A 429,045-nucleotide genomic window follows, 5' to 3' on the forward strand; every position below is an offset into this window, starting at 1 on the left:
GGAAGGCCTCTCCCGAGGGAGAGTCAGTGGTGGAGTATGTCCTGACCTTCCGGGAAAGACTGGCCGAGCTCATGGGCCTGGCCAGGGAGAATCTGGCCCGAGCCCAGAGGAGGCAGAAGGTCTGGTATGACCGCACAGCCCGAGCCCGTGCCTTCGCCACCGGGGATCAGGTGATGGTTCTCATCCCCGTGAGGAGAAACAAACTCCAGGCCGCCTGGGAAGGGCCCTTCAAGGTTATCAAGCAACTGAATGAGGTAAACTATGTGGTGGAGCTGTCAAACCGGGCACATCACCGTCGGGTGTACCATGTGAACATGATGAAACCATACTATGACAGGGGGAATGTGGTGTTGGCCGTGTGTGGACATTGGGAGGGGCAGGGAGATGACCCCTTAGTGGATCTATTCCCTGGGACAAAAACTGGTTCCCCCCTGGAGGCGATTCCCCTCTCTGATCAGCTGACCCCAGGCCAGCACGCTGAGATCAGAGGGGTGCTGCATCTATACCGACAGCTGTTTTCCAACCAGCCTGGACGCACTAATTTGACTGTCCACCGGGTGGAGACCGGGTCACACCCCCCTATAAGATGCTCCCCTTTTCGGGTCACTGGTAAAACTGCCCAGGATCTTGAAAGAGAGGTCAGGGACATGCTGGCTTTGGGGGTGATCCAGCCGTCTTCCAGCCCTTGGGCCTCGCCAGTAGTGCTGGTTCCCAAGAAGGATGGGTCAATCCGGTTCTGTGTGGACTATCGAAAGCTCAATGCCATCACCGTATCTGATGCCTACCCTATGCCCAGGCCTGACGAGCTCCTAGACAAGCTGGGAGGTGCACGGTACCTCACCACTATGGATCTTACCAAAGGCTACTGGCAAGTGCCGCTGGACGCAGATGCCAGGCTGAAATCGGCCTTTATCACCCCTCTGGGGCTCTATGAGTTTTTGACCCTGCCCTTCGGCCTCAAGGGAGCGCCGGCCACCTTCCAGCGCCTGGTGGATCAGCTACTGAGGGGGATGGAGAGTTTTGCCGTGGCGTATATTGATGACATCTGCGTCTTCAGCCAGACCTGGGAGGACCACGTGTCCCAGGTTAAACAAGTCCTGGACCGACTCCGAAAGGCTGGGTTAACAGTAAAGGCTGAGAAGTGCAAGGTGGGGATGGCTGAAGTATCTTACCTGGGCCATCGGGTGGGGAGCGGCTGCCTGAAGCCGGAACCAGCCAAGGTGGAGGTGATCAGAGACTGGCCTGCTCCCCAAACCAAAAAGCAGGTCCAGGCCTTTATTGGGATGGCGGGGTACTATCGAAGGTTCGTGCCCCACTTCAGTGCCATAGCCGGCCCCATCACTGAACTGTGCAAAAAGGGGAAGCCAGACAAGGTGATCTGGACTGAGCAGTGCCAGGAGGCTTTCCGGGCGCTGAAGGAGGCTCTGGTTAGCGACCCAGTTCTGGCAAACCCAGATTTTGACAAACCCTTTATGGTGTTCACCGATGCCTCAGACACGGGACTGGGGGCGGTGTTAATGCAGGAGGATGAAAAGGGGGAGAGACACCCCATCGTGTACCTGAGTAAGAAGCTGCTACCCCGGGAACAAAGCTACGCGGCCATCGAGAAGGAATGCCTGGCCATGGTGTGGGCCCTTAAGAAGCTAGAGCCATATCTCTTTGGGCGACACTTCACCGTGTACACCGACCACTCTCCCCTGACCTGGCTGCACCAGATGAAAGGAGCCAACGCCAAGCTCCTGAGGTGGAGCCTGCTCCTGCAGGACTATGACATGGACGTGGTCCATGTGAAGGGAAGTGCCAACCTGACAGCGGATGCGTTGTCCCGGAGAGGGGACCCTGAACTTCCCCAGGTCACTGGGCAGAGTGACCCCGCTCAGTTCAGTCTCGAAGGGGGGAGAGATGTGATGCAGTAGGGACTGTCTGTGTGGGGAGTGGGAGAGCAGGGGAGGACTTTAGGAGATGGACGATGCCAGAGCCTGTAACCTGAGCTAGGTAAGGGAGGGGAAAGGTCAACACCTTTGCCCGGGAAGGAGACAAAGGAAGGGAGTGGCAGGAGGGAAGCAGTTGGAGTTTGGGCTTGGGGCTGTGTGGGTGGAATTCAGGGTATCCTAGCTAGGATCCAAGCACCCTGAAAGCCCAGAAGGACTCGGTGGAGGGGTCCTGACTGTGCCTGCAAGCTCTGCTGTAACCTGTGTTCCTGTTGTCCAATAAACCTTCTGTTTTACTGACTGGCTGAGAGTCACTGTGGGTCCCAGGAAGAGGGGTGCAGGGCCGGCCTCCCCCACACTCCGTGACAAGGACATTAGTCAGGCTGCAGGATCCAGGGTGGAAACGCCACAGGCAGGGGCTAGCAGGCGCTGCTGTCTCTTGCCCGCAGTCTGGGGGCTCCGCCAGCCTGGCTGTGTTTGCACCAAACAGACTCCACCGCCAGCCTGACCCTGTAGCCATGCTCGTTATCCCAGGGCTGGTGGGATCCAGGAATGCCCACCCTGGCGAAGCCCCTGGTCGGCCTGCCCCCAGCACTCCCCACAGGGCGCTCGCTGGGGGGCCCAGTCTGCACCCTCCAGAATGAAGTGACTCCAGCAGAGGCTGAGGTCCTGTGAACAGCCCTGCAGCGCGTGGTGAGCGTGGGACCGGCGCACGGCCGTGGGGCTGTGTGGTAGGGTCAGGGAGGGTCCCGCAAGCTGCCTTGCCATCTGGGAGCTCAGGGCTGGCTACAAGAAGCCACGTGTGCCAGGTAACAGAGTCAGGCTGAGCCCGGCTGTCCCCCTGCGCCTTGCTGACCGGACAGCGGCAGATGCCCTTAGCTGTGGCCCGGCCTCTAGGGGGTGCCGTCGCACCCCCACTCACTAATACTGGTGTTAGGGACACGCAGCTGCTGCCTCCCAGCCACCACCCTGCAGGGTCACTTCTTAGGCCGCACGCGGGGGAAGGGGGCTGCATTTAATGTGGCCCCTTTTATTAAGGGGAGTCAGAGGAACATGGGCTGAACTCAGCCAGGGGGCTGCCCGCTGAAGGCCGACGGCGTCCCACTTGACCCCAGCCCTTCCCCATGGGCCCTAGAGGTTGGAAGCACCACTGCTCCACTCTGTTTGGTGGGCACCCAAGGGACCAGCTCCGAGGCACCCAGAGGACCCTCCGGTGCATTCTGGGAATGTGGGCGTGGCCCATGAGAACCCCCTCCCTACACCTGCCCCCTGCACCAGTCTCCCCTTCTCTGAGCCAGCTGGGTCCGTGTTCACGCCCATGAGAGACCAGAGCCAGGGCCCTGGCACAGGGAGCCTCTGCCAAGGGGAGACAGCCAGAACCGGAGCCTGGCTGTGCTGGCACAGGGCGTGAGGAAGGGCCCTGCCAGGACTGAGCTTCTCCTCCTCTCCCCGCACATCTGCCAGCCCCCCACCAGCCTGACGGCTGCCTGTGAGATTCCCCACCGGGGGCGGGCAGAGCCCCCCTCTGTCCCCAGCTCACCAAAGCGCTCTCAGGCCCAGCCTCAAAATGATCTTCTCCGCCTTCCCCCGCCTGGCTTCAGAGCCTGCTAGTAAATCCTCCCTGGAAATGCAGAGTGTACTGGGAGCACACTCAGGGCCCGGGCATGAGAAACCGCCCTTGCCCACAGCACACAGGTGCTGGCCGCCACAAGGGAGGCCTACGGGAATTCAGCCCCGGCGAGTGGGGCTGGCCAGCAGCCCGTGATGCGCGGCTCTGGTTTATGCCCAGCACTGGGACTGCAATGGAGGGAGGTCACGGATCATGGCTCAGCGAGGGACCAGCGCCAGCCCACTTGCCTTAACAACACGTGTGTCCAGGCCCCTGGGGCCATTGCACACAGGTTGCCAACGGGCGTCAGCACTTAGCAACTAGGGTCGCTCTCAAAACCCACTGCCCCATTCCCAGCCCCACCCGGAGCCTTTTCCTGCTTTCACTAGTAACAGAAACCCCAGGCCTGAGTCCCCAGCACGTTAGGGCCTTTGCAGGGCCCATCCCTGCTGATGCACAAGCAGAGCAGGCCAGCCTGGAAACGGGCACAGCTCCATGGCTGGGCGACACCTGCTCTCTGCATTGCTGCCTCTGCCTGCCAGGGGGTCCCACCTCTCCCACCGCCTAGGGGCAGAGGGGCCAGCAGCCTCTGAGCATGGGCACCTCCCTGCAGTAGGCACTGCCAGGGCCCTGGCCTAGCCAGCACCTGCACAGGGCTGGAGTGGCAAACAGAGAGCCGGGCTGGGAGCTTTATTTCTGGAGAAGGGAGGTGGTCTGGCTAAAGCTGTGGACCAGGGTGTAGGGGGTGCGTGTGTTCAGGACTCCCGGGTTCTTTTCCCGGTTCTGCCCCAGCTGACCTTGTGTCCTAACCCCACTCAGTACAGGCGGGTTGTTATAGCAAGAAGCCAGAGGGACTGGTGCCAAGACACTCATGCAGCATCCTCGGCCCGCTGGAGGAGCTGGCGCCTGCCTGGGTCAGGCTGGTTTCTGGAGCTTCTGGCATATGGCCCACTTGCCAGGGGAGCCAGCCGGCAGGTTAATTAAAATAAACTGCTGTAATTAGGCAAACGGGACATTGCTGCTGCAGAAATTACCTTCCTCTCAGGGCCTGTCACAGCGCTTGGCACCTTGGCCTCATTGCCTAGGACTCGGGTCAGCGCTTTGCAGGAGGGGCCTTCGGTCAAGTCTGGAAGAGGCAGGTTCTTGTGCTCGGTCTCCGGTGCCTGGCTGGGCCCCCCCATGCACACACGAGGGGGGCAGGCTGCCCTGGCACCAATGGCTAGGAAGAAGTGACAAGTCCCAAACAAACTGAACCCTGTGAACCACCAGAGTGATGTAGCTCAGCGTAGCTGGGGGCAGAGGGCCACATGGTCCCTCCTCTGCCAGGCACCCCGAGCTCCACCCGAACCTCGCCCTGGGCTCCCCAAGCAGCTGGGAGCTGGCAGGGTTTTCAGGGTAGCCAGGCCATAGGGTCCCCCTGCGCTGATGCAGGGAATTCCCGAGCACTCACTCGTTCGGCAAAGGGAGGTTCACGCAGGAAGGGGAACGGAGGCTCCAGGGCTGGGCATGTGGCTATGCCAGCCCTGCTAGCCAGGCTGCTCTCTGGCATGTGGCCAAATTTCCTCAGTTTCCTTCTCCATGCAAGGGGAGGTGGGGACAGCCACGCTGCCTCCCTGCTGCTGCTGGCCAGGTTGGTGCCAAGGACTGTTAATTATTACTAGTGCTGCTCATGTGAGGGGCATTCCCCGTCCCCGAGCCACAGCAGGGGAATGCAGGGGGGCTGGGGCACCAGGCTGGAGGCACTGAGCTCCCTGAAAACGCCACTAAGGAAAGAGATCCCGAGCACGCAGGGAGGTTGGTCTTTCAGTCCCTCACTCTAGCAGAGATGGGGCAGCACCTGGGAGGCTCGCACTGCCTGGTGCTGCAGACAGAGCACAGCGCCAGGACTCCTGGGTTCCATTCCCAGCTCTGTAATTGAGTCACTGCATAACCTGGTTAAGTCACTTGGGCCGATGCTTTCACCTTAAGACACCTGCCCAGCTCCTCTGAAAATCAGGCCTAGGCCTTACACCAGGCACCTCCACTCAGGCCCCACTGCCCATGGTCCCCGGCTGGCGTGCGCCCGCTGAGGGCAGAGACTGAAGGCTCAAGCTGATGTGGGGTGGAGGAGGAAGCTGGGAAGGAAAGGGGGAATGAGGCAGGCATCTTCAGCAGAGAGTAATTCACCACCGGAACGACTTACGCAGGGTCAGGGTGGATTCTCCGTCCCTGGCGGTTTAAATCCAGGTGGGATGGGTTTTGAAGAGCTCTGCCCTAGGGATTATTGTGGGGCAGGTCTCTGGCCTGTGCTGTCCAGGTCAGACTACGTGACCACAACGGTTCCTTCTGACCTAGGAACTACTCGAGTCCAGGGTGGAACTGCTCAAAAATTCTCCAGCAGAAACAGGCACTGGAACATTCTGCAGAGTCCTGAAACTTTGGATAGGCCCAGGCAGGGCAGCAGGCTGGGTCCATCAGCCAGCCAGCCTGGGGGCAAATTGCTGGGCTCCCAGGGATGTCCAGCCCCCAACAGGGCACTGGGATCCCTGCCTCCACAGCAGCCTGCTTTAGACAGATTTCTCCCCTTTTCAGAATTTCCCGGTGGGAAGAGCCAGCTCCCACAAGTGACCCTCTGCTTCCCCTCGATCCCTTTGCTCTTCCTTGGCAGGCTCCAAGCCCAGCACAGAGCTGCTGCTGGAACTGTGACATCACAATACCGCTGTGATGTCACACAGCGAGGGCTGGGGAAGAGCTGGTCTGATGGCAGGCAGGGGGTAGGGAAAGCAGGAGAGCTCACAGCAGCACGGACCCTTCTCCGGAGAGGGGGCGAGCCCCACACTGGGCAGGACGACCCACCCGCATGGTCCCTGCTTTCCATACAGACACACGGCCACCAAGAGCCGTTTTCATTGCGGGGTCAGCAGCGCTGCAGGTCTCTCAGCTCTGGGCTCGTTATGCAGCCAGCAGCCCCAGGGCCTTCTATGGGTCTTCTCCAGCACCCAGGGGAGTTACTGGGTGTGTCTGGAGTCAGGTAGTGCATGGGCAGTGCAGAGGGGCTGGCTCAGACGCCCCGGGAAGGGGGATGGTGCCCAAGGTGCAAACCATCTCTGCTTTATTAAAGCCAAGTCTCAGCAGGGGTTTGACGCCAGCTCAAGATTTACAAGATGTACGACTCCTGCATGAAGAATGATATTAAAACCCAGAACTCATCACTGAGGCCAAGCTCCTTGGAGGCAGTGCAGGGAGGAACCATCAGCATTGTTCAATTAAGAGCCTATTCAAACATGCAAGCCCTGAGCTCTTGGAGCCAGGCTGATGAGAAGCAGAATATCCCAGCCCAGGACATGTCTTGCCAGAGGCCTGGGAAGGGAAGGTCAGGCTGCCCCGCCGCCTCACCTGTCCTACGGGCTGGTCAGTCTCTCGGCCCCTCCTTTGCAAACCCTTGAGAAGTCAGGCCCCAGGGCTGGGAGCTGGGCTGGCTGGCAGGACACTCGTTAGCAGGCAGTGACCAGACAAGCCCAACAATGAGGACAGCTGAGCTCAGGACACTGCACTGGGGCAGCTGCTGCCATCACCCCAGAGGCAGCCCCACTGCAGCAGGTGGTGTGTGTGACTGGAGATGCTACTAGCCCACCCTGGCAACCTGAGCCTGGGCTAAGCACATCAGGGCAGGAGACTGTCCCTCCCGCTCCCCCAGCCTGCTCCCTGCGCACAGGATCTGACACTGCGAGCTGCCAGCGTTCCAAGAAACACCCATCACTCAACCCGCATCAACCCCATTTCCAAGCTGACTAGTGCTGCAGAGTCCACCCGGCCTCACATCACTCGCTAACCACTGCCTGAGTGGTGCTAGCTCATGGCTGGAGCATCCTTCCCTTTGCCCCGGGCCCCGGCTGCCCCAGCCAGACAGGGATTGGACACTGCAGCAGCCCTGCCTGAGCTTGGCCCCTTCCCTCCACCTGGAACCAGCACAGTGCTCCAAGGCATGAACTGATGCAGGACAGGCAGGCTAATTAACCTGGCCGCCAGGGTGCACCTGCTAGTTACATGAGCTCTTACGAGGCCTGGGAACCAGGAGGGGAAATTGGAAATAAGCAGCCTCAGGCCTTTCCCAGACACCACCCCCAAAGCAAGCGGGCAGAGAATCAGAGGCAGGGGGGGCACGTTCTGCAGACCCCTCACGCTGCAAGCTGGGGGAAAGGCTAATAACCAGAGAGGGGAGTGGGAGCTTGCAGCAGACAGCCTCAGCCAGGACATGCAGAGGTGCTGAGCATCACAGGACAAGGGCTTAGCAGGAGGCCGCAGGTCCCTGCTCCCACTACAGGGCTCTGCTAGACGTCCAGGTAATCAGCCGGCACCAGTCGGAACAGCAGCTCCTGCAGAGATCACACCGAGGAGCTGGCTAGGGGGCTCCCAGCTCTCTGGCAGACAGGTGGAGCATCCGCCCCATCAGTTATTCTGCGTGGTCTGATGGTTCTTTAGCAGGTTTATCCCTCTGCAGAGGGCGTCCAGGGAAAATGCCTCATTGGGAGCAGAGTCCCATTTTGGGGGGTTCCTGGGAAGGCAGAATACTGTCATCTCAGCCTGCTCAGCCCAGCACACTCGGGGCCTAGAAAGACTTTTTTCTGCAGCAAAATGCTGAATTTATGGCAGAGCAAATTCCCCAAAGTTGAAGGTGGTGCTCAGGGATTGGAACGAGGCTGCCTAAAGCAGCACTTGCCCCCTGCAGCTGCACAGTTACCGCCCAAGTCACATCCATGGGTTCCTTTCCCATAAGCTGGACACCTCCTGGCTCCATTTCCAGAGAGCCATGTTCAAAGGGGCAGGGAGTTCCCCATTTGCAAGGGACCAGAACAAAGGAGGGGTGGGGGGGGAGGCAGAGCTCAGTCCTATGATCACTTGTCTGCCAGCAGGGCCTGTCCCCCAGCTGCTGTGCAAAGAGCACGAGGCACCTGTAGGGTGTTCCCAGCAGTGCCCAGATCTCTGTCAATCTCAGGGGAGCACACGAGTCTCCAAGCAGGGACTTGCCCCTGGGTGCAGCCCAGCCCACGACACTCAGAGGGCTTTTTTGACTAGGGAGTCTAGGTACAAAGACCCAGATCCTCCAGGTACCAAACTCCTATTCATTTCAGTGGCAGTTAGGAGGCAAAAGACCTTTGAGGATCAGCACTGAAGCCCCACTCTGTGCTTCCAAGGTGGCAAGAAACAGCAAAGGAAAGAACCAAATGGACCGGGGACGGGAGAGCAGTGTGGGAGTCAGGGCTATGAAATGTAAACCCTGACTGCGGGGAGAGGAACCCAAGAGCCCAGATACCAGAAGGGGAAAGAGGACGGTGACCACCCAAGCCCTTACAGGATGGCTTGTTGATCTCAAACCTGCCCTGCTGTGACTTGGCTTAGTCAGTCAGGCCCGTAGCTGCAGCGGGGAAGGCGTGGGAGGCCGATTGGGCCAGACCACACACCTCCCACATATCACGGGGGAAGCAAGGAGCGCTCGCTGCACCCGGAGACATTTTCCTCTTCAAATCAGTTTCCAGAAGCCCAGATTGACAATGCGAAGACTCTGAAGCCAGCTAATCAGACAGTACATGACAGCAAGCCAAGCGCCTCCTGAAAAGCAGAACACACAGTTAGCAACAGCTGAAAAGCTTCAATTAATTTCCTGTCATGTACGGAGACTGGGAAGTGCAAATGGTGTTTTCTGGCAGCCCAGCTGCAGCCTCGCCCACGGCTCCGGACCCAGATTGCTCGAGCTTCCCTGCCTAAGGGACACGGTGATTGGGTCCTCTCCAGCCATGGAGCTCCCTGCAGAAAGCCCCTGGTCCCGACGTACCCAACTCCCCCCTTGCTGGGCAGGCAGCTCGTTCCTTGTGCAGCCTGCCAGCAAGTGCTGTGTGACAAGGCTGTGTAAGCCCACAGCGAACCAGCCAGCGCAGCCTCCCACCTGCAGCTCCTTCAGGGCCACAGATCCACCGTTGACATTGCCCTGGGAGCCGAAGTGGAACATCATCAGGGTAAAGGTTTGGTCTTCAAAGGCAGAACTTCCCCAGCGTCTTCCCTCAGCTCCACTATCACAGCAGCCTTCCTTGGCTAATGGAGGGTGGATGGGACCCAGACCCCATCCCCACCGCCCTGCCTTTAGTCAGCTACCCGGCGGAATGCAGCGGAGTGGCCTGTGGTACTCCCTCCTCTGCCACAGGGCCTACGCAGCAGCCCAAGCACAGGGGAAGATGGCTAAATAAGGCACACGATGGGGACTCTCCACCTAGGTTCTACTGCCAGCGCCGCTGCTGACATGCTACAAGAGCTTAGGTGTGTTTCTTACCTTCTTTGCCACCCTTCCCCCACTTCTCCTGCCAGGCGCAGTCAGGGCCCATTTGCGAAGGGCTGTGAAGTCCTCACACACTTTGCAGTTCTATTAGTACTGGAAGGTTGCCTTGAACAAAAACAAGGTAGCAGCTGCTCATCCCAGATTTGCATGAAAGCAGGCACAGTGTTCCTTCAGCCAGCAAGATGAACCTGCCTGATTCAGAGGCATCCTTGCCTAGCTGAGTGTGCCACACAATCGTAATTATCTAGCTCTGCTTCACAGACTACACAGGAACAACCTCCATAAAAGTCTCCAGGCATGCCCTGACCATCCCCAGCTCAGAGCAGGTGGCCAGAGGGTCCGGATAGAGCGCGTAACAGCAGTAAATAACTGACAAGACTAGGGAAGACTCTCTTGAAATGCTCATTCACATGGACTGGATAGAATTTCAGTTCTTTAATGAAAACTGCTCACAACACCTGCTGGTCTCTGAAGGGATTTCAAACCATGCAGCCTCCAGCACTGTTTGTTTCACAGAATAGAGGCCCTGAGAGGCAGCCTCACTGATCAGACTGCCCATCCCAACTGTGCTTTAACACTCAAAATATCGAACTTTGCAATGCAGCTACCTCTGGGGTGGAAAGCACAAGCCAGCCTGGCGCACAGCAAACTGGTGGGATTGAGCGGAGGTTTAGCTACACACACCAGCGCAAGCCTCACCATCTACTGAAAGTGGGTTGCATCCCATTTGCTAAAGTTTTATATGAAAGACATTCCCAGTTCCTGAGCAAAGAGCATGGAACTCAACCTATGGAGGAGGAAGTGCCAAACAGACCCTGCTAGGATTGACCCGACGCATCTGGGGAGTTTAATATTTTCAAGGCCAAGGCTCAGACCCCTGAGCCACAGCCCCCAGCACACTGGTTGGGTAGGAAAAATATTGAAGACACTTCCCAGGACAGCCACCTTTAAAAATGGTAATAGTTGAAAATCTAAACTGAGGTTTTTGCTCCACCAACTGGCAACAGAGAGTGACTGCACCTTGTCATTTGAAAGAAACTGCACTCTAATGTGCCTATTCATTTACTGACTTTTACGGCTAAAGTGACAAATATTTAAAATCTGGCCTGTTAACCCCCCTGTATAAACTGGAAGCTGGCACTAGGCCTGACAGAGGGCTTATAACATGAGATGAGCACCTCCCACCATGACCGCAGGAGACATGTACAATTTCTTAGGTATGTGGACGTTAAACAGACTTCTGAGTTTTTCTAGATTATGTCTTGGCCACTTTCCAATCTGGATAATTACAGTTTTAGTCTTGCCTGCATAATCCATTGGTTAGGATATTTATGGCCTGCCTCTGTTAGGAGCAGTTAGATAGTAGTCACATTCCATCCCAGGGTTGGTTGCATTTCAGTGGTGGATTCTTGTTCCCTGTGCATGTACGAGCCACTGGTTGTCTCGAAGCACCTTTTGTTTCTTTCTATAACACAGGCTATGTTTACACTACAAAGATAAGTCGACCTATGCTAAGTCGACTTACAGCCATCCTATTAATTCCTCCAGTGGCTGATGTCCACACCAGCCTCCTTCTGTTGGTGGTGGGCGTCCTCACCAGGAGTGCTCCCAACAACTAAAGAGGGGCAGTGTGGAGGACTAAGCATCAGGGCTCTCAGCTCCATGCAACTCCCCAGCAGGGAGCGAGGAGGCAGCTACCTGGACTGTCTTACCTCTGGTGGAGAGATCTGTGCTCAGAGTCCAGTCAGCTGCTGTGCTCCCAGTGGACAGCTGGGAACCCAGGGGGCAGCAGGGCTCCAAGGAGGGAGTAGAGCGCCTGGGTGGCAGCCCAAGCCTGGATGGAAGCCCAGCTTGGAGTGGAGACTGGGCAGCAGCCCAGCTGGAAAGCTGGATTTCTTGTCAATTTCACAGCTCCAGCAGTGTGAAATTGACAAGAATGCCAGCCAACAGCTGATGTAAGAAAGTGTGTCCACATACGTAGTGTATCACCGTAACTACACCCACATAAGCCCTACACCTCTTGTTGAGGTGGTTTTATGATGTTGGCATAGCACAGGAGTTACATTGCTGGGAGAAGCACTTCAGCTGACTTGTCAACAAAACTGCATAGTGTAGACAAGGCCACAATATGTGCAGCTCAGTTAAGTCAGACCCATTTAGGAGAGCCAGTAACAGAACAAAATCACAGTAAAATCTGATTGAATGAAAAACGGGCTCTCCCCAAAACACTTCCCTTCATTCCTCTGCCCTTTTCATTCACGTAACCCAGTATTCTCAATTGCAAGCTCTGCAGGAAATTGTTTCTTCCAGGACTCTGTGGGACCATGCACACCTTTGGCACTGTACAAATAACCCTCCGATCCCCTCAGAAGTTTTACAAGTTCTAGCAACTATGCCTTTCTTTGAATGGATTAGGTTCCAGATTCTCTCCTCCATTAACTACTTACCACTGTCCTTTTCACAATGGGATGCAGCGGTGAGATGGCAGCTCATTCGCACGGTGAAATACTGACAACTATTTCAGAGAAGGCATCTAGCTATTTAGTGGCAATACCTTAAAATCATGGCTTTTTCCCCTTTAGGAATGGCTGGACTGGCCCCTTCTCCCCAACACCAAACCATGTGAAATATGGGGCTAGGAGGGAAAGAAATAGCCTAGGGTTCTTTCATAGAAAAGCCTCACGTATTGTTAGGGGCAGGCAGTTGGGCAACCCCACACACCGGAAGAGAAAATATTAGCTGTGAAAGACAAGTCATTGCTTAGAGATGACAAATGAGATCTGGTTGTGAGAGGAGTTATCCGCTTCTCCCGGATGGAGAACACAGCGTTACGCTACAGCTGCCGCATTTTCTCCATGCTCGCAGATGAAGGGCTGGCTGGGTCAGGGCAGCAGAGCTCCGGAATGGATTGTGCTTCACAATGCACATTACACACAACACACCAGTGCAGGTTAAGGTTAACTGCTCCCTGTATGTCCTGCTCATTCTTATACAGAGGGGAAAACGTGTGTGTTGTTTGAAGAGTTAAGCTCAAATACATGGGAGTCCAAGCAAGCATGGAAAGAGCAGTAACAAAAACAGCTCTTATGGTGAGCAGGTAAAAAGCAAGTTTGTAATTGTTTTGGGGGGCGGAGGGACTTCTATTTCTCTTGCTGTTTCTTCGTTTCAAATTCAACAGGCTGGGTAGTACTTTGTGCCTCCCAGAAGCTACGGCGCAACTCTGAACAAGATACCCAGGGACCTAGTTCAAACAGCCTACAGGGGGGATGCCAGAGAAGCAAAGGAAATCAGAATCCCTATTTACTAGTAAGAATCCAGAGGGGGTACTCTGCTACTAAAGACACCATACATACCACAGCTGAGACTGGCATCCTAAAGTCTACCAATTCCTTTTGGAAAGCCCAGGCACTACTAAGGAAACCTGCACAGCAGTTTTACAGGGTATTAGACTGGCTTGTCAGAGAAAAAAAACAACATGTAGTTAGTGCTGCACGAAGACAGGTGCCCCCCAGTGATAGTTTAGGACTGTATCAAATTCAGTACTCTTTAACAACTTGATTCAGCCAAGTACTCCACACACTGGAAATTTCAGTCCTGTTTCTTATAGGCAAAAGCGAGCAGGCTGCTCCTTAAGAAGAGAGGAGCAATACAGGGCTGTGTCTGGCTACTGATTAAGATCCATCTGCTCCGGTTCCCCTCAAAGCAGCTATGATTAAACAGCAAGTGGAGGGGAAAACGTAACTGTTTAAACCTAAGGCAATTCCACCCAGACTGAATGAGTACCTGCCACCCACAATGCCAGGAGCCTATTACCTGCTCATCTCAGAAGAAGCAGTGAGCAAACCAGTTGAGACGACAGTTCAATTTACTTTTACACAACACACAGCTAGAATGCAGCTGAACAAACTAACAAACACTGCTGAGTACAGACTTCGTGTCGAAAGTATCACCTTCCTTTATTCCGATCCCTTTGCATCTGGCCTAAGATGACACCACACCAGGTTACATTTCTAGACTCTTTTATTGACAGTTCAAGGGAGAACGGTTCATTTCTTCTTCTCCACATCCTGCTCTGCAGCTTCCTTGGCTCGTTTAGCACGGATTCCAAAGAGACGGGCATTTGCCCGGGCCATACGCAGGCTGGCAAAGGCTTTGAAGTTCTTCTCATCCTCAGAGATAACACGGGCCTTTTCCTTTTTGTAAACCTAGCAGAAAGAAGAGCCAGATAGACTGTGTAACTATCTTCTCTGGAATCCTCTGGTCTATTCAATGTTTAAAAAAGTTACTTCCTGGTACAGATTTCTACTAGCAACAGGCCATGGTGACTGGCAGGGATGCTTTATCAAAGCCGGAAGCCATGCCTGCAACAATATTCAATCAGGTACCTCCATTTTATTCAGCTTCTGTATTTCTCAGCTCACATCACTGATGAGGTGAGGGAAGAAACTCCAAGAACAACAACCGCAGGGTAGATTGAGACTTACCTCACAGTCAGTTTACACTCATTTGTGGATTACCACCATCAAGCATCAAATATAACCCTTCAAAAGTAGCAACGGTTCTAGAACAAACTGCAGTGAACGAACAAGTGAACAGCTTGTCACGTTATACTTAGTGTAAGAGCGACCAGCCCTGGGTCACTGAAACTAAATTACCAAAGCACAGGGCTGTGCACGGACAGCTGCTAACTCTTCCATCCTCAGTTCTGAGATGCTGCAGGCAGAACCCTCAATTTCAGAACAAGCTCTCAGAGCTGAACCTGCATCCATTCGTCTATCCCCAGAAAAACACTGCCACTACTCCAAGCCCATGAACTTGCCCTTCGGCTCCTTCAAGGGAGCTCCAATTTAACCAACAGTTGGTTAGAAGACTCAGGGTTTCAGTTTTATACACTGGCAAAACTTTAGTGCAGCTTAAAGCAGTCAGCTGAGTGCATCTCATTACACAATGGCAAAAAACCCAGAGACCCTGCTAAAGTTACACTCTCACAGTAAAATATTGAGATTTAAAAACAAAAACAAAAACCCCAAACCCCCACAACAACAGTATTTTACTAGAGCAGTGGTTCTTAAACTTTACTGCAGCCTGCACCCCTTTGGTTCTCAAAATATGTTCTCGCACCCCTTACCAAAAATCATTGAAGGAGGTCAGTTCTTTAAACCTAGATATATTTTTTGTCTGTATATTACAGTATAGTTAAAAATGTATAATGTTAATAATTACATAGGTTTGATGAAACAAAGCAGTTGTACTTGCGTGCCTGTGCTTAATTTGTGTTTTCGATGATTTACCTTTTAAAAAATTTGGCACCCCCAGGTGCCTCACACCCTCAGAAAGGGCATCTTGCACCCCAGGTTAAGAACCACTGTACTAGAGAAATATGAGGTCAATTTTAACAAGCTCTTGTTCTTTTGTCTCAAGGTAACTGCTGCAGTCTACAGACAGTGAAATTTAACTGCATTGTCACAATGCAGCTCTGAAAAAACCCATTTCTGTTGAGCTGGTTCTCTCTAGCATTTAGTGATGCACCACAGCAGCGTCTAACTTCCCAACAATCAAACAAAGCACGTGATTTGCAGGGTCACTTACGTTCCTGATTGGCATAACAGGGCCAGAGAGCTGAGTTGCCATCTTGAGTTCTTCTGGCTGTGTAACAGAGGAAACAAGTGATTACTGAGTTCAGCCAGACAAGCTGACTCCTTTGGCGGCAGGCCTGTGGGAGCTGCGTGGGTTAGGGAATGTACCGTCTGGAGCAAAATATCAGCTCTTCAGTTTCATTTATTAATTAAAACTTAGGCCTGTGTGCAAGGCCCCAGCTTGGTGATCTGACTGGAGAATCTAGCAATACATGTTTAACAGAAAAAGTTCCATGGTTTGGACCTCAGGAATTCTGGCCCATATTGCAAACTGAAGAGAGGGCCCTATACTCCCACATACACACTATGGAAAGTCTTGGAAATACACAAGTGGAGAAGTGTGCTATTTCCCACTCCAACAGAGGATGTGCTAGTATTTTGAAGGGGCCAGCCTAAAGCATACTTGTTTTTAAGAGAAATTCAACTGAACCCAGAATTTGCAAATGCACTGGGGAGTGTGACCTATTAACTATGCTCAGTTAAGAAAGATGGAAGGAAGCAAAGTCATCCTGAGGGCTTGACAAGGTGCTGATGCATCACCATTACTCCACCACCAAACTGCCTCTCCTGGTCACACCAAAAACAGGAACCAAGAATGTAAAGCTCTGATTCAAGTGCACAACACCGACTTTAAAAAAGTTAAACCAACCTGAAAAAATTTCAAGTTTACTATTGTTTCCAGTAACATCTCTGGCTCCCATATCAGACAGAGAAAAATTACTTTGCAGTTTACTTTGTATATTCAAACAGCATTCAACTGCCTCTATTTGTCTGGTTCTCATGCAAAACAACAGGGAAAAGAAACATTTTAAAATGTGGCAACAGAAGGCAAAAGAATTAAGTCAGACCCTTGGGAGGAGATAATACGTTTAACAATTTTTATCTCACTCTGAAACTGTTCATTGTACCCTTTTAAAGCTGTGCTGGTGCTAAACATTCACAACTAGATCTGCCTTGCTAAGCAGTCTAGGATATGAACACACGGAACTACACTATTGTAGGTTCTAGTTGTAACAGTTATCAGTGATATTCACATGACACCCCAGGGAAGTCGGAACAAATGGCCCCCAAGGAAACCCTTGTTACAGAAGACCTTGCTGGAGAAAAAGATAAACTTTTAGTCTGCATATAAAGTAGTTTCTACTTCAGCCTCTTCACATCCACAGCTCCAGCAGTCCCAAACCAGGTTCCAAGGCATGTTTTCCAGGACTGTCTACAATGGGCTTAGGGAAAATGTTAACCTGACAAAAAGTTCCAACAAAGCCACACTGAATATAGTTTAGCCAGGAAGTATAAATGCAGTCAGAGAAAAGCTCACTGACCAGTTTGAAAAAGTTTTAACACACTTTGACCCAATTCCTGCTGGCAGACTATGCCATGTTAGAAACATTTAAACAAGAAGCATGTTTAAATACAGGTAAAAAGCCTAGAGCACATTAAGAGTCTATGGATGTTGCCTAGAAATCCCCTTCTTCAAATCTTTCATTTCACTACATACACCTCCTCACTGGAAGCACAGAGCCTACATAGCTGGAGCAAAGAAATACATGGAAATCCACCGAAATGCACCTCAAGCTGATACAAGTGTTTTCTCTGTATTAAGGTTTTCAGGTTGATAGGTGGAACTCCCCTAAAATTGACCAACTCACCACCTCTGTAGGTTACTCAGCTGATAAAACCTCTCTGTCCCTTCATTTTTTCTCATTGCTCTCTTCTGTAATTATTTACATAGGGAGACAAATACTCAGGAAACTGTGGCTCGTTATCCACACTAACTCATTAACTGCTTAGGCAAAAATCAGACGTGGTGAGAGCTGCTAAATCTATCATGGCTTTGATTCAGGGCAGCTTCCCCTCAACAATGTGGCTTTAAATCACCACTGCACACTCCACACTCCAGGCCCAGCTCCCAGCACAACAGAGCTGATACATGTTATAGCACATACCCTGGCCAACACCCAAGCTCACCCCGCCATCAGATGTACCTGAAGGCAGATTAGGGCTGCTCTATCAACCCTTTGCTAGTGGAAGAGCCCTCCCATGCAGGGTCATTACATTAGGAGACATTCTACTGTAAAGCATTGTTTACTTAGACACATGAGAGGATTAGCCATAACCAACCCTTTGCACCACTGAGCAGAAGGCCTTTAAAAGCTTTCAGGACCCAATGTACTTACAGAGCTGTCTCCCTTCTTGGGTGCAGAGGGCTTCCTTGGGAAGAGGATAAGTTTGGAGCGATACTCCTTCAGTCTTTGCACGTTGGCCTGCAGCGATTCTGTAGACTTGTTGCGTCGTCTGGGATCCACAGAGATCCCAATAGTCCGGGCAACCCTTTTATTGATGCCAGCCATCTGTAAAGCAAGAGAGTTAATGTCAGCCTTCAAGTGACTGTTATGTCATTGTGCTACTGAGTGAAGCCACTACAGTCATCAGCTGGAAAAGGGTTCAATACAGTCATCACAGAGACTACAGAGATTCCGGAGAAAGTGTCATCATTTGACTGTAAGGCCCATCAGAAGCAGGAGTGGTGATTAAGAAATATGAATTGTGCTATGCCCAGATGTTGGACAGCAACAGATAAGGCATCTCCAAAAGAGTTTAGACTCAAATATAAGACAACACAAACTTATTACATGTTATGCAACTTTCAAGTCTGAGGTCAACACTCTTTCAAATAGCAAAAGGAGGGCACAAAATCTGAGGCCACAGGGAAAAGAATGGTGGACACCACTTTCACCCACTGGAATAAGCAAGGGTCCTTATACAATCATACATTACACTGCAACGTGCAATTCCAACTGCAACAAGCAACTGGGCCATTTAAACCACATATGCCAACCTGACTCGTGAAGTTGGCTATGCTAGGAAGGTTTAAATCAATGCACTATCAGGTATCACTTACCTCATGAGCCATTAAAAAAATACCAGAGAACCAAAGGAAGCAAACTATTTCTTAGTGCTGAACAGTCCTGTAGACATTTGATTTTGCTGTCCCATAAGATGGCTGCATTACGATAACACTCCCTCACTCCTCTCACCTGAAGTTGAGTGGTTTAAAACCCTGGAATTTTGTTCAACTGGCAAGTTGACCACCTCTCTTTCATTTTCAAAACAAGCTTGTGTTCATGTTTGCTGCTGCCTACACATCTCATTCCCATACTATTGGAATGCCTGAAATTAATATGAATACTGGAAACCACCAACACTAACGTAACCATAAATTCCTTTATTAAATCCGAAGTGATACAATTACTCTAAACATGCATAAATAATTTACTACATCCAAACTGTACAAAACATTTGATCAAGATACTTACAAACAGATTAAACTCAGCGTGCTTAGACCCATATTGGTCAGCTCTAACGTGGCCAGGCAGGTATTGGCAATGAACTTTTTTATACTCTTCAAACAAGTGATGTCATAGCCAAGTAATGACTTCAGTTAACCAGTTTCAGACAGTTCACCCTTATTTCCAGTCTTACCTTGTCATAGTATCTTTCCCAATTCTGAACCTTAGCATCTAAAATATGGGTACTAGCGTGAATCCCCCTAAGCTTAATTACCTGCTTAGATCTGATAAGTTGCCACCAATCAGGAATTCGAGTGCCTGATACACTCTGGTCCCCCCAAAACCTTCCCTGGGGACCCACAAGACCCAGACCCCCTGGATCTTAACACAAGGAAAGTAAACCCCTTTCCTCACCGTTGCCTTTGTCAGCCTTCCCCTCCCTGGGTTACCCTGGAAGATTACTGTGATTCAAACTCTGTGAATCACAACACAGAGAAATTAGGTCTCCTGGAGAGAGAGAGAGAGACAGATTCACGCTCCCTGAATCTAAAACAAAAGGATTCCACCCTTCCCCTCCCTTCTCCTTCCCTGTTAAGTACAGACTCAATTCCCTTGAGCCTCAACAAGGGGAAAAAATCAGACAGGTCTTAAAAGCAAAACTTTTAATACAAAGAAAGAAAAAAGTAAAATGTCTATCTCTGCAATTTAGATGGTAAAAAGTTACAGGGTCTGTCAGCTTAAGAAATTGGAGAAACAGCCTCCTCCAATAGAAATACAATTTAAAGTACTTCCAGCCAAATGCACATTTGCAAATAAAGGAAACAAATAAAAAGACTATATCGCCTTTCTACCTTTATACTTACAAAATTGGAATAGAAGATTAGAGAGCCTGTAGGTACGTATGGTCACTCTCAGAGCCCAGAAAGAATAAAGCAAAACCCAAAAAACACAAACAAAGGCTTCCCTCCACCAAGATTTGAAAGTATTTTGTCTCCTGATTGGTCCTCTGGTCAGGTGCTGCAGGTCACTGTTTGTTAACCCTTTACAGGTGAAAGAGACATTAACCCTTAGCTATCTGTTTATGACATACCTGGATGAAGATCTACAAACTCCTCTCTTCCCAAGGCCTCTCCTCCTCTCCTTGCTGCCAACAGCTTTGCCATTGCCCCTAGATTCACACATGCTTTACTGGTGTGTGGGTTGGCAAGGGCCATGTTGGCTCATTTTAAGACAGATTCTCTTGGTCTTATTTAAAACCATGTGCAGTCATCCCCAAGGGTCAGAGGCCTTCTTCTTAGCTCTTTTACCTCTTTTGTTATTCTCTGACCCAGACACAGAATCACAGAACTGGAAGGGACTTCAAGAGGTCATCTAGTCCAGCCCCCTGCACCTGCCCTACTTCATTCCTTCTGGCCTTACAAATTATTTTCAAGGCCTTCCTTCTAATTGCTAATCAGAGCCTTTCGTTACAACATATATTTTCTTAACCAAACTTAAGCTAATTAATTCTTTACTTTCATATTTATCCTACACATATTGTTCATTTTCTGTATTTACAGCAATTACACACCTATAGCGATCACCATCCTGTACTCTGAATAATAATGTTGTGTTATCTAGGCCTTGTTTACACTGACACTTTACAGCGCTGCAAATTTCTCACGAAGGGATGTGAAAAACCACCACTGAGGACTGCAAATTTCAGTGCTGTAAAGTGCCAGTGTAGACCAGAGGTGGGCAAACTACAGCCCGTGGGCCACATCCAGCCCATGGGACCGTTCTCCCCGGCCCCTGAGCTCCTGGCCCAGGAGGCTAGCCCCAGGACCCTCCCTCTTAATGCTCTGGGCGTCAAGCTTCTTGGGCAGTGCAGCTGCAGAGCACAGCCTCCCCTAACTTGCCCTCCAAACAATTTCTGAAACCCAATGTGGCCCATCAGGCTAAAAAGTTTGCCACCCTTGGTGTAGACAGTGCACCAGTGCTGGTAGCTACTCCCCTTGTGAGGGTGCTGCAACTACACAGCCACATTAAAGTGCTGCCACGAAGACATAGCTCTAGCAAATTCCAAAACAGCCACGTGCACAGCCAGTTTAAACAGATATCCATTTGCCAATCACTCTCAGCTGCTCACATCTTACACTAACTACTGACAGACTAACCAGGCCACGCAAGACAAGGAAATTTATCACTGAGTTCATTTCACCCACTCAAAAACAAAAAATTGAGTTGAAACACCAAATTACAGTTGGATACTTTACTCTGCACCCACCCCACCCTGGACATATTTATAGAATTTATCTGATACATGTGAGCAAACTCTACTAGGACATGCTAACCAACCAGTTATACTCACTCGCAGCTCTTCCAAGCTGAATCCTCTGCCAGCACGAACTTTTGTGTGGTACCTAACAGTGGGACACCTCACAATGGGTCGGACTGGCCCAGACACTGGGCGTGGAGCAATGCGCCGAGCCTTTGCCTGACGGGCCTTCCTCCTGGTCAAAGAGAAATATCACAGCAGTCAACAAAAGGATGTTTGTATAAGATACTTAACTTCTACATTGACAATCTTCGAAATGCCCACGGGGACCCTCCCAGAAAATAACGAGGGTACATCAAACTTGCTGAGGTAAGGAATGTGTCCTCTAGTAACTGACGTGAACAAGGCCAGACCGCACGCTCTCATAGTAAGCTACAGTCATCAGCTAAAAAAAGGGTTCAAACAAATCATCAATGTTGTGCAGAGATTCCGAAGAATTTTCATCATTTGACTGTAGACCTAATTAAAGGCATTAAACTGTTTTACTGGCCTCTGTGTTTACAACCACGGTAATTTTTAATCACTCTCTAACTACCACAACATGCCACAGGAGACACGGGGGCAAAACTCCCAAGTAAGTGATCTCGATGCCACAAGGCAGGTAGAGGCACTCAATGACACATGCAGCCAGCTGTCCTTAGCATCTCACCTGCGGATCTTCCTAGCAGGCTGGTTAAACCACGTGGCAACTCGTCTCTGCCAATCTTTGTGGAAGTGGGGTTTCAAGATCATGCCATTTCGACTGGGTGCCATGACTGCTTATATCCCTGCAGACAGAAGGCGCACGTTTAATGACAGCTGCAGTTCGAGGCAGGCTGGGGTTACAGAAAGCGGCCCTCAGTAGCAGAGCGAGGCGAGGGCCCACCCCTGGGCGGCAGCACCCCACGAGCTGGGGAAGCGGCGGCCGCAGGAGAGGCCCAGCCAGGCCAGACTGCAACAGCGGGTGGAACCAGCTCCCAGCAGTCTAGCGCGGCTGGGCCACACCGCACAGCCCCCCAGACACGAACCCCTGACCCGAGGACTCACGCTCGGCAGCCCCGCGCGGGGCGCCACCCTGGGAACGACTGAGGCGAATGCCCGGCCCCGTCCGCCGGGGAGCGGCCCCCCAAGCCACGGCACCTGCCCGGCCCCGTCCGCCGGGGAGCGGCCCCCCAGGCCCAGGCCCGGCACCTGCCCGCCGCCGCCGCCTCCCCCAGGGCGCGACAGGCCGCAGGCGGCCCCCCTGTGTTCGGCCGCCCAGGGCCCGAACCCCGCAGGCCGCCCAGGCGGCGGATGGAGGCGGATAACCCTGCACGGCCCGGCCTCCGCTCAAACCCACCTCCACGGGGGGAAAAGGCCGACCGGAAAAGGAGGGGATGACGCAGTGCACGCTGGGATATCAGGCCTAGCGGAAACGGAACTAGTTACTGACCAATTAGAATAAAGGAGAAGAGGACACCCGCCCAGCGAGCTTCAGCGCTCATCTCGCCAAAGGCCCTCTGCCCTTTACAAAGATGGCGCCGGTTTTAAAGCGGCCGCGTACGAAAAACCAATGAGTGCCATTACCTGCACCAGGTGGGCTAGGGAAAGGCAGCTGCTGCACAGAGGAAGCGCTAAAGTTGCTCATCCATGACAGTTCATGGGAGATGGGTGAGGTCTCAGAGGACTGGAGAAGTGCAAACAATTCCTAGCTTTAAAAAGGGGAACAAAGACAATCGGAATTACAGACCAGTCAGCCTATAACCATGCACAAGATTCACTTTATTTTTTAAAATTGTGGTCCTAATTTCTAGACCATGTACACTAATCCCTCAAATTCCATACCCCCCACAGTAAAACAAAGTCTCTTAAATAAGATACACAAACAGCAAAGAGGAACAATCGCAACCCAGACTGAACTTTCGTGACGATTCAAAAATAATTATGCTGTGAAACTTATTATCCCAGTCAGGAACTGTCCTGTCGGTGTAGCATATATAGAAGCTATTTGCAGCAGCAAGTTCTTATTTAGTTTGAGGTAAATCAAGCCCATGATCTTAAAAAATGATCTAGCAGTAACACTTAGCATTTACACGGTCAGCTACACCTTTGGGGTGCAACACAAACATTAGTCCAATTAATTTACAAGCTACTTTGAAGTATTCCAGCTAGCTTAGCCACATCCATGTCCCCTACATTATTTTAGATTCCAGAACTGAATACATCCTTGTGTATGCATCCTCCCGAGAGCCCTGCAGCCCTAGAGAGAGCAACCTGATCTAATGGCCTGAGCCCCGGACTGCCCAATACTTCAGTAGTCTTGGCCTAGAGGTAACTTGCACTTCTATTACCACACATACTTGCATGTAAAATGGTGACATAAAATTACAGCTGCCCAGAGTGTAACTATGCTGTTCCTACTCCATGTATGCATTCCATCGACCCCCATATTGCATATATGCCTGGTCAGATATACATGGATGAATAATTCCTATAGACATTGTGACAGACCCAGGCCAGTGGCAAATATACTGGTCACTGGGTGAGTAGTTTTCTGTTCCCTGAGTGATCAGAGCAGGGGCTGCACTAGAGTAACCAGGAACCTACTAGAACCAATTAAGGCAGACAGGCTGTTTAGAACACCTGCAGCCAATCAAGGCAGGCTAATCAGGGCACCTGGGTTTAAAAAGGAGCTCACTCCAGTCAGGGAGGGAGAAGCCAGAGGAGAAGAAGTGCATGTGAGGAGCTGAGAGCAAGAGGCACAAGGAGTGGAGAGGGAGAGGGAGAGGGAGAGGGAGTGCTGCTGGAGGACTAAGGAGTACAAGCATTATCAGACACCAGGAGGAAGGTCCTGTGGTGAGGATAAAGAAGGTGTTTGGAGGAGGCCATGGGGAAGTAGCCCAGGCAGTTGTAGCTGTCATGTGGCTGTTACAAGAGGCACTATAGACAGCTGCAATCTACAGGGCCCTGGGCTGGAACCTGGAGTAGAGGGCGGGCCCGGGTTTCCCCCAAACCTCCCAACTCCTGATCAGACACAGAAGTTGACCCAGACTGTGGGGAAGATCAGAGGTGAGCAAATCTGCCAAATAAGTGCAGGACCCACCAAGATAAAGGAGGAACTTTGTCACAACATGTACATTTCTCCTCCAGAACAGTAGTTGCCTGCAGCATGGTTTTGGTACGGGCTCATGTCTAGATCCTGCACATTAGACCTGCTTTGGCTTACACAGCTCATCCCAGCCCCTTCTCAAACTATTTCCTATACCCAGTGTTGCCTCATGTTTTAATGGCTGCTTCTTCTCAGACCAGAGTTCTCATTCAAGTCAAGTGAGAAAGGAGAGGGACCCTCATAAGTCTAGTACCACGGCCACTAGGGGCTGCAAGTGCTTGGAGGACCATTTTTCACACATTCACATGACACACATTCTTTTCAAGGTGGCTATGACCACTTTCACAGCATTTAGAACACAGCCAGACTACATCTGCCTTGAACCAAACTCCCAATGGGTGTTACACTTAGCATGAACAGAGCTGTCCCACAAGACTGCTGATGTGCTACCTGCTGTCCACCTTAATTGGCATTTCTTACCATCAGTCAGCTCCTCCACAGACTCAAGTGTGGGCTTTGGGATGAGGCCTGATGCTTCCCCAAGGAGTAGGAGCAAGAAACAGCAGCTCTCGAGCAGCTTCCTGCCCTCATTGCAGAGGATCCCAGTGACTGGCAAATGGGGCTGGCTTCAACGCACATGAAAACAGAGCAAAACTAAGGTCCTAAGCTTGTAAGGCACTCTCTCCGTGCAAGACACAATGAGGGGAGAGGTCTGGGGGAAACAGGTGCACTTGTTGAGCTGACACAAGCAGTGACTTCACAGAGTCTCCAATCACTTCTACTTTACAGTTCATTTGATGACTGATGCATTTTGTGGTCAGATGATAAAGATTTGTCGTGGTCTCTAACGCAGGTTTTGCTTGTCACAGCCAGTGACCCAGCTATGCTGCAACATCTGCTCCCCAAAGCACTTTCCTGCATGTGGATACTTCTGTTTGTCTGATCAGTTAAAAGTCAGTCCTGTGCCAGAATATGGAATGACAAAGCACCCTAGATGCTGCAGGTTGCACAGGCATCAAAATGATCAGACTGGTACGGATATTGTAAACACAGGAGCCTGCGGTTTATTAAGAAAAGTCCCAAACCAGTTGCATTACATTTGCATTCACACTACAGTTAACAGCAGTGCTAAAAGATTCCAAGTATGCCTGCTAACAGGCCCAGAACATATTTGAGACAATTTTTAAAAGGTTGAGAAGTGAATTCAGTTTCTATAGCAGGTGAAATTCTAGAGTTCAAAGAATAAAGGGGAAGCCCATCATGTTAAAAAGAAAAAAAGGGGAAAAGCAATGGAAATATCAAGTCCCAGACTAGAAGAAAAACATCCCTCCCCCATAAGGTTAACCAGTAAAAACTACTACAGAATGCTGTGCCAACACCGAGCTGGCATTAAAACTCGTACAACCAGTGGATCAGGCAGGTGGCACTGCCCTACAGTAGCCTATAGAGACCAGGCAGGTCAATTTTCGGGACCCAGCTTTAGTCCTAAACTCAGCAGAGGTTGGGAGTCCTGAGACAGAAGCAGGCTCTGCATCAGATAAGTGATGGTGGGTAAGTATACCTTGGATAACTGCATCCATTCCAGGGCCGGCTCCAGGCACCAGCTGAGCAAGCAGGTGCTTTGGGCGGCCAAGGGGAAGGGGCAGTACGTCAGGCTCTTCGGCAGCAATTCAGCAATGGGTCCCTCGGTCCCTCTTGGAGGGAAGGATCTGCCACCGAATTGCCGCCGAAGAAGAAAGCGGCACGGTGGAGCTGCCGCCAATCGTGGCCTTTTTTTTTTCCCCTTCTCCCTTTCACCACTTGGGGCAGCAAAAACCCTGGAGCCAGCCCTCATCCCTTTCATCTCAACACCACAACATCCGCTGCTTCAAAAGTCTTGTCTAGTTCTCCACAAATGGAAGTCTGATGGCAATAATGTGAGGCGTGTTTATTTGCATTGATTTCTACGGGGGGCTGTAGACTGAAGTCCTTCACTTGTGTTCAGACTTCTCAGTCCCTGACAGAAGAAACTGGGGTAGGGGAGCATCTGGACTGCGGCCTTTCAGGGACACAGACAATAATCCTCATGGAATAATCCATGGAAATAATCCTCAGTAAGAGAAAAGGACACATTATACAGCCAGCCAGCAAAATACCTCAGGCATCAACGCACAGATATTTCAGATGCTCTCATTGTGGAGTGAGAATGATCATGCCACAACAAGGTTTTTCCGCAGAGAACTTAAAGGTCTGAACACAAGTAAAGGAGTTCAGTCTAAAGCCTCCTGTAGAAATCAATGCAAATGAACACACGGGCTTCCATCCCAGAGTCTTTACTGAAAGGTCCTTCTCAAGTTCCTACTGAGAAAAGAAATAGCACATCTAGACTCAGCCTCTCAATGCACTTGTGTTCAGAGTCCTGATCTGGAAAATGGGTTTCTGATGTAAAAGTAGATCCTAGACTGGATTTTAGACTTGTGGGTTGGCCAGTACCTGCACACAAACTGATAACTCAAAAAAAGTGTTGATAATCCACAAACTGATAACCCCAAACCAACCAAAACATCCCCATAGAGAGACATGCACAGAACTATCAGAGAGATCAACCAGTAGAGGAAGCCCCTAAATCTGCAGAACTGTGTACTTGTCATAACAGGTCTCATGTACATGTTAGAATGCCCCATCCTCCTGCATTTATTAATATGGTCTATATAACAATGCGTAAAGACCATTTTACTCCAGTGAACCTTGTTCTCTCAGTCAGTATATTTGTAAACTCTGAGCAGAGATAATCAAAGGGTATAGACAAGTCATGTACAAACTACTGTGTCTTAAACTGCCTTGAGCTCTTCCGAGTGGACTCCATGATTCTGCCCGACAGGGACACTTCCGAAGCTGTGGCGTGGGAAGGAATAGCAGAGCACACTAATGTCACAGCACAGATGCTGAGAGTTTACACTGAGATTTTAGCATTTAAATTAATTCTGAACCCATGTATTATCCCTTTCTGCCTTACATGACCAACTATATCTGTGCTTGCATCAGGAATCCCCAACCCCGGAGATAACCAGCTGCAGAATCCCTCCCTGAAGACAGCCTCCCTCTGAGACACCCAGAAGTTGGGGCAGGATATTGGCAACACAAAGATTCCCTGCTCTGGTCTCTCAGTGCCTTTGACCCTGCAGCTGAAAGGGGAAGGACTCAGGTACGGTGCTGGAAGGAAGCCTCTAAAGCTCTCCTCTCCCATTCTGGATTAGGAATGGGTTTCATACTGGTCTCAAATTGGGTTCCTCCTCCTCTTCTCGGGTCTGGGGTTGCTGGGGTGGCTCTTCATCACCTGTGTCTTGTTTGTCTCTCTCTGCTTCAAGCCAGCTCTGAGGAACGATCATTTTCTTTGGCCCGTGAGGAGGCAGCCCAATCAGGGCTTCCATGTCCTCATAGTTTATCACTTCCTTCTCCAGGAGGGTATTAGCCAGCTAGAAAGAGCAGACAGGGCAGAAGGTGAGTGTACATACACTGAGTTCAGAAAAGTTAGTGGCAGCTCTGGCAAGGCATGAAGGGGAGCATGCTGACATGGCAGCTAGTGCTTGGGGTGAAGAATTTCCAGGACATGCCACCATCCTCCCCAGGAAGTCAGCTAAAACAGAAGAGAAGATGTATGTCCATTACTGTAAGCAGCAAACAATATCAAGGTATATACACCTCTACCCCGATATAGCGTGACCCGATATAACATGAATTTGGATATAACACAGTAAAGCAGTGCTCGGGGGTGGGGCAGGGCTGCGCACTCCAGCAGATCAAAGCAAGTTTGATATAACACTGTTTCACCTATAACGTGGTAAGATTTTTTGGCTCCCAAGGACAGTGTTATAGCGGGGTAGAGGTGTATTTGGACAAAGATGCAGCCAAAGCAAGATGTGCTACTTTACTGGTATAGAAATACCAATATGTTATACCGGCAAAGTGCTCCTAGTGTGATCACAGCTACATCAGCAAAGCTTGTTCTGTACTGGTTAGTAAGACAACCCCATACAAGCTGTATCAGTAAAAGTGTAGCTTTGCTGCTATAGCTGCATCTATGCTAGGGGCTTCTGCTGGCTTCATACCCGGACCAACATAGCTATGCCAGCAGAAGTACCTAGTGTAGATCTGGTCTATCTGTAGTTTTGGGGGGGCAATATGCAACTTTTTGTGCTGCTGGCACCTGCTACGAAGACTGAGAAACAGCCAGAAGAGCTTTGGGGAGAGGGGCACTCTCACAGCAGAATACGACTCGATGCTCTGTTTCCCCTAAGCTCGGCAATCTACAGCTAGTGGGGTATGAGTTAAGCTGGTGATCTCTAGCTGCTGGCCTGGAGAAGTGACCAGGAGAATCACTTTAGCTGAATGAGGTCCAAGGAGCAGAGGTAGAAAGGTCTGCCCCTCTATTCCATACACTTACGTGACTTTGCACTTGTGTGAATACTTGTGAAACATGCCAGGTTAACAGTCAATGAAAATAAAGGCCTCCATAGGATAGGTACAGTCTAGACAATGGCAACACACGTTTTCCTCACTGCCCATTGGACAAACTCTCTGGGCATGGGAGGAAAGTTCATTCTCCAGGTCCATTCAGGTGTGTGAAAGTGACAGGACTGCCCACATTACCAATGAATGTGTCAGCAGTTAGGTAAGACAGGTGTGTGTGTAGACAGTTGTATTCAAGTTCTTTTCTTTACATGGTTTGTTCCCACTGTTAAAGCAAACAATACTGTGCTTGAAGCAGGCTGGCTGGTCATTATATCTCACTGGTCACAGATTCCCTAAAGGAAGACTCAAAGGTGTCCATACTCCGTTGGGCCAATGGGTGAGCACAGTTGATACACACGGTGCGATAGCTCAGGCCCTGCTCCAAGAGTGGGAGAATTGTGACATTCCATCCCAGGATAGGTAAAGGCCCACGACCTGACACCTGAGGGGGCAGAGGTGCAGCCAGCGCTGTAACACTTGCAGCGGTACCTTAACAATGTGAACTGAGACTATCAACTCATCCACACTGGTGACATGGAGGTAAAAGGCTCCACATCCCATTATTCCTCCCCTCAGATACTGTCCACTTCAATCCCTATGTAGATTTCCTGTGCACTGGTCCCCAGCTGCAGTGGTAAAGGCAGCACTTGCTTTTTGACTCTGGCAGACATGCTGTTTCTGACATGGCAGACTCCTCCGGGCAAGGCCAATATCTATTCTCCTTGCAGTGGTGTAAATTACACCTTGGTCCCATATTTGGCATCCCAGGATCAGAAAGTCACCAAGGAAGTAAACATAAAGGAACTGCAGTTTTGTGCTAGAGTCTAACCTTCAACTACCCCTATCAAGCCCCTCCACAGAGAGCACCTCTCTTAGCGAGCAGTGAGTCCCTGAACACCACCAGTTAATGTCTAGAGACTCAGATCATTCACCACTAACGAAAATTCCCACTGCAAACACACATGCATGCCAAGTCCTAATCCAATGGCCAACCAGATACGCAGCTCAAAGTCTTCCTTTGCTTCCTGCAATCTGGAAATGCACCAGACCGCACAGGACTTCTCAAAGCTGGAAGATAAGCACAGAAACACTGCTTCCTGAAAGTACCACCACCACTGCCCAGGACACTAGCAACCGAGGACCTAGTGGCTGCAATGATGCCAGAAGCACTACTGAAGTCCGTACCGTTTGCAGTTTGTCCCGGTTGTCCAGTAAGAGTTTCTCTGTGTGCCTATATGCTTGAGCCACCAGCACTTTTGCTTCCTGGGAAGAGAAGTGAGAAATGACGACAATGGACAGACAAAGATGAATGAACACTATGTTCACACAAATGATGAGCTGTGCCTAGAGACATGATTTACGAACAGCAGCTGGTCAGAAAGTCCTGTCCCTATGGAAAAGTTTGATTTTCTCTTTTTTTTTTAAACCAAAAAATCAAAGATTTTCTGCCAAAAACTAGTCTACTCTCTTGATGAACTGCCACAGCACAGCAGGCGAGTTCCTAGTTGTGGGGCACCATGGGAGATGTAGTCCAGCTGGGAAACCTGGCCATAGAGGAGGAGGCAGCTGAACTGTAATTTCCATAATGCACCATGGCAGCATTTCTGAATCAAAACATTTCAGTTTTCAAGTGTTTGGTTTCTCAGGAGTTGACACTGTCTGGAGAAGGCAGGCACTGACAAAATGCAATGTTTTGTGAGAACACCCAATTTTCTGTTTAAAAACAGTTTCACTTGGAAGTTTTCAACCCGCCCTAATACAAACACCTGCTCTCTCCCTCCTTCAGGGTGTCCAAGAAATCTAGAAATGAAAGAAACAAAAATTCTATTCTTGAGATTTTTAGCTACGTATCTTTTCACAATCCAGACACCACACAGTATTGTTTATTGCAAATTGTTACTCCAGGGGAATTCTGCGCCACTGCATATGCACAGAATTTATGTCCCCCCGCTGATTTCTTTGCTTCCTGCAGAAAAAACAACTTTCTAACCAGGAAGCAAAGGGAAGCCACAAGAGCAGCCATACGACTCTCCCCAGAAGTATGCTTTGGGAGCCCAGGGCAGCGGACAGAGAGCTAAACCACAGTGGGGCAGGGGGGCAGGACTGGAGAAGACCCTGTTGGTGGCTCTTATTCGGCGCTGGGCTCAGCTGCTAGTCCCAGTAGGCTGGGGAGGATGGGACCTCCTCTTCTCCTGCACAGCATCTGGGGCTGTGTCAGACCCACCCCCAGATTTCTCCCCCAGATGCAGGAAGCTCTGCAAACTTGCCCCTCCCCCAGCTTCCTTCACCCATCGCTCCTCAGCTGCAGGGGAAAGGATCCCTGTACAGGGAGCTACTTCCCCCAACCCTCATGCATCTAGACCCCCTTATACCCAGACCCTCCCGCTGAGCCCCCCCACACACCCAGAACCCCCCCCAACAAGCCCCACTCCCCCTGCACCTGGACCACCCCAACAAGCCCCCCACACCTGGATCTCGACCCTACTGAGCCCCCAACCAGCTGCACATGATCTCCACCCACTGAGTCCTACTCCCCCAGCATCTGGAACTCCTCACTAAGCCCCCCACACCCAGACTCCACTGCCAAGCTCTATCCCTCCCAAACCTAGACACCTCCCCCCCACTGAGCCCCAACTACCTTCACCTGGACCCCCTGCAGAGTCCCATTGCATCCAGAGCCCCCCAACAAGCCCCTGTGCATCCAGATACACTCCCCTTGCACCCAGATCCCCCACTGAGATGCCCGCACCCAGATTGCCCCACACACAACCCTCACAACCCACATCTGGATCCCCCAAACTAAGCCCCTCAACACTTGGATCCTGCATTGCTGAGCCTGTCTGCACCTGGCACAGAGGGGCAGCACCGTGGGATGTTTCTGGGGCAGGCCTGGTTCTTGTGCTCTGCTAGGGTTGGGTGCAGCATCATTACTGAGTCTATGTCCTGGGGAGGAGCTGCACAGTGACCTCCCACCTCTGTGCAGCCAGTGGCCTGTGTGCCCCAATGTCATACTGGAGTTTCCACACTTACTTGACAAATCAAATTTGCAGAATTTTAAAATATTGTGCACAGAATTTTTACTGTTTTGGCACAGAATGCCCTCAGGAGTAGCATGAACGTGAAGGAAATGGATACGCTCAGATAATCACAGCGTCTTTCCCTATCCAGGCATCTACTCTCAATCCCACAATCACCCCATCCTTATTTTGTTTCCCACTCCACCCTCAAAAAAGTTAGCTACAGTTACATCCTGTCCCCTATTCTGCCCCATCTCGTCAGCTCCGGTCACGCTGAAATCATGACTGCAGATCTCTGCAGAGATTACGTCTTTATACATTGCAACCTATTTTATGGCAACTAACCGAGGTTCAAATCAGCAGCATCACTGGTGCAGAAGTTGCAGCTTCACATGATTCTGCCTGTTAGGACTCAGTGAACATTCCTACCAAGGTGACACAGAACAAACCCATGCTGGTTTCGAGGCATTTACTTCTAAATGGCCAGTGAACACAAAATAGTGGGCTGCCAGTTTTATTTGCAATTCGTTTTTTTTAAATGAAGTGAGAAGCAAAGAACAAAAGGGAAGCTGCCAGGACAAAGACTTACATGGTCCATCATTTGCTGAAGGCCCTGGCTGAAGGGGCGCTGACCTACCCCGGGCGTGCGCTCCAACTCTGGGAAAGAAAGATGCCCAATGCTGGGCACCATTCCATACTGCTTCACCATCGAATAGGCTATCTTGGTCACTTTCCTCAGGTCATCCTCTGCTCCTGAGAGACAGGGAGACAGGAACTCAGCATGGGATCACAGAGCTGACAAGTGTAGCAACTGGTGCACCTCCAGCACACAACCCACTCTGCAAGTCAGGAGTTCAGAGCTGCAAGATCTGTGTAGCTGAACAGCCTACCCCAACCACTGACTTTGCTAACTAACCTAGGTGAAACTGTCACGCATTCTACTGACAGCTCCTATAATGCACAATCTTCCCTCACTCCTCTTTCAGAGTTTGAAAACACAGTATTTGCACCCCATTTGTTAAAAGAAGGCGGCTCTAGGCCCCTCATCGCTACAGCATGCTGCAGCCAGAGCCTCTAGGAATAAGCCTAAGCCAGCAGGCTGGCATGTCAGTTAGGAAAAGATGATCTACACACTGATGAGGACAAACCCATGATCAAAAAACTCATTCAATATTTTACCCCACTCCCCAGTCTGCAGATACATCTGCTGCTCAGATCACCACTAGGAAACTGGTAAGCAAAGACCCAGGGTCAGGTTTTCTAAACACCCTGAAAACTACTTCAGAGACTAGAGGGAGAACACAAGCTCTTGGCACATAGCATAATGCTTCAAGGTGGGGATTTTGAGACTGCCCAGTGATAGTCTAGCTCTGCTCCCATCCAGATCAATTTGCCAGAAGCTGGGAATGGGTAACAGGGGATGGATCACCTGATGATTGCCTGTTCTGTTCATTCCCTCTGGGGCACCTGGCATTGGCCACTGCTGGAAGACAGGACACTGGGCTGGATGGACCTTTGGTCTGACCCAGTCTGGCCGTTCTTATACAGAAGTTTCACTGTTGGCTTCATCGTGAACAGAGTTAGACCAATGCTGAACACTTCTGAAAACCACCCCCTCCACTTGGATTTCAACGATTAATGCTATTCTCCCACATGTTATACCTAAAGACAATGACACTGGAGGTGAATCCCCCTTCTCCCCACCCTGACTTCCTCCAGCTGGTGTTACTAGCGCAGGCAGCTGAGGATCTACAGTGCTGTATAGAAGTGTCTCTACAGAACAGCTCCTTATACACCAACATGCTATGAAAGCCAGGGAGGCAGACAGCTATCTCCCCTCTATGCAAGGGAAGGGCCCTGTTAGCCTGGCACCTCATCTGGGCCAACCCGTGTAAGGTTCTGGCTCCTCACCCGTCGTGACTTTGTTGAAGGTGATGGCTTCAGACACTCTCCCTCCCAATGCCATGCACATCCTCTCAAACAGCTGCTCCTTGGTGAAGAGGTACTGGTCTTTCGGGAGGATCTGAGTAAACCCCAAAGCAGCATTTGTTCGAGGGGCTATGGAAACCTGAAACACACAAAAAGTCTCCGCCAATTTCAGAGAACAGGGGCTACGAAACAGAATCCAAGCAGGGAGAGGAGAGGAAGATATTCAGATTCTCTATTTAACTTTGGACTTGTGAGAGGCTCTGGGGTGCACTTGTGTGAGGGAACCCTTGAGATTACAGGCACAGGAGGCCAAAAACTGACAATGTCCCTTGACAGCTGAATGTCCAGTTCCCACACTGAAAGACCTGCCTTCACGATTGTGCTTCCTGACATTACGGAGAGAGGCAGAGAGGAATGAGACATGGAAGTCACTCTTAGGGTAGGAGTCAACTAGCCAGTGAACCCTCAAGATGCCAAAGTGATTTTAGAAACCATCAACCAAATTCAACTCACTTCACACTTGTGCCCATGTCCTGCTGAAGTTACTGGGATTACCAGAGTTAGTAAGGCAAGCAAAAATTGGCTGTATATTAAACAGGCATCATTTGTAAGATCATTTAATTGTTGGGAGTACAGTAATCATTTAACAAAGCAACACTACACAACAGGGTTTAGTGCTAGTGTAACACAAACGAGCCTCTGATACTGTAGGAGATTTTATTTCAATGTTAGGACTTTTCTGGGGTAGGAGGAAACACATGGGAGAATACAGCCCCACAGGTCTGAAAGGAAGCCCTTTCCTATGGAGTGCTTTTAGAGGCAGGCCAGCTCACAAGCCTACCAGCCTCAAAAAGCATCCCTTCAAACCAGGGGCACGCAATGACCCAACCGATAGTTTTCCAGCATGCTGGCAAGCCATCTCTGAGAGGGAAAGATTGTGCATGCACACACAGGCCATGCTGTGTGTCTGGGAGGGAGACACACATCAAGGAGCAATTGTAGGCAGATTTTAGTTCCTTTAGTTTGCACAGGGAACACTGTGGCCTCTGAGCACATCCAGTTCAGCTTTTAAACGTAAAATGATGGCTGAAGATGATTCCCTAGATTAACAGCACAAAGTACAATGCATCACCGTTATTAATGGAGTCTGATAATGGATTCCCTAATTGGGTACTTGGCCGTGTTACTGTAACCAAGTTCAGAAGAGGTGAGGGATGATGCAGCAGAGTTTAGCACAAGCTGTTGCATTATGATCAGTGTACATTAGATGGGAATCCAAAAGGACCCTATCCCCACCCCCGCGCTGAGCTGTGTTATTAATTCATAGCAGACAGTTAGGTTACCTTCATCACAGCCTCTGTGTGTTCCAGTAGCCAGCCAACCAGCGCATGGCCTGACTCATGAAAAGCCACTACCCTCCGCTCCTCCTGTGACAGGATCTTACTCTTTTTGGCAGTGCCTGAGGAAGCAGGGGGAGAGCTTCAGTTGGGAAAATGGGTTCTTGGCTTACACCTGTCACCAGGTCAGAGTTTACTCTCTTTTCTGAGCCAGCCAAGTGTGCAGTGTAACAGTTAGCGAGCTCATTACTCTTGCTTGCCCTGCCACCCCATCCAGATGGAAAAAGCAACACTGCTTCAATTCTGTGCTGTTAAAGAGGTGCCCTCTATCACCTCACTAGTTAACCATGGCAGAATTCAGCCTGAAGGCTGTTTCATTGTGCACTGAACTGAAGCATGAGATGTTTTCAGCGGAGATCTCTTATTCTCTCTTTTCAAAGGGCTGAGTTAAGACACATTTTAATAGATTATTTCCACCTTCCTAATGACTAAAGCACAGGCCTAGGATTCAGATCTGGGATCAGGTGTACCACAGACTCTCAGAAAAGTGAGTTGGCCAAGGTTACAGTGTCTCAGTTCCACATCTACAAGATGAAGATACCCACTGAACTGGCAGGGGTGTTCTGAGGCTTAGTTTGGCTGTAAGACCCTTGAACTCCTTAGATAGGAGACATCGTAGAAATGCAAGATGTTTAGATTATAAACATCTGCAACAGAAGAGGGTCCCGTCCAAGGATTCAGTCTACTAGGAACACTGAAATAGTGCAAGATCAAGGGTGTACATGAAAGCTTAGTGCAAATCTTGGGAGGTTTTCCATGCTGGTTATTCATGGAACAGTCTAAATCCTCACAGTCTGAGGCCAAGCTTTTGGAATTAGCAAATTAAGATGACCTCTCAGTGTTCTCTCCTCTCCTCAAAAAAGGAAAAAAAAGGTATTTTTAATGTTCATTTTCCATGCCAATGCACTACAAATTGGAAAAAGCCCAATTAATATTTTGAAGAGATGCTGAATAGAAGTCAAACTTGTAGCATATGTGCAGAAAATATGCTAACTGGAGTACAGTACACATCAAGAACTCCACTACAGGTACTGTGCAGGGTGCCAGGATTTTAAAACAGCTGTTTCTGCATGGTGCCAGGATCTGTAGGGGGCAGAATGGGCTCGGCGGAGAACATCAGCAGTGCACTGATTTTGTATGATACCTTGGAAAAAACATTGTTTAAAATATATTAATAGAAAGCCAGGAGCCTTATTCAACAAAGAAATTGCAAATTACATTCAGATATGTTTTGCACAATCACTGCCCAGGGATCCCAGCAAGAGCTATGCCTCAGAAGACATGACGGGGATGGAACAGCAGCTTCAAATCAGAATGGCCTTAATTTTAATCAGAATAAGGTCAGTCCCTTAATCTTCTTTTAACACAGGTTGGGTTATTAATTACTATTATTATTATTATTTAATTCTAGAAGCATTTCCTTGTCAACCCACCAGGGAGAGAGACTGTATGAAACTCTTTGCAATAGCACAGAATGTTCCTGCATAATTGCTTCTTCCTTTGAATAAAGCCAGCCTCGTCTAGGAGAGTCCCCCGAGGGCTTGTTTTTATGCTGTTTAGGAGCAGAATGTGCCGAAGATGCTGCTCTAATGCAGCACTAGTCAAGGGTGCAAGCAGGCTCCACCATAGGCACAGCCGCTCTCTCTGCTGGCATCCTCCACAGGGAGCCTATTAGACACTGCTCCGTCTTCTCAATACATTCTCCCTCATTCCCAGAAGACAAGACTTCCAGACTGGTCCCATTTCCAGGCTTGAAGTCTTGGCAGTGATCAGCATTTGAGAAGCACCTTTACCCCTTCTCCCTTGTTACAGCAAAGGGTTTAAGCTGATGTGAATTTCAGCACCTGCTATCAAATCCCTTGATTTAACACCACTCTTCCTAAAGCAAAAACACTTGCAGTAAAAACTGTGGGTATGTCTCCTTCACTTGTAGGGAAGTCCAGCAATGACATTGTTGTGTGTGGACAGTTAAGATAGCAGCAGCACCACCATTAAGTATTTTTGAGCTTGGCAGCAGCATGAAAGCTCCAGACTCCCTTAACCCAAAGAGCTACAGTCCCGCTGGTTAATAAACTCAGTCTGTTCAGTGATTCAAAACACTTAATGACCTCAGACTTGCATCATAGACCTTAGTTATAAAATCAAAATGTGTCAGAATGAGGATGCAACATTTTGGGTGTGACTGGGGAGGCAAGCGTGACCACCAATGAAAAACTCAACTAAGTCCCTCCTCAAGGAGACTGGCATTTTCTCCAGCTGAGGCAGCAGCTGCACCATAGGGGAAGCTGAAACAAGCATTGGCCTTTGCAGGCTTATGCCTTTGCAGAGCAACTTGGAAGGACCTTCACTGGCCACACTTGGTGCTGCTAAGCAGCCAGGTGTCTGGCTTTGTGCAAGTGTGCACAGAATTACCCAGAATGCTCAGGGGGAATTGCACTTTTAAGGTAGATGAAATTGCAAATAGTCTCCTGCAATTCTTATTTAAGAGGTTTAGAAAGCACGGATTCATGGGCATTTAAGCACTTTATAATAGAACAAGACTAAAACTCCAAATGAGGAAACAACTGACTCAACACAAGTGTTCCGACCCATGGACCATAACCATCTGGTAGAGCACCTCACTAGACAAGCATGCAGCCTCTTCTGTGTGTCCAGTATCACACCTCTTAGAGTGGCACTGTACTATGTAAGTAGCCAAATATTTGCATTGTCATAATCAAGACCCTTTGTGCTCTGCAGCAGAATGAACCAAAATTCTGCAGCATTCTAGTGCAGGAGACTCAAAATTCTGCAGCAGTTTCAGGTGAATTCAAAGAGGCTTTTACAGAATTAAAAAGGAATGCTACCATCAGTGCAGTGTAGTGTACAATTAGTACAGTGCAGTCCCTGGCTTATTTTGATATTAAACATACTCTGCTCACAAATTTTCTATGTGCTGCAGATTGTTACATGAACAGTTCATAATTTGCATTTTTGGAGTTTTTGCTTTGGGGAGGAGAGCCTGAAATGTAATCAGCTCATTGGGGGACAGTTGTGACTTTGGCACCTGGGAAAACATGGCTTGGGATTGTTGGATAAGTGCTCAAATAACATGGAGTTGCTGGCAGGATGTTCTCTGCGATGGCTCCTCAGTTTTAGAGCTCACCTCAACTTGGTCCATCAGAAAAGACGGTTACTCACCTTTGTAACTTGTTCTTCGAGATGTGTTGCTCATATCCATTCCAGTTAGGTGTGTACGCCGCGCGTGCACATTCGTCGGAAAACTTTTACCCTAGCAACTCAGTGGGCCGGCAGGTCGCCCCCTAGAGTGGCGCCATCATGGTGCTCGATATATACCCCTGCCGGCCCACCTGCTCCTCAGTTCCTTCTTGCCGGCTACTCCGACAGTGGGGAAGGAGGACGGGTGTGGAATGGATATGAGCAACACATCTCGAAGAACAACAGTTACAAAGGTGAGTAACCGTCTTTTCTTCTTCGAGTGATTGCTCATATCCATTCCAGTTAGGTGAATCCCAAGCCTTACGTAGGCGGTGGGGTCGGAGTGAAATGTGGCAGAATGAAAACTGCTGAGCCAGAGGCTACAGCATCTCTTGACTGTTGAACCAGGGCATACTGCAAAGCAAAGGTATGGACCGAGGACCAAAGGAGCTGCGCGACAGATCTCGTGGGTAGGAACACGAGCCAGCAAGGCGGCAGATGAAGCCTGAGCCCTGGTAGAATGCACGGTGATGTGGCTTGGGGAAATATGAGCCAAACAATAACAAGTGCGGATGTACGCCATCACCCAAGATGAGATCCCCTGAGAGGAAAACAAGCAAGCCTTCCCTTTGGTCTGCTACCGTGACAGAGCTGGGGCACCTTACGAAATGGTTCTGTCAGCGCAATATAAATGCGAGCACTCTACAGATGTCCAGGGAGTGCAATTGTTGCGCCCATTGCGTTGAGCTGTGGGTAACATGAAAGGCCGAAACCACTTTAGGGAGGAAAGCCGGGTGCGGTCATAACTGCACCTTGTCTTTGTGAAACCTAGTGTACGGCGGAACCACCGTAAGAGCTCTGAGCTTGGAGACTCGTCTGGCCGATGTAACAGCTACGAGGAAAGTTGTCGTCCAAGACAGGTATAGCAGAGGGCCGGTCGCGAACGGCTCGAATGGGGGAGACATAAGTCTGGTTAAAACTAGGTTGAGGTCCCAGGTTGGGGCTGGGCGGCGAACCCGAGGGTGCAAGCGCTCCAAGCCCTTGAGGGACCTCGAACCCATAGAGTCTGAGAACACGGAACGTCCACCTTAACCTGGCTGGAAGGTAGAGATGGCTGCCGAGTGTACCCTCAGCGATGATACTGCCAGGTCCTGCCGCTGAAGGCCAGAGGCAGGCCAAATAGAGGGGATCGAGACCTCAGTAGGAGCAAGATCGAGCGTATTGCACCTGTAGAAGAAACGCTTCCACTCGGCCCGGTACGTTGACCAGGTGGAAGGCTTCCTGTCACCCCGGCTCAGTTACGCAGCAGCCACACCATGAGGCGAAGAGGCTGCAGGTCCGGGTGACGAAGCCTGTCGTGGCCCTGAGTGATGAGGTCTGGGTGAGGTGGCAGGGTAATTGGGTCGGTTATTGACAGGCCGAGCAACTTGGTATATCCGTGCTGCCTGGACCACGCTGGAGCGATCATGATGATGCGCGCTCTGCCCCTGCGGAGTTTGAGTAGGACCTAATGAACCAGTGGGAACAGTGGGAAGGCATAAAGGAGTTGGCCTTCCCACGGCATCAGGAATGCGTCCAAGATTGATCCCGAGGAGAGACCTTGGAAGGAGCAGAACATCTGGCATTTTCTGCTCTCGTGGTGAGCGAACAGGTCTATGTGAGGAAAAATCTCCACTTCTGGAAAGCAGAACGCCTCACATGGGGCAGAGTGACCACTCGTAAGACAGGAAAGACCTGCTGAGTCAAAGCGCCAAGGCGTTCCGAACCCCTGGGAGAAAGGACGTCACCAGCTCCATCGAGTGGGCCATGCAAAAGTCCCAGAAATGGATGGCCTCCTGACAAAAGGGGGGAGGACCATGTCCCTCCCTGGTTATTAATGAAGCATATGGCCGTTGTGTTGGCTGTAAACACCGAGATACCACGGCCTCGCAGCTGCCGCTGGAACCCCTGGCACGCCAGGTGGACTACTTTCATTTTTGGGGCATTGATGTGGAATGCCAGCTCCCGAGAAGACCAAAGGCCTTAAGCTCGGAGGTGACCATGAGCACTCGAGCAGAGAGATGACGCGTCCGTCGTCAGGGGCAGTGAGGGCTGGGGCGGATGGAACCGCATCCCTGCCCACACCAGGGAGGGAGTTAGCCACCACTCTAGGGAGCCTAAGGTGCTCGAGGGAACGGTGACTACCATGACCATTGGCTCCCTGTCCGGGTGGTACGCCGAGGTGAGCCGGACTTGGAGAGGACGGAGGCGAAGCTTGGTGTGTTTGGTTACAAACTTGCGGGCAGCCATGGACCCAGGAGACTGAGACAAGTGCGAGCCGAGGTCGTTGGGAAAGTCTGCGGACCTCGGATGATTGTTGCCATCGCCTAAAACCGCAGTTGTGATAAGCAGGCTCCGGCTAGGTCGGAGACCAGGATAGCCCCTAGGAAGTCCAACCTCTGCGTGGGAACCAGAGTGGATTGCTCTATAGTAATCATCAGGCCTAGACCTGTGAATAAGACCGTGACGATGCCCACGTGCTGAGTGGTTTGTGTCTCGGAGTCTCCTCGGATAAGCGAATCGTCCAGATATGGAAAAACGCATATCCGACATCAGCGAAGGTAGGCAGCGACTATGGCCGTAAACCAGAAGTACTGACGGTTGGCTAGAAAGTGGAGGTATCTCCTGTGCGGAGGGAAGATGGCGTTGCGAAAGTATGCGTCCTTCATATCGAGGGCGGCATAGTAGCCCCCAGGAGGCAAGGATGGAATAATGGTTCCCAGGGATACCATACGGAACTTCAACCTTATCCTAAACTGGTTGAGTCCGCGCAGGACTAGGAAGGTCTGAGCCCTCTGTTCGAGTGGGGGACTAGGGCATAACAGGAGTAGACCCCCTTGCCCCTTTCGTCAGTCGGCGTCTGCACCTCTTGTACGAGGAATTGCTCGTGAGAGGGGTCCCTGAAGGGGGACAGGGCTGAAACAAATTAGAGGTGGTACCTATGCTCCACCGTGCGCAGGACCCAGCGATCTGAAATTAACTGGGGCCACGCCAGGAGAAAGCGGGATTGGGATCCCGGCCTGTGACTGGTACACCGCCCTCAGGCGCACCTTGGAAGGTTCGTCTTTGGTCCCAGTGGTAATTGCGAGGGACCTTGACCTTGGCTCTTTAGGGGTCCTGACGTTCGTCTGCGACCACCTTGGCCTCGCCGTTTGCCAAAGTCCTGTCTCTGGCTAGGCACAGAGTATGGCGGCTGGGGACAGAAAGGCCTGCGTTTGGTCGCTGGCATATGCATGCTGAGAGAGCGCATTAGGACCCTATTGTCCATCAGGCTTCGCAGCCTGGGGCTGTCTTTGCTGCGAAGAGGCCTTTACCAAAAAAGGGTAAATCCTGAATGGCATACTGCAGCTCCGGCCAGAGGTTTGAAACCTGAAGCCATGAGATGCACCTCATGGCGACACCAAAGGCCAGAGTCCTGGCTACTGAGTCTGCTGCGTCCAACGAGGCCTGGAGGGACGCTCTGGGTACCTTTTTCGCCCGTCCTCCAAGACGGCAGCGAACTCTTGGCGGGAGTTTTGAGGGAGAAACTCCATAAACTAAACTACCTTCACCCAGGTGCTATAATTATAGCAGCTAAGCAAGGCTTGTTGCTTTGCTACCCAGAGCTGCAGGGCCTCTGCAGAGTACACCTAGTGGCCAAGTAGGTTCATTCACCAAGCCTCCTTCGGTTTCGGGGCTGGCGCCCGCTGGCCATGCCAATACCTCTCCTTAACAGACTGAAAGACTAGTGAGTAGAGAGGAGAGCGGACAGACGAGTAGTCGTACCCCTTAGAGGGCCCCATACCGGGTCCTCTACCTCTGGGACCTCCTCCACCTCAGGTTGTCGGGGGGCGTATCAGAATCGTGGTCCTGAGCATAAGATCTGCGCATGTGGGATGACACGGATGCGTGTCTGGATGGCCATGGAGGTACTAAAAAAAGGCATGGGCAGAGTCTCTGACTCTATCGGACCTTGCCCAACTCGGCACTGGGGACCGGCACCGGGAGGCGTACCGGTACCTGGAACGAGATCCAGACCTGCAACCAGAACGGTGCTGGGAGGTCGACTGAGATCTCGAGGCTCGGGGAGAGGCTACAGGAGTCACGGTACCTGTCGCGGTGCCGGGAATCGGAATGGTGCCGATAGTAGCGGGTCGGCGAACGGGATACTGACCAGTGCGGTGAGTGCGACTAGTACCGATGAGGAAAACAGCACCGGGACTGCACGTGGTGTCGGGTGTGCTGACGGGACCTGGAGCATCTGCGGGACCGTGATCATGAACGGTGCTGCTCTGCTGTGCTGACAGAGGACGGTCATATGAAGAGACTGTATTACCCGCACCGGCGGTGCTGGGGTCAGGCAGCATCGACTCTGTCATGGCAATGAGATCCCTCGCCGTTGGTAATGTCTCCGGCGTGGAGGGAACAGCAGGCTCAACCACAGTGCATACTGGGGAGCTGTCAGGCACCGGATTCGACGGCCCTCGTGGGACCGGGATCGACGGTACCGAGGTCGTCAGAGCTTCGGTAGGTGTCGGTGCCGGGCGATCCGACTTAGACGAGCTCTCTGGCTGCGGTGCATTTGGCACGGAAGCAGCAGGAGCAGTAAGCTCAAACACGGCGCGTGCCGGGGAGCCGTCAGGCACCGGGTTCGACGGCCCTTGTGGGACCGGGATCGACGGTGCTGACGTCGTCGGTGCCTCAGCAGGCGTCGGTGCCGGGCGATCCGACTTAGACGAGCTCTCTGGCTGCGGTGCAGTTGGCACAGAAGCAGCGGGAGCAGTAAGCTCTTACCACGGCGCGTGCCGGGGAGCTGTCAGGCACTGGATTCAATGGCCCTGGGGGACTGGAATCGACGGTCCCGATGTCATCGGTGCCTCTGCAGGTGTCGGTGCCGGGCGATCCGACTTAGACGAGCTCTCTGGCTGCGATGCAGGTGGCACGGAAGCAGCAGGAGCAGGGGGCTCAACCACGGCTCGTGCCGGGGAGCCGTCAGGCACCAGCAGGAATTGTAGGCTCTCGACCTCGGAGGAAGAGAGCGGTGCCGAGTCGACTTCGGTGCCGGCGACAGCCGGTGCCGAAAGGCCTTGGCAGTACCGGTGGGGTCCAGTGCCGAGGAGGCGCTTCTGCCAGCCGCTTGATCATCGCTCGGTGCCAAAGGTGGAGGGCTAAGTGAAAGTCCCGCTCCTTTTTGTTCTCGGCTTAAAAGCCTTGCAAATGGGGCTCTTAGCTGTCAAGTGTGATTCCCTGAGGCACTTCAAACAGGAGTTGTGTAGATCTCCCTTCGGCATCGGCTTCTGGCAGGCCGAGCCCATTTTAAAACCTGGTGAGCCGTGCATGGGCTCCGGCACCGGGTGCGGGGAAGGGGCTACTTCCTGAACCCCGCTAACTATTACTAAACAAACTATGTTAGCAAAGAAAAAACGTATAACTATACAAATATATATATAAAAGGATTATAACTGCATAACTATATACGAGAACTACGAGTAGCTAGGGAAGTGGAGGTCAGCTAAGCCGCACTCCACTGTTCCAACGACCGACACGGGCGGTAAGAAGGAACTGAGGAGCGGGTGGGCCGGCAGGGGTATATATCGAGCACCATGACGGCGCCACTCTAGGGGGCGACCTGCCGGCCCACTGAGTTGCTAGGGTAAAAGTTTTCCGACGAATGTGCACGCGCGGCGCACACACCTAACTGGAATGGATATGAGCAATCACTCGAAGAAGAACCTGGATTTGTTAACTTTGCAGACACACTGCACAGCTCTTCTTTTTCAGGGCTGCTGAGGAGGGGGCATCCCTTTAGCACGGTTTTGCTATTTATATTTATGCCATAGGTGCCCAGAGCGCTGGATGGGCACCGAAAGCTACATTTTAGAAATGTAAAGAACTGAAGAACAAACATGTGAATTGTCCTCCTTAGGTTTCAGAGTTACCCTTTTGTGATAGGAGCAGATTGCACCACTAGTCCAGGTTGTCTATAGACTCGGAAGAGAACTATCAGTTTGGGCTCAGGTTTGGAAAGTTCTCTGCACCATAAGGGCTAAACACATGTTCTAAAAAGAGTGCTTAGACTCTCAAGCACAGTTCTGCAAATGCATGTTTCCCAAAGCCCTACCTGTACTAAGGGGAGAGCGTGGTCAGAACCACCTGTCTTGCTAGAACTCTGCCCACTAAAGAACCATATGCCAAAAGGCATGACAAGCATCACGGAGGCATTAGAAAGAATGAAAAAAGGTGAAGGCTTCTTACCTGCAATGACTCTCTCTACAGCATACTCAAAGTTGAAAGTATCAATGGATTTATAGCCCTCCCTGGCAGCATGGAGTGCTGCCTCGTTACAGATGTTTGCTATGTCAGCGCCTACAGGTAAGAGTTAACAAATCAAGCTTTTTTGTAATGAGGAACAAAGAGCACAGGACACAAAAGGCAGGCACAAACCTGGGGGAGGCGCTACGGAAATGAAATACACCGGCATCACCAGCTCTCTTGGAAGAGAGCACAAACTTTGTTTCTGTTGCTTATGTTAGATTTAAATAATATGGTTGACTTCTTGGCAATCAGCACCAGGCTGCCACACAGGACAGAGCTGAGCTATCAGTTAGCAGGGCGAAAGCCCACGCTGGCTCTCAGCAATAGAGGAGCGGTGCGGGTAGCTGGTGTGGCTTGGGCCACTGCGTTGTTCTTATAGCAACTGCACAAACCTCTCCACAGGAGAGAAAACATCTGTTCTGAGTTTGTGTGCATGAGTGATGCGGGAGGGGGACGGGGTTGCTGCAAGAAGTCACAACAGAAGCAGTGTGCTGGGGCCTGTTAGAGGGGAAACCCAGCAAGGACATTCCAGGAACTACATGCAGACCGACGCCGTGGAGTCCGTGGTCAGAAGCTGTGTTCCAGTAAACTATCCCTAGAAGTTCCGGGGTGTGGGAATGTGGAGATCGGCTTGATTTAACCCTGCTCTACAAAGTAGTCTCTACTCATTGCTACCCAGCAGTGAAGTATTTTTGTTCAAGTGTTCATTGATCTACAAGTCTTTCCCCAGCTTAATGCACTGAGGGCAGCATCTCATTCTCAACAACAAACAGGAAGAGGCAAAAGCAGCAGCTCTTTCCCATGGGAATCTGGGTTATAAGTGATGTAATGGCTCCCCTCCACCCCACCACCAAGGTAGAAAACAGCTGGATGCTCAAAACATTCAGGGACTGAAAAACATCCACAAACAGTCGCTCATCCACACACAGATTTGTATCCAAGAGAGTCTGCGCAGGTTCTGGCCATTTCAACAGGAGAGGGAGCAGAGAGGAAATAAAACCACTCAGATCAACAGACATTGTAAAGGAGGGTGTGGCTAAAACAGAGGTGAGCAAACTACAGCCCGCAGAACTGTCCTGCCCGGCCCTTGAGCTCCCGGCTGGGGAAGCTACCCCCTCCCCTGCTGTTCCCCCTTCCCCGCAGCCATGCCACCGTGCAGACAGCATGGCTTGCACCCACCCACCTCTCAGGCTTTCCAATAAGCCAGTCCTGCTGCTCTGAGCGGCATGGTAAGGGGCTGGGGAATGTGGTGGGGGGGAAGGTTAGATAAGGGGCAAGAGGTCCTGGGGGCAGTCAGGGGACAGGGAGAAGAGAGTGACTGGATGGGGCGGAGGTTCCGCGGTGGTCAGGGGATGGGGCATGGGGGGGTTGGATAGGTGTGGCAGCCCAGGGGGGTCTGTCAGGGGGCAGGGGTGTGGATAGGGGGTGTGGCAGTCAGGAGACAGGGAGCAGCAGGAGTTGGATGGGGCGGAGGTTTGGGGGTGGTCAGGGGATGGGGCGTAGGGGGGGTTGGATAGGCGTGGGAGCCCTGGGGGGCCTATCAGGGAGCAGGGGTGTGGATAGGGGGTGGGGCAGTCAGGGGACAGGGAGAAGGGGGTGACTGGATGGGGCAGAGGTTCGGGGGTGGTCAGAGGATGGGGTGTAGGAGGGGTTGGATAGGCATGGGAGCCCTGGGGGGCCTGTCAGGGGGCAGGGGTGGGGATAGGGGGTGGGGCAGTCAGGGGACAGGGAGCAGGGGGAGTTGGATGGGGGTGAGGTCCTGAGGGGAGCGGTTTGGGGTGGGCGATGTGAGGGGACAAGGAGCAGAGGGGGGTTCTGAGGGGGACAGTCAGGGGGCGGGAAGTGGGAGGGTTCAGATAGGGGGTGGGGGCCAGGCTATTTGGGGAGGCACAGTCTTCCCTACCCGGCCCTCCATACAGTTTTGCAACCCCGATGTGGCCCTCGGGCCAAAAAGTTTGCTCACCCTGGGCTAAAACAGCCAACCTTTGAGTTCACAAACAAGGAAACCCTTACAGTGCCTCAACCCCCGCCTAAGGAACAAGCCTAGCTCGTACCACTGAACCCCGGGGTGAGCTCAGCCAGGCGCTGGGAATAGAAGCTGCCAGCTTGGGTCAGCTTCAGACTCTTCAGGTGCTGTTCGAAGATCTCTCTTCTCTCCTGCAATGAAAAGGAAGAGCGTTTGCATGGAGGGGTTAGCGCCCCAGCCCAAAAACCTGGCACCACTGTCACCTGAAGTTGAGATTAGGGGGAATAAATGTCCCCCCATCACACACGTCAGTAAGCGACATCACTAGGAAGCCGGAGGTAAGAAGCACAAGTGACTAGTACATTACGAAAGCGGTGATGAGGGCCAGCCACAGGAGGGCAGAGATGCTCTGCTTTGAACCCTCAAAGGATTTACCAGTTTTGATTTCCCCAGTGACACAGAGCTCTCAAATTCAGGACAGACATATGGAGGGTTACAATGAGTCACCGGCTCCTCTCTCCAAGGGGAACTCTCCCCCCTCCCAGCTTTCACCCTCACTGATCTCTGAACATTTCTTTAACAGCACAACGCTTAGAGCAAAGGAATCAGGAGCTCCCAGCCCAAAGCCTGCTCCCTCCCCTGCCACTGGGAAGACGTCTCCTACTTGCTGTGCGGCACGTGGCCATTTCTTAGATTAAGTTGGGGGGCTAGATGAGAGCTGGCAAGGGGCCAAAGTGTGACTCATTCAGCTGGTCCAGGAGGTCCTGATTAAAACAATGAGCTCTCCCCCTCCTCCTTCGGGGCAGCTGCACAGTTCATATTCCAGTGCCAGATTGTATCAGGCATTTAAGGTATTTTAAATGAAAAGTCTGTGGATGACAGTAAAGCCGCAGATGGAAGGAGGAGACAATCTGCTGGAAGAGTGAGTTTTCCTTGCTGCTTTCAGAGTCTGTGTCCAGACTCTGCTACAAGTCCCATCCTAGCAAACATGTTGGACTCCCACTGCTAAGCGGATCTGACTGCACTCATGGTTCAGGAGGATACGCATGCCAAGCAGCCTGCAAGGAAGAGAGTGGGTATCCAAACACAAGCAAGACAGAGAGTGAGGTAACTAGTGCTTCATTTATAATGAAAGAGGAGCTGGGTCTCAAGCAATTTCTTTTTTTACTTTCATAACTGACGCAGCAAGCCCAGGGGTGCCGGGGCTCTGAACCGCCAGGCCCAGGGGCGCCAGGGCTCTGAACCACCAGGTCGCAGCACAAATTAAGCACTGCAGGTAACACACAGGAATGAATGGTGAAGGTGCATTACTAACCTGGGCTCTGCCCAGACAGGCAGTATTGGCTAGAGAACCAGTTTAGGCAGCTTTAGTTTCATGGAGAGAGGATACAGATATGCATGAAATTGCTGTCTCCATGACAAAAGGAGAACTCCAAAGCAAAGCTCTCCGTCAAGGCCAGATTGAAGCAAAGGGAGGCGCTAATACCACAGAGTCTCTGTACAGTGGGCTACTGCATTCATATATTGGGTCTTTGGCTTAGGACACAAGTGGTAAGATGGGCAACACAGGATTGCCGTTCCCACTACTGCCAACTTTGGACTGTGCCAGCACAGATACTGACCAAAAAGTGAAGAATTGTGACACAAGATTCACACACACAGATGGTGCAAGGGGATACACACCTGGAGTGTGGGAAGATCAATAAAAATGTGTCTGTCAAGCCTCCCGGGTCTCATCAGAGCATTATCCAAGATGTCAGCACGGTTGGTGGAAGCCAACACTATGACATGATCTGTGGTTCCCATCCCTGCAGCAAAACAAGAGCAGACATGAAGGTAAAGGGTTTCTGTATCGTAATGTACAGTGCAGGGTTCTTGTTGCTGAGGCGCGATGGGACGTGGAGAATTCCATCCACAGCTTTACAACATTCAGCCACAGGACATCTGTGGCATCCTTTGGGGAAGGTGAGACTGAAGACATTTGTTCTTTTCAGTAATGTGTGAAGGGAGGCCTAGAGAGGTGTGTGTGTGATTAGAAGTGGGTTATGGATTTTGGTCTTTCCTTGCACCCCTTGCTAAACAAAGGCATCCCAGGTGCGCTATACAGATACAAAGAGTCCAAGCCCGAGGAGCTTACAACCTGAACAAACAACATACAGATGAGGGACAGAATGCAACCAAAAAAGTGACTGAGCAGCGATGTTCAGTACACAGCTCCCGGGTGACATGATTTGCACTGGGTTTGCTTTTCATGCTGATAAGGATAAAAGGGAGTTATAGGGCTAATAAACCTGTGGTGCTGGTGTGGGACTTGTAGGGAGGGAGCCTGGCAGACAAGGTTTCATGTGTTGGGGGCCTCATGGAAGGCATGGTGCCAAAGGCAGGAGTAAGGTATGAAGGGGCAGTTGCTCGTGTCACTTAGGGGAGAGCAGAAGTGCCACACTGAGGCACCAGGCCATGCTGCTTATTATATTCCATCAGGTGCTCAGATGCCTATGGACATGGGTCACCTTAATACACTTGTCTTACAACAGCAGACATCAAGAACCCTCAGAGCTGTAAGGCATGCAGCAAGCTTCCAGGGGAAGGGATGAGTGAGCATTCCACAATTCCAACAGAGAAGCTGCCAAATGGGTCAATATCCTATAGCTCAGTAGAGAGTTTAAGGTTACAGGTAAGTCTGACGAATGGCCCTATAAAAAAAAGCAACTTGTTCTACAGTGAACTTAGTTCTTCCTCCCCAAAGGATGCCTTCTAAATAGGCTCCTGAAAAGGATGAAGCATGATCATTCTTTGGTCATGTTTTACACTGCACTTTAGAGTGTGATAAATAAGCAGAGAGACTGGCCGTCACCTGGCGGCTAACAAGCTTTATTCATAGGGCAGGATTAGAATGTACAGTGCATCATCTGCTCTGCAGCTGGGAAGACACAGTCTTAAAATAGGTCAAACCATTAGAACAAACAAAAACAAAAACCACTGACTGCACCCTCCTTGCATCAGCCTCTGCCACACTCGCTTTCAGTCTGGGTTCCAGTGGGTGGGAAATACACAGCTCCAGGAAATCTAGATCAGCAGACTTAAATCTATACTAATCCTCCCAACTGATGTCACCTAGCTATTAACATGCTTTGGTCTCAGCATGCAAGCATCAGTCACAGTGAACAGTCTATAAAAGTAACACCTAAGAGTCCGTGACAGCGAATTAGCTAGTGCTGGGAACCCAGCTTGAAAAACCTTCTTTGCAGCACGTGTGAGACAAACCATTTCAAGGAAATGGTGAAGAGGATTTGGTTGATTTAACAAGTCCCCTGCTCCTCCACCACTCCTGTAACAGAGTAACTCAGCCGTATACACATAGCTTCACTGAAATACAGCCACTATGCAGGGAGGGGCAGCAGCTGTCAGGCCAACAACTGGCTCGCAACACAAGAGCTGGGAAGAGGGAGATTTTGGCCAAGGACTCAGGGCAAATAACTGCTTCTGAAAAGTGTTATTGGCTCTAACGTTCATGTAATGCAAAAAGAATCTTGGCCTTAAAGGTCTCATCTATTCAGACATTGCAGAAGAGTTGTAGGGATTGTGCTTCCTTGTCTGCTGTTTAGTTGTTTGTGCTCAGAAAATGCACTATTCAAACTGCTTATCTGTTCTGAGAAAAAGAGTTAAATTTACTAATATTGCCAGGCAAATTGAACAATTTGTAAATACAACACCAGGCATCTTTGATCAGTGCCCTATTCTTCCCTTGCTGCATAACCAGAACTTGCAGAACACTGTCACAGATCTGATGGAAAGCAAGGTCGTCTGTATGCATGAGGATCATCACAATCATACTCTGAATTGCACAGTGAAATTAACAAGATGCAAACTTACATTCATCCAGTTTAGCTGGGCTTAATTGCTCCTTCAAAGGATCTGCCTCACCCCCCTCCAGCTTTTTGGGGGATTCCCTGGGGCTCTGTCTTTGGTCCCCTTCTCTTTTTTCCTCTATACCTTATCTCTGGGCAATACACACAAATAAGCTATTCTATGACTCACAGATTTACCTCTACTCCAAACTATCTCTTCTGTCCAAACTAATCTTGGCTTGTCTCTGACACCTACTCATCAACATCTAGTGTCAGCTCAAGATCAACATAGCTAAAACAGAGCTCCTAATCCACCTTGCCCCCACCCTTGTCTATCACTATGGACAATACCACCATCCTGCCTGTCACTTGGGAGCATAACCTGGACATCCAGCTCAGATTCCTTAGGTCCTCACATCCAAACTATGTCTAAATCTTGCAGATTCTCTCTGCATACGATCTCTGAGATACAGCCTGTCCTACAGAAACACATCATCAGAAATGTAGCGCCCAAAGGGACCTTAAGAGGTCATCTAATCCAACTTCCTGTGCTGAGGAAGGACCAAGTAAACCCAGATCATCCCTGACTGGTGTTTGTGCTCTTTAAAACTTCCAATGGGGATTCCACAACCTCCCTCGGAAGCCTATTCCAGAGCTTAACTACTCTAAGAGCTAGAAAGTTTTTCCTAATATCTAACCTAAATCTCCTTTGCTGCGGATTAAACCCATTACTTCTTGTCCTATCTTCACTAGAAAACAACTGATCATTGTCCTAACATATTTGAAGACTTATTTAGGTCCCTTCCTCAGTCTTCTTTTCTCAAAATTAAACACCCCCAGGGGGTCGGTTTTTTGTTGTTGTTTTTTTTTTAATTATTCACTTTTCCTCCTAGGTCAGGTTTTCTAAAATTTTGTATCATTTCTGTCGCTCTCTTTTAGACTCTCTCCATTTTAACCACATCTTTCCTAAAGTGTGACGTCCAGAATTGGACACAGGCCTCACCAGTGCCAAGTAGGGCAGGACAATTACTTCCTGTGTCTTACATATGACACTTCCTTCAATACACTCCAGAATTATATTAGCTTTTTTTAGAACTGCATTGCACTGCTGACGAATATTCAGTTTGTGAACCACTAAAATCTCGGTTCTTTTAAGCGGTACTAACACCTAGCTAGTTATTCCCCTTTTTGTAGTTATGCTTTTGATTTTTTCTTCCAAAGAGTACTACTTTGCACTTGTAATTATTAACAAGCCGTATTATTTATAGCCATACAGGTAAAACTCTCTGTTACTGCAACATCCTTCTCTCTGGCCTTTACAAATGCAATCTTATCCCACTTGTATCCATTCATAACGTTGCTGCCAAATTCAGTCTCCTCGCCTAAGGTAAGGTAATAATTGGAGATATACCAATCTCCTAGAACTGGAAGGGACCTCGAAAGGTCATCGAGTCCAGTCCCCTGCCTTCACTAGCAGGACCAATTTTTGCCCCAGATCCCTAAGTGGCCCCCTCAAAGATTGAACTCACAACCCTGGGTTTAGCAGGCCAATGCTCAAACCACTGAGCAATCCCTCTCCTCGCCTGTCACTTTGACTATGTCACCCCCCCCCAAGCTCCCCGTTCTCTTTCCATTAAACGTAAGCTGCTGGTCTTCACTTTCTACACCCTTCATGGCCCACCCCACCTGACCAGGCATCTCTCATTCACTATTATGATGTCGACTCAAGCAACCAATTGGTCCATATTATTCTCCATCCCCCACTTCATACATTTTCAAACACCTTTGTGTTTTCTCTGATGTTGTCCCTCATGCTTGGGAGGAGCTCCCTGTAAACATCTGCAAAACTAATTAATCCTCCTTCAAACTCTCCTTTTCCATGATGCCTCCGAAAAATGTGGCACTGGTTAGGATGCTGGTGTGCTGAGACCATGGCATATCATGCTGACCTACTGTCTCACTATTTCCTTGTACTCCCCCATCACTCTGTCTCCATCTGCTGTTTCTTGTCTTATACTCAGGGTATGGCTACATCTGGAATTTCAAAGCGCTGCCCCGGCAGCGCTGCGGGAGCGCTGCCGCGGCAGCGCTTTGAAGTGTGAGTGTAGTCGGAGCAGCAGCGCTGGGAGAGAGCTCTCCGAGCGCTGCATGTAAACCACATCCCTTACGGGTGTAGCGTGCAGCGCTGGGAGCCGCGCTCCCAGCGCTGCTGCCCTGATTACACTGACGCTTTACAGCGCTGTATCTTGCAGCGCCCAGGGGGGTGTTTTTTCACACCCCAGTTGCAGCGCTGTAAAGTGTGAGTGTAGCCAAGGCCTCAGATTGTAAAACTCCTTGGGAGACAGGGACACTTTTTGTTCTTGGTCTGCACAGTGTCTAGTATACTGAGGTCCTGGTCCATGACTAGGACTCCTTGGCACTACAGTAATACAAATAAATAAATATTTCTTTTCAGAAGGCAGCCTGTGGCAACAGAGTGAAGAGAATCCATCAGTGCATTAGCAAAGACTTGTAAAGCATGTATTTAATAAGGAGATTATTTTACCTTTCATCTTCCGACACCTGTAACAGGGGGCTGGGCCCTAATTTTGGAATTGGCAGCTCACCAGGGTCTCCAGCACTACACCTGATTTCTATAAACTGGAGGAAACGGCAGACATTTTCATCTTTAGAAGGGGCGGGGGGGGGGGGGGGGAAGGGCGCTACACTTCCCAGAATGTGGAAATTCATTTTGGTCCAATGGCCCTCTACTTGAATCAAGATGCAGCAGCTCATGCTGGGACGTAGTGTCCTTCCAGGCCACCCTGCTGCATTAAAATGAGGATGGCCATGGACAGTAGCTGGGTTGGGGCCCACCAAGAAACCTGTTGTGCATTATACAGCTGAGGTGGTAATGCCAAGCCCAAGTAAGGTTACTTCTTTGGTTAAGTTTTCCAAAGCTGAGGTATGCACAAAGCATCGGGGACGGCGAGCATGGATTCGGAGTGCCTTTGGAACCGTGGCCCACAGGGCTTTCAGCGCACTGTGCATCAGCTTCAAGGACGTTCCTGTGCACAAGGCACTCAGCTGTCTGACTACTCAGGGCAAACTCACAGCTCACTCCCCCCTCCTGCAGGGTGGTCACAGAACCCATGCTGAAACAGCGGCACCCTGTAGCCCGCTGCACTGTAGGACAGTCCATGTCCCTCCTTACCCCATACTGCGCTCTAGCTTCAATTCCTCTCCCTTCAGGAGAGAGGGTATAAATCCATAACACTGACAATATTGTGTGAGACGCAGGGGATCACAGGTACATTCTGATGAGCACGCAGCTAGTGCAACTTCTCTCGCCAAGAAGCTAAGGCTTACATCAAAGCATCCTCCTATGGGGCAGCCTCACTATGGACCAGGAACTTTGTGGGGCACAAATTGCAGAAGCTGCTCTGCTCTCAGCTCAGCAGTGAGTCAAATTCCAATCTCCTTCCTTCCTGACTGCACCCCAGGAAGTAGCCTGGAGTTCAGATCCCAGAAAGGCCTGCAGGAGAAGTGTTCCTTACACCTCACTGCTGCACTGAATTTCTTGCATGGAGACAATTTGGGGAGGCAGCAAATTTCACGACTAAACAGGGGAAAAGAGGGATCTCTCCCACCAAATGTATTCAAGAATCTGAACCATTCCCTGCTGGGCAGAGCTCTGACACATCTATTCTTTGTCCTGCTCTACAGTAATAAGACAACTACAGAAGTAATGCAAATTGGGTTAGTACGGTAGGGGCTGACAGACCTCAGTTACAAAGAGCAGTCAAATGTGCATTTTCCTTCATCCCGTCAAGTGCCTTTGTAAATGCCAAAATAAGCAGGGCTGACACCAGGTGGGGTCCAGGCAGAAAGACATTCAGAGGCTGGGCAGGGCTTGCTTGCAAACTACAAGGCTATCTCCCCTGATTCGGAAGTGGATTTCCTAGCGAAGCCGGGAAGGTGGAGATTAAAGTTAGAGGACAGCAGAGGAAATTTACTAAATTGTTTATGCCCCTCTGGGACAACTAAATTTTAAATCTCATCAGGCTTTAAAATTACCTGTCTTGGACAGGTTGTATCAAGTATTAAACAATATTTAATGGCTAGCAAACCCCAAATGTTACCCTCGAAACATAGTTCTGCCCTTGATGCAGACTAGCTTTACTTTACTTCTTCAGGGCTGTAAATTATCTCCATCCTGTGACCAGTGGGAAGACATATTTCTGGGCTGAAACAATTACATTGTGCATTAAGAGTGTCTCTGGGCTTCCTGGCCTCCTCCAGCCCCGTCTTTGATGCACACGTTGCCTTGGTTTTATTAGCAGGCTGCAAGATGATGCCAAAGTTATCTCCAGTGCACATACTGCCTCAGGATACCACAGCAAGCTCCCATCTGTCTCACAGCCTTTAAAGTTATCACTGAACCTGAGGATTTTAATTTTAGTCCTACTGCTGTTGTTAGCCCGAGATTATATCCTCTTTCCAATTCTATATTAAACTCTCACGAGGGCTGGCCCAATGATCCAGTGACCGTGCAGAAATCAAGTCCGAAGTCTGTCTCCTAGAAGTCTCCGATTACTCTCTAGCAACTACAGACTCTGAAGAGAGTCACGTCCAGTCTTCCAAAGACAAAGGAATGGTTGCTACGACGTGGGGCCTTTCAGCATACAGAGGAAAAATGGAGTGTGGTGAGGGGGCGTGAGGTGAAAACTGAAGTCCCAGAGGACTCTTCACAGTTTCTTGTGGGGATGGCTGGGGGGAGAAAGAGGGAAAACAGGAACAAAGTGTAAAGCACTTAGCTCTGAGAAGCTCTCTGCTGAAGAGACGCAGCTGCTTTTGCTCGCCCTACGACACACGCTCAATATAGCTACTGATGGAGGGGGAGCAAGTAGAACATAACAGAAAAATAACTCTTCTGGGTATATCTACACTGCAATTAAACTCATCGCCCCAACCCCCAGCTGGCCTGTGCAACTGGGGCTCAGGCTAAGGCATAGGCAGCGACTCCATGCGTGCTCCGGGGCTGGAGCACCCACGGGGAAAAATTAGCGGATGCTCTGCACCCACCAGCAGCCAAGCTCCCCATACCTCCCGCCCCATCTCCTCCTCCTCCTCTCCTGAGCACACCGTGTCTCTGCTCCTCCACCTACCTTCCAGTGCTTCCCACCTAGCCACCGCCAAACAGCTGCTTGGGGAAGGGGTGGAATGGGGGTGGGGCGAGGGCAGTGCGGGGCAGGGGGGGAGAAGGGGGTCGAGCATCCACTGGGAACAGGGGAAGTTGGTGCCTACGGGCTAAGGGGCTTTTTAAATTGCAGTGTAGGAGTTTGGACTCTGGCTGCACTCTGGGACTGCTGACCTTGCAGGGTGTTAGAGCCCAGGCTCCAGCCTGAGTGTCTACACCACAATTAAACCACCTGCAGCCCGAGTTACCTGGCATGGGCCAGTCATGGGTTTTTACTTGCCGTGTAGATGTTCCCTCTGAATGATACACCTGCTATTTCAGAACAAGGCCAAGTGAGGCCACATGGACTCTTTTTCACAGTTTTCAGGTGTCAAACTTTCAGTGCCAAGGTCCCGCTCCCTACAGGTGTTCGAGAGCCATAGATTTCACCTGTCATCTGGAGTAGGATCTATAGGTGATACAATCTGAGTTGGAGGCTTAGAGGGTGGCCACCTTGGACAGGGAGCACTGTGTGAGCTGCAGCCTGACGTAGTAGGAGACACTGGCATGGGAAGGGGGAAAATGGAGTTCAAGTCAATGGGCAAAAAGAGAAAATCCTTAAACATGAGGAGAACGGTAAAGCAACATGATCGGTAGGGGTGGAAATGCATGTTTAAGAAGCTGAATCCTTATGGAGGCAGAAAAGGCCTCATCCCTGGCTGGGTGAGAGGAATACTAACCATCCATTTCTACCAGCAGCTGGTTTAAGGTCTGCTCCTCCTCAGTATTGGAAAAGCCGGACATGTTGGTCGAGCGTTTCTTACCCACAGCATCTATTTCATCAATATACACAATACATGGGGCACGAGCCCTGGCTTCTTTGAAAAGGCTCCGGACACGAGCAGCTCCAAGACCTGGAGAAGGGCAAAGAGTAAGATGAAGAGAGACTTGCAGGAATCAATCCGTACTTGTTATATATTTTAATTATCTCTACTATAGCTGTACCCCTAACCGAGATAGTGCCCAGGCCCCGTACACACACAGGAAGTGACAGTCCCTGCCCTGAGGAGCTTACAATCTAAACAGGCACAATAGACAAAGGCTAGGGGGAAAGAGGGACAGAGAAACACTTGGCCTAGGTCCCCTCGTGGGTTAGGGACTAGAACCCAGATATCATGAGTCCCTATCCACTGGATCACATGGCCTCTCCAGCTGAACTCAATATGTCAGCTTGTCTGCACAGCTGCTCTAGCAAAAGCTCCGCACCCAACTGCAAGCAGGCACACCTGCTCCTTTCACAGGGTTAGGCGTTTAAATTCTTAGCTATGTTAGCTGTGCTGTGCTTTAAGGACTGGGGGTAGCTATATGCCATTCCAGCGTTCCCCGCTGGCAAGAGCGTTATACTCATGCACTGGAAATCCACTGATATGTACAAAGAGGGCAGCCTCAACGGGAGCGATTTAGCTTTTTGAAAGACAAGACAAGACATGAGAGCATACGTAAGGGCAGGGAAGCCAGCGAACGGATGGTTATAGAGTAAAGGCTCTACCCCAAAGAGCCGTGTGTGGGTGTTATCAGAAAGAAAGATGCATGGGAGTTCCCACACCATATCCTAGGTAGTAAGGAATGTTCCAGAAGAGTCTGAGGAAACCAGACTATCTCTGATGAAGGTTTTGTGTAGACAACAGGACGAAGAACTCTCTTCTAAACAGATGAGCAGGTGAGAGGGAAGGATTTTATGTTCCCATAGCTGCACTAATGGCACTGTCTACTGATGACAAACTGTTTTATACCCTCTACAGAAACACTCAGTCCTGCTCAAACACTCCCCATGCAAAGACAACTATGAGTTCAGTTCCTTGTCATAGACATGGATAACACTTACTCTAGATGGCAGCAACCTTGTGTGCTCCCACCACAGATTGATTTACATCTTCTCTTTTTTTCCTAGCAGAAGGTCAGAGGACTTACCTCCTATTACCTCCACAAACTCAGAGCCGGCCATCGCCAGGAACGGCACTTGTGCTTCTGTAGCCACTGCCTTTGCCAGCAAGGTCTTTCCACAGCCTGGTGGTCCGAGTAACAAGGCACCTTTGGGCACTTTGGCCCCAAGCTGGAGGTAGCGCTCTGGGCTCTAGAATTACAACACAATTCCATCAGGCATCTGGGCTCACGAGCAGTGTTTCTGGAAGAAAAGACTTGTGCAGAGGTTCACTGGATGCTTTTCCCAACATATGTCACAGCAGCAACAGCTGCTAGCTCGGGACTCATGTGAACAGCAGTCTGTCCTTTCTCCCTCAGGAACCAGACAATATAGAGTCTGGCTTTTGCCATCACTGACCAAAGCCTTGGAAGACAATCAGCTCATTAAAACGGAGGCTGCTCAATGTCCCCGCAGGACAAAGAAGAAGGAGCCCAGGCTGCCAAACTATTCCAGGGCACCACTGGCAAACACACCAAAACTTTTATTTTATTTCTCTCTTTTGGGGTGGAGGAAAGGCAAAAGAGGGGATTACAGAACACTTGAAGCACTGCCGGCACCAGGCATCTTATTCACAAAGGACAGGCGCCACAAGCTAATCAGCTCTCGAGTCAAACACTCTCCTTCAGCAGAGAGAATCTCTACCACCTCCTCTTGTCCTGCTTTATGCAGATAAGAAACCCAGTAACTGCTGGAATCACATTGCATTCACATGGGCTGTCCGGCAGATTTGCTCCCTCCACTTCCACCTCTTTATCAAGCATAGTTGAGGTTCTTACCTTCAGATAATCCACAAATTCCTTGACCTCCATTTTGGCCTCATGCATTCCTGCTACATCCTTGAAGCTGATCCCTTTCCCAGACTTCCCATTCACAATGGTAAAGCGAGCCATTTTCAGCTGGTTCTGTGGAGGACAGCACACTCTGAATTCTGAGGGCACAGTTCTGATGAGGGAGATGGTGGGCACACTGGAGAGGCTGTGCAAGATCAGGCAGTGGAATACACTTTTTTTTTTAATGGGAGGAGGCATAATATATGAGTGGGTTATGTGTGATCTTCCCATATGAAGTGCATTACAATGCCCACCGGCTCTCTCTTGTTGTAGCAGAACAGAATGATTCTAGGCCCCAAGTTCAGTAATGTACTTTCATGAAAAGGTTTCCCCTTGTGGATGTTGGAGTTTGGTACTGTGACTCAACCATTTCATTAACCAGTGTTTTATTAGCACGAGGCATAGAGGAAACCTGCAGCAATTCCCCCCATACATCAACTGAGGGCACTTAATTAAAAAACTTGTGCATATTGCCCAAGTCTGTAGAGTTTGTCAAGAACTCCTGCTCTCTAATTCTTATTGACCCTAGTCTTTAGTATACTTGGGCTGGTTACTATTGGTACAGTTTGAAGAAATAATGTGAATTAATGGGTATTTATCATCAACACTGTTCTAAATACACAAACACACACAGCCAACTGTCACTGGGAGCTGCTGCCACAGTTGTTGTTCCAAGACAGTCCAGGAATGGAACTATAGGCTCTCAAGTAGAACAGGCCCCACATTTGAGCCTCCTGGTGCGTGTTAAGCCACAGTGACAGTCAAAACAACAATTTAGTTAAACACCCTCCTTGTAACTGCTTATTATGTGCTGCTGAAAACAGCCACTAAGACTTTATTTATTTATTTTTAAGAGGAAAAAAAGGTTTAAAGCAGTTCAGGCCCTCAGAGCTGCCAGCTTCTTCAGAGAGTTAAACATGGAGGGGTTAATTGTGCTCACTCCACAAAGACAGGAATCTAGCCCTTAAAGCCCCCCTACAATCAAAGCTTTCTAAACCACTTCTTTCCATCCAAGCAGTTACATGTCACTCCATAAAAAAAGTCACTCATAGCAAGATGAAGAGAGCACAGGAAGGGGCTGCTGGGCACCACCTTAACGGGGGATTTAGGTGTCTACTCCTTCCATCCAGAAGCCCCCTCAGTTACTGCTCCTGCACCCAGAGCAGACTTATGCAAGTTGTATCAGCTGATTGAGAGGGAGGGATCTAATTGATGTTGCAAGTGGAGTATGGGCGGGGAGACGCCAGCCCATAATGAAATCCAGAATTTGAGCATATTTTAAAAATATCAAGAAGTTATTTTGCAAAACCCAGAGATTCCTACTCCCGGCTGTATGGGAGGCTTGTTGGCAGGACAAAACGAAATACACTATTTGCAGCTGCAACTTATTAGTGAGTTTTGAAAATAGCATAGCAAACTGCACTGGAAATTCACTGAGCTCAGCCCTTCTTGCAGTCAGGGAAAGAGGGCCTCAAGTGAAACCAGTTACTGCACAATCTAGTCAGCTGATCAGGGAAAGATACAAGATATGACAGGACCGCACAGCCTCTAGCATCAGCTAATTCTTGTCCTCTGTTGACTTTATCAGGGAAAGAGCAGGAAATCGCGCCAGTACAAAGTGAGACTAACCAAGAGCTTTAGAACAACTATTATACAGGACCCACACTACTTACAAAGGCGCTGAATCCTCCTTCCCTTCCTGCCATCCCAGCAAGGCGGAAGATGTACCACAATATGGCTACACCAACAGCTGCCATTCCAAGGGCATAAAGGGCACTGAAAAGAAAACAGTTAGTTAAGTATAAATTTAAGCATCTAGCCACGAGACAGTTAAGTTAGTAAACATTTCCCAACTGTTATCTGTTTTCAGAATTTTAAAGGTCCTGGCAGTTAGGCTAGAAGCGCAGCTATGGGCAGAGAAGTGACTGAGAATGTGGTACATTTTGAAAAATATAAATTTTGTATAGAACACCCCCAACAATTACATAACAAAAAAGATAAACAGATAAGATCCAGAGTGGCACTGGCTTACCATCTCTTTCAGAGTCATATCTGCTCATAACAAATGGGCTAGATCTTCACAGATTGGCTATGCTGGATCAGTTCACAATCTGATGGAGAACAGGCAAAGGTGGCAGCCAAGGGCTAATTTGGCTCCCAGTGTAAATCAGAGTCACTTCAGGGCTGCTTTAATCTATGCTGGCTGGCAATGGCCCCCCAGGGGACATTACAGAGCCAGGGATTGCTGGAATGCAAGGCACTCAGGTCATCTCTCTTACATGCTCACTATGTCAGAAGCAGGTAGCACAGCACCCAGCATTGCCAGGGGAATTCCCAGATGCCCCCTTAGGACAGATGCCTGGACTCTTTGTGCTGCTGGTCTGAATGTGGGGCCCAAACACTACGGCTCCAATGCGGCTCCAGGCACATAAGCCAAAGTTTATTCTGTCTCCCGCATCAGCAACAACATTCTCCATTAAGTTCCAACTACAGAATCTTTTTGGCAGTAAGAGGAAGGATGGTCCAGTAGTTTGGGACTTATGAGACCCCAGTTCAAGTCACTGCTCTGCTAGAGACTTCCTGTGTGACCCTGGCCAAGTCACTTAGCCTCTACGTACCTCAGTTCCCCCAACTGTAACATGGGAGTAGTAGCCCTGCGCTACCTCTCAAGAGGATGAATACATTAATGATTGTATGGCAGTCAGGTAGTATGGGAATGGGGGGGATCACAGAAGTACCGTACACAGAGAAATAAGAGGCAGAAAGAATGCAGCTGGGTTTGTAGACCTTAATCTGCAGCACTGGCAGTTAAGAAGTCATATTTGACTTGTCAACTGAGCAAACAAGGGGCTTGATCCTGCAAGGTACCAAATGCTCTGTTCTCTGAAAGAAGAAAATTTGAGTCGCCAGCACTCAGCACTTTACCAGATCAGGCTCTAGATCTTGAAGCCACTGAGAATATGGAACCCCACAATATCACCTTTAGAAAGTCTATTTTCAGAGCAGAACCACAGCAGAACAGTTCTGGAAGGTAAAGAACAGCTAGAAATACAGGCTCCCTGGGGCTGGTATACAAAAATTGTAAATTTACAAATTTGAGGTAGAGATCTCAGGCCTTATGATCAAAAATTAAAAACAAATTGCTGAATCTTGAAACATTTATTCAAGTAAATTGCCAGCTGTAGGACCTGGCCGCACAACACAAGACCATACCCAGGTTTCTCTTTTATATGAAGCATTTTCTAATACATTCATGAAATGCATGTTTTGCATCCATGGTGGAAGTTCCGGGAGAGGAAGTTTCACACCATAGCCAATCATGATTGTTAAGGGAAAGATATATCTGGTTCGCTGCACTTCACAAACCACAGAAAACAAAACCCTTGCACATCCAGTTAATGCTGCCACCATGATACTCTGTTGCAAGTATGTGGCTAGGGAATGCTGAAAAACAGCTATGGTTCCTCTGAACCAGCAAGGTAGCTTGACACATCATGCCTGCTTTTTGGAGAGGGGACCTCTTGAGTTGGCAGATACAGGATTGCAACATTACACATCTTTGTTGAAGGATTAGAGAGAATACTCAATTAAGAATACTCCCTCTGGTGGAGTCTCCACACATACTCTTATGGAAAGCTTTCCTGTACAACACGGTATCTGTTCACAGTGACAGAGGTGCTTCTGGACTCATTCAAATCCTTAGTGAGTGGGCTTTATAAATCTATTTTGCATTCTGGATTCCATAAATCTCGGTTTGCAAAAGCTGCCAGTTGTAACAGAAGGACAAATAAACCACAGCAGCAGAAAACAGACCCAAAATGTTGGTACTAGTGTTTGAAAACACAAAATAAATTCCACCCAGCAGCTGATTGACAGATTTTTTCCTTTCTTTGCTCACTCACCCGTTCGAGGCCCATATTACAATTAAAACGTTAACCTTTGTTGAATTGTTTTGACAAAGGATCCTGGTTTTGGATAACAAAAAAAAAGTCTATAAATTTAATAAGAATCTCATCTAACTGACATGCTGTGTCTTATCATTAAAGCTGTCCTGCTCAGTATGTGGCTGTAAATCTGAGTCAGTGTCAGACCCTGTTATCTGTCTGAACTGCAGCTCCTGTTGTAGTGGGCTAAAGCTAAGAATTTATTTTTATAACCTGGCTCACCTCAGAATAAACCAGTCAATTTTAAAGCATTATAAAATGGGGAAGGCTCATTATGGATCTACTCCAATGGGTAATTTAAACGAGGGGCCAATACCATGTTTGTTGAGCCACTGTGTTATGGGTTTTATCATGGTTTTCACTATAGTAATTGATTAAAGACAAAGTGCTCAATTAGGAAAACTACCACGTATTACAAAAATCCATAGCAACTGAAAATGGGTTTTGCCTCAGACATGCAGATTCTATTCTGCACGCCAAGAGGAGGAGTTTTTCTGCAGGCACAGCAACATCACCTCCCCAAATGACATTACTACATGACAAAAGCACTCTGTCAGCATAGTTGCATCTAAACTACAAAGTTCTGCCAACATAGCTACGTCGACTGGGGGGTGTTTTTTCACACACTGACCGACATAGCTATGATGACAAAAACTTGTAGTGTAGACCTGGCCTAAGTTTTAACATGTCTTCTAAAGATGGGGCTACTTCTGAAAGCCACATGTGAGCTCTTGAGGGCAGGGACCGTCTTCGTTATATGTTTGTAGGATGCCCTACAATGCGAGGCCCTGATCCCTGACTGGGGCCCCAGGCACTACTACAGTACAAATAAGTGATCAGTTAATATCATACTTTCCAAAAAAGCCTGTGCGCTTGTAGGAGACTGGGATCCTGTCCTTCACATCAATATTCAACTCCTCCTCCGCTGCTCGCAGCTTCTCTTCAAACTTGTCAATATTTGCCACCTGCATCCTGTACATCAGGGAAAGCCTCTGGGGACATGAAATGAAGAGAACCACATTGCAGACTGAGGATAAAGCAGAAACTAGGTCACCTATCTACAGTGGATAGTTAGATTAAAGGCTTCTCTAAATTATGGGTCACCCTCTTGCTAGCAACACCAGTGGAGTGTTAGAAAGTGACTATGGGACCAGAAGTGAGGACTAAAGGAGAAAACACTTCTTTTAAAGTTAAACTTTCACAGTGATGTCATTGTAAGGACAAAATCTGCTGAAATCCAGCAAAGAAGTTAGTCTGCAGACAAGGAGATGCAAGGACTTTGTACGCAAGTCAGAGGCTGGATTTAATCCTTCAAAAGCCCACATTTACTGATACTTTGAGCCTATAATCACGCACTTGCTCTGAACGTGAAGACCTCAGAAATCCACAGGAATCGAGTTTCCTGTGCTTAATGTAGATTTCCTAGATACCATCTGCACACCACATAGACGGTAATGGATTTCAGTGACCAGAAGCTATCCAACTAAATAATAGGCCAATCAACAGAGAAATAATTTACTGTCTCACAAGTTTCTATTTCTCAGTGGTGACAAGCCCAGCAGCCTGTGTCCTAACATGCACTCACACTTCTTTTGGTTTTAAAAAGAAATAAAAAGGCATGTGCTATTAGTGCTCGTTAAACATCTGGAACTAGCTTCCACATTGGTTGCTTGGAATATGATGTTTTTCCTAACCCAGCCAGTTGTTAAAAATTACAATCAATTCCAAGCTCCATGAATCATCCTAAATTGTGCTAATATTAGGAATAATTAAAAAAAAATCAAGTTTTCCAAAATCTGCAATGGATTTTCTGACTTTCTCACAACCACTGGGGATGGGGGAGATTCAGGCAATATTCTTTATAAAAAACCAACCAACCAAACGACTCATTCATCTTCAGTTGGTACAGTATAATTGACAAGAGTGACACAGAACTTCAAACACAAAGAGAAGGAAATCAGTAATGAGCAAAACAGCAGCTAGGGCTTTAATGAAAATATATTTAAGAAACTCTTAACAGTTTAATCTGGAATTATTCATTCTAATTGTACAAAGACACTCACAGGCCGTCCAAATACAACTGCTCCTGGGTGCAGATAGATTTGCACAATATCACTCTCTGGAACCACCTGAATGCTCTGGACCTCCCCTTTCGCCAGCATCTCATTCACAAAGTCATTCCAGGAAATGTTGACCCCGCTGGTGGTCAGTGAGTTTAGCAGGCTCATGATGACAGCTATTAGGAAGAGCGTCCGCAAACGCTCACGATACATCTGATCTTCCCGCTCCTTACGCTTCTTTTCCTCTTTACAAAAAAGAAGAGAGGCATGAGAGCAGAGACAGGACAGTATATAATGATTAAGCTCTGTGACCCAGAGAATAGAAAATTACACCACAGACCAAGGACTGCCCAGCTACACAGTTTGGTATGAGTTCTGTATTTGATTTGTCTAGGAAAGCTATACGCAGCAGCAGCATCTAGTTTGCTGTGAGGTCTTATAAGGCCAGTTTTCCAGCTGAGCTGAATGAGGTCCAAGGTCACATGTCTTGTCCAAGGTCACATAGTGAGTCAGTGTTTTAGGCCACATTACAATCCAGGACCTTGCTGGCTCCCAGATCTTGTCAGACCACAAGGCCTCCTCTTCTCCACAATTTAAACAGTATCAACTCAAAAGCCTGTTTATTTAAGTACATGCAGCCAGATCCAAAATTAACAGCTGCTAGGAAGGAAGCGAAGTTTGCATTCTATTAGCTAGCAAATATTTGCGTGTATCATGGAGTCTGTTTTATCTGCTCCCCAGTCCCCAACAGCCTAAGCAGAGAGACTGTGTGCACTGGATCCAAGGGAGGGTCAAGTTTTTCACTTCAACTGTCAATTCAGTAAGAAGAGGAAATGAAGTGGCACGAAGAGCCAAAAATTCACTTTTGGAAGCTGCCCTAAGAAATTAAATTCTTCATCTCCGTATCAGATAATCTCAAAACATTTTGGAAAGCTTTGATCAGCAGATTGTTTTTATTTAAATCTAATCCTAGTCCATAAGGCTTTAGAGGCTCAAAATCCATTAACTAGTTAGTGAAAAGTCAATTCATCAAGAATCCCAGCCCATTCTAAACAGAGGAACCATTTCAGCTGCCTGGTCTAATGCATGTATAGATCAAACAAAAACACTGCAGCATCATTACTGAAATCAAACCAAAGGCTTCAACTACCGTAACCCCCTCTGCATTTCACTGTACTGTAACCAACCAGTGGCCCAACTACTCTGGTTGCTGCTGGCTAATGCTATGCTGGAAATTTTGAGAGAATGAGTAAAACCCATCACAATGCTCTTGGCCAGTTGTGCAATAATACAGTGCAAATCATTTCCTGACCAGCTCTTGATCAACTGATGTCCTAAACCATGAAGTCTGACAACATTTACACTATACAGAATAATAAAGTGATTATTAATATTACACAGGCATCTAATAGAGGTATATAATCTGCAATGCATTTTACTAAACTATTAGTCTCAACAATATCCTGCAACAGTGAGTTTCACAGTTTAATTACATGTGGTGTAAAAAATGTTTTTTAACAGACTACTGGAAGTTCTGTAGGTACCATAGATGGATTTGTTTGGAAAACATGCTCACTTTTCATCTTACAATGCCAAAAACACCTAGTCAGGTAAGTAACTTTATAATGCAATTAGAAGGCTTGAGAACCACAGAGAATCAATGACTTGTATGTCTTAGTATTTGCAGCTAACCTGTTTTTTAGAATCCTGGCATTTTCCAGACTTCTCCAGCAGATTTAGAAGATTGCCGTCTATAAAGGACTGTCAGGGCAGAATGTTTGATTTCAGCTGCTGACCATCTCCCCATTTATATAGTCAAATCTGGATGTTCTTGATAAACAATTTACCACCACTGGCACCATGACATACGTAAACAGCATTCTACACATAGAAACAAATTAACTCTTCACCACTGGATTTTTAGTGTGTCTGCCTGCTGCAGCCCAGATTAGGTTTATTTGCAAATTCGTAACAAAGACATCTACACTGGCATTTATCACTAGCCAACAATGAGACCCTACACAACAAAACAAAACCAAGGGGGAAAAAAAAAATGATATGACCCAGTCATCAAACCCCAGGAAGTCCTCTGTCCTTCAGATATGCAACATCATTTTTCACTTCTCCCTAGCTCTGTTCTGTGTTTCCAGCAGGAAAGGCCTGTGACTAAATAGAAACAATACAGCTTTTCAGATAAAGTCACAGTTTCAGAACACAGTGACAGCTCAGGATCTGTGTGCAGCTCATCCCCTTTTGTTCTTTCATGCCATCTTCCCACCCATGTTATCAGCTAGATCCAGCTACCCTAGAATGAGTAAATTCATCACAAAGCTATAATCTAACATCCAGCAACGTCTTATTAAAAGGAGAACAGTGTTAGCCAAGGATGATAGAAACCTTAAAGCTAGGCAATATCTCATTTCATTAAATTAGAACTATATAAATAGACAACAACTTTCCTTTCTACAGACAACTGAGGCAACTCAGAGAGGTGAACCCCAGTACAAAAAGAGTCTAAGTGTAACGAGGATGATTTTCAATGAGATCTCAGATGGAAAAGAAACAGCCCAGGGAAATGCTGTTACAGCACTTCTTCCCATCTAAGTTTCAGACGAAATCAAGAGAGATGCATGCAATATTTTCCTTGATCAGAGTACAGGGGTTTCCCCATCTTTCTCTCTTCTCATCTGAGAAGCAGCCATAATCTTGAGAATGTCACTGAAAAAAAGATCATGTTGAAATCAGAACTGGCCATCAGATATCTTGCCATGATGGACATTTCTGGATTAATGCAAATTGGAAGCACCTTTAGCCTCAAAACTGCAGCTGACCACTTTCAGATGACAATGCCTTAGAAAACTGGAGGAAAGACATCTATTGCTATGAGAGGTCTTCTACCAGTCCATATTCAGGGACAGCAGACACAGATATTCAATTCAAAACTTCCTGATTTCTGTACCTCTATCATCCTGCCACTTCGGTTTGTCAGAAAATGCAATCACTTTCACCATGCTGCATTCATATTACAATGTAAACTGCCCACAATAACTATTAAATCAATAAGTAATGGTAGCTGGAAGAGACACTTGCAAACAACCACTGTGGGAACACTTCCAGCTCTTTAGTCTCAGAAAGCCTTCATGAAGAAATGATTTGCCATTAACCCCAAACCTGAACTCTGTGATTAAAAGCTTGCAAGGGCTGCAGTGACAGTCCAAAGAGTTCTTTTTAATAATTACTGCAGAGACAGTCTTTCTGCTAGAGACACGGAGGAGAACTCCACCTCCCAAAGTCAAATTATCCATTAATCACAGGAGAAGGGCCACTGAACACAGCAGGTTACTGTTTACAAATTTTAATAGCCACAATACTTCTTGTAGGATCTCTGGTCACAATCATTCTGTGTGGTCTTCCAGGCAACAGAAATCCCAGGCTTTGAAAAAGAACATTCAATGTGGTATTTGTACTAGCATCCCACTGTACATTCTATCTCTGTTCCTTGCACACGGTTTCTGCAGTGGCCTAAGTTTGTCTGACTGAACTGACAAGACCCTCACTCCTGACCTACAAAGGCTGCACATTACCACCATGAATGGGGCTGAAAGTGTGCATGGCATTTTGTTGGCCAGATGCAGCCTGATGGGTCCCACCGGCACGTTTGAAACCACAAAACAAAACAAAACACAACAGGCCCTGTCTTTTGTATTGTCTCAATTGCTGTATTTAAGTGAAAATGTATTAAAAATTAATCATTATAAAACAGAACTATAATGCTACTGTCACAGACTGCAATTATATTGTGTAAAGATAAACTGGAGCCCTATGTGTCTGGAGATTTAGCCTTCACCCAAGGTTCCAGAAAACAAATGATAGCACCACAGAAGGTGCAAGCCTAGATCGGCCTTTATTCGCAGTCTTGGCATCAACTGAGATGCAGAAAAAACTCTCAGACGCTGGTTCTCACCTTATACACCTCTGTTACATTTTAGCAGATACCACCATACCCATGGAAGAGCATGAGGCTTTTCACATGGGACATTTCTGACATCTTTAAAATAAATCCTTAAGCCAGGATACAGTACATGCCACCAGCTAGGGGAGTTTCCAGCTGGAAATTCATACCACACACATCGAACTGCAAGCCTCATGGCAGACTGGGAACTTTTCCAGTCCCTTATACTAGGGGGGAGTGGGGGGGGGGGGGCGGGGGAGGGCAATTTGCTCACTTTTCAAAACCGAGTCAAATTACACTTGTAAAAAAAAAAAAAAGGGGGGAATACTGCTGTTGCCTATCCACCTATAGGAGAGCTGCTGACAACACCAAGGGGCACTGTTAGGTCAGTTTAAACTCAAGTTATAGATGCTGTGAAAACAAGCTATTAGAAACTAGAAAATCCGTAGAAGATATTAGTGATTTTTTTAAAATTTAAATTGAAACCATTTTGAAAGAATAACATCCTCCTGAGGTGTTTGCAACCCAAAACACTGCAGTATCCTAGGAATATCAGAAAATTAAACCTATTAGAAATTGCTAAGGCCTTGTCTACATACAATGGTTGTACCAATTTAGTTACGATACTTTAAAAACCCCGCGTAGTTCCATCAATGCAATGCCCTTGTGGGGACACACTTCAATCAGTTGAAGACTGCCTGGTATTTGCTCAGCTTAACTAAATGCACCAAATCAGCTACAGAGGTTTCAGAACAGATTTAGTAAAATTGGTACAACTTGTGTTTAGACAAGGCCTTACATAAAAGTGAACCTGACAAATTTATTTCCAATGTACAAGATGAAAAGACAAGAAGTACACAGCTTAAATAGTGAAATTTAGATTTTAATATTTCCTTAGATTTCATTTTTGTTAGGTGACATTAGTAAGAAAGGTAAGGACTCAAATATTTCCACAGACGATAATCAAACTTTGCCTATAGGTGAAGAAAGAAAAATTCTGCTTGAGAACTTTAATTAGAGTTTGATTTAAGGAAATTTACTTTGCATATTTTGACATGTGATATGGACAATTTATGTTTTAACAATTATGAAGCTTTAATATATTGAATCTCAACATCTACTGTTAAATAATTTTCTGAATCACACCACTATAATTTCCTGCAACTCTGAAAATTTAAATTGATAATACATAAAAATTTTTTAAAAAGCTTAAAAATAATCAATGCCTGTCAAAATTATTTAAAAAGTCTGCCAAACCTAGATATACATTACAAAAACAAACTGATATACAAAAGAGAAATAAAAACCTTTGAACAAAGCTCAGACATGTATAAATTAGACTAAGCAGTTTATGATTTACAAGCCTATGACTGAGAATACTTTACAGATATGGCTCCAGTACGCAGAGTAATACCTAGCACTATTTAGCATTAACATGGATCTTGCATGTTCTCCGGCTCACACTCACAAAGAATGACACTCCAATTTGGAACCTTCATTTCATTAAGTATCCTCTGTATCAAAATTTCATACATACCCTCATCCTCCTCTGGAGACTTCCCTTTGGAGCCTTCATTCTTACTGCTATTCCACCGAGACCTCGAGGTACTAAAATAGTAAGTGCTACCTATAGACAAATAAATGGAAAAGGATAGTAACTGAAGCACTTAGTTCTGGGACCCAGGAAGAGAAATTAGAGACATACAGTACAAGCTTTGACTATGCCACATGTTAAATTCTGCCCTCCCCTACACACATGTAACTCCCATTAACTTCAATGGAAATTGGGTGCACACATCACAGGGCGGAATCTGATCAAGAATGAGGAAACTTTTAACTTTATTTCTAAATTAAATGTTTATTTTTTCTACAATTTAGTCAAAATACAGCTTTGTCTAGAAATTATTCTAAGATGGCAGTCTTTTCGAGAGAATTCTCCATCAGTTCCTAGTTATTAAACTTTCCTATAGAGTAACAGAAAATTTGGAGTATATTCATGTACTTGTTTCAGTATCCTTGTCCGACTGGAAACTACTGGGTGTGAACGTATACTAATGGGAAAAACACGAATCTGTCAATATATACATATAATTAAAAAACCCACTGCTATCACTAGTTGTAAACACTCTGAGGGGAGCTGCCTTTTTTGTGCCAGGGAGCAGCAAAGAGCTCAGAAATGAAAATAAATGACTTGAAGCTATTGCTTGCACTCTCCATGGAAAGGCAGGCAAGTCTAGAAATTACAGTACTTGACAGAAGTTACCCCTTACTGGAGAGTTCACCTGCATTTGTGCAGACTGTAGTGATGTAGCACTTTAAAGAGAGGTATCCATGTGTTTTTAACCACAAGACAAACAGAGGTTTAATACATTGCAGCTCATGCTCTCCAGCTCCATAACAACGGCCCTGTGTAAGTCATGATTTCACAGATTGTACAGAAATAATGAAATTAGCCCAATAACATGATTTTTCTAACAGCAGGGAGGCAGAAGCGAGCATCCCCACTTACACCTCCCTGCTGCTGGAAAAATCATTGTATTGGGCTAAGCTCAGGCCAGGGAGTGATATCTCAACATACGGCACCAGCTGGTCAGCCTGGCGCAGGGCAGGGCCTGGGGCCTGGCTTGCTCCACACACAGCTCCAGCCCAGGCTACTGCTGCTGCTTCCTTTCCAGACAGCCAGCAGGAAGGGGGGTGGCAATGACAACACATGGTGATTAGGAGCCCCCCGTTATCCCAAGAAGACACTACAGTGCCAGCTGGCGAGACACTGAGACCAGGATCTGCCACTTGGGAGCATGTGCATGAGGGGGCCTTGGCCCAACAGGGAGACTTGGGGGGTGGGGTGGGTGAGACAGACCTGACAGCACACACACCCCCCTCCTCATGCTCCAAGGATGGCAGATCCTGGTCCCACCCCAATTCCTAGGGATAGGATTGGCCCACCACCTCTCTACAATATCTATTGTCAAAGCTGCATCAAGATTTCCTATTAACATTCACCAATGGCACAGAAGCAAATCCATTAAAAAAAAATGCAAGCTCTTAACTGTAAACTCAAAACCAAAACATTTTCAAGTTAAATGAATGAGGCTTGGTTTCAAAGCTCAGACAGGTAGCTCATCACACTGAGCCTGACTGTGAAGATGCCACAGCTTACCACTAGACAAAAAAAACTACAAGTAATTACATTTCTTAGTAGACTCCAAATTAATGTCATTTCAAAGACAGTGTCCTTGCCAAAGCAGACATACCCCTCAGAAATACTTTAGTAGAGAGCTCACCTAAGAGTTTCCAGAGTCTTACTGGATCCCGAATTACATGTTGCTTCACTAAGAGTCCACTGAGCCCTTGAAATGTGGGGGAAAGTGTTCGGGACAGAAGGGTCTGAAGAGAAAAAAAGACGACGACTGTAACAGGAAAAACTGCACAGTGCAGCATATAATCAGTGGACAATCAAATAGACTTCCTCAGTAGGAAGGAAGGATATTTTTGTGATTTGGTCACAGGATGAGGAGTCTGAACACCCGTGTATCATTCCTGGCTCTGCTGCAGACTTGCTATGTGATTATGAGCAAGTCATTTATAGCCTGGTTTTAGGAGAGCAAATGTGCACACAGAGCATGTGCCTAAAATATCTGGAAGTCAAACTCTTCTTCCTGCGCCTAGGTTTATCCATCAAGTGTACACTGGGGCTAACATGTCAGAGATATGGAGAAGCTACATTCATTAACATTGGTGGAGTGCTTTGATTTTCTCAGATGAGAACGGCTAGAGGAGGGCAAAGTCGTAACCTAACAGATTCCACAGTAACGAGACTATACACCTCACACCAGCTAATGAGTACTGCCTCTAGTCTTGATTAACCCTAAGCGTGATGTTCCATGGATGCAAGAATTGGCTTGAATTGTAGATCAAATTTCACAGTCACATTAGTCATAGGTTGACATGGCCTACCGTGACATACAGTACTCTCACTGCAATGAAGATACAAAACTGTTAAATAATGTTAAATGACTAATTTAAACTGACAGAAGCAAAGATTCCTACAATATACCTGCTACTCTGACCAAGTTTACACTAGAAGCTTCTGCCGGCCCAGCTATGTTGGTCAGACGTGTGAAGTGTGATCCCTAATTGATAGATCTGTGCTGGCTGAAGCCCCTGTGCAGACACTGTTATACCAACAAAACTGTGTTTTTACTGGGATAGCTTGTCTCTCTTGTGGGAGGTGGATTTACTATCCCAGTACAAAGCATAGCTTTGCTGTATAGCTGTGCCCATACTAGAAGTGTGTATGCCAGTATTCCTATATCAGTAAAGCACTCCTACTGTAGAAATAGCCTCCGTTTTTCACTTATTCACTGGGTCAGGGTATTGCAGGGGGTGAAGCCTCATCGGTAGGAAAGTAGCAGAAGCTTATGATGAAAACATTGCAGAATTTCAGCGGAGAAGAGCAAATTAGTTAGAGAACATTTAAGTCAGAATTTCCTTGTTTGTGTGAGTTTACGCCTTATTTTAACAAACTTGATTTTTTTATTTTTCTTTAAAGGGCTAGTTTATATAGTTAAATCAGTTCAAAAAGTATCTGTTCAGAAGCAGATATAGCTTACATGAATGTAGCCCCCATAGGTGGATGTAGTTTTTGCAAAATAAACTACATTGATGCACTTGAGTAGCAGCCGTGTAAGTCTGTACCCGCAAAAACAACAGGAGTACTTGTGGCACCTTAGACTAACAAATTTATTTCAGCATGAGCTTTCGTGAGCTACAGCTCACTTCTTTGGATGCACAGAATGGAACACACAGACAGGAGATATTTATACATAGAGAACATGAAAAGGTATGCATACTTCCATCTTTTCATGTTCTCTGTATGTATAAATATCTCCTGTCTGTGTGTTCCATTCTGTGCATCCGAAGAAGTGAGCTGTAGCTCACGAAAGCTCATGCTGAAATAAATTTGTTAGTCTCTAAGGTGCCACAAGTATTCCTGTTCTTTTTACATTCATACAAATACTCCTATAAGGATATAAAGGTGCCCACACTTGGGGCCAATTTCACCAATTTAAACTATACCCCTTTGGAAACAGATCCAATTAAATAAGGACAAAAACTGTTGAAACAATAGCCCTAAAGATGTTAAAAAGTTAAGAGATGAGAAAACAATTTAAAGAAAACAAGCCACATCCATTGAGGTTACATCCCTTCAGAGGATGCATTTGGAACTCATGGGCCACCTTCATTTACATAATTGCTCCTGTGAAGACAAACATAAAGCTAACCTATTCTTAAGATTTTGGTTAGCATCTTTATTGTAAGCCGATGTGCTATTCCACTGACTAGGATTCTGATCCTATAACACCCACTAAAAAAGGGGTAACTAAAACATTAAACAACATTTTGCCTACAGCCCAAAGTATATACATAATATGCAGTTTGCAGGACTTCATGATGTTTGATCCTCTCCTGCAGCACAGACAACTTAAACAGCAAATATTAGGGAAATGCAACCTAGATGGAGCTACTATCAGAGGGGTGCAAAACTGGTTGGAAAATTGTTCCCAGAGAGTAGTTATCAGTGATTCACAATCACACTGGAAGGGCATAACAAGTGGGGTTCTGCAGGGATCAGTTCTGGGTCCGATTCTATTCAATATCTTCATCAATTATTTAATAATGGCATAGAGAGTACACTTATAAAGGACGATATCAAACTGGGAGGGGCTGCAAGTGCTTTGGAGGATAGGATTAAAATTCAAAATGATCTGGACAAACTGGAAAAATGGTCTGAAGTAAACAGGATGAAATTCAATAAAGACAAATGCAAAGTATGCCATTTAGGAAGGAACAATCAGTTGCACACATACAAAATGGGAAATCACTGCCTAGGAAGGAGCACTGTGGAAAGGGATATGGGTGCCACAGTGGATCATAAGCTCAATATGAGTCAACAGTGTAACACTGTTGCAAAAAAAAGCAAACATCATTCTGGGATGTATTAGCAGGAGTGTTGTAAGCAAGACATGAGAAGTAATTCTTTCGCTCTACTCCACACTAATTAGGCCTCAATTGGAGCACTATGTCCAGTTCTAGGCCCCACACTGCAGGAAAGATGTGGACAAATGGGAGAAATTCCAGAGAAGAGCAACAAAAATTATTAAAGGTCTAGAAAAAATGACCTACAAGGGAAGATTGAAAACATTGGGGTTGTTTAATCTGGAAAAGAGAAGACTGAGAAGGGACATAACAGTTTTCAAGAATCTAAAAGGTTGTTACTAGGAGGAGGGGAAAGAATTGTTCTTCCTAACCTCTGATGCTAGGACAAGAAGCAGTGGGCTTATATTGCAGCAAGGGAGGTTTAGGTTGGACATTAGGAAAAACTTCCTAAATTGCAGGGTGGTTAAGCACTCTACTAAATTGCCTAGGGAGGTTGTGGAATCTCCATCATTGGATATTTTTAAGAGCAGGTTAGAAAAACAAGTGTCAGAAATAGTCTAGATAATACTTAGTCCTGCTATGAGTGCAGGGGACTGGACTAGATGACCTCTCGAGGTTCCTTCCAGTCCTATGAGTCCATGAAATCCTATCTACAAGGCAGGTGCACAAATAACGGGTAGCACAGCTTTGCTGGGGTATCTTCCAAGAAAAACATAAATAAGGAAAGGAATCAATGTTTGCCAAACAGAAATGGCTTAGACTTAAAAAAAAAAAAAAAAAAAAAAAAAAAGTTTCAAGTTTCTAAGAGAGAATGGTACTAACAATGGAGACCAAGCTATGAAATTCAGGGTCCATTTTGGTCAATAAGAGTTTAAATATTATAAATTTCAGTGTTGTAATTGTTGGGTTCCTGACCCAAAAAGGAGTTGTGGGTGGGTCACAAGGTTATTGTAAGGGGTTGTGGTACTGCTACCCTTACTTTTGTGCTGCTGCTAGTGGCAGCACTGCCTTCAGAGCTGGGCAGCTGGAGAGTGGCGGCTGCTGGCGGGAAGCCCAGCTCTAAAGGCAGAGCTGCCACCAGCAGCAGCGCAGAAGGATGGAATAGCATGCGATTGCCAACCTTACTTCTGAGCTGCTGCTGGTGGGGTAGCACCTTCAGTGCTGGGCACCAGGCCAACAGCTGCCTCTCTCCAGCTGCCCAGCTCTGAAGGCAGTGCAGAAGGGTGGCAATGCCATGACCTCCCCCTAAAATAAACTTGCAACCCCACACAACTCCCTTTTGGGTCAGGACTCCTAATTTGATAAATACTGGCCTCCTCCATGAAATCTGTAAAAGCACACAAAAGATCCGATTTCACGGTCTCGTTTTTCATGGCCGTGAATTTGGCAGGGCCCTAGCTATAGGGAATACCAGACAGGATCGCTCTAACACTAGCAAGGCTTCTCCATCATTAAACTGCAGGCAGGCGATTCCTGGCAAGTGTGCACAGACGGCAGGAGCACTGGGGATTTCTCCCATTCCACCAGGCCCAGGGCAGCCTGCTTAGTCATTACTCGGAACCCGGGGGCGGGGAGATGCTCTGACGGAAGCGGCGCCCGCTGTGCCCGGCGCTGCACATACACGCTGTGCCAGAGAGCTTCTGCCTCAAGGCGCCTCCACGGGGAGCGGAAAGGAGGGACTCCCACCTGCACTGCACAGGAAGCCTCATCTCCCCCCGGAATAACAATGGCCCGGGGCGCATCAGTCGCCCTCCGGCCTCCCCCCTGTGCAGGGCACGGGGAGGGGTCCCGGGGCCAGGCCCAGATCCCAGAGCTCCAGCGTCGGGCGATCCCGAGGCCACACAGCCCCGGCCGCCCCCCGCTCAGCCCGCCGCGGCCACTCACCGGGAGCACTCCGCCGCCCCGAGGCCGGCCCCAGCCCCAGCCCCGAGCGGGCCCCGCCAGGCCGAGCCGCCGCCAGCGCGGGCCCCTGAGCAGCAGCTGCAACAGCGCCATGTCCCGCGGCGACCGCCCGGCTCGGAGACCCCCGCCCAGCGGGCACCGAGACGCGAGGCCGCTGCGGACCAGGCAGCAAGGCAGGGCCTCGCCGAGACGCGCAGCGGGACTAACGGCAGCTGGGCCCTGAGAGAAACCGGAAGTGCCAGCAGAAGGCGGAGTCAGCCATCTTGAAAGCTGGCCGAGTCGGCGGCAGCTGCCAGACTTCAAGATGGCCGCCTCCCCAGGGCCATGGACCCCACTCCTCCACCGTCTGCCCGTCCGTGAGCTGCCGCAGCGCCGGGCGGTTCAGGCTTCGTGACCCCCCTCCCGCGGGGCCCCGCCCAGCGCCGGGCGGTTCAGGCCTCCTGATCCCCCCAATCCCGCCGGGTCTGCGGAGCGCCGGGCGGTTCAGGCCTCCTGACCCTCCACTCCCGGGCCGGGCCCCGCCCCAGCAGCGCCAGGCGAGTCAGGCCTCGTGACCCCTGCGGCCAGGTTCTTTCCAAGTGTCTCCCTCCCCCCCCCCCCCAACGGATTTTCATGGATTGGCTTTGAACATAAGAACGGCCAGACTGGGTCAGATCAAAGGTCCGCCTAGCCCAGTTTCTTGTCTGGTGACCGTGGCCGAAGCCGGGTGCCTCAGAAGAAATGAACAGAGCAGGTAATCACAGAGTGATCCAGCCCTTACCAGCCACTCCCGGCTTCTGTACCAGCCTAGATCTCCTGGTAGAGCTGCACCAGCAAACCTCCGGGGACCCTGCAGGTTATATGGCAAGGGAGTGCTTTTGCCATTAGCGCTTAAACCAGTTCCCAGAAAGGAATACGGTCTGCTGGCAAAAAGGCTTTATTGCTGTCTAAATGCATCTACACTAGGGCTCTTTTGCCAGCATAGGTAGTCAGTTGGTGGTGATTTTTCCTTCCTTGTCAATCAGTCAGACTCAATCTGTTGTTTTCTCCCTTCTGGGTGCTTCTCTTCCAGATTAAATTTATTGTTTTCCTTTAGCCTAAAAGCAGTCTTCACTCAACCCCATATTCTGTCTCCTCCTCTTTGATGCTGAGCACTTTGTGTAGGCTGTACCTTCTCATGGGGTGGACTTCTCTTACCCCCTTCTCTGTCTCTTCACTTTCTCTGCTCCACTGAAATGAATTGCCTCTTTTCCAAGTCAGAGGCCATGTCTACACTACAACCTTTGGTCAGCACAAGTTATGGTAGGATTCAGCTTCTGAAGTTGGTATATTACTTGGGTGCATACATTTGTGGCTGCTTGCGTTGGTGATGCACCATGGGTAAGTATACCTGTGTGCCATGCCGTGTTGTTTGAGGCAATACCTACTGAGACTTTTTTGCAGTGTTTTGTGGGATACTAATGATTCACCCAGGGGTTGCTGAGAGCTAGGGGTTAAGTTCCCAGCATGCAACTTTCTCCATCCCATAACACCATCCATTGCCCATAATTTTAGGTTGTTTTTTTTTAATCACACAATCCTGTGCAGTGCTTTTCTGTCTCTGCCATTCCTAACCAAAGCACGGAACCTGCATAGTTTGGCACTATTCTTATGACCATTGTAAATACAGGACACACAATTCTTCTGTATTTGCAGACCTTCATAGGGGAGTGTCTTGAAGTGGTTTCCATTTTATAAGGGTTTAAAGTTTGGTTCAATGGCTCTCAGCACCCTCACTACACAAATTGTTCCAGCCCCCCTGCAGACCTTCAGAGAGCACTGCAACAGCTGGGATCACAATGAGGAAGAATAGGATATCTTTGAGGAGAGATTGCTGATGGACATAGCAAAAAATAAATCCAATTGCTTGTGACATTCATGGAGCAGCTGCAGACTGTGGAGCATTTCTTCTTGGCCTAAGAAATGAGCACTGACTGGTGCGATCGCACATAATACAGATTTGGGACAATGAGCAGTGGCTGCAGAACTTTTGGATACAAAAGGCCACATTCCTGGATCTGTGTCATGCTCACTCTAGCCCTCCAATGCAGGGACAGAATGAGAGCTCATTGACAGTAGAGAAGTGAGTGGTGATCATGGTCTGGAAGCTTACAGCGCTGGATTGCGACTGGTCAGTGGGAAATCACTCTGAAGTTAGAAAATCCACAGTGGGGGGCCATTGTCATCCAGGTGTGTAAGGCCATTGACTGCTGTGCAGGACTGTGACTCCCAGCAATATATAAGATATGGTGGATGGATTTGCAAAAATTGGGTTCCCAGCTGTGGTGGGGGAAGAGACAGAATGCACATCCCTATCTTGGTGCCAGCCACCTTGCTACAGAATCCACTGACAGAAAGGCCTTCTTTTCGATAGTTACGCGAGTGCTGTTGGATCCCTGCGGATGCTTCACTGATATCAGTGAAGGCTGGTCAGGGAAGGTGCATGATGCTTGCATGTTTAAGATCACAGAATTGTTCAGAAAGCTGCAAGCAGGGACATTTTTTCCTGGGTGGTTGATTAACATTGGTTATGTGGAAATGCTGACAGTGATGCTGGGGGCCCAGCTGACCCCTTGATCCATGAAGCTGTACATTGCCCACCTTGATGGCACCAAGGAAAGATTCTACTGCTGGCTCAGTAGGTGTGGAATGACTGTTGAATGAGCTTTGGTAGGTTATAGGGTCACTGGGGTTGTTTACTCACTGAATTAGAGCTCAGGGAGAAAAACATCCCAATGGTTATAGCTGCCTGTTGTGCACTGCATAATATATGTGAGGCAAAGAGGGAAAAGCTACCATCAGGGAGGAGGAGCGAGGTTGACCACCCTTCTGCTAAATTTGAATGTCCAAACACCAGGGCTATTAGAGGAGCCCAACCTGCAGCTATGTGTTTGAGGGAGGCTTTAAAAGTTAGTCTTCAGTCAGCCACAGTAGTGTTCTCTTGCTGTCTTGAGACAGTGTCTGTCGTGCATAATTTAAACCAGGTATCTTTTGGTTCTTGACTGCTGGTATCTGTTCTGTGGTGCCTGCTGCAGATTATAAATACTGCTGGGCCTAGGGCCTGCATGCCGCTGTGAATTGTGTGGTGCTTGCTGCTCATGTATAAACATGGCTGGGTCCTGGGTGTTTTCCTGGTAGTATTGCTTTGCTACTGTGGTGCTTGGTGCGCGTTTGAGAACTGTTTCATATCTTGGCTGTTTCTCTGCATTCTGATAAGGATACTTTGAGTCTCCAAAAATACAACTTTGTTGAGTGCAAAAATTCAGTGCACAAAATCAAAATGAAAACAAATACATACAATGTTGCACATAACTTAATGGGCTGAAACTTTTAAAACTCCAATTGAAAAGGAAGCAAACATTTGTGTCCATTTGTGTAAACAGAAAGGTAGTTCAGTGCAGGTTGCTGTGGCTACACATACACCAATGTGGTTTTCACAGGTCAGAGTCTGTGAAATTGTGGTTTCCCTTGTTATCCTGTGGCATGGAGTAGTAGGGGTGAAAAAGATACATACCATGCTGCTGTATGGCATGCTGGGGGTGTAGGCAGGGCCGGATTAACTCTCCTTTGGGCCCGGGGCTATTAGATTTTTTGGGGCCCCTGTGTACAAGTCTTTTTGCTGGGAGGGAGTTTGGTGCAGGAGGGGGCTGGGGCAGGAGATTGGGGTGCAGGAGGGGGTGTGGGGTGTAGGAAGGAATTTGGGTGCTGGGGGGGTGCAGGGTGTGGGAGGGTGTTTGGTGCAGGAAGGGGCTGGGGCAGGGGATTGGGATGCAGGAGGGGATGTGGAGTGCAGGCTTTGGCCAGGAGGCACTTACCACAGGTGGCTCCCGGCCCAGTGCATGAGGGCTCAGACAGGCTGCCTGCATGCTGTGTCCCCACGCCACTCCCGGAAGTAGCTGGCTGCTGGCACGTCTCTGCGGCCCCTGGGGGAGAGGGCATCATGTCTCCGTGCACTGCCTGCAAGCACTGCCCTTGCAGTTCCCAATGTCCAGTTCCTGGCTAATGGGAGCTCTGAGGACGGTTCTGGGGGCGGAGGAAGTGCACGTAGGCCCCCGCTCCCAGCAGGAGCCGCAGAGATGTGCCAGCAGCCAGCCGCTTCCAGGAGCGGTGTGGGGCCAGGGCGGGCAGGCAGCCTGAGCGCCTTTTAGTGGCACAGAGTTGCCCTGCAAAAATAAATCACAGGCAGCCATCCCCTTGAGCCAGGGCCCTGGGCTGCAGCCCCTAAAGCCCCTGCCTTAATACTGCCCTGGGTGTAGGGAGCACCAACCATGATCCTGCAGGGATGCAGAAGCTGGTGAGTCAAGGATTTTTGGGCCTGTAGGTCAGCCAGAGTCTGCAGCATTTGGGTTTGCTGCCTGAGAAGCCCCATTATGTCCTGGTGCATTTCCTGCTCCTTGTTCTCCTGGGATTCCTAAGCCTCTTGCCTGTGCTTTGTCTTTCTCTATGCTCGTCACAGGCTGCTGCAGCACTGACCTGTAGGATCTCGCAGAACATGCCCTCCGCAGTGATCTTCCCTCTCCTCCTCGGAGTCGGGCACCACACCAAAAGCGGCTGATAAAAACGGACACCTGCTCCATTAGATTTACAGGAAAGAAAAGCTTCCAAACTCCCTTCCCTTAAGTTCCATAAATACTTCTGAGAAATGCTTATTGGCAGTTCAGCTTTGGAGACCCTCAGTACAGCACCACTCTCCAGTTCCAACCATGCTGAGTATCGTGCAGGAAGGGGCTGGGGCAGATGTCCAGCGAAGTGGGTATTCACCCACGAAAGCTCATGCTCCAGTATATCTGTTAGTCTATAACAGAGGTAGGCAACCTATGGCATGTGTGCCAAAGGTGGCACGCGAGCTGATTTTCAGTGGCACTCTCACTGCCCGGGTCCTGGCCACCGGTCTGGGGGCTCTGCATTTTAATTTAATTTTAAATGAAGGTTCGTAAACATTTTAAAGACCTTATTTACTTTACATACAACAATAGCTTAGTTACATATTATAGACTTATAGAAAGAGACCTTCTAAAAACATTAAAATGTATGACTGGCACGCGAAACCTTAACTTAGAGTGAATAAATGAAGACTTGGCACAGCACTTCTGAAAGGTTGCTGACCCCTGGTCTATAAGGTGCCACAGGACTCTTTGCTGCTTTTAGAGATCCAGACTAACACAACTACCCCTCTGATACTTTACCCCTCAGATGTGTGTCTGTGAACCTTCTACTCAGCAAGGTCTTTTAGCATATTAATATCCTCCTTATGTCTGGAAGTCTGTTTGTATCACTGGTCTAACTGTCAAACAGCTTAATGAAACTCAATTAATCCATAGTGGGTGGACAGAGCTGCAGTGGGTATATGATAGGTTGTGAGAATGAAACCCAGGGCCATGAAACAGCACGTTCCTGCTCCTTAGGCTGTCAGAGACTAGGTTTGACACAGAGCTGAGGTGTTTAGACAAGGCCAGAGTTTAGATTAAGAAAATAATTCATGTTTTTTAAATGTCAGCCAATGTGTGAGGCTCCCCCCCCCCCAGGGTACATCATGACCAGTTAACATGAATTTAAAAGGTGTTAAATGGAATCTCTACTAAGTGCTAACTGTGAGCTAACTCCATTTAAAAACAACATATTTTAATTCATCATGTTTATTATAGTGGTGCCCAAGGACCACCCATGATTGGGACCCCATTGCGCTAGGTACAGGACAGACAATAGTAGACCTTCCCATCTAACTAGACTAGACAGACACAGGCTGGAGGAGGGGGAAGAACACAAGCAGTGCAGGCTATGCAATGGTGGCAAATGGTATGTTAGTTCCATTTTATGGAGGGTGAGGAAGGTGGGTCTAGTTTGGGGAAGGGGGAAATCAGCTAAATGGAATGAAAAGTGAAGGGAGAGGGGATATTGAAGGCAAGGTGGATGAGGCCTTATCTACAGTGGAAAAGTGCAATCATTTCACTAAACTGCTTTAAAATAAAATGACACAAAACACAATTGAGTTAAAGCAGTACACCCCCCTAATGCAGATTCACTTAAAACCATTTGAAAACCTTGCTTACATCAATTTATCATGTGTTGGCAAGTTAGGCCCTGGGTACACACAGAAGATGCACTGTTTAACTAAACTGATTTTAAAATCGATTTTAAGTAAACTAGGGCAAATTTTGTTTTGAGATGTGACTGACTTCAGCTAAATGGATACAATGAAGGATTTAGCAGGTTTAAGTTCAGGTACATTAGGGGGTTCTGCCAGTTTCATTAGGCCTTGTTGTGATGCAGTAGGGACTGTCTGTGTGGGGAGTGGGAGAGCAGGGGAGGACTTTAGGAGATGGACGATGCCAGAGCCTGTAACCTGAGCTAGGTAAGGGAGGGGAAAGGTCAACACCTTTGCCCGGGAAGGGGACAAAGGAAGGGAGTGGCAGGAGGGAAGCAGTTTGAGTTTGGGCTTGGGGCTGTGTGGGCGGAATTCAGGGTATCCTAGCTAGGATCCAAGCACCCTGAAAGCCCAGAAGGACTCGGTGGAGGGGTCCTGACTGTGCCTGCAAGCTCTGCTGTAACCTGTGTTCCTGTTGTCCAATAAACCTTCTGTTGTACTGGCTGGCCGAGAGTCACTGTGGGTCCCAGGAAGAGGGGTGCAGGGCCGGACTCCCCCACACTCCGTGACAACTGGTGGCAGCGGCGGGAGATACTGCACCCCGTGGACGGCGCTTCCTGCAGTAAGTGACTGGGGAGCAGTAAAACGAAGGGGTGGTTAACCCCTGGGAGTGTGTGCCCAGTGAGAAGGACTTTGCAGTAACAGGGTCCCCCGGGGGATTGCAGCGAGCGGTCCCAGGGGCGGAGGAGTCTGCAGCTCGACCCTGGCAGAGAGGTGGTGATCTCAAGAAGGGCTGGTGCACGAGGGGTCCCCCTGGAAACCGTGGGGAGCGGCGAGCACCCCGGCCTGTGAGTGGTCAGCAGGAAGATGTATGCCAAGCGGCGCAAGTGTGACCTGGTGGAGCTGTGCAAGCAGAGGGGGCTGCACCCAGGGAGGCTCAGCAAGGACCAGCTGATTGCACAGCTGGAGCAGGGAGACCGCATGAATGAACGGAGCCCTGTCTCTGAGGGAAGCAGCCGAGCAGATGCAGCGCAGGCACCAGTGTCTGTCCCCGCTGGGAGTGGTCAGCCGGCGGACGAGGGCTTCCCGAGACCCCACCTTCCTAGGCGTAGAGGAAGGGCGGGGAGGAGCCCAGTGTATACCGAGGGCACCGTGACACCCCCGGCCAGCAGGGGATCTGCCCGGCGAAGCCCACCCCCCAGCAGGGGATCCTCCCGGCAACGCTCGGCATCCGTGGAGCGGATGCGGCTGGAATATGAAAGGGAGCTGAGACGGGAGGAGCTCGAGTTAAAGAGGCGAGAGCTGGAGGAGAAGGCGAAACAGCGTGAACATGAGGAGAACCAGCGTGAACATGAGGAGAACCAGCGTAAACATGAGGAGAACCAGCGCCAGAGTGAGTGGGAGGAGAAGGAGAAACAGCGTAAACATGAGCTGGACCTGGCCCGGCTGAGGAGCAGTGAGGCTCCAGCTGCGGTGAGTGAGGGGGGACCCAAGCCTACAAAGAGCTTTGATAAGCACTTGCTGCCCCGGCGTAAGGAGGGGGAGGACATAGATACCTTCCTGACGGCCTTTGAGAATGCCTGCGAGCTGCACAGGGTTGACCCTGCAGACAGGATTGCAGTTCTCACCCCCTTACTGGACTCCACAGCCGTGGAGGTGTACAGCCGACTGAAAGGGGCGGAGGCAGGGGACTACGAACTGTTCAAACAGGCCCTGCTCCGCGAGTTTGGGCTGACTCCTGAGATGTTCCGGAGCCAGCGTAAAACCCGTGAGGTCACATACCTACAACTGGTCAACCGGGCGCAGGGGTATGCCCGCAAATGGACAGCTGGGGCCCAAACTAAAGAGGATCTGCTTGACCTATTCATACTGGAGCACCTGTACGAGCAGTGCCCGTCCGACCTGAGGCTGTGGTTGATGGACCAGAAGCCGGAGAACCCGCAGCATGCAGGCCAGCTGGCCGACCAATTTGTGGACAGTCGTGCAGGAGGATGAAAAGGGGGAGAGACACCCTATCGTGTACCTGAGTAAGAAGCTGCTACCCCGGGAACAAAGCTACGCGGCCATCGAGAAGGAATGCCTGGCCATGGTGTGGGCCCTTAAGAAGCTAGAGCCATATCTCTTTGGGCGACACTTCACCGTGTACACCGACCACTCTCCCCTGACCTGGCTGCACCAGATGAAAGGAGCCAACGCCAAGCTCCTGAGGTGGAGCCTGCTCCTGCAGGACTATGACATGGACGTGGTCCATGTGAAGGGAAGTGCCAACCTGACAGCGGATGCGTTGTCCCGGAGAGGGGACCCTGAACTTCCCCAGGTCACTGGGCAGAGTGACCCCGCTCAGTTCAGTCTCGAAGGGGGGAGAGATGTGATGCAGTAGGGACTGTCTGTGTGGGGAGTGGGAGAGCAGGGGAGGACTTTAGGAGATGGACGATGCCAGAGCCTGTAACGTGAGCTAGGTAAGGGAGGGGAAAGGTCAACACCTTTGCCCGGGAAGGGGACAAAGGAAGGGAGTGGCAGGAGGGAAGCAGTTTGAGTTTGGGCTTGGGGCTGTGTGGGCGGAATTCAGGGTATCCTAGCTAGGATCCAAGCACCCTGAAAGCCCAGAAGGACTCGGTGGAGGGGTCCTGACTGTGCCTGCAAGCTCTGCTGTAACCTGTGTTCCTGTTGTCCAATAAACCTTCTGTTTTACTGGCTGGCTGAGAGTCACTGTGGGTCCCAGGAAGAGGGGTGCAGGGCCGGACTCCCCCACACTCCGTGACACTTGTCTACACAAAAATTTGCACCAGGTTAGCTAAGGCTGTGTTTACACTGGGATTTGGCACCTAGGTTGAGAAACAACTGCTCTCCCTGGCCCCCATTCAGTCACTTTGGCTAATTACACAGGATATGTCTACATTTGGAACTAGAGGTGATTCTCAACTTGAGAAGATATTCCCACTAGTGCTCATTGAGCTAGTATGCTAAAAATCGAAGTAGATGTGGCAGCACAAGAAGCAGGAGGGGTAGCGGCCCTGAGCGTGCACCCCTGAGAAAAGCTAGGTCTGTAGTTGGAATGGATAGTGGTGTAGGAGCAGCAGTGATCTGTATGCTCTGTATAACCTGTATGCTCAAAAGTCTGTTACGCTCCCCTCCCCTTTTGTCTCCACTCCCTCTTTGAATACCTGTGAAGTGGCTCCCCCCCCGCCCCCCCCCCGGAATCAGAAGAGCTTCCAGGTAGACAAGGTGTCTGGAACTCTAATTGGGCAGCACTCACACACCCAAAGCATGGGCACTGCATGGACACTATCCAAGGTGGAGTGTGACCCACCAGATGCGGCCAAGTCATCTCTAGTCGCAGGCCATGAGGAACAGGTCCTTAAAAGGGGAAGGGGCCATGTGCTCAGCAGTGCACTCACAAGCTTGTACCTCCCGTGAAGGCCCTTCGCCCGGACCGCCTGGCCAGTGGTTCGCTGCGTTGCAATCCATTGTGCCTCGGGAAGACTTACCTTCATCGCACCATCCGTCACTGTGCTGTGGGACACTTACCTTGAAGGATCCTGACATCTCCAGTGCCGTGCCTGATCTGGGAGCGTGAGTGTGCGAGTGGCACCCCGCCCCCCTTCTTTTGAGCTTAGCTATCAATATAATTAATGTGCTGCTTCCTGCCAAACTCTGGTGAGTCATTAGTCTTCCCTAAGCTTACTAGCTCGCCCAATTTTGAGTAACAGATAGTGTAACATGGCAGCGGGGTGAGCTATGTTTTAACATGCCAGCTGAATCAGTCCTGGCACAAGTGTGTGAATTGCACCTCCAGCTCGAAGCACAGACACACCCACAGAATGAGCCAAACTCAGCTTCTCCCATACCAAAAGATTTTAGCCCTGATGCAATAGTCTGTGTCCAGAGAGGCTTGAAACAATCTTCTCTGTTTCAGGAACTATTTATTTACCAACATAACGTTTAGTTGAGTTGTGATGCTTGAACTCCTGCTCCCCTGCCTAAGTCAAACTCACTTTCTCTCAAAGAAATACCATCAATCATCAGCTGGGAGAGGAACTATTAAGAAGCTAGTACAAAGAAACAGGACAGTCCCTTTTGCAGTGCTTAGCACAAAGTAGGATACAATTAGAGGGAGATGCAAGAAACCTTGGCTAATATGTCCCAGATGAATATCCAAGATATATTATTAGCCTGCTAAGATGTATTCAGGAGCCAAAATGTCTTAAATTACAACTCTAGAATTCATAGATCTGATGATGTATTGCATAGATTACAAATTTGCGAGTACTTTCCTCCCTCTGTGTATGAAATGTCACTTTGGAAAAGGTGACTTCATTCCCTGCCCTTGGATTGGTAAGACTCCTTTGGGAATGTATCCAATAGTCTGAGAAGATGGATATAACCTGATCCAGGCTTGGCCAAACTGGGATATGCTCCAGCTATGACATCACTGAATAATATTGCAATTAAAAAAAAAAGTATATTTACTACTGGTGAAAGATGCTGGACTGGAGCCTGAAACCCCCAATTTATCTACTGAACAGAAACACCACAAGAAGCAGTACTAACTTCCCCTGGCCCATGTGCCTCATCCCAGATACAGAGACAACACCTTTATGAGTGGGACATGGGAGAAAGGTCAGTTTCCTTGGCCTCCCTTTTCAACCTGATGAGAAAAAGGACAACTAGCATCCCCTGCGATGGTGCTGTTGTCCTGTCAACTAGCATCCCCTGCGATGGTGCTGTTGTCCTGTCAACCCTAGCAGTTAGTCAAAGTTTGGGGCCTGTGGGTTCTCCAGTTCGTTGTAGAAGTTTGATATAATGAGATGTTTATTTACAAAGAATGTGTTAAGTCCTGTGTTGGAACAAAGAAGGAATCAAATAGCAGGAAAAGCTGAGACAGACCCCTGGTACAATCTGGACTAATGAGTAGTTGTGTCATCCCTGCCCTCTAACCTAGGGTGCCATTTACACTGCTTTGGTGCTGTAGCCTCCAGTCTAGGCTGCTCACAGCCTCCAGCATACAACTCAATCCCAGCTATGTATGTTTGTGTGCTGTAGCCAGCCAGCCACACCTTGGCTCTCACCAGCCTTGGCTATCTGTCAGGGTGACCCCAAAGCATTCCCAGTCTTAGATTTCCCCTCACAAACATGTCTTGTATTGCCCAGCCCTCTCCTGGACAATGCAAATTCATGTAGCATCTAAAAAATATATATGGAGATATACCTATCTTATAGAAGTGGAAGGGACCCTGAGAGGTCATTGAGTCCAGCCCCCTGCCTTCATTAGCAGGACCCAAGTACTGCCTCAGATCCCTAAGTGGCTCCCTTAAGGATAGAACTCACAGCCCTGGGTTTAGCAGGCCAATGCTCAAACCAGTGAGCTATCCCTCCCCCATCTATATCACTTTAAAAGAAATAATATGCACACATCTTATTACCACAAATGAAGTTTCACAAACACTAATTTAAACGCACTGCAATAGGTAAAACAATAAAACAAATTTATTAACTATAAAGAGAGATTTGAAGTTAATAAGAGTAATGATGCATAAAGTCAGAAATAGTTACAAGAATAATAAAGATAAAATGCGACTTGTGTCTAACAAACTGTTAAATTCAAAGCAGGTTTTTTCACCATGTTCTCAGCAGTCTTACTGACCAAACTTCTTAGCTCAAGACCCCTTCTCCAGTTCAGTGGCCTTTTCCTGTGCCCCTCCTGGCGCAGTGAATTAACGGGCAGTGAGAAAGGGAGGAGGGCAGCCCTGGAGTGTTTGTCCCTCCTTTTTAGAGTGTTGGTCCCCCCTCCCTGGAAAACTTCCAGGTGAGATTCGGGACAGGCCATAGGAAGGAATGTTCCCTGCTGCATTTTCTTCACTGGTTGGAGCTTCTTTTGTTTCCCTTCCTGCTTGATGACTGTTTGCTGCTTAAATGCAAATTAAGGCATGCACACATTTCTTTGTCTGAGACAGACCTGTTTGTCAACCTCAGTTTGGAACATGTATTAAGATCACGATATAATGGACTCATAACTTCACATACATTGTTGCCACACATTTTATTGAGACAGTATTGACGAGCAAATTATGAGTTTTCAAATGATGTCTCACAAAGGCACACTTTGTACAAAAATTCTTGCAATAGTGTGTAGGGTATGGACACGGGTACATTGTGTCGTAACAGCTTCTCTTGTTCACAGCACCACAAGCACTCTTTTAACCAACACCTCTGAACCAAAAACCTTTCCCCAGGTTTCTTCCAGGAGCAGCCACTCTGTGTTCAGCTAATGTGAATTAGGCATTGAAGTTCAATAGTTGTTAACATAAGGAGTTATAAATTAAAAGTAAAACCTCTTCTGCTCCCAGATGCTCAACTTTCACTCTCTTGGCCCTTTTGAGGTTATACTTTTACTGATCCTCTGATCTTCATGGGCCTTTTCTTTATTAGCAAATTTAATAGTCACCATGATTCACACCTAGTGCAGATTATATGATACAATGGTAAAAACAATTATGCATGCTGGGAAGGGAGTGAGAACTGGTGGGGAGAGGAGTTTGGGGCTATGGAGTGTGGAGGGGGATTAATAGGAATGGGGGGAGGGAAAGGGAGAGGGTGGGGATGTCAGGTATTGGGAGGGGGAGAGACAGAGGGGTAACATGAGGTTAGGTCAGGGTCACCTGTCAACCCTACATTCTCCCCTCCTATGTGCAAATTGGGATTTGGGGCCCCCTGTCCCTTTGAGGGTGTCTGAGCTTTTTTCCCTACCCCCTTCATGTGGCATCTGGGCTCTTGGGGGCCTGCACTATTGGGGTGGCTTAGCACCTCTCTTCACTCTCTGCAGGTGGGAGTTGGGATCTGAGCCTCTCGCCCTGCCCCCATGTGAGCCAGTATTCTGGGAAACGCACCTTCTCTAGAGGAGGAGTTGAGAACAGGCATGCTTGATACATATAACAGGCTCAAGCACTGGGGATAGGAACACCCAGTGAGGTGAATGGACCATTTCACACATCTCAGAGCTATTGTTTAATTTCCTTGGGGGGTTCTCATTCAGCTGAGACTATCACCTTGAGATGAATGGGTCACTTAAACCTCTCAGAGCTGCCTGTGTTCCCAGGATTATCCTGTGCTGAGGATTTGGCTACAGCAAAGCAGTTGATGATAATTAATTTCATATTATAATAGAGAGCCAGCTCTGCTACAGTTAAGATTGCAAAGACTTTTCTGTCTAAAGCAGAAGTTCTCAGGACAAAATTTTTATGGCCTCAGAGTACAGCCACCAACTCTTGCTGGCGGCCACTGTGATGTTGCATCCCATATATTTATGGAAATATGCTTATGAATGTAAATATAATGTAACTGGAATATGCTTTATGCAAAACGTCTCTTGTAAGGTATCATTACAAAGCTTATAATCTACTGAGTGTGTTCATCCTATTTATATGAATGTATCACTCTTGTATCAGAAGCTAGAAATACGACCTATTACTCTGAACTGCTATTCTAACTATGCAGTGTGGGCCATTAATGGTGGCTCCCATTAACCAAGACAATTGGTTGTAAATGGCTCTGTTTACTTGTGAGCCTTCCTGTGAGTCTGACTGGAAAGAATGGAGAGTAAGAGGGGGTCTCACAGGACACATGATCATGTCACCTGGTACTGGAATCCATCTTAAACCTGGTGCTTTTCCATTTAGAAGGAGGGATGGGGTCGCAGAGAGAAAAAATATTCCTGTCTTGTGCCAACAATATAAAAGGGGATGAAACAACAAAGGGAGCTGCAGTCATGAAAAATCCCCTAGCTACCACCTGAGCTGGAACAAGGCCTGTACCACAGGAAAGGATTGGACCCAGTCTAAGAAGAAGTCTAGTCTGTGAAAGAAGCTTATTGGAACATCTCTGAGGGTGAGATTTACCTGTATTCAGATTCTTAAATGTATTAGGCTTAGACTTGCATGTTTTGTTTTATTTTGCTTGGTAACTTAAGTTCTGTCTCACTACTTGAAAACACTTAAATCCTACTTTTTATACTTAATTAATAAACAAAAGTGACTTTTTATTAACCCAGAGTAAGTGATTAATACCAGGGGAAGGGGGGCAAACAGCTGTGCACATCTCTCTATCAGTGTTATAGGGGGTGGACAGTTTGAGTTTACCCTGTATAAGCTTTATACTGAGTAAAACTGATTTATTTGTGGTTTGGATCCCACTGGGAGCTGGAGACTGGAGCACTTCTTAAGCTGTTTTCAGTTAAGTCTGCAGCTTTGGGGGCATGGTTCAGACCCCAGGTCTGTGCTGCAGCAAGCTAGCGTGTCTGGCTCAACAAGGCAGGGTTCTGAAGGCCCAAACTGTCAGAGAATACAGGCTCAGAGGTTGTCTCAGCACATCAAGTAACAGTCCCAACGGAGTCTCTGTGACCAAACCCCATCACAGCCACTCACACTTTTCCCTAAAATACTTAATTAGCTTCATGCATTTTTATTCAGATTGTCTGAAAATTTGCTGCAAGAGGTTCCTGAGGTACAGCGAGGGTTGCCAACTTTCTAATAGCAGAAAACTGAACCACCTTGTCTTGCCCACGCCCCCACCCCTGCCCCACTGCTTCTCTAAGGTCCTGCCCCCACTCCCGACCCCCCTCCTCGCTTACATGCTCATTTTCACAGGGCTGGGGCAGAGGATTGGGACTCAGGTGGGGATGAGGGCTCTGGGGTGGGGCCAGGGATGAAGGGTTTGGGGTGCAGGATGGGGCTGGAGATGAGAGGTTTGGAGTGTGGGAGGGGGCTCCAGACTGAGGTATGGGCTCTGGGCCAGAGGTGCAGGCTCTGGGCTGGGGCCAGAAATGAGAGATTCTGGGTGCAGCAAGGGGCTCTGGGCTGGGGCAGGGGTGCAGGCTCCAGGTGGCACTTACCTCAGGCAGTTCTGGAAAGCAGCATCATGTCCTTCCGACTCCTAGGCAGAGGCACAGCCAGGGAGGGGACTCTGTCCAGTGCCTCTGCCCACAGGTGCCACCTCTGCAGTTCCCATTGGCCATGATCCCTGGCCAAAGGGAGTGGTAGAGCCAGTGCTTGGGACAGCACATGTGGGCAGGGGGCAGCATGTGGAACCTCCCTGGCCACTTCTTTGCCTAGGAGCCGAACATGCCAGCTGCATTCTGGTAGCCACTCAGAGCCAGGTAGAGAGCCTACCAGCCCTGCTGCGCTGGCAACTGGATTTTTAATGGCTGGTCAGCACTGCTGATGGGTCGAGCTGCCAGGGTCCCTTTTTGACCAGGTGTTCCAGTCAAAAGTTGGACACCTGGCAACCCTAGATACAGCCCCCTGGGGAAAAAACAAACAACGAGCTTTTCTTAAAGTTAACAGATTCTATCTTTTTTTCATTTTTATTTTTGCACACCTGGTTTCCAAAGTGCTGATGGCTTAATGGGACCAGAAGGGGAGAGTGAGATGGAAATGGTGGCAGGGTTCTGTGTTGCAGGGGGAGGAATAGTGTAAGAGGCAGGGGAGAGACAGACACACAAGTCTTCTCTCCCATCTTTAAAGTCACTGTATCCACCATGTAACAAACTGTCAAGTTTTTGGGACAGACCATGGATGAGATTTCTATCACTGGCCAGTTAACAATTACCCTCCCCCTCCCCAGGAAAGCTTCAGAGCACAACCATTATCCTCATTCCACTACAACAAAATGAACAGAGAGGAAGCACTTAGGACTCCCTACTGTGGCCTGCAACAGGCACAGTCCATCCTCATCCTCTGATGCCCCAGAGACTTCTCAGACCCTGTCCAGTAACTTGGAACTTTGTATGAATTTATTTACATTCCCTTTGCCACCAGTCTCATACAGCAATGTACTGACAGTGTTTCTTACCCCTCCCCACAGGAGCCAAGGAAGAACAGTGCTCTCAACACATACTGTGTTCACCTAGCCCAGATCCTCTCCTTTGCATTTTTCCTGTTTCTTTCTTTATACCCCTTAGCTGATGCTCATTGGTTCATCAGCTAATTAGCTGCATATCCCTATTCAGCCTTCTCCAGGGAAACTGACTGGTGCCTAATTATCAGATTGCTGGCTCCCACCCCCAACCCTCAGTCATGCTACCTTAATGACCACCAGTTCCTACCAAGAACTTCTCTCTGTTCCAAAAATCCAGCAATTCACTGGCAAAAAAATTCATTGTTGCAGAGTTTAGGTTGCCAGGTGGGATCTCAGACTTTAGCAGACCACCACCCCCAGCAAATATCAAACTTCTGAAAACTAGGCAATCAAGCGTTAAGGTTGCACAGTGTGTATCTTAACTTGCCCTCTCTGAGGCCTTGTCTACACCACAAAGTTGCAGCGCTGGTGAGGGGGTTACAGTGCTGCAACTTAGGAGGTGTACACATCTGCAGGGCATTACCAGCGCTGCAACTCCCTGTTTGCAGCGCTGGCCGTACACCCGGTCAAACCTCGGGGGTAGAGGATCCAGCGCTGGTGATCAGGTGTAGACACTCACCAGTGTTTTTCTTGACCTCCGTGGAATAAGCAGGTATCCCAGCATACCTGAGGAAGCCTCTCTGGTAATCAAGCCGGTCTCCTTCCCTGCGGTTTGCTCTCGCGTTCCCCGAACCCCCCCGCAAGCAGGTCTCCTTCCCCGCGGTGTGCTCTCGCGTTCCCCGAACCCCCCTGCAAGCAGGTCTCCTTCCCCGCGGTTTGCAGGGGGGTTCGAGGAACACGAGAGCAAACCGCGGGGAAGTAGGTCTCCTTCCCTGCGGTGTGCTCTCGCGTTCCCCGAACCCTCCCCCGCAAGCAGGTCTCCTTCCCCGCGGTGTGCTCTCGCGTTCCCCGAACCCTCCCCCGCAAGCAGGTCTCCTTCCCCGCGGTTTGCAGGGGGGTTCGAGGAACGCGAGAGCACACCGCGGGGAAGCAGGTCTCCTTCCCCGCGGTGTGCTCTCGCGTTCCCCGAACCCCCCCCGCAAGCAGGTCTCCTTCCCCGCGGTGTGCTCTCGCGTTCCCCAAACCCCCCTGCAAGCAGGTCTCCTTCCCCGCGGTTTGCTCTCTCGTTCCCCGAACCCCCCTGCAAGCCGCCCAACAGCGCTGCAGTGTGGCCACATCTAACACCACTTGCAGCGCTGGTTGCTGTAAGTGTGGCCACTCTGCAGCGCTGGCCCTATACAGCTGTACTAATACAGCTGTAACAACCAGCGCTGCAAAATTGTAGATGTAGACATACCCTGAGCAATGCCCCACTATGCCCAGAGTGCATGCACACGCTGCCTTTGAACCGTACTGAGTAGGAGCTACCAACATTTGCCTAACCTGCAAACACTTTGCCTACTCCACAGAAATTTTACAACTTCTTCACTATTACATGTACGATGCCACTGAAAATTACTCTACTTTTGCTACCATTCATAACACCCACCCCCCCAAGACCACCCACATCTCTCACCTAATTGTGCCCTGCTGCTGACACCACCCTCCCAATGCAATGCTAGAATCTCTCAAGGTACACATGCGCTTCTTTATTTCAATCACACATAGGGAGGGGGGATACCCCCCCACCCACCTTGTGTCACAATCACAGGTCTGACAAGATGCTCCAGCTAATCCCTGCACCATTCAATACAGCTATACCTAGCACAGTCAGAGCAGCTGGGGTGCGCAACATGAATTCACAGTGGTTATTGCCAGCTTCAAGGGGCCAGAGTTAAAGTAAATGCCCATGCAACCTTAATTCATTTCCTGGTTTTCAGAAGTTTTGAGTGTTGCTGAAATTGACATTCTAGAAGGGCATGAGACACCACCAGGCAAATTTTAACACTGCGTTAATGAAGTTATTTGTCAGAATGTATTTATTATTTAACAGAAATATATTGTGACAGGGTGCAGGAGTTTTATCTGGTCTTTGGCAAATGGGATTTACTCCTGCTCAGCTCTGCCCCGACCCTTGCACTGGTGTTCAGAGGAAAATACAGAGCTGAGGACTGGAGGATCTCAGCAGGAGGGTCTGGGTGAAAGGAAGAGGAGAGTGCCTTGGAGGTAGAACTCCATACCCATTCACTACAGGATTGCTCACATTAGGGGTTTTCTGGAAATATTTTGTTAAAAAAGAAGATTACTTTGAGTATCCTCAAGAATTAAACCCTTAAGGAAGAACATAGGCATCTTGAAAGATTTCTTGCTAATTCCCATTGTGATCACTCTACTGGCTTAAAAATTTAGACTTAACAGCTATATGCAACAAAGACTCAGTATTGCCAGCCTCAGGCATTTAGAATTCATAACTGAAGCCATGCAGATGCATGACATTTAAAAAAAGGTATTTTTAAAAATTTGTCTTGTTTGTTTGAGCCACATTTTCCAGCTATAGACTGCTTTTCTTTTTAAAATTAGAACAGATTCTCACATAGTCCCATGGCTCCAGGAGCTGGGGCTTTAAAACTCCAGCTATTGTGAGAGTAGGCATCTGTAAAGACTGACATTCTAGCATCTTTTCTCTCTAAAGGGAGCCTGTGAAAGGAAAAGACTGAATTTGTGTCCTTTTTTGCTTCCCTGTGTTGTACAAAGTAGGCCTAAAGATACATTTTTATCCAAGTATTTTTCTTTGCTTCCCCCATGTACTAGGTTGGTCTTCCATTTTTACTGGAGGGATTCAAATATGCATTGTGTGCTTTCTCAAGCCTTAATTGAAGAAGGGTAAGGAAGCTGAACCCTTAAAGTTTTTTTTTCCCCTAAATGTTTCAGCTAATGTGGAAGGAACAAAAGCAAGCAAGCAGCCAGACTAGTCATTTCTCTCAGTAGATCACATTTTATTTGCTGTGAAGTCATAATCCTAGCAGTTCCCTAGTCATCCACAGAGTCTAAAGGAGACTATACCAAAAGTTCTAATGTAAAAAACCCACACATTACAAATATAGATTCTTATATCTCATAAAAACCCCTTTGGAAAACACAAAAGAAACTCGATTTTGCTTTCTTTTACTGGGCACCTTTAATCCTTTCCTAGTAGATGGACAGTTCATGCTTTCATATGTGGTGTTCAAATAAAAAGGTCAGGGCCACACAGAAGGAGGTTCTAACTTCCAACATAATGCAGGACCTCGGAGGTGGCAAACATTAACTGTTACAGCCACATATATTTAGCATATGAAGGGTGAAAAAGGCCATTTCCCCTCCTGCTCACTAATGAATATTGGGGTGTGACTATATTAGAAATGCTAAGCAGCACAGCTGCGCTGCTGGAGTGTTGACACTTATCAGAGCCATAATTGGAAGGGGCTCTTCTGCAGCTGTAGTAAATTCACCTCCCTGAGAGGCAGTAGCTAGGTTAACGGAAGAATTCTTCTGTCAACCAAGCAGTGTCCACACCGAGACTTTGGACAGCTTAATGACACTGCAGAGGACGTGACACTTCTCACAGCCCTGAGCGATGCAGTTAAACTGATTTAGCTTTGCAGTGCAGACCAGCCGGAAGGCAGCAGAGGAAGGCATCTAACTTGGACACAGCCTTTCACAGTGGAATGTGTAGAAGAGAAGCTAGTGGGGGGAGGACAAGTGAGTCTGTTTCTTTTGACAGTTTCATTTGATCTTACGGAGAAGGGAGAGAAGTAAGGCTTTGTCCTTTTATCTTATGTCAGGCAGGACAGTCTTAAGAAGCCAAGCAGTACCAGGCCTGTGCTTAAAGATTTGGTCAACCTAGCTACATCACTCAGGGATGTGAAAAACACCACCCCAGAGTGTAGATGCAGCTAGGTCAATGGAAGAATTAACAATTCTTAACAACGCAGTCAGACACCCAGGCTCTAACCTACCCCTACACAGCCTGATAAAGGCATCTAATATTTCAGAGCCAGAACAACCCCAGTTTGTGCTCTGGCTTTGAAGAAACCAAGGGTTTTAACACCTGGGAAACAGCCAGTATTTAGGGGCAAGGCTACCCTGATTCCTTACCTGCTGGAGCTCTTATGCCAGGAATAAGCTCTAAGGGGCCTTACACCTGCTTTGCCTGTGTCATTGTCAAGGGGCTGCAATGAATGCCTGCCATGGCACGGTAGGTGTGGAAGCTAAACCTCTCTCTGTCAGAAACAAAGGAGCCCCACACACAATACAAAAGCGTTTTGTTGAGCTCTTCCTGTCTTGCTGACCATTGCTGGCTGGCTGTTTCTTTGTGCTCCCCACAGGTTGTCTTGTCTGATCCTGTGACTGTGAGCTCTTTGAGGCTGGGACTGTCTTTGTGCTGGGTGCTGTACAAACAGAGCAAAATGGGACACTAGTCTGTAACTGGGCTCAATGCCGCTACAGTCATACACATAACCACATCCAGTGCAATGTAGTATTTTTGCACTGGTACTGTAATTGAAACACCAAAATGCAGCATCAGCACAGCAGGAGTCAGCAATCCCAAGTGCAGCATTAGGGCAGTGGCAGGCAAGCATGCAATCCCCTGCTTTTGTTGCTACCTCAAGCCCTTTGCAACAAAGGCAGGAGACCAGTCCAGCACGAGAGAGAGAACTGCTCCATTTCCAAAGGAAGCAGGAGAAATGGCTGAAGAGCCACATTCGTGGCAAACCGAGGTTCTGATTCATAAAGGTCTCAATTTTCCTTATGTGACTGACCCATGTAACTGGAATGAAAAAGTCTCACACAAAACAGTCACTGCCATTGTGGCATGGGCAGGGTGGTCTGGGTTTAGGAGCAACGTAGCCCTGGCTTGACATAGTGAATTGGGCATGGATGAGGCCTCATTTCTTGGGAGACAAGACTCAGAAGGTATTGGGATCAGCAGGCTGGATACAGAATGTTTGTACTAGCTAAGATAACGGGGACACAGAGACATTTACAATGGATAAGATGATAAAGGATAAAAAAAGCCTGGAACATACGATGAGGTAAAGAGTAAGTCATGCACAACCAGTCCATGGCCTGAGAATGCTGTACAGGGATTGGTTCCTACAAGATGACCAAGCCAATCCCAAAATGTATGATCAATACACAGCAGATGCAATGTGATGTGTATATGTAAACAAAGGAAGAGGTCTGCTGTGCAACTTTGGATGTGTGGTATGCCCTATATACCCACCCTACTCTGAGATTGATCGATTCAGCATAGCTTCGCTGGATGCCAAACAAAGGAACTTGAGTGACATGACTGCAGTCAAACTGAGTCCTTGAGGAACCAAGTGGAAGAGATCTTTGGAGATTCCCTAACAACAAATCAGCATGGCACTACCCTGTAGCCAGTAAGATGAAGTAATGGTAGACATTCACCCTCTTAATACTGGCTGGAGGTGGACATGTTTGCCGGGATGTATCCTCTTACTCCCCACCACAGCTAGCTTGAGGTGGAGGTCTTGGGCAGAAGTGCACATTCTTGTGCCCCAGCTTGAGGTAAACCGAGGGTAATTTCTAGCACAGCGATTCAGCAGATGCATTCTCAATGTTACTACTGTGAGTAGTTGCCTTGGTTTCAATTAGGTTGCTCACAGTAGTGCTTGCAGGATCAGGCCCAAATAGAATAACATTGATTTGGAGGGAGGTGACTAGTACAGTTCCTATCCCAGGGACCTGTGTGAGAAGTAACCCTACTTATTTTCATGAATGATTTGGGAGGAGTGAGCAGAATACTAATTAAATTGTATTAAAAATGCAAACATTTGTCCTATTGTGGGATTCTATGTAATGTCGCTCAGGGGGAGGCATGGCTCATGTGAACCTTGGAAAATGTTATGAGCTTCAAAGGTCTCTTTTAAACAAACAATGTGCCAGACAAGAATCCTTGGAAATACGTGGGAAGAGGGGAACACAAATTCCAATCTCTGGTTCCAAACTTTTGACTCTACACCCTGAGGAGAAACCCATTGTCTACTGATTACTTGTTACCAGGGTCACAGGATCAGAGACCCCACTTGTATAATGGGGGTGGGAGGGAAGAGGGAAATCTCAGATTAATGGGGGTTCTTGTCCTGAGCAAAAGGTGATATGAACTAATGACCACAGAAAAACTTCCATGTGAGGTCTGAGGGACTGACTTCTACCAGAACTCTTGCTGGAGTTGGGGGCAAACTAATCAGCAGGTGTGCAGGTTTTTATTGTAATAAGATTTCTGTTACTGCTTTCACCTTAAAAATAAATGGGCTTGCTTAGGAAAACCTGTATGGTACCCTTAAAACTATAGTTAATTATGCTGTTTATAACTTCTGTGGAGAAAGCAAGGCAAAGCAGATCTGCTTAAGCACTTTGACATGCTGGGGAACTCAATGTAGGCAGGGAAATGTGTAGCCCTGGAAACCCTGGTGAGAAGACAGAGACCCCTGGGTCTCTGGCCAAGAGAGAGAACAGCGGAGGAACTGGGAGCCTTAGAAGTGGGTGCCTTTCCTGAGCTACAAGAGGGAAAACATACATTCAGTTCCCTCGAGCTTTGACAGTTATATGTGCAAGAAGAAAACAAAGGGAGGTTAAGTTTGGAAGAAATGTGGGACTTGGCCATGGCTGATGAGTTTAAAGTGTGTCATGGCTGCAAACAATTTCTGGGTTGCTTGTGCAGATGCATTATTTCATGTCTTACCATGAGAGTTGTGACAGTCAGAAGCACCATAGCGCAACAAGTCCCCAGCACCCTCACACGAGGGCAATCCCTTCTCTGTTGCAGGGCCTTGACTATTGAATATGATCAAACAAGAGCTCAGAATGAATCCTGATGTCTCAAGATTTGGATAAAAAAAGTGGAGACCTGTTGTGATAGGTGGATCCCGGCCTCGAGCGCTCTCCAGCAGGTCACAGAAGAAGTGCACTTGCCTCAGTTTCCTCTTGGTCCAGTCATAAAGGAACTACAGTTGCTCAGTATCCAATCCAAAAAGCTCACTCCTAGGCATAATTTAGTACTGTACATGTTCTGTAGTCTGCAGAATCCTCATGATAAAACCATTCTTCCAAAACCCCAAACTACAACACGTACCATCACAGCAGTTTTTCATGCTCCCTCCCAGGCTATTATTTCCAATTCATCCTCCATCCCCAGAATTTCTTGTTCCAGGGCTCCAACCTCCAGGCCATCTACCTGAGAGCTCCCAGATTTCCTCACTTTCCCCGACTCTTTTCTGGCATCCCCAAGTCAGGTCTCCCACTAGGTAACTCCCCGCAGCATTTCACTCAGCCAGGCCTGTCCTACCCCTGCCCAGTGAATTTACTTTAAAATTTAATTTTTTGAAGTTTGAGATATACCTATCTCCTTGTATTGGAAGGGACCTTGAAAGGCCATCGAGTCCAGCCCCCTGCCTTCACTAGCAGGACCAAGTGCTGATTTTCACCCCAGATCCCTAAATGGCCTCCTCAAGGACTGAACTCACAACCCAGGGTTTAGCAGGCCAATGCTCAAACCACTGAGCTATCCCTCCCCCCCAGTACTTCCAGGACTGACCCCTTGTTGTGGTCTGGGCTGCCTGCAGTCCTTCACTCAGGCCTGTTGCAAGACAGCTTGGCCGTGTTCCACTCAGCCAGGCCTACCCACCTGCCCCTCCCGCTGCTGGGATCCAGCCCTTCTGTACTGGGCTCACCTCCTCCTTCCCAGGCTGGTTACTCCTAGCAGACTCGGCACGAGCTGTAACGCAGCAGGTATCCGCCGGCTCTGGCCAGTCCCCACCCCGCGGTGCTCTGGCCCTGCTCCCCGCTGCCGCGTCGGGGTCCCCCCGGGTCTGCCCCAGCCCTTTCCCGACGGGCTCCCGGGCGGCTGCCTCCGGCCCCGCTCCGCACAGCCCGGGCCCGGCTCGGGGACACTCCGTGCCCGCCTGGGCAGCCCGAGCAGCAGCGCCTTACCGGCGGGGCGGGGCGCCGCTCCCCTGAGCGAGCGGAGACCCAGCCGCGACCCCAGGGAGCGGCGCCCACGGGCCGCGCTAGGAGCCAGGCACGGACGGGGCGGGGCGGAGGAGACCCGCGGCCCCTATCCCCGCGCAGCCTCATCCACGGCCCGACCCCGCCTCCAAGCCTCGAGCGGAACAGAAGAGAGGTAGCCTGCCCCGGAACTGGCCATTCACGTGATTCTCCTGAGGCAGCCAATCGGATGCATAAACGTCACGATAAATGAACCAATCCGATTTGCCCGCCGACTTCGTCACCGCGCATAACAACAGGCTCCGCCTCGCGCCGGCGCGTTAATGGGACGGTTTCTTCCGGTTACGCCACGCGTAGCGTGTCTGTGTCACCGCGTGCGGGACTGTCCCTGCCAGAGCCAGCCAATGGGGCGGCGCGGTGCGGCGGACCAATGGGCAGGCGCGTCTCAGCGGCGGGTGGGAGCGAGGCTGGCAGCGCTGGCGAGCCGGGGGCCGGAGCCGGAGCCGGAGCCGCCGAGGGAGGAAGGAAGGAGCTTGGCGGGCCATGGAGCGCAGGGCGAGGAGGCGCCGCCGCGACAGCCGCAGCCCCGAGCACTAGAGCGGGCCGCGACCGCCGGGTCCCGACCAAGCCGCCGCTCCCAGCCGCCTGCGCTTCCCCGCGCCGGGGCCGCCGCCGGGCGGGTCCCGAGCCCCCCTTCCCCGCCCGCCGCCTCCTCTATGCGGCGGGGCTGGAGGAGCCGGAGGCCTCGCTCGCCCGGGAGGCTGCAGCCGGGGGACGGCGTGTGAGGCGGGGCCGAGCCCTGCGCGCCCAGCACTGACTTCGGGTGAGGAGCGGGGGAGCCGGGACGGGGCTTCATGGGGGCTGAGGGCGGGGAGCAGCCGGGGTGGGAGAGAAGGACCCTGGGTGGGGAGCAGTAAGAGTCCCGGGGGGGGGCTAAGGGGGAGTTCCGGGGTGCCTGGGGGGGAGGGGCGCGTGCGTGGGGGGGCCCGAAGGGGCACCCCCTCGGTGGGGGGGAGGGGCGCGTGCGTGGGGGGGCCCGAAGGGGCACCCCCTCGGTGGGGGGGAGGGGCGCGTGCGTGGGGGGGCCCGAAGGGGCACCCCCTCGGTGGGGGGAAGGCTTAGCAGCACTTGCTAGAAGGAACAATATGAAAAGTTGTCTGAAATGGTAATTTCCGTTTCCCATTTCATCATCCCTGGGTAGGCGTTAGCTGTGTGCGTGCAGAGGGGGAAGCTGATCTGCCTGAAGCCAGCAAGGCTCGCTGATCTGCATTTATTTATTTTCCCGTTTAATCTCTAAATTGCTCAGTATTTTTCTCGTTGGAAAAGCCTTTGTGCACTGGGGGAAGGGGTTGAACTCCACCCTTTCCCCTTAGCAAAAAACAGCTGCACTTCTCCAGTCCAGAATTTACACCCCCCTTAGTTCACGAGATTGATTGCATGTTTATAAAGGCAAATCGTGTCTCTTCCCCCTCCAAGAAGCCTGGAGGAGCTGAGCCCTCCAATGCCCTCTGCCCTTTCCCAGAGAGAGCAGCTGTCTTGTGAAGGGGTGTGTGTGGATTGAAAACCACCCTGTTCATTGAGACACAAGAGCTGGTGTGTTTACAGATTGGCTTCTACTCTAAGGTTGTAGATCTGTTTTGATATCTAGTTACAGGAAAGCGCTCCCCTCCCCCCTTCTGTGGTTTTGTACACAAAGTGCTCACTTACCACCAGGAACCTGGCCCTATAGACAGCGAAAACGGATCCCAAGCAGTATCCTTAAGCAAAATTCATCTTCTGAGATGACTCCAGAAGCTGGGCATAGACAGGATCGTTTTGTCAGTTAGACAAAGGTGTTAAGGGACACTGTCAACTTTGAAAATCATATTTATCTGAATATTTAGTAACTGCTATCATTACTTGAAACATCTAACTGAACGAAGGTTGTTGGTTACATATTTTTCTCTTTTTTTAAGCTGTTTAGTCAGTTTGACACACTTTTGTATATAGTCACATTCACTGTTTCCCATGTTCTTCCTTTTGGGGGGGGGGAACCCTTAGAGGACAACCCTTGTGCATTTAAAAACGTTTTTAAAATGTGTCATGGTATTTAAAGTGTGTTCTGTCAGGAACTAGATTTTTTTGTCATTAGTTAATTTAATAATAAGTTGATTTTGTCCCTTTCAAGTGTAGAGGAGTCACCAAATAAAAGATGTACAGGGAGACCCTTTTGAATGGTCATGATGGGTGACAGTATAAATGTATAATTACTGCAGAGAAAGTGAAATATGATCCATGTTTGACTCCCTCTCTATATCTGAGTAGAGAAATTCTTAAGCATATTGTTTGATATGCTAATGAAACATCAGTGTTGAAGTGGTATGACCTGCTGTGTTCTGTGGGAAGAGATCAGTCAGTGGCAAATCTTTCTATAGAGCAATCTGTATTTTTGTGTGGCAGGTTCTGTGGAACTCTACCTTTTTGGGGCTGCACAGATGCTGATTACTCTTAGTGATGAGTGTGGGAGGTCTAGGAATTTAAATACTGGCTTTCTTGGCATGTTTGTTACTATGTAGGTGTTTTCTGTTCTACAATTTGCTCACGTGCTTTTGTTCTATTCTGAAGCTGTTTTTTTTGTAAATCTAAATGGTTGTTCCCATCTCCATCTTATCTAAATGTGATCCAAATGATTAATTGAATTTTTCCTGTCTCCAAGGGGAGTTGAGTTTTTTGGTGGCAGTGAAGTTAGAAATGTCCAGTTGTGAATCTCAAACTTGATATTCATATACTCATATTTTCCACTTAGGCACCTATTTCTATTTTCATAATATTGTAATGACAATGTCTTGTATTTTTACTCTGACAGGTTGTCCCTATGTTGGTTTTGTGGGTGGGAGCGTTGGTGAGAAGAAAATACAAATTTGCTGTGATGTTATGGTGTTGGTCTTTGTGCATGTGTGGCAGAGAACCTAGTTAGATTATACTTTTCAGTTTTGAAGCAGCTTTGTATAATATGAAAATGGGATAAAAGTTAACTACTTAGAACATAAATAGAATATAAAATAAAGTGTACAAAGTCTTGTCTGATTTCCCTCCTCTCAAGAGTTTGTTTTGTAGCACCCTGATGCAGTTCAGTAGAGCAGGCAAATGTTTCTCTAGGCTCAGTGTAGACTAGTCACGTTGATCATACTGCACCAATGTTTGCTCCCTCGGTAAACCAGATGGACTACTTACTATAGGTGGTGATTATTTTAACTGTGTAATTACACATGGAATAAAAAATGGCATTTTGTTCTGTAAATGTATTGGAAAGAAGGGTACTAAGATGGATATTTTTTCTGTGTTTAGTTCGTTTTGTTTCCTTTAAGGCTTGGCAGTGTTATGGTTTTCAGATGTGGACTTAAAATACACAGGATTTTTTGCCTGACTGTATCATAAAAAGCAAACCAGTAGTTTACGTACATAAGTGCTGTAACAGGATAATTTGAGATCCCTAGGTCTTACTGATCACCCTTCTACATTTTGACACCTACAACAATGTACGTTATATAACTTCTTTAGAGCCATTGGATAACTGAAGTAAATTAGAAAAAGCTGCATTTTCAGCATTACTGTAAAGTGAAGAATCTGCACTATTTTAAAAACTACTTATACCATATATATTCTCATGGGTTCCAAAATATTTTTTTAGAGTTGGGGCGTTCCTCTTATTCTGGTGGTTCAATAAAAATTGGAAATTCTAATTATTATGGAAAAATTTTTCAAAGGAGGCAAAAGTTGAAGGACTCTCTGGCTCCAGGAGTGTGTTTTTTATAACATTCCCAGGTGACAGTTTTCTGTTGTTTAAGAGCATTTCCCCCTCTCTCCTGTGTGGACTAGTTGAATTTCAGGTATTCCATGATGGACTGCAATATAGATTATATCTGTCCCTTGGTACTGAAATACTATGGTGATGGATTGCTTTGCAAATGCCTGACAGATACCACTAGATCCCACAGCAGCAAATCCAGTATGTTTGGAAATAGTTAGATGGTAGTTATTCTAATTGTATATTCACTGGCTGCTTTTTTCATTTTCTTTAGCTGGTGAGAATGCAGTAAAGGCAGCTTGTCTGTTGTCCTGCTAACATGTATGAGCATTACAGCTATCACACCTGTTGGATGAGATTAAGGAGAGAGATTGGCTTTCTCCCTAGTTAAGATTGAGATTAGTGTTTTATTGTAAACTTAATTCTTTTACCTTATCTCTAATTTCACTTAAATTTCAAACAGATTGGTTTAAATTTGCAGGGACGAATATATATGCTGCTTTTAAATATGTTCTTATACTACAACACTGAGCATGGGCATGTAGTTTCTGTATCTGGGGCTACAACATACCTCTTAAGGTCTGAGCCAAGTATTATATAACTTGTGTGCCATGGGTACAGGGTCATGAGAAATTATATGTACTCAAATGACTTGATGTCACAGGCACACAGTACACCAAGACATGGGCTTATTAAAATGTCCTTAATCAAAATGTCTCTATTTTACATGGTAATATGCAGTGGGTTATGAGGATGGAAAGTTGTTAATCCTTGAGGTCAGAGTTAATGCTGTTTGACTTTAACAGCACCTTGAATTTTCAGACTTCTGTAATGTTTCTTGAGAAAATTAGTGTTTTCAAATACCTCCCCTTATGTAATTAGAGTAGTTGTAATCTTAATCTCAGGTTATTAAAGTCTATAGTCTGGTAACATATCAGTTCATCCTTACTGTTCACTTGTGACCCAGTTGTGAGTGGTGCCAACCTGTAATACGTACAATTAATCTTTACCAACTTAGAAAACAGAAAAAGTCACTTAAATGCTAATAGAGAAGGAAACCCTGTTCAAAACATTCTCTGCTGAAAAAGGCAAGCCATGTTACTTCAGTCTGTGAAACTTCCACTACTTGAGTGAGCTATCTCCAAATCTGCTCTAGTAGGATGCTAATCCCAAAAAAGATCCATACCTCTTCACTGATGAGAGACTGCTGCTTCATTTGTTTGAGCAAAATATTTTTTAAAGATGGTGTTAAATCATGTGGCTCCAAGAGTAACAGTCCTTACACACAAAAGATCTTGCTTTGATCTGATGGCTTTCAAGATTCATTTCCCATCATTGAGATCCATTAAGACTGTTACAGTGGCTTCAGACTCTTTCCTCTTTGCATGAGTCCTTAGGATGCTTGTCTGTGTTTGAGTTTTTTAATAACTAAAATGAGTAATTTGGGAATGAGAGAGGAAATTCAGTCAGGGATATCAGGAGCTTCTGTTACCAAGAATCCCACTGTTTACTCTTATTTCCTGCCTCTTCTGTTTTTTGAGGCTTCCTAGAGATTTTAGGCAAGCTATCCAGTAATCTCAAAAGTGGGGATGGTTGAACACTTACATACAGTTCAGCTAATTTGAGAGTGACAGATGAGTCATGGGGCTTGCTAACCTTTGGTGGAAATGTTGAACCTCATAAGTAACTAGACCAGGCTCTTCTCTTTACCATACTCCTATAGGTTTTCCATATTGGGCTCAGTATGTGACACTATTCTGCTTTGTCATGCGCCCGTCCAAATTTTTAAAACACAAGTTGCTGATATTCTTTCTAATGAGGTTAGCAAGTTGATGAGTTGAATTTTTAAGGTGTAATGACTCTTTAAGCTCCTAAAAGGAGCTCTGTTGTCCTGCACCATATGGTGAAATAGATTGGGAAGAGCCATGCAGTATATGCTATCAGTTTAGAAGGCCTCTGGCTTCATTCAGTCACTATATTCCCTCTCTGTTCTTGCTGCTACCGTTGATTCACAAGCTCTTATGAATAGGAAACACTGGCTTAGGTTTTTGTTGATCCTCACAGCTTTGATAATACGAATGTATAAACTCTAAGCAGTTCTCCTTTGAGAAATGGATCCATTTCTGCTTAGTCCTGATCTTTCTTTATAAGTTCATGTGAATAAGTCTTTAATTGTTCTAGTCAGTGGATTAACAAGTGTGAGCAGAGGCCAAAAATGCTGTGAGTTCAGGTTTAGAATTTAGCAGATGCTACCCCACGTAAGTGAAGTGTGCAATAGCCCTTTATACTGTGGGTGAGTAAGGGCTTAGAGTAATTAGCTCTTGTAGCTAGAAGAAAGTGTTGGTTATTTTCTAGGTCAGGGTTGAATTCATTGTCAGGGTGGTGATGTGAAGCATATTACTGTCTGCATTGTCCCTGCCATATGGATAAATGTAAGACTTTAGTTTGCAGTACTGCCCTGGGCATTCATGTGCTGAATTATTTATCCTCCAAAAGACTATAGGCAGTCTTTTCCCTTATTTTAAGGAAGCCAAACTGTATTTGTTCAGGATTTTAAAATAAGAGCTCCTCTTCATATAAAATCAGTAGTTTGCCTATCTTTAATATTTGGTTTACTAATAATGCAGTATTTTATGAAAACATTGAAAAACACTAAATGAATTCTGCCTTTAAACTTTGAGATCACGCCTGTGCAAGGCTGCTGCTTTTTATATTGGTTAAAAAAAGTTTTCTACTAACTGTGACCTTGGAAGGAGAGTGGGGATTATAAATGGAAATTATCCCAATATGGACTGGAGGAAACTGACCTTTTCACCAGGGTTGACAGTTTCCCGGGAAAAACTAGTTTAGGACAGGGCACTGGTAAATACTCATTTAAACCCCATTGAAACTGGGAAAAATAAAATGCTTATTAGAATAGTCTGTTGAAAATTACTGAGGAATATTTAGCAATTTGATAATAGTTTTGTAGTGTATGGAATATTTATATAATATTGAAATGAGTCATGACAAACACAACTTCCTTGAGAAAATACCAAACCAAATGTATACAGACATTGATGCTTAGTATATTACATTTATTAGTATTATTCCTACTGCCATTTTACTTATTTGTACAACCCTAAATTAATTTCCAAATCTACTGCCTTATGTAACCACAATTTGAATATGTAACTAAAACTAAGTGTAATGTGGTGTGCAGTAATGAAGCAGTTTTTAAAATAAAAAATGTGATTTTACCTGATAAAACCCATCTCTGGTAAACACCTGCTGTCAGGGTTCCTTCCCCACTCTGAACTTTAGGGTATAGATGTGGGTACCTGCATGAAAGACCCCCTAAGCTTATTTCTACCAGTTTAGGTTAAATTTTAATACTCTGCCACCACCAAGTGCTTTAACAAGAAACAGGGAAAGGACCACTTGGAGTTCCTCTTCCCCCAAAATATCCCCCCAAGTCCTTACACCCCTTTTCCTGGGTAGGCTTGAGAAATATCCCCCCAAGCCTCTACACCCCTTTCCCTGGGGAGGCTTGGTAATCCCCTCACCAGTAGTCCTGGTGAACACAGATTCAAACCCTTGGATCTTAAAACAATGAAAAATCAGTCAGGTTCTTAAAAGAAGAATTTTATTAAAAGAAAAGGTGAAGTTCATCTCTGTAAAATCAGGATGGAAATAACTTTACAGGGTAATCAGATTCAAAGAGCCCAGAGGAAACCCTCTAGCCTGAGGTTCAAAGTTACAGCAAACAGAGATAAACCCTCTAGCAAAAGGAACATTTACAAGTTGAGAAAAAAAGATAAAATTGACAGTCCCTCTTCGTCCCAAGATCGAACACCACCAAAACTAAGAGCACAAACAAAAGCATTCTCGCCCCCCTCCCCTCCCCAGATTTGAAAGTATTTTGTCCCCTTATTGGTCCTTTGGGTCAGGTGTCAGCCAGGTTACCTAAGCTTCTTAACACTTGACAGGTAAAAGGATTTTGGTGCCTCTGGCCAGGAGGGATTTTATAGTATTGTACACAGGAGGGTTGTTATGACACCTGCCATCTATGGTTTTCTTCCCACCTGATTAGGAAGGGGAATGCTTCCATTTAGATTGTCTTTGGCTTGCTCCATGAATAGGAATGACTAGAGCTCTCTCCCAGTGCTGTGCTGCAACTACACAGCCATGTTAAAACACTTTAACTTTGCTAGTGAAGACATGCCCTTAGACTGAGATTTTCAAATTCCGCTAGTGGATTGACACACACAGCTTCCATTAACGTTTATGAGAGTTGTGTGTCTATCGACTAGCTGGATGCGAAAATATTAGGGCATGTCTACACTGGCACTTTGCAGCGCTGCAACTTTCTCGCTCAGTATAGACAGTGCACCAGTGCTGGGAGCCGCACCCCTCATGGAGGTGTTTTTTTTGCCACAACTACACAAGCCATGTTAAAGTGCTGCCATGGCAGTGCTTTAACGTTGCCGGTGTAGACAAGCCATTAGTCTTGATCTTCACCCTCACTAGAAGTGATCATTGACCAATGCAGTTTCTGTGCCACACCCAGTTCTCTAATCTGAATGACAAGGGCAAGGAGATCTGATGCATTTAGATACTGTGAGTTGGCTTACCACCTCCTTTTCAATAATATTACTCAGAAATGTAAGGCTGGATTAATAGATTTTAAGGCTAAAAGGAACCAATCATGAATTACCCTCTGTGACGCCCTGTACCTTGGGGGGGACACCCTGCACCCCTATGTTCATCCTTATAATATGATTGTGTGGTATCTAATGCAAAGTTTTTTATGTCAGGTGTCTTTGGAAGGCCCATGATGCACTGAGCATTGTTATTGGTTGTAATTTCATGTGTATAATTGAGGCTGAAAATGTGTCCTCATAGCTTAAAACATGCCGAGGCAAAACTCTCAAGGAGCAGAGGGGCAGTTCACACCTCATCAAGGCATGTATGGGACAAACCCAGCCCAGCCTCACAGGAACAAAGGGCGCTAGCCTAGGCAGCAATAAAGGATCTCACCCTCTCTTCTCTTGGTCAATGTGGGACTACGATGAGGTAATGCTCACCTGACTGGGGTAGGGGGGCAAAGCCAAGAGGGAAGAAAGAACAAGATAAAAACGTGAAACATTTGCCATGCTTGCGCTCTTCTTCCACCTCCATCTAGAGACACTACCGCCAAGCAACTGAAGCACTGATCAAAGGGGAGAGCCTGTCTGAAGGGCAACCAGCCAACCTGTGGCTAGAAGCATCTACGTTTGTAAAGGCACTGAAAGTGTTAAGATTGGCTTAGAATGCTCTTTGCTTTTATTTCATTTGACCAAATCTAACTTCTTGTGCTTTGACTTATGATCATTTAAAATCTATCTTTTCTAGTTAATAAATTACTGTTTGTTCTACCTGCAGCAGTGCATTTGGTTTGAAGCACGTCAGAGACAGCCTCTCCTCCCTCCCCCTCGCTTGGGATAACACGCCTGGTACATATAAATTTCTTTGTTAAATTGACAAACTCATATAAGTTTGCAGCGTCCAGCGGGCATAACTGGACACTGCAAGATGGAGGTTTCTAGGGTTGTGTCTGGGACCGGAGATATTGGCTAGTGTCATTCAGTTGCACAATCCAAGCAGTGGCTGGCCAAGAGTGCTCCCTCATGTACCTGGGAGCAGCTTACATGCTAGAGGCTGTGCATGAACAGCCCGGGAGTGGGGGTCTCACAGCGGAGCAGGGTAAGGCTGGCTCCCAGAGTCAGGGATTGGAGTGGCCTAGCAGATCATTGGTCCAGATAACACTAGGAGAACGTCACACCTTCCCTGTTAGAAATGTGCATCCTATTTCTTGTCTGAGGTTGTCTAGCTTCAGCTTCCAGCCTTTCGATTTTGTCATGCCTTTTTCTGCTAGAATAAAGAGATGTACTATTTGAAATCTCTTTCCAATGTAAGTACTTGTGAACTGTGATCAAGTTGCCTCTTAATCTTTTCTTGGATATACCACATAGTTTGAGCTCCTTAGATGTCTCCCTATAAGGTGTGTTTTGAAAACCTGGAATCATTCTTTTGTAGCACTTTTCTGAACGCTTTCCAGTGTGTTAATACTGGACAATAACTGGCCAGATAATTGTTGTATGATGGTTTCATGAGCAAAGGCTGTATTCAAAGTGAATAGGCATTCTGTCCATCCTGAGAGGTTTTAAAAATATCCACTGATAACAGACCCAGTGCTTTCCAACTTGCTTTCACCATCTAGGAAAGACATAAATACAAAACTCAGCTTGTGGAATGAATTTCTCTTGACACCTCCCTTACTTTTGTGAGCTGATGCTGGCCAAAATTCAGATGATTTTGTATGTACATTTACCTTCCCCTGCAGAATATTGTGGTGTCCCACAGGTGCAGATGGCTTGCATTGAATCTGAATAATTATTATTTGCTTTGAATGGGTCTTGAGAATTTGCCAGGTCCCAGCTGGGAATGGGATACTCATTGAGATGCAGGTGCAATGCCCTTGGGGAAAAGCCCAGTCTGCTTTTTCTGCTGCAGCCTCCCTCCGGCTTGGTGTTGTCTCTGGATCCTTCTCAGCTTTTCAAGTCTGATAAATTTGAAAGCCCCTCTACCGCCTGGTGTTGGAAGTAAGAAGGACTTTCCTCTCAACAGCCCAATACCAGAGCCCTCCTGACTCATGGTAGGAGGGCCTCAAACTCCCACTCCAAAACTCCAATCTGTTTTTTGGCTTGTCCTCCTTTGTGATTAGCTCTAATGCAGAGATGTTCACTGGTTCTTGGTGATGGTCCAATTACCATTTCAGTTAGAGTCCTCATCCAAAAGAAAAAGGTCACAGGCAAAAGTTAAATTTTGTGGTCCTTTCCAAGTGTGGTGTTTTACCTCTTTAAGTTAAATGTTTAATTTAAAAAAAAAGAAAATGCATTGAAGTGTCCTCCCGTCTGTCCGTTAGCTCTACCCATGATGCCTTCCTCACTATAACTGGTCCCCAACACCTTGTGTTACCTCTTTCCCTCTCCCTTTGGGATTCTCCCTGTCCCTTCCCTAATTTGGAATTCTCACAATCCCCTCTTCCCCCTTAATACTTTGCTTTTCCTTCCTGAGATGATTCCCCATCTTGTCCCCTCACTGCCTTGCACCACTCCTTTGTGATCATCCTTTGCATCTCTTTCCCCTCACCCTGGGGCACAGCTGCAGCTGTGCTATGAGGGGAGAGACTACTAAGAAGCACCTTTGCTTTTATCCCCAGCTGGATGGTATGGTGGCTACTTGGTAATGGGCTGTGTGTTTGTGGCATGGCTGGCTAAATTGCCTGGGTCCAATTAGGTGTGAGCTCCCATCTCTAGGTTTGCTCTGAGATGTAGCTGCAGGCTGGTCCTTGCATACTGGTCCTGTTTGATGCCCTTGATCCAGTACTTTCCTCTACATTTTCTCAAGCAGCAGAATGTTGTTACTCTGAGTAATAATAAAAACGAATCATTTTAAGTTGTAGAAGTGAAACTGACTAGTTTGGGTAACAGAAGAGGCATCAGGGCTGTCAGCAGATTCTTGAAGACTGCAGTGCATTTTCTACTTTCTTTTCTTGTGGTTTGAAGTCACTTTAAAAAATGCAGGCTTAAATTTTGCAAAATTTGATGGGCCAAGTTCCCACCCGTGCCCCGGTAAGTTTCTTACCTGGTATGGGCAAGTAAGCAAGTGGATTTTTCAGTCTTTGAGCCCATGTAATTAGTGACAACGGGTACTTTGATGTTACTGTGCTGAATTGTTTCAGGTGTAATATAGTGAATAGGGCAAGTATTCTAATTATTTTAGCCTTGTCTTTCAAAAGTCAGATAATCTATTGTCAGGTTCCTTGCACAGAGTTAGTATGTTACACAAAAATGTTAACTCATTTTGACAGCAGTCTCTTAAATTAAACTTTTAACATTTGGATGGGCAAGCTCTTAGGAAATGTGTGAATGATGTATTTCTAAATTGTGGTTTAAGTAATTTTCATCAGATGTAATCTTAATGGGATGTACGCATGAACTTTTAATGTCATACAGACATTTCAGGTCTGTCTTGTCTTAAGTCCTACAAACAAATAACAAAACAAAAAATCAAACATCAACATTGCCCTAAGTTACTTGATGAAGAATGCATCGGTTTCTCTAAAATAAGGGCCTGCAATGATGATAAAACCTTAGCATGTTTGATTAACAAAACTACAGAATTGTTTGGTTGTATGCATTCCTGTACTGCTGTGCATTTAGCCTTCTCTCCATCAGGCTTTTTTCTCAAAAAATCTCCAATGGCAGCAACATTGGGAGAGCGGGTGCTACCAGTGTCTGTCTACACTGGAAGTCCTTTCTGCACTAGTACTCCCACTGCTGGAGCTGTTGGTGAGAACCCTTTTCTTTTTTTTAAAGGCTAGTGTGAACAAAGTCCCGGTTGTACTTCCACTGACTTTACTTTTATGAAGCAGTAGGTGTGATGGTTGAAATTAACAGGAACCCTGCTTTCCAGTTACTTCAGAGAGCTGGAATCTTGTCCTTTTCTTGCTGATTCATCAGGGTGAAACAGGGTGTGGTCTGGCACAACAGACAGCATTCTGGATGATGTGGTTTGTGTTGTTCTGTCCAGAATACTGGATGTTACTGTGCTCCATGTTTCTGGATGGTTGAGTTTTTTCATTACCCCAGGCTCCTATGGGGGTTTACCTCAACCTGCTAATAAATGTGAAAACTGCAAACTCTTGTCATGTTTCCCATGTTAGCTAATGATAGCTTTTTTTTTCTAGTGGGATGCACCCCACATTGCAAGGATGAGAGCTTGCTCCCTGCAGAAGCTTAAGTACACCTCTACCCCGATGTAGTGCTATCCTTGGGAGCCAAAAAATCTTACCATGTTATAGGTGAAACCGTGTTATATCAAACTTGCTTTGATCCGCTGGAGTGTGCAGCCACACCCCCCTGGAGCGCTGCTTTACCGCGTTATATCAGAATTTGTGTTATATCGGGTCACATTATATCGTGGTAGAGGTGTACCATGAAAAGGTGTCTTATGATGAGAGGGAGACAGACCTACTCACATCCACTAAATTCCAGGAAGTTTGTGCTGAGCAAAGAGACTGTTCACTTGTGAGTTAAGTGACCACTTGGCTCACTGGTATTCTGCTTGGGGAGGAGAATTGTGAAGCAGGTTTAAAAGTGCATAGTCTGTGACTGTGCACTGAATTTTAATCCTTGCCGTTTCAAGATCTTGACTTTTTTTACATGTTTAAAAATACATTTTTCTTCAGATAGAGCAAAACACTTTTGTGCCTCTTATAGCACTGCAGAAAGTAGTTTTAGTAGAAGGCAAACCTTAACAATTATTGGAGGGTTTTAAAATAGTCCTAGCAACTGCTGCTATAGTGAAGTTTGCAGTTTGATTTTTCTGTATGTAATCTCTGATAGCTCTTACTTCACTGCATCAGACAGAGAGGGTTGTATGTGTCACTGTTTGCAGGGGAAATTGTGGAGGGAGATTTTAGCTACCTGTTATGGACTGTACTGATTTCAGTGACTAGATTCATTGAAATATCTGCAATGCTGCTGTGGGTCCTGCAGCGAATGATCGTAGGGGAAGATGGGTGGAGCATGACTGGAAAATGCAACTGGATGTGCATGTTTAGTGTTTGTAGGTAATCGCCATTCTACTTCAAAACTACTGTTAGCCCTCTGATAGCTTTTAACACTCCTTGCCTTTTTTTCACTGAAATGTTTGACAAATGCTTTTTCCATAGATGTAGAAATATAAAATGATATTGCAGACAAATTTCTATTCCCCTATAGGGTATTATTACATTCATTATGCTTAAGTCAAACATCAAGGAAGATAACTTGCTTTTGGGCTAGCCTATGAGCAGTTTTATGTACAGGGTGGAGTTAATTTTTATCTCTCTACAATAAAATCCTGAAGATTCAAGCATTATTGTTTTTTTGGAGGGTAGGGGGGAGACGGGAAGGGTTGGGCAGTCACTGGTCTGCTGAACTGTGATGCTTATTTTACTGAAATATAGAAGTGTTTTCTAGTTTTTAAACTGAACACCATAAATACTGTTATGCAGACCATTGAATGAAACCTGTCCAGTATGAGTTGTAACTAGTTAAAGCAAGTCATTACTCCCGTTCAGCCAAATCTGTATGAATATTCTGAGTGGCTCTACCTCTCAAATTCAAAATGTTTTCTTCCATGATAGAAAGTCATAAAAATTATAGGATCACAACACCCAAATCATGCAACTTTATAACCTGCAAACAAACCAACCAACCAATCAAAAAACCAAACAAACCCCACCCTCCTCTTCTAAAAGATGTATGCATTGTCTGAGTGTATGTCAGTTTTGAATATTTTTATTCCACTCTCAGTTCTTATCTGGCAGCTTTAACATTTTTATTCCAAAAGGGTAAGAATTTGAAAATGCCACTACTGTCCTCAATCACTGATTAAGGCATAAACTGCTTAACTTAGCCTTTTGCTTATTAGTGTCATCGTACGTGTGTGTAGTTAAGCATTTTATCCTGAAACGCCTTGAAAATGTTCCTGTATTTGCATGTATTGTCACAGAGAATAATTTTCATTTAACTGTAGTTTGCTTTATATTTTCTCCCTGGTTGCTATAGAAACTCAGCCCAATGTGGCACTGACTGCTAACGAGAGCTTGGTTATATGTTGCTTTTCTAATGGACCTCTGTTAATCACGCTGCAGTTTGCAGTGGGGGAATCTTGGTTATTGGAGGGAGGTGTATTTAATTCATAAAAGTGTAAAATGTCCAGATTACTTAAGCACATTTGAGAAATCTAAGTATTAGGCAGTTCTCTTTTTGTGCTGCAGTTTGTTCACAAGAATTGAGTAGATCTCTGAAATGGCTCTGGAATTTTTGTAGCATTTATTTTTACATCAGAATTTGAAACATTAAATTTTACTTTAATAGCTTAACTAGTAATGTTCTTTTTCTGACTGTGGTCCCATTTAAGATTCTAACTTTCTGAAACACAGAAGCAAGACAAAACATTTACTATACCAATCTAATAAAACTGACTTTTTCATAGTAAATCATTTGTCTTCATTTGGGTGGTGTTACTGTTGGATAAAAATCTTCCCTACCAGAGTAACCTTTGCCTCTGAGAACAGTGCACTTTGAAATGTCTAGCAGTGATGCTGAAGCAGAAAATCATGCTTATGAAAGAGGAAATGTTTCATTTCATCTAACAACAAAATGGGCCTTGTTGAGGTCACTTCTAGTCTTATTTTCCAGCTACCTCAATAGGATTTTGGTTCTGTTTTCTTTCTCTGACTGCTGACATCCCTGCCACAGGCTCTTTTCTACCACAGCTGCCATTCTCCTGAGCTCTTCTTACCTTTCCATTTGATTTACTTCGAACAATGAACCCTCATGCCTAGAAAAAGCAGATGTGGAGATTTTGCATGTCCACTGCAGCTGGCAGTAGCAAGGTCATTTTACAGTTTCAGCTGTCAGGACAGTTGTTGCCTCTGCGTTGGCCTATAGAACTGATTTGGGAGGTACTCTGTCTGAAGGGTGTACAATACTATAACCCCAATGGGTGGAACTAGTAGAGTAGGCAAGGAGTGTGATCTTCAGAGTGCATTGGAAGACATTTATTTGGACCTCTCCTGAGAGGGTTGGTAGAGTAGGGAGGGCTTATTCTCTTGTAGTTGTAGAAGTGGGCAGCTTCTCTTTTAATATGATTTACATATCAGTTTAGGATCATTATGGTATGCTTTTTTCTGAATTACACATGCCCCTGAAAGATAGCTAAGCATGCTATATGCACAGAAAAATAAAGATAAGACATTTCCACTGGGTAATGACTTTCGAACAGCTCAGGACATACTATTAACCCTATATAGATATTTACTAAGGTAAATTAATTAGTTTAGTACAGAATTTACTTGCAGTTCTCAGTTTCTCTTCCTTCCTGAACCTTGCAGCCCTCCTGAACTATGACAGGTGCTCTGTCACAAAACAACTTCGCTGATCTCCCTTTTCTTCCTATCTGTACTGGGTCTGCCCCTACTTTCCTTCCCATTCCCGTTCATATCTACATTATGAGAGTGCTGCATACTTCACCATTAACATAAAGGCAAACCAACCACTTAAGAGGATTAGTACTGTTTTTTCTTATTTCTCCCTGGGTACCCCAGTGTTGGGAATCTCCAGGGAGACCCGAGAACTGATATCCTTAACTTTGCATGTGGCTGGTTGAAACATTGCTCTTGTCTGTCTCTCAGCCGCTAATAATTGAATCAATTGACATAGTCCTTGAAAAGGACAGAGGCATGTATCCTTGTGGTACTCCATTGTCAATCAATATGGAGCCTCCACAAATCTTTGGAAGCTTGCAAATCCTCCCTTGCTCAAGAAGGCAGTGTTCTAGAGTTGAATGAACTCATCTTCTTTCTTGATCTAGGCACTTTTTGGCAAGAACTGTAAGCCCTTAATGTAGTAGCATGAATTTAACATAGTCTCCCAAAGCCGGACACCACAAGCCAATCTTCATCTTCGTTCAGATGTACAAGAAAACTTGTGTGGTATATACTGATAGAATGAAGGGGGTGCCTAAGGAATGGTTAAACCGGATGTGGTCCAATTGCAAAAAAAAATTGTAAGGCATTCAAACTAAAAATGAATGAAATATAAACATCCATAACTGTCACAATTATTGCTTCAGTCATTTATTATGAGAATTCCATAAGATTGGGATCTATTTTGATGTACTTCTAAAAAATTAAGTTTTGTCATAAGTTAGCATAAAAACAAATAGTGATATTGTATGTAAGGAGTTTAAGGTAGATTGGGGGTGGGACGGGAGTGGTGTTAGAGTGGAGTCATGTTTATATTTCCTATGCATCTATACCACCATTTTCTTAGCATTTTGTTTTCCTCCGATGTGGGAGAATAGGAGAATAGTTAGACTGTCTGTAGTATCTGTAATGCAGTGTGTTATGTATATGGAATAGTTTTGTCACCTCTTTGGACCAAATGACAGCAGCACACTTGAGATGTGGAAATTCCCTACTGCACACACACACATAAGGGAAGGGGTGGGTGCCAACTTAATTGTGATATACTAGATAAGAAGTTCTAACCTCTTTGAACCCTGTTCTGTGTTAACAGATGTGATCCACCTCGGAGCACCATTGCTTGTTTACATACCTTGCAATGCATAGTATTGACAAAAGAATGCTTTTTTGATTACTACAAAAGACAAATTGTGACTTTAGAATCTGTGGCCCCAAACCAGAGTCCGAACTGCAGAAAATGTCTAAAAATAAGATTTCACCCATAGCCAGTATTGTTCTTTTCAATTCATGTTAGGTCTGCAGTGCACATTTCTTTCTTTAAATGTCAAGATTTACATTTTCAGAAGTGAGCAGGATTTGGGGTGCATCCGTGACTGGTTGTCAAGTTTGAGAGATGTTAAAGGGGGCTGATTTTAAGAAGGGCAGATGAGAGCACTTTCTGAAAATCATCTCCCTTTAAGGTCACTTCTGCAAGAATTATAGCTTAAATTTTCAGAAGTGGCATGTTTAGTTTTATTAAAATTTCAGGTAACATAAATTGCTTCAATATGACATGTTCAAAACAGTAGCTATATATACTTGAGAGATTTTGCTATACAGAAAAGTTATTAATTGTTTAAAAAATGTATAACAGCTTATGGACAGGGAAATGTTAAGAAGCTAATTTTGATCTGGAGTTAAGATGAACTGTTTCCTATGAACAAGGCTTTTATAGGCCAGGAAACTGTATTTGTGTGTAAAAAAAAAAAAAAAAAAAAAAAAAAAATGCAGCCCATAATATCTTGCACTGCTTTAGCTCAGTGCAAATGTAGGTGGTGGTGGTTGCTCTGTCTTGGCAATATTTCAAAGAATGGGATGTCAGTGTGGCTTAATTGGGCAGTCTTTTAAAAATGTATTTAAAAAATGACTCCTCTGTTTAGGATAGAAATGACTATAAATGGCAGTTTATATGGGGAGGCAGCTAGCTCAGGTTGGGGAAAAGACCATAAAGAATGCAACTTAACTAGCCAATCCTTGAGGCAGTTTATTTTCAAGTATGCATTTGAAGACGGTGGCTTGACAGAATGACAGTATAACCATAGTTGCTTACACAAATTAACAGATGCTGTGCTCAAGCTAGTTTCTGTGGAACTCACTAAGCAGCTCCATTTAACAGAGCGTCTTGCAAGAATTTATTTGGTAAGCAAACAAAACAGTGGAATAGCCTGGCTGGGCCAAGTGAGTATATTGGGCTCTGACTGGAACTCCATTGAAAGCTAATTCTTGGCATGAGGGAAACAATTTTTAAAACCTTCTGTCAAATAATTGGAAAATTCTCAGAATTAAATTTGCTTTCAAGTGTGACAGCTAAACCTGTCATTTTGATGGCCATGTTAATTGGATTCTGGTGACTTTTACCCCTCTTACTCCAGCTCCTGCTTTGAAGGCTACACTTAACCCTGTGTTCTATAGTACATAGTTTGGAATGGAGGGATGTAGTCTGTCCTAGAAGCATTTCTACTTTTACTGTTGATGGTACATATATGCAAGACGAGGAGAATGTTAGTCTTGTCTGTGTTTTGGGCTGAAAGAGACTATGTTGCCATTACAGTAGATAGGCTTTATAAAATCAACACTGAATCTTTTCTCCAAAGGAGAGAGATCACTGTTCTGTGACATTCCCATGCAAGCTTGAAAAGTTCTCTTAATTTGTATGAACTTGGGGACAAAAAGGTTTTTAGTTAGTTTCTGAGCATGTGATAGCACTAATTGTTGTAACTAGTTGTACAGATAATTTTCATCTCTTCTGTATTTTCTAGACAAAACTGAATTTTAAAATGTGCTTTGCCCATGTCATTTCTGGCTTGCTGGGCTACAGACATTAATTTACAAATGCTCATTTGGTTGTAGTTTGGTGTTTCTGTTTTTCTGAGGGGAAGAAGATAATGTGCTTCAGTTTGGCAGCTAGCCTGCAAACTATGTAAGGGAGCTCTTGAAGCTCTTCATATTACTTTTCCTAGCATGATTTTCTTGATTAGCAGAACAGCTTGCTACATTCATCAGTTTTAGTCCTAAATAGATTCTAATACCATAATTAAGCAGCACTAAGTTTATAAAATATGAGCTGAGTGATGGTTTCCTTTATTAGTGTCTACAAAACAATAAAAATGTACCCACTAGGTTATTTCTAAAGCACTTTATTTATGGGAGCAACCATGAGAGTGCTAGTATAGACAGGGCCCGGGTGGCCACTGGTGTTTTTAATTACCTTGGTTTAGACAGAATAGTGGTAAAAATGCTGATGGTAGGTCAGAACTAGATTTCTCACTGTTGCTGTCATTGGTGGAGCTTCAGTTATAAGAAAACGTAAGAAAGTCCAGTGTAGACAATGTCTGACTGAGTAAGTTTATAGTATTGGGTAGCTTTGGTATCAACATTTACTGCTGCTAATGGCAGTGACATGAGTGCGTGGCTTTGTCTTAAGTGCACGAAAAGGTGTATGTTTAACAGAGCTAATTTGAGATTTGCTATCTCAATGTAAAATCCTAGTGGAGACAAGACATAGTAGTTTTACCTTGATGTAGCTACTCTTGGTCAACTCTTACATCCCCACTTTGGGTTATGTAACAACAGAAGATAAAAACCACATTGCCTTGTCTCTGCTAGGATTTTACATTAGCTCACTTTATGTAAAAAAGACACCTGTGATAGCTCCTATGTCTGTCACGGACACCTCCTCCTCGTGGTGCTAATCAGTACCATGGGTCAGTCACAAATTTTTATACAATGTAAGCCCTGTAGAGGACAATGTTGGCTGTTATGGAAATACGTATATCAGAGGGATTTCATGCTTAAAATTGGAAGTTGTTTGTGATAAATACTTGCAGTTGTTTACTTGAACCATAATTATTCTATATCCTGAATTGGGAAATTTCCTGTCAGCCAACTGAAACAAGATATGATGACAAAGGAATAGTTTTTAACCACCAGCAGAGTGAAGATCATCTCATATTTACATAAATGTGAATTTACAATTTAAAACAGATTAAAATTTATGATTTTAAAATAGCCAAGGTACTAATGCATGGGACATTGATGACCCTGAGAACCTGGGTCCTAATGCCAATTGTACTGCTTGCCTGCTGTGGCCTTGAGCAAATTACTGATTTCTCTGCCTCTGTTTCCCCTGCCATTCAATCTGAACAGACAAGGCAGTTTGAAGCATGAATGGTCTCTTCCTTATGTGTTTGTAGAGGGCATAGTGCATTGGGGCCCTTAAGCTGTTTGGGACCTCCATGTGCTACTGTACTACAATAAAGCTAGAACTTGTCTTTTCTTCCATATAACTAGGTGGAGAGTCCTTCTGGCTGGGTTTTTCTTGTGTGGAATGATGTGGGTGAAGTCTCTGCTGTTTCTCCAACCCTTACTTTTAGAAATGAATGTTATTGTGCAATAATGTTATACTTGTTGGCATTGATAATATGAAACTGCTATAAGGGACAGTGTTCAGGGACATGAATGGAAAACAGGAGGAAGCAAATTCTGTAACAATTGCAGTGGCTGTTTAAACTTGCTCAGTGCTCCTAATGGAAGAAATAACTTCTGTGTAAGCTTTAGGTGCTTTCAATTTATGTGAAGTGTTGAAGAGTATCTTTTTATCCTGACATCTACTAAGCAGTTGTCTAGACAATGGGAAAAGATTCCAAGTATAAATCTATTGGGACAGCTCATGTAAGGTCTGTCCTGCTCTATAGTCTGAGGTGATTTTATGGCCAACTGTTGTATGCAGAAACGTAGACTATAAAAATGCAATTGTTAAAACTTGCTCATGTCTCTTGGTACATCAGAGAGATTCTTTTTTAGCCTTTTGTGAATCAAATCAGTGTGGTCTAACATAACACTCTAAAATATAAAACTCCAGTTTGCCAAAAGGTGTGGAAATATTTCTGTGGGTGAGTAGATTATGATGCAGTCACTTAACTTGAATTTGTTTTTAAAAAATCAAGCTTTCTAAGTGAATTCTGAACCTGCAGTTGTATAACTAGCTTAAAAATCTGTATTATGAAGTTTGTCTGCTAAGCTTTTGTTGTGAAACTTATTTACATGTGTCTACTTGTAAGTGTGGGATGATTATTCATTTTTGTTATCTGATTGAGATATTGTACACCGCTGTTTGAAGGTCAGGGAAATAGGTTGTTCAGGCACTTTTGTGGTGAGTTTATTATGTTTTTTTTCTCTGGAGAAAGCTCAAGTTCTGGTTGTGCTGGAGCATATATTTCGGAAAGACATTCAATCTTGATTTTAAAAACTTCAGATAATGGAGACTCTATCATGTCTCTAGGTCACCGTTAAAATTGTGCTTGTTACTGCTAGAATGAGTGTGCCTAGCTTCAGTTTGCAACCATTGGATCTTTTTGTGCCTTTGTTTGCTAGAGTTAAGAACCCTCTTCTGTCAGATTTATTTTCCCCATATAGATTTGCAGACCACGGTCAAGTCGTCTTTCTCTTTCTTAAGCTAAACAGATTGAGCTTCTTTAGTCTCTCACTGTATGGTTGTTTTCCTGACCTCAGTTATGCTTTTTGCTCTTTTTTTAAAACCCTTTCCAATTCAACATTCTGTTGAAGTGTTGATACCAAAACTGTCTCCAGTATTCCAGTAATGGTCTCCTTAATGCCATATACAGCATACTCCTTACTCAATATTTCTCTGCTTATATATTCAATACCTTTTAGTCACCACAGTGCACTGTGAGCTCCTGTTCAGTTGGTTATCCACAGTGACCCCAAGTCCTTTTCTGAGTAATTGCTTTCCAAAATATAATGCTTCATCCTGTAAGCATGACCTGCATTCTTGGTTCCTATATGTATGTCTTTGTATTTAGGTTGATTGAAAATTCTAGTACCATATTTAGTTATGTGGCTGTAGGATGTGGGGAGAGGAGACTGTCTGCTAATTCTGGTGGGGTTCAGGCAGGTGTTTGAGATGTAGAATCTACTTTTCCTCCCCTTTCCCCCCTCTCTATATGCAAGTTCCAAGACTCCCTTATAGAACAGTTCTACTTTGAAAAGAAGCACTGAAAATGGCATTGTGGGATTCTATAATGGCTCAAGAGACAACATGCTTAATTGACAAGAAAAGTAGCTTGAAGACACTGAGTCAAAATCAGCCTGGGGACACCAGAAGTTTTGATACTTAGGGCTTATCTCCACTACAACACTGCAGTTGTGCTGCTGTAGTGCTGTGAGGAAGACATTTACTACAACAATGGAAGGGATTTTTTTGTCCCTGTAGTTAGTCCACCCCTCTGAGAGCTAGGTTAACTGAAGAATTTTTTCATCTACATAGAGAGGTGCCTACACCGGAGCTTAGGTTGGCTTAACTATTCTTGAGGGTGAATTTTTCACAACCCAGAGTGACATAGCTTGTTTGTTCCAAGCATTAGGTTTAGACCCAGGCGTCAGATGTAGATCTGGATTTGGAACTGATTCAGATATAGGCAGAGGTGGTGATGTTGCTCTCTGAGTTGACATATTTCATCAGAAGCACTTCCTACTGTGCTCAAGATGCATGTTTGTATTCTTGTTGGGCAACAGAATTGAATGCCCGCTAATAAAATGCAGCTTTAAAGCAAGAGAATCCACTATTTCTTGAACATAATATTGTACTTAAGCTGATTTCTCCTCTTAATGCTCTGTATATGCTTGATTATGGATGTTCTTTGGAAGAGATTTGACAAAGCTCTAAAGGTCAGAAACATTAGCATACTGATGTCTGCCTTTGGAGTCCTTAAAGGAAAAATGACAAGAAAGATATAGGGGATTATTTACAGTGCCAGGGCCAAAAGCTGGAAGGTCTATGGCTTCTTAGATTTTTTTGTCTCAGGCTCCAGTAGATCATAACTATTCTGTCCCCTAAAAATCTTGTTTTTATTTCCTGTCTAGGAAAGTGGTGGTCTCTTGGAGTAAGTAATGCTGCTAAAAAGGAAAATTTTCCCCGTGTAGACTGTGCGCTGGTTCCTCCGTTTCTCTTTCAGTGACCTGTTGGACTTGGATCATGTTTAACTTTAGGAAGGTGGAGGTGCTTGCTTAGAACCAGTAGTGATTTGTTACTTATGCAAAATAAATCAAACGGAAAGCTACATGTACTGTATAGTGACAGAACAAATCTTGTCTCCATTTGCTAGCTCAGAAGGGCAAGTTATAGTTTATAGTCCAAGGCTGGTAAAGGAAATTGCAGGAACTATGTTTTAACTTAACATTTTCCACTAATCAGGCAAGCCAGACATGATCCAGGTTGAAGGAACACATATCTGTATTTCTATACAATTTTAGTTGTGCACATAGATTAGAAAACATCTTAAGTACAATAGAAACTGTTCAGGTTTGCTTCATTTCTTTCTGCCACCTCATATCCAACAGGAAAAAACAGCTTCCAAAACAAGTGGCATGAAGCTTTCAGCTTTTTCTAAGTACTGGAACTCTTCTGACATATCTATTTTTTTTAACGAGCCAAGTACTTTTCAGACTGCTTTCACAATTTTTCTAGTGTAGAGCAATGAGGGGTTGTGTAACTGTAGGGACTGGTAATTCTGATGTATTCATATAGATAGAGAATTAACAATTTTTGATTTAGAGAAACCAGCCAATGGATAAAAATAATGAAGTTGAGGTCTTCTGTAATTTTGAAAAGTTTAGTTATTTACATTGTTGCAGTAGTTTACAAAAGATCATGTACTGATTTAAAATAACATTCATAGATACTGCTTTGTCCCTTGAATACGCAAATGCTTATGATAGTGCTGGTAACTTTCTTCTGGCAACATTATAAATTTAATTTGTATTCTAACTGTGAGTGATTTTCTTACGTTTCTTGACCTTCTGAAATGAATAATTTCACTTCTGTATGGACTGCTTGAATCTTGTAATAGAAAGTAAAGGTGGAAGTGGTACAAATATTTACAAAGAGAATCTGAAACTATATTTGTGAATTTTAGAGCACCAGTAACTTTCTGACATTTTGTAGGATCCTTCAACAATCTCAAGTCATTAAACCTCATTCACGGTTTGTCAGATCTGCATAAATTGTATGATAAATGCATGTTAACAAATGTAAAGTTTCAATTCTAAGTAAAATATTTCAACAAAACACATTGGAGCTAGTTTCAGACAACCTAAATACCCATACCTTGTTCATTGGAGCTCTAAAAATACATCAGATAAAATAATTATCCCTTTGTGCTTTTGGGGTAGGAGAAGTGAACAGAGGGTAGGGTTCTGTGGCTTGAGGAGGGAGGGTTTCTTTTCTGCTGTTTTTTTGAGGAAGCTGTAAGGTTTATCTCTATATTTTTATATTGTGGTAAAGGCAACCAGATCTTTGTGCAGACACCTTTTAACATTGACATAAATCTAATGACAGAATACAGATAGGACTTGAAATACAGCAGCTTGAGACCAAGGATATCATGCCCGTTTACAGAGTTCCTTAAAACTACTAAATCAAAGTTTTCTTTATTTCTGAAAATCCAAGAGTTATCTCCATTTACAGCTCTTCCAGGCTGTTTGTTGCAGAGAGTGGAATTCTTTGTATATTCTAATTTTCAGTTACTTCAATAATTGGGAAAATCTCAGTGCATCTAGGTAGCTTGACGACTGCTGGTGAAGTATCTGCTTGTCCTCAATTGCACAGTTAAGTGTATTTTATATATTGGATTATATATAGCTGCCTGACATTTTTTTTTAAAAAAAGAAAGCAAACAGCATTGACAGAAGTATTGTTATTTTAGAATGCTGAATGACTTAGCAGACCCTTACAAAAGATGAGTGTAGTGAGATAGAACCGTGAAAATGCTTGTGATGTGACATAAGAATTTTCAGTTAAAAAGTGTGTATGTAATGAAAATGGTTTTGTTTTTTGGGTTTACTTTCCCATGAGACAGCCATGGAATTAAGAAATTGCTATTGGCCCTTCACATGCTGTTCTAGTTTACTATGTAAAATTGATATGCCTACTAATGATTGTCAACAATAAGTTTTCCCAGAACAAGGGCTGAAAACAGGTTTAACTGCCAGTGTAGATGGGACAGACCTGTTTTCAGAGCTGTTACAGAAAATGTGACTGAAACTTTTAACAGGCTCAGTGTCAGTGTTGTTGAAGTCACTGGTTGAATTTTTCTATAATAATTACTTCTGAGACCATGTTGATTCATTCTGCATAAATCAGGGTTTGTCTTTCCGCCCTTTGTGAGAACTAATCTTGCTGCTATAACCAGTTAGGAATGTAATCGCCGTTGTCCCAAAGGTGAATGTCTAGAAATACTTCCAGGAGGCTTGTAATTTAGAGGTGAAAGGAATATTTAATGCTGTAATTCCCTCAACCATATTCTCGAATTCTTGCATTTTAACTTGCTGCCACTCTATTTGAAAAGGAGTCTCCTCTCTCAACGTTGTGAGGAACATGAAGGCTCAGTAGCTTTCAGTTTATATGGTATCATGTACAGCTACATAAGTCATTTTGTTTGATTGTCCTTAGTATGTTTGTGGAATGCCCTATAGAATGTTTCTAGGCATTTTTTTAAATCCACTAAACTGTCTGAGGTTTTTCATCTGAGTTAATGAGCTTATACTTCAAGATAAGCTCCATCAGTCCCTTGTATATTCCCTGGAGTGCATCCTTTTTACAGAAGCTGCAAAACCCTTTGTTGAAATCTATTCTTTCCCTTAAAATTTCTATTTTGTAGAAAGGCAGATGAGTGCACTACCTCTGCTGGTATTGGAAAAAGTGTATACTTCTCCCAGAAGAGACTTCTAAGTGAAGAAGCCTGTGTAACTCTAAACCAAGCACCTGAATCTAGTGTTGCTTTCATTAGTGTCCACCTTACTTTTGTATCATCATCAAAATGGAAGTTAGTGTCTGCTAAATCAAAGTGATTTTAGCAGTTTAGAGGGACATGGTCTTGGTATTTACTTTTTAAAATCCATTCATTATAAGTCCTTAGTTTGAAGGTGAAAGGCTTCCTGTCAATTTGTCTTTCTGTCCTGTCACTCTGTCTTGTAGGATTGCTGTGAGCACTTGATATTTGTTTCTTTGAAGCAGGATTTAAGCATCTGGTTCTTCCATGCTACTACAGAAAAGAAATTGTGCATGTTAAGTGTTACAAGTCAGAATCAGAATTCTTGGAAGGGCTTATAAGTTTTGGCTCCTAAGGTCATTTTTCTCAGACACTTTTTGTCGTGATTGAAGTTCTGTATCTCTGATGTATTTGTAAAAAAATCTTTGTTTTATCCTTTTTATTCAGTGCTATCAGTCTGTAGCACATCACCATCTCACTAGCTGTTGGAATCAGTCAGCCACCTTTCTTTCAGATCTTAACTGTCTGACTTAAGTGATACAAACAGTCCATATTTAATTTCAATATGGAAAAGTAGTAAAAAGTTTATTTTTTGCCAAAATTCACATCTTGTCGTTGTGAAGTGCTTTGAGGATGAAAAGCACTAAGTCTAACTTGGATACAAGAAATCTATTTTATAAGGTATGTTTTCTTAAAAGGAAGCTTGAGAGTACTACTAATTTGCCTAATCTGACTTTCTCAGAGAAAAATTCCAAGAAAAGGCCAGGCAGTGCACTGTACATTTGATTAGCACACATTTGTGCAGTGAATGCAGCAGGGAGGCTCAGAACTCCTCATTGGGTAAAGGCTGGCCATGATGCATGTTGTATTAGTTTTCTTTTGCTATAGAGTAGGGATTGCTAGGACTTGAAGAGGCCAGACCATTCATTTTTTAATAATTTAAGTGCTTACCTAGGTTTCCCCACTTATTTAATGTGTACATGATATTAAGGATCATAACAGCTCTCAAATGGCTCTTTACCTGTTTCAAACCAAAACCCCACCTTCTTGAATGTTAATTATCTTGCATTCATAATACCATATCATTGTAGAGAAATTTTAAAATTCCACCATTTTCATGTCATGTTGCATAATGATCTCCCTGCTGCTTTATAGCAGCAGTCTTTCAAAGTACAGGTCAGTACATCTACTGCTTGACAATCAGCAATGCAGAAAGAAGGGAATTTAGTCATCTTAGCTCCTGTAGCACTAGATTTGCAGTAAAATAAAAGTGAGTGAGAAAAAGTTGGTAGGGAAAACAATTTTAAAACTTCCAACAGATGAAATGTTATGTAGACTTCTATAACAGTAGCCTAAAAAATGTACTCAACAAGGTGCATGTTGATTGCACCATTTGTCTAAGCATCTCATTTGAATAGTTCACAGCCATGAGGTGCAGGAACTTTTAAAAAATGAAAATTTGTATTCTGCACAGTCTGAATGCCACATGGACTTCATAAATGTAACTGGTAGGCAAGATCTGGCTGGTGGGCTGTTGTTGGCCACGCTTGCACTGAAGTAATTCTTTTCTTATTCCTGGTAAATAGAAACCTATTGAATTATTTCAGAATATCATTAGCTGGATTTTTTTTCTAACAATTTTAGTTAGAATCCTATGTTAATACTATACAAGTCATGCACAGTAATTATATAAATGTTGTCAATTATGGGTTTTATAGGTAACTTAAGAATGTTACTTCAGCATTAAATCTTCTGGGAAGGAGAAAGTCAGACAATCTTTTACAAAAATTGCATTTCCTTGTTTCATTGAACAGGATTTGTTTTGACTTCTGGCAGCAATTTGAGAAATTACTGCAATGATTACCTGGCACTAGAGTAAGAAGCACCATGGATGGTATAGCTGAAGTTCAGTTTTGATTTTTGTGCCACAGGCTGTCTTTATTTGTTCACTTTTTGGAAGTGGATAACTTCAGGATAGAACAATTGTAAATCTTGTAATGGGAACATTTAACCATATCTTAGTTAAGAGGAAAAGGTGCAATATAAATGCAGGACGTTAATAATCTTCCTTATTTCCACACTACCAATTCACAGTTGCACAGCATCCCTCTGACAGTACAAGAATTGCTTACATAGAAGAGGAACAGTAATAAAGTATTTTTTGAATGTAGTTGTATGTCTTGAATTATATTTTCCCATTTTTGAAAGGCGTTAGTCAGTCTCTTTTTGCTCTCCATGTCTCCACGCTCTCCATCTGTTCATTGCTTCCTCCCGCTTCCCTGAAAATGTTCACCTGCTCCACAGTGTTCTTTTTCTCTGCACCCTGCATACCTCCCCTGTTGCCAGGTCCTCTTTCTCACTGCATGTTGCCTTGTTGTTTTCCCTTTTCAATGTTTCTTTCCAGCTGGTGACTGTCAGTGCCACTCCTACTGGTAGCAGTGACCCCTAGGAGAGGCAGCTAGGCTGGTTCATCCTAGTTTGCAGCTAATGTGCAGTAAAGAGCTTAGAGACCTAAAAGCAGATGGCCTGTGAGTTAACCATGCAGCCAAACAGCGCTCTGGGACACCAGCAAATGGTCCAGGCGACCACAGTTTTGGAACTGTGATATCTAAACATAGTTAGACATTAACCATATGTTAATAGAGGAGAAATGTCTTGGTTTCTTCACATTGGTTTGTTAATAAGTGCTTGAAAGGTAGTTGGTTGGAGGGAAACTATGTAGAAATGTTACGCTATGAAATTGATGGGAATTTTTAAAAAATGGAATGAGTAAGATAAATGAGCATCTCCAAGTTTCTTCGGTATTTGAAACCTTCACTTAACAGTCTTGGATTAGATAGAAAACAAGTGATTGCCTCTGGCTTTGAATAATCTGTATGTTGCCTGTATTTCTGTCCAAGCAAAAGAACAGTTTTTTCAGCATTCTTATGAAAAGTGCATTGAAGGAAAACAAAGCTATTAATTTAATACCTTGTCCCTTATTGGCAGTTGGAGGGGGAGTGTGCTAATATTACAGGTCAGGATTTGCATTAACAAGATTAGCAGAACTAGGATACCAGATAAACTAGTCTGCAACAGGTGAAATGGGTAAGTGGCACAAAAAATAATTTATATATATAAATAATTTATAATGCTAGACATAATTAGCTTTCTCACCTAATTAAATTGTAAAACTAGTACAGGATAAGCAGTATTTAACTGTATTGTTTTTTGTGCATTGTAACACATTGTAACCTTATCTGGTTTACTTTAATTAGGTTTTGAATAAATGGAAATGAAGGTTTTCAGTGCAGAAGTACCTTAGGGGGCACCATCTCTAATTCCACCAGAATAAACCAGCTTCTGTCCCTGCATTCAATTTCTCAAGAGTAATGTATTTAGGAATTATCTATTTACAATGATTGATTGAAAAACCCATCTGTATATGTGTCGTGGCCCTGGTTGAGATCCCCCTTCTGAACGTTCACTTGGCTGCTGTGTTTGGACCCATGTGTTGAGTCTGAGCTCTAAGCTCGCTAGGGCCTGAGTAGGCTCCAGGAACTGTCTCTTTGGCCTCTGGGCTCCTACTCCCTGGGCATAGACTGTCTGGCATCCCTTCTCGGCATAGACTGCCTGGTATCCTTCTTGGATGTGGAACCATATGATGCAGCTGCTGTAGGCCCCCAGACCATTGCTAGAACCCCCTGGCCCCAAACTCCCCAAACACCTTCCTTAGAGCCCCACCTTCATGCACACTCTGGTTTATAGTTTAACCCCTATGGATAAGTGATAGTTGAAGAAAATATTTGGCAGAGGGATTTCTTAACCAATCACTCTTTTTACTTTTAGATAGCACACAGTATACAGATCCATGCAAAACAAGAAACACCTGCATGCAATTCCTTTCCAGTTTCATCACTGCTCCTGAGCATTCTTTGTGATTTGGTCAGTGGGTTCCTGGTTCTCCAGGTTTTACTCTTCCGGCACAGACTTCTTTTTGTTCTGGTTGGTGAGAACTGCTCTGAGCAAACTTGGTCCTTTTATAGATTTCCAGTCCCCTTTGCCATGTGACCCTGCTGGTCAGCCTTGAGCCTCCTCTCAGGTGATCAAGGTTCCCTGTCAGGTGGTCTGTTACTTGGGGCAGGGCTACACTTAATATGCTGCACTGTCACAGCTGCAGCGCTTAAGTGAAGACGCTCCTATGTCGCTGGGAGAGCTTCTCCTGTTGGCGCAGTTAATCCACCTCCCCGAGAGGCAGTAGCTGTGTCGACAGGAGAAGCCCTCCTGCTGACATAGCACTGTCTACACAGGGATTTAGATTGGTATAACTACGTCACTCAGGATGTGGATTTTTCACACTACTGACCAACGAAGTTATGTAGTCATAGGTCTGTAGTGTAGATCTGGCCTTGGTCACTACCCCGCTGCAGTCCGGACATAAACTCGTTTTATCCACACTACAACCACCCCACTGTTCTGCCAGGGCAAGTTTCATTCAGTTGTTGACAGACCATATCCATCTCATTCCGAGGCACACAGCCAGGTGCCCCTCCCTTTCCTTATCTGAAGTAGTATGATGTAAGACTACAGCAAAATACAGCCATAAAGCATAAACATAGAGTTATTAAAATCCAGCTGGCATTCATAAATTGTACCTAGGCAGGTCCCCCAGACTATCACATCTTGGAAGGATAGGTAAAGGAATTCCCTGAAGCACAGACTGTTTCCAGTAAAAGGGTTAGCATGGGAAAAGCAGTATCTGTTGTGCAGAGAGGGATATGTGGGAGCAAGGGTTATTGGGAGAAAGACGGTTGTTTGAAGAGGCGAAGGATAAAGATGAGAAGTGGGAATCCTAGAGTGTGTAAGATTGGAAGGGACGTCTTGCTGGAATCAAAATGGACAAGTCACAAATGTTTCCATATTAGAGATGGTGGTTATTGGCTGTTGTTCTTTCAGCCTAGGCTGAGTGACAGCAGAGTCTGTGCTTTCAGAGGAGTGTGAGTGAGTCTACAAAAATAGGGCCAAATTCAGAGTCAGAGTAACTCAGGATGTAACTCCACTGAGTTCAATGGAATTGCATGCATATACCCTTAGAACAGTCTGAATTGGATCATAGACACTGCCTGAATAGTGCTGTTTGTCCTGGAAGCTCATGTGGGGAGATATATTGATTATTGTTTTTTTACCTTTCCTTGGTGGCCTTTGGTCACACACAGTACTGTTGGTGATCTGCTGCAGTGCGTACTATTTCCTCTTTAGAGGCTTACAGTGCAAAGAGCACCTACCCTTTTGGACTTCTTGGAACCCCCTGCTTAAGTCACTAGTTTATATTAAATGTTCCATTATCACATGCTAGGTCTGCTTGTTTAACTGGTTCTCTTGTTGCCTAGGTTAGGAAGTTAGTGCTTTGTTTTTTCCCCATTTCTCCCAGTAAGACCTAGGAGTTGGAGTTATAGTTGTGCCTGGACCATTTAAAGTCCTTTGTCATCCCATCTCCAGCACTGGATTCTAGATAAAGGGCAGAAGCTTTTCCAGTTAGAGGAGGGAAGTTGCAATGATGGAGAGCTTTCTAATTTCTCTAGTTCTGTATTATTACTTAGCAAGAATAGAGGTCATAGTCACTGTGTCCCCAGAATAAGTATATTTGAGAGAATTCAGATTTGGGAGATGATGAGGATTCTATGCGGGATCAGTCAGTAAAAGCAATTTATGTAAAAAATATTAAAAAAGAAAAAAAACCTGTTTGCATGCTCACAGTAACTTAATGTGAATCAGTCAGGCATAATTCTCCTCTGTGCCATGTTTTAGACTAAAGGGATATTCTAGAGTTGGAGACAGTAGAAGAGACTAGTGGCAGTCCTAACGTAACTCTCAGCCCTGTGAATGAGAGAATCACTTTAAAAAGGGACCAAAGATTTGTTGCTGTGACATCAACAAAATGACTTTTATAGGAAAATGTCCTTAAGGCACCTTTCTCTAGGCATGTGCTGAGTTTAAGGGATCTTGACCAAAACAAACGTCAAGTTTTGAAGAAGGTTGATAAATGATTCCCTGGCCATAATATTTATTTTGTTTTGCTGTATGTCTAGAGCCCCTAGGGTTTCAGCAGGACGGTATTGATAAGTCTTTGTAGTTGCAAATACGTGTTTTAGGAGTCACTTAAGTGTGCCCAAATAATCATCCTGAGTTCTCATATGTATGTGTCTGGTCCTCCCTAGACAGGGCTTAGAATAGTGAAAGTCTAAAGGTTTCCAACAAATAAGAAATGCCTTTCCTTTAAAAGGTCATATTTGATTGAGCCACTTAAATAGTAGGGTGGAATGTCATACTCTTCTTTGCTGTTGGTGTGTTTCAGAATAGCCTCACTAGAGGAAGCAGTGGGAGATGAGCCTTAGAAATGAAGCGTTTCGGTTACTGTGTGCAGTCTCGTGGAAGATTTTCTTCAGCTGATTCCAGTAAATGTCTTCTAAGGCAGTTGTTTTCAACCTTTTTTAATTTGCTAACCGCTAAAAAAAAAAAAAAAAAATTGGAATGGAGGTGCGGACTGCTTTGGAAATCTTAGACACAGTCTGCAGACCCACAGGGCTCCATGGACCACAGGTTGAAAAGCACTGTTTTAAGGTGACTGCTTCGGCTGGTTAGTAAAAGGGGAAGCCTCGTAATAAGAGTTGCGTAGTTTCTTCCTTTCTGACTATTGAAAATATCTGAGATTCTCCTCACATAGAACAATCTGTTCTTGATGCCGCTGTTCTCCCCCTGTTATCTAGATCATTAGAATGTGTGTTTGATTCAGATTCTCTTATACATTCCAATTATTTTTTCTGAAAACTGCATATTCAAGATGTGTAATGATACCAAGGCTTCAAAGCATCCTGCCTTGATCTGAAGACACTTTTAAAGCTGATTTCAGGACAGCTAGTCTTCTGGGGCTAGGTCTATGCTAGGGAGAGGGGGTTGACCTAAGATATGCAGCTTCAGCTATGTGAAGCTGAAGTTGGCATATATTAGGTCGATTTACCTGGCCATGAGGATGGTGGCGAGTTGACTGCTGCCGCTCCCCCCTTGACTCCGCTTCCGTCTCTCGCCATGGTGGAGTTCTGGAGTCGACAGCAGAGCAATCGAGGACTGATTTTATCGCATCTACACTAGATGCAATAAATCGATCCCCGATAGATCGATCACTACCCGCCGATCCATCGGGTAGTGTAGACATACCCTGAGTGACCTGAGAACTGTTCCAGAAGGTCAAATGTACATGTCAAGGGTATGAAGTCAGTTGCTTGGGTAAGCCTGCACAATGTCTTCTGCTTAATTCTTTTTAATATGTCTTTGCAAATGTTTCTGGTGGTCTATAATAAAAACATCTCTGAGCTAGGATTATCGTTTGTGGGGGATTAGTTTATGTAGTTATTTATACATTTGATAGCTATATATGGATTTTCCCTTAGTGCTAACTTAAACTTTTTTCTTTCCCATAGAAGAGGCAGGCTTCTCTGCAGTTATGAATAAGAATATGCTACATAATCTACTCTATTTGGATAATTTATTATGGACATTATGTATGAGTTTCCTCCAGTTAAGAAAGAATTGTGAAGGAGTAACTGAACACTTCTTTGATTTTTTACTTAGAGTGGAAACTATGGGCTAACATTTGTCTCACTAACTTTGTCATCCGATCCATCATTGTAGTTCCCTCTTGTACTCAGATGTTAAGGAAACTGTTGGCAATCGCTGCCCAGCACCCGAAAGCTTCAATTTCAGAATTTCACTTGAAAAACATCCTTAAAAAGAAATGAGTGCAGTAAGAATAATGAATAAAAGGCCAGGTTTTTCTAATCAGCAGCTTGCTACTCTGAGAATGGCAAAATAAAAGGATATCAACTTTTAAAACAATCACATTTCTGTCTGAATTTCCCTTCTATCGCAGGTAGCACCTAAGATTACTATAACTGAAAGAGGTCAGTGAGAATGCATTTTCCAGGTTACTGAATTTGACAGCATGCACGCAGTTTAAGGTTTCCCCTTGTGGAGTCAGTTTCCTTGGCCTGGGCTACACTAGCAGGGTGGGGGGTTTGAACTAAGATACGCAACTTCAGCTACACTAAAGTCGAAGTATCTTAGTTTGACTTACCTGGCCGTCCTCACGGTGGTAAGTTGACTGCTGCGGCTCCCCCGTTGACTCCGCTTACTCCTCCTGCCAAGGTGGAGTACGGGTATCGATTTGCGGGTCTATTTATCGCGTCCAGATGAGACGCGGCCAAATCAATCCCCGATACATTGAACACTGCCTGCCAATCCGGTGGGTAGTGTAGACGTACCACATGGTATTTACTTCAGGGTCTCTCAACAGCAGGGAAGAGAATGTTTTAAAAAAATAGGAAAGTGTGATTGTAAAACCAAAAACAATTTGTTGATAGACTTGAATGTGTGTGTAGTACCTGAAAACTGCTTTCAGTTATCTTTTAAAAATTAGTTGCTGATGTGTTGTTAAGCCTGCCATGAAACCATTTCTTGTTCCAATCCTGATAAAGGGCTGTTAGACCAGAAAGTCATAGGAGTAGACACACAGATAATGTCTTGTTTTTATCGGGTGTATTTATTTAGTACGTTTCCTTTGAATGCCTGGTATGCTTTCAAGTGAAGTTAAAAGTTAACTATGTGTTTTAATATTTACATGAACTAATTTTAATCTTCTCTTTCAGAATACACAGCTGCTTTGGGACACACCTCTGTTGGATTTAATACATGCTCAGCTAGCAACAGCTTTCAGCTATGGAATCGGTAAATATTTGAATTACTTGTTTTTTCTGAAGCACTTTCTTTTGTTTTGTGCTATTTCTGTGCGCAAAAAACAAAAACAAAAAACCAAAGCCACATACTGGTATGATCATCGTGGTGTTTTTCTACTTCACCTTTCTGATATTTTCATACTGAATATAAATATTTTAAACTTTTTGATGGAATTGCTGAGACACACTGAATTAAATTTTATCCTAGCAAATGTCCATGGATATTTAAAAAAAACAAACAAACAAACTTACTTCTAAAGAAAATCTGTTCAAATGTAGCGCGTTTTCCTGACCCTTGATGAAAGCAGGACTGTTAATTTGATTCTGGTGAACTGTCTGGGATCAGTTTTTGTCTAATTTCAGCAAAGTTTGTAGCTTGTTAGTGTGCCTGGCTGCTGAGTCAGTAAGATACTTTTAATATCCTTGCACAGTATATCATAGGCCTTTTTTCTACCACTGATTCCTAAAAAGCTCTTAAATAAGAGACTTTGAGTTAAAATTTTAACTTGTCTAATGTTCCTTCTGCTAGTAATAACTAGGGTAATTGAAGCCAATGGACAGTAGACTTCTATGCTTCCTAGGCTTGCATAATGCGAATAAATGAAGGCTTTGGAAAATTATGGCAAACTGTGTTTGGGACTTATATTTTCGTAACATCCTTAGATTTTGGAATTCATAGAATTTTTTTTACATATAAACTTAGTAGGATTACTTAGAGTGGAATGCAGAAAAATGAACTTAGAATAGCGTAATTTGAGATTGGTTATGGGAGAATGGTGTGTGCTGTTGTACTGTGAAAAGCAAAATAATGCGAACAGTATAACTAATCTTTCTCTAGCCTTGGCAGTTTCAGAGAATAGAATCCTAATTGAAAGCTGGAATTCTCCACTTTTCCATGGGCCAAAGCTGCAGTTTTAACTGTGCAGGTTGTGAGGTTATCAGTCCAGGACTGAAAATGCCTATCTACAGGTCCTCAAATACTATGGTGAAGGAATGTAATAAATAACCTAGTGTGTGTGTTTGGTTCTTGGATGTTTAGGTGCTTGATTAACAGTTGGTTTATGCTGAATTTAAATTGTGTTGTAATTTAGTTGTCGTGATACTAATTGCTTTTATTTAAAAAAGACTAATTCAATGTAGAAATGGGCACCCACTGAATCAGATGGTCTGTTTCACAAGTTTGTGGAGTTTTTCTTCCATTCTAAAGTTTTGAAAAGAAATCATGTTGTACTTAGACTGTCCGTATTATTATTCCAAGATATTCATACTAAACAAGCTATTTCACTTTTGCTTGGTGAGTATTAATAATAACAAAAATCGTTCACAGTGAAACAGAACACAGGACAAGCATCAGCAGCTCTCCCCTGCCACAGTTTATTACAGTAATTAAAATATGATAGTGTAGGAGACCTCTTGCTATATGCACAGTAAATATTTCTGGCATTCACCTGAGTATGTTGTGGCATTGCACCACATCAAAATCAATTGTAAAACACCACGTGTATTAGCAAACCAGACATACTTAATAATTTGATATGAAAGATAATTAGTTGTATTCCTTTACATTTTGAACTAAGCAGTATTCAGTTTGAATATTTGCGTTTTGAACCTGATTTTATTTAAACAGGACTTAATTTTTTTCCTCATTAATTTCAATAACTTCAACCTATGAAAATGTTAATGACTATCTAAGTTTGTGTACGTGTATACAATATATGTTCTTGCCGTATGTGATACTATCTGTGTGAGAGATCGTAAAGCTTCATGGCAAATTGCATCTATCATGCACCTTTATCTACCTTGCCTGTAGTCTGGCCACAAATCTGTCTCCCCTAAGACTGCTACTGTCATTCCAAACTTCTGAACTGCTTTAGTATAACCACTTCCCTTTAAAAACCGGTCAAAGAAGTTTCCTGCTCTACCCAAAATATGGAATTTTCCATTAAATTTGAGATAATGAAAGTAAAACTGTTTTGTCTGTTTTTTTTGTATTCTTTGACTATATAAAGCCACACTGCTTTAATTGAGTCCAACCATAGGTGACTCAGATGGAGAGAGAATATTACTGAGGAAATGACAAAATTGGAACATTATATATAGGAAAAAAAATATTTTAAACTCCGATAGTTCAAACTTCTAGGGCTAAAAGTAATTGCTTATCACATTGGAAAGTGGAGATTGTTTGTGGTAGTACCCACAGTGTGCACTGTGCTGTCCAGATGTACATGAAGGAGTGGTTGCTGCCCAAACGAGTTTCCAGTCAAAGGACATTTTCCAGTGAGAGAGAGCCACTATTTCTAGCTCTGCAGAATCATGATGGCACATTTTTAAATTGTTCATTGGTCAAGGACTGTTTGCCTGCCTCCCTCTCCTGGGTCATTGTAATTTGGGGAGATTGGGGAAGGGAGAATAAAAAACCTGACAGATTATCAAAAAAGAAATTGAGTGATGCTGAGATCTCCGGTTTTGAAAAAGTCGCTGCAGAGGTGGCCTAGTGGGCTTAATACTGGTGATGAAGTCAGGAACTACATGATAATTGCAGTTTAGCACGTGAATATCAGCAGCACACCTTTATGCACATGTACACCATCTCCAAATTAGCCCAAGGTCTGAATGAGATGAGTGACTCATGAACAGCTGGCTGAAGCTTGATGAACTAGCAATATCATTTACTCACCCTCCATGGAGGACATTGCTCCCTCCGTTGTCAGTGATACACAGCCTACACGTGTCTTGGACTCATTACTAATGGATAATCAAGTAGGGACAGCTGCTATGCTATTTTCCACATTTTGCAAGAACATTGCCCCCATCCCGTAAATGCTTGGCTTCTGCAGTCCATGATTTTGACCATCAGTTTGGACAAGTTACTGTACCTGGGAATAAACATGTAGGCACTCAAAAAAAATAAAATAAAATAAAAAATCTGGCTTGTACAGTTTACAGCAGTATCCCTGCTAAACATCATGGGTGACTAAAATTGACACTACGTAGGCTCCCCACTGAATTACATTCAGAGTCTCGAACCCTAGTGATCCAACTCATCTGATTGCTTCTCACTTTGAAGTAACATTCTACCGTGGCATCTCTGTCCTATGGAATCAGTGGAGCTATCAAACGAGTGAGATTAGTGGGAGTGTGGGACAGGTTTCTTGGTAGCCAGCAGACAATATTGGAACCTTATTCCATGGGATATCAGAATGACCATGAATCTTACTACCTTGGAAAACTACAAGACTGGTTGTAGGTGGCTTGCAATAATAAGAAGCCAAACCCTATCTCTCCGAGTGGAAAGAGGGGAGGGAACTGAAAGGAGAGTATAAGAATCTAGCTTCATCCATGTGAATTTATGTAATCTTGTAAGACGGTAATACCATGGTAATGTGTGGTGGAGATATTTTTTGTTGCTAAGCTGTTTGAAGCTATTTGTTTTTAACACGTTAGCTGTATTCTGGTTTTGTTGCAGAAAGAAGATGCTGCATTACACTGAGCCTAATGCTCCAGGATTCAGTAATTTGAATGTTTCTGTAGCAGAAAATTCGAGTGTAAGAGCTTGACAGTTGGTATAATTCTCACTTCCCTAACATCTTCATTAGAGAAGCAGAAGGGTCAAGGTTTTCTCAGAGCAGCAGAGAAACTGAAATGGCTTTTGATGGTGGTTTTGGCACTAGTATTTCATCAAGTCTGTAATGAACATGGAGGTGTAAGAGTAAAAGGATGAATAAGGTAGTGCTGCTAAACAGAATTGCTTTTTAGAGTTTGAGTCTTGCTTCACTCTGACCTCCTGAGAAGGATACAATTGTAAAGCTGACTCCCATAGTGCAAAGCCAATTTCAGTACATTCTTCCAGAATTAAATTGTCTTCTGGAAGAAATGCTACAATAAAGGCAGCATCATTTAAACTAAATGGGGACCTGATTTTGTGATACATTTAACACAATTTTTTTCTATTTAAAATATTTTAACTTTATTACACATTTAAATGTGTAATAAAAACTGCTTTTTGCTGAAATAATATACTGGATATATATAAATATTGGCCAGGAAAGGGCCCTTGCCAAAGGCTCTTAAGAAAACTAAACAGCTATGGGATAAGAGAGAAGAGTCTTCTCATGGATCAGTAACTGGCTGAAAGATAGGAAACAGATCAGGAATAAATGGTCACTTTTAACAATGGAGAGAGGTGAACAGTGGGTACTGGGGCCTATGGCATTCAACATATCCATTAATAATCTGGAAAAGGAGGTGAACAATGAAGTGGCAAAGTTTGCAGATGACACAGTTATTTAAAATAGATAAGTCCAAAGAAGTCTGCAAGGAGTTAGTGATCTCACAAAACTGGGTGATTAGGCAACAAAATGGTAGAGGACATTAACATTAAGTTCAAAGTAATGCATATTGGGGAAAAAATAATTCCAGCTCCACATATACAATGATGGGTTCTAAAATTAGCTGTTGCCACCCGAGAAAGAGCTCTTGGAATCACTGTGGATAGTTCTCTGAAAACTTCTGCTCTGTGTGCAGCAGCAGTCAAAAAGGCTGACAGTATGTTAGCAACTATTAGAAAAGGGATAGAAAGTGGAACAGAAAACACTATAATGCCATATCACTATATAAATCCGTTGTGCGCCCACACATGGAATACTACGTCCAGTTCGGGTTGCCCGTCTCATAGTGGAACTGGAAAAGGTTCAGAGAAGAGACTAAAAAGATCAGGGCTGACTAAGGGGGATATACTAGAGGTCTGTGAAGTTGTAAATCGTGTGGAAAAGTGGATAGCATTATTTACCCTTCCCCACAATACAGAAGCCAGGGGACACCCAATGAAATTAACAGGCATCAGGTTTAATACAAACAAGAGTAAGTACTTTTTCACACAGTGCACAACTAACTTATGGAACTTGTTGCCTTGCCATGAGATGTTGTGAGGGCCCAAAGTATCAACTGGGTTAAAAGAACTAGATAAGTTTTTGGAGGAAAGATCCATCAGTGGCTAGTAGCCAAAATGGTCAGAGATGCAGCCTGGTACTCAGGACAAATTTAAATCTTTAGCAGATGCTGGGAGTGGAAAGTAGGGGTGGGTCACTCAGTAACCGCCCAGTTCTGTACATTCCGCTTGAAACTCTGGTATGGTCCACTGTCAGAGAGGGGATACTGGGCAAGATGGATCATGGCCTGATGCAGTGTGACTGGTCTTATAGGATGTTGTAGAGCTCCTGGTTTTTCTGAATTGTATCAATAACCTAGGCTTACTGTTAACTCATTTTCTCTGTCTTCAATGTGCATTAACATTTTCATATCAATATTAATAGGGAGATAGATCAGTTCTCTAGACTTGTGATAGATATTTTATCCTAAATACCAATTTCAACAAAAATAAGCAGTTAATACACTGATGGCTCACTCCGTTTTAGAATCCTTGTTCAATGAGTGACTTTCTGCTTTTTAATATGAGAGTTGTGGGCAAGGTGAATGTTTAGGCTCTTTTCATATAGTTGACAAATACAAAAAAATAGTTTCCAATTCTGAGGGAGGATTAGTATTTACTTTATGTTGAGGCAGATGTTAAAGATGAGAGAGAGCCAGAAAACCACATGCAAGTGAGATTACTAGTCCAAGATAACATTAAAGAAGCAGAATTATTGGACATGTGGTTGATTAAAATATGCTCTTGCTGTACTCCCCATACTGTCATTCTAAAATGGTAGAATCCTTTCTGCATAAGGAACATTCAGATTTAAAAAACGTATTAAAATAATTATGTAATTTTCACATTTGTCTTCGGAGTAGTTTGACTCCCATATAGACTGCCCTCTTATCCTCAGTATGTGGTTTAGTCTGTACAGAAGATCGTAAACCGATGGAAAGTATAAGATCTAGCAGAGCATTTTTATCACATGTAGCGTGAATAACATTATGGCAGGGGTGGCCAAACTGTGGTTTGTGAGCCGCATGTGGCTCTTCTAGCGTTAGTGTGGATCTCGGAGCCCCCCATTTCCCCCCATTCTCCACCTGCTGGACTTCGGCGTGGTGTGAGGGGGAGCTTGTGACCACTGCTTGGCAGCAGGGTGATGAGGTAGGGGCTTCTGCACAGCAGGGCTGGGAGATCTTGAGGTTTCAGCCCCACAGGGCATGCCTGGCAGGGCTTGGGGTTTCTGCCGGAGGGGGGCCCCAAGCCCTGGCAGATGTGCCTCAACTCTTGAACTTGTGAAGATTATCGTGTGTGGCTTGGAGGGTCACTGAGTTTGGCCATCCCTGCCTTACGGTGTGGGCTGTATGAAGTGTTTGTCTGCATGAGTTTGAAATGGCTGTAATGGACGTCATTCCAAGTGAGTAGCCTTAAAATCTTTATGCCATAACAGGCCCATGTGTATGCAGTAAGAGACGTTATTTTAAAATATTTTAGAAATACCGGATTTACTATTTTATCCAGATGTATTGTATCTCTCCACCTTTAAAGTCAGGCTGCCTTATTTATGATGAGTCCAACTCTGCTAGGGTTCAGAGGACAGAAAATCTAATACTAGGAAGAATGCAGCACCTCTAAAGATCCAAAAATATAAATAAAGTCAATACCTCAGGCCTTCCCAGGGCTGGAAACAAGTTTATCCTTTGAGAGAGTTGGGAATCTCTCTCTGTAATGATTTAAAGCTCCTTTTTCCAGATTACACATCTTGCCTCAACTTCAGGCATTTCCTGATTTGAGTGCTTAAGCTGCTACTTGTACAATCCATAACATTTGAATGAAATGGAATTTTTGAAATTAAATTTTTTCTATGTCTATGGAATGCACTTTGCACGCTCTGCCGGAAGGGGAGCTCCTTTATTGCACATCCTCAGTGTTAGAGTCTGCAGAGCCGCCCTTCTCACTCTCACTAAACTTTTCACCGCAAAGCTGTCAGCCTCGCACAGGTGCACAGCCTGGCTCTTCCCTAACTGTGCATGCAGTTCTTGGGCTTAACAAGAAACTTCTGTGCAAAATAGTGTTGCTCAGGTTGTAACTTGGATAAGTCAAACTCAGTTTCTACCTGGTGGAGAAGACTGTTGCCATGCCAAATGCCATCTTCCTCCCATGTTTCTGTTCTAGAGCTGGTCAGAAAACATTGCAATAATTGTTTATAATGGGAACAATGCTTTTATTTCTTATACGCAGTGTCTGAATTGTTTTTACTTTCCTAAAAGGATTAGAACATTTAAACTGCCAAAATCTCTTTCCATGACAGCAGTTAGGCATTTGTAAGTTTTAATCAGTTGACACCCTGTAGATTCATGAATCACTGTTGCTGTTGAGAATAAAGCCAATGATGCAAGCAAATAGGCAAAGATGGCAGAATGTACTGGAATGTTCTTCTCATCCTCAGTAACAAATGTGGTCTATTTTTCATCAGGGAAATTCCTGCGCTTTATCTAGGCCTTAGTGACACATGTGAGATGAATCATAAGCATGAGGATTTTATAACTGAAATAAAGTTTACTGACCAGTTTCGACTTTCATTGTTACACAAACTCTTTTCTTGGCTGGTACCTTTTCTGAAAGACAAAGAGCCCCAAAGCACTTTTAGGTGGTCAGAAATGGAACAGATTTTTCACTCAGAACCTAGTCACTGAAAATGTCAGCAATTGGTATATGGTATTAATCATTTTATTTACCTGTTAACATTTTGTATAGCGCCAAAGAGTGAGTGTGTGGTGCTTGAGAGAATAAAGTTGTAGTCTCTGCCTGGAGGTACTTACACTCTAGATTCCATGCTGGATGACGTATGGGTGTGGGATGGGAGAATTACACACAATATGGCTCAGGCTGCATGTTTTCACAAGATACGTGTCATGTTACGTTAGGTGCAGATGATGCACTTGATGTCATACAAGCTGCAGTCTGTCCTTGTTCTGAGGAGCTTGCAAACTCCACACAGGTAAGACCAGACACACTGAAGACTTAGAGGAGGTGGTGGCTTAGGATGTTTTAACTCATTTTCCCTCCTATCTTTTATTCCCTCTTAAATAAGAAGGGACTTGAGAGGGCAGTTGACTGATGCAGATGAGCGTTTGTGGGCCTAGTACAGGGGTCGGCAACCTTTCAGAAGTGCTGTGCCAAGTCTTCATTTATTCACTCTGATTTAAGGTTTCGCGTGCCAGTCATACATTTTAATGTTTTTAGAAGGTCTCTTTCTATAAGTCTATATTAGATAACTAAACTATTTGTTCTGTGTAAAGTAAATAAGTTTTTAAAAATGTTCAGGAAGCTTCATTTAAAACTAAATTAAAATGCAGAGCTCCCCGGGCCGGTGGCCAGGGTCTGGGCAGTGTGAGTGCCACTGAAAATCAGTTTGCGTGCTGTCCTCAGCAAGCGTGCCATAGGTTGCCTACCCCTGAGCTAGTACTATATCAAGTTAACATGGCACACATTAAATGGATTAAAACTGGTTAACTGAAAGGTCTCAAAAACATTGTAAAACAGGGAAACATCACTGAGCAGTTGTGTTTCCAGAGAGGTCCTGCAGGGATCAGTTTGTAACCTTACGCTATTCAACATTTTTATCAATTACCTCGAAGAAAACCACCACCACAGAAAAAGCTTGCATATGACAAAAATTGAGGGAGTGGTAAATAATGTAGAGAACAGGTCACCGATTCAGAGCTATCTGGATTGCTTGGTAAACTGAGTACAAACAAATATGCATTTTAATACGGTTTAAGGTAAACGTACACATGTAAAAATAAAGAGTGAAGGCCAGACTTATAGGATGGGGAACTAGCTGGGAAAGCAGTGACTCTAAAAAAGACTTAGGGTTGTGATAGATAACCAGCTGAACATTAGTTCCCAGTGTGAGGCTGGGACCAAAAGAACTGGTGCAATCCTGGGGTGCATAAGCTGTGGAATCTCCAGTAGGAGGAAAGAGGTTATTTTACCTCTATTTGGCACTAGTGTGACTGCTGCTTGAGTATTGTGTCCAGTTTGGGTGCCCATAATTCAAGAACTAGTTGATAAATTGCAGAGGGGTTCAGAGAATAGACATGAAAATGATTAAAGGATTGAAAACATGCCTTATAGTGATAGACTCATAGAGCTCAATCTATTTAACTTAACAAAGAAAAGGTTAAGGGATGATTTAATTGCAGTCTAGGTACCTACATGGGGAACAAGTATTTAATAATGAGCTTTTCAGTCTAGCAGAGAAAAGTCTAACATGATACAATGACTGGAAGCTGAATCTAGATCAGTTCAGATTGGAAATAAGGCATACATTTTTAGCAGTCTGTAATTTATCCTTGGTACAGTTTACTAAGGGTCATTTGGATTCTTCATGGACAAGTTTGAAATGAAGATGGGATGTTTTTCTAAACGATAGGCTCTAGAAATTATTCTGAGAGAGTTCTCTGGCCTGTGTCATGCAGGAGGTCAGACCGGGTCATCACAACGGTCCTTTCTGGCCTTAGCATCTGTGAGCTATAAACAAGAATAGCAGGCCCCAAATACATGTTTATCTGTTTACCAACTTTGATATGTTTTGTATAATTTCTTCATTTCCCCCTGACCACAAGTCCCCCCCCAAAGCACTGAAGCTTTTATTTAAAATAAAAATAGCATCCACCATTTATAAGTGGATTTACAACAGGCAAATATGTGTAGATGATAGAAGCGAAAATGGTTACAGAGCTAATTTCAGTTTCATTTTGTATTAAAATAGTTGGACACTTGAATATGTCTTAAGCAGAGGACAGGTAGGGTTCCTGTACAATTCATACTTGGGATTTGTTGCCACCTTATAGTACCCAGGCACTTGAGTGTCAGTGTTAAATTCTAATTATTGGTAAAGAATGTCAATATTTGTGAGAACTCAGTAAAATAACAGGTTCCCTATAATGACTCTTCAGCACCTTCCTCAAATCTGAAAAACAAAAAGAGGAACGCCTTCTTCCACTCACTGTGCTTGTGACCTCCCTTTAACTCCAATGAATTCTGCTCCCCCTGTCTTTGCCATTCAAATCCCTTCTGAAGACCCAGTTCTTCTACTAGGCCAGGGGTAGGCAACCTATGGCACAGCTGCCGAAGGCGGCACGCGAGCTGATTTTCAGTGTCACTCACACGCCCGCCTGGGTCCTGGCTACTGGTCCGGGAGGGCTCTGCATTTTAATTTTAAGTGAAGCTGCTTACACATTTTGAAACCTTATTAACTTTACATACAACAATAGTTTAGTTATATATTATAGACTTATAGAAAGAGACCTTCTAAAAACTTCAAAATGTATTACTCGCACGCAAAACCTAAAATTACAGTGAATAAATGAAGACTCGGCACAGCACTTCTGAAAGGTTGCCGACCCCTGTGCTAATGCTTTTCAGAGTTGTGGCTTTGTTTCTAGTTATAATTTGAAGCAATTAAACATTGATGTGTGGATCACTGTGACAGGTCTGTTCCTGACAGGATGCAAAATTCTGGCCGTTCATAGGTGAAATCTGTGTTTTTATGTCATGGCTAATTTGGGCATCCAGGATTCCAACAGGACACTCATGCTGCAGTCCTATTTAACAGTCTGAGGGTAAACTTAATAGCGGGGGATATTACTTTGTGAGCCATGTCTCCAAGAAGCATTACCTGTGTTCAGCTTTAGCCCACTGCCCTTCTTTCATCTGCTCATTTCAGCTGATCACTGAGAACTGGGAGATGGGTGTTGTGTATGCTTGATAGAAAGGTGATTTAGAGCAGGTTATCTGCTGACACTTCAGTCTGTGCTGCTTTGCCAGCTTTCCCATGAGTTTCATAGAGATTAATATGGAGGAGAGGATTTAGCCATGCCTGGGCTCTGGAGGTGGATGGGGATGAGGTGCCTTCATACTGATACCTCTCTCTCTCTCTCTCTCTCTCTGAGTTAATCCAGGTAGAGGGCAGAGAAAATATTGCCTGCTTTGTGGGGCTTCACTGTCCATCAGTGGTGCAAATGTTCAATCTAACCGTCTGGCTGGATTGCCAGCTGTTCTGAGATCAGGTAGCAGCTGTGATTAGATCTGCATTATCTTGCTGAGAGCGCATTATGCTACTGGTTTTATATCTGTACTGGCTACCTAACAAATGCTTAGTAGATCTTAAGGTGTTAAAACCCTTCATACCCTGGGACCAGTTTACAGACTGCTTCTGCCCCCTTCCCATACTGTCACAGTTGGGATCAGTAGGGGTGGGTGCCAGAGCTGGAGCCTCGCTCTTATAATGGCAGTGGGGGGAAAGCAGCTGTTTTTCCTAGCTGTGAGGGAATGGGAACTTGATCTGCAGTGTCTTTTTGCTATTGGGTTATTTCTGTTAATATGGAGTCTGGTGGCACTTTCAAGACTAACAGATTAAAAGGGCATTACAGGATTATGTCATGGTTGTGTATCTGGAATGTGACTGGAAAGACTACTTTTGTGTGGGTAATGTCTGAGTTATATTCAGTTTAATATTGTATGACAATTAGCATGGAGGGTAAACTTTTGAAAAACATGGTTATTGGAGTTGATGATCAACTTGCCAGGAGGCACATAGTTGTAGGTGTGACTGTGTTGCCTTCTCAAATTCCAGTGTTTATCTGAATTTTCAACTGTTCAGGTTATAACAGTAAGATGGTTCACAGGTAATTATTGAATAGTTCTGGTTATTCTCTGGCAGAGTTAGCCTTATTACTGGAGTCTTGCAAGAAATAAGCAAATCTATGTTGTAGTCAGAAGAAAATTCTTCTCTTAAGTAGTCTTTTTTTATAAACCTCATTCTTGCAGTCTTGCCAGTATCCTGTATTTGTTTTTCATGGGCAGGCCTTCAGTATTTTCTTACTTCAAGTTAAGTGTTGTAATAGAAATTTAAATTTTAGTCACAAGTAATACAGGAAAGAAACTTCTGAAAGGAAACTTTCACTAGTGCTTAGGATACTGAAAAGCATTTAATGCAGATGTTTGTTTTTAGAACATACTTTTCTATAGGTTTATCTGATTTAAAATTTACTGGCATTAAATAATGGGTATAATATAGAGGTCCAGTTGGTTCCCTCCCTCACCAATTAGTTTGAGCAATTAATAGATCTGATCTTTGGCCTAAGGTTGTTTAAGATTTTGTAATCTCTATAGCTAAAATCGCCATATGTTACTTACTGTGAGATTGAATGCTGTATGAAAAGCAAATAGGGAGTCAAATGCCTATTGCTAGATAAATGGCTTCTGAGTAACAAAATAAAATCACAAAAATACTGTAACAGAAATGAATTCCTTATAAATAAAAGGAATTTAAAAAAATGTTTAGTATGTGCTTTCCCCATTGCTGTGTATGCGGCCTGGGCTTGGTTGTGTCACTGTTCACGTTGCCACTATCACTGTTTGGAACTGGCAACTGGTCGATCCTAGCAATAAAAAAGAGTTTGCTTTCCTGCCTTCCTGGTTTGTTCAGTTTTTTAATGGCATCTTTATGCTAAATTAAAAAGAACTCTTCTTGTCTGACTGCTACCAGCACAAAGCATAGAGCAGGGGTGGCCTAACGGTGGCTCATGAGCTGCATGTGGCTTTCAGAGTTAAAGTGCAGCTCTGAGCCCTGCAGGACACATTTCCTCCCCCCGCTGCCCCCCAATTCTCCACCTACCAGACTTCTGTGCTGGTGAGGGAGGTGAAGCTTGTGACCTCTGCTTTGCAGCAGGGTGGTGAGGTAGGGATTTCTGCCCACTAGGGACAGGGATTCTTGGGGTTTCAGCCCCGCAGGGCCTGCCTTCCAGGGCTCGGGGCTTCTGTTGGAGTGGGGCTAAAGCCCCAAGCCCAGGCAGGCTCTCAAACTTCTGAAGATTGTTGTGTGTGTCTTGGAGAGTCAGTAAGTGTGGCCACCCAAGCATAGAGGAAATTCCTACATTCAGTGGGATGCTTCAGATACTGCTGCATGCCTGAATCTTCCTCTCCTTTTCAACTCCTCAGTTTCTTGGTTATTTTTTTTAAAACCCTCTTAAAATTAGTTGCAATTGAATGTTAATTTTGTTAGAAATAAGATGTTGACTCTGCTGTAGTAACCCCTGCAACATCTCAGTGGATTTGGTGGGAGGTAGCTTAATTTATCCTCCCCAGAAACCTCATTGTTAAAAGTAGGAGAGTTTCAATATAAGTGTGTTTTTTTGAATATACCACTTCATCAATGTTTCTTGTGCTTTGAAGGCTTTTACACTGTAACTTGAATAAAGGTGAGGTATAAATTTGCTTTCAGCAAGACTTGTATTGTTTTGGGGCATACTCCAGAAGAAGTATGGGACATATTCCAACAAAGGCGGCTTCACTTTTTTGTGGAATTGCCTGGATGAGATGGATGGATGGGTCTGCCTGGATGAGGATATGGGAGGAGACAGTTAATCCACAACAGTCTTAATAGCTTCTTAATCTAGCTTACTATTTTTTGTACTTGCAAGCAACACTAAGCCCCAAGGTGCTACTGTGCAAGCTTGGCAGACGATGAGCAAGAGGATTAGTCAGATTTTATCACTGATAACTAGAGCAAAAAGTTGTGCATAATAGCAGATTGGAATTCCAATGTCGTTTTTCTAAGGTACTGTGCAATATGCATGCCTTGGCTGAAACAGAACTGTTTCTCAGCATCACATGCCTAAAGGTGTCTGGGCACATTAACAAAATGTAATAAACAAATTACATAAACAAAAAGCTTTACAAATACTGATGGCTTTGTGCATTCTCTAATGCTTGTCTATGAAATAATTAGCTGCTGCTTGATGGTAAAATGAAGTTAATGTAGTCTGACTATCGGGGCAGTTTAGATTTGGAACTGTTTAGATTGTAGCAAAATCTTGGGAATTCAAACACAAATAGAAAGTATTAAACTGAGGTTAACATAATAGTCAGAAAAATGACATTTATAGAAATATTCAGAATGCAATTAGATTGGGGATAGTAGGAAAATTCAGATTGCTAAAGTCTAGAAATCAGACTTGTTTAGTCTTTGGGCTTGGGAAATGCAGGTCGTGAAAATCTTTTTCATCATTGGTACAGGGCCAGTGTTTGGAAACTTTTACTAATCCTGAAGGCATTTTTACTATTCCATTAGTGATTCTAGCTCAAACTTAGTGAGACTTGAAGTTAGATTTCACTTATTTTTTAAATGCACGTTTTTTGTTAATATTAATCTTTGAAACATTTTGCTTTCGAAAAATTAAATATTTATAATTTCACTGTTTTTTCTCTCCAAAGCTTGCTTTTGTTTTCATAAGTGGTTCCGCTATCCATAATGGAGTGAAGTCGGGTTGTTCCCTCAAAGTCCGTTTACCTCCCATTTAATTTCATTGGATCATTGCACCAACGCTTAAATACAAAAACAGGACCAGTTTGTAGCAAATAGGCTGAGTAGGTTGGGAAAGACAACCACAGTAAAAGTACCAATAGTAACCTAGTGAACTGTTGAGGGATTTTACAAAGTGAACATTCAAAAACATACTGACTTCTTAAAAATGAAGCTATATCCATGCTTTACAACTATGTCATTCTGGTTATAATTTGCATTTTCCTATTTCATTTTTGCTTTCATTTTAGTAGCCATAGCTCTTTAACCACTTGATACTTACCCTTTATTCTGTTTGAATGCAGGTATTCCAGATTTTAAGATATCATAAAGCAGTGCTTTCTAGCTTCAGAGAAACTTGGGTTGTAATGTAAGATGTTGGATTGGAGAAATTCTAAGTAGAAGGTAGTTTAAGGTACTATTTTTTGCAACTGTCGAAGATTAGAAACCCCCTCTGGAACACTGGGACTCCTAGCATTTCCATGGTCTAGAGCAGGGGTTCTCAAACAATTCTATACTAGGATCCCCCCGAAACTCACCTCCCACTTAGCAGGGATCTAGCCAGGACAGCTCTCCTTGTTAGCAACATGGGAAGGGAAGGGCAGAGTTGTTGTGATATCCCTGTGTAGGTACAGCAAGTCTCTCTTAGGTGCAGCAGTCCTGGACCATAAACCATTGTAACTTTAGAATCCTGAAATTGTGTAAGCTCTGACCATTGTAGAACCATGTTGAGTTTAGACTTTAAAGGAAGGTAATGAATCTGTAAAGTGTGTGTGTGTGTGTGTGTGTGTGTGTGTGTGTGTGTGTGTGTGTGAAATAAATAAATATATAAAAATAAATATATTCCAGCATGAAGTGGACCGTAGTGGTTTATATGGAATTTATTAGTGATTTAAGTGTGGTTTCTCTCTCCTCCATTTCTCAGACCCCCTTTCACAAGGTTTTATTTAAGTAATAAAGTTCAAGTCCTAATTCTGTGTGTGTTAAACATGCCCTTATTGAACTTTATGTAGTTTGGACTTCTGTCCACTATGGTGTTGGCAGAACTTCCTGGCTGGAAAGTAATGGCAGTTCTTTTGGGGTTCAAGGATGGTGAGGTCTCTATAGTGTAGGAGATTTAAACCAAAATGAAATGGGTTGTGATATGCTGATATTTATAAACTTCAAGAGAGCAAAAGCCAAGCTTTTGCTTATGTAACTACCAGTGTGTTCATAATTGTAGTGAGATGTTAAGGTTTTCTTAATTTGTGAGTTTATTGCAACTACAGAATAGCTAAACTTTTAAAATTTTGTAGTGTTTGTCATATACAGTAATGAATGTATAGCTGAAATAATTAATATTGCATTTTAATTTGATGCCTTCTTGCATGGGCTAAAACCATATACAAGCGCATTACCTTTTAGTATAGAATTCTATTTTTCTGAAAAAGGGGAAAGATCTCCATTTTGAGTACAGACCCTTCTCCTAAGAACACTCCTTTGTTTGAGAATCTAAGTAAATCCTTACACTCCATTGTAAGTCTTTTCCCTCTGTTGGACTCCTTCAGCAGATTTCCATGAAGCTTTTTTGACTGGAAAGTGTATATGCTCTACCTTCCTTCTGTTGGAGCAGCATTGTTCCGCTGTCACCATAGAGGCTTTTGATGACCTGTCCCCTCTCTGCCTCTCTCCCCAAATCTCCAGAAAACTGGAGCAAATACATCTCATTTTCATCAAAGCAGCAACCTTTATCCCTAACCTGGAAAGGCTTCTCTCCCCTTGGGAGACTTTCCACTTTTCCACTCTCTTGGATTGCAATGAACTAGACCTTCAGTTGCAATTCATTATAAACATTCTGTAGAGGAGTGGGCAAGATCTTACCCTAGCTAGTGGGCTGAGACTACTTGGTTTCTATAGACCTCCGAAATCACAGAATATCAGGGTTGGAAGGGACCTCAGGAGATCTAGTCCAACCCCCTTCTCAAAGCAGGACCAATCCCCAGACAGATTTTTGCCCCAGATCCCTAAATAACCAATGCTCAAACCCTTGAGCTATCCCTCCCCCCCAATGCCTATACATGCATTGCCCATAGATTTTCTGTATTGTTAATACCTAGTGCTATCCCTAACTCCCTTCATCTGCCCTGTAGGTCTTAAGGAAGAGGGTGGTGATCATAGTATTACTTCTCTAGAACAAATATTGTCTAGAATTTCTTATTTGAACTGGCTGATCGGGGTGTTGTCATGCCAGCATATTGAGTTGTACCGGTTTCTGTGCATCTGAGCCTGATCCACAGAAGGAAAGGGTCGTCTTAATCAAGATACCACCTGGGGAGCAATTTGATGCTAATCAGGACATTGTTTCCTCCTTCCTGAAATACAAAAATTAATGGGAATTAATTGGTGTAAGATCACATTCCTATTAAATGATTGGCCCACTTGTGGCTGTAGATATCCTGCCTAGAGTTCTGTAGGAGAAGCATCACTCCAAGAGTCTCTTCTGGCCAAGAACATGATCCTGGAAAATGTAGAAGAAAAGACACCGGTCCCTTATATTCTTGAGGCACTCTCCTGATAGGAAAAGAACTGCTAGAACCATAACCAGCGTTACCACTTATGTTGGCCTGCGCAGGTTGGGTGAAGGGACAAACATGTCCAGGAAACATATAGCCTTCTATGTATAAACATGTAAGTAATGTAAGCAGTCAGGTTCATTTCTGATAGATTCTAGCTCTGTCTGGTACCACACAACCACAGCACATGTAGTTTAGAATGACCACTGTAAAGTTTGTAATGGCAAACCAGGATGAGATCCCTATTTTCGTAAGATCATCCCTTGACCTGTGTGGAGAGGCAGCTCAGAGCCTTCTCATTGTAGCAGAGAAACTGTTGATGTTTCACACACTTTTTTTGGCAGAGGTCTTTTGAAGGTATCAAAAGCATTACTACTGAGTCCCAGATTGGTGGGCTCTTGGCATAGAATTGAATAGAAGTGACACCCCCCCTGTGAATTGGGTTTTGTCATCTTATTACATCAGTTTGGAATTCCCACAGAGTAATTAAGTGATTTTTACTCATTTCCTTTTCAGTATCAACCTAGATTTTTAGAAGGGGTACATAAGTCTTAAATCAAGAAACTAAGAATAAACTCAGGTATGTAGATGTTACCAGATAAGTGGTTCTCAACTTCTTCCATTTCTGTATCATGGCCCCATGTTACAACAAAATTTTTGGGACACCCCACCAATCCAATATCATCATGAAGAAAACGTGTATTGTTCCAGCCCCCTGAATCTGTTCACACCCCTCTTTCCCTCCCTCCCCCAGGGGGTCATGACCTCAGGATAACAGTCCACTTACTAGACTATTTTTAGGTAAAGTCATTTGCTTGGAAAAATCAGTTGAAAAGGGCAAGTTGCAGAGGGAACCAAAAAGTGTGGGTATGATTGGCTCTGTGTCGGACTGTATTGGAGATGAGGAAAAGTCCTTTTAATTCCATATTGGTGTACTGAGTGCAGAAATCATATCTGCTTCATAAGAATGAACTTTTAACGCATGTAATTTGAAACAGTTCACTTATAGGAAAGGTTTAAATGGTGCATTTTATGGAGCCCAGCATTTTGTCATATTTTCATTCTTTCAGTCTAGTTTGGAACAATAAGCATTTTACAGCATAGATTTTTCTTAAGGAATTCTACTTTGACCAGGACATCATACATCAAGAACAGTGTATGTATAAAATGTCTGATGCGTCAGTACCACCTGAATACATATAATTTCATGCAGCATGTTATAATAATGCAAAATGTTATTTGGGCTTGATTCAGGTTTTGTATACATATTTCATTATTTAGCTTTAGAAGCAAGCATATATTTACTGCAAACACTTTGGTGTAAATATGCTGAAAAGGGGAAAGTCTTTGTCCCTCTCCTGGAGAATTGTCCTCTATTTTCTGGATATTTTGAGAGTATTTTTCCAACAGTAACACTAATAGTTGAAATAGGAGGTGGTTGACTTGACAGTGTTCTAAGAGAACTGGATGGCTCGGGCTTATAGTGGTGGAAGCCTTTCACCTCTAGTCCACCAGTTCAGATAAAGCTCAGGCTCCTAGTAATTACAAGTTAACATCTGATAGTTATTCGACCTCTTTTTAAGGCTGACCTGATTATATTCCTGAACTTTAACCTTGGACCGGCAGGGTCAGCCTTCTCCTTACCCTAGTTTAGGGAGATTCGGATAGAAGAGCAAACCAGTCCTGATATGGTTAAATCAGGTAATAGTTTTATTAAACACTGACAATTACACAAACACTTACAAGCATGCTATAATTTTAAGGCACGGTAGAAAAATCCCCCTTTATTTCTTGAGCTTAGTTTCAAGCAGCACAGCAGCCCACTCCCTGAATACGCCCCCGACTTTTACCTGGTGAGTTTGGGGAGTTTCGGCCGGTCACTCCTTCACCTGTTGAAGCCTGACTTTTCCAAGGCCCCACTTGAAAGCTTTAAAACCTGATCAGGCCCTTTTTTTGGCAAGTTCTCTTAATCCCTCTGATTCCCGCTGCCCTACGGCTAGGTGTTTAGAGGGTTTAGATTTCCCACCCCCTTTTCTCCCGTCGGCCCAAGATGAGGCCCGAGCTCACAGCCCTGTTGATCCACCTATTCCTGATCTCCCATGGTGGGGATGTGTCAGGTAAGGATTTTTAAGCAGAGTACTGCAACTCAGAATCTCATCCCCCCCTCAGGGACAGTCCAGTTGCTCAGACTGGGCAAACAGTGGCTCCAGCTAGTCTTAGGATTTCAGTGCCAGCAGATCTCCCATGGTGGGGATGTGTCCACTAGTACCTTCGCCCCTTGACAGCCAGTTCACCGATGGATCTGTCTGGCCATCCTTTATACCCTTTTTGACTGACTTCCAACATGCATGAATCAGGCAGTTTAGACCATTTCCAAATTTGGGCTGGCCACAGGGTCAGTTTCTTGGAACGTCCCCACACCCTTCCAGATGGTCAGTAAGACGTGACCCCAGGAGTGTCAGCAACCTGTTTCTTGGTAAAACCCCCTCCCCTATTAGCCAAGCTATTTCTTAACCTATTGCAAAGTTCACCTCCCCCCTTAAGCCAGTAGATGCTTTAAAACTTGTGCATAACAAACTTCCCCTTTTACTATGCCTTCTATTAACCCTTTGTAAGCCGGTCGTGTCGGGGCTCGTCCCTCTCAGGTGCGGCAGGGAGCCAGGGCGCCTCCTAGCACGCTGCAGTCCGGGTAGGCTTAGCCCCTCCGCAGGTGTTGAGGGGGTACAGGGTCTGCAAACAAGGTAGAGCCCCGGCCCTCTAGCCGGGGTCGGGGCTGTCAAAGTAAATAAGCCCCAGCCCTTGGACAGGGCGGGCAGTAACAATTCAGGCTCAGGCCTCTAGCAGGGGCTGAGCAAACATCGTATCAGCCTTGGCTCGGGCGGGGCACCAAATACAAGTCTAGTTAGCTCTGGCCCTCTGGATCAGGACAGAGCAGTGACAAAGTCAAAGGGGGCCCAGCCCTTGGTTCGGGCCGGGCACCAAACACAAGTCTAGTTAGCTCTGGCCCTCTGGATCAGGGCAGAGCAGTGGCAAAGTCAAAGGGGCCCCAGCCCTTGGTTCGGGCGGGGCACCAAACACAAGTCTAGTTAGCTCTGACCCTCTGGATCAGGACAGAGCAGTGACAAAGTCAACAGGGCCCAGCCCTTGGTCCGGGCGGGGCACCAAACACAAGTCTAGTTAGCTCTGGCCCTCTGGATCAGGGCAGAGCAGTGGCAATAGGCGGGAAGAGGGGGAGTCTGCCACCCGGTTACGGGTGGCAGAGGGAATGCAGGCCCTCCCACTCCACTGCGTTCCAGCCCGGGGCCCTAGCAGCAGTCAAGACCCGCTGCGGTCAGTGGGGATCCTGGCCGCAACACACTGACATGGGTTCGGGCTCTTCAGGAGCCAAACCAAGGTCGGCTATCCCCGGGCCACTTCCAACCTCCCCCTCTCTGGGTACCTGGTCCTTGCCAGCGTCGTCTGGGGGGTCCCAGACCATGGGCTCCTCCGGGTACCGGTCGTGGGGAAGCTCAGGCCACTCCTCGGGGTATCGGGCACACGGCAGGTCAGGCCGACGTTCCTCTGGGTAGTGGGCTCGGGGCAGGTCCGGCCAGCGCTCCTCTGGGTAGTGGGCTCGGGGCAGGTCCGGCCAGCGCTCCTCTGGATAGTGGGCGCGGGGCAGGTCCGGCCAGCGCTCCTCTGGATAGTGGGCGCGGGGCAGGCTGGGCCCGGCGGGAGCACAGGCACCAGCGTCTGTCCTCTCCGGCAGCCTGCTTCCAACTGAGCGCTGGGGCCGGACTTTTATACTTCCTGTCCCGCCCCTTGACTTCCCGGGGGGGCGGGGACAGGCCGTGCTGACTCCGCCCACTGAGGCACCTGCTCTGGCTCGTCCCTCTCAGACGCGGCGGGGAGCCAGGGTGCCTCCTTACACCCTTGAATATATTCCCTTTAGGCCTTTTATACAATAGGCCTTGTCCAGTTATTTGAAGTGTGTGACTCCTCTTCTAATGAACAGGTAACCCAAGTCACATCAGATATTAATTGTTCCCATCCCCCCCTCGTCTTTGCACTCAGCAGAAAGTAAAGGACTGAATGAAAGGCCCAGAGACTGAATTATTCTTGCCTGTATGCCCATCTCCACACACTGAGCTGCTCCTTCCCCAGTAAGAGGTGAGGTAGTGTGGGAGAGCTCTCCCTGTCAGTCCCCATCTGTTCCCTGGATGACATTAAGGACTTCAGTTTTCCCAGCTGTCAGTTTAACAGCTTCCACGAGGACTACATTCACTTACCAACCACAGCAGCAAGGTTGCAATGACTCTTGATTTCCTCTACCTTCTATTTAATTTCTACATAGTTTACTTTTGTTCTTGAATTTTTAAAGTGGATCAGTTCTGTCCTACTGTATTGATAGTGTTACAATTGATCTGCCTTTCTGGCCAGAAAGAGATTGTTGCCGTCACTGAGTGTGCCTGATGTTTGTGGCTTAGTTGTTACATCTGGGTATTTCATCCCTTCTGGAAGAAATAGGGCTCTAAGTTTGGGTCTGCTGTGCTTTGTCACAGCTGTTTTGTGTCTTGTATAGCACATCACAGGTATCTGAATTTGTGACATTTCACTCTTGGAAGAAAGGTGTGATGGCATGTGAATGCTGGTTCAGATACAAAAGGGGAAGGATCCATCTTGGAGTAATCTTTTTACTTGGAAATGATAGGCCCAGGAGAATTTAAATTCTTTAAAGAAAAGACTTACAAGACTGACTTCTGATATAAGGGTGGTTTTGAATGGATCCTCTGTCATATTTAAAAATCAAAGGGGGAAATGTAGCATATCTGATTTCAATGTACTCTTATGTAATGTTTGTTTTGAATGTTTATTCAGTCCAGAGCAAGCTCTTTGACACTGTAGAAGTACAAAGACTACATAACTAGTCTTCAAGCCCCCAAGATTTTTAGACAGCTGGTAGAGCCACGTAGAGCTGAAGTATTAGAAAACATGTCTGGAAATGGCTTGGGGTCACATTGACTGAAATGTGTAAGACCAAATCTGCTGCTGTTGTTGTATCAGTTAAATAGCAGTCCCTATTTGGCTGCATTTTTCCTTTCCAACTGCAGTGTAATTTTAGCTTTTATATACCGCCCCCCCCCCCCCCCCCCCCGAGTCCACACCGGGTCTGCAGTGCAGCCAGTACACAGATGCATTGTTTGAGGTCCTACATTCCACTGAGATAAAATAGTCGGTGCAGCACATCAGCCGAACATCTGAAACTGTTAAATGCTCTACAGCCTTTCCGGATCCAAGTGCCATACAATTACTAGGCTAAAGGCATCAAGAGCTACTTCTTCTAGGTCCTTTCTGTTTAATTCTGCCTGCTTTGATTCACTGCAGCTGGTGAAGCAGTTAGGCTTGGTTCAGATGTGTGGAAGAGAACTAATTTCATGCTCAGAATTGTAATTATGTTCTTTCCTTTCAAGCTCCCAGCTGTAAAAGACGTCTTCCAGTGTGGAGTATCTAAATAAACTTTTGTGTTAAATGTTTTATTTCATTTTAGGAATGTTGCAAGAAGACTTACCAATATCCATATCCTTTTAACTCTGGTGCAGTTTCACCAAGCAACCCCTCCTTAATGAAGGCATGCTTGCTTTCTCTGTCTAGCTGACATAGATCATATCTTGTCTCTGACTAATGGTACAAAAGAGACCTTTCCATAAGCATAATTGAGGCTGCTCTGACTTGACCAGTTGGCATTGTCTTGACCCTCATGCACACTGACTACAGCAATTACCTAGTGTTTGAATATATTCAATCTCCAGTAATCTCGTGTATGCTATAAAGTTATAACCAACTAATTTACTGGATAGATTTGAATCTTAGCAGTGTTTAAATACAATAAGAGGGGCCCATTGATTAAGCTGATGTCCCATATTCTAATTTAAAAGTTGACACCCACATGAAGGGAGAAAACATTTTTGTAGAAATAAGAGCAGCACCAAGTTCAGCTCATGGATCTTAATTTGTGTACCTGTGTGTGTGTGTGTGCTGTTCCAGACATCGTACAGGGTGTAATTCCTCGTCAATGGATTTGGTTTGTTCTGGGAACAAATTCAGTATTTAGCCATGTGACACATTCTTTTTTGGAGCCTCTGACTATGAAAGTGACCACCTTGATCTAGGTAACCTCTTTTACAGCCAGCGTATGTTAAGGTAGGGAAGGGTTTGACATTGTCTGGTCTTAACATGTTTCTATGTGCAGCTCTTCTAACTTTCTCTCTGCCTTTTGTTGCCTCAGAGAACGTCTGCACTTAAAACACTAATGAAGGCGCTCTAAGCCAACGAGGGAGAGCTCTCCTGTCGGCATAATTAATCCACCTCCCCAAGAAGTGGTAGCTGTGTTGGTGGGAGAAGCTCTCCTGCTGATGTAGCACTGTCTACGCAGGAAGAGAACTAGGTCGTTATAACTACGTCACTCGGATGTGAAAAATCTTCACATGCCTGAGCAATGTAGTGATACGGATATAGGTCTGTAGTGTAGCCTAGCCCTCAGTTAGAGCTCTGTAACCTGCTTTGGCTTGTCTCTGGAGTCTGTCTGCTCAGCTTGTGGTTCCAGGATGAGTATCCAACAGTCACTCCAGTGTCCTTGTGATTGCTTGGAAATCACAGTAGACGAATCTTTAGGATGGGGGAACACTTACATCCCAAAATTGCTGATGGTCACTGATTGTTAGTAGAGAGGCCTCTGCCAAACAAACAGCTAAAATGGAGTGGTGTGGTGTGTAACTTGCCACTTCACCCAGGAGCTGCAGAGCAAGTCAATGAGAGTCTAAATCAGTGATTCTCAAACTTTTTTGTACTGGTGACCGCTTTCACACAGCAAGCCTCTGAGTGCAACCCCCCCCCCAAATAAATTAAAATAATGTTTTTATATATTTAACACCATTATAAATGTTGGAGGAAAAGCGGGGTTTGGGGTGGAGGCTGACAACCCCCCCACGTAATAACCTCATGACCTCCTGAGGGGTCCTGTCTCCCAGTTTGAGAAGAATTGTGAAACAATTGTTTGACAGCCATTGTAAAGAGCTACTGTTGTTTGTAGCTGGAGTATATGGACAGAGCCTAAGTCAAGATCCTCTTGAGGTCATTCCAGAAGTAAACACAGAAAATTGTGTGCGTGCGCCACGTTCTGAAGAATTCTCATCTCTGAAGAAAAAGGAAGGTCACAACTCCTGTGTGGAAGTTGTTGTTATTATTATTATTATTATGAGATTTTCATCTGGTGAAGAATAAGTTTAGGAGTTCTGCTTCTCTTCACAACAGCTGTTTCACTATAGAATTAATCAAAATGTGTCTTGAGCACTAAGTCTCTATCAAATCAAACTACAAACACTCCTCAATCTGTTCTTGAATGCTGTTACCCTCCAAAGAATAGAGAAATCTCTGGAACACTGGCATTCTTCTGCTAAGCAGTTGGCTGCTGAAAGTGGCTAATGGAATTACCTCTAAATTTATCTTCATGGCTTGAAGTACAGCTAGACCTAGCTGTGGGAAAATCTTTGCTACTCCTTGAGGGCACCCATTAAAATATCCTATCTGTCACAAGTTAAATGCAGGTCTCAGTACAGTTGTATACTCCGCCATAAGCATGCTGTGTCAGAGACCTGCAAAGCAAGATTTAAAGGGGGGAAAAAAATCCAGAGAACATACCATCTCTTTTCTTTGGCAACAGATATTTGTGTGTGATGCTCCTTTGGCTATTAATCTCTTGTCACAATTTGGCTTTCAGTTTGGTTCCCTGGAGAGGTTTCTGGATTAATCCCTGGCTGGGAGGTTTTGCTTCACCTTAAATTAATTTTCCTTCTGCTCTAAAGACCAAAGGCTGTTTGAAGGTCTGAATTCAGCTTTAAAAGATATCATATGACCTCAAATACACTTTTAGGCTAAGAAAAGTACAGTTAAAATAGTACTCTTTAGAAAGTGGTCAGGGGCTTTTTGATTGAAGTGCATTGCCTCCTCTTCTACCACCATAGTATCAAACCCATGTGGGGGCCCCAGAAAAGGGGTTTGGAGGAACTTTGTTTCAGGTAAAATATTTTTCTCTAACGTTCAGGAAGCTTATGTATAGGACATTTTCCATTTCCCCTCTTACTAGGCTTATATCACCCACAGTCGAGCAAATCTAAGACAGAAATCAAGTTGCAAATGTTTATCTGAGACAAACCAGAGTAATACTCCTTCCCAATGGTATGGTGCTATAAGAGAGGGAGTCAGAAGGGGAGGGGGGGGAACTATTACATATCAGGTTATTTGATGACAAGACAAAGTTACCCAAGAGTATTATTTACTTAACTCTCTGCACACAGTTATAGTATTCATAGGTGCTGCACTGTAATCATTTCAAAGCAAGAATTGTCTGGTCAAGAAAATTTATACTATGCAAAACTATCAGGGAAAACTGGTCCCAATAAAGAACTCAGGCTATCCTGTGATTCAAGTCTGAAAGGGGGGAAAAAAAAATCTATATGTGCTTTATGGGAAAATATTGCAGATTAAGGCCTTAATAGGAAAATAGCCTTCTTCCCCCCCCCCCCCCCCCCCCCCCCAATTTAAAATTACTGTTCTCAGTTTTCTAGCACTGATAGCTAGGTCAGTAGCCAGCTTTGGGAAATTTTACTGAACTGCAGCTTTAGAAACCCTAAGTTATCTCTAGGGTAAGTTTACAGGTTCCCCTCCTGCACACTGTCATAGAGAACACTGCCAACTCTATTCTTCAAGGTTTCCTTTCACAGACTATTCATATCTTTCACTAGATCCTCTCAACATCCTGAATTCATCTAGTCTGACCCGATGGTATACAAGCAAGAGAAGCACTCTTCTTGTTCTTAGATTAGCAAATCAAGTCTCACTAGTTGCTGCATTCGTCTTTCCTCATCTTTACATGTAAAGAATGATAGGTAGTTAAGAGTTCTACACTAAACCTTAATTAGTTTGAGCATGATGAGAAAAATAGCACCTTGTTACTTCCCATAGATGCTGCCTATGTCTTCCTTATCAGAGCTGTGAAGTTTGACAAATAACTTCTATAACACTTCAAAACAATATAGCTGTGGAAAAATAGGTGTTGATGTATTGTGTCTTGTAAATTTCAGTTTGCTTTTGATTCCAGGTTGTTTAGGGTTGCTGGGGGATGCTAAATACAGAGCATATCTTGCCTTCCAGGTAGTGTTGAGCTGACATTAGAGATATTCTGTTTGACTTGTAAACAGAAAAAATAATATCGAAGCTTTTGGTAACATAGATGTGAAACTCCCGCGTGTCACTTTTACAGAACCTTTAGAATGGATTAATGAATCTTTGTTTTATTTGAATACTAGGTAATCAGGAAGGAAATTACCAGTCCTTTCTTCTCTCAAGAACCAAGTTTCTATTAGTAATTGACCAGGAATATTGAGTCAGGGCACTTTCTTCCTTCTGAGCTGGATAAAGTTAACATCTCATCTTTTGAGAAAATTGTGGACAACTCCCTACTTTCCACCTTAGGCGCAGGAAATTTTAAAGGAGATGTAGTTATTACTTAAATGTTCTAGATTTTTGTATACAAGAATGAAGAAGCCTCTTGGCTGAGCTCTTGAGTAAATACTGTTCTTAAAATTCTCTTTTTCATTATAATTATTCAAGGATGTCTCTTTAAATAACGGGAAAATCTAGGCTTATGGTAAAGGTCTCATATTTCAAGTCGAGAAAAGATTATAAAGAAAAACTGGTTGTGGTAAAAATATGAATATAGTGCTGTAAATTTACATGTAGTAGAAGCATAGACAGTTCCCTGCTGCAGAGAGCTGTTGTAAGGTACAGGATAAGGAGGCTGTCATTTACAGAAATCCAGGAGGCATTACCTTAGAGGTGCATTTGGAATTTTTGTGAAGGGGGCTGCACAGAGACTGCGCTAGATGTAGTGGGTACAGAACAAATGGAGCAAGGGGAATGACAGCGGATATGTAGGTAGCTGAGATTAGGGGTTTATAGGTGAAGATATGGCACTCAGCTCTGCTATGGTAAAAGCCAGGAAGCCAATGGAAGAATTCCAGAAGGCGTGATAGTGAAAGCTGGGGAGAGGAAGGTAGTTGGGTTTGGAGAGACTGGAGGGGTGGGAGGGGAGGAAGACCAGGAAGAACTGAGGTAGTGATCAGTGCAGTGAGTATCCTGGGAAGAGAAGTTTAACAGTTGGGACAGTGAGTAAATGGTCTCCATGGAGACAGAGGATGAAGTTATAGGACTCTGGGTGAATGTTGAGAGTGGTAAATAGAGAAGTTGACCCACATTCCAGACTTGGGGGAGAGGAAGGATAGTGCACTTGTCAGTGAGAATGGATGAGGAATGGAGAAGAGAGGAATTGACAGAGGTGAAAGTGGGCCGGTACAGCCTACGGGTGAGAAAGTGGCCGTCTGTATGGGCCAGTACACAGCCAACATTAAAGCGCTGCCATGCTTTAAACACCATACTGGCAGGGCCGCTGATGGGGGGCCCTTGGCAATTTAAAAGGGCCCAGGGCTCCCAGCTGCTGCCACTGCTACCAGAATGCGGGCTCCCAGCTGCCGCCACTGCTACCAGAATGCTCCCTTCAGAACACCATGTGAGAGAATTTTGACGTCTGTTACAATTGTAGGTTTTTTCCTCCACACCTCAACCTGGGGAATATTTCATTCTTGTAAAATGTATATTGTTTCTTGCAATAACTTAATGTAGTCTTGCTTCTTAAATTGCTAATTAGTGGAGCCATCGTAATGCTTATAGACAAGGAGACAAGGAAATCTCTTCAGGAGTATTTTATATTTTCTGGTCTTTTGAGTTATTCTGATCAGGGAGTTTTCACCACTGTTTCCTCACAGTTAATTCTAAATGAGCAATCAGTCCAAAAAATGCTACTTCAATCCCAGGCGTCCATTCATCCCCTCTCTCCCTGGTTGCAAATCCTTTCCTGAACCGGCAAAACATTTAGACAGAATCCCAGGAGGTTCAATGCATTTCCAAAAGCACCCCCCCATCTCAGCCTACATTCTTTTCCCTGTCTGTTTTATTTATTGTTTGAAGCAGGGTGTTACACTGCAGTTGAGTATAGCTGTATTATAAAAGATTTCTTCTCCTATAACACATTTGATCTGTAGCAAAAGGAACCCTTTCACTGTATAGTAGCAGGGTTTGTCTTAGTGATCCCATTGCATTTCAGTTGTCTGCTGCTTCCTATTTCCTTGAATACCTTTTCTCTCTCCCCTACCCAGACATTCAAAGGGTATTAAAATGACTAAACATTTAAGATTTTTCTTTCAGATGTTCAAAATTCTCACATTTGTTGTTCAGAGGGAGACTGTTTGACTTTATGCACTATTGCCTAAAATAATGGGATGGAGAGAGTGTAAGAAAAGCATTGTTGCCATTTTTCAGATTTAGCAGTCTAGGTGATCTCTGCCGCTAGTTTAAGTGACACTGTCAGACTGATGTAAGGATCCCCAGAGTATGAACATTCCACTGAAATCAGTGGGAGTTCTATTTGGGTACATCACAAGGTGGTCAAGTCCCATATGTATCTTGACAGGTTGTTGCACTTGCCCCACCACCATATTGTACAGCTCATGGTAACGTAAGCCTGAGCTTGTGCATGATCTCTTCTTGCAGTGCTAAGGCTTGTCCGCATGCAAGGACTGGTTCAGTGGTTGTAAATGAATGATGGAAGCTTTTTTGGGGGGGGGGGGGCACGGAGAGGGGATTAAGCAGGTTAAAGAAATAGTCAGGGAATGTCTACACTACAGGATTATTCTGATTTTACATAAACCGGTTTTGTAAAACAGATTGTATAAAGTCGAGTGCACACGGCCACACTAAGCACATTAATTTGGTGGTGTGCATCCATGTACCGAGGCTAGCGTCGATTTCCGGAGCGTTGCACTCTGGGTAGCTATTCCGTAGCTATCCCATAGTTCCTGGAGTCTCCTCTGCCCCTTGGAATTCTGGGTTGAGGTCCCAGTGCCTGATGGGGCAAAAAACATTGTCGCAGGTGGTTCTGGGTACAGCCTCATCCCTCCCTCTTTGAAAGCAGCAGACAACCGTTTCGCACCTTTTTTCCTGGGTGAACTGTGCAAACGCCATAGCACAGCAAACATGGACCCTGCTCAGATCAAGACCGCAGTCGTGGACGTTGTAAACACCTTGTGCATTCTCATGCAGTCTATGCTGAACTGGGACCTGCAAAGCCAGGCGAGGAGGCGGCGGCTACGGCAGAGTGGCCACGAGAGTGATGAGCACATGGACACAGAATTCTCTCAAACCGCGGGTCCCTGCGCTTTGGAGATCCTGCTGTTAATGGGGCAGGTTCTAGCCATTGAACACCGATTTTTGGGGCCCGGGAAACAAGCACAGACTGGTGGGACTGCATAGTTTTTCAGTTTGGGACAATTCGCAGTGGCTGCAAAACTTTCGCATGTGTAAGGGCACTTTCATGGAACTTTGTGACTTGCTTTCCCCTGCCCTGAAACGCCATAATACCAAGATGAGAGCAGCCCTCACAGTTGAGAAGCGAGTGGCAATAGCCCTCTGGAAGCTTGCAACGCCAGACAGCTACCAGTCAGTCGGGAATCAATTTGGAATGGGAAAAATCTACTGTGGGGGCTGCTGTGATGCAAGTAGCCAAAGCAATCATTAAGCTGCTCCTACAAAAGGTTGTGACTCTGGGAAACGTGTAGGTCATAGTGGATGGCTTTACTGCAATGGGATTCCCTAACTGTGGGAGGGCGATAGATGGAACCCATATCCCTATCTTGGCACCGGAGCACCAGGGCACCCAGTACGTAAACTACAAGGGGTACTTTTCAATGGTGCTGCAAGCACTGGTGGATCACAAGGGACGTTTCACCAACATCCCCGTGGGATGGCCAGGAAGGGTTCATGACCCTCGGGTCTTCAGGAACACTACTCTGTTTAAACGGCTGCAGCAAGGGAATTACTTCCCAGACCAGAAGATAATAGTTGGGGATGTTGAAATGCCTGTAGTTATCCTGGGTGACCCAGCCTACCGCTTGATGCCATGGCTCATGAAGCCATACACAGGCAGCCTGGACAGTGGTCAGGAGCTGTTCAGCTACAGGCTGAGCAAGTGCAGAATGGTGGTAGAATGTGCATTTGGCCGTTTAAAGGCACGCTGGCGCACATTACTGACTCGCTCAGACCTCAGCCAAACCCATGTCCCCATTGTTATTGCTGCTTGCTGTGTGCTCCACAATCTCTGTAAGAGTAAGGGGGAGACTTTTGTGGCGGGGTGGGAGGCTGAGGCAAATCACCTGGTCGCTGATTACGTGCTGCCAGACACCAGGGCGATTAGAAGAGCACACCATGAAGTGGTGCGCATCGGAGAAGCTTTGAAAACGAGTTTCATCATGGACCAGGGTACGGTATGACTGTTACGTTTGTTTCCCCTTGATGACAACCTCCCCCCCCTCCCCGATTGACTGACTCATTCCCTGTAAGCAACCCACCCTCCCCCTTGGATTACAGCTTGCTTAAGGAAATAGTCACTATCGTTTAAAAATCATGTATTCCTTATAGTCATTATAAAAAGAGGGAGAGAACTGACAACGTATCACGGGTGTGGTTTGGGAGGAGAATAGGAGGGAAGGAAAAGGCTACTAAAAATATTTGTAATGACTGTCTTTTGGTTGGGCTGTTCACGGGGATGGAGTGGGCGGGTGCACGAAGCCTTCCCCCACACGTTCTTACACGTCTGGGTGAGGAAGATATGGAACATGGTGAGTGGTGAGGGTTGGTTACACACGGGCTGCAGCAGTACTCTGTGACCCCGCTGCTCTTCCTGAAGCTCCACCAGACGTCGGAGGGTGTCAGTTTGATCACGCAGCAGCCCCAGCGTTGCATCCCGCCACCACTGATCTTCCTGCCGCCACCTCTGATCTTCCTGCCGCCACCTCTCATCTCGAGCATCTCTCCTCTCCTCACATTGGTCCCTCCTGTCCTCACGTTCACTGGCATCTTTCCTGTAATTTGATACCATGTCCTTCCACTCATTCAGATGAGCTCTTTCATTGCGGGTTACTTCCATGATTTCCGAGAACATTTCGTCTCTCATCTTTTTTTTCTCTGCTGTATCTGAGAGAGCCTTCGGGATGGAGTAGGGAGGCTTAAAAAATTTGCAGCTGCACGAGGGAGGTAAAAAAGGGAGAGAAGTATTTAAAAAGATACATTTTACAGAACGCTCTTTCACAGTGAACAACACTATTCACCTTACATAGCACATGTGATTTCACTACAAGGTCGCATTTAGCATCTTAATATTGAGTGCCTGCGGCTCTGGTGTTAGAGATCTCACAGACGCAGGTCCGGGCAGCAGAATTCAGCTTGCATGCGGCCATGGTAAGCCATTGTCTTTCGGCTTCTACAGCCTTCATATACACAGCGCCCTCCTTTCCCAAATACCAAGCAAATCCCCTTCCATTCTGCTTTTTTCCTGTTAACATGCAGCAGCAGATACCACCCCCCCATCCAATTCTCTGGGATGATCGCTTTACCCCTCCCCCCACCGCGTGGCTGGTATCATGGAAGATCACTGCTAGCCAAATGCAAAAAAGCTCAGCGCCATTACACCCCCTCCCCTCCCCCCGCTTAACAACCTGCAAGGAAGGATTTCTTTTAAGCAACAGGCAAACAGCCCAGTAAGAATAGCCATCTCTGTCCCCTTAATTAAATTCCAGAATTTCAACCAGGTTACCCTGAACGATATCGCTCTGCTGAGGATAACAGAGCGAGATAAAGAACGGATGTTGCTTGAATGCCAACAATCACCGGGACCATACGCAGCTAGGCTTTGTCATGCAATACCACCAGATTACTTGCTACATGCATGGCGTGGTCAAGTGTCCTTCAATGGTGGATGGAATAAGGCTGCCTTGCCCAGAAACCTTCTGCAGAGGCTTTTGGAGTACCTCCAGGAGCGCTTCATGGAGATGTCCCTGGAGGATTTCTGCTCCATCCCCAGACATGTTAACAAACTTTTCCAATAACTGTACTGGCCGCGAATGCATCCCAAGTCCTCAGGGCAAATCAATCATTAAAAAACGCTTGCTTTTAAACCATGTTTTATATTTACAAAGGTACACTCACCAGAGGTTGCTTCCATGGCTTCATTGTCTGGGCTACTGGCTTGGGAGGGCTGAGAGGGTAATTCCATCTGGGTGAGAAAAAGCTCCTGGCTGTTGGGGAGAATGGAGTGCTGTGTGCTCTCTGCAAGCTCGTCCTCCTTTTCCTCCTCCTCATTTTCCCCGTCTGCAGAATCCTCAGCCATGGCTGAGATTACCACCCCCACCTCGGAATCCACGGACAGGGGTGGGGTAGTGGTGGCGGACCCCCCTAGAATTGCATACAGCTCAGTGTAGAAACGGCATGTTTTCAGCCCTGCCCCGGACCTTCCGTTTGCTTCTTTGGTTTTCTGGTAGGCTTGTCTGAGCTCCTTAACTTTCAGTCTGCACTGCACTGAGTCCCTGGTGTGGCCTTTCTCCATCATAGCCTTGGAAATTTTTTCAAATGTTTTTTCATTTCGTCTTGTGGAACGGAGTTCTGTTAGCACAGAATCCTCTCCCCATATAGCGATCAGATCCAGTACGTCCCGTGCAGTCCATGCTGGAACTCTTTTTCGATTCTCAGGAGACTGCATTGTTACCTGTGCTGATGAGCTCTGCGTGGTCACCTGTGCTGGTGAGCTCTCCACGCTGGCCAAACAGGAGATGAAATTCAAAAGTTCGCAGGGCTTTTCCCGTCTACCTGGCCAGTGCATCCAAGTTGATATTGCTGTCCAGAGCGGTCACAGTGCTGCACTGTGGGATACCACCCGGAGGCCAATACCGTCGATTTGCGGCCACACTAAGCCTAATCCAATATGGTAATACCGATTTCAGCGCTACTCCTCTCGTCGGGGAGGAGTACAGAAACTGGTTTAAAGAGCCTTTTATATCGATATAAAGGGCCTCGTTGTGTGGACGGGTGCAGCGTTAAATCGGTTTAACTCTGCTAAAATCGGTATAAACGCGTAGTGTAGACCAGGCCTAAGGTTGGGTTCCAAAACAGGGAAAAAGACTTCATGTTGAGCTGAGTGAGGATCTCTTACAATTTAATCTACAGCTGTTAAGGATAGTTGACATTTTCAAGGGAATGAAATCCCTGGCTTGTAAAATCAAATCTTCTTCCCTCTTATTGAAGGCAAAGGCAAAAAATGGTGTGTAATAAAACGATATTTCTTGTGTGTGATGGAAAAGAGAATTGTTATACTGTTAACCAAATTTAGTGGTATTGCAAAAATGTTGGACTGTCCACATACAGTGAAAATGAAAGTTCTGTATTGACTCTGTATTTGATTTCAGTTGCTGTAGATAAAGACTCACTGCTTCTTTCTGTATTTAATGGAGGTGGATGTTTTTTTTAAATTCTAGCAGATTGTTCCTATCACACCTCAAAGCATTGTATCTATCTTGCATCACAACTTAGCTTGGATAACGGCACTTGTGATAGAATTTTTTAAAAATGTAAATGAAATTCTGTGGATTATAGTTCAGATCTTTAGCACTATAAAGCCCAATATCCATCTTGTTCTCTAGTATGACAAATCTTAAAATAACTAATTCTAGTGTTAAATATATGCATCTGCTGACTTATGATGTTATGTACTTTACATCTTTTTATTACATACATACTTTCAAAATACTGCTTTTTAAAAAACCGTTTTAAATCATTAATTTATGCTTTAGTTTACTTTTCAGAGTCACAGGAGAGCTTCCGTAGCACCTACAGTGTATCAATCTCTTTATTATAGGAAAATAAAGCTGTAAATGAAGTGGGTAGAATGGAAATTAGGCAACAAGGGACTTTAAATGTTAATGAAAATCATGTGCTTTAGTCTCATCTCTTGCCGATAACAGAGCTTGGGTAAGAGTTGGTACTGTTGGGACTGCTGATCAGGATAGATAGGGAATATTTGCTGGGGGAGGGCGTAGAGTTGAATTGGACATTGCCCGAGGTTCTGTCTAGTTGCATCATGGTCCTCCTGTTTTCTTCATTATTTAGTTCAAATAGAAGCAAAACTGAAACATTCAATGCTAATAAGTGTTTCATTATTCACATTACCTTTTAATAACCTAAATATCTCTGGCACATTTTGCTTAACTGAGAATGCTGGATTGCTTTCTGTAGTGTCTGCTATGAAGGAGCTCTTGCTGAACTTGAGAATACAGATATTTGTACGGGAGAGCATATGCCACCCCTCTTCCTTAATATGCAGCTACAACCCTTGGAAACTGTAGGTCCCAGTGCACAATGCTTTGCTTTGATCAAAGCAGCTACTTGGAGCAAGGTAGAGAATTTCATGCCTAGTTTCTGCAGGTCACACTTCCATATTAAACCATTTACTTCATTTTAATCAAAGCAGGTATGTCCCTTAGGTTTCTGGCAGGTTGTCAGCATGTCCCTCAGTTGGGCAAAGTGTGTGTTTCTGTTTTAAAAATTCAGCATGTTCTGTTGCTGCTGATAGGGGCAAACCCAGGTACCTTTTTGGGGGGAGGAGGAGGGGCTATATCCCACATGCTGAGAGTTCAACCACTGAAAAATCTTTCTCATACTTTCCCAGCAGTTCAGAATAACCTGATCAGTAGGGCTTGAAAAAACTTAACCACGCAGATGTGAAATTCTCCCTGCAAAATAACTTGTAAAGTGTGTACATGGTTAAGAAGAAATTTTTTTGAAGGGGATACGATCATGGCTATTAGGTAGGGCCCATAATTATCTACAATCTTCTGCCCTCTTCTTTGGGTTATTTTCCCTCTTCTTTCTCTCCCCAATCCCTCAGGATGCCTCTTAATACCTTCTGAAAACAACCAGCAACCATGATCAACCATATAGCTTTAAAAATGGACCCAAAATGGAGAAAATGTGGCAATGGAAACTCCTTTCATTGTCAGGGGGCTATTATGAAGAGAAGTAACAACAAAAACCTTCTCCCCTTTTTAAAAACCAGGGTTCTTGTAGCTGTCTTTCAAATGTTAACTGGAAAAAAAAAAAGGGAGGGGGGCAATGTTCTCCTCTTCCTGTCAAGAACAGCTTTAAAACATGCACCAAAAGAATAGAAAAACCCAAACTGAAACTTTGTTTTTCCAAAATGTGGAATGGATTCAGGACCTAAAAGAAGTTTGAGGATGCAAAACACATGCTAAACAATTCTTGAGGCACCGCTGAGAATATTCCATTTCTTATAAATTAATTGAAAAATTACCTTGAAAAATCCTCCAGTGTGGAAATTCTTTGGATATTAAAAATAGCAAGAATATGTCTTCCTTCTTAACAGATGTGTTTAGGGGGGAAATTCAGCAACACAGCAGCTTTAGAAATTCTAAATATGTAAAATAATAATTGTATTTATGAGGTATTGTCAGTTCCTCTCTGAAAAGCAAATGCTTGACTCTGCTAGCATAGACATCACCTGTTTTTGTAATTATGTATTCTGCAATGTAACAGAAAAAGCTGGCATTAACAATTGTATAGATTATTTTCCAAAGCACTTTCACAATAAATAGTGGGAGCAAGCACACAGGTAACGTTAGTTCTGGCATCTGATGGTAACTGGAAGTCCTGGACTGATCATTTTCAAACTATTTGCATTCATGATCTTCTCTGTCTTCATTAATATTTCAAATGGAAGTCCCACACCACTTGTATGTGGTAGATAAATGGAGCGAAACCCATATCATTATTAGACAACCTCATGTCTTCAGAAACCATCTTAAATTATTCCTCAAGTATACTATTTAGCTCCACCTTTAGTTAAAAACCACCTTCCTCTAAGAACTGTGCTTTGTCAATTCCTAGATTGGTTGCTTAAGACAGCTTTTACTGTACTATCTTTATTAGCCTCTGTGCCTCAGTTTCTGCATGTGGTAAGTGACTTGCTCAAGGTAACACATGTAGTCAGTGGCAAGTCTGGGAATAGAACAGATTTCAACTCCCAGTCCTGTGCCTTAGCTACAGGCCCACCCTTCCTCCCTTTTGGGCGTGCCTCCGAGCTTGGGTAGAAAGATGCTAGCTCTGCTCTACCTAGTATGCTAAAAATAGATGTCACTGGGGCTAGCACAGGCAGTGGCATGGGGAGTCACCCAAGTCCATACACTCATGGGGCCTGGGTGGGTTTGTACTGAGGTGGCTAGCCCAAACCACTACCAGTACTGCTCTGGCTACACTGCTATTTTTAGCGCATCAGCTCAAGCAGAGCTAGTGCGTCTATGTACCTGAACTGGGAAGCTGTGTAGCCATACCCTTTTAGAGACTTTGTGGAATACCAAGTAAGTGAGTGTGTTTGTATTGAAAAGTAAACCAAGTGGCATGGAAGCATTTGCAAAGGGGGAGGCCAGGCAACTGAAAAGCATGTCTAGGGATAGAGGAGAACGTGAACAGTCTGCAGAGATACATGTGCAAGAAAGGGAGGTAGAGAAGATAAGAGGGGAAATAGAAATAAAGAAGAAAAGTAGAGGGGTGATAAAACATCACATTAAGGACAGTAAATGTATGTATTCAGTGTTTTGATTTTTCACGTTAATAACTGACATAGGGTTATAGTGATTGTGTGCAAGCTTGGAAGGTGTAGTACCCAAGGCAACCTTTTAACGTGGTCCACAATGGAAAAGCTTGAGAACCACTGGCCTGTCAGATGATTGAATCAGTTAGAGGTGAAAAGCAGCATTATCTGGTTCCCTGTCTTTCAGTTTCTTTCAACACTATCTGAATTTTAATTGAGAAAATAATGGAGTTAGAGTCAGACAAATGAGTTTTTTTTTTTTTAAATGACCCTTCAGAACAGATTTACTCCCTGTGTATACAGTTTAATCTGCTCCTTTTCGGACAGAAATAATATTCTCTTGTGTTATGCCTGCAGAGTTACCAGAGCTCTGGGGAGGTTGAGCTGGGTTCCGTTCTCTCTTGCAGATTGTCAGTAGGATTGCTAATGAAGTTCTAGCTGCAGTTGATGAATGACTAGGAAGGAACAACACAGCTTCCTAGCTCTATTGGTGACAGCTTCTCAGGTCAGAACACCTGGTCACAGCTGAAGTTTACAGCCTCCGAATTTAAAAAATAAATATATACATCGTTTTACTTGTAACCTGGGTAAATTTAATCTACAAAAACTGATTCACTAAACTTGAAACCTACATTGCCATTTTTACAAAATAACTTTCTAGGGTGTAATCACACTTTAGCGAGACTTTGACAACTTAAATTGGCATATTCATAGTTTTATAGTTTGCAATAATGTTTTTCTTCCAAGAGACTCAAAGCACTGTACAAAAATCAAGCTTTGCAACACTATTGCAAAGGAGTAAACTGAGGTGTGGAAACAAAGTAAGATTCATATTGTTTCCATCAGTGCAGGAACACAATCCAAGAATCCTAAATTTCTAGTTCAATGCTCTAATCTTATGGTTCCCATACTGTGGTTCATGAAGCGTTCACTTCTGGTGTGTTGAAAACAGGATAGTCACATGGTGCTGGTTCTCTAGTTTCTAGCTGCTAAATTTTATGTCAATACTGCTTTTAAAAAAATTAAGAAAGTAGCCAATGTTACTATGCCAATGCCATGTCAGACATTGAAGCATTTGCCATAAGGATATTACTGATCACAGATGGAAGGAGGGAGATGGCTCACAGTCACAAGGATTTTAGGTGTCCACAAGCCACTCTCTTAGATGTGATCCATGCTATAAAAAATTGAGCCCCCACTCTAATCGCTACACCCCACTGCCTCTAGAGAATGCACCTTCAAGTAAGGAGGACTTGCAAATTTTGCAAGGGATGGTTTTTAAAAGTGCTGTCTTGAAATAAAAGGTGAAGGAAAATATTATTGAATTAGCTGTAATGTGGATCTCTCCAAAGAACTGAATGTTTTTATTCTAAGTTGTATTCTAAGGGAACTAGATGCAGATCAAAAGGTTTGTTTTCATAGCTGCTGTATCTACACTTTCTCCATCATTGCTCCATCTCCATTTCTGCATAAGGCAAAGGTCTCCTCTCCATTCCTGTGGCTGCAGTTTTGGGGATGGAGCACCTGTGTGTGTGTGTGTGTGTGTTGTAGGGTGATGACATGTCCCAATTTTATAGAGACAGTCCTGATTTTTGGGTCCTTTTCTTATATAGACTCCTGTTTATTTCCCCCCCACACCCCCCTGGTCCTGATTTTTCACACTTGCTGTCTGGTCACCCTAGTGTGTTCTTCTCCTGCAGTGGCTAATTTTTAATAATTCTTTCTATCCAAATACTAAAGAAGCACAACACTGGTCCACTTCGTGGTTTCAAAAGTTCACTCTTAAGGGTGGCAATCTTGTGGTACAATTACAGGATATCGCTGAGCAGTATTTCAGTGTTGGTTTCATATTTGACACCACTACCTTTTCTGATAACCAAGTTAAACTTAAAGTGTTACTTTGGGGTCATGCTGTGATAAATGGAAATTTAATGCAGAAAAATATTTAAATTAAGCTCATCCTTGATTTCTTAGAAATCATACCACACATACAACCATACGCCGCCACTTGCAGAAGCTGCTACTGACTGCATTCTGTGTTTCCTGAGATGCTGTTATACAGCAAGGTCCAGCATCTATAAGTTTTGTGTTCTAAAATATATTTTTAAAAACCCTTCCACTGCCCCCGGCACATCTACACACTGATAACGTGGCAGTTGCAACCTTCTCCTGGCAGCGCAAAACCTGACTGGTCGGATAATACCCAGGTTGCCATATTCCACAGCGAATTGAGTTTAAGGCCATGTCTGTGCTATGGGTGCTCTAGCTGCCCAGCTATGGTGCAGTAGCTATGCCACTGTAGCACCAGTGTAGATACTTCCTGCGTCAGTGGAAGGGGTCTTTCCGTCTTAGGAACTCCTGCACCCTGAGGAATGGTAGCTAGGATGATGGCATCATTCTTCTATCAACCTTGCTGGGTCTGCACCAGGGGTTAGGTCGGCATAACTTCAGCATTCAGAATTTTTAAATTCTTTTAATAAACTGTTAACATAGACAATGGCATTTGATTTTAAATGATTTGGTTAAAATAATCTCTTTGTAATAGCTTGTGGGAATGTCTTAATGTCTCTTAAAAATCCACCACTTTCACCAAGAAGCAGTGGCTGATTTTTCTTTTATATGCAGCCTTTGTGCTATATTTCATGCTCTGTTGCTAGCTCTGAAGCAGGAGCTGACACTATGGTTGATAAACTTGCATAAACAAGGAAATAAGCTCCATTTTTAGGGCTTAGAAACTCACTTCTGTGCGCTCAACAGTAATGATTCTCTGCTTTTGTGGGAAGACTGAGTCCTGCTGATAAGTGATGTGTTGCTCCCCTTTCTCCATTTTGCCCTTGCAGAAACCAGAGAAGAAAGAAATAATTACTAGAGGACTCCCTCCTTACCTGTGTGGCTGTAGGGACGATTAGTCAGGAACTCCTACCAGGAGAGCAGTGGCAATAACACCCTCATCTAGGAGAGAAAGGGAGGGGGTAGCTCTAAATTTCAGGCACTTACTTGTTAAAGCAGCTATTAAAGGTGCCAAATGGACATCTCAGTAGGGTATTGCTTCTGGGCCACATTGGAAGTCCCAGCTTTGGTGTCTGCATTGACTGATTAAACAAAATGTTTAGCCTTGATGCTGTTGCTGTCTGGATCTTTATAGCTGTTTGCTTAATGCAAATAATTAGTAATAAGCTGTTTTTATTTTCAGCTTCTGAGAGCATATTCATCAATAGAAAATACTTAAAGGTAATTTCAAAGCAAGTACTTCAGTATGTTATGTGAAATGTCTAACATGTCTCCTTAGTATCTTGCAAACAATCATACCTAAAGTCTGTTCTCTGACTATAATGTTAGCTATATTACCCTGCAGGAGTTGGATGTTTTCCTGTTGACAAGGGCTCTCAGTCAGATGTCTTTGAAGTATTAAACTGAGCGGATTTTTCAAAGTTATAAACATTCTTAGAAAATTATGTGAAATCTTTGGAGAAAATACAAAAGACATTGCAAGTATACTATATAATATAGCAACCAGACCAACTAGTTGGGTTGGCTTGCCTCCTTGGGAGGAATCTCCAAGGAGCTAGTTAGTCTGGATGCTTTCAGGTATGGTATTTAGGGTATAAGTATGGTTAACCTTTCACAGATGAAACCTTGCTTTTTAGCCATGAGGAAATTCACCCTTAACACATCTAAGCAGAATCAGGAGGACAACTGCAAAACCATTTAGAGAGTTGCTTAAGACCAGACTGTTTCTTTGGGGAAGAGCCAGATTGCCTTTTTTTAAAGGTTCTTAGAGTCTTTAGAGCTCTTTGTTTTGGGACTAATCCTGAGAATAAGAGTAATGTTTCAAGCTTTCTGCATATGTGTGACCTGCACCTCAGGTGTCTGTCTAATGGATTCCCCCTTTCAAAATAAGATGTACCATTTTAAGAGGGATGATGGCGCAATCCCCATTAACCTCAAGGCATGGGATACTGGTGTTGCTCAAGTGAGAGGGTTCCATGTTTATCGATATCTGTTGTCTAAGGAGAGACATCCAAGATATTGGACATGGTAAATGCTGAAGGCACCAGACTGATGGTGCGTGTAAGATCAGTTATTCTAACTGGTCACTTGTTGTGACCTAGAGTTAATATTGCATACACTTCTGTTAGAATACACTGTTTTTTGGAGTTCATAAATGCTGGGCTGAAATTTGTGGGAGTCTGAGTAAACATGTTTCAGCAGTTTGTGCACATGGAGGTGGTGTACATGGCTGGCTGGCTGAGTACAGGGCCCCTGGGTTCTCGTGCTTGGGCTGACTCGGAGCACCTGGAGGATCTGTAAAGTTCCTGCAGTGCACAGAAGATGGGCTGCTGACAGGACTCACTGGCAGCATCTATGCAAAAAGGTTCAGATGTGGAATTGACATGCTGGTTCTTTTGTGGGCGAAGCTTCATATACTTTCTCTCCTACTTTGTGTTTAAAAAGAATCTATTAAAAATTAAAAAACGATTAAGATTGCATAGTTAAACAGTTAAGGGAAATCCCAAAGTTAAGGTTGTGCGCACAGCCTTAGTGTTGTCCCTTTATGCATGTCTGATGTTAGTTTTTAATTACATTACATGATCACTTTCTTAAAATGCCATATTGTATTTCTGCAATCTTAGGCGTGTCACATTTTGTAATATTGTATTCTAGTCAGTTGTTTATATGAAATATACGCATAAATGTAATTCCTCCCTTGTGTTTTAGATTAAATATAATTTAGGTACCGGTATGGCACCCTCACTGTACTATCTAATACTGAAAATTTGCTGCCTTGTAGAGGCAGACTAAAATTCAAAGCTAAGAAGATCCTCCTCCCAGTCAGTTTGCCCGAAATTGCATCAGAGAAAAACTGAGCTCAAGTTGAAAAGAAAAGGGTGCTACCAAATTTATTTAAAAAAAAAAAACTTAGAGAAAAAAACATTCTATCTAATTCTGTCAAACTTTTCCTGGATAATTATTGCAGTGAAAACACTGCAGGTCTAAAGAATAAGAAATCACAAGATGCTACAGAGATATTTGAGATTGTAGAAAAAATAACTTAATGAGAAACAGTATGTGATCATGTACTGTAATTAGATTGTGTTCATAACCCTTGTGTTTATGCATTATGACAATTTTAATTTTGGCATTTCTTGACTTTCACCTGCTTAACCAGGCAGGCTTTAACTTCTTATGGACATGGTTTTTTTGTTTTTACTGGAATTTACTTTTTATGCACAGACGGGTATAGTCAGCATTATGTAAAACACATACCCCCTCCTGTTTTGCTACTGAGGAGGTGGTGGTGGTGACTTGCTAATAAAACTAGACTTGGGGCTCTCTTCCTTAAACATATTGTAGTTCCACAAATTATCCATATAAAAGCAAGCAGTCTGGTGTTTGCTCTTACTGTTTTTTTCCTTCTACGAGAAGTTATTATCCATACAGACTCCCTTGAGGAGAGATTGGAAGAGGCAGTAAAGACATATGAGGTGGCAGCTTGCCAACTTAGCTGCTATTCGTTACAGTCAAGAATATTGGCTGAGTGAGGTTCAGTCAGAAGAACTGCCCTTGTTTGTATTTGAATTAAAAAACAAACTTGCAGTGCCATTTAGTTTCACATTTTAGTTGATGTACCTCAATTCTCCAGTTGTATGAGATTTTTTGAAGTAACCAGAAAGGATCCTAGGGTTCTGTTTCTTTCGGCCGGTCTACAAATTGAACCTGATGCTTTTCTAGCATTTTGATGTGGAAAAGGTTTTACTCAGGCATGAATAAGGGTGAAGTAGTCACGGCCTCTTTTCCTGCTCTGTCCAGGAAACCCAAGTAGCGGAATTTTTTTTCACATCTGGCAATGATGATGCATTTTTTAAGTCAGAACAGCCTTTCACTGACTTAAAAGTCAACAAGAGCAGACTTAGTTCTACCTATTTTACTGTTGTATGTTCTGACTTGGAATCAACATCTTCGCCTTTCACTCAGGCCAATTTTAGAATCCTTTTTTAAACACAGCTCAGTTTTTGGTGTGTCTGTTAGGTGGTTTTCTTCCCTTATTGGTAGTTTTAGTAATGTAAATCCTTCGTACAGGAGCCACACTCATCTGTGGTCATCTGAAGAAATTCTAATCCTAGGTAATGAATTTTCACTGCAAGATGCTGTGATACAACTATATTTTATGACCTTTTAATGCCTATTTGGAAACTATCCATTTAATGACAATTATTTACATATTTAGTTCAAAGTTCATTTAAGCAGCCTAATTTGTAGCATGTCTTTAATCAAAGTTTCTAACATTTTCTAAGAATGAGCTCAGTGCTTATGCTGGAAAGCTTGTGTGTATTTATGTATATATATAAAATACGAAATTGCAAGGGGCAGGAAAAGGTTCTCCATTTCCTCCCTCACACGGTAAACACATATACATTTATTGGGTGGGTGAGGAAAAGGGGAGCCTTCCTGCCTCATGCAAATCCAATTGCTAAAATTAATTTTTGAAATAGTTTCCCTAGACCAGAGTACCCAAACTTTGCTTAATTGAGGGATACATTGGCAACTAGCCATACCTAATTTGTATTAAAAGAACTAGATTGCAGTTTGCTAACCATTAATTTGAGTGAAACAGCCTAGGATGGGGCCTGTAGGTCCCAGCCTACCATGTTGTGTCTTGGTCTAAATAACAAGGCCAGTTAAGTCATGATGGAACTTTGCAGGTTGGGGCTCATCATCTTCCTGGGCCATATCTCTATTGGATAAGGGCTTCAGAGAGGGCCTTGTTATACAAATGTATGATGTCTTAGTGGAAGTTGTATAATAACTTGCCTTGATTTGGGCATTTGCTTTATCTTGAATTTGTATTCTGTAAACACAGGGAGGTGGCTGTCAGCTTGCTCTCAAGAGGAAGCCAAGGTGAAAGCCATTCTTGCAAGAATTAAAAGCTTGTTAAAAGGTCTCTTTAAAGACCTTGAGGCTATTAAGTAGCAGGTGTGCTTTGCAAGGGGCTTGTCTGCTTAACATGTTAAATGATCCGCTTGGTGCAAGTTTAAGAACCAAACTAAAATCTTAACATATCTGAAAATTATAGATGAGTGTAAAACCACTGAAGATATGGAGTAATCATCTGCACTTCTAGCTTCAGGAAATGCTGTCGGATCTGTAACCTGTAGGCTGGCTGATGTCATTGTCTGATTACTAGATAGATTGTACTTTGTACTTGCAGAGTTGCTACAACAGAATCTACAGGGACACATTCAGGCAATTAGTTGTACTTTTACTTACAAATACCTTTTAGGGGAAAATGTTCAGAGGCAGACACAGCTTTTACTGTTGCAGTGACCGAAGTAGCTAACATTTCTTCGTACCATGAAGGATCTGCATCCTGTTTTTCTTTTTTTGCATATGGACAACTCTTTAAGTGCCTGATCTCTTCATATGTAAAATAGAGGTTTTGAAAAATAGTTTCTTTGGAATGAATTTGTCAGATGTCCAAGGTGTCTGTATCTTGCTCTTTCTCAGTCAGTTGTTGGTATTCGGCATGTATTCTCATTAAAGATTAATGTATACTGTTGAATAGGATAAATATAAATGTAACTTTTTTGCACTTGACTGATGCACTCTACAGCCTCAACATTCACAGAACTGTTTGTCATTCAGAAGGGACATTGTGCTCTTGTGTGCAGAGTTTACACTGGGAAGGGGAGGCAAGGAAGAGGGGATATTAGCTAAGGCATGTTTCAAGACTATCAAATGGAGTTCCCTTGTGACGCGAGAAGAGATGGGAAGGCAAATTGTTTCCAGGACAATTGTTTCAAATAGGTAAAAGCAGCCCTCCTGTTTGGGCTACTTTAAGCAGCCTGATTTTGGTTGCCATTTACTTTTTTCCTTATCCTAGACAAAATATCAAAATAAAGTGAATAGATGGAGGAGGAATATTTTTAGAGAGTGGAATACTGGGAATATTTCCACTTAAAACTTGAATAAACAGGCCGCCTCTGAGTAAGTGGTAATTCTGAGAATATATTTAAATATAAATAACAGTGCAAAGGTCTATATCAGGGATAGGCAACCTATCGCATGCGTGCCGAAGGCGGCATGCGAGCTGATTTTCAGTGGCACTCACACTGCCCGGGTCCTGGCCACAGGTCCGGGGGGCTCTACATTTTAATTTAATTTTAAATGAAGCTTCTTAAACATTTAAAAACCCTTATTTACTTTACATACAACAAGAGTTTAGTTATATATTATAGACTTATAGAAAGAGACCTTCTAAAAAGGTTCAGATGTATTACTGGCACGCAAAACCTTAAATTAGAGTGAATATATGAAGACTCGGCACAACACTTCTGAAAGTTTGCTGACCCCTGGTCTATATTAATGTTAAGGCAGGGAACATGTGACTAGTTATCTCTATGGAACCTAATTGCGTCAAATATTTTGGGGGTGGGTGAGAAATATTTGAATCCCTCGTTGATATTAAAACATTTTTCAGTAGTGGACATGACTTATACAGCACAAGTGGCTGCAGTATTATACGACTGTCAGCTCTGTTTTTCCCCTCCAACATTAACTGAGTGTTAAGGTTGCATGCTTTAAATTCAGGAAATGAGAAAATTACGGTTATCAATAGTGTTAACTCACCCACATTTCACAAGCTATTTGTAGTGAGTTAAAGTACAGTGACTCTTGACATTTCTTGTGCAGCTCTCTATGAAAGTGTACATATTTCTATAAGCTGTTTTGAAGCAAACCATAAAAAGCATTATAGATGTGGCATACGTTCACCCTGTGAATTTGATGTAAAACTACATATTTAAAATATCCTTTCACAGTTATTAATCTAAGAATGTAGTAAGCTATTTATTACCATGGTGTCCAAAGGATTTTTCATCAAAGTTCTTCTTAGAGCTTTTGCATTTCTCTCTTTTGATAAAGAAATCAGTCTCCAGTCCATTTTCTTTCTGGTTCCCAGGCACAAACCTGGTTCAATATTTTGGTTCAAACCCTGGAAGGCAATACTTAAATTCTGAACCATTTTTATTGAAGCATTTTCATGAAATGAAACAAATCCATTACCAGATTCTGTAAACTTTCAAACATACTAAATTTATGATCTAGGTAACAGAGTAGACGTTAGTGAAAAGTAGGCCTGGTTTACATTAGGAATTTATTTTGATATAGCTATGTCTCCTAAGAGTTTGAAAAACACCGCAGCCCTGAGAGAGGTAGCTATACTGACCTAACCATCATGGGCATAGGAGAAACCCTTTCATGGGTGTAAGTAATGTCTACACTGAAGTGCTACAGTGGCGCACCTGCAGTGCTGTAGCATTTTAAGTGTAGACATATCCAAATTGTTTCCCCCTTTAGTAAAGACTTACCTTTTTTACAATTTAAGATAAAGGGGAAAATATGTAATTTTCTTCAGGAGCACTTCTGGATTTAAATTGCCATCCTAAATAAGTGTGTGGACACTCTAAATTACCAAATAAGGGTTGCATAATGTGCTTCCTCAATGACAACTGCAACATCAGTGAAAGAGATGATCACAGTTCTGTGTGCTGCTTCTTAGCCTCTCAAGTGGTATGGTAATGGAGGAACAAAACAGCTGTGATCCTCCACAGAGGGTGCTGAGTGAGGCCTTCTTTACACAGGCTGCAGCAGGATGGGTGGAAGTGAGTAGGGACTGACCCTAGGGGAGAGAGGCATACAGAAGAGGGCTAATCTCCAAAAGGCAGGAGACTACCATGTTGCCTGTGGAAGGACGTGATTAGTGAGGCAGAAGGTATGAAAATAAAAGGAGAGTGGCAGTGTAAAATGGTGAGAGGGAAACGACTCTGACAGAAAAAACAAAAGGGGAGAAAAATAAAATTAAGAGGGAAATTCAACCTTTCAGCTGCACTGGGAACCAGCAGTGCTGAAAAGTGAATGCAGGTCTGTCTCATCTTACGCGGGGGTTCCGTTCCACTATTAGTGCATAAAGCAGAAACCACGTATAGTCAAAATTACGTTGAGTTCAATGGCGGGTGGAATCACCCACACTACAGGTACAGTATTAAAATTGTTGTTTTTCTTTTTTTGATTTTTTGGTTTTTGCTGACCGCATAAAGCTGAAATCGCTCATGTTTAATGCGCATAAGATGCGACAGACCTGTATTCCTCTAAAACGCTGCTTTCTCTTCCTATCAGTTATAGCTAAAATGTGCGTGTGGGGAGCTCCTCTGCTGTGTCCATCTCCCATAAGTAGGCACATATTTAACCACTTAGGTTTTGCCACTCATCGCACGCAACTGACATAAACACAGGAGGATCATGACATCACTGAAGGTGAAGTTGGGCTTTGATATATGTAAAATACCTTTGCCCTCTGGGGGGAACGTTTTGCTTCCTCTTGGTATTTGCCCCCGATATCAATTTAGCAATTGGAAGCAGTGGAAAGTCAGTGGTCAATGACTCCTGCACTTTTATGGGCCAAAGCAATAATGGAAAACCAGGTCTTTTATCTTTACGTTTATTTGCCACCATGATGTTTTTAAAGGACCTGTTAATGTGTACAGTGCAATACTCATTGAAGGAATATTTGTCAGTTTCACTATGGTCTGTCTTGCTCTGCAGGGAAACCTGGGATGAGAATCTCTCCGTGCTTAGGTCAGTTAATTAATTACTCAGTACAGACTCCTTTTGCTGGTAGGTCTGACTAGAGCACCATCTAAATTCTGCATCTTAAAATATGTTCCTATGTGACAGAATTCACTGAGCAGTGGGCAAAACTCAGATGGAAAATAGTAAAAACAAAGGAGCTGTCTACTTGGTATTTCCATATTTACCTACTGGTCCATGGCTCCAGCTGACATCTAATATAAAATCATCTAAGTCTTGCCTCAAATTAAATAATGTATCACTAATTTTAAGTTCTGTTTTTAAAAATTCTCTATTATATAGGATGCTACTGAATTGAATTATTATCTGATTGCTCTGCCTCCTCTGCTTCTGGAGGCCTCTACTGTCTGAGTGCCTTGGGACTCCATTTTTTGTCACTCCACTGCTCTTTGCAGTCCTGTGGTTTCAGCTATCACCTCTACACTGATTTCCAAATCTGCTTCACTCTGTCTCTGTCCGTTGCCCAGCTCCTGTTTCTCAGAGTCTTCCCCCTCAGTATTTCTGCACCCATCTTGAGTTCAATGTTTAAACCTATGAGAATCTTCCTTGCTTGTGGCCATAAACCCATCAGTCTTGTCACCCCCAGAAGGGGGAAGCCACACCTAAGAGCTTGCTTCCTTCCTTCTTTAATTTGCCTGGGGTGGTAATTGTGGTGTTTGTTTTTTTTTTTTTTAATGAGTTTGTGAGGATTTTTGAGAGGGGTTGCATCTCTGTGTGTTGAATTTCTTTTCCCTTTTTCTTTCTCTCATTTAACAAAGGGGTTTGTTTTATCTTTAGGATTTAAGAACCCTGGATTGGGGGGAGAGATTTTCATTGATTATTCTGCATATTAGGGCAGTCAGTATAGGTTCAGCAAAGTTTTTTCTTCTCCTTCAAAAAACCCCAAAACCTTATTATAGTTGTTCCTTCTTTCTGTGTTGCCTCCTTTGTTACTTTATTGGTTAGTATGGGTCCATGGAAACATTTTCCTGAAGTCCTCCCACTAAGGGGGCTAATAGCCCCATTTATTAGACCAACAATTAATGGAGTTAAGCACAAGGGTCCCGGATATAGGTGTTACCTTCCTGTCACATTGATATAACTTACTCCACTTATCTTAGTTCACTTACGTTGCATCTACACGGAGAATTTTAGGAAAATCTAGTTCTAGTAGTGGCGGAAGCTGAAATGTGGACTGACCACTGGCATTTTTACCACTGTCGTCCAACTGTGCTTAAAACAGGTCTCATTACACAGTGGTTAAAAAGCTGTACTCTCACACTCCCACCATGGTTGGCACCAGTGGTGCACCACCAGCATTAAAACAACAAGGTGATTTCTCTAAAACGTTGTGTGGATATGATCTTGATTTATGCTGGTGACAGAGTTATATTAAATACCTGGTATAATTTGATTGAAAACTGTGCCAATGAACTTCATAAATTACAAGAATCTGTAGGATCGTTCAAGGTTCTTTTAAAAAATAAGACTAAATTAAAATGTATCTGCAGAGTGGTAAGATCCTCTCCAGTGCAATAATTCAAGATAACGTAGCTACGTGTTGATGATTGGAAGCTCTGAAAAATAAATTGAGAGCCACCAACCCTCGTATATTAGGTGTAAAGGATGGGTCTGAAGGAAATCATCCTTTTATTGCCCATTAGAAGAAATAGGGTGCTTTTGGACAATTAAAAAGCTTTTTGTTTGCCATCAAATAGAGCTCAATGAGGCAAGGGGAAATCAGCATATAGTGTTTAGTCAAACCTTTACAATTGTGTTTAGTTTGTAAACAAGTGTTAATTCTGAAACAGATGAAGACTTCAGATTTAAGTTAGGAGGGAAAGTCTCATACCAAGGAAGAGTTTGTAAAAATTGATGATGGAACAGTTTTTTTTCTCTTGTCAAATTGAAGGTGATGCTGGAGGACAAGCAATATATTTTTACTGATTGCATTAAGGCAGGAAATTTTTGCTTCCAAACCAGTTCATCTAGTATTGGTATAACTAACTGATGGGTTTTACAGGGAGTTAAAAGTAACTAAGAACTTAGAGGCTTTTGCATGGAGTTTTATAAGGTTTAAGAATATTATGAATGAGAATTTGTTGCCAAGAGCAGATATCTGGTTTTCTGTGAAATGCAGTGCCAAAACCTCTGCTCATTGTAGTCACTCTTCGAGAAAAATGTCAAAAAGAAAACATAGCATATGTATCAGTTTCGTGGTATACTGTTATGTGGTCTTATGATCAAAATTTACAAATAAAAAATTAAACTAAGAACTAAGCCAGATTTCCCAAATCCTGTCCTTCCCTTCTTTAACAGGTCACTGATTCAGAGCAATCTGGATCACTTGGTAGACAAGGCGCAAGCAAACGGTATGCGTTTTAATAAGATAAATATAAATGTGTATATCTAGGAACAAAGAGTGTAGGCCATAGTTACAGGATGAAGGACTCTGTCCTGGTGCTCACAGTTCAAGAAGGATGTTGATAAATTGGAATGGGTTCAGAGAAGAGCCATGAGAATGATTAAAGGATTAGAAAACTTGCCTTATAGTGATAGACTCAAAGAGCTCAATCTCTTTATCTTAAAGACAAGGTTCAGGGGTGGCTTGAGTACAGTCTGTAAGAATCTATATGGGGAACAAATATTTAGTAATGGGCACTTCAGTCTAGCAGAGAAGTGTATAACAATCCAGTGACTGGAAATTGAAGCTAGACAGTAGACAAATTCAGACCGGAAATAAGGTGTACATTTTTAACAGTGAGGGCATTTAACCTTTGGAACAATTTACCAAGGGTCGTGGTGGATTCTTCATCACTGACCGTTTTTAAATTGAGACTGGATATTTTTCTAAGATATCTGCTCTAGGAGTTTTTTGGGGGAAGTTTTATGGCCTATGTTATACAGGAGGTTAGATTAGATGATTGCAGTGGTTCCTTCTGACCTTGGAATCTATGAACAACTTTAACAATCATCTAGACTTGCAAATTTGAGATCTAGACTATTCCTCTTTCTCCTCCCACATTCCAGATGTTTGCTAAACCTTAGCACTTTTTATTCCTCTGGTGTAGGAGGTGTCATCTCTAGTTCACTAACCTCTTTCCCTCTGATCTCTCTGCCCCTCACCACTGTCATCTTTATAAACTGCCACTTCCAAGGTCATCTTTGAAAATCTCTCTCCATAAGTCTTCACTAGCTTCCACTGTCCTTCAGCACTAAACTCAAGCTCAGTCCTCCTTTTCAAGACTCTGCCTGACACAACACCCTGCTACATCCTTGCCCTAATTACATTGCGCATTGCCTCCCGGTTCTCCCACACTGCTCTGGCTTCTCTTCCTAACCTGCTCCTTTGTTGGGTTGACCCACACATGTGATATGAGAGACAATGTCCTTAATGCTTTGCGTATCCTCCAAGTTCTTGTAAACCTAGTGCTCTCCTTTTCCTTTTGGATAAGTCTGCATTCACCCATTTCATGAAGCATCTCAGCTACTAATAACATACCCCACACTGTTGCATGTTGTAAAAACTCTTGTGCAAAGTTCCTTGGTGAAAGATTGTGCAGAACAATGTACCTATTGTACAGCGCCACATATATCCTACTCATATTTATAGCCAAGCACTATTTATTTCGTCTCTACCTGAATGCATGTGAAAGGGGACTTTCAGGGGCTGTTGAAAATTAAGAACTGTATATTGCAACTTGGAGTCCCAGCTTTCCCCCAGCATTTAGCATAATTGTCTTCTACCACTGGGACTTTTGCTGATAAGTATTTTTAAAAATTGCAACTTCCATTGGTCCATTCATAGTTAATGGTGGTGCTGAAACAGACAGGTGTTTCTAAAAGCCAATTTAAAAATTAAGACACATTCTTATAGAGTAGTACTTTAGCTATCAGTTATAATAAGCTGTACTTTTCACTTACATAATACCCTCCAACCCATAGTGTGCAAGTACTTCACAAATATTAATCCTTATAATACCTGGGAGGTAGGTTTTATAACATCACTACAGTTTTCCTGTAAGGGTGTGTCCTTGCATGTTCCTTGCACAACACTTAATTCGAAACATGAGTCAGCCCTCCACAAGCGTCTTAGAAATGCATCAACTAAATTTATAAATCTTGGGGAAAACTGGGACTAGCTCCTGTAGAGGAATTGTGATGTGATTTGATTTTAATCTCTTGGTGGTTGTTTAAAATCCAGCCCTTGTTGCTGGTCATCTGACTTGTCAGATTTGTGTATCAGTGTTGAAAATTTCACTCGCCTGGAGCATGTGAGAATTTTTCCTGGATGAGTACCACATCAACTTCTTGCTCAATGAAGCTTTATTTAAAAAAAATAATAAATTCTGAGTTACTACTCTTTATGGTTGTAAAGGTAACCTTCCAAAAGTGAGTAGTGTTAATCAACACAGTGCTCTCTTCCTGAAATCTGCAGACTGCTACTGTGTAAGTGCAGCTGCTGCTTCGAGCTTTACCAAGATCCAGCTGCTATTCAGAACCCTGCAGATGGTAGTGAAGCTGACAAGAATATGGTCAGTTTTTACAACGCTGCATCTTGGGAAAGCTGTGATCAGCAGGGTAGAAAGAGGCACTGAAGCAATTGATTGTGGGAGAGCACTCAAATGGAGCTTGTTTGGGCATGTCTACCTATGTGAGGAAATGGCCTCTAATTGCCCCAAGTGCAGATCACAAGCTGTAGCAATGGTGGAGGCTGTATTGTAGGGATAGCTCAGAAATTTGCCAGTCTAACCTAGGCTAGATGATGTGGTGGCAAAAACACCTGAGCCCTGTCTACACTACAGCCTGTGGTGCTGCTTTGATGATAAATTATGCATTCTGACTTTTCTACATAGGCCTAGCACGGGAGGAGCACCTACCTCCACTGCTTACTCTTGCAGCATCTGAGGGTACGTCTACACTAGAAACCTATATTAGATTGACTTACAGCCACCACAGTAATTACTGTGGTTGTGCATGTCCATACTATCCTTCTTGGTTGGTGATGAGAGTCCTCACCAGAAGCACTTCTACCCACTTAAGAGAGGCAGTGTTGGGGAGCTGAGAGCCCAGTCTCAGCTCTGCTGGCTGCATCCTGCCAGGAGCTAAGCTGCCCACAGGGAGTTAGGGGGAAACTGTCCAGGGCTTCTCATCCCCAGGGAACCTTGAAATTGACACGGCTGAGTGGGAGTGGTGGGCATGCAGTGTGTGTAGACACTGCATTGGCCTAACTGCGCTGACATAAGCCCTACACTGCTCATGGAGCTGGAGTTGTCATCGATGTAGCAGGGGACTTACATTGGTGGAAGGAAACTGTAGTGTTAGACACTGGCATAATTAGGTCGACATAAGCTGATTTATGTCCACCTAACTGTGTAGTGTAGAGCAGCTCTAAGTCTGTCTAGCAGTCAGAAGGATCTTAAATTGATCAGATAACTACTTTCCTACTAGTAGCCACAGTAAATGTTTATATTATAGCAGCACCCTAAGGTCTCAATAGGGATTGGGACCTTTATTCTGGGTATTGTACTAACACAGAGATAATCCCTGCATTGAAAAGCTTACAGTCTAAAGATAATAGATGAGGAGTAGGGAAGGTAGATATCTCATACAAGCAAATGAGTATGATGGAGAATTAACAGCTTTGGCTATATCTACACTACTGCGGTAAGTCAACCTATGCTACGCAACTCTAGCTATGTGAATAACATAGCTGGAGTCGATGTACCTTATGTCGAGTTACCGCGGGATCTACACTGTGGGAGATAGATGGGAGACAATCTCCCGTCAACTTACCATACTCATCTCATTGGGTAGAGTACAGGGGTTGACGGGAGAACGATCTGCTGTCAGTTTGGTGAGTTTTTACTAGACCCGCTAAATCAACCACCGGTGGATTGATCTCAGTGTGTCGATCCCTGTGCTAGTGTAGACCTGCACTTTGTTAGTTACATGTGTTCTTTTCTTTTTGGGTGAGTTCCAGGAAGAGTAGGAAAAGGAATAGGCACAACTTGTTACCTGTCTAGCCATGATCAGCAGGTGGAGTTTATAGGGATCATAGCAGAGGTGAGGGTAAAGGAGTTTGAAAGGAAAGGTAGTGGCCATTGGGATTTTGTTCCTGTTCTGCACATTCATAAGGGGCAGTGTGATAGAAAGGTCAGAGGTGTTTAAGGGAGACACTGACTGGTAGGGAGTTAAGGCAGGAAGTGGTGGCAGAAGAAAGGTGTGGTTACAAAAGTCATTAGGTGACTCATTCAGCAAAGTAGTATTAAAGGGAGAGGGCGGGAGAGTTAAGTTATGATGGGCCTTAAAGACAGGTGAGAAGCCTGTGCTTGATATGGATGTGGAGCTGGTGGAGGGACTTGGGGTTAATGTGATCAGAGATACAAGCATCTCCTAGTCAGATTGATACAAAAGATGGAGCCTCAATAAAGAGTTCAGGAAAAACATCTTGGTAGGAATCCTAGAATCTTCATTCTCAGAGCTCCTGTGGTGTGGTGGGGAGAACGCTTGGCTTCTCACCTTGGTATTGCCATGGACGTTGGTGCCCTCAATGTTTGTATCCCCGTGTGGCTAGTAGATTTCATCCTCTGTGTATGTTAAGTGTGTGGTCTGATTTCCAAACCCAGTGTGTGGGAAGGGAGTGAGAGAAGAGATTGATGGGTCAAGTTAGAAGAGAGAAGAGTACACTATAGGGAGGTTTATGTATGTATGTGTTTATATTCGCAGGGCAGGGAAAGAGAATACACCAGTAAGGGAGAAGACAGAGAATGCTATTTAGGAAGCATAGAGTGGGTGGGGAAAGGAAGAAACACTGAATACAGTGCAAAAAAACACAACATGATCCTTATAAGAGAGATGAGAAAACTGGAGTGAAGCCAGGAAAGAAAGGAAGGCCTGACCCAAAAAAGAGGTAGCAAATAGGGCCAGTACTTGTCAGCTGATTTGACAAATACTTTTGTTGTGTTCAGCTAGTTTTGTAGGCCAGATATTTCAGGAATACATTTAATAAAATAAATTATTCAATTAATTTTTACCAGTATTTAACCTTTTTCTGTTGTCTGACTAGTTATAAGTTCAGATTTTTAAAAGGACCATTTAGATATACCGTTGTCAGCAGTATACAAGTGGTGTTAACTTGAACCGCAGACAGCTATCTATGGCTGTGGGGAAGCCTGGTGGCAAAATATTCTTCACTCTGGCTGGTAGGCCGCCTCAGTGGTAGTAAGTGCGGGCAAACCTTTTCAAGCCTGTCTATGTGAAATCACTTGATTGGTCTCTTTACAGATCCTAATAGACAGTGATCCATGTCAAAAATACCACGGTCATAGAAAACGCCTGTCAGCATCAGCAAAAAGGCCAAGGACTCAAATGAGCATGAAGTCTAAATTCCCTGTTATCCCTGGAGGAGTGGTACATTGACCTTTAACTAGTGTTGTATCTTAGTTTGAAGGAAATAGTGCTGAGGACAGGGGAGCCTTTATCTAGCCTGGTTTAATGTTTGAGGATTGAGGTACTCTCAGAGAAGAGAAACAAGCCTCCTGCTTAGCCAGGCATTGCATCCCGTTGGTTAGTAAAAATAGAAAGGCTTGTGATGTCAGTGTCGGTAGTTCTCATCTGGGTTTCCTGAGTAGCTCCGAAGCACAGCCCTGCCTCCCATGAATAAGGTCTGTTGGAGGACACATGGTGTGTTTCTGCTTTAACTCGGCACTTGCTTTCTTTTTCCTAGCGTGGCACAATTGTGACATTATTTTATTGTCCTATGGGTGTGTATTCCCTGTTTTAACAAGCCTTTGTATTGATGTTTTCTGTAAAGGAGGGATAGGCTCAGTCTGTGAATGAAAGAGTCATTGCTCTTCATGCTCAGTAGCCCCTTCTTAAATGTAAAAACATTTTAAAGGTAGCAAAAGGCCTTATACTTGTGACTGAAGTAAAAATTGCATGTTAAAGCTTCCCACGATGAGGGGAAAATTAATACCAGTATTACAGGAGGGTAGGAAAAGAGTTATATTCTTTAACCCAAAATCATCTGAGTGGGTGTTTAAAAATCACATTTTATTAAGATAATTATTTTCCCAGGCTGTGTCCATATATTTTTTTATCCTGAACTATTTTTCAGTCTTAAACCTCAGAAAATGGGGAGTTCATAATGAAGGCTTGAACATTTTCTGTGTTTTTAATGCTTTATCTTGCTTACAGTAGGTCAGGATAAGGCAGCTTGCAAAATTGTCATGAAAATTTATCAGCCGAAGCACAATATCTACTTGCCTGAATGTGCCAAGATGCTTAATAATGAAAATTTGAATATTTTACTTGACCCATAGAAAATAAAAATACTCAATATGTATGGTTGGCAAGCCAGTCAACTGACCAGTCAAATTGTCAGTTGACCACCTATATGACCATAGTCAAATATTGCCACATATTTAAGTAAGAATGCCCTGATGTAGGTGGCAGCCTACCTTTTTGACTGCATCATGGTGCATTTCATATTTTTTATAACCATTTAATTATTTCTTTGCATTTTTCTGAGTTACTTCAACTCGGTTAAGTAACTTGTTTTTGTAATCAGGCGCACACATCCAAGGCTAAGCTTATTGGAGACAATAAAGTCTTACTCTTTTTTGTTAGAGCTTTAAAATATTTGACCATTTTTCACTGGTCAGTTGACCAGCTATTTTTGGATTGCCCAATTCTGTCACCATTGATGAGAGAAGGGTTTTGCAAGGCTGCTCTAAGATATTGTATCAAGATCTAAATATTGAAATAAAAAATATAAAAGAATATCTATTGATGTTTTGTTTAAAAAAACAACCAACCAACCAACCTTGACATTTGAGGCTGGTGGCCCAAGTCTCTCAAAATTATTTTTAAGTTTGGAAGAATGAAAATTAGGAGAGCTATAACGGTTGAGGGCTGTTGAATAATGCAGAATTAATCTATTTTTCCCATCTAAGGAATTTGAGTTGTATGTAGAATGTTATCTTTTATCTCAGCCATTGACTAGGATCTAGCAACCCTACTACATAGTGTGCGTATTTTGAATAATGAGCTTGTGCTGCCCTGACTAAACACAGATCTAAACACCACCACCACATACTTTGGTCAGTCAGCTTGAAAATATACCTTCCTGTAAAATAGATAGTGTCCCAAGGTGGGTGAAGTTTTATCTTTCATTGGACCGAGCAACACAGAGCTCTTCTTCGCCTTTGTGAGCTGAAGAAGAGCTCTATAGCTTGAAAGGTTCTCTTTCAGCAACAGAAGTTGGTCCAGTAAACGATAGTTTCTCTCATATGCTAGGACCAATGTGGCTATGACACTGTATAATAAACAATCATACACATTACATGTGCATAGGATGAATTACTTTGACCCACTCTTTCGTGTCCCGACTTTAGATCTTGTATCAGAAATCTCCCTTTTTGCTCTGTTTCCTGCTTGTTACCAACTTGGCAGTGATGCAGTTGATGATCAGACATCCAGGCACAGTATTTTAGATTTATAAATTTCCTTTGGTACTCATTGACCATGAGGTATTGCTGACCCAGGAGAGTGCTTATTTTCATCTCTGCTTAGTGTGAAGGTTTCAACCTTTCCTTTCAGATAAAGACCTCACTACGAGGGTTATCTAGACTTTTCCCCCAAGATACTGGATTACTGCATTGTGCTCTGGGTCGCACAATACCTAAAGATCATTTAGAAATTTCCATTTAATACAGTGGTCAACTTGCTTAGCAGTTAGCCTGAAACGCATTACCTTGTGCTCAGAGGTCTCCACTGGCTATCATTTTTTCCAGTTCCAATTCAGGGTGGCATTTTGACTCCAGAAGCCCCATAATAAGTTTGGGTCCAGTCGGTGCCACCTCTTGCCCATGGAAATTCAGAAAAGATGAGATGTTCATGCTTAGCAGTATTTGATTTAAGTAGGAGGGAGCTGGAGGCAAGGATTTTTCCCTGAGGGAGCCTGTGCTCAAACTTGCTGTTTCCTCTTAGTGAAACAGAGCTAGAGATTTACTTTAGGTGTTTAAGATGCCTGTCTCTGTGGTAGCTAAGCACTGAATGGCAAGTAAGTACTGCACTGAGCATGCCAAAGAGCAGCTTGGATGTATTGTTCATCCTTTGAGTTGTTCTGCCTTGTACACTAATAAAAGTGGAAATAAGTAGTGGGGGGAGGGGAGAAGCAGCAGCAGAAAACACAAGCTGAGAAGTGGGGATCAAAAGGACAAACAGAAGCAGAAGGCAATGAAAGAAGCACAAAGACACAGCTGAGCAGGCAAAGCATTAGAATGATACGAGAGGGAAAACAGCCATTAGAAAAGTCAAAGAAACAATAGAAATAACTGTAACACATATTTAAAGCTTCCGTTTCTGCTCAACAAAGCCAACATTCCACCAGTGTTTAACTCTCCACGTAAGCAATGGCCTCAGCATATCTAGAAAGTTGATTTGCCACTTGCCAGGGCACAGTCTACAAGCAGGCATTCTGAAAGATAAGAGCTGCCACCTTTGCTGTGTATAGATCTACTGTGCCTGCATTTCCTCTCGTATTTATACTGTAGCCAAATGCTCCTGAGCTTTATTCCTGGGGGCAGGGAAGGGTCTCTGAATTCCCCTCTGGATCCAGATGTGCTTCTGGTTGATGAGAGCTGAATTTGATAGGGCTTATGGAAGAGTATATACTTAAATCAGTGACATCTCCAGTATTGCATCCTATTTCCAAACATAATTATATTAAAAACTTGAGGCTTTACTAATGGAAGTATTTATTATAGCATATAGTTTACACTAGAATAACAGCTGGGAATATTTGTATAGAGCTAGCAGTGTGCAATGTGCTTTAGACAAGAGTGAAGACAATGAATTGCCCCCAGAAGCATTGTCTTCACTAGGAAAAAAGGTGTGTTCTTAACTCCAGTTAGGGCTCGTCTACACTTGAAATGCTAGTGATATCAGTGTAACCGCTCACTACAGCAGTGGGACCGGTTTTCCTGCACTGTAGTTAATCCACCTCCCTGAGGCAGTAGTTCGGTTGATGGAAAATGTCCTCCATTGGCCTAGTACTGTCTGCACTGGAGGTTGGATCAGCTGTACTACTCTAGGGTCATGAGGTGTGGATTTTTCACACCACTGAGCAATGAGCTGGGTTGACTTAGCTTTTGAGTGTAGACCTCACCTTAGTAACTCAAGGTACAGTCCTGGAGAAGACAAGGCACTTTGGTTTTCACATGTGTTAACACGGGGGTGGCCAACCTGAGCCTGAGAAGGAGCCAGAATTTACCAATGTACATTGCCAAAGAGCCACAGTAATACATCACCCTTCCCCACCCTCCCCATCAGCTGTTTCGTGGCGTGCAGGAGGCTCTGGAGGGGAGGGGGCAGGCCCTGTGGCAGAGCCAGGGGCTGAGCAGTGAGCACCCCCGACACATTGGAAAGTTGGCGCCTGTAGCTCCAGCCCTGGAGTCGGTGCCTATACGAAGAGCTGCATGTGGCTCTGGAGCCACAGGTTGGCCGCCCCTGTGTTGTTAAATCACGTTAGATACTAAGCTCTCTTAAACTCCTCTTGTTAACTTGTGTGAGAACTACCAAGTGCCTTCTCTCACCTTGAGTTTCTAACTCAAAACACACAGTAAAATGTGGTTATGCATCTTAGCATACTTTTTATTTGGATTTTTAATGAAAGAAATAAAGAATAGAGTTGTCTAGTTCAGGGGTAGGCAACCTATGGCACGTGTGCTGAAGGCGGCATGTGAGCTGATTTTCAGTGGCACTCACACTGCCCGGGTCCTGGCCACCAGTCCGGGGGGCTCTGCATTTTAATTTAATTTTAAATTAATCTTCTTAAACATTTTAAAAACCTTATTTACTTTACATACAACAATAGTTTAGTTCTGTATTATAGACTTATAGAAAGAGACCTTCTAAAAATGTTAAAATTTATGACTGGCACGCGAAACCTTAAATCAGAGTGAATAAATGAAGACTTGGCACAGCACTTCTGAATGGTTGCCGATCCCTGGTCTAGTTAATGGCACTGGTCAGAGGTAGGGGTAGCTACTCAGCTGGTTTTTAACCTGCCTTGGTCATTAAAAGATTTAATGTGCCTTTTTGTTCACTTGGGACATGTTAAAGGGCTCTACAGGTCACACCACTGGTTAGTCTGGAATATGATGCAATGTTAGGATAAGGTAAAAAAAAATATAAAAATACACATGGGAGGGTTGTGTAAAATGATTCTGTAAAGCATTTTAGTAATGATTAGTTGTAGGTGGCATTAGGACCTTTTTACTGGGGGGGAAGGGGTTGGGCAGTGGCCAGGTTTCCACATCTCAGAGGTGGCAACCCTAGTCAGGGAACAGCTAGCTTGTAATTGAGTAGCACCCTAGGCCCTTAGATCATGATCCCAGTAAATTGGGCTCTGTAAATGCATGAAGACATGCCCCCGCCCCAAAAAGTTTACAACTGAAATAGATAAGACTGATGGTAGAGGAAAGGGATACAGTGCAGAAGTAAAGTGGTCTGATAACAGATATGGAACATGAAAATTAAGAACTCAAGTTCAGTTAAGGCATGAGATATTGAAGAGGATGGCAGAGGATGCTGAAGAGCTTGAAGAAGAGAGAAACATGAAGACAAAAGCCTTTTGGAAGAAGTAAGTTTTAAGGAGGGACTTAAAGGGTGAGAGCTTGGCAGACTGCTCAGGAAGAGGGGATTCCAAGTATTAAAGGCAAGAATGCTTACCTAATAGTTAGGGGAGGTGATGTACGCTTCAGAATTCCTCTGCATCCACACATTCGTCTAAAGTACACCTCTACCCTGATACAATGCGACCCGATATAACATGAATTTGGATATAACGTGGTAAAGCAGTGCCCTGGGAGAGGGGGGTGCTGCGCGCTCCGGCGGATCAAAGCAGGTCGCTATAACTTGGTTTCACCTATAATGTGGTAAGATGTTTTTGGCTCCTGAGGACAGCGTTATAGCGGGGTAGAGGTGTAATTGTCACTGAATTTGGCTCGTGGGAAAGTGCTCATTACTTAGAGCTTTAAAACTGTCCACACATCAGATCAGAACTGTGTACGCTGTTGAGAATAGCACCCTTCTGATTCCAGTGTGGATAGTGCCTTATTTTTCACCTGACGAGTTTTTAGACCTTGATATGTTTGTGAAAACACTCACTGGGCAGGTCAATGCACTTGTGCCCTGCTCCTCTCTCCTGCTCCTCTCTCCTTTTGTTTGAGTTCTGTCTTGCTCCAGCTTGTCTCTTAATGTCTGTCTTGCTGGATTTGGCTTTAAGCAGTGAACACTTCCATTTGAGTGTGTACCATGCCTATGAATGTAATTAAAGGAGGAAACAAGTAGTCCAAAGAGACCCAGTTTCCTTGTCAGATCGCTGTTTGTGAGACTTGCTATGTATATATTTAGTCTTTATCAAGAGAGAGGCAGTTATTGGAGCATGCAAGTAACCATTTGGGGTCCCAGCAGCTAAAGTTTACAAACTGAACAAACAATTAAATGCTAAAATCCGAAATGTGCTTCTCTCTCAAACTTCCTGCGGCCCCTGGAGAGGGGGAGAGAGCAGTTCAGTTTTGCATGTTTGACTTGGCTCTTCGTGCTACCTGCTGTCTCTTCCACAACGCTGTGTTTGTGGCAGAACTGAAGGATGGAGCATTTTTACTGGTGAGAGAAAGTCGTTCTGTTTCCTTTCAGTGACGTTTTCTTGTTTTGTGCTTGCACTGCATTAAAAACTCCACCATTACCGAAGAATGAGTGGGCGAATAGCAGCATGAGCTACCATGGTAACTTTTAAAGGGCTTCCATCGTAACTGTCATTGCTAGATTTTTAGTGATCTATTGACTTTAAATGGCCTGGAAACTATTATACATTAAATTATTTTGTCTCCCTGTAAGGACTGTCTTCTGAAGTATCTTTTTCTTATATTTTCTCCTATTTGACCTGAATGTATTTATGTGGTGGTGCCAGGTGTCAAGAACTACACTAGCATATAACTACTACCTAGTACGTCTATGCTTCAGAGTAACGCTAGAAAAGTGCTGCAAGGTAAACATGTTAAACAGAGGGCCATTTGTAGGTGCACGTGGAGGGTTTCTGATCCACCTTGAGTAGGAGAGAATCTTGGGTTTGGGCCCTGGCTTCCTCATTAAAACATTTTAATGTGCGAGGCTCCAAGAGGTATTGCTGAGAGCACAGTTGCTGTCCTGTTTGCCTATATTGTCACTGCACTACTTATTATTATTATTAACTTATTGCAATGTAAAGTGTAATGAGGTAACCCTTAAGTACGGATGTCACTACATAAAACTAAATTCTGCTTAGCTATCATATTATGTTGCTTTCCATTCTCTGAACAGCTTAAAAAAAAAAAACCCACTCTGGAGAGAGGCTGCAAAATTGGGGATGGATGGCCCCCCCAGGGGTTCACTACTTCACATTCTGTATCACTGTTACACTGTGCTGCTGGGAACAGATTGCACCTCTTGCTCCCAGGCTGCAGTTGTCATAGGCTGTGTGTGAGAGTGATGCCTCTGAGCCCACCTCAGGCCTCAAAGACCTGGAGTCATTTCTGTGGTCCTTCCAACCCTTGTGGTTTGAAAAGTGATAAGCAAGGCTTGCTAACTTCACCACCTCACACTAGCCAGAGCAAATTTCAAAGATGAGGTTTTCCAACTCCGGCTCGTTTACTTTAGTCCTCCAGCTAGGAGGGATTGTGGAAATGCCACCTTGTTTCTCCCTCACCCTTCCACAGGCCCTTTTAAGTTTCCATTTTGACATGCAGCCCCTACCCCAGAAGAAGTCTCAGCATTAGTCTCTGCACAAGGAATGTCTCGGGCACAAATCCAGTTGCAGTCTCATCCCACTCAAGGGGCTCTGCCTGATTAAAATTAATACTTTAAAAATACTTATCTTTATGTTAATTATTATATTAACCTTCAGCTCCTCTCTCTGCCTGCACCTTTACCGACTGGGGACCAATAACCAGAGTGCAAACCTCCGTGCCTGGCATGGGCACTCCATTCCCCCTCCCCCCTAACTGGTGCCACTGCGAATATTGAATCAATGGTCACACCATTGAGAGAGCTGTTTCGGAGTGGGAAAGCAAACATGCTTCTCTGGAGTGACAATTTGACTTAACATCAGACACTGCATTTTTAAAACTTTCTATGAAGGCAAAGTTACAATAAAATGTCAACATACCACTCCAGGCATTGTTTATTCCTTAATCAAAGAACCTGCCTAAAGATTCTGGCTGCAGAGCCCTCCTCGCTAAGAAGAGTAGCTGCATTTTTAAATACCTATCATCTTTTTGGCTTATCTCTTGGAGACAGCATTTTTTCAGTTGTTCGATGAGCCTTATTTTTGAACCTGGGGCTCACGTGGCACAATAAAATGCCACCAGTAAAATAGTCTCTCTTGCCCTTGCTCAAAGGTCTTCAGAGAATAAACGTACAGATAAAGGAATTTTGCTGTTTAAAATGACTTAATTGGATCTGCCATTGGATTAGAACACACTTTTAAGAACACTTTTTAACTAACCATGTGTGTTCTTAATATCCTTCTCCTTACTGTTCTGCAGATGACTGGTATTTGAATGTCACTGACTAGATATGTTTCAGAGTAGTAGCCGTGTTAGTCTGTATCAGCAAAAACAACGAGGAATCCTTGTGGCACCTTAGAGACTAACACATTTATTTGGGCATAAGCTTTCGTGGGCTAAAGCCCACTTTATCATATGCACAGAGTGGAAAATACAGTAACGGGTATATATACACAGTACATGAAAAGATGGGAGTTGCCTTACCAAATAGGGGTGGCGGGGGGTCAGTGCTAATGAGAGTTCAGTTAAAATGGAAGTTTTACTAGATTCTTCCATGGACTCATGGCATCTGGTTAACAGAGCCATCAATTTAAACTAGGCCTGCAGTTGTCTGTAGATCAAAGAATTTGCTGATGGCAGCTTATTAATACCTTCCAGTATAGCATCTCATCAAGACAATGGGCAGACCTATTTTAACACGTTCACACCCTGGATAACTTCTCCCCAGAGAGCAAGGAAATAATAGACAGGAGAAGGGCAGAATGTAGGGGGGAGGGGGAGAAGAGAATGCAGACCCTGGCAAGGGAGTTAGAGAATGGGGGATCCTGGCATGGAGGGAGGGAAGACGCACAATGGCCCTGGCATGTGGCAGAGGGCAAAGAGGGGCATACAGACTCTGGCATTGGGGGGAAGGTAGACACATTAGGGGAGAGTCGGGGACAGTCCATGCTATGAAGAAAGAGATGGGGGAGTTGCAGGGAATCCCCGCAGTAGCAGGGAAGGGAGAGGGTGGCAGCAGGGCACTTGTGGGGGATGGAGGGATGCAGGGAGCCCCTTGTGCATGCCCTGAGCTTGTTCTGCAGAAGCAATGAAGCGTGTGATCTTCTCTTTGCTGCTGTTGATTTACATAGCACTGCCTTTCTCTTAGTATTTGCTGAAAGGTAAAAGCTTCCCTAGGCTTCTTAAAGAGAGGCTTCTACTTGGAGCCTTTCTGACCTCCTGACCCTGCCTCTGCCTGTTGAAGATTGATTTTATGTTTACATCTTTAGACTTTTTCACCCATTAGTGATCATTTTTCCTTTGGTAACTAATCAGTATCACCAACTTACATGCACCAAGCAATAGGCTAAAATGCATATTGTGGGGGTGGATAGTAGAATTACTGTTTGAGCTGGATTGGGCAAGACATTTCTTAATGGTACAAGCTTAAGCAAACAGTTTCAAAATGGAGGCAACTCCATTGCAACTTCCTGATCTTGTTGTATACATCTGTGCTGACCTATTTTTCATTTGGATCAGGCAGCTTATTTTGAAGCTGTACAAAGACATCTGAACACATTAGTTTATATGGAAATAATCTCCTCCAAATTCCAAAGATGTTTGCAAGACTGTGTTTGGCCTTATTTTGCTGCAAAAGGAGGCCAGTTTACTGTTGTATGCATTATCTGCTGTGAATGAGACCTGAGCCACAATGGTGAGAGGCTAGCATACTCGCTACGTTCAATCTATTAAAAGGCGATCTTGGCTCATAGACAAAACAATCTGAAAAATCTCATTCTTTCAGTGCCCTATTGACACCAGCCGAGTAACAGGACAGGGTTACAGGGCAGTCATGGCAGTAACCAGAATAAATTTCATAAAGTTTTTGAGGTGTAATTAATTCATAGCAAAATAACAATAAAATCAGAGAAGGCGTAGTCATAGAGAAAAGCTGAGAACAGGCAGAAGCGCTTGCAAAATAGCCCATGCCTTTAAACCTGGAATCACTTGCTATCTGATTACTTCAAGAAAAATAGCATCAGTAAATTCCCTAATTTAATGGTGGGAGAAACGTGGTAATTCCAAGTTAATAACATCCAGACTCTAGAGCAGGTTGATGCAAAGTTGACTGCCCTTCTTTGTATTCCCATCAGGCTAGTATCTTCAAGAAAGGAAACTAAGGAGCCAGAATGATCTCTGCACCCATTATTCTGATTTTTTTTTTAAATTATCTTCCAAAGAGAAGTCATCAGTTGTTTTGGGTTTGCTATCAAAAGTGAAGTGGAAACAAGCTAGAATTTTATAAATGTACATGGAGAACAGCAAACAATGATTTATTTTTTTAGAAGAAATCAGCACATTTAATCACAAGTACAGCTTGTGTGGGAATGTGTGCTAGGAAATGGAGACCATGCTCAACTATGCAGTTCTTTGTAATTTAGGCAGGCAAAGATACACAAGAATTTATTTTGGGAAAGTGAAATGTTTCCTTATTAACTTCAACAAATTTTTAGTTCATCCAAAGGGCAGCACACCCACAATCTCACCAATATGTTCTATTTAGAGTAAAACTGCTTTCTTGTGACTTTGCAAGTGGTGATTTAACCCACCAGAATATGGTTCCAAACTGTACTGGGGTTCACTTTTCTCTCCATTTTAATGTCCTTGCTAAATTAGTCTAATTCCTCACTACCTGTCTCTTTAATGGAGAACACAAGGCAGACCCTGCTTGTGAATGCTTCCTGCTCTGGATGCAGCTCATGTAGCAAACCAGTATCGGTCAGATATGGGGAGCAGAGAACACTCTGCTTTGCAGCTAAAGAAAAATTGTTCCAAAGGGAGCTGAGGTGGTTCTGAAAGGGATATGGTCAGAGAGGATGCAAGAATCTCTCTGCAGGGTCCTCACAGTTCATCTAATAACTATGTACCTGCCAAAGAATTAACATTTCATTGTGGGGAGACTTCATTTTGGTCAGACAGTTTTTTCCCTTGTTGACATTGAGCATGTAGAAGCATGTAACACTTAAAATGCAATATGCAAAACACTGTTAATAACGGCCTGCGCAACATTCCTGTTTTCCAGCTAAGCTGCCTGATTTTATAAGCTGCTCATATGAGCTGACAAAGGGGGGAGGTAGAGGTGGTGATATGCTGAAGTCACTAGAGTGTAAGTGATTCTGTTAACCATTTTCACAGTTACCACTGGATTCAGTGGATACTGCCTCCTGTTATGAGAAGGGGTATGTTAACTTTTTGTAACTCTGATCAATGTCGTGACTGGAGCCAGGTAATAGACTGCTTTCTTATAAGCACTCATTGGCATAGTGGGATGCCTTTTTGATGTACATACATGATGTCAGAAGTAACTAGAGTCTGTAAAAATGGAGAAAATGAAGCCACTGGAGTCCCTCCCTCAGTGTGGCATAGAACTGGAAAGATGGTGTTGGAGAGTGATAGATGAAGTCCTTTCACACTGCTGCATGAGGCATGCCCTGAGGCATTGGAGATCTACAGTATGTTCCAGTGGAAGCATGAAAGGAAATTAATGCTACTAGACAGTCACATACAAATTTTAAGAATATTTTCATCCACCCAAGAATGTCATGTGGGAAAGGCACAGTTTCTTTACAAGAAACTAGGTGGCAGGTGAGACCATTAACTGTTGTGAGACCTACTTAATAAAAACTTAGCGTGAATTTCAACAGTTAACTTGGTCTCTAGTTAGTCCTTCTAGGTATAGCAAATTGATCACCAGCTCAAAATAAGGTTATTGGGAAAACAGGACTTGACATTGCAAAGAGCACTGGAGATTCCCTGAGCTATTGCTTCCCAAATGAGTTAGCAAACAGTGACAGAAATTTATTTGTTAAAAATGCATAGCAAGGCACAGAGTCAGAATGCCAGGGTAAACAAATGGAAGCGAGTAATAGCAACACAATGCAAAGATGGCCCATTCAAAGGGTGGGATGTGCCTGCCATAAAAGCAACTATTTTGCAAAACACTATTGTGCTCAGCACAAATTGCAAAGAAATATAAAAGCAAATATGTTCATAAACAGAGCTGGAGAACAAAGCTCAGATTCAGAGTTCGTGGTTGGGTCTCTTAGGTTTGCAAAGCAGCGTTCTACAACAAATTGGTTTGACATTTAAAATGACCAAAAAATGGATTTCAAAATAGATACTGGAGCAGAATGCAATGTAATCACTAAGTGTATACAAGGCGAATTAGGGAGTGACTGACCAATACTAAAATAGAAAAAAATTGCTTATTCCATATAGTGGGCAAAAAATGTGAGTCTTTGAGAAAGCCACATTGTCATGTCTAAAGAGATACCACTTAGATTTTGAAATAGCGAAACAGGAAGTCTCATCTCTGCTTGTGGGTGAACAGTGTGCAAAGGCAATGATCAAAAGAGTGTGTAGCTTGTTTACAAGACAATATGCAAAATATATTCTTAAAGAAATGGAGGTGTTTAACAGACTGAAATGCACTAAGTAACATCACCTTATTATAGATCCCAGCGTGTGGCTAAAGAATATGCATCTCATAAAGTCCTCTTAGCATTGAAAAGTAGGCTATATCTACCATAGAAGTGTGATAGCAGCACAGCTGCAGTTACGCCGCTGTAATTTAGACACTTGTTATAGCACGATGGAAGGGGTTTTCCCGTCACTCTAGTAAATCCACCCGTTTGAGAGGTGACATACTTATTCATAGGTTGGCTTAACTATGTGTCTCAGGGGTGTGAATTTTTCACCTCTGGAGCAACACAGCTAGGTCAACCTAAGGGTATGTCTACATCTACAGTTTTGCAGCGCTGGTTGTTACAGCTGTATTAGTACAGCTGTACAGGGCCAGCGCTGCAGAGTGGCCACACTTACAGCAACCAGCGCTGCAAGTGGTGTTAGATGTGGCCACACTGCAGCGCTGTTGGGCGGCTTCAAGGGGGGTTCGGGGAACGCGAGAGCAAACAGGGGAAGGAGACCAGCTTCACCGCAGTTTGCTCTCGCGTTCCCCGAACCCCCCTGCAAACCGCAGGGAAGGAGACCTGCTTGCACGAGGGTTCGGGGAACGCGAGAGCAAACCGGGGAAGGAGACCAGCTTCACCGCGGTTTGCTCTCGCGTTCCCCGAACCCCCCTGCAAACCGCAGGGAAGGAGACCTGCTTGCTCGGGGTTCGGGGAACGCGAGAGCAAACCGGGGAAGGAGACCAGCTTGATTACCAGAGGCTTCCTCAGGTATGCTGGGATACCTGCTTATTCCACGGAGGTCAAGAAAAGCGCTGGTAAGTGTCTACACTTGATTACCAGCGCTGGATCACCAGCGCTGGATCCTCTACACCCGAGACAAAACGGGAGTACGGCCAGCGCTGCAAACAGGGAGTTGCAGCGCTGGTGATGCCCTGCAGATGTGTACACCTCCTAAGTTGCAGCACTGTAACCCCCTCACCAGCGCTGCAACTTTGTGATGTAGACAAGCCCTAAGTTTTAGGTGTTGACCAGGCTGTAATGTCAAAGATGGGCTTAGCAGGGTGGTCCAGTTAGCTGGTGATGAGCCAGTTCAGAAACCAATGGACTGGGTTTAGTGCGATGATCATGGACACTAAGATTTGTGTAGGATCATTAAATTAAAACATTTCTCCATGTGAAGAGTTTACATTTAGACTGCAGAATGCAAGAGTGTTTTCTTCCAACCTTGTGAGACCATCCCTCTCTGGCCAGACCCTCTGAACATTTGAAGTGTTTTAAGAAGGATGATGCTGTTGGAGGGAAGGGATGAATTTAGCCATTGGGAGCCAAAGTACAAGTATTGTCAGAGGTGGCTTCAGCATTTAGGGAAAAACTTGCAAATGCACTGATACTAAAACTAGCCTCCATTTGTATACAGAGGAAAGATGTGGTGTGTAAAGTCACATTCCCCTTCTTCCATCTCTGTAAAACAGAATTCTTCCCTAATTCACTGGGACTGCTGAGGTCTAATCCTCTGTTTGTAAAACACTTTGAGATCCATGCTTGGAAGTGGCTAGAGAGAGGCCAAAGGATTGAGTACAATTTATTTTTGTCTGTCTTGTATATCATGTATCTTAAAAGATTTTTCCCCCCTCCTCCTTGGAATCATGAACTACAGAGAGAAGGCAGGTGTAAAGAGGAGAGAGCCAGTGAAGAAGTGACACTAGAAGAGTAGAAAGAGCATCCTCCCACTGTGGAGTGTTAGGCTGTGTCTGGGGAGGGCAAGAGTGTCCTGTACTGGAGGAATGGGTAGGCTGTTACTGAATAGTACTCTCCTCCAAACATTCCGCTGTTCCATGCTGCCTACCAGATATGACGTCTTCACACCATCCTTACTGGTTATATGTGCTGTATTTGTCCCTTTATATCATAAGGAGCAGATTTTTCTTTCATTTTTTGTTTCATTTATTTTACTAGCTATGAAGTGTCAGATTTGTTTACATTTCAATATAAATAACAATAGTGAAGTAATGGAGAGGCTTTTTTAAATAGCTCTAGAATTGGCAAGGATGCTGGTGGAAGTTGGAGGATAATATCCTGATTCCCAGCCTGAGATTAACCAGGGTACACAGCATTCTGGATCTGTTGAAATTTAGTTGTAAGATTGTAGGAAGACCATTGAAGAGGAAGTTGAAATGGTCAAGACACTTAGGTGTATGAATAAGGTTTAAAGTAGAGGCACTGTTAAGTGAAGAATGGCTTCTGGCAGTATCCTGGAGAAGTGGAGGGGAATATAATTTTATTTCAAGTTTTCAGTTAAAGCTTCTAATGTCAGAGTCAAGCTAGAGTCTGACTTAGCGCTGGTCGGGTCAATCCAGGGCTTCATTTTTTTGAGTGTCTCTCATAATACATCCTGTATTTCAAACCCAAGCTGCTCGTCTTGGAGGGGAAGTGAAAGCAGCTATAACAAATAAAATATCTAACACATGGAAAAAGGGGGAAGCTGATTAGCAATGAATACAAATTAGAAGCTAGAAACTGTATTTTTTTTGTTTTTTAAAAAAAAAGTTAAAAGACAGCAGAAGAAATCAATGGCCAACCAAGTTAGACTTTAAGGAGTTTGTGTATCGGGCACAAAAGGAAACCTAATAATGGAATTAGTCCATTATTAGTTGGAAATGGTAGAATTGTCAATAATAGTGCAGAAAATGAAGTGTTCTAATAAATATTTGTTCTGTAATTGGGGGAAAAGCCAGAGGTATCCATACTGTATGATGACGAATACTTTCCATTTCACTAGTAACTATGCAGGGTGTTAAACGGTAACTACTAAAGTTAAGATATCTTTAAATCAATAGGTCCAGATAACTTGCATCCAAGAGTTTTAAAAGAGCTGACTGAGGAGCTAGTTGGACTGTTAATGTTGATTTTTCAATAAGTCTTGGAACACTGGAGAAAATCCAGAGGACTGGAAGAAAGGTAACGTTATGCCAGTATTTAAAAAGAGTAACTGGGATGAACTGGGTAATTTAGGCCTGTCAGCCTGATTTTGAATTAAGCATAGTAATGGCACAGCTGGTACTGAACTTTTTGTTTAAGAAAAGAATGAAAAGAAGGTAATATTACTAGTACATATGGTTTATGGGAAGGGATGTCACAGAACTGGAGACGGTGCAGAGAAGAGCCATGAGAATGAATTAAAGGATTGGAAAAACACGCCTTATAGTCAAACTCAAGGAGGTCAGTCTCTTTCAGTTATCACAGAGAAGGTGAAGGGGTAATTTGATCAGTCTGTAAGTACCTACATGGGGAGAAGAAATTGGAGAATACAGACGAAGGTGTATAACAGGATCCAATGGCTGGAAGCTGAAGCTACACTGATTGACTAGACAGGAGATAACAGGGTAGTTAACTGTTGCAACAAGTGACCAAAGGTTGTGGTAGATTCTCCACTACTGGAAATCTTTAAATCAGGATTGGATACATTTCTAAAAGATGTACTCTGGTTCAACTACAGATACTGGATTTGAAGCAGGAATTTATTTAGGGAAGTCCTGTGATCTGTTACGTAGGAAATTAGATTAGATGATCACAAATGGTCCCTTTTTGCCTTAAAATCTATGGACCCAAATCAGCTATTCAAATTTACAAATTTATTTTCCCATGTCTACCTCTTCGACTTTGTCTGCAAATCCCTTGTCTGCTTCACCATCATGTTCCTCCTCGATATCTACTTCAATAAGAGGACCCTTAAACTAGAGTCACAGATAGACAGATATTAAAAACGACACTGTAACCCAGAGACATTTTCTCTGCTCACTCAAGGGCCTGCTAATCTAATCAGTGTTCTTGTCACCCCACCCCACCAATTCTTCCCTTGGTTTGTCACTTCCTCCTGTTTTTGTCTAATTTAGATTGTAATCTGAATTCTTTGTGACAGAGACTTGAAGTGCCATGTACGTCTATTGAGATCTTTAAGCAATAAACAAGCTTTAATTTGCTTCAGAAAATATTTTTGTCTTCTGTTCAGTTCTCTGTTTGGCCTTGTGATTTTTGGCAGCTGCCAACCCACTGTTTGTGCCCTATTTAGTAAAATACACCCACTAGAGAAGACTGAAGACTTTTCTCTGGCATGCCAGAGAAATATTACACAGAACTTTGCATAAACTTTCCATTCCCATTTGTTACTCATAGTGACCTAATTATCTCTTTGGCTCACTGTATACAAAGCGAACATGCAGAACAAAGCCACGTTTAAATTAAATTGGTGTATACCAAACTGGACACTGTACATGTTTCAAAATAATAGTGCACACAGAAGCAGTGGGGAATTAGAACTTTCTTCAAATACCCGGAAGAGTGGGAGTTCAGCCTTTCAAGAGCATTTTTAATTCCTCAGAGTTAATCCATGCCAAATGAACAGCCACACTAACCTCTGCTTTAAGAGTAGGATACTTATGAAATTCCACCATTTGACATCAATAATTGCTGTTAGATATTTAAGTTTTTACTTCTGTCAGTTTTAAACTCAGTCGATGCAAAGCTTCTCAGCATGATTTATAGCAGGGCCATTCATTGCTGCAGTAAAAAGGTTGGAGATGCCTTCAGGAGTTAATGTTTAATGAGAAATTAAGGCTGCAGTCTGATAAACAAGGTCTCTGCCTATAGTACAGGTTACAGCAACATCTGACAACGTGTCCGTGTCAAAGATCTAGGATGAGGTGGCAGTACAGAGAAGTGAAAGTTTTCATGTATGTCTTATCAGACTGAATGCACCAGAGAGATTTTACAAAGAAAGTGGTGGACAGATCCCACTGGTTTCCAGTCAAAGTAGGAGTAAAGTATTACATGTAAGCAAAAATGTAGTGACTAATATATGGTGTTTGAAAAATTAAAGGAATTTGTTATGCCTGGAGGTATCCTCCTGCTTGTTGGGGGTGAGTGGTGAAAAATTCCCTTGATTCTGTGTCTTCCTCCAGAGTGGATATCAGGTGGTGTTTTAGCACTCCTGTAGCCCAGAGCTTTGTATGGAGAGGGCAGGGTTTTAATCAGAATATCCCAGATGTGTTTATTGCCGCCTTCTACTTGACTTCATTAGATGTAGGAATATGTAACCTCTGTAACAAGTCTAAAAGCATATTTACCCAGTACTGTCCTCAGAGGCCATTATCAAAAATATACTGATTGTCCTAATCAGAAAAAATGATCTTGTGACCCTCTCCCCTTCCTACCTTTCAGAAAAGAAATCAAGGACAGAATCACAGATTCCTATCTCTTCTTCAGGGCAGCATGCTAAAAAACCTTGAATGGATTTCTTTGTGATCATGAGCATGCATAAGATACTGTCACAGTTGTATATTCCGATAATCTGCCTTGCTTGCCCATACGGATCAGCCTTGCAGAGCAAAATGGTCATGCCATGAATGCTTCTCTCTCTCCCCCTACCCTCCATAGACAACCAAGCATAAAAACAAACCCACCATGTTATAAAATTTTGTGGGGGCAGTGTTCACACCACCACGACTCTGTTCTGCATGGCTGACTCATGACTGAGCCTTTTGGAGGAAGCAGTGACACAACAGCAGTCACTGGGACCACTCATCCTTAACTGTGATCTGCTAATCACATTCACAAATCACTTTTCACGTTGGAAGGCCCCAATGACTGCCATTGTGCACCATTTTCCCCAAAAAGCCTGCCTTCCAAGAAGGTGCCTTAATCAGACCAGGACTAGACTACAATAGTCTTAAAAAACCAGACTTGCATTAGCAATCAGAGTCAGGGATAAATAGGTCAGAAACAATGTAGCCTTTTTGTGTGAAGACCCTAGCCTTCTTTTTAGAGGCCACTCTATCTTCCAACTGAGTAGTATTTTTATTGGGGGGGGGGGGGAATCTGTATGGCGGGTGGATCAGCTTTGGTTATTTAAGAACCAGAGAAACTTACAAAATAGAAGGAATGTGATGGTAAGGCTGATCCTTCAGGTGGGCCACCATGTTATGTAAGGTATTCCTGGTGTTTCAAACAGTGCGATGATTAACTATGTGCTTCAAGACCTAGGCACAAGAGGCTAAATTAAGAATAGGTTTAAGCCTTCACTCTGAACTAATTTACTTTGATTTTCTTGGTTTTAATTTGAGTGTTAATATTGCATACAACAGTGCTGTAAAATAAAGAACATAATTGCCCGATGAAGGCAACAAATTGGAGCTAAGATCCCAGTGTTTTCTAAATCCCAGAATGGGCTTTATGTGGGATCTTCTCTTTGCCTAGCCTTGTGCAGTGCTACCCTGATAAGTATTGGTAACGTTACCATGAATGCTATTATTTTTTTACTAAGTTGAGCAGCAGAAATCACTTTCCTTGGAAAAGCCATCCTTCCATGGGCAAAGGGTAGCTCTGTGTACTTCTGTTTTGGTTGATTGGTTTCTGTAACAGGATCATATGATACTCCATATATTTTTTGTTTACGAGATGATAATCATTTGGTGAGCAGGATATTTAATTGTATTAAAAATTGCTAGTTACTATATCCTGCCTGGCCCTACTAGAGCTCTTATGTGTGCAAGGATGATCAGAGATTTTTCTTATAAAAATGTATTCCAGCTCCAGTTTGTAATGGGGGGAGGGAGGAGGAGAGAGAGAGAAGGGAACAGCAGCATTAGCGGATGTAGAAGTAGCTGGAATGAGAAGCTTTTGTGCCATTAATAACAGTTCTGGCTGGCAGCCAAAGCTCAGAGTGTGGGATTAGCCTGAACAATCAAGACTGCAGGATCAAAACAAGGAGGCAGGAACAGCGAGGTCACACTGCTGCCATCTGCGCTGCCGCAGTGGTGGGAGGGGAACGGAAAAAGAGGAGGGTTGGGCTGAATGAGAAATGTGCGGCTTCTCATTGCAGACTGAAAAGATCCTGGGTATCTTAAGAAAATTGGCCCTTTAATTCCAGTGTGAAAGCTGTGGTTAGAGGCTTAAACTTGCAAAATGTAACTTCATGTAAGGCAGTTTCCATAGATTAATGAGCCCCACAAAAGGGGAGGATGATGGCAACATGTTACTTCATTTTCTAAAAATTAGAAATATTATGTGCACGTATAAAATATGTGCAGCTGACTAGAGCTTGGCCTGGGGCTGTTCTTTTTTCGACTTGGTTCTAAATTGAAGGGGTAAGCCTTCTACAGCCCTTTGCTTTTAACTTCTTGCTGTCAAAAAAGGGGCCCTGACTTGGTATTAGGGCCATTACTCTGTGTGGCTCAGAATGGTGTGTGGCAATCTCAAAGGAAGAATTTGGTAACATTATTTCAGTTTAGCTGCAGATTTTTGCTTGGTCAAAACCAATTTTCTTTTTGCACCGCCTATGGGGTGGTGATGATTTATGCAGTGTTGGTCACAGGATGTTAGAGAAACAAGGTGGGTGAGGTAATATCTTTTATTGGACCAACATTTTGTTTGTGAGCGATGAGCTCTGTGTAAGCTCAAAAACTTGTGTCTCACCAACAGAAGTTGGTCCAATAAAAGATATTACCTCACCTACCTTCTCTGCCTATGGGGTGATCAGTCAGGTCAGAGTTTACAAATGAGCAGGGCCATTCTGAAAGTTATATCTGACTAATTTAATCACATATATGTATAGGAGGTGCAGCTTGTGAGATTTCCCCAAAATGCAGTTTCTGAAACAAATGGAAGCAGTTTTTTCTGTTACTCACGTTGGTCTTGAAAGCATTTTGCTGAAATAGCTTGCAAGAGAAAATAAAAAAACAAAACAATCTGAAGCCAGTTTTACACTAATATCTTATGTCTATTTTGCATTGGCCTAACATAAATCTTAAGTATCTCATAACTATAAATGAGAGAGCTGAAATTTAATAGAAGCAAAAGTGTCTCACAACCAACATACAGTCTCTCGACATTTGCTAAAAATATCCCTGTCCGGTGCAGTAACTCTCAGGCATTCTTTTGTCTGACTGTTTTTGAATTCTCTAATTGAAGTTGGTTTGAAGGCAACACACTAATTTCCTGAATAGCTGAAATCTCAATTGTGAATTACAAAAAACAGGACAAAAATTCTTTTTGCAGTAGAATTTTTATTTGTTTTGTCTTCCTTCAGTTCCTATATTTTTATTTGTAATTTTGCTCCCTAAGACAACGTCTTGAAATACATTTTGGCTTCTCAGGAGGGGCCCAAGGGACTGCAGGTAAACAGATACACGTTTTATACATGTGATTATAATTCTAATATGTACAGTGCATTTATAGTCTGATTCCATTTGATATGCCCAAACTGGCTGAAGAGCTGCAGTGCAAATGGAGCTTAACGTAGTAGGAAGTGTTAATAATGGTTCCTAATTGCCTCCTAATAACTAAATCTGTGGAATTTGGCAGCAGTTGGGAGTGTAGTTTTCTTCTGCAATCTGTCAGTTCCCTCTAGAAGGAAGAAAGTTGGTGTATTAAATCTACAATAGTGATGTACTACAGAGTATTCTTTCCTGGGTGCTGGCTGGTGAGTCTTGCCCACATGCTCAGGGTTTAACTGATCGCCATATTTGGGGGTCAAGAAGGAATTTTCCTCCAGGGCAGATTGGCAGAGGCCTTGGAGATTTTTCATCTTCCTCTGCAGCATAGGGCACGGGTCACTTGCTGGAGGATTCTCTGCAGCTTGAGGTTTTCAAACCACGATTTGAGGACTTCAGTAACTTAGACATAGGTCAGGGGTTTGTTACAGGAGTGGGTGGGTGAGATTCTGTGGCCTGTGTTGTGCAGGAGGTCAGACTAGATGATCAGAATGGTCCCTTCTGACCTTAAAGTCTGAGTCTAATTCTTAATTCTGGTGAAGATGGAGGGGCCAGGGTTCCATGATGTGCTTTGATCTCCATTTTAGGAGAAATGTGTAAGAATAATTACTGAAGTTGTTCCTGATGGTTGTGCATTAGATCCTGATGTAATATCCATAAGCAATAGGCTTGTTTTTTAGAAAATCCGTATCCATTTCTGGGAACTTATTCCTTCCATTTAAATTTGTTCAGGAGATGCAGAGAAATCCAGCCTCATTTCAAGTGCTTGACTGAACACAGTTCTATGGAACATGTTTATGGCTTGTAACTTGAAAGCAGCAGTATGTGTGTTCGCTGTTAACAGTAACCTGCATGACAAAGCTTTGGAGGCTGTTTGTTCAGAAGCAGCAAGAAAAAAGTTTTTGTATGGCTAATAATTCCAGGAAGAATATAACTCGTGGCTACTGTTGGAAAGCTCCGGCTGCATAACTGCAATAAACTTCTAGCTCCCAGAGTGCAGGCCTGGCTTGTAAATAGAACACTAGCATTGCTTGTGCCTGTACCTGAATTAGAAAGGGGAAATTTAATTGGAATTTGAGAGAAGCTTGTTCACAGGAGCCTGGATTTATTCTCATAGTCTCTCCTTGGTGGGAGACATTTCATAGCTTCTCAGCAGCAGCAGAGAAACAAGCAGACATTCTTCTGTTTTCAGGGATAACTGCAGTGAAGCATGCATGGGGGATGGGCTTGTTAGCGTGCTCTCGCTGTTTCCAAAATATCTTCCCCACGTAAACAGAGCTGCGGAACTGCCTTCTCCTTACTGCATGGTTCAGGTCTGCACCAGACTAAATAGCAGGCAAACACAGAGGAGAAGAGCTACCCAGTTTATTAATACTATCCAGAGCCCAGAGTCTCCTTTGGGGTTGGGGGAGGGTTTGATCTTTCAGTGTTAATCCATTCCTCAGGATTTGGGCATTTTATAGTGGTACAGAAAGACAGAAAAGTCAGAAATAAAACTGCTAACTGCAAAAGCAGTCAGATATTTCCCCAAGAATGTGCACAATGTACATTCAGTGTGTGGAGATCTGGATTCTGCCTACTGTAGTCTGTGTACCCTGGATGATGCTGGGAGAAGGGGCAGGAGGAAGGCCTCTTTCTCTGACCTTGTCTGCAGCCAGGCTGAAAGCCACGAGTCCTTGCTGAGGGTGGGATAGCTGAAAGTGCCCCCGTGGGTTATAGGGGTGTAGACAGCCCTTTCCTGCTTGGACCAGCACTTGGGGGAGCACATGCTGCACCGCTGTGAACCAGCAGTGAGGGCCGATGTTGTTCACATTCCTCCAGCACACTCTTCTGGGTCTCTTCCCTCTCCCCAACCCATGTATTCTATCCACATCCAACCTGTACAGGCAAAGTTTGGGGAACCTCTGCTCCAGTGCTCCTCTCAGAATCTGCCCTCACAGCTGGCTCTGAGAACAAGAGAAGTGTTGAGATCCTGGAAAGGTATCCTCTCTGAGAATGTCTGATTGGAAACAGAGAGCAGTAGGCACAGGGAAAGGACAGTTTTCTTGCTGGTGCACTTAAATGCTGTCTCTGTTGGTTTTATTCTTCAGGATTCCTTACATGCTGCAGCCTGTCTGTTCATGAAAGTGCCTGCCCTAAATGGGAGACACCAAGGCTGCCAGCTCCTTTTGCTGGCAGGAAAAGTTGGGGCACCTGGCCAGCTTCTCTTGGACTGGAGACATTAAAGGGACACAGCCAGGTTCTCTCTCCAGGGGCAGATATTGGGAGAGCTGACTGGCCTGTTTGAGGTGACTCCATCTCAGGTGTGAATGACATCAGGTGTGGACTGTCACCACTTCAGGCAAGAGCACAGTCCCTTTGGCCATATGCCCAGTTTTTACCTTTCATCTTTTTAAAAAGAATCCAATGGGTTGAAGTAGAAATATTTTGTTATGAATTTTACATGACTGTTTTTTAGTTTGACATTGTGAGGGAGGGAAGTAAGCCCGTCTAACACTGGAGAGTTGCAAGAGTTTAGAGTAGGACATGAAGGGTCCCAGTGGTAAGAAACTAAGTTTTGATGGGTAATTTTTTTTTAAATTTTTAATGGACATAAAGATTTCAGTGGCTGGAGTGTATGCACCAGGTTACCACCTGGCTGAAACTTTCACTTTGACTGCAAACCTTTGGGGATAGTGAGGGGGTGCGACTGGAAAAGCCGAGACAGCCTATCTATGGTACAGCCTTCTGTGCTATGCAGTGGAGAACTCTCAGGGCTAGGTTTTATAAGACTGGAGTTTTTTGGAGCACTCTTCCTTCCTTCCACCAAGGAGTACAGAGCTGCCTTGGGGCTTTTTTCTGGGTGCACACTCTTCAAGGGGTTTAATTTGGTGAATGAAAGCGATCATGACTGTGGTTTTAAGTGTATCCTCCTCTCAAATGGAAATCCCAGCTGCCTCTACAAACACCACTTTGATTGGTTCCAGAATGGCCCGCCCTCAAGCGCAGCAGTTAGCCTGCTGCTAAGAAAAACAGGAGACTGTCTCCTTGTGGAACTTCGGCCCTCTCCCTCAGTAGGCACCAGTGACTGTTCTTGCAGTAGCTCCAGTTTTCCCTTCCCTCACATGAGTTGTAAGTGTCACTTCTACAAATGAGTGATGTGCAAAGGTTGTCAAGGGTCACTCTAGGCTGCCATTGGTGCCTAAGGCTTTCATTGTGGTGCACGTGAATGGCCTGTTGCCGTTCCTGGACTCTGAATGAAGGGGAAGGGAAGCAAGGAAAAGAAAAGCCAAGCCGAAGGGGCAGAGCACGAGAACTAGATGAGGTGGGGAAGGAAGGAATGTAGGGAAGGGAAGAGCCAGAATAGCAGCTGCTGAAGATAAGTGAAGAGGAATGAAACTTAGTGGGACAGAGTATGATGACCCATTGCTTTTATAAATGGAGCCCGCATCCATGGAGGCCTCAGAGCTAAATTCGCAATTTCATTTCCAGCATGAATTCTACATATCGTATACAAATGATGTTTGCTATTTCGTTTCAGTATCGCCCTGGAAATGTAGGTCTCGGTGTGGTAGCTGTGTTGGTCCCAGGATATTGCTAAACAGTTTGATCTTGTATTTAGCTGTGATACCATGAGTACCTTTTCCAGACCTGAGGAAGAACTCTGTGTAGCTCGAAAGCTTGTCTCTCTCACCAGCAGAAATTGGTCCAGTAAAAAATATGACCTCACCTTTGGAACTCCTCCGCGCTCATTTGTCTCAAGGCAAGATTGTGTGTGCATCTACCTCTTTAAAAAGATTCTGCATTTTTGAGATTGATTCATTGCTTTATTTTGTTGACTTCTATTCAGTGATATACAACTGCAAGTATGATATGCTAGTGCTCATGATTAGTCCAAAGCTTGCAGTTAGGGTTCCAACTCTATTCCTGCTATGAGCCCCTCTTTTCTTGCTCACACCTTTCTGAAAATCTCCGTTGGGCTAAAAACTTTCCATGCTTGATTTCAAATTAAAAGCATTTTTTTTCTGAAAGATTTGAGAAAAATCATTTAATTTATCTCTCTGAATTAGGCAAATACAAAAATATTTTTTCAATTTTAAAAAATGACATGGCAGAATAATAACTCAGTGGGCTGAATGCAGTGCTTCAGATTGCACCTGTCTGCACCTTGATAAGGAGTGGGCACTTTGCCAAGTTTGAAATTTTTCTTTGGAAGCAGAGGTTAGCCAATCACAATGTGTTGTATCGTGGTCAGTATCAAATTTCTGAAGCGCTTTTTCTGACGCTGAAGGATGTCTCTCTCCCTCCCATGCCATCTCTGTCCCCACAGTGGCACACTGTGTTGTGGTGGGGAGACTGGATTTCTTGCATTGCCTGACCAGGGAGTAGGTCAGGAGCAGAGCTGCAGCATTGCTTGGGGCAAAAGGGCTTGATCCACTGCCCTTCTATTCCTGACCCGGTGATTGCACTTTCTGGCCATGGACTGCCATTATCAATTGTTAAAGAACAAGAGATTTTTACACCCTGCTCTGGTGAAGATTCCTTCGCTCCTCACAGAACAGCTGGTCAGTGCAAGGCTGGATTAACTCTCCTGTGGGCCCAGGGCTATTAGATTTTGTGGGGCCCCTGTATACAAGTCTTTTTCCAGGGAGGGAGGTTGGTGCAGGATGGGGCTGGAGCAGGGCATTGGGGTGCGGGTTCTGGGAGGGAGTTTGGATGTAGGAGTGGCTTCTGAGCTGGGGCAGCGGGTTGAGGTGCAGGAGGGGCAGTGGGGTCTGGAAGGGACTTTGGGTCCAGGAGGGGATTCTGACCTGGGGCAATGAGTTGAGGTAGAGGACTGGGTGTGAGGTGCAGGCTCTGTCCGGGAGGCACTTACCACAGGTGGCTTTCGGATGGTGGCACAGCAGGGCTCAGGCCAATGGGAGCTGCAGGGACAGTGCTGGGGGCGGAGACAACGCGTGGAGCTGCCTCCCCCTGCCAGGGGCTGCAGAGATGTGCCAGCAGCTATCCACTTCTGGGAACGGCATGGGGCCATGGCATGCATGCAGCCTGCCTGAGTGCCCCTTTTAGCGGCCCAGAGATGGTTGCCTGTGATTTTTTTTTTTTGGGGGGGGGGGGCCTCCCTTGAGCCGGGGCCCTTGTCTGCAGCCCCTAAAGCCCCTGCCTTAATCTGGCCTTGAATCAGTGCAGGGAACAAGGCAGTGAGCCACTCTGACTGTGGTGCTATCATGGCTGTAAGTAGGGCAAGCAGGGTGTGCAGGCTATCTGACACTAGGGTGTCCGTGGAGCCTCAGCTAATCACAACTGTGGATGGAGGGAGATGTAAGAGGGGATTTTGGGTGTGAGGGGCTAAGGAAAGAGAAGGGAATGAATGAAAGAACTTCCTGCAATGCAGAATTAAAAGAAAATGAAGACAGCAATTATCTCCTTGCTAGAGCCAGGGACCTGGGAGTTGTGTGCTGAGGCTTCTCTTTCTAGCCCTGCTACTAACTTCTATAGTGAATTTGGGCTCCTTATTCCTCGCTACTCTCCTGTGAAATGGTGTTGTGAAGTAATGCACATGGTTGCAACACTAATCAAATTTGTCCATGTGCATTGATGGAGAAGGAGGTGTAACAATCCTGAGTGGTGCTGCAAGCAGGTGAACCAAGCCGCAATACCCAGAGGGGAAAAGAGCTGCTGTTGCGGGCCATGGACTTTATTCAAATTCACTATTACTGTGAACACCATGACTTCTGTGCCAGAATTGTAGCCTTAATCGTTTATGGTGGCCTAGGCAGTAAACTCTGGGCTCAAAACTGCCAGTCATCTACTCAAACCACTAGTCACTGCTGCCTGATATGTTAACTAAATATGAACAGTGTGCACAGGTTAATACTGGAAAATAAACTTCATAGCATTCCTTGGCTTTGTCTAAATTCTCATCCTTACAGGAGAACTGCATGTTAGATATCAGTCTGGTTCCCCGCAAGGATCATCTCCCTAACATTCTCATCACTCCGTCAAAGGGTATGTCTACACTGCTCACGTTACAGTGTGACTGCGGCAGCGCTGTGACCAGTGGCAACTCCAGGCACCAGCGCTCCAAGTGCGTTCCTGGGGCGGCAAGCCATAGGGGGCACCCTGCCAGTCCCTGCGAGGGCAGCAGTCAGGCGGCCTTCAGCGACTTGCCTGCGGGAGGTCCGCCGGTCCCGCACATTCGGCGGCGGATACACTGAAGCTGTGGGACCAGCAGACCTCCCACAGGCAAGCCACCGAATCCGTGGGACCGGGGACCTACCGCAGGCATGTCACTGAAAGCCGCCTGCCTGCCGTGCTTGGGGCGGCAAAAAAGCTAGAGCTGCCCCTGGCTGTGACACGGGCAGTGTAGACGTGCTATATTGCTGTGGGAGAGCTCCCCTGGCCATAAAAAAACCAACATCCTGAACGAGGAGTGGTAGTTTTATCACTGGGAGCCAATAAAGTGCTGTCTATACTGGCACTTTTCAGCACTAAAATTGTTGTCACTCAGGGGTGTTTTTTTCACAGCCCTGAATGACTAAAGTTTTAGTACTGAGAGTGGCACTGTAGACGCAGTCTAATTGTAAAGGAGACTTTCAGTGCAGCCTTTACAAATAACTGTGGATATGTCCAGACTACCCGCTGTATCGGCGGATAGCAATCGATTTATCGGGGATCGATATATCGATCCCCGAACGTGCTCCCCGTCAACTCCGGAACTTCACCGGAGTGAGCGGCGGTAGCGGAGTCGACGGGGAAGCCGCGGACCTTGATCCCACGCCATGAGGAAGGAAGGAAAGTCGAAATAAGATACTTCGACTTCAGCTACGGTATTCCCGTAGCTAAAGTTGTGTATCTTACATCGACACACCCCGCCCCCCCCCAGTGTAGACCAGGCCTCTCCCTTCTTCAGTATCTCCACTCAGTGAATGGGGCTGTTGTACATCTGACAGTTGCTATTTGAATGATACAGAATTGTATTTCCTTGCAAAAGGCTCAACCTCTTGAAGCACATTCGGAGTGAGAAAATCCAGGTTCCACTAGAAACTGCTGGAAGTGAGTTCCAGTGTTTTAAGGTAAATCTGGAATACGTTTTTTGGGTTGATTGATAGTTGATTCAATTACTTTAAAATTAAAGAGAGGTTTTGAAATATCTGACTTCCAGTTATTTCTAACGGGACTTGAGTTTTCTCAGTCCTAATCTATCTCATGAAATTGTGCCGATAGTAGCAGCTTTGTTTATTATTCTGCTTATTTCAGATGCTTACAAATGTTCAGTAATTTAATCTTTTGTAATAAATTGTAGTGAAGGAGATGCTATTACAGTGCAGAATGGCATATGAGTAATAGATAGGTACAGTTTTCTTATAAGGTTGAGAATTTAGGAAAAATCAGGAAACGTTATAGGAAGCTTATTTCTGCAACATTAACTTGTATGCATTGTAAGTAATGTTTAGTACTGGTTATGCTATTAAAATTTGTATCTTCACATCTGTATGGGTCCGTTTGTGATTCTGTGAGAGTCTTAAGTTTGGCGTTTCTTTGCTTTTGGTTAAATAATAATTATAATGTTGAGTAATGTATCTTTATATGTGCCTATCCCTGAGTGTGTTTACCATTCAAGATGGAGAGATTTATTACTTAGAATACCTATGATTCTTCGTAACTTAAATGTGATTCCTGTGATTCCTGCTGAACCAAGGATTGCAGCCCCCAGTTGAGCCAGGAATTTAATTTCAGAATGCCCTGATTTAGAAAGGTGTGCATCCTTATAAACTGTACAGTAACAGGTTCAAATAGGGTTGGTTTGGTCGAAATGACTATAGTGAGTGAATTGTCACTTCTCAGAGCAAATATTCCAGGGGTGGCCAAAATGTAGCTCGTGATCCGCGTGTGGCTCTTTTAGAGTTAGTGTGGATCTCAGAGTCCCCCATATCCCTCCATTCTCCAACTACCATACTTTGGTAGGGGTTATAGGAGCTTGTGACCTCTACCTTGCAGCAGGGTGATGGGGTAGGGGCTTCTGCCTAGCGGGGGTGGGGGTGCGGCTTGGGATTTCAGCCCACACAGCATACCTGCCAGGGCTTGGGGCCCCAGCAGGTGTGCCTTGGCTCTCGAACTTCTGAAGATTGTCGTGTGTAACTCGGAGGGTCAGTAAGTTTTGGCCACTCCTGGAATATTCTGTACCCAGCTTTCTAGCTCACTATTGTAAAGGGTCAGAGTCCTGCATTCTCAGTTTAGCATGATGCCTGAGTGAAGTGGGGAAGCTAATGAGCTCATAATTGCGCAAGAGTGCCAAGCAACTTTTATCATCAGTATTTTCAGTAAAAGACTTTAAAATGTTAGTACAACTTAAAATCTGAGGCAACTTGGGGGCTTTTTAGGTTGGGTTTTCAACTCACTTTCAAACCAAGGAGAAAAGAAAACTGAAGCTCGTCTCTGAACCCTTCTATCCCAAATTACCACAGATCGATTAAAAAATAATAATAATCCTGATCTGACAGTGATTTTTTTAGCCTGGGTAAATCATGAGCTATTGGGACACTGAAAAGCATATTCTGATTACCAGCTTTCTTTGGTCCCTGCTCTTATTGTGCCATGATTTGAGCAGCTAGTATATTGTAAAGCTGGGATTCATGCTCTGTGTACTTCGCTGGCTCTGGCTTCTATTTAAAGAAGTTCTGTAGAGTCAGTGGACACTGAACTAATAATGTTCGACTCAAAGTGCATATCAAAGGAATATGGGGACTCATTAGAGTGTGATAGTCATTCGTAGCCTTGATCATGATGGGTCATGAAATTCAGAGATCTGATTTTTAAAACACATCGGTCCTTTGGTCTAGCAGTGATTTTTTTTTATTTTATTTTTTTTTCCGGGGGGGGAGAACTCCCTGAACTCAGCTTGGAATAACTTTTTGTTCTCTAAGAGCCTAATTCAGTTCTCTTTGGAGTCAATGGCATAATTTTCCCTGGCTGCTTTGGTGCAGTATTAAGCCCCCATTTAAATTGTCATATTCAGCCTGTCTTTTTTTTATCCCCTCTTTATAGTCTGAGCTGTCCCCCTGACTGATCCTCACCAGGTTTCATTAACTTTCACACTATTCCTTTTCCCGCTGTCTGTGGCTATTTTAACTCTTTCCCTCAATGGTTTTCTTACTCTCTCTGGGTTTGGGCTCTCTTTATCCAGAGATGCTTCCTTCAGGTTTGTTTCCTTCCTGAAGCTAGATGTTTACTGTGGTTTTCCATTGATTGAAAGTTAATTACTGTTTGGGATCTCATATTTGCCTGAATCACACTAATGTGACTTGGGATATTAAATTTGTCCTATCTAAGTCACTGTTAGTTGGCTGCAGGGCCTGTGCTGTAACTGATGAAATACTCATTCGTTTCCAGTCAACAGTGTTAGCTGCCTATGGTGAAAGTCCCTTTTCCTGCCCCGAGTGAGTCAATATGTAAATATCTTGGTATGATATTTCTGTTGGCATGTTTCTTTCATGGGAGACACTAGATACAAAATTATCTTCTGACTGAAGATTCTGCTCACCATGGTATATAGTGAAACCATGTTCAAAATATAGTTATGTGATGCCAATTTGTCAACCCTTGTTTTTATAAGGGCAGAATATTGGAAATTGGTCTCTGCTGAAGCCAGAGATCTTCCTGCTGTTTATTACACAGAATACATTTTTGTGCCACATAAATAGGCTTGTCTCCAGGGCCTATGTATTTTCAAATATAACTTGTTTTTTGTGGAAATGCTGGTTTTTAATGCATTGATTTCAAATGTGATCTGAATTTTGTTTCTGCAGAACTAATCCAAATACTTTTAAAGTTTGAAATGTGGTGATCAATAATCAGTTATAAGAAAATGTAACTAATATCAGATTAATCTTTTCTGAGTGGATGAGACTTGAAAAATATATTTTTCCTCTTTACAAATCAAAATCAGAAATAGAGCCTGGGGAGCAACAAGGAGGATTTTTTTGTCTCAACCAGTGAACAAGAATGTGAATGTTAAGTTGGCCAGTGGGCCTAGCCAGCGGAGGGAAGAACAAGAAAGAAACCCACCTTCTTAAACCAGTTTTAGCAAGATGGATTTTCCAGTGTGGTATCCATTGCCAGCAACAGATCCACCCAAACAGTTGGTACTAAGAAGTTAGAATTTTTTTTTTAAGTATAGACATTGAGCCAAATTCATTGTTGGTTTAAATAGCACATCTTAAAGGCTCCAAAAAGGTACCAAGGTAGTGTTAGTCCTCTAGTTTATAGGCTAAAGGTGGTCACCAATGAGTGTCAGGAAGCGTGCACTTTGAAAAGCCATGTGTGCTGGGAAAGAAGGAAGGAAGAGAGATGATGCTAGGTTTCTTTAACATAATACGTTTCCCTGGGCTGTGCTCAGTAGGTGTCCAATTTCAGTGTGAAGCACCCTTGTTCTCTGGCTGTTGGGAGGGAGCTTTCTCATGTGTTTGTGTGCGTGCACACGTGCATTGTCCTCCTCTGTTTTTGGGTCATCCTCCCACATAAATAGGTGTACTGCTGAGATCTTTTCCAAGCAGTTGTAGCAGAGAGATATTTATATTATCAGTTTCACTGCTGCTCACAAGTTCAGTAAAGTAGCGGAAACTGACCAGAAGATTTTGATTTTCACTCAGTGGTTGCTTGGAAAAACCGTGAGCAGGAACAGCAGCACAAAATTTAGGTTTTTCTTCACAACTTTAAAAATCTGAACACTTAAAAAAAAAAACCAGTTAAATCTTACATTTCTGTGTAGCTTAATACACCCTCGTGTGTCTGTCTGTCTCACTGTTCAGGGTCCTCCTTGTCATGAGTAAGGAGATTCTTCAAGCTCTTTGGCTTCAGTAGAGTTCTACCTATTTACAGCTATGGCTGAATTTAGGCCATTGTTTCTCAATTAAACTGGAAGTAATTTTGAGATACTAATTTAGGCCAAGAGTCATTCTTTGGAAAGCCTTGCATTTGATATACATAAACCTGTTGTTGATATTTAAAAAAGCAGTGTGCCTAAGCTTCCACTGCAACAAGACCTTTTTTTAGCTTAATGCAAAATTTATTTTACCGTATGTAAAATTCATTTGTGTAGTTGCACACCCTGGTAGACTTGAATGGGCAAAGGAGTATTCCAACTCCCAGTGCAATTTATTATTTAAAAGCAGGAAAATTGCATCCCTGATAGGAGAGCACAGAGTGGAGAGATGCAATGATGTAATGGGTATAGTACTCCAGTTGCTGTATGAAACGCTCTGTACATTAGCGTGTTGGCTAGGGTGGTTGCTCCTATCAATTATTTATAGTCTTTTGGCTCACAGCCTAGATAGGGTCACATCGCTGAAAGCTAACTTTATCTTCATTGTTCCCAGCCTCCTGCCCAGCTGTCACTCTGTTCACTAATAGAATACACTTTGAGAGCAGTGTAAAAGGATGCAAGGTTTTTGTTCTATTTTGTCCATCTCCTAAAGCTGAAAGATTTATGTATATATTTCCTGTCAATTGAAGACTTTTTAACACATGGGAGTATGTATCTTGTTTAAAGAATCAAGTTAACTTTAAAAATAAAATGTTTGTGGTCCTGTCACGGTCACTGGAATTACTGAACTGATAGTTCTGGAACGGCAGTCTTTTCCATTCTATTTCAGACTTGTACTTTCAAGTATGGTCTGCTTCAGCATCAATGAAATGGTGGCTACAAGTCAGCTGTTTTGCCTAGGTCCACTGTGTCTGTTAACATGCCTGATGAAGGCCAGATAGAACTGCATGTTTAGCTTTTGCTGTGATATGTAAGAAACTTTTCAGTAATATATGTAAACAATGTGGTGGGGGCAGAAGGGGAGAGCTCTTTGGTTTCTAGTCATGGTCCTTCTATATGAGATTCTGGCTTCAGCCCACAAATCTGGAAATTCAGGGTCAGGATTCAATTGTCTGTAGCTCTTTTTAGGGGAACAACTGTATAAAATGAAAGACGGTATCCCATTATAATAGTCCATCCTGAATTTCTGGCCTCTTTGTAGGGTACGGCCAGAACCTTAATTTACTCTAATATAACTTTCCTGAGATGACTGTTCTTTTCTTTCAAGTCCCCTGCATTTTTCCAGAATTAAAACTGACTACAGATTCTGCATTCACTAGTGAAATTCTGTTGAGCCCAGGGTGGGTCTGTAGGCCTGGTTTTCATCTGGTTTACGGATGGAGTTTCTTGATTAGTCATGGAAGTCTGAATTGGGCTTCTATGACTTGTGTGGTGGTATAATTTTCTACAATTTTATTTTGGTGTATGTGGAGGGGAGGAAGACTAGCCAAATATAGTTTATAAAAGAAACATTTTAAATAAAGGAATATGCAAGTTAAAACTCTCGCTTTTGTCTGGCAACTTTATGCACTACTGTTACAAGATAGATTAAAATTAGTTTTTAAAAACAACTTTTTCTCAGTTTCTTTACTTGTGCATTTGACAGTACCATATACAGAGACTCTCACGGTTTCTCTTGTACAGTCAGTTTCTTTCATTTGTGTAGCTCTTTCACACACAAATGGGGGGAGAGAAAAATTAGAAAACATGACTGTAAAACCACACAAATTGACAGAGGGACTATGCTGCAGGTGCATCACCAGAAACTACTTTAAAGTACTGTCTAACAATCGATTTGGATTTCCAGTGGGCTCTGTCCCTTTAAGCGAATGATGTGTAGACAGTGGAGAACACAAGCAGGCAAAAGAGAATACTAGGTCACCGATCAGTACGAAAGAAATGATTGAGGGTTATAGCAAAGTGGAGAACAAGAAATCTCAGCACATTAAGAAGTAAGCTGGCAGCACAAGGCTAAAAGACATTTAAAGAGCATATTTTGAGGTTCCCAGTTAGTATTTAAAAAAAAAACATGGGGTAGAATGAATATATAAAAAAATATTTTGCTTGGATATTTATAGGGCCTTACTAAATTCATGGTCCATTTTGGTCAATTTCACGGTCATACAATTTTAAAAATTTCATGATTTCAGCTATTTAAATCTGAAATTTTATGGTGTTGTAATTGCCTGACCCATAAAGGAGTTGTGGGGGTGTTGCAAGGTTACTGTATGGGGGATTGTGGTACTGCCACCCTTGCTTCTGCGTTGCTGCTGGTGATGGTGTTGCCTTCAGAGCTGGGCAGCTGGAAAGTGGCAACTGCTGGCTGGGAGCCCAGCTCTGAAGGCAGATCCACCGCCAGCAGCAGTGCAGAAATAGGAATGGCATGGGAAAGTTTTGTCACTCTTACTTCTGCACTGCTGCTGGCAGAGCACCACCTTCAGAGCAAGGCGCTTGGCCAACAGCCGCCACTCTCGAGCAGCCCAGCTCTGAAGGAAGTGCAGAAGTAAGGGAAGCAATACTGTGACCTTCCCCACCCTCCCACCCCTGCAACTCCCTTTTGGGTCAGGACCCTCAATTTGAGGAGCACTGGTCTCCCCTGTGAAGTCTGTATAGTATCGGGTTAAAGCACACAAAAGACCAGATTTCATGGTCCATGCTGCATTTTTCATGGCCATGAATTTGGTAGGGTCCTATAGATATCCATTTCCAGCTGAGGGCCTTTGTTTTATGAACATTAATGAATTAGTGTCAACCCCCTTGTGCTGAAGTAGTAGTATTCTCCCTTTAGAGGTGGGTAAACTCAGACACAGGTTAAAGGAATCTCTTCGGTTTACCCAACAAGTCAGTGGTAGAGCTGTGGCGAAAATCCTGATATCTGGACAGCCCTATCCTTTACCCACTAGCCCATTTCCTCACTGTTAACTGGCAGGGCAAGGGTCTAAGGAGCACTGTAATTAATGCACAGACAACTTGAGCTCTGCTCTCAAAGAAATGTAAGAAATCAAGACTGCCAATATGGCCTCACAGGAGGCTGGCCAAATAGCTGAAAGCAAAGACCAGCTATTGGAAGGTGAAGACAGTGGGTATGGTCTGAAACAAGTCAGGATGAGATAGTAGACTTGTAGGTATGTCTTTCATATTTCTATGAAGCTAGTGCACTGAGTTCCCAGTCTGGTAGTGTGCTGTGCTTTCCAAGCATAGAGAGAGATATGGTCCCTGCCCAAAGGGCCTGAAGTGGGAGCAGACTTGCAGAATCCTAAAATGGAGGATGAGCTGCCGCTAGCCTAAGGGCTAAAAGTAATAAGATCTTGTAAGTAGAATGGTTTGCAAACAGAGGAAGCCGAAACCGTTACTGAATGAATTGGCAGAATTAGTGAATTTACTGCTATGCATGTGTCTTAAAAAAGAATAAAGGAGACAGGTGAGGCATTAATGAAACTGAATAAATGAAGTGTGACAATTTTTTCTGCTTTGTACATGTCTGAGTAAGGTGCAGGACTAGACAGCACACAATGGTATGTATGGTTCCAGATCAAGTCCCAATGGCTTGAATCCCCAGCAATCCATTTTTTAAACACTGGAAGGATGGGGGAGCCAGTGAATGAAAGAATCAAACCAATGAAAAGTTAATGTGATGCTTGGAGCGGATGGTGATAAGGCCCTGGCTACATGAAAAATAAAATTAACCAGATTTAAACATATCAGAAATATTTACACTTGCCTTTAAGGTCTGGATGGCCTGGTGGTTAAAATGCTCCTGATGCCTCAACTTCGCTGGTGCTCCTGCCACTGGGGAATGTCAGGAAAACGCATCTAGTTTTGATGACCTGAAGAGTGCCCTTGGGTTTTACTTTCCTGCCAGGCTGAACCCAGGCTGTACTGAAGTAATGCTGTTTTCATTAATTGGTATCATCAGAGTTTCACCATTTTAAAAAACACACCAACTCTTTTTCCTGGGCTGCTTGTAACCACATGTGCCATACTTTACTTGGGAGGTGCTCTGGGGCCCTCTTCAGTTTACAGCTTCTTAGCAGAACCATAGACAAACTTTACAAGGACAGGGCAGTAGGCAAGGAAAGGAGCCATACACCCTGCTCAGCTGTAGTGTGGATGGGGCTGGTTGAAAACCATTGGTCTCTCTAGCCAATCCCACAGTTCACAGCAAGACATCAGCAGGCTAAGAGCCTGCAGCGTGACTTCTTCCAAACCAGGGAGTAAACAGACTTTGTTCATCTGTGTGCACCCAAGAAAAACCTAAGCTCTTTGAAGTGGATTAAAATGACAGACCATTTAGTTACCTGATCAGATGAGGAAATAGCGTGATAAATCATAGTTGTGTCTACCTTACCTGTCTCATGATGCCATTAATTCCAAAGGACGTCTGAGCTACTTCCCAGAGGGCTAGTGGCAATGTTTGAACACTGTTTTGTCCTTAGATGTCTGTCTTGAAGATATAAATTCCTGAAAAGAGGAAAACTAAACAATCTAGCTATAGCAGAGCTACTGGTGCTGCCATTCAGTACAACTTTCTGAAACATGCATAAGGAATATAAAAGCATTGTGTGAATGGTGTATGTCTCAACGTTTGCTGCGGCTGGAAAAGTGTCCGAAGTGGCTATTAACCAAACACTACACAGGCTTTGAATGCTAGCTTTATTTGTGGTCCCGCCTCTTGCATACTCTGTTTACATCTACAGTAATATAGTAGCGTTCCAGGTAACACGTGACACAAAAACAGGTTCCTCCAATCTCGTCAGAACTTAGTTTAGAACAACATACCTCATGTTAAACATCTGCTTAGCTCTTTTCCCCCGCTTCCAAAACTTCATTGCTTGGGGTGTTACACACTGCAACTTTATTTAGCATTCTTCAGAGACCAAGCATAAACTATTGAAAAGCACCTAAAAGAGAGTTGACTTGGGCTAATTTGAATATTTTACCATGCATCCCAAAATACTTCACAGAGTTGATTATAGGGTAGCAGACACTATATGGTATGAAATAATTGCCCTGAAACATTAATGCAGAGTTATAGTTGCGTAGTGCTCCCTTGAGCCCTTCCTGAGCGTCAAGTTCACTTATACTTAAACCTCTGAAAACGAAGAAATTCACAGTTAAGGAACATATGGATAGAAATTCCATGCTTGAATAATAAGAGTATAACAGTACGACTATATTCCTGACCAGCTGAGCAGGAGGAGGATGGTGATTGTGAAATGCTCAGGGAGATTAGAGAGACTTCAAAAAACAGAAAACCCAATAATAATGGGAAATTTCAGCTATCCCTGTATTGATTGGGACCATGTCACCTCAGGATGGGATGCAGAGATGAAATTTAGTCTAGACACCATTAATGAGTGCTTCTTGGAGCAGCTAGCCCTGGAATCCATAAGAGGAGTGACAGTTCTTGATTTAGTCCTAAGTGGGGTACAGGATCTGGTCTGAGGGGCGAATAGAGCTGAACCGCTCAGTAATAGGAACCATTATGTAACAGGACATCGGTGGGGGTGGGGATATGAAAGAAACCCACCACAGTAGCATTTCAAAGAAGAGATCTACACAAAAATTAGGAGGATAGTTAAACAAAAATTAAAAGGCACAAACACAAGTGAAATGCCTACTGGCTGTATGGAAACTTTTTAAAAACACCATAATAGAGGCTCAAACTATACGTATACCCCAAATTTAAAAAAAAAAAACAATACAATAAAAGGACCAAAATGGGTATCATGGCTAAACAACAGAGCAAAAGGTGGTTAGAGACAAAAAGACATTCTTTAAAAATTGTAAGTTAAATCCTGCTGAAGAAAAGAGAAGGAAACAAACTCTGGCAAGTCATGTGAAAAAGTATAGTTAGGCAGGCCAAAAGAGAGCTAATAAAAGACACACAAACTAACTGCATTTTTTTTAAGTAAATCAGAAGCCAAACTACTAACTGTGGTATGTAACCTATTGCCTAAATCAGCCTCTTTACCAGGTGTCTGGCAGATAGCTATTGTGATGCTGACTTTTAAAAAAGGTTCCAAAGTGATCCTGGCAATTATGAGCTGGCTAGACTAACTTCAGTATCAGGCAAACTGATTGAAACTATAGTATAGAACAGAACTATGAAACACAGAGATGAGCATAATATGACAAGAGATTAGAAAGGCTGAGATGGTTCAGTTTGGAAAAGAGAGAACTGAGGGAGGGATATGATAGAGGTCTATAAAATCATGATTTGTGCAGAGGAAGTGGTATTTACCCCTTCACATAACACACAAATCAGAGGTCAACCCAATGAAATGAATAGGCAGCAGGTTTAAAACAAACAAAAGAAAGAGTTTCTTCACACAATGCATAGTCAAACTGTGGAACTCATTGCTTGTGGATGTGGTGTAGGACAAAACTATAATGGGTTCGAAAAAGAATTAGATGTGTTAATGGAGGATAGGTCCCTTCAGTGGCTACTTGCCAGGATGGTAAGGGATGAACCCCATGCACCGGGTGTCCCATGGCCTCTGACTGCTAGAAGCTGGGACTGGACAACAGGGAAATGGATCATTCGATAAGTTACCCTTCTTCTGAAGTGTCTGGCACCGGCCACTGTTGGAAGACACAATACTGGGCTAGATGGCCCATTGGTCTGACCCAGTTTTGCTGTTCTTATGTAAGGTACGCACTGACCCCACACTGCACTCTTAACATAGCCCCCCCAGCTGGGAGTAGCCACTGGGAATATACTGTAAGTGTATTTCAGCCAGGACAGCTACACAAAAAGTAGACATGAAGAATAGCTACTAAAATGTGCCATTTTGTGTTTCTCTCTCACGTTTTCTCTCATTCTCTGCATATACTCTAATTGCCCTTCACTGTTAGGAAGAATTGTATTACTTGGTGCTGGGACTAGCAGCACATTTCCACAGTTCACACTGAGATGAGAGGTGCATTTGCACCCTGAAGTATCATGGTACCTCTCATTTGTGCACATAGTGATATGGATGCACAAGTAGAAGAGCACCATAGTCTAGTCTTGCTCCGGGGATTTCTTAAAATCTGGTAGCATACATGCCGGTGCTACCAGACTCAGACCCCTTAGAGAGAAACACAGTTTGAAACAGTAGCTCTGAGAGGTGTGAACTGCCCAATTAATCTTGATAGGTGTTCTCATCCTACAGTCAAAAGCTGTCGACATAGCTCAGGTGTGAAAAATTCACACCGGTGAGCGCCATAGTTAAGCCGACCTAACCCCAATGTAGACTTGGCTGGGTCATCCCAAGAATTCTTCCGTAGACTTAGTTGCTGCATTTTATGGTAGCTAATTATCTGCGTTGATAGAAAAAACCCCTTCCATTGCTGTAGGAAATGTCTATACTACAGCAGCAGAGCTGCAGCATTGTAGCTGTGCCCTGTAGTGCCTATAGTGTAGACATGGCCTCGGTTTCAGCGCTGTGTGCTTGTGCTATGCAGTGAACGTGCAGGCTTTCAGATCCCACTCTCAGGATGGGTGCTTGGTTCCTGCCTGTCCCTAATGCCTAGCACAGATCCGGTCCGTCATGTCTAGTGAGCTTCTCGCACAGAACTGATTCACTGGACCAGGTCTTGGGTGCCATTATAATTGAGGTAGCTGGTCCCTCCCAGCCACCCACCACCACAGTGGGTTTTGTATTCTGGCCATAGTACTGCCCACCGAAGGGTGCCAGGGTGAGACTTTGCAAGGTGGGTAGATGCTGCCGCAGTGTGCTTGTTGAGGTGTTGAACTTCATCACAGTTTCACATATTTCCAAAGGCAGCCTCGTGGTAGTCCCAGGCCCCAAGCGAAAGGGTACATGGAGAGCACTGATGTGCACAGCATGCAGATCACCTAGGGAGGGGGTGAAATTCACGATCCCCGGGTTCTAGGGACCATTCTTGTTCCCTTAAACCACATAGTGAGTACATTCCTCAGGGAGTGCTGCTCACCGAGGGAGGAATCATAAAGATGTGAGCTCTCTAGAGGCATTTTAGAGCTTTCGCAGTGCAATAGTTTTTTAAATATTTCTAACCTGTCTCTTGGTGCCATGGAATAGCTGAGCCAAGGTGCAGTCTAGTGAGATGTATTCATGGGGGTCAGAGCCGTAAACTTTTCCACAGCTGTGTGCCGAAGTAGTTGTAAGAATCTGATAAAAGTAAGAGTAGCCCATTTTGTGAGTGGGAGCTATAGCGCAGGAACCTCTTTACAAACATACCCAGATTTGCACCCCAGCTCTCCCATGTCCTCCTGTGGAACAGGGATGTTCTAAACAACTTTCCCTAGTCATGTGAATTTTAGAACACTTTGAACATTCTCATGGGGAGGGGGCTGCATCTCAGGAATGCCTCGATCAAATGACTCAAAATCCACACCATCTATCTATCTCAGCCTCTGTGTAGCACATCAGTTATCAAGAAATTCTCCCTATGCAGTACTCGAGCTCACAGCGCTTTGGGTAGTGCTTGGATTCAGTGATTAGAGCATATTTCCATGGGCATCCCAGTGATTTTGACATAGATATGCTTCTATGTACTCTTATCCATTGCAGAGCAGCAGTCCTGTGCAATTCACTCTTTGAAGCATCACCAGGCTTCAGCCAGTTTGTAGAACTAACTTAAATATTTAATAGTTTTTAAAATATTGCTTATCAGAAGTGGCAGTGGGTTCTGCAAGCTAGCTGATTTCAAACCTGACTTGGTGGTAGAGTAATTTGGACTCCTTTTGTACTCCAAGTGTTATAAGAACCAGAAAATTATACTGTCTTCCACCACACCCCCCTTTTATTTGTTTAGTAGCATTGTATCTTAGAAACCCTTTCAGATGACCACAAATTTGCACCAAAACCTCTACTCCAGACCTTGAGGAGGCATTGCAGTTTTCAAACCTGTTTGGGTTTGCATGTGGCTTGTAGAGCGTTAGAAAAATTGTTTGTCTCAACCTTAACTGTAGATGTGCTACCACCCCAGTAGAACAGAAAACAGTATTGTAAAGAGTATGGTGAAAGAGCTGCAGCTAGCCTTATTGAGATCAATAACTGAGTGAGAGAAATTAACCAGAGGGCAGAGTTAGCTTTCATTTGTTAACGTGGGTTTCTGATAAACTTCTGGCTCCATTTGACTTTTTCAACTTACAGAAAACTTGCTGCATCTCATCTGTAATTACAAAATCTTATCAGCAGAATTTGAGTTCTAAATATATTCAGAGAAAAATATTAAATGTTACTTAACAAAGGATGATTTGTCAACATAGTTGATGTCTCAACACACAGCATTTTCCTTGAGCTGTTTCAATTTCATTTAAATTAACGAAACAATGAAATATAGCACTTACTATACCAAAGGCTTTGAAAATGTCCTGCCTTTTGCCTGTATTTAGTCGTCTCCATCCCTCTGTTCTAATCCAAGCTTGTATATTCTCTTTCTCCAGCCCTTCTTATTCAAAAGTGCTTCACAAATAATATGAGCTAGACCTGCCAGCGATTGTTTAGGGACAAGCCCCATTGGTGCTGTGCCTGTCTGATTGGGGGCCTATATGCATGCAACACCTCTGAAATGTAGCCTGTACTGGATGGCAGCCAATTATGCACCAGGCACAGCACAGCAGATGATGGAAAGGAACATTCTGACCAAGCATGCCACAGCAAGCACCTTCTTTTATTAAAGAAGTATCATAGGATCTTTAATGTTCACAGCAGCTTCCTGTTTCTTACATTACTTTGTAAGATGCTATTTTTTGTTTTACTTTCCTTTGTAATTAGATGACGTGATTACAGTCTTCATTACATTTCCCTTTAAAAATGTTTATGGGGACCAAGGTGCTTCTTAGAGGAGAGTGATTGTTGTACACTGTTTCTGTGAGCTAGTTTATTAAATAAGTACAGCCATGTTTAATGGCTCTAGGCTTCTCCTGAAATTGCAGGGGAAAGGAACCATGAGGTTCTTGAGGGTTAATTGCCAAGAGAAGGAGTGAGCATGTGTGATGATTTTGTGCTGTAGAAACACTGTTTCACATGTCCATTTAGCATGCAAGCTGTGTTCTTTGCACAGCAAATTTTGCTTTCAAGTTCAGTGAGTACTAAGGCTCTGTATAAATGGGGCTGCTAAAGATTTTTTTTGACATTTGAAAATCCTAATCCATTTCTTCCCTCATCTCTCTCTCTCTCCCTCTCAGAAAGCTAGCTTTTAATACACAGAGGCATTTGCAGGGGTTTATTTAGCTGGCCAGAGCACACTCTTAAGAATAAAACTTAGAAAGATGAGTCAAAATGAAATGAAGAAAACAAAATATATGTTCTTTGTGTCTTATTTTAGTGGATGAGTGAGGGACTCGCTAAATGGATAGTTTAAGATCTTAATGAGTTACCAAACATGAGCTAATGCTGGAATATGCAAACCTTTCAAACTGTCTGCTTGCCAGCATGGCCTTCTAGAAATGAGTTCATCCCGCTTATTTGTACTGGACTCCTTTTTAACTCCTCTTTGCCAGAGGCCCAGCACTTATTGATTTTAATCAGCTCTTTAAATGGAAATTTGCCACAACTAACTGCAAAAATAGTCAAATGTACAGTATCAGGTGTGTATTAGTCAACATGTTGAAATTCACCCGCACCTCAAAAAAGATTCTTAATTTTTATTAATAACAAGTAATCATGTATCTGCAACATTGCTATCTTTTATTTATGTAAAACCAAAAAGGTATTGCTCACTGGTTTTAAATGTGCAAGGGTGTGTGTTGTACCATTTTATCCTTCACCCTATTTAGTGCTCTATAGTATTACTTACAGGTTTTAGCTCTTTTTTTAAACTAATTTTGAAGTTATGAGTTTCTGCCAACTCATACCCTTTTGGCTATTTCCTAAACTGTGTATAACTTGCACAAGGACAGTTGGCCAATTGCATTATGTATTAATAGTTGTTAGGTGTATAATTACAGACATTTTGGGGTTAGGGGATACAAACAAGTTTGCATACATTGAATTACAGGCAGTGTCTTAATAGTATGGGGTTTTTTAGATCTTGGCTTTAATCCAGTGTGTTTTTTTTCATGCTATTATGCTCTATTTACAGCTTTCAAAAATCAGCTGATGTCACTGCACATATGTTTAGAGCCGTTGCTAAGGTGATTAGCTTCAGAATTCAACGCCTACATAGTCCTCTTGAAAGGCTGAGAAACTGCTTGGTAGCGTCTGTTCATATCAGTGCATTGTCAATTCGACCTATTAACAACCATGAAGCAACGTTACTCAGTTTTGGGGTAAATATGCTTCAGTCTTGATTTATGATTAGACATCATATTTTTTTAGGAATTGAAGCTTTATCTGGTATGGTAAGTTTAATTAAATGCAGGAATATCCTTAACTGAAGAACTGTTTTCGATGCTTGGATTCCTGAGTTTTGTGAGGCTATATAGTTTAGGTATCTTCAGCACCTCCCTTGCCTAATGAGTTTCTCAGAGGTATAATATGCCAGTCCAGTTATGAGAATTATTTATATAAATGCTTAGCTGGCTAGTGAAAATCTATTTGTGCCATTTAGTTTGATTCACATGCTTTTACAAAGTAAAAATGATGTACTCTGTGCCAGTAAATGCCCCATTGTGCTTAAGCAGCCACTTAATCTCCCCTACGATGGTCTGTCTATCAAATTAAATTGGTACCTATTTGACAGTTGACTCTTGAGTTATTCACCGCATCACAACTATCTTGTTAACTTTACAGAAGAATAGTGTAGTGACTTGGACGCACAAGACTAGACATGTCATTGCTTTTCAATATTCGCCTGCTTTTCAATTCAGTAGAAGGAATTACTCATTCACAACAAGCGCAGAATTAAAAAAAAAAAAATCTCAAACTAAATCTCCACGTGTCTGCCCATTTCAGACTTTGATTGAATTCTTACAACATATGATGTGTTCTGATAAAAAGAAGTCTATCTCTAGGGTCTGTTTCTGTATGTCTATTCTCTACAGCAGAAATTAAAGTAATTTACCTTTCTCTTCAGTTTTTTTAATAGAACTGTATCAAATTGCCTTTAACATCAAGGCTTGGATTCTATTACCCTTCGTGCTCCTGTTTTTCAGTAAAGAAAAAGAATGGTTCTTATTCATGGCAAGGAAACCGTGAAATACAATAAACCTACCCATAGCCTATACCAAGGACTGGCTACTGAATTACACTTTAACAGTGCTATAGGCAAAACCACCTCTTACAGTCAACTCCAAGTATGTAAAATGTGTTCAGAATATTTCCTTTAAGACTGAGTGACTCTGTTAGTGTGTTTTTAAAAAAAAGGATTTTGTATCCAAAAATTTACACACACACAGGTATTTTCCTCCAAGGTGGCACAAGTTTTCTTTTTTGGGAAAACTAAATTTCATTTTCTTTTTAAAAGTGTACTTGTTAAAGCTTGATCTGCTTTGCTAATGTTTACTGCCAAGCAGTATAATTGTCACTCGAAAAATGAATTGGAAAAGTATTTCTCTCTCATCTGTTTGTTTGGCAGAATCTAAGAAGAATGGTCTTGTTCATTTACTTCACCAGTCAATGTTAGCTGCAAATGTCCTGCCGCTGTATAGGTGGAAATTTAGTTGGGCTAGTTACAATGGGACGTTAGCCTATAGAAGCAAGAATATTTTAATAATGTCACTGCTCCTTCTATTCCATATTGCAGCTCTGTGAGATTTAGCTGAGGCGACAAGTGTTCAGATACCACAAATGTCTTAATAGACATGTAGCTAATTTTAGTATAAAATATATTTCCCTGTGAGAGAGGCATCCTGTGCTATAGTCTTCTTACAACCTGACCTGTCTCCTGACTGCCAAACTAGCTGTAGTCCAGATTGTTCATGATCATCCACAAGGTTAATCTGGATCCAGTTTTGTTCTGTGGTACTGGAAATTCTGCACTCAGCTGCACCCATGCAGTCTGCATTACTCACAAATATCACCTGTTGTCCAGATCTAAATAACTTTAGTCTGAGATTCACAGGCTACAAAATAGCCTTGGATTCTCAAGGCTTTTAACTTCCACATAGCTCCCTTTACAGATTCCAGTGATGTCAGTTAGAGTCAGGCACTACATTTGAGTTCCAGACCCTGCTATTTTAGCAGGAAAGGAGCCGATTGAGTAATGGAATTTGAACACAGTCAGAGCAGATGGGGCAGTGTCAGATGTCGGAGAGCCAGTTTAAAAGGGGTAGTAACATTGCAATGAATATCAACTTCCCTCCAATGGAAAGTTGAGGTTTCCTTAAAAAGAAAGAGATTAATTTTGCTTTGCCTTCTCCCCCTCCCCCGCCCAGTCTCCTTCCAGTGGTGGCCAGCTGTTGTGCAGCAAAATTGTGACTACCAGCCATCCTTCCAGTACTGCTGGCAGCTGAACAGAGCTCAGTTAATGTAAGCCCCATTGGTCTTTACCCTCCAGGCCATTCACCCGTAACACAGAAGGTTGCTGCTACCACTGTTAAACATTTTCTACTCTGTAGCCTGTCTGGAAACACTTGAAATGTGCAATCTGTGTTGAAGCAGCAGTGATCTGCAGATACCATAGCAGAAAGGGCAACCTTGGAAAGCTGTTTTGGGGGTAATTTTGCCTGTCTGGCTTCGTGACTATAAGCTCAGTGAAGTATATCTGAATGCACACAGTGCCAGTTCAATATGTATCTTTATAGAAGTAACTTGTCTCACATTTCAGAATAGCAACCGTGTTAGTCTCTATCTGCAAAAAGAACAGGAGTACTTGTGGCACCTTAGAGACAAACACATTTATTTGAGCATAAGCTTTCGTGGGCTACAGCTCACTTCTTCGGATGCACAGAATGGAACACACAGAAGATTTTTATACATACAGAGAACATGAAAAGCCGGAAGTAGCCATGCCAACTGTAAGAGGCAAATTGATACCTTTTGATTAACTCGGCTCCCATTTGGTATCCTGTGTGGTGAATCAGCACTGGTTACCTCTGAGATTGCAGAGAGGGCAGGAGTGTAATGTTGCATGTCATTCCTCCACACTAGCCTTCTTCCTAAACTAATACCCTTTTCCCTTTGGTTTCCTTCCACCTTTGTCCCTCCTTTCCTGTCAGGCATCACAGAGATGTTCACATGGATTAAAGAACATGAATAAAAATTGCATAACTGGGTGTTTGCTCCATGAAGACTGAAGGCGCAGAACAAAACAAAGATTATGGCCTCTCTGTGGAAAGTTGAAGGGGTATATTGATATGCAGATGTTTGGTAGTGGGACACAGCAGTTTTGGAATGTCCAAAAATGCAGTTCATGAAGCAAGTTGGAAAAGAAACCTGTCATACTGTCCTAATACCCATAGTTGCAGTATGGACGTCCCAATTGTCCTGTGAAACGATATTTCTAGGAAACCTTTGCTATGAAATTGCTATATTTATGTGATTGCCCACCTTCTAAATATACGATTTTCTTGGGGACCTATCAAATGGATTTTCATGACATTCTCTCCTCGTGCAAGAAGGATAACAGCTTGGCAACATATTTTAATATTGTTTCCCTCCTGCAGCCTTGGGGGAGACTCGTGTGTACAAAGGCTATGGGAGAATTTGTGAATTTGTCATCCAGTAGCTTTTAAATTAAACGCTTACTTTATTGCGGTCTACTCTGAAATTCAGTAAAGCGCCCTCCCCACCCCTGCCCATTCTTTTCAGATGGAGTCAGTCCACTCTGTGATTTGTATCAATTTACAGAGCTGAAGGTTTCCTCGCAAGTAGCAAGGCCAGTAACACAGCTCTTACATAATCCAGCAGTCCAACAGCTCTATAACAATTGCAAGAGAACGCTTGCATTTCAGTGTTGCACAAAAATGCCAGTAGTTCATGTGGCTAAAATCTTATGTCACTAGAAAAACAGCCCCTTAGAACAAGACGCAGAGTGAGCTCCTGGAGCTGAAGCCTAGCTCATAACTCTGAAGAGGAAAGAATGCTCGTAAACCAAAAGGAAATTTGGCAGGCTGTGTCTCTCTGTGTTCAGAGCAAGTTAGCCACTTGGAATCTGACCCTTCAGTAAGGGGTTCTGATTGACTGCACAATGAAGATTTTTGTTCTGAGCGCCCACTCGCAACAGTGGTAAGTGCTTCAGAACTGCATGTAGTAATGGAACCAGCTGGCTGAAGGGGTGGCAAGGTATCTGCACCCTCCATGTGGCTTACTCCTCCAGTCATGCTGAGGGAGCTAAAGGGCTTGTTCTTGGCCTACTCTCTCTCAGGCCTGGTCTACATGAGGAAATTAGCTTGATATAACTACATCACTCGAGTGTGAAAAATCCATACCCTTGAGCGATGCCATTAAACTGATTTAACCCCCAGTGTAGAGAGCAATGGGAGAACCCCTTCTGTCAGCATAGGCAGCGTCTTCGCTGAAGCGTTGCAGTGGCCTAGACACACAAGCTTGAAGAGTAAGAGAAAACTGGAAAATGAGTGATTTGTTATGGGTCTGGCCGCCAGGCACACCCCCCACGCTTTTTTCTTTCTGCTTTCCTTACTGTACAACATACTTTTATGTAGCAACACCTTCTAATGGCCAAGTGCGGAATGTATTGGAGACCTTCAGTTTAAGGTAAAAGGAAGATATATTGAGGCAGTGACAGTCTGTGGGATGCAGGAAGGGGGGGAATATTAAATAAGCACAGCAGCATGAATTAATCAACAACCACTAGCTGTGGAGGAGAAGCAGGAGGAGCAGCTGGGCGGTGGTCAGAGACACATGATGGAGTAAGAATATGGGGAAGTCCTGAAAGCCAGGAGAGCAGTTCTGAATTGGATTTGGAAACCGTGCTGCTCATTTCCTTAGTTTGGCTAAGCCTGTGCAGAGTGAGATCAACCCAGAGGGAGACGAGAGGGGCCCGGGACACAGATTGTCACTTTCCTGGATTACAGGGCTGTGGGAAGGAGAGGATGCTTTTTCTAGGCCATCAGTCTGTATTGGCTGGGGAAAAGCTGAAGAAAATAATGTACAGCTACAAGAGATTCTGTTAAGATGAAGAGTTATAGAAATTATAACTCCAGTAAACAAACCAGTAGTGCTCTCCAAACCCATAATTCCATATAGTGAGTGCAGATTCTGCTGTAATGGAAAAATCCATGGCTCCTTGCCTGCTTTGGAAGAGCAGAGGCATTCTTCAAATGTAGAGGTCTGCATTTATGCAGTGCTGCAGTGCCAGCCAAGTTCCTGACATCGGTAGAAAGAGGGAGAAATGCTATACTCAGCCATTGCTAGCAGAGTTTCATCTCTTGCATTCAGCCGACCTGCTTTTATAACTGGTTGGATCATTTTTGCCTTAATTTATTTAAAACCTGTTAGTATGTCCCCTTGGTCCATGGAAAATGTGTTCTGAGCTGGGGTTAACAGCTGTTACAGTTCTGAGCACATTAGCCCACATCTCCAATGGTGTATGCACGCGCAGAAGCTCGCATGTGCATATGGGTATATATGGGCACTGCACGCACTTCTGCATAATTTGCTTCTTTATTCCAAGTATCCAAATGTAATCCCCTGAGAGCAGGTGTAGTCAAACTTGGGACAAGCTCAGGAGTCCGAATTAGCCATAAGTTTATTGAACTCTTGTTGGGTAATAGGAATTTTTGAGTAGTGGGTTGGGAACGATAGTGCTGAACATGCAGTGTTAAGGAGTCTGACGCGGGGTTAATGTCTCGGGTCGGTTTTCCTTGCTTTTGATGGTTTAATTCAGGCTAGAAATGTTGCTTAATAGGTTTTTTATTAAATTCATTTCACTGTCTTAGTTTTCAAGGAATTCTTCCACTGACACACTGGGCTGCTGCCCCTTGGACGTTAATGGACGTCTGCTGGGATTTTGTTTTGTGTTACTACCGAGTGACAGGCTCCCTTTTGCTGGGACTCCATGTGAAGAACTCTCTGCAGTGACACAGTGCTTCCATTCATAGAGCCTGATGCAATGGGAGTGGAACAGTTATAATGTAAATGAGCATGCAAAGCCCCATCCTAATCAATGTGCTTTGCATAGTATCCATGCCTGCAACGCCTGTATGAAGTGTTGAGTTGCGGTGTTGCTGCTGCACAGCCATGCTAGGCTGCGCTCTGCAAAGCTAAATAAAAGTAGCTAGTTTTTAAATTGAGTTTTTAGAAAATAAATCTCTTGTTCATAGCTCAGGATCAGGTCTCTGAAAAACACAGAGTTAGCGCATGATCAAAAACCTGTAAAGCCCCATTTTTTTTCTTTTGAAGTAACCTCTCCCATCTCACCCACCCCCTCAAACCCTCCCTTGCTTTAAGCTGCCTACATAACTACTTGGACAAAGTTGCGGTCCAGCGTGTATAATATATGGTGTGGGGGAAGGGGGAGAGAGACCCTTCTGAAAGGTGCCTTTAAAGGGAATGCCAAGAACTTGCTAACTATGGTGCTGCTTATTAGTATCAGTGTTTCTGTTTAAAAGGCATCATTCATCTTTGTGTGAGTTCAAGACGAGACATTAGCAGATACATTAACTGTGCCACCCCAGTCCCTTTCAGTTTTTCATTGAGGTTATTTATTACTATTGACTATCAGAAACAGATTTTGACTACTGTGTGATCATCTGCAGTTAAATGCGCTGTGCGCATAGTGGAATTACACCTTAAAATGCTGCTGTTTGCTACTGAAAATTACTCAGTGTGTTATTTCTTACACTGTATTGTGCTGGCCTTAGGTTCAGAATAGCTGTTAAATGCACTTTTGGCAATGTAATTATGTAATTTAAAACTGAAGAAAATAAACACTGCTTTGGACTGAACTGCATAAATCCAGGAGGTTAAAACATGAACTTCCTTTGCTTTATGACCAAGAGAGTGGCTTGGTTTGGAGAAGGGAAGGTTCGCAGTTGTTTTGCAGCTGCTTAAAGAAACCATTTATTTCAAGGTTCAAAAGTGTATGGCTTGAGGAGGAAGAGAGAAGCCCAGATCTTTAAGTCTTTGGTTTTACAAATGTGCTGCTAGCGGTTTTCCTAAGGTGGTGGTGGTGGTTGCTGACCAAAGGTAAATCTTCAGATTCGCCCTGGTGCATTAGTCTTTCTTGTGACTGGTACAAACCAGTTAGTAGATGGGGAGCTGGCACTTCAGGCTGCCGCCTGGTGTTCTGGCCGTGTGGCAGTAGGACCACGCTGACCGTTGGAGAGATCTGCATAACTCTTCAGCAGGAGGAGGTATAAAGACACAGCTGCACACCACAGACTAGGCAATAAATGCCAGTGTTTGTAACAAACACGTTGCTGGAGTATCAGAAATGAAACTGTGACAGTGGGCAATGTCTGTTACTTTTTGTGAATATGACGCACACCTCAGTGTGTTTATGAAGGGTGCCTTGCTGTGGAGTTAGAACAAAACAGGTCGTTCAAGGAACCAAGTAGGCAAAGTAGAACAGTGGGGCATACCCCCTACCTGTGTCCATCCAGGCTTATAATAATTGCCACTTTCCAATGCAGAACCTAAGATCCAAAGAGGACACTGAACATTAGAGACTGAGCCCTAGAAAAGTGGGGGGAGGGAGAGCAGGGCCGCCCAGAGGATTCAGGGGGCCTGGGGCAAAGCAGTTTTGGGGGCTCCTTCTATTTAAAAAAAAAAAAAAAAAAAAAGTTGCAATACTATAGAATACTATATTCTTGTGGGGGCCCCTATAGCCCCGGGGCAAATTGCCCCACTTGCTCCTCTCCCTCCCCCCCCCCCGGTGGCCCTGAGAAAAATAAACATTTAAAAACCTTCCGCATCTTGGCACAAACCCAGTTGTGAGAGAACTTCTTTTCAAGTCACCTTTACAAAGTTCTCAGCATCAGCTAGTGCTAAAAGGCACTAAAGCTCATTAAAAGGGTTGGACAAATACTTTCCATCAAAACTTTTTTTGGATTGAAAACAAGGGGGGGGCTTAAAAGCAGAAAAAATCACAGACAATGTCTGCTTTCCTTCAAAAATAGTTGTGGTTTTTTTAATTGAAAAGCTGAAATTAGTCTGCCAAAACCTGAACATGGTTTGGGGTTTCAGAAGTGTGTGGCCAAATATTTGCTGCTTGCTGTGTTTGATTGTTTAAAGAAACAATAAATAAAACTGCTTTAAAAAAATTCAAAACTTTTGAACCACCTCAGCTTGTGACCAAACGCCTGAGCCCATCCAGTCAGAGATTTTTCCAGGTTTCTGATACCCTGCTGGCTTCCTTGACTCATCTGTCTCCATAACTTTGAGTTAATTTAGCTTAGAACATAAGAATGACCATACTGCATCAGACCAGAGGTCCATCCAACCCAGTATCCTGTCTACCGACAGTGGCCAATGCCAGGTGCCCCAGAGGGAGTGATCTAACAGGTAATGATCAAGTGATCTCTCTCCTGCCATCCATCTCCACCCTCTGACAAACAGAGGCCAGGGACACCATTCCTTACCCAGCCTGGCTAATAGCCATTAATGGCCTTAACCTCCATGAATTGATCTGTTTCCTAGAGACTGGCTCCATGGAGTCCCTCACAAACTGGAGACGGTTACTGTAGGTTTGTCTTTAGTAGAGCTTATGTACATACTCCACAAACTGAGCATTTGAGCTTGTTCCAGAATCTGGGATGAGGCTATGATGTGAAAACTGAAATACTCAAAATAGCACATGCATGTGAATGGACACAGGGTGCTAAAATTAAATTAACCCAGGGGTTCTCAAACTGGGGGTTGGGACCCCTCAGGGAGTCACAAGGTTATTACTAGGGGTTGCGAGCTGTCAGCCTCCACCTCAAACTCCGCTTGGCCTCCAGCATTTATAATAGTGTTAAATATATAAAAAAGTGTTTTTAATTTATACGGTGGGGGTTGCACTCAGAGGTTTGCTATGTGAAAGGCGTCACCAGTACAAAAGTTTGAGAACCACTGAATTAACCCCTCTGGAGCCTCGGGGAATGCAGGGGAGGGGGGTCTCCCTTGATAGGGTTGGGAAGGAGGTAGGTGGTGTAGGATATTGCTCTTCTCATGCGATCCCTCCTGCATGCTGTCTTGGCTCTATCACTGTTAATCTAAAGTGGCTGACATGAATCTCCCTATGGCACTGAAATTAAATGTAGACTATACTTTGGCATTTGAGAAGTGAAAGGAATGGTGGCCCTAAGGGAGAAGATAAAAGGTTGGCTCTTTGTGTTAAATAGCTGTCTGCAAGTCTCAAACTGCTGAATGAGCTTTAGGGTAGGGAAGGCTGTGCCTCCCCAAACAGCCTGGCCCTGTCCCCTATCTGACCCCCACCCACTTCCTGCCCCCCGACTGCCCCCCTCAGAATCCCCAACCCATCCTGCTCCTTGTCCCCTCACCGCCTCCTCATCCACCCCCCCCCAGACCCAACCCCCCCTCCCTATCCCCTCACTGCCCCACCCCATCCACCCCCCCGTCGAGTCCTGACAGACCCCCGGAATGCCCATGATCCAACCCCCTGTCCCCTGACAGCCCCAACAGCACTATCCGGGACTGCTCCTGGGTTACCGCCACCTCTCCCCTCTCTCGGCGCCTTAGCGCACAGCGTCCAGGAGCTGCCCTGGCCCCTGGACAGTGCTGCAGCGGCCTGGCTCTGACGGGACTGGAGCTTGCAACCCTGCCCCCTTACCACGTGGCTCTGACTCAGTGGGAGGAGCTCAGGTCCCACCACTGCAGTGCTGTCCAGAGCCGCTCCTGATGCAGCGCGCTGAGGTGCTGGGGGATGGGGGAAGGCGGAGGTGGGATTGGGGGCCCCTGCGGGGCCCAGGGCAAATTGCCCCGTTTACCCCGCCCCCCTGGCCTGTGGGCGGCCCTGAGGGAGGGTTGAGTACGTGGCCAGAGCTGCCCAAGGAGCATTGCTTTTTAAAGCTGACAGCTGGCAAGGAGACAGAGAGATGCAGCAACTGCAGCAGGGGCAGTCTGCTTCTCCCAACCCAGAGATGGAGGTTGCTTGGTTTTCTGAAACATACAACAGCTTGTAAGCAGAGATTAAGGGTGAAATAATGCATGTTGATCATCACTGTTTTTACCCTTCATTCTCTGTGCTTTGTACTTTTGGGTGAATGAATAAATCATGCTTTGTTTTGAAGAAGCTGGTGTTGAGTTGTATTGTATTCATTTAGATGGAATAATGCAACAGTTGCTTTAACCACCTTGCTGGCACCAGGCCCTTGGGGCAAATGGGCTAACAGGTGCCAAATCAGGTTGGTCCTGTTACGGTAACACAGCTGGAAATGGGGGGTTGTAGCCCAGGGATCCTGTTTAAGAGTGGTTGAGCTATGTGGTTCCACACAGAGTGAAATGCAGGGGGCCAGGCGTATGAGATACTCATGTTCCATTCCCCCCCCCCCCCCCCGGGCTGTGTGTGGTCTGATTTAGACTGTAAACTCTTGGGGCCACAGACCTTCTGTTAAAGCACTTGGCATGCCAATGGCGCCCTAATAACATTTAAGGGCAGTAGTTCAGAATCGGATTCCTAACCGAATGACCTTAAATTCAATCTTTATTAATGCTGGGCCCGAAAAATCTTGTACTCCAAGTTAGCTACATTGTTTTTGGTGAAGTCTGGTTTGACCTTTGTCAGGGAGCTCTTCTGTTGGTCATAGTATGCTTGGGACTCTAGCGCTCTATAGCCTAGCGTTCATGCTAGGCTAGAACAATCTTGTTTAAACACAGTGCTTGCAAAATAAAGGTGCTAACAGGTCCAGTTCTCTGTAGACCAGGTCCAGCCATGACTGGAAAACCGTTTACAAAATTATGCTATAGGCTAGAATACCTAGGTACCCACTTAGACTACAACCTGGTTTGTATACCCTGCCATGCCATACTGCATGTTTTGGTGATTGTCATCAGATGGCCCTTCATAAGAATATAAATATCACTGATCAGGTGAGTGGTAGTGAGTGCACAATGTTGAGAGTGGTTAGAGGCAATTAGTAATTGGCAACTACCCAAATATTTACTAGTCTGATGTCAATTCAGGACACCATTTAGAGAAGGAATGTCTAGACACCAAAATGATGTTTGTTTCGCTTTGGAGCAGTCAGGAAAGGTGATCTACTTAAACCGAAGTAACATGCAGGTCAATGAAAACCACTGCTCAATGGAAAATAGTGTGTCAGAAAACGAACAAGATGCTAAGCATTAAGAAAAGAGGCAGAGGATATTGAAAATACTTATAATAGGTTTGGCAAGCCTGTTAGTTGAACACCTATTATTTGACCATGATCAAATATTGTCAGATCTTCAGCCAGAATGCCCTGATGTAAGAGGGAGCCTACCTTTCTGGTTGCATCATGGTGCCATCAGTTACCAAGCCTGCTTAAATGTCTCATAGACTCATAGACTCTAGGACTGGAAGGGACCTCGAGAGGTCATCGAGTCTAGTCCCCTGCCCTCATGGCAGGACCAAATACTGTCTAGACCATCCCTAATAGACATTTATCTAACCTACTCTTAAATATCTCCAGAGATGGAGATTCCACACCTTCCCTAGGCAATCTATTCCAGTGTTTAACTACCCTGACAGTTAGGAACTTTTTCCTAATGTCCAACCTAAATCTCCCTTGCTGCAGTTTAAGCCCATTGCTTCTTGTTCTATCATTGGAGGCTAAGGTGAACAAGTTTTCTCCCTCCTCCTGATGACACCCCTTTAGATACCTGAAAACTGCTATCATGTCCCCTCTGTCTTCTCTTTTCCAAACTAAACAAACCCAATTCCTTCAGCCTTCCTTCATAGGTCATGTTCTCAAGACCTTTAATCATTCTTGTTGCTCTTCTCTGGACCCTCTCCAATTTCTCCACATCTTTCTTGAAATGCGGTGCCCAGAACTGGACACAATACTCCAGTTGAGGCCTAACCAGCGCAGAGTAAAGCAGAAGAATGACTTCTCGTGTCTTGTTTACAACACACCTGTTAATGCATCCCAGAATCATGTTTGCTTTTTTTTGCAACAGTATCACACTGTTGACTCATATTAAGCTTGTGGTCTACTATGACCCGTAGATCTCTTTCTGCCATACTCCTTCCTAGACAGTCTCTTCCCATTCTGTATGTGTGAAACTGATTGTTCCTTCCTAGGTGGAGCACTTTGCATTTATCTTTATTGAACTTCATCCTGTTTACCTCAGACCATTTCTCCAATTTGTCCAGATCATTTTGAATTTTGACTCTGTCCTCCAAAGCAGTTGCAATCCCTCCCACTCACTGGTCACTCACTTTACTATATGCTAATGCCACTTGTTGAGGGGGAGAAAAGGTGAACTAATTGAAAGTTGAGCATCTTGACTGGGTGGGATCATCTAGAACACATTGTACGTATGTATATCTTTATTTGTATACCAGGCCATCAGTGTACATGGGAATTTACAGAACACATTAAACAAGTTAAAAAACGCAGTCTCTGCCTCAAAGAGCTTACAGTATCATAGAATCATAGGACTGGAAGGGACCTCGAGAGGTCATCTAGTCCAGTCCCCTGCACTCATAGCAGGACTAAGTATTATCTGGACCATCCCTGACAGGTGTTTGTCTTACCTGCTCTTAAAAATCTCCAATGATGGAGACTCCACAGTCTCCCTAGGCAATTTATTCCAGTTCTTAACTACCCTGACAGGAAGTTTTTCCTAATGTCCAACCTAAACCTCTCTTGCTGAAATTTAAGCCCATTGTTTCTTGTCCTATCCTCAGAGGTTAAGGAGAATAATTTTTCTCCCTCCTCCTCGTAACAACCTTTTATGTACTTAAACTGTTATGTCCCCTCTGTCTTTTCTTTTCCAGACTAAACAAACCTAATTTTTTTCAATCTTCCTTTACTGGTCACGTTTTCTAGAGCTTTAATCATTTTTGTTCCTCTTCTCTGGACCTTCTCCAATATGTCCACATCTTTCCTGAAATGTAGCTCCCAGAACTGCACACAATTCTCCAGTTGAGCACTAATCAGTGCAGAGTAGAGCGGAAGAATTAATTCTTGTGTCTTGCTTTCAACACTCTGCATCTGTAAGCCGGTCGGGTCGGGGCTCGTCCCTCTCAGGCGCGGCGGGGAGCCAGGGCGCCTCCTAGCACGCTGCAGTCCAGGTAGGCTTAGCCCCTCCGCAGGTGTTGAGGGGGTACAGGGTGTGCAAGCAAGGTAGAGCCCCGGCCCTCTAGCCGGGGTCGGGGCTCTCAAAGTAAATAAGCCCCAGCCCTTGGACAGGGCGGGCAGTAACAGTTCAAGCTCAGACCTCTAGCAGGGGCTGAGCAAACACAGTATCAGCCCGGGCCCTTAGCAGGGCAGGGCACCAAACACAAGTCTAGTTAGCTCTGGCCCTCTGGCTCAGGACAGAGCAGTGGCAAAGTCAACGGGGGTCCAGCCCTTGGTTCGGGCGGGGCACCAAACACAAGTCTAATTAGCTCTGGCCCTCTGGGTCAGGGCAGAGCAGTGGCAAAGTCAACGGGGGCCCAGCCCTTGGTTCGGGCAGGGCACCAAACACAAGTCTAATTAGCTCTGGCCCTCTGGATCAGGGTAGAGCAGCGGCAATAGGCGGGAAGAGGGGGAGTCTGCCACCCGGTTACGGGTGGTAGGGGGAACGCAGGCCCTCCCACTCCACTGCGTTCCAGCCCGGGGTCCTAGCAGCGGTCAAGACCTGCTGCGGTCAGTGGGGATCCTGGCCGCAACACACTGACATGGGTTCGGGCTCTTCAGGAGCCAAACCAAGGTCGGCTATCCCCGGGCCACTTCCAACCTCCCCCTCTCTGGGTACCTGGTCCTTGCCAGCGTCGTCTGGGGGGTCCCAGACCATGGGCTCCTCCGGGTACCGGTCGTGGGGAAGCTCAGGCCACTCCTCGGGGTATCGGGCACATGGCAGGTCAGGCCGACGTTCCTCCGGGTACCGGGTCTGAGGCAAGTCCAGCCAGCGCTCCTCTGGGTAGTGGGCGTGGGGCAGGTCTGGCCAGCGCTCCTCTGGATAGTGGGCGCGGGGCAGGTCCGGCCAGTGCTCCTCTGGATAGTGGGCGCGGGGCAGGTCTGGCCAGCGCTCCTCTGGATAGTGGGCGCGGGGCAGGTCAGGCCAGCGCTCCTCTGGGTAGTGGGCGCGGGGCAGGCTGGGCCCGGCGGGAGCCCGGGCACCAGCGTCTGTCCTCTCCGGCAGCCTGCGCCCAACTGAGCGCTGGGGCTGGGCTTTTATACTTCCTGTCCCACCCCTTGACTTCCGGGGGGCGGGGACAGGCCGTGCTGACTCCGCCCACTGAGGCACCTGCTCTGGCTCATCCCTCTCAGGCACGGCGGGGAGCCAGGGCGCCTCCTTACACACACACCCCCCCCCAAGGCTGGCTCCCGGGCAATGGGGCCAGGCTCGTCCAGGCCCCCCAGGCGGGAAAGGAAGTCTGCGTTGGCGTGGTCCTTTCCCGCCCTGTGACGGACGGTGAAGGCGTAGGGCTGCATGGCTAAATACCACCATTGAAGCCGGATGTTGTGGTCTTTCATCCGGCATAGCCATTGGAGGGCGGAGTGGTCGGTGACCAAAGTGAACGGGGCCCCAAGGAGATAGTAACGCAGGGCATCGCAGGCCCACTTCGCCGCGAGGGCCTCCTTTTCAACGACTGTGTAGTTTTGTTCTCTGGGGAACAGCTTCCAGCTGATATAGAGTACCGGATGCTCCTCCCCATCCACCTCCTGTGAGAGGACAGCCCCGAGCCCGACTTCCGACGCATCTGTCTGTAGGACAAATGGTCGCTGGAAGTCCGGGCTAAACAAGACTGGCTTGCTGCAGAGGCTTGCCTTCAGTGACTGGAAAGCCTCGTCACACTTGGGGGTCCAGCGTACGTGTCGCGGGCTGTCCTTGGTAAGGAGCCCGGTCAAGGGGGCGGCCATTGCTGCAAACCGAGGAATGAAGCGCCGATAATAACCCGCCAGCCCCAAGAACTGGCGGACTTGGCGCTTCGTGGTTGGCGGTGGACAGGCAGCAATGGCCTGATCCTTGTCCACAAGAGGTTTCACTTGTCCATTGCCAACGGTATACCCCAAGTAGGTGGTCTCACGCCAGCCGATGCGGCACTTCTAAGGGTTGGCCGTTAACCCAGACTCCCGCAAGGACCTTAGGACGGCGGCGACCTTGTCCAGGTGGGTTTCCCACTGCCGACTGTAGATGACCACGTCATCTAGATAGGCTGCGGCGTAGTCGTGATGCGGTTGGAGGAGGACTGGACAAGCGCTGGAACATTGTGGGTGCCCCATGAAGGCCGAAGGGCATCCGCGTGAAGTGGTATAGGCCGGTCGGAGTGGCGAACGCGGTTTTCTCCCGGGAGGCCGGATCCAGGGGAATCTGCCAATACCCCTTGCTTAAGTCCAGGGTCGTGATATAGTGGGCCTCTCCCAATTGGGCCAGCAGCTCGTCTATTCGGGGCATGGGGTAGGCGTCAAATTTGGAGACGGCGTTAACGCGCCTAAAGTCAATACAAAAGCGCTGGGAGCCATCGGGTTTAGGCACCAAGACGATGGGACTACGCCACTCACTTTGTGATGGCTCAATTACTCCTAGGTCTAGTATCGCCCGTACCTCGTCTTCAACAATTCACCTTCGGTGATACGGCAGGGGTCTGGCCGTGGCCCGGATCACCACCCCCGGCTCCGTCTGAATTCGATGATAGGCCATGGAGGTGTACCCCGGCTGGGCCGTAAAAGTGCGAGGGAATGCTTGAAGGAGGCAGCAGGTTTGCTCAAGCTGCTCTTCTGTCAGCATTTCCCCAAGCTGGGGCCCCTCGAGGTCTTCCGTAGTGTGTACCTGGGGCCCTAGTTCGGGTTCTGGTGGACAGGGATTGATCAGCAACCCTTCTCGTTCCCGCCAGGGTTTAAGAAGGTTAACATGATACCGTTGGAGCGCTTTCCGTCGGTCGGGCTGACGAATTTCATAGGTGACGGGGCCCACCTTTCGCACCACCTCGTACAGGCCCTGCCATCGAGCCAGGATCTTAGACTCGCTGGAGGGGAGGAGGAGTAAGACCCGGTCTCCAGGTTGGAAGTCCCGGGTGCGCGTATCCCGGTTGTACGTCTGGGCCTGCATCTCTTGGGCAGCTTTTAAGTTTGCTTGTGCCAGGGTCCCAGCCTGTTTGAGACGCTCTTGGAGCTGGATCACATATTGCAGGAGACCCTGGGCGGGTGAGGGGGTTTGCTCCCAGGTCTCCCTCATCAGGTCCAACAGGCCCTCCGGTTGGCGGCCATATAATAGCTCGAACGGCGAGAACTTGGTTGAGGCCTGGGGGACCTCTCGCACCACCAAGAGCAGGGGCGGGAATAGTTGGTCCCACCGGCGGAGGTCTTCTGGGGGGAATTTCCGCAGCATATCCTTGAGGGTGCGATTAAACCTCTCTACCAACCCGTCGGTTTGGGGATGATACACCGAGGTTCGCAGTTGCTTGATCCCCAGGAGCCTGCACACCTGCTCCAACAGCCGCGAGGTGAAGTTGGTCCCCTGATCCGTGAGGATCTCCTGGGGCAAGCCGACGTGGGCGAAGACCTTAACCAGTTCGCCTGCGATGGTGCGAGCGGTGATGTTACGGAGTGGGATCGCCTCGGGGAACCAGGTGGCGTAGTCCAGCATCACGAGTATGTACTGGTATCCCGCAATACTCTTAGGGAGGGGTCCCACCAGGTCCATGGCCACCCGCTCGAAAGGGGTCTCGACTAACGGCATCGGGACCAGTGGTGCCTTGGGTGTCCTCGCCGGCGCAGTCAACTGGCACTCCGGGCACGAGGTACAATAGTCCTTCACCTCGCGGTATATCCCCAGCCAATAGAAGCGCCCCAATATTCGGGCTAGGGTCTTTTCAGTACCCAGATGTCCGGCAGCCGAGACGTCATGGGCCAGTTTCATGACGGCCCGCCGATGACAGCGGGGTACGAGGAGTTGTGATTGGGGCTCCCTGGTGTGTGCGTCCCTCTCGACCCGATACAAGCGGTTCTGTCGCAACTCAAAGTGTGGCCACCGGGCAGCTCGCCCGGGATCGAGGATCGTTCCATCCACGGCGGCGAGCTGTTCATATGCCTCGCTGTGGGTGGGGTCAGCTCTTTGGTCCTGGCAGAAGTCTGTGGGGGCCGAGGGATCCCTGGCCTCGCCCGGGGAGGCATCGTCCCCGTCCTCAGCGGCGGGGTCCCCCGGGGGGTCCAGCTCATCCTCTTCCATTTCTGGGGGGCCCCGCTCATCGTCCTTCCCTTCTGGGGCCTCTCCTTCCAAGGCTGGTACGGGACCCAGGCCGCCTCCGCCATGTCGGCGTAGGACGGCCGGAAACCCAGGCCAGTCCCGGCCCAGGATCACTGGATACGTCAGACTCGGTGCGAGACCTACCACCATTCGTCGGGTCTCCCCATCGATTGTCAGTTGGGCCCAGGCACTGGGGTACGGCCGTACGTCGCCGTGGATACATTGTAAGCGAATTTCCCCCAGGCGTGCATCCGCCGGGGGACCTAAGTGGTTGTGGATTAAGGTCTGTCCGCAACCGGAGTCAAGGAGGGCCACAGTTGGGTACCCCTCAACCATCACAGGCGCCGTAATCTTGGCGGGCTGTCGGCGCCGGGCCCGAGCCTCCCCGGAGCAGACTTGGCCAAAGGTACACTCCATTTGGGGGCAATCCCTCTGGAGATGTCCCGACTTGCCGCAGAAGAAACAAGGCCCTAGGTCGGGTCGTCCGACTCGGGGCCAGGTCCTGAGGGAGTCCCTTGCGGGGTTCCCGGGCACCTTCTGGGGAGCGGGAGTTGGGGCTTGGGCCGGCCGTGCTGGTGGGGCTGCAGCCCGGGTGGGTGTCGCCTTCTTCTCGGGGTTGGGGCGTTCTGGCCCCGGTGGGGTTGGTCGGCCTGTCGGGCCCACCGGGGCTTCTGCTGCCAGGAAGTCCTCCATCCGGGTGACAGCGGCAGCCAATGTTGCCGGTCGATGACGGAGGACCCAGGCCCTTCCTCGCGATGGCAGGATGTGGGTGAACTTTTCAAGGATCACCTGCTCTGCTAGCTCTTCCGACGTTCGACAGTCGGGCTGCAACCACCGCCAGCAGGTCTCCCGCAGTTCCTGGGCCACCATACGAGGCCGGGCCCCCGTGGGGTACGTCAGGCCCCTGAACCGCTGTCGAAACGTCTCCGGGCTCACATCGAGGGCGTCCAGGATGGCGGATTTCACCTGCCCATAGTCCTGGGCGGCCTCGGCAGACAGGCCTCGGTAGACTGCCTGAGCCACTCCTGTCAGGTACGGCGCCAGGATGGAGGCCCATTGGTCAGGGTTCCATCCCGTGACGGTGGCCACCCGCTCAAAGGTGACCAGGAAGGCCTCCGGGTCATCACCCGGGCCCATCTTGGTCAGTCGGATCGGTGGGCGGGGCCCCGGGCCGCCATCGGTGCCCCCCGACTGGACCCCCCTCGGAGCCCCCGCTCCGCTGCAAGGTGCTGGAGGCATTTCAGCTGGAACTCCTGCTGCTGCTGAACCAGGTCCTGGATCAGCTGGCGTTGTTGAGTCCCCAGCTGCTCGACGAGCTGCTGCTGCTGCTGAAGCTGGGCGGCCTGCTGCTCCTCTTGCCGTTGTGACTGCGCCGCCTGCTGCCGATCCTGGTTCTCGGTCAGGAGGGCGGCGAGTTGGGACAGGTCCATCTCGGGGGAGGGGGCTCCCTCTCCCGCAGCCCCCCCGTTCACCGGCGTTAAGGGTCCGCGCCCACATCCTGGGCGACAGTCCCCTCCCAGTGGTGTTTCCAAATGTAAGCCGGTCATGTCGGGGCTCGTCCCTCTCAGGCGCGGCGGGGAGCCAGGGCGCCTCCTAGCACGCTGCAGTCCGGGTAGGCTTAGTCCCTCCGCAGGTGTTGAGGGGGTACAGGGTCTGCAAACAAGGTAGAGCCCCGGCCCTCTAGCCGGGGTCGGGGCTCTCAAAGTAAATAAGCCCCAGCCCTTGGACAGGGCGGGCAGTAACAGTTCAGGCTCAGGCCTCTAGCAGGGGCTGAGCAAACACGGTATCAGCCCAGGCCCTTGGCAGGGCGGGACACCAAACACAAGTCTAGTTAGCTCTGGCCCTCTGGCTCAGGACAGAGCAGTGGCAAAGTCAACCGGGGCCCAGCCCTTGGTCCGGGCGGGGCACCAAACACAAGTCTAGTTAGCTCTGGCCCTCTGGATCAGGACAGAGCAGTGGCAATAGGCGGGAAGAGGGGGAGTCTGCCACCCGGTTACGGGTGGCAGAGGGAACGCAGGCCCTCCCACTCCACTGCGTTCCAGCCCGGGACCCTAGCAGCGGTCAAGACCCGCTGCGGTCAGTGGGGATCCTGGCCGCAACACACTGACATGGGTTCGGGCTCTTCAGGAGCCAAACCAAGGTTGGCTATCCCCGGGCCACTTCCAATCTCCCCCTCTCTGGGTACCTGGTCCTTGCCAGCGTCGTCTGGGGGGTCCCAGACCATGGGCTCCTCCGGGTACCGGTCGTGGGGAAGCTCAGGCCACTCCTCGGGGTATCGGGCACACGGCAGGTCAGGCCGACGTTCCTCCGGGTACCGGGTCGGAGGCAAGTCCGGCCAGCGCTCCTCTGGATAGTGGGCGCGGGGCAGGTCCGGCCAGCGTTCCTCTGGATAGTGGGCGCGGGTCAGGTCAGGCCAGCGCTCCTCTGGGTAGTGGGCGCGGGGCAGGCTGGGCCCGGCGGGAGCACAGGCACCAGCGTCTGTCCTCTCCGGCAGCCTGCGCCCAACTGAGCGCTGTGGCCGGGCTTTTATACTTCCTGTCCCACCCCTTGACTTCCGGGGGGCGGGGACAGGCTGTGCTGACTCCGCCCACTGAGGCACCTGCTCTGGCTCGTCCCTCTCAGGCGCAGCGGGGAGCCAGGGCGCCTCCTTACAGCATCCCAGAATTATATTCACTTTTTTTGCAACAGTGTTATGCTGTTGACTCGTATTTAGCTTGCAGTCCACTATGCCCCCCGCCAGATCCCTTTCTGCGGTACTCCTTCCTAGGCAGTCATTTCCCATTTTGTATGTGTGCAACTGATTGTTCCTTCCTAAGTGGAGTACTTTGCTTTTGTCCTTATTGAATTTCATCCAGGCCATTTCTGCAGTTTGTCCAGATCACTTTGAATGATAATCCTATCCTCCAAAGCACTTGCAACACCTGCCAACTTCATTTTGTCCGCAAACTTTATAAGTGTACTCTCTATGCCATTAACTAAATCACTGATGAAGAAGATATTGAACAGAACCAGACACAGAACTGATCCCTGCGGGACCCCACTCGTTATAGCCTTTCAGCATGACTGTGAACCACTGATAACTATTTTCTGGGAACCATTTTTCAACCGCTTCGGCACCCACCTGATAGTAGCTCCATCTAGGTTGCATTTCCCTAGCTTGTTTATGAGAAGGTCAGGCGAGACCGTATTGAAGGCTTTTCTAAAGTCAAGATAGACCACCTCTATTGCTACAGCTGTTTTTGACCAGATACTTTTGGACTGGTCAAATACCTAACCCTAATTTATAATGCTCCTGTATTAATTGGTGCTGGGTCTTCACTGTGAATAGCTTGTTCCATTTTGTTCACATCATCCCAAACAAAAAGTATAGCAGAAATAGAGAGACAGTGAAAATGATGAGAGGCTTGGAGAGAATTCCAGAATACAAGAGAAGGCAACAAATTTAAAAGAAAATGTTTTTCATAATATGTAATTAACCTGTGGAACTCATTATTACAATATATTATTGAGACAAAAGTTTAGGATTCCAAATTGGATTAGATGTTTATAAGAAATGAACCAATAAGTTACTTTTTTTAAAAAAGGGCTATCACCTCCCATCCTTCAGGTCATACTTATAAGATCATCTGTAGTATTATTTAGGTGTTAAAACTTTAATTTTAAATAAACTACTGCATATGTGTCCCATACCCTCAGACTAATAGCAGCAGCAGCATTTTAATTTATATTAAAGTGAGGACAAAACTCAATATTAGACTGAGAGCATCTCACACACAAACAGAAGAATCAAAATGGAAAAACCCTATTACAGTAGCCCAAAACAGACCAAGCAGAATGAAGAGAAACAACTTCAGATAGTCACTGCAGCAACCACCTTTCATTTACCTCAAGATCATAGCCCTCAAATTGAGAACAGACACAATTTCTTGTCAGGCAATCAAACTCGAAGTCTTTGTTACGTATGGACAAGGGAATAGAACCTTTGTCCCCAGCCTGTCTGGCTAGTCACATAGTCCTGGCTCTGTTCCTTGTTTCCAGCTGCTAAATTGCATGAAAAGAATCCAAAAATACACAATGTTTTCGTAATATTACTTTTCCAAATAAGCAATGGGTTTAGTTGCCACATTGATGTTATGCAGTGGCAAATGGAAAGGGAGAGGGAATGCTGGGTGACATCCACAACACAATATCTCTATTAAAGTGTTATCCATGCTGTGAAAAACTTTGAGACCCTCTGTTTTAGGTGAAGGCCCACAGCTCCCTATATACATTCATGTTTATGGACCAATCCATTATAACCTATCAGGACTAGAAACAGATGTTTTCTAACAGGAGGTCAAGAAGTCCCCTTTTTCAATGGTTTGAGGCTCTAGCTTCTGACCTTGGTTGAACATTCTGTATCTGCCTTTTAACTGCAACATTATGGGCATACTGTTTTAGATGATCTTTTGGATCTAAAATTAATGAAATATTCTTTCTTTTGGATGCCAAAGGGTATGAAAAACTGTACTAGGTTTAAAAAATAAACCTTCAAGTATCCTTCTGAAATAGTTTTTCCTGTACAATGATGTGGTCTGTCCAGTGTCTAATCAAGTGAGGGTGACATAGAGCATTAGTGTTTGCTAGCTTTTTTCTTTTTTTCTTTTTTTTTTTGCACAGTGCGTGAGCGTAAAATGCAGGGCCTCCAGAAAGTTTTGAACTGAACAACTGGAGAATTTGTGCAAGTGCAAGGAATTAAAATGAGGTAGTGAGCGTGTATTCTGATGAATGTATGGGTTGTTTGGAAAAAAAAAAATAATTTGGCTTCTCAGCAGAAACGAGGAAACACTCTGAAGGTTAATAAACCCCAGATGCCATTAATTAAGACACTCAACTATTTAAAATACAGAGCAAGATAAGGTAGAATGTACTTTCACAAATGGTCCCATATTGAGTCACTTGCATCCCGTGTCTATCTGGGCATCCTTTTCCAGGGGAAGCCCTTGAGGGTCCTTCAACCAAGTGAGCTGTTGGAGAGTGATCAGACTTCAGAACAAGACAATACATCTATCTTCTGTTAGAAGAGGAACATGAAGGAATTTCTGAGGTGATCTATTTATATTGATATCCTCAAAACATGGAGAATAAAATGCTTTGGAACTGCTGGGGAATTCATTTCAGGAATTGTAGATATGTAGTCTGTTCCTTCCTTCCAAAAATAATCCAAGGGAAGGACAGGGCCAGAGCATGTGAACTGATGTGCTGTCATTAATTGTATCTCTGGCAGTACAGAGCATTCTGTCTGTGGAGTAAGGCTGCCCTGCGTGGGCTGTAGTGTATATAGTATGAAAGAAAAGACTCTTTTTCTTATAAATCTGGTTTATATCTGTTTTCTCCCAGGAGGAGTTAGCCCATTCCATGTCCAGGTCATTTGTCTGCGAGCTTCTGAATTTATCCATCCTACTAGTATCAGATTTATGCAGGAGCCATATTAAAAGCTGGTTCTGGCTAGCTTGGTTTAAACCTACGAGTGTAAGTGGGGTGTAAGTTTGCATGCTAATATGAAAAAGAGCCACATTTTAAAACCCTATCTTAAGATGCCCTGAAGAATATCCAGTTTCACTATTTAAAAATGTTTCGTTACTGTATGACCCATTATAAACTAGTGTGCATCCAACAGCTTTTTTAAAGAGAATATCAAGCTGCAGCAGCAACCAGTTGTAAAAGTACATTCTGAAATCCCTGACAACTGCTTTGTAGATTAATTTTAAAGCCTATCTGCCTTGACAGTGCCTCTCTGAATGGTTTGCTAATAATTCTTATAGGCTTCCTGGTGCCCTGCCACAGCAAAGCTATATAGGTTTATGATTGTGCTGTACTCCCAGCAACAAGCATCTCAAATTTTCATGTCAAAGCTAAATTAGGATGTACTCAATAATCCAGATTTAGGGCCAAACTCCAAAAAATTGGGCACTTCAATGCAAGTTTCCACAGCACTCATTATGGCAGAAATCCTCAGAAACAGAAATCAAGAATCTAATCTGGATGCACTTAATATAGAAGACTGTACTTTTAAAAACTGTGCTAAACCTGTTTATTTTGGTAGAGTAACTGATTCATTAAATAGCCCACAACCATTATGTCATAGATATCCTAGGAAAGAGAGACCCTTCTGGACTGCAAAGAAATGAAGTCATTGCATGACAATTAGATGAATTGTGTGAGTTTGATTCCAGCTCTGTAGGTATGCATTTCACAAGGACATGTTTTTGTGCATGTTGGCACAGGAATGGATCTTGTAATCCAGACATACAGCACTGGATTACATTATTTCTGCAGTACACAGTTTTAAACTTTTTTTTACTCTCTAGTGTAGGTGAAAAAATTACTAGTACAAAAAGTAGCATCAAAGTAGGCCATTTTTAATCTAAAGTGAAATAGCAGTCAAAACACCCACTATATACCTTGTGTTCACTTTTTGCCCCAAAGTGTCTTATTTTGTAATCCCAGTTGCCCTACCAAAACTGTAGCTGCCTCTGTAAATTGAAATTTGGAATGCTACATATCTTTTGACTATTTGAATAAGCTCCTGTGCTCTAAAAAGAGCCCCATTACATGAATACTGCAAGCCACATTTCTTCTCTCATCTCTTCAGAGACAAGCTAGCTGATATGCCTCTTGCTGCACAATTTCATTGCTTAGCTGGCCATCTCATTTGATCTCTGTATTTTTACTCAGTGTGCATGCGTCATATCTGTCTTTGCTGCAGAGTATTTGTCTGGCTTTTTACCATACGTGTAGTGATTGGTCTGGCTTTTTTCTCTTTGGGTCCTTTACTACAGCACGTTCACAGTTTCAGATTTCAATCTAATGATTTAGCTCTTCAGCACAGGTTAAGGTAAAGACTTTGCAAAAGTAATGGAGGTGCGTGTGTGGGCTGGTGAGAGATTTAACAAATCAAACTGAAAAGCAAATGGAAGTGAAGGTCTTGTCTGCCTGCTGTTCATGGAATATTTGAGTGGTCCCTTCCACTTACTGTAAATGTCTGAGAGAACGAGTAGATTCAGCCATGCAAGGTAGAAATCCTGCATATTAGTTTTTTTTAAGTGCAAGGTTGTATTTTATATTTTAAAAAATAGTGAAGTGCTGTATAATAAACACAAATAGAAAATTGTCATGTTCTTCTGCCGCCATTTCTCCCTTCTGACCCCCACGGGTTTAACTTACGTCAGGTTAATAATTACCAGAATGTACTTTCAGGCAGGTTATTTGTTTTCCCTCCTCATGATGCGCAAGAGCGGATAATGAAATTAATTTGCACACTTTGTGAGTTTGTAAAGCTGGCTTCAGCCAAGTTGCCAGGATACTGAACTGGGCCAGGCAGCTTCCAAGGCCTGTGTTTACACAGCCAGCATTGGGGCAGCAGTCTGCTATCAGATGTAAACAGAGCTCATAGGGGAAATGTCATGTACCAGAATCATGAGAAATGAATGCTCCCTTGAAAGCTAGCAGTGAGGCCATGGCTACACTGGCGCTTCACAGCGCTGCAACTTTCGCACTCAGGGGTATGAAAAAACACCCCCCTGAGCGCTGCAAGATACAGCGCTGTAAAGCCTCAGTGTAATCAGGGCGGCAGCGCTGGGAGCGCGGCTCCCAGCACTGCAAGCTACACCTGTAGAGGATGTGGAGTACATGCAGCGCTGGGAGAGCTCTTTACACCCATAGAGGATGTGGAGTACGTGCAGCGCTGGGAGAGCTCTCTACACCCGTAGAGGATGTGGAGTACGTGCAGCGCTGGGAGAGCTCTCTCCCAGCGCTGGCACTCCGACCACACTCGAAGTGCAAGTGTAGCCATACCCTGAGGGCTTGTCTACATCAGAAAGTTGCAGCGCTGGTGAGGGAGTTACAGCGCTGCAACTTAGGAGGTGTACACATCTGCAGGGCACCACCAGCGCTGCAACTCCCTGTTTGCAGCGCTGGCCGTACTCCCGTTTTGTCTCGGGTGTAGAGGATCCAGCGCTGGTGATCCAGCGCTGGTAATCAAATATAGACACTTACCAGCGCTTTTCTTGACCTCCGTGGAATAAGCAGGTATCCCAGCATACCTGAGGAAGCCTCTGGTAATCAAGCTGGTCTCCTTCCCCGGTTTGCTCTCGCTTTCCCCGAACCCCGAGCAAGCAGGTCTCCTTCCCTGAGGTTTGCTGGGTGGTTCCGGGAACGCGAGAGCAAACCGGGAAAGGAGACCAGCTTCGCCGCGGTTTGCTCTCGCGTTTCCCGGAACCACCCTGCAAACCGCAGGGAAGGAGACCTGCTTGTTCGGGGAACGCGAGAGCAAACCGCGGCGAAGCTGGTCTCCTTTCCCGGGTTTGCTCTCGCGTTCCCCGAACCTCCCTTGAAGCTGCCCAACAGCGCTGCAGTGTGGCCACATCTAACACCACTTGCAGCGCTGGTTGCTGTAAGTGTGGCCACTCTGCAGCGCTGGCCCTATACAGCTGTACTAATACAGCTGTAACAACCAGCGCTGCAAAATTTTAGATGTAGACATGGCCTAAGTGTGCACAGTGTAAACCTAGTTTCAAATGTGAAGCATTTAACTGTGCTTGTGCTGTCATTTAAGAATGCAGGCAGTGAACTAGGACCCTGGAGTCCCTATGCTGCTTCTGCAGATTGAAGCTAATGGAGTAGGGGCTTGGTCCAGCTCAGAGAAGTGCAGTGTGGCTTTAAGCAGTCATGTTATACCTTTTGATTTCTGTAACAAGTTCCAGATCCTCCAGCAGTTTCATGTCTCTGGTGTCATCGTGGCTGACTTATTGAAAACATGCTGGTTTGCCAGTGGAGATCTTGGGCCCTGACTCTCAGTACTGGCAGGCTTGCTTGGAAGCACTGAAGGCTGTGGGGGAGGTTCGGCAGCAGTGATGCAGTGAGAAACGGTACCGTAGCTGGAACGCTCAACGTGGAGCGTGAAAATCTGACACTCCCCACTCGCTCTAAGGCATTGTCTGTGCTGTAACAGCAACTGCAGTGGGGAACATGGTTACAGAATGGTGTGTCCTGTCCGTCTCCTCCCCCCCCCCCACCCCGATTTTATTAGCATGGATGGGTCTAAGCACAGATGGGACCAAACTCTGTTACAACCCTGGACTGTGCATTGCTGTATCATGGTTTGTAACAGTTTGGTCCTGTGAACATTGCAAGGCAGCGGCTTGTGTTGACCGTGGCAAGGTCCTGTCATATATGAATGCTCTGATAGTTGCTACAATATTATAGGGAGGACCTAAAACGTGCTGTTTGGCAGAGCTTCCTAAGGGAGTTCTCATGTGATGAGACAGATTTGAGTTCTCATTTGTATTGTTACTTACAGCAGTCTGGCAAGTTCCAGCTATTTCCGACTAGTGCTAGGATTGGAGTTTGGAAACATACAGAACAATCTAGGTTGTGCTTGTGGGTTGTTTTCTGTATCTTAATCATTATCTTAGGCGTATTAGGCCTGGGTACCCGGCTTTATTTTACTCTAGTTTGGAATACACACTCCATTTTTAAGACTGTTTCCGGGGATGCAGTGGTTATCTAGTATGGCTTTTATTTCTTTATTCCATCTGAGATTAATAATTAGCTTTATTTTGAGCTCCGTCCTTCCAAATATCACTCTGTAGCTAATAGTCATTTTGCCACATTTGATTCTGCCATTTAGAAGAAATAATACAATCCTGCAAAAAGGTCTCCAACAGCTAAAGCCTTTGTTAAAAACCAGCCATTGTTTTCTCTCTTTGCTGGTTGTATGAACATTTTGCCTTTTACCCGTCTGTGCTGCCTTTCTGAAGATGCATTGGCTTTTCAGGAAGCCATGAGGCATTGATCTGAAATATTGACAAGGACATCTGCAGAGCTTAAGGTTTCCAGAAAGGGGGGATGTGTGTGGTTTGCAGCTCAGATGCAGTTCTAGGCATTTTTAACCTCAATCATGCGATTTTCAGTGAGCGTTTAAACAGCAGCTTTCTAACAAATCTTCTCGTTCATTAAAGGAGGAAACAGACCTAGCGTGCAACCGGCTTAACTAGGTCCAGAGACTGAGGTGGGGTTTTAGTTTTTTGCCAAAGGAAGGAGCTTGTGTGTTCAAAGGAACATGATCTGCTAACATAGGCACTTTTTTTTACCTAGCTTCCCATCTTTCTTTCTCTGACATGTTCAGCAATTGCCCATGTGCAGTAAATCAATTCTCATCTATACAGGACCATACTTCTATAAATGAATTGCTGTTTCATATCTAATCTAGTTCAGCTTCTTTGGAAGTACTGTGGTTTAGAGGTAGAGTTGGAGCTGAGGGAGGCGTAGAGAATGGAGTAGGCTTGGGGAGACCTGTAATTTAAGTATTAATCTGGACTCAGTTCTTTACACAGTATATTTATCCTACAGTTTTAGGATGAGGAGCTACCATCCAGGAGAGAATGTCCACTGGCTCGTATTTATTTAGTGTTACAGTCATGAACCAGTACAATTCCCAAAGAAATGCTCATGCCTGGTAACAGTGGTGCTGACAGGCAGGCAGAGGTAAATGAAAGGCACCATTCACTCTTGCCAAATGGAAAAGAATAAAATCTATAGGGAGAGATGCTGTTCTGCTTCTGCAACAAAATGACCAGCAATGGTAAAAGTGACAAGTAAGGCAAGGATGTCCCTTTTAGGAGTACCAGTGCAGGACAAGAAGAGAGTATGAGGATTTCCTAGAGGAACTAGTGCTTTAGGGAAAAAGCTCTAAAATATGTTGGGTGCAATATGCAAAAGCCTGGCAGAAGCACCAGCAAGTTTTTGCTGTATCACAGCCTGGTTAAATAGCACGACGTTGATATACTTCTCTTGCAGGCACATACACTGCTCCAAACAGATTTATATCTCGTACTTAGGGATGAAACAACCTCATTGAAATTCCAAAGTTCCCCTCAGAGCATTTTAAGGGATATAGAACCATTTTATCTTCCAAAGTAGCGTGAGAGGCAAAGCTGCTTCTTTTGGGGGGGAGAGAGAGGGCAGTAGCATTAGCTCTGTAAATGTGTAGGGCCAACTTTGAGAGCAGCTACATGTGTGTGGCGGTCCTGGAGCCCAGAGATCTGCACAGCAGACCTTCTGCAGTGTCTGCTTCCTCTGCCCCCTTCCTATTTGAACAGCAACAGAGAATTATGAAACTGGCAGAAGCATCTTTTTTGCTTCCCAATTGTTTTCTGGCATTGGCTTCTTGACATTTTTGTTCCATGGTGTGTGGTGTGTTTGTAAAAAGGCTTCCCCATTTGAGTGCTGTCCCCAGCAAAAAACAAACAAACCTGAATTATATTGTTAGAATTAGATTTAAAATATTCATAACATGAATATCCTTCATACAGGTTACAGTTTAATGTGAACCACGTACCAATCTCCCCACCACCACATCTGGAAGTACTGAGTGCTGGTGGGTGTTTCTAGAGGCAGAGGGCTTGCAATAGTCCAGAGGGTATGGTCTGTTAAGATGTGTTGCAACTTTGGTACACCAGGAATTGTTCATAGCTAGATTTGAGTAGGTGTTGTCACTGATTGTACTTGAACTTGGCTGGTGGATACCGTGTGTGTGTGTGTGTGTGTGTGTGTGTGTGTGTGTGTGTGTGTGTGTAAAAGGTGTTTGAGGATGCGGGGGAGAGGAGAGAAGCTGTGAAATGGAATATGGTGCTTGTAAAAGATGCCCCTTGAAAACTGAATTCTTCTATTTGCTCCAGAAAATGGCTCAACTTAATACTGATGACCATGTGTATCTTTAGCCCCATTCCTATTAAGTCCTTGCCCTCACTAATGGAGAGCTGCAGACAATGTGTCCGATTAATACCAGTTGTGCTGGGGGAGGGAGGGCACTGGACTCTGACCCACCAAGCTCATTTAAAACCTGAAGATAACTTCTAGTCACTGTGGACCTTGAACAAAACCAAACTGAAGAGCTGTGGTAGGAAACAGGTTCCCTAGTCCCTTTTGTTCCCAGTCCTAGATGCCTTCCAGGCCCGTGCCTTTAGGCTTATGACATTTGTCATTTGTAATATTGTCTGTTTGTGCTTAAGAAACTGTCACTTATCTACAAGTGAAGTTTCTACATTTTCAAAAGTTCTTTTGTGTACTACAGTACCCAAGGGAATTTTGAGGAATAGAGGGGGACAACCAGTCAGAATAATTGCACAAGAACTAGGGAGAGAGGAAATATTTTTCCAAAGATACCAGAGCAAATGGCCCAGGTACTTTCATGTCCACACAGGTGAGAAAACCTTCTTTTGATTGCTGGAGCTTAGTGGTCTCAACAGTAGGTTAGAATCACCAAGACTTCATGGAACTACTTGTTCCAATCCCATTGGGCTTGACTGAGCTTTTCATCCAGAGGTAGCTGGCTTCCACACAGTTTCCTCTTTGTGTGCTTTCTATGCATGGACATGAAAGATCTCGTGGCAGTTGCTCTGGCATTCTTGGCAAAATATGTCCTATCTCCCTCATTTTTATGCAATTATTCTGACGGGTTGCCTCTCTCCACCTGACAATTTAAAGCATTTCTAAGTGTGTGTTTAGTTTGTGAAATGCTTTGAGGGTCTTCAGGGATGAGCAGTACTCCATAAATGTCACATACCTTGTTTTGTTAATACATGTGGATTATATGGTATTGTATATAGCTCAGGATACACGGGACTGGGAAGCTCTGGAGAATAGAACCTGCTTCCTCTTCTTTCTGACTTTCAATCTAGATCCTCATATGTGGGTGTAGCAGTCCCTCGCTCTCGAGTGCTGCGGGAGGCCACTCCACCTCACTGCAGGCAGGCAGTAATCAATAGTGAAGGGTAAGATTATGTCATGGAAGTCACAGATTCTGTGACTTTCAGAGACCTCCGTGACACTTTATGCTTCAGACTTGAGGCAGCAGGTCCGGAGCTGTCAGCCACTGTAGGGGGACCCCCAGACCTCTCAGCCACTGTGGGGGAGCCAAGAACTTTGAGCTGCCGGCAACACAGCTCCCAGCTGCAGTGGGGGTGGCCCTGCAGCTCCCAGAGGCTGGTGCCGGAGCTGTGGACCACCATGACCCGGTGGGGGGACCCCACAGCTCTGAGCCACCGTGGGTGGCAGGTGCTAGACAACTCTCCACCGCCCATCAGGGCTTGGGCTCTCATCCCCCATCAGGCTCATTTTGTCACTGTTATTTTTAGTAAAAGCCAGGGACAGGTCATGGACTTACCTGAATTTTTGTTTATTGCCTGTAACCTGTCCTTGGCTTTTCCTAAAAATAACCTTGATGAAATCTTAACCTTGTCAGTAGTCTATTGGGGAAGCTCTATCCCTTTGCTCAGGGCAGAGCACCATCTTTAGCCCACAGTCTCCTGGCTCAGGCAGACAGCAATTAACAGTCTGTGGGGGTGCTGTAGCCCTCTGGGAAGGACAGAGCACAGTCTTTAGTGCAGGCCTCTTGGCCTAGAATGAGTTTGAAGCCACCCCAGGTGATAGATGTCAGCAGAAGGGGTAGGGGGACCTGGGCCTATCCTACTCCACCAGGTCCCACCCAGGCCCCATCAGTGACAGGCAGTCCCGCCACTGGGTCAGCAGGGGAGCCACGCTGACTTATTTCCCAGCAGCCCAACCTGGTCAAGGTCTGGTTCCCCTTGCCTACTTCCTACCCCACTTAGAGCCCCGCTTGCCAGAGCACCAACAACTGTCTTGTTGCCTTGCAGTTGGGTGGTGGACACTTGAGTCCCTCCTCACAGTCTTTTGTTTCCTCCAGCAGCTGGACACAGCTCCATTCGGGTGCTAGTCCTGGATCCTGTAGAGGTTTCTGCTTGCTGGAAGAGGTCTGCTCCCTCCTATGGTCCGGCCTCAATTGAGCTTCAGAGCGCTCCTTTCATGCTTTCTGTTCTGCCCTCGGACTTCCGGTGAGATGGGTGGGGCAGATTTAGCTCCACTCACCAGGGGGAGTGTATCAGTCCCTCACTCTTCAGTGTAGAGAGAGGCCACTCTGCGTTACTATAGTGGGATACCAGTGAAACTCAGGCATGGTCAGTGCACACGGTGAACAAGTGTGCTTTTCTTGAGCAACTTTCCATTATGTAAATGTGGGCACCCTTGTGTTTTGCCTCCAGGAGAGTAGAATCTAAACACAAGCTTTTTGTGGTGCAAATAGACCAATATAGAGGCCTATAATGTTCAGGTGGCACAAAATAAGAAGCGCAAGTCCATAACATTCTGATAGCTCTCAGAGCTTCAGCTTTCCGTAAGGGAAAAACAGATGGCACTTGTGTACGCTGACGTAATAGCTTTCTATTAAAATAGTGTTCAGCTAGCAAGCCCTGCTTGAGATAAGCAGCTAGTGCCAGGAATGAGGAAAATGAAAAGTATGCAGATCAGGAGTATAGGAGGAAAGGCAGTGCATCTGTAGGAGCATTGGCTCAAGAAAGAAACCACAGTTGCAAAACAAACCTCTTTTAGTCAGTCCTTTCTGCCATGGTTCTGTAAATGCAATTTGATTTATGGAAAGTCTCTTCTTAGGAAACGATAGAGCATATGGCTGCCCCTGTGTACATACAGGTATGTCTGAGAAACTACTTGAGGCTGGTCTGGAGCTATCTATCACTTGGCTCGCCAGGGTATACAGAATAGCTGCAACTCAGAGTTCCATGATACACTGTGGGTTGAATCTCTGATATCCCTTCATTCATTCCTATGTATTCCATACCAGATGGAGGACAAAGGATTCTTAGTAACCTCTGTGAGTTATCGTGATGTGTTCCTCCATCTTGAAAACATGAGTTCACAACCCCCGCAAAAAACATTGGAATAACAGTGCTACAGTTAATGTTCTGTGCTCTCAGGAGAAGTCATACAGCTGCTAATAAATGTGTATTTCTGCATCTCAGTGCAAGGATCCTAGTACTGTAGTGTTAGCAGCCTTATGTCTGTGCATCAGTGGACCTCTCCCTCCAACCTTGCCTGTTTCACCCCCTTTCTTCTGATCTTAGCTTGTGTGTAGGAAGTGGCAATAGGAGAGCTCTACTGCTGTCAGCCTATCCTGGCTTGCTCTCCTGCAAACCAGGAGACTTGCTATTAAAACGACTGAGATATCGGAAACTGAACCAAACAAAACCCCACTGTTATATCAATAGGAGTCATCAAAGCAAATACAAGGCTGAGTTCATTCTCAGGGCTCTGCTACTCATAAACCACTTGAGCTGCATTTCCTCTGCTTGTTGTCAGCAGAGCCCACAAGTGAGTTGCAGACTTGGATTCACTCTGGGGATGGTGAGGATCCAGTCCACAGCTTAGTGAATTTTTTGTTACAAAATAAAGAAACATGGGTGTTCTTAGCCCCAATTATTATTTTAAATGAGCACAGGCTCTCCAGTGGCAGCCAGTCTTAGGGAGTGGATTTCTTATCTGACTGGTTTTCATGCCTTGTTCCTTAAGTCTAGACTCAGTAACTGAGAAATAAGATATCATGTTGCATGTGTATAGAACCTTTACTTAGAATCATAGAATTGCAGGGCTGGAAGGGACCTGAAGTGGTCATCTAGTCTAGTCCAGTCCCCTGCACGCATGGCAGGACTAAGTGTTATCTAGACCATCCCTGACAGGTTTTGTCTAACCTTGTCTTAGAAACCTCCAACCATGGAGACTCCACAGCCTCTTCAGGCAGTTTACTGCAATGCTTAACTACCCTGGCAGGAAGTTTTTCCTGATGTCCAACCTAAGCCTCCCTTGCTGCAATTTAAGTCCATTGCTTCTTATCCTGTCCTCAGAGGTTGAGGAGAACAATTTTTCTCTCTTTTCCTTATAACAACCTTTTATATACTTGAAAACTGTTATCATGTCCCCCCTCAGTCTTCTCTTTTCCAGACTAAACGAGCCCAGTTTTTTCAATCTTCCTTCATAGGTCATGTTTTTTTAGCTTTTTAATCATTTTTGTTGCTCTTCTGTGACTTTCTCCTGAAATGTGGCACCCAGAACTGGACACACTACTCCAGCTGAGGCCTAATCAGCGCGGAGTAGAGCAGAAGAATTACATCTCGTGTCTTGCTTACAACACTCCTGCTAATGCAGGGGTGGGCAAACATTTTGGCCCTAGGGCCACATTGGGGTTGCAAAACTGAATGGAGGCCTGGGTAGGAAAGGCCATGCCTCCCCAAACACCCTGGCTCATGCCCCCAATCTGCCCCCTCCCACTTCCTGCCACCTGACTGCCCCCTTCAGAACCTCTGACCCATCCAACCCCCCCTGCTCTTGTCCCCTGACTTCCTCCTCCAAGGACCCCCCCATTCAACCCCCCTGCTCCCAGTCCTCTGACTGCCCTAACCCCATCCACATCCCCACCCCCCTGATAGGCCCCCTGGAACCCCATGCCTATCCAACCCCCCCGTTCCCCATCCCCTGACCACCACTCCCCGAACCTCCTCCCTGTTGAAGCGCTCCCTGTCCCCTTACTCCCCCCGGCTCTTATACAACCCCCTGGCCCTGGCTCACTTACCATGCCGAGCAGAGCATGCAGAGCAGCATGTCTGGCTGCCACGCCAGCCAGAGCCAGACACGCTGCTGCTCTGTTCGGCAGGAGCGCACAGCTCTGCCACCCAGAGCGCTGTCCGTGCAGCGTGGCTCTGCGGGGCAGGGAGGGACAGCAGGGGAGGGGCTGGGGGCTAGGCTCCCCGGCTGGGAGCTCAGGGGCCGGGCAGGATGGTCCCGCAGGCCAGATGTGGCCCGAGGGCCATAGTTTGCCCGCCTCTGTGCTAATGCATCCCAGAATGTTGTTTGCTTTTTTTGCAACAATGTTACACTGTTGACTCATATTTAGCTTGTGATCTCCTGTGGCCCCCAGATCCCTTTCCGCAGTTCTCCTTCCTAGGACGTCATTTCCCATTTTGTATGTGTGCAAATGATTGTTCCTTCCTAAGTGGAGGACTTTGCATTTGTCCTCACTGAATTTCATTATTTGGAGGGTCTCAAAGCACTTTACAAGCGCTAAGCTTCAGTACCTCTGAAGAGTGGTGGCATTATCCTCCTTTGCAGATGAGTGAGCTGAGGTTCAGAGAGATTTCAAGGCCAGTCATTGGCAGAGCCAGGAACAGAGATCAGTTGTCCTGATTCCCAGTCCTATGCTTTAACCACTAGGAAGCAGTCTCCTGTTTCTGCTGTTTTAACAGCTGCTTTTTCTCTTTCTACACAAACATATTAAGGGAGTGAAGGATGCAAGTGAAATGAAATGTGGAGCCTCACATCTAATCTAGGCCACCTTTTAGAATCCACCCCTCAACCTGAGAGCCTCATCCACAGCCTGTTGAAGTCACTGGAATTCTTTCCATTGATTCAATGAGTTTTGTAACAGATTGTGGATTGTTGTCCATTGTTATCTTTGTGAAATAAATCGGTGGTCTCAGTCTAGTGTCTGTCCACAAATCACCACCACAGTTGATGCTAATATGCACTCTTGTTGCGTTTCAGTAGATGGACCAAACCACAGCTAGTGTGGAGAATTCCCCGCTCTCCTAGAGGAGATCCCTCCAGCATGCAGCACGCTGCTGAAAGCTGGCCCTGCTCCCTTCCTCCCAGTTCCATGAATAGAAGCCTTCAGTCTTCATGGCTAGCCACCAAAGCCTGATTCACCTGTGGGTACATGTGAGAAGAATTACAGTAGCGCTGGCCACTTATTTTTTCACTTTCTTTAATTGACTATAACTGATTCAGCATATTTACTGTGTGGACTGTTTGAAAATAGTGTTGTTGATGATTATTCCCCAACTGTGTGGCATTGTATGTCTTTCAGTTCATGGAATATACTTTACCAGCGAAGGTTGGTTCTTTTCATTGTTACCCAGTATCAATAGGAATATGCCAGCTGAACTGCAAAACTCTTGTTAGGAATATTAAGAATCAAACTAGTTCTCTTATACGATTAAAGCATGAATCCATTTTTGTAGTATGGAAGGGACCCACACAATGCTAAAGCCTTGGACTCTTGAAGGCTTTAGTTCAGTTTTGTTAACGTCCTGGACCGTTCCTTTAACCTTACTGAGGGGTTGTAATCAGGTCCTCTGGCATGACAAAAGATGTGGCGCAGATGGACCCCAAGCTGTCCCAGCCTTCCTGTAAATAGTCGAGCTATGCTGAAGATATCCTCACAGCAGCTGATTCTGTTCTTCGACCGCAAAGCAGAGAACCAACTGTAACAAAAGGGAATTTTGTAACTGACCAGTTGCGAGCCGGTCAGTGATGTCCAAAAATGTAGCAGTATCATCCAGTTGCAACTGCATGTGGATAATTGAGGTGACGAGATTGCGAGAAAACTGGATGCTCAAGAAACCATACGGACAAAACTGTGGCCAATAATTTTAAGGGGTGCTATCAGGGCTCTTTATTTTAAGCTGTGATTTACACTGTGAGAGTGGTCCTGCCTGGATTTTTCTGGGTGGTGTTGTACATGGTTGGAAGTTTCCAGCAGTGACACTAAACTGATGCCCAGTGCACATGTGTTAGGATAGAAAATAACAATCAAACCTGTGTGGATTTTTTGTGGTTAAATTTAACTGGTTGTCAAGAATTGCTATTGCAAAAAGTTACCATGACAGAGCTGTCTAGGAGCCTTACTTTTCTCAATTTATATAAAGTTTTTAACATAACCTTGATTGTGTTCCTTAAGTCCTGTGTGCATAGCAAGCTTCGCAAAGCAGTGTGGCAATCTGAGCTTTTCTCTGATTTCAGTGTGTCTCAGTTTTATAAAATGCCCAATAAATAGGGGTAAGACTTGAATTAAATCTCAGCGTGGTGAGGAAATGTCTGAAGTAGTAATAACCATTTCCACATATATAATAAGACATGCACGGTTGCTAGGCTCTTTAGAAAGTGCTATTAAGGTCCTGGACCCTTCCTTTCACTTTGTTGAGGGGATGTCTGTTGTAATCAGGTCTTTGTGTAATCGCAAAGATTAAGATATTCTAGCATGATGGATACTGAAGAAATAGATCTATGCATTGTTAGTGAATAAAGGTGCCTCTGAGTTACCAGTTGTTCTGAAAGTAGCAATTTGTGGGGGTGAGGAGTGCCTAAATAACATGGCTCACTTGAGTCTCCATGGCCCCATGGAAACTAACCCAGACACAGATGTTAATTATAAAAGCATCAGCACAGTGTGTGTGGAAGGGGGCAGGAGTGCAAAGAATGGGAGTGGAAAAGTCAACCTTAGAGGGACAGGGATTGATCTGGATAATAGGAGAAAGGAAGACACATGAGGACAGAGAGAGGCAGTCTGAGGAGGAGTGGGGAGTCCCTGCCAGGATTTCTGCCATGGAGCATTTCTCATATAGAATCACAGAAACATCAGTCTGGACGGGACCTTGAGGGGCCATCAAGCACAGCCCTCTGTGCTATGGCAAGATCAAGTAAACCTAGACTGTAACTGTCAGGTGTCTGTCCAACCTGTTCTTAAAAACTTCCGACGATGGGGATTCCAGAACTTCCCTTGGAAGCCTGTTCCAGAACTTAACTATCCTTAGAGTTAGAAAGTTTTTCCTAACATCTAACCTAAATTTCCCTTGCTGCAAATTAAGACCAGTATTCCTTGTCTTACCTTCCGTGGCCAGGGAGAACAATTGATCACTGTCCTCTTTATAACAGCCATATTTGGAGACTGTTATCAGAACCCTTCTCAGTCATCTTTTCTCAAGAATAAACATGCCCAGTTTTCAACATTTCCTAATAGGTCAGGTTTTCAAAACCTTTTATCATTTTTTTTTTTGTTTTTGTTGCTCTCTGGGCTCTCTCCAATTTGTCCACATTTCCTAAAATGTGGCTCCCTGAATTGGACACAGTACCCCAGCTGAGGCCTCACCAGTGTCAAGTAGAGTGGGACAATTCCCTCCTGTGTCTTACGTCCGACATTGATGTTAATACATCCTGGAATGATATTAGCCTTTTTTGCAGTTGCATCACTTTGACTCATATTCAGTTTTTGATCCACTATAACCCCAGATCCTTTTCAGCAGTACTACCACCCAGCCAGTTATTCCCCATTTTGTAGTTGTGCTTTTACTTTTTCCTTCCTAAGTGTAGTACCTTACACTATTTTGAATGTAATCTTGTTGATTTCAGACCTGTTCCTGAATTTGTTATATATTTAAAAAGAAAACCTGAGGAACCAGGCAAAAATACATTAAGCTGGAGTTGAAAACTTGGTAACCTACAGTTAAGGTCACCCAAACAGCGTTAACGCAACCCCCTAGCAGTTACTTTCAGAACAACTGGAAACTTAGAGACACCTTAATTCTCTAAAAATGCATAGATTTATTTCATCAGTATCCATTATGCTAGAATATCTTATTCTTAATCTTTGTGATTACATGCTATAATATTATTCAAACCAAACTAAACTGCACCTGTGTTTATATTGCTTAGCTCAGAGCACTCCTGCCTTCTTATACCCTTACACAACTATAGAAAAAGATGGACTTTCCACTTCCTGAAGCTAACCAGAGCATAGAAAGAACAATACTTATTGTCCGTTCCCTAAGAATAACTATATCATCAATTATACATGTACCTTTCGATAGCTCTAGTTCATCCACAAATACAAACGTCCTACTCCCAGTTCTTTACATTATGAGATATACAAGATAAAGATGAAGTGTGGGGAGGAAGAATCACAATTGTTATTGGAAACACCTGTATAAAAGTCACACTAGATGTAATGTGCATTTAACACTCCAAGGTTGGGGGTTTGTAAGTAGAACCTCAGGTGTAGTTTTCCAGGCTTTCAAAAATTTAATATTTTTTTAAATTGTTATTTCCATGAAAGGTTAATGTTGTTTCTGGTCGGCCTTAACTGCAGCTTCACCACACTTTGTGCCTGGGAAGAAATGATTCAAGCTCTGTTTCAGAGTTTAATGTTTAACAAGACATTTGCACATTATTGGTATTTGTCTTTAAAAACAATATTTAATAATCAAAACACACACATATAAAATGTTGGCAGCCCATCCTTTCTATGTACAGTATATATATTATGCACATGAAAATATCCCAAGACCTCTCGTTATCATATGTATTCACACATAACCAGTATAAGATCCAGCACAGCTGTGTCTGTAAAAGGAAGAGATGTAAAAAATACGGTGGATAAATATGCATTATTGGCAGATGAACTCTAGGTACAAAATAGATTTCCCTTTTATAAAAAAGCATGTTGTCATCATACTGGTGGCTGTGAGAAGTCAGAGTAGTGCTTTCAGAGAGCCCAGCTGGATACATTTCTGCCAATCCTAAATAAGTCCATCATCGCTGTAGCAGCAAGGATGACAGGGGGCCCAATTCTGTCTTAAGGGAGGCCCTTGTAATTCTGCATGTCCCATACTATTGCGTGCCCTTCCCTCCAACTCCATAACAACAACTGGGTCTCATCAAATGTAAATGTTGTTTTTAAAATGAGGAGGGACGGGGAACACTTGTTTCATAATAGTACATTTTTGGAAGTACAGTTAATTTTTTCCTTTGTGGTTCCATCCCATTTTGAGGTACCCATTGAGATGTTGGGATTGATTATGCAGCTCTGGATTTGACACATCATGGGGGAAAAAAAAAATTCTGTGGCCTGCCTGGCTTATGCCTCCAGTAGAGGAGAGAGGATGGTGTCTCCCCATAGAAACTAGCCTCATTTTGTAGTGGAGTTTGGATTTGTTAGTGGAAGACTCCATAGGCAAGTACCCAGATCTGTTCCTTATAAGGCCACCAAATGTTTCAATTTCTGCATGGTTCCCTCCTGATCTGCTGGCTGCAGAATAGCATGACAGTGTACTAGGCGGGGGCAGGGAGAGATGCTTGTCAAACAGTTGGCAACATCTTAACCCTTCTGACCCCCTATAAACCAGGTTGTGTTGTGGAGGAAGGATCTGCAGTACTTGGAGCAGATGATGCCAAACAACAGGCTTGGTAGCGGCGATGGAGGGCGATGAGAGAAGCGAATGGATACAGAAATGCTGTTTGCTGCTACATATTTTTTTATTTTAGTGGGTGGTGGTAAAAGTTTGAAAAGTGTTGTGTTCATTCCTGTGGAGAAAAAGCAGAGAGGACAAAAATAACTGTGCTTTATACAAAGGGGCCTGAGGGACACTCAGATATTTCTTAGTCTCATAGCCAGCTTTACTGATCTCTGTTGCCTGTAATAGGGTTTCATGACCCAGCAGTCTGCTTTAATTTACAGGCTTGCTATGTCTTAGGACGTTTTACCCCTGCCCCTTACCCTCTTTCCCTGGGGGGAGGCATTGAAACCTCTGCATAAAAATGATTTGCAAATGTCTATGGGAACCAGGTTGAAAAGGCTGGTACGCACTTGTTTGCGCCTGGGTTGGTGGAGTCCAGTAGCTTGGCTGCCTGCCACGTGTAAACAGTTTCTTTTGTTGTTCTGGAAATGTTAGGGATTTTATTACGTTGTGCTCGCTTGGTCTCCCACTACCTTATTGTGTGACAGAAGTGTAATCATCTGGTTCAAGGAGCTTAGTTAATTGTTTACAAAATAGAAATGTTGAAGATTGTCTCCTGTAGTTTAAAGTAAAGTTTAAAGCAGTGTAGTAGAATGGGTGGTTTGTCCAGTTTTCAGATTAGGAGGGATTGGAGCCAAATTGTATGTAATGCTACCATCCCTCCGCTGGTCCTGCTTGCATGCATATGTCAGCCACGGCCTTCACTTCTTTTATCTTGGGGGTGGCTCTTACAAATTGGGCATTTGTACCACCCCTCTGACTTCTATTAACTATGCTTAAAAATGAAATGAGGATTGCAAGCATTATTGTTGTGCAAATGTAATACTCCCTCCAAGCTGTTAAATAGGCCAGTGCTCTGTTTACATGAAGAGGCAGCCAGCTTTCCAAGTGTAATGAGTCAGCTAGATGAACAGAAGGGGTGCCGAATTAATCTGGCACCCGTCTGGCCTTTTCTCAGTTAAACAGGTTTTCCAAGCTCCACGTGAATAGGTATCTACCCTGGTTACAAACAGACACAATGACAGCCAGTGTGGACAGTTTTTTTTTCGAGAATAAATTGACGGTACACATGACCATAAAACTCAATTTTAGTGAGGCATTTGAAATGGAATCCTAAATTGGACCTGGTTTGTAATTTGACGTAGTCTGTGTTACAGGGCACAATGTCACTGCCCTGATCCCATGCATGCCAGTTCATGCATTAATAGAACTACAGCAAGTGAAGCTGTTCAGTGTGCCATAGTTTAGTCTATATTCCGTGTAGACTAAAACTGACTTTCCATCATTGACACCAAATGCTTTGAATCTTCATTGCGTAGATGTTCGTGCTGTTGTTGAAGTGCATGTGCTCGAATGACAGCTCGTGACCCCATGCAAGCACTGGAGTGGTGGAGCTCTACTCATGTCCCACTCATCACCCCCAGTGTCCCCCTGCCTGCAAACACTCATATGTTTCCTTTTCCTTGTTAGTGGGATTCAGCTCAAGTCCTGGATTATAACTCGAACTAATGGCATGAAATGAAGAAAGGAATATGTAGGCTGGGCAAATCAGAGAGAACTCTCCACTGCTGAGACTTGAGAGGTTGTAAATAACATACCAGTGGAAGTGGTGAGACAAGGTGGGGGAGGTAATGACTTTTACTGGGCCAGCTTCTGTTGGTGAGAGAGACAAGCTTTCATACTTACACTGAGCTTTGCTTCAGGTGGAAATGATGGCAACCTTGAAACCAGACAATAGTCTGTAGAGAACAATCCTGCAGTTCAGAATCCTGAGGTCTAAGAAGTGCCTGAAATCACTGCAGCTGGTCATGTGTGCATGGTTTTCTCCACTTCATGAAGGCTCAAAATCTTATTTTTGTTTAACATTAAAGTTTATATTCTGCCTAATCTGTGCGGACCAAATCAGTAATGCTGGTCTGTCATAGTACCAAGGACTGGCTCAGTCTTGACTCTAGGTTTTATGAATCCCAACAGTTACTCTTTCCAACCTATAATGCCCAATGAAAGCTAGCTCACCTTTTTAAAATGCTGCTCCTAGTCATTTTTTGTCAGCATTTTGATATGAGCTGCTATATTCACCTTGGGCTTCATGCCTTTGCAGTGCTATGTAGTAGGACTATAGAAATGTGCATGTGTTGGACGGTCATGCTACTCTGAAAATTATGGTGAAGTTTTTTGGTGTATTTCTCTTTAATGTTAATAGTAATGTCAGTTTGCCTGTGTTTTGATGTTACCAATCTGCTGGATTCCTCGCCACTCATCCTTTCCAGGGCCAGTGATGGGAGAGGCTTTTTAGCCTTCTTTGTGTGTTCTGCTCCCCAGTTTCCCTGCAGAGTGAGGAGTGTCATTCCAGCTCCCTTGATTTTAGAAAGAAACAGTGAAATGTCCTTACTGTGCGTCTCTGGTATCCAGCATAGCAGGGCTTCCTGACACAACTACCTTCACTTGGGGCTGGGAGCCACAGCTAAGGAGGCCTCTGGTGCCTTTTTCATTTCCTAAATATGGATAATTTCTCCATAGTCACCTGTGTTAAGAACAGAAACTAACATGGCTGCTCTGAAGAAAACCATGTTTTGTTATAACATCTCCGTTAACTGATGTGTCTCAGCATTATCTGTGGATAGATAGCATTTGATTGGTTAACTTCTGCTGCTTAGTGCTACGAAAGGGGCATGGAGTGTTTTTATAAGTTTGAAAAACAACTCTGAAAAGCCTATGGTCAGTGTAGTAGGTAGGGTTTATAGTTTACAGACATGTTTACAAATGAAGAGCTTTCCACAGACTTCTACTAAAGTAAATGTCATATTATTATTTCTGTTACAGTAGTACTCAGGACAAGAGCCCCCTGGCGCTACGGGTTGTACAGACGTAGCACAAAAAAACAGTCCCTGCCCCAAAGAGCTTCCAATCTAAGTATAAGACAAGAGATGGATACAGATGGACAGACGGGAGAGTACAAGGGAACGATGAGACAATCTTAGTCAGCATGACAGGCGGTGGGTGGTCTTAGCACATCACCAGCCTAAATACCGCCAAGGCTTTTTTTGTAGGCTTCTTGGCAGAGGAGAGTTTTAAGGAGAGATTTGGAGAAGGAGTTAGGGTATGGCTACATTTGGAATTTCAAAGCGCTGCCCCGGCAGCGCTGCGAAGTGTGAGTATAGTCAGAGCGGCAGTGCTGGGAGAGAGCTCTCCCAGCGCTGCATGTAAACCACATCCCTTGCGGGTGTAGCGTGCAGCGCTGGGAGCCGCGCTCCCAGCGCTGCTGCCCTGATTACACTGACACTTTACAGCGCTGTATCTTGCAGCGCTCAGGGTGGTGTTTTTTCACACCCCAGTTGCAGCGCTGTAAAGTGTGAGTGTAGCCAAGGCCTTAGTTTTGCAGATGTTTACCGAGAGCTCTGCCTGAGCAGGAGCTGCAGGCAGCATAAGAGAGAGCATGAATGTGATTGTTTGGAAATTTAACAAGGAGGTGCTGGAGGCTAGCACCATGAGCCAGTTAGAGGCAGGAGATGAACTTTCGATACTGAATGAGATATGCTAGGTAGGGTGGGAATAGGTGGTGAAGGGCCTTGAGAGTGAAGACAGGTAGCTTACATATGATAAGGTAGAGAAGAGGGTGACTGTTTACAGATGCAAAGAGAGGAGTGACCTGGTCAAAGCGATGGGCTAGGAAGATAATCTTTGCAGCAGAATGTAATGCTGGTCAGAGGTGCTGAATTGGTGGCTTATTGTCCAGACACAAAAATAAACAGGACAGAAGCCATGAATCTGATAGGTATTTAGTCATCTGCGTGAAGTCAACAGATGGAACTAAACACCTAACTGATTCAAACCATTTCAAGCTATGGGCCTTCAAAGCTGTGGCTTTTTAGGCACCCAAAAAATTGGTATGAAGTTTTGCTTTCCCCCATCTCAGTTCTGTTCTCTTGTCCTCACCCACAAAATTCCCAGACTGGGGATAGCATTCTGGAATTACTCTGTTCATGGACAATTTCCTGCAATTGTACCTTTAAAAAAAAAAAAAAAACAGCAGAAAGTTAATGGGTGCAATGTGTTATGCCATCAGGTGGCAATTAGCTGGTGGAAGATTTTTCAAATGACGCCCATTTGTCGTTTCAGCCCAAGTACAATAAGACTTTTGCTTTTGGACTCGATTTGGGTCGCTATTCTGAAGTATACTGTTGTGCTGATGCTTTTTAGCCTCTAACCTCAGGAGAGGAGATATTTTTGTTCCCTAAAAGGCCTTGCCTGTCCTGGCTCCAGACCACATTTCTGATCTTGGTTACAACACATACTTCTGTGTATTTCAGATGTCAGTTGTCTTTTCAGCTCTGTAACCAGGCAACACATGGCACGGGCAACAGAGCTCTTTGTTGTTCTCCTGAATTGTGCCTTACCTAGGCCCAGGCACAATGGCCGTGCTGAGACTGAAAGGGCTTGGCTTGGGGCAGCTTCTCTGAAAACCTTGCAGGGAACATTGTACCTTGTGTTCGCATCCTCTGTTTTTCTCTAGATATGAGAAGCAGGCCAATACAAAAGGCATATTTTATAAGTAGACTTAGTAATTCACCACATGTTAATTGCTTTATGTATTAGTCTCTTGAATACAAGAAAAATTCATAGGACTGATGATAAAATCCACAGGCACAAATAGTTACCTAAGTGCCAAAAATACCTGTACATAGGGCCCACCTTTACAAGCCCTGGGGCATTAGTTTACTGGGGTGGAGGCCACCGTAGCTGAGAGAAGCCCCACGTGGGAATTAAGATCAGTTCTGTCTACAGAACTGAAGGGTATCACTTTCCGTTTGAGTCTTGCCCGTCACAGTGACTAGCGCTGGTGCCTCCAAGATAAATTACATTAAGCAGTCTCTCAGAAGCAGCCCAATACTTAAAATGCAGGTGTCTCTTTGCTCCCTTACAAATTGCATCTGGGGCCCATGGCAGATTGGCCCCACCTTGAGTGGGATGCGTGGATGCTTGTATCTGTTCTGGGAGCCCAGCGCAGCAGTTATCCTGTATTTTCTCTTTTTTAATGATTATTATAAATTCTCTAATTCTTCTGATTTTTCTCTCTAAACAGACGGTTGATGACGAGGCGATGGCAGCATAAATGAAGATCAAGTAAGGAAGGCAGAACGATGCCCAAGGGTGGGTGTTCTAAAACACCACAGTCAGACGATTTCTCTCTCAGCAACGACATGGTGGAGAAACAAACGGGGAAAAAGGTAGCATGCTGTTTTTTTCATATTCACCTGACTTTGGAGAGGGCAGGTTCACCGTGAGAGGCGAGAACTGGGCAGTGTCCAGCCATTTATAAGCCACTCCAGTAGTTGCTGTGCTAAGAGATTGCCCAACACCCTGTATCAGCAGATGATGTTGAATCTGAATCAGACAATATTTGTACAGTGGTGACATGCCAACTGATAAGGACTCAGCTTACAATGTGCTTCACTTTGGCCCATGTCTCCCAGTCTGTAATACCCATTGCGCGGTACTGGAGCTGAATGGTAGTGACTTGAGACAGTGCTGTAGGTGACACTTTGGAAGGGTGTTCAGTAAAATGCTTATGAATTTTAAAGTTTTCTATCTTAAAGAACCATTGCAGGGACAAATACCTGCCGTGAAATCAGAAGTACTGTCTGAATGTCTGTAAGGGAGAAACTTATCCCTTGGCGCATACTGTTCTTCTGTCCACAAATGCAGTATCCATGTAAGAATCTCAGCTGTGCTGAGCACACATGGAAGTCTGATATGCTCTAATTAATGGTTGACCAGGTGTGGGTATTTCAGTAGCTCTGCTGAAAATATTGCAGTTTGAATTTTAATTAAGGCTTCTGAGGTTTGATCTGTGCTAAGGATTGCCGATGATGTTACTGAAATGAAATGGGAGTTTAAGGATGCTTTTTCTTTTCTATTTCACCCCCAACATAAATTCTGCTCGTTTTCTCCGTACCTGAGCTCCATCCCCTGCCCTCCAGCTTTTTGATGGTCCTTAGCAGTATCTCACTGGATTACAATAAAATCTATAGGCAGCATCTATTGTTGAGAAATTGTGTATAAAAAGCCGTTTTTAATTAAAATTCAAAATCTCTGTGTATTGAAAACTGTTAGTCCACTATAGACACTGATATTTCCCAGTCTCCTTCTGTCTCCTGGCCCAGTTTGTAGCAGCATTTCCTACCTCTGAAGCTGTTTGAACTTCTCCTACCTGATATGGGAATCAGAGCTTCATTAGCAAACAAGATGTTGCCTCTTGTTCTCCCATCCTTTGTCTTTCCCTTTCTCACTAACTTTCCCTCCACATTTCCATGTTACTGGTTTTCTTTCCTCAAATCTTTTCCTCTCCTTTCCCTGATCCCTCTCTCTCATTGGAGCTCCCATGGTATTGTTTCTGATGCATTTATAAGAATGACTTGCACTTTCCAGCAGTGTGCTCTGCCTTCCACAAGAACTGCAGCGTTTGGCGCAGTGCTAATGCTGTTTAATCGATCTAGACTGTGATTATCACTGTAGTGTCTGAACACCAGCTCTCCTCTTCCCACTCAATATTAGAACCCAGGCTGCAGGATTGCAGGGAGTGTTGCAGAATGGGATCTAGCAAAGACACTGCTCAGTTGCAGAAGTTTTGCAGCATTCCAGTAGCAAGGAGATGACTGCTTGCTGGGAATTCATAGATTCTCCAGGGCTGATCATTACCTTGGTTCCTAGCACAGCCTTACTCTGTTGGCTTCTTTACAATTGACAACATGCCCTGGAATTTTGTGAATGTTGAATAGTTTTACTGACCATTCAGCCTCGAAAGGATTTTGTGGTTGTCACCTGAAGTGGCAAGAGGAGAAAAGCAGAGATGACGACCAACTACAGCATTTTAGGTGGGAGTCAAATATTGGATGGATTGGTAGCATCTGCCCAGTTCCTTTTCTCTTGCTCTGCAAGTGCATAGTTGAATCTGTTTGCATGAGGCATGCTGGAAAATGTACGCCATTCCCAGGCAGGCACCTTCTAGGACTCAACAAGGTGCTTATGGGGAAGACTGCAAAAATTGGGCACAATAGTCTTGAATGTGGAGAAGTGGCTGCAAAGTGCTACTGTGGGGTGTCCAGTGAAGATATCAGAATTCACCCTGACTTCTTCCTGGCAAATGAGGCTGGAAGCCAGTAGTGCTGATTACACTGAGTATGAAGCTGAGGTTCTGACAGGGCCGTGTATGGAGCAGGTGCATCAGAGGGCACAGGGAACAGTTACAATACGATTCAGCCTCCATTTTATTGCACCCAGAAGTTTGAACAGAAGGCTGCAGTTCACTTACCTGCCCTGGCGTCATTTGACTAATATTATGAATAGGAATGCTGGGAACTGGAGCGTAGTTTCCTGTGGCTGAGTAACGAGGACATTGTTTCTACACTGCCCACCAAAAGCCTCAGTGCAGACCTCGTGGGGCAACATTGTTTAGTGGGGACAGAGAGCACAGTCTCTTGGCTTCCTTAATTCTGGTCTTCTCAACCTGTGAAGAAATTTGAAGACTACTGTCCACTAGGGACTGAGCTGAGATTCAAGTTAATTGGCTGAAGGATATTGTACAGCAAATCATCCCTTTCTAGTTAACTCTGCAAGGGTGGAACAGCGACTTTGGGTACAAGCAGTTTTTGCTTCCAGAGGTTGTTGTGGGTACACTTCAGGGAGGTGGCAACTTCTAATTTATCTTGTATTTGTCAACAATTTCAGATGCCTCAGCCCGTAACTCCTCTAGCGAGGGCTGGCTCCATAGTTTTTGCTGCCCCAAGCGCAAAAAAAAAACACAACCAAACCCGCGATTGTGATTGGGAACTCTAACGCTGCTGCTTCATTCTTCAACAGCGATTCAGCGGTAGGTCCTTCCCTCCGACACGGACTGGGGGACCCGCCACCGAATTACCACCAAAGAGACGGACATGCCATCCCCTTCCACAGGCCGCTGCCTGGAGCCTGCCCTGCCTCCTGCTCTGTCTAGGAAGGTAGCTGAAGTGTCTTAAGGAGCCTTCATTGGTCAGTGCCTTCTGGATAAACTAAGTCACGTGAAGGGACTGGCTGGGCACTGTATACATTTTATAATTAATTGAAATATAATGATAGAATGATTGAAATATAAAATGGCAAAACTAACTTTATTAACATTTAAAATCTTTTCTCCTCAGCGTGACCTTAACAAACAGTTGTTTTAACATTAAACTAACAACCCTTAAATTGTTACATTTTGAGACACCAACTCTAAACAAAATATAGAGTGCATAGGGTGTTCAGGCATTTATTACTGGCTAGACTATCCCATGGGCTGAATGCCTCAGTAACTATCTACAGATTCTGTGCTGCAGGATGTTAAAGCCTGACTCCAGCTGCCCTCTTTGCAGCAGGCTCTTGCTATGTTGAAGCTGCAGAAACCTGTTCCCTTTTAGTTGCAGAGCTAATTGAGAAGTGAGAGAGCTAGCCCCCCCCCACCCCCCCCGCCTGGCTCTCACCCCGTAGTATCCTTCAGCACAGACCATTTAGTAGCTTCTGATTTCTCAGTTATTCTGCTGCAGGCAGGGGAGTGAGTTAGCTTAAAGACTAGTTCTCTAACTGGAAGGTGAGGGACGTCAACCCCCCCACTCCCCCCGATTTCTGCGAGTGCCAAGCTGCCTTTGCAGGGATTGGTGTGCTCAGCCTGCTGGGTGGGTGGGTATGTGTCTCCCCCTTGGCCCGGGCACATTTCCGGCTAGCTCGGCCCCTCTCCCTGACGGCCAGGTTTGGGTGGGATGGAGATGCTTCTCACAGCGGGTGAAGGTGGCCGCTCTGGGTCACGCTATCTGTGCAGCACAATGGCTGTCAGCACAAGAGCCTGGCTGGGGAGGCAGTGGTGGCCTACCCCCTCCATTCCCTGCCCAGGCCTGTCTTCTGGGAACAGGGGCCAAGTAAGCCAGAATTATGCTGGAGGGAAGCACAGCAGGAGAAGGACAGAGGGTCCCCTCCCTCCATCCGGTAACTCTGGCAGAGAGAGTGCGGTGGCCCCAGGCTGGGTGCAGGGTGGGGGGTCGCTGGGCAAGGTTCCAGGAGCAAGTTCCCGGGCCTCTGCTCAGCCAGAGGTAGAGGCATTGCCCACGTCCCTTCACTTGCTGAGGTGACTGAGAGCATGAGAGTCTCCATGGCCGGGTCCAGAGGCACATGCTCCCCACTTCTGTCACCCCAGCCCTCCAGGAGCCGGTGGGATTGGCTGCCCTAGCCCAGGAGATGGGGCTGGAAGGTTCCTCTCAGAGGCAACACGTGGGGTGATGACATGCTCCCTTCCCCCGTCAGCAGGCATGAGTTGTCTCTGCATCAAACCCTGGTGGCCAGGATGTATTTGAAAACTTTGCCCCCTCTGTTGTCTTCCTCTGTGATGGAAGAATGTAAGGGAACTAGAAGACGTGGTCAGCATGACAGCCTGTGCTCTCAGCACACCCCAGCCAATCACTGCCAAGCTTTTTATAGGCTTTCTGGCAAAGAAAAGTTTTCAGGAGAGATTTGAAGGAGGATGAGTTAGTTTTGCAGCCATTTACAGGGAGCTCCTCCCAGGCACTCAGGGCAGCATGGGAGAGAGCGTGAAGGTGGTGGTTTGAAAATGTAACAAGTGGGCGATGGAGGCTGCTATCATGGGCTTGATTGGAGGCAGGAGTCAACCTTTCGACACTGGATGAGAGGTGATAAAGTGAGGCTAGGCCCTGAAAGTGAAAACAGGCAGCTTCAGTTTGTTATCCTAGAGAAGAGGGAGGGACGCAAGAGAGGAATTACATGGTCAAAGCAATCAGATAGGAAGATGATCTTTGCAGCAGCATTATACATGGATGTGAGCAGTAGAAGATGGTGTTTGTCAAGGTCAGAGAGAAGGATATTATAGTAATCAAAGTGCAAGATGATGAGCATTTTACCCATGTGGATAGGAAAGGCTGCATCTTAGAGATGTTATTGAGAGAGAATCTGCAAGACAGACTTTGTTCACACTGCAAGTGCTACAGTGATATTTCTGTTGCTGTAAATTCACCCCCTTGAGAGGCAGTATCTAGGTCAATAGAGTTCTTCCATCAATCTGGCAGTGACTATGAGGCACTGGTTGGCTTAACTACATCTCTTGAGGTGTGACATTGTCACATCCCTGAGTGCCATTGCTAGGTTGACCTAAGTTTTAGGTGCAGACCAGGCCTTAGACACAGCCTGGATGTGACATTTCCCCACGAAGTCTTTACAGATCCCCATTCCAGACTTCCTGCTTCAAAGCAGGGTAGATCAAAGTGCATTAGGGAACTTTCAATGCACAACAGCAGGATCCACACATGCCGTTAGGGCATGGACTAATACAAGAACTAGGGGTCACCAAATGAAATTAATAGGCAGCAGGTTTAAAACAAATAAAAGGACGTTCTTCTTCACGCAGAGCACAGTCAACTTGTGGAACTCCTTACCTGAGGAGGTTGTGAAGGCTGGGACTATAACAGTGTTTAAAAGAGAACTGGATAAATTCATGGTGCTGAAGTCCATAAATGGCTATTAGCCAGGATGGATAAGGAATAGTGTCCCTAGCCTCTGTTCATCAGAGGGTGGAGATGGATGGCAGGAGAGAGATCACTTGATCATTGCCTGTTAGGTTCACTCTCTCTGGGGCACCTGGCATTGGCCACTGTTGGTAGACAGACACTGGGTTAGATGGACCTTTGATCTGACCTGGTACGGCGTTCTTATGGCCGGCTAGTGAGAGTTAGATTTACACCCCACTTGCTGGGCACTAACAGTTTGTGTAGATTAAGATCTGAGGTTGCATTAGAGAAGTGGCCATGTTTTCCAGAGATTTATAGATTTTTAGACCAGAAGAGACCATTGTGATTGTCTGGTATGACGTCCTGCATAACACAGACTATAGGACTTCCCTTGATTAATCCTGCTTCGAGTCCAATAGCTGAGCAGGAAGTAGAGCCTCTTTTTTTTAAGAAAAACATCCAATCTCCATTTAAAAATCCCAGTGATGGGGAATTCCACCACAACCCCTCCATTCCACAGGCCGTGGTGAGAGTGCACGACTTGGCTCCACAGTGACCTTCACAACCAGTTTAGGCCATGGCAGAGATGGCCTTTGAAAGGAGTCTCATCAGATTTAACTGGAAGAAAGGTCACTGTCACCCAGCCTCAAGTGGGTAAGGACTGAAAAGCAGTGGCTGAAGGGGAGAAGCTGAGGACACATGAGACTGACTAAGTGATCTCCTGTTAGCTCTGAGGTAAAGTTTTCTAAGTCTCTTCGGTGCTCTTGAAGCCTTAGTCCCATTTTCAAAAGAGCCTTTGCTGCCTCATATGACAAGGTCCCATTAACTTTTAATGAGACATTGATACCTAAGCAGCTATGTCACTTTTAACAATGCAACTTGGGCTTATAAGTTTCTTAGGTGCTTCTGAAAATGTTACTTGTGCTCACTAGTGTGGCAGCAAATAGCGTGGCTTTTAAAAACAGCCCTTCTGTTTCCACATGTGCTTTTATATTTGTATTTTGGCCCTGGAAAAGAAAGAAGCATGGTCTTATTGTTAGGTCTTTCGACTGGGATGCAGGAGCTAGACTCAGTTCTCAGCTATGCCAGTATATTCCACGTGTCCTGGGGCAAGACACCTCCTCCCTCTGTCCCTGGATTCCCCATTTGTAAAAGGTTCCCCCTTCCTCCCACCGTTTGCCTTGCTTGTTTGTTTAGATTGTAGACAGGAACTGTCTTACTACGTGAGAGTATAGCGCCTTGCGCTATGGGCCCCAATCTTAGTTGGGGCCTCTAGGCACTACCACAATACAAATAACAGCTATCCTGGTATGAATTGGATTAAGTACTGTCATTCCAAACATGTGGCTAAACTTCCTTGGTCAAGGCATTTGCTCTTTATGGTTTTATTTTTTGTGATACAGGAGACAGCTTTCCCGCCCTGAATTGATGCGTGGTGCAGTTCAGAAAAGACTTGGCATGGCCAGTCCCATTTAAAGGTTGTTTTTGTTCATCACTGCTTATTTGTCTTTAGTATTGCAATCTGAAAGGCTATCGATCCAGTTTGAAGCACAAATGGCTTTGGGGATTTCCATCGTCTGGTAATGGAAATCTTTGCATAAGAGATTGGAAAGTGGGTCAGTTTTGTGAACTATACAGTGAAAATGCAACTTCAGTGCAGTTCTAAGTAGCACATGAGTGGTGGTGTCAATAGTTCAGGGTGTGTTTGTACCCAAATCCAAGAACTCACTCCCATCTGCCAGAAGTCTATAGTCCTTTGCATCTGTTTGCACATTGTTCATGCCTTCAGGGTCATTTTTGCAATTATAAGAGCTAAAGAATTTTTTTCCCCATGAAAACTTAGATTTTTGGAGCACAAGATGGTAACCTCAAAAAAAAAAAAAAAAAAAAAAAAAAAAGAGGCTTGTTCAGCTGCTGCAAGTTGACCCAATTTGAGCCCTGAGTGAACAAATAACTGGTGCATATGGGTGTTGAAAATGGCTGCTCCCAGACTTTCATTGTTATCTATGCTCTGAATTTAATCTGCCCTCTGTAATTTAACCCCTTGTCTTTACTACATGTATGTGACAGACCCTTATTTTACAGCCAGTCAGGAGTATATATTTGCTTGACTAAATTAAGCAGATTTATATCACCGTCAGTACTGTATCAGTGGTTAGCGGTATTTGCAGTAGAGAAATTAGCTTGTTCTAGAGAGAACTGTGGCTGCTTCTTCGAGTGATTGCTCATGTGTATTCCACAGTAGGTGTGCGTGCTCGCCACGTGCACCGGTGCCAGAAATGTTTCCGTAGACGGGGAGCACCACTGTGATCCCTGGAGTGGTGCCTCTATATTGAACTATAAGGGGAGCTGCGCACTCCCCCCACCCTCAGTTCCCTCTTGCCACCAGTGAAGATAGTCGGAACTTCGTGCTCCAGCCTTGCTGCAGCTTCTCCCATTAGCCTTAGTTGTACAGTTCTTCAATAGTAAAATAGTTTCTCCAGTTATTCATCTGGGCTCGGGGCATGCCCCATACTCCAGGCTTCAAGTCGTGCGACTCCTGTCACAGAACTGTGCCAAGAAGTGATCCACACACACAGTGTCTCCACTGTTTGGGCGAGACCCACGTAAGGGAGCACTGTAGGACCGGTAGATCTTTCAAACGGCGGACTAAGAGGGAGAGGGACATTAGACTTGGCACTCTCCTAATGGAATCACCGCTGACCCTGGCACGCCACACGGATTCGGCGCACGGCACCAGTTCCTCGATATGGAGCGAAGTCCCATCCTCTAGCCAGCTCTGCTACCCTCTAAAGAAGCAAGGGAAGACTCAGTGGCGCTGAGAGAAAGATGAGGTGAGGCTGGACCCGAGCTGGGCAGTCCACGATCCCCCCTTGGGGCCCAGGCCTGCAACTTATGTTGAGCGGAGCAGCCCGGTCTCGTCTGTACATGCCTCCCGTGCTGTGAGGATGCCGTCAACACCGGAGGTGGTACGGGCCGTGCATGACATTTTAACCCTACCGGTACCCAGGGTGCCGCCTGAGATGGGCCCCCGGTCTCGAGGGAAGCTGCCACTGGGAACACAACAACACTCCTCAGTGCGGCATAGTCCCCGCTCTGAGGACCGCTCGATGTGGTCTTCCTGCAGCTTTCGCCAGCCCTCTACCTCACTTAGGCTGACCGGCTTACCGCCCACGAGGTAGCCTTGGGACTTCTCTACACCCTGTGACCAGGGACATGGGCACCAGGATAAGTGGCGCTGACGCTCCTCTTTGCATTGAAGCTATTGAAGCTGATCTCGTCACTGCCAATTTAGATGCTCCAACTCGAGCTCCAGCTCTACCAGACATTGCACATGGGACTCATCTCGCGATTCACCATCACCAAAGCGTCATAGCTCTGGCTGCCGGGGTGAGTACAGGAGCAACACGGACAGTTACCGATATTCGTCCTCGTTGTCCCGGTCATGTAGAGGGCACCGTCGCTCACATCACTCCTACGGTACCGTGCGGTCATCTGTGACCTCCGCATCAGCATTCAGCCACCTGTCTCCAAATTGTGCGGCACTGTGAGAGCAAGCTGCACTGCCTGGCACCCAAGTCGATCAGTGGCACAGAACACTGTGGTAAGGGCAGTGGTGTCAGTGGGCACAGTGGCCACAGATCCCTGCCCAGGCGAGACCCCACTCGGTGGCCGGAGCGTCTCAGGCTCCTTCGGCCTCCCCTCCATGTCAGAGGGAGAAATCAAGAGGTCCTGAGTCAACAGCACCGCACCCAGACTCTGACCTGGAGATCGACCCACCGGTACCATCCGATGCCGTAGGCTCCGTGCCAGTCCCCTCACCAATGCCGGAGGATACCATAGCGGTGCCGCCTGTCCCCGAAGAGGACTTCAAGGCTCACCAAGAACTCCTCCAGTGGGTGGCATCCAATCTCCAACTCCAGGCTGAGGAGATGGAGGAGCAGTCTGACTCTCTTTAATGGACTGTCATCCTTGGCACCGAGCCGTGTGGCCCTACCTCTCCACCAGGGGGTAACCAATATCTCGACTACCCTATGGCAAACCCCAGCTTCCTTGGCCCCCATCTCCAAGAAAGCGGAGAGGAAATACTTCTTGCTGGCTAAGGGCCATGAATACCTGTGCTCCCCCCAGCACCTAACTCCCTGGTGGGAGAGTCAGTAAACCACCGGGAACATCAGAGTCAGCCCATGCCCACCCCTAAAGACAAAGATGTCAGGAGACTGAATGCTTTTGGCATGAAGGTTTATTCCTCGGCAAGTTTCCAGCTCAAGGTGGCCAATCATCAAGCCCTTCTAAGTCAATATGACTTTAATCTATGGGGGTCTCTGCCAAAGTTCGAACCTCTCCTCCTGGAGTGGGACAAAAAGGAGTTCAGGGCTCTGGTAGAGGAAGGAGCGTCAGTGGCTTGTTGCCAGGGAGACCCCCCGGCTAATAAAGTTTGTGTTCTGCAACCATTTGCCTTCTGAGTGGAGTGGTCCTGGATAACGTTGGACCAAGGGGTCCTCAACACTTTTTCCAAGGACTACACATTGCAGTTCACTTCACCTCCCCACCACCACCCCCCACACTGGATGAGCCTCAGGGACCTGGAGCATGCCCGCCTCCTAGTACAGGAGGTGGCGTGCCTCCTGCACCTGAGGGCGGTGGAAAGGGTACCGGTAGAATTCCAGAACAAGGGCTTCTGTTCTTGGTATTTCTTGATCCTGAAGGCAAAAGGGGGGCTCAGGCCCATCTTAGACCACCAGGATCTCAACAGTTTCATGGTCCGCTACAGGAGGATTGGTTTGTGGCCCTGGACTTTCAGGACGCATACTTCCATATCCATATTTTCGAGGAACACAGGCATTTTCTCCAGTTCCTGTTGGGGGGGACCATTACCAGTTCACGGCCTTTCCATAGCCCCCAGAGTTTTCACCAAATGCATGGCGGTGGTAGCTGCCTATCTCTGGAGGAAAGGGGTAAAAATTTTCCCTTACCTGGGCTATTGGCTTCTCAAGGTCAATTCTCGGTCCCGGGTACAGGCCCAGGAGGGACTACTTCTGTCCACGTGTGCAGATCTCTGCATAGTGGTAAACGAGGCCAAGTCTACGTTAGCCCTGGTTCAGCGCATACAGTTCATAGGGGCTCTATGGGACTCATTAGAGGCCACAGCCTTTCTTCCCCGGGACAGGTTCGAGACCCTAAAACGTCTCATCGCCTCAGTTGCGGCCTTCCCAGTGACGACGGCGAGGGTGTGCCTTCAGGTCCTCGGTCACATGGCGGCATGCACGTCCGTGATTTGCCATACCAGGCTCAGAATGAGGCCCCTCCAGCTCTGGCTGGCCTCCCAGTATTCCCAGGCTCGGGACGGGCTGGACAAGGTTGTCACGATACCATCCCAGGTAGTTGCTGCCCTACAATGATGGTCCCTCCCGCGTAACATGCTGCAAGGGATCCCCTTCCGAGAAATCTCCCCCTCACTAGACCTGTTGTCGGATGCCTCGGACCTGAGCTGGGGAGCCCACACAGGGAGCGTTCAAACCCAAGGGAGATGGTCAGCCTCAGAATTATCCCTACACATAAATGTCATAGAGCTCAGGGCGATACGGCTGGCGTGCGTGGCCTTCAGGGGGCACCTTCATAGGAAAGGTGGTCAGAGTCCTCACAGGACAATACAGCTGTGATATATTACATCGACAGACAGGGAGGAACACGTTCCTCAGCCCTATGCCTGGAAGCCTGAGCTTATGGGAGTTCTGTATAGCCCACAATATCTTTCTGTGAGCCTTCCACCTACCCAGCACCTGCAATGTGCAGGCCCATCACCTCAGCAGGGTTTTTTCCCACCAGTGTGAGTGGTCACTCTGCTGGGAGGTTGCCCTGCAGCTCTTCCGAGAGTGGGGAGTTCCCCAGGTCGACCTCTTTGCAACTGCCCAGAACCGACACTGCCCCCAGTTCTGCTCCCGGGGAGGGGTGGGAAGAAGGGCGATCTTGGACGCCTTCCTCCTTCAGTGATCAGGCCAACTTTTCTATGCCTTCCCACCTTTCTCCCTGATAGGCAAAGTCCTGCAAAAAGTAAAAGCAGGCAGGACTCTGGTCATCCTCATAACCCCGGATGGGCCCGTCAACACTAGTACGGGACCCTCATGCAGCTCTTAGCAGCTCCTCTGCAGAGGCTGTCGCTTCGCCGGGATCACCTCTCCCAGGAAGGGGGATGCCTCCTCCACCCCAACCTGGCCGCACTTCACCTGACAGCATGGTTGCTCTGTGGTTAGATGAGGAGGAGGAGGAGGGGAGGTGTTTGGAGAATGTCAAACGAGTTCTGTTGGAAAGCAGAAAGCCGTCCACACGACGGACATACCTAGCCAAATGGTCTAGATTCTCTAGGTGGGTGGGGGAGCAGGGAACTTCCCCATCGATCCAATTCATTCTCGATTACCTCCTATCCCTTAGGACCCCAGGGTTAGCTCCCGCCTCCATTAGATGCTTTTGGTGGCCATATCGGCTTTTCACCCGCCGGTACAGGGCCACTTGGTCTTTTCCCACAGTATGTCCTCCCACTTTCTTAAGGGCTTGGATCGTTCATTCCCGTATGCTAGGCCCCCCATGCCGCAATGGGATCTAAACCTAGTGTTATCTTGCATCACGGGTACTCCCTTTGTTCCTGATCCCACCTGTCATGTGTTCCTGGTCCCACCTGTCATGAAAGGTAGCATTCCTTGTGGCCATTACATCATCCTGACATGTCTCGGACCTTAGGGCCTTGATCTCAGAACCGCCATATATGGTCTTCCACAAGGATAAGGTCCAGCTTCGCCCACACCCCACTTTTCTCCCGAAGGTGGTCTCCGCCTTCTGTATGGATCAGGACATCTTCCTACCAGTACTCTGTCCTAAGCCCCATTTCTCCAACAAGGAACATCGCCTGCATACACTAGATGTGCGTAGGGCGCTGGCTTTTTTACCTAGACCGAACCAGGCCATTCCAGAAATCCTCACAGCTGTTTGTTGCGCCGGCCGAACGGATAAGGGGACAGCCGATTTCCACCCAGCGCCTTTCTCACTGGATCAACTTGTGCAAATGCGCATATTCTGACCTGGCAGGAGTTCCCCCGCTGCCTATCGTTAAGGCTCATTCTACGAGAGCTCAGGCCTTGTCGGCTGCCTATGTAGCTCACATCCCTATCCAGGACATGTACAGAGCTGCCATGTGATTCTCTGTCCACACCTTTTCTTAGCATTATGCGATGATCTCCCAAGCACGGGATGACGTCAGGTTTGGTAGGGCAGTACTGCATCCAGGAACTCCTACCCACTTCCATCAGACATAGCTTGGAGTCATCTACTGTGGAATACACATGAGCAATCACTCGAAGAAGAAAGGACAGTTACCTGTTCTGTAACTGGCGTTCTTTGAGATGTGTTCCTCAGGTGTATTCCACATCCTGCCCTCCTTCCCCTCTGTCGGAGTTGTCTGGCAAGAAGGCACCGAGGTTGGGGAGAGTGTGCAGCTCTCCTTATAGCGCCATATAGAGACTCCATTCTAGGGGTTGCAGCAGTGCTCCCTCAGTACAGATACTGCTAAGGGAAAAACTTCCGGCACCAGTGCACGTGGCGAGCGCACACACACCTACTGTTGAATACACCTGAGTAACACATCTCGAAGAACACCAGTTATGGAACAAGTAACTGTCCTTTTGCCACTCAAAAAGAGGACCTAAGAAATTGCTGGTAATGCCCTTATAATGCACTTAATTTTGCAGTAGAATACCATGCGGGGACAGTTCTTCTAGGTCCCAGCTAATGATTGGACTGTGCCCAAAGATGTGCAGATTTGTAACATTGATATTTTTGACTCTAGCTAGAGCAACTGGAGAGAGGTTTTTTTTACTAGACATGCAGTAAATCTCACCAATATCTCACAGCACTGAGTTCCACAAGTTTGATATGTTAGTGTTTCTTTTTACACATTGTATTTAAACTGACAAAGTGAACATATTTTGCAGGCTTCAGTTTCTTAAACTCTCACAGATTCCTTAGTCTGTGACATGTTCTGGCTACAGGGGAGCTTTTTCCACCATCCTCTTATTCAATTATCTTTCATTTGACAGCATTATCAGTGTACTGTATTAATCTGTAAGAGAGGCATTGTTGGCTAGTTTAGACCATACGTTTTGAATAGAGGAATGTTTTGAATCTTTTCACAAGAGTAATTTGCAGATTAATTTGCCATATTGACATTTGAAAGTGTGAGTATGAAATTAGGTTTCTAAAGTATCAATTTAAAATGGTTATTTATTTAAACTAACATATGGGCAAGAACAGAGCTTTGAAGTGATGATGCAAGTCCAGCAACACTGTCAGCTTGCATTTTCTACTAGGTTTCACTGGCAGGAAGAGTACTTTCCCGGCAACAGAGAGCACTATGGGTTTTCCCTATTTTAAGATTTCAGACAATGAAGGAATCCTATTTTTTGTATGAAGTTCAGTTGGCCCCGTGTTGCTAGCATTCTGACGCTCTCAACAGGGAACTCTAATGCCTTTTGCATAAGTGCTTTGTTTGTAGGAAATCTCAGGGGCTAGTGTCAAGGGTTTAACCAGCTCTCTGGCCCATAACTCAAGGTGTAGGAAAAGGGTATTTGTAGCCTCTTTATGCATAAAGGAAAGTTATCTGCATTCCCCTGCCGAAAGTATGAAATGTACAAACTGCTGCTTCTCAGGAGTGACTGAGCCACAAAGATGTCATCTTAGAAATGTCAGTTACAAGTGGTGTTTCTTGACCTTCCCCCAGCAGATATACGTCTTACTGAGAAGTGAAACCACTCCACACTGGCAACTTGGGACCCTGACTAGGGGACTAGAAACCAGCTTCCAACCTGCTTTCAGAGAAGTCAGAAATGCTGCGGGTTTCCGATTTGTGCTAAGAAAAGAAATTGAACTCACTTGGCTTGCGCCATCATTTCTACATTGAGCAGCTGCGACGCAGCACTCAAGTTGTGCCTTAAGAATTAAGCAGTAGGAGAAGAGAAACTTGCATACAGTCTTTTCTATTTTTATGAGATTGTCCTGAACCCTAGCAAATGAGGGCATGTGGATGTCTGAAATGGTTGGGCCCAAGTATGAATATAAATGTTTCTAAATAGTGTTTTCCAGGGGATGTCAGCAGGTCTTCATTCTGAGATTCACTTACATGTAAAGAAGATGCCCGGTTAGCCCATTATAGCACTGCTGTGTTAGTATTGAGCTGCCGTGTCAATGTGAATGTCTCTGGAGAGTGAAAAGGGCCAACTACCCTGCTTGTAATAAGACTGCAGGCCTGGAGTTGCTCACTGTGCCTTTTGGATTGTTCATTTGAATGGATTACGAAGGAATAATCTAGTAGCTCTGGTTGTGACCTGGTGCTTACAGCCAGGGATGACTGGCATCTCTTTCCATTCCTCCTCCATGACAGATGTAAACGAATACTTGTCCCTGACGTTGGTAGGCTTCTGATCTGTTCAGAATAGTAGCTGGCACAAAATGTGGGATCATTTGTTGTTGCAAACTATTTTTATTCACGAGTCAGAAAATAAGACAAAGTATTTCCAAGCAGAACATTTAAACATAATAGTCCTGTATTTATTTTGGCTGCTGTGGATTTTTTCTGGCACCCTGATAACTTCTGCAATGAGGAAAAGATTCCTGTTTCTTATCTTGACCAAGACTCTCCTTTTTCTAGTTCCAAATGTTAAGTAATACACTCCCTCTTCTGAATGTTTGTGGCTGGCTCTGTCTAACCACAAAAGCAGAGGCAATCTGTGGTACAGCAAGTGATCATGCTGGAGAGCTGTCAGATGTGGGTCATGGAGCTTAATTTAAAAAAAAAAAAATCTTTGGCTCCTAAATCCATTTTGTAAGGTCCCAATATTGTGGTTGGAACATGTATCACAGAGGCCTAGCATTTTTAATGCAGCTTTAATATTCCATGCCACTAGGATGGTCAAACTGGTGACAACTTAAGGAACAAGTAAATAGAATGAGCTGATTGGAGTAAACAGTTTTTCTAAGCTGCATGTTGAGCCTATATCCGATAAAACTGAGGAGGAGGAAGGAGCAATGTACACACAGTGACGACATAGTCTTATGACTGTGCTGGCACAATAAGCTTTTTGCAAGGATCTTGCAAGTCTGATACAAACAGCATGACTGGTGGTGGGGGGAGGGGGTTAACGGGAATGTCTGTCAGATTCATTTGTCTGGATTTTTTGCAATCATCTTGCCTTTAGTTAAAATATTAAGACTATTTTAGTTAGTAGATTTTTCAAAGTAAGGCTAAACAAGATTTAAGGTCTAGCTTTGCTAACATCTAGAAACATAAGTTTGTTAATAAATTGACAATTTGGCTTTGCTTTGAAAGCAATGCTGCAGATTTAAAATTTGTTAAACTGGTTTATTCAAATCTAGTGTCTCAGATGGAAAGGAAAGGAAATTTACACATAGATCTTAAACATCTATCTGTTTCCCTTCATACTGAAATACCGACATAAGGCCATGGCTACACTGGCGCTTTACAGCGCCGCAACTTTCTCGCTCAGGGATGTGATAAAACACCCCCATGAGCACAGCAAGTTACAGGGCTGTAAAGCGCCAGTGTAAACAGTGCCGCAGCGCTGGGAGCGCGGCTTCCAGCACTGTAAACTAATCCCCACGGGGAGGTGGAGTACCTGCAGCGCTGGGAGAGCTCTCTCCCAGCGCTGGCGCCGCGACCACACTCGCACTTGAGAGTGTTGCCGCGGCAGCGCTGTACAGCTACAAGTTGTACCAGCTTGGGGTATGTTTACCCAGCAGCTGAGAGAGTGCTTCGCAGTGTGGGTGAACAGACGTGCACTAGCTCTGCTCAAGCTAGTGCACTTACAGCAGTTATGTGGCATGGTAGCACAGGCGGCGGTTTGAGCTAGCTGCCTGAATCCAATCTTGCCTGACCCTTTGGATACATACTGGGGCAGCTAGTATGAGCCACTACCCATGCTACTCTGGTCACACTGCTATTTTTTGTGCCCTCACTTGAGCAGAACTTGCATGCATCCAGCTATCTGCACTGACACTCCAAGCTGCTGTGTAGACGTGCTTAAATCCTTCCTCAGACCTATTTTCTTCTCACTGCTCCACTACTAATTGCTACTCCAGTGTCAACTGCTCCCACCTGACAGCTTAAAAAGAGCCCCAAGCCCCATAATATCTCAGCACCACAATAAATAAGCAAGGAATACACAAAGCAATCATTGGTTTGCTTCCCTTGGAAACCAGTGCTTCCCCCAGCAGCTGTCTTCCCTTCCCTGCATGTGAGAGAGAGAGAATCCCCTAACAAAAACGTTATACACTTTGAGTTAAGATTGCTGGATTACAGGTCCCAAGAAGCCAGGAATTAAGAAGTTAAATCTTTCAACCACTCATCTCTACTCCACTCTACTCACAGTTCTTCTTGATGTCATCTACACCACAGCACAACCCACATAACCACACCCTCATCCTGATCAGCAAGCAGCCACCTTTGAACTCCGACTGTCTTTATTGGTGTGTGTAGTTCAATTATTAATATGGGATTGGTACGTTGTATGTAGTTCTGTGTGTGCTTTTGAAACGGCATGTATAAGTAAATGAGGAATGTTGGCAGACTGCACATGGTGGCTGAGACCCCAGAGAGCCAGGCTGGTCAAATGGGAATATGGGGGAGGGATGCGGGTGGCAAGCTGGGATGTGGTGAGTGAACAGGACTTTCAGGGGGTGGCGTGAGGAGAGCTGCGCTGAGTTTTGGGAGATGACTTTTCATAGCAGTAATGTGTAGACACCTGAGGGAGAAGAGGCAGTCTGAGGTCGCAGCTTGGAGGGGTCAGCACGTGAACTGCTCACGCAGTTCTGCTTCCTCTGCTCCCTGGCACGCAGAAGCAGCAGCGCAATGGGGAGCCATTGGTGCACAGTGCAGATGCTTGTCTCTCCTTGTGTGTGAGATCAGTTGTGATTGCGAGAAACGCAAAGAAATGGGAAGAAAAGCAGGAATTCTCCCTGGAGTGCCATACACCAACAGTTGTTCCTAGTGTGTGTGTGTTCTTTTTTTGTTTTATTTTTTAAATTCAGCATATTTCTGTGCTTATTAGTGAGTATACTCCGGGGGGGGGGGGGGGGCACCAGTGTATTTTTAACTGGCTGGCTTATCCATGTGACTTGAGCCTTCTGTCATAATTTTTGGTAGCTGCAGGGCAGAGGCTATCTACAGACTCCCAAGTTACTGAACTTGGCCAACTAGCTGCTTATGATTCTAGCAGATGTTTCAAGCTGTTCAGACTGAGACGTGCATTGACCTCTTTCTTTAGAGGAGAGCTAAAATAGAATCCCCCCGCCATCCTCTTTCCCCACGCAAACACCAAGCCAGAAACATATTTTGGTGTTGTGCATTATTAACTAGGATACCACTGGTTATAGTGGAGAATCTGAGGTAACTAGGGGAGGTGGGAAATGAAGATGAGATCTGCAGCAGACAGGACACGTGGGCTGTTTTGGTTTATGATGGAGAGCACGTCTCCCAAAGGGCTGTGCTGGGGCATTGCAGTATGATTTTTGATGCTGATATGTACAGAACAGACCGTTTAAGTGCGTTTTGTCTTTCTGGAGTACTGATCCCTTAAACAGTCAGTAACTTTAGCAGGCTTATCAACTGCCAGAATATTCTACAGACTTGTTCTGGAAGCACTGCACACAACAGGGGAAAGCCCTCAGCTCAGTATGGAGAAGGAAGGGCTTTAATATAGTTTTTGTTTCTTAGTGGGAAGGTTTTCACCCCACCCATGATGTGCTCTGTGTGCACACTCCACAAACACTGTCACTCACATGAGGGTTAGAAAACCCTAACTACTACAGGGAGAGTTTTGCTCAGAAACTCCCCCCAAAAAACCTAGCTTGCCACTAGCACTTCCTGTTTTTCTCTCACTCAGATCCTCTATCCCCACAAGAGAAAGTGCTAATGTAATAACTCCATCTTGACTGTAAATGGGGCTGCCAGGGCTGCTAATTTCACACCACAGCATGTGTCCATAGCTCTGCTTTGCTCTTCTGCAACGACAACTTGGCGTTTTAGTCTGGTAGAATACCAGGACTTGTTGGCAAAGTGACTGAACTCTGCCTTCCTGTGTACAATCTTGTACAGGTAGGCTTGGCAGAATTCGATTGTTATTTGTTGATAATTTTGAGGAACATCAATGTTTATTTTTAAGCATTTTAAAAAATTATCAATTTAAATGTTCAGTTGTGCAAAAGTATGGGTTTTAAACATTTTTTTCAAAGTTTATCATTTACATCTGGGATGGGGGGGCAGATAATTATTTAACGACCTTGAGAGTCAAAAAGTTAAAGCTATATAAATGTTAAAACACAAATTGTCCACGTCACATGTTAAAATATCCGAAGTAAATATCCTTAAATCAAACTCTAATAATCTCTCATGCAGCATTTTTCTTTCTTGGCCTATCTGTAAATTTTGATTATCATCGATGGAAATATTTTTTCTTTGGTTTGTGTGTACAGTGAAATCATTCATCAACAATTACTAATAAAAATCAAATCCTTTCAAGCCTATATATGAGAGTGAGAGCACGTTATTGCATTTACTGCACAAACATAGTGGCATTGATCTTTTGTTATTGTGTTTACTTCCATGTTTTAACAATGGTGGCTGATTCTTCAAGCTTAATTAAGAAACGTAAGTAGGTTATTGCTGGGCTGATGGTCTGGTAGCAGTGTAACTTGTTGCCCTGCAGGAAGGTGAGGTGGGAGTGGATCTCCGTGTGTCTCCCAGGATCAGTGCCTCACTCTCTGGGGGGCTGTATGTGTTTCAGAGCAGCCCCAGGAAAGAGACTTCCTATCTAGTGTCCCCATCTAGCCCATTGCACAGAGCAGCACTGGGTAGTTTGGAGATCCAACCTTCAGCCAGAAGAGAGGTTGCTGTGATGCAAGTAGTTCTGGGACAGAGGTGGGAGGCTACTTTTGCCACTCTCTACAAAAAGATCTAGACATGTGCCCCTGTGAAGCAACTGGCAGAAGGAATGGCACCAAAGACTCAATACATACCATTCTAGCTACTTCATCAGCAACATATTTTTCAAGAAAACATGACAAGTGAGGCCTGTTTGATCTGTTGTAGGAAAAGGAAAACCCCTCTGTGACAGAAGATTGTTTTTTCTGGGTAATTGCCGTGGCTCAGTAAATATTTTAAAAACTCGAACTCAGGCGCAAAAAGTTCATGGAGACAGAAGCCTTGGGAGAGACTCTTGAGAATTTTTTTCTCCTTCCTTTCTAGGATAAAGATAAAGTTTCCCTAACCAAGACTCCAAAGTTGGACCGGAGTGATGGCGGCAAAGAGGTGAAAGAGAGAGCTACGAAACGGAAGTTGCCTTTCACTGTTGGAACAAATGGAGATCAAAAAGACTCTGATACAGGTAAGGGAATATGAGCACCACACCACCTCAGTGTGGACTCTGGGGCTGGGGAAATGGGGAGCGCATTTTACCCTAGCAAAAACTGTCCTTAGGTGACTGGTTTTTTCTGTATTATTGAAACCTCCATGGAAACATTGTGCTGTGTTCAGTCTTATATCAAGGGTGGAATGGAGTAAGATCAGGTCTGATCTTAGTAATAAATTTAATTTAATCAAACAAAAGGATTATAAAAGACACACTTCTTCCTGTGGCTGGTTAGTGATCAATCCTGTTCCGCTACTAGTTAAACCAGTTCATCAACTGAGACTTAGACTGGTGAGGAAGAAGTACTGAGTCGCACAGTTGGAATTTGTTAAATACTGGGACAAATCTAAGTCATCCTAAAAATCTGTTTGATAATAACATTGGTGTGTCTCTATGTAATAAATCTGAAGGATAATATGTATGTGTGCGCATGTCTACACACAGTCTAGTGTAGTTTGACTTTAACACTTTTGATACAGGACCATCCTGTCTTAAAGCTGAAAAGGTAATTCAGATTGCCTTGCATATTTGCACTGTCGAATGTAAAAGTGGTTGAAAGAGCATAAATAAATGACAATAGATAGAGTTGGGGGTGGAGAAGTGATGAACTGGCACTGACACAGACAGCTGGGCAATTTTTGCCCCAGTTTTATGTAACATCTTTATTAATGGTCTAGAAGAAGAGATGAGCTTGCTACTTTATTTGCAAGTAATACAAAATTGGGAGATGTGACAAGAACCATTGGGGATAGAGAAAATTGTACAAAGGGATATTAAGAACTTAAAAATATGAGCAGGAAATAAAATGATTCAGTCTGTAAAAATGCCTGTTAGTGCATTTGGGGGAAATAACCTAAAAGATGCATGGGAGTGTGGGCAAGTAGTCAGACTAGCAGGGGGAATTATGGATCACAGATTGGCTCTGAGGTTACAATGTATGGTGGAAAGCAAAGCCAATATAGCTTTTGGCTGCCCATGCATAAGACACGCCATCACTGTTCATGCAGCACTGGTGAAACATTGTGTCCAGTCTGCGCTTAAACTGCTGTGTACAGTTCTACTCACTCCAGCATCAGAAATCAGTGCAGACTGTGGAAGGAGATCAGAGAAAAGCAGCAACATTTATTAACATTAAAAGCTAAACCAGTGTCATTCAGATGGATGACTAAGGGCTTGTCTACATTACAGAGTTGCAGCGCTGGTGAGGGGGTTACAGCGCTGCAACTTAGGAGGTGTACACATCTGCAGGGCACCACCAGCGCTGCAACTCCCTGTTTGCAGCGCTGGCCGTACTCCCGTTTTGTCTCGGGTGTAGAGGATCCAGCGCTGGTGATCCAGCACTGGTAATCAAGTATAGACACTTACCAGCGCTTTTCTTGACCTCCGTGGAATAAGCAGGTATCCCAGCATACCTGAGGAAGCCTCTGGTAATCAAGCTGGTCTCCTTCCCCGGTTTGCTCTCTCGTTCCCCGAACCCCCGAGCAAGCAGGTCTCCTTCCCTGAGGTTTGCTGGGTGGTTCCGGGAACGCGAGAGCAAACCGCGGCGAAGCTGGTCTCCTTCCCCGGTTTGCTCTCGCGTTCCCCAAACCCCGTGCAAGCAGGTCTCCTTCCCTGCGGTTTGCAGGGTGGTTCGGGGAACGCGAGAGCAAACCGCGGCGAAGCTGGTCTCCTTCCACGGTTTGCTCTCGCGTTTCCCGATCCCCCCTTGAAGCCGCCCAACAGCGCTGCAGTGTGGCCACATCTAACACCACTTGCAGCGCTGGTTGCTGTAAGTGTGGCCACTCTGCAGCGCTGGCCCTATACAGCTGTACTAATACAGCTGTAACAACCAGCGCTGCAAAATTGTAGATGTAGACATACCCTAAGAAGTCTGAGGTGAGGCAAGTCGGCAAGCGACTGAAAGGCAAAATCATCCGAAAGGGGGAGGAAATTAAGATAGTCCAATGGTCAGGATAGTGTTAAGAGGATGAAACAGGTAAAGGGAGTAGCAGGGAAACTTCCTTGACAGTGACATCTGCTAGACTGTGGGTTAAACTCCAAGGAAAGGATGAAAGCCCCATTGTCTGAGTTAAGACCAGATTGCACAAGGCCCTTGCTTGTACTGTAACAGGTAGTAGGAGGGGTTTTCCATTCCATTTTCTCTGCCCCTCACATGTAATTGAACTGTAGGATTAGTCTTATACATCACAAGGTTCTGGGATCTAATAAGCAGGAGGATACAACTCCACCTCTATACAATGTGATTAGGGCCTCTTGCATTTTTTATTCCCAAGTTAAATATAAGGGTCAGAGTCTGATATGACAGGTATAGTCTGTGTCACATGGTCAGTATATGGAGCTATTGACTGATTTTGTTTGGATTAAAAGTTTGTAAGGCTGGTTTTAAAAGGTACTCAAGTGTTGTCTGAGCCAAGTTGCTAGCACAGTTTTGTCAATTGGTTAATATATAATGTTTGGTTTGCTTGGGGATAGAGTCGAATTTCTGTGAGTTTCATTGTGCTGAATGGCAGGTTTCTTCAGTTGCAGAACTCCCTGTCCCGAGAGTGAGTTTCGAAAAGTTAGTTTATCTTGTTAAAGTGTAACTCAAATTGATTGCCATTTCGAGATATGAATCGTCATTTTTGCATTCTTGGCATATCGATGAGTAAATACATCACGGAATGAATATGTGCTAGAGGTCACAGTAAATTGGAAGAGAGAGGGCAGCCGCATGTCACTTGAGCACAGATAGTGTTACTACTCTGAAAAGGTGTGATCGTGACTCATTTTCAAAACTCAGCAGTTTCAGGTCTGGAAAGTACTTGGCTGGTGACCATCTGATTATTCCCAGTGTCCTAGGCCGTGTCTGACTTGAATGAGTTTAGGAGTCTATGACCAGTGTGGCCAGCGCTACTGAGGAGGAAAGAGTTAAGCCTGGTGTTGGAACCTTCACTGCTGCCTTTTAACATTTAAATTCCCAACCAAACAATGTATTTGTGGGGAAAGGGGAGTCATAAGTTCATTGTAGCCTATTTCAAGGATAATGTGACCATAACAATTACTATTAAAATGTCACTGTGGAGCTCTGCATTCATTTTCCAATGGTGTTGAGAGGTAATTATCTCAGTTTACAAGACAAGGCTATTTTTTGGAGTGCTCCAAACTCCTCTTGTGATATGAAAAAGCAGCTTGGCTCTTTCTGTCTCGTCCATCAACATCCTGCCCAGGCTCTGCAGCCAGCCTGTAATCTGAGCAGAGGACAAGCAGATGAGGGGTCTGATGGCCCTGCTGTCAGCAGCATCTGCACACAAGATTCTTCCCTAGCCCCATTTTCTTGCTGCCTTCAGAATGCTATTGAGCAGCAGCTGCCAGGGCTGCCTGGAGGCAGCTTGCCTACCCTGTCTTGCAGCTCCTCCCTGCTGCCAGCAACCTTTGACCTCACTCCTTTGTAGTCATGAGACTGATGCCTCCTCAGGACACACCTTCCCCCTTCTTCTGCAGAGTTGGTCCTTGGCAAAGAGGTTGGGAAATGTCAAGTTTCACTCCTAATCATGTCTCCTCTGAGTAGCTGAGGTGCTGCTGAACTGGCACTGACACAGACAGCAAAATGGCCACCCCATGGAAGTCAGGAAGTGGAGCAGGGGCTGCAAAACGGTAATTCAGTCTCACAACAGTGCATTTAAATGGCACCCATCATATACTGAGAAAGTGTGGGTGAGTTTCTAACAACCTGTCTGAGAGACAAGAAGAGGAAGTGACTCAGTCACTGGCTGGGGGCAGGGAGTTTCAGGTAGATGGTGCAGTGCGATCAAGATGTTTAGCAAGAACATGCTGTGTTTTTTCTTTACTCATAGAATCAGACATTTGAAATGGAAAAGGCTTGTTGTTTTGTCATTCTCCTTCCCCCGCCACCTCTGCCATTGGTGAATTGCATTCTGCTGCACAGGATGAGTCTTGTCCCATTTTAGGGTCTGACTTTCAGTAGATTAGTAGCAACGTACTTGTTTGTGTACCATGTTGGTCACTTCGCTTATGCATTCCCAGATGAGTGCCCCCAATTTATACACACGTGTGGCCAGGTAGACACTTATCTAATCACACACATCTGGCAATGCACACTCAAATGCTGGCTAGCATGCCACTGAAAGTCTTTGATCTCTCAAACAGTGGGTCTTTCACCACACGCACTCAACAGCCATCAGCCATCCTCACTGTTTCTCTGTGGCAGGATTCTGCTTGTCTGAATACTGAGGAGAAGAGAGGTTTTTTTCCCAACTTCGATTTCAGCTGTTGTGAGAAGTAGGATTGCAACATCTCAGTTAACAAAGCCAGTCACACAGTTGACCTCAGTTTATTTGCATAATACAGCCCAGTTTGTTGGAGTTCAGTACCTATTGTTCTGGGTGTTTTTGAGGATGTTTTTGTGTGTGTGAAATTCAGTCCAAAATATGTGGGAACTGAAATTGAGGACAGGTCTTTGCCCCTCCAGCCGCAGGAGGCGATCTCTCTCTTAAAAGCTGAAACAGAAAATGGTGACCCTGTTCCATGGATTTGTAGTGATATTTACTCTTTGAGCTCTAGATTTGTCTTTTTTTCATGGTGTGTCTGATGGTATCTTCTATTCCAGCTTTGCTGCGTAAAGTAACGACTGTGCATTTTGTGGCAGTAGGTGTGAATACTCTGCAATAGCCATTGTTTGTTCAGATCTCTGTTTTATCTTCTACATTGAAGGTGACTTTAAACTACAGATGGGTGCCTCAGTGCTGGTTGGTAGCAGCCATTATTAGGTATTGTTACATAGGTGTTTTCTCTGTGTGCCGGCCCTTGTGCGCCTGTGCAGGGCGGGCGCTATTTAGGCAGGTGTTTCAGTCCTTTAGGAGTGGCATTTAGGCTCTGTCTACACCGCACTTTTGTTGGTAAAACTTTTAGTCAGTCAGGGGTGTGAAAAACACGCCTGTGACCAACAAAACCTTTATCGACAAAAAGCTTGAGTGTGACAGTGCTGTGTCTGCAGGAGATGCTCTCCCGCTGTCAAAGCTGTCGCCCCTCATAGGGCATGGTTTTATTTTGTTGGCAGGCTCTCTCATGACAGCAAACAACAACTACATTGTGTACCTTAAAATGCTTGGGGGTGTGGCTGCTGTAAGGTGCACAGTGTCAACATAGCCTGAGTGAAGACCTATTCTTGTCCTTTCCGCTGTGTGTTTTCTCTGTGTCCATGTCCTCCTCCCTTCAGCCCTCATCTTGCTTCCTCTTCCCGTTCCTTAGTCGATTTCCAAACCATCTATTCTCTGTCCATTAGTGTATTAAATTGCAACATCCTTTTTAGCTACCACCAGAGCAACTTTCCTCATTTTCAGCAAGAGAGTGCATCTGTTGGGGAGACATCTGTGCTGATCTCTGAATCATATTGCAGTGAGTGCTGTTGAAGTGGAGCAGATCACATGCACTTCTTTCTACCCTCCTCCTTGCAGCCTACTCCCTGAGTTTGTTTGGATGCATGTAATGCTTGTAGATTGCTGATGTATTCAGAGGGAGAGCAAGTAATCAGTTTCATTCTTGATTTGTCTTGTTTACGACCCACCCCCAACTCCTCTAGTGTGACATTATTCTGCCTTGATTCAGAACCAAGCACTCAGAATACCACACAGAGGGTTTTGTTCACTTACTTAAACATTCTTGGCAGGGTGCATGGAAGATATTACTTGCAAACAGTGTTTTCATATGTACAGTTTTGGTGCAGTAAAGTCAATGTTAAACCTTTCTAAATTATCTGTTTCAAAATGTCTCCTAGAGCAAAAATCCTGGTTCCAGGGTCCCGCGCAGTTGATCAAGTATATTGCCTTTATGTATGTTTCAAAACAACAGAACAAACTTAGCCATGAGCCTAAAGCTCATGAAATGTGTATGTTACAACCTCTGCGCTGTGGGGAACAGCCTCAGCCTGAGACTCTTGTCTAAACTGCTCCCACACCCAGAAGTTATCTAAAGAACCTATGTCTTCAGTTCATGTGCAGAGATATCTAGTGTGTGAATGTTGCGTGCTACATCCAAGGCAGCTTGGAAAGAGGCCAAGAGAATAAAACCAACCTTTCACCCACTAATGCCAGATCTTGCCATCTGGAGCACCTCTTCATTGTGCTGAAAACAGAGGTTTGGTGTTTTCCAAACAAATTTGCTAACTTTAACTTTATGAAGCATAGGAGAGTCTCGGGGCCGGAGAGGAAAGCAGTATACTGAAGGCCAAAATAGCCGTAATGTGAAACCGGCTGAGTGGTGAGTTTGGGAGAGGTGAGGGCAGCAATTGAGACTTACAGAAATGCAGTTCTTGGCTGTGCTCTTCCTGAGGCCCAGGTGCGGTTTTGCAATAAATTGCTCCCTGAGTCATGGAGCTGACTCAAAGGCACCAGACTCTTCATGGCTGAGTTGTATTCCTGTGTGTTCGTGTTGTATATGTGGCAAGTAAGAAGTGCAGTGTATTATCACCACTCTACAAATGCTGGGTACTGGACTGGTATTGCTGCGAACAATTGCTTTGAAATGCACAGTTCAGAGTGGAAAACTCCTTAAATTAGGTTTTACTGGAAACAGTTTGATTTAACTTGCAGATTTAAGGCTGTGGCACTTGAGACTGTGGCTTCTGGCAGTTGGAAGGTGCCGCTGTAGTTTCCAGATCCTGGATCATCAGGGGGTATATTTTAATAAAACCTTCAGAATACTCTGGTTTCATTCCAGCCCCCAGAGCAACCTAGGTCAGAACACAGCATAGAAGCTGCAATCAAAATTGGCAATGTCTGAAGTAACGTTAGCTATCCAGAGCTACTTATTGGTGTAGCAATAAGGCCCATTCTTGAAATCCACAAGGGTGAGGTGGGGATTATACTAAGTCTAAAAAATTTTCATGTTTTCCCTCCTGTGCAGCTGAGCATTTTCTTTCAGCCTGAGGTATTGTTGGGTCTGAGGACAGTTGCTCAGGGCAAGTCTAAACTTTTTTCCTACCCCCATTTAGTTTTGCCGCTCTCCTCTGTGTTGTTCAGAATCTGTAGAAGCAAGGTTCGTTTATACATGTTTGAGATGCTGACCAAGTCATAGTAGTAAGAATAGAAGATCAAAGTGCACTTTGCAAGCTTTGTTCAGCCTGTTTACAGACTCTGCTGTTGCTGAAAGACGTCTGGAGCTTGGTAACCAAGTATAAACTAAAAATACAGGGACAATACAGCATACACATAGGGCTTGGCTACACTCACACTTTACAGCGCTGCAACTGGGGTGTGAAAAAACACCCCCCTGAGCGCTGCAAGATACAGTGCTGTAAAGCATCAGTGTAATCAGGGCAGAAGCGCTGGGAGCGCGGCTCCCAGCGCTGCACGCTACACCCGTAAGGGATGTGGTTTACATGCAGCGCTCGGAGAGCTCTCTCCCAGCGCTGCCGCTCTGACTACACTCACACTTCAAAGCGCTGCTTCGGCAGCGCTTTGAAATTCCAAATGTAGCCATACCCATAGTGTGGTCTTATGCCTACTACATACCCCTTTGATTTGATTGTAATGTGTATTGCTGCTTCACTGCTGAAAACAATAACAGATTAATCTAATGTAAAATCGCACCTCCAACAGTAGTTTAACAGCAGCTTCGTGTAGTAAAAAGTCCCCAAAACACTTAAGAGATTCCATTGTAAAGAGAAAAATAGCAGTTCCAGTTTTTAAAAAATGCATTTAATAATATAGATTTTTCACTTCTCTGGCATCTATAACACAGGGAATTCAGAATGCTTCACAAATGTTAACTAGCCTCACAATACCTCCGAGGTAAATTATGCGACGTATGGATCGATCCAGCCACTTCTGAGATGCAATGCTGCATCTGTTTACCAGTGCAGAGCAACACTTCACAGCTGCTTGAAATGGGAAGGCAAGAAGAATCCCACATTTAATGGAAACTGCAGAGGGAATCTTCAGCAGGCAAAATGTAATGTAAAACCAGTGTGTGGTAATCTGAAAACTGCTGCCCTTAAATCCATCAGTCCAGAATTGATCATTAACCTGCCTCTTCACCTGTCAGTCTAGCAGCAGCAGCTAATGACAGAGCAGTATCTGCTGGTTCCTTTTAAACATCTGTTTTTCTATTTCAACCCCAATCTGTGCTCTGCCTCAAACACAAGCTCCCCTTGGTCTGGAAAGGGAATGAATGATGCATGGTTTAGTAGCAATGAGGCTTCAGTCATGAGGCCCCTCAGCATTGCTTAATAACTGCAGTAGAAGCAGAGTTAACACTAATATCCCTGCACACACAGGTTCAGCACTGCTGTTATGACTGAATCTTTGTGACAGAGGTGGTGGCAATTAAATCACAGAAGCACTTGGAGCCCTCCACCAAATTCAAACCCTATGGTGTGTACCCAGGCTCTGCCGTAAAGCACTTGAACTCTGAAGACAGGCCAGACAGACATTAAACAAACAAGAAACAAGCAAGGTGTCAAAAGTAACTAACTTGTAAGTCACAGTTGTTTCCAACTCCCCCAATATTTGGCAGTGGTGGTGTTACAGCTCCTGCTCCTGGAGTCAGGTGATCATGTGAGAATATGGAGAAAAGTTTGAAAATGTGACCCAAGAGGACCCTAAAGATTCAGAAACAAGAAGGCAAACCACAAGAATCCCATTTTTTTGTTTTGGTTGTTTTTTTAATAGAATGATTTTGAGGCCTTGAATCATGATTTTTAAGCTCTTGGGGTTGGCGATGCTGCATTCCCTCACCCACCTCCCCTCCCTCTGTCCAGCTATCCTAGTCAACCTCCTTCACTGACTCCCTCCCACCCTGCACTTCCCTACTTGCCACAGGGAAACAGCTTCAGTAAGGGAAGACAGGCAAAGTGTCTGACCTTGACTGTCGGCCATTTCATAGAATCATAGAATATGAGGGTTGGAAGGGACCTCAGGAGGTCAGCTAGTCCAACCCCCTGCTCAAAATTGCTCAGATCCCAGTGGAAAGGTTGTCCTGTGCTCATTCCCCACCCCAGTGTCTGACATGGGCAGCAGTTCCCAGTCAATTCCCCACCTCCCGGTGGATTTTTGGGGAGGGGCCTAAACATCCCATGCTCGTTCTTAGGGCTCATGACTATTTCTTTCTCCCTCTCCCCTTACAAAGGAGTGGGGTTCCCAGTGCTGGGGGCTACATTCCCAGCCGTGGTGGATTATTCCTTCAGCATTTTGTTAGGAAGCAGTCTTATCTCCTAAGAACCCCTCTGTGTGTCAGTTCTTCTGCCCAAAGCATCACAAAGCAACACTAGATCACAGAACCTCCTCCCTGGGGTGCTTGGGGACTCTGGAGTCTAGCGCTGCTTTGCCTGTGGTTGCAAAGAATTTGGGGTGAATTTAAAGACCCATATCAGTTAGATTTTGAAGGCCTGTCTGAGAGAAGAGAGTCAAATCCAGTCAGCTTTACCCACGTGAGGAGTCTCGCTGAAGGGCATGGGGTTAGCATGAGTAAAGTCAGCAGGCGTTGGCCTCAGAGCTTTAAAAAGTGCTACTGTTTTCCAGCCTCATTCATATTACTCCTTAAACGTGTTGTGTGAGGCTAATTACTGGGTTGGAAATACTGGTTGAATCAGATGACCCAAACAATCTACTTTTCTCCCCTCCTGGAATATGTGCACTGTTGAGTTGCCTAACTGTCTGCTGATGTTTAGAGATATCTCCCATGGGAACAACCTTGTTAGTCACAAGTGGCTAAGCTGGCTAGGGAATCCGTGAGAAGCAAATTGTTGGCTCATTCAGAAATGCATCCTGCAGAATATACAGAGGGAATTACTTTAAGAAAGGGCCTACGCAGCTGGAGGACTATGGGGCTGTGCTGCGTAGGCCCTTTCTTAGCTAAAATAGTCCAGAAACTGTCCTCACCTAGCAACCAGTGAGCGAGCGAATGTCAGAGCTGCTTCTTTTCTAGCCGGGCCCCATAATGATAGCACAGTGTAGTTAGACTGGCAAACACTACTACTCAGATCCCATTTAAATGCCTATTTAAATATATATAGCTGGCGAGAGGGTGCTGTGAGCATCTGTGAACCAGAAATCTGTCCATGACGGCTCGCTTCTTGATGTAAGAACTTTCATCAGGTGTATCCACAGGCTGTCCTGCCTCTAGCTTCCCAGGTAGGGAGGAGGAGTGTGGGCTGTCAGTGATGTTGAGCTTCCGCCCGGTGTTTCCTCCCCCATCCATTTCTCCTCACTGTTCTTCAGAATAAATAAGAAGTCTGGAAGCTGGAATATCGGTAACTTTCAATTATTACTGTTTAACATCAAGGGCTGTGTTTTTACATTAGCTGCTTACTCAGGGGACCAGTAAATGGCCACTTTTGCTGAGATGCCTTTTCACGCTTCTGGCTGAAGGGTGTCTCCTTTGTTTAAACCAGACCTGCCAATTATCCTGATATTTGAAGTGTGTCTAGTCTAAGAGGTAGCGTTAAACCCTCTCAGCTGAGTTATTCCTTTTAAAGATAACTGAAATACTGGGGCCTGGCCCTATAGATCCATTGACATCCATGGGCCTGGCAGAAAGCATAATGATTTGCAGGTCAGGCTTCTGGTTTGGAAGGTCATTTGACTTTGTAACGTGTCAGGGTTCATTTGGTGCCCTTTAGAGCAGTGGTTCTCAAAGCCGGTCTGCCGCTTGTTCAGGGAAAGCCCCTGGCGGGCTGGGCTGGTTTGTTTACCTGCTGTGTCCACAGATTTGGCTGATTGCGACTCCCACGGGCCGTGATTCGCCACTCCAGGCCAGTGGGGGCTGCGGGAAGTGCCGCAAGCCGAGGGATGTACTGGCCGCCTTTCCTGCAGCCACCATTGGCCTGGAGCAGTGAACCATGGCCAGTGGGAGCCGCGATCGGACGAACCTGCAGACACAGCAGGTAAACAAACCTGCCCAGCCTGCCAGGAGCTTTCCCTGAACGAGCGGCGGCCCAAGTTTGACGGCCATTGCACTAGAGCAATTATTTACCCATACTCCACTTTCTCACAGCACAGTTTACATCTAGGACACCTTGCAGTTTAGCTTGTGTGGAAATGAATTTCTGTTGATGGCCCCTCTCTCTCTTTTAGGTTAGGAAGTCATCACAAATCTCCTCTGTTTATTTTCTAGAGGCAGAGAGGAGTGACCTCTTGCCCCCACCCCATTCTGTTGGAACAGGTTGCTACATTTTTTTCCCCCTCTCATTTTCTTTCTCTGTTTCCTTCTTGGCATAAGCTTACTTGGCTGATAAGCCAGGTGGCCATCTCCATTTGCGGTATCCTGTCATCCATTTGCATCGTTGGCTATGCAGCTTATGCATAAAATTCCATGCAACCAAACCAGCCTCTTCCTCATTGTAGACCCCCTCGGTAATGTGACTTTCTCCGTTTTGATCCCACTCCTGTTCCTTCTGCTGTACTTGTCCTGTGTTCATGTCTGTCCTACCTGCTCATTTTTTTTCACTCTTTCATTGCAACAACACATTCTTCTGGCTTCCAGCTCACTCTCCTTGTGCTACCCCTTGTCTGTCCAGCTGTATGTTTGTGCTGCTTCCTCCTTTTGAGCTGTCAGGATACTTACCCTGCTGGTGTCCTCCCCGCTCTGAGATCTCTCAGCTGCTTTATGTCTTGCCATGTGCAGGTTGTCCTTAGATTTTGACCCTCTCCTGTCCACAGAGGGGTGGATTCATCTGGGTACTGCTGCTCCTTCTGCTCGCTGGCCATGCTCAGGTAAAACCTTCCCTTCCTCTCTCATTTGAACTGACACTCCAGAGGACAAAAACATTTCATGTGCTGCAGCCTCCCTGGTGAAAATGAGTCACTTCATGCATGCTGGCGCTGCAGATAAGAAAAGCAGAGACTTGTGCTTTCTTTCAGGGGCATAATACATTCTCCATTGCTGTCTGTGCTATTCTAATGTATTCTTATTGATCCTTTGTTTGGCTGCATGTTTTGGGAATACACAGCTGAAAATCCTGAGCTTTAACAGAGCCCACAGTCAGTTTCCCACACAGCGCTGAAAAGTTCATCTTATGCATTACTTGTTGGGCAATGGTATTTTTCCTCAGGGGTACCACCTTGTATGCTTGTGTTGTCATGTCTAAGCAGTTCGAACAGACACTTGTGTGTTACAGGGAGCCACATGTTTCTAGGGAATGGAGTGCTGTGCTGCCGAACTGAAGCAGTCTGCCAGTGCAGCTCTGGATTGGAGTTCTCTTAACCACAAACTGTCAGGCTTCTCAGAATGTACTAAAAAAATGTGTACAGGGTTTTTCGCTGGTGTTGCCTTTCTTCCTTTTCCCAGTCCTCCTTTCTCCCTCCCACCTTGGCTAAGGCCTGTGCTTCAACCTGTATTGTGCTAAGCCTACATGGAGAGCTAAACCGACAGCTGAATCTTGAATACCTCCACGTGAAACAGCATGTGCTGTGGGACCTCTGGATAGCCACCTACAGCCTTCCAACAGTAAAGGATTTGTACTCTAAATTAATGGGGTGTGTGTGTGTGTGTGTGTGTGTGTCCTGGAATCTAAGCTGGGCACAAGAACCATCTGTGGGCAAATTGGCAAATCCTTTTGTTGTCATAGAAATGCACTCGTGCTCTCATCTTTTCACCTCCTAGATTCACATTTTTAGTTTTGCTGAAGAAATTAAAGTAATTCCCTCTGTATATTCTGCAGGCATAGCTGTATTCTGGTTCTGAATTCTTCCTGTTTCTGTGTCTAGCACCCATTAATGTCAGTGTGACTTCAGTGTCTGCACGAGGAGAACAGAATCCTTGAATTGAACAAAATAGCAAGAGAGGATCGAGGTTTTTTTCTATAGATTCATAGAAAGTTAAAGCAAGGAGCCAATGAGCTGCTTCAAACCTAGGCGAATGGAAGGTGGGATTTGGCTAAATATGCTTTGCAATTAGTGGGGTAGCAATTTTAATTACAAAAGTCTTTCTCTCTCTCTCTTAGTGGTGGGTTTTTAAGTTGGTCTTATTGCAATTCCTCTAAATTAGATTTTGTATTAATGATAAGCATTAGGATTATCCGTGCCACCACTTCCTTTCTTGTTTTCTGCACTCCACTGTACACGCTCTGCATCAGCTCATGCTTTCTTCACCTCTGGAAAACAAACTGAAACATGTCTGGATCTTTGTTAAGGTTGTGAAAGAGGATGGTAACATTGGTGCAATCACATCAAAAAGGACTTACTTTCCAAGCAGTCCCTTGCTAAGGCATGTTAGTGTAACATAATCTTCCTCCTTGTTTACTGCAGTAGATGCCAAGGGCAAGTCTTGCTCTTCATTCACTGACATTACTGTAAAGATTTACAGAATAGCATTTCACCAAGTGAGAGAGGCATTTGCAGAAACTACTGTAGAGTGAAATTATGCAAACCTTGAGTAAAGGTTTTCTTTATCTGGAGCAGTTAAATAAAACACAGTTGTTGTAGCCCTGTTATGTCTAGGCAGGTCTGAAGCAGGAAGGCCAGTTCAAAGCCTTTGTCTGTTGCTTCGTTTATCACTCTGGTAAACTGAACTTTTTTTAAATCAAACTTTCTTGCTTAGATTCAGAATTTGAAACCAAACTGCAAGAGGGTAACAGCACATCCTGTATCCTTTCTAATCAGCTTTCCCCTCCTCCAGTTCTGTTCTTCCTGTTTACATATTTGGTTTCAGGCCACCCTATGGGTCTCACTTCTTGACTCAGTTCAGTTTGCCAAAACTCTTCTGGGCAGCAGCAAACAGGCTTAACCCTTTGACTCAAAGCAATGGGGATGTCTGATGAGGGAGGCTGATGTGTGTAGTGCATTGTTTTCCATGGCAGTAGCTTCTGGCTGTGAAGAGTTTAAATGCCCAGACTAAAAAGAACTTTAATGTGTGTAATGGGTTTTACATTGGCACTTTCATTTTGCTTGTCAGTTGAAGTGAGTTTGAGCAGTGTGAGGATTTAGTTCTGCATTTACACTAGATTTCAATGTATATAAAGTCTTAATAATTTGCATTTCAGGTAAGCAATCCAGGCCACTAGTTAAAAACCTGTATCTTGTAAAACTGTGTTTCTGAGCAGTGCTTTCTTCTAACAACCACATTTACGGTATCATTCCAGGTTGGTCTAGCTGTCTTGGGAGAGGTACCTTTGAAGTCTTCCATGCTGTATTCTTTCTTGCTTCATGGTACATTTTGCCTTGGTTGGGCACAGCAGCCCAGACAGATTGTAAACTGTCATCTTGCCTACGCTGTGGAAGCACGTCAGCATGATTCTGCAATGGCAGTGAGAGTGGAAGCTGTATTGTAGCCAGGGCACAAGTGTTTTTGCTGCGTCATCTAACCCCGATCATAGCTGCTATAACAGGGCCAAACTGCGGCTCCCGAGCCACATGTGGCTCTTTTACAGTTAAAATGTGGCTTGCAAAACCCTCCATATTCCCCCCCCATTCTCTGCTTACAAGACTGGGCGGGAGGGGCTCAGTGCTTTTGCCCTTGCAGTGGGATGGTGGAGCTAGGGGTTTCTGCCCAGCGGGGAAGAGAGTCTAGTGGCTTCTGCTCTGTGGGAGGCCCCACCACCCTGCCGCAGACAGAAGCTCCAAGCCCTGGCAGGTGCACCCAGCTATCTAACTTCTGAAGATTATCATATGCGGCTCAGAGGGTCAGTACATTTGGCCACCTCGTGTGATCACAATTGTAGCTCTGCTTGTGCCTGAGATCCAGCTCACAGCTCTCAAACCTGAATGGCATAAACCCTAGCAAAAGCTCCACCCTTCTCCTTATGCAGTCAGCACAGGAAATGCAACCTCTGACCTATTTCCTATACTTCCTCTCAAATGCTTAAAAAGCTCAGATGAACCTCTGTGCTGCAGCAATCAGCAGCTGACCATCTAATCATAATACTGTGCATTTTTCTACCACCTTTCCTCATCTTAAGGCGGTTGTGCCACTACAGACATTAATGAATAAGCCTGAATGCATTGGGATGGGGTATCCTCCTCCTTTAACAGTTGGGGAAACTGAGGCATGGGGCGGTGAAGTGATTTTGCCATGGTCACACAGCAGGTGAGCGACAGATCTGGTGATAAATCCTAGGTCCCCCAACTCCCAGGCTTGTGCTTTAATCACAAGATGATTTCCTTCCTGTGAAGGATGTAAGCACAGCATCCACAAGTAATGCAGTTAGCGACATCAAACCGGTCTGTCATACTGCAGCAAGTGAAAGCAAGAGCGCAGCAGTCATTTTTAGGTTTATTTTTATCCTTGTCAATCGCACGCTTTTAATGTTGTGTTCTGTGGAGGAGGAGATTTCTGCCATTGCAGAATTAGTAAGAATTTAGCATTTTCAGTCAAACTTTGCAAGCATTTTTGCAAATTGCGTGCTCATTCTGACAGCCCAGAAACAGCCGAGTAATATTAATGAAAGCATTCCTGTTCTAATTATAAACTCCTTCTGCATGCTCACGCACAAAATAGCCCTTGAAGACCCACAGCCATTCTACATTGCTTTGGTTGTATTTTATAGCTGTGGCACAGAGCTGTTGGGTGAGATGTCACTCGGCATGACCCCATCAGTGCCCTCTATTATGTCTGTGGCAACAAAGCTGGACCATGGTTATGGTACCTAAGAGATATAGATGTGGCTTTCCTTGCACAATGGAGCATGCTGAGTAGATGAACCCTGATTTCTTACAGCGCTGATGTTTCCAGGTGAAATGTGATTTGCCAAGTCTGCATTGAATTACAGCTGTGAAGGCCAATGAGGGACAAAATGCAGAGCTTGCGAGTCATGAAAAAGACTTGCCTGCTGCGGTGGCTTTGTGAGCCACGGGGTCGATGATATAGTGTTGGCCATGCGGCAGTGGGTTCTGTTAATTTTGGAGGCCAAGGGCTTGTGTAAAAATACCTACCCGTTGAGAAAGGCAGCTGCTACAAGGCACCTGAGCAGTGGGAATGTGAAGCCCTGTAATGTGTTCACACCAGGAAGGATAAACTGCTTAGTAGCCTTAGCTCATGGCACTATCTAGGCCAAAGCATTTTCTTGGTGTAAGTTTATTTTTAATTTTACTTCAAGCCATAGAGAAACCATCCATTTTTCAATGATCTGATTTGATTCTTCAGCTTTGTCACTACTGTCAGGGAGAATGACACATGGTTTTAGTCTAATTAAAGTGGAATTCTCCTTCAGCACATAAATTTCCAGAGTCTGTACATAAAATGCAGGGTTTATTGTAAGGGGAGAGACTCCTTGATATGGAACAGCCATTTTTTGAAACATAATACTTTTGTCAGGGAATCAAGATGCACGCGGTCAGCGATAGCAGAATAATCATCAAGCACAGACATTTCACCGTGGGTGCAACGAACGGTGCCCTTCTCTGGTGGATGGTGTGGAGAGAGACAGTCGTTTTCAGCGAAGGATTGGAAGAGGCCGCTGCACAGCTACCCCTCACCCATGCCAAAAGGCTAAGTCTTGCCATGTAGATAAGAGGTGAAAGAGTAGAAGAAAATGTCCAGTAAAGATTGTTCGTAGCTCACCCTAGCGGTGAGTACTAGGAGCAGCATGCAATATATTTAACAGCGACTTAGAAGACAAGATGAATAGAAAAGGTTGTGCTGACAACACAAAGTATTTAGCTAAATCAAGGCTAAGGACCGGACAGAGCTGGGTAGTTGGGCACATGTTAGCAGACAAATACAACCTGATTGTGCAGGAACCCTGAATGGAAAGAGCTCTGTACAATCTTTGCACAGGCTGGGTTCTGAAATGGTGCTAACGTCTCAAGGAAGGAGAGAGGTGCTGTTTGTTGGGTCAGCTCAGTGCACAGTCATGGCCAAACAATGCATCTGTTGCTCCCAACTGGTAGCTCTTTTGTGAAAGCAGATCTGGCTTGTCACTCACACGGCAGTGTTGAGATTTGAACTGAAGGACAAGCTCCAACTTTGCCCTTGTGTTTGATGCATGCTGTTTTGTTTTACAACTATGCCAAGGCTATCTAATTTACTTGGCTCTTTTGGCGATATGCAAGGCCTTGAACTGCACCAAATGGCCTCTCTGTGTTTGCACATTTAGAGTTTATGAATCCACTTTGATAAAAATTAAACTTTTCAATGAAAAAGCAAAATTGAATAAATGGATTCTCCAAAAAGATCTACCTGAAGAAGAAAAAATGCAGATGGAGGTAATACATTAATTGAGACATCAGGAGTGAGGCTCCGCGTGCCAGGAGAGTGTAAAAGATTGAGACTGTTCATTTTGAAAAGGAAAATAGGAGGATAGGACAGAGGTGTATGCCCTGACTGGAAGAGAAGCCAGTACCCCAGTCAGTGCCCCGGGTACCCTTTGCCATAATGCAAGGACCAAGGGACAATGAAATAAATAGGCAGCAAACTTAAAACTGATATAAGGAAATACTTTCCTGTATAACCAACCTACTGAGCTAGTTAGCACAGGCTGTAATTGAAGTAAACAGCTCACGATCCATGAAAGGGCAGTACAGTAAGAACAGGAATGGTATCTGCAGTTACACACTAACTAACTAACATGAGGCTTGTTAACCGCAGTGTTTCAGGGCATAATCTGATGGCAGGATTCAAGAAAAATTAAGTGCACTTAGAGAGAGCTTATGCCTTACTCTGAGGTCCAAGTGGTGTCCAGCCTCAAGCAGGAGGACTGTTGACCAGTTGCAGTATGGCAGATCCTGTGTTCCTAGAATACAGAAAACACTTCCTAGCTACAATGAAGCTGGGTAATCTTCTGTTTGTTTGTTTAAGCCCCTCCACTTTGCAGTGCAAGCTGAATGAAAAGAGAATACAGTGAGAGCAAAGAACGAATCTCTATCAGGAGCATTTTTCTTAATTAAAATGATGGCGTGAGGAAAGTCCTGCGTGGCCTGTTTCATACCAGCTGGAGTCATTAGCTGGGTGAATCTGACCCAAAACCACTTTGACCTTTCCTGTCATATTTGATGCAATACCAACTTTGCATGTAAAAACTATAATTTCAGCCAGATAGGTGACCCTGTAGTCCATGCTCAGAGAGGGGCTGGCTCAGTTTCCAGGCCTGGTCTCTTGTTCCCTGGGCTAACAGAAACCAGGGGCATCATGAAGGTGGCAGTGCCTGCTGCTGAACAGTTTGTGTGAAATGAGTGGTTGGTTTCAGGTGTCCCTCTCACAAAAAGTGCTATACAAGTTAGCACCATTGTTGCATTCAGCAGAGTCTGCAGGGTTAAGAAGATGGTCACTTCTGGAAGTTTTCCTTCTTGGTCAAGGTTGAGGGACATTGGCACAGAGAGAGCTTACACCACTGATGCTCATGCTTTTTCTCCTATTCTGAGGATAGAATGGAAGACTCATTTCCAGGGCTGTCAGATCAGCACTCTCCACTAAAAAACCCAAACAAAAACACTTGAAAACCTTGTCTGAAGGAGGAAAGATTTAGAAACCTCTCTGCTGCTGTGTCCAATATGTATACATGACACAGAACAACTCCTTTTTAACATAGCCAGGACAGAAATCTCTAAGTACAGAAACTGCTGACATACAGAAATCTCTAGCTCCTATTGCATCTTTAAATAATTCCATCACAATATTTCTCATAATCTAAGCAACTTTATAATGTCCCCTTAAAAACCAGAGGCAGGTGTGTTTTTACCAAATCTTCCAATATATAGATGGCCACACAAGCTTGTCAAACACTCCTGGCTGTTGCTTCCTCCTCACCAGCTCAGTGCGCCGTCCCAGCTTGGAGACTCATCTCAGGAACTGTTCTTGAGAGCTGAAAACCATCTTACTTCTTCCTAGGAACTCCTGAATAGTCTGTGATCATAGAATAGAATAGCTGTCTGTAATGACAGAGAGTGGGTCTGGTTTACTTTGCTTCTTCGGTTGTGTTTAGGTAGTTTTGTTCCATAAGGAAGTGATAGTTGAATGGACAGTTATGACATTTTACCACTCAACTCACCTGCAACTCATCTTACTGGTTAAGCTGTCACTCCAAAGACACCGTGCTAAGAAAACATGTTTCGTACATATGTGTTCAGACTCCTTTCTGAGACTTCTCCTTCCAGTCAACATGGGCTCTGCTTTCACCATTACTGTTGGGAAGAGTATTACACTGGTTGGACATATTTAATAATGAGCAGCGCTTAAACTGCAAATATCATATATTTGCTGATTGCCATGCAAGGTGCATCATTCTCTTCTATGGCGCTCCAAAAGAGCATATGTGTTGTGATGTGTAGACCCAGTAGGATGGGTTAGATAGATATGGTATGTTTTGCTTCATGGATTGGTCTCAATGCTTTCGTATGGCCATGATGGTCAGAATCCAAACAGGCTGGAAATGATTGCATTGGATTGACATTTATCGCTGTTTCCAGGGTGGTGTGAAAAGCCTAACCTGTTATCTCCTAGTTACTGCTTGCAGTATAATTCTTTTTGCACCAAAGATTTCCAGTGCATCCCTTGCTAGTAGCAGACTTTGCACCTGGAACATGTCAAGCCAGGGTTAGCAAGGTAATTTTAGTAATAATTTATAATCTAAAAACCTTTCAGTTTTTCAGCAGTTTTCCATTTCCAGAATCCCTTGCTACCCTCCAGATAAACAATCTAATTTGGCTTGGGATACATTACAGGGAATCGTGTTATGTAACATAGGTTATTCTTGGATCACCACCACTAGAAGTACACTGGCATACGTAGCATTAGTGATGCAACGGTCTCCTCTGTGTTTGAGTGGGTCAAAATGTCGTTGAGCTACATAGAGAGAAATCAGTAGTTAGTACCTGAACATAGCCCCGTTTGAAAGTGGAGAACTTAAACAGATGATTTTGTATTTAAATCTGATTTTGTAAACTCTGTGATGAATGCAAGACAGATGATCCATTCCTCCAGCCATTACAAACGCTTCATATTGATTTGCTGGGAACCCCAGTCTATTCATTACCATTTTTTTGAACATTTAGTGATTGTGGGTTGGTGTTACACTAAGTCGGACAGCAAAGTTAAAAAATAAGAGAAACATCTCAATTTGTAATTGATTCATAACTCTCAACACAGCATGAGTGAGGAACCTACGGTGTTTGAGTCTGTCAAAGATGGTTCAGGTACTATGTAGTAACTTTTTAATTTAAAGGGACATGCCAACATAAAAATCGCATTTTTTCACCTTCTATTGTTGTAAGGGACATTTAATATGGCTGTAACTGAAAAAAAGATTGGAAAATATTTCTGTATTTTTGCAGTTTGCTTTTGCCTAGTCATTTTCACTCATTCTCCTGTATAGGTTAGCTGGCCAATCAGTTTCCCTTGTTGTTCTTGTGACTGGTTTATATAGCAACAGAGGAGAGAGAATGAGATTTTACAGGCAGGAAAATGTGATTGTAAAACCACAAAAATCAGCCAAGTGACTTGGGGCAGAATCCCAAGGAAAATGACTTGTAACAAGCTTTTGGAAGTTGCCTAGATTAAGTTGACAGAATCCTTTTAAATCTAAACAAGACAAACCGATCTTGGGCAACATGATGGGTTAAAGAACTAGCATTTCATCTGAGTTCACACTGATGGATAGTTCTGGGGATCTCACTCTAGTCTGATGTGGACACTGTTCCTATCCAAAAGTCACAGAACAGTTAGGAAGAGTTAGTATGGTGGTCTGCTCAGGTTAGGAGGGAAGTGCATTGCCAAAGCTGTGCAGGGAAGGTTGTATCATCTCATGAGAGCTTCCACAAAAAGCTTGACCCTGCACTCTCTGAGCATATTGGAATGCTGGCCTAGGCCCTCACTAATGGTTGGCTTTTTGCTAATGCTACTCGAGTTATACAAATCTAATGCCTTAGAAAATATTTGATAGAGATATTACAAACCGCTATGGTAAGTCTCTCAGCTATTCCACTGGAAACCCACTTTGATTCCCACTTCCTGCTCTTGGTTCTCTGCTTCAAGATTCTGCATCTCCAACTCTGTCCCTGTGGCCAAAGAGAAGAACTGGACAGGACACTGTAATATCCCCATTCTTTTCTGGTCTGTTGAGAAACCACCTGGACCCAGGTTTCTTGCACGGAATTGCAGACCACTTAATGGTTTGTAATCCTGTTTTTGAGGGTGTTGGCAACCCTCATCAAGCTTGTTGGGTGGGAGGGAAATCTCATAATAAACTACAATGCTAAGATTCTTGGGGGGTCATCTGGCAGAGAGCTGGTATAGGTGAAGTCTCAAAGTATTTTAAAACTATTAAATTTAAATAAAGGTGCTGAGGTAGATATGTAGGGGGACTCCTATCCTTGTGTAACAGGATACTTCCCAACTTGCTATGTTAGACACCTGCTGCCCCCCTCAGATTTCACTACAACTTCTGCAGGATTATCCCCTACTGGCTAGCACTGCCTCCTGGGGTATTGCTGTCCAGCCAACTGCAAGAGTTAAGGCTATTTCCATACTTAAAGACTTTCCCCCCCTTGCTTGCTCCTTTGAGAAGTGAACACGATCGGCTAAATAGTGCAGGTTCTATTTAACCAGCAAAGCTGGGGGCAATTCATCAGGGGCTTTACATTTTTATTTCAAGACTACAGTGCAACTAAGCACTTTTTCAATGCTCAGATTTCTGAAGCAAAAACTCACTAGCATGAATTCAACATAAAATTATAGGACGGTTTGTGAGGATACAGCTGTGGGAACCATTTGTTGGCATTCTACCAGTTTGATAGGTGTTATCTGCTTTTTCTATAAATGGGCCTTTCAGAATTCAGCTTAGATCATATATGTACAGCACTTCTTAGAATTAGTTTTAAATCACTGAAATATGTGTAATGTTTGGATTGTTTATAGGGATGTGTGGACAGGGCCGCCAAGAGTGGGTTTGGGCCCTGGTGAAAAAATTTTTTCGGGCCCCCCAGCAAGGGCGGACCAGCTAAACAGGGCTGATGAAGCTGCGCCCCCTTCCGGACCGCCGGGCCCTGGTAATTTGTACCGGCTTCCCCACCTCTCGTCAGCCCTGTGTATGGAGAGTCCCTGTCTTCTCCCCTCTCTCCTTAACCTTGTGTTTTTGTTCTTGCATTGTGGATCCAGGACAGTCCTTCAGTTTGTGTTGGTTTTGTGGGAGTTTATTTTGGAATTGGTGTGTCTTTCTGTTGCTGTTTTATTCTTTTTGACAGAAATTAAATAAAACCAACCAGGACATCTCGGCCAGACAAACCTAATTTTTATTTCTTAAACTCTCTCGTTGAGATTATAAACTCAAACCCCACCCCTCGTCTGAGGGACATGCAGTGCCTTGCCTGCTGCTCTGCAGACCCAACAGAGAGCACAGCCAGACTTGTGCCATCTCAGAGGTCTGTTAATAGGAGGCGTGTCAGTACAGCACGGGGAAGTGACCAGGAGGAAGTGTTAATTCTGGGTGTATGGGGAAAAGATCAGTGTTTCCTAAGGGGAAATCAGAAAACTGCTGAAGAGAAGCTGCATATTCAGGAAGGTGCAGTGTACATCTGAGCTGAAAGAAGCAAGAGTGAGGTAGCAAATCCGATAATACTTTTAAGGTCTAGCTCTCCCTGGCTATCTCTGGCTGGTGAGAGCAGTGATAGGCGATGTGGGGAGAGGCCTGGGTTTAGCGTTGTTCCCGCACACATTGTAGGTCACAAACAGACGTTGGCTCTGGGCAGCACCCTCATTCCTCCCAGCAGGACTTGTCTGCAGCTAGACCAGTTAGTTACTGGGAACAAAAAACTGTTCTTAAGAGTTTCTTCCTTCCCTATTGGTTGGTTTCACAGAGGTAGGTAGGGGAAGGGACCCAGCTGAATAACCTCTGCAGCAGGAGAACATACCGGAGGTGATGCGGGAACCAGACGGACAGTCTGCTGTAACTTGGAAGGAGGGCATCCGCGGGGCAGTCTTTACACACACCGTATCATGGGGATTGACGTGATATTTTGTAGCGGTTCCAGTGATGAGTACAGGACCTGCCCTAGCTGAAGGGACATTTCAGAGCTGTTACAATGTATCTTGTTAGCACTTTCTGTTGCTGCTTTTAGATGCCTCCAGTTCAGTCCATGCTGTGGTGGTGTAAGGCTGGTACGCTCCTCGAAGCACCATGGCATGAAATGGAGGTTCCTAGAAGCAAGATGGAAGGTACAGTACTGAGAGTTGGCCTCCGTGTGTGTTCATTCTCTTCCCCCTCCTGTGCTGCTGTTTAGGGAGGGTGGGGGAAAAGAGAATCTAAACCAAAAAAAATACCAGTTAGGAAATGGCCTACCTGCCAGCAAAGTGACCTGCGGCAGGCAATGCTGAGGTAAGGCGTCCCCCACTCGGCAATATTCCACTGTACAGAGGTGTTGCGGGGCTCTCTGGCAGCCAGTGAGGTGTGTGCTTCAGTGCCGTGGCTTTTAGCGGTTCTGAATGAGGGTATCCGTCCAAGAGCATCAGTGCTGGCAAAGGCCAGTGCTTCTAACCCAGGTTTGTTCACCAGTGGTTTCATTATACTCTGTAAGACACTGACAAGAGTTATCAGATGCAATGATCCGGCTTAACCATCTCAATGTAAAATGATAGTTGTTGCTCTACATTTACATCCGCCACACGAAGAAGACTGACTGACATGAATGGGGAAAGCTATTATTAGCACTTGTCTGAAAAATGATTGTAAATTTCAGTTGTGGAAATGTCTGTAGCATGAAACCTTCCCCTTCCCTTTCTGTCTCTGATTGCATCACAGAAAAGCAGGGTCCAGAACGGAAGAGGATTAAAAAGGAGCCTGCCACTAGGAAACCTGGCTTGCTGTTTGGAATGGGGCTGTCAGGAATCAGGGCTGGTTACCCACTCTCTGAGCGCCAGCAAGTCGCCCTTCTTATGCAGATGACAGCAGAAGAATCTGCAAATAGCCCAGGTGAGAGCTGAAAGTGAGGTGTGGGTGGATGAGCCTGAGCTCATATTGAATGGGACTTGGTGTGCTTCTGCTTATTTGTAAACAACCACCATGGTCACAAAATAGACATGGGTGAGCATGTGTACCAGTGGTATCTACCTGGCACCCAGGACATGTTTTTTAAGGTTGGTAGCATAATTCTTCTGTCTCCAGACTACAGGACGAGGGTCTGGAAATGAATTTAAGGAATGCAAATGCTTCACTCCTGCCAAATATTCCATCTTTACCTAAAATCACTTAATGATATAATGTAGTAAATGTTTTTAACATGGAATTAATATTTCAATATATTATAGTAAGTATCTGTTGCCAATATGGTCCCCTGTGGGGTTTTATATGTGTTATATGATCTGTCTGTGTATCCTTCTGTCTTACATACAGAACGGTGGAGTATCTAGGGACCTTATTTTTGTTGCTGTCATTCTTAATGTGAACCTAGTTTCAAGTCACTGTCACTTGACAGTAAGTGAATTTCCGAATATTCAGGGCTTCTCCCAAGAAGTGTGTTGCACTATCCTTCCAGACAGTTAGTCCCTCACATGCCCATGGGGAAGATCACTTTGTCACTTCCCTTTGGAAGTAAGAGTTTCGGGTACGAGGAGACACTTTGCCCTCTCTGAAATCATAGGGTTGTCTATAATCTGTACAAGGGTTACTACACCCTTCTCCAGTCTGTGCTTCAGCACAGCCTACAATTTTATATCTGTATTATACATACACAGGCTTTCCTCTATCTCCACATCTGGTTCAGAGGATCAGTTACCTCTGAGTGCCTTGCAGCCAGTGCTTCAGTGCAGCTGCTGGATTAAAAGTATTGCAACAGCTCCCTCTGAGGGCTCTGGTTTTCCTTCAAAGTGCAGTTCTTCACCGTATTTCTCTTCTCCATGCAGTAGATACAACACCAAAGCATCCTTCTCAGTCTACAGTGTGTCAGAAGGGAACTCCTAACTCTGCCTCCAAAACCAAAGATAAAGTAAATAAGAGAAATGAGCGTGGAGAGACTCGGCTGCATAGAGCTGCCATCCGAGGAGATGCCCGGCGCATCAAGGAACTCATCATTGAGGGCGCAGATGTCAACGTTAAAGACTTCGCAGGTAACAAGTCCAGCTGCAGTTCAGTGATCTGATTAATAAGCCAGGAGCCCAAAGTGCAGTCCGTGGTTTTGTATGTGCCCAGTATCTCACCTTGCCTTTAATAAATATAGGAATAGCCAGGCCAATGAGACCAAGAGTCTCTAGACTGACAGTGGCCAGGACCAGACACGGTAATGGACAGTTGTAGAATGACCTGCACATAGGAAATTTTTCTAACCCGCCTTGTGGCATGAACCATGAGCTATGGGCAGTGCCATGGAATGGTGAGTCTCAGCATGAGGTGTGAGCAGTTTCCATCCAGATGAGGATGGAGCCTTGCCGACTGAGGTCCGTAGTCCTTGCAAGTCTTAGATCCTCGTGAAAGATGAGGGCAGGTGCAATGATTTGCTTCATTTATAATCATTCAGTGTGACCCAGCAAAGCCCTCAGGCGGTAGAGCTTGTGACAACGCCTGTAGTTAAGCTTGCCCAACACTTTCTAATAGAAGATCCTGTGTTCAGCTACTTGTTATAACTTAGTCAAACGAGAGCCATGTGTGCTGAAGTTCTCGCTCTCAGCTGTTTGCCTTAGGCTGGGTTTGGGGGTTTTTGTTTTTATTGTAAGTTCGGCTGTTTTCAGGAATGAGATTTGGGACGATACATTTTGCACATGCCGAACAGCTTCTCGTTCTCCCTGTGTAAAACTGCCCAAGTCAGGCCAGGTTAGACGTCTGACAAATCTCAGTCTGCACATGCTCAGTAGAGACTGATTCGAGTTTGGCCGCTGAATTCTGAGACCATTCCGTCTGTACTGAGCGTGCTCCATCCCAGGATTGCAGAGGTAGAGCAGGACTCTTCCTGCAATTGCTCCTTCAAGCTTTTGGGAGTCAACTGTGGCCCCAGAACTGAGAACAGGGAGCCTGTTCCTCCGTGCTCTCAGGATTCCCTCTGCTGGTGCCCAGGCAGCGAGGAGGAGGAGGAACCTGTCTATCCCAAATGCAATAAACGGAAATTCACAGAAGCCTGTGACCTGTCCCTGACTTTTACTAAAAATAACTGTGACAAAATGGTGCTGACGGTGGGGAGGGCTGAAGCCTGAGTAAGAGAGCTTGAGCTCCACTGCGGGAGGAAGAGGTCCAACACTCCTCACCCCTGGAGGCTGGGAGCTCCAGTGTCCGTCTCGGTGGCTGAGAAATGCAGCGGCCGCCTGTGGCATCTGGGAGCTCTGGCCCACCACCCCAGGCCTGGAAAATGTCACAAGTCTCTGAAGGTCACAGAATCAATGACATTCTTGACCTCCATGACACAATCTTACCCTTAATCATAATTGTACACACAGGAGGGCTGAATTAAGGTTGCACGGACGACCTTAATTCTGGCATTTCCTAGCTTTTGAGCCCTTGACTTTGTGGCCATAACATTCTTTTAAAGTAGCTTTTTGGATGTAATAAGTAGATATGCTTAGTCTGGATCTCTGTATGTTTAACATCGGTGTTCTACTGACGTGTTTTCGTTGTGAGTAATTTCGTTCACAGATACCCCTTTTTAATAATAGAAATGGAGGGTTCCGATTGGCTCACCTAGTGCTATCAGCAGAATACCCAAGGGGTAGTACACACCTACTGGGGAACTTCCAAACAGATTCTGCTTAGCAATCAATCTGTTGCCCATGTCTGACAGACATTTTTACATCTTTCCCTCACTCTTCAGAGGTTTGTTTGAGAATAGGAGCTTCTGTTTCTGCAGAGTTCATCTGTTTTCACACTTAGTCCCTTCCAGAAGTCATGACCCTGTCTGTGACGTTACAATTGCTTGCTGTGAAATGTTGCAGATAGCCTGTGCGCTGAGAGTTCAGCTAGGGGTACACTGTATGAACAGGTGAATTCTAACCCCCAGTCCTGACTGAGTGACAATGTTCCTCCTGTCAAAGAGTTAGAGGAGAGAGAAACAATGACCTCTAATGGGAGCAGAGCACCAGGAGGTGTTAGCCACCCTTCCATTTCATTCACTGAATGGTCTCTGCTTTTGGAGTTCGCTGAGCGGAGTGAGCGCTGCAGAACAATTGGCCGTAGCACCTTGTGTTGCCAAACAGAAAAGCTGGATGTACTCAAGTACCAGAGGTCGAGCTGGCAAAAAAAGTTGCTTTCCAAAGCAGAGCTGCTGGCGTCCTGGCCTCGCAGGTCCTGTGTGCCATGTGCTGGTTGGGTAGAAAAGCCCCGTGTCAGCAGGCAGGGCCACAGGCGAGCTGCCATAGCAGCAGCCAGCAGCATCTATTTAGGTTACTGTGATACTGTACATAATTATCCACAGTCAAAATTAGTTGCCACTTCATGAATGTTTGTGTGCTGGCAGGCTGGACAGCATTGCACGAGGCATGTAACCGAGGATACTATGATGTCGCAAAGCAGTTGCTTGCTGCCGGCGCAGAAGTCAACACAAAGGGGTTGGATGACGACACCCCACTGCATGATGCAGCTAATAATGGGCATTTCAAGGTTGGTTCTTGCTGGATTTAGTAGCCATTTTTTAGTGATTCGTTACAAATAAATGTTTGATTTTCCTATGCTTCAGGTAGTATCTGTCTCGGCAATTGCTATTTCATTTATTTTCATTTCACTGACAGGCATGTTGCATGTTCCCAGGTGAAAATCTTTCTCCAGCCCCTGTGCTTTTAAATGTTGTGCTAGTTTCTTCCCTTTGTGTCACAGACCTTGGAATTGTAGGATGGAGCTTGCTACAAGAATACAGGTTTGCATTTCCCCCCATAAATCTGTCCTGCCATTTTCTCTGTCCCTCATTTCAGTCACTGTGTCCATGTCACTGGGTGACAGGGCAGGATGAGCAGCCAGCTCTGACCCCAGACTAACCTCTTTCCTGCTTGTCTGTCTGAACAGCCCACAAAAGTGAAGGGGACTGAAACATCTTCCTTTGAAACTGAACCATACTGAGATTTTGAAGTTTTTCTCATTTTTAGGTGGTAAAATTGTTGTTACATTACGGAGGGAACCCTCATCAAAGCAACAGGAAGGGAGAGACGCCTTTAAAAGTTGCTAATTCCCCCACCATGGTGAATCTACTCCTGGGAAAGACCACCTATCCCTCTAGTGAAGAGAGCTCAACAGGTGAGGTGCTGACCTGTGCGGGTGTTGGGATCATGGGCTATCGCCATAGTGGCAACCTGCTACCACAAAAGCAGTAAAATGCACAGAAGTTATAATAGCCCGAAAACACCTATATGCTACTGCAAAAGCCGAGTCAGTCCACAGTCAAGATGTTCAGATGCTTACGAAACCGACTCTTTGCTCAGAGGGCTCTGCTGCTCATCCTGGAGAGCCTACAGCTAAAAGCATCCTAGATGTTTCCACCTTCCACAACTGGGGATGTAGGAGGAGAGGCCAGGCCTCAGGTAACTGGGTCCCATATCATTCCGGGTTCAAAGACTGTCACCAGCATTTTGACTTGCACCTGGAAGCAAGTGTAGAAATTCTCGCACACCTGTTGTGTGTTCATTACCGCCTACCCCTGGGAAAGCAAGGTGCTGTTTTCTGCATTTATGGAAGCTTCCAGTCATGCTCCACTAAATGGGTGTAGTCTAGCTTGCAGGTAATAAAGTTATGACTAATAGCTGCAATGCCTGCACTGGATGGACAGCTTCTTACTTAGTGGAAGTTCAAGAGAGGCACTGCATGCCACTGCTCCTCCGTGAGAATCCTGGTGTTAGAACTGTGCTCACTCTGAGTACTCCCAAAGGGTTATTTTCAATTGCATCCTACATAGTTTTGAAACTACTTGGATATTCTTTCCAAAGGAATGTTAAGCTCACTCTAGGCTCAGCCAAGATGTCTGCTGTGTTCAGTGTGTGAGAAAGGAGACTGCTAGCTTGAGATTTCAGAGGAGCGAGGGAGGGAGGGATAGCTCAGTGGTTTGAGCATTGGCCTGCTAAACCCAGGGTTGTGAGTTCAGTCCTTGAGGGGGCCACTTACGGATCTGGGGCAAAATCAGTACTTGGTCCTGCTAGTGAAGGAAGGAGGCTGGACTCAATGACCTTTCAAGGTCCATTTCAGTTTAGGAGATAGGATATCTCCATTATAAAAAAAAAAATGCATATTTCTCCTGAAAACAACCTACAGGGGTAATGCTTTATGCTCTTTTTTCCTCACAGAGAGCTCGGAGGAGGAGGACGCCCCTTCATTTGCACCTTCCAGCTCCGTCGATGGCAATAACACAGACTCTGAGTTTGAAAAAGGCTTGAAACATAAGACCAAGAGTCAAGAGCCCCCCAAAACAATCACGCCGGTAAAGGATGAATATGAATTTGATGAGGACGATGAGCAGGACAGAGTCCCGCCTGTCGATGACAAGCATTTGCTGAAGAAGGATTACAGGAAGGAGACTAAAGCAAACAGTTTTATTTCTATACCCAAAATGGAAGTAAAAACCTATACTAAAAATAACACACTGACACCAAAGAAAGCTGCCCATCGCATCCTGTCAGACACATCGGACGAAGACGACACCGGTGTGGCTGTGGGGACTGGCGAGAAGCTGAGACTCTCCACTCACTCGATACTGCCCAGCAGCAAGACTCGAGAGCCCTCCAACACCAAGCAACAGAAGGAGAAGAATAAAGTGAAAAAGAAGCGGAAAAAGGAGACAAAGAGCAAAGAGGTTCGGTTTGGCAAAAAAAATGACAAATTTTGTTCCTCTGAATCAGAGAGTGAAAATTTGGAGAGTGAGGAGGATGATAGAGACTCTGTGCACAGCTCTGGCTGTGTAAAGGACTCTAGGCTAGTGTTAAAAGAATCCTCCTTGTTCAACTCTCTGTCTGCCTCTTCCACCTCTTCTCATGGGAGTTTAGCTTCACAGAAACATAACCCTAATCTTACAGACCAGCACTCCAAGCACTGGAGGACAGACAATTGGAAAACCATATCTTCTCCGGCATGGTCAGATGTCAGTTCCTTGTCAGACTCCACAAGGACGAGACTGACGAGTGAGTCAGACTATACGTCGGAAGATTCGAGCTTACAGTCATTAAAGCCAGTGAGAAAGAAGCAGGAGCACAAAAAGAAAAATAACTCTCACAATACTGTCTCCGAGAAGAAGAATTCATTCCATGCCAGTGTGGACGGAGCAATTCCAAAGCTGGATAAGGAGGGGAAGATTGTTAAAAAGCATAAAACGAAACACAAACACAAAAACAAAGAGAAGGGACAATGCCCGGTCAGCCAAGACATTAAAATAATCAAAACTTTTTCTTTTGAATATGAGGATTCTAAGCAAAAGCCTGACAAGGGTTTGATAGAGACTGAAAGTCCAAGTGAAAATAAATTAAAAGTGTTAAAACATGAGCGAGAACACTGTAAGAAGGAAGAAAAGCTCCTGAAAAGTAAATTGGAGGAGAAGGAGTGGTTGTTTAAAGATGAGACTGGAAAAACGTCCAAAGAAGAGAAATCGTTAAAAAAACTCAAAGAGGGGAATAAAGACATCAGCAAATTTTTCAGAGAGGAGAAGTCGAGTAAAGAGAAACCCATAAAGGAGAAGTCTCCCAAAGAGGAGAAACCTAGAATACACAAGGAAGAGAGAAAGAAAAAATCAAAGGACAAGCAGTCAAAATCTGAAAAGAAGAATGATCTGAAGGAGGAGAAAATTACTAAATCGGAGAAAGAAAAAACCTTCAAAGAGGAGAAAGAAAAATGTAAGAAAGAAAAAGTTTACAAAGAGGAGCCTGGATTTGATGAGTTTAGTAACAAAAGCCAATTGCTGGAAAGTGAGGACACAAAATTCAGTCTTTCGGATGATCAGCAAGAGAGATGGTTTTCTGATTTGTCATTTGATTCGTCCTTTGATTTCAAAGGCGAGGATAGCTGGGATTCTCCAGTGACAGACTTTAGGGAGATTAAAAATGACGGCATGGCAAAACTAATCATAGAAACAGTGAAGGAAGAAATTAAAGACAAGAAAAAGGAGACTAAAACTAAGGAAAAGAGAGAATGCAATGAAAAACGCAATGAAAAGGAAATATTCTTAAAAAAGAGAGAGCGAGAAAGCGTTGACAAAAACCCTGAGAAGAAAAAGGACCAAACTGAAAAGCATAAAGTCACTCCTAGTTATCTGCCTGAAAAGGACAAGAAAAGGAAAGATTCTGCAGAAAGTGTTAAAGAGAGAAAGGAAAAAGATCCAGGTGAAATCAACAAAGAGAGAAAAGATTCCTCTGATAGCTGTAAAGACCGAAAGGACATAAAAATTAAACAAGAGGAGCCCTATCGAGATGAGTTTAAAGAATATGGTTGTGAAACATTATTCAAGGAGAAATCTGACCCTGAATTCAGTGGAAAAAATATGGAGTGTGGGGAAAGGCACCATTCAGGGAAAGATAAGGAGAAGAAAGATGCTCCTGATAAGGACAAGAAAGAGAAACTGAAACCAGAAAAATATAAGGAGAAATCCAAAGAAGCGGATAAAGAGAAAAATGAAAAAGTTGTTGCTGAGAAAAACCAGAAAGACAAAGAACTGGATAAAAGCTTTAAAGAAAAGAAAGATACTAAGGAGAAATACAAGGATCTGCATAACAAAGACAAAGAAAGGAAGACTTCTTTTGACTATATCAAAGAGAAAAAAGAGAAAAACTTCTCTGGAGATAGAGAGGACTTCTCTGAGAAAAGAGATGAGAAAAAAGGAAAAGAGAAGAGCTGGTACAGCATCGCAGATATCTTCACAGATGAAAGCGAAGATGAGAAGGACGACTACAGCGGATTCAAAATTGGTGAGGCCGTTGGGAGTGAATTGCATCGAATGGACAGTCTACAAGAAAAAGATGATAGCATGGCTGCTGAAAAGGAACTTTATCTTGCTGACAAGCACAGAAAGTACTCTTCCGACAGGCAACATTCAGGAGAGAAACAGAAAGATAAAGACTCCAAAGAGAAGAAAAAGGATAAAGGATTCGCAGAAAGTGGGAAGGAGAAAAAAGAGAAGAGTTTCTTCGAAAAACACAAAGAGAAGAAGGATAAAGATGCTGTCGAGAAGTATAAAGACAGGAAAGACAGAACCTCAGTAGACTCCACCCAAGAAAAGAAAAACAAGCAAAAGCTCCCTGAAAAGGCCGAAAAGAAGCATGCTGCAGAGGAGAAAGTAAAAAACAAGCATAAGGAAAAGATGGATAAAGACCATTCCAAAGAAAAGAAGTCTTCAAAAGGAGGTGAGATAGAGAAGAGCCTGTTGGAAAAATTGGAGGAGGAGGCCCTCAATGAATACAGAGATGACTCCAATGATAAAATAAGTGAGATTTCTTCTGATAGCTTCACAGACCGAGGACAAGATCCAGGACTAACCAACCTCTTTGAGTCTTCTAACCTTTCTCTTATGGATGCCTCTGAGGAAAAGTATAAAGATTATCTTCCTTTGCCCTGCTTGCAAGACAAACTCAAGGAGAAGGAGAGGCACAGGCATTCCTCATCTTCATCAAAGAAGAGTCATGAGAAAGAGAAAGCAAAGAAGGAAAAAACAGAGAAAAAAGAGAAAATGGATGAATTTAAAGACTCCAGCAACAGAAAAGATTCCAATCAGTATGAAAAAGAATTCTCCGTAGATGGGGAGACTTTTGGCATTTCCTACAGCATGAAAGCTGAAGTTGAGGAAGAACTGGACAAAAACATTGACTATTTGTTTTCTGAAAAGAAAGATAAAAATGATCCTGAGAGAGAGCTCTCAAAGAAGGCTGAAAAGGAGAAGACTTATGGTTCCAGTACCATCAGCACAGTCAAAGAGAAGAAGAGGAGAGAAAAACACAAGGAAAAATGGAAGGATGAAAAGGAAAAGCATAGAGACAAGCACACAGATGGATTCTTTAAACATCACAAAGATGAGACGAAGTCTGTGCTTAAAGACAAGGACAGCCCTCAAGTTATCACATTCAAAGATAAATCAAAGGAGGAGAACCTCAAATTTAGTGAAACCAAACTTAAGGAGAAACTCAAGGAAAACCAAGAGAGAGACAAAACAGAGTCTCTAAAGATCAGTAATGGAAATGATAAAATAACATTGTCCAAAGATGGTGGTAAGAAAGATAACAGGCCTAGAGAGAAGCTTCTGGGTGATGGTGATCTAATGATGACCAGCTTTGAGAGGATGCTGAGCCAAAAAGACCTGGAAATTGAGGAGCGCCACAAAAGACACAAAGAGAGAATGAAGCAAATGGAGAAGATGAGGCACAGATCTGGAGATCCCAAATTAAAAGATAAAATTAAAACCTCTGAAGAGATGCGTAAGAGGAGTTTGGATTTGACCACAAAGAAACCACTAGCACTAGATACTCAGCTAAAGGACAAAAAGCTCAAAGAACTAGGTCCATTGACTCCCATATTGTCACCAGATAATAAGCCACAGCCTGCTGTGGGGACAGATTCAAAAGACTGGATAACTGGCCCTCAGCTGAAAGAAATTTTACCTGCTTCTCCCAGGCCAGATCAGAACAGGCCAACAGGTGTTCCAGCTCCAGCTTCTGTAGTTTCTTGTCCAAGCTATGAAGAAGTGATACAGACACCAAGAACTCCTTCGTGCAGCAATGAAGATTACACAGATTTGATGTTTGATTGTGCTGACTCTCAGCACTCTCTGCCCATATCCACAATGTCCATGAATGCATGTTCTCCATCCTTTTTTGACAGATATTCAAATGCTTCAGGTGGACTCCCCGACAATCCAAGTCAGACTCCAACAAGGACGATACCCTCCACAAACCTTTATCGTTCAATCTCTGTGGATATAAGAAGGGTCCCTGAAGATGAGTTCAGTGCTGGAGACAAGTTTTTCAGGCAGCAAAGTGTCCCAGCAACATCAAATTATGATTCTCCAGTGCAGCATTTGATGGAGGAAAATGTCCCTCTTCCTTCTGTTCCTCCAGAAAAGTTTCAGTGTATGTCTCCAGGGTATTATTCACCTGACTATGGAATTCCATCACCTAAAGTAGAAACTTTGCATTGTGCGCCTGTTGGCAATGTTGTCCAATCACCTGAAAGCATCTTTTCTGGCTTACAAGCAAAATCCTCCCCCTCTCATAGAGATGAGCTGCTTGCACCTTCTATAGAAAGTGCTCTTCCCCCTGATCTTGGCATGCCTTTGGATGCCACAGAAGAGCAGCAAGCTACTGCTTCTATTTTGCCACCAGAGTCTACCTTTTTACCACCTATTGAAGAAAACCATTTTAGTTCAGCTATTTCAGAGCAGAATCATATGGACTGGGATAACCCTCCTTCCAGAAACCCTGATCCTCCCATGCCTCCTAGCTTAATTGGTAATCCATCTGAGCACCCTGTCAGTTGGTCAGTGGGATCGGAACTTCTAATGAAATCTCCCCAGAGGTTCCCTGAATCCCCTAAGCCGTTCTGTTCACTGGACCCAATACATCCTGCACCCGTGCCCTTTATTTCTACAGATTCTCCATACCCAGTTTCTCCTATTTCATATCCATTGTCAGTATCTGAACCAGGGCTTGATGAAGTAAAGGAAGATGCTGAAGAAGCAGTTCCAGGAGAAATGGCAACTGCAGAAGAGCAAGCTCCTTACATGTCCCCTACTAGACTAGACACTTTCTTCAATAACTGCAAGCCTCTTCCAGAAGAAGCACCTGAGATGCCTTCAGAACCCCCTTGCATGCCGACAGAAACTCAGGCAGAGGCTGTGAACACTTTGGAAAACAGTAGCGTAGTACCTGTAAACCCGGAAGAGCCAGTAACTTGGCCTGATCCATTCACAAACTCAGAAGATGATTTAGACCTTGGTCCCTTCTCATTGCCGGAATTGCCGCTCCAAGCTAAAGGTGTTCCAGATGCTGAAATGACTGAAGTGGCACCAATTGAAGAAAGCTCAGTAGCTGTCCCGGAAGTCATAAATACTGGGGTCCTAAATGTGAGTGTGTCTGTCGCAGCTTCCAGTGAGCAGGAGGAGCTGCCGCCTAATCAGCCAAGTAACTTACTGGCTGTGGAACCAGAGCCACAGCCTGAGGAACAAAAATTGGAAGTGACTGCACCAGAAGCTACCTCGGAAGCATTGAATGTACCAGAAGAGAGAAAATTAGATGAGTCCGAGGCACAGAGTTTGCAACAGACTGCATCAATAGAGCTTGCTCAGCCAGAGGAACAAGAGGCAGAAACAAACCATGAAGAACTGCCCTCGTCAAATTGTGCAGCGGAGAGTGGATCTCAAAGCAGCTTGGCACAAGCAAACACTGCTGAGAGTGGAGTCATGCAAGACAGTGCTGCAGTACGAAGTGGGAGCCAAGTCTCTTCCACCCAGACAGACACACCCCAAGGGACTACTCCAGTAGAAACCATAGAGCCAGTACAAAAACCAGTAGCAGAAGTTTCCAAACCACCCAAAATAGAAGAGATCCCACAACGAATTACCAGGAACAGGGCTCAGATGCTGGCCAATCAAAATAAACAGAACACTGCACCTTCTGAGAAAGACTTTCCTCCCGTTTCTGCACCTTCCACACGTGCAAAAGGGCGAGTGACGGAGGAAGATGATGCTCAAGCCCAACATCCACGTAAACGCAGGTTCCAGCGTTCCAGCCAGCAGCTACAGCATCAGATTAACACGTCCACCCAGCAGACGAGAGAGATGATACAGCAAACGCTGGCAGCGATTGTAGATGCCATAAAACTGGATGACATTGAGCCCTATCACAGTGACAGATCAAACCCATACTTTGAATATCTTCAGATCAGGAAAAAGATTGAAGAGAAGAGAAAAATCCTCTGCTACATCACTCCCCAAGCTCCGCAGTGTTACGCTGAATATGTCACCTACACAGGCTCCTACCTGCTGGATGGCAAGCCACTAAGCAAGCTTCACATTCCAGTGGTGAGTTACCCTCACTATTCCTTCTCCTGGCTCCATTCTCTGTATGAAACAATAAAACAGAAATGCTACAGCTATAGCCAAGTCAAGCCTGGGTGTCCTCCAACATATTCAAAGCACAGTTCTGTGTTAGTCAAGATGGGCCCCCAGCTGTGTACCTGGCTTTAGAATGCCTTTGGAACACACTTAAGATTACAAAATTGAGCCTTGCTATAAGGACAACTGAATTATCAATGGGTTTTGCTGTATTTGTATAGACAAGACTTTTAAACGGTGCTTAAGAACTCAAGATTTGGAACCTTAGATTGTGTTCCTATGAAGCCAATGGATTTGAAAGCCAGAAGGCAAAACTGCTTTTCTAAGCAGTATACTAATTAGGTATTGCAACTGTAAGACCATAAGCAGGAGCAGGGCCGGCCCTGCGAGTGGGCAGTACGAGTGGCGGCCTGACAAAGGGGGCGCCCTGCGCAGAGTTTGCCTGATTCCTGCCTGAGTGCAGGAGGAGGGGCAGGGGTTGGGGTGAAGGGGACACAGGGCAGGGGTTAGGGGCACAGGAGGGGGGTGAAGGGGAGTGCAGGGATATGGGACGCAGGAGGCACAGCGTAGGGATTAGGGTGCAGGAGGGGACGGGTTAGGGGTGAGGGGAAGGTGGAGAGTCCATGGGGGCCAGTGGCACCAAAATGCAAGTTCTCCCAGAGTGCCATTTTCCCTAAGGCCGGCCCTGAGCAGAAGATGGCGACTCTTAACTTCTGCCTTTTATTTTACCAAGGCTGCAGTGTGTGACTGGCCAATAGGGGTGACCCCTTGGCAATGGGAACAGCTATTTCTCTGGCAGCTCCACTGACGGAGTTTGTCAGTGCAAATGCACCAATGGACTAACACTTCCAGCCAGGAAATACAGGCTCCCAGCCTCCAGGGAGGTCGTTCTGGATTTGACTAACGTGAACTTCCATGTCCTGCTGCAGTTAATGGAGAACACCGCAGTTGGTGGAACCTTCCTCCTTTTCTCCCCAGAGCAGTGCTGGATTCTGTACAAGTGCACGTGTTGGGAGGCTGTCACTTCGTTAGAATAAGCTTTATTGAAATAAAATATTGCACTAGGCCTCCCTTTGGGGAGTGTAAACAGTTTTCCCTGCCTGAAACACAACACTCCGAGGAAGTCATTGGGAAATGGTCCCACATTCTTACCATTTGAAAGTTGTGGTTCTAGTAGTAAGTGAACTGGCAGGAGAGGTCTGGCAGGGCTCTGCCTGTTCATGGGAAATTGAATTCTCTCCTCCAGCATATTCCACAAGGAACGTGAGGAATGAGAACAAGGGCCGGCTCCTGCAATGAGCTGCCTGGCACCCCGTTGAAATCACTAGGACTCAGCACAAAAGTTTGTCAGCATCCATGTTCTTGCAGGATCAGTGCCTGAATTGATGCACATCTTATCTGCTGTGAAATCATGCGTGTTATAGGTGGCGAGCACACCTGTTTGTCCCAAAGAATAGCCGCCACTTAGCTTTCTAGTCTACAAGGCACTCTGTTCTCTGGGGGTGATTGGGCCCATAGTGTGAATAGGAAAAGACTCTAGGATTCTAGCCCAAACTCTGCTCTACATCAGTGTTGTCCCATGCACACTGCAAACCCAAAGTTGTGTTTAAATATGGACACGCCTCACTGTGCTGCCCACCATGAGCAGGGACTCTGCTGCCCAACATGCTTCACATGTCCTCATGCCGTTTGTTCACCAGGTGACCTCAAAGCGCTTCACAGAGTCTCGCTGTGACTCCCCGAAGGGGTGGGTGGTTAAAGCATGTGGCGATGGAAGCCTCGGCCACAAGAGCCGTGTTCACCTCTGCGTACAGCACCTCTTCCCCTGCTCTGCATTCCCCCACCCTGCCGGGTCACAGCCAGCTGTAGGGGATTGTCCTTTGCCTCCCATCTGCATGGGAAGGCCTCCTCCACTACTACACTGGCACAGCTCCGTCCCCCTGGCAACACATCAGCAGCCTGAGGGCGATCATTGTATGGTCCCACTCAAAGCCCGGGCCCCTGTGTAGCAGCTGAGAGCGCTGGCCCCGCTCCTGAAGGGACAGCAAGCTCCAAAGCAATTTCAAAGGGTGAGCAGCAGCAGCCTTAGGAAGCCAGCTCCATGCTGCTCAGCGTGAATCCAGCAACTGTCCCCATTTGTAACAGTTTGTGCCTTTCTGTGTGTCTGTAGATTGCCCCCCCTCCGTCGCTCGCAGAACCCCTGAAGGAACTCTTCAAGCAGCAGGAGGCAGTGAGGGGGAAGCTGCGACTCCAGCACAGCATAGAGCGGGTAACGGAGAGCCGCTGGGGGATTCCTTCGGGGGCGAATGGTGCTTAACTCCCTTCACTTGAGAAAGGAAGGGCATGCATCGCTCACGGGGGTACTTTCTCCTTTTTCCTCAGGAGAAGCTGATTGTTTCATGCGAACAGGAGATCTTAAGAGTTCACTGTCGGGCAGCGAGAACCATTGCTAACCAGGCAGTGCCCTTCAGTGCTTGCACCATGCTGCTGGACTCCGAGGTCTATAACATGCCTCTAGAAAATCAGGTCAGTGGCCATCTTAAGCGTGGTTAAATGTGTCTCAAAGGTCTGTTTGTGCAGCTGCCCACGTGGGATGTGCTTTCCAGAGTGATGGGTGTAGGAGGCCTTAATATGCTTCCCATCCAGGTACCTACAACTCCCTTCCCCTACACACTGGTGTGATGTGGGAGATCTCACAGCATGTGCTGCTGTTGACTAATCTGACTCGTTTGCCAGAGAGTCCAAGTCACAAGTTCAGCTGTCCACTGGTGGGGGGGGAGGGGAGGAGAAATGTGTCTGTGAATGACATACAGGAGCCAGCATTATATGCCTTTTTAAAGATGGCAAAGCCCCCTGATCTGTCTGCAGGCTGCAAAAGCCCCCTCTGCCTCTCCTTGTGAGCAGAACCATCTGCATGTGAGAGGTTTATTTCGGTACGTTCTGTGCAGCTGTTCCACAATCCCCAGTTGTTTTGCACAGAGAACAGAAATAGATGAAATGACTTTCTTAGAGAAGACTGGCTTTGAAAAGCAAAACTGCACTGCACAGCCCACAGAGATGGGCTTTTTTCCTTTGATTCCACGTAGTGTGGAGCTGGAGAAAGCTGAGAAGTATTAGCATAGAAAATGAGTCAGACTTCAGCAGCCTGTAGTATTGTTCAGCTTCATAAGAATTTAAAATTAGCTGAAGTAGGATGGAGCGATTACATTAGCACCTCCTGCTGGCCAGAAGCTTTGTAGCTGCACCACTAACCTGCCAGAAAGCTGTCATCTCTGTAGAAAGCACACTGCTGCATTGCAGAAGCTGATTCCTGTGCTGCAGACAGTATAGTGGCATTCATTAGTGATCCAGCATATTGATCCATGCATCTGATTTACCTCTCAGCATTTCCCAGGACAAAAAGGAAAAAACATTATGGAAATCTCCATGTAGAAGACATTATGATCTGGGGCACAAGTTCAAGGACTCGGTGAGCTGCAGGTGTTCCATTCGCAAAGGAAGAACTGAATGAGTTTAGTATGAACAGATTCTCAGCTCCAGCTCCATGTGAGGAAGGCAAGGAGGGAGCTTGTGTGTATAGCATCCACCACTCAGGCTGAAACCTCTAGCAACGTGCTGTGAAAGCAGCACAGAGCTGCATAGCCCATTATTCCTCCCTGCTGGTGCACTTCTGGCTACTTCAGACCCACCACTCTTCTTTCCTCCAGGAGTGTGGTGTGTTTGTGTGTGTGTGGGGAGTGGAGGGGTTCGCACCTGTCCAATAGGCTATTTATTTTATTGATATGTTTTAAACGTGTAATTCCGCTTTGTGCTGTTCCTTGTGCAGGGAGATGAAAACAAATCCGTCAGAGATCGTTTCAATGCTCGCCAGTTTATTTCCTGGTTACAAGATGTGGATGACAAATATGATCGAATGAAGGTGAGAGCTGCGTGACCCTGCTGTTCCCTGGGGATTCCAGTGCACTGGGTTTGCAGCATTTCCAGGAGTCAGGAGCGGATGTTGCTAATCTGTAACCTGCTGGGGATACTCTGATTGGCATTTGACAGGTGAAGTGAGGGAGGGTTTCAGTCTCTCCTGTGACAGTAGCTGCTGATCCAGTCAGTCAGTGGAATTCCTACAGTGAGTCCGAGGCGGCTGTCCCAGAGCAAAGGCCCTAAACCCTGCTCTCCTGCCTGGCAGCATGAGTCACTGCTGCTGGGCACCTGGGAGATGTGTGGTTTGCAGAAATCTCTGCTAAGGGCAAGGAGCCCCTGGGAGACAGCGTTGTGAGCAGTTCTAAATGCCACAGCTTGCAGTACACTGGGAATGGGGAAGTGCCATGCAGAGAGCAATCCCTGCTGTGAGCTAGGCAAGGACAGGCTCTCTGCTGTTCTGCAGATGGGAAAGCAATCACAGAGTAAGGCTGCGGCAGAATTCCTGACTCAGCCCTGTGCTTGTTGCTTCAGGCCACACAGTTTCCTCTTTTCCATGCTGTTTGGTCTGCCAAGCAATAGCCAGCTGCTGCACCCTGGCTGGCTGGAAGTCCCTTAGGTAGATTTTCTGTCCAAGATACTTCCATGGCCCCCGCACAATCTGTAATGTATTCATCCTCACAGCACGGCTTGCTGCAGAGCAATGCTATTGCCCCATTTCACAGATAGGAACTGAGGCACAGACACTTACCCTAGGTCACAGAGACAGAGCAGGGACTTGAACCCGGGTCCCAGGCGAGTGCCCTAACCAGTGAGCCAGCCCTTCCTCTCTTGCTTCCGTCATCTTTCACACAGAGGTGGAGACTGCAGGTCACAGTGTGCAGTGCTGCACGTTGGTTGGGCCTGTATCACCATGTAAAGGTGAAAGACAACCGAGCTGCAGCATTTGGCCTGTGTTCAACCAGCACTTCACACTACCTCCCAGGCTAAAAACTGTTCTAATCTGACCTGTTCCGAGGTCTTACAGCACCTCTGGAGGAGCAGGGCCCTCTCAAAATCCTGTTTGACAGACTTTTTTCCAAGCATATATTTCCTTCCGACAAGGTCACCCAGTGTCCGCTGTGGAGCCTGTCCCTGGCTGGGAATGTCTGTCCAACATGATAGCTGCAAACTCCATTGTCTTGCCACCAAAGTGCAGTTGTTCAGTACAGTCAAGTGATTGTTGTCTTGTCTCTTCTCTCCCATGAACCCCTGTCTCCGCTGTGCGTTCGGTTCTGGTGCAGACGTGCCTGCTAATGCGACAGCAGCATGAAGCTGCTGCCTTGAACGCGGTGCAGCGAATGGAGTGGCAGCTGAAGGTTCAGGAGCTGGATCCAGCTGGACATAAATCCCTCTGCGTGAACGAGGTTCCCTCATTCTACGTGCCGATGGTTGACGTCAACGATGACTTTGTGCTCTTGCCGGCATGACAATACAAAACTAGGAGACATTCTCCCTGAAAACTGGCAAGGGCGGGAGCCCTCCGAGGACGGATGCTCGAGCTCACATTCATCCTTACCACTTGCTGATGAATCTGGTCAGAGAAGGAGGAAGCATCTATCGGCAGAAAACAAAACAGTAAGAAAAATAATTGCACTTTCTTCACAACGTCTCCCTCACTTCTGGACTGATCACAGCTACGCCAGGCAGCCGGAGTGGGGGAACGCATCTCCTTTCAAACTGGTTGCTGCAGCAGAGGGCAGCCAGCCTGCACACAGCAGTGAGCGTCTGAATGGACAAGGGGGTGAGAGACTGACAGAGGCAGGAAGGAGAAAAGGTTCAAGGACACGTGTATTGCAGAAGCTGCTGAGCAGGGCCAGCACCCATGCAGATCATGTACGTGTGAACATGGCGATTTCAAGCTCTTTGTTTTCCATTTGTCTGCACATCTCCTCTCGGAGAAGCTGCAGAGGAGACGGTGGGTTTTTTATATTTCTCGTTCCATCCTGGTTACGGCACAAATTAAAAGCAAAACTAAAAGGAAGCATCCAGCTTTCCCAGCTGCGGTTCTGGAGGTGCAAACGGCTGCAGCTCCGGACCCCGTACGCCTTCTGAGTCGTCATAAAGTAGCTGCTCGTCACCACGTTTGGATGAGTGAGGAGGCACCTGGCATGTTATGCACACGTGACTAGTACGGTGAGTGTCTACTGCGAAAATGGTGACGCAGGGCAAGGACTTTGCCGATCATGTTTTTAATGGAGTAAAATCCATGTGGTTTATATATATTTTTTCCTTTAATCTTGGGCATTTTGTTTCTCTTTCTGAGAACATAACTTGAAAACACTACAGAGCCAATACTCATATAAAGAAAATTGTATCCCATAAATGCTGTACAGTTTTTATATACATTAACAATGTACTTTTGCTGCCTTCTAGATAATTTATTTTGCAACACATTACTGCACAGTTGTAAATAACTTATGTACTGTAACATCACTTTCAGTTATGTGTAAAGAAATAAATAAATTAATTAAAATTATCTTTGTATGTATAGTTCACCCTAGGCAGCACTTTCCCTCTCAAGGAAAAAACTTAAGGGCCAAAATGGTGTGCAGTGTTCAGTATTTCAAACCCGCCTCCTGGGATTCAGGCCTTGCAGGCTTACTCGATCTGCAGTCCGTGCTGTGGAGCTCTCCGAGCGTTGACCTCTTCTTTTAACACAGTCTAGTTTTTTCCTTTCCCCCTGCCCTTTTGAGTTCAGTGGAGTAGTGAGACCCCCCTGCACAGATTCAGAAGCTGTGCGTCACATTTAACGAGGGGGTGGGGATGGGAGGAAGAAGGGGGAATCCTACCCCGACACATGCTAGCTTGGGGCCTAGAGGAATTCAGAAGATGTTACTTGCACGTCTGGGCTGAGAGAGGGACAATTTTCCCCATTTCCTCAGCCTGAGCTGCTGTAATCTGGGGAGCCAGTGATTGAGCCACATGGCGTAGAGAAGGCGAGGCAGTAGGGTGGCGCCTTTAGCCATTTCTTCATTGTGAGCAGCCATTCTAGTGCGCTGTTAGTATTGTGAGTGCTGGAGAAGGAAGCCAGTTGCTCTCTCTGTCATGTATGGAAATAAACCACCACAGCTGGGGAGGTAACCGTGAGGGTGAGCTGGGCCCAAAAGAGTCTCTGGCGCCACGGCAAGCTGCAGCCATTGGGTACCCAGCACCACTTCTTTTGTGGGATCCTTTCTGCCTCGGTTTTCCTAGTGTGCTGGATACACCGCCAGGCATCAGGCGTTAATGAGCAGGCTGGGGCCTAGCTGTGATTTTGATCCAGCTCCATTGGCCCAATACTGCAGCAGGGTCCAAACGTCTGGGGCCGCGTGGCGCACTTGGCCCTTGTCTGAGGTTTCAGTTAGCTGTGGCCAGCAGGGGGCGCACTGTGCAGGGAGATGCACACCCGCCTGGAGCGTTTCCTGTGGTGTGGCCAGCAGGGCTTCCGAGAGTCGGAATGAGCTGCTGTTCTGGGTTAGTCAGCACTAAAGTGTGCTTGGTGCAGACTAGCTGATCAGGTTGGGAAGGTGACTAATTAGAGATTGAAGGAACACACCCCTGCATCCCACAGCCTGTCTGGAGGCCACCTTCACCACGGCACTGGGAGTGCAGATTCCAGCCTGCCCTGTTCTGTGGGCTTGTTCCTGGTGTTGGGGATGTTGCACTCTCGCAGAAGCCAGCTGTCTGGCTCTGGTCTTGAGAGCAGAAGCTCTTAGTTGAGGAGCCAGAGCCTGGCAGGAGGCATTCCTCGGTTGTGTGCTCAAAAACCTCCTTTGGTACCACTCAGCCAGCCACAGCGAGGAGGGGCTGTCCCTGGAGAGGCTGGGGGGAGATTGCTCAGAATTAAGCCCTCTGGGGCATGGGGGCGTTTCTAGTTGTGTATTTAAGGAAAGATTGTCCTCTGGCTCCAGCTCAGCTGGGGGGCGCACTGCAGTGTCTGGTTTGGAGCGCTGGATTAGAACAGCCGCGGTTAGTAGGGAGAACAGTGAAATTGTCACGTCAGCTGGGATGCTGGGTATTTCTGCTGCTATATTGCTGGGTGGTGGCACCATGGCCAATTCCAGAGAGGATTGTATTGGTTGAACATGTGGCTGTCAGTGGAGTAATAATGGAGACTGGACCTAATGCAGCTGGCAGTGTTTGTACCCAAGCACAGACATACAGGACATGGCTGGAGGCAGATGCAAAGTGCCTCTTCCATGCCCTCTGGTCCTCGCTCCCACCATGGGCCAGCTCACTCCATACTGTCTGGGCATGTCGGCTAGCCAGCCTTTCTCCCTTTGCAACTGCAACAACTGGACTCTTTCTGTCTGCAGTGTGGAAGTGACCAGGCAGGATACTGCTGGAACACACTGGCTCAAATAATCCTGCATGAAATGACCAGGAAACATGGGCACTAGCACAGTGGGGGCTGGGGTGTCCCCGGAGTGTGCTGCACCTTGTGTCCTGAGGGGCTGGAGGGGGGCATGGACAGACACCCATGCACTTGGAGGCGGTTTTTAGATGTTGCCAGGTGCATGTGCTAGGCAAAGTCCACTCCAGGCACCATTTAAATTCCTGTTCCGCTTCCCCTCCTCTCCTGGGGCCTGAGCTGCTGCGGGAGCCGGGGAGGAGCTGTGACTAATTCAGTGAGGGCTGCCTCCAGCTCCGCTCCCCTGTCCTCTTCCCCTCCTGTGCACTTTGGGGTGAGCAGCCTAGATGGCAAAGATGTGGCGTCTGAAGCCAAGGCTCGCCCGGTGCTTTGGGACCTGGGCTGCCCCCCCAGATAACACGGCACGGGGGAGGAGACGGGGCTCGAGCAGGGGGGAGTCCGGAGTGGAATCAGTCTCACATTTAGCTAGTGGAGAAGCCAAAGCCCAGTGGAGGAGGAGCAGCAGTGGCAGCAGTTCTGGCACCTAGGGAGTCGGAGAAGCTGCCAAATTGGCATTTCCCCTTGCTCAGCACTCTGCATTCAAATTCTCATTCTGTCATCCACTGGCGTTTTAAACAGCTGCTGCTATGGAGTGACCTGATTACTTGAGCTGGGAACCACGCAGCCTTGCAGCCTGCCGGGTCACCGCTTTCCTCCAGGCTGCTTCAGAAAGCCAGCTGAAGCACATTCCTGTAAGGTGATTTTCCCACTAACTTGTTGAATTAGCACCCTCGGCCTGGTGGGGGCTGGGATTCCAAATCCCATCGCATCACATGCTGGGATTGTTTTGGAGAGTTGGAAAGACTGACGGGGCCAGATTCTTGGCTAGTGTAACCGCACTGGCTTCACAAGGCTTACCCCAGTGAGGAATGAGGCTTGTTGCATGCAAAGCTAATGAGGCGAGTGATCTGTCACAGCAGCTAGTTTCTTCTAACTACATTGCATTAGTGACTTAAGAAATGAAATCCCTAGCTCCCTTCCTAAGGCTGTATGGTGAGACGGACAGGCTGTTCCCGGCCATGTACAACATTGGTGCTCGGCGCCATCTCGCCATGCCACTGTGGTGTGTCAACGGGAGTTTTCTCTCTGCCTGTGCTGTGCACAAACCTGTCGGGGGGTGTCCTGGGCTGAGTGACTGGTACAGTGCAGGAAGGAGGAGGCTGCTCTGTGCTGTGGAATGTATCAATGGCCTACAGAGGGTCAGGATCTGTAGCACCCCTGGATGTATTCGGAATGTTTTTTAATTTAAACATTGAGTCCTTGGTTTCCAGTGTTTGAGCCCTTTTGCTACTTTCCTCTTCCTTTCAGGGCTAGGCTTTGCCTGATGCAGTGGCTGGTTTTCTCCACTGGTATTGCCAGCTAAATTGCAGCACATGCTTTCCATGCAAGGGGAGGGGAATTGATAGGCCCGCCAATGCTCCTGCTCTGTGGGGAGGATACAGGAATGCTTTTCTTTCTCTAGAACACAGGAATATGGCTACAAATAACACTTTATTAATTTCAAGCCCAGTTCTTTCTTTTGTTAAATAACCATCAATTAATCTGTATAAGCATGGAGAGATCTTTAATCAGCCATTTAAAGCAACAATAGCAAAAGCATTGTATTATCTTTGACACCTGTGCTCCGTGGATTCAAGTCTCAACTGTGTAAATTTCCCTCCTTGTAATGCTTCTATGAGACTGTATATAAATGTAAATAGCTCACAGGTCAATTCACACCCTTCTGTTTGTACTAGTCCAACTTGCGTAGTATGTGGGGTAAAACAGCGGCAAGGTTGCGTTGTCTGTAATGTAACAATGTCATTTTTTTTACAATGTAGTTTGTGTACATATTGTTTGGCAGTGCTGGTGCTGCCGATGCCACTGCTCTGCCGTGACACTGCTGTCCTTTCGCTGTACAACTTCCTGCAGACAAAGTGAATACAAATGTTATTTTCTACAGTTGCATGTACAGAGATGAGCGCCAGAGAGATGCTGTTGTCCCTCAAAGATAATGTTCGTAAATAAATTTAAAAAAAAAAAAAAAAAAGCAAGGCTTGTTTGTGAATTTCTGCCAGCTTCCCGAGGCCAGGTTTTCTGTTACTGTTTCACACCCCTTCAGCTTCACTGTTCCAGGAATACCCAGTGGCTTCAGCTCCAGGCAGCCATTCATTGTCGGGGGCAGGGACACCTTCTGTTTGTACAGCTCCCAGCACAATAGGTCCTCTGGGTACTACTGGAATACAAACAATCATCCCTCCACAGGGCACTTGCCTGGGGGTAAAGTCCAGAGCCATCACAAGGGTGTGCCGGATTACTGTCGCTACAGCCTGCATCTCCTCAGATAACCCCCCAACTACAGTCTCTAAAAACACAGGGCCAAAAGCAGCCCCACTCAGTGGAGTTGCACCAGCTTAGGCCAGCGCTGAATCTGGCCCATAGTGACAACTCTGATCAGAGGCCTACAAGGAGCTAGCTCCCTCCAGAGCTTAGTCACTGCTGTCCTGATCAGCAGCTCCGTCTCTTCCAGGTTTTCAGAAGGTCTGTGCAGTCAACCCACTACAGGGAAAGACACCAAGCCTGGGATTAAGACCCATGGGTCCCGCCTGCTGGGCGGTGTCCTACTGGAGTTCCTTGAGCGCAGCCACCTCTTCAGGGAGCTGCAGCTGAACCAGTCAGTGGTTGCTGGGTACACACAACTGAACCACACAGCCGAGTCAGTGTTGCACAGTTCCAGCTGGCCACTAGGTGTCATCAGTGCTCCACACAAGCCCCCTGAACCTCCTGCACGACAACACCTCGCCCAGCTGGAAGCCAGGCTGAAGTTCAGCACCTACCAGGCCACCATCTTGCTGGACGTGGACACTGTGAATTCCTACATGTCTCCCAGTCTGTAGCTATGGATCTGGAGGGGGCGGGGAGCCAGAAACAGAACAGGGTTTCTTACGGGGGTTGTGCCGTACGACTGGAGGATTGCTAATGTAGTTCCTATTTTTAAGAAAGGGAATAAAAGTGATCCGGGTAATTATAGGCCTGTTAGCTTGACGTCTGTAGTATGTAAGGTCTTGGAAAAAATTTTAAGGGAGAAAGTAGTTAAGGACATAGAGGTCAATGGTAATTGGGACAAATTGCAACATGGATTTACTAAGGTAGATTGTGCCAAACCAATCTGATCTCCTTCTTTGAGAAGGTGACGGATTACTTAGATAAAGGAAATGCGGTAGATATAATTTACCTAGATTTCAGTAAGGCGTTTGACACGGTTCCACATGGGGAACTGTTAGTTAAATTGGAAAAGATGGGGATGAATATGAAAGTTGTAAGGTGGATAAGGAACGGGTTAAAGGGGAGACTCCAGCGGGTCGTATTGAAGGGTGAACTGTCAGGCTGGAAGGAGGTCACTAGTGGAGTCCCTCAAGGATCGGTTTTGGGACCGATCTTATTTAACCTTTTTATTACTGACCTTGGCACAAAGAGCGGGAATGTGCTAATAAAGTTTGCAGATGACACAAAGCTGGGGGGTATTGCTAACACGGAGAAGGACAGGGATACTATTCAGGAAGATCTGGACCACCTTGTAAACTGGAGTAATAGTAATAGGATGAAATACAATAGTGAAAAGTGCAAGGTCATGCACTTTTAGGGATTAATAATAAGAATTTTAGATATACGTTGGGGACGCATCAGTTGGAAGCGACAGAGGAGGAGAAGGACCTTGGGGTATTGGTTGATAGCAGGATGACTATGAGTCGCCAATGTGATGCGGCTGTTAAAAAAGCAAATGCGATTTTAGGATGCATCAGGCGAGGTATTTCCAGCAAGGATAAGGAGGTGTTAGTACCGTTATATAAGGCGCTGGCGAGACCCCATCTGGAATACTGTGTGCAGTTCTGGTGTCCCATGTTCAAGAAGGATGAATTCAAACTGGAACAGGTTCAGAGACAGGCTACGAGGATGATCCGAGGAATAGAAAACCTGCTTTATGAAAGGAGACTCCAAGAGCTTGGCTTGTTTAGCCTGGCCAAAAGAAGGCTGCGGGGGAATATGCTTGCTCTATATAAATATATCAGGGGGGTTAACGTTAGGGAGGGAGAGGAATTATTTAAGTTTAGTACTAATGTAGGCATGAGGACGAATGGGTATAAACTGGATATTAGGAAGTTTAGACTTGAAATTAGACGAAGGTTTCTAACCATTAGGGGAGTGAAGTTCTGGAACAGCCTTCCGAGGGAAGTAATGGGGGCAAAAGACTTTTCTGGCTTTAAGACAAAGCTTGATAAGTATATGGAGGGGATGTTATGATAGGATTGTTAATCTGGGCAATTGATCTTGGATTATCACCAGATAGGTCTGCTCAATGGTCTGCGGGGAGATGTTGGATGGGAACTGAGTTACTGCAGAGAATTCCTTCTTGGGTGCTGGCTGGTGAGTCTTGCCCACATGCTCAGGGTTTAGCTGATCGCCATATTTGGGGTCGGGAAGGAATTTTCCTCCAGGGCGGATTGGCAGGGGCCCTGGAGGCTTTTCGCCTTCCCCTGCAGCGTGGGGCACGAGTCGCTTGCTGGTGGATTCTCTGCAGCTTGAGGTCTTCAAACCAATTTTGAGGATTTCAATAACTCGGTCCTGGGTTAGGGGTTGTTATAAAAGTGGATGGGTGGGGTTCTGTGGCCTGCCTTGTGCAGGAGGTCAGACTAGATGATCATATTGGTCCCTTCTGACCTATGAGTCTATGAGTGTGTGACTCGTACACGTCACTTATGGACCATCCACACAGACAAAGCCTTGAAGAACTAGTAGTTTCCTAGGCGGAGCCTTCCCAAGTGTTTTGTGGAGTGGGATGGAGCAGGTGCAGTAAGAGACACGCCCCAGCCCACCTGGACCATCATCCCATTTCCTTCAGCCTTTTTAACTGATACAGAATGTTGAGATGTCACAACCCGGATGTCTGTGGCAAGTCTTTGTTACCAGTGCCCTTTTCTAATCCTGCTCAGATCCTGGCAGTGCAAAGGGGAACCCTTCACCTACCCTGCTTCTGAGACATCTTAGAGCAGGGGATTGGGACCCCTCAGGGGGCCACGAGGTTATTACATGGAGGGTCATGAGCTGTCAGCCTCCACCCCAAACCCTGCTTTGCCTCCAGCATTTATAATGGTATTAAATATATAAACAAGTGTGTTTAATTTATAAGGGGGGGTCGCACTCAGAGGCTGGCTGTGTGAAAGGGGTCACCAGCACAATAGTTCAAGAATCACTGTCTTAGAGCATGAAACCCCTTGACAATTATTAGATTAAAATGGTCCATGATGTAAATTTGTGTTTTTCCCCGTTCTTGGCACCACCAACCTTCAAATTTAGCCAGGGTTACAGCTCCTCAACCCCCAAGAGCTGCCTGGCTTTCCTGTTCTTTGGCCATTCCTAACTCCATCTAGTTAGCAGTGAAGGTTTTCTTTAAAGCAGGTGCTTTCATTAAAGCCTTTTTACTCTCAGTAACGCTCCCCTGTGCAGCGCCACAGCATTGTCCCAGGAGAGTTGACTAGGTGCCACTCTCCTAGTATTTTAGTGCCACTGCAGGAAAGGCTGGCAGGGTGCGTAATAATGAAGAAGATTTTCCCCTCTGTCATGCTCCCAGCTCCCCACTAGCTCTGGGAGAGAGAACCTTTCACTGAACTAAGAGACTTGCATTGCATTGCGGTAGGACAAACAGTGTCATGGGAAGGAACTGAGAGAAAAGACAAACACAGCAGGGAGGAGATAAGGCAGAATGGGAAGGGAGGGGTGGGGCGGATGTAGATATTAGTCAAGGTGTTCAGCAGCTTAGATCCGGTGAATGGTGCCAGGCTGCATTTTTATGGCAAAGTCCAATTTGATCTACTTAAACCTCTCAGCATCAATCTACCTGTAGCACCCAATTAATTGGCCCCAGAGCCCAGCCTTAGACTGAAGGCCTGTGTGCTGACTGACCCAGCCTCTGCAACATGGGGCTTGGGCACTGGGCACCCCACACACCCCTCAACCTGCTGAGACCCACCCACCTGTGAGCAGAACGCTTCAAAGGCTGTGAAAGGAGGAATTCAGCTCATCAGCCTGCAGACTTTCACTTAGCATAGAGCTTCTCCCCAGGACAGCGAAGGTTGGGTGCCTGGCCCTGGGCTGCCTCTGCCCAAAAGAACCACACACAAGGGCCCCCTGGGCTTTTCCTTTCTTCATCATCCATGAGCCCTCACTGCCTTTTGAAGCGGCCAGCAGCACTGCGCTGAGCCTGGGCTCTCGGATGCACCCACCTTAAAGCTCTTACCTGGCACAACATGTCCAAAGCCTGTTTGCAGCCCAGAAATTCAGGGCCATGATTGTTCTCAGAAGGTGCCAGCGGCCCCATGAGCCCCATTCTGCACACAACTGCCAGTATGCAATGCACAAGTTGGCCTCACCAGTCCCTTTCGGTGGGTCCTACTCCTGCCAACGTATGTTGGTGTGAAGGCCACCCAGCTAACCAGAGTACCAAGCAAGCTACCTAAGGAAGCCTGTTTAGATTGTAGAGGGAATATCCATTGTTTGCGCAGTGCCTAGTACAATGGAGTCCCCATCTCAGCTGGGCTCCCTAGACAATGTCAGCCAAATCTCACAGTGTTCCCAGCCCCCAGCTGCACAGATGAGGCAGTACATGAAGGGACGCCCCAGGCGGTGTCTTAATGCTGGGATTCATAGAGCCCCAGGCAAGGGAATAAAGCAGGAAATGCTCTGAGGGTGCAGGCCAGTCCCCTTCCAGCCATGAGGGGCACTGCTGAGATTCATTAGTGGTACTGCAGTAGCACCAAGCGGTCTCAGCCCCATGGTGCTAGGTGCTGTACAGAAAGACAGGCCTGCCCCAAGGAGTGTCAGACAACCGCTGGAGTCAGACAGATGGGGGAGGAGGAACACAAGGTAACTCTGAGAAGTCTCTAAGCTAAATAATACAATTCCCATGAATCACTAGGGGCTAGATCCTCAAAGGAAGGTAGGTGCTGAACTGCCATGGAAATCAATGGGAAGTTAGCACCCAACTTGTCTTGGCGGAGCTGGCCTGGCTGAGACACGTCCCAGAGGTTGCCAGCAGAGGAGGCAGGCGTGCTGGGAGTGCTGGTTCGTGTCACCTCAATGGAGCCATTATGGGGAATTACTGGCCTCCACTGAGCCCTGGCCAGTTCTAATGGGCTGTGGCTGGGTGGGTTTGGAGCCTGACTCTGTATTTGCTCCCTGGATTAATGGAGAGGGTCTGGGCTCTTTGCAATCCGGTGGATGGAGGGGAGAAATCTTGCCCTGGCACCCAGCTTGCCCTACCATCCCCCTCTGCTTATCAAGCTGCCGGTGAGGGTTGGCCCGGCCAGGGTGGGGGATGCAGGCAGGGGAATTACCCACTCCCCTTAGGGGCAACCTCCAGCTCCCAAGGATTTGGAAGCCACAAGCTCCTCCTCCTGCAGGCTGGCTGGGGCTGCTCTCTGCTGGGCCAGCCCTGGGTCCCTCTCCATTGGGACAGGCCTGGGCCACCTCAGGTGCTCCCCCGCCCTCCCCTGGTGCTGTCTCCCGGGCCCTTATCAGGGCTGATGTTTGCAGAGGGCTGGGCGAGGCCCTTTATGCGACTCCTTCCCTATCAGGGGATTATCAGCACCAAACCAGGGAGTTTCACCTTCCTCAGCTTGGCTCAGCCCTGCCCACACCCGCTGCTGCCCCCATTTCAGTGCCACCCGAGGCTCTGCCACCCACAGGGCAGCCTGGGCACAGCCCTGAGCTGGGGACCTCCCCCCATTTCAGAGCAGGGGGCTGGGCCCAGTATGGGAGGTGGGAGTAGATACCTCCTGAGGTCTCTTCCAACCCTGATCTTCTATGATTCTATGGGTGCACCTCAGTGGGGGGCAGGGGAGCGCCCAGCCCGGGGGATGGGAATTTGGGAGCGGCCCCCCCCCCCGGGAGGATGAGTTTGGCCTGGCTGGGGGAGAGCAGTTGGTCCAGTTGTGTTTGGCCTGATGGCGGGGGGGGGGGGGGGGGCGGGGGGCTTGGGGGAGCCGCAGGCGGTGTTAGGTCGGGTGGGTTCGGCTGGGCGGAGGCCGGGGTTGGCCCGGGTGGGGGTGGGAGCAGCCCGGCGGGGGGGGTTGTTCCGGGGGGGGGGGGGTGGGAGCGGCCCGGCAGCGGGCGGGGTTCTCCCGAGTGGGGGTGGGAGCGGCCCGGCGGGGGGCAGAGGCCGGGGTCGGCCCCGCGGGGGGCGGGGTCGGCCCGGGTGGGGGTGGGAGCGGCCCGGCGGGGGGCGGGAGCCGGTCCTGTCCCGCCCCGGGGCGGAGCCAGCCCCGGTGTCCCGGCGCGGCGCCGCGGTGCCCGCTCCGCCCGGCCCATGGAGTTCGATGCGCGGCTGCTGCGGCCCGCGGGCGGCTTCGGGCGCCGCGCCCGGCTCCTGGCGGCCGCCACCTGGGTCCCCAACGCGGCGCTGGCGCTGGGCTTCTTCGCGGGGCTGCTGCTGGCGGCGCCGCCCGCCCACCGCTGCCGCCCGGACCCCGCGCTGCTGCCGCCCGCGCTGCGCAACCTGTCGGGCCGGGCGCTGCTCAACGTCTCGGTGCCGCGGGGCCCCGCGGGCTGGAGCCGCTGCCTCCTGTATCGCTACGCGCCCGGCGCCGCGGGCCCCAACCGCACCGGGCCCTGCACCCGCGGCTGGGACTACGAGGTACCTGCGGTCGGGCTGCGCTCCAGCCTCGTCACTCAGGTGCGTGGGGGCTGCCCCGGCGGGGGGGGCCGAGCTGGGTTGGGGGGCGATCCCGGGGGGGGCGAGCCTGCTTGGGGGAGAGGGAGCTGTCCCGGCTTGGGAGGGAACTGTCCTGCGGGCGGGGGGGCGAGCCGGCTGTCCCGGCGAGCCGGCTTGGTGGGGGGTGAGCTCCCTGCTGTCTGGCACCCCCTGTCTCTGTGCCCCCTGGCTCGTGTAGCGCTGTCCCAGTGCCCATGGGTGTGGGGGGGACACTGAGCTGGGCTCGCGGGGCGCTGGGACCCCAGCAATGCTCTGTCGCAGACCCCCAGGCAGACGCTCCTGGGCGGTAGATGCACCTGCTGGGAAAAGGCAGGATAGGCTGCAAACGCTGAGTCACAGGCACCTGGGCGCTTCCAGCCCTGCATGCTGCTTTCATCTGCCCACCTTGGCAGAGTTGCGGGCCACGGGCTGGTGTGCCCGTGGTGAATCCTGGAGCTTGCCCTGCACAGACCTGTAACAGGCACTAGCAGCCTGGGCCTTTTCCCCAGGAGCCCTGATCAGGCGTGAACCCCTGGTGCTAAGTGTGGGGCTGCCTGGGGGCTGGCGCTAAAGATGCCTCCACAGGTGGCCCTGCTGGCCCTGCAGAGCCCCTGGTCCCAGCCTGGTGCGTTTGCATAATTCACAAACCCAGCTGTGGTTTTGTTGCGAAATGTTTTAGGGTGGGGAGGGCAGTTACAGGGCGGGAGAAGAGCCCTGCCTGCCTAGCCGGGCCATGGCGACGTGTCAATGTTAGAGAAAGTGCTGTGACTTGAAAAGCCTGCACCTCCCTGCCCCTAACCCTGACCGTGCTGTGGGAGCAGGGCTGTGGAGGTCGAATCCCAGGCTGACACCAACTCCCTGGGGACCTTCATTAGCGCTCCCCCTGGGAGGGTGGTCCCAGCACTGGGAGGCCTGTGGGTGGGGCAGGGGGCAGATTGAGCTGGATTCTGCTGCTGCTCAGGCCGGATGTGCTCCATGGGCCTGTGTGCAGGGGAAGGAGATTGAGCCTTGGAGCAGGTGGATGGCACAGCCCTGGGTGAGAGCTCCTTGCCTTCCTGTGCTCGGAAGGGGTGCTCCATCCCCCTGGCCGTGCTCTGCTTCTCCAGCAGTGCCTTGGGGCAGGGGTGAGAGTCACAAGTCCCGGGCAGTTACTTCCTTTTCCTGTTTGCTGCTTCCATTCCAGGGTGTCTTCTGCCATCCCTGGGCAGTGCGGGAAGAGATGCCAGTTGTACTGACACCCAGGGGTGCCTGCATTCAGAGTGCAGCTGCTTCCCTTGGTGGGTCTCTGTTAGTGATGGACTTGGATGGCAGGCAGAGTGGAGATCACCTTGTCCTGCCTCAGCTCTCCTGCCTTGGGCAGAGAACCTGTCTGACCTGGCTAGCTAAGCATAGTCAGGCCTAATCAGTGGCTGGATGGGAAACCTCAGGGCAATGCAGGAGGTGGCTCTGGGATGCTGGAGGGGATGTACTCAGGGCAATGCAGGAGGTGGCTCTGGGATGCTGGAGGGGATGTACTGGGCTGTGGTGCCAGGGTCAACATGCTGCTGGAGGGTCCTGCCCTCTGCATGGGACAAAGGAAGGTCCAGGCTTGTTTTGCAGGAGTCAGGGTGTTCGCGTCAGTGGCCTGGCTAAATTCCTCATCCTGCTTCTCTAACCTCCCCCTGGGGTTTCACCTGGGCCTGGGAATCTTCTGGCTTCCTGCCTGAAACCTCTGAGCAGTGTGCCCGCTAAACAGCTGCAGGGGTCCATTGCAGTGGTGGATGTGATGTGCCGAGTGGCCTGGAACTATGGGACGGTACCATGCCAGCTCAGCCCACCCCCTGTGGGTTAGGCCCGTTCAGGGCAGCATCAGGGACTTCATGGCTCACTCTTCCTTCCTCCGGCAGTGGGACTTGGTGTGCTCAAATCGCTGGAAGGTGCCACTTGAACAGACCACCTACCTGCTGGGCTGGCTCAGCGGCTGCATTGTGCTCGGCTTGGCCTGCGACAGGTAAAGCACCAGCCGCAACGGGCCCCAGAACAGACCTCCCCTGGCCAGGCACAGCATTGTCCATAACCAGCCCTGCCCCTTGGGTTTGTGGCCAACCCTGATAGGTGCCACCCATGGGCATTGGGGTGGGGGGCTGTTCTGTGCCTCTCTCCCTGCCCAGCTCGCTGCCCGTTGGCTCTCACCTCTAGGTTTGGCCGGCGTGCCACCTTCGTGTTCTCCCTGGTGCTGGCGGTTCCCCTGGGCATCGGTGTGGCACTGGCACTGAATTACATGATGCTGCTGTCCCTACGGCTCCTCCTCGGTGCTGCGCTGGCTGGCACCTTCCTCTCCCTCTACGTCGCAAGTAAGTCTGCTTGGTCCGGCCCCTTCCCTGCTCCAGGAGAGAGAGCCCTGCGGAGCCCCATTGCCCTGTGCATGTGGCCTTGGTTTTTATAGTATTGTTGTTTGTATTACCTTCGTGCCTTTGGGCCCCAGACCTGGACTGGTACCCCCTGGTGCTAGGTGCTGTACGAACACAGAACAGACCAACTGTCCCTGCCCCTGAGAGCTGACAGTCTAAGTAATTACCTCTGCAGCTCCCCCCCGGATGGGGAGTGGAAAGCCTGGCTGGGCTCAGTTTGGGTCTGATCTGGGAAGTGACGTGCCTTGCCCTGTCCCAGGATCACCTGCCAGTGTAACCCCAGCGCTCTCCCTCCATGTGGTGGGCATTGTCATTCTCCAGCTGAGCAGCAGAGGGTTTCAGAGCAGGATGGGAATTGTCCTGGTGGCTCCTGGCTGGAGCCCTAGGGGCAGGTGGGTGATGGGTCCTTGGGCTGTGTGGCCCCCTTGCTGGCTCACGGGGCAGCCGCTCTGATGCCCAGCTAGGTCCCTCTGAAACACCAGTGTACCTGGCCCTGGGACTCCGGCTAATGGTCTCCTGTTTGGCGGGGAGTGGCTGCCAGGAGGGTCTGCTGCAGCCCCAGGGTGTGGGGAAAGCACACGGTCACCTTGGGAGTCGGCCCCTTGCGAGCTGAGCCGCACAGGGCTGTATTTGCTCCCACGTTGCCAAGGGCTGCAGTGAGGGACGGGCAGCAGCCCCAGGAGGCTCTGGCTTGTGTGTTGCTCTGAAGAGGTGACCCAGGGGCTGTGAGGGAGCCTGGCTCTGCAGCCGCCCTCGTCAGTCAGGCCAGGCTGGGAGCAGAGAGGGCGGCAATCCCCACAGGGAGCCGGCCCCACTGTCCCTGCCCAGCGCTCGCCTTGTGGGTGTCAGCCTGATGCCGTGTGAATCGACCCTCCCCCTCGGTCTTACACCCCCGATCCGGTCTGAGCGCTGCCTTTCTCCCCACCCCAGGGCTGGAGCTGTGCGACCCTCCCCACCGGCTGATGGTCGTCATGGTTGCAGGGTTCTTCTGGGTTGCCGGGGAGCTGCTGCTGCCGGGCTTGGCGGTGCTGTGTCGGCAATGGCGGCTGCTGCAAGGTGCCGTGACGCTGACACTGGCCGTGCTGGCCACCTGCTGGGGGTAAGGACTGGCTGTGCTGTGGGGGGGGGGGGCAGGGCCAGCCTGGCTTTGCTGGCCACCTGCTGGGGGTAAGGACTGGCTGTGCTGCGGGGGGGGGGGGGCAGGGCCAGCCTGGCAGTGCTGGACACCTGCTGGGGGTAAGGACTGGCTGTGCTGCAGGGGGGGGGGGGGGGCAGGGGCAGGGCCAGCCTGGCATTGCTGGACACCTGCTGGGGGTAAGGACTGGCTGTGCTGCGGGGGGAGGGGGGGCAGGGAGGTGGGGAGGGGGTGGGCAGGACCAGCCTGGCATTGCTGGACACCTGCTGGGGGTAAGGACTGGCTGTGCTGCGGGGACGGGGGGGTGGGCAGGGCCAGCCTGGCTTTGCTGGACACCTGTGGGAAGATGGCTGGGGAGCTGGAGTGGCTGGCGGGGAGCCCCACCCTGAGGCACTGTGCTCCATCATGCCCCACCCCTCCCTGACCTATACAGCCCCCTGTGCCAGAGCTGACCTGCCCCCAGCTCCATGGCGTGAGCGGCACACAGGGAACACAGGCCGCGCCTCCTCCCTCGCTCACACATCCCGGTGATGGTGAAACCGGCTGGCAGCGACTCTGGGACTGTGGCTGGGTCAAACACTCCCCAGGCCCTTCAGCTCAAGTGCGGCGCTGGCTGCCTCTGAAGGCGCCCTGGAGCCCTTGGGGCTGGGGGTAAATATTTGTTCCAAGCAGATTAAACACGGTTAATTTATTTGCCAGGTTGGTTCTGAGCTTTGTGCCCTGATCAGACCTGGGGCTTGCAGGACAGGTGGGGGTGGGGGTGGCAGAGAGAGCGGGAGCCCGTTAACCCTGGATGGGGCTAGAATGTCACTTCCTCAAGTGGCACCGTGGCAGGGAGTGGCCATTGGGGGCAGGAGCAGCGGCTGGGTCCATGCACTGCTGGCCCCAGGGTTGCGGGGAGGCAGGAGCCTGTTGCAGGCGCTGGGGGGCAGCTGGTGCGGTTCCCTGTCTGGTTCCTGGGTTGAGTGCACCCCAGACTGTGCGGGGCAGATGGTGGTGATGGGTCACAGTGAGCCTGGCCTGGATTGGTGCCATCTCCGCCTCCCAGGTGCCACCGTCGCCCTCGCCTGGGGGCACCCTGCAGGGCTGTGTTGCCTGGCAGGGCGAGGAGTCTGTCCTGGGAGCGGGTTCCGTGCGGCCGCGTGCTGAGGTTGGGCCCATGGTGACCCTGGTGACGCTCTCCCTCCAGCTGCCCGTCGCTGTTCCCGGAGTCACCCCGCTGGCTGCTGGCCACGCGGCAGCTGGAGAAGGGCAGGAAGGGTCTGCGGGCCCTTGCGGAGGGCAACGGTGTGAGCCTGGAGGACGAATTCTACAGCCAGGAGCACCTGTTAGCAGGTGAGAGCTGAGCCCGAGGGCCCCGACCGCATCCATGGGGCCTGACCTAGGGTCAAAGTCAGGCTGAGTCCGGTGCTGTTCACACATGGCATCCCCCTGCCCCCCCCCCTCTGAACCTGCTCGTCCTCCCTGTCCGCCCAGCTTCCCCCCCATCCACCTGGCCTTGGCTGAAACACTAATGCTCTAGGACCCAGCTGTTCTAGGCTCTGTCCCGCCCTCTGGCTCTGCCCGGAGCTGTGCTGACCATGCTGCTCTTGTGCCCCCAGAGCTGGAGTCTGAGGGGGCCCCGCTGCCATGCTACCACACACTCTGCGAGGTCTTCAGCACCCGAGTCATCTGGAAAAACAGCCTCATCCTCGGCTTCACAGCGTAAGGACCCACCGCGCGCGGGGGGCAGGGAATGGCTGGGCCATGGGCCTCCCTGCTCCACCTCGTGCCCCCTTGGCTCTCCTGGGCACTTCCCCATGCGCTCCCTTGCTCCCAGCCCCCTGCTATTCTAGCGTTGGGCTCCCCGTGCACACAGTTCTGCCGATGCCTCTCAATCCACAGCCCCCCTGCTCTCCCAGCCCTGAGCTCCCCCCAGCGCAGTTCTGCTGCTGTCCCTTCCTCCAACCCGCCTCTACCTGCTCCGGCTGCCCCGAGTCTGAGCAGAGCTCGCTGCTTGTGCAGGCTGCATGGTGGTGAGTGACGGGCGCAGAGCTCACCCGGCGGCCAGGCTGAGACCCTCCCAACTCGCGTTGCGTGCCCTAGCTAGGTCACGCTTCAGCTGCCCTCCCCGTCAACAACGCCCCCTGCCCTCCTGCAGGTTCATCGGCAGCGGGATCCAGCACTGCTTCACACGCAACCTGGCTCCCTACCTCCCCCAGTTCCACTTCTCCTACTTCCTGCTGGCAGCACTGGAGGCGGCAGCCTGCCTCTTCCTGTGCGTCACGGTCAACCGCGTCGGGCGCCGCCCCATCCTGCTGCTCTGCACCATCCTGACCGGCATCGCCTCGCTGCTGCTGCTGGCCCTGACGCAGTGTAAGGGGCAGGGGCCTGGTCCAGCCCATGGGGACTGGCAGTTCTTCCCATTGCATGCTGGCTGCCCCTCTGCTGGCACCAGTCCTTGGGAAGGGGAGGCATGAGCTCCCTGGGGCTCCCAGTAACTGCGAACCAGCGTACAAGTCAAGCATTTGTGCCCAGCTGCTCACCCAAGCCCTGAAGCCCGGGTAGCGCCCCCCCCCGAGGGCAGGGCAAGCCACCCCAGCCAGTGAGTAGGTCATGCTGCGAGCCTGGGACTCCAAACCATGTGGTTTCCTGCTGTGGGCTTGTCTCCCTCCCCTCTCCCCCCGCCATGGAGTTACTCACCCCAGGGTGGTGAGAGCCAAGGAATGTGCTGGGGGCTCCGCTCACCCCGATACTGGAGAGGGGTGGACCCCTGTTTGGAGAGGGGGCATTCTGGGATGTGTGCTCAGCCCCTTGCCCAGGGGTGGAGGTGATGCAGTGCGGGGGGGATGCTTCTCGTGATAGCTGCCTGTGATCGTTGAACTCATGGCCATGCCCACCTCATCTCAAGCTCCCTGTGGAAGTTCCCAAAGCATCTGACCCAGAAATGGGCTGGACGGACATACCCACTCCATTCTGCCCAGGGAGCAGTTGCCGGTGCCAGGTGTGGGCTGCTGGCGGCCTCCCTGGGCTGGCACATGGGGACGTTCCCTGCCCCACTCACCAGGCAGAGCTTAAAAACCCTGTGTTGTAAATCCATGGGGGAGCCAGCCCTGGAGCCCACCTGCACCAGGGGCCCCAGCTAGCCGGACTGTGGCGTGTGCTCACTCCGCTCCCTCGCTCCTGACTCTAGATCTTCTGGACTGGATCATCCTAATCCTCTCTGTCCTGGGCATCGCGTACTCACAGGCCGTCACCATGCTCAGCATCTTCTTTGCCAGTGAAGTCCTTCCCACCGTGGTCAGGTAGGAGATGGGCCCTCGCTGCAGCTCCGCATCGCCCATGGCAACCATGGGCTAGTGAACAATGCAGGGGCCAGAAAAGCGGAAGGGGAGGGGGGCAGCACTGGCTTCCCGGGGGAGGCTGTAGCAGGTTCTCTGAGGGGTGGGTATTGAGTCGCAAGAATCATAGAATATCAGGGTTGGAAGGGACCTCAGGAGGTCATCTAGTCCAACCCCCTGCTCAGAGCAGGACCAACCCCAACTAAATCATCCCAGCCAGGGCTTTGTCCGCCACCGCCCTAGGGAACCCATTCCAGGGGGACCCTTTGGGACCAGAGCCAACTTCCCCCACTCTGATCCAGTGCCCCTGCCTGGGGGCTGCCCCCACAGCTCTCCCTGTGATGTACTGCCCCCAAGTCAACTAAACTGCTGCCCGGATGCCATGGCAGATTCCTGTGGGGCGTGACTCTTTGTCCTCCTGCCCCAGCCAGCCCATGCCCCAAAGCTGGGAGCACACGGCCAGGCCTGGTGGCTGCTTCACTTGGTGCTTGGCTGCTTTTCCAGGCAGGGGCCAGGCCCAGCTCAGCTCCTGGGCTGCACCTGCTGCCTCCAAGCTGCCCCGTCAGGGCAAAGCCCCAGCTCACCCAACCGCCAGGATGGGGTGTGGCACCCCCTTGCCCTGTGCTCTGGTCAGGAGGAGGCACTGTCCCTTGGTGAGGGCCTGCTCTATGTCTCCCCCCTGCAGGGGCGCGGGGTTGGGCCTCATCATGGCTGCCAGCTTCGTGGGCAAAGCGGCCGGGCCCATCATGGACATCCAGAACAACCGGGGCTTCTTCCTGCACCACGTGGTCTTTGCCTCCTTCGCCATCCTCTCTGTGCTCAGCATCATGCTGCTGCCCGAGAGCAAGGGCAGGGGCCTGCCCGAGTCGCTGCAGGACGGTGAGAGTCAGCGCCGGCCCCCGCTCTTCCGCTCCTCCCGCCGCAGGGACCAGCTGCCTCTGCTTTCGCCCCACAGCGCCGGCCACGCCCCCGAGGCCCAGGACTACGCCCGCCTCGTCACTGCCACCAAGAAGATGCTGAGCTCCCACCGGCGCACTCCCCCGCGGGACAGGCAGCTGCTGCTGGAGCCTACCCCAGGTGGTGACCCCCAGCAGGAGATTTAGCTGGGCTGGGCTGTCTGTGGGGACTGTGCTCTGCGGGCAGGGGGACAGCACCCACTGTTAACTGCCCTGGGCTGCGGGTGTCTCCTGCCCCCAGCGGGCGGTGTCGTTTGTGTGGGGTACCTCCTAGGGCCCATCACACCAGCGCAGCCTGCACGACTGTCTCCTCCGGGCAGCAACTCCTTTCTCGCCTGGAGGGCCTGGCGTGACTGTTAGCGTGCCATGCGCAGCCTCCTGCCTCTGCCTCACTGGGGTGTTTGGGGGCTCCCACAACCCCTGCTGCATACCAGCCCTGCGGGGAGCGGGGCCTGGAAGAGAGAGTGCCCCCCACCCCCTCCTAAGGAGCCTGGCTGGGAAGGGGGTGCCCCTGGCTCAGGGAACACCAGTCCCTGTGCCCCCTGGCCAGGTGAGCAGCTCACCAATAAAATGTGCCTTATTTCTAGCCTGGACCTGGTTCTGCTTTCTCTGTGGAGGCCTGTGCCCTGGCCTAGCACTGGGCAGCCCCCTTGGCCCAGGAGTAGCACTTCACTCCCCCTCCACTGGCAGCTGCCCCCCTGCCTATGCAGCACTAAGCACCAGCCAGTACCATGCTCCAAGCCTCTTTATTGGGCATGTCGTTGGGGGGGATTTTCACCTGGCACTTGTGTAAAAATGTCCCCCTGGGGCAGAGTCTCCTAGCCCTGGCACAGCTCTCCACCTCAGCGGGTCCCAGGCTGGGGCTGCCCCTACCCTGAGCACCCCAGCCAGGCAGGGCCCGGGGGGCTGGCTCAGCCAGGGGCCCCCTCCCTGCAGGGCTACTGCCCTGCTCCCTCCTGCCTGCCTGGTGCTGCCAGCCCTAGGCCAGCTGTGCCTTGCCCCTGCTATCCCCCTCTGCCGTGCTCCTCCCCCAGCCTTGCTTGGGCAATCCCCCCGGGTGCCGCTGCAGGAAGCGGCTTTCCCCAGGCTTCCTGGGCCTTAGCTGCTCCAGGGCCCCTGCCAGCCCTGCCCCTCCCTCCTGATCCACAGCTCCCTGCCAGACTTTTCCTGCACTGAGCTCCCTGGCCACCCCCCCCGGCAGGAGCCCCCGCCTTGGAGGACTGTGTTCTCTACCCTCTCCCAGCTCAGCTACTCTGGGAGCCAGGCCCGCAGCCAGCTTCTGCCCCTTCCATGTCTGCTGCAAGAGTGCCCTGAACCTCCCTGTGTAACGATCCTGCTCCCCTCTGCCCTGCCCCTCTCCTCCCCCTGCTCCCCTCCTGCACCTGCTTCTGGCTGCCTCCTACTCCCCAGCCTGCCCCTTGAGAGCCAGGCTAAAGTTAAAGCTGGCTGTAGCGCTCTCCCTGTTGCTGGTGCCTGCTTCCCCTGGCTTTGGATGGTGGCCTGGCTCAGCAGTCATTGCAGGTCGAGCTGGGCGTGTGGGTGTCCGTGCAGTTCTCACATCCCTGAGCCCTCCTGGGGCAGGCGCATGGGCAGAGGCAGGGCTGAGCTGCAGGAAGTGGCTTCGCCCAGCCTAGCCCCTGGCATGGGGGGGCGCTGCCTGGGCCCTGGGCTGACTCTGCTGTTAGAAGCAGCTTGTTCCCAAGGCTGGTGCTGTTCAGGTGTTCAGTGTCCAGGGCTCGGTAGCTGTATGGGCGCATCCTGCAGAGGCGGCTGCTCCCAGGCTCTGCTGGCGCTGGGCAGGGCCCAGCCCCCTACTTGCAGGATTCCCTGCCGCTCAGGAGCAAGCTCTGCCCTCCTGGTCCCTGAGTCCCCCTCCCTGCCCTGGCCCTAGTGCCCGTACAGGTCCGCCAGCCGACGGAAGCGCGGACCCCACTCGCTGAGATAGTCATAGTCCTGGTCGCCATCTGTCAGGCTGGACACGATGGAGCTGAGCGAGCCGGCCACGGAGCCGGAGCCCTCGCAGTCGTAGATGAGGGCTGTGTCGTAGGGGGGGACATTGGGGTCGCTGTCGGCTGCTTCTAGCCCCTGGAAACAGGAGAAAAGGGCTGTGAGGTGTGCGTGGGGGGTGGCTACTGGCTAGTTGGCAGCAGCCCCTGGGCCAGGCAGCTGTCTCCATGCCCAAGCTGGGCCCTCCTGCCAACCTGGCCCTGCCCTGGCTGCCTGTGCCCACCCCTCGGCGCCTAGGAACCCCGGGAGGCCCACTTGAGCACCAGCCCCCAACCCTCTCAAGCCAGTCACAGCCAGAGAGGGGAGTGGGACACCAGTTCCCTCCCTCCTGTGCCAGGGTCAGGGCAGGGGCTGTGTCTGTCCTGGGAGGTGCCCAGCATGGTTTGGACGCTGGAAAAATGCCAGCTCCAGTGTGGCAGGAATCCAGCCAAGCAGGGCCTTGGGGCCAGCAGATGGGTCCTCAGGGAACTTAGCCAGTCTGCCAACTCCTGCTTGGCCATGGGGGCACCCGGCCGAACGGGGGCGCTGGGGCTCGCAGACAGGCCCTCGGAGCTCGGCCGAGTGGGGGCGCTGGGGCCGGCAGACAGGCCCTCAGGGAGCTCGGCCGAGCGGGAACGTTGGGGCTGGCAGACCGGCCATGGGGGCGCTGGGGCCGGCAGACAGGCCCTCAGGGAGCTCGGCCGAGCGGGGGCGTTGGGGCTGGCAGACCGGCCATGGGGGCGTTGGGGCCGGCAGACAGGCCCTCAGGCAGCTCGGCTGAGCGGGAGGGTTGGGGCGGGCAGACAGGCCCTCAGGGAGCTCGGCCGAGCGGGGGCATTGGGGCCGGCAGACCGACCCTCAGGGAGCTCGGCCGAGCGGGGTCATTGGGTCTGGCAGACCGGCCATGGGGGCGTTGGGGCCGGCAGACAGGCTCTCAGGGAGCTTGGCCAAGCGGGAGGTTTCGGGCGGGAAGACCTGCCCAGCTGGCTCATTGGCCTGTTCCAGCTTGGCGGGCGCAGCCCGGGGCTGGCTGGGAGCAGCTCCAGCCCATGCCATTGTCCCCGGCTCACCTCGTTGATGAAGTCTTCGATGTCAGAGGGGCTGGCAGGCAGTTTCCATGGATAGGGGGGGGTGGCGTAGCTGTAGGGAGCGTCTCTCCGGGTCGGCTGCTTGCCCCGGGGGCAGGCTCGGGGGAAGAAGTCGGGATTGCGGAGCTGGTTTATGTCGTAGGCGCCCTATGGAGAGAAAAGCTTTAGTGCCTGCCGGCGAGCAGGTCCTGCCGGCGGGGGGCGCTGGGCTGCAAGGGGCAGCAGCAGTTTGGTGCTGCCCAGTCTGGTGTAATATGGTGTGTGTGTCCCCTAAACAGGAGAGATGGGGGACAGCACAGGGGCAGGGCTGGGCTAGCAGGGGGTGCCGGATGGGGCCCGAGGGGCACACGGAGGGCTGGGCTAGCAGGGGGTGCTGGGTTGGGACCAAGGAGCACACGGAGGGCTGGGCTAGCAGGGGGCGCCGGATGGGGCCCGAGGGGCACACGGAGGGCTGGGCTAGCAGGGGGCGCTGGGTCGGGACCAAGGGGCACACGCAGGGCTGGGGTAGCAGCAAAGTGTGTGGCTGGTTTGCCTGGCGCATGTGGCTGCCCTCCCCTCACCTGGTCCTCCTCGCCCCCGCCCTGCTCGTCGTAGTTGAGGATGTTGTCGCGCAGGTCGTCCTGCGAGCTCCCCAGCAGCCCCTCGTGCTGCGGCCGCCGGAGGCAGCGCTCCCGGACGGCCGCCAGCAGGGCCAGCGCTGCAGAGACAGAGAGAGGTGATGGGGCCGGGCTGGGGCTGGGGTGGGGGTCAGCGGGGGGGGGGAGGGGTGTCTCACTTACACACAAGCAGGATGATGCTGCTGAGGATAATCATCAGGGCCCCAAAGCTGAGCCCCACCCCAGCCGTCGATGCAGCCGCTACGCTGGCCTGGCAGCTGCCCCCCTCATCGCAGGGGCACACGGAGACGTTCAGCAGCTGCACATGCTCCTGCCGTGGCTTCCCGGAGTCGCTGAGCAGGAGCGGCAGGGAGTGTAGCCCTGTGGGCACCGGCACCAGCAATGCCAGCACCGCGTGGGTCGCTGAGCGGAGACAGGGATACCATGATATACCCAGCCCGTATGGCCCCAAGTTCTGCCCCCCACCGATCGGGCCCTGCTTCCCCCCCCACACGAATCGGGCCCTGCTCCCCCCTCACTGATCAACCCCCGTTTCCCTATCACTGATCGGGCCCTGCCCCCCCCGATCAAGTTGTGCTCCTCGTCACCAATCAGTGCACCCTGCTCCCCCCCACGATTGGGGCCTGCTCCCCCTTCACTGATCAGCCCCCCCGCTCCCCCCCCACAATTGGGCACTGCTCCTCCCTCACTGATCAGTGCTTCCTGCTCCCCCTCACCAGTCAGTGCCCCCTGCTCCCCCCTCACCAATCAGCCCCTTGCCCCCCCCACTAGGCTCCACCCACCCCTGGCCAATCAAGTCTTTCCCCCTCAGGCGGGCTGGGGCGGCTCTGCCCTAGCTGTTGCAGGGCGAGGGGGAGCGGGGCTCAGGCTGTCGCCTCCCATCCATGGGAGAGGTGCTTGCAGCTGGCGCTCACTCCAGCCCCTGTCCTCACCGTTGAGCTGGCTGAGGCTCCAGTTGTGGGCGAGCTGGGGGGCGTCCGGGTTGAGGCGGAAGTGGAAGGGCTCAGCGTGGGGCGGCAGGTCCTCATCTATGGCGCTCAGCAGCAGCCCCTGCCCCTTGCTGGGCTCGCTGCACATGACGCCCGCCAGCGGCAGCAGGGCCGGCCAGTGGTCGTTCACTTCCACGATCTCGATGGACAAGGTGCCAGTGGCTGTGTGCGGTGGGTCAGCTGGGGACAAGGGCAGACAGGTCAGGGCCCAGCACTCACCGGGAGGGCAGGTGGGGCCAGTGCCCCCAGCTCACCATTATCGCTGGCCAGGATGACAGCGGTGTAGCAGCTGCCCTGCAGGAAGGGCGAGTGGCCTGGCAGCGCCCGCTTGGTCTGCACCCTCCCGGAGCGCGGGTCCAGCAGCAGCCAGTCGGCCGGGTCATAGGCCAGGGAGTAACTGCAGGCAGAGACACCAAGTTATTTGCCTAGGCAACCAACTCAAACCTCTCAGGGGGCATCCCAGGAGCCCTGCCCTGGCATGAGCAGCTGGCAGCGGGGAGGAGGAGAAGCAAAAAGTCACAGCCCTGCTAAATGATGGTAAAACAATGTCAGAGCGGGCTCAGGAGGCACCTCTGTCCCCACTGCCACCAGGTAAAGCCAGAGCTCGTAAGCTGCCTAGAGACAGCAGCCTGGCTGCCAGGAACCTGAGCAGCACCGCGTGAAAGCTACCGTCGTTGGTTTGCCTTTATGGTATTGTCTCGATTGTTTATCTATATGGTTTCCAGCTGGTTCTTTACTTGTTTCTGTTTATTGCAGAGGTTTAAATTTGTGCAAGGTTTAAATCAACGCAGTGGTGGGTGTTGCTGGGTCTGCAGTATGGTAGGCTTGGGCAAAGGATTGTCCTGTAATGCTTCAGTTCACAATGATTGGCTAAGGAAGAGCTAAGCAGGACTCAAGCTAAACTATAGAAAGTGGGGTCCAAAAGGAAGGTCTTTGGCACCAACTCCAGACACAGCCCAAGATCGGAGTTGCCAGACCTCAGCGCACTGCTAGTTGTACTGTGCAGATGCTGGAGGAGCCAGACATGAGCTGATCCTGACTGACCACCAGGAAACGGTCACTTGCCTTGTGGGGCGTGGTGCTTAGCGGGTGGGTTCTAGGGGGTAACTGTTAACACCTAGCAGCTGAGCGTAAGGTTCTTTCCCCGGTACACAGCCCCGCAAGCCTGCAGGAGATTATGCCCTGAGCCCTAGGAATCGGGTGATGGTGGAGGTGCCCTAGAGTGGGCGGGTAACACCCTACCCAGAGCCAGTGCCAAGCCAGAGGAGTTGCAGCCAGCACGGCAGAGCACTGAACCTGACCTCCCAGCCCCTGCCAGCCTGTCTTCCCCACCCAGGGCTCCTGCAGGCCAGCGCGCCAGCCCCTGCCTCAGCAGTCCCTGCAGCCTGGCTGCTGCCTCCACTCGGTGGGCACTAAGGGCCAAGTTCCCCAGCCTCGTACCACCCCATGGGGCCCCTCGCTGGCCAGTGCAGCTCCGACCCCTGGTCCCCAGCCACTGGCACTGTGTCCAGGTTGCTCCTGGAGGGTCTGCTAGGGCTCCTGGGGGTGCAGGTGGTGCTGGCCCCTGGTGGGGGGCTCACCTGAGGGCCTGAGGATGGCGGGTGTCGGGGTCACTGGCACTGAAGGTGGTGAGCTCGGTGCCAGGCGGTGCCCCCTCCTCCACCCTGACCAGCCGGGGGTTCTCGGGGAAGAAAGGTGCCTCGTTCACGTCCTGAACCTGCACCTGCACCATGGCCAGGGCCCGAGTGGTCTGGGGGGCCGATGGGTGCAGCTGGTTCTGGTTCTGGACGGAGACGGTGAGTGTGAAGTGGTCCCGCCCCTCGTGGTCCAGGGCCTGAAAGTGGAGGGGCTGACAGTTAGTCACAGGGAAAAGCGCTAACCCCAGGCCAGCCACCCCAGGGATTGCTCTGCACGTGGGCTCCCCACCCCCATGCCCAGGGGTCGCTCTCCAGCGGGGCTCCCCACCCCTACGCCCCAGCGATGACTCTGCACATGGGCTCCCCACCCCCGTGCCCAGGGGCCACTCTGCACATGGGGTCCCCAACCCCAAACCCCAGGAATCGCTTTCCAGTGGGGCTCCCCACCCCTATCCTCCAGGGATTGCTCTGCACATGGGCTCCCCATCCCCATGCCCAGGGGCCGCTCTCCGGCCGGCGTTCTGGGCTGGGACATAACCGGGCTGCTCCCTGGGGCCATTGGTAACGAGGGGCAGAGCATGGCCCCTGCACTGAGTGACTCATCTCCAGCTGGGCCCGGGCTGGAGGGAGCAGGGGCCTGGCTGGGGCATGGCGCTGGCCATGCCCCCTGGGGCTAGGAGCAGGGACAGGCTGTGGCCCAGGGTGGTGTCCCCTCACCTTCACCATGGAGAGAACGCCGTCGTTGGTGCGGGGGTCGGTGCGGATGGCGAAGGCCCCGTCCGGGTCACCCTCCAGGATGGTGAATCGCGCCAGCCAGTTGGGGGAGCCGGGCAGGTCCTTGTCGTGCACCAGGAGCCGGCCGATGTCCACGCCACTCGTGTTCTCCAGCACCTCCAGGGAGAACTGCAAGAGAGCAGCTGGGGAACTCATGACCTGGCACGATGGCACGGCCCACGTTCACATCTCGCCCAGGGTGGGCCAGGATCCTCGTCCCCCCGGCACGGAGCCCACAGAGGGCAGGAACCCCCCCACGGCCATGCAGTGAGTCAGACTGGCCCCCAGGCATCCTGCACTCCATCCCCCCAGCCGCTGGCCCAGCTCCCTACCTCCGGCTTGGTGAACTCGGGTGGGTTGTCATTGATGTCGTCCACGTAGATCACGGCTGTGGCTGTGGTGGTGAGGCCATCGCCTGACATGTCGGCCACTTGGAGGGTCAGGTTATACACACTCACCACCTGGGGAGGAGGGAGTCAGCTACTTGCCTGTTTGTCAGGGCCAGGGCCAGGGCCAGGGCCAGCCCTCCCCCCCCATGCCCTGGACCCCTGGAGAGGGGCAATGCCCTGCATTACCCAGCCAGGGCCTGCCCAACCCACTCCTCACTGGCCTGAGTTAGCTCACATCTGCGCCCTGGTGCACAGTCTGTTATTCATGCCCTGGGTCTGTCCCAGCAGGGCTCTGCTAGTCTTGCCCAGGGGCTGCCCACAGGTAGCCAGAGCACACTGGGCTTGGTTGCCACTCAGTATACCACTAATCAAGTGCAGTCGGGCGGCCCCCAGCCTGCTGTGTGCCTGCAGAGACATGTCCCCGAGCCAGGCAGCAGGGACTCCCAGCCCACAAGGCCCATTACCTCGCGGTCCAGCCCCACTTGCGCGGTGCGGATCTCGCCTGTGGTCTCATTGATGCTGAAAAGCCCAGCGGAGCCCTGCTCCAGGATGGAGTATCGCAGGGCTGCGTTGTCCGTGTCGGGGTCATCAGCGTCTATGGCTTCTGCCTTCAGCACGTAGGTGCCTGCGATCAGAAATACACCGTGGGTGTAGAACCATAGAAATGTCAGGCTGGATGGGACTTGGAGAGGTCATCGAGTTCAGCTCCCAGCGCTGTGACAGGGCCAAGTAAATCTAGACCATCCAGGACAGGTTGTCCCACCTGTTCTTAAAAACCTCTAATGATGGGGATTCTACAACCCCCTTGGAAGCCGACTCCAGAGCCTAACTACTCGAAGAGGTAGAAAGTTTTTCCTAATATCTCACCTAAATCTTCCTTGCTGCAGATTAAGCCCATCACTTCTCTTACCTTCAGTGGATATGGAGAACAATTGATCCCCATCCTCTTCAGAACAACCATAACGTATTTGGAGACTGTTATCAGGTCTCCCCTCAGTCTCCTTTTCTCAAGACTAAATATACCCAGTTTTTTTAACCTTTCCTCCTAGGTCAGGTTTTCTGAATCTTCGATCATGTTTGTTGCTCTTCTCTGGACGCTCTCCAATTTGTGCACATCTTTTCTAAAGTGCGACGCCCAGAATTGGACACAGTTCTCCAGCTAAGGGGCACAGGTACTGCCCATGTCTTACATACAACACTCCTGCTAATACACACCAGTATGACATTAGCTTTTTCCACAGCTCTAGCACATTGTGGACTCATATTCACCCTCAACCCCAGATCCTTTCAGCAGCACGACCATCTGGCCAGATAGTCCCCAGTTTGTAGCTGTGCATTTGATTGTTTCCTTTCTACATGTAGTACTTTGCACTTGTCTATATTGACTTTCATCTTGTTGATTTTAATTCTGACTGCCAAAGTGCTTGAAATTCCTCACAGCTTGGGGTAATCTGCAAGTTTTATAAGCCTATTCCACCCATTATCCAAGTCATCAATTAAACTATTGCACAGGCCTGGACACAGGACAGACCCATGTAGGACTCCATTAGATACCTCTACCCTGTTTGACACTGAACCATTGATAACGACGCTTTGAGTGAGGTCTTTCAGCCACTTGCGCAACCACCTTATAGTAATTTCACCTAAGCCCACACCTCTCCTGGGCAACCAAAATGGCAGATGAAATTCAGTGTTGATAAATGTAAAGTGATGCCTGTTGGAAAACAGAATCCCATCTATACATGCTCTTATCTTAACTAAATATTCTTAACCTGTTCTTTCCCTCTTTTGGCTTGTGATCCTTCCCCCCTTGTTGTCAATATTAATTATAGTGAGTATCTGGTCACCATTAGCTTTTCTCAGTCAAGATTGAAGTAAAATAGGCATTAAACATCTCAGCTATTTCAATGTCATCAGTTGTTCGTGCTCCTTCCCCACTAAGTGGAGGCCCTACATGTAACTTCAGCTTTTTCTTGCTCCTAATGTTTGTAAAGACCCTCCTTTTATGTCCCTTGCTAGGTGTAACTGATTTTGTGCCTTAGCCTTTCTCATGTTGTCCCTACATAAGAACAGCCAGACTGTATCAGCCCAAAGGTCCAGCTTGCCCAGGATCCTGTTGTGACGAAGTGGGACTGTTCTTAATGTTTCCTCTGAATACTGTGTGGGTGCCCCAGTTTCCCCAAGGCATTTCTGAAGTCTCCAGTGTGCATAAATGGCTGACACGCTGTCCCCTGGCAATAAATGGCCAGGGCACTTCCTCCCTGCAAGGGGATGGCTAAACGTGAACAAAAAGATCAGGTTACCTGCTGGCCTGGGAAAGAGAAAAGGCCAGAAAGGAGGGGCTGGAGGGGGTTTCAGTTTGGGGCTGGCTGGGAACAGGAAGTGAGGGCAGAGGTGGGTGTCTGCGTCACTGGCCCCAGAATGGACCTGGCTGAGAGGTCCCGTTCTCTGTACCTACAAGCTCTGTTTTAGACCGTGTTCCTGTCATCTAATAAACCTCTGTTTTACTGGCTGGCTGAGAGTCACGTCTGACTGCAAAGTGGGGGTGCAGGACCCTGTGGCTTCCCCAGGACCCAGCCTGGGTGGACTCACTGGGGGAAGTGCATGGAAGGGCATATGGTGAATGCTCCAAGGTCAGACCCAGGAGGTGAAGCCGTGTGAGCTTCTTGCCCTGAAGACAGTCTGCTCCAAGGGAGAGGAGGCTCCCCAAAGTCCTGATTGGCTTTGTGGGGAGCAGTTCCAGAGCATCGCCTGGAGACTCTGTGACACCTGTCTTCCAACAGTGGCCAGTGCCAGCTGCCCCAGAGGGAATGAACAGAACAGAGAATCACCAAGTGATCCATCCCCTATTACCCATTCCCCACTTTTAGTAATAAAAGGCTAAGTGGGGGGGGGTCCCTGCCCATCCTGGCTAATAGCCATTGATGGACCTGTCCTCCATGAACTTATCTAGTTCTTTTTTGAATCCTGTTATAATCCTGGCCTTCGCAACATCCTCTAGCAAGAAGTTCCACAGAGTGACGGTGCATTGTGTGAAAAAATACTTCCTTTTGTTTGTTTTAAACCTGCTTCCTATTGATTTAATGTGGTGACTCCTAGTTCTAGTATTATGAGGAGTAAATAACTCTTTCTTATTTACTTTCTCCACACCAGTCATCATTTTATAGACCTCAATCATATCCCCCCTTAGTTGTCTTTTTTGCAAGCTGAAAAGTCCCAGTCTTAAGCTATCCTCACATGGCAGCTGTTCCATACCCCTAATAATTTTTGTTGCCTGTTTCTGAACTTTTTCCAATTCCAATATATCTGAGATGGGGCGACCACATCTGCACGCAGTATTCAAGATGTGAGCATACCACGGATTTGTATAGAGGCAATATGATATTTTCTGTCTTATTATCTATCCCTTTCTTAATGATTCCCAACATTCTGTTCACTTTTTTGACTGCCATTGCAAAGTGAGTGAATGTTTTCAGAGAACTAGCCACAATGACTCCAAGATCTCTTTCTTGGGTGGTAACAGCTAATTTAGACTCCATCATTGTACATGTATCGTTGGGATTATGTTTTCCAATCTCCCTACATGCTGGTGCTGTTTCTTTGTGCTCCTCCTTAGCTATGTGCTCATACTTCCATGTTAGATTTGTGCCACACCGGTGAATGCCAGGCCCTGGCACTCTCACACCAAAGGCACCCACCTGGAACGGCTCCCTCCACCACGTGCCCCGTGAAAACCTCCTGCTGGAACAGGGGCCGGTTGTCGTTCTGGTCCACCACAACAATCTCCAGGTCGGTGGGATCTTCCAGTGTTGCGCCCCCCAGGTCCAGGGCAAAGGCCCTCAACTGGGCACAGGGCAGAGAACAGGCATCAGCCACAGCTCCCAGCTCCTTACCAGCCACCAGACAATAGCACACTTCACTGCTGACTTACTGGCTCCAGGGCTGTGTCAGTACCAGCTGCTGTCAGCAGGAGGCGCTGTAGGGTATGACTGGGCATGCTGGCTCTGGAGAGCTCACACCTATCCCATGCCAGGCTCCCAGCAGGAGGCACTGAGTTCCTCCCCAAGCCAGAACATTCCCCCTCCACACACTAGCTCTGTGTGTGTGTGTGTGTGTGTGTGTGTGTGTGTGTGTGTGTGTGTGTGTGTGTGTGTGTGTGTGTGTGTGTGTGTGTGTGTGTGTGTGTGTGTGTGTGTGTGTGACACAGCAGCAAAAGCAGAGGAGGCCGAGCTGCATGCAGGGAGGGACCCTTACCCGGAAGCGGTCGTTCTTCTCTCGGTCCAGCATGGTGTTGAGGAAGACCTTCCCACTCAACTTGTCAATGGAGAAGATGCCCAGGGGTTCCTCATCCACGCCCGGCCCCTTGATGCTGTAGATGACGCCCCCAGGCAGCTGCTTATCCGACTTGATCTGCCAGAGAGACGTGTGAAAATAAACCCACAGGGCTGGCAACCTCTTGTCCCTCACCCATCCCCAGCCTAGCCCCCTGGGACGAGTGCAGGCCCAGCCATCCTGGGAGCAAGAGGTCTAGGGGTGGGCAGCTGCCTGGATCAGCCTCTGAGCCACCCAGCCGCAAGGCGTTACCAGCAGCCAGGGATGCTCAGCACATCACCGGAAGGCAGGCTCAGGCTGGGTGAGGGTATGACTCAGTGTGTGTGTGTGTGTGTGTGTGTGTGTGTGTAAGTCTGGGAGGGAGTGGGAATGGGAGTGTTTGTGATATGGGGAATGGGTGTGTGCGCCTGCAATAATGCATGTGTGTGTGGTAGTGGAAGTGTGGGAGAGAGTGGATGTGTGCCTGTGCAAAGGTGGATGGGTGTGTGTGAGATGATGAATGGGTGTGTGTGTGTGTGTGTGTGTGTGTGTGTGTGTGTGTGTGTGTGCAATGGTAGATATGTGTGTATGTGCAATGATTGTCCATATGTGATGGTGTGTGGAGGTGGATGTGAGTAGTGGATGCATGTGTGTGATGGATGGTGGCTGCGTATGAAGAGGGGATGTGTGTGTATGATGGTGAATGGTGGATGTGTGTGTGTGTGTGATGGTGGATGCGCGCGCGTGTGTGTGTGTGTGTGTGTGATGGTGGCTCCGTATGAATGGAGGATGTGTGTGTATGACGGTAGATCGGGGTGGAGATGTGTGTGTGTGATGGTGGATGGGTGTGGATGCATGTGTGTGTGATGGTGGATGGTGGCTGCGTGTGAATGGTGGTGGGGTGTGTGTGCAGTTGTAGGTGTGTGTGTACATGATGGGAGGGCTGGGTGAGTGTCTGACATGATTTTGGGAGGGCGCAGCCACGGAGTGAGGGCCAACCTACATCCCTGCCCCTATAGCCTGGATGCTGGGTGACCCCTGAGGTAGAAGAAGCCCCATCTACATTTTTCTGCCTCTGTCCTTCCCATGTTTGATGCCCCAGAGCTGCCCTTGCCAGGCCGAGCAGGGGGGAGCCTGGCCTGCACCCTACGCAGCCCAGCTCTGGAGGTCTGGAGCCCTGGGCCATTGGAGCACCTGCCCTGGGCTGCTCAGGCCGGGCTGGGGCAGCACGTACCTGCACAAGGAGATGGGGGATGCGCTTGTGGTTCTCGGACACGCTGATGGGTGGGATCACCCAGGCCCTCTTCACCCTGCTGGGCCCAGCTCGCTGTCGCCACGGATACAGGACCAGGGGGCTGGCGGGGAGGCCAGCCTCCCCCTGGGAGAGGTTGATGCCCTGTTGGGATAGAGATTGAGGTCAGGTCATCCCACTGGTCACCCCAGTTGCTGCTTGCTGGCTCCCCCACCCCAGCCTGCCTTCCTCTGCTGGGCAGGAAGCAGTGAGAGTGGCAGTCGGTCATTGCCCCACCTAGGTATTTGGTGAGGGCATGGAACGAGTGATAGCCACGGTTCGGATCCCAGGGCTCAGAGAGGAGCCAATGGCCTTGGGATTTCTCTGAGGTGACGGTCGCTGCCCTGTCTCCTGTGGGAACCAACACCAGCTCTGCAGGCTGCATGCGGCGGGGAGGCTCCGAGGCGAGGCTGGTCTCCTCCCCACCCAGGCTATGCTGCCAGCAGTGAAGGGGGCACATGGCTCCAGAGCATGGGGATGCGAGGCAATCCCATCCTCGCACTCAGCCCTGCTCCCTGCCCAGCACTGGTGGGGGGGGCTCTTCCCAGCAGTAAGGCTGCAGCAGCACCTTGTGCCAATTTGGTGCCTGTGACAGGCAATGCCCCGCTCCTCCTGGGGGATTCCCCTTGCCCAGGGTTTCCTCTCTGCAGAGGCAGACCCCCCTCTCTCCTGCTCCACGGGACTGCGCTGTTTTGGACAGGTAAGGGCTGCCAGAGGTGACAATACCGCTGACTGAGAATGCAGCAGGCTGGCTGTCAGAATCCTTGAGACCCCCATAGGGGCACCCCAGCACAAGAGCCCCTGGCTATTCTTAGGTGCCGATTATGGAATTTCCCTGCAAAGGGCACACACATTCCTACATGCTGTGCATGCAAACAGCCGCAGTACTGTAACCGAATGCTAATCTGCATTGTACTGTTCTGCTACTGGGTGCTGGAACTGTGTGAAAATACCTTATTTTAAGCTAACCTTAGCCACACCTGTCAGAGCATCAAAGGCTCGTGTGACGGACACATCTGGTGTGCATAAGCAGGCGCTGTAGCCAGTCCATATCCGGCACAGAAATACATGACATGGTGTCAGAAGTAAATTCAGAACAGAAAGAAAACAGCAACCAAGGCTGCAAACAAAAGGAACAAAGCGAGAAAGGTTGCAGGGTCTCATACACGTACCACTAAATCCCAGAGACCTTCAGCTTTGACAAACCTTCAGACTGGAAAGAAGCTTTAGCATTACAAGCAAGCCTCACAAAGAAACTGAAGCTATCCGGGTATCTTCTCTGATTTATGCTATGGGGAAGCAGGCAGAGCATAGCTTTAGATCCTTTGCCCTTGTTGGAAGATAGTCACTAAGACGACAAGGAAAGGGGTCTGGCTATGTTAGACGCACACTATGCACCTCAGAGAAATGGGCGTTATGCCAGAGCACATTGTCCCCAGCGAACTCAAGGACCAGGAGAAAATGTTAACTGCTTTACATGAGCTGAAAACTGTGATTTGGGAAATGCAAAGCATGAAAACTGCCCAAACAGGCTGGCTAACCGATTAAAAACCTTGTGCAGCAGGTACAACTGAAGAGTGATTTAACGTAGCCACAGAGAGCAAAGCCCCCTCAGCGAGAGACAGGAAACCCACGAGCAATGCGCGAAACGTGAAAAACAAGAAACTAGCTTAGAAGCTGTTAACAACTGCAGCATGAGCGCTAACAGGCACTGCCGTGCGCCCCCTGCGACAAGGAGAGACCTCCCTGGCATGTCCGTCGGTAACAGAGATGGGCTGGTCACAGAGCTTGCTTACACTGTACATCCCACACATGATCATCCTAAGGCCCTTTCACCCTCCGCCAGGTGTGGCTGAGGTGAACTTAATTAGGGGCCGCCTACTGGCTGAACAGTATAATACAGAGTAGAATCCCGTTACACTCCCAGGCTAAGGGGAACCAATTCCAGCCCACATGTGCAAGGTGTGGAAAAGGTCTAGCCGGGTGGAGATCCGTGCTGTAACACATGCACAAAATATGGACAGTTTGCAGCTGTTTGCAGCACCAAAGCATTCAGGGAGCTGACTCGGCTCACCGACAATCAAGAGCCATTGTTTCTGGGATTCTGCCATTGTGATGCCTTAGAGCCTGCCTGGAGAGGGCAGCTGAATATTCATGGCAAGACAATTGACTTTAAAATTGACTAAAACAGCTGATGTCATAGTCCTCTCAGAAGGGATTTACAATCCCCCTCTAAAGCAGCAATCACCTGACAGTCATCTGACTAGCCCTGGAAGGATTCTGAACTGCATGGGCCAGTTCACCGCTGAAACAACATACAAAGACAAAAGTTATGTGTTCAGAGCGTATGTGAGTGAAGGACCACAGACCTCCAGCCTTCTTAGCCGCAGTGTGGCAGCCATGAAGGGCCCACTGAGAAAGGTGGAGGAACATGTTAGAATATTTTTTGATGTTGGCATTTTGGAAGGCAATCCAATACAAATAACTCTAGAGACACTGTGAGTACACCTCGCAGGATTCCTATGTGGACCTTAAAAGACTTAATGATGCAGCTCTGGAAGATAACATGGGATGACTTCCTCCCCAAAGGGAGAGCAGCTACAGTATTCTCCAAGCTGGATGCCTCAAATGGATTCTGGCAAATTCCTTTAGCCAAATAAAGTGCTAAACGAACTACATTGATCACACCCTTCGGGAGATTTTTGCTTTAACAGATTACTTTATGGGACACAGCAAAAAGGTAAAAGAAATGAACTCAACAGCTCCATTTCTTCAGTACTACAGTGTGAACAAACCCACAATGGTCAGTGCAGATGTGAACAGCTGGGTGTTGCATTGTTGCAGCATTAGGCCTCTGAGTGGAAGCCAGTTGCATTTTGTTCTCGCACACTCACAGAAGCATAAAAACAACGTGCACTGATTGAAAAGGAGCCTGTCAAATGTATGGGCATGTGGGAGCTTGTACGGATCCTGCACAGACTGGATTAGTTTACAGATAATAGACCATAAACTGCCTTGTTACCGTCATCAGCAGAAAAGACCTGGATCATGCACTGCTGAGATGCCAGCATCTATTGTTCAGGTTCATGCAATTTAGCCCAATTGCTAAATATGTTCCTGGGAAAACTCTATCATGGAGCCCAGCATCGCACCCAACTACCTGTGAGCTGAAAGAAGACGTAAAGGTGTCCATGGATGCTATGGACACATAGACCAATGTCAGGAAAGAGACTACGCCAGCTCAACAGACACACAACTTCAGGAAGTTCTAAGTCTAAAGAAGACTAAGGATGTGACAAGCGACTACTTTGTTGTGAGTGGACAGTTAAGTGAATCAAATGGACTCATGATTAAAGGCAATTGCATTGTAATTCCAAATGAAATGGGAGGAGAAACCCCAAACCTCATCCCTGAAGGACATAAAGGATTAACTAATGCCACGAACAGGCCAACCAGTCAGTGTGGTGACAGGGCATCAGTGAGGACCTGAAGTATCGGCATGTGAACATTGCCAAGCTAACAGAGCAGCACAACACAAAGAACCTTTAATAACAACACCTTAACCAGTCAGACCTTGGATGGGACCAGCTGCAATTTATGTGAATTCAGACGATGTCATTACTTGGTCATCATGGACTGTATTTCTGGTTATATAGAAATAATGTACTTGAAAGATATAACATGTTGCAGTGTTATTGAAAAAGTAAAGTGCACTTTTGCTCACTTTGATATTCCAGAACAACTAGTGATGGACAATGGACCACAATCCACTGCAGCAGCATTTAAGTCAGTCTGAATGAAATAGGATTTTTATCATATTACTAGCAGCCCACAGTACCCACAAGTGAATGGAAAGGCTGAGAGAGCTGTACAGGCAGCCAGCTACTGGCTCTATCGCCGAAGTGGCCAGACATGAAGACTGGGGCCAAATTGAATAAAGAGGTTAAAAGAGCTTATGAACACTCTTACAATGGACACCTGTCAGTTAGAGACCTGCTGGGTCTAGACCCTAGCGGCCATGTGCATAGCTAATCGGATGGGGGAAAAGGCTGAACAACTCCAGCTGTTGTGAAGAAACAGAAGGCAGTGCCCAGCTCCTATGCAATCGAGACAAACAATGGAGAGTTGAACAGAAGCCGATGACATCTACAGATCGTCCCCCAGAAAGACCAGTCAACGCAGAACACAGAGAACTCAAAGATTCCAGGCCGACCACGGCGAGTCATTGCACAGCCAGATGGTCCAGTGGTTGCGCGTTCGGGTCGGGTCATTAGCAAACCAGTGCGGTTCAGAGACACCGACCAGCCAGCTACACGCAGGCTGCAAAGACAGCCTGCTAGTGTAAATCTTGGGAATGGCGGGAATGTAGCACTTAAAGGGGGAGGTGTCCTGGAATGCTAAACTAGACCACTGTCCGGCCACTAGGTGGCGCTGTTGGTCAAATATTGTATTTTAAAGGCGCCTCCCTCAGACCTGGATCTTAGGATGGGCAGGACTGGGGTGTCTCAGCAAGCGCCCTAGCCAGACCATACGTGCTACACGAGAGCATGACAGGCCTGTGCACCGCTACGTGCCCTGTGCACAAACGGCCACAGTCACACGTGCACTCCCACACGCCGTGCACACAGATGTAGTCACGTGCACCACGAGACACCCATCAGTCCCGGTCATCCATCACAGATCCTATTACCCCAGCCCAGAGAGACCCTCCTCCGCCCCCCACCTGCCATAGAGCACCCATGGAAAAAAATTAGCAGGAGTTTAGCACCCATGGGCAGCCAAGCTCCCCTCCCTCCCTGCCCTGTACCTCCTGCCCACCGCAATCAGCTGTTTCGTGGCATGCAGGAGGCGCTGCGGGGGGAGAGGGGAGGAGAAGGGATGGGATGTGCTTTGGGGAGGGGGCAGAAGTGGGTGGAAGGAGGTGGGGTGGGGGTGGGAAGAGGCGGGCAGGGTTTTGGGGGAAGGAGTGGGGTGAGAGCAGGTGCCTGGGGTGGAGCAGGGGTGGGAAGATGTGGAGTGGAGTGTGTGTGTGTGTGGGGGATTTGAACATCCCCAGAGCCCAGAGGAAGCTGGTGCCCGTGCCACCTGCTGCCCCCCAGCCTTTCCTCAGTGTCAGCATCCAGCTTAGCCCCTGACCCCTGCGTCCAGGCTGAAACCACCATGCAGGCAGGAGGTGAGTGGCAGAATCTAGAGCAGCTGCTGCTGAGACATCACAGCCATGCATCTCTGGAAACACAAGAGCCTTTTGTGGTGGGGCTTCAGAGAGCAGCTGCGTGGGCCTGTGGGAGGTGGAGGGGTCTGGAGGGGCCCTTTGCGTTTCAGGAAGGATGGGGGTTGGAGGAGGGGGCTTCCTCCGGCTCTCACAGGGCAACAGGGGAACAGCAAAGAGAGAAGATGTGATTGGGGCCAGACTCTGGCCTCAGTCCCCCCGACCCAGGAGCCTGCAGCCCAAGGCCCTGGCAGCACCTAGTGATGCTGATAGAGGGGCATGTGTGGCACAGGCACGCGGGCAGGCAGTGCCTCTGGCCGCTGAAGCGTCCCTTGTTATATGCAAATGATGCTCTTGGTGGGGAATTGGTGAACTGTCTGCAGGGGGCCTCTCAGGGTCTGTTGCACATGAGCGTGATGGGTGTGCTCCTTGCACAAGTGCCAGGCAGGCTGCACCATACTTGGGTGTGTACTGCCCCCAGATAAGTGTAGCAAGAATTCTGGGCAAGCTTGTGACTGGGCACTGCATGTATGTACAATGTGAACTGCATGCTGTGTGTGTGTGTGTGAGAGAGAGAGAGAGAGAGATCCGGGGTGTGTGTGAGAGCGCTGGTGTGTGTGTGCTGCAGGTAACTCTGTGTGTGTGTGCGCGTGTGTGTGTGTGCGCACGTGCGCACACGAGAGGGAGGGAGAGAAATCCGGGATGTGTGTGAGAGCGCTGGTGTGTGATGTGTGTGTGCTGCAGGTATCTGTGTGTGTGATGTGTGTGTGTGGAGCAGGTATCGCTCTGTGTGTGTGTGTGTGTGTGTGTGTGTGTGTGGTGCAGGTATCTGTGTGTGTGTGTGTGTGAGTGTGTGTGTGTGTGTGTGCTGCAGATATCTGTGTCTGTGTGTGTGTGTGTGTGTGGTGCAGGTATCGCTGTGTGTGTGTGCGCGCGTGTGCCTAGGCCAGTGTGGGTGGGGTTGCTGCGATGAGGGAGTGGTGAGTGCTGTTCCGGGTGCCCGCAAGGCCTGGTCGCCCGCCCATCACAGCACCAGACTGAGCCCCCCACAGCTCATTTCTCAGGCTGAAGCAAATGGCTCCTGCCCCAGCCAGACTCGGGGTCGGGGGTAGGGTGACCACACGTCCCAATTTTATAGGGACAGTCCCGATTTTTGGGTCTTTTTCTCATATAGGCTCCTATTACCCCCCACCCACTGTCCTGATTTTTCACACTTGCTGTCTGGTCACCCTAGTCGGGGGCCCACGTTGTTCAGCGGGGCCGGAAGAGGGATCACACTGATCTTGGGTTCCCACAGGCCCCAGGGGACGGCCAGGGCGGGGAGGGCACAGACAGCGTCAGCCCCACTGGCTATAAATAGAGGCAAGTGCCTGGGTGTGTGCTGGGAACACGCTGCCAGGATTGCAGGCAGCTGCGGGCGACCTCGGGGCTTAACCCGGGGGGGTTAAGCAGAGAATCCAAATAAATCTAAAGGCGAGTGGAATTCAAGGGACCCTCGGCACGGAGCCTGGGAGCAACCTCCGGCTCCCTTCCCCCCACTTGGGGCAATGGGGCCTGCGAGCCACTGCCTTGGCAACTCAGAGCCCCCCCCTTGGGGCGGGCAGGAGATGGGAACCCCCCCATACAGGTATTCACTGTTCTCCACTGGACCCCACCCTCCCCCATGGGGCTTTAACAAAGTTGAGGGAAGAGAAAGAACAAACAGCACTGGAGAGTCAGATGCTGGACAGGATCCCCCCTTTCAGCTCTGCTGGTGCCCCTCAGTCCTGACCCACAGCCCCCGTTTTCCCAGCCCTGTGCCCACAACTCTGCCAACGCCCCTCAGGCCTGATCCGCAGTCCCCATTATCCCAGCCCTGTGCCCCCAACTCTGCCAATGCCCCTCAGTCCTAATCCACAGCCCCCATTATCCCAGCCCTGTGCCCCCAACTCTGCCAACGCCCCTCAGTCCTGACCCACAGCCTCCGTTATCCCAGCCCTGTGCCCCCAACTATGCCAATGCCCCTCAGTCCTGACCCACAGCCTCCGTTATCCCAGCCCTGTGCCCCCAACTCTGCCAATGCCCCTCAGTCCTGACCCACAGCCTCTGTTATCCCAGCCCTGTGCCCCCAACTCTGCCAATGCCCCTCAGTCCTGACCCACAGCCCCCATTTTCCCAGCCCTGTGCCTCCAACTCTGCCAGTGCCCCTCAGGCCTGATCCACAGTCCCCGTTATCTCACCCCCTGTTATCCCAGCCCTGTGCCCCTCAACTCTGCCAATGCCCCTCAGTCCTGATCCACAGCCTCCCTTATCCCAGTCCTGTGCCCCCCAACTCTGCCAATGCCCCTCAGTCCTGATCCACAGCCTCCCATATCCCAGTCCTGTGCCCCCCAACTCTGCCAATGCCCCTCAGTCCTGACCCACAGCCCCTGTTATCCCAGCCCTGTGCCCCCCAACTCTGCCAATGCCCCTCAGCCCTGACCCGCAGCCCGTTATCCCAGCCCTGTGCCCCCAACTCTGCCAATGCCCCTCAGTCCTGACCCACAGCCCCCATTAATCCAGCCCATGCCCCCCTCAGCCCTAACTTGCAGCCACCCTTCCCCAGCTAGTCCAGTCCTGAGCCCCGCGATGCTCTGCAGAGCCCCTGCACTCCTGAGGTGCTGCTCCCTGGTTGTGGTGGCTGCTGGCCCTGCTGCCATGGCGTTTAAGACCCAGGGAAGCCTTTTGCTGCTTCACTGACTCATTCCTCCCATTCTAAGCCCATTTTTGGTAAAAAAAATTTGCATCTGAGGCTCTTGTTGTTCTGGGCAAAGCCAGGTGGGGCTGGGCACATGAATCACAGTGGCTGGGGTCACGCTGCCCCCTTTCCCACCACCAGCCGCAGCCTGGGAGCACCGCGAGTCCCAGTGCCCCAGAAAAGCCACCGTCTCACCACTGCCACCCCCAGACCCCGCAGCACCGGGGGGCGGAGTGTTAAAGAGGGGAAATCCCCCCAGCAAGAAAGCAGCTTGTCCCAAGGGAACTGTCTCCCAAACGCCCTGAGACGAGCTATGCCCACTGTCTCAATCACCTCTCCCACGAGAGCCAGGGTCTGTGTGCGCAGTGCAATGGGCCCCATCCTGCCTGGGGCTCAGTGGCAGCTGCCAGTGGCTGGGGTGAGACCTCCCTCGGAGCAGGGCTAACGGGAGCCCAATGGACTCCCGGCTCCTCCAGCCCCTGTGGCTTGCTAAGCACTGCTGTAATGCAAGCACCAGCCGCACACGGCCCTGCTGCACAGCCAGCCCTGGGGGCGTTCGGGGCACAACTGACACAGGAGGCTGCTCCCGGATGCTGAATCCCCAAAGGGGAGGAGTTGGAAGGGACAGGTCATTGCCTCCTTCCCCCTGCAGAATGCAGCAGCTGGTCCCCTCCACTGCACCCCATGGGCTGGGCCGGTCCCAACTCACAGCCCAGGCGGTGAGAGCTGGCTGAGTGGCCGTGCTTCCAGGGAGTTATTCTCCCATACTCCCCTGGAAATGGGTGACGACTGGACATAGCGGGGAGTCCCAGCAGGCTGGGGATACAGGGATGGCCAGCAAGTGGGGCCCAAGCCCTGGCTGGTGCTACCGTACGGCATGTAATAACTAGCAGGCGTACTGCCCCCAACGCGTTGTCCACACAGGGTGCTGCTTCCACACCGAGCAGCGTCAGGCTGTTGGTGGCGCATTCTGGGACCCAGCTGGCTCAGGGCTGCGGGGCCACCCCCCACCCTCAGCTGTCCCAGTGCAGGCCAAGCTGGCCGTGCCAGACACTCTTACCCACAGGTGAGGGGGGTGCTGTGTGGAATGATGGGGGCAGCATGGGCTTGATTCCTCGTGAGCTGGCATCCATCCAACCCAGTGGGGCAGTCTAGGCCCCGAGGGAGGCTCCGACTGATTCTGCTCCAGAGCTGCCCACTCTGTCAGGGCCGTCGGCCTGTCCTGTGGGTGCCCTGGCCCCCAGAGCTCCCAGGCTGGCACCTGGCAGCAGCTCCTGCCTGCCCCCATCCTGCGGGGAGCCCACCCGGGGTTGCAGCTGAACACAGCCTGGGCTGCCCCGCCCAGTGCTGGAGACACTGAATGGCTGCCCAGGCCCTTCCCCACGACAGGCTGACTGAGCCACCGCAGTGGGCCTGGGGGTGCTCTCTGGGTACCCACCTTGCTCTGCTCACCATCTGGAGCAGGCGGGGTGTGCTGGGGCACTCCATGCAGCTGCTGGCCAGGAGCCCACTCACACATTCCCTCAGCCTGGGAGAATCACACAACTGAGACGCTGCAACCACAGTTCCCAGGGTCACAGAGAAGCCATGGAGCCAGGGCCAAGTCCCTTGGCTCCCAGCCCCAATGCTGCTGCGGGCCATGGCTGTGCACCGGGCGGGGAGAGCCTCTCTCCAGAGGAGCTGCTAAACACACTGGGTTCTGCTCCTGTGGGACTGGGCGTGCTCCTCGCAGCACAGACATGGGGCGGGGAGAAGGACCCAGTCGCCTCCGTCCTTGGGGCTTATGCACCAGAGACGGGCCCAAAGCCATCGCACGTCTCCTGTGTGTCATTGTCAACATGCCATGCTATAACCCCCTGGAGGTTCGACACCCACAGGTCAAGGAGGATGGGCCGTATTTCCTGGCGGGGGGGCATGACGGGAGGTGGGGCCAGCTTTGCAGAGTCCCGTGGTACCCGTTTAGGGCTCAGTATGATGCCCACGGGGTCCTCCTATTGGCGTCAGTGTTGGACTGGGCCTGGCCGTGACTGTGCACACACACCCGTGGGACGTGCCTGGGCACTTGCAGATCGCTGAGGATTAGCCCGCCATGGCAGTGAGCGTGGGGACAGCTTGGGCATGTGGTGCACGGACAAGGGACTGAACAGGCGACCCTACGGCTCTGCACGGTAGGTACTGAAATCCAGGAGCAGTGGAGGGACACACAGAGGCTGGGGACGTTTCTCCCAGCAACAGCAGATGGACCCAACTTGGAATGTAGCACCATGAACCAGAACGCCCCCAGCCACCCATCTCAGGGACAACCTAAGATGGCCACCACCAGCTCTCCAGGCCCCCATCCCTCCCCACCTTCCCAGGCTGCCTCACTGAGCCCTGGGGGGTGTCTTGGAGTCCTGGGCCTGCCCCACGCCCTGCCTTTGTACTGTGGGGTGAGGCCATGCTGGCGGGGGTGGCTGGAGGGGTCAGCACCTCGAGCGGTGCCACTAGGACACAAGAGGCTGGGCTCTGGCTGTATCTCTGCTCCCCTGCTGGCCCCTGCCTTAGCTATGAGCCCTCCCCTGGCCACACCTGCTTTTCTATGCGCTGAAGACCAAATGCCCCTTTACCAGGAACTAAGGCAGGGAGCAGGGGGAGGGGATTTCCCCCCAATAATTCAGTTCCTTGCTCAGAGCAGACATTTTTAGAGCTAGCATGAATTTGACCTTTGACCTTTCCAAATAGCAGCCACATACACTCCCCGCTCAGGCCTGTTTGGGCCCAGCTTGGGATTCCAGTGGGACAGCTGGGCAAACACAGCCCCACACTGGCTATAACCACAAGCTGCATGAACACCCCCTCCCATGGAGACACCCCCGCCCCCTCGCACACTGGCCCTGCACACCCATTGTCCCCAGCTTGTTAGCCTGGCCCGCTCCATAGCCACCCCGTGCCTGCTGGGCGCTGCCAGGCGTGGCCGGTGGACGAGGCCCAGGCTGCAGGTCTTGGGGTCTAGGCAGTGCGTGTGGCAGTACCGTCCTGCCCGCTGGATTTTCCTTCGCACTGGAACTCTTCCCGAGGGGCCTGTGCTGGCTCCGGGCCCCGCACCAACCGAGGCAGCGAGGCGGGTGGCTAGCAGCCCGCAGCCCCCTGCCCGAGGGAGCTGGAGGGATGGGGCTGTGCTGCGAGTGCACTGGGTACCGTCTTGCCTGAATGCAGAGCCCAGCCCCTGGGAACGGCTCAGCTCTGCCAGGGCGCGAGCCTGGCTCCCACAGCACCTCTGCTCCCGGGACGGCAGCCCGGAGGAATGCTGGGAATGGCTTCAGCTGTCCCGGGGGGCCCTACGCCTGGGGGTGTATAAATAGCTGCCATTACTGTCCCTGTGGCTGCAGCAGAGAGACGGCAGCTGGGCCAGGCTCACTGTCCTGCCAGGAAGAAGCAGGGACTCCCTGATACTGGGCCACTCTCTGCAGCCTTGGGCTGACTCGGGGGCCATTTGCCTGCCCTCTCCCTCCCACTGGAGATATACGGTCTGTCTACACGGCAGTAAAACACCCACAACTGGCTTGGGTTCCTGGGGCTCAGACTGCAGGGGCTACACAATTGCTGTGCAGACATTAGGGCCTGGCTCTGGAAACCCACGGAGCGGGAGGGCCAGCCATGGTTGTGGATCGTGGTGTAGACATGGCCAGAGAGACCTCCTGTCATGGTGGCTGCAGGAGAGGAAGGGTTTAACGCTGGGCTGGCTGTGTCTGGCCTCACTGACAGCAGTTCAGCTTAGTCCCAAAACTCGGTCACGAAATCCCCACATGTAACATGGCAAAATTGTTGGTCTGCAGCAGAGGGGCCAGGCTGGAATGGCAGGGGGAAGGAGGGTGGCTGGGGGTTGGGGCTGAGGGACATCGGCAGAGCTGGGTGTAGCGGGAGCTGGGTTCTGGGACAGGTGGAGGGGAGCCTGGTTTGGGATTGAGGGGCAGCAGCCAGGCTGTGTGGGGCCCCACCGATGGCTTTTTCACATTTCACACCTATCACTGACTCCCTGGCTGTTGTGTGGCCCAGCTGGGCAGCATGATGCACCCACTGCTATGGGGCTGGGCCACCCCCTACCCGGGGCAGGGGTCTGTGGTCTGAGCAGACTCTGGAAGCACCTTGTGTCAAGGGTGTGGTGTCCCAGAGCAGGAGGAAACGCGGGTCCCTGGCATATAGTTGGACAGGGGGTGTCATAGATGGTCAGTCTTTACTGGCCCTCTTGTCCAGCCTCCTCAAACCCTCCTCCCATTTGCCAGCCCTGGCACCACCCTCTGGCCAGCACCCACCAGGAGGGGATGGTCGGGAAAGGCTCGTCCCTCCCGCTCTACGGTGCACTTTCCCTGCTGCTGGGGGTCAGAGTGCACCCGCTCCTTCCCCTTGGGGGGGAACTGCAGGGCTTAGCCAGCAGCTCCTGCCCCACCTCCATTCGGCACAGCCCTGCCCCAGACCTGGCTGAGCAGGAATCAGCTTTGGAAAATTCTCTTGGTTACATTTCTGGAACAACTGCTAGCAACCTGCCATGATCCCTGCGGCTCCACCAGATCCCCATGGCTTCACCAGACCTCCCCTCCCCCAAGTCTACCAGACCCTTCCCGGTTCTACCAGATCCTCATGGCGCCTCACCAGATCCCCACAGCCAGAGCAGACAGACGCCTCTCCCAGACAGCCAAATCCCTCCTGCCATGGTTCCTCTGTGCACACACGTGTACAGCACAGGAACCCCTCATGATTGCAGTGGTGCTGCCTGGGTGCTACCGAGAGATTTGGCCATATGGGTGTGTGTGTGCACGGATAGTCTATGTCACAGTGTGCGTGTGGCAAGGTGACTGTGACTATCTACACGTGGGAACGCACAGCGCACGGCTGTCTCTGTGGCCGAGGTGACTGGATGCAGGCATATGTGCAGATGACCCTCTGATGGGCCAGGCATGCTGGCACCATGCTCTCTGCTCAGGCCAGGAGTGGGGCTATCAGGATCCTGGTGGCTCTGCCTTGCCCACTCCTGCTTCCTGGGTGTGTGCCCGGCCGGGGATCAGGAGCTGTGCAGTGGTGCCGAGTGCCCGGCTCAGCTTGTACAGTTCCCTCAGCTTTGCTTTGGCCCAGCTGCCATTCCCTGGGGAGGGACGGGGTGAAGGGGCCTTGTTTCGACTAGGAACACTCACTGGAGCTGGCCGGGAGGGAGTGCTCCCACCAGCTGTCAGCCCACCTGCCTGTCCATCACCAGGGCACTGCCCCTTCTCCCAGCCCCATTAGCCAAAGGAAAGGGAAGCCAGGCTGGAGTGGGGTGAGAGGGAGTTGGGGGCACGCTGAGGGATGCTGGGGCCTGGGGGGCTCAGCAGGATTCTGAGAGGGGGTTAATTGCTCTTTAAGCCTTGTGTCAAAGGCCCTTTCCCAGCGATGTCCTGCCTGGAGAGGAGCCCCAGTGTCTCAGGGCTGGTGCACCACAAACCACTGCGCTCTGTGGGGCCAGGACTGTCTTGGTCTGCGTTTGTACAGCGCCTGGCACCACAGGGTCCTGGGCACTACCGTAATACACCTAATAACGTACAGCACCACAGGGTCCTGGGCATTACTGTAATACACCTAATAACATACAGCGCCTGGCACCATAGGGTCCTGGGTATTACCATAATATACCTAATAATGTACAGCGCCTGGCACCATGGGGTCCTGGGCTATTACTGGTGCACCTGGGCACAATTAGTAGCACACACACACACACACACACTGCAGAAGGCTGGAACTGAGGGCTCCTTCCAGAATCCCAAAGCCCCAGGCACTGAACACACAACAGCTAACACTACAGGGGAGAATGCACCCAGGGAAGGAGGGCTCCCACCTGTCAGAGATGCTCAGACACTGTGGTGAGGGTCCCCAGTATGAGACTCTGGACAGTAGGGTTAAGGACGCTCTGTCACTGCATGGGGAGGGCAGCAGACCTGCACCTGGAGGCATGACACCTTGAAAGCCCCTTTGCACAGATATGGTTTCACAACAGCATCAACTGCACAAGAACTGCTGCAGCCTCCTCCCACCTCCCTAAATCTCCAGCAGCTGCATTTCCCGGGGGAGGTGGCACCCGGAGGGCCCCCCCCCCCAACCACATGCGATATATCCAGTGCATTCAATCCCTTCCCCATATGGGGGTGCCCCACGCCCACCCATACACAGGATGGGGATGCCAGGAGTCCCCAGAGAACTGGCACAGCGTGGTGAGCCCCCCCGTCTCCTCCCAGGCTGGCCATGGGCAGAGGTGCTGCTCCTGCTCCACCTGAACTCCAAACTAGGACTCCTGGTCAACAGTGTTTCTCTTCTGGGTCCCGACCCCGTCTTCTGTGCTCTGCTCTCCTCAACCCTGAGCTCCACGTGCTGGGACAGCTGTCTGTCCCCCCACCCACCTGCCTCCTTCCCCCAGGCTCTGGGAGCAGGGCTCTGGGCTGAGCATGGTCTTTGGGCAGATTATTTCCCCTCAGGCCCCTCCAGAGCATGTGGAACTCCCTTCCACACCGTCCTGGTTTAAACCCCTCACAGTCTCGCCATGCAGGGCTGAGCTGGGGCCTGGAGACTACCAAGCACCCAGCACCCCTGGGGGTGATGCTGTGGTTGGATCCCAAGCCCTGGAAGCCCCATAGACCTGTGAGCCAGACCAGCTCCATAAACCTTCTTCGGTGGCCACTGCCGCAGAGCGTGGTGCCACCTGCCGCAGAGCTGGGGCTGGGTATGGACGTCAGCACCTGGAACGCTGCCTTCCCTTACCTTAGCCCAGAGAGGCGCCAGGAGGCAGAAGGCGAGAAGGCAGGAGCTTTCCATCCCGGTCTGGTCGGTCCCCAGACTGGCAGTGTCAGTGCCTCGGGCAGGGACCGCAGGGCTCGGAGTGGGAGCGACTCTCTTGTGTGGAGCTCTCCAGTCCGGAGCTAAAATAAAACTGTTGTCTGGCTGAGTGACAGCACATGTGCTGTGCATGTGGGGGGTGCGGGGTGGGGGATATTAGTGTGGGGGGAGAGAGCAGCTGTCCCCATTACACAGTGCTTAGGTCAGATATCACTCTGCCCACTGCACCGGGGGTGGGGGGATGGGCAGGGTTAACCCTTTGTGTGTCAGCTGCAAGTGCCGGACCAGGAACCGAGTGCCAGCCCAAGGGCTGCTAGCCAGGCTGAGCCAAGAGTGTGGTACCAGGCTCAGGCCAATCAGCTCAGACACCCGCCCAGCAGAGCCACAGCCGATTTCGCTCCGTTTGGCTTAGTTAAACCGGCTCCTAATCAACACAGGCTACTGCGCAGCTCGCGCCTTCACCTGCATCAGAGTGTCTGCCGAGCCCTTTGTGTCGGTCAGACCCACCTGGGGATGGGGGCGTGCAGGGATCCTGCCCTGGCTGGGCGCCCCACAAGGGCTCCAGGAGCTGGGCTCAGTCACAGCACGTCCCTGCAGGGCCTCAGTTTCCCAGGCACTCACCCTCGCTGTGTTACAGCCACCCGCCCATGATGGATAAGGCACGGTTCCATAGCGGTGCCATGGCTTCAGCAGTGTGTGAACGGCAGGGCCTTCGGCCCCCCCACACCCTTTACAGCTACAGCCCCCGCCCCCGGAGTTACAAACCAGGGCCCGCAGAGCGTCCCACACAGCTCTGCCCCGGAGACAGGGCGACACAGACAGCTCACCCCTCTCTTCAAACCCCACCACCTTCTCTGAGCCCACCTCAGGCAGGGCCCGACCCCCGGCACCTGCCCCGTCCCTGCCCTCCTGGGCCCTACCCCTCTCTCAGCCTGGGGGCCAGTGTGGGTGCTTCCAGTGCCCTGCAAGAGCCTGGCGCTGTGTCGGGCACAGGGGAAATGGCCAGTTCAGGCTGCAGTTCAGACGCTGAGCCGTGTCAGATGGTCCCTGCCCCAGCTAAACAGACCAGACAGACCCAGGGTTGGGGGGAGGGTTACTGGCCCCTGGGTCACACTGGGGAGCAGCAGCACAGAGAGATGCCCCTTTCGCTTCCTGTTGTTGCAAGGGTGGGGAGCCCAGGAAGGTGTGCAGGGAGCCTGTGCTGGCAGGGACTTCTCCGCTGGCCTCTCCGCCTGGCTCCAGCTCTGGCAGGCGAAAGATGGCTCCAAACAGCTGCCGCCAGTGACTCAAAGAGCTGCTCGCCAGCCAGAGGGAGAGGGGGTGAGTTTGGGCACATGGGGGGGGCAGAGCTGAGGGCAGGGACAGGTGGCAGAGCTGTGTGGGCGCGACAAAGCCGGAATCAGGAGCTGCCTTTGTGTATTTCCTGCCATTCCCTGTGGATCCTCTCATCCCTCAACTCAGGGCCTCTGTCCTTCCAGCCGGTGGGGGGTCTGAGGCTGGCCCCTCTGGAGGGTAGTGCTGCTGCTATGTGCCCTGGTCAAAGGGGGCGCTCCCTCCCCTGGAATCAGAGCACATTGCCTCCACTACCAAGAGTGAGGGGCCGAGCGCCAGGAGTGAGCCCACTGCCTCCCCATCACACCCATCCCTGGCCAGCCAGGGGAGCAAGGCAAGACTGGAGTCTGCCTCTGGAGGGCTGCTCTGATGCTAGGCCTGGCCGTTAGCAGCAAGGGCTCCCTGTGGAGATCCCCACCCTCATGGGTGGCTTTGCACAGCTGGCTGACCCGTTCCTGGATGGGGCAGCAGGTACTGGACCATGGCATGGGCCGGAGGGGTATGGTTGCCTGCATGCCTGCCTCCCTAGCCCCTGCTGACCCGTGAGCCAGAGTCCACCACTACCATTGCCACCTCCCTGGGGTTCACAGCAGCAGGCTGGCTCATGACTAAATGGTGCCCCAGGTGAGGAGCATCTTTGGGCCCCCTCATTTGTTAAACTTTTGAAAACCTTATTTTTTATTGCATTTGTAGCCCCTTTCACAGTGTTGATGCACCATTTATATGCACGATTTACCGTCATATAAGATGATAAATTTGCACGCTAGGATCTGTAAAGCTGCTTTTATTCACACCACATGTAAGCAAATAAAAAAAGTTTCCTCTAAGCTTATAGAAACTTTTTCATTTCCAGACTAACTGAAACATACAGTAGAACCTCCGAGTTATGAACTGACCAGTCAACCCCACAGCTCGTTTGGAACTGGAAGAACGCAATCAGGCAGAGACCAAAAAAAAGGTAAATACGGTACAGGGCTGTGTTAAATGTAAAAAACCAGGGAAAGCAACATTTCGATTCTGCACAGTAAAGTTTCAAAGCTGCGTTAAGTCAATGTTCAGTTGTAAAGAACCAGAAAGTTTTGATGAGACAACAACCTCCATTCCCAAGGTGTTTGCAATTCTGAGGTTCTGCTGTCCGAACATCAAGGCACTGAACTGTCCACCAATGCTGAGTGGCCCAGTAGTAACTAGGGTTACGGTACGTGACAGCTTTAGCATGTTACTTCTTTTGAACTAAAGGACTAGAGTTAACAGTATTTCTTCGCTGTTGTTGCGTAGCTAGGGGTTCAATCACTATCTCTGACGTCTCATTAATATGTCCTTTATTAGTCTCTACTTACACTCATTAAGTCTTAAAACACACATACACTTTCACAATTACTCACTAAAACACGGTTCACAATATCGCAGCTGGGAGCTCATGTCACTTCAGTTCGTTCTTATGTCTCACTGCCTGCCCCTTATATACCCGCGAGGGCCTGGCTGGCCACGTTCTAAGAGGGTGTGATGAAGCAGGGGGGGGGTTTCTTATTATTTCAGTGGTTTGCATGCAGAGGGTGTAGGACTCAGTTTCCCTGTGTGTTACTGGTTTAACGAGGTGGTGGGAGAAGGAGTTTGTTGTTAGAGAAGGCCAGTGGTGGCACTTGGGACCCCGGACAACGGCCTGGAGAATGGATTCCTCAGCGACTGGTGACCGGGAGGCCCCACTTGGAGTCACAGCCGGTTCTGGACAGTGGGGAACAAAGGAGGGATAAGAGGGGAGTCTGAGAGGAGAGGAGGCCCAGGCGTCCTGTTTACAGAAGACAAAGGACAGAGGTGGGGCTTGGGGGATGGTGATATCAGATGCCCAGCTGGAAGGAGGGGGGCTCTGGGCTGGGAGCAGAGAGCAGCCAGGGCCCACCTGGAGGCTGGCGAGACCTAGATGTGCTGTGCTGAGGGAGGCCAGGGTTTCCTGTGCTGGGTTCAGACATTCAATAAACCCTCCTGTGTTACGCTGGCTGAGAGTTGCTCCGGTCTAGAGAACAGGGTTGCATCAACCCCTCTGGGAGTGGGGCCCCAGGGCATGTGAGTGCAGAGCGAGGGGACTCCAAGGGGCCCCACAGCGAGAGACAGGTGTGCTGAAGGCGCAGAGAGGTGCGGTTCCAGGATGTGAAGGGGCTTATAGGTTAACCCCTTTGAGAGAGTGGCCCCCCAGCAGGGCTGTTGCTCTGAAGGGACCGTATGGAGCCGAGAGAGGGCACGAGGCCTGGGGGTCCGTGACAGGGGTCAAGGAAAATGTCATTCTCAGAAAGTCTGGCAGGTTCGACAAGATTCTTCAAAGGTCCAGAATGTGCTGGGAGGTGAGTGAAAAATGAACCCAGCTACGGGACGAACCCAGCTACCTGCAACATGTTCTAGTTTTCCTTTTGTCGTGAACAACAAAACCAACCCCCCGCGCCCGGCACCCCCAGCCCGGCTCCCCCTGCGCCCAGCACCCCAGGCAGCCGCCTGCATCACCTGCCCCTAACTCCGGCCGCACACCCCGGGCTGCAGAGAGGAGCAGGGACCGGGCACTGGCAGGGTCTGGCATGGAAATGGGCTGGGAGCGAGCCGCACTGCCCCCTGCTGGCAGGAACAGGTCAGGCTCCGCCGCCAGGCAGGAATGTGGCAGCTGCTGAGGGCTGTGTGCTGTGACCCCGCTCTCTATGCCAGGTATGTGGGAGGAATCTTGCACCGAGCTGGCCAAGCGGCACATGAAGCAGCCAGCTACCCCACAGCCAGCTCCACTCCGGGAACAGCGGGCGGCAGCAGGCCTGCAGAGCCAAGTCACCTACTCCAGCAGCTCTGACCCAGCCCCGCCGGAGGGGATAATCACTGCTGGCAATACAGAGCCTATGACACAGAGTTGACCCTCCACCCCCGTAAGCAGCCCTGTGTGGATGCACACACCCACACCAGCCAGCGCCTGTAGCTCTCCTGGGGCACAGTCGCTACATTAACCACCTCATACATTCACGCTGAGCATGGCTGCGCTGCGGCTCCCCTGTGGGGTGCAGGAAGGGCTGGTGGCCCCGAGCTAGGTGTCACGGAGTCACCAGGCGATGCTGTGGAACAGCTCCCCACAAAGCCAGTCAGGACTTTGGGGAGCCTCCTCTCCCTTGGAGCAGACTTGTTCAGGGCAAGAAGCTCACACGGCTTCACCTCCTGGGTCTCTCCTTGGAGCATTCAGCATCCTCTGCCCCTTTGTGCGCTTCCCACAGCGAGCCCGCCCCAGCGGGGTCCTGGGGAAGCCACAGGGTCCTGCACCCCCACTTTGCAGTCAGACGTGACTCTCAGTCAGCCAGTAACACAGAGGTTTATTCGATGACAGGAACAGGGTCTAAAACAGAGCTTGTAGATACAGCGAACCGGACCCCTCAGCCAGGTCCATTCTGGGGGGCAGTGAGCCAGACCCCCCCATGTCTGCACTTCACTCCTTGACCCCAGTCAACTCCAGGCTAACAACCCCCTCCAGCCCCTCCTCTCTGCTCAGCTCCTTTCCCGGGACACGAGGTCACCTGACCTCTTTGTCTCCAACACCTTCAGCTGGCACCTTTGCAGGGGAGGGGCCCAGGCCATCAGTTGCTAGGAGACAGAGTGCCAGGCATTTAGGTGCACTGGCCCTTTGCTCTGCCAGATACTTAAGAACTGCCATGGGGACACTGAGGCACCAACACAGTATTCAGAGAAAACATTAAGAACATTCCTAGTTCATCACACCAGGCATGAGGGAGAATGGCATGGAGGGAAGCGGGCAACGCTGAGTTCTGGGGCTTGCTGCTGCAGTGCACCTATGGCTGCCCATGCACACAGCTGCCATTGCACACTGGGCACACTCACCCTCACCTGCCATTGCACACTGGGCACACTCACCCTCACCTGCCATTGCACACTGGGCATGCTCACCATCACCCACCATTGCAAGGTCACCATCATCCACCATTGCATGCTGGGCATGCTCACCCCCACCCACCATTGCACACTGGGCATGCTCACCCTCACTTGCATTGCACGCTCACCCCCACCTGCCACTGCACGCTGCGCACACTCATCCCCACTCACCATTGCACGCTGGGCACACTCACCTCCATCCACCATTGCACACTGGGCATGCTAACCCTCATACACATTGCACACATACCCCCACCCTCCATTGAACGCTGGGCACACTCACCCCCACCCACCATTGCACATCGGGCATTCCCCCCCCCCCCCGCACACTGGGTTTTGCTCATACCCACACACACTACCTACAGCTCATGAGCCAGAATGAATGAGCCTGAGAGCTCCCGCTCACCTGGCCAGTTCCCTCCCCCTCCCCCCGACACATTCCTGGGGCAGTGCCCCTCCCACACCCTGTTCCCGGGGCAGTGCCCCTTGTGTGCTGAACACAGACAGCAGAAGCCCCATTCTCAGACATCTGGCCAAGCAGAGGGGACCCCTCCATGCATTGCCCTGAGCCCCAGACCCTGTCAGCACAGACTATCCCAGGTCCTATCCCTCCGGGCAGGGCCACCCTTCCGTGGGCTGCTTGGTGGCAGTGCCCTTCCTTTGCCTGCTCTCCAGAATGCCGAGTCGCTGCACAGGTGCCAGGACCATCTGTCCTCTCGCAGGGCGCTGGAAAGCATCCAAGGCAGGCGTGGTGGCACCAGCAGCAGGCTGAGTCAGCACAGGCAGACAGTCTGCTGCACATGGCTGCCGGGGAGTGGGGGACGCTATTGCTCCTGCCCGGGTCCCCTCCACACCAAGGGGTTTCATTGCCCCATCCCTGCAGGCAGCTGGACCAGTCCATCCCACAGCTCCCACTGCCATTTACATCTTGCATTTGAGGCTGAGACCGGACACCTACAGCCTTCTCCTTGCAGTCTCCTGGCAGCCCTGGGATGCTGCTGAGTAGTGAGCACCCACTGGGCATGGCGCCCTCTTGCAGCTGCAGCCTGGCAGGATGGCACGTCTTACTGTAGCACGAACAGCTCAGACATTAACACTCATGGAGAAATCCCTGCTGCTTTTGGCAAGGGGCTTCAATGCCCCCCTCTGCCAGGGCCGTACCCACCTGTTGTGTAAGGGCCGCAAGGGCTTCGCCACCCAGGAGCAGCCCTATTGGGGGGGAGGGCACTAAGGGAACCCACCGGAATCAACCTGGAGGTGTCTAAATGCACCCCTTCCCTTGGCCCGCGGGGAAGTGGAGCACAGAGCGGCTGTGTGACGAACTGGGAATGTTCTTAATGTTTTCTATGAATACTGTGTTGGTGCCTCAGTGTCCCCATGGCAGTTCTTAAGTATCTGGCAGAGCAAAGGGCCAGTGCACCTAAATGCCTGACACTCTGTCTCTTAGCAACTGATGGCCTGGGCCCCTCCCCTGCAAAGGTGCCAGCTGAAGGTGTTGGAGACAAAGAGATCAGGTGACCTCCTGGCCGGGAAAGGAACTGAGCAGAGGAGGAGGGGCTGGGGGGGTTGTTAGTCTGGAGCTGGCTGGGGTCGAGGAGTGAAGTGCAGACGTGGGGGTCTGGCTCACTGACCCCCAGAATGGACCCGGCTGAGGGGTCCGGTTCGCTGTATCTACAAGCTCTGTTTTAGACCCTGTTCCTGTCATCGAATTAACCTCTGTTTTACTGGCTGGCTGAGAGTCACGTCTGACTGCAAAGTGGGGGTGCAGGACCCTGTGGCTTCCCCAGGACCCCGCTGGGGCGGTGTCACGGAGTCACCGGGCGATGCTCTGGAACTGCACCCCACCAAGCCAGTCAGGACTTTGGGGAGCCTCCTCTCCCTTGGAGCAGACTTGTTCAGGGCAAGAAGCTCACACGGCTTCACCTCCTGGGTCTCTCCTTGGAGCATTCAGCATCCTCTGCCCCTCCGTGCGCTTCCCACAGCGAGTCCACCCCAGCGGGGTCCTGGGGAAGCCACCGGGTCCTGCACCCCCACTTTGCAGTCAGACGTGACTCTTAGCCAGCCAGTAACACAGAGGTTTATTCGATGACAGGAACAGGGTCTAAAACAGAGCTTGTAGATACAGCGAACCGGACCCCTCGGCTGGGTCCATTCTGGGGGTCAGTGAGCCAGACCCTCAGGTCTGCACTTCACTCGACCCCAGCCAGCTCCAGACTAACAACCCCTCCCAGCCCCTCCTCTCTGCTCAGCCCCTTTCCCGGGCCAGGAGGTCACCTGATCCCTTTGTCTCCAACACCTTCAGCTGGCACCTTTGCAGAGGAGGGGCCCAGGCCATCAGTTGCTAGGAGACAGAGTGCCAGGCATTTAGGTGCACTGGCCCTTTGCTCTGCCAGATACTTAAGAACTGCCATGGGGACACTGAGGCACCAACACAGTATTCAGAGAAAACATTAAGAACTTTCCCAGTTCGTCACATCTCTCCCCCCTTCGAGACTGAACTGAGCGAGGTCACTCCAGCCAGTGACCTGGGGAAGTTCGAACCCACCAACGTTCCCATGGATGCCCCAGCATCTCTCCCATTCCTTGGTGTGAGTTACACCAGGACAGTCCAGTCTCACGCCCTCCCTTAGGTCGGGTGTGCTTGATGGCACTTGCAGGCCGCATGTGGGAAGGTTTATGCAGCTTGAACCCTTTTGCTACCCCAATACCTCTGGGGTCCAAACTGGGACGGGGTCTTCTCCCAACACTTAAGAGCCCCCATCTTGGCCTTGGCCAGCTCTGGGGTTGGGCAGCCACTTCCCACTTTGTGGCCCAGACACAACACCTCTGCCGTCCCCCCTTACACTTTCCAGCTTTTAAGGTCAGTCCCACCTCCTTGAGGCAGCCCAGCCCCCTCTTCACCTGGGACACCTGTTCCTCCCAGATCTGGCTAAAGATGCACACCTTATCAGTGTCTGCCAGGGCCAAGTTCTCCATCGCCCTCTGCTTGTCTAGAATCTCCCCAGGCCTAGGCATGGGGTCGGCATTGGACAGTGTGATGGCTTTAAGCTTCTGATAGCCCCCATAAAACCAGATCATCCTGTCTCGCTTGGGGATCAGCCCCACGGGTGAGGCCCATGGGCTGTAAAATGGCTGGATCCCATCTAAAGCCAGCATATCCCTGACCTCTCTCTCCAGGTTCAGGGGTCCCCTCACTCTCCTCCCATCCAGCAGCTCGAAAGGGAAGAACCCTGTGGATTCCTGGGGCACCACCAGCTGTCTCCCGATTCCCCCCAGTTCTACTTCCCCTTGGGGAGCCCATTCCCGGTACAGGAATCCCTTCTCTTGCAGGACTCTGTCCCTGCAGCCTTCCCCAAGGGGGTTTGCAGCGCTGTGGCCAGCAAGTTCTCTCAGCTTCTCCAAGGAGGGATCCTTCTGCAGCTCGGTCTGGGATCCAGCAGCTGGGGCAGGGAGTGGGACCTGCTCCCTCTCGCTGGCTGGGCCTGGGGTCACAGCCCCCCTGAGCCCTGTCCCTGGTAGCTCCCTTCCTGCTGTGTAATCACTTCCCAGCAGCACGTCTGGACCAGGCAAACCTGTTTGGCAGCCGACCTGCCCTGCCCGGGTGTCCCCCCACTCAGCTGGGGTCTCAGCTCCCCCCATGCTCAGCACTGCCCTTGCAGTCCCAGTGGGGGCAGGCAGCGAGCTCTCTGCTCTGGTCACAGCATCAGAGCCAGCGTGAGCCCCCTCTCCGGTGTGCAGGGGGGCGGGGAGCATCTCTCCCTCCCACTCAGCCCCAGGGGGCTGGTTACAGGTAGGCAGGTATCCTGAGCCCAGCAGCCCCTCCCCCCTGCCAGCCAGGTTATTTGCATTTTCACTGACCATTTCAATCCTAGCCAATTGGTTCCCTGGATTTGAATTCAAACCCTCGGCCGTTACAGGAGCGGGGCCTGGATCCTGTCCCATGGGAAGACAGTCACCCCCCAACAGGGCCTCCCAGCCGATATCCTGGAGAACCCCAACTACCAGCCAGCCCGACCCCTTCTGGGTCTGCACAGGGATCTGGGCCATAGGCAGGCCGAGGGGCCTCACCCCAGGGAACTTCACCCAGGTCCCACAGTCCCTCAGCATCTGGGGCTGCACCACCACAGTTCTCTCTGTCCCAGGGTCTCGCCCCTGCAGGCGTGTTTCCCCACTGACCCCTGGGCAGCCCCCTATGTCTCTCTGCTCCACCATCACCAGTCCACGCTGCTGCTGCTTCTTCTGCAGCTTTTCCTCGGGCTCTTCCTTTCTCTCATGGTCCTCTCGCTCTCTCGGGCTCTGCTCCCATCCCATCCGTCTCCAATCTCCTGATGGGGAACCCAATCGTGAAGACCCTCGTCTGATTGGGGACCAGACTCCCGGGGATGCCTGGCTGATGCTCCAGCTGCTCTCAGATCCTCTTGTAGCCCCATCTGGGCCAGGAATCTGCTCCTCAGAGCGGTGCTTCTCCTTCAACTGCACGATTAACTGTGCCTTGGTGAATTTCCCCATGCGTAACCCTCTCTTTGTGCACAGGATCACAATGTCCTTCTCAAGGAGATGGTGATAGGCCATCACTTCACCGTTCCCAAGTGGCTCTGGACTCACAGGCCTGCGTGCTCTTGGCTCCCCCATGGTTTCCAGGAAGAACCCCTGGTGTGCCAGCCCTTCTTGTGATCACCACCTCTTTGCCAGGGTCGAGCTGCAGACTCCTCCGCCCCTGGGACTGCTCCTGCAATCCCCCGGGGAACCCTGCTACTGCAAAAATCCTTCTCTCTCCCAGGGTCGAGCGGCAAGCTCCTCCGCCCCTGAGACTGCTCGCTGCAGTCCTCAGGGGGACCCTGTTACTCCAACAGTCCTTCTCGCTGGTCACACGCTCCCAGAGGTTAACTGCCCCCTGAAACCGTCCCTCTCTGAGCCTTCAGCACGCCTGGTCCTCATTATCCCTCCTTTGTTTTACTGCTCCCCAGTCACTTACTGCAAGCAGCGCCATTCACGGGGTGCAGTACATCCCACCGCTGCCACCAGTTGTCACGGAGTCACCGGGCGATGCTCTGGAACTGCACCCCACCAAGCCAGTCAGGACTTTGGGGAGCCTCCTCTCCCTTGGAGCAGACTTGTTCAGGGCAAGAAGCTCACACGGCTTCACCTCCTGGGTCTCTCCTTGGAGCATTCAGCATCCTCTGCCCCTCCGTGCGCTTCCCACAGCGAGTCCACCGCAGCGGGGTCCTGGGGAAGCCACCGGGTCCTGCACCCCCACTTTGCAGTCAGACGTGACTCTTAGCCAGCCAGTAACACAGAGGTTTATTCGATGACAGGAACAGGGTCTAAAACAGAGCTTGTAGATACAGCGAACCGGACCCCTCGGCTGGGTCCATTCTGGGGGGCAGTGAGCCAGACCCCCAGGTCTGCCCTCCACCCTTGACCCCAGCCAGCTCCAGACTAACAACCACTCCCAGCCCCTCCTCTCTCCTCAGCCCCTTTCCCCGGGCCAGGAGGTCACCTGATCCCTTTGTCTCCAACACCTTCAGCTGGCACCTTTGCAGAGGAGGGGCCCAGGCCATCAGTTGCTAGGAGACAGAGTGCCAGGCATTTAGGTGCACTGGCCCTTTGCTCTGCCAGATACTTAAGAACTGCCATGGGGACACTGAGGCACCAACACAGTATTCAGAGAAAACATTAAGAACTTTCCCAGTTCGTCACAGGCGGGCTTGCTGTGGGAAGCGCACGGAGGGGCAGAGGATGCTGAATGCTCCAAGGAGAGACCCAGGAGGTGAAGCCATGTGAGCTTCTTGCCCTGAACAAGTCTGCTCCAAGGGAGAGGAGGCTCCCCAAAGTCCTGACTGGCTTGGTGGGGAGCAGTTCCAGAGCATTGCCCGGTGACTCCATGACAGGCTGACCCTAGGCCCACGGCCTGACTTGGCCAACAAGGGGTGCTCACTCGTCCCCGCACATACTAGAAGCAGGAGGAGTTTTGGTAATTGTCTGGGAGCAGAACCAGGTGAGCCTAGGGGCTGGGAGAGATGCTCAGGATTGGCTGCAAAGTGCTCACGGGGCAGAAGCCAAGCACACCTCCCCACCCCACAGGGCCTGCCTGGGGGAGCAGTGGTGGCTGCACAGGCCAAGACTCCCTTCTGTCCATGGGGATGAAGTGAGACTGGCCTGTCCCTGAACAGCAGTAGCTCTCAGGTGCAGACCAGAGCATGGGGAGCCAGGCAAGTTTGTCCTGCTGCTGCCCAGGCTGAACCTTCTCTGGGCTGGGGCATGTCATAACCTTAGTCCCAGATTTGGACCTTAGCGTCCAAAATATGGGGGTTAGCATGAAAACCTCCAAGCTTAGTTACCAGCTTGGACCTGGTACCTGCTGCCACCACCCAAAAAATTAGAGTGTTTTGGGGCACTCTGGTCCCTCTGAAAAACCTTCCCTGGGGACCCCAAGACCCAAATCCCTTGAGTCTCACAACAAAGGGAAATAATCCTTTTTCCCTTCCCCCCTCCAGATGCTCCTGGAGAGATACACAGACATAAGCTCTGTGAAACTACACAGAGTGACTCCCCCTCTCTGTTTCCAGTCCTGGAAGCAAAAAGTACTTTCCTATTCCCCCAGAGGGAATGCAAAGTCAGGCTAGCAATCCAACACACAGATCTCCCCTAGACTTCTTCCTCCCACCAATTCCCTGGTGAGTACAGACTCAATTTCCCTGAAGTAAAGAAAAACTCCAACAGGTCTTAAAAGAAAGCTTTATATAAAAAGAAAGAAAAATACATACAAATGTTCTCTCTGTATTAGATGATACAACACAGGGTCAATTGCTTAAAAGAATATTGAATAAACAGCCTTATTCAAAAAGAATACAAATCAAAGCACTCCAGCACTTATATTCATGCAAATACCAAAGAAAAGAAAACCATAGAACTTACTATCTGATCTCTTTGTCCTTACACTTAGAAACAGAAGACTAGAAGGTAGAAAGTACTTCTCCAAAGCTCAGAGAAAGCAGGCAGGCAGACAAAAAACAAAAGACCTCAGACACAAAATTCCCTCCACCCCAAAGTTGAAAAAATCCGGTTTCCTGATTGGTCCTCTGGTCAGGTGCTTCAGGTGAAAGAGACATTAACCCTTAGCTATCTGTTTATGACAGGGCAGAGCAAGGCAATTTGCGGTGTGAGCATTGCATGATGGGGCCCCATGGCTTCAATCAGTGGCAGAGCATCCCTCAGGCCTGGGCAGCAGCATGGGCACCTTTCACCCCCTGAGGTACAGCAGCAGGGGCGCTATTCCCTCCGGAGCTGCAGGGGCAAGTCACATCTGAGAGCTATTGTTTCAGGCTCTCTGCAGACTCAGGCAGACGTCTCTGCATCTGTCACACACGTTTTCAAGCTTTCCTTTGTAGCCATCAGGAACAGAAACACACAAACTGAAAGCCTGTGTTCTGTAATCGCATGACTCCCGGAGCTGGGCTCCAAGCCATGGGGCTAGCCTAGGCCTGCATCCAGCCCAGGATCTCTAGTCAGGGCACAGTGCTTGGGGCTCTCAATGCAGCTCCGGCATCGGCCTTACATTCACTTTTAATAGTTCAGAGCAGGAGCTAGAGCCAGAGCCGGGTCACAGCCACCATTCCTGTCCCAAGTGCCCAAGAACCAGACCTGGGACTGAGTGGCCACCCTTCTGGAGCTGGGATCAGAACCTGGACCAGGTTGCAGCTGTCCCACTGGTGCTGAACCAGCAGCTCTTGTGAAGAGCATCCCGGCGCTAGCTGCTTATTGCATCGCCTCAGCCCAGCCTGGACTCAAGTGACCCAGCCCAACGAGCCTCGTGCTTCCAGACAAGCTGCCCCATTACCCATCCCTGGTCCCTTTCCCCATTGGACTGAGAGATGTGAACCTCCTGGAGTAAGAACGCTCCTGGCACTGCCCTCCCTGCCCTGTGCCCACACAGCTCTGCCACGTCTGCAGCCCAGGCCCAGCCGCCCAACAGCTCTTCTGAGGCCTCCATCTGAGCTCCCCTCCCTGGGGCCGTGGGAGGGGCACCTCAGACCCTCAGACACAGAGTTCCCAGCAGTGGCTGATCTCAGCAGAGCCCTTGGCCAACAGCTTATGTCTTTCCCTCTGATCCCCACCCAGCAGCAGAGCCAGGAGGGGAAGAGCAGCAGAGAGGCTGCAGACGAGGAAGGAAGGGGGCTGAGCATAACGTGAATAGGGAAGCCAAAGTTGCCCAGTGTCATGCTGGTGGCCCCACAGCCCTGAGCAGCGTGTGGCTTTCAGTGCCAGGGCGCCCAGACCACCCTCGTGCTGCTGGATGAGGGAATCCTGCTGACCTGAACCTTCCTGCTCAGGGCAGCTTGTCGCTCCCAGGAGCCACTAGGGCTGCAGTGGTGCTGAGCTGGCCGCAGGGCCTCCAGGCTGCCCACGAGCCAGGCCGCCAGGCTGCCCACGAGCTGGGCCTCCAGGCTGCCCACGAGCCGGGCTGCCAGGCTGCCCACAAGCAGGGCCTCCAGGCTGCCCACAAGCCGGGCCGCCAGGCTGCCCACGAGCAGGGCCGCTCTCTCCAGGCCTGCCCGGGCTCCGAGCCCTGGCTAGGGAGAGGGCTGTTGCTCTGGCTGTGTCAGAAGCGACTAAAGTTAGATACTTTTAAATCAGCAGAGCCAGATAAATTTCATCCCAGGGCTGTAAAAGAGCTGGCCGAGGAGCTCGCTTTTCAGTAAGTCTTGCAGCCCTGGGGAAGTTCCAGAAGATGGGAAGAAAGCTAATGTTGGGCCAATTTTTAAAAGGGTAAATGGGATGACCTAGGTAATGATAGGCCTGTTGGCCCAACATTGATCCAGGGCAAGATACTGGAGTGGCTGATACGGGACTCATAGACTCAAAGGTCAGAAGGGACCAATAAGATCATCTAGTCTGACCTCCTGCACAACGCAGGCCACAAAACCCTACCCATCCACTTCTATAACAAACCCCTAACCTATGTCTGAGTTACTGAAGTCTTCAAATTGTGGTTTGAAGACCTCAAGCTGCAGAGAATCCACCAGCAAGTGACCCATGCCCCACGCTGCAGAGAAAGGCGAAAAACCTCCAGGGCCTCTGCCAATCTGCCCCGGAGGAAAATTCCTTCCCGACCCCAAATATGGCGATCAGCTAAACCCTGAGCATGTGGGCAAGACTCATCAGCCAGCACCCAGGAAAGAATTCTCTGCAGTAACTCAGATCCCATCCCATATAACATCCCATCACAGACCACTGGGCATACTTACCTGCTGATAATCAAAGATCAATTGCCAAAATTAATTGCCAAAATTAGACTATCCCATCATACCATCCCTTCCATAAACTTATCAAGTTTAGTCTTAAAGCCAGATATGTCTTTTGCCCCCACTACTCCCCTTGGAAGGCTGTTCCAGAACTTCACTCCTCTAATGGTTAGAAACCTTCGTCTAATTTCAAGACTAAACTTCCTAGTGTCCAGTTTATACCCATTTGTTCTTGTGTCCACATTGGTACTAAGCTTAAATAATTCTTCTCCCTCCCTAATATTAATCCCTCTGATATATTTATGAAGAACAATCATATCCCCCCTCAACCTTCTTTTGGTTAGGCTAAACAAGCCAAGCTCTTTGAGTCTCCTTTCATAGGACAGGTTTTCCGTTCCTCGGATCATCCTAGTAGCCCGTCTCTGAACCTGTTCCAGTTTGAATTCATCCTTCTTAAACATGGGAGACGAGAACTGCACACAGTATTCCCGATGAGGTCTCACCAGTGCCTTATATAACGGTACTAACACCTCCTTATCCTTGCTGGAAATACCTCGCCTGATGCATCCTAAAACTGCATTAATTAATAATCAATTAATAAAGAATTAAAGGAGGATAATGTAATTAATTGCACTCAACAACAGTTTATGGAAAATAGATTCCTCTCAAACGAGCTCAGGTTTTTTTGATGGGATTACATGTTTAAATGAGAAGTAATGGTATTGACTTAATATATGTTGACTTGGTACCACACAACATTTTGATTAGAAAAAGTCTAAAATGCTATAAAATGAACCTGGCACATATTAAATGGATTAAAAACTGGCCACTTGAGAGTCTCAAAATGTAACTGTAAATGGGGACTCGTCCTTGAGCAGGGTCATTTCCAGCGCGATCCTGAAGGGATCCGTTCTTGGCCCTATAACATTTAACATTGTTATCCGTGATCTGGAAGAAAACATAAAATCATCCCTGCTAAAGTCTGCAGGTGACAGAAACATGGGCGGAGTGGTAAATAGTGAAGCAGACAGGTCACTGATTCAGAGCCGTCTGGATCGCTTGGTAAACTGGGAACAAGCAGGGCAGGCTCCAGGCACTAGTGGAGAAAGCACGTGCCTGGGGCGGCACACGCGAAGGAGCCACACAGTGCCGGCGTTTTGGTATTTTTTGTTGCTTGGGGTGGCAAAAATGGTAGAGCCGGCCCAGGGAGCAAGCAAACCCTATGCTGCTAAGTGTAAATGTACATAACTAGGAACAAAAACGTAGGCCACACTTGCAGGATGTGCAATTCTATCCGGGGAAGCAGTGACCCTGAAAAAGATTTGAGGGTCGTGGTGGATAATGAGCTGAACAGGAACTGCCAGTGCGATGCTTTGGCCAAAAGAACTATTGCAATCCTGGGATGCATAAAGAGGGGGATGTGGAGTAGGAGTAGAGAGGTGATGTGACCCATTTGGCACTGCTGTGACGGCTGCTGGAATCCCATGTCCAGTTCTGGTACTCACATTTCAAGAAGGATGTTGATAAATTGGAGAGGGGCCAGGGAAGACCCAGGAGAATGATGAAAGGATTAGAAAACCTGCCCTAGAGAGATGGGCTCAAAGAGCTCAGTTGATTTAGCATAACAAAGGGAAGGTTGAAGGGGTGACTGATCGGTCTATTGGTATCTACACGGGGACAAATATTGAGTAATGGGCTCTTCCCTCTAGCAGAGGAAGGTCTAACACGAGCCAACTGTTGGGAGTTGAAGCTAGAGAAATTAGACGTAAGGCATATTTTTAACTATGAGAGTAATTAAGCACTGGAACAGTTTCCCAAGAGTCGGGGTGGATTCTCCGTCCCTGGCAATGTTTAAATCAAGAGTGGGTGTTTTTCTGAGTTCTGCTCTGGGGATTATTTGGGGCAGGTCTCTGGCCTGTCTGTCCAGCAGCTCAGACTGGATGATTCACAGATTATGCTCTCAGCAATGGTCCCTTCTGGCCTTGGAATCTCTGAGTCAGCGCACGGGAGCCAGGCTCCAGGGGCTGAAGCAGCTGCCAAGTGTGGCCGAACAGTGCAGGCGAGGCAGCCAGGGCCGGATGGCCGTGAGGCCTTTTCAAAAGGCAAGAGCAGGACACCTACAGGAGCCTCACCCCCTTCCATGGACTTGTCCCTGCTCCGCCTTTTCCCCCCAGGTCCCTGCCCACTGGCCAGGCCAGAAGCTGGAGCTGGGCTGGGATAAGAGCCGCCCAGGGAGCCCAGGATGCTGTGGGGAGCCCCAGACCCTCCCCCTGCCCTGGGTGGGTGGCTGAGGGCCCAAGAGCAGCCCCGACCCATGTCCCCACCCTCTGGGGTGCACCAGCCAGGGCAGCGGGAGGGTCTGGGGCTCCCCCAAGCAGCCTGGGCAGCTCTTACCGCAGCCTGGCTCTGGCCTGGCTGGGGTGGGGCCTCGGGGAGGAGAGGAGGAGCAGGGGTTGGGCCTCCTGGTGAGGGGGGGCTTAGGCCAGCTTCAGGCCCCCTCCCAAGGGGAAGAGGCTGGTGTCACCCCTGCACCTCGGGCAGGCATGGAGCGGCGCCACAGGGAATCCAGGAGAAAGGCTGTCCTGGAGTCATTCAGCCTGAGACCGGGACTCGAACTCTGCACGTTGGGACTGTCCCACCCACTCGGGAAGGGTGGACACCCTAAGCACGCAGCACCCGGGATGCTATTTTCAGACCAAGCCCAGCTCCAGCCTCACTGTGTAAAAACAGGAGCCACCCCAGAGGAGATTACAGGTGCCTCTCTGGTCTGATGCCCATGAGACTGAGATCTGGTTCCAGCCCCTCGGGTACCTGGCACTCCCCAAAGCAACACAGACCCCCTTGGTGCCTGCCCCCCAAGCACACAGCCCGACTGCTCACACACAAGCAGCACCAGAGGACAGCACCAGGCACGCGCAAGGGGGGTGGGGACAGTGAGTGGAGAGAATCTGGCCCTGCTGCAGCAGCTCTGCTTGTCCCCTACCCAGCCACGAATCCTGTCCCCAACCCCCAAATCATCCCCTCCCCCCAGCCTGCACATAGCCCCCCACCTGTTCAGCCCCCACCTTCCCTCTGCTCCTCCTAGAGTTCCTCACTGCTCCCCAGGCGTGGGGTCCCCTCTCCCCCTTCCAGGCTGGGGAGAGCAGCTCCGTGGGCTCTTTATCCCCCGGTCCCTGCACAGGTGGGTGCTGGGCGTGAGGTGGCCTGTTCCAGCTGCTGGGGTTACAGAGGCGCAGCGATGCCCTGGCCATGCACCCACTGCATGGAAGGGTGGTGACGCAGAACCCACTCTCCCAGAAGAGGGTCCCCTACACAGGGGAGATCCCCAGGAGCCAGGTAGCTGGCGTCAGAGCAGCCATGCACCAGCAGTGCAATAGGAGGCCCCTCAAATACTACCCCCTCCTCACGCCACGGCAAACACAAAGTGGCCAAGACCTCACCTGTGCAGACAACTTCCTGACCCTTAGGCCATCATGGGGCATGACCCTGAGTGAGGGTCTGACACGGCTATTTTTAGCACACTCCATCTCAGTGGGTGGTCTAGACGTGCCCTTGGAGGTCGCTTGTGCATGTCCTGACGCAGGCAGCCGGGCACAATGGGAGGCAGCAGGAGCAGCAGGGTTGGTGAATGAGGCAGCGAGCTGCCAGGCAGTTACAACGAAGGAGAGCCTAAAGCAGCGACTGGCAAGACGGGGCAGAGAAACAGAGCAAAACAGAGCCACAGAGCCATATGGTTAGAAGGGACCCCAGGGCCATCTGGTCTAGCCCCCTGCCAAGATGCAGGATTTAGAGCAGGTTAGACAAACACCTGCCAGGGATGATCTAGATAATTAGTCCTCCCATGAGGGCAGGGAACTGGACTAGACGACCTCTCGAGTCCCTTCCAGTCCTGTGATTTAGATTTGTTGTGTCTAAACCATCCAAGGCAGATGGCTCCAACCTCCTTTGGAAAACCTCCCGCAAAGGAGCTTCCATGACCTCCTGAAGCATCTGTTCCATTGTCCTACTGTTCTTACAGGGAGGAAGTTCCTCCTGAGGTTTAATCTAAATCTGCTCTGCTGTAGTTTGGTCCTGTCCTCCGTGGCAAGAGAGAACAACTTTTCTCCAGCCTTTTTATGGGAGCCTTTCAAGTATTGAAGACCAGTATCATGTCCCCTCTTAATCTCCTCTTTTCTAAACTAAACATTCCCAGTTCCTTCAGCCTGTGCTCACATGGCTTGTGTTCCATCCCTGTGATCATCTTTGTTGCTTGCCTCTGCGTTCTTTCCAGTTTCTCTATCTCCTTTCTGTACAGCGATGGCCAAAACTGGGCACAGTTCTCCAGCTGAGGCCTAACCAGCGCCAAGTAGAGTGCTACTAGCACCTCCCGTGACTTGCATGCTCTGCCTCTGTTACTGCAACCCAAAATTGCATTCGCTTTTTTTTTGCAACAGCATCACAGTGTTAACTCATGTTGAGGTTGTGATCCATCACAACACCCAGATCCATCTCAGCAGCGCTGCTGCAAGCCAGTTATCCCTCGTTCTGTACTGGTATAGTTGCCTTTTCTTCCCTAAGTGCAGCACCTCACATTTGTACTTGCTGAACTGTTTTGTTTGTTTGTTTTCTATTGGCCAGCTCTCCAATTTATCAAGATCATCTTCCGCACGGCGATGGCGATGGGAGGGATGCAACGGGCTGGCGAGCTCTTGGTGCTCCTGTCTCTTTGGGGCCTGCAGCAGGTGGTGCTACAAGTATCTTGGGAAACAGAGGCCCAAGTGAACAGAACAACACCTGGACCCCCTGTCACAGACTCACAGCTCGTTCCCATTCGTGGCCCCGTGCAGTCCGTGGGGGGTGCCCTTTCCAGTGCGACAGCCCGTCCTGGGGATCCACTCTCTCTCGGGGTCAGGCCCCTCCACCTCCTGCAGCCCCAACTCTCTGAGCCTTAGCATGTCTGTCTCTCACTGTGGGCCCCCTCAGGGAGTCCCCTCGCTCTGGACCCCTGGGGCCTCCCCACCCCCGAAGGGGTTGATGCAACCCTATTCTCTAGACCGGAGTGACTCTCAGCCAGCATAAAACAGGAGGGGTTATTGAGCATCTGACCTCAGCACAGGAAACTCTCAGGGCCTCAGGCCTGGCCTCCCTCAGCACAGCCTATCTCGGTCCCCCTGCATCCAGGTGGGCTCTGCCTGCTCCACCTCTCCAGCCCTGAGCCCCCTGCTTCCCAGCTGGACCTCCAATATCCTGGCCCCAAGCCCCCTCTGTCCATTGTCTTCTCTCCAGGTAAACAGGGTCGTAAACAGGATGGCCTGGGTCTCCTCTCAGCCCTCCTCTGGCCCCTCTGGCTGGAACTGGCTGGTCAGGTCACCGGGGTCCTCTCTTCGCAGGCCATTGTCCAGGTCACCAGTCGCTGGGGTCTCCAGCCTCCAGGCCATCGGCCGGGGTCCCGAGTTCCCTCTCCAGTCCTCTGTACCAACAAACTCCCTCTTCCCTCACCTCATTAAACCAGTAACAGCCGGGGACACAGAGTCCCACCTCCTGTGCATGGAACCCCCTGGAAAACACAGAAACCCCAAGAAACCCACCCACTTCGTCACCTCCCCAGTCACAACATCTGAGCGAGGTGCAGCAGCACCAGGCTACAAGGGCTGCTGAGGAGCAAAGACCCCAGAGATCTGGCTTCAATATCAGCCCTGTCACCTGCTTAGCTGAGGCAAGATCCTCAGCTCTCTCCCTGCTAAAGGGGTGACCTGCCTGGGCAGCTGTGGGGTTTCATTCATTCCTAGTTGCAAAGTGCTAGCTGATCCTCGAATGGAAGGCACTATGCTGACTGCGCCCAGCTTTACCGTCTGCTCGCCAGGGGCCCTTAATACCAACCGAGTCTATAAAACAAAGAAAGGCCCCCAATACCGCACAGCACCAGCCACAGACCAGCGCCAACCTGCACCCCCATCACCCGGAGCAACCCCACAGCCGCCCTGCCGGGGGCTATGCCTGCGAGCGGGCAGCAGGTGGCAGCATTGCACTGGCAAACCAGGCCTGGCCCGGCCCGCGACTGACCTGGGCTGGTGCCACTCAGCCCCCAGCAAGGTGCCCCGGGGGCTGCCCGCTGCAGGGCCCTCTGGGAGCGGGGGGGCAGCAGCATGTCCCGCTTCTGGCGGGTGAGCACGGACCTCACACCCAGCTTGGCCGCCCAGGCGGCTGTGGGTCCGCCCTGCTCATCTCCGGGGCCCATCGCCGAGCCCAGCGGACGTGCAGAGCTGGCGAGCTGCACCCCACGGCTCTGCTCTTGGGTCATAGGCTGATCCAAGAGGAGTCGCGCCCCGTAACCCTCATCGGAGCCTCTGGGAGCTGCCGGCCCTCAGCACCAGGCTGGATGCGGTCCTCATGGGTTAGCACACAAGCAGCGCTGGGCGCTTCAGCTGTCAGACCTGGGTTGGGGGGCTGGTGCCTGACTAACCTAGAGGGGCCCGGGTGCAGCCTTCGCTGCCGCCCCTGCTCCGTTGCCCTCAGGTGTTGGAGAGTTCAGCACGGCTGCACAGCACGCAGCTCTCCGGGTCTTGCTCCAGGCCATCCAGGGCCCAGCACTGCAAGCAGCTAAAGCCAGGATCCGCCTTCCCGCGTGGGTCTGCTTTCCCCTGCCTGCGGGCCAGTGGCTTAGCGACTTAGGGCCCGTCGACGCCGGAGCGAAGGACCCGCTGCACGGCCGCGGCTGGCTCGGCTCAGCTGAGTTGGGCTTGCGGGGCTGTCACACTGCTGTGCAGACAGTTGGGCTGAAGCTGGGCTTCGGGCCCCTCCTGCCTCACGGGGTCCCAGAACTCAGACTCCAGCCGGAATAGCTCCACAGGCCCTTCCATTGCTACTCACCCTGAGTGGGGCTTTACTCTGAGTGACACCAGAGGGGACTGGGGCGCAGGGCACTCTGCGGTGCAGAACTGGCCTGCTCGTCGGCCCTCCTAGCTGGTGATCTGCTGGCACGGAGGTGCCCAGAAGCGAACGTGACTATTCCCTGCACAGCGACGCCGGAAGAGGAGCTGCTGTGGGCGGGATGGTGCTGCACTAGCCACCCCAGGAGCAGTTCTAGTGACTCTCCCAATGCCAGTGAGCCAGAGAAACGCCTCCCCCAAGACGTTCCTCACACCTTCTCTGCCCAACGGGGAGCCTGGGCTGTGGGGTAAGCTGAGCAGCACCCACCCCACTGTGTTAACCTCTGGAGAGTTTAAGAGGAATTGCTTCCTCTGGGCCTTAAATAACACACACAACTGTGCCCAATCTTTCCACGTAGGCAGAGTACTCATAACCAGCCATGGCCAGAGCTCAGCCGGGAACTGCAGTGGTGTCAGGGACCAGGACGTGGGCAGTCCTGCCCAGTGGCTGTGCCTCCCCTCTCCCAGAAGTGTCTGCTCTGCGCATTGGGCTAAGTGATTCCCATGTGCCGCTCCTTGTGGGATCTGCAAGGCCTGTTCCAAGTGAGGGATTTGGCTGCCTTTGACCCCCCCAGCCCCCACCCCAGTGCAAAAGATGACAGATGGGCGAAGGCGGAGAGAATTAGACCCAGTTCATACACTTCTTTAGTAAAGCTGTGTGTGATGCTTCTCAATGGAATGTTCCAGAAATGCAAGACTACTCTGAGTATAATTAACATTAGGTAAGTACAGGAATCCAGGAAGGAGCATGGTGTAACAGCTAGAGCAAGGGGGCCTGGGAGTCAGGACTCCTGGCTCAGCCACCAACTTGCAATGCTTAGGTAAACCACTGAACCTCTTTGCCTCAGTTTGCTTATTTGTATAATGGAAACCATACCCATCTCACCAGGGAGATGTGAGGCACGTTTGGAAAGCCATGGGCAAAAGGCGCTATGGAGGTGCCAAAATGTTATTTATCCACCACTGCACAGCAGCCACCTCTGGGGTGAAAGAGGGCAGCTGTTGAAGAACACACAGCAACCACAAAGTGGGCTAGGATAGGATAGGAAGTGTCAGGACAGCCTGCACGCACCCATCAGTTACCAACTTGCAGTCCGGAGACATGCAGTGGGGTCTGGTTGAGCTGGGTGAGGGCACTAGCGAGTCAGGGGCAGGTCCCAGGTTACTGGCAGGAGACAAGTAGCCCAGATAGGAACAAACCAGGACCAGAAGCTGCTGGAGTCTGGGGCCCACAGTAGAGCAAGATCAGACCCAGAAGCAAGCAGCCAGCTCCCTGGTTTATATACCAGCATGGGCCAATCAATGGACTACAGAGGGCTGCCACTCAGGACCCACTGGGTGGTACTTCCTGCAGTGCCTGGGGCCAATCATTGGGCTGGGGGGGGTTGCCACTCAGGCCCCACTGGGCGGTACTTCCTGCAGTGTCTAGGTCTGCTGGGTCTCCCAGCACAGCAGGCACCTCATGTGACCCTTTGAATGGCAGTGTGGTAGCTGTGGGGGCCTGGAACCCCCATGGTCTCTGGTCATGGTCCTGCAGCCTCTTGCATCACGTGCAGAAGACTGTTGTCTCCAGTTGAAATGCTAGAAGGGGACAGGCTGGAATGCCAGGGTTAATGCCCCCTGCTTGGGGGAAAAGCCCTGGGATCTTTACTACTCCTGTTCCCCACCTTAGTCAAGAGGGCAGCCCAGCCTCTGCTAGGCCAGGGGTTCAGCTTCTTGGTTCTCCCCATGCACATCCTGGCCTGACTCTGTCTTGCTTCCCAGGCTGTGTGGCTTCAGTGGCTGCTCAGCACTCCACCCGGGCATGGAGGTATTCGTTCATAAATGTTTGGCACATGCTTTGAGATCCTCAGACAAGCACTGCTTTAGAAGGGTAAATGAATCCCCCAGGGTAGAGACAGGCACAAGCTTTAGGAGCAGGGTTGGGCCTGATTTTGGCCTGGGAAGTCGACGGCGCCACGGCCCTGATATGACGGAAATAGCGCATATGCAGAAGCATGGGCCGCACAGATCGATGCCTGAGTGGGACCCTAAGAAGCAATTGCCCTTGGTGTGTCTGGTGCTGAAAGGTGCAAATGCCCTTCCCCGGGGTCAGAGTGAAACTCACCCAGCCTCTGAAATGCAGGGAGGATTCTGGGCTGGGGAGTGGATGAAGGGGTAATTACTGCTGCAAACTCCACCCCCACGTGTGTGGGTGATGGCTCAGGGCCTGCACAAAGGCAGTACGTAGCATTTAAAGGCCATTGGTTGCTTCTCTGCTGCCCAGAATCTCTGCTCCGCTGTCACAAGCCATGTTGTTAAAAGAAGCCACTGAGCTGTGGAGAGTGGCTAGTGGCAATGCCAGCTTGTCAGCCCACATCTGCCCATCTCATGCGATGTGAAACCAAACCCAACCCTGGCATCTGTCTAGCCGGGGCAGATGGGCTGCGAGAGTGCCAGTGCCCGGAGAGCCTGACTGGCAGAGAGACAGTCGCTGCCGCTCTGCAATCCCAGCGGAGTTTGGGGCTGGACTCACGGCTCAGAACCCACGGTGGGGAGGGGGTGCCAAGGCAGCTCTAAGCCACCTTCACGCTCCCCCGATTCTGAGGCCGCTCAGCTCCTGGCACAGGTCAGAGCCGTCCCAGGAGGTTTTCCTTTATCCCTGGAGCTTGGAGCCCGTCCGCTGGCCTGCTGGTGCTGTCTCTAGGTCCCAGCCTGGATGGGCAGGGTTTGGCACTCGGGCTGTGCACAGATGAGTTTGGGGATGGCCCTTGGCTGGGGTCCCAGCAGCTCACTCCGGCCAGGGAGTGCTGAGGCTGGAGGATGGGCGCCTCCGTTCCCTGTCTGGGGGAGGCGCTGGCTCCCCTTCACTCCCGACTCCCTCACATGGCTCTGAGGGTGGAAGGTCCCGGCAGGGCGTGGTGCTGGTCTGGACAGGGAATCCCCTCCGATTGTGTGCCGTGGCTTGGGAAGGCAGGGCTTGGCTTCTGGGAAGCCAGAAAGTGAGTGAGAGGTGAGGGCCATGGCTGGGTCCCTTAGGTTCCTCGCTCCCTGGTGGGTCAGGTCCTTGGCACTAACACACTGCAAAGTGGGGGGCTGTGCTCCTGCCTGGGGCCTGCAGCCAGACGCCCGACTCCTGGCCAGAGCGTTATAGGTGGGGAATGAGGTGAGCAGAGCAAACTTGTCCCAGGCACGTCGGGCACCCAAGCGGACTCACCCCACCCCTCACTCTGACTTTAGGCCTTGCATGTTCCCTCTCCCAAGCCGACCCGCGAGGCCTCTGCCCCTTCTTAGAACCTTGAGACCCCTGTTCCCTCCCCAAAGGCATGTGCACGTCCCTGCCCACTCACGGGGTTTGTTCCAGCTCTCAGCAAGGTGTCTCTTTCCGTAGCTTGTGCACTCTCTGGGGCGGGGGCAGGGACTCTGACCTGCCCGCACAGCCCCATGTCCCTCTACGGAGCGCTGTGCACAATCAGTGATGCAGCCAGACCCTCCAGCAGAAGCAGGGTTAATATGAGACACCAGGACAATGTCTGTCCCAGCTGCTTTTCCCAGCGTCAGCCCCACCTTGGCTGAGCAGCGCCCCCTCCTCGTTGCACTGACACTGCTGACACATTGGGGCTGTCTTCTGCTCCCCGGGCCGGGTGGTACCATGCCCAGGGCTCTGGGTCTATGGCAGGGGGATCTCAGAAGAGCAGGGTGATGGGGTGGTGCTGGAGGGTGCCAGAGAGCCCAGACGCTCTCTCATGGGGTGGGACAGGGCCAGTACCGGCCAGGTTCAGGACAGAGGATAATTGTGCCTGCAGCACTAGCCTTACCCGACATCGGTGCCTTGCCCTGGCGCTTGTGGAGCTTGTCATGCTGGAGAGGGTGAGGCCTGCCCGCCTGTCTGTCTGCATCTATCTGTCTCTCCCTCGCTCTGATGCCCTTGATGCATGTCAAGGCAGCCACTGATTTTTCTGGCAGGGGATGGAAGTGTTTCCACTTCACTGCGTCACCCCACTGCCCGCCTGCAGCTGGCACAGCCCCCCTACCCACAGGCCCCTCCAAAGCAGGCCCCTTGAATAGCTAGCTCCTGCCTGACCCTAATGTGCTGTGGCAGGAGGGGGCAGCCGAGCAGATGTTCCCTGCCACTGGCATCATGGGACTTGGGCGAAAAGGGGTGGGCTGGGCTTGTTTGCAGGGGGTTAGATATGTGGGAGAAAGATATCAAATCAGATCATCTGCGACGTGACCGACACAGGTCACACGCAAGGCTCTGCTGAACAAAGCACGTTTTCTCCGGCCTGGGCACCAGCTTGTGCGTCCGAGCCACCCCTGGTGTCTCTGGACGTCCCCCCGTCTCGGCATCTCTCTCACACACACATAGAGCTGGCCACCTTCTTGGCACTGTCCTGGCACCAGCATTAACCTGACCAGTGGATCCCACCTCACCACCCTCTGTGAGGCAGGGCAGGGCTCGGACAGACGGGACCCACGGCACAGACACTAAAGGACTTGCACATGTGGAGCTATGGCAGGGGGAGGAATTGATGCTAGGGCTCCTGGGTCCCAATCTAGAGCCCTACCCACTAGCTCGCCCTTCCTTCCTCACAGGAGGCCTCTCACCCCCTTCCCCCAGTGCTGGCTACGGGGTTTGGCACCTGCTCTGGAACCAAAGGGCTCTGAGCTCCCCCAGCCTGGTGAGCGAGCTGTGGCCTCAGGCGAGGAGTGAATGCATGGAGCTGGGGTGTGCCCCACGACAGGGCAGGACAGGCCCTGCGGGCTGCGCTGACAGAGACAAAAACCAAAGCATCGCAGCTGGGCACGGCCCCAGCCCTGGGCAGAGGCAGGAGTGGGGTGCCAGCCCTTTGCGTGGCAGGCCCAGTGCCAGCCCCATCCCCCCAAGGCTGAGAGCACAGCCCCACTAAACTCAAGAGCCAAACTCCACTTGGCCTCAGTGGGGCCTGGATTCCCTGTTTGCTTTGCAGACAGCACCAATTCCCATTCCACATGACAGCAGGGCCGCCACCTACTGACCCACTGCCCGGGGCAGCGGGGCGCCCCTTTGGGACCATCTCAAGGGCCCCCCAGTGCGGAGGCAATGGGCCTGGCCAGCCCCCGGACTGGGTGCTGTGCTGCTCTGGTAGGCAGCGTCAGGACTGTTGGGTGCACTTTGGCAGTGTAGCCGCGGCGGTGCAAGCAGTGGCGGGGTGGGGTGGGGTAGCCACTTCGGTACATCCCCAGCGGCTCAGGCAGGCTCCGGTTCGGGGTGGTGACACGATTTTAGTGCACTAGAGGACTTGCTCCGAACTAGGGCGTGGGTGCACGACTGGGGCACGTCTCTGCCAGCAGTGCTGAGGGCTGGGGATCAGGGATGACAAAACTAGCCCCCCAGTGAGGCGAGAAGGACTCCAGACTCCATGGCTTAGAAGGCTCCATTTTTCTGCCGGAGAAGCTGGTGTAACATCTGCCCCCCTCCCCCTTTAACAAAATGAGGTAAAATCCTCCCTGCAAAATCTGCAGGAGTGTGGGAGGGATTTCACCTCTCCTCTCCTCCCTACAAATATCCAGGGCGGGGAGATGCCACCCCCACCAGCGAAGGGGGCGAGCGGCAAGTCGTGCCCGGGAGGACCCAGTTGCTGAATGCCAGAGAAGCTGCAGTAAAGCCACCAGAGCCTGGAATTTGATAAGGCCCTAAAAGAGAATGTCAGCTCTGAAGCATGGGAGCGGGTCCCAGCGGCAGTGCCTGAGCGCCGAGACGGGAGACAGCTGCCTGGTATTTACCCGCGTGGAGCAGGAGCTGCCGCTGCCTCTGCCCAGTGACGAACGGCAAGACCCGGGGGCTAGGCCCTGGCAACAGAGCGAGGAATCTCACAGGGAATGAAGCTGGTGGCTCTCTCTGGTGCGGTTCCTGCAGCGCTCAGTGCCCTGAGGGGATGGCTGTGTGACCAGGCTGAGCTGGGCTTCCCCTCCAAGGCTGGCCTTTAACCCCTCCCTGTCTGGCCTGAGACCAGAGCTGCCCTTTAACCCCTCCCTGTCTGGTGCGGGGCTGAACATCCACCAGGCCAGCAAACCTACGGCCCGTTTACAAACACAAAGCCTGGGCCCCAGCCCTTAGCGACTGTGGGTAGGATTCTACTCTTGCTGTCAAGTTCGGCCGGTGTCCTGGGGAGATTTTGGCCCCTGGGAGCCAGCAGAGCCCCCAGCTGTTCTGGGGCTGGGGAGTGATCTGGCGCTAAGACCAAGGGCTGGACTATCCCTGTCGCATTCACACCTGTGCGAAGTGCCGCTCGCTCGGGCCAGGCGGATGATCGGAGGCTCCCTGCTCATCGAGCCAGCCCAGCCCAGGTCCCCATGCCACTGCACACCGGACACAGCACGCGCCATCCCCTCGTTCCCCAACTCCCCCGCACCACCCCTCCTTCTCCCACAACACCCAGCCCGACCCACAGCCTCCTGGTTTCTGCCCCTTCCTTCCATTCCCCTTGGCCAGGCCTGGCTGACCTCTCGCCACAATGGCCGCTTGGCATTAGTGTTTGCTGTTACTAGTACTGTGCTAGTCCAGTCCTGGACCCAGCACCACGGGGATTAGGGGTTGGAGGGGCTTGGAACTGGGGGATTGTGGGGTTGGAGCTGGGGCAGTGGGGGTTGGAGCTGGGGGCCTGGGGGATTGGATCTGGGGGGCAGTGGGGGTTGGAGCCAGGGGGCTGGGGGATCGTGGGATTGGAGCTGGGGGGCAGTGGGGGTTGGAGCTGGGGCAGTGGGGGTTGGCGCTGGAGGCAGTGAAAGTTGGAGCTGGAGGCAGTGAAAGTTGGAGCTGGGGGATTGTGGAGTTGGAGCTGGGGCAGTGCGGGTTGGAGCCGGGGGGCTGGGGTATTGTGGGATTGGAGCTGGGGCAGTGGGGGTTGGAGCTGGGGCAGTGGGGGTTGGCGCTGGGGGGCTGGGGGATTGTGGGATTGGAGCTGGGGAGTGGGGGTTGGAGCTGGGGAGTGGGGGTTGGCGCTGGGGGGCTGGGGGATTGTGGGATTGGAGCTGGGGAGTGGGGGTTGGAGCTGGGGGCCTGGGGGATTGGATCTGGGGGGCAGTGGGGGTTGGAGCCAGGGGGCTGGGGGATCGTGGGATTGGATCTGGGGGGCAGTGGGGGTTGGAGCCAGGGGGCTGGGGGATCGTGGGATTGGAGCTGGGGGGCAGTGGGGGTTGGAGCTGGGGCAGTGGGGGTTGGCGCTGGAGGCAGTGAAAGTTGGAGCTGGGGGGCAGTGGAGGTTGGAGCTGGGGGGCAGTGGAGGTTGGAGCTGGGGGGCTGGGGGATCTTGGGATTGGAGCTGTGAAGTGGGGGTTGGAGCTGGGGGATTGTGGGATTGGAGCTGGGGGGCAGTGGAGGTTGGAGCTGGGGAGTGGGGGTTGGAGCGGGGGGGCAGTGGAGGTTGGAGCTGGGGGGCAGTGGAGGTTGGAGCTGGGGGGGCCTGGGGGATCATGGGATTGGAGCTGGGGAGTGGGGGTTGGAGCTGGGGGATTGTGGGGTTGGAGCTGGGGGGCAGTGAAAGTTGGAGCTGGGGGGCAGTGGAGGTTGGAGCTGGGGGGCAGTGGAGGTTGGAGCTGGGGGGGCTGGGGGATCATGGGATTGGAGCTGGGGGATTGTGGGGTTGGAGCTCGGAGCTGCAGGGATGCAGCGTGAGACTTACAGGCTCCAGCGCCACGTTCTCATTTGAGCCCTGGCGGTGCGGGTGGCTGTGCCACTCCTCTCCAGGCAGCGATTTCTCCCGGCTCCTCCATGCCTAGCCCACAGCTGGCTTCCCCGGCGGGTTCACAGCAGCAGTCGCAGTCCAGGGGGTGTCCTGCCCCTTGTCACTGCTGCCCAGGGAGAAGCCGCTCCTCCGATGGGCAGGCCTGGGCCCTCTGCGCTGCCCCTGCTCCAAAGGGCCCATGTGGGGGCAGCAGTGGGATGCTGGGGGATGGGCCGAGGGCAATGGGGGAGCCCAGGATCTGAGAGCCAGGCCTGCGGTTGGGCCCCAACGGGGCTGCTCTGCTCACTGCCGCCTGGCGCTGCCTCCATCTCCCCGGCCAGCTGAGACGCCTGCCTCAGGCCAGCCCCGGGAACAAGCCCCACAGAAGGGCGGGAGCCGGGCGGCCCCGGGAACGGGCCCCACAGAAGGGCGGGAGCCGGGCGGCCCAGGGAACGAGCCCCACAGAAGGGCGGGAGTGGGGCGGCCCCGGGAACGAGCCCCACAGAAGGGCAGGAGCGGGGCGGCCCCGGGAACGAGCCCCACAGAAGGGCGGGAGCCGGGCGGCCCAGGGAACGAGCCCCACAGAAGGGTGGGAGCCGGGCGGCCCAGGGAACGAGCCCCACAGAAGGGCGGGAGCGGGGCGGCCCCGGGAACGAGCCCCATAGAAGGGCGGGAGCCTGGCGGCCCTGGGAACGAGCCCCACAGAAGGGCGGGAGCTGGGCGGCCCTGGGAACGAGCCCCACAGAAAAGTGGGAGCTGGGCGGCCCCGGGAATGAGCCTCACAGAAGGGCGGGAGCCGGGCGGCCCAGGGAACGAGCCCCACAGAAGGGCGGGAGCCGGGCGGCCCAGGGAACGAGCCGCACAGAAGGGCGGGAGCGGGGCGGCCCCGGGAATGAGCCCCATAGAAGGGCGGGAGCCTGGCAGCCCCGGGAACGAGCCCCACAGAAGGGCAGGAGCTGGGCGGCCTGAGAACGAGCCCCACAGAAAAGCGGGAGCCGGGCGGCCCCGGGAACGAGCCCCACAGAAGGGCGGGAGCCAGGCGGCCCCGGGAACGAGCCCCACAGAAGAGCGGGAGCCGGGCGGCCCCGGGAACGAGCCCCACAGAAGGGCGGGAGCTGGGCGGCCCTGGGAACGAGCCCCACAGAAAAGCGGGAGCTGGGCAGCCCCTGGAACGAGCCCCACAGAAGAGCGGGAGCCGGGTGGCCCCGGGAACGAGCCCCACAGAAGGGTGGGAGCCGGGCGGCCCCGGGAACGAGCCCCACAGAAGAGCGGGAGCCGGGCGGTGGAGGTGAAACGCAATAACTCAGGGCATCCTCGGCCGAAATTGATTCTATTACAGCCATTGATCGCCTCGGAATGGCCCCTCATTTCATTTAGTCGGCTGCTTCCGATCCTTTGCTCCTAAATGGGTCGTCAGTTCACTTGCTATTGATTGAGAGATAATGGCTCCAGGGGGCAAGCCCCCCCCCCCGTGAGCCCCTGGCCAGCTGCTCGGTGGCGGCAGGAGGGGCCGGGGGAGCATTACACTCCTGGAGCAGCCCCTGGATTCGCCCCTGGGTGGGGAGATGTGTAGCCATGAAGGAACCCTTTGAACATGTGGTGGGGATGGGGGGGGATATGGGACCCCCGAGTGTTAGATTTCACCGGGTCCTTTGCACACCCCAGCCCTTTTTAAGGGGAAGTTTGGGCACCACCCTGGTCTTTTCTGCTGCTTCACCCAGTGCCACTCCCCCCCGCACCAGCCCCACGCTCACTGACCCATGCCCACGGCTCTGCCCAGGTGAACGCTGCACGGTGTGGCCATACTGTGGCCCCTGCTATATAAACGCCTGGGTGTTCTTGGCTGTAGATCCCGTCTCTGCTGCAGGGGAGGGGGAGAACCGACCTGCGTTTTCGGTGCTCCTCGCTGTGAATTCGTCGGTGCCGACGTTCTGTGCTTTGCAGGGAATGGAGGCAGAAAACCCGCTTTATCTGCTGAGTGCCGGCCCTGCACCCAGCAGGGCACAACTCAAAGGGCAGGACACGGCCCCTGCTCACCGCTCACGCAGCCGGGGGGCAAGGACACCCAGGCAGGCAGCAGGGAGTTAGATGGCTGAAGTCGTGGCACTCCCGGGGGCGGCGGGGGGGAACACTGCTGGGGCTTGGGGAAGATGTGTCCTTGGAGGAGGGATTCAAAGGAGCAGTGGATTGGACCACAGCCACCTGCGCTGGGATGCGGGGGGCTCCAGGCACAAAGGGTCTGAAAAGGGACATGTTGGGGTTAGAGGAGGAGCTGAGCAGTGGTGTTTCGGCTGGTGTGCAGGGCTGGGGAAGGAGGACACAGGGAGGCTGTGGTCTGAGATTCCCAGCTCTTTGTACAGCACCTAGCGCCATGGGGCGCTCCCATCCAGCCAAGGGTGGCAAAGCTCCCAGCGGGTGGCACCGGGTGTGGGGGTCTCTGTGGTTCCCAGAAGGAGCAGGCGCTGCCCCAGCTGGGCCTGGTGGTGTCAGATGGTGGTGCTCCCCTCTTTCTATGGCTGGTGTATCCACAGGAGTGTGTGCGGAGCTGGGGCAGGACCAGATCTGATGGGAAAGGGAGCGCTTCTAAGGGGCGAGTCTGTTCGAGGGCTCCCAGCTACCTGCCGTCTCTGTGCTCCCATGGCAATAATCTCTGAAAAATGGGTCACTAGCCGCAGTTACGGCCCATTTGGCTAATGGTGGCTAACGGTGGCTAACGAGGTAATTGGTGGAGTCTCACAGCACAGGCCATTCAGGCCTCGCGCCAGCATCGTTTCTTCCATTAACATCCGAGGTGCAACTGCAACCTGCGAAGGGGCTGGTGACCCCGTCTTTACAGGCTGGGAACCAGGGGGTTCTGCCCTTGCTCCAAGCCCATGGGAAGGCGCGCTGAGGTGGGCAGGCTCAAGCTCATGTCAGCCAGGCAAATTGCCATTCACAGCAGAAAATGGGGCAATTTGATCTGAGGAGACAGACGGAGGGAACAGCTTCGCGGCGAGGGCGGGCAGGGACAGAGCGCAGCCAACTTTCCTCCCAGCAAGAAAACGGCCCCTAATTCCCCCAGGATTATTACACCGGCTTTGTAGTCTCTCCTCAGCGCCTGAATCTGTGCACTCAGCGCCTCTGTCCAAGTGCCCGTCTGTCCAATGGGGGTGCCTGGCTGGAACCCTCTCTGCTTTGCCAGTGGGGGCGGCTGGTCTGTGCACACACCGGGGAGCCGGGAAACCCTGCGTTCCAGTCCTGGCTTGGACACTCAATCCTTGATGGCCTCTCTAAGCCTGTTTCCCCATCGGTTTGGGAGCAACTGCAGCCCGTCTCACAGGCTGATCCTGAGCTTTATTTTGCCCACCACTTTCTGCCTGCCATGGATAGACCCCTGCTTCGATAGCCACAGCTCCATCATCCTTGCATGTGTGGAGGGCTAGGAGCCAGCCAGGGCAGGTGGATGTGGGCCTCTGCAGAGCCTCTGCCCCTTCCCCCACTCCGTGGAGTGAGGGGGCAGGAGTCTGGGGGGCGGCTAGCAGCATTTGGGTGCAGAACTCACCAGTGAGCAGCCCAACTCCTTACCCTGAACTGGGATCTGCTCCTGCCCCAAACTAATCCTTCCCACACCATTAGCAACGTGCCGCCGACACTAGCAAAAGTCCAGGGCTGCAACTATGTACTCCACTGGGCAGTGTCCTGCCGGGTGTGTGGCCAACATTACCGACACACAGAGCAAGGGGTTAACTTGGTCCTTCGGTCAGAGATGCAAGGCAGGGACAGAAAATGCTGCAAGAGGCGCAACATAGCCAAGTTTACGCCGGTGCTGGCACCTTCTGGTGTGAATTTTCTTTAAAGTGTGCAGCCGTAACGTTGCATTAACGCAGCTTTTCATCCTGAATTTCCTAGGGATGTTTAGAAAGCTGGCGCTCTTCAGCTCAGGGAGGCTACAAACTCTGATAGCAGATCTCTCCGCACTCAGCATCCTCAGTTCCTACTGAAATCCGGGATCGAGGCAGAGGCGGCCCCCAGTCCTTCCTAGAATGAGCTCCGACCGTCCAGACCTAGTGTGATTTTCAAATGCTCACAGCTTTGTTAAACCCCGGCCCTCAGGGAGGACTGTGTCTGCACCGCGCTTCACATGTCAGCCATTTTCCCTCCGAAAGATCTGTGGAGTGATCTGTTCCCAACACAGTTACTGGGCTTAACTCGCCAGTGACTGGTTGAAATGCTCTGGCCTGGGACACGCTGAGGAGCTCAGACTTGATGACCTAGGCTGCTTCCAGCCTTAAAACAAATCTATGAAAACAAGAAAACTCCTTGGCTTTAGGCTGCCCTTGAGTGATTAATGAAAAGCAAGTGCCCAGCCCCGAGACCTCCGTGCGAAGAGTGAAGGCAGGAAAAGTTTCGCTCCAAAGGTGAATTTTTGAAAAGCTCGGAGCCAGCGAAAACAGGGGCTTAGCAAAGAGTTCGGGGACCTTCACGCCAGCTGTGGCCACCAGGTCCTTGCTAGAGTCTCCCTCTGGTAGGAGAATGACAGCTCAGGAGACCTGCAAGGGAGGCGCTCCGATCCCAGAGAACCAGAACAACCCTGCCTGCTCTCACAATGGGGGAGAGAGGGCCCAGAACACGGTACCAGCAAGCAAAGGGAGAGCTAGTGACGGCTGCTAGGACATGGGGAGGGCAGTAGCTACTTGCACTGTGTAAGGGGCTCAGACAGGGGATGGGCATCATATAAAAACCCAGACAGTGGACAGATCCCTACAATTACCCTGGATCCCACAGGGGTCCCTTTGTGCTGCTGGGGTGTTATATGGAGGGGCCATGTCCCACCTCCCAAAGCTGCATTAGTCGCCTCGGTGGTGGGGTGAGGCGGGGTCTGGAGCGGCCCAGCCTAGGCCATTTCCAGGCAAACGCTGCCGCTTGTGTGGCACGGGAGAGCCAAGCGCCAGCGCACTAGCCAGCTCTGTGTACTTTAACCATGCCGTGGCGCGTAGCTAGTAAATCAGGTATTAAGGGGAATGGCGCCGGTGCATTAAAGATGCTACTTCTGGTGGTTGCTGTTGTTGTAATGGGTTTTATTGCGGGGTGCTGGGGAAAGGCCTAGCAGGCTGTAATGAAGTAGACTGATGACTTAATAGCCTGTGGCCATTCCAGAGTAATTGAATGGTTGTGTACACATGATCAGACTGTCAATGGCAAACGTGAATCGCAAGTGAATCAAAGGGAGAGGGAGAGAATCGAACCGGGAGAGAGACAGGCAGAGGTGATGGCGGAGGGAGGGGGCTTCTGGCTGCTCAGACACAGAATGGGGCCCTCAGTGGGCCCATCCCCCAGCCACACCTCCGCCCCATGTGCGTAGGTGGACTCCACGCCCTCTCGCCCCCCGCAGAGCACCTGGCTAGACAGCTCAGGGTGCAGGCTCCTCCTCCTGTGTCGGACGTCCGCTGCCTGGCCCCCGGGCTGGAAAGGACTCGCAGCGCAAGGTATTATCAGCCCTCGGGGGGCCCATGTCCCAGCAGAGCCAATGGCAGATGGGGGTGCTCAGTACCTTGCTGGGTGCACTGCAGGGTCTTCTGGTTCATCTCCTGCTGCTGCTGCTGGCGTGCTGGGAGTACACCCGCTTTCCCAGCCTGCTCGCCTTCCAGTGCTGGGATCTGGGGCACTCCGATCAGCTGCTTTCCCGAGGTGTTTCATAAGCGGCTCCGCTCTCTAGGCAGGACCAGCCTGGCAGATGGTGGTGAGCTGGGGGTGGGAGCTGTGATAAGTCTGTCTTTCCGAGAGCCAAAGGCGGAAGTCTCTCCAGACGGGACCGCGTACCTGCCAACATCAGCAGATGCGTGTTGTGTGTGAACGCTCATTTCAAATGCCCTGAGCCATTCGGAAGCTGGAAGAGACTTCAGGCTCCTTTTATCCTTTCCTGGAGGGCCGTTCCCTCCAACAACAGCACCAGCTAACGAACGGACCAGCACATTCTCCCACCAGGCAGCGGCACTTCAATAGGGAAATACAACCTGGTTAGCAGCACCCTACAGCTGGGATCAAACCCCTTGATGTCTGGCCAAGAGACCTGAAGGAAACACAGCTGTGCCTGGATGAGGGAGAGGGGGTTCTCCCAGTGACACCTGGTCTGGGCTGGACCCTAACTCAGGCTGTGCAGAGTATGCAGGGTGATGGCGACAGAGGTAAATGAGAGCGGCCGACAGAACGGCTCCATAACTGCCGCTGGCTTTCTTCCCGCGGGGCCGCTAGCCATGTGGTGTGCCCAGCAGCACATGCATCTAACCCTCGGCCAGCAGCCAAACCTACCCCGTAGCACACCTGACATCCAACTGAACCCAGTGCACCTGGTAGCCACCCCAAGCACCTGCCCCCAGCAGCAGTACGCCTGGTAACACCAGGACACAGCCCCAGGAAGTCCCTGGTGAAGAACAGATTTGCCTGACGCCTACCAGCAGTGAGCAGCAAAAGGTTCCTACAGGGGCATCCTAGAGTGTGAAGCTGGGGCAGTCCCTTTTGTCCCATCCAGCTCTTCTGCCCAACATTCCCGGGCATAGACACCGACTCCGTGCGTGCTCCGGGGCTGGAGCACCCACAGGGAAAAATTAAAGGGTGTTCTGCACCCACCAGCAGCCAAGCTCCCCTCCCCCCCTGAGCAAGCCGCATCCCTGCTCCTCCACCAACCTTCCAGTGCTTCCCGCCCAGCCACCGCCAAACAGCTGTTTGGCAGCGCTTAGCACGCTCCGGGAGGGGTGGGGAGGAGTGGGAACGTGGCGTGCTCAGAAGAAGAGGCGGGGCCAGGGCAGGGATTTGGGGAAGGGGTTGGAATGGGGGTGGGGAAGGGGTGGGAAGGAGTGGGACGGGTGGGGTATCATGGAAGGGGTGGAGTGGGGGCAGGGCCAGCAGCGGGTGGGGGTCGAGCACCCACGTGAAAGAGGGGAAGTCAGCGCCTATGTTCCCCGGCTGGCGTGTTGTTTCTCTCGATCCTGTAGAAGTGCAGCCTCTGAAAGAGCAGGCTACATGCCGCATGCTACAGAGATGGGTGCACTAGAAACACGGACTCAGAGACAAGAGGCAGCGAGAGCTGGGCGGACAGGTGGAGACAGATAACCTGAACCAGGCACGTACATTCGTACAATAGGACGAGACCTTCTACGCCCGGTTGGTAGAGGGAGTTCCCATCCCTGCCTGGGTCTTGCCCGTCATTTGCCCCAGGCTGATCTCTCCTCACCTACCCAGGCACTGGGCCTGGGAACTCCTGGCTCTGGGGACAGCCAAGTCCTGCCACTGCTGGGCGTCAGCTTCAGCAACCACCTGCTATTGCGGCCTGCTCTGTGCATAGGGTTCCCTGCCACCCACGTCAGGCCCCGCGTGCTGCTCGCACCTCTGGCTTCTGGGAGAGGCAGTGGCCCTGCATGCAACAGGCACCCAGGGTGCCCCAGGGAAGCGGTGGAAGAGCTTGCAGGGATCCAGGTAGATGTCACTGGTTGCATTTTCCCTCAGAGACAGAGGGGGAGACCTGCCACCTTGGGAGAAAACCACTTAGGGATGCGCCTGCAGCCTCCAGGAGCAGGGCCAGACAAGGCTGTGAGGACTGGGAACTAACCCTTCGCTGTTTGCGCTGCACCGTCCCTGCCAGCGCTGCGCCATTGGGACCAGCACAGGGGGAGGCTGTCCCTGGTACGTGCAGCAGGAGAGCAGATGTGTCTGCCTGGGCACAGCTGGGACACCTGGCAGCGCAGGGGGCACGTTCTGCCCGGATGCATCTGGTTCATTCAGCCACGCGCTGTCCCGCCCTGGCTGGGCCAAGCAGCAGTCAAGTGGCTTAGCCATAAACCCTGGCAGGGGACAAGCATGCAGACGGCCCAGGCCCTGCCATGGGTGGCAGCAGCTGGAAAACCCATATTCAGGCAATAACAACTCTGTGGCTCAGGAACAGGGGCGTTTACTGGTTAAGTAGCCAGACGGGGCTCAGTGGCTGCCTCCGCCCATGACCTCCTGGTCTCCCACACGTCTCTCCATACCCAGCCTCATCTCCAGCTCTCAGTCTGTAGCCGCGTTCACTGCTCCACTCCCCAACCTCTGCAAAGTCCGGCAATGGCCTTCTTCCTGGAGGGATCCTCACTCCCAAGCTTATGACCCCCTCCTCGTCCCAGGGAGCCCTGCCATGGAACGTGGGGCTCCAGGCCCTCCCACCCCTCGAGCCTGTTGGGAGTGCTCCAGAGACATGCATCTCCCACTGGTGAATGTGCCCTGCTCTAGCCATGCATGGGAGCTCTGTGTGGTGCAACATGCCTGATTCCACAGGGGCCCAGCACACACCGATGCCCTTAGCAAGCTGCTTAGTGCCCAGCCCACCCAGACCCAGGACAGCACCCAAAAGCAGCCCCCTCCACACTGGGCTTCCTTCTGCAGCCCCTCCCCCCCTTCCCAAACTGCAGCGCTGGCCTGGATCTACCCAAGGACGGGAGCGTGTGCAGGCTGGGAAAACAAAGCAGAGCAGCTGGGATTGGTCCTGTGTCACATGCTGCTGCACCGTCCCTGCTCTCTATGCCATGCTGAGGCCCTATTTCCCGCTGCCTGTTGCGGGCACTACACAGGCGAAGGCTGAGAAGACGCTGCAGCAAACTGTTGGTGGGTGAGACAGGAGGGCCTGGCCTTGCCAGCCCTGCCTCTGCTGGCTGTGCCTGGCAGCAAGAGCCAGGCCTGCAGGATGGCATCTGTGTCATGAACTTGGCACTGGCCCCACTGTTTCTTGCCCCTTCTTTCTGACCTGCCTCGGCCTTGTCTCGGCCTCACTCAGAGTGAGCGTCTGGAGCGCTGCAGAGCCGGGAGCTTGGACTGGCTTAGCCCCCTCCCCTTTCCCTCGGGCCCCATCCGAGCCCCCGGGGCGCTGGGCCAAAGTGCTAAGCTCCAAGGTTTGTTGATCAGCCCCGAAACGCTTTTAAAGAGTCAATCCCCCAAACACAAACCACAAGCGAGAGCCCCTCTCCCCCACCAAGTCGGCGTCACCACCACTCATTTTAGTGGGTGACAGCCAGGTGTTTTACAGTATTTGCTACCTGTGATCATCCATCAAAGCAATCGATAGCGCTCTTGCAGAGTTTTATTAATGATCTTGTCAGGGGCCTGGTGCTGGATGCCTGGGGTTGTCGAGAATGATAGATCATTAAGAGCTTTTGCTGCTATTTATTCTCCAGTGACCTTGTCTCTCCCCATTGTTGCTTGCTTAAGAGTTATGAATGTGAGACATGATAATTTGATATTGATCTATTTGGTAAGTTAAAAAATTTACTGCATCGTTGATGTTTTAACAAAGGCTCAACACCGCTCTCCTGCAGAACGGCTAACGGGCTCTTCTCCCTCCCACACACACAGCCAGGCTGCAAACAGCGAGGGGGACAGTGCTGGCTGCTGCTGTGGCTTTGCACCCTATGTCTCAAGGATGCAGACCCCCGGGGCTGATGGGGGCAGGGTGGGGCAGCATAGGGGAGTCTCTCATTACCCTGCCGTGGCACTGCAATAGATCAGAGCCATGTGCTAGGGCTGGGGCATTTCTGGGACTTTCACTTCTTGCGATGGGGGCAGGGAGGTGTTTCTAGCAGAATCAGTGATCGTGGCCAGGAGCAATGGGCTGACGTTGCCGGCTGGGCAGTGCAATGCATCAGTGGCTGGGAGGCTAGCAGGGGACTGCCCCACAGCAGTGGCCTAGCCGTGCCCAACACACCGCTGCTGGACAAGAGTCACAGGGCTCAAAACCTCAGCAGAAAAAGCTGCCTAAACCCAGGTGACCGTGAGCCGTTCTCGTGCCCAGGGCCTCTGTGCTGCATGCGTGCATTGCAGGCCCCTCCCCGGCAGTGACAGGACAGCACATCTGGGGGGAGCCCCTGTGGCCAGTCAGAAATCCCTGCATCACCTTCCCCATGAGACACTCAACCCACTCGCTTGCTCCAGCCTGCCCCTCGGCAGACCCCGCACGCTTTCAGCCTGGCCTTCCGCTGGCCAATCTGGCCGGGGAGGCATGGGCAGTTGTGGGATCAGAGGGGCCCAGGTGCTTGCACTTTGTCCCCAGGAGGGGGACCGCGAGTGTTGGAGGAGAGGTGGGGTCGGGAAGGCAAAGAGGGTTACCACACGGTACTCAGAATAAAGGGCTGAGAATGCCAAAGGCCTTGTTTCTGTGCTACTCTCTGTTGTGCCGGATGCAGGGCACGGGGCCCATGCGTGAAGGGGAATTACCCACCCCCCCAGCCTGCCCCCAGCCTGCCTGGGGCATTGCAGCCACTGCTAGATGGGACCCCTGCCCGCTGCCATTTCACCCTCACTGCCACGGGGAAGGGAGCCCAGACACCACTGCGACTTCTGCAGCACAAACACCTGGACAGCCTGGGCTGGGTAGACGGACAGGCTGGGGAGTTCACAACAGTACCACAGACAAGTGCTTATAGTGTCTCAAGTGGTGACCTCCACAGCTGTTTCACGGCAGAAAAAGATACCTGCTATAGACGGGCCTCCTCTGACAATCGCCCCAAAGGAGTGACAGCTGGTTCCCCAGAGCTGGGATGGAAGAGACTAAGAGCTTTTAAGGCCACCAGGGACCATTGTGATGATCTACTCTGACCTCCTGCACCTCGCAGGCCACAGAACCTCCCCCGCCCACTCCTGTGATCGCCCCTTGACCTCTGGCTGAGTCACTGAAGGCCTCAAATCATGGTTTCAAGATTTCAAGTTACAGAGAATCCACCACTGACACTAGTTTAAATCTGCAAGTGACCCGAGCCCCATGCTGCAGAGGAAGGTGAAACCCCCCCAAACTCGTTGCCAATTTGAACTGGGGGAAATTCCTTCCCAGCCCCAAATATGGTGATCAGTTAGACCCTGAGCATGTGGGCAAGACCCACCAGGCAGATACCTGGGAAAGAATTCTCTGGAGTAACTCCGAGCCCTCCCCATCTAGTGTCCTGTCTCTGGCCATTGGAGATATTCGCTGTCAGCAGTCACAGATCGGCTACATGCCATCATAGGCAGCCCCATCAGACCATCCCCTCCATAAATTTACCAAGCTCAGTCTTGAAGCCAATTAGGTTTTTTGCCCTCCCTTGAGAGGCTGCTCCAGAACTTCACTCCCCTGATGGTTAGAAACCTTCATCTCATTTCAAGCCTAAACTCATTGATGGTCAGTTTATATCCATTGGTTCTTGTGTCCACACTGGCTTTTAACTGAAAATAACTCCTCCCGCTCCCTAGTGCTCATCCCTCGGATGCATTTGTATAGAGCAAATCATATCTTCTCAGTGTTTGGCCAGGCTAAACAAGCCAAGCTCCTTAAGTCTCTCTTGGCAGGGAGGTTCTCCAGTCCTCTGATCATCCTAGCAGCTCTTCTCTGCACCTCTTCCAGTTTGAATTCATCTCTCTTTAAACATGGGACACCAGAACTGCACACTCTATTCCAGATGAGGTCTCACCAGCGCCTTGTACAATGCTAACACTTTCCTGTCTCTACTGGAAATACCTCGCCTAGTGCATCCCAGGACTGTGTTAGCCTTTTTCACGGCCACATCACATTGAAGGCTCAAAGTTACCTTGTAATTGACCAATACAGAGGTCTTCCTTCTCCCCCTTGGTTCCAACTGATACATCCCCAGCTTAGAGCAAACATTCTCATTGTCCCTAAGTGCATGACCTTGTATTTTGTACTGTTAAATTTCATCCCATTTCTATTACTCGTTTTCAAGATCATCTGAATCTTCTTGTATGATATTCCGGTCCTCCTCTGTATTGACAATACCTCCCAGCTTTGTGTCATCTGCAAATTTTATTAGCACATTACCAATGGGCCAGTTCACACACATGGAACTGGTCAAAGGGACTGAGATGGTGGAAGCCTTTTTCAGATGACTGGAACGACTTGGGATCACATGACCCAAGTTAGTTCAGTGCACCAAAGAGGACATGAGCAGAGCTGGTTACGAGGAGTTACCAAGCGGAGGCTAGAAAGTAGCAATGGACAAGGAAGCCACAGCACACGGCTGTGCACAGCACAAACATCATGCCAGCGGACACCCATCTTAGCAGGGGGACATGGGGCCATGCCCACATTGCTCAACACCTGTTCCCCCTGTGTAATGTGCTTTGAGATCCCTGGCTGAAAATCACTTCCCAAGGGCGTATTATTATTATTATTATTCTATTCTAATGGATGCACTAAACGGCCGTGTCTGCTCTTCCATTGCCTCACGCTAGCTGGGACCACCGCCACCTGTGCAAAGCGAGTGTCAAACTGCTATGAGATCAGAGCATCTGAGTTACCTGTATCAAACAACAGGAATCTCCTGTGTCCACTGAGGTGTTTCTACTGTGCCAATCACCAGGGCATCTGAACACTTATGTGCATAGCTTCACAAGTCATAGTGCAATACAAGCAGTGCAAAGGGCTCCTGTTGAAGGGAACGCGCTAATGGACGGCCCGGGGCATGCAGAAGGTAGGGGCATGGGACTCCAGAATTGCACAGCTGATGCACCCCAATAGCCCTGTTTTGTTTCACCCTGTGCATGTCACCAGATGTTCTCTAGATGTTCACTAATTGTGCTTCCTAGAATCATAGGACATCAGGGTTGGAAGGGACCTCACGAGGTATTTAGTCCAACCCTCTGCTCAAAGCAGGACCAACCCCAAATAAATCATCCCAGCCAGGGCTTTGTCAAGCCGGGCCTTAAAAACCTCTAAGGATGGAGATTCCACCATCTCTCTAGGTAGCCCATTCCAGTGCTTCACCACTCTCCTAGTGAAATAGTGTTTCCTAATATCCAACCTAAACCTCCCCCACTGCAACTTGAGACAGTTACTCCTTGCTCTGTCTATAGGACCACCTCACTCTAAGTTATTCCATATAGTTACTTGTGGAATTTCTTCCCAGGGACCCCCCGAGACTTCAGAACTAGGGCTCCCCTTCCTTGCTCAATGGCTCCCAAATCCATGTGCCAGGCAGCCCCAGAGAGAAGACGTATGGTCCCCCCACACCAGCATCCCCATCAAAGCCTTGCATCCCGCAGCCTCTTGCTCCCCACCCTGAGTTTGCTGAAAGAGGAGAAGAGACTTTCCCCTCTGGAGATGCCCCTCTCCCCCCAGCACAAGCTCCGCCCTGCTACCACCCAGCCAGCGCTCTCTTGTGCAAGATGACAGAAGTGGTTCATGCTACAGCTCCATGATCTTTCTGTGCCTTCTCTACAGTTCACAGCACAGCCATGGACCTGGACTAGGCTGCTCTGAGCACTGCCCCAGCTATTTTGCAGGAGACCGGAGCAATAAAAGGCCCCAGATATCCAGGAGCTGCCTCCCACACTGATGTCTGAGTCCAGCCAAGATGCAAGAGGACACGTTCCAGCAAGAAATAGAGCGGAAGTGTGTGTGTGGGGAGCTGGGGTGAGCGGCTCTCATGTTTGTTTTCAGGACAACACCTCGGAGAGAGAACTGACCTTCTGCTTTGGCAGACAACTCCAAGGAGGAAGCTGGGATTGGGGTTGTTTGTGTTCCTTAACGTCTGGGTCGAGCTCTCTGATGCTTGAAATGATGCATTCGCCGAGGATGAACTCCCTGCCTCTCCTCTGCACGGCCCTGGAGCAGCCGCAGCTTTGCAAAAGGCCTGGGAAGTTAACAGGTGTTCTCATTCCCAGAGGTCAGTGCAGGCCTGTACGCAGCCCCGGGCTGGAGAGAGATGGCGTGTGATGGGGAGTAACGGGCTGCTTTAATTAAAACTAATCCAGTGCTTGGATTGTTTGGGTAACTTCTTCTAAGGTAGCAGCCTGTTGTACGTTGATCTGTTTAGAGAGGCAATGGCCCTAATCTATGTGGACTGCCAGGAGTGGGCGGGGCTGTGCAGAATACATTTCTGGGGACAATCAGGGATGGGGAGTGTGTTGGGGTCACCCTGCAAGTAGTGACCAAGGCTGCTGGAAGCCAGTGTGTGACTGGCGTCTGCTGACAGGCTGCGGGACCAGGGCTGTGACTAGACAGAGACTCAGGGGTGACCAGCTGCTGTCAGACTGTTATGAGGAGCCCAGGTGGGAGCGGCAACAGCAAAGTACTGGGAGACAGCCCAGGCTGCAGGGCAAGTGGTAACAATCCCCAGTGGCCTGGATGGCCCCCCCCGGACTGCCACAGGAGCTCTGGATGAGTCTGCCCTGCCCACCCCTGGTATTTTGAGCCAGGTGCAGAGTCAGCTTTGCAGGTGCAAAGGTCACTCTCCCCTGCATCCTCTCTCTTCTCTTTTGTCCCCTCGCACCAGCCCTGGAAGCCTCAGCCTCCATGCTCCAGCGGGCTGGCTGAATTCCCAGACGCTCACCCGGCAGGATCCAGGGCCACAGCGATGAGCTGGGATGCTCCATCATCCTCACAGCAAGGGGCCTGATTACTCCTCCCCTCCGGCCTCCACCCCAGCCCCCCGAGCCACCAGTTCAGTTCCCACCTGCCATCCATCCTGCCTGCGCTCTAGCTGCTGGCACAAAGATGGATGGGCCTCAGCCTCTAATCAGGTCCCATATGGGCAGGAAAATCTGCCACGCAGGTGCCTCTGTTTACTGTCCCCTCTCCCACTCTCGTGTCTCGGCCTCTCTGCTGTTCATGGTGAGAGTATTCCCTCCACCTCCCAGAGCTTATTGATTCCTCTCCCCCCTTAGGAGCCTCCAGGTTTGTTTTCCAGAGCACGTCCGAAGTCAAACAGGGACAAAACTCCGTTTATGAAGGTCCAGCCTATCAATACTCCCTGTCCTCCAGGAAACCGAGGGCCCGTGGCGCCCTGCGCTCGCTGCGCGATTCGGGCAGCTGCTCCAGAGGTCCCATCGCCTCTCACACCAATTTCACTGCAGCACAGACCGATTCCTGTCAGAGATCCAGACAGCCATGCCCACGCCCAGGGTCCGCAGCAGCTGCCCAGCACAGGCTAGGGAGAAAGCCCAGGTTGAAAGTGGGGAGCAGGAGCGTAGGGGGCTGCTCTGCGGTGGCCATGTGGCCCCATCTCATGGCAGACTCAGCCTCCCCGCAAGCCAGCAGACATTTTGCTCGGAAGCAACAGAGCTTATCCTGCCGGAGCCATGGGCTGGGGAGTGACCCAGACAGGCCGGTCGGCGAATCTCCTGCACTGCTCAGCACCCCTGGCAGGCATGGGCAGCTGGAGGGAACTGGAGCCTGAGCACCAGGCACCTGATTCTGCAGTGCAGCCAACCCAGGCACAGTTCAGAGGAGCCACTTGTAACCTGTGAGTGGTGCTTGCTGGCCCTGCTGGGCAGGCCTGGACTCTGTAGGGCACAGAGGCAGCAGGAGGAGAGATTTGTAGACCCCCATTTTCATCCAGCCATGAGCAACCCAGCACATCTGCATGGCTGATGGGACAGCGCCTGCCTTTGTGCTTCGCACAACTACAGCTCTACCTATACACCTGTGTTCTGCAAGCCTCCGTCGCCAGAACCACTGCGTGACAACACCTCCACTTGGGTCGTTGGGCTCAGGGCTGTGTAGACAGAAAGCCCTTGCCCCAGAGAGCTCAGTCTAGCCCAGCCAGAGCCAGGGGAGAGGAAGGGGTCATTCCCTTCATCTTACAGCCCATCTTTCAACTATCCACTAGCCTCCAGCTGTTACTGCAGCCAAAGGGCTGCTTTCAGCCATGTCCTCACTGCGCTGTAGCCTGGTGACCTTCAGTGACCTCCCTAGGACCAGAGAGCGATTTCATCCCCCTTCCGTTCTGGCAGGATGCTCGCCTGTTCTGGGGCCAGCTGCACCCCTCACTCTGCTCCATCAGCTACTCCTGGGTCTCACTCGAAACTCACCACACTCAGCTGGCACAGGAACGGGAACGGAGCGATTCCTGAGCAGAGTCCATCCCGGCCACCTACCTGCATGATCCCCCTTTCCTGTTTATCTCCCTGGACTTTCTCTGCACTAACATAATGC

General features: G+C 48.0%; 5 protein-coding genes and 2 non-coding genes across 11 annotated transcripts; 2 read left to right on the plus strand and 5 right to left on the minus strand.

Moving 5' to 3' along the window:
• Positions 1-13,852: 13,852 nt before the first annotated feature.
• On the minus strand, positions 13,853-21,895 carry RPL13 (ribosomal protein L13). Its single transcript, XM_050922679.1, has 5 exons — positions 21,743-21,895; positions 21,127-21,268; positions 17,664-17,837; positions 15,440-15,496; positions 13,853-14,055 (listed from the first exon to the last, which is right to left on the minus strand). Exons 1-5 carry the CDS (start codon positions 21,844-21,846, stop codon positions 13,897-13,899), a joined length of 636 nt encoding a protein of 211 aa, XP_050778636.1. The 5' UTR covers positions 21,847-21,895; the 3' UTR covers positions 13,853-13,896.
• Positions 17,897-17,981, minus strand: LOC127034514 (small nucleolar RNA MBII-202). The gene has a single exon (XR_007769413.1). It is a non-coding gene; the product is annotated as a small nucleolar RNA MBII-202 (small nucleolar RNA).
• Positions 21,457-21,539, minus strand: LOC127034515 (small nucleolar RNA MBII-202). Its single transcript, XR_007769414.1, has one exon. It is a non-coding gene; the product is annotated as a small nucleolar RNA MBII-202 (small nucleolar RNA).
• A 3,304-nt stretch (positions 21,896-25,199) lies between the features above and the next one.
• SPG7 (SPG7 matrix AAA peptidase subunit, paraplegin) lies at positions 25,200-85,706 on the minus strand. The gene is given in 19 exon segments (XM_050923358.1): positions 25,200-27,615; positions 29,837-29,914; positions 32,258-32,421; positions 33,580-33,736; positions 34,941-35,056; positions 44,466-44,576; positions 46,580-46,682; positions 48,175-48,299; positions 56,238-56,411; positions 57,469-57,631; positions 58,258-58,383; positions 59,985-60,087; positions 63,108-63,247; positions 64,319-64,560; positions 69,805-69,894; positions 71,552-71,654; positions 76,092-76,438; positions 76,441-76,495; positions 85,701-85,706. Coding segments are annotated over 19 exon segments (2,613 nt in total). The 3' UTR covers positions 25,200-27,405.
• Positions 85,707-100,703: 14,997 nt separating this feature from the next.
• Positions 100,704-337,760, plus strand: ANKRD11 (ankyrin repeat domain containing 11). 4 transcript variants are annotated; one of them, XM_050922636.1, is made up of 14 exons: positions 100,704-100,819; positions 134,356-134,434; positions 253,493-253,605; positions 275,577-275,721; positions 295,328-295,466; positions 319,150-319,320; positions 320,250-320,453; positions 322,784-322,926; positions 323,406-323,553; positions 324,594-331,297; positions 333,501-333,599; positions 333,713-333,856; positions 335,157-335,249; positions 336,526-337,760. In XM_050922636.1, exons 4-14 carry the CDS (start codon positions 275,635-275,637, stop codon positions 336,709-336,711), a joined length of 8,118 nt encoding a protein of 2,705 aa, XP_050778593.1. In that variant the 5' UTR covers positions 100,704-100,819; positions 134,356-134,434; positions 253,493-253,605; positions 275,577-275,634; the 3' UTR covers positions 336,712-337,760. The 4 variants fall into 4 exon arrangements, with proteins under 4 accessions (XP_050778593.1, XP_050778592.1, XP_050778594.1 ...); XM_050922635.1 differs by lacking the exon at positions 253,493-253,605; XM_050922637.1 differs by lacking the exons at positions 100,704-100,819; positions 134,356-134,434; positions 253,493-253,605 and adding an exon at positions 271,973-272,121.
• A 10,197-nt stretch (positions 337,761-347,957) lies between these two features.
• Positions 347,958-356,786, plus strand: SLC22A31 (solute carrier family 22 member 31). 2 transcript variants are annotated; one of them, XM_050922654.1, is made up of 9 exons: positions 347,960-348,381; positions 350,286-350,389; positions 350,578-350,732; positions 351,720-351,888; positions 353,114-353,259; positions 353,526-353,628; positions 354,065-354,279; positions 355,097-355,208; positions 355,930-356,786. In XM_050922654.1, exons 1-9 carry the CDS (start codon positions 348,016-348,018, stop codon positions 356,345-356,347), a joined length of 1,788 nt encoding a protein of 595 aa, XP_050778611.1. In that variant the 5' UTR covers positions 347,960-348,015; the 3' UTR covers positions 356,348-356,786. The 2 variants fall into 2 exon arrangements, with proteins under 2 accessions (XP_050778612.1, XP_050778611.1); XM_050922655.1 differs by lacking the exons at positions 353,526-353,628; positions 354,065-354,279 and having other exon boundaries at positions 347,958-348,381.
• Positions 356,787-357,701: 915 nt separating this feature from the next.
• Positions 357,702-384,104, minus strand: CDH15 (cadherin 15). Its single transcript, XM_050922639.1, has 14 exons — positions 383,970-384,104; positions 369,226-369,387; positions 367,935-368,090; positions 367,379-367,523; positions 364,145-364,305; positions 363,624-363,752; positions 363,235-363,420; positions 362,461-362,714; positions 361,135-361,277; positions 360,824-361,060; positions 360,054-360,293; positions 359,835-359,971; positions 359,257-359,421; positions 357,702-358,285 (listed from the first exon to the last, which is right to left on the minus strand). Exons 1-14 carry the CDS (start codon positions 384,021-384,023, stop codon positions 358,088-358,090), a joined length of 2,367 nt encoding a protein of 788 aa, XP_050778596.1. The 5' UTR covers positions 384,024-384,104; the 3' UTR covers positions 357,702-358,087.
• Positions 384,105-429,045: the final 44,941 nt, after the last annotated feature.

This window comes from Gopherus flavomarginatus, chromosome 14, assembly GCF_025201925.1.
Source record: "Gopherus flavomarginatus isolate rGopFla2 chromosome 14, rGopFla2.mat.asm, whole genome shotgun sequence".
Lineage (NCBI taxonomy): Eukaryota > Metazoa > Chordata > Testudines > Testudinidae > Gopherus > Gopherus flavomarginatus.

Coding starts and splice junctions, on each gene's coding strand:
- RPL13 (XM_050922679.1), bottom strand. CDS start 21,846: ATGGCACCCAGTCGAAATGGCATGATCTTGAAACCCCACTTCCACAAA. Junction 21,269..21,742: donor CCTGCTAGGAAGATCCGCAG/GTGAGATGCTAA, acceptor CTCTTTGACCAG/GAGGAAGGCCCGTCAGGCAA. Junction 14,056..15,439: donor CTGTTATGCCAATCAGGAAC/GTAAGTGACCCT, acceptor TCTTTCTGCTAG/GTTTACAAAAAGGAAAAGGC.
- ANKRD11 (XM_050922636.1), top strand. CDS start 275,635: ATGCCCAAGGGTGGGTGTTCTAAAACACCACAGTCAGACGATTTCTCT. Junction 320,454..322,783: donor CAACGTTAAAGACTTCGCAG/GTAACAAGTCCA, acceptor GTGTGCTGGCAG/GCTGGACAGCATTGCACGAG. Junction 335,250..336,525: donor ACAAATATGATCGAATGAAG/GTGAGAGCTGCG, acceptor GTTCTGGTGCAG/ACGTGCCTGCTAATGCGACA.
- SLC22A31 (XM_050922654.1), top strand. CDS start 348,016: ATGGAGTTCGATGCGCGGCTGCTGCGGCCCGCGGGCGGCTTCGGGCGC. Junction 351,889..353,113: donor GTGCTGGCCACCTGCTGGGG/GTAAGGACTGGC, acceptor CTCTCCCTCCAG/CTGCCCGTCGCTGTTCCCGG. Junction 353,260..353,525: donor CCAGGAGCACCTGTTAGCAG/GTGAGAGCTGAG, acceptor TTGTGCCCCCAG/AGCTGGAGTCTGAGGGGGCC.
- CDH15 (XM_050922639.1), bottom strand. CDS start 384,023: ATGGAAAGCTCCTGCCTTCTCGCCTTCTGCCTCCTGGCGCCTCTCTGG. Junction 369,388..383,969: donor TGGCGCCTCTCTGGGCTAAG/GTAAGGGAAGGC, acceptor CTATCCCAACAG/GGCATCAACCTCTCCCAGGG. Junction 359,422..359,834: donor GCGGGGGCGAGGAGGACCAG/GTGAGGGGAGGG, acceptor TTCTCTCCATAG/GGCGCCTACGACATAAACCA.